This window comes from Gordionus sp. m RMFG-2023, chromosome 1 (assembly GCF_954871325.1).
Source record: "Gordionus sp. m RMFG-2023 chromosome 1, tfGorSpeb1-WG-v2, whole genome shotgun sequence".
Taxonomy (NCBI): Eukaryota; Metazoa; Nematomorpha; class Gordioida; order Chordodea; family Parachordodidae; genus Gordionus; species Gordionus sp. m RMFG-2023.
Window position 1 is genome coordinate 19,332,526 of NC_088775.1, and position 509,743 is coordinate 19,842,268.

Genomic DNA, 509,743 nt, shown 5'->3' on the forward strand with positions numbered 1-509,743 from the left:
ACCCAAAAAATTTTAATTTGCCCACAAATGGCAGAAAGGCTTGGACTTCTATTGGCGAAATTTCGAGGCTTATGTAATAATATTATGGTTAAAATTTTGATTTAGCTCTTTTTAAAAGTTGACAAAATGGAGCTGCTTAACAACACTACATTCATCCATAAACATTGTAAATATTTTAAATGAGATTATTAACTGGAATTATTCGTAAAAATTAGTTGGCTATTTTAAATTAACGTTTCTACAAAAAAGAAACGCGTTACCGTTACGTCTGAAAGAAACGCGTGTTACTAACTATTCAAAAAAGTAAAGGGTTACTCGTTACTTAAAAAATTAAATATTATATTCAAAAAAATTTTTTTTGTTTTTCCTTCCTACAATATATAATATAAATAAAACTATACAAAAAGAATATATAATAAGATAAAACCTTTTTATAAAAAAGATTTATATATATATATAATCATAATATAAATAAAATTATACAAAAATAATATATTATATATAAAATAACATCTTTTTGTAGCAATTTTTTATTTATTTTTAGCAACAATTGATTTTAAAATTTTGATCAGACAAACAAGAGCGCTAAGTGCTCAACGTTCAATTGGAGGAGAGGATGGGAGAGTTGTATATTTGAAAAATAAAAAATTTAATTCGGGGAATTTATTAAAAATATTTAAAGAATTATTTTTATTTTGAAAAAAGCTTAAAAGATTATCTTCACAAGGATCTTCATTAATTTCCTCATCGAAAAAAAATTAATCTTTATAAGAAAATATTCTGGTATGTGTGATGGATAAAGGAATTAAGTCTGCTCTTTCTTTATCAAGATGTTTTCTCAAACTGGAAATAAGTTCTAGCATTCTTCGTTTGTTGACCTCTAATTTTATCCAGGGCCAATCCAATTTAAATAGCGGGTGAATTATTGCGGATAGACTAAAATTCAAATATATGAACAAAAATATAAATTATAAGCAATATTTGAACTGTATACCTTTTATCTATGCCTTCCAGAACTGAATTAATAAGCGGCTTACAAAACTTGAATTTATTTAAAGCCATTTTTTTAAGTTTTAATATTATAATAGTTATGGTTGGAGTGAGATTCCCAAATGCATTAATTCTTCGCTCTAAAATTAAAAGAGCCGTAGCAATGGGTTCCATAACCTATAAAATCATATTTCTTAATTAACGCTAACCATACAATTTTCATCCATGAACGACTTGTCGTAATCTGGAAATCTCTGTATCAGATTTATCACAAGATTGGTCAAATTTTTGGCAATTCTCCTTAATAAGACTATCTATTAATTTCACGGAGTTATAAAGAGAGTTCCAATTTGTTATAACCGGTTTAATCAGATATCTTCCAAAGTTTTCCTTAAAAATGGCTGCACAATTTGAAGATTGCCCATGTTTATTCTAAAATAGCTTACACTTATAAAATGTAATTTTTGAGATTTAAAAATAATCTTGTTACCTGCCTTTTTAATGTCAACACTTGATATGAGATTTAAAGTGTGTGCTGAACAGGTATGATGCTTAGGTAAGTATACAATACTATCATTGGTATTTTGATTTTCAAATAGATCAAATAATGGCAGATAAACTATTTCATAATATTCTTCTCCTTGTTCATACACTCTAATAAATTTTTAATAAATATATTATAATTTTTTTACTTGAAAGCTTTTATGTAATTTCTAGCGGTCACTTGATTTTGTATCTTATATGTGGTAAAAATTTCAAAGATTTTTCTTGCTAGATAATTAAATGTGCGTTTTTGGTTTAGCCTTTTACAAGCTAAGCAGGCTGAAACCCTCTCAACAATGTTTGGGTGTAACTAGTGTACCGTCATCCCTAAATAAGAACTTTTTTAAAAGACAATATTATCAATCTATAGAATATATATTTTATATACCGATGATAAGCTGACCAAGAATTCAGTTGTACAGACAATTTTTAGGATACACAATCTTTGCCATGGTATCAAATGCTATGTTAATTTTTAATATGATGGTAGGCCTAGATATCACATTTTTAGTAGACTGCAATTTTTTGATAATATTAATAAATGCAATGCTTTCTACTATTAAAAATGGTTGTAATCAATCAATTACAAAATTAAAAACTAATTCATCAATTACAAAATTAAAAACTAATTCATCAACAACTGATTGTGCTATTTGTATTTTTCTCAATGAGTGTTAGTTGTTTGGCTTTCATTCTTTTTCTTTTTATTAATATTCAAATGTTCATTAATCACTTTCATTTTTGATGAATGTGCACTCTACAATATTTTAATTAAAATATTATTTACTGAATTTTTTATTAAAAATAACTTAGCTTTTTCAATAATTGAAGATAAATCTTTTAAAAATCTAATTGCATTTTTAATCCCTTACTAAGCTTATTGTCAATGAAAATATCAAAAGTTGAAATTATGATTGCCAAAGATAATTTTTCAATTTCTTATCTTTTTCAAAATTATCATTTAAAAAGGAATCAGGGAAAATATCTAGGTTCAGTTCTCTAAAACAATATTGCTTCATAGTTTTATTCCACATATGTATTAAACAAAGTTTTTTAAAATCACTATTTTATTCTTTAAATTTATTAATAAATTTGGTCTGGGGGGGGGGGGGGGGGTAATAAAATTTTCTAAAAATATTATTGTTTTTTAAAAATATCAAGAACAAATTTATTAGGACTAATAACTATTTCTAATACACAATTTTAAATTAATGTGAATTATAAAAAAATTATATGTAAAGAATCACTTAAATGACCCAAAATAGAAATTTGAATTTTTTGAGTCTTTACACAAAATGTTTCTTAGGAATAATTGCATTTTGTATGTTATATTTTTACAATGTAAAATCCAATCTTCGTTGTGATTGAGCTAATTTTTCAATTATCTCATCCTTGATTGTCGTCAAATGCCTGTGAATATTCAAAAGATCCAAACCTTTCAATCTACTTTCAGATGTTGTACGTCTTGGTATGTTTTTCAGAGACCTGCAGGTCCGGTCCTAATTTTTTAAATATACCCGGGCCGGGCTCGAAATTTTTTTTAAAAAACACCCAAGCTGGGCCTGAATTATTTTATAAAAACACCCAATCCGGGCTGTATTTTTTAAAACAGCCTATAGTTGAAATCGTTATTATTAGCTATAAAAATCAAAAATAAATATAATTTATTTTAAAAAAATCCGGGCCGGGCCTGAAAATTTTATTTAAAAAAAAGCCGGGTCTGAAAATTAAAAAAAAAAGCCGAGTCGGGCCTAAAAAATTTTTTAAAAAAACCCAGGCCTGGCCGTAAAAAATCTTTAAAAAAAATCCGGTGCAAATGGTACTTCTGCAGGCCTCTGTTATTCTTCTTAAAAAAGAGAATGCTCTCTCATTAGTTTACTAATGAGAAGAGTTTATAAACCCTTTTAATACATTGGGAATTTAATCTAAAATGTGTTTGAAATATTTTTTGGGACTATATCAACTATAGTTAATCTTATAAACATAGTTATTCAGCTAGTAAGGCATCATAAGATACTTTAACATCTTCATAATAAAAATCTAACAAATTTTTTTTTCCTATCACCATCTTAAAAAGGTTGGGAAGACTTTTGTGGAGTAATATTTGCAGATTAGTAAGTGCTGCATGATGAATTAAAAATTCATTTATTTGGGTTATAAATGTATCTGTATTTAAGATATACTCTTCTACTGATCCTATATTAATGTTTTAACGATTAGCTTGCCTTGCTACAAGTCGAGAGAGACAAATATTAAACACGTATAGCTCTGCTTTTGACTCAACAATAAAATATGAAATTCTTCATCAACATTAGCCCTAATTTCCTTGAGTTCTGATAAAATGCTCTCCGCTATTCTCATCTTCTTAATCAAATCAATGTCATGTTTTTGAAAAGTAAAACTTAAAATAGTTGTATAATTAAATAATACATTATAATAAGAAATAAAATTTGGAATAAGCATTGAATCCAATAATTTTCTTGCTTCTGAGGAAATATTTCTTTCAGGCCTTTGTGATATTTCAGTAATAGCAAATAATTGGCTCTTCTAACTCCTTAAAATTTTACTGCTTGATGGCAGAGACTATATCTCGTTGGACAAGGTTGCAATTTTTTTTTCCCTGTTAGACAAGAAGTTTCAGAAATAATTATTATTTGACTAGAAATTTGAAAATGGTAGATAAATATTACGCCACTAAAAATTTGAAAATAATAAGTAAATATTAAGCCGTAAAACTTGAAATCGAAATTAATTGATAAAATAACTTAGTAGATATGTGATAATAAATGTAATTAAATATATATTTAATATGAGATACGAATAAATATTAAAAAATATAAATTAATATAAACAATAATATTTTTGAAAAATATATCTGGCATCTGCATTTTTTGGCTTTCCCCCCGCTGCGTACGCCAATGATGTGAAGTTAAACCAATAGCAATATTAAAACAAGAAATAGAAGATACTGTTTAAACCTAATATAATATTTTGAACCAATACCAATATTTTGTTAATCTTGGGTTTTTAATGTTAATTCCCAGTCCTATATTATAGTATAATTTAATTGTTTATATTTTATTTTCATGATTAAGATTTATTATGAAAGAATACTTCTTCTAATGTTATTCTATAATACCTATGATTTAATATTCTATTATTAAAGTAATATTTTTAAAAGAATTATATATTAATTCATCTTTTTACCTTCATATGCTTTTTAAAGTTTGAACTGCTGGACATTGAGGTTAAAATATTTGTGTTGGGACATATTTTACATTTACAAATTGTAGACTTGCACCCCTAATTTTCTTTATTGGTGTAAAATATGTAGTGAATTGGGGCCAGGGAAAGGTTAAATCATCTTCATCTGTAAAAGTAAATATTATGGACATAATATTCTTAAAATAAATTATAAAATAGAAAAATAATATTATTATTAACATTTACATTGAATTTTGATTGAATATTAATTAGATTAACATTCGACTGAAAATTTAACAACGAGAATAATAAAAATGAAGGAATAATGGTTGATATGAATTAAAAACTCGGCTTAAATTATTTATATTAAAAAAAGAAATTAAAGTAATTTTTTATATTTTTTAAGAAAAAATTTAAAGTAACGAGTAACGTTTTGCGTTACCGTTACCTCTAGAAGAAATTAACGAATGTCGTTCTTTTTCTTCAAAAAAAGTAACGAAATTACTTTTTTGACGTTACTTTACAGCACTAGAAAATATTGATATTTTTATGACAATGGTTCAAAGATAGATGGTAAATAAAAATTAATAAATACTGGTATCGGATCAGGTTTTTAGTAATATCTGAAAATATTGAATTGGTGAAAATTTTGTGGATCGACATAGCCCTAATAAAATATTTACATCTTTTCCCTTATTTTCATTTTTTCTACTAATAACATATGTTGAGATTTTGAAATCACTTTTTAAAACCTTATTGGAGAAAATTATATTTAAGTTGATCAATGTTTAACTAGAAATAAGTCAAATTACCTGGAAAAATATGATGCCTTTCATACTTTGTCCCTTTCTTCTTTCCTGTTTTCCCACTTGATAATCTACACAATTTTCTTCATCCTTCGAGGACATTCAACATTTTAAAAACTATAATAAAATCGGAGGCCAAGAATTTTGGATTTAATTAGGCTCAGAAAATTATTTTTGATTTTATAATTTACTATTTAAGGGTTTAAATATATTTATTATTTAATCATATAAATAAAAAGATAGTATTTTATTCATCCAAGAATAGAACAAATTAAAAAAACAGCGTTTTCACAGAGCAGATTCGGTCTATTACTCTATTTATTACAAGATCGTCTTTTCCCACTATGATTATTATGAAAAATAAAAAATTTCCGAATTGTAATAAATTATCCTAATATAAATTTGAATTAAATATTTTATTAAAGATGAATTGTTTGTGGAATTATTCTGGTGGCGGTGGAAAGATCAAAACGCTAAATTTTTTGAAGAGGTAAGCTAAAATCAGTAAAACTATTGGGAGTACGATCGTCATAACTATAAATTAATTAAAGTGTAAAAATTATTTTGATAATATTTATATTTATACATTATTTTAGAAATATGTTCTTTACTTATTTAGAATATTTCATTAATAAAAATGATATTTTTTTGAGATACTTCGGTAGTAACTTATTAGACAATCATTTTATTGATGAACTCCATCGTAAGAACATATTTTCTAAAATATTATATACATATAAAATATAAAATTATTTAAAAAAGTTATTATATAATAAAGCAATATCATCATACATAACATAACTATTTTGCGAATTCATTTTATTTAAACATAGTTAGGTTTAATTCTTTTTTAAACGATTTAAAATAGAGATCTGAGCAGAGGCATTACCTATTTACAGGCGCCTAGTCGGTCCGGATGAATGGTTTCGGTTTTAAAAATAAACCCGTATACCTGGACGGATCTGGTTAGCCCTACCTTAAAATAAAAGATGTTATCGATATTATTTTTTTTTACTAGTGTTATAGTTGATTGATCGTGGTAAAATATTATTTGTGTATTGAGTAATTTTTTCTAGGTTTGTGTTCGAATTATTTTCGTACAAGGACATGGTTGACGCTAGCGGAGTTAAGCTTATTTCCGAAGGATCTATAATTAATTAAGGGTAAATATTTAGGTTCTAACAAAAATGCGAGTAATTTATATAATATTGTTTAAAATGTTGCACGATTTAATTTTTAGAGGGTTAATGTATTGTTTGATTTTTTTTGATTGCTTTAGCTAGAACCCTTAGAATCGTGTAAATTTAAACCCAAACCCCATTTTTTCCAAAATTTTAGGAACCGAAACCATTTTTTTAAAAAAATATTCAGAATCGACATCAGAACATTTTCTTAGTCCAGACTCCAGAGTTTCAAACGATGATTCATAAAATTCTTTTTCGAAAAGTCGAGAATCGGCCGATATTTTTTTAAATTAGTAGATCCGATATACCAATAGAGTGGATGGATAATATTATAACTTGCTCATTAAAATATCGCAAGGTCTATAAGTCGAAAGACTGCATGATACAAAAGGCTAAAAAATAATATTGAAAATAAAAAAAACAGAGAAATGAGAAATTTGATTGATTTATTGCTTCTTTACGAGATTACATTATAATATATTAAAAAATGGAAATTTTTTTATTTAGTCAATGATATAATTTGCGGTTTTAATTTAATTTTATTATATTAATATTTAAATTAAATTTTTAATAAAATTATATTTGGTCATTATATGAATATAATTTTTAAAAAATGGAATTTTTAAAATTATATTTTTATTCTATTTACGTTTTTTGCAAAACTAAATTGATTGTAAGTATAAATATCAGAGACCTGCAGAGGTACCATTTGTACGGCCCGGCCCAGATTAAAAAATTTTTGGCCCGGCCCGAATATTTAAAAAAAAAAATTTGGGGGCCCGGCCCAGCATAGATTTTTTTTAAAAATTTTTTTTAGGCCCGGCTAGGAATTTTTAAAAATTATATTCGACCTGTTATACAAAAAATTCATTATTTCGTATTTTATCATATTTTTCGGCGAGTATTATCCTTTAATAAGAAAGTATATTAGCTAATGTTGTTAAACGGCTCGTTTTGAGACGATTTTTAAAAACGGCTAACTCAATATATTCGTAATAAAAATATTGACTAAGCCTCTCGATACTATATGTCTAGACCTTTGCTCCTTCTATGAGCAAAATTTTCAGGCTTGCATAATATTTTTCTGGATAAAAAACTGAGTTAGCCGTTTTTAAAAATCGGCTCAAAACGATCCCTAAATATTTTATTCTAAACAGATATTTAGTATATTACAAATTGATACTATAAAAAATTTGTGTAAATAAAATTTTGAGAATATACTATATATTTATAAAAAAAATAAAAATGATATTTTCAATAAAAAATATAACATATATTATATAATAATGTATTTAATCCTTTGCGTATTTATTCCATGACAGGAAAACTATAATTTTATCATGTAATATATACTATGAGTGTTAGCTAGTGTTAACTTTCACCAAACATTATATTAATCATAACTATATATAATCATTATAACCATATCTAATTGACGAATATAATAATTCATGTTGTATAAATTTTTTTAAAAAATACGGTCCGGCCCGGGTATTTTTAAAAAAAAAATTCAGACCTGGCCCGGGTTTTTTAAAAAAAATTTTTCAGGCCCAGCCCGGCCCAGGTATAATTTAAAAATTAAAAATACGGCCCGGCCCTGGTACCCGGGCCGGGTCTGCAGGTCTCTGATAAATATATTGTAAGTACTGGATTAAGAAGTAAATGACAAATATAAATTTAATGATATATTTTTTACATTTTCGGTTCGAAAAATTTTTTTTTTGTCGCGAAGACATTCAGAGGGAAAAGGCTTTCCTATCTAAAAATGCTAGATGTATTTTTTTACGTATCTGGTTCGAAAATTTTATTTTGTTATGAAAACACTCAGAGGAAAAAGGCTAACATCTTATTTTCAAATCGTAAACGTAAAAAAAATACATCTAAGCATTTTTAGATAGGAAACTTAATTCTGAGTAGATATAAAAATATTTTAAATTAAGTTTAAAATGTTACCTTTATCCCTCTGAATGTTTTCGCGACAAAAAAATATTTTTCGAACCGAAAACGTAAAAAAAAATCTATCATTAAATTTATATTTGTCAACTACTTCTTCCAGTAATTACAATATATTTATATTTACAAGCAATTTAGTTTTGCAAAAAACTTAAATAGAATAAAAAATATAATTACAAAAATTCATTTTTAAAAAATTATATTCATATAAAATCATGACCAAACATAATTTTATTAAAAATTTAATTTAAAAATTAAATTAAAACCGCAAATTATATCAAAGATTAAATAAAAAAATTGAAAAGATCTTAAAATTTCCATTTTTTTTATATATTATTATAAAATAATGTTATTATCTCCCAAAATCCTACCTTCAGCCTCATCGTAGGGGGGGGGGGATGGCAATTGGAGGTCTAAAAGGTTCCCTGTGATCTGGGTCTAGAATAGGATCACCGTCTCCTCGACGGGGTGTTAAAACCACTTAAAGAGGTTGATGTCAGGAAGGGCATCCGATTGTAAAAACCTTGCTACAAAATTTCTCTATGGTTACAATAAAGCATGGGCGGGGTACAGCCCAAAGTACCCCGTGGGCCTCCTCATCCGCCTACGGCAAAAAGAAGGATGGGAAACCTGGTGAAACTACGATTCATGAAAATGAAACTTACGATGGCCATAAAAAACCTGATAATAAGTGGAGAAACCAGTCAATGGGGGATCGAGTTAGGGTTGCGACATGAAATGTTGGAAGTATGACGGGAAGAGCAGGAGAAGTCGTAGATGTATTGCACAGAAGGCATATAGATGTGTGCTGTATACAGGAGACTAGATGGAAAGGAAATGGGACCAGAATGATTTGCAAGACTAGCGAAAAATATAAATTCTTTTGGCAAGGAAGTAATGATGGTAAGGCTGGAGTTGGGGTATTGGTTGCGGAGAAATTGGTAGACAAAGTAGTCGAAGTGAGAAGGCTAGATAACCAGATAATGGTTATCAAGATGATTTTTGGTAGAAAGCTATATAATATTATCTCGGCATATGTTCCTCAGGTTGGAAGAAGTGAAGAAGAGAAAGATATATTTTGGGACAGTCTATTGGGTGTGACATCGAGCTGGCAAATGGAGAGGGGATTATCCTGGCTGGTGATCTGAATGGACATGTGGGAGCGAGTAGTGACTAGTGAGGGTAATGAAGGAGTACATGGATGTTCAGTTACGGCATGAGAAATTTGGCAGGAGAGAAGATTTTAGATTTTAGTGATGCTAAGGATATGATTGTCTGTAATACAATGTTTAAGAAAGAATCCGAGAAGCTGGTATAAGTCGGGTAGTAACAAAAGTGCAATGGATTACTTGTTGTTAAGGAGATGTGATCGATGTATAGTAAAAAATGTGAAAGTGATACCGGGAGAGGAATGTATAAATCAGCATCGACTACTTGTAGGAAATCTCACTTTTAAAGGTGCCAGGGTCACTAAAAGAAAGTTTGTCCCAAGGCTGAAGGTTTAGAAATTGAAGGAGGAGAGTGCTAGACGTCAATTCAATACGGCATTGGCGATTAGGGAGATGGAGGTGGCACAAGCATCTGGGGTGAATGACAAGTGAGAAGCCATGAAGAAAGCCTGGGTAATGACAACTAAGGAGGTATGTGGATGGACAAAAGGGCCTCCTAGACATAAAGAGACTTTGTGGTGGAACCCGGAGGTAGCGAAAGCAGTGGATGAGAAACGGAGGTGTTTTAAAGTATGGTATAATAGCAAAGAAAATAGTGATAATGATATTTACAAGATGGCTAAAAGAAATGCTAAGAAATTAATAGCGAGGCTCAAGAAGAAAAAAGACACGAGTTTGCTAAAGAAATGGAATGCGCTGATGGAATTGGAAATATGGTTCGAATGGCAAAACAGATGTCAAAAAAGAGGCAGGATGTGATAGGTGTAAAGTGTTTGAAAAATATGGAAGGAAAAATGACGATTGATAGTAGTGGTATTAAGAACACCTGGAAGATTTACATAAAAGGAATTTTGAATGAAGAAAATGAATGGAATAATAATATTAGTTGTGCAAAGGTAGAAGGTCCAGGGTGTAAATTTGGCAAGGACGAGATAAAGAGAGCAGTGAAAAAGATGAAGAAAGGGAAGGCATCGGGTTTAATGATGGTGGAATCAGAGATGTTTAAAGGTTCTGATGATTGAGGGATTGAATGGTTAATGAATTTAGCCAATCAAATTGTCACAGAAGGAACTATTCCCGAGGACTGGCGAAGAAGTATAATTATTCCAGTATACAAGGGGAAAAGTGACCCTTTATATTTCGGGACAGAGCTATTAAACTCTTGGAACATGCAATGAAAGTATTTGAAATAGTGTTAGAAAAGCGTATAAGGGAACAAATTTAAATTGATGAAATACAGTTTGGTTTTACATCGGGAAAAGGCACGACAGATGCAATTTTTGCGGTGAGACAAATGCAGGAGAAGTATCTTGCGAAGGAAAAGAAACTCTATTATGCGTTTATTGATTTGGAGAAAGCATTTGATAGGGTGCCGCGTGAGGTTACTAGATAGGCCTTGAGAAAATCAGGTGTGGAGGAATGGTTGGTTATCGCAGTGATGGCAATGTATGTTGGAGCACAAACAGCAGTACGGACGGATTATGGCGATAGTGACAGCTTTGAGGTGAAGGTAGGACTTCATCAAGGATCCGTGCTGAGTCCATTATTATTTATCTTAGTAATGGATGTGGTGGCTAAAGAAATGCGTGAAGGACTTCCCTGGGAGCTATTATATGCAGATGACCTTGTATTAATGGCAAACAGTGAGGAAGAATTGAGGGAAAAAATTAGTAAATGGAAGATGACTATGGAAGCAAAGGGCCTGAAAATGAATGCATCAAAGACAAAGGTGATGATTGGTGGGGAAAATATAAATATGGAGGAATCCGTAAGTGGCCTTGTGGTGTATGTGGGAAAGGAGTTGCTAGAAATTCTATCCAATGCACCAGATGCCAGAAATGGGTAGATAATAGATGTAGCGGAAAAAAGGGAAGTTTGATGTTAGGAAGAATGACCTTTATTTGTAAAACATGCATGAGAGGGATACATAATAATGATAACCTAGAAAATGGTGGTCTGGATATTGGCAATGGGTTAACCCTAGAAAAAGTGGATAAGTTTTGTTATTTAGGTGATATGCTAAACGCAGATGGTGGTGTAGATTCTGCCGTTGTTGCAAGGACCAGACAAGCTTGGAAGAAGTTCAGAGAGATGTCGTCTATTCTTACAAATAAAAAAGTCTCTCTGAAGTTAAAGGAGAAAGTTTACGTAAGCTGTGTGAGAAATTGTTTAGTTTATAGCGGCGAAACATGGCAATGAAAGCGACTCACGAAGCCAAATTAGAAAGAACAGAGATGAGGATGATTAGATGGATGTGTGGGGTATCTCTGAGAGAGTGAAAAACTAGCAAGGAATTGTGAGCAAGGTTGGGTATAGAAATGATTGGAATGGTAATGCGACGAAATAGATTAAGATGGTTTGGGCATGTGGAACGTATGACAAAAGATGACTGGGTAAAGATATGCACAATGATGGTAGGAGGATCAAAAGCTAAAGGAAGACCCAAGATGACGTGGACAAATGTGATAGCGGCGGATATGATAAGCATGAATCTTACAAATATTGATGCTCAGGACCGTCAAAAATGGAAAAGAAAAATCAGAGGGAAAACTGGAATACCCGGGTAAACCTGGAAATCGCCATAAAACGGAGAAGAAGAAAAAGAATGTAATGTTATTATAATATTTTTCTTGTAAAGAAAGCAATAAATCAATCAAACAGAGTTGTTAATAGATACTTTTTAAATGGATCTAGATACAGATACATAGTCTAAAAATTTATCTAGATACAGATACAGTTTCTAAAAAGTTATCTTGATACAGATACAATTTAAAATGTATCTAGGTAGAGATACATTTTTTATTATGCTCTTAGATAAGGTTTGAATAAACCTAAATTAGGATTCTATTGTGAAAATTCATGAAATGATCTAAAAAATTTCTTGACTCGATATCACATTTATCAAAATATAACTAAAATAATGATTTTTAGATATTAATATAATATATGATTAAAATAAATAATTATTATATATCATTAATAAAATAATATACAGGGTTTCCCATTTAAAAAAGGAAAAGTCCCAATAAATAAAGGAAAAGTTTCAATCATAAAAGGAAAAGGTCCAATCAAAAAAGGAAAAGGGTTAATCATAAAAGGAAAAGGTTCAATCAAAAAAGGAAAATTCCCAAAAATAAAGGAAAAAGTCTGATCAAGAAAGGAAAAGCGTTAAACAAAAAAGGAAAAGGCTCAATCAAAAAAGGGAAAGTGTCAAACAAAAAAGGAAAAGGTCCAATCAAAAAAGTAAAATGGTCAATCGAAAGGAAAAGTGTCAATCAAAAAAGGAAAATTCCCATTCAAAAAAGGAAAATAGTAATTTTTTAAAAATAAATTATAAATTTTTCAATTTTTCTTAAATTTTTATTTATTTTTGTCATTCCTTCTTTTTTATTTCTAACTTTTTGCGATTTCTTTACTTTATTTGTATCTTTTCTCAATTTATTTTTCTTACTATATTTTTTCTCATTTTTTCTTCTTCTCATTTTTGATAATTCACTTGTATTTTTAAAAATAATTGATAAATTTAAGTCCATTTTTTAAACAATTCTTTACGTTTTTTTTTCATCATACATATGTCGTAATTTTTAAAGGAATCATAACTATCCGGGATCTTCACGGGATTTAAAGAGATCCCTTTAAAATTTCAATTTTTTAAAGAAATAAAGAACTATACGGCATTATCACGTTTGAACCATGATATAGAAGAATCTTATTTTAAAAAGCGTTTTCCGCGCGTTTCGTTTTTTAATTTTATTGTTATTCATTACTTTTAATGTTGTTTTACTGGCCTTATGAAATAAGATATGTCTAATATAGGGTATCAATCGATAGCTAATCAAAAGATCTATTCAACTCGAGGTCAATCTCTCCCCCATAATGGGTGAATCTAGATCTGGGGAGGGGGGTGGGGGTCAAAAATATTTTTATCAACACAAAATATCGATATGGGTATCAAATAAAAGCTAATTTTAATATGGTTTGACTGAAAGTCTTCATTTTTGGTCTGTATGGGTATGACTTGGTCTTAGGGTGGAGTGTAAAGAATAATTTTTTTGATATGGGTATCAAATAAAAGCTAATTTTAATATCGTTTGACTGAAAGTCTTTATTCTTGGTCTTGATGGGTATGACTTGGTCTGGGGGGTAGGGGTGGAGGAGGGGGGGGGTGTAAAAATAATTTTTTTTGATATGGGTATCAAATAAAAGTTAATTTTATAGTGGTTTGACTGAAAGTCTTCATTCTTAGTCTTGATGGGTATGACATGGTCTTGGGGGGGGCAGGGGGTGTAAAAATCTACCAAAACCAAGAATGAAGACTTTCAGTCAAACCATATTAAAATTAGCTTTTATTTGATACCCATATCAAAAAAATTTATTTCCCCCCCCCCCTAAGACCAAGTCATACCTATCCAGACCAAGAATGAAGAAGTTCAGTCAAACGATATTAAAATTAGCTTTTATTTGATACCCATATCAAAAAAAATTATTTTTACACCCCCCTCCCTCTCCTCCACCCCTAATTCCCAGACCAAGTCACACCCATCAAGACCAAGAATAAAGACTTTCAGTCAAACGATATTAAAATTAGCTTTTATTTGATACCCATATCAAAAATAATTATTTTTTACATCCCCCCCCCTAAGACCAAGTCATATCCACCCAGACCAAGAATAAAGACTTTCAGTCAAACCATATTAAAATTAGCTTTTATTTGATACCCATATTGATATTTTGTGTTGATAAAAACATTTCTGACCCCCCCCCCCCCCAAAACCTAGACCCGCCCATTATGGGGGAGAGATTGACCTCGAGTTGAATAGATCTTTTGATTAGCTATCGATTGACACCCTATATTAGATATATCTTATTTCATAAGGCCAAAAAAACAACATTGAAAATTAATGAATAACAATAAAATTAAAAAACGAAACGCACGGAAAACGCTTTTTAAAATAAGATTCTTCTATATCATGGTTCAAACGTGATGATGCCGTATAGTTCTTTATTCCTTTAAAAAATTGAAATTTTAAAGGGATCTCTTTAAATCCCGTGAAGATCCCGGATAGTTATGATTCCTTTAAAAATTACGACATATGTATGATGAAAAAAAACGTAAAGAATTGTTTAAAAAATGGACCTAAATTTATCAATTATTTTTAAAAATACAAAAGAATTATCAAAAATGAGAAGAAATAATGAGAAGAAAAAAAAATGAGAAAAAATATAGTGAGAAAAAATATAGTAAGAAAAATAAATTGAGAAAAGATACAAATGAAGTAAAGAAATCGAAAAAAGTTAGAAATAAAAAAAAGGAATGACAAAAATAAATAAAAATTGAAAAATTTATAATTTTTTTTAAAAAAATTACGATTTTCCTTTTTTTAATGGGAATTTTTCTTTTTCGATTGACACTTTTCCTTTTTTGATTGGACCTTTTGCTTTTTTGTTTGATACTTTTCCTTTTTTGATCGGACTTTTTCCTTTCTTTTTGGGAATTTTCCTTTTTTGATTGACACTCTTCCTTTTTTGTTTGGACCTTTTCCTTTTATGATTGACCCTTTTCCTTTTTTGATCGGATTTTTTCCTTTTATGATTGAAACTTTTCCTTTTTTGATTGGGACTTTTCCTTTTTTGAATGGGAAACCCTGTAATATATAATTAAATGATTATAAATAATTATTAGATTTCAGTTTTAAAATATTTTCAAAATTTTGGTTTAAGACATCCTCGTTTATCTGTAAAGACATTTTTAGCTATACTAAAAAGTCTTTCAACAGGGGCGCTGGAAGGGATTGTGGTGTTATATTTAATGAATAACATATATCAGGATATTGTTTAAAAATACTAAAATCTCGGCATTCATTTTTGAAAAAACTATTTAAAATTTGTTGATTATCAGAATTTAAATCATTAACCATCATATCTCCTGCTGTTGGATACTGAAAAAAATCGGATATTAAATTATTGGTTTTTTTTTTCATTTTCATCCATTTGCAACCATGTCCAATCTAGTTTAAAAAAAGGATGAAGTATAGTTGCCAAAATATTTTTATCTTCAATAATTGTCCCAATAAACCTAGAATTATTAAATACTGATTAATTTATTATTAATTTACCTATCTTCAATTCCTTTAAGTAAGGCATTAAAGAGTGGTAAACAAAATTTCAGGTTCATTTGTTTAAAATTTTTCAATTTAATAGCTGGGAAATATCTTTACCGGCGATAGGCACTCCAACAATCTGCTGTTGTGCATATTAAGACTTTTAATGATTTCTTTCTTTTCATTCTCCCATCTTTGGGAAATTCTAGCAACCACTGTCTGTCTGCAAATTATATTTTTTTGTGGAGCTAATGTTTTGATCATTTTTATAAATGATGGATTTGCAACAATTGAAAATGGCTGAATGCTATCTATAATAAAATCAGATATTAACATCTAAAATGGTTTGGGTTAAAGTCTGAGGTCTCTTGAAAAAAAATCAATGGACGATTAGCCTAGTCCAATATTTTCTTTAATAGATTTTTTCTCCTTCCCCTTTTTTATTTGGATTAAGAGTGTTTGATGTTTTCTCTTAAAATTTAAAATGTAAACATTTATTTAGTATCTATACCCTTAAATGTTTTACAATGTTGCAAGTTGAGGTAATGCTAACTGAAATTTTCATATTTTTTGGACATGGAAAACATTTTACTAATAGAGATTTGTTTTCTTTATTTTGAGATATTATTTTAAAATATGGTCTATAAATTGGCCATGGAATGTCGTCATTTTCGTCATCAATATTAATCTTAAAAATTAATATAACAGAATAAGATAAAATAAAATAAAATACCGATTCCATTGCCATTAAAAATGGCAAATTCCTTGAGATGGATTGTAATATCAGAATTTGCTCGTTATTGATAACTAGGACACAATATTTAATTAATATTTATATAATATAAGTTTTAATATTTTACATATATATATAATTTTTTAATATATACATTAATATTAATTTATATGCTCATATGAAATAAAATAAATTTTACACTCAAGTATTTTTATTTATAATATAAAAAAGCGTTAAATAAAAGTATATCAAAATGTATCTAACAGATACTTTAATCAAAAATCTATCTAGATACAGCTACCACATTTTTATATCTGGATACAGTATCTAGTAACAACTCTGCTCATTAATCATTTTCTTTGTTTTTTTTATTTTCAATATTATTTTTTAACTCTTATAGACCTACCCTTAAAATATTAACAAAAAGTCATAAGAGTTCAAAAAAAATAAATATAAAAGATTTTTTACAATTTTTTTTTGTAATTTTAAGGTAAAATTTGATCAAAAATCTTTTTATTAATTCTCAAAAAATCTTCTATTATATTTTATTTTGAAGAATTCAAATTTTAATTGATAATAAAATCGTATCAAATTTTGTTAACCGTACGTCAAGAGTTGTTTCATTTACTTTCGACTTTTTGTTTGTAGGAACTGTCCGATAAACAACTTAGGACAGTTGCATTAAAAATAGATTAAAGGTAACAAAAATTAAATAAAAAAAATAAATAGAATTAAAGGTAAGAAAAATACCAGAAAATTTTTCCACATCCGATTCTATCTGCCCAACTTCTATGTTTAAATCCAAAAGTTCTTTCAAGGGCTCAAGGCATTCGCAAGATTCCTCTCCCCGAAATATATAATCGCAAATCGTTAATCCGGTCGTACTTAAGGGGGCAAAAACTCTCGAAGGTGTTTCAAAGAATGTTTTCGATTCTTAATAAAAAATATATACTATACCTAAAAAACATTTATTTGAAAGTGCAAAAAAATGCTTACAAATTATCATTTGATTATTATATGGTTTTAACTTCCAATTTTTTTAAGAGCTGTGTTGATATTTTTACCGATATATGCATAAAAATTAGCTGCCAAGTCTGAGATACACATTTATAACCAGGTCATTTTAATATTGGCAAAAATATCAGCATAGCCATAATTGTTTTTACTAATGAGTGATTTAAAACACTATAAAATCTCGGTTAAAAGCATTCCATAATTAACATTATATTTTGAGCGATAGGAGTAATCTTAAGGATAAGATTTTGTCCTCAAGTAAATTTATCCTATATAGTGGAAAAAAATGTGTATAAATAAATTTTTTGTAATTCTACTTATAAGGCATTTTACATGTTATCAAGATTCTGCATACCAATTTTAATAAAATTTAGTAAATACAAATTAAAGTCAAAAAAGCATTTAACTTTTGAATTAAACAATGGTATTATTTATTATATTATCCATATTTTGATATTGTTAGCATAAAATACTTTTGTTTTAATAAAATGCTAAACAAGCCTGTAGGCATGGGGAAAAAAATTCAGCCCCTAAAGATTTTTCTGGCCCCAAAATTAAAAATAAATATTTGTTATTGAATTTTAATTTGTCATTAACAATTAAATCTGAAATGAAAAAACGAAATTCTTAGAATAATTTTAGTTATTAAAATTTTATTTAACCAAATTAATTGGTTAAACAAAAAAACAGATAAAAATATTATTTTAAAATATCCATTCAATCGTTAACCATTAAATAAGAAAAACAAATATCTTTATAAAAAGACACTAGTGTTGGTGAATTCATCAGTTCCCGTGATGATTCATCTACCATCTTCTTGAAACATGGTAAATCAGTTAATGTTAACGGAATTTAATTAAAAAAACAATTAAGATAAATTACAAATATTGCAAACTACTTCACACTAATCACTCGATGATACTTAAACGTTAATTAGAACAATACATGTAAGCTATTTATATAATATTTTTAAAAAGCGAAAGAAAACGAATATTTTTACATGAAGAGGACGAACACTTTCATAATGTAGTTTTAGATATTAAAAATGGCGAACTACTTCCTGCCTAGCTTGCAATAATCCTTAAATAATTATAATAAATACCTATACATTTAAATAATATTTAAAAAGGAGAAGATTTTTATAAAGAGGAAGAATCTTTTAAATATCAATTTTTAAAGCGGAGTGTAATTATACCACCCTCGGGCGTCGAAAGGTATTCAGACAGACACCTTACATTATAATTATTTATTTCCACACATAAAATTGAGCATAACGTAAGTTATTCAATATTTTCTATCGTCGTGCTTCGTATTGTTTAGTAACAAAGAAAGATAGACGAAAACAAAATTTAGTTTTGAAATAAATAACCCAAATTTTTCAATTCATTTAATTTTAAATTTAAAAATCGTTGTTATATTATAGTATTATTTCGTATAAATAGAAAGAAATATTAAAAATTTCCAATATAAAAATGGGAAAAAAATTCTGAGTGCCTATTTGTATTTCAAAAAAATATTGGTCCTCCCAACTAAAAAGTTGGTCCACGAAACTAAAAATTTATGCTAGGGGCTAATGATAGAACAACTATTAAATTAGAGAGAAAAAAAATATTTTTAAAATACTTCTTTAGTTTGAGAGCCATGGTCCGGGTCCTGATCAAAGACCCGACCGTGCCTAGTGATAAAAAATAATTTTTATTAAAATTAAGCTAAATTATTTTGTTAAATTTTACAAATTAATATTTCTATTTATGAAAAAGATAAATAATTGATACATCTCATTTTCCTAAGTCTGAAATATATTATATAAATCTATCTAGATGTATATTTCATAATATTCCAGAAATAAGTCAATTTACTTAGATGTAATGACTTTGCCATAATTTTACTAAATAAAAAAATATAATACATAGATAAGTTATAAGTGTTGTTAATTTGCTTGGTCTAAAATACAACCCAATTTGGTGCTCAGGCCTGCTCTGAACACGAACCCGGAGTTCAGACCCTTGGTTTAGACCCGGGTTTCAGATGATGTTATTCCAAATAGTTCAAATAAAAATTATTTACCAAACTTTACTAAACAAAAACTAAGAAGAAATAAATCTCATTTTCTAATTTTATTATACATTCTAATAGCTCTGTTTATTATTTTATTCTACATTAATCTCATTTTCTAACCATTAAAATATTTGTTTAAATTGGGGTGCTTTTGATCGGAGACTGTTTGACCTAAACATTTTTTCTCTTCCAGATTATGTTAAATTCACATATATAATTATTATAGTTTATATATAGTTAACCCTCTTCAAAACTTTTGTGGGGTTTATGGGATATCTACTACAACTCTACAAAAATATAAGTTCATAAAAAAATTTTGAAAAATAATATTTTTTATTAAATTCAAATTTAACTATAATTTTAGAACGTTTTTTTAATATTTTTGAAGTTAAGTTTATTGATTATTATTCTCAGTGTTGTGATGAGTTAATGAAACATGTTGACGATTAAATTAAAAATAAAACCCATTCAGATAAAAATATACAACACTAGATTATATTTTATATTCTGTTTCAGTTTTAATATCGTTATTATAATTATACTAGCTGATAGCCAATCAAGAATGACGGGTAATCGGAATTTTCTCCTTTATTTAATGATTGATGAATCAGAATTTTTCCTATCTTATGAGGTGTGATTTAGAAATTTATATTTTTCTTAGATGAGGGGTTATTCTAAAATATTCCATTATTTTTTATGAAGTATATGGTTAATAATTTTAATTTCTGTTCACAATAAAAAATCTTTTAAACTTTTTATTCATTTGTATTTGTAATTTATAATCTAAAAAATATATTCTTGCTAGATGAGAGTTTTGCATAACTTATCGATTTAACTTTGCCTCATAAAACTCTCATCTAGCAAAGAATATATTTTTTAGATCATAAATTACAAATACAAATGAATAATAACTTAGTTTAATAGATTCTTTATTGTGCACATAAATTAAAATTACTAAATATATACTTCATAAACAATTTTATAAAAAATAAAATTTAAAATAACCCCTCATCTAAATAAATATAAATTTCTAGATCACATTTCATAAGATAGGAAAATTTCTGATTCATCCATCATCAAATAAAGGTAAAAATTCATCTATTATTGAATAAATGAATTCTGATTCTCCGTCATTCTTGGAGGGCTATCAGCTAGTAACTTATATTTTTGATAATGGGTTCTTAAAAGATCCTAAAATTATGTAAATTTAAGGCATGGTCACAACAGGCATATTCATCGATTTATTCCTCCATATATACACTACGATGACTTTCTTTATTTCCTTGTGTTCAACAATTTCTTGAAATGGATGAAGCATTAAAAACGTATTTTTTTTACAATTAATCCATCAATTATCGGAATTTTTTTTTCAAATGATTTAAATAAGACATATCTTTAATTTGCCCATTCATTTAGGCTCAAATTAAGTCAGCTGATAAATAAAATAATTCAATTGAAATTAGAGACCTTCATGGGCCTTGATTTATTCATCAAGCCCAGCCCAGGTCAGCAGTAAAAATAATTTACAGGCTCAGTCCATGTTTATGAAAAAAATCCAAGATCAAGGCCCATCATAAGTTTCAAAAATTTTCCCCAAGCCCAAATCCAAAAATTTAATTTATTGATTTTAATAAATATAAACAATATTTCAGTGTATTTAGGCAATCAATTTGTTTGCAATGAAATTTCTTATTATTAGAGGAAAAACAAATGCAATATATTTAAATTTAAATAAGCTATTATTAGTTAATTATAAATCATCATTGTAAAATATATAATTAGTAAACAATTACGAAAAAAAAAATCATAATAACAAAAGAATATTGAGGCATAAGCGAAAGCAGCAGAAATTATTCAAAACCTCCTTCATTTAATCATCAGGAGAGATCGAATTAATAAAACAAACATAATTAGTCTTAAGAATGGCTATTGCGATCCTCTGCCTTAAGTAAAAACCTTCGCGAGACTCCCCAGAATTTTTTCTGATTAGGCGGCCAACGTCTTTAAAAAAGTTTTTAGCCAAATCACCATATGTAGTTAAGGTGGAGCAAATGATGGGTATGAATATGTAATTTGAGGAATCAGCGCTGTATTTGCTGATCTTAAAATTTTGAGCTCTGTTCAGAGCGTCCTTGTTAAAATTAGAGGGGGAGTTAGTGTCCAGACAAGAGAAATCCCATATTAAAACTTTCCTTGAGACCATGGAATATGTGTGACCCCATCAGGATGCCTACTATCGGAAAATAAGCCAGAAGGCTCCATTGAGGTAGGAAAACCAGCTGACCTAAGTGCAAGAGATATAATTTGATTGCATTTCAAATGTCGAGTTTGCCAGCCGGGATTACGATTGCAATGTAAAGGATGAAGCGCCATATTGCCATCAACAGTATGGCATTTGCTGCATTTATATGGTAATGAAAAGGGAATGTTGAGCCTGATACATAAAGCATAACTGAGCTCATGGTTGTCTAATTCGAGTTTGAGATTGGTAGATGGAATAACATCTAAAAATAAATTTTTAGGCCCAGATTAAATTTTTTTTATTAATAACCCAGACCTGGGCCAGGCACGTTAGGAAATATATCATAACTGGCACCCCATAGGCCGCAAGCTACCACATGAAGATCTCTGATTGAAATGTTAAACCATTTTAAATCATTAAAATATTTGTTAACAGAAAGAAAAAATTTTCATTAAAAGTAAAAGCAATATTTGACACAGATGTTAAAAATGAACAAAAAAATTAAATAAATGCAATGAAATATAATTTATTGAATGTATCAATATAAAATTTTATATTTTGCTCTTTAGTCAGAACCTCTAGAAGAATTGGAATTTTTTAAAAAATAAAAATGTTTCTCTAAATGAGTCAAAGTTATTCCACCAATTTTGCAACTTTAAATTGTTAAATCAGATGAGTTGAATAAGCAAATCCTGCTCTTCACCAAAAATGGGTCTAATTTCTTTTATATCCAAATCCTTCAACAATATGGTGAACTGCTATTATAACAAGCTTTATTTTTTTCTATATAATCTCATAATGCCAACGTTGAAAGAATCTTTTCTTTAATCAAAAGTCAAATGAGAGGAAAAGATTATCCGTACTCATTCTTTCATGATTTCTATAAATTTTTAGAGAAAAGGACAAATATATTATGGAAAATATGGAATAAAAAAATATATGATTTGTGAGTTATACAAATTTTATCAAATAAAAAATAATTGGATATTTATCAATTCTTTTAACAAATTTTTTCGTACACAGAAGAAATAGTTTTTGCCCTTTCACTCTGTATAGTCTACACTCATCTCAAGGAATCATTTAAATGCTTTTAAAACACCTTTAAAGAAAGACCTATCATCATAGATTCGAATCGATTATGGGGGCAAACCTAATTATCTCACAAACACTGTGGTGGTATCCACCCCAATACAATGGGTTATTTAGAAGATTATTAGCAAAAATAATTGCCACGGGTAAAACCAGGGTCTTAACTTATTAAGTATACGTATCAATTAAGATTTTTAAGGGAGAAGGCAGAATAGTTTCACATGCCATTTGTATTATATCCAAAATCCTCCTCCTAACATGGCTATTATCAAAATAGACTTTAAAAATGCTCAATAGCAAATTTTGCGAACATCTCATAAATTGTTTTTCCCCAAATTTCTTGATTATTCAAAATTTTAAGAGACATACTGTTACATTAAAACTCTCCTTTGTACAGCCCACATGTCATAGATTCTGACAAAAGGATCCGGCAGCACGTCCTCGTTTATTTTACCTTGGTATTAATGATCTCATCTATTATCTTAAATCTAAATTTGATTTGGATATAAATATTTGGTATCTTGATGGAACAATCTGTGGTCCTCTTCCTAAAATAATTGGTTCTCAATTTCTTGAAACCAATTTTAAAAGACTCATTCTTAATAAGTCCAAATTGATTTACCGAGTTGCAAAATTAGACATATGATATTTCATAGAAGTGACAATTCATATATGGTATTTTTAATTTAACAACTCCCCCAGAATCAGGCGCGTAACCAATGAGGGGAAAGAGGGAAATTCCCCGCCCCCCCCCTTAAATCAAAATTTTACAAATATTTGAATATCAATTTCCCAACATAAAAGTTATTTTTCAAAAATAAATTTTTTTAAAATTTCCATTCCTTGTGAGTATATTAACATTATTCAAAAATATTTAAAATGGAAAAATTTTTCAAACGGTAATTTATTTTAATATTATTTTATGAAATACAAAATTAAGTAATTTTTATAATATTTTAATTATTAATAAATATCTATAATTTTTTAAATATTGTAAATTTTTACTTCCATTTTATAGAACAGGGTTAAATAAGACGAGCATGAAAAAAATGAACAAATACAAATTGAAGAAAAAAGTGGTAAAGGTAGGTAGCATGTATTTTATGAAAATTAGGTTAGGCATTAGTTATAAATTATTTATTAAATTAAAACTATCTTATTTATAATGTTTGTAGTTTAAGGGAGATGTGGTTCCTTGCTCTTTGAATATTACTTCTCACTTATATTGCTTCTGTGGTGAATATTAATCTATATGGATACCATTCCATATGGGGTTAGTCTTTTTGTATTTTTGCTTTGCTATTCTTAAAGTTGTTTATAAGAATATTAAATGTGTGGAATTTTTATTAATGATCATATCACAATTGCCAATTAAATTTGTTCATTTTCATTTCAATATGTATGTGTGAATATATTCATTTAGGCCAGACAATGCCTGTCTATTATCATTAAATTAAATGCTTTTATATGTACATTAAATAAAACTTATGGGTACTAAAAATTAGGTAAGGTACATATCATAAATATACACATGTTGACTAATTTGAAGACAAATTTGGTTCAAAAGATAAAAAGTAAAGGGTGGTGACCAGTTTTCTAACACCATGTATGCCACATCTTCTCTATGTTATGACCCTTTTTTTTAAATATAATTTAGTACATAGTTATTTTCAAATTTTTAAAATATATTTATTGATAAAACAACCATTTAAAAATTTACAATCCAGCGATATATAACAAAACTGAGCCTAAAATTTTATGAATCTAAAGTATATGTAAAATATTTTAAAGAAAAAGAAGCATGTTATATTCCCGCAATAAACAGTAAAATAGAATTTTAAAAATACGAAGAAAACAATATAATTGACAATAAAATTGATTAAAAAAAGAAAAAAAATTTATATGGATCAAGAACTTACTCAAAGGAATTAACATATATGCTATGACCTCCGATAAAGATTCCGTAAATACAATTTTACACATTGGCGAGGAAAAAGAACAAATATACAAAATTGATTATAATAAAATCGTGTTAAAATAAAATCATTCTACATTGTAAAAATTAATAATTATTTACACAATTCGAAAATCTATTATAATAATCCTCAAAAAACGTAAATCAAATTTAACCAATAGTGTTCCTTTAAAAAATATTTGTCCAATGATATTCATCATAACAATTTTAAGCAAATAGTTATTCCCATGTTTGTAATATGGCGAATTTCTTCAAATGCAACCTATAATTTAAAAATATAGATGTGATGATGGCACTTTCAGAAATAGTAGTTTATATCAAAGTAAATTTTTAATATTAATAAATTATTTTAAAGTTAGAAAATCAAACATTTTAGATTGCACAAGAATATTTTCAGAAACATGGATTTCCAAACTGCTTTCGCTCATTAGATGGTAAGCAGATAAAAATAAATAGTCCTGTCAAATCAGATCTTTTAAATCAATTGCTTGGTTTAGCTGATAGCAATATTTTATACAACTATATATCTTTTAATTAGGTAATTTTAATGCAAAAGTAAATATTTGCATCTCTTTTATCTTTTCTGAAAATTTGACCTTTCTACATGCATTCCATAGTGTTGTATATTTTCTCATAATTTCATAATTGTAGAAGTATATTATTCATAACTTATAAAATTTTTGATTAAATGTATAACCTTTTTGTTTTACTTGTATATAATTTGACTATGATTGAAGTTAACTTCCTATTATTTGTTAACTTTTATACAACTATATATCTTTTAATTAGGTATTTTTTATGCATAAGTAAATATTTGCATCTCTCTATCTTTTCTGAAAATTTGGCCTTTCTACATGCATTCCATAGTGTTGTATATTTTCTCATAACTTCATAATTGTAAAATGTATGTTATTCATAACTTATTATAACATTTTTGATTAAATGTATAAACTTTTTGTTTTACTTATATATAATTTGACTATGATTGAAATTAACCTCTTATTATTTGTTAACTTAGAATTAGAAATCTGCAAAGTTAAGCCCGGCCCGAATCGGGCCTAATTCTATTTAAAATAATCGGGTTCGGAGCGGGCTTGGCCTAATATTTTTTAAAAAAATCGGGCCGGGTCGGGTTTTGGAATTTTTTTTAAATATATCCAAATTTATCAATTTTATATTGAATTTTTTATGTAAAATAAAAATATTTTATTTATTGAAACTAAACGACATATAACATATGTCTTTTATTTTGAGTAATTATAAAAATTAATTTCTATATTAAAATAAATTCGGGCAGGGCCGGGTCGGTAAATTTTTTTTAAAAAAATTTAGGGTTCGGGCCGGGCCGGCAAAACTTTTTTAAAAAATTTTGGGTTCGTGCCGGGCCGGCTAAACTTTTTCAAAAAAAATTCGGGCCGGGCCGGGCTTGAAAAATTAGGCCCGTTGCAGATCACTATTTAGAATATCTTTTTATTTTTTCTATTGTAATTTAATAAAATGTCTTAATTTAATTTTATAATTTGTAACTAAGTAATAAATCATTTGGAAAGGTGGTGGTTTGTTTAAAATTTAAATTAGGATGAACATATTTTCAGCATGGTACTTTAATATGTATTCATGAATTTCATATAAATACCAGGAGTTTACCAGTAGAATGATAGGTAAATCAGATATTTCCCTTTCATTTGATCATAATTTTGAAAAATTTTACCAATGATATAAAATGGCAAAAAAAATATATACATATTAGACAGATTTAATTCTTATAAGCCCCTTACTATTTTTCTGGATCTAAGGAAAAAATAAATTATTCTTGGTAAATTCACAATTAATATGGACTTGGACGTAGCTTGGTAAACATTTTTCAAAATTAATAGTCTTAGATTCCTGAATTTTTTTTAATTTTAAATAAGGGCTAGAAATTGGCCTGAAAATTTCTTTTGAAGACATGGCCAGGTCTGATCAAAACCAAGCCCATACAACTTTCATATTCTGATTGTATTTTTAAATGCATTGTGACTTTTTATATATTTTATTTCAGTTCTCGACTACCAAAATTATTATAATCTTTGGCGGGTTTGAGAAAATTTTCCCAAGTGCGTGGACCTGGCTTTAGAATTTTTTAAATATTAGGCATAGGTGTAATATTTAACACATAATATTTATATGGCTTTCAGGTAAAAGCTAATTTAAATATATTATAATTCAAAAAAATAATATTCACTCTTAGTCTAAATGGGTTGGCCTTGGTCTGAAGTAGGGGTGAGCTGAGAATAAAAAATAGCTATGGTTTTTAGAGATTTACCTATCTCTAGGTTTGGGAAAAAAATTTGAAAATTACTATCAGGCTTGAGAAAAATTTTTATAAAATTATTATGAGTTGGCTGGGATTGGAAAATATTTTTATAAATTATATTGGGCTGGGCTTGGGGAAAATTTTTCAAAATTATTATGAGCTTGGGCGCTTGATAATTTTTTTATTATTAACTATGGGTCAGGCATTGGCTAAAAACAAGTTATTTTGTAGGCCTGGGCTTGGCCTGATGAAAAAACCCAGGCCCATGAAAATCTGATTTTGATTGTATTTTTAAATTCATTATGATTATTAAATATTTTATTTCAGTTCTCAACTACCAAAATTATAGAGATCTTTCATTGGGCTTAGAAATTTTTCAAAATTATTATGGCTTTTTACTTTGCCTGGGAATTTTTTTAATATTGAATATTAGGATAATATTGGTATTATCAAGTAAAAGCTTTAAATTTATTTTTACTCAAACCATAGTATTTACACTTATTTTAATGGATTGAACCTGGCCTGAAGGGGAGAGGGGGTAAAAAGAATAAAAATTGGATATTATTTTCAAATAACAGGTAACAACTAGCATAAAAGTAAGAAGAAAATTCTCATTCCCCGTTATTTTTGACGGGCTATCTACTAGTATAAAAATAATAACCGATGAGGTCACATAGAAACGAAAAAAATGTTCAAAGAATTATCGAAGATTACAGATAAAATCACGAAAATAATTTTGCATGAGTATAATAAAATTGATGTAACACTCAAGCCTCTAACTAAATCAATAAATAAACGTAAAAAATATTTTAAAAGACAAAAATAGGAAAAAAATCAAATCAAATAATGATAACGGTCTTAGAATATTTTAGAAAAAAAGTAATCAAAATTGCACAATATATGGTCTAAACTCGAATTCGATCAAAGCGAAAAAGTGAAAATCGAAGATAAACAATCAGCCAAAATAAAGGAATATAAAGCCGACATATGTAAATCGAACATGTTCCATGATAACTCCTATGTCGATGAATCCGCATCTCAGATAAATTAGAACAAATCAAAAACAAGAAATTATGAGAACTGGAGATTAAAAGAAATTGACAAGAACTATCTTTTATCCAAAAATTTTAAGAAAAAGTCGAAATATGTTGCTAACACACAAAATGGTGGCAATAAAAACGCGCTAATAAATGATGAATTTGGTCAATTTAAAACAAATCTAAACAAGGAAAGTGATATCATAAAACTTCTTACCACCCAGATATGTGCTCATAACGACGTATATATTTTAAAAAGGAAAGGTAAAAGGGGAGTCAATAAGAAATTTAAAATATAAAGAGAGGAAAAATTAAGCATCCTAGCTATTAGAAAGATTCATTCAATTAAAATGCAAAAGGGCATCACATAATTTGGGGAAAAAATGTCTACAGGACATCAAAATAAAGTGAAGGCAAGATTATTTTCTTGTTAATAATTGTTTGAACATATTTTTTTTATAAAAAAGGGGGATAATGTATTCTTCTAAATATGGTTTTTTATGATATTATCAGTTTTATTATTTTCTTAGAATTCTATTTTTTTTGTTCCAAGAATTATTTTTTAAAAATTATAAATGATATATTATATATAATTATGATGATGATATTATTATGATGTAAAACAGTGATAAATAAGAAAAAAATATATTTAACAAAAATTATGTTCAAATCCAAAAAATCTTAGTTTGTATGCCCAATTAAATCAAATCTATAAGGGGTCAAAATGGTATTTTTGATCGATTTGTCAATGGAGCATAAATATATACTTTTTATAATATGAAACTAAACAAACACCTTATTTATAATAAAGTTATTAAACAAAAATTCGTATAATTATCATTTTTTCATAGAGGTAGGTAATTAAACATAGCAAGTGACCCTTGGAGGAGATCACAAAATCAAAGATTTGTTCCCTAATCAAATTTTCATTTCTATTTGAAAGAAGGTGAATTATTTTACCTTATCTATGAAAAGGTTTTTCCTATGCAGGAGTATAGTTGTTATACCACTGACACTGAGCCGATAAAATGTGTATTTTTTTAAAATAGCAACTCGTGTTACTTTGACGTGGACTAACACATCTGACATTATAATACATGTTTACAATGAGTGTGCCGCCATTTTAATAATAGAAATAATTCACGTGCCCCTTTATTATAACCACGCTACCAGTTAACTGTTTACACAATATAGTTTAAAATAATAAAAAAATAGAATTCATTAATAACTGGCATTTTGTTAAAACCTCTTTCATGTTCGTAGGTTTCCTCTTCGTCGACTATAATTTCACAACGAGCGGAGAGACTTCGTGTTATGTCTTTGAAAAATGCCTAAAGATTTTATAAAAAAAATATGAACTCATTGATCCATAAATTTAAGAGAAACACCATTATTTTTTTAAAAAAAATACCACTCATCCATATATTTATGAATGATTAAAACATTATAGAACTGATAATTCAAACCTTAAATTTAATTCAATTATTTTTTATAATAATAATTAGATATTCTAAAAATAAAATGAAACCTCTAATGCTTGTTTAACGGTTGCATTTGGAGGAACGTATGCTCTTACAGCTAAAGAACCATTCATCGAAAATAAAAAACAAGGGTATTTGTTATCAAATTGTTTGGGTGAGCATTCCTTATTAAAGGGCTTTAAAAAATTTAATAAATAAACATCATTAAAATTGATGGGTGTTCCGAGATATCAGAAAGTAGAGTCGCTCAATGACATTAATTCTAGCCTAGACTGGCAATTCATTTAATAAAAATGTATATATTTGATCAACTGTAGTCAAGACCAATGGTTGGAGTGGAGGCCATTGAAAGGAGTTTCGTATAAAGGCCCCCCCCCATGGCGATTTCAATTTTCGTAGATTTTTAATACATTTGATGAATAAATCGTCTGTCTAGATTAGAGATAATGTCATTGGTGTCGCTATAGAGTATAGGGTGTTGAAAGTTTAATTTTGAGTAAGCGCGTAAAATATTTTTGATCCAGCGTTTCTACGAGAGTGATTCAATTTAAAATCACGCCTAGATTAAGAAATATAAATGAGCACCTTTTATATCAGGGCATTGTCTTTCTAAGAGAAAGTTTTCGGAGGCAACACCCTTTAATTTAACCTCTATATAACAGCAAACATTTCTTCTCCTCTTATGTGATATAATTTTTTATCAGCATTTTTATTTGTATTAATTAGTTGGCGTATGACCTTCTAACAAAGAGGAAAGTACGATGCAATTGCGTCATTTAAATTTTAAGGTAGGAGGGGGCTCAGCATAATTGACTGAAAGTTGGAAGAGTGTTAAATTTTATCTTGAAAATAGATTTATATGATTTTTTAAGTGATAAAATCTTTATAAAAGATTGCACCGGTAAAACAACATATCAATAGAAATTGATTGACAATCATCATTAACAAAATTAGGATATAAATTAGAATTTTAGCAATGTATTAATTACATTCATATTATTTAATAAAATTATGAGGTTCGAACCGGGTCACAAGCATATTTAGCGGTTCGGATAGAAAATGATTTTGCGGTTCGGGTACGGTTCAGTAAAAAGATAACGTAAATGTTGTTCAGGTCCGGTTTGGATCCCTGATTATATTAAATAAAAATATTTGATTACTATTAAATTATATTATTGTGAATAACTTCGAAATATATTATGCTTGTTAATTGCCTATTACCAATCATAATATATTTACTTTACATCTTATATAAAAGAGTTAAAAAATGATATAAATATACCATTCTTTCTTGTGACTTATAATTATCGGTCGTCTATTACTTTAATTCCTATTTTCTATATATTAACAATATTTTATAGGATAATGGCACAAAAATCCTCTAAAATATGGAAAAATAATTACAAAAATATCCCATAATGATTAATTATAAAAAATGACAGGTCTAGTACAGATGAAACTGAGGAACAGAAATATCCCATAATGATTAATTATAAAAAATGACAGGTCTAGTACAGATGAAACTGAGGAACAGAAACTATTTCAATCCGAGCACAATCCCAGCGGGACCCAATTTTTTCTGTCCAACCATGTTATGGATTCTAGGTTATAAATTCTTGGAATTAATTAGGGCTATGCCGATCCACAAATATTATGGGAAAAACATGAAATTTTAGAAATATTTTATTATATCCGTTTTGTGATAAACTTAAAATAAATGAAAATTATAAAATAAAATATTAGGAATTCAGTAAAAGAGTATATGTATGATGGAGACTAATATTTTACTTTTAAATGCTTTCATTCTTTTTTCTCATCTATTTAGAATTTTTTAGTTTTTTAAAATAAATTCATCACTTTGGGCATCGGTTACTGGTATTAGTTGAAATTAAAAGTATAGACCTATTATCTATGATAATATCCAAAAATAGAAGTGATCTAATCTAATATTCAGACTAGCTCAACTTAGGTCCCCTCCTTAGGGCCTACAGCCCATTTTATTGATCAAATGTTTGAAGTAAATAACAAGATAATGCTATAAAAAAATTAAAAAATCTGTCAATATATCTTCCCTATGAATTATTTTATATTTTAAAAAAAAACATATTATTCGGATAATTCGAATTAAACAAAAATCTTATAAAATTTGGAAAAAATAAATACACCGTACATTATTATTTTTGATATCGGTATTGGGCATCGATTGAAACAAACAAGGTGCGAAAGGTGAATGGTAAATTTTATTTGAATATGAATAGTAAATTAACCAATTCCGTTATAAATGCACCATTCGATTATGGTAAATTTTATTATTTGCTTGAATACGAATAGTAAATTATCCAATTCCGTTATAATGAGGTTAATGATAGTCCCTACTTTAAGGTAATACCTATCAAATTAGTATTTTGTTTATTTTTCATTTGGATAGGTATTATTAAATTAATTTAAAATATATATTTGAAAAATCGTGATTTTTGGAAAGGCTCTGTGGCCTAGTCGGCAAGAACGTCGCTTACCAATCTGATGGTTATGTATGGGTTTGAATCCCAGAAGGCGCGTATGCAGGAATTTGGTCTGGGGAGGGGGAAAATAAAATTTTTTAAGAAATATTATTGTTTTTAAAAAATACCAAGCATAAATTTATTAGGACTAATAACTATTCCTAATACACAATTTTAAATTAATGTGAATTATAAAAAAATTATATGTAAAGAATCACTTAAATTACACAAAATAGAAATTTGAATTTTTTGAGCCTTTACACAAAATGTTTCTTAGGAATAATTGTATTTTGTATGTTATATATTTACAATGTAAAATCCAATCTTCGTTGGGATTGAGCTATTTTTCAATTATCTCATCCTTGCTTGTCGTCAAATGCCTATGAATATTCAAAAGATCCAAACCTTTCAATCTATGTTTTTCAGAGAACTGCAAGCCCGGCCCCTGGTCCGGACAGTATTTTAATTTTTTTAAATATACCCGGGCCGGGCCCGAATTTTAAAAAAACCCAAGCCGGGCCTGAATTATTTTAAAAAAACACCCAGGCCGGGCTGTATTTTTTAAAACAGCCTATATTTGAAATCGTTTTTATTAGCTATAAAAATCAAAAATAAATATAATTTATTTTAAAAAATTCCAGGCCGGGCCTGAAAATTTTTTAAAAAAAGCCGAGCCGGGCCTAAATATATTTTTTTAAAGCCAGGCTGAAAAAAAACCCAGGCCGGGCCGTAAAAAACCTTTAAAAATAAATCCGGGCCGTGCCCTGCAAACGGTTCTTCTGCAGGTCTCTGTTATTCTTCTTAAAAAAGAGAATGTTCTCTCATTAGTTTACTAATGGAAAGAGTTTATAAACCCTTTTAATACATTGGGAATTTAATCTAAAATGTGTTTGAAATAATGCAGAGCATCCATAGCATATTTTGGGACTATATCAACCATAGTTAATCTTATAAACATAGTTATTCAGCTAGTAAGGCATCATAAGATACTTTAACATCTTCATAATAAAAATCTAACAAATATTTTTTTTTCTATCACGATCTGAAAAAGGTTGGGAAGGCTTTTGTGGAAGTAATATTTGCAGATGTAAGTGCTGCATGGTGAATTAAAAATTCATTTATTTGGGTTATAAATGTATCTGCATCTAAGATATACTCTTTTACTGATCCTATATTAATGTTTTAACGATTAGCTTGCTTTGCTACAAGTCGAGGGAGACAAATATTAAACACGTATAGCTCTGCTTTTGACTCAACAATAAAATATAAAATATGAAATTCTTCATCAACATTATTCCTAATTTCCTTGAGTTCTGATAAAATGCTCTCCGCTATTCTCATCTACTAAAACAAGTCAGTGTCATGTTTTTGAAAAGTAATACTTAAAATAGTTGTATAATAAAATAATACATTCTAATGAGAAATAAAATTTGGAATAACCATTGAATCCAATAATTTTCTTGCTTCTGATTCTTTCAGGCCATTGTGATATTTCAGTAATAGCAAATAATTGGCTCTTCTAACTCCTTAAAAGCTGTTACTGCTTGATGGCAGAGCCTCTATCTCGTTGGACAAGGTTGCAATTTCTTTTTCCCTGTTGGACCAGAAGTTTCAGAAATAATTATTATTTGACTAGAAATTTGAAAATGGTAGATAAATATTACGCCACTAAAAATTTGAAAATAATAAGTAAATATTACGCCGGAAAACTTGAAATCGAAATTAATTGATAAAATAACTTATGAATGTGATAATAAATGTAATTAAATATATACTTAATATGAGATACGAATAGATATTAACAAATATAAATAATATTTTTGAAAAATATATCCGGCATCTGCATTTTTTGGCTTTAGGGAAAGGGGGGGATTTGTCCCCCTGCCCCCCCTCTGCGTACGCCAATGAATCCCAGCAATGATCATGTTTTTTTTCTTAATTTAACTTGGTGGTTCCGTCCTTGGAGGGATGATATATAGGAGGCCAGACTCAACCACGTGATTCCGTTATAATATATGTTAAATAATAAGGGTCTTTACATTTTTAATAAATTTTGGTCGTATTTAGTGTAGTAAAGGAGTAATTTATTGTAATATTTTATTTACATATTATGTGTTATATTTGTCAGTTACTAATGAATATATATATGGATATTTTATAATATGTTTTATAATGTATGATGAGTATAATAATTATGTACGATGAACTTCGTAATATTTTATGTATACATTTATCCATATACATATTTCCTATTGTGAAAATGGAGGAATAAGTCGGAAACTAAAATGTATAATTGGCGACGTAGGAAAAAGAAAAGAACATATAATGTGAAGCCATTGGATGTTTTATCAAATTAACTATGGGAAATTAGTGGAGAATATCATTGAAATAATTTATATAATTTGCAAAATATGATGAAATTATGGTTAGTAATAAACTTTGTTTAGAAAATACATTAATGATATATGAATTAATTATGATTATGAAATCTTAAAATTAATTATGAAATGGAGATATTTGATTTATCCTGAACAAAATAATGAATTAATATAATTGCTGGCAAACAATAATTGATTATATTATGAAATTCCAGAAGAATGAATGCACACAATTATTAAACATGGGAATGATAAAATTATGAATATTTAGAAATCTGTTGATAATAATTTAACAATCATTTGAAAGATTATATTGGAACAATTATATGGGAAAACATGGGATTGGTTCATGGGATTTGGACATTGAGAAAAGGGTTACTAATAAAACCTGGCTAGTTTTGACATTGTGAAAATGGATACTGATAAATATATCTGATTAATTAAGACCTAAAGATATAAGGATGTTGGGCTCTCAAATCACGTGACCTATGCAAAACTATTGGGGCTTTCGTGAGCCAGATGTAGCCGTATTTGGGTTAAGGAACTACTTATACGATGCGGGATTTGGATTACCTCATGGGCCATCCAAGGATGATAGCGATCTCTTGGCCAGCTCTGGGATAATGATAACCTCGTGGGCCCTTCAAGTAAGATGTCTACCAATCTACCATGGACTCGATAGCGATACTCCGGTGGGAGATCCAACGAGATTGATACTCCAGTAGAGATCAAGTTTACAATGAAATCGATAAGGATACTCCAGTGGGATATCTGTCGATATTGATACTCTGGTGTGAGATCAAGGCACAATAAACTCGATAGCGATACTCCGGTGGGAAATCCATCGATATTGATTCTCCGGTGGGAGATCAAGGCACAATGGCTCGATAACAATACTCTGGTGAGAGATCCATCGATATTGATACTCCGGTGGGAGATAAAGGCACAATAAACTCGATAGCGATACTCCTGTGGGAGATCCATCAACAAGGGAAACGATATTGATACTCTAGGTTGGAGATCAATCAACAAGGGAAACGATGTTGATACTCTAGGTGGGGGATCAATTAACAAGAAAACGATATAGATACTCTAGGTGAGATCAATCAACAAGGAAAACGATATTGATACTCTAGGTGAGATCAATCACAAGGAAAACGATATTGATACTCTAGGTGGGAGATCAATCAACAAGGGAAACGATGTTCATACTCTAGGTGGTCAATCAACAAGGAAAAGGATATTAGATCAATCAACAAGGGAAACGATATTGATACTCTAGGTAGATCAATAAAAGGAAAACGATATTGATACTCGAAGCGAGATCAATCTTACCAAGGCAGCTGATGCTCTTTTGAGAGATCCAAATTTTAAATGGGGAGAGAAGAATGGATGTAAAAAAAGGTAACAACACATGGTAAAGGTAAATGGTGACCCAAGACAAGTATGTTTTAGGAGAAACTTTACTTTAAGTTGTGTTTCCTTTCAATTAATGAAGGGGAAATGTAGTAGAGTAATTTATTGTAATATTTTATTTACATATTATGTGTTATATTGTAAGTTACTAATGATTATTATGGATATTTTATTATATGTTTTATAATGTATGCTGAGTATAATAATTATGTACGATGAACTTCTTAATATTTTATGTATACATTTATCCATATATATATTTCCTATTGTGAAAATGGAGGAATAAAATGTCAGAAACTTAAATGTATAATTTAGCAAATTTGGTTGGTATTTAGAAAATTGCTATACTTTGATTTGGTAGTGCCTATCATTAATATAATGCACTATTCGATTAGTAATTGAATTCTGGTCAAGCACTCATCGGCACTTTATAAAGCACAAAATACTGTCTTAGAATTCAGAAATGATTAAAGTTGTAAAGAAAGCAAAATAAAAGTAACTGCATGAAAATAAGAAATATACAAAATATCTATTAAAAATTTTCATGATGGGGATCCAGGTGAAGGCCAAGCAAATCGGAGTTTGAAAATAAAGCACCCCCCCCCCCCCCCAAAAAAATAAATAAATAATAATGCCATAAAACCCTTCAGGCACATCACTGATAAAATATATAATTTTATGAGATTTTTTTAATCAACAATATAAAAAATATTACCAGAGTCGTTAAAATGTCAATAATAAACCGATTATCATATTTTGTATCATGATCCAAAAAACTGTCTCTTTTGTTATAAGGAGAATGTGAAATGGAGTCCTTTTGTTTATTCTTACTAGATTGCTTATATGGCTTACTATCGCTCTTTATTCTATCATTCTCTAGGTTCACAAGATTTGGAGCATAATCGCTGATCAGTTTATCCATATCTGCAGATTGATGGTTCAATAGAATATCATTGATTAAAAATGTGGCGGCTTTTGGATTGCTGGCATCACTTATTTCATTACTATAAGAAGGATTCAGTGAGTTAATAAATGATTTCAATCCTTGCTACAATATACAAAAAAGGTAAGTAATTCAATAATATGATATTTAGAAGAAAAAAAAAGAAATAGATGTTGAATAATAGTGATTAAAAACTTGCAAGGTATAGTGGTTTCAAGATCTTAGAGGAACAGCAATGGAAAAAAAATTAATAAGGTATCAAATCACATCACAAAGCTGTTATAATTTTCCAAACCATAACTAAAACCATTATATTAAAATCTCAAAAGGAAAAGACCAACATTCAAAATATATTCAAAATGGATTAAATCAGTTCATAACGTTTTTTAATTATATTTATTAATCTTAAAAATTAATAGCAAAATTAAATTATTAAAAATAAATTGCATAAAGATCTTAATATATGGTCATTGATCAGGTTATTTTATGTTATAGATTATATTTTATTTTTGGGTCAATTAATGTAATATGATTAATTTATAAAAAATAAAAATATTATATAACCAGAACCAATATAAATGTCTAAACCAGAACAAATTAATATAAATTTGTTCAAAGAAATTAACCCCAGTTAATAACTAAGACAAAAAAACAGAACTGTTATATATAACTGTTGATAACACCCTGCTTAAAAATAATAACTATTTTCAAGATTTCTATTTATTAAATAATAATTTTATAAAAAAAATAAATTATCTGTTGTATAATTTACTTTTAATTGGTTCCTCAATGTGGTATTATCAGTATATCTAGTTGTAGAATTAATCTTATTAATTTTTATATCAAGCAAAATATTCCAATCCAATAGTAAATTACTATCTATCTGACACCATTTGGTACAGAAGTTTTTATAACTCCATTTGATAGAATCTGTGAAATCTAATATCTTTAAAAAAATAAATAACTATAAAAATTATAATAACTTGATTTGATTCAGATATATGGTAAGCTGATATATTTATAAAAGCCTCTTTATCAAGATCGGTTGAAATTTTCATTAGCATTTTATTAGACGATAATAAATTTTGTGGTATAATTTGAAAATTTTGAATATTTTTTACAAGTCCTTGTAAGGTCTTAAAAAAATTTAAATATCATTATTCTAGGAATACTTGTTTAAATAAATTTAAATTAGAATCTATAAAAGCAGATGTTCCAATAACAAATATTCCAATAATATCAAGTCCTCCAGGTAACATATTATTTGCCTAATATAAAAATTATGAAAATATGGCATTATAATAATTCTATAGCATAAGTTAATTAAAACTAGATAACTTGTTTAGAATGTTGCCAAATCCAAGAAGTATTATATAAAGAATCCTCCGATATCTCTTTGATATATTTTTATTTGTATAAATAATATGCTAAATAACCTAGAGCATTTTTTCTATCCTTTCTTGTTTTAGCATTAGTATCTTCAGGAGTTTTTGCAATATATGGTATATAAAGTGCATCTGAATATTCCTTAATTTATAATGAAAAAGATTTCAGATAATAATTAATACCTGTCCAACAATTATCCCATAAACAAAAGTAGAATTTATATTCTCATATATATAAGTTTTAACTGATGTCTCAATAAACGTTTCTAAAAACATGTGTTATTATGAATGAAATGATTAATTGTTATTAAGGTATCGTCCCTCTAATTCGTATGAAAATGTGACGATTTTAAATTATGATTTTAGCCAAAATAATATTACAAAGTTTTCTAAAAATATTTAAATGTTACGAGTATTTTATTTAATTTAGAACAAATCAAAGTTACAAATTTAATTTAATTTATTTTAAAATTTTACATCTATTATCAAACTAAAAAATCAGGCTTATATAACAATTTCATATTAATATATAAAAATTTATATTAAAAAAAATCAATCTACACAATTTATAAAAAAATCAATTTAATTAAACATAAAAAAAAATTTAAAGGTTTCGGTCATATCAACATTCCACCCTTTAAAAAATGATCTCCACTTAGGTTTTTATTGCATGTGAATCTTATCGTGCAGTCATAGTCCTGGAAAATGATATTTATTTTGGTTGTTCATATGATTTTTCAAGTCGTTCATAAGTCATTGTAGTCGTTGGCTTGATTCTATCACGTTGGTTTGTTAATATCGTTTTGAGTACGCTGACTCTTCGTCAAGCTCTGTCGTTATCATTGTCAATTTAACAAAATTGTTATTATCACCAATTGTAAAATTATCATTATTAAATAGGATTTCGGAATATATGAATAATTAGAGAATCGATCAAATTTGGATGTATAATAATAAAAGGATGATAAATCAACAAGATTGTTAGATAATATTTTTAGCGTTTTTTTTATTTTTTATATATATTTTTTAATAAAAGATGATAAGATGATATGTACGTCTGTACATCCATCTCTCTCCTCAGAAATTTAAACTTTATGACCTTATTTTTTAATTTAAAAAGTATTTTGAAATAATATTTATTCATAAGATTGTTTTTAGTAAAAAATAATTTTTTGAGCCATAAATTTTTAGAAAAAGATCTCTTCATCACATCCTTGAGTATTATTCTAGAATGAAGATGTTTAGTTTTTATATGACTTCTCTTAGTGATACTTTTAATTGTCTTCAAATTTATAAGACTCAATTTTTTTTTATCGCATTTAATAAGAGTTTTTTTAATTTTATTATTTTCTTTAATCTTTGTCTCATTGTTTTCTTTAATGTTTATTTCCTTTTTTTCTATAATCACGAATAATTCAAATTTTATTATATAATTTATCTCTTCTTTCATTTTGAATATTTGGTTTTAATTCAATATTTTTCAATTTTTTGTTACTAAGAGATCTATTTTTATTAGAACGATTTTCTTTTATTTCTGTAGGGCATAAACATTTTAATGTACACAATGCTTCATCATAACTTGAATTTAACTCTCTTGGAAACACAGCTTTCATGACTAAATATAATTCATCTGGTAAATTACCTATTAAGCTTAGAGTATTCTTACTATCATGAAATTTTAAATAATCTTCTAATTTGTCAATGGACTTTGTTTTATTATTATTGTCCCATATAGGTTTATTCATAATTTAGAGATATCATTAAAAAAATTTAATTATTCTTCACTTTTTCAAATTAATCATTTCTTACGTGTTTTTAGAATGATATAAATATAACATTCCAAAACTTTTTTATCTAGTTGTCTATGTTCCAGTAGCTAAAATCATATTGTCTGTGGATTTAGAATATTTTGTAAGTCATTATTGCCCAATTTTATTTAGTTCGTCTAATTTGATATATGCTTCATCTGGTAGTCTTCTTGTAAAGGAACCTGTTTTTACGATGTCCGAGATCTGAGTGTCCTTGAAGATGTCTTCGAATCTATTCAAAAAAAACGCAACTGCCTGAGTATATTGGAAATTCAATATTTATATTAACATTATTATTGGGAATCTGTTTAATATTAATTTATTTACGATTTCCTCGAATATGTAGCGAAACTGCCACCATAAAGTTTTCTAAAAATATTTAAATGTTACGAGTTTATTTTATTTAATTTAGAACAAATCAAAGTTACAAATTTAATTTTAATTAATTTATTTTAAAATTTTACATCTATTATCAAACTAAAAAATCAGGCATATATAACAATTTTAATATTAACATATAAAAATTTATATAAAAAAAATAAATCTACACAATTTATAAGAAAATCAATTTATATAAACATAAAAAAAACAATTTAAAGGTTAGTATTAATCGGTCATATCAACAGCAGGCCTCAGGATTTGGCTATGAGATCTTCAAACAATTTTGCCATCTATGAGCAAAATCTCTAGGTTTCTAATAATTTTGGCTGATAAATTGGGTCAGCCGTTTTCAAAAATTGAGAACAAAATTATAAATTATGCGTCCCTATGTGCCCCCTATCAGAGAAGCCTAATTTAAATTATATCAATATAGAATAGTATTTAGATTTATAAGATGAGTTAAAAAATGTTTTTTTTTATTTAAAAAAAAAGATAACAAAGTTAAATTTGTAAATAATAATTTTTTTTACATGACTTAGATACGCGCGCCCTACAACAAAAAAATGAACGTAGAATCATATATAGCTTATTAAACGGAATCAAAAAATGCTAATATTATATTTAAAGGCTAAACATGATTCTGTATTCATTAGTGTTGTTAAACGACTCATCCGAGTCGGCTTAACTACGACTCAAGTCGAGTTTTTAGTCGATTAGTCGCCTCATTTTTACGACTCGAGTTCCGAACTTGAATCGTGAACTCAAGTCGTGACTCGAGTTCTGAACTTGAGTTTTGATCTTGAGTCATGAACTTGAGTTTTGATCTTGAGTCATGAACTCGAGTTATGAACTTGAGTCGTGAACTAGTCATAAACTTGAGTCGTGAACTAATCATAAACTTGAGTCGTGAACTCAACAGGTTATCTTAAATTTTATGAAACTCGATTACTTATATTAGTATTGTTAATTGGTTGGTTATGTAATACCCAGACCTGGCACTTGGCTCTAAAATTAGATTAAATCTGCTAAGAGCACGAGGCCCATGTATCTTAAGTTATTTCTTATTGAACTTATTAGTTAAATATATGGTTATTACAGATAAATCGATAGATAATTAAAAGACCTATTGAATATGCAACAATTCAAGCGCCACTTTTCTATGAGTGAAGCTATTTCTACGTAAACGGAAATTTTAATAACATGAATAGAAAAAATAATTCCTAAAATTATATTTTGAATTAAAGAGGTTGCTCGTAGCATAAACTCCTTCCTATTCCTATATTTATGAACTATTATTTTCCTGATTTTATTATATTTAAAATCATAAAAAATATATTTTTATTTTTATAAAAATATTAAATAATAAAAAAATGAAACATGAATTTGTTGATCCAAAATTTTTATTTATTTATTCGATTTTTTCATTGTAATTATAAAATTTAACTCATACATAGATTTATAAGATTTAAATAAATAAAATAAAAATAATTTCAAAGCGGAGTTGAAAAAATAGAATAAATAAAACAATGAATTAGATGCAAAAAAAATTTAAAAAATCCCCCACCCCTTAATTAGGTGATAGATAGGCGATTTGGTTTTTTATTTTATTATAAAATTAATTTCTTTTTTTTTATTTAAGATTTTTTGAAATATTAAATAATTTTTTATAAAAAAATGTATAATATTGCCTACAAATTTTTAAAGGAGATGGAAATGGAAGTTAAATTTAGGGGAAATGTTACTAGAAACCTCTTTATTTCCAAACAGGATTAATTTTAGGAATTGATTTTTTACATTCATGTTATCAAAATATTTGGTAATCTAGCAGATATTTTTCTCTTAATATTGTACAAAGTTAAAAATAAAATGTTAAGATCCAGACATTCCCATTAAGTGCAATGCTAAAAAAAAATTTTCACGAACAAATATGAGTAACCATATTTATTTTTTATTCCCGGTCAAATTAATATACACCATATAAAGGTAGTTAAAACTATATTTATTTGATACCCATTCATTATCATATCAATATTTGATTTTGATAAAATTATTCCTGACCTACGTAGAAATAACTTCACTCATCGAGAAGTGGCGCTTGACTTTTTGCCTATTCAATAGGTATTTTAATTATCAATCGATTTATCTCTAATAACCATATATTTATATACTATAATAAGTTCAATAAGAAATAACTTAAATTAAAATATATGAGCCTGAACCGCGGATCTGTGATCGGGGTTCTCATAGCAGATTTTTAGAGCCAACCAACCAATTAACAACACTATATAAGTAATTAAGTTTCATTGTGTTCACGATTCAAATTCATAACTCGAGTTCACGACTCAAGTTTATGACTAGTTCACGACTCAAGTTTAGTCTGGATCTTAACATTTTATTTTTAACTTTGTACAATATTAAGAGAAAAATATCTGCTAGATTACCAAATTAAGTTTTAAGATTTTTAAATTCTTTTTAACGGAAATTTTGATAACATGAATGGAAAAAATCAATTCCTAAAATTAATCCTATTTGGAAATAAAGAGGTTTCTAGAAACATTTCCCCTAAATTTAACTTCCATTTCCATCTCCTTTAAAAATTTGTAGGCAATATTATACATTTTTTTATAAAAAATTATTTAATATTTTAAAAAATCTTAAATAAAAAAAAAACGAAATTAATTTTATAATAAAATAAAAAACCAAATCTTAAGGAGTGGGGGATTTTTTAAATTTTTTTTGCATCTAATTCATTGTTTTATTTATTTTATTTTTTCAACTCCGCTTTGAAATTATTTTTATTTTATTTATTTAAATCTTTATAAATCATATGTATGAGTTAAATTTTATAATTACATTGAAAAAATCGAATAAATAAAAAAAAATTTTGGATCAACAAATTCATTGTTTCATTTATTTTATTATTTAATATTTTTATAAAAATAAAAATATATTTTTTATGATTTTAAATATAATAAAATCAGGAAAATAATAGTTCATAAATATAGGAATAGGAAGGAGTTTATGCTACGAGCAACCTCTTTATTTCAAAATATAATTTTAAGAATTATTTTTTCTATTCATGTTATTAAAATTTCCGTTTACGTAGAAATAGCTTCACTTATAGAAAAGTGGCGCTTGAATTGTTGCATATAAGTAATCGAGTTTCATAAAATTTAAGATAACCTGTTGAGTTCACGACTCAAGTTTATGACTAGTTCACGACTCAAGTTCATAACTCGAGTTCATGACTCAAGATCAAAACTCAAGTTCATGACTCAAGATCAAAACTCAAGTTCATGATTCATGATAAAAACTCAAGTTCATGACTCAAGTTCAGAACTCGAGTCGTAAAAATGAGTCGACTAATCGACTCAAAACTCGACTTGAGTTTTGAGTCTAGTTATTGCGACTTCGACTCGGAGTCGTAGTCGGGTGAACTTGACTTTTTAACAACACTAGTATACATTTTAAAAATAATGTATCTTACCGATGGCGCGTATTTTAGTCTAAAAAGAAAAATTAAAGTGTTTTTTCAAAAGCTCACTAAATGATGAAATATTTATGAACTTAATATTAACATTTTCAAATCTTTTTAATTTGCTTAATATGAATATGCTTTAATTTTTTTAAAAATTATGTATATTCAGTTTATCAAAAAAAAATTTTCAATAATAAAATTTTTTTTAAAAAAAAAAAAGAATAATTAATATCTTTAAAAAGTTAAAAATCATTCTGTAATCATTTTTTTAAAGTATATACACTGATAGTATGTAGGGGTGCGCAGTATAGTCAAAAAATAGTTTTTAAAATATAATATTAACATTTTTTGATTCCTTTTAATGTATATATGATTCTGCTTAAATTTATTTTTAAATTAAGCTTCTTTGATAGGGGGCGCGTATGTGGGACATATTTTAGTCATGTAAAAAAATTATTTTTTACAAATTTTACTTTGTTATCGATATTTTTTAAATAAAAAAAAACATTTTTTAACCAATCTTATAAATCTAAAGATGATTCTATATTAATATAGTTTGAATTAAGCTTCTTTGATAATGGGCGCGTAGTTTCCGGGGGCGCGTATTCTAGTCATGCCCACAAATATCGAATTAAATTGGAATAATTATTAAATTTAACAAATATAACAAATGTCATATAGTCAAAATATAAAATTTGAATATTTATGTAAAAAAAATTTATCATCTGACTTATAATAGATATCATGATCAATCAAAAAAGTTGAATATTTATGTAAAAGAAATTTATCATTTGACTTTTAAAATAAAATAAAATGGATATATTTTAAAAATGTTTAGAGTTTTAGGTCAAATAATATATTTTAAAGAATTATAATTTGATTGGAAAATATAAAAAATTCCTTATAGAATAATTTCAAGAAAAGGAAGTAATACTTATTACATTATAAAAATTCCATTTAAAATAATTTTTATATTTTGTTATATTTTATATAATATTTAAATGCCTTGTATATAATTAAACCACTAGGGAGATCTTTTAGCCCCACTCCCCTATCCATTTATTATTCTTAAATGGATAACAAAATTTGTCAGGTGGGACATTCACACATCACATAAAAATAATATAATATGATTTAACATTATATTATGTTTATCTTAAAGTTTTATTGCTTATTCATATCTTTCTTTATATTTCTTTTTTGAAGTCAAATAATTTTATTCATAATATATAAATTATATATATATGAACAAAATAATATATGCATTAAATATGCAATAATATAAAAAAGGTAAATATATATTTAAAAAAGACTAGAATAAATGCCTAATAATTAATAAAAATTACTATTATAAACGATTGGTTATAGGCTACTTGGAGCCGTAAGGGGATAAAAAATCTGAATGGCAAATTTATGAACCAATGTTATAGAGAAATAGAGAATACAAAAATATTCTTTAAGATCGTTCTCGAGATGTGTAATTTTTTTCCTATCTATTTCACGGAGGAAAATATATAGTGTTTGAAGTTTTCATGATGTCACAAGTGAAACTATCCAAAAAGAATTATTTGTTATTCGATATTCGACTCGATTCGTATTTTACGAATACGAATAACATAATTATTCGATTCGAAAGTACGAATCGAATTCGAATAAGGAAAATATATTATTCGTCGAATAATTTTTTTTCTATTATTCGATCGAATTATTCGAGATTATTTTCGATTAAAATAATTTATAGTATTATATTAATAAATGTTGAAAAATAATTATATATATATAGTATATATTAGATAATTAGGAATTACTTGAAATTATTCTTATTTAATAAAATTAGTGGAATATTGAAAAAGCATTTTATATTTTAAAAATTTTAAATAACTTCATAATCCAAAACAACTTCAGAAAATTCTTTATGGACGAAGGTATTTATTTTATGGAATTAATAACACATACACAATTATAATAAACTAGTAGCTATCCCGTCAAGAATGACGGGCGATGCAGATATTTCTCCTTTGTTTGATGATGGAGAAATCATAAATTTTACTTTTTGCCTAAATTTTTATCACTTTATTTGTAAAATATTGCTAGATGTGAGTCTTGTATTTTTAGATTGCATAGCTTTTTGACAATCTATTATTCCCTACAATTATTTGTTATCATATACAAGGTACTAATAATCTATTAACTTTTTTAAAATAATGTTGGGGGTAATTTATAAATTTTATGAACATTTTTTAAAATAAAACCTATAAATCCAAATCATTTTTGTAAAAAATATTTTGTAAGTAAATCTGTATAAAATTTAATAAAATTACATGTAATAGTATTTTTTAAACTTATATCAAAATTCACTAAAATATGTATTATCATTTTGTGATAAATTTTTTAAAAGCTAATATCTCATCTACATTTGATGGTATAAACTCAGAAGTATAATTAAAAACTTTGTGATTGAAGAATTGGTTGTTCTCAGATATGTCATATACATGATATAAATCTATATTATAATTTTCCGATGTCCTCACTACGTCATTGTGAAGTCATGTCATCGCTACGTATTTATTTATTTTTATTAATTTATTTATTTTTTATAAAAGCAAGACTCAAATAAAAAGCAACTATTATATCCTGGTAAATAATATATATAATTTATAAAAAAATTTATTCATTTACTTTTTTTATAGGTGAAATATTTTGAGAAGAAAATTCAAGAAAGCAAGACTCAAATAAATATCAACTATAATCCTGGTAAATAATATTTTTATTTATGATTGAGTTTTTACAAATCAAACAATCATACACCCTTATTTTCCAAAAAATGAGTTTTTACAAGGGCTAATATCCAAAAATAAATATCATTCAATTCTTTCAAGTAAATTAAATTATAAATGCTTATATTTTTTTTACATTTAGAATACATCAATTTTAGCTTCTGATGATATTCCCACTCTTTCTAGAGAGTTGAACCTAGTGTTGTTAATTGGTTAGTTGTGTAGAGCCCAGACCCGGGGTTTGGGTCGAAAATATCGACTAAACCAGCTCTGAGCACGAACCCCGAGCACAGACCCGGGGTTCAGACCCCGCAAAAACCCATTATTTTAAAAAAAAATAATAAAGAATTTTATTTAAAGAATATTATTATTTTATAAAAAGTAAATCTATATTATCAATTTTGTGTAAATTTGTGAAATCATTATTTAGGCTCTGCATACATAGGAAAACACAAATCATGTCAAAATTTTGTTCTACCATTAGGGGAAATATGCCATAAATGGCCATGTTTGAAGACTGGCCACCACCCTTTAACTTTTTATCTATTGGACCGATTTCTCTCAAAATTGGTCAAAATGTGTATATGTTAATAATACTAATTAAATTAGTGTATAATTAATTTTTATATGCCTAAAAATTGAAGAAATATATAAGATTGGTCTTTTGCAAGTATTTCATATTTATAATATAATTCTTAAATAATATGTTATATAGCCAGTAAATACATTTCAGCGAAACTTTTATCGCGAAACACTTTTTCGCGAAGCTTTTATCGCGAATGTCGTTTATCGCGAATGGATTTTATGGCGAAACTTTTATCGCGAATCCATAATAGCAAATACTATTCCGCGAATACAATATAGCGAAACAAATATCGCGAATTTTTTATAGCGAAACCTTTATCGCGATACCTTTAAAGCGAATACATTACCGCGAATACAATATCGCGAAACAACTATCGCGAAGATATTATAGCGATAATTGCTAATAATGACTAATTTATTTCGAAAAATTTTTTTATAATTATATTAATTGAATAATATTTTTAAAAAAAATAGGGTTGTGACGATTTTGCACTCAATTTTGAATTATCTCATATTTTATGCCTATTAGAACTCTTATGGTGAAAGATAGGCCTGCCCCCTTAATCAAAAAAAAAGTGTAAGATATGTAAGAGTAAATAAATAAACACTTAACTCATCCTCGGTTTCACGTGTATTTTAATTTTTTACGTTTTTTAATTTTTTTATATTGTTTAGTATATTAATTTTTTGGAAAAAAACAGATGGAAGGGGGAATGAAAATATAGTTTTTATTTTTTAATAAGGATAAATATTTATAAATAAAAAAAAATGGATGTAAAATAAAGTTATTTAGTAAAAATATTATAAATATATTATTATTTTTTGAATTCCATCTGGGAAAATAATTTTTTATAGCTTAACATTTTATTTTTTAGTGATTTTTAAAAAATATCAAAAAGTAATTCTATTTTTAACTAAAAAATAAAGAATATTTTTATTTTATAAAATAAATTTAAAATTTTTATATTTAATATGTTTTCTGAGGATCATTTTCATTGGTCAAATAATGATGACCAATCTATGCCATCTTCTCCAATTAATGAATCCTCATTTTTGTCTCAATAAACTATAGGACAAGAATTGGTAGATTCTTTTTCTGAAGAAGCCTCATCGTCATCATCCATAGCAATAGACATTAGGAATTCATTTACGATGACTTCTAATAAGACACGCAAAAAATGTAATTTATGCCCAAGTGTATACAAATTTTCAACTTCCCAAAGTAACAATAATTTTAAATTTTTGTTTTAAATATTTCTTGAGCCCGCCTGAAACAACGGCTTAAACCTATCCAGAGCCGGCTTGAGAAACAAAAATTTAGCTTTTTAACTTAATTAGTGCTCAGGCTAGTTCTGAGCACGGTTTAGACCGAAAAATATTATTTATTAAAAACTTCCTGTACTAATTTATGAATTATATTTTATATATTTAGCGAATTTGAAAAAACATCTCAAATCGGTGCATCCTAACATATTTAAAGAGATGTCACACTCACAGGGTTCCATTTATGACTCGATGCCGGGGATGAGAAAGCTTTTATCGCATGAAAATATGATGATAAATAAACTCATCTTAATTTCTTAATAAAAACTAATAGTTCCTTTAACATAATAGATAACCCAGCTTTTAAGAGGATATTCTATTATACAAATAAGAATATCACACTTTGGTGTAGGCAAACATTAAAAAAAAACCTAGGTAATGTCTATAATTTTGCAAAAAATAATTTAACTGATAAATTAAAAAATAAAAGTAATATGATATCCTTAAGTACAGATTTATGGACTGCTAATAATAGCACGTCCTACTGTGCTATTACTTTCCATTATATTGATAACAATTGGGATATTGTAAATAGGATTTTAGATATTATTTTGTTTCCTCACCCACACACTGGAGATAATATCTTCAAATATGTTTTATCATCATTAGAAGATTTTAAATTAAGTGATAAAATAATATCAATAACACACGATAACGGATCAAATGAGATCAAGGCAGTACAAATGCTGCAAGAGTATTATCAAATCCATTACTCGAAAATTTTATATGGGCATCGCTGCGTGGCCCACATCATTAATTTAATAGTAAAGGTGGGCCTTCATTTTTTTGAGGCGAAATTGGAAAAAATAGAAAATATAGTTAATAAATTACATAGCTCACCCAAATTTATGCAATCTTATAAAGCCATATGTGGAGCTACATTAATACCTTTAGCTGTTAAAACAAGATGGAACAGCAAGTACCTCATGATATCCGCCATTAATAAGGTAATAATTATTATTGTATATTTTATTCTTTTTCTTAATATTTATCTATCTAGAATATTGATTCAATTCATGAACTGAGCGATCAAGGTATAATAGGGGAGGATATTACCCCAACTTTTGATGAATACTCGTTCTTCCTAGAGTTGGAAAAATTTCTTCTACCCTTTTATCAAATAACAGTAGAAATATCCACTCATTCTCCCACAATCGGGATGACCCTATTATTCTTCAATGATATATTGGAGAATTTAAAAAATCATACCGTGGCATATTCAAATTTGTCAATAAAAGAAGCAGCCACTATTATGTTAAAGAAAGCTGAAGAATATAGTCATAATATATTCACTCCATATAATTACGCAGCGTCGTTACTTGATCCTAGGATCAAAAATACCCTGATTACAATTCTAAAGGATGACGTTGCAGATAAATATTTAGATATATTTAAAATAAACTTTGCAAAATATACGTCAGAGCCAATGCGTATAATTTTCATAATAAACAATATCTCGAATTATAAAACTATTTCCCTAATGCAGGGATTGAAAAAAAGGTATATTTGTTAAATGTTCTATTATAAATCCATAATCTTTGATATTTTAAATTTTTCCATATTTAGAAAAGGAGCATCAAATGGCACTGGCACTAATGATAATAATCAATTAACGACATACCTCAATGAACCACTCGCGCCCGAAATCACAAATATATTAGATTGGTGGAGAGGAAATGCTGATCGTTTTCCTCATTTAGCAATGATGGCCAGAGACTATTTATGCCAACAGACAACATCAGTGGCATCGGAAAGAGCTTTTTCTTTGGCCGGAAATATTATGACAAAACTGAGGAACAGGATGGCCCCATCGATGCTAAAGCAATGCATGTCACTCTCTTCCTGGGATATAGATATAATGTCTATTCGTGATGAAATATGGCAATAATTTCTCAGGTGTTACAGTATATGGAATCATATTTTTAATAAACATACATCAATTAGAGAGGTAAGAATAGAAATATAAAATATCACTTATTTAGAAATTTATTTAAGTAAAATATCTATAATAAATATTTATGTTAATAGGTTATTTTGAGTTTAATTTATTATTCGTGTTGTTAAAAAAAGTCTCAAATGCAGTCAATTTTTAAAACATAAATTGAAATTTAGCTAAATGCAGGCACGCGAATATTTATTTGGTTAAATTCGCGCCGTTTAAGAACATTAAGTATCATGCATGTCATATAATAATATTATTTATCTCAATAAAATTATTAATATTTACATATATATTAAAATATTATTTGAAGCGGGGCTTTATGTATGTTCTCTCTACCGTGCAAGACTCACTCGTAATAGGAATATGACAATTTTATATAACGGAATACGAATTTTTAACATAATATTTTATATGCGTTTGGATTGGAGAATATATATATATATTTTAAATGTATATTATATAATTTTTTATTTCATTATATTTATCAAATAGATGTAATAAATTTGATATCATTTTGTCTCATTTTTTACTTGTTTTTAGGAAAGCTATTTTTTTTTCATGATTATATATATTTGTTTAAATATAAATTATAATAAAATATCACATAATGCGATTATTAAGATGTTTATGTTAACCATGAAAAAATAATTTTTCATAAAAAATATATATCAAAATTTCTAATATCATAAGTTTGTCAATTGTCACCTAGATACTAAATACTTAGCGGTTACTTTGTCAAAATATATCTGTTTTATTTTTTTTATCTTGACGGATGGCCAGTATATCATTAAAATAACTTACTTAATTAATTTCTTCCGACGGCAAAATTCTCAGTTATCGGCACTTTGGAATTATAAATGTTGAAATCTCATGGAGGAAATTTTTTTAATCTTTACTTAAATGATTTTAAATAAAAAAAACAGATGGAAGGGGGAATGGAAATATAGTTTTATTTTTTAATAAGGATAAATATTTATAAATAAAAAAAACGGATGTAAAATAAAGTTATTTATAGTATAAATATTATAAATATATTATTATTTTTTGAATTCCATCTGGGAAATTAATTTTTTATAGCTTAATATTTTATTTTTAGTGATTTTTAAAAAATATCAAAAAGTAAATCTATTAAATTAAGTGATAAAATAATATTAATAACACACGATAACGGATCAAATGAGATCAAGGCAGTACAACTGCTGCAAGAGTATTATCAAACCCATTACTTGAAAATTTTATATGGGCATCGCTGCATGGCTCACATCATTAATTTAATGGTAAAGGTGGGCCTTCATTTTTTTGAGGCGAAATTGGAAAAAATAGAAAATATAGTTAATAAAAATTTTCAAATTGCAGATAAATAGTGCATTGTTAAAAATATTCCTGTGTCCTCCTAGACCCGCCCACTTTGAATAATAATTTAGATTACAATCAAGATATAATTAAATTACCTTTTATTTGATGCCCATATCAATATTTTCCATTGTTAAAAATATTTCTGACCTCATAAGACCTAGTAGACCCGCCTAATTAGAATATTAATAATAAGTATTAAACAGGGATCCAAACCGAACCTGAACCGAACCGTTAAACCGCTAAAAACGTATTTTTTATCAAACCTGAACCGAACCTAAACCGCTAAAAAATTTCTAGCCTAACCTAAACCGAACCGCTAAAATGCCTCTGAACAGGTTCGAACCTCGTGATTTTATGCTGCTAAAATAATGTGTAAGTTATTACTAGTATTTTGCAAAATATTTTAATTATGTTCGAATTGTTTTATAAATTTTTATCAATCACATTTGATTGATAAGTGTCAGTCATAATTTTTATGAACTTTAGTATATTGCCATTTTACAATATTTTTTAAATTTTTTAAGCTTATAAATTATAATGCCTAGAGCAAAATTAAACCCCATATACAATTATTTTACTTATAATATTATTAATGACATATCAAAATGTAATATTGCTGATTGTCAAATAAATATGAAAGATAATCATGGCGCAAATTTGGAGCGTCACATAAAAAGAAACCACCCTATAGAATTCAATAAAATTAAAATATCACAACAACAAATTCCTAATAAAATAAAAAGGCTTAAGATGCCATCAAACCAACAGACAATAGAAGAAGTATTTAAAGAACAAACTACTATATCAGTGAAGCTAAATAAAAAAATAATAATTGATGCTTGTACTGAGCTGGTAACTTTTAATGGTAGACCATTCACATTAATCTATGATACTGGCTTTAGAAAAATTCTGGATCCTATATTAGAAGGTTTAGGTAATATTAAAATTAATTCCCAAAATATTCAATCGAATGTTGCAGAATTAGCCTTAGATATTCGGCAAAATATAATCAAAGAAATAAATGGTAAATTATTATCTCTAAAAATTGACTGTGTTACTCGTCTAGACAGGTCCATTATTGGGATTAATCTTCAGTACATTCAAAAAGCAAAAATTGTTCTGAGAACACTGGCAATGAAAGAAATTTTTGAACGGCCCACTGCAGAAAATTTAAAACTCCTTTTAATAAAAGTATTAAATGATTATGAAATAAAAACATCACAACTGTACACTATAACAACGGACAATGGGACAAATCTAATTAAGATGGTAAAATTATTTATGGAGGATAGTGATGATGACAATCAATTGTCTGAAAATGATGAAGAAGAACAAATACAAAATATAGATAATTATGATATTTATACTAGTTTCACAAATGTACCTGATGAATTGCAAGCAATCTTAATGATTCTCAATATGATATTATAAATATAAGATGTGCTTCTCATACCTTACAACTTTGTGGTAGCTCATGCATTAAAAAATTGCTCCATTTCTAATATTATTATTAAAGCTCGTACTGCCTGCAAGAAGCTAAGGATAAAATATCAATCATACTAAAAAAATTAAACTTAAAAAGACCTATATTGGATTGTCACAGATGGTTATCAACCTATGACATGCTAGAAAGATTGAATGAATTAAAAGATATTTGTGAGGAGTTATCAGTATCATATAGTGAACTTTGTTTTACAACTCTGGAATGGGAAGCAATTATAGGGTTGGTAAATATACTAAAACCAATGAAAGTAGCTACCAAGAACTTACCACTTGAGCAGCTAACTTTAGGGGATTTTTATGGCATATGGCTGAAAGCACCCTTTGCTAGTTCAATAAGTGATGCTATGAATTTTAGAGAGAAGCAACTTTTAAACAACAATGCCTTTTTGTCATGCATATATCTAGATTTAAGGTATGTTTTAAAAATATTATATCTTATATAAATTTAATCAATAATCTTATTTATTTTAATTATTAATTTTATATAGATATCAAGTGCTTTTGACTGAATAAGAAAAAACCAAAGCTAGAGGACATATTATTAAAATATGGCATAACATGGAATCGAACTTTGTTATAAGAGTGGAGGATTTTAGTGAAGGTGAATCAACACCGGTTAATGGATCTTCATCTGAAGAGGACTTAGTAGAAAGTCTTATTAAAAAAAAGATGTGAACAAACAAAATCACTTACAAAAATCGGAGAATATTAAAAATATTTTAGTTAATTTTTCTAAAGAACCTAGGTTAAATAAAAATATAAATATTTTAGACTATTGGAGAAATCAGAGCAATCGATACCTTGAATTATATAAATTGTCTGATATCATACTGACAGTGCCAGCTACCCAAGTTAGTGTAGAAAGATGTTTTTCTACAATTAAATTTATACTATCCCCTTATAGATGTAATTTGAGTGTAATAAATCTTGAAAATATATTAATTGTACAGCTTAATAAAAAAATTTTAAATAAATAAAGTTATAAATATTGTTCATATTATAAAATTAAGCATTGATATCTATTTGTTATATTTATAAATTAAATATTATTTTATATTATGCAATTAATAAAAATAAAGGTTTTATGTATGTGTTTTTTTATTTTAATGATAAAAAAAATATTTTTCCCTATACATAATTAGAATGTAGGTTTGAATACAAAAATGTTCAAACCGGTTTATAGAGGTTCGAACCGAACCGTTATTTTTATTTTTTACGAACCGAACCTAAACCTTGAACCGTTATTTTTATCCGAACCTGAACCGAACCGATATTCGTTTCGGTTTGGATCCCTGGTATTAAAGTCAAAATTTAATTAAAACACCTTTTATTTGAAGCCCATAATATCAATATCATCATGTTGTTAAAAATATTCATAACCTCTTGGACCCACCCATCTAGAATAATAATTATGATTACTAGTAGACTACAGTATATAATTAACACACCTAGCCCTATTAGCCTATCGAGACCGAGAGGGAGCGCTTGTTCTTTTAATGAATAAATCTTATGTATACTTTTCTAATAAGTTCAAAAAAAAGTTATAATAAATGGGTTTTTGTGCCGGCTCCCCTGGTCTGAACCCCGAGTCTGGACCCCGGGTCTGGACTCCGGGTCTGAACCCCGAGTCTATGCTCAGGGTTCGTGCTCAGAGCAGGCATGAGCACAAAATTGGGTCGTAAATTTTACGACCAAGCAAATTAACAACTCTAGTTGAATCTAATATTGATTCCTCTTCAGGTTTAATACATTAATATTTTTAAAATTATTCTTATGTTTTTATTTTAGATAACAAGCCCTGTCTTAACCTCTCTTAATGATTGTACAGATGCTGATTAAGCAACTATTATCCTGGTAAATTATTATTTTTTATTTATTAAAATGGTTTTTACAAGAATTATTAATTCAGCCCATATTTATTTTGAGAAGAAAAGCAAAATAAGGGTAAATAATATTTTTAATTTATAAAAACTCATTTTTATAAATCAAACAATCATCATACATCCTTAGTTTACAAAAAGTATAACATCAATAATTTAAACTTTCCCATTCCAGCTACACACATTCAAAATTATTATAAATATTTATGAAAATAGTTTCAAAACACAAAAGATTAACCCTACCTTTTTTTAACAAAAATGTGGTATAAAACAAGGATGTGCCACCCCCACATTTTCATCACAAATACCAGTAACCTACAAAATGTAGACTGGCTATGCGATGCCGATAACATATATATCATTATTGAAGATGTCACTAACATGAATTATTTTAAAAATAGTCTCAAATAATATGTGAAAAATTAGCCTGATAAAAAATTTAAAAAAACTATTCTATTTTCCTTTCCTTTCCTTCCCTTTTAATTTCTTTTATTATCTTCACCTTTCTCAAACTTTTTAATTTTCTATTTCTTTCTCTTTAGCTTCTTATCTCTTTTAATTTCCCTATTTTCTTTCCATTTACAATACTTAGTATGATATTTCTTATAATTTAAATAAATTTATATATCTATTTTAAACATCCTAAGTATTTTTAAAGCTTTCCATTTTGTCGGGCCGCACAATATACCCTTTTATCTCTGATGAATATTTTGTCTAACTAACAGAAAAATATCCAATGTACATTATTTTTAGTATTTAACTAAATTAATATATCAATTTTTAAGGATCCTACTTTTTAAAAAGTTTGTCTTTTGTCAGATCCACAATTGCTCTATTCTCCATGCTGATTATTTTGTATAACTCACCAAAAAATAAGTACATTTTATTATAAATAATTTTATATAGGATTTTATATCTATCCAAAAAATCAATATATCTATTAGAATATTTTTTTATTCAATTAAAATTATATATTTATTTTTAAGGAGCCTACCTTTTTAACAATACTCCTTTTTATTCTTACTAATATTTTTGTATAACTCAATAAAAAAGACAAAACGGGGTTTTCTATCTTTAGGATTTTACATTTATTCCAAAACAAAATGTTTATATAAATTGATTTTTACAAACTGTATAAGCATGAAAATATATTGCATTTTTAGTTAAATAATTTTTTAAATAAATATTAATAAATAAAATTTTAAAATACTTTCTTAATTTTGTTCTTCTCCCTGCCATTCTTAACAAAGTGGCAGCGGCTATCTTTCTAAATTTCTTTGTAAATTAAAGTTTTATTAAAATATAAAGATGAATTTCATATTAATTATTTCATATTTCTAAAAATAAAATAAATAAAAAATATTTTAAAAAAAATAAGAAGAAAATTTTTTTTTTACAATTAATTAAATATGGTGGACGATAAAAAAAACCCACTGTTTCTAATGATACTGTATAATATAAATGCGAATTTCCTAAATATATAGGAAACATTGATGCATATTTAACTAAAATTGAACATTTTTAAAAATAATAACAGCACAGATGACGATAACGCCACGACCTTACTACATAATTTACCAGATGGCATATTTTCTAAACTACAATCGATATGCACTAATCCGATCTCAAGAAATTATCGACACTTATCAACAAACTTAGATTATTTCAGCCTGCCAAGATTCGAAACAAAAAAATTAGTGAATTTAATGCAGCGGTTCAAATAGAGAGCGAAAGTTTTTTAAATTGGGTTACCCGTATTTGTCAGCTCTATGGATTGCAACTTTATCGGATATGACAGGGTTTTAGAAAAAATAAAGGTATCAAGCTCATCTAAGGAAATTAAATACAGAATTAAAGATTTACTCATTTTAGATGACATTATAAAGATAGGCAAAGAGTTAGACGAAATTGACATTGAAACATCTATACATAAGATTGTTATCAAAGACAACACACACTCTGATCTAAAACATTTGGAAGGGGTAAGCCAAGATAAGAAAGTTTACGAACAAAAACCAACTAATACTAAATATGACAATACCCAGATGATGCCATATACTGAGAGCAACATATGATAATAATTACAAACATCCGTTTAGACAACCATGGAAGACTAGACCATATTACCAAAGATTTAACAACCAAAATAACTATCATTTTACAAGACAAAACTATGACAGATTTCATGATCAAAATAGATGGGAAACTCCTTACATACCTTTCAATAATCACGACACAAGAGAAAACAATAATAATAACAATTATCGATATAATAATAATTACAAGCCTTTTAATGATTTCAAATACCACAACAAATTTGACAACAACATACAACCGTTTCAAAATTTTAGAAGTTATAATAGATCCAACGTGCATCAACAATTTTACCATCGTGACAATAAAAATTACATGACTCATAATCCTAGCCTTATTTAAATAAAATCAATACAGTTAATATATATGAGATCGAAGACGACAAAATCATATCATACGATAAGAAAGATTATAATTTATTAAATATTGATATAAATAACGTAGAAAAATAAGTTCAAAATATTAAAGATGTTACATATATGGTAAACATCAAAATTAATGACGACTTAACTTCACTACAAGTAGATACTGGCACGAGATTTACAATTCTACCAAAGTATATGATTGAGACAGGCTTAAAAAATATTACGAAGTCCAACATACAGCTATCAGGTTACGACGGCAAAACAATACAAGTAATAGGCACAACGCGAGTGAATGTAGAATACAAAGGGAATTCTCAAATTTTAGATGAATTAATCGTAAACAATAACAAGATGCCTTTACTAGAAAGATCATGGTTAAAACATTTTAAAAATATACTTGAAAGATTAATAGGCATGATTGATATGGATCATAAAGACGATTTGGAGTTAATATCCAATTGCAAGTCAAAATTAAATAATAAACCTGAAGAAGAAATACACATTGTTAATAATATAAAAGAAAATAATGATTTATGGGAAGTATATATTAACTTTAAGATGATCGAAAAAGAAACCTCTAACGACAGAGAATTAATGGAAATAATAAACGACATTAGAAACGGTGACACGATAAAAAAATAAAACATATAACAATATGGTGACGGAATTATGTATTATGGGAAATTGTCTATTTTAAGAAAATAAAATCATCATACCGAAAATTTTAAGAAAATCAATACTACAACATTTACACGAAGGACACTTGAGTGCCGGCAAAACCAAACATTTAGCTAAAGAATACCTTTGGTGGCCTAGAATTAACAATGATATTGATAACGAAATAAAAAAAATGCAAATCATGTAACATTAGGCCCGATAATCCTAATAACACACAGCATCTGATGTTAACGACGAAGCGATTCAAAAGAATACACATTGACTACGCTGGGCCATTTTTTAACAAATACTGGTTGCTTATAGTCGATGCATACTGTAAGTTTCCTATAATCACGCCGGTGAAATCTATAACCGTGGAATTCACGATAAAAGAATTGATTAAAACTATTAGCTTATTCGCTATTCCAGAACAAATAGTTTCTGATACAGATTTCAACCCACCATCAACAGTCAAATGGGCAAGTTGAAAGGATGGTGAGAACTTTCAAATCACACATGAAAAAGTGTATGGAGCAAAACAATATAGATATCGCTCTTGAAAATTTTTTGTTCAACTACAGAAACACGACTGGTATCCCACCAAGAAAACCTATGTTCAATCATGATATGAGAACTAATTGGGATTTATTAAAATATAAAAAAGACAACGGCAACATTTTACTCACAGCTTTACCAAAAAATAGAACTATGGATATTGGAGAAAAAATTTGGTACAAAAGTTTTGGAATAAAAAATAGGATGAAGGCGTTATAGTTAAAAAAGAAAGTAACATGCTATATCAAATTCCCACGAAAAATGGTGTATTAAGGAGACACTTAGACCAACTTAAAAAAGATTTACCAATGACAAAATTTCCATGCATGAACCAAACACTTCACCAACAGTTACATTTTACAAAAGGAGAAATATTATTGACCACGAAAAAGATTGTAAAGCCGACGTTTCGAGGCCGAATAGAAATAAAACGTTCCCTGCGCGATATCAAGATTATATCATGAACTTATAAGATTCACATACAAGAAGAACCTGAGTGGAGTTTATTTCTTAAAGGGTGGAATGTTGAAATGACCTGATTAATTTATATATATATATTTTTTTTTTTTAAATTCATTTTTTTATTAAAATTCATATACAAATATGATAAAATATAATTATTTAAAAATTAATATTAAAATATAGAGAATATAATAAAATATGTCATATATCAATTTAAGTTAAAAAAAATACAAATGTATATTTTTACTAAAAGAAGAAAAAAAAACATTTAAAAAAAGGAAATATCAAATGGCGAGGTCGGGCCATGATGTTTTAAATATTTGATAATTAGATCTAATTATAGATATGGCGACTTTCTGCTTGAGTTTGTAAAATGGAGAAAGGTATGATTTTTTTATTGATTTGGATATTGTTTTGAATAGATCTAAAGCCGCTTGTCCAAAAGAGCAGGTTGATGTAGCTGCTATTGGAACAAAGTGGTTATCACACATTAGGTTTGAGTAATTTATATTTTTTTAGAGATTCAGCTCTGTTAAGGGGATCATGGGAATTATTAGATGGAGCCATGGGATCAATGCAGGTAAAATTCCACATTAAAGGCTTTCATGAAAAAAGGTACGACGGTTTTACTGTCAGGTCGTTTTTTATCTGAAAAGGATGTAGGTTCTAAAATACAAGGGAAAATGGTTTTATTTAAAAAAGAAGCTATTATTGCATTTATTTTATCATGTCGGCTGACTTTTGATATAAATTTGCAGGGGAGAGCGTGTCTCTCATACGCGTCTGCCGATTGATTGCATTTATTGCAAATATAATGGTTTAGGAAAGTTACGCCCAAGCGTAAATTGATTGCATAACGGAAAGCGTCGTTATCTATTAGCTGGTTATTTAAAATACTGGGATATGAATCTAACCATTCATGGCCAGAGTTGTTGAAATTAAGAGATCTTAGGAGGGATTTATATTGGTGATCATCGCTCAAGTTGAGGTAAGCTAAGGAACGAGATACCAATCCTTGATCCCAATCTTTTTGTTTATTTGAATCTGGCGGGGCTGTGTTTGGCAAAACATTAATGTTCCAACAACGTAAGGCTTCATCTAATAAATTATCTTTATCGATGGTAATAATTTGCGAGGCAATATTTTTTAATGATAGGGTTGATGAGATGAAGGAAACAAGGGCTATACTTAATGCCGATCTTAGGCCTAGTCCTCCGGATTTACAAAGGAGAGTTGCTTGAAGCCATGACTTAGAATCGAGTTTGATGTTTAATAACTCTGACATTATTTGTAGTATCTTTTGTTCATATTCTTTTAAAAGAATTTCAAAAGAGAAGGCACCAGAAGTTTTTAAACAATACTGGATTTGTGGTAATAAAAGGGCGTTTTTGAGAATGTAGTATGCTTGATGGATGGGTAATTTTTTTAAGATTGATAGTTTGGGGAATAGTGATTGAAGGTGATTATTTAAAAAATTAAAAACTCCCTCTGCACCTCCCAATGGGGCTCTTAATATACTGAAATCTTGTAAGGGTGTGGGTCTAAAGTTATCTAATATGGTGTCTGTTGGAGGCGGAGAAGGATAAATTTCGCATTTATTCATATTTAAGGATAAATTAAGTTCATCAAAGTGTTTGTTGATTATATCTAGACAATTCTGGATTGAAGAAATGGTCCCCGATATAGTACAATCGTCAAGATACCAAACATGTAGATTGAGTTTGCATGAAAAAGCAATATCACTTATTAGGTGTTTAAGGATATAGAAATAAAGTAGTGGTCCTAATGGGTCACCCTGTTGGAGGCCTTCTGCAGAATTAATAATATAATCATTAAATTTGAGTAAGGAAGGAATGCCATAGCTAAGATGGATGTAATTGTGGTAGTCAGGGAATGTTTCCAAGAAAGTATCGATCATTTTATTCCTATTAATTGAATTAAAGGCATTGGATATGTCTAATTTTACTATATAATCTTCAGGTTTTAGGTTGGATAAAACTAGTCGACTGCAATGGATTGCAGCTTCACAGCCTCCTTTTACTCCAAACCCCACTTGGTAAGGAGCTAAGCTTAAGGTTATTGTAGATTTGAGTCGATTACAAATAATTTTTGGAATGGTTCGTCGATAGAAAATTCCAATAGCTATTGGGCGCACTTGATTTTCAGCTTTTTCAAGGGCAATTATTCTAGCACCAAAGATTATTGGTGCTAGTTTATGTGGTAATTTCCCGTTGATAATAAGATTAAAAATTTTCGTTAAAGAATTAAGTAGGAATTCGGAACTGTCTAAACCCAAGAGGTCAATAATAAATAAGGGTCGAAGGTAATCCAGCCCTGGAGCAGTATCGTTTGGAAAAGATTTAATAGCGGTTAAGGCTTCTCCTGGAGTGATATTTATCTTTGAATTTATTATAGGTAGTATTTGAGGAGTGTATTTGGGGCTCGGATATTTTTATATGTCGCAAATAAAGAATTATATTGCGCAAATTTAGAATAATTAGTAGAATGGGTTTATTGTGATTCGCAGAAAATAAGAGCAAGCAGGAGGAAAATTATCAACGATTTATTCATATAGAAATTGATTTTAAGTAAAAAATTATAATATTAATTACTTAAAGTCTTTTTAGCAAGATCATTGATATTTGGTGATAATTTTTCAAAATTAAGATCAAAGTTTTCAATTCTTTCTTTGATGGTTTGGCATAGTAGTAGAGGATTATCTTTTGGTGGATTTGATAATATTAATGTTGGGAAATATATCAATTTTCTCCAATTTAGATCTTCTGGATTTTGTAAAATATTATTAATAATTTTGATATAAAAAGGATAAATTAATTTAAGGGCTGCTTTTAGGATTCGTGATATGGTAGAGCTAAAATAGCTTGTTAAAAATTTTGGGTATGGATAATTTTTTATAAAGGTCTTTTCCTGTGTTGGATTTTCATTTGGTGGATTAAATAATTGATAGTCATTTTAGGTTGAAATTAAAGGTGGTGGTGGAATATCAAGTAAGATGCTAAGTGATGAAGGTTCAAGCAGTGAGACTGGAGGTTTATTACTACCTGGGCATCTTGAAGTGAGTGGTCCACGGATGGTTTATAATTGTTATTTTTTATGTTAATAATTCTAAAGCAATATGAGCAAGTTCTCCTATTGCTCATGTTCTAGTTTTGTGATGTAGTTGGGTTATGTGAATTGCCTTTATAAGGATCCAAGTATGAAATTGTGATAATGTTAAATTATAAGATACTATTGTTGTAGTTTATAACCATTTTCTTGGCAACATCGTTTTTTATTACTGAAGAAAGAAGAAGGACGTCCTTGGAGAAAAAGTAAAAATATTATTTTTATTTCTCTTTTTCAATCAACTATTTATATATCTTTTACAAACTAAAATTAGAAAATAATATTAAAAAGGTTAACATATAAAAATAAAAGGTAAAACTAAAATGAAAATATAATTTGAATAAACAGAATTCATTCATTCATTACCACGCCTAGAAATTGCACGAAGTGCAATTTCATCACCCACCAGGAGTTGGGCGTGCACCAAGTATATTCACTAGTATATAGATCCTCCGTTTTATTATAGTGGACGGTACCACTATGTAGCCAGCTAGCAAAGTGAAGAAGGGAGAAGTACGAAAGTGGTGATGTATTAGTTCTGTTACCGGCAAGATAGTGTTAATTGTAACCAAATATAAATAATAATGTACCTGACGCCTGGTTAGATATCTAAGAGATGGAAAAAAAAGTAATTCTTATGTTAGGTAAGTATATCCTTGTAAGATAACGTTATGTCTATATAGCATGTCCTATTCCGGAGGCATCCAACTTCTCTGTAATTGTAATCCCAATTCCTGAGACCCATTATCCTAAAGAGCTTATTATCTCTGTCTGATATTTTCCTTCTTTTCCCCTTCAATTATTTTTGTCATTTTAGAGTTAATAGTGTCCCCATAAATCCTTGTTTGTATTAAGCAGCAATCAGTAGCGCATGCAGGAATTTGGTCTAAGGGTGGGGGGGATAATAAAATTTTTTAAGAAATATTATTGTTTTTTAAAAATATCAAGCATAAATTTATCAGGACTAATAACTATTTCTAATACACAATTTTAAATTAATGTGAATTATAAAAAAATTATATGTAAAGAATCACTTAAATGACCCAAAATAGAAATTTAAATTTTTTGAACTTTAAAATTTATATATAAAGTTATAAAAATTTAAATGTTAGAAATATAAATTAATACACAAAAAGCTTAGGGAATAATTGTATTTTGTATGTTATATATTTACAATGTAAAATCCAATCTGTTGGGATTGAGCTAATTTTTCAATTATCTCATCCTTTGTTGTTAAATTCCTATGAATATTCAAAAGATCCAAACCTTTCAATCTACTTTCAAAAGTTGTACTTCTTGGTATGTTTTTCAGAGACCTGCAGGCCCGGCCCCGGGCTGGATAGTATGGCCGGGCCCGAAATTTTTAAAAATAAACACCCGGGCTGAGCCTAAATTTTTAAAAAAAACATCTAGGCCGGGCTGAAAATTTTTTTTAACAACCTATATTTGAAATCGTTATTATTAGCTATAAAAATCAAAAATAAATATAATTTATTTTTAAAAAAGGCCGGGCCGGGCCTTGAGCTTAGCCGTAAAAATCTTTAAAAAAATCCGGATCATGCCCTGCAAATGGTACTTCTGCAGTGCTCTGTTATTCTTCTTAAAAAAGAGAAAGTTCTCTCATTAGTTTACTATTGGGAAGAGTTGCTAATATATATAAACCCTTTTAATACATTGGGGATATAATCTAAAATGTGTTTGAAATAATGCAGAGCATCCATAGCATTTTTTGGGACTGTATCAACCATAGTTAATCTTATAAACATAATTATTCAGCTAATAAAGCATCATAAGATACTTTAACATCTTCATGATAAAAATCCAACAAATATTTTTTTTTCTATCACCATCTGAAAAAGGTTGGGAAGGCTTTTATGGAAATAATATATGCAGATTGGTAAGTGCTGCATAATGAATTAAAAACCATTCATTTATTTGGTTTATAAATGTATTTGTGTCTAAGATATACTCTTCTACTGATCCTATATTAATGTTTTAACTATGAGCTTGCCTTGCTGCAAGTTGAGTGAGACAAATATTAAACACGTATAGCTCTGCTTTTGACTTAACAATAACATATAAAATATGAAATTCTTCATAAACATTAGCCCTAATTTTCTTGAGTTCTAATAAAATGCTCTTCGCTATTCTCATCTTCTTAATCAAGTCATCATGTTTTTGAAAAGTAATACATAAAATAGTTGTACATTAATGAGAAAAAAAATTTGGAATAAGCATTGAATCCAATAATTTTCTTGCTTCTAAGGAAAAATTTCTTTCAGGCCATTGTGATATGTCAGTAATAGCAAATAATCGGCTCTTCTAACTCCATAAAACTGTTACTGCTTGCTGGCAAAGACTCTATCTCGTAGGACAAGCTTGCAATTTCTTTCTCCCTGTTGGACAATTTCAGAATAATTATTATTTGACTAGAAATTTAAAAATGGTAGATAAATATTACGCCACTAAAAATTTGAAAATAATAAGATAATATTACGCCGGAAAACTTGAAATCGAAATTAATTGATAAACTTAGTGATGAATGTGATAATAAATATAATTAAATATATATATTTAATATGAGATAGGAATAAATATTAACAAATATTAATATAGTACTGTGTAAATTTAATTCAAAACATTTCCATATTTATTTATTTATTTGAAAATAAAATTATTTGACTTGTAAAACGTTGTTAAAATAACATATTTATATATTCTTATCAATTTTTACAAATTAAAATTTTTATTTACTGACGAATTAAGAAATATGGAAATGTTTTAAATTAAATCTGCACAACACTCTAAACAAAAATATTTTTGAAAAATATATCCAGCATCTGCATTTTTTGGCTTTGGAGGGGGGGGGGGGTTTGCCCCCCCCCGCTGCGTACGCCAATAGCAGCAATGCTCAGGATCTTCATTATTTACCACATTATTATTACTAGTAGATAGCCCGTCAAAAATGACGGAGAATGAGAATTTTATTCGTTTTTTTAAGAAAGATTTTACCTTTTATTTAAAAATCATATCCAATTTATATTATTTTTAACCCCCCCCCCCTCCCCATTTAGGTCAAGTCCAAGCAATGTCATTGAGTCCAACCCATTAGGACAAAGAGTGGAAGCTATTATTTGAGTCAAAATATATTTAAATGAGCTTGTACCCAATACCAAAATTCTTTGTAAATATATTACTGATTACATAAGACTAACATTTAGCATTAAAAAATTTCAAACCAGGTCCAAGCTCATAATATTTTGAAAAAATTTCTAAGCGTCCAAGACCTTATAATTTTAAAAAAAAATTTCTCAAGCCTAGCTCAACCCATAATAATTTTGAAAATTTTTTCCTAGCCCGACCCATAATAATTGGTAAAAGATATTCCCAAGTCAGGTGCAAGCAAATATTAATCTTGAGGAATATTTCCCAAGCCCAGTCCAACCCATATTAATTTTCAAAACTTTTTCCCAAACCCGGAGATAGTTAAATTTCTAAATAATTTATCATCACATGAGGGGAAATCTCGGATTTACCAATTAGTGGGTTAACTCCTTTTATCAAAAAATTTGATAAGGGCTATCTATATCTTTATATTAAGTACAAAAAAAATGCCATTCAATACTAATGAAACTTATATGCAATTTATTTATATATTTTTTAAGAAATGTGTTTTTCTTTCCATATAAATTTAGGTAATTTTTTTAAAAAATGATGAGGATTAATTATTATTTTGTGCGTCTTGTAAAATTAAGAGCAAATCCTTTATGACATTTTAATTTTTGATGGAAAAAGCGATAAATCTGGGCAGTCGTCTGCAGAAGAAATAATTAATGTATAATATCATCCCATTTAAGGTTGTAGGTGAAAGTAATGAATAATGACGGATTACCAAAGCAGTGTACAACACCCATTGCGTCCTGATAAAGCTGAGGCCCTGGGCTACTGGTAAAAGAAGAACGCAAAATAATATTTCTGCCAAAGTGTCAGTCTTGGTATCCCCCTCTAAAATAGAATCATGAACGACATTGTCAACTCAACCATAAAACGGTCGTAGGTATTGTTATAAAGGCCATGACAAAACTACAGCATATTTTCCCATTAATAATGCTAATGAAATTGACCGCACTACACCTTCTCGTTTGAACATCCCTCTAAATATTCATGAAAGTTCATCAGGGAATCGGATAAAGTATTATTTATATTAAATCCTAGTGAGGTGAATGATAGTAGAATTAAATGCTTATATTTGTTAAAAATTAGGCAGAGGTGGCATAGGGATTATGGTAGTGGTGATAGAAATATCATTTGGAGGCAACTGGGTGTATAAAATAAACATAGATATAAAACATTAGATAAAAAACAAAATAAGAATTGAGTGAATAAAAAGTTTTCATATGATCTTTACATTTTTATAATTAATGAAGAGGAAATCTCTGATTTACCAATTAGTCTATGGGTAAAATATATTACTTTATAAAAATAATAAAGACTAACATTTAACATTAAAAGGTTTAATTTTGAGAAAGAATATACTTGGTTATCTTCTTAAAAAGTTTTCATATGATCTTTGCATTATTCGTAAATTATATTCTATAAAAAAGATAGGATTAATGTGTAATTGATAATATGACATGAACATTGATAAGGTAATCTAAAAAATAAAGAAAGGATTAAGTGATATAAAAAGTTTTATTCATACTTACAAATTTGAGGTTTTAGCAATTCAAAGATTAGGTATGTGTACACCATCAATTCTATTCATCTGTAAATTATATTCTATAAAAAAGATTTTATTAATGTGTAATTGATAATATGACATGAATATATAGGATTAAGTGATATAAAAAGTTTTATTCATACTTACAAATAAAAAAGATTTCATTAATGTGTAATTGATAATATGACATGAATATTGATAAGGGTAATCTAAAAAATAAAAAAAAGATTAAGTAATATAAAAAGTTTTATTCATACTTACAACTTTGAATTGATAAAAACAACAAATAAAAAAAATAAAAATAAATACGTAGCGATGACATGACGTAGCAATGACATGACGTAGCGATGACATGACGTCACGATGACGTAGTGAGAACATCGGAAAATTATAATATAGATTATAGTGAACCCGGAATCGTTATCGTTATTATTCACGGACTTGAGATAATCATTGCCATATCAATTTTTTCATTAGTTTCTAGTTAAAATTAAGTGTCAATCATCCCAAATTATCAATATATCAGTTATGGTATAACATTTTAATGAAAAATGTGACAGTGCTATGTTATAGTAGACAAATATTGCTGATTAATATTAAAGAAAATGTATTTAACATGAATTAGTTTTTACATTTATCATAAACTAGATAATTTATAAATTTTTATAATTCTATCTTTATGGGATTTATCAGATATATTTGATTCACAGTTCGATAAAATTTCTTTGATATTTTGTTTATCTGAGGCATTTAAACAAAAGGGTTACAATAGTATCAAATCTTTTAATATTGCTCAAATGTTCTAAATGACCAAGAACAACAATAGGAAAATCATTTGTACTTTGATTCTTTGATAGTTGACTATATTCTTTTAAATTTTAATTATAAATTCTAAGTGAGTATTCTAAGGATTTTCCAAATATATTTGGATAATTGGTTGGATTGATTTTTGAGATATATTTAAAGAGCAAAATTTTATCATTTATATTTTTATTCTGTGATTTAAGAATGACATATCTTTAAGAAATTGATATAAATTTTGAGGTGCATTCTGAGTTGTTAGAAGAGAATGGTGGTAATTATTAATCATTTCTACATTAGCAAGTGTTGGTTCTCCACTATTTGCTACTTCAAAAGATTTTTGATAATTTTGCAATGTTTTTAAAATTGCTTAGTAATTGATAAAATATTTAGTATAAAATTGGATGATCCTTGCTCTTATAAATTGCAAAAGGATGCAGATATATACAATCAAGAGTGGAATGAAATATTCAATAACCTAATTGTGTGATCTTTTTGTTCTTATATTTACAAGAATAAGGAATTCAATATATCTAATTGTGTGACCTTCATTTAGCTTTGGATCTGATATACTCAACAATTTAAAATAGATCAAATGTAACCATTCCAGTTTAGAAGGTATATGTGTAAGTAAACTTATCATTGAAAAGGGAAGTGTAGAATATTATAATAAATAATTGTATGGTACTTTTATACTTACTGAGTGGAATAAAAAAAAATTTTTTAGTATAAAATTGCATGTCTTTTAATCCTTATAAAGAATAAAGATATTCTATGTATCTAATTGTGTAAACTTATAAATTACAAAGTAATGTAGATATATACAATCGAGTGGAATGAGATGTTCAATAACCAAATTGTGTGGTCTTTTAGATCTATCTGATATACACAACAAAGTTAAAATAGGTCAAATGTAATTATTCCAGTTCAAAGGTATATGTGTAAAAAAAAAGATGTATTTATATACATTATAGTTAATAAATGCTACTTCCTTAAAGGGAAGTTCTTTCTTTAGATGTAACTAAGGGATTCACAAATGCAAGATCATTACAGTTCTATATATATCCATAATTAGGGTTCCACAAGAACCAAAAACTTCTCTTTAACTATCTATGAACTGACCATGATTGAAATGTATATAAGATAAGAAAATTCATGTTATAATTATAAATTGTATAAACTGGAAGTGCATATTTAAACAAAAATATCTTATCTTGAGGATCTTCTGATCAAAATGTAAAGCTTCTTGTAAATAATTCCATAACTTTGAAAATTTTTCATAGGACTTCAATTAGTGTTTACATGGCATACCCGCCACCGATGTTATAGTTTGATCTAAAAAAATAAATATATATTATAATAATAACTTCTAATATAGTATTGAATCTTGGTATTCTATATTGTGATAGAGGATGACAAATTTTATTTTGTTTCACCGAAAACCGGAAATTAAAAATTTTAAATTTTTAAAAATTCGAATAAACAGAATTAAATGAATGCGCGATTCAGAATTAAATAAATGTGGGTTACCTAAATTAAAACATATTACTATTCAATAACCAAAATATATAATATTTTAATTTATTATCTCCCTCTTCTAAAAAGCCTTCCCATAATTTCATCTAAGAAGTCATATAGAGTTTGTTGTCCAAGTGGTTTATCGTTTTGGTCATCAAGTTGTTTCATAAGTCATTGTAATCGTTGTCTTGTCCCAATCGTTTTAGATCGTAAGCTTGATATCCTTATCGTAAGTTGTCTCCATAAATCATGATTTTGTCATATAGCTTGCTTGGTAGTACTCAGTTGTTATTATTATCATTTTTCAAAATTGTTATTATCAGTAAGTTGCGAATAATGAGAAATAATAATTCATCAAGTTGGATATAAAAATAAGTGAAGAATGATAAATCAATAAGATTGTTATAATATTTTTAGCGTTTTAATTTTTAGCGTTTTAGTGTCCAATTTATTTTTTCGCGTTTTAGTGTTTAAATAATTTTTTTGCGTTTTAGTATTTAATTTATTTATATTTATATATATTAATATTTTCAATCCTGAGGTTAAAATATGCAAATAAAATATTATTCACATTTCCCTCTCTTTAAAAAAAAATTTAAATTTCACACCCTAGTTTTAATTCAATAAGTGTTTTTTTTAAATAATTCTTCATAAGATAATTTTTAGAAAATGATCTCCTCATCACATCATTTAAATATTTTTCTAAAATGATGATGTTCAGTTTTTACATAACTTCTTTTATTTGTCTTTCAAGGCTTTAAATTTCAAAAACTTTTTATCACATTAAGTATTACTTATAAGAGTTATAGAAATTCATTAAGTAAATAATTTTTTAATGCTTTTTATTACCTTTAGGTAATTCGATTAATTTACACAATTGGTCATAATTCAAGAAATCAAAAATATCAATAGGCATTTCACTAAGAAATTCATTAAGCAAATAATTTTTTAGATTGATTTACATTTAAATTATTTTATTAAGTTAATTTATAGACATAGAATTTTAATTTATAATAACTTTTCTTCTTACGTGGATTTAGAATTTAAATCATCAATGGTTTCACTATATAGAATTCATAACCTAATGTCCAACTTCCATATTGGTTCTTTCTAGGTTGTCACATTAGATTAGGTGTTGGTCATCATATTGCAGTCCGCCACCCAGAGCCAGGACACCATGAAGAAAGAAGCTTTTGGCGTGAAAGAACGTGCTAGGGTTTGATTCTTGGTTATCTCAATAGAATAGGCATCGGTCATCTCAATAGATTAGGCATTGGTCATCTCAATAGATTAGGCATGGGTCATCTTAATAGATTAGGCATTGGTCATCTCAATTAATTAGGCATTGGTCATCTCAATAGATTAGGTAGTCATCTTATTCAAGTCCACCACCCAGAGCCGGGGCACCAAGAAGAAAGAAGGACGTCCTTGGAGAAAAAATAAAAAAATTATTTTATCTCCTTTTTTATTTCTCTTTTTCTATCAACTATTTATATATTTTTTACAAACTAAAATTAGAAAATAATATTAAAAAGGTTAACATATAAAAATAAAAGGTAAAACTAAAATGAAAATATAATTTGATTAACAGAATTAAATGAATGCGCGATTTGAATAAGCAGAATTAAATTAATGTGCGTTACATAAATTAAAACATATTACTATTCAATAACCAAAATATATAATATTTTAATTTATTAATTCCTATAATATAACAATTACATTCGTTTACAGGTTCTTTCAAGAGGTTGACATGATAATAAACCATAGACAGTATTCAAAATGATTTCTATATCATTATTTTTATTGCATGTTTTTATATTGAAAAATTCATGATGTTATTGTCGTTTTAATTGATTAAGATATATTAAAGCTTAATTACTTATTAGATTTAGAAGAAAACAGCTGTTGGAATGTTGAGATGACCTGATTAATTTATATATATATATATATATTAACTCAATCGTTTGATTTAAATTAATTTTTCGTTTATATAAATTATTAAATTGATTTTTCGTTTATATAAATTATTAAATAGATTTTTCATTTATATAAATTGATTTTTACAAGCTATATAAGCATAAAAATATATTGCATTTTTAGTTAAATAATTTTTTAAATAAATAAAATTTTAAAATACTTTCTTAATTTTGTTCTTCTCTCTGCCAACCTTAACAGACCCATTAATATGTTTTTTACTATTTCGATCACCGAGAGAAAGTTTTAGTGGGTGTTAGATTTAGTGAATATTTCTACATAAATATTATATAAATCGAGAATATTCCTTTCTCTAGAATTTAACTCATTTAGCATGATGCCAATGTGGCGCTAACCCTGTCATTCAACTATTTTATATTAGAGTATTTTCTTAAATAATGGCGTTATCTAAAGGCACCAGCACCTACAATAGATTGAATTGGGAAGATTCTGTATATTACCTTATATAAATTCTATATTTTAATATTCTAAGGAATTTCCCATTTTGTGCCAAACATGTTTAGGAGATAATCCATATATACGAATGGTAAATATTAAAAATTATAGATTTATTTATTAAAAATTGAAATAATAGACTAGAGAAAAATGGGGTCAGGAATGTAAAATATGTGAAAGGCCTTTTACCATATTTCGATGGTGTCCAGGAGCACATATGAGATTTAAGAAAACTGAAATATGTCAAACATGTTCCAAATTAAAAAATATATGTCAAACATGTTTATTAGACTTAGAATATGGTAAGATTAAATTTATATTTAATATATAATATATTTTCATTAGGCTTACCCACTCAAGTTAGAGATGAAGCTCTAAAAATTAAAGATGATTTGCCTAGATCAACGGTTAATAAAGAATATTTTATTCAAAATATTGAAAAAGAAGTAACATTATTGTTTTAATAAAATCATTAAATTTATTTTAGTTAGCTGAAACCAGTAATCCACTTGGAAAAATGCAAAGCCCAAGTGATACTTTAATGAAGTTGGCCAGAACAGCACCCTATTATAAAAGAAATAGACCTCATATATGCTCCTTTTGGGTAAAAGGGGAATGTAAAAGAGGAGAAGAATGCCCTTATAGGTTATTATATTTAAAAAATATGTCTTATAAAAAAATTTGTGAATCAACACAGCACTAAAGTAGAATTTCAGTGTTGAGTTGATTCACAAATTTTTTTACTAATCAGATGTTTTCCAATATTCATATAAAAATACTCCAATATTTAGATTAATATTTATTTATCAACTTTCATTGATTTGAACTAACATAACCAAAAATCTAATTTTATGCAATAAATAACTTCCTTTTTTTTGTTTTCATGGCCAATATGATATTTAATCAAAATATAATCATCTCATTTAAAATATAGGCAATGTTTAATCACTGAATATGACTTACAAATTTTAAAATCATTTTATTGATGCAGCAACTCTTAATATAATTTTATTATTTAAACATTACAAATAAATTAAATTTTGGTTCCTTTTATTCATTTATCATTAATAAAAAATTATCTAATTAAATTTTATATTCATTCATAAAATAACTGACAACATTGACAATATGATTGAATTGGTTTTTTTAAGATAATAAGCTGAGTATTTTAAAATGCTTAGCATAGAGGTAATTCAATGACAAGGGGGTGGTGTCAACTTCTAAAACCCCTCATGCCTATGCCACTATCTGTGAATAAATAACTAATCCAATCTTTATGTATATAAAATTTTCATAAGAATTGTAAAATAAATAATCAATAATGATTTTTGAAACTTGGCTTGTTAGTTATTTATGTTGTAAATGTTAATTAAATTCTACAGGAATAATATATAAATTGATGCATTTTCTCCACTATCTGTGAATAAATAACTAATCCAATCTTTATGTATATAAAATTTTCATAAGAATTGTAAAATAAATAATCAATAATGATTTTTGAAACTTGGCTTGTTAGTTATTTATGTTGTAAATGTTGATTAAATTCTACAGGAATAATATATAAATTGATGCATTTTCTCCACTAATTTCATTTGCAAATCCTGAATTTATAATAAAGCTAGCTAGATTTTTTCAAAATTAGATGCTTAGCCGATATTTTAAAATAAGATGAATACCTGATCCAGTCAAAAATATTGGTACATCCCTACTGAAAAATAACAGATATTTTATAAAACATGAATAAATTACAGCTGTATTTATATTAAGTTTTTTTATAAATAAACTAGAGATTTTATGAAATTTTAAGATTTATTATTTACTCAGGATTTTTTAATTTTAAAGGGAAATCTGGTTACATTATTTTTCGCAAGACAGAATTCTTTAAGTGGGATTCCGCTACATAAAATAGGATGTATACAGCTTAAGGTGGTGCTCCTTGTCCCAATAATTTTTCTAAAATTTATAATCTCATTATGAACAAATAACTTTAAAAATGTGATAGAATGCTGCTTATTTTTAATCTTCCAATATAAAAGTGGATAGCTTACAAATAAACTTTTGTTATAATATAGAATTAAAATTTAGATCAATTAACTATTTTTTCTTCTATTTGCAAAATTTTTTAAGACTCAATAATCAAAATATTTTGGACAGAGTTTCCAATATTTTACTAACCTCCCTAATATATTTTCAGAAATAAATTTGGGCTCTTCACATAATATTATGAAAAATACAAATTGATTGAAGATCCTAAGAATACAAAATTTAGCAAGCAAAAACAATAATCTGGGAAAAAAACTAACTCTCAATTAAGACAATTAAACAGTAGAGGAGATTAGGGTAAAGCAATTGACAATATATCAATGCTAATGTAAGAAAATTTAAATTTGAGTATAAAGCTCTTAAATCTGGTGTGAAGATGTATTTTATATCTAATTTCTTACCTATGTTCATCTTTTGAAAAACTCATTTTGCCAAAAAAAACGTTTTTTACTCAAATTAACAAAATATATTAAGGCTTTGAATTTAAAAATTTATATGGTGAATTCCATGACAAATTAACATGAGTTTTAAACGGGCCCCCTCAGATTTTTATAAAAATTCAAACTAAGATAAAAGTAATTTTAACCTCAAAATCCAAACAATGGCTAAGACACGAGCCTCTAAAGATCTAAAAATGGGCATTTTGCATAAAATGCTCTTTCCAGGGGTTCGAACCTGGAGAAGAAAACCCGGGTTTTTGGAAATAAAACCTGAATCAATCCTGAACCCCGTTTATAAAATTTTCAAAACCCTGAACCCAACCTGTGAATTTTATTTGTACCCGGGTTCAACCAGGTTCAGTGTATTGTTTAAATTAATATAAGATATTTGTATAATTGTAAATACAAATATTAATAATTTACTTGACATTTTATAATATTTTCAAATTTCCAATTGAAGTTTTTAAACAACTTAATTCATTTATTCCATTTTTAAATTTATTCTCAAAGATTCCTATTGGATTGTTAATAAATTTTAAACAATTAAATTCATTTACGCCATTTATTTTTAATTTTTAACTTATTCTCATATTAATTAATGGAAAATGAAAGTGAACAAGTCAAAGTAAAAATATTATATTGGATATTGTTAATTTAAAGAAATACGTCTAAATAAAAAAATTTAAATCTATACATGACTATGCTTTGTATTTTTAACTATATTTTGCCTATAAATAAAATGATATTTTTTTTAAACCAAATTTATGTCTAGTTTTTTAATTATGATTTAAATATAGAGTATTTTTTTTTATCAATTCAAAAATATTTCCCTGAACCGAACCCACCTATTTTTTAACCTTAAACCGAACCCGGACAAAAATTTCGCCGAGTTCGCATCCCTGGCTCTCCCTTTAATTTTGGATATAATTGAGGCGTCATTTAAATTTATTTATAGAGCTTAATGATTAAAGTTATATAATGTTAAAGATTGCTTAAAACATCCTAAATGTCAATAACCGTAAATGATCATAAAATCTTATCGGCATTTTTTTCTTTCAATTTTTTTTATATATAGATATTGGACTAATTAATAAATATTCAAAATTTCAAATTGAGTCGAGCCCAGGTTTAGGAGATATGGCATTTAAATCATTAATAAATTGTAAAAATTCATAATAAATATTTGATAAATCATTTGTAATATATATATGCTAAAATCTTTAAATATTTTATTTAAGGTGGGGGGGGGGCATTCTTAATTTATGTAATATATTTACTTCATTCCTAAAATTCGCACAATTTAGATAAACATATAAGTTGTGGAGGTCTAAGAAATGTAGATTTTCTACTAGTTTTTTTCAGATATTATTCAAAAATTTTATAATTCCGATGATAACAGTAATAAAATCTTGGTAACCATTTTATATCAATAAAGACTGTTGTAATATTCAAATAAGAAAAATGAATAAAAAAGATTTATTATTCAGATTAAATAAAGTTCAAGATTTTTTAAGTTTGTTGTTTAAACACTATGTAAATGAATAGTATAGAAAAGTAGATATAATCGGGAATATTTTACTTGAAAAATTATTATTATGTTGCGAACTTAATTTTTAATCTTTTAAACTTTTAATTTATATTAATTTTATTTTTCTTTTATTTTGATTATGTTTTCACTTTATATTTAAGTATTTAATGAAGATTTAGTATCATATTTTATTTCTTAACTTTTCTTTATTTGGCATCGGTTCTAATCTCCCAATCCTAAATTTTACAAACTTTGACAATGATGTTGGAGAGTGGAGGTGCCAGGGCAATTACAACAATTCAGTCTAATTAACTCTGAAAAGAAATTCTAAATAAAGGGGGAAGGGGATGTATGAAATGACTATCGACTAAGACAAAGAATGAGAGCAATAAAACAATGGTATCAATATTAATGGTCGTAATTCGGAAAAGAATATAATTAGTCGTTTAGCTAAAAAGAATTCGTCACAAGAGATCGTTATAGGTACAAGTGATCGTTTTATATAATATTAGGTTGTGGATTAACCAAAAATCTTCATAAAGAGAAACGGCTTTTCGTCATTAGAAATTTTATTCCGCAATCGAGCTCATGTAGAGATCGAATTTTTATTTGAGATCAAAAGATAAAAGAAATCTTTATCGTACAAAAGATTTTAAGACGAAGTGATATATTGACAAGCGACTAGGTAGAACAAGTGGTCAATACCAGGATGCAATCTTTAATCGTTGACAAATTATCGCCAATTGCTTATCAAAACTTTAGTAAAAGATACAAAATCGATGATCTAAGAAACAATATAAGTGAAAAATTGCAGATCAAGCATCGCACATCGTTGATCGAGATAAAGCAATGATCATTAGTTACAAGAGAACGTTAGAAGCAAGCAAAAGACCAAATTAATTTATCAGGAGAATTTACGACGTAGTATCGATAATCGTTGACTAGCAATCGTGTATCGTTTAAAGGCATGCGTTAATCAAGTTGTTAGTGCTAAGACTCATCAATAACAGACTAAGACAAGAAACAGAATCTATCGATGATGTAAGTGAGCAAAGGAAATAAAACAGTAATTGGATACATGCACGAATATTGGTATTTCGCAGAATGTGGGTAATCTAAGTGGAAGTGTGTTGTAATATTCAAATAAGAAAAATGAATTTCAGATTAAATAAAGTTCAAGATTTTTTAAGCTTGTTGTTTAAACACGATATAAATGAACAGTATAGAAAAGTTATATAATCGGGAATATTTTACTTGAAAAATTATTATGGTGCGAACTTAATTTTTAATATTAATTTATTTTGATTACTTTATGTTTAAGTATTTAATAATTCTAACTTTTCTTTATTTGACAACGGTTCTAATCTCCCAATCCTAAATTTTACAAACTTTGACAAAGATTAAAGGAGAGTAGTGTAAATTGCAGAAAATACTAATTTTATGCAATCTTAAAGAAACTCGTTGTAATATAAAAGTGGGTTCTAGTAAATTTGTTTATTTAAGACCAAAATATTATGTCTTCGAGGAACCCATGTCATGTGCATATGCACTATTCATCAATATTTTAAATTGATGTTGAATGATGGAAGATTCCCAATTAACTTCTAATGATATATTCTCCATTCGAGTTATCAAGATTGTGCTGCACAATCTCTGTAATCATGCAATTCCTGATTGTTAACTTAGAAAATGTTAATTTTGCCAGGGTTTCCTCAATCTAAGAGAAAAGTTTGAGATATCATTAGACAATAGTTTAATTGATTATATGGCTTTCAAACAATGGTTATCTGTTGATCGAACGACTCTTGAAACATTTTGCAAGTCGACATTCGATTTTATAGATATTCTTTTATAAAAATTAAATACGTTAATCCCACATTATATTAATGAATTTTTCGGAATATTATGCTTTTGTAGCGCAGGACCATGTTCAAGAATTTCACTGGAATAATAACCAGTCTACTCTATATCCCTTTATGGTATATTGTGAAAATAATATGAAAACACTTATTATGTGATGCTGTCATCATTTCTAAAACACGTGCCGTTTATTTCTTTCAAACTAAAATGATATATTTTCTTAAATCCAAATATATCAAAAATATTTTATTATTCTTATGACACAATATAAAAACAATAAAAAATTCATTATATTTGCTATCATCGATTTCGGAATCAAAACAGAATGGTACTTTTTCGCAACAGCCCATGGCAAAAGTGCTTGCGATCGTTTGGGACGAATTACCAAAAAATTAGTATCAAGAGCTAGCCTTCAGCGTCCTTATAAGAACCAGATATTAAATAATTTCAATTTATTTATGAATAAACTACCATATTTCCTAAACATATGCTCGACCCAACTTGAAATTTTGCATATTTATTAATTAATCCTATAGCTAAAAAAATTAGGATTTGATTTTATGATCATTTCCTGACATTCAATTTTTTAACAATATTTAACATTACGTCAATGTAAAGGCCTATTATTAAGCTTTATTAAGAAATTTAAATGAAGCTTCTAGCTTAATTGAATCTAAAGATATTTATAATTAAAGGGAACGCATTTTGTCCAAAATTCTCCATTGTTTATTTAGAGACCCGTATCTCAACCGATGTTTGAAGTTGGAGGCTAAATTTAAATTTTTTTTCTTAGTTATAATATATTTTTCATCTTGTAAAAATTTTAAAACTGAGGAGATCGGTTGAAAATCGTGTTTTTTTTGTTGATCTGTCATGGAATTTATCATATACATGTTCCACATTTATAGAAGATTAAAGCTTTACTAAAAGTCACACAGTACAAAATATATCACTTTGTGGTAAAGTTGTTATGGGTAGAACGGCTAAACTGTTCCATCTGATTTAAGCTGTAAAAAGATAATTTTTAAATAGCCTACACCTTATATAGATACATTTGTGTAAAAAGGAACATTAGTTGTTATTATTTGGAATAAAATTTAAAAATCATCGCATAAGACTAAATTGCCACTCAAAATGTGCTATTTTTGATAATTTTTTTTATATTCCGGTATTGTATTGATTAGGTTACTAAAAATAATGGATAAATGTCAAAATTGCAATATTTTTTCAACTAAACAATATATTTATGTGCAATTTTATTTTAACCGCTTTACCCTGATACTTAGCTACTTAACATGGGTATGGGGTAAGATGGCAAAAATGGCACACTTCACATAATAGGGAGCTGCACTTTTTATATTTTGTAGATGAGGGAATTGACTATATATAAATCTATTGCTCTGTTTCTTGTTTATATTTCAAAATTTTATGGTAAAAATACCAATCTTATTCCCAGGTTTCCCCTTGATTATATTAGGTGGACCCCTTAAATATGATTCTATTCTGCAGAAAAAAACGTTAAATATCCCCCAAAATGGTTAAAAGTCAGGAATGTCAAAAATTTCATGAAACTTAAACAATCTATTTTTTTATATTATAAAATATTAGTGTTATTTATATTTTATTAAATTTCTGTTAGTTTCTAATTTTATGATAAAAAATCAGATTTTTATTTTATTTTAACAAAGTTATCCTATTACCATAAAATTGAATAAACTTTAAAAATGATAGTTGTTAACATAATAATGTTACTTACAGTATAGGTCAAAAATAACTACTATAACTCATCAAAAAATGGACTAATTTTTTTGAATTTAAAATACCTTTAAAACCTATAAGGACTATGTAATTTTATATTTTAATTCCTCTAAATGTAACAGCTTAGCTTGAATGGATCATAAGGAAAAAATTGTTCTTTATTGTCATTCCATTTGTTAATAACCAAATTTGTTCAGACAGAATTTAGTATATTGTTCCAAGTCCGATCCAGAATTAATTTTATCAAGATTTGAATCCGACCGAGTATGACAGATACGAGTTTGATCGACACCGATCTGTCCTTGCAGGGCTCTAGTAAATGTGTATATTTTTTTTTATTAAACTTTAGACACGAGAAACCAAGTGATCCAGATGATCCTTTATCGGATCAAAATATAAAGGATAGGTATTACGGAGTAAATGATCCTGTTGCAGAAAAATTACTTAGAAGAGCTTCAGACCTTCCCAGGCTTGAACCTCCAGATGATAAAACTATTACCACATTATATGTCAGCAATTTGGGAGAAGACAAAATCACGGAGAAAGATTTAAGGTTTATTTTATTTTTTTAAATATTTTCATATCAAAAATTTTGATATTATCTATCTAATTTAAATTTTTATTTCTGATATCTAAGATGAAGATAAGATATATCTTAATAAAAAATGATTAAAATTGTTTTATATATGTTGGAATTTACACATTTTTAATTGTGTACGGAGAAGCACTTTTCAAATTTTTATTCCCTAAAAAATAAAATTGTACCATATGCAATTTATTTTAGATTCTCTTTTGTAAGTTACTTTAAAGAATAAATTCTATGGTTAAGAACACTTGTTAACTTGGGTGGCTGGCACCGTCAAATAGCAATATAGAAAAATATCTAAAAAATAAAAATGCTTACTTATACTTATCAATCAAGATTTATTATTAATAATCTTTAAAAGAATTAGGATATTAAACGATTCGAATCAAGCATATGAAGTTTATAGAGGTTCGGTTCAGATGATTATTTTTTTATAATAACGTAAATACCAGGCTGGTTTGGATCTCTAATTTCCTCTATATCAGTATTAGTCATAGATACAAATACATTTTAGTCTAGCTAGGGTTGACATTTAAAATAAAATACAAACTAGTGAACTTTCACCAAAATATATTTTTTAAAATTTTTACAATTAATTATGCCAATCAAACAAATATAGGAACTATTTCTATCAATTTGGGGAAATTAGATCAGTGTCTATAGTATCAAAACAACAATGTGCTTTTATCCAATACACCACCAGACAAGCTGCCGAAAATGCAGCTTTGCATAGTTACAACAAATTAATTCTTTGTGGAAGAAGGTTTAGTTACATAATTTTTAATTATAAAATTTTATATAGGTTGGTATTGAGATGGGGAAAATCCCACAGTCAAATTACCAAAAAGGGTGACCTAAATTTAACAGACATACCGAATTTATTGCCTCCTGTACCCGGATTACCTCCACGTATGTCATTACGATTTTTTTAAAATGAAATTTAGTTGTCTGAAAAATGTTTAGATAGATATGGTTATAGGTGTAGCGGGCATATGCCCCCTCCCGGGAATTTGTCTATTTCTTTAAATATTATTTTAAGCGAATTAATTTTTTCCCCACCCTCAAAATAGTATAAAATATATCACTATTGAAGAAAATAAGTAATAGTTAAATTTTTAGAAAGAATCATTTTTTATAAAAAGCAAAATTAATTAAAAAAAAAATATTACATCGCCAAAGGCCTGCGATAAGTGGATCTAACGACCTTTAATAAAATTTATGGGGAAAAAATACCTACCAATGTTCCCTATTGAATATCTAGTTGCGCCTATGGGGATAGGGTTTTGACATAATGAATAAATATTTTGGTTAATTAAATACAAAAAACGCTAGATCTTAGTTATTTATTTGATAAAAGTGTTAATTTTTTTGGTTTCCGAGCCCTATGCTTGTTATGATATATTTGATCTTATCAGAAATATCATTTGAATGATATTTTTTGGAATGAGACATATCTAAATGCTTTTTATTTATGAAACAATTTATAATTAAATATAAGTTATATTATTATTTTAAATTAATTTAAAGCTCTGATGACTAAAGATACTAAAATTAATTTTATCGCTCCTCCAGTATTTTTGGATCACAAAATATCTAACATTCATTATCCATCTCAAAATCCCCAAAGGGAAGGGGCAGATATATTTAGATGAACATATATTTTTTAAATTTATATATTTTATTACTGTAAACTTATATATATGAAATAAATTTATTCTTGTATAGGCTTTAAAAAATGTATAATAAAGTTAAATATGTGTGAAGAGTCAGTCTGTTAATACTGATGAAATACTATAGATCCGATCTTTTTTATAAATCCTAATATGTAAATTTGCATCTGAATTTCATTAGGATTATTTGTGACATGAAAGGTAGGGACTCCAGCTTTTTCTAATGTCACTTGCTGATCCATGACTTTTTGATCTAATTCCATTATTATTCTCATATCTAGTTTTCGTAATTCCTCCTTTTGTCTATTCTCCATTATCTAACCAAAAATATAAATTTAATTATTTTATTCTATAATTGTTAATATATTATGGCATATTGTTCCTATTTGAAAATTACAGATCCTTTTTCTCCTCATCAAATAATACAAGATATAAGAATTATGGCTCAACATTTTTTCCCGAAAAAATTAAAGATTGCAAGCCTTCATATGAACTGACCTAAAAAAAAATTTAACCTCGCTTTTTACAAATGGGAACAGCCGATTTTTAAAAAATAAATTTATTATATCAATTATTCATTTACATATTTTTAAACTTTGAAGCAATTTACAATTTCAACTAAAATAGCCAGACCATCCAAAATTAGAGGCGAGCTTGAAAATATTTTTTTACTGAGCGGTGACCTCTACAAGTTCTATTATTAAAAATAGAATATTAAATATTTTTTGCTTATAATAAACCACGAACTTTTATAGTGCCATCATACCACTATATAATTTGACACAATATTTTTTTGTGCAACAAAATAGTGCGCAAGGTCGCAGCAAGGCATTATTTTTTCAACTTTAATCATTTTTTGAACGCTTTATTTTAATTTAAAAATCTGATTTTGCCGGAAATGTATTCCAACATATTTGGAATACCTATCTTGTGAATTATAGACAATTTTACCGTTTATATTAAGTTTATATGTTCATGGCAATATAATTTAAAATTTAAAGGATAGGTATTCCAGACATGATAGAATACATTTCCGTTGTATTGCTATAAAAAACACACGCTAGCATCTGAAATAGTTGATGATTTTTAAAGTGTGGATATAGATCTCCTGAGCCTGATTAACTGCAGAATATGATTTTCTACCGCAATTAACACTATGACAGTAACAGAATCAATTCATAGTTGATAAAAAGCTTTAGAAAATATAAGATTTAAAATTATATCCCAAAGCCAATTTATTAAGCAAAACACTTCAATATCTTGATAATTTATGTGATAACATAAGACTTGTACTTTTTAACTAGAAAACATATTTATTAAAAAATACAGTCAGGTAATATTAATATAATTCGCTATTTTCAAGAAATGAATAAATTTCAGGTTTGGAGATTTGAAAAAACCATTTTTGAAAATGAACCTAATGAATATGGGGTTTTTAACTTCAACTATTTCTAGTAGGGCTGCATCGATCCACAATTTTTTTACCAATCCGATATCGATATTTACTTTTTTTTCCCAATATTTTATATAATAAAAATCGGTGTATAAATTTTTTTAAAGCCTTTTAATCAGAATATTCACTTTTCCAAACTAAAAAAAAAGTCTTCAAAATTCTAAAAATATGGCTTATCTTTAAATTTGTAGAGGTTTTTATGTATAAGTTATTAGTAAATAATATCTTATTTATTAAATTAGAGCCTTTAGAGCAGGGATTCGAACCGAACCCGAACCCGGAGAAGTGAACCCGGGTTTTTAGAAAAAAACTCTGAACCCGAACCGAACCTGAACCCCATTTATAAAATTTCCAAAACCCCGAACCGAACCCAAGAATTTTATTTGAACCCGGGTTCAATCGGGTTCAGTGTATTATTTAAAATCATATACTAATATATGTAAATACAAATATTATATTTTCAAATTTCCAATTAAATGAAGTCTTAATAAATTTTAAACAATTTAATTCATTTATGCCATTTTTAAATTTATTCTCGATTCCTATTGGAGTGTTAAAAAATATTAAACAATTGAATTAATTTACGCCATTTATTTTTAAATTTTTATCTTATTATTCTTAAAGATTATTAATTAGAAGAAAATGGTTAACAAATCAAAGTAAAAATTATTATATTGTTAATTTAAAAAATTCTAAACATCTAACTTAAAAATTGTTAAATGTAGGGCAGTTTTTGTGAACTTATTAAAATGATTTTAAAATTTATATATGCTAATCATTTATTTTTGGTTCAGTTTAATTTTTACAAGATATTAATGAAGTGCATATTATAAATGAAATTAAATTTATAAATATCTCTTTTTTAATTCTGAAATCATTGCTATTTAAAAAAATTGTTCTCTTTTTATAGATTTAAGATTAAAGATAAAGTCATATTTGATAAGCATTTTACCCTTAATAAAATAGAAAAAAAAATCAATATGTTCATATTGCAAAGTAAAAATGTCTGGTAATCACTTGTCAAATTTAGAAAGACACCTGGAAAGAAATCACAACAATGAATATTTAAATTATTTAAATGAAAAAACCAAACATCAGGAAATGTTATTGGCAAAAAAACCTAAAATTAATATAGAAACCTTTTTCCCAAAAAAGCATATAAGTATAAATATATCATCTAATGATTTGATGAGTTCTATACTAGAACTTGTTACTGTAAATGGCCGGCCTTTATCAATTATTGAAGATTCGGGATTTCAAAGAATTATAAATCCACTCCTATCTGGGCGCAATTTAGTTATAAACAAAGAAAATTTATCCAGAACTATTAATAAAACAGCCCAATCAATTAGAGACAAAATATCGAGAGAGGTAGAAGGAAAATTAATAAGTTTAAAAGTTGATGCAGTTCAACGACTAGATAGGTCAATTCTTGGTGTAAATATTCAATTTATATCAAAGTCCATTATAAATTTGAGGACTCTTGGAATTGTAGAGCTGAAAGAGAGATGTACAGGAGAATATATAAAAGAGAATATATTAAAAACTTTACTAAAATATAAAATTAATATTCAACAAATATACACAATTACTTCTGATAATGGTTGTAATTTTTTAAGAGCTATAAAGCTCCTGCAACCTGAAACTGATTATGATATAAGGAGTGAATCAGCAGATGAGGAAAATATGGATGTAAATGTATATAAATATGATATTGATGATATACAAAATACTTTTTTATCAACTATTATATCCTATCCGATTTATAGTGTACAGTGTGCACACACTTCAGCTGGCACTTCAAGATGCTATAAAATTATCACCTATTGTGGAAACCATTGCAAAAGCTAGGAGCCTAAATTTAAAATTAAGACATCCCACTTACCAAAAGTTATTAAAAAATATGAAACTCCCTAAGCCTGTGTTAGATTGCCACAGATGGCATTCAACCCATGATATGTTAGAAAGGCTGATTTTACTAAAACCCAATATCGAAGATTTTTTTACAGAGCAATCTGATTATTTATTGACTGAAGATTGGAAAGAGATAATAACGATTGTTGAAATTTTAAAACCGCTAAAAATCGCAACCAAACAATTCCAATCTGAACAGTTAACACTGACAGATTTTTATGCAGCATGGTTAAGATGCTGCATCGAACTGGAAAAAAATCCAAACCATTTTGCTCAATTACTATATTCTTGTCTTAAGAACAGAGAAGAAAGGTTTATAAAGAACGAAATTCTCTTAGCTGCCATATACCTGGGCCCAAGATACAAGGTTAATTAAAAGCTTAGTAAATTAATTATTTTAGATTTATATTAAAATTGTTATTTTATGAAATATTTAAATATAAACAATATAAATCCTTAAATATTACAGGTATTACTTAGTGATGATGATAAGATTTGTGCGAAAAAACATCTTGTCAATTTTTGGAGACGAATTAAAAGCTTAACAACGCCAATTTTATCTGATGATATTAGTTCCGATGAAGTTATTGAACAAGAAGATGATTTAGAGAAATTGATACAACTTAAAGAAAGGCAGGAGAAAATACTTAAAAGAGGGCCAACGATTGCTGAGAAAAGTATTGGAACAATAATTACTGGATTTAGCGATTATATAAGATTAGATAAGAAGGAAAATATTTTGCATTTTTGGGAGTCTGCTAAGCTGGAACACCCTGTATTATATATTTTATCTAAAATCTTATTTGCTGTTCCTGCAACCCAAGTTAATTTTTCATATTTTCACATATAAATACATTTAACATAAGTTAGCGTTGAAAGATCTTTTTCACTGAAATTCATTCTTTCACCACATAGATCGAGGATGAGTGAACAACTCTTGGAAGATATTATACTAATACGTCTATATAAAATTTTTAAAATTGATACATGACTATATGCTTTGTATTTTTAACTATATTTGCCTATAAATAAAATAAAAAATTTATTTTTTATATCAAATTTATGTCTAGTTTTTTATTATGATTTAAATATAGAATTTTTTTTATCAACTCAAAAATTTTTGAACCCGAACCGAACCCGAACCAAACCCGGGTTCAAAAATATTTCCCTGAACCGAACCCGAACCGAACCCAACTTTTTTTTTATACCCCGAACCGAACCCGAACCGAACCCGGTCTAAAATTTTGTCGGGTTCGCATCCCTGCTTTAGAGAATAAATATACTTATAGTTCCATTCATATTTTTTAATGATGATCAGAACTTTTATTTATCTATTTTGGCCTAAATACAAATAAGTATAAATTTATATGCTAGCACACTATATATTTTTAAATTTTCAGTAAAACAAATTAAATATCAATTAATATAATAGTGAAATATACAATAACTAAATTTATATATTGGATATTTTTCTTTATAAAGATAAGAGCCTCAAGTTTATGTAATGATAAGCTTGGCAATCTTGATATCACCAGATATGCTGATGACTGATGAAACACTTGTTGCAGGTTATACCTTATGTCCAAGGTTTGCCAAAGCTGAAAACCTTTAAAATATTGATATCTTTACTAATTAATCAAATGTAAATTCATACGATTTTATTTACACAAGTTCTTTCTTAATAAAAACAAAGAAATAAAATAGGCAAATAAAAATACAAATTTTTTTGGTAATTTTCTTTTATATTAGTTTATTAATATATTTTACTTCTATTAAAAACATTTACATTTTATAAGACACTTTTTATGGAAGTCATGTTTAATTTTTAAAAACATCTGCCAATCCGATATTTTTTCGATAAGTTTAATATCTGCGCTGATCCGACACTTTATAGCAGTAGAGCTCTAATGACTCGCTTAAATAAAATAATTTTGCAGACTTAGAGGTTTGCCAATCTTGCAGTCTGTACACGGCAATGATAAAAGGTTTATAATTTATAAAAATAATTATACATTTTTAATAACTTTATTGCAGATTTTTAACTGTTAATAATGATAATATCATTGCTGCTATTATTCATCTTACATTCAAATTTAATAAGCCGGAATCAAAATAAAAGAATTAATTTAATAAGAAAACAAATTTCTAGCATGAATTGGGCATGTTTCCGTTTTGCTTTTAAATTATTGATTTAAAAACAAAATATGCGTTTTTTTTAAATTTGAAGTGATAGAATTGATTCAAAACCTTCTAAAAAGTAAGAATGATTACATCAAATGATACAATAATATTTTTAACCCATGTAATGATGATATTACAAAAGGATTTGTTAAAATGATTGAACCAGACGAGATAATATGGAACCAAGAATATGCTGACCATAAAAAATCATTCATGTTAAGGAACATTTATCTATTGACTCCAGGTATAGATATATAAGAATATTTAAAAAATAATTCAATTAAGCTTAGATTTGCAATCCCCTGGATGTCTAATCGATCAAAAAAGGCACCTTTTCGGCCGACCCCTTTTAAAATTGTTAAAAATTTCTGGAATTATTTAGATAAAAGAATGAGAAAGCCGTTTATTTTAGCTCGCTAGCACACCTGGTTCTCGAGATATAGGGGCTCAAAGGTACAAAAAAGAGCCACTTTGGAATCTGTAAATTTTTAAAATGCTTATATCTTAAAAACTATTTATAGTAAAAAAAATTATAATATATCATTTTGTAGGTAAAGAAATTCTCTAATGGGCTAACAAAGAATAATAAATATTGGCGCCATTATAAGCTTTTAACATCCGGTTTATTTAAATTGCTTTACCTGTTTTTTTAAGCAAAATAGTGAGTTTGTTTTCGATTTTTTTTTTGCTTTTTATTTAGACACCTTTTATATATATATATACGATGTCAAAACCTTGGCGACGCTATCGACTTTTCCATAATATACATTTTTACCAAAAATTGAAGAACGCTAATGGTTGAAAAATATTATTCTTAAGGAAAATAAAAATATTGATACGTTTATAAGAATTGTGATAAAATTTTCCAGTTCTGCCCTCCTTCCCCCCCCCCTCCCACTATCCTTAAAATGTTATACATTTTTTAGATCTCTACTTTGCTACTATAGCGAGCGAATGACTCATTAGCTCGATAATATAAAACAGCTGCAGTAAAATGAATATTTTATTAGGCATATATTCGATTATATTTTACAAAATAAATTGTTTAAAACGATCTCTCTTTCTGCGAAATAATTTTAACCTGTCCGTTCAGATTAATTTTATAGTGTCTACCAATAACAATCTAGATCTGGAGAGTGCAAAAACATGTATTCTAGGAGTAGATCAATTAAAATTTTATTATATATCACAGATGGAAGTACCAAATATTAAAATGTTGCAACCCATTTAATCTACAGAGACATGCTTATTATCGCGAGAATCTAAGAAAGATTCTACCCTGGATGACCCAAAAAAATTTACCATTCAATTTAGATATGTTAATATGCTCTTCATAACGACAAAAATTAGCAAACATTCCTTATATTTCAAATAACAATGTAGATATTGATTCTCCCCTTTATATAATTAATCAAGAGGCTATTGATAACATTAATATATCCCTACAATCAAATGGGGAATCTCTCATTAAAAGAAAACGCTTATGTGAAAAGAAATATTCGAAGAAAAAAATATCTAGAGTAAAAAAAGTTTTAACGACTAAAATTATACCATTATCTTCATCAAATGATGAAAAATTTGATGAAATTGTAGATACCTTAAAAATTAAAAAAATTATATGAAGGATATTTATTATTGAAAATTTGTTACATTATTAAGTGTCTCTGCTCCTCAGTTAATTAGTATATTTAATAGAAAATCGAAATTTTTTAGTATAAAAAGTGAAAATATCTGGTTATTGATAAGTTAGTAGCAAAATTTTAACCATAATCCGTAATTTCATAAAGTGCCATCTATTTTTTATCAATTTTTGGAGTCGATAGCGTCGCCAAGATTTTGATATTTAATACATATTTAGCAAAGGTGTCTAAATAAAGAAAATTCGAAAACAAACTCACTATTTTGCTTAAAAATACAGGTAAAGCAATTTAGGTAAACCGGATGTTAAAAGCTTATAATGGCGCCTATTCTTTGTTAGCCCATTAGAGAATTTCTTTACCTACAAAATGATATATTATAATTTTTTTTACTATAAATAGTTTTTGAGATATAAGCATTTTTAAAATTTTACAGATTCCAAAGTGGCTCTCTTTTGTTTGAGCCCCTATATCTCGAGAACCAGGTGTGCTAGCGAGCTAAAATAAACGGCTTTCTCATTCTTTTACCTATCTAAATAATTCCAGAAATTTTTAACAATTTTAAAAGGGGTCGGCCGAATCGTGATCGATTTGACGTGGAATGGCCCACCAGCGCTTTATGTCTAAGGAAAAGATTGAAAAATTTTAAAGATCATTAAATAAGGAGAAAGTAGGGAGGCCATCAGGATCAAAATGTGGCAAGCATGAATACAAATATATAAATTTTATGCAACGGACTGTTGCGGATAGATCAACATCTGGCAATTTAGATGTTGTGTCACCCTCAAACATGATAAAACCTAAAATACCAAGTGATATTAACAGGTTAATAAATGTATTAGAAGAAAACCCATCTAAGATACAGTAAAACTTATTTTTATCTAAAATTTATTTGGACATTTTATGGATAGCCTTGTAGAGGATGCATAAACCTTAAGTTTAGACAACCAACTCTAGTTTAAAACTTGAGGTTTTAAAATATATGCATCAACTAAAGACAAATGGTACTTTAGCAACACCTACAAATGAATCTGCATTAAACATTTAATAGCATTATAATTATTTATTTATTATAAATTTATATAGCAAAGATGTTTTTGTATTTTAAAAGTGATATTTTGTTATAACATTAACATGTGGTATTTATGTATTTTAAGTTCATAAGTGATATTAATCCTGAACTATATGCTTATTGTGCAGAGTATACATCAGTAATTAAATACCTTATTGTTAAATAATGGAATTGATTTTTTATATTAGACTTTCATATCTTAAGTAACATAATCTTTTAACTAATTAGGTTTTGACTTAATTCTTATTGGTCTAGTAATTGGTGTTACATTTTCATTCTTATTTACGTCCACTTCCCTCCTTCAAAGAATTCTTAGGTTGAGAGTCGATGTATATAAATGTATTATAGCATTTTCTTTTTCTTAACTGTTCCAAATGTCTCCTAGTCAGAGTTGGGCAGTTCCGCGAATACTTGTATCTAAGATACAAGATCCTTTTGTAATTTGTACTCAGTATCTTATCGACATTTTAATAAGATACTAGTATCTGTATCTAAGATCCTTTATTTTGAAAAGAATCTTGTATCTTTTTCTTTAAAAAGATACAGATTCTTTTTAATACTCATATTTAAAACATTTACATATCACACAATGTAACTTTATTTTCTTCGTGAGGTCTTGTATTATTTATTTTATTTTTTCCCGCTATATTTTAAATATATTGATATCCAAAATTAGTTGAAAATTTTAGGTCACAAAGATAGATAGATTAAAAATAACCCAAAACTAAATAAGTAAAGGATATATTATATATGTGATATTTTTTAATTTGTAGAATGTTTAACATTCATGGTAGTGAAGATGAAATCTCCTGAATCAAATCCGAATCTTAAAATTTTAGATAGAAAATTATATAAAGTAATTCATGCGAAAAAGGACAAGGTACAAACTGAATGTCAAAATTGCACTAGTAAAAAAGTTATTAAAGGTTCAACAAACTCCTCTACAAACTTTGTTAAACATATTAAAGTATATTATACATTTTTATTTTATAATTATTAACATAATAGCTGCAAGCTTGAGTTGAGTTGTGTATAGAAGGTGATAAATTATTATCGATGTTAACTAAAACTCTCAATTAGAATTATTATTATATTGGAATCTAAATAAAGAAAGAATAAAATATATTTAAATAAATTAGGATAACAAATATATAATATAACAAAGAATAAAAAAACCTTTACGACTATAGAAAATCACTTTATTCGTTAAAGAATCCAAATTATATTAAAAAAATTTAATAATCATATGTCTTTTATTTCACTTTTTAAAGCGATATATATAATAATTGTTTTACAATTAATTTGAATATATGAAAATATATAAAATAATATGTTAATTTTAAGTTCATTTACAAAAAATAATTCCCCCCAAAAAAATATTATATTTGTTTTCAGTTAATTTATGAATAATAACTTCCAAAAATTAACATTCTAATTTCTCAAAATGTATTTGCATATACAACACCTCTTTCCTTTAGATCTCCCTTGTCCACGTAGTGTTCGATGATTCTACCATATTTCGCACTGGTAAATTAGTATTATTATTCGCGGTCAACTCTACACTTGGACAATTTCGTAACTTGTGTCCTCCCCCGCAAGCCCAACATTCCAGAATCCTCGTTATCCCATAAGGTGCTAACCTTCGATCAAATCTTGTTCTTCTCGGCATCTCTTGTAACCAATCCCCATATCTTTGTTGTGCCTCATTTCTAGCTGCCTCTATCCATCTATTAATAAGTTAAGAAAAGAAACCTTAGGTGTAATATATTCAGGTCATCAAGGCATAGAGAGAATGAAAAATAAAGCAAGAGAATACATTTGGTGGCCTAGAATGAATAAGGAAATAGAAGAATTAGCTAAGAGCTGCGAAACGTGTAATATGTGTGCTAATTTACCGGCAAGGGATAAGGAAGATAAATGGCCAGAGACAAATGTGCCATGTGAAAGAATACACGTAGATTTTTTAGAATTTGAAAGGAAAAAGTACTTTATTATGGTAGATTCTGGTACAAAATGGATAGATTGTCAACAGGTATTTGGCCTATCTTCAAAAGTAGCGTTGAATAAGTTAAAAGAGTTTGTAAGTAAATATGGATTAATGAAGACATTAGTATCTGATGGTGGTCCAGCATTTAGAGGCAAGGCATTTGATAACTTTTGTGATAGGTGGAAGATTGAACATGTATTATCCCAACATATTATCCAAGAAGTAATGGACGAGCAGAACGAATTGAAAAAAGAAAAATATGGAGAAGGAAAATGGTGGTTATTATTATTAGCATACATTAATACTAAGAATAGCAAGGGGAATTCGCCAGCAGAGATGTTTTTAGGTAGAAAAACAAGAACTGAATTAGATTTTTTGAAAGAAAAAATAAAGCTAAAAGATAATACATATGAGGAGAAAATTAAAGCTGGAAGTTTGGTATGGATTCTTCTGTTTGAGAGTACAGTTAAATGGGGGAAAGGTATAGTAAGCAAGAATATAGGAAGAAAAAAAGTAGAAGGAGAAATTGAAGGACAAGAAGGTACATATACAAGACACCTGAAACAAATAAGGCGTAGAAAGATTCATAATTTATAAATGAATAAAAGGTAAGTGGAGAAAATATAATGAAATATAGATAATTAAGAGTTGAGGAATATATATATATATGTTTATAAAGTAATTTATTTAGATGGCATCATACGTCAGAGTAGGGAATAAGATCATAAAGATGGAGATAAGAGAAGTAGACGGATCGGCGGAATCTAATAGATGGATAGAGGCAGCTAGAAATGAGGCACAACAAAGATATGGGGATTGGTTACAAGAAATGCCGAGAAGAACAAGATTTGATCGAAGGTTAGCACCTTATGGGATAACGAGGAGACTGGAATGTTGGGCTTGCGGGAGAGGACACAAGTTACGATATTGTCCAAGTGTAGAGTTGACCGCGAATAATAATACAAATTTACCAGTGCGAAATATGGTAGAATCATTGAACACTACGGGGACAAGGGAAATCTAAAGGAGGGAGGTGTTGTATATGCAAATACATTTTGAGAAATTAGAATGTTAATTTTTGGAAGTTATTATTCATAAATAAACTGAAAACGAATATAATATTTTTTTGGGGGGAATTATTTTTTGTAAATGAACTTAAAATTAACATAATATTATTTTATATATTTTCATATATTCAAATTAATTGTAAAAGAATTATTATATATATCGCTTTAAAAAGTGAAATAAGACACATAATATTATTATTAATTTTTTTTAATATAATTTGGATTCTTTATCGAATAAAGGGATTTTCTATAGTCGTAAAGTTTTTTATTCTTTGTTATATTATATATATGTTTATCCTAAATTATTTAAATATATTTTATTCTTTATTTATTTAGATTCCAATATAATAATAATTCTAATTGAGAGTTTTAGTTAACATCGATAATAATTTAATCAACTCCTATACCCAACTTCAACTCAAGCTTGCAGCCACCTGCAACAATAAGATTTTAAAATTTTATTCATAATCATAAACTATAAATACTAATTATCAAATAAAAATAAAATTATGAGAATAAAATTAAAAAATAAAATAAATTAAAAGATTAAAAATTATGTTAGAAAAATCATAATTTCGTTGTTTCGTTTTTCAGTAGATTTAAATATTACTTCGTTTTTCTTGATTTTGTTTAAAAGTAGATTTGAATATTAAAACACATATTACAACAATTATAATGATCAGTTATAGTTTATATATTCAATTGCAATTCTAAATGTATATAAAATATTTTGTTAAATCACTTTTATATAATAAGTAATAACAATAATCTATATACATAATAAGTAATAACAATAATCTATATACATAATAAGTAATAAACAATTATATTATGAAATTTGAGATAAATATTTAAAATAATATTATTAATTATATCGAAGATTTTTTTTTAGAAATACCAATATTTCCAATTTATCAGAGGTCAGCTTGTGGCGATAGTAACTATCAATATCATACTAAAAAAGATTCTGAAGAGATTATCGCACACTTTTATAAACAGAATGCGCAAAAAAAAATAACAATATGGCAGAATGTTTATTAATTAATATTATTATTAAAATATACATAAAAATGGATTTCGATTTTATTTATAAAAATAAATGATTTTAGATATAACTTTTTTTAAAAATTTTATTTTTGTTAAAGAAGCCATTTTATATCGGATCAAATTTTATAATATTGGCCGATAACCGATATTTTAAAATGGGCGAAATATTGGCCCGATCCGATAAAAAATATCGGCACATCCCTAAAATTATTTTGGCAAGTATTAGAGGAAATATTTAAGCTACAAATGATATATAACATTAGATAATTTTAAAAGGCTCTTAATAAAATAATTATAATAAGGTAGAATTTAACTTTATTAGTTACTTTTATTTATTTATGATATGAGTAAAATTACATTACAGTATTTATTTATAAAATTTAATCAATTTAAAATGAATTAAAGAAAATTGTTATGTATTTAATAATTAAATAATATAATGTTGTACATTATTTTCATATTTTTTATATATAATTAATGATTTTGCAAGAAATATTTAGAAAAAATTTGAAAAGAGATTTAAATGATATTTATATATATGATATTACAAAAGCAAGAATTAATAAGTAATATTAGAAAATAAAACTAATTTAAAAAATACATAAGTATCACAAACAAGTAATGATAAATACTTATTAAAGATAATGAATAAAATAAAACTAGTATAATTTTTTTAGAGATGCCAATTAGCCATATACTCCGAATATAAGCTATATTTAAAACAACACAGAAAAAACCTGCAAATTCTAATAAATCCTTTGATTTAATTTTTTTTCTTCTTATTTCCCTGTTTAAGCTATTAATGGGCAAAAACTAATATTAAAATCCCTGATTATTATAATTAATTCATCAATAAATATGTATTAATTATTGCAAATATTCATTCTTCTTCACAAATAAATAATTAAAACTGTATTTTATAAACTATTCTAATTTAATTGGTAATGATAATTTAAAAGTATTTTGTCTTGTATTTAAGATACTCTAATTTAGTAAAAGATACAAGTATCTTTTATCTTGTATCTTTTTGATATTTTGAAAAAGATACTAGTATCTGTATCTAAGATTCATTTTTTTATAAAGAATCTGTATCTAGATTCTTTTTCCGGAGGACCTGCCCAACTCTGCTCCTTGTAATGCCTTTATCTGTATTAACTTGGAACGTATGGTGAGGACGTTTAATTTAAGGCACATATGAAAAGAAATATTAAGATTGATTTAGATACTTCACTCGACAAATTCTTATTCAACTACAGAAATACACCAAATGATACAACAGGAGTTACACCTTCTAAAAGAACGTTTAATCGTGATATTAAAACTAAATGGGACTTATTAAAACCGATAGAAGAAAAGGAAATTAGAGTTGATAAAACGTTACCATTTAATAGAACTTTTAAAATAGGGGATTTTGTGTGGTATAAAGTACAAGGAAATGATAAATGGGACAATCACATTGAAGGAAAGTGACACCATGTTCCAAGTTATAACAGATAAAGGCATTACAAGGAGACATTTGGAGCAGTTAAGAAAAAGAAAATGCTATAATACATTCATATACCACGACTCTCAACCTAAGAATTCTTTAAAGGAGGGAAGTGTGGACGTAAATAAAAATGAAACACCAATAACTTAACCAATAAGAATTAAGTCAAAACCTAATTATTTAAAAGATTATGTTACTTAAGATATTAAAATCAAATATAAAAAAACACAAAAAAATAAATTAAACAGTAAAATATAATATAATAATCTTGTTAATTTATTATTCCAATATCTAATTATTCCAAATTCTATACATCATTCCGATTATTCATATATTCCAATATCCTACTTGATAATAATAATTTTACAACTGATTGGTAATAATAACAATCTTGACAATTGATAATGATAACGACGGAGCACGACGACAAGCCAACGTACTCAAATCGATGTAAAAAAACCAAAGCACAACTAAAAAACGATGTTAACAAACCAACGTTTTAGAATCAAGCCAACGATAACGCATAATGGGTGCTACTACGAAAACAGTCAAAAAAACAGACCATTTAAACAACAAGCTCTCACATCTCAGAAGAGGGAGATTGTTAAATAATATTTATTTATTTTTTATATTTGTATTTAAATTTGTATTGATATTTTATATAACTTTATTTGAATATAACCTTATTTAATTTTGATGATAACTTACGATTATTTTAGCTTGTAACCTTGCTTTTGTTTAATACTTTTTATTTTTTTGTTTAATCAAATTTGTATTTAATATGAAAGATATATACCTTATTTTTGATAATAGATTTTTAGTTTTTTTTAGATTATTGTAAAAATATAAAAGCTCAATAAACGCAATTTCTTACTTTTATTTTGTTAACATTTTGCACTATATTAACACTTATATATAAATAATTGCTAATGAACTATATTTATTTAACCTTAAGGTAACAAACAATCTGTCTTCAGCATCAATTTGCTTGTTACAATTAGTAATTTTTGGATTTATATCATCATATATTAGCCCGAAAATATATAAAAAGATTGATCTTCTCATTCTTATATAATTATAAAATTGGGAATTCATCAAATCCCCTATTATATTAATATATTCAGGAAAAATTTTTTTTAACAAATATTTGAGATGTCTTGCACATATTCCTTCCTTTATTTCTCAGTAAATATAAGGCAAGTTTTTTTTTGTTTTAAATTTAGAAGTTTCATATAGGAAAAATAGAAATTAACGCTTCAATTTAAACATAGCTGCGTTTACGTTTTTTTATTTGCGTTTTGAAACGCTATGAAAAGTTCAATTTGTGCGCAATATTAGAAATTTTTTCTGGATTCGTTAAAATTATTTATAAGGATTTTTTTTTTACAAAATACCACAATAAATATTTTTGATAATTATAACGATGTAAAAAATGTTTTTCTAAAATATAATAATACTCCTCTTCTTTTTAGTGATCCAGCTGAGCGCTTGTTTGTATCGTTAACCAGTTAGGCTAGTGGCTGTTAGTGTTGTTAAACGGCTCGATTTGAACCGATTTTTAAAAACGGTTAATTCAACATTATAGCCAGGAAAATATTGTCTAAGCGTCGAGATTTCACCAATAAATGTTCAATCCTATGTGCCATCTATGAGCAAAATCTTTGGGCTTGTAAAATATTTTTCTGGATAAAAAATTGAGTTATGAGCCGTTTAGCAACACTAGTGACTATTAGCCAGCCTCATATGTAATAAATTTGTTACTTTTAAAAGCAAATTGAAGTTGCAGGACTTCAGTTACGGGTAGTATATTTGGAGATACCTCGTTAGATAGCCCTTGGGATCGAGTATGGGTCATAATAATATTAAACAGTGTTTTATCTTACATATTTGGGGATAAAACCTACCCACTATATTTTTAGGAACTCAAATTCAGGATAATCTCCGAGACATAAATATCTAATTTATAATTACTGAATATGTCCTCGTAACAATGCATCTCTGAATTAAAGAATGATGCATAAAAAATTTATAATCTTTTATTTGTTAAATATGGTATTCCATTTTTATTTTAATCTAGTTTTTTTATCCCTCTTTTCTTTAGTCTTAAATATACTTAAATTAAAAATTGTTTTTTATTCCTCTTTTGTTTTGTTTTAAATATATAAAATGAAATATAGTACTTTAAGGTCCCTCTTTTGTTTGATTTAATATGGTTTTTGTGTTTTCTTTTAATCAGTGATTTTCTAACTTTTGAATTCTTTATTAAGGTATCTTGGCCAGGCCTAAAAATTATTTTAAAAAATGCCCAGGATGGCTGGGCCATATATCATAAAACCAAATATTTTAAATCACCATTGGGTCCATGTCAAATCGACCAAAAAGAGATTTTCGGACGATCATCTCAAAAATGAATGAAACTTGGCATGTTAGTTATTTATGTTGTAAATGTTAATAAAATCAAAATTTTAAAGTGCTAACTCAATCAGATCCAAAGATATACGCCTTCAAAGTCGAAAATCGCGAAGTGCCTGATTTCATTAAATCTTGTTATTTTAAAAAATATTAAAGATAGAGTTACAAATTATATATCATTTTATAGCCCTTAAAATTTTACGTTGGAAAATATAAAAAAAAATTAAAAAATTTCAAGTGTTATCTTATTTCCGGTAAAAATAAAAAATTAACATTGTTAGGAAGGGATTTTTTTGGGTGTTAATATTCACTAAAGATGTTTGTTACCTTTATATTAAACAATAAAAAAATCTCGATAACCATTTTTGTTTTTTTAATTTTATTTGAATTTTTATTATTTATATAAATAAAAAAATGTAATATAGATGGCGTTATATTATAAAATTTTTATAATATATAATTTTTAATAAAAATATAAATTGTATTGTTATTAAAATTAAAAAATCAATTGAGTATAACCAAGAATGATGTCCTGAGGCGATATGTAAGCAGGCAGCCCATACAGATATTTTTATTAATTGACGCTATATTGTAAAATAAACATATTTTAAAATTTTATATTTCAAATTATTATAATCTTGATAGAAATTCCTAAGGCCATAATTTGTAGACATATCCTTTCATTGTTGTGGGTCTACTAGTGTTGTTAATTAGTCGTGTTCTTTACCTACGACTAATAGTCTTAGTCATGGAAATTGACTAAAAACTTTAGTCGACTAAAACGACTAATATAGTCGACTAAAAAGACTAATATAGTCGACTAAAAAGACTAATATAGTCGACTAAAACAACTAATTTAGTCGACTAAAACGACTAATTTAGTCGACTAAGTTTATCTATTTAGTCAGCATATAGGTAAAAATATATATTGTGAACATATTAAGTTAAAATTTATGTGAGAAAAGTGACAATTGTCATAATCGTTATTTTTGAACTTATTCAAAGCAAATAGGTAAAAATATATATTGTAAACATGTTAAGTTAAAATTTTAGTGAAGATACCACAGAAAAGTCACAATTGTAATAATCGTTATTTTTGAACTTTTTTAAAGTAAAGAGGTAATATATATTGTAAAGATGTTAAAATAAAATTTCAGTGAAGATGTACCATAGAAAAGTGACAATTGTTATAATCGTTATTTTTTAACTTTTTTTAAAGTAAATAGGTAAAAATATATATTGTAAATATGTTAAAATAAAATTTAGTGAAGATGTACCATAGAAAAGTGACAATTGTCATAATCGTTATTTTTTAACTTTTTTGAATTTTTTCAAAGCAAATAGGCAAAAATATAAATTGTAAACATGTTAAGTTAAAATTTTAGTGAAGATACTACAGAAAAGTCACAACATCATAATCGTTATTTTTGAACTTTTTTGAATTTTTTTAAAGTAAATAGGTAAGAATATATATTGTAAAGATGTTAAAATAAAATTTCAGTGAAGATGTACCATAGAAGAGTGACAATTGTCATAATCGTTATTTTTTAACTTTTTTGAATTTTTTCAAAGCAAAAGGAAAAATATATATTGTAAACATGTTAAGTTAAAATTTTAGTGAAGATACCACAGAAATGTCACAATTTTCATAATCGTTATTTTTGAACTTTTTTTAAAGTAAATAGGTAAAAATATATATTGTAAAGATGTTAAAATAAAATTTCAGTGAAGATGTACCATAGAAAAGTGACAATTGTCATAATCGTTATTTTTTAACTTTTTAAAATTTTTATAAAGTAAATAGGTAAAAATATATATTGTAAAGATGTTAAAATAAAATTTCAGTGAAGATGTACCATAGAAAAGTGACAATTGTCATAATCGTTATTTTTTAACTTTTTAAAATTTTTATAAAGTAAATAGGTAAAAATATATATTGTAAAGATGTTAAAATAAAATTTCAGTGAAGATGTACCATAGAAAAGTGACAATTGTCATAATCGTTATTTTTTAACTTTTTAAAATTTTTATAAAGTAAATAGGTAAAAATATATATTGTAAAGATGTTAAAATAAAATTTCAGTGAAGATGTACCATAGAAGAGTGACAATTGTCATAACCGTTATTTTTTAACCTTTTTGAATTTTTTTAAAACAAATAGGTAAAAATATGTATTGTAAAGATGTTAAAATAAAATTTCAGTGAAGATGTACCATAGAAAAATGACAATTGTCATAATATTTACTTTTCAACTTTTTTGCTGAAACGAGCTGACTTTAGCCTATGCCCGTTATTATTAACTGCCATAATTGACGTGTATGGTTTAGCAAACCTCGCTAGCTCTAAATTGACAAATCATGATTGAAATAATATCTAGATTTGATAAATACTCATAAAACTTATTAAAATTATAGAAGTGTTTAAACTAAATAAAATATATTAATTATCATATATTTTAATAAAAATTAAAATTCTGCATGTAAAAATCTTTTGAAAATTTCACAAAATTTTATTTCTAAATAAAATTTTTAGCAATCATTTACTAATGAAAACTATATTAGGATAAAATCAGGGTTTAACATTTGCTCAAAATTCAAAAATCTTCACAGATCGTTGCTCTTTTGAAGATCAAAAAATGCGAAGATTTTTTCGCTAAAAAAAATTTTGAGCTTGCTCAAAGAAGATTTTTGAGCAAAATAAAAAATATTTTTTGTAAAAAAATCTTCTATAATTTTGAGAAAATATTTTGAGTTTGTAAGGAAATCTTTATTAAAATATTTTTGAAATTTTGATCTTAAAATTTTTTGGTAAATTCTTTAAAAATAAAATTTTTGATATATATTTTTTTTTATTTTATTATGTTAATGAAAATATTTTTTTTGAATAGGTTGTAAATGTGAGAATTGGTCATAATACCGACTCGACTGCATTTTTTTTAATATTTGGAATAAGTAATAATGATTATTTTAAAAATGTAATGTCATAATTTTAATGTTTTATATTTAATGTAAACTATAAAAGTGACAATTGTCATAATACTCATCTCAGAACCTTTAAAAATAATTATAATTAAAAAAGGCTAGTTGAGCATGTTTTGAGATGGTTTCAGTGATTGTAAAGCATATAAAGGTGACAATTGTCATAATACTTATTTCACATATGTTTTAATTGGAAATAGAGAAAAATGATTATTTCAAACATGAATTAATATAATGTGTAAACTATAAAAGTGACAATTGTCATAATATTCATAAGAGAACCTATAAAAATAATTTTATTTTTAGGTATTAAATAGGCGAGAAAAAATTTTTTGAGCATGTTTCGAGATGGTTTTAATGATTGTAAAAATTGTCACAATCGTTATTTTTAAACTTTTTTAAAGCAAGTGGATAAAAATTTATTAAATATAAAATTAAATGTGGATGTACCATAGAGCAGTGACAATTGTCATAATCGTTATTTTTGAACTTTTTTGAATTTTTTTGAAGCAACAGAGTAAAATAATAAATTGTAAACATGTTAAATTGAAATTTAAATGTGGATGTACCATAGAAAAGTGACAATTGTCATAATCGTTATTTTTAATCTTTTTTGAATTTTTTTGAAGCAAAAGGGTAAAATTATATATTTGTAAACATGTTAAATAAAAATTTCAGTGAAGATGTACCATGGAAATGTGACAATTATCATAATTGTTATCTTTGAACTTTTTTGAGTTTTTTTAAAGCAAATAGGTAAAAATATATATTGTAAACCTGTTAAATTAAAATTTCAGTAAATATGTACCATAGAAAAGTGACAATTGTCATAATCGTTATTTTTAATCTTTTTTGATTTTTTTTTAAGAAATTATATATTGTAAACTTATTAAATTAAAATTTCACTGAAGATCTACCATAGAAAAGTGAAAATTGTCTTAATCGTCATTTTTAATCCCTTTTAAATTTTTTTGAACTTACAGGGTAAAATAATAAATTGTAAACTTGTTAAATTTAAATGTGGATGTACTATAGATAAGTGACAATTGTCATAATGGCCATTTTTAATCTTTTTTGAATTTTTTTGAAGCAAAAGGGTAAAATAATAAATTATAAACATGATAAATTAAAATTTAAATGAGGATGTACCATAGAAATGTGACAATTGTCATAAACGTTTATTTTAATCTTTTTTTAATTTTTTTTAAGCAAAAGGGTAAAATTATATATTGTAAACATGTTAAATTAAAATTTCAGTGGAGATCTACCATAGAAAAGTGACAATTGTCATAATCGTTATTTTTAATCTTTTTTGAATTATTTTGAAGCAAAAATATAAAATTATATATTGTAAACATGTTAAATTAAAATTTAAATGAGGATGTACCATAGAAAAATGACAATTGTCATAATCATTATGATCATTTTAGAATTTATTTGCTGAAACGAGCAGGTTTTTAGCTGAAGCCCGTCCATGGGCGGCCTAGCTTAATAATTTTAAAAAGTGCGTGCGAATCGGTTACAAAATTTTAACAATTAGCGGGCTAAAAAATTTTAACTTTAGTTTATTATTTAAAATCTATTAGGTAAACATTAAAAAGAATCTATGAATATAATTCCCAGGAAATAAAATTCCCATTTTTTAAGATATTAATAATTACAAAATTAGTAAAATAGTCACTATCTCCAGGTCTCTTAAATCTTTCTACATCTACATGTTGGTACCAATTAACATTATATTGTTTATTATATATAATCTTTTAGATTTTTCCTCACAGGAAGAACCATCTTATTCTCAAAATATTTCAAATTCAGTTTTATTTGGTATAACAAATAATTCTTAACCCAATCAAATAAATTTTTCTACAATAAACTCTGATACCTATCATAAACCACAAAAGAAATATAGCAATTGGAGTCAGGAAAAAATTGCAATAGCCATAAACAGAATAAGAGGCCATCCGTCAAACTCCCTCCTTCAAGGGGGAAAACGTATCGGTTTTGGGTACCATTACAGCAATGAAAATTAAAAAAAAATTTGAATTCAATTTTATAAAAAAAAAATTATATAATACTTTTTTTCAATCTGGTGCCGCCTCGCTGGCACCAGCAAATTTCATTTTTTTGAAATATTTTATTTTCTTTAATTCATAAGGCAAAACATTAAAAAAATAAATAAAGGAGGGAGAGAGAGACAATGGGAAAAACGAAAAGAAAAGAAAATGCATTTTTTATATCTTCATTTAACATTTGATTTTTTATAAATATAAATAAAAAAAACATTAAATAAATGTATCCCATCCAAATTTATAAATGGGGGTTTTATTTGGCCTCAATAAAACAATTATTTTATTCATTTTTTTTGTTTTATATAACATTAATTCCTGATTTTTTATTTCAAAATATAATAAACAAGTGAAAATAAAAATTAAAGGAAAAAACAAGAAAGTTAAAATTAAAAATTACAAAATTTTTTTTTTATATAATGCAAAATAAAAAAAATCTCAAAGATATTCTAAAGGAGCCATTTTTAATCGATTCTTCTGAAAATTTAGCGACGTGCAGCATGTGTGACAAAAAGATGAAGTCAATACCATGTAAAATAAATTATTTAATGTATTTTTCAATATATTTTTCTAGCAAATCTTAAAAGACACATAACCTCTCAACACCCAAACATAATGAAAGCAGATGAATCTAATAGTGATTCGTCCTTCAATGCTAGAAATACAGCAAAAGAAAAATTCCCAAAAATTAAGATCGATAAATCTAAAGTAATTAATATTTAAATAAAGAATAAATAATTATTTTTTAGGTTTTTGAATGTATAGTATGGTTGATTACAATTAAATTGATAAAATCTCACAAATATAAAAGATTATTTATAATGGACAAAGTTTCGAAACCCACGCTAGATACTGTTACTAGGTGGTGGAATAGTACTTATCTAATGATGAAAAATCTAATGGATAATAAAACCTTTTATACTAAAATGGGTGAATTATACACAGAAACTTTTATTAGTTTCGATTTATGGGATATTATCCTATTAGGTACATCAGTCCTTTTCCCATTATGCAAATTCACAATGAAATTACAAAAAAGTAATATTGTAATAGGTGATTTTTTTGCTTCATGGCTAGAATGCAAATGGAGCTGGAGGAAATGGATAATAATTTATCTAAAAGTATGTTGGAATGTTTACATTAGAGAAAGCTATCTTTTTCAAAATGACGCATTTCGTAGTGCGATATATATGGATCCTAGATTCCATTATGAAAATGGAAAATATCCTTTGGAAGAAGATAAAATATTGGCCAGGGTAAATTAATAAATTTATAATATACATCTTTTTGTTTTAGGAACATATATTTGCAACTTGGAAACAATTGCAAGCTATTGACCCTCATGAAGAAAATACAACTTTAGTTATGCCTTCCACTAGTAATTATAAAAAAACAAAACTTGACCTTTACATTGAGCGTGATTGCAAGAAGGGACCTATATTTTATGAATTATGTAATAGCGATATCAAGCTAAAAATAAAATCGTTATTATACAACAAAAGATTGCCATCCTCACAAGATATTTTGCAATATTGGGTTTCAAGAAAACACCAAGATGCAGAATTATTTAAATTATCTCAAATAATTCTTGCTGCTCCTTGCACCCAGGTCTCAGTTGAGAGAGCATTTAGTGCATTGGCACTAACTGTAACCTCTCTAAGGACAAGATTAGACAAAGATATACTTGATGATATTTTAATTATAAAGCTTAATCGTACATTGTTAAATAATGTGATATTTTAAATAATTATTTATATAACCTATTTCATTATAAAGTTATTGTTTACATTGAAATTTTAATAAATAAAAATCATATATATGACTGATTTAGATTTTTTGTATGAATAGTATAATCAGAGGGGGGCGTATTTTACTAGATATATCCAAATAGTAGTTTCTAAGATCTAAAATTGATTTAAAAGATTAAAGAAAAAATATTTTTAAATTTGTTGTTCCCAAAAATATCATGTTTATATTGATGCATCTTTCTAGTTCAACTCCGTTCCGGTTGGCTCTAAAAATTTAACATATATGATACTATTATCATCTGCCTAGAGGTTTAAGTGTTTCCCAACAAGATCATATTAACCTAATTTAAAAATAATGGATATGACTATGAGTAATGTGATAATTTCAAAATATATATATTAAAATAATTTAAAAAGGGAGTTGAGAATTAGATATGTCACTTATCTATGGTACATATTCACTGAAATTTTAACTTAACATGTGTACAATTTATTATTTTACCCTTTAAGTTCAAAAAAATTAAATAAAAAATTAAAAATGATAATTGTCACTTTTCTATGGTAGATCTCCACTGAAATTTTAATTTAACATGTTTACAATATATAATTTTACCCTTTTGCTTAAAAAAAATTAAAAAAAGATTAAAATAAACGTTTATGACAATTGTCACATTTCTATGGTACATCCTCATTTAAATTTTAATTTATCATGTTTATAATTTATTATTTTACCCTTTTGCTTCAAAAAAATTCAAAAAAGATTAAAAATGGCCATTATGACAATTGTCACTTATCTATAGTACATCCACATTTAAATTTAACAAGTTTACAATTTATTATTTTACCCTGTAAGTTCAAAAAAATTTAAAAGGGATTAAAAATGACGATTAAGACAATTTTCACTTTTCTATGGTAGATCTTCAGTGAAATTTTAATTTAATAAGTTTACAATAAATAATTTCTTAAAAAAAAATCAAAAAAGATTAAAAATAACGATTATGACAATTGTCACTTTTCTATGGTACATATTTACTGAAATTTTAATTTAACAGGTTTACAATATATATTTTTACCTATTTGCTTTAAAAAAACTCAAAAAAGTTCAAAGATAACAATTATGATAATTGTCACATTTCCATGGTACATCTTCACTGAAATTTTTATTTAACATGTTTACAAATATATAATTTTACCCTTTTGCTTCAAAAAAATTCAAAAAAGATTAAAAATAACGATTATGACAATTGTCACTTTTCTATGGTACATCCACATTTAAATTTCAATTTAACATGTTTACAATTTATTATTTTACTCTGTTGCTTCAAAAAAATTCAAAAAAGTTCAAAAATAACGATTATGACAATTGTCACTGCTCTATGGTACATCCACATTTAATTTTATATTTAATAAATTTTTATCCACTTGCTTTAAAAAAGTTTAAAAATAACGATTGTGACAATTTTTACAATCATTAAAACCATCTCGAAACATGCTCAAAAAATTTTTTCTCGCCTATTTAATACCTAAAAATAAAATTATTTTTATAGGTTCTCTTATGAATATTATGACAATTGTCACTTTTATAGTTTACACATTATATTAATTCATGTTTGAAATAATCATTTTTCTCTATTTCCAATTAAAACATATGTGAAATAAGTATTATGACAATTGTCACCTTTATATGCTTTACAATCACTGAAACCATCTCAAAACATGCTCAACTAGCCTTTTTTAATTATAATTATTTTTAAAGGTTCTGAGATGAGTATTATGACAATTGTCACTTTTATAGTTTACATTAAATATAAAACATTAAAATTATGACATTACATTTTTAAAATAATCATTATTACTTATTCCAAATATTAAAAAAAATGCAGTCGAGTCGGTATTATGACCAATTCTCACATTTACAACCTATTCAAAAAAAATATTTTCATTAACATAATAAAATAAAAAAAATATATATCAAAAATTTTATTTTTAAAGAATTTACCAAAAAATTTTAAGATCAAAATTTCAAAAATATTTTAATAAGATTTCCTTACAAAAGATTTTATTTTATTATAAAATTCTCAAAATATTTTCTTAAAATTATAGAAGATTTTTTTACAAAAAATATTTTTTATTTTGCTCAAAAATCTTCTTTGAGCAAGCTCAAAATTTTTTTAGCGAAAAAATCTTCGCAAAAAATTGATCTTCAAAGATTTTTTCCTCAAAATTTTGGGCGAAAAAAATCTTCAAATTTTTATTTGAAGATTTTTGTAAAACCCTGATCGTTACCAATCAATCATCATATATTACAAAATTTAAATATTTTTTTACAACCTAATGAATTTATGATTGTGATTTCTCTGAAAATTATGCATTTATATTCCAAGACGCTGTTCAAGGATTCCACTGGAATAATAATCAAGGCTCTATCCATCCTATGATAGCATATTATAATAATAATGGCAATATAGAAAACCTTAATTATCTAGTAATATCAGAGTGACTTCAGCATAATGTTATTGCAGTACATTTATACCAGATTAAAATGATAAAATTTTTGACCAATCAATTCAGCAAAAAGCCAAACATAATATATTACTGCTCTGACGGATGATCAGCTGCGCAATATAAAAACAAAATTTTTTTTATAATTCTGTGTTATCATGAATCAGATTTTGGTGTAACAGCTAAATGACATTTTTAAGCTACATCACATGGAAAAGGTCCATGTGACGGCCTTGGCGGAACATTAAAAAATTAGCAGCACGTTCAAGCCTTCAGCGCATCAGTTCTGGACATTTTAACGCCAGTTGATTTATATCAATTTGCAAAACAAAACATGTCATCAGTAAATTTTACATATATAACCAACGAACAATACAATTTACATGAGATTAAACTACTAGAAAGATTCAATTTAGCTCGTCCCATTCCAGGAACTCGGGAAATACATGCTGTATTTCCTTTGAGTTTAAGTAAACTTAAATCAAAAATATATTCATATGCAGAGGACTTTCAAATTAACAATATCTCAAATGCCGATAATTTGTCTTTTGCCGATATTAAAGGATTCGTAACATGTGTTTATGACGATTTTTGGTGGTTAGCCACAGTACTAAAAAGAATGAAATTACTGAGGAGATATATTTCCTTTTTACATCCCCATGGACCATCACCATCCTTCTTTTACTCCACAATTGCGGAAAAGATATGGTTACCCATTAATCAAATAATAACAATAGTAGATCCTATTATAGTGACAGGACTTACCTACAAATTATCGTCTCAAGAAATTCTATTAATAAGCACAAAATGGGATAAGATTAAAACAAGAGGTATTTATTTTTATATTGTTTGTTTATAAAATTTTAAAATATGTTTATTTTACAATATAGCTCCTAATAAAATCATATCTGTATGGGCTGCCTGCTTACATATCGCCCCAGGACATCATTCTTGGTTATACTCAATTGATTTATTAATTTTAATCACAATACTATTCATATTTTATTAAAAATTATATATTATTAAATTAATTTAATATAACGTCAACTATATTACATTTTTTTATTTATAAAAATAAAAAAAATTAAAATAAAATTAAAAAACAAAAATGGCTATCGAGATTTTATATTAAATCGTTTAATATAAAGGTAATAAACATCTTTAGAGAATATTAACACCCAAAAAAATCCCTACCTAACAATGTTAATTTTTTATTTTTACCGGAAATAAGAAAACACTTGAAATTTTTTAATTTATTTTAAATATTTCCAACGTAAAATTTTAAAGGCTATAAAATGATATATAATTTGTAATTCTATCTTAAGTATTTTTTTAAATAACAAGATTTAATGAAATCACGCACTTCGCGATTTTCGACTTTGAAGGCCTATATCTTTGGATCTGGTTGAGCTAGCACTCTAAAATTTTGATTTTATTAACATTTACAACATAAATAACTAACATGCCAAGTTTCATTCATTTTTGAGATAGTCGGCCGAATCGCTGGTCGATTTGTCATGGAATTACCCCATCATTAGATATAAAAATTAAAAATAAATGTAATCACTTTTTAAAAAATCTGGGCCAGGCCATGAAAATGGTACCTCTGTAAGTCTCTGCTTTGATTATAGATAAAAAATATTAAAAAAATTTTTTTGTACTTTATCACCTGAAACCTGGGTGAGTAATGTGATTTTTTATTTGGGCCAATCAAAGATTTAACAGGCTGGGCTTGCAAAAATTAGAGCTGCCTGGTACTCTTAATAAAGAAAAATTATTCTAAAGCCTAATTTTGTAAAAATAAAATTTTTTATTTTGCTTATAATTTTAGTAATAAAATAACCTTGATTCATATTTATCTTTCCTTCTCCTGCATCTTTTTTATTACCATAATAAGAAATAATGAATCATAAATCCTCATTATTGGTTATTATTCCATAAAATTTATATCTGAGTTTAGAAAAATTGGGCTAGCCCTGGTTGGACAACCTTAATTTATAAAATAGCTGTGTACAAATTTAGAGAGGCTAGGCCAGGCAAAAACTAAATTCAACTGGGCCAAGCTGGGTTTAAGAATTTTGCCATTTGCAGGCCATTACTTTATAAAATTTAAAATCAAGAGAGCAGCTAAAAAGAAGTACACCTTTTTTAAATATGAATTGAGAGCATGCTACTTTTATAAACTCAGTAACAGAATAGGAGCTCATTCCTTTTGTAATGGTAAGAGTTAGCTATTTAAAGAGTAAACAGCTCAGATAGTATATAAGTATATTAAATTATAATTTTTGCTGTTAAATAAAACTATATTCAATAATTTTATGTTGCCTGTAAAATCTTCCAAGTTTATTTTGCCTATAATTAAAAATGATAACCCTGTGGTCATTAAAAATATGATTTTTTTTCTAAATAATTAAAGATATAATTTATTTAGATAATTGCAATTTTATATTTAGTCTATTATATTAACATATTAAAATAAAAAATAAAAAATACTTCAATTTCCTGAGATTGCGCTAATCGCATGTTTGATGAATCTGACCTATTATTTGCTAAAAATTCTGAAGATTTTTTTTTTTGCTTAAGTTCCATTAGTTGCTTTTGTTCTAATTATAATATAGATAAAATAGAAATTAATAATATATAAACTTAAAAATGATATATATTTTATTAACCAGAAAATAAACTATAATTTAATATATAATCTTCATTTAAAATATTGGAAGGATTCAAATTTTTATAATTTATGTATAAATTTTTGCCTTTATGTGCAGTGATCAATTTGATCCTTTGATTGTATAAATTTTTTTCCGTTAAATGTTGAATATCAAGGAGTCCCTTAACTATTTCGCAAACTGTTCCATTAAATAATGATTTAATTAGATGTGGCAAAATATCTTCCTGCATTTTCTTTTGATAAATGCTTATATAAAGTGATAAATTATAATAAGGTTAATTAAACTATGGTAGCGTCGATGTCATATTTTCTAATAATGACTGAATTTCTTCACTTTTGTCATTCATAAATTCAGATAATTTTTTTTAAATTACGGTGTTTATAGATTCATCATGGGTGTAACTAAACTGAGAATTGACATTTAAACTGCGAATGGACAGGTAAACTAAGAATAAACAGGTATAAATTTATTTATGGCCTATCATTTATATTTTAAAAATATAAATAATGTATTTGTATTATGTAATACAGTGGCGTAGACAAGGGGGGAAGGGGGGGGGGTTAAACCCCCCCCCATAACCTCCGAAATTTTTTTTTTTTAATTTAAAAATATTTTTTGAAAATTTTTTTTAAAATTTTTCTTTTGTGAATAATTTTATTTAAAAACGGTTTCAATTTATAAATAAAATTATATAAGTTATGAAAATGAAATATATTTTAAAAAACAAATAAGAATATTCAATTTTGTATGATAAAATGGTTTAAAAATGTATATTAAAAATTATATGTAAAATATTAAATAACAAGAAAAATATATTGTAAAGTATTAAATAATAATAAAAATATATTGTAATTTTTTTTAGCATGGTTAAATTAGATATTTATAAATTTAATAATGAAATTTATATTGTTAAACTAATTAGATTTTAAAAATTTTATAATTTTTTATGATTTATAAATAAAAGAAAAATCATTTAATTTGGTAAATATAATGAGAAAGTAAAGGTAATAACTAATATGTTTGGGTTAAAAATTTTAAACCTAGAGTAGTTTTTAGATAGTCCAATCGCTTAAATATTGATGCATCTACGATTGAGGATTTTTATAAAATAAATATTTTTACTCCCCTTATTGATACATTTTTATTTCAATAAAAGGAAAGATTTATTAGTCACATTATTCTAAACAGCTTTCATTTTCTTTTGCCGGTAGAGTCTGAATTTTGTCTGAATACACTTGAAACGCGAAAGGATATTAAGTCTCAGAGTTTTATTCTGATGAATTATTAGGATCGTATGATAAGTTACATTGTGATGTCGAATTTTGGTATAAAAATTTACAGAATAGAATACTCTTTGAGACCAAAAAATGCTTTGCAGGCCCTTTCCATTGTAATATCTGCCTAATATCAAAACATTGCTTTTATTTTAGGTAGATTAGCACATGCACTAATGCAGCGTCTACATGAGCGGGAGGGGTAAGAACAATTCGCATCCTATTTTTTGAGGGGGGAGGGGGTAGGCTGCTTTAATGGGGGTAAGATAAATTTTTGGGGGGTTATCTATTAATTTTTGAGATGAAATAGGACAAAATTGCTGTAGAAATTAATACTTTTATCATAGAATAATTATAATACAATTCATCGACCAAATCTATATATTGCAAACAATCATTCACATTGTTTTCCAAATAAAACTTTCTGTTATCCTTTTAAATGTAATTTAAAAGGTTTAGATATTTCAGCAAGCTCATAATGCCATAATAATTAATTCATTGTAAATAATGGAGGTTTTAATTGAATTTATTATATAAAAAATAAATTCTTTATATTCACAAAATATCGATAGTTGGTAGTAGAGATAGATTAATTTAAGTTATCCTTTATAAAGTCTCTGAAATAAGTCTCAGTAAATTAAAAAGGTAAAAATCGGCGGCGGGATTTTTAGGGGGGTAGACAAAGGTTTTAGAAGGGGGTTTGCATCCAGTGAAAATCCTGTCATGTAGACGCTGCACTAATGAAAGGTCTTCTTCAATTTTGAAAAGGTTAAACCCCTATTTTAGAAATAGCACCGGTGAAAGCCGTTTAAATGATTCGTAATATTAAATATTTATAAGAAGATATTCTAGATAAAAATTTGATTCTAGATAAATTAGTCAAATCTCAGAGAAAAATACAATTCTCTTTATAAATTCAAATCTTTATTATAACATAAAATTTTTGTACTCAGTAAGTAATTATAATGAATTCTTAGTGATAATATTTAAATATTATGCTATTTTTAATAAAAATATTGTATTTGCAATAAGAATTAGATCTATATCAGGCCTAATTTTTCAAGTTCGGTCCGGCCCGAAATTATTTTGAAAATGTTTTGCCGGCCCGAACCCGAATTTTTTTTAAAAAGTTTTGTCGGCCTGGCCTGAATTTATTTAAGTATAGAAATTCATTTTTATAATTACTCAAAATAAAATATATATGTTACATGGCGTCTAGTTTTTATAAATAAAATCAAATATTTTTATTTTACAAAAACAATTTAACATAAAATTGAGGTCCGTAAAGTTGTAAGAACGATGTAAGCCATTATTTAGAGTCTTAATTGATCCTAATTGATCTTCAAACCAGACATCAGCGGAATGAAAGGTTATTTAGTTATAAGCAAAATAATGAAAGTGCGAAGATTTGTAGCTGTAGGAATGATTTGGGGATCAATTACCGAAACTTATACCATTGTATAGCCCGTTAATTGATCCTAATTGATCTTCTATCCGGAAGGCAGCGGAATGAACCGTTACTGAGTTATGAGCAAAATAAGAAAGTGTTGGCACTTTGCCAAAACCGAAAATATAAAAAATCACGATCTGAAACTTGGCAATTATTTAGGTTTTAATTTGTGTTTAATAATAATTTCCAAACCGGATAACGATATCACTAACCGCAACCGAGTTATGACCTGTTTTTAAAGCGTGAAGTTGTAAGAATTTTTTTAAAAAGTGAGGATCAATTACCAAAAACTATACCAAATTGTGGTGCGTTAATTGATCCTCCAGAATCTTTAAACCGCATATCAACGGAATGAACCGTTCGTGAGTTATAAGCTAAATAGAAAGGTTTTGGCATCTTGCCAAAATTAAAAATTTGAGCAATCATTTTTTTAGTTATAGCCAGTCAAAAAAATTAAAGGCTATTGAGTTATAAACAAAATAATGAAAGTGTGAAGATTTGTAGCTGTAGGAACGATTTGAGGATCAATTACCGAAACTTATACCATTAGATAGCCCGTTAATTGATCCTAATTGATCTTCTATCCGGAAAGCAGCAGAATGAACCGTTACTGAGTTATGAGCAAATTAAGAAAGTGCTGGCACTTAGCCAAAACCGAAAATATAAAAGATCACGATCTGAAATTTGGCAATTATTTAGGCTTTAATTTGTGCGTTAATAATTTCCAAACCGGATATCGATATCACTAACCGCAACCGAGTTATGACGTGTTTTTAAAGCGTGAAGTTCTAAGAATTTTTTTAAAAGTGAGGATCAATTACCAAAAACTATACCAAATTGTGGTGCGTTTAGTGATCCTCCAGAATCTTTAAACCGCATATCAACGGAATAAACCGTTCGTGAGTTATAAGCAAAACAAAAAAGTATTGGCACTTTGCCAAAACCGAAAATAAAAAGATCATGTTTTGAAACTTGGCAATTATGTAGTATTCAATACGTACATTAACAATCACCAAACCGGATATCGATATCACTAACCAATACCGAGTTATAACCGTTTTAAAAACGTTAAGTTGGCGGAGATATTTAAGCTGTAGGAACGATTTGAGGATCAATTACCGAAACTTATATCATTATATAGCCCGTTAATTGATCCTAATTGATCTTCTATCCGGAAAGCAGCGGAATAAACCGTTACTGAGTTATGAGCAAATTAAAAAAGGGCTAGCACTTAGCCAAAACCGAAAATATAAAAGATCACGATCTGAAATTTGGCAATTATTTAGGCTTTAATTTGTGCGTTAATAATTTCCAAACAGGATATCGATATCATTAACCGCAACCGAGTTATGACCTGTTTTTAAAGCGTGAAGTTGTAAGAATTTTTTTAAAAAGTGAGGATCAATTACCAAAAACTATACCAAATTGTGGTGCGTTAATTGATCCTCCAGAATCTTTAAACCGCATATCAACGGAATGAACCGTTCGTGAGTTATAAGCAAAACAAAAAGGTATTGGCACTTTGCCAAAATCTAAAATTCGAATTTTATTTAGAGCCAATATTTAGTGCCTCAATTGATCCTCCGCATTTAAAAATAATGTCAAAAAAAATAAAGAAAAGTGATTTATTAACAATAAGTGTTTCAGGGACGTGACAAATTTTGTATTCTTTAACGATGAAACTTATTTCTTAGAGCTCCATTACTAGTGAGCACTTTAATAAGTTTAATAGCCCAAATTAAAATGGTAGTTAATAACAAATAAATGGTGGTACACCAAAACAAAATCTAGAGCAGAAGAAAACATCCTATGCCATTATATAGTTATTTATTAGTTAAATTTCGTATTTAATTTGGTTAGCCCCATTATAATTTTTTTTAAAAGCTATGTAAATAATTCAAGGTCAAATTTACCTGAGAAATTATGGAAGCACTGCCCTATTAAATTATTACGATTTGCTAGGCCAATAATGTAGCTTTAAAGGCTATTATGTTTCTGTTATAAAAGTCTATTCCTTCCTAATTGATAGATCTCAACATTTTTTAAACAAATATATTCGAAGATGTACTATTAATTTTGAATTACAATAGCTATCTAGAAAAATTATGTTTTTATAACTTTTTAATACTTGGTCGTTTCAATGTATACTTAATATCATTCTCAAAAATTACCCTAAAAACTTTATACAATGAATATATAATATTTTTAATACTTTATTCACAAATCCCATGTATATATTCCCAAATATCATCCTGGATTCAAATTATATCGCTACTAAATTTCATTTAACTTTGTTGTAGTAATATAAAAAATAGCCAAATATATCGGCCTTTATGGCTTTTGAATTTGTCCCTTTATTTTAATCTCATATCTATATATATAATCCTCAAAAAACATCAATCAAATTTAGCCCATAGTATTTTTTAAAAAATATTTGTCCAATAAAAATCATAACATATAAATTAGTTACTGATCATAGTCAAATATATTTTTGTTATTAAATTATGTAATACTCTATTTCTTTTTTAATTATTGGAAGTTTGTCCTACTTAATTGACAAATTTTGATAAATTTATGTTAAATTATAATTTTAATCTATAAATTATTTAGCCATCTATCATCATATTAATATTTATTTTAATTACATTATATTTAAAAGTAGAAATGTAAATGTTTTATCTATTTTTTAGAATATAAATTATAAATATAAATAAATAAAATTTTATTATTTTGAAAATTTTTTTTATTGTGCACATAAATTAAAATAACTAAATATATACTTTATAAACATATTTTATCATAAATAATGTCATAGGTAATCAGTAATATTTTAACAAAGAATTTTCCTATGGGTCTCAAGAATAAGATAATTTAAAGATATTTTGATTCACAAAATATCCCTTTTAGTCTTAATAGGTTGGAATTAGTTTGAAAGGGGAGGGGGGGGGGGTAAAAAGAATAAAAATTAGATATTTAAATAAAAGGTAACATTTGTCGTTGAAGAACAAAGAAAATTCTTATTCACCGTCATTTTTGACGGGCTATCTACAAGTAATATAATAGTGAATGTTGAAAAATAATATGAGCGATTAATAATATATTATTCAGAAAAGGAAAAAACATAGGTAATTTATTATATTCGCTATATATATATTTATTATAAGCGCGGGGATGTAGCGTATTAATTAGTAATTGCTGTTGGGTCCTTTCGGTTTAAGTACACTTGGGTATTTCGTAGGAAATCTGTGGAATTGATTCAAACTTCATCCAATCGCCAGGTTGTTGTTGTAGGTACGGGCAGGCCCGAGATCAGGGAAAAGATCATAACGTTATCTAATATCCCTGAGAAAGCTATCTATAAAAATTATAAATTATTTTAACTATATAATACTTGGTTCTCAGTTATTCAATTCGATGTACAGATATTGTGTAATATCCCTGGTTATTCAATTCGATTTACAGATATTGTGTAATATCCGTTAGAAAGCTATCTATAAAGATTATAAATTATTTTAACTATATAATACTTGGTTCTCAGTTATTCAATTCGATGTACAGATATTGTGTAATATCCCTGGTTATTCAATTCGATTTACAGATATTGTGTAATATCCGTTAGAAAGCTATCTATTAATTAATATATATTTTATAAAGATTATATTTTTTTAGAAAATTTAATATAAAAAAAAAATTTTTTTTTTGCCCCAACCATGACAGACTCTGTGTACGTTGGGACACACATATGTGATAGTTGGGACACTCGTGAAATAGAGGTCTAAATAAATTTAAAAATTTAAAATCAATAATCCAGTAAGACTAGATATGACACATATGATTTTATTGATAGTGTAATTCATAATCAATAACTATATAAAAAAAATTTTAGCAAAATTTAGCAAATTTATTTTGAGAAAAAAAAATTGTAAAAAAAAATTTCATTTAATCATAAACATAGTGAAAGATAAGTATTTAATTATTCATTATTCAAAATACTAAATTAATAATAAAATTATAAAATAAGCTAAAATGGCGCATCCCAACTATACTATGACCGAGCCACTAACTTTATAAATATCAACCAAAATCATATTAATTCATGTTTATTGATTCCAAAAGTTTGCCAGATTGGGAAATAGGTTTAAACTTTCCTAAAATCTATTTATTATGATTTTTGAAACGATAAAAGCAAATATTTTATATTAATTTTGGTATGCCCAAAACTTCTTCTGTAAAAATTAAAATACTAAATATTTTTCAAAATTTTTTTAGCTAATCATGTATGACGTAATTATCTATGTTAAGCTCAAATTTCCAGTCTTATAAATAATAGCTCAAATTATAATCAGAGTGTCCTAACGTTCCCTTGTACTAAATGTACCCATATAATTTAAAAAATAAAATTTAAAAATCTTACCAAATTTAATTACGATGAAATATTTATTTATGATTTTTAAAAGAATTTTAGTTAATGAAAAAGATTGATTTATTAACACATCTGGTTAATATTTAAAATTAATTAAACATTATAATTAATAAAAAAATAATTTCTAGCATATTTATTAATATTATAAAAAAATGATATTAATCACAACAACAGTAATTAATTAGAACACAACGCCCCCAACGCTTATAATAAATATATATCGTGATTAAAACAAATTATACTGTTGTTGCTTTTTCTGATTTATATAATACTATTCGTACATAATATTATTCACCATTCCTTCACTATTATATTACATAAAAAATCTTCGACAGATTAAAATATAACGACAAGTACAAAAGCCATAAAAGCCGATATACTTGGCTAAATTAAATAATACATAATTTTTCTAGATAGCTACTTGTAATTCAAGTTTACTTACATTCTTCTAATATTTTTTAAAATAGTTAAGATCTATCAATAAAAAAGGAATATACTTTTATAAATATAATAGCCTTTTGAGCTTTATCATTGGCCTTTTAAATCGATAAAATTTAATAATATCCATAATTTGTCGGGTCGAAATTTGACCTTGAAATATTTATTGTTGATAACTTACTTTTCTTTAATTTTTTTGACATTCCTTTTAAATGCGGAGGATCAATTGAGGCACTAAATACTGGCTCTAAATAAAATTGGAATTTTAGATTTTGATAAAATGCCAAAACTTTTCTATTTTGCATATAACTCACCAACGGTTCATTCCGCTGGTATGGGGTTTATAGATTCTGGAGGATCAATTAACGTACTACAATTTGGCACAATTATCGGTAATTGATCCTCACTTTTTAAATTAATTCTTCTTACTTAACGTTTTTAAAACGGTTATAACTCGGTATTGGTTAGTGATATCGATATTCGATTTGGTGATTGTTAATGTACGTATTGAATACTACATAATTGCCAAGTTTCAAAACATGATCTTTTTTATTTTCGGTTTTGGCAGTTTTGGCAAAGTGCCAATACTTTTTTGTTTAGCTTATAACTCACGAACGGTTCATTCCGTTGATATGCGGTTTAAAGATTCTGGAGGATCAATTAACGCACCACAATTTGGTATAGTTTTTGGTAATTGATCCTCACTTTTTAAAAAAATTCTTAGAACTTCACGCTTTAAAAACAGGTCATAACTCGGTTGCGGTTAGTGATATCGATATCCGGTTTGAAAATTATTAACGCACAAATTATAGCCTAAATAATTGCCAAATTTTAGATCGTGATCTTTTATATTTTCGGTTTTGGCTAAGTGCCAGCACTTTCTTAATTTGCTCATAACTCAGTAACGGTTCATTCTGCTGCTTTCCGGATAGAAGATCAATTAGGATCAATTAACGGGCTATACAATGGTATAAGTTTCGGTAATTGATCCTCAAATCGTTCCTACAGCTGCAAATCTTCACACTTTCATTATTTTGCTTATAACTCAATAGCCTTTAATTTTTTTGACATTCCGTTTGAAGAATACGGAGGATCAATTAAGGTACTAAATATTGGCTATAACTAAAAAAATGATTGCTCAAATTTTTAATTTTGGCAAGATGCCAAAACCTTTCTATTTTGCTTATAACTCACGAACGGTTCATTCCGTTGATATGCGGTTTAAAGATTCTGGAGGATCAATTAACGCACCACAATTTGGTATAGTTTTTGGTAATTGATCCTCACTTTTTAAAAAAATTCTTACAACTTCACGCTTTAAAAACAGGTCATAACTCGGTTGCGGTTAGTGATATCGTTATCCGGTTTGGAAATTATTAACGCACAAATTAAAACCTAAATAATTGCCAAGTTTCAGATCGTGATTTTTTATATTTTCGGTTTTGGCAAAGTGCCAACACTTTCTTATTTTGCTCATAACTCAGTAACGGTTTATTCCGCTGCTTTCCGGATAGAAGATCCATTAGGATCAATTAACGGGCTATACAATGGTATAAGTTTCGGAAATTGATCCCTAAATCATTCCTACAGCTACAAATCTTCGCACTTTCATTATTTTGCTTATAACTCAATAACCTTTCATTCCGCTGATGTCTGGTTTGAAGATCAATTAGGATCAATTAAGACTCTAAATAATGGCATAGGTTTTGGTAATTGATCCTTACATCGTTCTTACAACTTCACAGACCTATAAAATTGATATATTTAAAAAAATATTCCAAAGCCCGATCCAACCCGACCCGAATTTTTTTTAAAAATATTAGGCCCGAACCCGATTCTCATACTTTTGCAGATCTCTAATAAGAATTATTACTGTTTTATTAATATACTCATTTGTTATCATTAAAATAATACATAGTTAAATAAAGGGATGTTATTTATACTAAAGTATTTTAAAAATAAATAAAATCTATAATGAAATCCTCTGCAAAATTTTGTTATATGCAAAAATTTAATTAAACTAATTTTTTTTAACATAAAATAAGATATATTGAGTGTCATAAAAAATGGGAGATAGGTGGGGGGGGGGCGATTTTATTCTTCTTTCTACACCGATTGGATTAAATTAATTTACAATTGACTAAACTTTGATAAAATTTTCAGAATAATGCTTTCAGTCGCGTAATAATCATAAATTTGGTCAAAATTTTGTTACTAATATTTTTTTTAATTTATGATAGCTACTATAGTGGTTAGACACTAATAAAGCACAAAAATTGGCAAATTTTTAAAATATGGCTTGGGGGCGAAGCCCCAAAAAAATTTGACACCCCCCCCCCCTCCATGGATCAATCCTGGCTACGCCACTATGTAAATATAATTTATTTTCAAAATTAAAATTATCTAAATAAATAAAATAGAATATGGAAGAAAGAGTAGTTCATATATTTAAAATTTGTATAGAACAGATATGTTATATAGAAAATATAACACCCATAATAAATTTAAAAATCAAAAATATATTTCCGTTAGATGGCGTAATAGACTAAAAATTTAGTTTGTAATTAAAAAAAATATGAATTATAGGAGCATAATTTTTTACTTTGGATTAATATATTTGTACAAGCTATATAATCATAAAATGAAAAAAAATTTAAGTTTCCATCATTATTTTTTGAGTTACGATGTCAATTCTCAGTTTAGTCAAAATTTTTTAGATTTTTGGGATTTTAAAAATATTTTATTTTTTTTCTTCATTTGTGTTACTCATATAAACATAAAATGAAAAAAATTTTAAGTTTCAGTCATTACTTTTGAGTTATGATGTTAATTCTCAGTTTAGTCATAATTTTTTATATTTTTGGGATTTTAAAAATATTTTATTTTTTGACTCATTATGTGTAAACTTACTCATATAAATATAAAATGAAAAAAATTTTAAGTTTTCGTCATTACTTTTTGAGTTATGATGTCAATTCTCAGTTTAGTCAAAAAAATTTTGATTTTTGGGATTTTAAAAATATTTTATTTTTTGACTCATTATGTGTAAACTTACTCATATAAACATAAAATGAAAAAAATTTTAAGTTTTCGTCATTACTTTTTGAGTTATGATGTCAATTCTCAGTTTAGTCAAAATTTTTTAGATTTTAAAAATATTTTATTTTTTTGACTGATTTTGTGTAAACTTACTCACATAAACATAAAATGAAAAAAATTTTAAGTTTCCATCATTATTTTTTGAGTTATGATGTAAATTCTCAGTTTAGTCAAAATTTTATAGATTTTAAAAATATTTTATTTTTTTGACTCATTTCGTGTAAACTTACTCATATAAACATAAAATGAAAAAAAAATTAAGTTTCCATCCTTATATTTTGAGTTATGATGTCAATTCTCTTAGTCAAAATTTTTTAGATTTTTGGGATTATTATATTTTTATGACTCATTTTGTGTAAACCTACTCATATAAACATAAAATGAAAAAAATTTTAAGTTTCCATCATTATTTTTAGAGTTATGATATCAATTCTCAGTTTAGTCAAAATTTTTTAGATTTTAAAAATATTTTATTTTTTTGACACATTTTGTGTAAACTTATTCATATAAACATAAAATGCAAAAAATTTTAAGTTTCCATCATTATTTTTTGTACTATGATGTCAATTCTCAGTTTAGTCAAAATTTTTTAGATTTTTGGTATTTTAAAAATATTTTATAGCCGTAATTGATAATGCGAAAAAAATAAGAAATTAAAAATCTGATGGCCAGAAAATTCGTAGAAAAATTTGGACCCTGACTTACTTTTAGTAAATTTTTACTACCCATAATAGGTTTGTTTGCAAATTTTGTGCCATGCCTCGGGCAATTTTTCTTAAATTACGCACCGGCTCGACAAATAATTTAGCTCGCCGAATCGAGTGGCTTATCGAAAAATGCAAACCTTTGGATCTTTTTAACTGAAATTGAAAGTTGGAGAAGAGACAATGCTTTTATTTGCCAAATATTTAACACACGTCATCTCTAGTATAGAAATAATGAATGATTCTTTTTATAGACAGTCAAATTGTTTTGTCCAAATTCTGGTGATAAATGTTTAGTGGATAATATCTTATGATTTTAGATAATCTTATTTTGGTCACCTCGTCGGTTTTACAATCTGCTTTATGAATTTAACGAATCAAATGCAGCGTATATATATATATAGTAGAAAAGTATTTCCTTAATACGATTAAAACATTTAATAAAATATAACATGTCGCTTATAAATGTTAAATTTATAAATAACTTTATAATCAAAAATATGCCTAAAATTTTAGCAACACTGTGGCTTGATGAGCAGCAACTTTTTGATGGCAGCATCAGTTTGATCAAAATTTAAAGGCGGCGGCACACCGATCTAATCATGTTCGACACAAGGAGTAATATAATAAATTTCCTTAGGGTTATAAAATTAAACAAAATCTGAATTTACTGCAACAATATAGAAGTTGAATGAAAGCCAAAAGTAAATTATCCAAGCTTAGAGATTTTGTCCATGGCAGAAAAGTTTAATCATCTATTGTCCAAATTTCAAGACTTGTGTAATAATAATTTGCTCGTAAGTCGTTTTTTAAATTTGGCAAAATCTTGCCGACTAACAGCACTAGCTTAATCCGACTCGTTAGAAACATAATCCTTTTAGTGTTGATATAATAAAAAAATTAAATGTTTTGTTAATAAAGACTAGACGACAAAATCTAATATAATTTACATATTAGAGAAATTAAGGGCACAATGGACCAGATTTCGCAAAAATCTTAAAATCTTATTAAATCATAAAGATGAACAAAAATGATTGCCAGTATCCTCAAACGGTATGTTGATTAATGATATATCATATGTATATAGCTCTTTTTTTCGTAAACTAATTTTTGAAAATTGATTTTTTCAAGTAAAAAAACATAGGGCACATTAGACCAAGTAACCTGGTATATAAGAACACACATAGAACCATATAAAAATATTTTTGAATAATGAAACATTTTTTTATTAATAAAGGCTATAGGAAACACTAAAAATTTTATGATCAAATAAAAAAAAATAATAATTTTTTATATAAATGGTCCTACGCACCCTCCCTAGTCTTCAGTCAGTCGTGATTAAATATAATATGAGAAAACTTTTATCATAGGAAAAAAATTTTTGTCGAGGTGTATATCATATTGATCATTTACATCATTAAATAATATATATATAATTAAACTCATGTGCCATCTTAGTCAGCTATGTCACCCCCCCCCCCCCCCAACATTTTATTTGCATTCAAAATTTATTTATATGATAATAGTATAGTGCTTACATATAAATTAATTTTATTAAAATTTTTAAAATGTGTCACCGCACGTCATTAATTTATTAGTGCAAACAAAAAATTAAGCACCGCTGATTTATATCTCGGCGTATAAGTCTAAATATACAAGGGATTAATTTAAAATATAAAAAAATTACTAAAAGATTTACCTTGAAGATATTTCAAAACAAAGATTGTTTGAAAATGCTTAGATTTTGTAATCAAATATTACCTAAAATTCCAAATCTTTTTTGAAAAAAGTAAACCTTTTGTGATTACTATTCATAAAAAATATTACTAAAAAAGAATTTCTGATCTTCTTTTAATCCTTCAATACTCCGGTGGGGTATATGAAACCCCAGGCATGCTAGAAATGATATTGCATAAAAACAGTTAAATATTATTATCTGGATTTTTCAGTAGCTTGATCAAATATATCTTAGAATCTATATTCCAAATTTCATACATTTCGGTTGAGTAGTTTTTAAGATATAAGCATTTTGTGACTGATTGGGGTTTGTGAGACCCCACCAGAGTAAATTTGTATGTTCTATATTTTTTTATATTTGAATGTATTAGTGTAATTTTTTTTTCATATTGAAGAATAAAGATCCAAGTTATAAATTATCATGATTATATGATATATAAGTTAATTTTTTCAATTAATATTTTAAATTTAAAAAGTTAGCTTTTTTTAGAAAATTTTGGGACAAATTATATTACTCCCCATCATTTTTAATTTAAACTTAAGAAATAAAAATAAATAATTATTTTATCAGGTTTAAGGTTAGTTCTATCTTATATCCAAATATTAAATCTAAATAATGAATATAACTGGAGATATATGCATTTGAAATTGGGGTTTATTAAACCCCACCCGAGTATTAACTTGATTTTTTTCACCGGAGTATTGAAGGGTTAAAAAAAATCTTAAATTTTATGATCTTCAAAGATTCTTTGCTCAAAAATTTAAAATCTTTGGATTTTTTCCAGACACTGAAATATACAATATTTATGGTATTTAAATAACGGTAGCAAGCCAACCAAAATTTTGAATGTAACGTTTGCCTAATATATATGTTATTAAATAATTATAACCGCCACGTTTTATCAATAATTAACAATAATATATATAAATATCATTTTTAAATATAAATTAAAGTTTGATTGGATATTCATATAAAACAAAATGTAAAAAAAATAGTGAGCAAATGTTGTGTCAAAATTTTACCAAATGGTGCTCTATGATTTAATTTAAAGAAAAATTATAAACCGATTTGAAAGGAAATGTAAATAATAGATTCAAAAATTCATTCTTTCTTTTCGTCTTTGGTGCTCCTTTAACCTGCATTCATACAATAAAATAACCAATTATTATATTATAATTTGAAGATATTCTTGTAGTTGTAGTGTAGCCTTAAAACAATTATCTTTTAGCATTGTCATGAGCATAAAAATTTTAATTATATTTTTTGGTCAAGAAATTTTAGAAAAAAAATTATTATTATTATCCAAATTTTGTCAAATAAAGCTTGAGAAATAATTTTTTTAAAAGAAATATGAAGTACAACTATTTACCTTAAGGAGTTGATTTTAATAAAACCGTTGGCATCGACTGGATCATAATCTCCTTTAACATCCATGCTCACTAGATCTTGATTATAGAGGGATAATTTTGGATCTGATGTTTTTCGGGAAATTATGTATACATGGCCTTTGAAAAGAATAACTTTCACGAAACCTGATACTAGACCTCGTTCACTCAATTCCAAACAAGATCGCGTGTACTCGCATTCCGGAGAAAACCAAAATCCATTGTAAATTTGCTCGGAAAAACGTTCCGCAAGATATCTAGCGTTTATATGAAAAGGTTTATAAAAGAATTATAATTCTGTAAGAGTTTTTAGGCCCAATGAGTAACCCACCTGCTTAGGAATCATATGGCAAGTTTATTAACATAATATTTAAAAAAGAGGGCCTTAAAAAATAAACTCATATATGGGAATGTGTTCTCTTAGATTATGATCACCTATTAAATTTTTGGAACAGGCCATGAAGCTCCTCGATAATGTTGGAGAAGCGGATAGGGGATTAAATATCGATGACATGCAGTTGGCTTTACTTCATGGAAAGATAGGACAACCGTAGCTTTAGTGGTGAGCAAGTGAAGGATTAAGTTACTAGGCCTTGTCGAATTATGAGAGGGTATAGAATACGTTACTATTTAACATAGTAATTGAGATGGTAGTTAGATATGCAAAAGCTTCTATGAGAGATCTTGTATGCAGATGATCTTGCCTATATTGGAAACAGTGAAAGAAAAGAAATTCTAAGATAAAGCTATAGAAGCAAAAGGATTAAAAATCAATGTAAAAAAGACCAAGGTAATTATCGGAGACGAAAGATTAAGGAGATCAACACTTGGCCATGGCGTATATGGCAAATGCTATTATCGCTGTGGGAAATGGGCTGACAAAAGTTGTAGTGGAAAAGGGGGAGTCTGGAAAAAGCAAAAATGGCATTTGTTGCTAGAAGGTAAGATTGTTCGAAATATCGGAAGGGTTGATACAAGTTATTTTAAAGAAATCTGAATTATTTTAAAACTTACGATTTTTTAAAAATATATACATTTTTTGATTATTTTATATTAAGTTTTATAAAAATGAGTGAGAGTAACAATAATCCTTTTTCTTAAAAAATCCATAAATTTTTTTTAGGGCTGTGCTGAAATTAAATATCTGATCGAAGTCGGTTTTTCAAAACCAATCCGATTTTTTCATTGTTTTTGGTTATTTCATGATTGTAAATTATATATAATTATATAATATTCTTTATTTTATACATAATTTATTTCTTAATAATAACTTAATAAAAGCCAAAATTTAATTTATTTGGGAGCTTTAAAAAAAATCAAATCATTTTAAATGATAAAGTAGCTAAAAATTTGATATTATTTTTTGAATTTAAAAAATATTTAATAAGTGACATTCAGCTGATAGAAAGGTATGGAAATTTATTACAGAAGCTCAGATAATAAAATTTTTGCTAAAATCTCGATTTTTCCGTTTTTAATATCTACTAAATAGAAATATTTAACAACACTTTATTCAGCCATAAACATTGCCCAACTTTTGGGGAATAAAAAAAGAAAGTACACTTAATCAGAGTTAGTTTATTTATTTTCTTGAAAGATTTATGGTAAATAAAAATTAATCTAAAAATCGGATCGGTGAAAAATTTGTAGATCGCCACATATTTTTATAACTTTATTTTTTAATCATTTTTATTTTTCATCAAAATAAAAATATTTTAAATTTGATTTTATATGATTTAAATAAAATATTCATAATAATATCATTATTATAGGGTTAATCTTGATTCGATTTTCATTATTTGCAGAAAAATTGAGATTAATATTATTATGAAATAATTACTAAAAAAAATAATTTAAACATAAACCTTGACCTACTACAATTTAATACGAGAATTATAGTGGAAATTTATTTTGTAATTGGAATACTTATTTTATAAAAGAAGTTAGTAAAGGGAATATCTGATTATAATTTTAAAAAATCCAAAAACTTAAAATTAAAAAGCAATAATGTCGATTTAAGAAAAGGAAGGGAAGTCTTCTACTTGTTATGCTTAGCGCAGATGAGAACGTTGATGTGATATCCTGAGCGCAGATTGGAATTATATTTATGCATGAAGAAAGTTCAGAAAAATATTAACTATTTAAAATTGTCTCGTTGGCGCTGAAGTAAAGGGTTTGTGTATGCTGTGCGAGATTTGATGTTATATCATAGCAAAACGGTCAATAAAGATGTCGTTGAGATGGTTCGAATATGTTGAATAAAGCGTGTGTATTGGAAATAGTGAGAATAAGACAAGCACCAAAATCAATTTGTGTGATTATGATGAATGGGTCTTAAATAACGATGCTAAAGATAAAGAAAATAAACATAAGAGGTGCATGGGACCTGGACCATTTAAAACAGATTCGTTCTGGCCAGGAAAAATTTTATAAAATTTTGTTTGCAGATCTATATAAAAACAGTTTATTTAAAAAAAATAATGCCTATTTACGATAAAGCCAATAGGGCGACATGCGCAAGCTAGATACAAGCATATCTGAATTTTTTACTGGTAGGTCCAGGCCTCAAAAAGATATAAATAATATAAACCTTTTTATTTTTCGAACTTCTCTGTCTAAAACAAGAGCTTCCAGATCTCTGTGAGCTTCGAATAAAACGGTGAAAGCAGGTGTCTCGTAAATCCCTCTCGATTTCATACCCACAAATCGATTTTCAACAATGTCTAAACGACCAACACCGTGTTGTCCTGCTATATGATTGAGTTTAATAAAAAGGGATAGCGGATCATTTTTGATAACCATTAAAATATTGTTATCTCCCACAGAGTCATTAGAAAATTCTTTGCCATGAGATTTTTTGACCGAAGATTTATTAATCAAATCATCTTTTGTGAGTGTGTGGCCACCCCCTCCCTTGGAATAATAAACAATCAATTTTACTGGTTCCCCGGACTTAAATTCAATTTCTATTTCCTGAGGCTGAGATGGAGTACCGGAAAGACAAAAATCAGTGCTAACTTCTGATTTTAAAGCACTCACATCATCTTTACCGGCGTGTTTAGGTCTCTTTTTAGACAAGTCTATGCTATTCATGTTCTCGGAATCCCTGTGTTTAGTTAAATCAGTAAAAGGGTCAGCAGTGGTTTGGTAGAGGTCAGACGGAGCTGAATTGTAAGGATCCTCAAGAAGCCCCGATTCATAGGAGGTGTGCATAAGGTTTGCATCAACGCTCCAAGGAGTTTTGGGTGTCAAAGTCGAAGGCAATGGGACCCCTTTGCTTTTAGCATATTCAAATAATTCGGGACGGCCGGGGAATCTTTCATAAAAAGCTGGGATTTTCCAGGGAGCGATGATCTTTAGAGCGGGATAAAGGGCGTAACAAGCTAGCTCAAAACGGACTTGATCATTTCCTTTTCCCGTAGCCCCATGGGAAACATATTGAGCTCCTTCCTCTTTGGCTATCCTTATCATCTCAGCCGCTATACAAGGGCGGGCGATAGCCGTTCCCATCATGTATCGGTCTTCGTATAGAGCTCCTGATTTTAGCAGTGGGTAAACGTAGTCCGTTAAAAATGAAAGTCTAATATCTTTCACAATTACCTTAAGTCATATATTTTCCAATGTTTTGAACGTGATTAATAAATAATATTAAAAGAATAGTAAGTAAATCATTAAGGATTTATACTTATAATTCAAGTTTATGTCCTAACAAAGCCTATCCAAATGAAATAATAATCTTAAAAACTATTTAAATCCGTTTTAATCTAATGATTATAGTTGGGTAGTGGCTCTATTTAGTCAAAAACTATCATTTGAACTTGGGTATTTTTGAAAATATAGCGAAACTTTAAGAAATCAAAAATAAATAAACTCGTGTCTCAATGCTTAGCGGATTTTCTATTGTAAGAATATTTATAACTGCTTTTAGACATTGCCCATTTATATTAATGGTCTATTAATTTGAATGATATTAATAAATAAATGTATATAAACCAATTTAATAATCAAATAATTTTTTATAAAATAAGGGTAGGGAATGTGGGAATCTATTTTTCCCTCAGTGTATTCTATCCAGGGGGAGGTGACATTTTACAATTAGGCAAAATTATGTCTTTTTTTTATAAAAAAATATTACTAGCCGGGCAACTTGTACAAATTTATTTAATTGGCTGGAACAAAAAATCTTTTCATTTTATTGGGCCGGCCCATGGTAACTTCTAATTTAGCTTATTAATTAAATTCGCTAAACTAAATTTCTACAGGAAGTAAAGCGAAATAAATTACATTTATAACTGAAATTATTTCTAATTTATATGAAAAATCTATATAATTATTATAAATCAAATAATCTGAAATTTATAAGGGGTACTCTGCAAATACATTTATTAAATTTTTCTTCAAATTTAAGTAGTAAATAAATGATTTAAGGCTGAAAGATTCTGCCCTCCAATGGATTACATATTCTAATAAGACATATATCCTTGCGATCTTTTTTTATAGAAAATATTTTAGATAAACGTGGTAACTTTTGTTCTTCATGCCATGAACAGAAACATTTTCAAAGGGTTAAAATCTAAGTTCCAACTCCGATAAGTCAATAAGGTCAACTAAATATTGGTAATTTTAAGTTTTATTTATATTTTCACTCTATTTAAGATTTTGTCACAATTCAAGTTCCTTAAACCCATTATCTATTTTAATCATTAGTAGCGGTGAAGGTGAAAATGCTTTTGCTGATTGAAATAGAATTATTTAAATATCTAACTTTCAATTCTATTAAAATCTTCATTTCATATATCTATTGTCTTTTAAATTCTCAATTGCCTTTATTGATATCATAATTAATTTGTCAGCTTTATTTCATAACTTTAAAAAAAAATGATAACGTTGATCTGAGGGATAATATAGTGTCAACATAAACAAATATACGATGGTGGTCTATTTTTAAAAATTCTAGTAGTGTAGCCATGGTAAATTCGTGGAGGATACGGAACCGAGTTAATTCTGATGATAAAAAATCATTATTTATACTTAGGCATGAAATAATTAAGACACTTTTAAACATTCCCTTAAACGAAAAGAGGGGTACAACTAGAGACATACACAGGCTTTCCGCCCAAGCAGAGTTTCGGGTAGGTTATGGACATTGAAGATTTTTCTCAGGCTAGAAATGTAAAAGATGCCCGACCCATAAATATTAAAAAAAGAGAGTGACTTGCTTTAAGCCTGATAAACTTGACTCATCATTATGTATATATCATATCCTACTCATCATTCTAAAGATCAACCCAACATATCTTCAGTCCTTTTTCAAATTCCTCCGAAGAAGACAGTCTTTGACTCTATGCCTTCTCTCGCCAATTTATTTGCTGTCGCACTCCAATAGCGGTGCACCGAGTGCTGCTAATTTCAGCTCTTATTCTAACAGCATCAACAATAATTTTGGACATGTTGAGAGATGCGATTACAGGAACGACGGTCTTGATGACCCGTGATCCTTTTTCCTCGGGTTCTTCCTTTAACAATAAAGAACTTAGAAACCAGCTTAAAGACTTGAGAGGCTAAATGAAGATTTTTGCTAGTGTTATCTTTAATGATTTAAAATCGGTTGACTACATTTTTTAATGATTTTGAATCTTCTTATCTTAATAATTTTATACAAATACAATTGTTAATTTATAACATCAAATAATTGAATAAAAATATTATGCATTATAAAAATTATTCACTATGTGATTCTATTGATAATGATAATGTTAAAATAAACAACAGCGATATCAGAATGGAATTAGATACTGGAACTGGAGTAAGCATAATTAACGAAATAGATTGGAAAAATAAACTTAATTGTCCTGGATTCACAAATTGCATGCTAAAACTTAAAAGCTATATAGGAACCAACATACCACTATGTAGGGCTGTGCTGCCGATATTAAATATCGGATCGGATCGGTGCCGATATTTAACGTTTTCTGAAAATATCGGATAGGGTGTACCCGATCCGATCTTTTTACTTTTCTTTTTTTTGTTATTTTATTTTATGTTATGTATATTTATTTTACATTATTATAATATTTTCTAAATTTTATTTCGTTTTTAAAATAGATTTATAGTATTTTAAAAGTTTTTTTTATAAAAATAGAAAGGAACACCCAAAGTTTTATTTATTTTAAATCTTTTTAAATAACGCCAATTTTTTTATTTATACTTTAAATAAAAAAAATTTTTTAAATATGATATCTGAATTATGGAAATATTTTACAAAAGACAAAGATAATTTTGCAAAATGCGTTATTGCGTAATCATCTGAGTCTGCATTCAGTACGGCAGGAGATATAGATAGTCCATATCGTAGAAGCTTATTCCCAGAAAATCTAGAGGCTCTCATATTTATTTAAAAAATCTAATATATTATAATTTTATATATTAAATATTACAATTTTATAATTCCAACATAAAATAGATATATTATTAAATATATATTTTTTTATTATAGTTTTAATTGTAGAAATAAAAAAAATTAAATTAAATTCATAATTCGAATTTTGCATAAAAAATATTGATTTCTTAATTACATTTGGTTCAAACAGGGGTGATTAAAAATCAGTAAAAATATCGGATCGGTGAACAATATGTGGATCGTCATAGCCCTATTAATATGTTCATTATAAATTATTCTATAAATTTTTTCTATATATAAACAATTATATCTTCTTTTTTCGATATAAATCATGCAAATTATTTTTATATAATAAAATAACTTCCAAATTCAATTATATTTTAACTTTACTAATTGAATAAAATTTATATGTACAAATTAAATAAAATGCAACTATATATGAATGATTAGATTATGGGGGTTAAATAAACTTTTATTTAAGGTCGATAATTTTTAATTGTTTCTTAGATATTATAATTATTTAAACTCAATGTATAAAATTTTTTTAGTCGGACTTTGGTGAAGTTGGATCTAAAAATATGTTTTAGGGCTCGGACAAAATTTTTTAAATAGGCTCGGGTAGATCTAGTGCTGAAAAAAAATTATCTTAAAAGTGCAAGTAGAGGCCCCCTTAGTAAAATAACTGATTTCTATAAAGATTACTGATAAGAGAAAACGACGGTGTAAATTTGGAAGATATATTTAACATGTCATATACAGGGTTGCCAGGTTAACATCTTCAAATTGCGGAAGAAATTGGTAAAAGAATTTTATTTTGTGGGAGAAATATAAATTTTTTTTCAAAGCGTGCGATTTATCGTTTTTACAAAAAAATATTTATGGCTTTTATTCCAAGGTTATAATACTAATACATTTTAAATAGAATTATTAAAAATCAAATTTTGATTGCTAATACTCTAAAATTGTTTTAGTATAAATATCTGTTTCATTGTAAATAGCCATTAATTAGGATTGTCACAGTTAGTGAGATTTTGACTTTATCAGGTTCATTATAAATATTCATTAATTAGGGCTGTCACGTTAGAGAGGATTTGAATTTTAAATGTAATCAGGATTAGTCACGATTTATATTTTTCTATTTAGATTTAAATATCATCGTGTTTTGATTATGAAGTAATATTTTTATTAAAGAGATTTAGATTTATAATTCGATTTTTATGAACACATCCTGTTATTTGATTTTTTATTTTTATAATATGTTTATAAAATTCCAAATCTAAAGATAAAATTTATAGGATGTTGATTGTATCATATTGAAAAATAATATTCATATTGTTTGTAAGTTCTTCATAAAAATCTTGCCCTGAATTCAGATTCAGCACGATTTCGCCTTGAGTATATAAAATTTGGCTAACTGTGAATTCAGGGTTTTACATTTTAATAGATGTAGAATTAAAATTTTTTAAAGGAATAAGATTGTGAATCTATATCATAAAAGTTTAGAATTTAACATGAGTTACAACCCTCTTTAGTAATTACTCTTCAAATTTTTATCAAATTTTAAGCAGGATACAAGGGACGATTATGGGCATAAAAAATATCATTTGTTTTTTTTGTTCCGTCAAATGGTATCAACATATTTCTCAAAAAAATAAGAAAGTTAAAGAACGAAGATTGTGATAATTGGCACTTTTCTGAATTATTTCAATAAAATTTAAACACAATATCTTTTTTAAAATGATTTCTCAAAAAATATTGGAAAATATTTAAAATAACGATTATGACAATTGTCACTTTCCTATGGTAGCTCTTCATGAATTTTAATTTGACATTTTTACAATCTATATTTTATCCATTTGCATCAAAAAAAGTAAAAAACTTTAAAAATAACGATTATGACAAACTTATCTAGGGTACATCTTCAATGAAGTTTTCTTTAAACATGTTAGCAATACTTATTTTAGTCCATTTACGTCAAAAAAATTTAAAAATAACGGTTATGATAATTGTCACTTATCTATTGTACATCAACACTAAATTTTTAATTTAACATGTTGACAATCTATATTTTTGCTCATTTGTGTCAAAAAAATTTAAAAAATAAAGATTATGAGAATTTTTATTTATCTAAGGTACATCTTCATTGAAGTTTTATTTAAACATATTAGCAATGTTTATTTTAGCTCATTTACATCAAAAAAATTTAAAAAACTATAAAAATAACGATTATGATAATTGTCATTTATCAATGGTATATCATCACTAAATTTTAAGTTTAACATGTTTAAAATCTATATTTTACCCATTTGAGTCAAACAAACTTTAAAAAAACAATTGACAATTGTCACTTATCTAGGGCACATCTTCACTGTTTTATTTAAACATGTCAATAATAGTTATTTTCGCCCATTTATGTCCAAAAAATTTAAAAAATAATGATTATGATATTTGTCTTTTTTATATGGTACATCTTAATTGGAATTTTAATTTAACATGTTAAAAATACATATTTTTTCCTATTAGCATTCTAATATGTTTCAAAATACCGATTATGATAATTGTCATTTTTCCAAGGAACATCTTTATTAAATTTTTAATTTAACATCTCTACAATATAATTATATTTTTACCCATTTGTGTCAAAAAATTTCAAAAATCTTAAAACATTACGAATATGACAATTGTTAAAATATTATCATTAAAAAGATAATAACATAAAAGAGTTTAATATAAATATTTAAAAAAAATTATTTAGAAAAACCACCTCTTTATATACTTTTTTGGGCGTGAAGATAATTAATAAATTGTAAAAAAAATAATATTAGCAGAATATCATTTTTTTTATTAAAAAAACATTTTTCATAATATCATAATTTAAATAAAAAATATTAAATCATATAAATATGTTTATTTATTGATAATAATATAATAAAATTTAATATATAATAAATTATTTTACAAAAATAATAATTAATACTAGACATATCGTGCAGAACACTGACGGACGATTAACTGATGCAGAATTTTTGACTAATTTAGTTTTCGCTGATTTTTAGGCTAAGCCGTTATTACTCAAATAAAGAATTGAATGAATTGTGGATTTTATATGCCTAACAGTAAAATTGTTTGATATTGCATATCTTGTTGAGTTTACTAAGCACCTTTTTATTTAATTAATTTTAAGCATCATTATTTAATTCATATATATTTATATTTCTTTTATTAAACTAAAATATGGTACTCAGTATTAGTGTTGTTAAAGTAACTAGTTATATTTTTGCTAAAAAAACTGTAACTAGTTAAATTTAAAAAATTGTAACTAGTTATATTTTTTTACCAAAAGTAACTAGTTACTTCTAAAAATATGTATGAATAAATCTAAATAATATATTCAAAAAATTAATTTTATTTTTAATATGTGAATTGATCATAAAAGAATATTAAAATTATAATTAGACTATAACTTTATAAACATATATAATTAAAAGAGAAATAAAAAATAATATATTTTAGGTTTGGTCGGTAGGGCTTAATGACCCATGCATAGATATACATTTGGATCGACAAATTTATTGATATTCTTTGTCGTAGGTAGAAGCCTTCTTTTGGATCACCTGTGATTAAACGTAATCTTTGCCCTATTATTTTGAATAATTTTAGGGCTTGGGGTCCAAATGATCCACAGGTGTCTGAGACTACCTGAACAAACAAAAAGATTATTAAGGTGGCTATATTTATATTTTGTATTTTCAGCTTTAATGATGGAGTTAATATTAAAAGATCTGGCAAACGATTTACACATGTTTAATCCCTAGCAGGGGTAAACCTTGGTTCCAAGGGACTAGCTTTGTGCTAAATTAATTTTAAATTAAATTTAAAATTTTGTTTAAATGTCTGTTTGTGTTTGCAAAGGATATGTCCAAATAGATTTTCTTTTCTTAAATTGTTACATTGCTGGGTTTTATAATTTTGTAATCAAATTCAAGTAATAAACCTATTTTTTAATATTACCTAACACCCACAGATCGATCTAATTATTAATTTCCTGCAAATTTATTCAAAGTATTAATATATTTTTTTAAAATTCATATCTAAATTTTTACAACATATTTTACCAAAACAATCAAATAAAGGAATATCTTAAATAAGCCCCAATATTCAAGTATTAATAATATATTTTTTATAATTCGTATCTAAATTTTTAGAATATTTACCAAAACAATCAAATAAAGAAATATCATGGCACAAAATACTGATGATATAATTAATAAAATTAAAAATAATATTTATTCTTTTAGAAATACAAATAATAATTTAAAATCTGAAATATGGGCTAAATTTAACATCATCATAGATGAAAATAAAAAAAACATTGGCTACGTACAATGTAAGAATTGTTCAAGTATATTATCTTATAATTATAAACATGGTACATCACATCTAAAAAGACATAAATGTGATGGTAAATCCATGAAAATTAATAAATTTTTTTACACCTGAAAAACCAACCTATAAATGTAATATAAAATATTTAAGAATTATAAAATAAATTATATTAATATTGTGCAATTAGATTATATTTTCAAAATACTATTTATTATACATGCATTTTTTTAAATAGCGATTTATTTTTATTTTATAAATTAAATAGTAAATTAAATACAATATATTATATTCTCAAAATATTTTCCATTTTTATAAATTTAATATTAGTTTTATTTTTTTTAAATGCAATATAAAATATAGTATATGCTCAAAATATTATTACCATTTTTATGAATATTAGTTTTATTTTTATAAATGCAAAAAATATAGTATATGCTCAAAATATCCATTTTTATAAATAACAGTTTTATAATTTTTATAAATTCAATATAATATTCTCAAAATATTAGCTTTTTTCATGTATTTTTTAAATAATAAGCGATAATACTCGCTGAAAAATATGGTAAAATACCTCATAGGTGAATTTTTGTATATACCAGGTCGAATATAATTTTAAAAAATTCCGAGCTGGGCCTGAAATTTTTAAATCCGGGCCGGGCCGTAAAAAATTTTTTTTTAATTTATCCGGGCCGGGCCTTAAATCTTTAAATCCGGGCCGGGCCGTAAAAAATTTTTTTAAAAAATATCCGGGCCGGGCCGGGCCTAAAAAATTTAAAACCGGGCCGGGCCGTGCAAATGGTGCCTCTGCAGGTCTCTGATTTATACTCTGGAATTTCATAAGTTATAAATGTATTTTTTTTTTAAATTTTACTAAATAAAACTTAGTATAAGGAAAGACAAAGATTTAGATTATTTTGGAATTAAATAATTTTTGTATAAAATGCTAAATTAGTCATCATTACTTACTAGTAAGAAAAGACAAAGACTATGAAAGAAAAAGAAATATTATAATGCAGATATCAAATATCATTTCCTTCAACAAAGGTTTAATCAAATAACCTTCATTCTATTATCTAAGGTATTTTTGCCATGGTCTTTTTGTTCAGGATTTTTTTGCCTTCTAAAAAAAATACGTAAATTCTATGATCTAAAGTGTTTTCCAAATTATACAATAGGATGCATGCATATATAATTAAATAAAAAAAAATTATCTAATACCCTTCCCTTATGGGCCGGCCTAATATTTTTTAAGAAAATTCAGGCCAGGTCAGGCCTTAGAAATTTTTTAAAATATATCTAAATATATCAATTTTATGTTGAATTTTTTATGTAAAAAAAATGTGATTTTATCTATAGAAAATAGACGCCAAATAACATATATCGTTTCGAGTTATTATAAAAATTAATTTCTATATTTAAATAAATTCGGGCTGGGCCGGGTAAAACTTAATCAAAAAAATTTTGGGGTGGGCCGAGCTTGAATAATTAGGCCCGATACAGATCACTATTTCTTATTACCACAATTTTCTTAACAAAAAAAAACTCTAATTTTATACAGTTCTATATGAATTAACATTAAAATATATATTTGCAATAAGTTTAAAATAAATATTTGCAACAACTGTATATATAAATATCATATTTGCAAATTGAGTGAAAAAATCATTAATTCTAATACATAACCTGAAACCCATTTTTAGAATTAATAGACCATTTTAAAATTTATAAGAACCAGAAAGTAGCTTATAATGTAACTATAACTAGTTATATTTTTACCAATGTTAACTAGTTATGTTTCAACTTTAACAACACTACTCAGTATTGGAAGGAAATTATTAGGGCTGTGCCGATATTAAATATCGGATCGGCCCGATACCTGTAAAAAACCCGATCCGATCCTTTTACTAAAAATGCAATTCTTATAAAACTTTTGAGTAATAACTTTGAATTATTATTTTTTAATAAAAAAATTTTTTTTTAAATATTTAAAAAAAAAATAAATTTTTTCGAGTTTCTATTTTACATTAATAATATTTTATAAATAATTTTTTTTAAACAATGCAAATGTTATTTATTTTTTTAAATAGATTTTACAAGTTTTTTTATAAAAATAGAAAGGAACACCTAAAGTTTTATTTATTTTTAATTTTTTTAAAAAATAACACCAATTTTATTATTTATAATTTAAATAAAATTTATTTTAAATATGGTTTCTGAATTATGGTAATATTTTGATAAAGATGAAGGTAATTTTGCAAAATGCGTCATCTGCGGAATTCTAATTTCACGGGGAGGAATACTGAAAAATTCGTTCAATACAACTAACATTAGGAAACATCTGAAGCGTTGCCATCAAAAGGAATTCGAAGAGCTAACACAAAAAGAACGAGAAATATTAGAAAAAACAAATCTAATTTTTAAAAAAAAGAGCCCTGAAAGTCAGCCATTCTTAATAAAACTAATATTTGGAAACATTCTGATCCTAAATCAATAATAATTGCTAAATTTATAGGGGAAATGATAGCGTGTGAAGCCGATTTCTATCTTGGAGGATATAGGCTTTAAAAGGCTTTTACATCATTTATGTCCAAATTACAAAATTCCCAATAGAAAGTATTTTTCGCAAGGAGTTATTCCGGATATATATGAAAAACTCTCCGAAAAAATTCGTAAAGAAATTTTGGTTGACGATTCTTTTTTATCCTTTACGGTAGATATATGGACTAGAAATTCAGGTGGCGATTCTCACATCTCATTAACATGCCACTATATAAACCAAAATTTTCAACAAATTAATAGAGTTCTAAATGTTAAAACATTTAATGAGTCGCATACAGCAATAAATATTGCTCAAATTTTAGATGAAATTATTAATTATTGGGGTATAAAGAAAAATAAAATACACCTAATCATTAGAGATAATGCACCCAATATAACTTTGGCCATGAAAAATGGGAAATTTCAAAGCGTTTCGTGTTTTGCACATAGTTTGCAATTGGTTGCACAGGCAGCAATTTTATCACAGAGATCTATTATTGACATGCTTGCCCGGGTTAGAAAAATAGTAGGACACTTTAAACATTCTTCTATTGCACAAAATTGTCTAAAAGAAATCCAAATTCGATTAAGTCTAGCCCAGCACAAATTAATCCAGGATGTGCCCACCCGTTGGGATTCTACCTATTATATGCTCGAAAGATTGATAGAACAAAAAAGGGTGGTACAGCTGTTTATTATCGATAATCCTAATTTGGGAAATCTCTCATTATATGAGTGGGAATTAGCAGAAAGGGTAATTGATGTTCTTGAACCAATTCAGAGAGTAACAAAAGAAATAAGTACGGAATCATGTTCAATTAGCAATGTTATACCCTTTGTTGAAATTCTGAAAAGTGAATTAACAATTAATGGGGACACAGATAGAGGTGTGCAGACTATGAAGAATACCACTAATAATCAATTAACAACTCGGTTTTTTGATATTTATGATGATGACAATTATGTTGTCGCAACATTACTTGATCCTCGATATAAGGATTTCTTTTTGCCAAAAAACATATCATACATAGAAAAGCTCAGGACTGCATGTGAGTCTTTTTTTTAAGGTGATGATAATGTTCAACTTCCAATTTCTAATAAAGATTCGCCAGGTTTTATATTTTTAAAAATAAATTTAGATTTTATTGTTAACTTAGGTAATGTCAATGAGAAAAATGTTCCACATAACATTAAAAAATGCAAATTTAATTTAAGGGATGCTTATAAATTGAAAATCAAAGAAAAACTAGTAATAAATGAAATCGATAGTAATGTAAATGATGACCTGCCATACCTAATAGAAATCAAGGAATATTTAAAAGAATCTTTATATATAGAAAGTATAACAACATATTTTTCATATTAATTTAAATATTGCTTGGTTGGGCTATGATTGACCCATTTGTTTGGGTGATTTTTCAAAATCAACAAAAGATTGGGTTTGTATGAAACCCACTATTTTATAAATGCTAATTTTATATTTGTGTTATTTATTTAGAAAACTCGAATAACATTGATGATATTGATATTATATCCCCAGTGAATCCACTTGAATATTGGAGAGTTAATGCTGTAAAATATCTAACTTTATCAACACTTGCACGTATTTGGCTCCTCCAGCAACAAATGTCCCATCTGAGTCTGCCTTCAGTACGGCAGGGGATATTGATAGTCCTTATCGTAGAAGCCTATTGCCTGAAAATCTAGAGGCTCTTATATTTATTTAAAAAAATCTAATATATTATAATTTTATATATTAAATATTACAATTTTATAAACCAACATAAAATGGATATATTATTATATATTTTTTTAAAAATTATTGTTGAAATAAAAAAATTAAATTATGCATAATTCTTTTATGCATAAAAAATATTGATTTATTAATTACATTTGGTTCAAAGAGGGGTGGTGAAAAATTAATATAAATATCGGATCAGTTTTGAACCAATATCGGATCGGATCGGTGAAAAATATGTGGATCGGCACAGCTAGTGTTGTTAATCGGCTTAGCCGAGTAGGCTCGAACAGAGCTCACCCAAATTTTGGGTCGTTTTTTCGACTCCAACTCAAAGTTTTGGTCGTTTTTCACGACTTCGACCCGAGTTCAAGCCGAAAAAAACGACTTCGACCCAAAATATGGGTCGTTTTTTAGACTCCGACCCAAGTCCAAGCCGAAAAAAACGACCTCGACCCAAAATATGGGTCGTTTTTTACGACTCCAACTCAAAATTTGGGTTGTATTTTTCGACTTAAACTTGAAATTTGGGTCGTATTTTTCGACTCAAACTTGAAATTTGGGTCGTATTTTTCGACTCAAACTTGAAGTTTAGATCGTATTTTTCGACTCCAACTCAAAGTTTGGGTCGTTTTTCTGACTCAGACTCAAACATCGGGTCGTTTTATTCAATCCGACCCAAAATATGGATCTTTTTTTTTAAAGACGACTTAAAGTTAGGGTTGCTTTTTTTCACCCCTAACCCAATATCTAGATCATTTTTTTCGACCAAAAGTCAAATAACATTTAGTATATATTAATATTATCGGCGGGAAAGTTACTTAAAGCTTCTTTAAATTATAATATTCATCATAGTTATATTTAAAAATTTTTAAGTGAAGATGTACCGTAGAAAAGTGTCATTTGTCATGATGATTATTTTTGAACTTTTTTAAATGAAATAGATAAAAATATATATTGTAGACATGTTAAATCAAAATTTCAGTGATGATGTACCATAGATAAGTGGTAATTGTCATAATCGCTATTTTTGAACTTTTTTGAGTTTTTTTAAAGCAAATTGCTAAAAATATATATTCTAAACATGTTAAATTAAAAATTCAGTGAGGATGTATCATAGATAGGTGACAATTGTCATAATCGCTATTTTTGAACTTTTTCAAATTTTTTTAAAGGAAATATCTAAAAATATATATTCTAAACATGTAAAATTAAAAATTCAGTGAGGATGTATCATAGATAGGTGACAATTGTCATAATCGCTATTTTTGAACTTTTTCAAATTTTTTTAAAAGAAATATCTAAAAATATATATTCTAAACATGTTAAATTAAAAATTCAGTGAGGATGAATCATAGATAGGTGACAATTGTCATAATCGCTATTTTTGAACTTTTTCAATTTTTTTAAAGGAAATAGCTAAAAATATATATTCTAAACATGTTAAATTAAAAATTCAGTGAGGATGTATCATAGATAGGTGACAATTGTCATAATCGCTATTTTTGAACTTTTCAAATTTTTTTAAAGGAAATAGCTAAAAATATGTATTCTAAACATGTTAAATTAAAAATTCAGTGAGGATGTATCATAGATAGGTGACAATTGTCATAATCGCTATTTTTGAACTTTTTCAAATTTTTTTAAAGGAAATATCTAAAAATATATATTCTAAACATGTTAAATTAAAAATTCAGTGAGGATGTATCATAGATAGGTGACAATTGTCATAATCGCTATTTTTGAACTTTTTCAAATTTTTTTAAAGGAAATAGCTAAAAATATATATTCTAAACATGTTAAATTAAAAATTCAGTGAGGATGTATCATAGATAGGTGACAATTGTCATAATCGCTATTTTTATTTTTAGATATTTCCTTTAAAAAAAATTGAAAAAATTCAAAAATAGCGATTATGACAATTGTCACCTATCTAAGATACATCCTCACTGAATTTTTAATTTAACATGTTTAGAATATATATTTTTAGATATTTCCTTTAAAAAATTTGAAAAAGTTCAAAAATAGCGATTATGACAATTGTCACCTATCTATGATACATCCTCACTGAATTTTTAATTTAACATGTTTAGAATACATATTTTTAGCTATTTCCTTTAAAAAAAATTGAAAAAGTTCAAAAATAGCGATTATGACAATTGTCACCTTATATGATACATCCTCACTGAATTTTTAATTTAACATGTTTAGAATATATATTTTTAGCTATTTCCTTTAAAAAAAATTGAAAAAGTTCAAAAATAGCGATTATGACAATTGTCACCTATCTATGATACATCCTCACTGAATTTTTAATCTAACATGTTTAGAATATATATTTTTAGATATTTCCTTTAAAAAAATTTGAAAAAGTTCAAAAATAGCGATTATGACAATTGTCACCTATCTATGATACATCCTCACTGAATTTTTAATTTAACATGTTTAGAATATATAATTTTAGCAATTTGCTTTAAAAAAACTCAAAAAAGTTCAAAAATAGCGATTATGACAATTACCACTTATCTATGGTACATCATCACTGAAATTTTGATTTAACATGTCTACAATATATATTTTTATCTATTTCATTTAAAAAAGTTCAAAAATAACCATCATGACAAATGGCACTTTTCTATGTTACATCTTCACTTAAAAATTTTAAAATATAACTATGATGAATAGTTAATCAGAGCATTATAATTTAAAGAAGCTTTAAGTAACTTTCCCGCCTATAATATAAATATATACTAAATGTTATTTGACTTTTGGTCGAAAAAAATGATCTAGATATTGGTAGGGGTGAAAAAAAGCAACCCTAACTTTAAGTCGTCTTTAAAAAAAAGATCCATATTTTGGGTCGGATTGAATAAAACGACCCGATGTTTGAGTCTGAGTCAGAAAAACGACCCAAACTTTGAGTTGGAGTTGAAAAATACGATCTAAACTTCAAGTTTGAGTCGAAAAATACCACCCAAATTTTGAGTAGGAGTCGTAAAAAACGACCCATATTTTGGGTCGAAGTCGTTTTTTTCGGCTTGAACTCGGGTCGAAGTCGAAAAAACGACCCGAGCTTTGGGTCGGGGTCGCGACTTGCGGCGTTTTAACAACACTAGGCACAGCCCTAGAAATTATAATATTAATGCATCCATGATCATTATTATAGAAATGAATATTTAGAGGAACAGATATTACATTATCCAAGAATATCTTAGAACAACTTAGCTAATATGAATGTTATTGAAATATTTTTTACAATTTGCATATATTTTTACAGAAATTTCACTATATTTACATATATTTATTGTATTATAAAATAATATATTTATAAATAAAAACTTTGCAAATTATTTATTACGTAGTTATGTGGAATGTCATATTATAGTTTTAATTCTTTATAAGTTATGGCAGCACCAACTATTATCCCTTATATTTTTTTAAATGCATCTCTAAATTCAATATTATAAATGTAGTAGATATTTAATATATTCATTGTCCATTTTTTATGTCATTACATTTAAAGTAAATTTTATAATGAAAATATAAAATCTTATCTGATGAACAATACTTTAATAAATATAATCTATTCAAGAATTAAGTCTTATCTTTTTCTTAGATAACTTATCCTTCTAAATATACATTTTATTATTCTTGTATAGTCTCTTTGAAAATATAATGTTTAGATACCATATATGCTTTTTATATTATAAAAGACAAATAATATTCGTCCCTTTCCTGAGAGTATAGAATCTTTTTGAACACATTTTTTATTAAAATATTTTGTAATATTAAAAATTAGCAGTATAATAAAAATTGTTGTTGTTTGGTAGTAAAAAAAAATTGAAAATACCTCAGAATTGAAAAAATTTTAGTTTGGAAATGGTCTAATATTTAGGATGTTATATTTGCAGGGATTATTTTATGATTTTTTAGTTAGACAAAAATAAATAAAATTTATAAAAAATCAAGCATTTTTATCAACTGGAAAATAAACTGATCATTCATAGGTTAAAGAGAAGGTAGATGGTTTAAGATTATATGTAAATTAAATCATCAAAGAAATTATTTTAAGAAAGACTTTCTTTATATTAACTATGATATATTATGATGTTGATGAAGCAGTGCATAATTACCTGCACAAAATTATGTATTGTGTAAATTAAGCATACCTTGTGCTCAAAAATATTACTCAAGCCTGGAGAATTTGCTCATAGATAGAAGAATAATTTGGAAATCTATAAACAAAATCTAAAAGCCTGAGTAATTTCTTGGCCTAAATTTTGAAAGAGCCATTTTTAAAAATCGAACCATGATAAAATAATGCACACCTTGAGAGCTCCTAAATTGTGTGCTTTAACTTTTGCAGCTTCAAAATCTTCATTTTGACCTATATTAGCCTTATTAAAATATATATAAAATGTTAATAAATATCATACCATAAAAGCAATAACATTATAATTATTTTCAATAAGCCAAACTAAAATGCATGATGTATCCAATCCCCCAGAATAAGCTAATATAACTTTTTTTGAAGACATGGGTTTAAAATTTGGATTGATGGCTCCAATATGTGCTAACCATTGAATTAAAATTTATATATTTATTGGCTTAACTTAATGACATATATTATATATATTCATATATAAAACTTGGACTTGATGTAATTCTTTATTGCAATCAAATAAACCATTTATACAAAACTATATTAATCATAAATAATCCTATAACAAGATCATAATAATAAAATTATAAAATCGAATATAAACATATTAAATCCATTTCATAATACCCAATGACATATAATAATACCTAGACTGACGATTCATTCATTAAAATGCTTTTTTAAGCACGTATAAATGCAAATCAGCTGGAGACGCCATAAACACCATATTTGTTACATCGATGATAATTTGCTCAATAGCATATTTGAATTTGTTAAGTAAATATTTTAATCAACATACTATGGTTATATTAATATGAATTATTTTCCCATAGTTAGTTTTTATTACCATGATCTGTTAAATTTTATATTTAATTTGCTACTTATTTAATTTTATTAATCAAACATTTTATTTTATCAAAAGCATTATTTTTATTTTCTAAATTATTAATATCTACAATTATTGCGATAATATAGTCATATATTATAAAATAAGTTTAAGCTTTTTGCTTATAATGTGCAGGTAAGCATCAGCAATTTTTATTCAAGTTAGCAATCTTATTATTTACTGTGTGCAATTATATACCTATAGATAAGATTATATAAGAATATTCATATTATAAGTCAATCTAGGGTTTAGGTAAGTATCAATTTTATAACTCAAGATTTAGAAATTGTTTTATTTTGAAAGTTGTTTTTAAAAATATATAAAAATTGTATAATGCTTAGCCCAAAAGTTATAAAAATTTAAATCTGATTTTTGTTAATTAACTATATTATTTTTAAATTTAGTATTCTATTTACATAGCTCTTAAAATAGAAATAAATGTACATATTGTAATATATTTTTATACAGTATAAAAGAATATTAGCTCTAAATTTTCAAATATCTAAAAATGTCCAGGCTGACATAAAAATTTTATGAAATGGTTACCCAAGTTTATAATTTTATATTAAATAAGGAATAAAATTATATAAAAATATAAAATAAAATTATATTTTTTTTGATAATTATCATTCATCATATCATATAATAATAGTTTATTTATATCTATTATTTTTATTTATTTATTTAACATTAAAGAAAATAAATATAACTATAAAAAAATAATAGTATATTTATACTTTATCTATCTGTCTAGTCTACCCATATATATTTATCTAATTGGCCAGCCCTACCTTTATTTGATAAAATTACATCTAAAATTATCCTTAATTGTCTATATCTTCAATTAATAATTATCGTTTTTTATTTAAAGATAGATTGATATGAGTCGCTGTACTTCATGCAAGAATACAAGCTTAACTTCTAATAAAAAAAATTCTTTTCATAGGTTATATATTTTAATTTATTATTTTATAAGATTCTTTTCTTAATTTAAGACATTAATATTATTTTTTTTAAGATTCCCTATCAAGAATGAAATTTTATTATCAAAATGGCTAAAGGCAATGAATAAGGAAAATTTCACTCCTAATAAGTTTTCAAAGCTTTGTGGAGCCCATTTCAAACCTGAATGTTTTATGCCCTCACATTCAGGGAATGCTATTCTAAAGGAAGGATCTGAACCATCCATTTTTAATTCCAGACCCCTTCAGGATGTATAAATATTGAATATATATTTATTTTAAATATTATATTTTTTTAAGATAACAAATATTCCATCGAATAAAAATAATACTCCTACAAATTTTAACTATATAGAAAAAAATGATCATACTTATGCTACTAATATTTACTCTTTAGTTAAAAAGGTAAAATATTATTCCTGTTGCGTTATATACTTTTTGTTTTTGAATTCTTTTTGTTTTTGAATTTTTTATAATCTAATTTTTATTATTTATATAATGTAATTTTTGTTATTTGTTATAATCTAATTTTATTTTATAAACGGCGTACGTAACCTTACTTTTTTAATATTATTTTGCTTTTTTGTATTTCGTTTATATTTTAATTTGGACTTATAAAAAATGTATATAATAGAAGTGTGAAATGGAAAAAATAGTATTAATAGTATTAATAAAGTTAAATATAAATAAACACCTTTTTACCTTTGTGCACATATTCATGTTACTCTACATGGTGCTCCAGTTTTGGCAAAAGAAACTCGCCTCATGGAAATTTTTTTTTAAAAATAAAATTTTTTTCCCTTTGTAAATATGGTTAATAAAAAAAATTATAAAATGGTACAAACAATTCTATATAAGATGGATAAAAAAAGGGTAATCATTTCAAAATTATTTTCATCAATTATGTTCGCCTTCAAAGTACTAAATGTACCCCATCAAATTTCCATCTACGATATTCTATTTGATTTAACTTATAATTGCGATGTCAACTTTTCTAGGATAAACGGTACGGAGGATGTGCTGTTTGAATTTATGAATTTAAGAGACATGATAAATTGCTTTGAATTATTAAACGGGAAACACTATATTTACAGCGATAGTGATTTCATTGAATTAATTTGTATATTCGTTAAAACATAAATAGTTATACCAAAACTTGAATTAATAATATAATAAATGTTATAATTGCTTATTTATGTGTCTTATTAATTAAATATGGAAATTAAACAAGAATTTACACATAAGATCCCTAAGTTAGTGGGTCCTCTTACTGAAATTTATTTAGACAGAATATTAAATTACTTTTCGACCAGTACATTATCGGACTCTATTAAAATTAATACTTTGCTTAATAATTTATCAGACGAAGTTTTTGACGACATTAAGGCAATTTGTTCTGATACCGATATTTTAGATCTTAAAATTGTGATTAAAAAGTTAACCTATCTTTTACCAGCGCTAAATTTAAATACTTTAATTAATAAATTTAATCTTCTTCAACAAAACTCATCAGAGAGTTTTATGCTGTGGTACATTAGAGTATCGAAACTTCATAAGAAATGTAATTTTTTGGACGATAGTAGATTAAAAGAGAAATTACGGACATCTACCTTAAACGATAAGATTAAATACAAATTCACCAAAAATTTTGACCTTACATTGAATCAGATGGTGGAATTAGGGGTGAAATTGGATTCTAGTAATATTAAGTCGGAGGATAATGATATAAGTTATATAAATAAGGATAAAAAGTCCGATAAAGATAAAAATTTTTGCAGTAGAAGTGATAATAATTTTAGAAATAATTTTAGAAATAATTATGATAATAGATATAGAAATGGGAATTACAATAATAATTTTAGATACAATTATGGTAATAATAATTCGCGATACCACGATAATTATAACAATTATAACTATAACAATTATCGCTATAATAATAATAATCAATCGAATTATGGTAGAAATAATACATGGTATGATAATAATCAAAGAAAACAAATCCAATACGGTGACTGAAATCGTAACAATTACCAATCTTATTACAACAATTCAAATAATTATAGAGGTAATGATAATAATCAGAGAAAGCAAATACAATATAACAACAACTCAAATAATTATAGAGGTAATGATAATAATCAGAGAAAGCAAATACAATATAACAACAACTCAAATAATTATAGAAGTGGCGACGAAAATAATAGAAAGCAAATACAATACAATAATGATTACAACATGAATATTGAAGAAATTATTGAAGAAAAAGGCGACTCTACAAAGAACAAAGATGATAATGATTTTAATGTCAACAATTTATCTGGCGATATGATTAATGACAAAGATAACGCTTTTATGACTACTTTAAAAGTGAACGACATTGTTACTTGTATGCAAGTGGACACTGGATCCAAATACACTATTATACCTCATGGTCTGGCTAAAAAACTTGGTATTAGATATCTTAAGAAATCCGAGCTTATGATGGGAAATTAATCAAAATCATAGGAACTACTCAAGTTAAAGTGACTTATGATGGTATTTCCAAATATTTACAAGCGGTAGTGGTTGAATCAATTAATAATGCCTTGTTGGGACGTATGTGGATCAATGCTTTCAAAAATATTTTAAATAAATTTATAGCAAATATTGACACTAATTATGAAGATGAAATAAAAAAATTGATTAAAGAGTGTGAATCGAAATTAACTAATGGGCCAATCAACAAAGCAAGTGTCAAGTTACATTTAAGAAGTGATGCCCAACCTAAAATTATACCGCCTAGACGTATCCCTTATTCAAAAATTGATCTTGTTAGTAATGAACTCAAAAAATAGATACATGATAAAATAATTGAGCCGGTGAATGATGTCCGATGGGCAAGTCCTGTTACCGCTGTCTACAAAGAAGATGGGAGCATTAGGCTTTGCGCTGATTTTAAGGATACTGTAAACCCAGCTCTAGAAGACTTTAGATACCCTCTACCACGAATTAATGATCTAATTGCTAAACTTTCGGAAGGAAAGAAATTTACGAAGATTGACTTTAAAAATGCTTTCTTACAGATTCCAATTGATAAAAGTTGCAGAAATATTTTAACCATATCTACGCATAAGGGATATTACCAATTTACTAGACTTCCTTTTGGGCTTAAGACCTCATCTGCAATTTTTCAACAGATTATGGATCAAATCTTCGGTGACATGGATGACGTTATATTTTATATTGATGATTTACTTATAACTGGAAAAAACGATGAAGCCCACCTAAACAACATAAAAAAAATATTTGATAGGATATCATCGTATGGGCTAATACCTAACTTTAATAAAAGTGCGTTCTTTAAAAACAAAGTGAGGTTCCTGGGTCATGATATTGACGCTAAGGGGATTCATGCTAATCACGACAAAATTGAAGCAATAATTAATATGCCAGAACCAAAATCAGCTGCTGAATTATCAACATTTCTGGGAATGGCTGGCTACTATAGAAAATTTTTGAACAATTTTGCGGAAATTGCCGATCCTCTTTATAAGATTGTCAATAAAGAAAAATGGGCTTGGAACCTAGAACACTCTAAAAGTTTTAATGATCTAAAGAAGTTAATTAGTCTTCCACCTGCTTTGACATATTTTAACCCTGAATTACCTATAGGGATAGCCACTGACGCATCAAAATGTGGTTTAGGAGCTGTACTATTTCATATTGAAAAAGATGGTAAAGAAAAACCTATAGCTTTCGCGTCGAGAACTTTATTAAAGTCTGAAATGAACTATACCAATATTGAGCGTGAGGCTCTCGCTATAATGTTCGCTATAAAGAGAATTCAGGAATATTTAATCGGCACAAAATTTACAATTATTACTGACCATAAGCCTCTAGTTCACATCTTCACCAAGGGTCTTAAGGATAATAGCACCATGTCGTTAAGACTACAGAAGTGGAATATTACATTAGGAGGATATGATTTTAATATAAAGTATAAAGCCGGTAAATATAATGTTGTTCCTGATTGCCTTTCAAGATTACCACAAGAATGTCGTGATGAAACTATTGAAGATGTAACCATAATAAATGAATATGAGGATTTACCTATTAATTTTGATCAAATTCGTGATGAAACTTTGAAAGATACGGAATTAAAACAAGTCATAAATGATATTAATAACAACAGACCTATAATGAATAATATTTATAAAAACATTGAATTGGAATTAAGTATAATTAAGGATTGTCTTTACAAAAGCAATAAAATCATAATTCCGTCTTCTATGAGAAAAACTATACTACAGTCATTACATGAAGGTCACTTGGGAGCAGGAAAAATCAAATCCTTAGCCAAAGATTACATGTGGTGGCCTGGTATAAATAATGATATCGTTATGGAAGTGAAAAGTTGTGACGATTGTAATATATATCATGATAATCCTATAAAGATACAAAAACCATGGGTTTCGGTAACCAAACCGTTTGAAAGGATACATATAGATTATGCGGGTCCGTTTTTCACAAAAAATTGGTTGATAATAGTCGATGCCTACAGCAAATTTCCTATTATTATTCCTGTTAAAAATATTACGACTGATGTTACTTTAAAAGAAATCTTTAAAACTATTTCGCTATACGGAATACCTGAAACTATAGTTACTGATAACGGCACTAACTTTACGAGTAACGATTTTGAAAAATTTTGCAACAATTTTGGTATTAAACATGTGCTTACATCTGCTTATCACCAGCAATCCAATGGCCAGGTTGAACGCATGGTTAGAACGTTCAAAACACATATGAAAAGGAATATTAAAATAGACCCAGATATCGCACTTAGCAAATTTTTACTTAATTACAGAAATACGCGTAATGATACTACAGGAGTTACACCATCACAGAGAATGTTTAATCGAGATATTAGAATTAAATGGGACTTATTAAAACCGATGGAGGAGAAGGAGAATAAAATAAACGTTACTTTACCACGAAATAGAACTTTTAATGTAGGAGATTTTGTTTGGTATAAAATACAAGGTGATGATAAATGGTGCAAAGGTATGATCACACATAAAGAAAGTGATATGATGTTCCAAATTAAGACTGAGAAAGGTATTTTGAGGAGACATTTAGATCAAATAAGAATTAGAAACTGTTTTAACACAAAGACAATTTACGATATGGATATCAAACTTGTGATTAAACAAACCAACGTGCAAAATCGAATTGATCAAACCAACGATTGGGACAAGCCAACGTTATGATGATTTGTGATACAACTTGATTACCAAAATTATAAACCACTTGGACAACAAACTCTCTATGACTTCTCCGATGAAATTATCAGAAGAGGGAGAATGTTGCGTTATATACTTTTTGTTTTTGAATTTTTTATAATCTAATTTTTATTATTTATACAATCTAATTTTTGTTATTTGTTATAATCTAATTTTATTTTATAAACGGCGTAACCTTACTTTTTTAATATTATTTTACTTTTTTGTATTTCGTTTATATTCTAATTTGGACTTATAAAAAATGTATATAATAGAAGTGTGAAATGGAAAAAATAGTATTAATAGTATTAATAAAGTTAAATATAAATAAACACCTTTTTACCTTTGTGCACATATTCATGTTACTCTACAATTCCTTTATAAAAGATCAATAAAAATTTTATTATTAATATTTAAGAAAAAATTAGAAATACCTATTAATACTCTAGAAGTGGAAGGCTTGGAAGAGCCTGTTAGAGATAATAGCCCAGTGAGCCATATTCATTAAATTACTATATACATCAGTGATATGTTTTGATTTTATGGATAGCAATATATTTTTTTTATTATACAAATAATATTTTATTTAAGAAAACATCTACCAGTTATCCAAATTACCTTGAATGTAGGTGCTTAGATGAATCAGTTCGAGCTAAAAAGGTAAAATATACTTTATAAAAGATCAATAAAAAAATTTTTATTAATATTTAAGAAAAAATTAGAAATACCTATTAATACCCTAGAAGTGGAAGGCTTGGAAGAGCCTGTTAGAGATAATTGCCTAGTGAGCCATATTTAATAAATTACTATATACATCAGTGATATGTTTTGATTTTATGCATAGCAATATATTTTTTTTATTATACAAATAATATTTTATTTAAGAAAACATCTACCAGCTATCATAATACTCTTGAGTGTGGGTGTTTAGATGAATCAGTTAGAGATATAAACTATGTAAGTCTATATTAAAATATTGATGTAATTTATTTATTTAATTTTATTAATTAACGATGAAAATTAAAATGAGTTTTTACTAAATATTAATGAACCACTAACCTGAATGAATACCTTTTCAAAAAATATTAATAGGATATACTTAGCACTTCTTTGTGTAAACACTGACTCAACAAAATAATTGACTGTAAATAATAGTAAAGATGCAAATAATAATGTAGTTACATTTCCCAAATATCGAGATGATCATTTATATGCTGCAACGGAAAGTGAGATATCAACAGTTATATATTCAAAAGTTACGAAAAAAGATGAGGGCATCTTCTGATAGAGAAAATAGACGAAATAAAAAAATTTTAAATTTACAATCTCTAACGAAAAAATTGAAAAGTAAACATTTGATAATGGTGAAGGGGAAGATGTACTAGAGGATTTTTTTACTGGACTTCCTTTATCTTTGATTAAAACCCACGTGCATAGTGGAGGATTAAATAATCCTCGGAGAATAAAATATAGCAGCCAAATGAAACAATTTGCTTCTACATTACATTTTTATTCACCCAAAGCTTAAAATTATATAAGAAATAAATTCTGTATGCCTGCAGAATCTACATTGAGATCTTGGAGCCAGCAAATAGAAATAAGGCCAGGTTTAAAATTAATATATTTATATAATTTATAATTATAATAATTTTATTTAGGTTTTTTAGATTCTTCCTTCAAAAGGATTAAAACATTTCAATCAAATTCGCATGTACAATTATTTACTATTTTAAGCCTTGATGAAATGTCTATTCGGCGACATATTCATTGGGATAAAAAAGTGTTTCATGGATATATAGATTTTGGTAATGGAATAAAACCTTCCGAATCTCTACCTGAGGCAAGCAAAGCTTTATTTCTTATGGCAACTTGTTTCATGGAAAATTCCTTTAGGATATTTTTTAGTAGCTTATCTCAGTGCTTAGATCTTATCAAACATAGTAACTAATGCACTCCATTTATTACATGATACTGGGGTCATCTGTAAGGCAATGGTATCTGATGGCCTTTCAACTAATATCAAAATATGTCAAATACTTGGCGCCTCTTTGAATCCAAATAATTGTGTTCCATATTTTAGTCATCCTAGTAATTGTGAAGAAAAAGTGTATGTTATATTGGATGTAAGCCATATGATGAAGCTACTTAGAAATCTGCTCGGTGATAAAAAAATTTTAATCAATAATAATAATGGAGCTGTAATTACTTTTAATTCCTAAATGTTATTTTTACAAATAGATAATAAATTGGAAATATATAAAAAATCTTCACAATTTACAGGATAAGGAAGGACTAAGGGCTGCTTATAAAATTGGCCGTTCTCATCTTGAGTATCATAAGCAGAAAATGAAAGTACAATAAAAAGAAATATATACTTTTAAAATATTATTTTTAAAGGTTAAACTTGCCGTTCAAGTTTTTAGTAGCTCAGTGGCTAAAGGAATTATTTTAGCGCAAGAGCTAGGAATTGAGGGGTTTGAAAACTGTGAAGGCACAGTAGACTTTATTCAAATGATTGATCAGTATTAAATAAATATATTAATAATATTTTTATAGAATGTTTGATTTTTTAAAACTCGAAATATTTCTGCTAAAGGGTTTAAGGCTCCATTATCAAAAAGATCCCTTCCCTATTATAAGAATTTTTTTGAAAAATGTTTTAATACCCTTAAAGCTCTAAAATTTGAAGATGGAAGATATGTAGGTGAATCAAATAGAAAAACCTGCATCATGGGGTTAATAACATCAATGAAAAGTATTATTGATTTATAAAATATAAAATTTAATATTAGTTTATAAACAAATTGATTTAAAATATAAAAGTTGTTTTTAACAAAAAGAAAGAAACTGATTTATAAAATATAAAATTTAATATTAGTTTATAAACAAATTGATTTAAAATATAAAAGTTGTTTTTAACAAAAAGAAAGAAACAATTCTTATTACATTTGAAATATTTTAAGTTACGCCATAAATGGCTTAAGGATGTTAAAAAAAAAACAATTTTTTAAAGTTAATACTGTTTAACAGGACCTATTCCCAAACTCAAGTATTTTATATATATTTTTCATTTTTATTTTAAAATATTTGCATATCTTTTAAGACTGATTTTAATTATTATAAATTTTTTTAGTTGCTTTTCAAGCTCAGGTATTTTTTCATTTTTATTTTAAAATATTTGCATACCTCTTAAGACTGATTTTAATTATTATAAATTTTTTTTAGTTACTTTTCAAGCTCAGGTATTTTTTCATTTTTAATTTTAAAATATTTGCATACCTCTTAAGACTAACCTTAATTATTATTAATTTTCTTAATTATTTTTCATATTTTAGATACGTTTTAACCTACAAAACCTCCCAAGATCATCTTGAACTATTTTTTAGTTGTTTACGCAGCAGAGGAGGGTTTAACAATAATCCATCCGCTTATCAATTACGATCTGCCGTTAGAGCCGTCTTGATAGGAAAAATGGATGCATTAACAACAGGTAATTGTATTCCAATCGACAATACTAACCTTATTTGTGGAGATTATCAAAAAAATGATAATGATGATGACCATATATATCCTATAGATATATCATTTATAGATGTGCCAAATATCCCAAAATTATCACTCTACCTTTATTATGTTGCAACATATATATCTGGTTATATAATACGTAAACTTATATCTGAAAAAAAGGTAAAATGTTATAATTGTATATCTGCTATGATCGATAAAACTTGTGAAGATAATGAGAACCACAATTTAATTAAAATAAAAAACAATCAAGGATTAATAATCCCTTCAAAGAGCGTATCTAAATTATGTCAACTAGCAGAAAGTGCATTTCGTATTTTTGAAAAGAATAATCAAATAAAAAAGTCATTTATATTTAAATGCATAGTATCATTTGTTATTTCTAAAGCAATGGAAACAAACATTTTTGATGATCTGGTAGATCATATGCTAAACCAGGAGGCTACATTTAGTCATTATCAAATATTAATTACATTAATAGTGGAACGCTATATAAACATAAGGTTATATCATTATGCAGATAAACATAAGAAAAATTCAAATATCAATATTCGGCAGAAGTTGACGAAAACCATTCTATTCGCAGGACAATAAATATATTGGCACATGATCTTTTTTAATTTATATTATGACTGTATACATTAAAATATGGATGCTATATATTAATGAATTTTGTAATTTATCGTACATTATATCTATTTTCTAATTTATAATAAAATATGGATGCTATATTAATGAATTTCGTAATTTATGGTACATTATATCTATTTTCTAATTTATAATAAACTATTTCTTGTAATGATACAACATTTAATCTTATTAGAGGTATGGATGCTATATATTAATGAATTTTGTAATTTATCGTACATTATATCTATTTTCTAATTTATAATAAAATATGGATGCTATATTAATGAATTTCGTAATTTATGGTACATTATATCTATTTTCTAATTTATAATAAACTATTTCTTGTAATGATACAACATTTAATCTTATTAGAGGCTTTAGTATCTTGAAAAATTATTGATTTTCATCATATAATTAATATGTCCATTCTTCTAAAAATAAGAGATAAGAGTAAGCTAAATTGATCTAAAATTATTAATCTTTATTTTATCTGTTTGAAAAAAAAATATATTAGTGATAATTGTTTTATTGATAAAATAAACTGGATAATATAATGTAAGGAAGAACAAGTTGTATGCGATATATCTCTTGTTTGCAATACAGAATTTATCCTAAGAAATATAGTAAATCAATAATAAATATAATAAACATAAAAAATTGAATATTACAAAAAGGAATGATAAAACTTATTAAAAATAATAAATAAAATAAAACTAATTGGAAAAAATAAATACCAGAGATCAAGATTTTACATGGGTAAGGATATCCTAATAAAAGTAAAAATTCCATAACTGCTATATGGTTGCTAAATGTTAAATAGTTAATAAGATTCAATTTAACTCCTTAAAATATTAAATTCATAAGTATTTCATTTCTTTAATCATAATAAATATTATGTATAATATAAAAATCATTTTGAATTGGACTTTAAGAAGATTAACAAAATACTATAGTACTTTAATAAATACTACATATTTATTTATATGTAAAAAAAAATGTTATATTATTAAGAATATATCTGAAACTAAGCATTTATTTTTATATTATAAATATTATTGTAAAATCATAATTTATCCAGAATATTTGAAAGGATATTTTAATTGATTTCCTTAATTTTGCATGAATTTCTGCTTAATACATCAGAATAGCCATTTGCATGAATTTCTGCTTAATACATAAGAATAGCCATGGAATATTTGAAAGGATATTTTTATTGATCCTTAATTTTGCATGAATTTCTGCTTAATACCTCAGAATTGCCATTTGCATGAATTTCTGCTTAATACATAAGAATAGCCATGGAATATTTGAAAGGATATTTTTATTGATCCTTAATTTTGCATGAATTTCTGCTTAATACATCAGAATAGCCATGAGGATATTTTAATTGATTCCCTTAATTTTGCATGAATTTCTGCTAAATAGTTAAGAATAGCCATGGAATATTTTATAGGATATTATAATTGATATTCATTATATTTTTTTATATTATAAATTTTATCATCGATGTAACCAACATGGCGTCAATGGCGTCTCCAGCTGATTTGCATTCATAAGTACTTTAATAAATGAATCGTCAGTCTAGGTATTATTATATGTCATTGATAATACCCGGCAAATCTTCTCGAACTTTCCTCTATCTCCAAAACCATATGATTTAAATTTATTTTTCATGTCTGTCAACTTTGCATCCACTTTTTGGGGAGTAGGGGGTAGCGCCTCTAAAGGGTGTTAGGGGTTATTTATTAAATTTTTAAATTAAGTAGGACAAAACATATTGCTGTATAAAATAATACTTTTATTATAGACCTGTTATAATACAATATTATTCGACCAAATCTAAATATTGCATAATCATAACAATATTTTTCAAATATAACTTTCTTGTTATCCTTTTATGTAATTTAAAAGGTTCAAACATTCTTTGCAAACTCATATTCACGTCAAAAATATACTAGAATAATGCATTCATTGTAAATGAGGGGGATTTTAATTGAATTCAGGATCTAAAAAAATAACTCTTTTATATTCACAATTTTGATAGTTGGTAGGAGCTAAAATATTATGTTATTCTTTTAAAATCTATGAAAGGAATGAAATAAATAATGTAGGATTTTAGGGAGGTATGCATAGGTTTATGAGGGGAGTGCGCATCGAGTGAAAATTCTGTCATGTAGCCGCTGGATGTCTATCTCCGTGTTCGGTACCTAATCACTACATCTCTCCCCCACCTCCTTTTTCCAATCCAAGAGATCCTCGTGCGATAGCAAACTTAAGATGGTTCAAATCGCGTTAAACTTTGAATGGTCCTCTAGGGTCCCATTATCGCTTGGATGGCAACCCGGTTAATAAATTTTGTACCCACTATTGTCATCAATCGCAAAACATTAAATGCATCTTGAAAAATCCGTTATATCTTGCACCACCAGTAAGTCACTGTAACCACCCCCATCAATTTTCCCCTGATCCAACTTCTCCTCCTTATTATTATAACTGAGTAGTCACCATTTCCCAGAGGCATCATCAATGGATTATCCCCTTTTCACTTGAATCATCTGAGTAACTACCCAAGTTTCTTCTATATACAATATTGATTTTAATTATCTTCCGAATAGAGGGTGGTGAATAGAGTTGTTAATTCATAGCCCCACTCATCCTCATATCAACCTCTATGGGTAGCCCAGAGTCTCATCCAATTTTTATAATTACATCTAATTAGCCAGGTTCTTTTATTAGTAATCATTTTTTAAATATCCGAATTAGCCATTTTCTTTTATCAGTCCTTTTCGCAATGTCCAAACTAATCAAGTTCTTTTTATCAATAATCTTTTCCAAATGTCCTTTAGCCAACTTCTTCTATTCCAAATTAGCCAGTTCTTTTATCCGTAATCTTTTTTCCAATTTCTATATTACCATCAGCGTCTACATGACAAGATTTTCACTGGATGCAAACCCCTTCAAAAACTTTTGCCTACACCTTTAAAAATTTCGCCGCCTTCGGCGCCTGTGTCTGTCTATTACTATTTTTACCTTTTTCAGTTATTGATACTCTTTTCAGAGAATTTATCTAGGATAACTTAAATTAATGTATTCTACTACCAACTATCAATATTTTGTGAATATACAGAATTTATTTTTAGGATAATAAATTCAATTAAAACCTCCATTATTTACAATGAATTAATTATTATGGCATTATGAGCTTGCTGAAATATCTAAACCTTTTAAATTATTTAAAAGGATAGCAGAAAGTTTTATTTGGAAAACAATGTGTATGATTGTTTGCAATATATAGATTTGGTCGATGAATTGTTTAACGAAAGTAGAACCATTATTTATATTTATTTATTTCTATAACTCATTTAATAGGTATCAGTTTTCATTGGCATTTTATTCAGTATAATTAAACATAAGGTGCAACTTAATTACAATGGCGATATATAATTACACGTTAAGAGATTGATGTGTACATAATACATTAGGAAGTTAAACAACAACTATTATATTAATCGTAAATATATATATATAACAGTGGCGTAGGCATGATGGGGGGGGGTCAACCCCCCCTCCCCCCTCCCCCCCCCCCATGAAAAATGAAAAAAAAATTTTTTAATTTTATTTTTAAAACATTTTTTTTTTAATTTTTTAATTTTAATTTAATAAATTCTTAATATAAACGCTTGATTTTTATGTTTTAAATTTATTATAAATAATAATAGATATACACATTTGATTATTTTTATATTTATTTTTGGTTTGCAGCTATTTCACACCACCCCAAAAAGGGAGACAAAAATCTTAAAAAAAACTAAAAAGATTTTGTATCGAAAGACAAGAGTCAGTGAAGCTCTTTATTGAACTATATGATGTTGCCTTTGCAGCACTAGAATTTTATATATCAAGCAAGGAAAAAGATCAGCAGATGCCGAAAATCTTTTGCAGGCTATTATTAAGCCACAGTTTTTAATTTCAATTCAATGTGTTTATTTTTTATTTAATTATACATATGATTTTAGCAAAATGCTACAAAAAATTGATTTAGATTTAAGGGAGATTATGAATAGAGCAAAGGATATTGTTGAAATATTAACAAATATCAGAGAGAATGTGGATGAAAAATTTCATGAAATATATGAAAAAGTAAAGGAGATTGTTAATATGTTCGGAATTGAAATTTTTAAACCTAGAGTAGTCTCTAGACAATCCAATCGATCAGATATTGATGCATCTACGATTGAGGATTTTTATAAAATAAACATTTTTATTCCCCTTATTGATACATTTTTATTTCAATTAAAAGAAAGATTTATTACTCATAATTATATTTTAAAAAGCTTTTATTTTCTTTTGGCGGTTGAGTCTAAATTGTTGATTACACTTGAAACACGAGAGGATATTAAAAAAATCTCAGAGTTTTATGCTGATGATTTAGTAGATTCATATGATAAGTTACTTTGTGATGTCGAATTTTGGTATAAAAATCTTGACAGAATAGGGTATTCTTTGAGACCAAAAAATGCTCTGCAGGCCCTTTCCATGTGTAATTGCATTTTAGATTCCCTGCCTAATATCAAAACATTATTAATTATTTTAGCTACCTTGTCAATTAGTACTGCACTAATGAAAGGTCTTTTTCAACTTTAAAAAGGTTAAAAACCTATTTAAGAAACACACGGTGAAAAACGTTTAAATGGATTAGCTCTATAGAATATATTTAAGGAGATTATTTTAGATAAAAATTTGATCTAGATGTATTAGCAAAATCTCAGAGAAAAGTAGATATCTCTTTTTAAATTCAAATCAAAAAATAGCAATAAAATTTTATTAGTTTTAATATATAATCAATTTTTGTAAAAAAAGTATTATTTATAAGATAATATCATCATATTTTTTTAAAAACCATTATTTGCATAAGAATTACACATATTTTATATAATTGTAAAAAATTACTTTTTTTTAAATAGAGTCTTTATACAATACATTATCATTTTTAATATTAAAATCTGTATTATATAAAATATCAACATTTTGAAAATATTTTAATTAATAAAAATATATACATGATTAAATAAATGAATATATAATAAAATGCTCTAAAATTTTGTTATATGAAAATATAAAACAATTTTAACAAATCGAAAAATATAAGCAATTAAGTGTTCAAAAAAATGGGTGGTTTGGGGGGCCCCCAAATTTTTAAACCCCCCCCCCCCCCCCATGATAAAATTCTGGTTACGCCACTGATATATAATCAAATCTAACTGTCAAATATAATATATAATATGATAAAATATTACAATAGATTACTTCTTTACTACATTTCCCCCTATAGAGAGATGTCTATATCTCTTCAATCATTCGTTTCGGGGGTTTATGTCTCCGCCCTCGCCTTGGGGTCTCACACTCTCTAGGATCCCTGTCAGCGATCACGCGCTCCGTCGTATCTGATATCAAACGGTATCTTAGTTGGTCAGCATGTTACCGTATTACACGATCTGGGGTCTTGACTACATAGGAATATAATCCCTTTCTATCCTGAATCACCCCTTCTCTCCAACCCTTAGCGGTTTCCTTACCCACACATGCTGACCAACGTCAAATTCCCTAAAATTGGAATGTGTATCATGTTCTTGATTTTGTTTATCATTGGTTTTATCAATCTCCTATCCCACCTATGGTCTAGCCCAGCCTTGATTAGTTCTTATTTGACGACCGAACATAATCTTCGCTGGTGACCTACCCGTCGAACTATGTTCTCCCAGCCTATACGCTGCTACCGTTTGAGTTATCGCCTCTTGCGGGTCATTAATTGATTCTCGACTGGCATAATACCTCCCTTTTAAGGTTCGAATGGTTTGTTCCGCCTGCCCATTAGTCTTCGGATGGTACGGCGTTGAGCGAATGTGGCAAATGTTGTTTTCTTCACAAAATCGCTTAAATTCTATTGAAATGAATTGAGGTCCATTATCCGTTACAATGCTTTTAGGTACCCCAAAGGTAGCAAACCACTTCTTTAATCTCGTTATCATCTCCTTCGCCGATGTGTTTTTCATCAGGTCTACCTCAGCCCATTTTGAGTATGAATCTACTCCCACTAGCCAATTTAAAGAGTAAATCGGTCCCGCAAAATCTTGATGTATATGTTCCCATGGCTCTTTGGTACAATTCCATGAGTATAGTGGTAACTCCATTACGTTCGGTCGATTTTTCTGACATCCAACACACAGCTTTATATGCCGTTCTATGTCCTCTTCGCATTTTGGCCACCAACAATACAATCGAAAAATAGATTTCATCGCTTTCATTCCCGGATGTGCCCGATGTAGTGTTTCCAACACTGAATTTCTAAGCTTCGTAGGGATTATCAATCTACCATTTCGTTCAACTATTCCCCTGTCTACTGTTAATTCCTCTCGTTGGGTGTGAAAGATTACTAGCTCCGGTTCTTCTTTCCGATTAAAGCCTCTCCACCCTTGCTCAATATGTTGTGCCACTCGCTTTAGTATTGGATCTTCAATTGAATTCTTGCACAGGTTTCCCTTTGAGACCTGCATATCTTCTAAGTTTACGTTCCGAATCGCCAATGCATGCTTGGTATCCCGATTAGGTATGATATCGTGGAGCGGTAGCCTGGATAAGGCGTCTGCTATAACATTTTCCCGACCAGATCTATATTCCACGCTAAAGTCGTACGCGGCCATCTTCCGGCCCAACGTGTCAGACGATTGTTTGATATCTTTGGCAGATCCTTCTTTTCCCCGAACAACCGATCCAAGGGTTTATGGTCTGTCCGAAGTATAAAATTTCGACCGTAGATAAAGTTGTGGAATTTTTCTATTCCAAATAACAATGCCCTCGCTTCTTTATCGATAGGCGCATAATGTTTCTCCGACTGTAACAACGTCCGAGACGCGAATGCTATTGGTTTTTCCCCGTTTTGTGAAACCTTATGAAGTAAAACAGCCCCCAGCCCTGTATCTGACGCGTCACACTCCATAATCAACGGTAATTTAGCATTATATGACGTTAAGGTTTCTTCTGTTGATAACAATGTCTTAACTTTATCGAAAGCCTCCTGCTCTACATTAGTCCAACACCATGGTACTTTTACACTAGTCAATCGATGTAACACAGCTGCTTCACTACGAAGATTGGGAATGAACCGTTCATGATACGTGACAAACCCAAGAAATGAACGTAACTGATGAACATTCTTGGGGTTAGGTGCGGCCTGGATTTCTTTAACTTTCTCTTCGCTTGGATGTACCCCATTTTGGTCGATAATGATACTTAAAAACGAAACAGATTCCCGTAGAAATTGGACTTTTTCAAATTTAGCTTTGAGGCCTGCTTCCTGTAGCCTATCGAGTACTGTTTTAAATTAGCCAGGTGTTCAGCGTCATTTTTGCCGGAGATAATTACATCGTCCAAATATACTCCAGTCATCGGGCAATCTTTCAAAACATTGTCCATGTAACGCTGGAAAATAGTTGGTGCGCACGAAAGCCCAAACGGCATTCTTCGGTATCGAAAATATCCTTTATGTGTTGAGATGACCAAATATTCTTGGGACTCTGGCTCAACGGCCATTTGTAGATACGCGTCCTTTAAATCTATCACCGTAAAACGGTTCCCCCCTTGAATCTTAACCAATAAGTCATCCAGCTTAGGAATAACGTGATGATCTTATAATAGATGGGGATTTAAACTCACCTTGAAATCTGCGCAAATACGAATCTCGTCATTGTTTTTTATAACATTTACTGTTGGGGTTGCCCATGGCACCCTAGTTATAGAGAAATCGATGGGCTCCAAAATCTCCGCAGCCACAAGGCGATCAAGTTCTAGTTCAACCGAAATGCGTAATGGAAATGGCACTAGACGAGCTGGAAACGATTTTGGAACAGCCGTATCTTTAAATTGGAGTCGCACAGCGAAATTACGTATTAACCCCGGTTTGCCGTCAAAAACAGCTTTAAACTGTTTAGCTCAAATACCCCATTACGTCTTCCGTTAGTGACATCCTCGATCCGTGTGAGCATCGATTGTATTCGAACGGCCCATCGGGGCTTCGGCCCGCGGGGGCACCTATTGTATTCGAGCGGCCCATCTGGTCATCGCTGGTTTGGTGGCAACTTGAAGTTATTGTTTTTCTATTCGTTTTGAGAACCTGTTGTATGCTTACCTGTCTCGGTAACTCAAACCCAAATGCTAAAATCCATGGCAACCCAAACAGAGGTAGGTCATTTGACTGTATTATAATAACTGATAAATTGCGAATTTCCTTCCCCACTTGCACACGAACCATGGCTTCATCCATAAGATCCAAAGGTTTATCTCCATAGGCTGATAATGGGTTTGTGGAAGATGTTAGTGGTTTGCCAATTTTCTCACAAATATTCAATCCTATAATAGAGGCTTGTGCTCCTGTATCATAATCAAAAGTGACACTAAGTCCATTTATTTTGGCTGTGATCTTTGCCCTTTTATTTAATCCCCTTGTCCAGAGATTATTAATTGAATCACTTGAGTGAAAATGTGGTTTCACTGAGTTTAGATTGCGATATACAGGCTTACTACGGCAACATGCTGCGAAATGTCCTGTTCTTTGGCACTTAAAATATGTTTTGTCTTTAGCTGGGCATAAATATCTTTCATGCCAGCCGGCACAATTCTTACATTTATTATCGTCTTGTTATTAGGCTTCCTATAATTAATGTCTCTCTTAACACACTCTTGTGAATTAGGCATTTTATTTTTGCAATCTTACGGTCTGACAATATTTACCAAGTCTTTCTTGATAGTCATTTCGTTTTGAGCATTTTCTGTTGCCGTGGCCATATCTAGCACGAACTGGAACGTCAGGGGCTTTTTGTTCACATCCAATGCTAAAGGATATTTAGTCCTAAGTTTAACTTCGAGACCTGGTAGATCTATACCCGCAACTAATTGATCTCTTAACCGGCCGTCAACTTCTGACAAACAACACGCTTTCGCAGTTATTTTGATTCTATTAGCGAACTCTCCAATTGGTTCATTCTCATTCCTAATTAACCTTATGAAGTCTAATCTACTACCGAAAATGTTTTTATTCTTCTCAAAAATATGTAGCGAGACACTAATTATCTTATCAAATTTAGTTGTTAGAATGGTTTCAGGAAATAAATATTGTTCGAGAATGTAAATACCCTCAGCGCCAAAACTCACCATGAACAGGTCCTTATTTTCTTGATCGGTCGGTGTCCAGTTCTTTAGTCATAACGTTGCGTCCCAAAATTGGAACCAACGTTGTATAGACCCATTAATTTGATATTTTTCTAACTTATCAATAATACTAGTATTTTTGAACTGAGGCATAATTTATCAAATTAATAACTATTTTCTTACTTGTTTTAATTAGAATATTAGAATCCACGTCGTCGCCACTTTAACGAAAGTAGAACCATTATTTATATTTATTTATTTCTATAACTCATTTAATAGGTATCAGTTTTCATTGCCATTTTATTCAGTATAATTAAACACAAGGTGCAACTTAATTACAAATGGCGATATATAATTACACGTTAAGAGATTGGTGTGTACATAATACATTAGGAAGTTAAACAACACCTATTATATTAATCGTAAATATATATATATATAAAATCATATCTAACTGTCAAATATAATATATAATATGATAAATTATTACAATAGATTACTTCCTTACTACAAATGTATTATAATAATTCTATAATAAAATATAAATTTTTACAGCAATAAATTTTGTCCTATTTCATCTCAAAATTTCCAAAAAATTTATCCTACCCCCATTAAAGCAGCCTATCCCCTATCCCTCTCAAAAAAATAGGATGCAAACTGTTCCTACCCCTCCCGCTCATGTAGACGCTGATTACCATAGATCCATAATCATAATACATAAACCAAATTACGATATAAATGTCACTATATCATTAGTTTCCATGTTTTACAATATTATTTCCCATTTTTATTAACTCCTTGATTTTCCAAAATTAATTTCATATAATTACTATTTCAACACATTGTTTATGCCAGATGGCTCTTCATATTTGATAAATATTTTTCATAATCAATAAAATTCCAAATCATAACTCAAACCAATAGTTATTTAATTCATTTGTACCAAATTAACTGTTTCTTATTATATTCCTTTTGCCAATTCATTCCATCACCCAATTTTATTGTCCGCAATTATAATAATTCATACAATATCAGAACCATTACATAATCATAATTCATTCATTACAATATTCCATTATTTATACATTGTCTAAATTCTGATTTATAATTATATCTTTATCCTAAATTTAATATCATGTAATATCCAATTCATCAAACTAATATATTTCATTTGGTCAGGTTAAACCCATAACTTCGCCAATCTGTAGTAATTTGGGCTTCATGCAGTGACCCCTACACTTTTTGAAGGATAGAAGCAGAATACCCCCCTAAAGTACCCCCCCCCCCCCATTGTAAATTATTGACACCAATAAATTCCAAAAATAATTTTTATTGCATCAATATTTATTATAATATAAATATAATGTAAAAAATATATGCATAATATTTATCTTTGACATGATAATTTATAAATTTATTTATTTAAATATTATATTACTTGTTTTTCTTGAACTTTTTCTTTAGCTGAAAAAGAGTGAGTAGACATTGACATTGAAGTATCTTTTAAAATAATATCTTTTGCCTATTAATTTTAAAACAAATATAATCTAATAATAAATATTTTTTTTAAATGTTGTACTTGAAAATAATTCTTTATGGTATTACTTTTGTGTTTTAATAAAAATTTTGGTTGTGGTTCTTCGCCTTGTTCTTGTTCCATAATAGCCATACTCAGATTAATCTTAATGGGTGTAAGTTCTTTTTCTTCCTGTTGTATTCATTAAAATTTAAAGATAAATTAATATTTATTACCAGTAGAGAGATAATAGGTATTACTTGTTCTTCATCATTGTCAAATCTCTGCTCTATGTCTGCCTATAAAAAATATTAGAGTAGATAAAAAATAAGAATAATAAAATAACTTCTGGTCACCAATTTTATGATCATTATCAGAGTCAGATATAATATTTTCTTCTAACATATTTTCATTATTAGTACACTTTTAAAAAAATAATCATATTAATAAAAATATTTATTATACCAACAGCATTGATTTGCCAATTTTTACTTCTTTTTCCTGTGTTTTAATACCCTTTACAAATAAGTATAAACAATTAAATATTTAATAAAAAAAATTACTTTGCTATTTGTCCAATTTTGAGAAATATTCTTAAAAGCCACTATTTCAAAGTTTTCTTTATATCGTGAAAATTAAGCCTACCATGTCTTTTTCTAATATGATCTGTCCATTTATCATCTCTTATTTTATGATATGTACAATTTTTAATCAAGCATTTATATTTTTTTTGGTTAATATTTTGACAATGATCTAAAAATTATAAATGATTATATATAAGATTTAAATTTTTACTATTCCCTTTGATAAAATTTTAATTTTGAGCCAAATCTTGAAAGTGGAAAAATAATTTTATGATAAGAAATATCGGATAACAAACTAATTTGCTAAACATCGACCATAAAAATTTTTAAAAAAATAAATAAAAAATTTTTTAAAAAAAAATAAAAAATTTTAAAATAAAAAATTTAAAAAAAAGAAAAAAAAAGTACCCCCATAGAAATTTATAGAAACAGTTGCTTCGGACCCCCCCCCCCCCCCTCGTTGTAGGGGTCACTGGCTTCATGTAATTCTTTATTGCAATCAAATAAACCATTCAAATTATATTAATCATAATTAATCCGATAATAACATCATAATAATACAATCATAATTAATCCGATAACAACATCATAATAAATGAATCATAACATTCAATATAAACTCATCCTCTCTTGCAACCATTTTCGAATTTTCCTCCATCTCCAAATCGTTGATGTGGATTCATTAATCTTGTCTGTCTATTCCCGTGTTTGGTATCTAATCATTACTATATCTATAATGTTTTTGAGCTATATGAGTTTATGTGAAAGTTGATTTTCTGCCCAGTTCAGACATGTTATGTTTTAACTGGCCATAAGATACTATTTAAGAATTATATTATAAATTAATAATTGCAAAATGAAACAAAGTGACAAATAAAAATTCAGGTTTAATGATAGTAAGTCATTTATTAAGTAAGAGCGATGTCAATATTTTGGAATAAAAAGGTATAAATTCCTCATTTTATGGTTTAGCAGCGTTAGCATAATTATTTTAGTATGAAACCTATTTTTTTCTAATTTCCATATTCTTCTTCGTTTATTGGCCCTTTTTCAGGTTTAACCGGGTAAATAATTTTCCCTTCTACCTTTCTCGATTTAAGTGGGTCCTGGGTATCACCCCCTGTCAAACCTAACATTTTCATCTCTTTATCAAGCACTTTCAACCAGCATGTCTTTAGTCGTCCTCTAGGTCTTGTTCCCTTCACTTCCAACTAACGATATTTATTTACCAATTCCAACTAACGGTATATTCAACCTATCACCTTTTACATTCAATTTAATATGTCCAAACCATCTCGGCTTATTTATTCTCAAAACATCACCTATTGCTTCTATCCTAATCTTTTCTCGCAATTCTTGGCTCATTTTTCTTTCTCGTCTCTGCATATCTATCTAATCATTCTCATCTATCTTTCTAACTTGGTTTCTGAGTCGCTCTATTGACCATGTGTCGCTGCCGTAAATCATTCAACTTCTCACATAACTTTTCTCTTCAAAGCTAGACATTTTTATAGATTAAATTTTAAGACATCTCTCTAAATTAAGCACATTCTATCCTCCCCACAACTATCAGAACACCTCCATCTATATAAGAATAACGCTTAGATTATAGAACTTTTCCAGACTTCCTTTACAATATGAAAAACCAGTTATATTACAATGATCTTTTACACCTTTCACACACTCTCTACCATCGCGCTCTACTTATGCAGACTTCCCCTTACACCTATTGTGAATCTACGACAGCAGGTACAATTGGAGTTTCTAGCAACACCTTCCCCACATATACCACATGCCGGTCTACTCGATTTTTTAAACCTTCACCTCCAAAAATCATCTTCGTCTTTTCTATGTTCATTTGAATCCCTTCTCCATCTATTTTATCCTTCAATTCTTTCTTACTCTTTGCTATCACTACTAAATCGTCTATATACATAATTTCCTATGGTAGTCCTTTACGAGTCCCTCTAGCCACTACATCTATTATTATAATAAAAAATAATTGACTCAATACGAAACTCTGATGTAAATTTATATTAAACTATATAATTCTAAAATTAAAATATAATTTGCCTATTTAATATTATTTTTAAAATTGGGTAAGACAGATTTGTGTCGGAACATGCTTTGACGACTTTCCCAATTCTCTATCTTATACAGAGGGTAATGTACCGAGGTGTAGCCACTTCAGTTTCAGCACAAGCTTGGGGAAAAAAATAAAGTTCTTTATTTACTAAAAAGAATTTGATAGTAGATGTAGATCCCCTAGGTTAAATGAGATTAAACTAAGAACTATGTTTTCGCGATCTGAAAAAGGGTTATTTATAATGTATCCTTAATAAAATTCTTGCAATTAGATTTTTATACAAAAATTATGATTTCATGATTTATTGAGACATTAATAAATAAAGCGTAGTTTACAATGTAAATAATTTAAAATGTGATAATAAATTTTTAAAATATATATTGAATTAATAAGTAAGCTAAGTGTTTCTAAATTACAGGGTATAAAAATGATCTTTTCTTTAAACAGGCATAGAGTTTAGTTAAATAAAAATGCTATTTATAAAATCAAATAAAAAGCTATAAATAATTGGCAAACATAATCTATTAAAATTATAAAATAAATTAGATTTTTATATTTCTGAATCTTAAGGCTTAATATCTTTGATTTCTTCTATAACCAAATCTTGATTAATCATCCGATCTTTGAAATTGGTTTCTTCCATAAGCCCAGAAAATTGTTCCTTTGACAAATTAAAAAATATTTTAAGATTATATAAATAAAATACTTGATAAATTATTTTAAAAATAAAACGGAAATAGGGAAACCAAACGAAAACCGTTAATTAACTTGAAGATTTTGAAACTATATAATACTTTTTGGGCATATTTTACATTTGGTTAGTATTGAATTAGTTCCTTCAATATAGGAATTTTACTGTAAAATATTTATCATGTATTTTTTTGAAAAGATTCTTAGTTCGGGCCTGTCTAATAATTTTGTATAATTTGTCCCCGCTTTGAACATATTATATTAAAATTATTTTCCTTCTCTCTACTCCGTAAATTTTTCTATAGATTTTAAATATGTGCCCTGATAGCTACCCACAAAAGTTTGGAACAAAAATTTTGGGGATATTTAAACCATAATAAAAATTACCTTAAGTTCTGGATCAAGTTCTTCAAATGTCTTGGGGTTTCCCCTACCATCATCATACAAAACCTCATCAATGGTTTGAGTCTCCTCTTGTCCATCCCTAACTACGGTATGTGTCTTTGATCTTTTGATTATTTTAAGACTGCGAAAATAATCATATGAATATTATTTATAATAGGATAAAATAAATTAAAGTCATTACTTCTTTGAAATTGATTCCCCCTCACGCTCATGGAGTGATGTTGGTGATTGATCATTCGATTCTAAAAATAATAATTTAATACATGGTTAAAAAAAATACTTTTATTATAAAAAAAGATTAATAGTGAATATAGGTAGGAAAAAAGAAAATAGTCTAATAGATTAAAAAAGTCATGGGATGGATTTCTTTAATAATTTTACTAATAGCTTTTTCTGGGGTAGGCGAATGATCAATTATATCAAGCGAAACATCTATTTCTTGAGGACATTTAAAGACACAATTATTATAACTTTTATCGGGATTAAAAATTTCGGTGAGCGGAGGGGAAACGGATAAAAAATGTTGATCAGATAGAAGAAGCGGTGAAGCAGAGATATCTCCGTTATCAAAAACGATGTCACTTTCCAAGATTGTTTGAGATTTGGTACTAGTGACGTTGTTAGAGTGACCCGAGAAGCGACGAACTTGGCCAGTTATGATATCGATATCATTAACATTGTTATTACCGGGTAAGTGTTTATCGCGATCGGGTAAATCGTGGCCTGTGTATATACGGTTGATTTGTTTATAAGGTTCGTTTGCAAATATACTAAGATAAGGTGATTCAAAGGCATTACCCATCGTGGTGTGAAAAGAGGATTGAGAAGAAATGGTGGTTGTGGATGCCGTAGAAGATCTGTAATAAGGAGTTGAACTCGATACATCTACGGTCGAAAGAGGTAAAGCTTTGTAAGGTTTCTTATTTACCGGATGGATTTGGCGCGAAGAGGCAGATGTCTTAGAAATTGCATTGGGGTATGAAACCGAGTTTACACATTCTTCAATGGACAATTTAGCAGTTTTTAATTTATGTTTTGCCTCGATATTTGAGTTATAAAGCTTTCTTTTAGGAGATAAATTTTTGGTTTTGGGTTTTTTAAATCTCAAAGTTTCGGTCAGTATAGCATTATATTGACAATTTTCAGAAGATGTGGAAGTAACATTCGACTTTGATTTATCATTTTCCAGACCCTTAGGATTTTTTGCCAGATTCTTTTTTGAGGGAATATAAGATGTGGGTAAAATATTTTTTGGTGCTGCTTTAATGACATTATTAGGGACAGGAAGCGTCCTCTTTGATTGATAGATTTTACTTCGAGATTTTACTTTGTTTGCTTTGGGTGAAGAAACATTTATAAGGCATCTTTTCAATGCATCCGCAGATATATCAATTTCGGTTTTATTATTTTCATTTAAACGCAGTGTTGAATCATTTATGGGAGTATCAATATCACTAGCAAAACTTTCAACGTTTTTAGAAACTATTTTAATTATATCATCTAGTGACATATCAGTTGGTATCGAGCTATCAACATAATGTTCACCATGAATTGATTGTTCATTTTGTATATCTGTGGTGGTATAATCGACGCCTGTGCGATTAGCACGGTTATCTTTTCCCGAAATATTGGTCAACAATTTCAAATCACGTCCTAAAGATTTATCATTATTTTCAGTTTCAAATTTTCCCTGAGATAAAAAGTAATTTTCTAATGCTTCAAAAGTTCTTAAAGATTGATACTCGTCAAAAGCATATACAGTTATATCTCTGTGTTCATTAAATTTATTTTCATAATAATTTTTTTTAAATCTATGACATTCTTGATTTGACAGAGAATGGTGTATATGCGACGAATTTGTTGGAGTTAACAAATTGCGTATAACAGTTTCAATATTATTCGAGCTAAAATCAGGTGAGAGCCCAGACAGACATGTAATTAAGTTTCTTTCTGATTGTGATGAAGGTAGTGGAGACCGTGGTCTTCTTACATATTCATCATCGGAGGACATGGTTAAACTAATATTTTGATTATTGTCACTAATATCCTCATCCCAAGAAGACATTATATCCAGTGAGGATACTTCAGCTATATCATGATAGGAACTGGCAGATGATGGTTCTTGATCAACTACAATATATTTGGATTTTAAATCTTTATCATCGCTGCTTAGAGTCATGCTATCTACTATATTTAATTTGTCATTCTGTGGCAAAAATTTTGGCCATTTTGAGCCAATATATTTGTCGGAGACTTTATTAACACTAGCATAAATGTGTTTAATGTTATCATCATCTTTAATGGAAGGTATGGAATAAAGGCTTGTACTTTTATCGCTTTCAACTAATTTTAATTTATTTGATGTTGTTGAAAAAACACAATTTTCAGAATTAGTAAGGCATGTAAAATAAGATGAAGATTCTTTTAGCGGGTGAGACATTATAGTTCCTTCAGAGTCTTCTTTAGCCGTCAAAAAATTATTGGTCATATAAGATTCAGCACTTTCAAAATCAGGGGAAGAGGTGCACATGGTATTGATGTCAAAAGTCTTACATTTATCTTTTCCCACCGGCTTCGATCCTTCATCAGTTATTTCTTTGAAGTTAATTAAAATCATTAAGTGCATCAAGACGAGAGATTAATACTTTTCATGACAATTTTTCCATTTTGAAACACGAACAAAATTTATAAAACAAACTTCCGACCATCAAAATATCTAAGCAGGCGCAGGCTGAAGTATGATTGATCTTTTTCGCAAGCATTTTATTAGCATGAATTACATTACACACTTGTTTTATGAATTTCAAAGATATTTCCTTTTATTGTAATATATTCTTAAAGTTAATGGATGGAAAAAAGAAAGCCAAGTATTGATTTAAAATAAAGGGATCAAAAAAATAGGTTAAAATAGAAATAAATAATATAAAGGGAAGGAATCATGTAAAAACATGATAAATATTAAATCGATCTAAAAAAAATTTAAAAAAAAAGATAAAAACTTAAGCATAGTGCCCACAATTTAAATGACATAACATACATGCTAAAACATCTATATATATACCATAAAAACTGTAATTTATTTACTTATAAAACTAAAATTATCTATGGAAAGCTAATGATCAAAAAAAATATACATTAAACAAAACATCAACTTCTACCAAATTTTATTATATGCTAAGCATCTAGCATATAAAATCATGCGTAGAGTTAACGAAGCGATATTTATGATAAACATAAATCAGGGTACTAATTTAGAATTTTTATTTATAATAACGAATACGACTTTGGTAATGCTTGCCGACGACATAAATAGCTAATTAATGATAAATGGTATGAAGTTTTAGAAAAAGACACCTTGATGTGTTTTTTGCGTTTGTTGGCGAACATTGATGGCTTCAGGTTCCGTTTCCAAATTCAAGGAATAATGACTCAAAGATGTATCCAAAGGAGATAATTCTAGCATGTTTAAAGCTTTCCTCATAGCGACTGAACTGATTGAACGCGAAAAAGTATCAATTTCACCAGAGGATGTCGATTGTAACGATTCTTGACGTTCTGCAGCTCTGAGGCGCATAGGTGGTATCATTTCGAGGTTAGGTAGCGATAACTCTAACGGTTTCATAATTTCTTTGCGAATTTCCGACATTTTACCAAAAATGAATTTCTCAATTGGTGGTTTTTCGGTATAAAAATTACCCTTTAATGTTGTCAAGGAACAAGTTTCACTGGTAATCAACTTAACATCGTTTAAAGAACTTACAAAAGAGGAATTTACCCGATCGTCACAGGCTAGAGGATCATGATCAATCTTGGATAATGTCTTATCAGTTGAAATGGTATATTGAGAATTTATAGATACTTTTTCCCAGTCATCCTCATCATCTTTTTCGGATAAGTTGCTTATTTTATTAAAACTTTGGTCAGCGAATGAACCAGGGGTTATAAAAGAATTATCAACAAATGACTTAGCCATTGTTACAATTAATATTTTCGATCGTTCATTTATATGGCTAAGCTTTGTTCCAGCATCAAAAGTATTCTCATTATGAATATTAATAATAGCATTATTTAGAGCATTTTGAGTGAGATTACTAGACGTTTCATATAACATCAAATTAGAATCCGGTGATCGCATTAGCAAGGGATCTTCAGAAGGATGCTTGAAGAATTCAGAACCAAAAATAAGGGTTTGAGGTGGAAGAGCATTTAAAGGTGATGATGGCAAATTTGAATATAATAATACTGTATCATCATTATCACCAGGTTCAGTATTTGATATTAATTGTACATTTCCAATTACACTAGGAGTGATTATATTTTTCCTGAACTCGAAATCATCATTTTTAAGAGGCAAGGTATTCCTAGGGCTTTCATCGATTATACTGGAAGCGTGAATTCCCATATATTCATTCAATCCATCGTTGATTGAAGATTCAATCATCGTATAGATCGTTCTGTAGTTAATTTTATGGGAGGATGCGGGAGATGCAATGTCCGAATCTCCTTGTCGACCAACCAATCCTACCAAATCCGATATATTTTTTAAATTATTACCTATGGACTCCCGAAACTTAATTTGATAGTTCCCAATAATGTAAAACTTAATCTCTTCCGCTAGTTCTTCGATCATCAATCCCAATCCTCGATCATTGATAATATTCGAGACATTAATTCCTCTATCGAAAACCTGTTTTTCTACCACATCCAAAAAATACGTCTTAAAATCCCGAGATGTCAATCGTTTCAATATGCGTTCTAAACTCCAGTATATTTGACCTTCTAGACGATCTAGCAAATTTTGTCTTTCCTCATTATTCAATGTTTTAGCGTAGTCGGGTATATCGTAGTCCAAAATATCACATGTTTCATTGCTCAATTGATAAGCTAACTCCCGGGTAAAAGGATCGTTTAAGAGAGTGCGTAAACCTTCGCAAAAACGGAATAAGGGAGAATTCTGACTATATTCCAAATTTTCGTCGTTACCAATATTGTTCAATTTTACGAGATGAAGCGGTACGTTATAATCGTTTATTAAGGGATCGGGAAACTCGGTGTGTTCAGGCGGCATAGAATCGTCTTCTTTAAAAAAAGCGATGCCAGTAGAAGGGCGGGAAGAAGGTGGCGATATCAGGGTAACGTTGTAATGATCCGCAACTGCCTCTAGAATGGCCTCTGTGGGAGTAACGGTTTCTAGAAACACTGATAAAATGTTTCCCAAAGGGGAGCGTCGGGTCACAATTACTTCTTCATCGTAACGGATAAAACTTTGCTGTTTTTTCTTTTCCACCTCGTTATTCAAACAAAGATATCCGTCTTGATCGTCACTCTCACTATCTACTTCGATATCAACAATTTGGTTATAAAGGTCGGGTGAAGAATTTTGAAATTCTTTAATACGATCTTTGGAGGTGGGATCATTGATATTTCCAATTTTTTCAAGTTGTAGGTTTTGATCGCTGCACATAAATCTTGAAGATATTATTTCTCGAGGGTAATTATCGTGTTTTTCGATCATTAATCGTTTTTCGTAAATATTTACAGTTTCCTTCTGCTCGCTTTCGTACTTTCCATCGTAATCTGGAGTAAACTCGCGGATATTTGATGCATATTTATCAACATCGATTGATTGCTCGTTTTTTTCAAAGCCTTTATAACTATGGATATTTTGGGTTCTTGATATTGGAGTGGATTGCAAGATTAGTCGAATGTCTGAATCTTTAGATTTTTTCGGTGAATCGAAAAATTTGGTATTTATCTGATCTATTCTTTTACTAGTCCCTATATCGTTTAAATCTTTGTCCTGAGCTTTCCCGCTGGCTTCCGTGTATGCTTGAGAATTGCTTAAATGCGTTGACCTTTCGGGGCTAAGTATTTTATCGCTAATTTTTTTATGTTTAGGCGTTTCGTATCCAGGCGGAAATTGCATAATTAAAATTTGATCTTCAAATCTAACTATTGGCTTATCCTTACTTTTCGTAAAAATATCCTCTTTAATTAATTGCGCCTCTTTTGGGTGCATCTCATTACTCGAAGTTTGCTCAGATAGTAAAACTTTGGATTGAGGTAATGGAGAAAAGAACAAAAGATTCCTCTCTAACTGCTGTAAAAAATCTACGGTCTTGTCATCTATTTCAACATTTTTAATTATTTTCGATTTCTGTCTATTAATTCCTACGCTTTCATTTTTTTCTCGTTCTACGATCTGCCAGGTTTCCTCGTCAGTGATTCCTGTTTCCAAGTTATCTATACTTTCTCGTTCGTCGCCTAAACTACCGAAAGAAGAAAAGGAGCTGATCAAAGTATTGCTTTCTCTATCGAAACCAGGCAATAGTTTGATATCCTTGAATGGCTGTGGAGATGCATATTCGGATTTGCATCCATGTGCGATGTTCATCAAATGAGTGAATCTCGTGTCATCGTCGATGGTGCTTTCGAATTTAACTTTCTCATCGTCACGTTGTTTATCAAAAGGTATTATTGGTTTTAAAGTTTCATCCAGTTGATAACTACTGTGCCTATGAGATTCCAGTTTAGGAATGATGTTTGTCGGATAAACGAGCACAGAGGAACTCATCCTTGATTCGATTTCCAAGATTTTGTCCTTGACCGACTTCTTGAGTTTTTGATCATCCTTGTGCTTAAATTCTTGTCCTGAAATAATGATGGGTGATGTAATTTCTATCGATTGTTTCTCTTTGTTTTCAAAGAAACTTTTGAATTTGTATTTGAGTCTTTGAGTCACCGTCGCAGGCTTATATATGTCATCGTGGTTATCGTCTCCTTCATTTTCTCCATCAACGTCTGATTTTATAAGGACTGATTCATCTTGTTCGGAAAGAGGAACAGAAATATTTGTCATGTTCTCATTAATATTTATCAATAATTTTATATCTTTTTTATCAATTATTTATCGTGAATTTAGGTTTAGGTACCGAATGTTTATCGTAAATATATCCCGCGATAAAGATTAAAATGCAATCATCAATATCACATCATCGTGTGGGCATAAATTATAAAAAAAATAGGTTAAATCATGTTTTATTATATATCTAATTAATGTTAAAGTTTAAGCAAATTATTATAACCTGAGGCAGCAGATGTAAAATGAGATGATCTGGGAGATGATAATTTTCGCCTACCCTCTAATAAACTATCAGATAGTGGACTTTCAGAATCTTCCTTCGGATGAGATGAGTGTAATAAGAATTTAGTTTGAATCTCATTCTCCAATTCCTTCACATCTTTGATATATTAAATATAACAATATAATTGTGTCTAAAGCTTGAGATTAACCAAACAGAATCAGGAGGGAGGAATAATGGGTGCCAATGCTTATTTCCCCCCCCCCTATTTTTTAAAAAAATTATTTGAATACCATAATATTTATGAATATACGGTTAAGGTATTTATTTATTAATAAACAAAAGAAAAAAGTAGGCTATGGGTGCATTCACAGTAGAGCGCAACAGCGACACGACAAAATACAAATATGTGTAAATACCAATGACTATTTATAGTGAGATTTTGCGACGCGACACGATATTCCCACCAAATTTGTCGCATTAAATATAGAAATCAAAATTACAAAACCTTTTGTTATTTTAAAAGCGACGCTACAATATGGCCGAAATAGAAAAATTTGGAAGTGAATTTTTGAAATGTTATTAAAATAATATTATATATATTTTAGAATATAAATAAATATTATATTATATATTTTAAATGATTTGTTATAGAATAAAGAAGCTTTAATTAATTCAATAAGGTACCATCCTTGCTTTTATGACAAAAAATGAATAGGATATAAAAATGCACAGAAAATTATTCAATATTGAAATCCATTACTGCGGAAAATAATAATGAAACAGGTAATTAAAGAGTATTTTGAAGTATTTTTCTTTTGCAGTAGAGATGACCAAATTAACATGGAAACTAAGAGAAAGAGATTGCTTTATGAAGGAGCATAAAAAATTAAAATTTAAAGAGTTGGTCAGGAGCTAATAACACTCCCATTTGACAATTGTACTATAACTTGGCTTTTCTAATTCCAACCATAGAGCTAGACAAACTTGAAAAAAAATAAATCCTGTTATATCTAATATTGATGAAGCAAATATTGTTAGAGTAATGTTTGGGCAAATGAGTGGAGATGGAAATTATCAATATAAAGATGGTAAATATACTAATTTTTGTTAAGATTTTATTATTACATAGCTGTTGAAATCCCATGCATAGAGACTAGTCAAAGTGAATCCACAATTTTAAGAAATGATTGTAATTATATTTTATATATATAATATTATATATATTTAACATCATCATCACCTAGTATAAGATCATATTTATCTTGCAAAAAATTAATTAAAAAGAGGGATATTGATCAAGGTAATTTGCATTTGTAAATATTTATAATTTTAAACTAGATTTATTTGAGCAAGTTCTTGAAATAGAAAAATAAAAGAAACAAGACATTTGCAAAAAGATCATAGAGGTGAAAGGAAAAATTAATTAAAATCATTTTTGATATATTATTCGATTATGAAACTGATGAAGATTAATAAAAAATATTATATTGCATTGTTATTATTTTATGGGAGGGCTTTTATATTATTTTAATCAAAATTTTATCTTAGATTGTTTTTATTTAAGACACATAAAATAAATAACACAACAATTATACTTTATTTTTATAATATAATTACAAATCAATTATATAACTTGATTTTATTAGATTATAAAGTTATAATTGCCATGATAATTTATTTCAATAAAAATATTCAAAAAAGTAACTCTAATAAAAACCTTTGAGGGGTTTTTTATAGATTGAGGATTCCATAAATAATCTCTATTTTGTTTAGGATCTTGAGTATCCTTGGGATGGAGATCTATGTTTTTTCTATCAATCACCAAGTTGTGTAACAGTGCACAAGTTAAGTAACGATATAATAGAATTAATTTTAAAGTTGTAATTGATACCATTTTTTAAAAAAAATCAAAATATGTTTGTCGCAACTACTATGAATGCTATGTCGCTTAGGACACATACGCGGCTCTGTCGATTATTGTCGTGTCGCTCTCTACTATGAATTTTTTTATTTACAATTATGATTAATTATTAAAAAGATTTATAATATTATCAAATTTGATTTTAAAAAATCTATATTAATTTTTTAGGCCCAATATCGAACTGCAAAAATAGATTTCGGCCATAGGTTCGATCAGAACAAAATAAATAAAGATATTGTGAAGAATTTTAGTATATTAATTTGGTTATATCCCAAGATACATACTCTATATAAATGTTTAGCATCAAGTATATATTTATTTTGGTCATATTTTTTCTTATTTCACCAAAATATAAAATATATTTTTTTTCTTGTTTGGCCAAAATGTATACTGTGAAAAAAAATTATTTTAGATAAAACTACTAGTAATTGAGCAAAAATTATAAATTATCATGTTTAACTAATATATATATTTGGAATCATCATTAAATTTACAAATATAGTATATATTTGCTAAATAAGAAAAAAAAAATATTTTTTTTGGCCAAATAAGAAAGTACAGTATATATTTTGGTGCAAGATTAATTTTTCATTGAAAACTAAAAAAATATGAAATTTTATTTTTTTAAAAAAAGATTTGTGATTATGAAAACAAAATAATTTAAATTTCCAGTCGAAATTAGATTTCTAAAATAACCTTTATCCGAGTCCTGCCTGAATGAAAATTTTAAATCAATTTCCGGCCTAATTGAATTAGGTCAGATGGACCCTTATAGGGCTCAAATTTATTTTTATCTTACCATGAGGAGAAGTTATTGTATGAAGATCATTATGTTCTGTCTTTGGACTAGATTGCGGAGTTTTGGGATCTACTAATTAGGTAAAATAATATATTTAATATCGTGATAGCTAAATAAATGGTATTTAATATATTTTTTTAAAAAGATAGCTAAATAAATGGTATTTAATATATTTTTTTAAAAAGATAGCTAAATAAATGGTATTTAATATATTTTTTTAAAAAGAGACCTGCCTATTTATAGGCCTGGTTTGTAAGAAAACATTTTCCAGTCAGACCAGGGTTTCAAAAAAAATTAAAAAGGTTAAGATTCGACCCGTCCTGCAAGTCTCTATAAAAAACATCTGGTATAAATATTTACCATTCGATTCAATAGTAACTTCATTTGTAGATACTTGTGGTACGACATTTCTATTTTGACTTTTAATAAGAGATTCCGTTTGAGCAGTTTTGCCTGAACAGGTAAAAAAAAATATGTCGGAATTTAAATAATTCGTCAGCTATATACAAGGAATAAGTAATATGCAATGCAACGATAATAAAGGTTAAAATATGTAATCAGGTAAACTATTAAAAAATCAATAGAATGGTGTTCAATAAATGAGGATAAAAAAAATGGAATATAGTAAGGAAAGATAACAATATATAAGAAATAATAAATTGGACTTCTAGAGGGTATAAAATTTGGAAACAATTGAGTAAAATTAAACCTTCATTATAAGGCATATCAGTAGACCGATTAATTAATCCGTTGAAAGACGATAAAGGAGAATCAGTGTCAATCAAAACCTGGCCTAACATTTTAATTTTTTCATCTTCCGATAAACGGATTAAGCCGGGAGGTTTAGGTATTTTAGACGGAAGCCTAACTGAATGAATGGCATAGCTTTCGTTATCAGGAGGTGGGGCTTGAGACGTAACCTGCCCGAATTGATGAGACGCTGAATAGTCTTTTGGTATTTCGGCCGACAGCAGTGTGATTTTATTGGCAGCTATTTTATCATCTCGATTCATCACATCTTCGTTGGCAGAAGTTACTGGTTTGTTTTTATTTACATGTTGATTTTTGTCCGCGAATTTATTTGCCTCCTTAATTGAAGTGATGACTGGGTTTGAGGATCTTTTTAGACTCGTTTTATGTGCATTATTATACTCGGATTTATCTCTAGAAGAAGGTAAAAATTTTAAATCATCTTTTAATGAATACTTCAATGGATTAAGTTTAGGTTCCTGATCCGTTACATCGTAATCAGTATTATTTTCGCTGAACAAAGTTTTTTTGGGTTGGTTCAATTTAGCGAATCCATGCAGGGTATTGTGGATGGAATTTCTTGCTAGGGAAATTATATCACTATGAGATTCTTTATATGTACTCAGACCTGGTAAAGGTGTGGTATCCAATAATTTGCTACCCTGCATCGTTGCGACGTTTTGAGGGGATTGAGGTTGTTTTGGAGATAGTTTAAATTTATCTTCTAGTTCATCAAAAGATGATGCCAGAGTGTGAATTGTTTTGTCGAACGTCGATGAAACTTTGCCTAAAAGTCCTGATTTGCTATTAGAATTTAAATGATTATTTACATCGACGGTTGGATTTTTTATTTCACTTCCCATTTCCTCAACTGAATGTTTGATGGATTCAGCTGCTTTATCTAATGATGTTGATGTTTTTTCGATTAAAGCGCTAACATTTCCTGGAACATTTTGCTTAAGATTGGGATCTAAAGACACATTATTCTTCAAATTTTCAAAGGATGATTTAAGTGAATCAACATCTTTATTTAATAAATGATTATCGTTGATTGGTGTAGGTAAATGTTTGGACAAATTCTCATTTTCAGGTAGATTATGATCATCGATTTTATATCTAATGTCATCAAATAAAGATTTATTATTGTGAGAAATTTTATCAGATGTATTAGGTGTATTTAAATGGAGATCAATATCGGAGGATATTCCATTAGGCTTGCTTTTTCCCTCAACCGGACTTTTCAAATTATCCTCTATATTTTCAAATGATTTAATTGAGTGGGAAGTATTATTCAATGTTGCTGATACTTTATCAACAATATAGGGTGAATCAAAATGACCTGAAAATATTTCATTGTCACGTTGCTTCACATCTTCAAATTGACTTTTTAACTTGTCCTTTATATTGTCAATAGGAGATGTAATAACATGGGCAGCTTTATTTATAGTTGCGGACGCTTTATCAATTATACCTCCTTTTCCCTCAAAAGGATTTTTTAATTTATCTTCTGTATTGTCAATAGATTTAATTGCATGGACATCTTTATCTATAGTTGCGGACGCCTTATCAATTATATCACCTCTTCCCTCAAAAGGACATTTTAATTTATCTACTGTATTGTCAATAGGTGATTTAATTGAATGAAGAGCTTTATCTATAGTTACAGATGTTTTATCAATTACATCTGGCTTATGCGATGCAAGGTTAACATCAGGAGTTAAATTAGGATCAGTGCCATGCTCTCTATTTAAAGTTGGCTCAACGTGAGATTTCAACTTGTTTTCAAGTTCACCGATGGACGCTTCAATAGAATTGGTGGTTTTATTGATAGCAAGAGATGTCTTATCAATGATATCATTGCCATCGTGACCAATACTATCGGTTTCAGGAAAAGGCTTGTAATATTGCCCTTTTAATTTATCGCCTAAACCTTCAAATTGTGATTTCAAGTCATGAGCCGATTTTTCCAAAGCATTAGAAGCTTTACCAGCTAACCCCAAATGTTCTTCTCTTTGATGAATTTTAATCTTAAGCGCATCGCCTATTTTGTCACCGGTATCTTTTAAAGTTTCTCTTTCAGCTTTATGAGCGGCAGTGTGCAATAGAGCCCCAACACCGGCAGCCGTTCCTACGTTAGGTTTAACAGTTAATTTGTCCCCGATATCAGTTATGGACGTACGAATCGAGTGTCCAACTTTTTCGAAAGAATTTTCGACTTTGTCTAAAAGGTTGGCACCCTTATTTTTGGTGTGGTGGGAGGCGTGATGATCACCTTCTTTGTTTCCGTGATCGCCAATGGAAGTTATAAACTTGGTTATAGATTTTCGAGCATTCTTAATGATACCCGATGATAAGGAATGTTTTCTTTCCCCTAGGCTTAGATACCCAATTTCCCTAGCTGCTTTCATCTCTGCATCTTTTATAATGTCCGAGCTAATAAATTTGCCGGCGGCCAGAGCTGCTATAGCTTCATCATCAAATTTGATGCGTTCCTGGGTGCCTAGGGAAGCTAGATATTCTTCGCTCAACTCTTCCTTCTTATGATCGCTGGTTAAGATATCATCCTCTTCTTTCTTGTGTCTATGACCGATTAAGATACCCTGCAAAGATTTACGGGTGGATTTTAAAAAACCAGAAGATTTTTTGTCGTTTTTAATCGTCGGGGAAATAAGTTTGTTGCTGGTGGATCTAACATGACTGTTTTCATCTATATCGTCAGCACTTTCTAAAGATGAATCGCCGTGTAGAGAAACGTTCGAGTCTGGTGACATTATCGTAAACAAATTGCGATTGGAAATATAATATAAAAAAGATTAAAGAATTCTAATTTTTTTTTTGTAATGGGCACGAATAATAATGTAAAACTAAGTATAAAGCAAAATCAGGCAAAAGGATAGATTTTAATAAAGTAAAATATAGGAAGTCAAAATATAAAATGAAAATATTGCAGCGTAGTCATGTTTAAAAGTAGATAAGCAATATGTTACTTGTTTTTTAGTATGGCACTTCATGAAAATTAAACGAGGAGAAATATTTTAAAATTGTAATAAAAAATAGGATGGCTAAAAAAAATATACCCATCATGAATTAAAAATGATAACTCCGCGTTTTAGGAAAGTTTAAATATACAATAAGGCATGACATTATAGAATTCATGATAACTCAAATTCAAATAATTAGTAATAAGAGGCGTAACAGAAGCTGCCGATCGAGCAAGATTGATGAAGGGGAGTGAAGCGTAAATAGGCCCTCTAGTGAGTAAGGGGGCCCCAAATTTTTCCGCGGAGGCTCCCCGAGTTTAGTGTTACGCCTTTTGATAACTTTGTTAATTTGATCAATAATTAATTAAGATAAAATTGAATGCATTCAAATTTATCACAAAAACAAAACAAAAAGTAATATAGTATTAAAGTGTCCTAACCTGATAAAGGTTTTATAGGTTGAAAATGAGGGCCGGAATCGGCAGTGTCAGATGCAAACTTTTTAAGAGTTTCAATTTTTTGTCCTTCGGATAATTTTTCTTGGTTGTTGATTCTATCAGGCAAATTTCTTGGTGCTTGGGTTGGTATTATTTCAGGACTACTAATATTATCTTATTATAATTTAACATTATAAATAACTATTCATGTACATAAAACTAAAATTTAAATACATTTCATATCAACAGAAGAAATAGATAGGCACGTGTAAATGTAGATAATCTAAATAACCTTCATAACTTATTCAGAATAATTGGAAATTTATATATATATATGTATCATAAAAATAAGGATATTATACCTTGGTTAAGTGATATATCTTCCGATTGATTTTGAGGTGAAATATGTTTATCCTAAAGCAAGATTTTTTTTTTCAAAATATATTAATAATTTCAATAGTTGATAAACTTTTTGGTTATGAATGTCAAGCAAATGTGAATCTTGTTTCGCGTCATATTTCCAATCACCTAAATCTTCGGGATCTAGTTATTTATTTATGTATGTATATATATATAAGAACTAAGAAAAATTCACAATTCATAATATAATTTTTAGGCTTAGTTAACATATGATTTAAAATAATTTAAGCATTATCAAATTTCCTTAATAGCGCAATGATATTAAAATTAAGTATTAGATAAAATATAGAAAACAAAATACATATATAATATATGTTATGATGTACGTTTTTTTGTGTCTACGGATTTGATAGGAGAGGAATGATTCAATTTTATACCATTACCATGTTTTTGAGATTCTAGTTTTGATAGCCAAGGATTATAGGTAAGAATGTCATTCCTATTTATACGTTTCAATGCCAATTCCATTTCCTTGACTAATTTTTTTTTAAATTATCAGACTCAATTAATCATAATCGTAAGAATTAGAGGATGCTTGTCCGGTCGAAGCAAAGGACTTAAAAATATTTTCCGAAACCCGGGTTGGTCATAAAATGACATAATCTAAGAACCAGAGGTCAGACATGATTAGTAAAAGCTATGTGATTTATTAAATAAAAACCGTTTAATATAAAAAAATACTACTTGGCTTGACATGATCCGAACCTTGGGAATGCATACGTTTCCAAACTAAGAACATAGCTTTAGCCTGATGTCCTACATCATCTGGAAATTCTTTCTTGATTTCCTGAATATCTTCACTTGGAAAATTCAATTCACGAGCTAAGTTTATCCAATCGCCTTGTAACGACTGAGAAACATTATCCGCCATTAAATCGGGGCTAAATACAGTTTCTCGCTCTAGATATTATATATTATTATTTCAGCATCTAATTAGTGGCAATAAATTCATTGTTGATATTGACATTTATAAATATGGTTCGGTCCAGAAGCGAGAATCTTTTGGTGCAACAATTCATAAATTCGATCTTATTAATAAAACCAAAATTTGAAGGAAAAAAAACAACATTTTTAAAACAAGTTATAAAATTTTATTTGCCGAGTTCTCTACCTAATTGTATTTGGATGTAATTGGTAAATCTAAAATTTCCATCATTTATTTTTCGCACTTGAAAAAGAAGATAGATGATATAATAATAAGGGAAATTAACTTTAGAAGTATATTATAAGGAAAGCTTGGATCTAGAATCAAATAAAATATATGTATCTTTTTTTAAATTAAGCAACTCAAGTCTCGGAAGCAGAGTTTGAAAAAAGATATTTTGGGCACAAAATTTTGATTAAAAAATCTTTCATCAAAAAATGAATGTTATTTTTTAAAAAAAATTTGTGATTTCAATCATGAAAATTTTTTTATGTTATAAAAATCACAAAAGATTTACTTATTAAAAATTTTCTTCTTTTATTTTGAAGAGTATACATTTCAAAATCTGATCCGAAATCTTTTTTAATCGGACAGCGTTCGTGTTAAAAAAGAATATAATAAAATTTCGAAAAAAATTATATAAAATTAGGGCAGGACTCGCATTGGACAAAACGAGAATGTTTAATATTTCAGTTGCTTAAAGGACCAAAAAAATTTGAGGAAAATATATTTTTTTCTAAAAAATGACAATTTTTCTTAACCTAAATTATAATATTATCAAAGATTTGATTTTAAGGAAGTTAATTTTCATTTATTTAAACCTTTTGAGAACCCTCAAACTTTTCTTAAGAAGTAAAAAAATTTTTTTTAATTTTACAAAGCATTTATAAAAAAAAGATTTTATTTAGCATCACGTCTAAATAGAAAATGTAGCTTATAATAAATAATGAAAGCTATGTAAAAACTAAAAGAAATATAGCGTTAATAATTTGATCAAAATCGAAAAATAAAAATGGCGAAAAAACATAATAAAATACTAGCAAAAGCATATTTTAACCTGTTAATTAATTAAATACGATTGAATTTATAATATAATTTTGTAATATCAAATTAAATCATTAGGCATTTAATGGTTATAAAATAACATGCAAGTTGATGATGTCAAATTAGCTCACAAAACGTCAAAAGGCGCAATTTAATTTAAAAAAATATTGTAAATATTATTTTTTGTTACAATATAATTATAAAGGTTCTAGTTAAAATAAAACAACAACTCAAATTAGTGGGTAGAAAAAGATAGTCTCCTCCCCCAGTATTTATATTTACGTGTTATGCCATTGAATTTATCATATCATACCTATTCCAATATTTTTTAGAATCGATTTAACCCCATTTGATTTTTCCGATAAAACATCCATGCGTTCCTCCTGAATATAATTAGACAATAAATTATTTTAACTTTTTAAAATTCGTTTGCTATTAGGCAATAAAAAATAAAGTAAATGGCAACAGAAAGTAGAACGAATCCAATTTCAAAAAATTGGCAATCATAATTTTAATAAATAAAAAAATAACGTATCAAAAATTTGGGGTATTTTTTTCATTCATTAGTTTAAAATTATAGGTTAAATAAAGTTGTTTCTCGCCAAGTTTAAAAAACAATCATATTTTATAAATCCTTGAATATAAAATTCTTAATTAAGTGGTAAAAGTGTATAATATTATTAAATTAATTATTAAAATATATAAAATTGTTTCATTTGTAGATATAGCAAAAAAAAGAAAAAAATATTTAACCCAAAAATCAATAACACAGATGTTTAAAATAAATATTATCGATTTCAATTGTAGTCCTATTAGTATGGATTTTTAATTTAAATATATTTAAAATTTATTTTTATCGATATTCGTTGTTTTCGTTTTAAAGAACAATTAAACACGATCCAAAAAGTTGATGAGGAAAATGAAATAATAGGGTCATAAATTTAGATCAATTAACCATCATAAATTTTTTAAAATTTTATTTAAAATATTTTAAAAAAATATGAGATACATAGATAGTTTCATTTGCCAATATCATTCTGTTATAAACGCACACCCGGAATCTGACTTTTTTTTCAGGCCTGGCTCGATTTGAGAAAAAAATTGCTCGAGCGATCCAATCCAAGTATTTTTCAAGAAGTCTGATTGATATTAGGATCAAATTTTTCTCAAGAAAAATTTAAAAAAAACAAGATCGGTCCACCAACAAGTAGCTCGGTTAATGAAATAAGTCTGAATAAAGCGCAGACAAATTATCGTCATTGGGAGGAAGAGGATTATGATTTTTATTAATTTCAGACCACTTTGTAATTTTATATTTAAATATTCATCAATTCAAACACCAACTCATTTATTCCAAAAATTTTATTCAGAATAATGGAATTAATATTGAATCGAGGTAAGTAATTTTACATATTTTAAATTTATTAAAACAAAAATAATGGTATTTTTTTTTTCATGTTAAAGTCAACTTTAAAAAATATCATAACGACAATGACGCCTTTTTCTAAATGCAACGCATACTAAAGTAACGTTAAAAGCATTGATCATAATAATGCGGAATTTTATAAGCCCTAATGTCGTTAAAAAAGCGTCAAAATTTGTGTTAAAATCATAAATTCATTTGAGCGCAAATAAAATATGTCCCTATTTCAGTAATTAACCGTCCTGAGCAATTCTAAAATCAAGAAAATTGGCTCTATAACCTACGCATAATTAGAATTTGAGATAAAAATTTTAAATTCTTCTCATATTTACATTCATTTTCTTTTGTTAATGTTTCTGTAATATTTGTTCCATTCCTATCACTTCAACCACACTTGTCACCTTCGGCAAACTTGCCTTAGCATTCTTCAAAAATTTAAGATCACAAATCAGTAAACTATCAGAAGAACCTCAAGAGGAGTTTTTTCTTCGACAAAGGCTGTCCATAGCAATCCTTAAAGAATATTACATTAACTTCAATAGTAGTCTACTAGTCAAATAGCTATCCTAGACCCTTTCTGCTTTTATTTTTTTCCTCGCTCAATACCATCCCCGGTCTTCATTGTTATTTTTTAAATCTTTTGCACATATTCCTTTTGCCGCATTTTAATATAGATTATAATTATACGCTCATAATTAGATTAATGTATGGCTTTTTATGTATGTATATATAATACAGTGTTGTGATGATTTAATGTAACATAATGAGGATTTAATTTAAACACATGCATATATAATTAAATTATTTCTTTTGTTGTACATTTGTAAAGATCATAATTATATATGCATGTGTTTAAATTAAATCGTTAATATGTTACATTAAATCATCACAACACTGTATATAAAAAATGATTTATTAATACATAAATCCAGTGACGTCGCTAGGGGGGGCGCGCAGGGGCTCGAGGCCCCTGAAAAATTTGAATAGCCCCCTGAGCAAAAAAAAAATTTTTTTAATGGCTCCTTAATATCCCCTTGAACTAAAAATAAATTTTTTGGATTGCCCACTGAATGATTTCTTTTATAATTCCATTAAGTAATATATAGATATAATTTTATTATTTAGAAATTAATAAGACTATTTAAATTTTTATTAAATGAATATTATTTAAATTATTAGATTAGATTAATACATATAAATTATATTTTCACTATGTCAGCTTGCAATCAAATTCTGTATTAAAAATATAATATCAATAACTCACTAAATATTAATTTAGCTTTAACAGTTGAAGTTTAATTGACTTTTATTATTTAAATTATTATTTAACCCTAATTAAATAAATATAATCATATATTATTTGAAAATTAACAAATTTAATATTGTAATTAGCCGAGTTCAAAATGACTAATCAACTGTATATTTATTTATCATACCTTAAAAATATTTTCAAGGTCCAAATAAGTAATATTTATTTTTAAATTTTATTATCATACCTTAAAAATATTTTCAAGGCCCAAATAAGTAATATTTATTTTTAAATTTTATTATCATACCTTAAAAATATTTTCAAGGTCCAAATAAGTATAAGAGATTTCTTTATAAGTAAGTAGACATATAGTTTATAATCCTCTACTATATACAGTAGTTTATAAAATATTAGATTCAATGCCACTTTTATAGACGTATTTAACAGTTATATAATATATTACAGTTAATATTAATAAATTTTACTAATAAATGGTTTTGATAATAAATATAATAACAAATTGCATTCAAGTATTTAACGCCATCTATTTAGTTATAAATAATTTTTAATTAAACATTTCATTATTCATCTTGCAATAAATGTAATAAATTTGATATCTTTTTTTCACGTGTTTTTAGGAAAGCTATTTTTTTTCTTTTTCGAAAAACAGTTTTGAGTTAAATTTTTAATACAAGTATATTTTTGATATTATTACAAACTACTAATATTTTAAGATATAAAATACCAGTGGTGCGACAATATTAGTTAGTGATGTTAAAAGTTACTTTTGAAACATAACTAGTTACAGTTACTAGTTACATTGGCAAAAACATAACTAGTTACAGTTACTAGTTACATTTTTACAAAAGTAACTTGTTATTAGTTACAGTTATTTTCAAAAGTAACTAGTTACTTACCTTATACATCATTCATATGCGCATTATTTATTTATTGAATGCTGAATATAAAAAAAATTAGGATAAACAAAGTATAATCAGTTATTTAAAATAATATACAATTTATTTATATAAAAAATATCGCAAAATTGAATACATCGAATATAAAAATATATATTTGCATTGAAAAAAAAACATTTATTTTTCATAAAAATTAGAATCTAATAAATGTTTATTTGCTTTTAACAACAAATTAATTTCAAAGTTATTATCTGGGAGACCTGCTCGTTTATCTCCAAAAATGAGCTTACCTAGACTGAACAAGCGCTCTACGGGAGCACTTGATGTTAGAATAACATTATATTTAATAAAGAGTAATTTTAACTTTGGAAAATCGTTATATAAAGAAATAGTGTTGTTATTAGATTTGATAAAGTTTTCTATAAGTTCATTATCCAGAATATTTTGGCGCTTTAGGTCAAAAAATATAACTACATCAAGTGATGTTGGTTTTGAGCATGATTCATTCGTCTGGGATTCACTTTGAGGTATTAAGGTATTTATTAAATTTAAAATTTCCTCCTTTTTTGCTTTATTCTTTTCTTGCCTAATCCAAGGCCAGTCAGTTTTAAATAAAGGGTGAAGAATTGCAGCAATGATGTTGTCATTATCATAAAGATTATTAAACCTATAACATGATATTTTTGTTAGACTTGGTTCTTGTAAGTAATGATTAATAATTTAATATTAAATTCTAAAATAATCTGTCTTTGTTTTTCCTTATACTAAATTTAAATTTTTTTTTATTACGTATATGAAGTTCCAATGCTTGTTACTTGATGGAAAAAAATATATTGTGCTACATTTGTAAATAAATATAATATTAAAATTTATTAAATTAATTGAATTTGCTTACAAAATTATGAAGCCCAGCAACAATGTAACAATTTAAGAAAAGAAAATCAATTTGAACGGGAAATTATAACAATCAGATATTTTCACAAATAATTTAAATTAATAAATTTAATTTAAAAAATAAATTTAATTTAAAATTAATTTTTCACAATTATTTGAATATATATTTAAAAGTAACTAGTTACTTTTGGCAGTTACATTTCAAAAATTATAACTAGTTACAGTTACTAGTTACAATTTTAAAAATATAACTAGTTACCTTAACATCACTAGACAATATATAAAATCTTAATTGTTTCATCATATCATTCTGGTCCTTATTTTATAGTTCCAAAATGTTTCATTATATGGCATCCTTGCCGTGAAAATAACTCAAGGCTTCAATATATTTGAACAATTATTTCTTCCAAAGATTTTTAGTGTTTTTATTTTATCAATTTATCAAACATAATAAATTCGGATATTAGTTTACATCGTAAGTGTCATGGCTATTATTGCTAATTAATCAGCATCTATTATGTGTTGCCATGTAATTTAAGATTATTACTATAACGACTGAGAGCATATAATTGCATATTTTAGATAAACAATAATGGTCAACTGTGTAGTCGTTTATATATCATTTAAAATGGAAGATAATCTTTTAGAAATTTAATATCTCACAATAATTTTCTCGATTACTTATCTAGCTTATTGGTCGTTTATACTCTCTCCTACAAAAATTGTTGATTTGGTTTAGGCCTATAAATTTTTCCTTATTAGTCCATTCTATAAAACATTGTCTAAAATGGTTACAGAGAATTATATTAGTTTGTTGATAACCTTTTGTCAATGTAAGTTGCTAAGAATTATATTATTGTATTATGTGATTTTTTATATGCCAGTTTATTTTGTATGCATAATAATAAATGACAAAATATGGAAATCAGAATAACTGTTCAGAGTTAACAAAAAATTGGGGGGTATGGGGGGAGGCGAAGTCCCCCACAAAATTTTTTTTAGTTGAGCCCCCAGAGATTGTGAAGGCTAGCGATGCCCCTGATGTAAATTAACAAAAAAAACAATATTTGTCAAACCCGGAAAGAAAGCCCCCAAGAAAAATACCAATATATCCATAAAAAAGCCATCAGTAAATTTACAAGGCTGCTGTAAGGGGTATTGGTCCCACATAGTATAATATTACAAGCAGGGATTCGAACCCGAACCCGGAGAATAAAACCCGGGTTTTTGAAAAAAATATATGAACCCAAACCTAACCTGAACTCCGTTTATAAAATTTTCAAAACCCCGAACCGAACCCGGGAATTTTATTTGAACCCGGGTTCAACCAGGTTCAGTGTATTGTCAAAATCATATATTAAGATATTTGTATAATTGTAAATACAAATATTAATAATTTAATTGAGATTTTATAATATTTTCATATTATATTTCCAATTAAGTGAAGTCTTAATATATTTTAAACAACTTAATTCATTTACGCCATTTTTAAAATTTATTCTCAAGGATTTCTATTGGAGTGTTAATAAATTTTAAACAATTAAATTAATTTATATCATTTATTTTTAACTTATTCTCAAAGATTATTAATTAGAGGAAAATGAAAGTTAACAAGTCAATTATTATATTGGATATTGTTAATTTAAAGAATTCTCAAAATCTAAATTAAAAATTGTTAAACAAAAATTTTTGATAAACTTTTGTATTTTTAACTCTATTTTGCCTGTAAATAAAATAAAAAATTTATGTCTAGTTTTTTATTTATGATTTAAATATAGATTTTTTTTTATCAATTCAAAAATTCTTAAGCCCGAGCTGAACCAGGAACCAAACCTGGGTTCAAAAATGTTTCCCTGAACCGAACCCACCTTTTTTTTTACCTTAAACCGAATCCGGGCAAAAATTTTGGGTTCGCATCCCTGATTAAGGTATTTATTTATCAATTACAGTCAAACCTGTCTAATTTTGGCACTGTTGGGACTAAGATTTTTGCTTAACTTAGACCAAAAAAAACATTTTATCAATATTCTTAGTTTAGCAAAAATATCTTCAATCATTTTCAAATAATATTTTAGTAATTTGTCAAAATCATACGAATTTATGTATGGACTATATGTACAAAATAAGAAAGTGTTTGCATGATGGAAAACATTTCCATATTTTTTAATTTATTTGCCAATAAAATTATTCAGTATGTAAAATTATCATTTATGAAATATAATAAGTTATCTTTATTTGTTTATTTAATACAATGGTTTTTGCATGGCGTTTGATAATATCTTTTTTGGATTTATGAATAACGTGAATAGTTTCTTTAGAAATATTAAAATTTAGCATATTTTCTTTAAGTATGATGATTAGAAATTTAATAACCTTAATTTTTTAAATTAATGTTAAAGTTATATTTGTTTCCTTTATATTTGACATAAATAAAAAATATTGTATTAATACATATTTTTTTGCTCGTGTTGATAAAATAATATCTTTTTATGGGTTCTGATGTAATTGCTCTAATTTTGCTGCCTATATTTTTAAAAAAATAAGTCCGCTTGACATATGTCCAAGGTAAGTGATAACGATTGGTAAAAAAACATAATTTATTAATTTATAATATTTATTTTATTTCTTCTCAGCTATATCAACTGGATTAAAATTAAAATTCTTCGCAGATGAAGTCCCAAATTAAAGATTGTGATCTAAACACCAAATATCTTTTAATAAAAAATCAGCAGAGGGAATTGACGGTTTTCGACTTTCTTATTTCCAATTTTTAATCAACCTAAAAATCCTATTCAGAATTCATTTGTTTCATTGATAATATTGAGCGAACAAAGATTTTACCTAGCCAATTCATCTCTCCTTTTTGGATTAAATTTACTATCTAAGCCTAATGATAGGGTTCGGCGATTGCAAAAGTTTCTCTTTTCAGTATACAAGTAGTTAAGATAATCATTGAAAGGATCCAATCTGATACTTCAAAAATGTTTCAAACATATCAACTTGGATTTGGTACTAAAGGGGGAAATAGCTGCCCACTATCTGCATATATATTCATCGAAGATCCTCCTCTTGTAAGCTGGATTTATAAAATACTTTTAATTCCTTATCCAGAAAAGTATTTTTAAACATTTTTTATGAAAAATTTCTAATGTATGCAAAATTTATTGAACAGTATGGCTGTAGAACCCACCTCAAATTTGGTGATTATAGAATTCCTTCTGACAATGATATACAACAAGGAGGCTTTTTGGGTTTCATATTTAAATTAGGCATATAAAACCTAATTCATTCTTCAAAAACTTTTTTTTTAACAGACATAAATATCTGGTATCTGGATGGTATTTGTGCACCATTTAAAAATATTTTAGCAGGGATAGATTATACAGTTAAATTCTCTAAAAAGAGGCCTTATTCTAAATTAAAGCTAAATCTGAAATATTTTCTTTAAATTCAAATGCCCTCGAAATCCAGTGGTTTAAAATAATTAAAGAAATCAAATTAATCTTCTTGGTTCACATTTACGCGGTTTTTCCAACTGTGAGGTGTTCTTGGGAATTTTTAATTATTAGGATTATAAAATATATAAGAAATACCTTCACGGCAAAGTTTTTTCTTTTATATTTTTACCAAAGATTTATATATTTTTAGATCTTCCTTTTTTTAAATAATAAAATTATTAATCGCTTTCATGAATATTTAGAAATATTTTAAATATTAAATTGGAAAATTTACTTGAGGTTTCTCACAATTACCCTCCAAAATGGGAGGTTTAGATTAATATTCTTTAAATCTTATATCTCTTTCTTATTTTTGGCATCAAGTTTGATGAATAACGCCATGATTGATATTTTCTTTTATCATTCCTAAAGATAACCTTTTAAATTTCGGCCTTGACTGTTTGGATATCTTTAGCTTTATCTGAGGCTGTTTTACCCACAGTTTTAACACATAAATCAATTTGAACCTTTAATCAAAAAAAATTTAAATATCACAAACCTACCTTTGGAATATATTCAACTATTACAAAATGCTGACTGTACTAGTGGTTATGAATGGTTGAAATATTGCCAATCGTAACCTAGGTAACATTTTAACCGATAAAATAAGAGCCCTTACACCAGAACCCAGGGAATTTCATTTTTTAGTAAAAAATAATATTCAAATTTCTTTTTTAAAATATAATTGTTGTAATCGGGGTTTTTTTTAGTATTTTATTTTACGCGCAATAATTTGGATTTGTAACAATGGCGCATGAATTTGATTTTTGATTATATTATCGTAAGACTCATGTTAAGTCCTGTTTTATTTATTTAGAATTAAGTGTCAATATTATATTAATGTATTATTTTTATTTAAAATATAAAAAGGTTGAAATTTGCCTAAAATTGTAATCATTTTCATTTATTATATTTTTTTTTAAAATAAACTTTTATCTTAAAAAAGTGTAGAGTAGTAAAGAAAAGTAATCTCCAGTAATAAGTAAGCGGCACAACCAATTGAAAAAAATTTATGGTGTTTTAGTAGAATTTATATACCCAATTCCGTTTTTATAGAATACGCGCCTTTTTATTTTTTTATTATATTATAGTTTATAATTGGAATATAGTTAAATACTTTAACTTGATCATCCAAAAAATAATTTTAAAATTTCAGACCATCATCTGATGATAAATTAGGCTCCAGTTTGGTATTCGGGTCCTAGTAAACGGCTAATAATTCATTTAATCGTTGTATGTCTTACATATCTGCCTTGACTATACATAATTGAGACCATGCTACCATTTGGAATCAACCGATATTTAATGCATATATGTGGTGGAACTATGCAACACCAAATTCGGTGGCCTATGGCAACTATAAATTGTTCATCTGATAAGAGGTTATCTAGGTAACGACTTGTTAATGCTTCTAACGATTCATAACGAGAAGTACAATCAGCATTTCATAGTAGTTGAATATATTCCAACGGATTTGATGAGAATATTTAATTAAAGGTTCAAAAATTGATTGATGCAGGTTAAACAGTTTCTGATGAATTCGGTACGAAACAGCAATAAACGAAACAGCGAAAAATTCGGAATCTAGGTTATATCTCCTAGAAATTTTTAAAGTAAATTTGAAATTTATATTAATAGATGCTAGGGAAGTAAATACATCTATTTAAATTCTGTAAAAGACGAAATATGAGTTTTGTCCTCAATTTGATTTCCAAATTCCTCAATTTGATTTCCAAATTCCTCAATTTGATTTCCAAATTGGGAATATGGAGAATATTTTATCCATTTTAGAGATTTTTTCAAAAACTTAATTTAAATAGATGTATTTACTTACCATCTAATATCAATTTCAAATTTACTCTAAAATTTTTTTAGGAGATATAAGCGAGATAACCAATTTTTCGCTATATCGTGCTCTTACCCTTCTGATAGGGCTTAAGATTTCTGCAGCAATCAAGGCCGAATTTAAAAAACTTACCTTTAGAAGATAAAAGTATCATTTAATAGACCTTCTAAGTTTATATTAATTTACACTATTAAAAGTGATTTTCAATATTATTAATTACATGATAACCTAAAACAAATAATATATTAAGATGACTTTTCTAATATATAACAGCCCCAACGCGAAATAAAATAATTACAATAATCCGAACCTAGGGGTAAGGTCGGTGTTGGGCAATTTTGCATATCTCCATTAAAAAATAGATGGTAATAAGTAATAATTTACGAAGTTAGCAACTAAATTTGCAAATTATTTTTGTACATAAGGCAGCTACCATTTTTTTTTAATGATGCAAGCATTTTATTTAATAAAAATATATTTATTTTCATGTAACCTCTGTGATCGTTTTTCGGGTGTTAACTTTTTTTAAATATTTAAACTAAGAAATTTAATTATTGAAACAATTTGTTACACAAATCAACCAGCCATTTATAATAATTGAGAACAACCCATTAAATTTTTTTACGAAATACCAGTGAGAAAATGTTTAAATATTTTATATGGGCTACCTACTGGGTGAGTTCTAATTTTTTAAGCATCTACCCCTCACCCCCCCCGTCATGTTGGCCGGGTAATTATCATCAAAATTTTATTATACATTGAATTTTAAGTATAGCTGATTTGACGTGGAATCACCACATAAACATTTGAATCTAAATTTTGAAAGATAATAAACTTTAAATTCAGTTGGAAGAACGATGTTCAGCGTACATATTGGGTGGGCCGCGGGTTTAACGAGCGTTGCATAAGGCGGATCACCTAAAAATAGTAATCGGCCTATGGGTTCTTGATTAGGGTCTTTTATTCTGACTTTAAAGGGTAATCTATTCTCTTGGAAGGGTTTAAATTTCAGGGCTAGGATATTAGTATTAAGAGCTAAAAGGCCATTCAAATTAGAATTGAATATAGGAGATGTTGCTTCCCCGCTATTAGGTATGTTGATGTTAGAATGATATGAATTATAAAAGTTAGTCGGTGAAGCGGCGTGAGGCATAAAATTATCTTCAATAAATCGTGAGGTATCTGATTTGGTGATTTGTATTAAATTACCCATCGTTTCCAAGAATATAGGTTTATTGTCTAAGACCTTAATAAAAATATATATAAGTAATTTATCTTTATTCGCCAATAAACATACTGTATAAATAATATATAATATTTAAATTATTCGCCTAAATCTTATTTTGTTGTAGAATATATGTAATGTGTGTAAACTCAAGAACAAAAAATGGCATAATAAATTTTCAGTAAACACTTTCTTTCTTATAAAGTTGAAACAAAAATTCCATTCGAAACCTCGACATCCCTGCTCTGAGCGATCTCCTTGAATCTTTCTTGATGTTCTAGGGTTTTATCGATTTTGTCGTCAGTAATGACAAAAGCACGTATGTAACCCTCTATGTCATTATTAGATTGGCGTTTGCCAAAAACCAACATTCGAACCATGTAAGGAACATGAGTAGCCTCTTTGTACACTTCTGTGCCGAATTTGGTGGCATCATTAACTTGTCTACAATCCATGAGCCAGAATCTAATTGTATAAAGTACAAATTATTTGTATAATAAAATTATATTTAAAAATTAATTAGATATGCATATAGATAACCATATTATTGATCGTAAATTATCGATATTTTATGTTATTTGTATTTTCAATATATTTTTTTGTCAAAGGATGTGTCTAATCTTAGTGGTGTGTTAATACGTAATGACGAGCCCCTTTAGATAAATATCATTTTTTGGTATTTTAAATAATTGGTATTGGTTAAAGTGAAAAATATAATAGTTCTAATTATAACTTTTTTTAAAATAAAATTTTAATATTATATCGAGAGCTGTGCGTCAGTCGGCATACAACAATAAGATGAACAACTCTATGATTAACCATAAAAAGACAAATACAAGAGCAAATCAACTCTGGGTAAATCTTGCGTCATTAAATTTGATATGTGGACCGCTCAATGGAAGATATACGATGTATCGGGCCATCAATAAAGGGTAGCAAGTCTGATTTTAGGCCTATTAGGAAAGAAAGTAGTACCCCCAATTTTTTTAAAAAATGTTGGCTTTCTGGATATAAAAAAGAGTATCTTGATTTTATTAGGACATGAAAAGGACATAACTAAAAAAAGTTACTTTGATTTTTAAAAATACATCTCAATCAAAATTATATTGTTAATGCTATATTTTTATTAGTTTCTACTGCGTAATCATTGGTAATATCAATTGTAAAATAGTTACAATTTTCTTAATTATATATATTTATTAATTGAAGCCCTAACAAAGCGCAATTAAACTAAATCAACATTGTTATCATATAATATTTGTAAAATCATTTATCATTTTATTTCTTTTCAGCTTATTTAAACATATTTATATTTTTATATGTGGTATTTTTCAAATAATCATTGCAAGTTTTGTATTCAAATAACTCAAATATTCTATGATGTTTAAAAAATCTTTACTGCCCCCCTCAATGGACAGAGCTAAATCGGGTCTCGGGTCATCGGAGTAGAATGCCATCCATTATGGAGAGACCTGCTGAATGGTGATGTACATCAATTAAAGTCATGGTTAATACTTCATTTGTAAAGTTAACTAATGAAAAATTTATTATTATTTAATTCCTTTAATTTATTTTACAAGTAAAAATATCACTCACTAAAAGGCATAATAATAATTATATCAAATCACAAAATCAACGACGATTTGATTTTTAAACTTTGGACTGGCCACTGATTTCACCAGCGCACTGCTCTAATTGTATCATATTTCACCAGTGGCATCCTAGTTTTTATAAACGTTCTAAAGATTGAATATTTTGATCCAAGCGATGAGAAAGCTTTTCCCCTAACAAAAACCCACTAATTTGACTATTAAGTTTAGGGTCAATTTTTTAATAATAAATAAGATCAGCTCGAATTCACAATTTTAAGAAAAATTTAGCATTGATATTTATAATGTATAATCGGATACAAAAAAATAGCGGATAAAATTTTTATTTAGATAATTGACTAATAGAAATTTAAAAAACATATATTGTTAATGTTTGTGTTTATTCTATTCCATATAGACATTACCATTAAAGATCGGATCAGGTTATATCAGGAAAATCGGATGGCCGTAAAAAGCCCCATCAATACCCTCTAAACCAATTAATATCTAGGAAATTTATATGAAATACCTGGCAGATACTGTGGTGGTAAAGGATACATAATTATTTACGAAAGTTAACGGCGTTGAACCAGTTATGTCTTCCCATTGAGCGGGAGTAATGCCACCTTCATTTTATATAATAATTTATGTTGAGTATAAAAAAACGATTATAAATATATACAAAATTAAAAACACGTTGCACGATTGAAATATAATGGCATAAGTATGTAATGTGCGAATACGAATAATAGACACAAATTCGTAACTTATTACTATTAGTCGGAATTGAATTGGGATCAATATCTTATGCTTTGAGAATCACCGTTCGTTATACATTAAAATAAAGTCCCAAATATTAACTTTTGCATTGGCATATGTTTTTATTATTCTTTACCAATATCAAATTATTTAATTCTATAAGTAGTTAAAGGTACTTTAATAATTTCTTTCTTTTTTCTTTAAGAAAAATATATTGGATATTATTTTATAATCTATCTAAAAATTGTTATTTTTTACACCCCTTTTAATTTATTTAATAAGATAATAATAAAAGTTGCCCTAACTGATATTTAATTATATTTTCATTGACAAAAAATCGAATACGTTCACGTTCATAATTGATTTGCAAAAAACTTCTCTAAAAATTTAGGTTGTTAAAAGTTACCTTTAAACAAGAACTAGTTATATTATTTCAATCAAAAGTGACTAAAAAGCAACTAATTACATTGCAATTTGTGAGTTACTTTATAAATAATTAGTATGTAAATATCATGGAGTTGTTTCGCCAAGCGAAGGCCTTATGAGAAAAAATTGCCTCTATTAATTAGATATAGGCAATTAAAGCGATTCACGAAGTCAAAAGAGAAAGAACGAAGATGAGAATACGAGAAAAAAACAAGTCAGGAACTGAGAAAAAGGATTTAGAAGCAATATAGGTAATGTCTTGAGAATAAATAGACTGAAATGGTTTGATAAGTTGAACCGAAAGCAAAGGATGATTGGTTGAATAGATGCCGTCGGTTGGAAGTGGAGGGAGTAAGATCTAGAGGGCGACCAAAGACATACTAGATGAAAGTGCTAGATAATGACATGAAAAGGTTAGGTTTGACCCGGGGCAATGCGGACCAAGTAAAATGGAGAAAGGCGATTAGAAGGGAAAATGGCCACCTGGAAAGGGCCACTAAACGACGATGAAGATGAGGTTAATAAATTATTAAATATCAATACCTGTAATGCTACACAGTAGTCTTAAAGTAGGAGCATCGTTCGATGAATTGTATTGATTGATCATACCCTTATTCGAGGCTTGGGGCAATGGTATAGTTAAGGTTATAGGTTTATGAAATTTTCTCCGCCTGGGTTCGATAGTAACTACTGGGCTTACTGCAACCCTGTTACCCAACATTTTGGTAACCATTTCTGGCGATATAGGATGGGCCTTTTTTTATTATATATTTTAGGCTAATAAATTTTCTGAAAATGACTATCTAATATCTTAAAACATGAAATTGAAAAATATTATATTTTTGCTCATTAATTAGGCAAATAAATAAAACCACTGAATATTAACCATTAAGATATAGTTAACCCAATCCTTGAGAGCTGAGATGGGCAAAAAATGGAGACCCGGGTTTGGGTCTAAAAATCGACCAAACCAGCTCTGAACAAGAACCTCGAGCACAGACCCGGGGTCCAGATGAATAATGTTATTCCAAATAGTTCAAATAAAAACATGGCATCATTTACTATGGTTAAATAGTAAAATCCTGCAAGCAACTCAGCTTAGGATTAAAAAATTTTAATCGGGACCACTTAGGGCTTAGAAATACCAAAAAATAGGATTAAAATGAATTATTATGTTGGTAGGCCGAGCGATTAATTCCAGCTATACCATCCTAGTTCAGAATTAGATAAGAACTTTCTGGCCGGATTTGTTTAATTTCATCGCTATTTTTTTATGTTAGACAAGTATATTTGATAACATTTGTTTATAAATTCGGCAAGATTGAACTTGAATGGGATATTTAGAATATTTTTGGAATGTTTTTTATAAACAAAAACAAGCCTCTTTTTTCTGCAATTCTCGAAATCAAAATATATAAAATCAGGTGCGTGAAGTTAGCCCCCCCACTTTTGGATTTTTAATGGTTTATCAATTAGACTGATTTATATGCGATTTGTACCGTTTTCAGTTCGATTTGTACCATTACTGTTTTTGAGATATTCAAAGAACAAAATGGAGGGCCAACTTCACGACAACCCCCCCCCCCCACCACTTTTGAATTTAAAAATAAAAAACGTATAGGTCGATAGAAAATGATTTGTACCGTTTTCAGTTCGATTTGCACCATTACCGTTTTTGATATATTCAAAGAACAAAATGGGGGGACAACTTCCCGACACCCCCCCCAACTTTTGAATTTAAAAATAAAAAACGAATAGGTCGATAGAAAATGATTTGTACCGTTTTCAGTTCGATTTGCACCATTACCGTTTTTGATATATTCAAAGAACAAAATGGGGGGACAACTTCCCGACACCCCCCCCCCCCCAACTTTTGAATTTAAAAATAAAAAACGAATAGGTCGATAGAAAATGATTTGTACCGTTTTCAGTTCGATTTGCACCATTACCGTTTTTGATATATTCAAAGAACAAAATGGGGGGACAACTTCCCGACAACCCCCCAACTTTTGAATTTAAAAATAAAAACGAATAGGTCGATAGAAAATGATTTGTACCGTTTTCAGTTCGATTTGTACCATTACCGTTTTTGATATATTCAAAGAACAAAATGGGGGGACAACTTCCCGACAACCCCCCAACTTTTGAATTTAAAAATAAAAAACGAATAGGTCGATAGAAAATGATTTGTACCGTTTTCAGTTCGATTTGTACCATTACCGTTTTTGAGATATTCAAAGAACAAAATGGGGGGGCAACTTTACGTCAACCCTTCAACTTTTGAATTTAAAAATAAAAAGTGTATAGGTCGAAAGAAAATGATTTGTACCGTTTTCAGTTTGATTTGCACTATTACCGCTTTCCAGCTATTGACCGTTAAAAATATGGCGCTAAAAATAAAAAACACTCAAAATTTTTTAAAAAAAAATTCTTAACGTACAACGATAGAGAATTTTTTTCTCTTCCTAATGATGCCTCAAATTATTTATCTTCATTATTTATTTCGGAAACCAAAATTTAAACCTTATATTATAGCGTGAAGTTAGCCCACCGATATTGAAATTTTGACATTTTTCAAATTTTTAAAACGGGATTGATGATTTGTACCGTTTCAAACTCGATTTGTACGATTACCGTTTTCCAGCTATTGACCGTTAAAAATATGGCTATGATAGAATTTTAATTTTTATTAAAATATATAATCATTTATATGTTAATCAAATTTTATAGCAAAGTTTAAAAACTCTTTTATAATTTCGGAAAGTTTTATGAGTATTTATAATATCTATATATCATTTCAATTATAATTTGTCAATTTAGAGCTAGCGGGGCTTGCTAAACCATATAGGTCATTTATGCTAGTTAATAATGAAAAAAATTTTAAAATCTTGAAAAGGCTATTTTTATGATTAATATTTAGGATTTATGTTAAAAAATCATAATTTCTCCTTAAGATCCTTATTTTTCTATGTCCATAATATTTATTAAATTAACCAAATTAAGTTTCAATTTTTTATATTTAGCTTATATTTATAAGTATGATATTTTTAACACTAAAATTATTATATACGTATCTTTATTACTAAATTATTGTCTTGATAAAAGGAATATGTTCCAATTATAAATCAAGTTAAAAGCTTTTATTCTTGTACGTCCGGAGTTGGAACAGAGTTATAGTGGAATGCGTTTATAAAGGCCATTTTAGAGACGGTCATGAGCTGAATAAAAAAAGGAGGTTATCCGGCTAGACACGGGAAAATTTTGCAAATGAAATTATTACAACCAACTCTAATATTCCATATTATAGTGTCCATTTTTGAAAAATATATATAAATAAGCAAACTATTCAAAATTTATTTAGCATTTTTATTAAAATATATAGATTTATAAATATATTAAGGTAGGATAAACAAATAAATATATATTTACAAATGTGTGTATATTTTTAGATAAAACTTAATTTGAGACATCATTAGAAAGAGAAAAAAAATTACTATCGTTGTACGTTAAGAAATTTTAAAAAAAAAATTTGTGTTTTTTATTTTTGGCGCCATATTTTTAACGGTCAATAGTTGAAAACGGTAATGGTACAAATCGAGTTTGAAACGCTACAAATCAGATACAATTCAATACCGTTTTAAAAATTTGAATATCGGGGGGTTAACTTCATGCTATAATATAAGGTTTAAAATTTGATTTCCGAAATAAATAATGGAGCTAAAACTTAATTTAAGGTATCATTAGGGAGAGAAAAAAAATTCTCTATCGTTGTACGTTAAGAAATTTTTTTTAAAAAAACTGTGTTTTTTATTTTTGGCGCCATATTTTAAATGCTCAATAGCTGGAAAATTGTATAGTACAAATTAATCTGAAAACGGTACAAATCATTTTCTATCGACCTATACCCTTTTTATTTTAAAATTCAAAAGTTGGGGAGCTGTCGTGAAGTCCCCCCCTTCCCCCTTTGTTATTTGAATATCTCAAAAACGGTGATGGTACAAATCGAACTGAAAACGGTATAAATCGGGTACAAATCAGTCCAACTGATAAACTATTAAAAATCCAAAAGTAGGGGGCCAACTTCACGGACTTTATAAAATATTCAATTTACACTTTTTATAAAAAAATAATATAATAAACTTAACTTCAAAAATATATATAAACTTACTTAAATTTAATTTTAAAATTATCATTTTCTTAAAAAAAATTATCTAAGTAAATAACTAAAAAAATAATATAATAAATAAACAACTTCAAAAATATTTTAAAAAAAGCATCATGATGGGACTGCCATTTTTCATCACAAATTATAAATTTACAACATAATTTCTTTTTATTAAACATGCATGAAGTTTAATCTTTATTTTTTGTCCATATTTAATTAAAATAATAAAATTTTACTTTTTTTTACCCCCTTTATTGTATATTTAAAAAAAATAATAATAACTTCACTGTAATAGGAAATTATGTGGGGGAGGTTGTTTATAAAAAAAAATATACATAGTTAAAAAAAAGTAAAATAAAAATTAATTATATTTAAATAGATTATGGCCGTGACGGTAAATTTTTTTAAAAAAAAATCGGGTTTCGGCCGTAAAACATTTTAATCAAAAGCACCCCAAATTTAAACAAATATTTAAATGGTAAGAGAATGAGATTAAAAGTTTTATTAATTTAGAATGTATAAGATTTAATTTAAGATTAGAAAATGAGATTTATTTTTCCTTACTTTTCATTTATCCGAGCCACGGGTGTAATCCATAGGTGGGTCTGAACCTCGGGTCGGCCTGAGCACATAAAAGGGTCGTAAATTTTACGACCAAGCAGATTAACAAAACTATGATGGGGTACAACTAACCTCAATTTTAAAACCGTTACCTCATTCAAATTTAATACACTATTAATAAAAATTTTATAGATTTAATATTGGTGTAAAAATAAAGCAATTTCTATAAATATAATATTTATATTTTTACTAATAATTTTTTTTAAATTATAAGATATGAAATGTGTTTTACCTCCAAAAAAACATTTATATCCTAAATCGTAGAAATCCACATAAATGTATGAGAGACCGGGGATCTTATGAGCCCGAGGTTCCAGTGAGCCTTGGGGTTTTCTTTTAGATTATCAACTAAAATGGGTAACTTTTTAACAAATATGTACAACTACATTATGCATATATGGCTATAATTTTTTTAAATATCGGATCATATATAAGATTTTTATGACAACAGATTTATACTCTCAAAAGTAACTTTTTAAAATGATTCAATTAATATAAAATAAAAAATAATAAAAGTCTTAATTATCCAATAACTAACTTATATAAAAGATTGAATACTATTCTATATAAAATCTTTTCAAATAAAGACAAAAAATATGTTAAAATAAAACTACCATAAAATCAGATTTTAAACTATTGAGGGTTTGAGCTACTTTTCAGAGGAACATATGAAATTTTAAAGAGCCTTTAAAATTTACTTTTTCCTATTAAAATTGAGTCAGAATTATATTAGAAAAAAGAAACAACTAATAATGATAATCCGTCCTTGCTAGCCGTTATGAAGAAAACAAACTTATGAACAGTAAAAAGAAATAAATCGAGATTAATGATACAAGATTCTAAATTGTCTATATAAAGACAAATATTCAAGAAAGAGCAAGAAACTATATGTGAGTCTTTGTCCCCATTAAATGTTTTTTTTGGGCTATGGATCGTGTTGTAATTATAATCCATTCTTTATTTGTTTAAATTATCAATAATTTTAATTATTATATAATTGTTTTCCATTATGGCTTATTTTTATCAATAAAGTAGTTGCATTTATATTTAGAACAAATTAATATTTTACAGCTCAAGAGCGCTTTACGGGAAAGCTTATTATCCCCCGGATGTAGCTCCTCTTTTCCGAAAAATTAATACTGTTAAAAAATTATTTTTATGTAAAGTAAAGCAAATAAATGGAATAAAATATATTATTTATTCAATATTATCAAGTAATTTTAATTTTATTGATGTTTGCCTTTTAGAGCTCGCATGTTCCCCGGTCTACCGCATTAAATTTTGCAGAAATATAGTGTGATTAAAATGAAATATACTGGAAGCCCCAGATCAAAATGTCAATAAGTTTATTTGTAATAACAATTTTAAAATCTGGTATGGAACTCTACCCACCAAAACATCTGAATATGAATAGTATAAAAAAATTACTATCACTTATACCTGAAGCCCAATCCTGATTCTTTTCGTAAGCGCTCCTTCCGGAAACATGGCCTGAACCATAGGAACGATGGTAGAACTAATAATTCCCCCCTCGGGTCCTATACTATGAGTCTCTTGGTGAATACGAGATATAATTGCAAAATACAATGGAAAATCATTAGTAAGGATGCGAGTTATTCTATTGCTTTGCAAGTCGTCTAAACTATCTGTGGTTTTTTTAAACATTTAATTTGTAGAAAAATACAAAAAAAATATAAGATAGATTTATGAAAATGAAAATTATAGATGTCTAACCAAAATATTTTTAAATAACAGAAATTTAATTTAAACCTTCTCCATCAAAACTCTCGTTTAAGACCTCTTGGACAGCCGATTCGGAGGCTTCCAACACGTGTTCCCTCCAGGTTTCGCCATTGTCGCTACGTAAAATTGTTATTTCTCTTTCGCTGCCTCTCAGGGATGCAAAGTGTGGAATTTCGATAATAACTGGTCTGAATATAATTTATATAAATATATAGTTCAAGCAAATATAATTTGTTTACCAAATAGGTTTATAAATTTAACTTTAAAAATGGTTTCTTTAAGAGCAATAAATCTTGTATCTTTTTCATATGATAAATAACATTAACAATCTCGTTTATCCTTATAAAATTATTATTAAAACATATGTAAAAATTCATTTATTTTTAAGTGTTAAAAATATTTTTTTTAAAACTAGTAATTATAGTAGCATTCTAAAAAATAAGTTAATACTAGAAAAAAATACCCCAAAAATTTGGTTCCGGCTGGACCTAATTCCAAAATTCTGCACGCTAGTCCTTCTCCTTCCATAAGTGGAGGAGAATTCGCCATTTTTTCGGGTTTGACAAATCGACAAGTAACTCTAATGGGCGTGGCTGCCTTGCGAGGTGGTATAATTACCCTTAAACCTGAATGTCTGCATCCTCTCATGGCACCTCCCCTGGCATCCACCATAAAACTCACCAAAAATCTTTAATTTACGAGAAAGATAAATAATATGAATAATTTGATTTATACTATATGTGGAATGTCGATCCTAAAATTGTAAAAAAATTATAGTCTAAAAAAATGAACTTTTGATTAAAATTTAACTTGTTAGTGAGAGTAAATTTTTAAATATGTTAAAGATTATTGAGCAACGTGCATTTGCGATTTATTAAGGTACATAAGATTGGGGTTGTTTTTATTTATCTTAATTCGAAATAGGCCTATATATTTTATACATTAAAATTAACAAGTTAAATTGCACTTAAAAAAATATAAAAACAAATATAAAAATCATAATATATAAAAAAATTAAAACAATGTAAAAAAATAAAAAAAATAATATTTAATTAATTTGGCAGGATTTAATGATCCATATATTAGAAACATTGGATTGACAATTTTTGATCGATAATCTTTGCCGCCTTCTTTCTAACCTATATATGATTAAACATAATTTTTTTTCCTTTTGTTTTATAACTAATTTTATGGCTTAAGGTTAAAATAGGCCACATGTATATGCTACCGAAAAGAACAATATATTTATCGTTTATGTTACGATATTATTTATTAGTTTTTATATTGTCTTCATGAAGGGAAGGAGTTTGAAGAAAAGGATCTGGTAAAACAGATGTATGAAAGTGTAATCTCAAGCAAGGGGTATATCTTGATTCTAATGGCAGTGTCATCGCATCAGATATGATTTAATTGTCAAGGCTGAGGCCAGGTGATTCCAGCGAGGAAGGTATGTTTGTGACTCTAAACGTTCTATTGATGGAATAGTGTCTGGGTATTCTGCCTTTCGAAAATATTCAATGTGGTGGCCCAAAATGTCGAAATTGGTGTTATAAGGGCGCATGTCGTTGGTGTTTAGAATTTCGCAGCCTAATCACGATTTTAAACAAGTTGAGGTATATATGTACTCTAATCTGTATACCCTGGGTCATTTAATAAGCTTTAAAAAAAGGTGACAATTTTAGACTAAAAGTGGTGGCCATATTTTGATCCGTTTGAAAACGGGTTTAAATAATGTCGATTATGCAACAGTAATAATTAGCTCATTTATTAATTGTTTTATCATTTAATAGTGTTTTCAATGTATTCGAAATCGCTACTGATAATAAATAATTTCGCAGCGTCGCTAAGTAAATATTTCTTATTTTAGCAATATATCTTTATTATGGCATGACTAAATTATTCTAAAATATAATTCTTTAAAACACTTTCTTAAATTGGGCCAACCCCTGGCTCAAAAAATATTTTCAAAAATAAAATATACTAATTTTCTTTTTTTTAACCAGTATAAAATTGTTGTTAAAAATTTTATATGATTAAGACAAATTAGTAATTTTATGTAACTTTATAAAAATGCCTTTATTTATATACTTAAACGACAGGAAGGCCCTATATTTTTGAAAAAAATTACTTTTTGACTAAAAAAAATTTTATATAAATATATTCAGACCTGGTTTAAAAATAAAAAAATGAGCCAATTAAAAAAATGATTTTGCAGGGTTCTATTGTCACTCTTCAGTGTAGAATACAAATGCTTTTCTTTTTATTTATTCCACGATGAAAGTGGGGGGAAGGGATAAATTTGGAATGTCATATGTAAAACTGTTATCCTTGTTCGTTAAGTTTTTATAATTCGAAATTTAATAAAAAAATTTAAATAACCTGGTTTTAAATTTAAATATCTATGAAATCCAATATTTTAATTATAAAATATTAATTTTAAAACGAAAAAATAACAAACATTTTTCAATAAAAGAGGGGATACAAATTTTCAATATTGGAAATAGATATGAAATATTTTTATATTAAAATAGGAGAATAAAAATTGAAATTAATAAAGACAATGATCCCTTAAACATATGTCTAAAGTAGGTTTAAAATTCTTTAAAACTAAAAATATAGATACTCTATTTAAGTTTAAACTACATTTCGGTTTGTAGTTTGTGCATTTAATTTTGAATAAAAAGAATAAAAGTGGTGCAACCAGGGGAAGTGAATCCCTGCATTTAAAATTTGCTTCGTACCAGATAAAAATGTTCTGTAAAAGTTGACCGGCCCGCGGGCCATCCAGTTATCTAGTTAATTTTCCAAATTTTATATTATAAGAGGGCTTGGTTCAAATATAGGATGGTGTTTTTTTTAGAAGAGGGCCTTTGGATGATAGACAGAAACCTATAATAAGGGAATTTTGTGTTCGGATTCATGTTCTAAAAAAAAAGGTGTTTCGTTCCAAGTCCATAGGTGTTAATTAAGCATCAAATATTGATTCTCATATTATATAATATTAAATACCTTGACACGGGGGTATCATATTTTTGAATTCCATTCCATTTACATAAGTTAATGACTCTTATAGACGCACTATGTAAAAGATTTCCAGGTAGATGGATATCATTGATACCAATCTTTTTAACCATTGTCGGCTTATTAATTATTTCACCAAAGTGCGTTGGAATACAAGGTAATGTACGATGTGATGGATCGCTGGTTAAATAAGAATTCTTTTGGTGGGCATTTAAAAGTATTTGTAATAGAGGGAAGTACTTATTTTTCATGACTTTCCCATTCAAACTTAACCGGGAATTCTCTTCGAAAAAGGCGTGTTCGATCTTAATAAAGCATGGATCGTTTACGATTTTGTTAAATCTTTTAATGTTTAAAAGAATTTTCTCTTCGTCAATGATATCCTTGTAAGATTCTAAATATAAATCTTGTGTCGAAAGTTGAAAAGGTATTCCGGGGTAAGTGGACCTATTTAAGTAATAAGGTAGAGATGAATAAAATTTCGAAAAATGAATAAAATCGGTTGCGATAGAATTAGAAGAATTAATCGTTGAAAACGAGGGCATGATGATAGCCATCGAAGAGGCCTTCTTGGAAATAGACATATTTTTGCAGGAATCAACAGACCATAAAGTTCTATCATGGTCTTCTCCCCGTAAACTTTTCAGGCTCCTGGTTATTTTTGTATTCCAATTTTTGGTACAGCAATCATTTCCGTCATTTTTCAAAAATGGTGGTTGTTCCCTGAGTACGGAAGTCTCCGGAGCACTTTTATTAAGGTCATTCTGGTCAAATCGACATTTACCGCTCTCAAAATCGAGGTATTCATGATAAAACACCGCAGAGTAATGGCTATCATAAACCAATTCATCCTCCTCTTGAGGTTTTATATTATATAATTGATCGAAGTATAAATCGGAATCTTCATAATCAAAGTACCAAGCCTGATAGATCCAAGGCATAGTGACTAGCCAATCGTAAGGTATAGGAATGGCGGGTAATTTCTTTCTTCTATAGTCACTAATATTCCTGTCAACACCTTTTTTAAAAAAATATTTTGATTTGAATAGCGTTTGTTCTTTTATTTTCGAGGTGGGCAGTGGATGATGATCGTAGAAACATTGTTTAATTAAATCATCTTCATCGAGAGAATTTAATTGACAAGCCGCTTTCTGCGCTAAAATATCATATTCGGGCGAAATTTTTTCTATAACTTCGTATATAGTTTCGTGTTTGTTCGAATTCGAACGGTCATTTAGAAAAATGACTTGAGCTTTGCGTTTAAGGTCAAATAATTGGGAAGTTCTGTCTAAAGTAACTACATAATTGCACTTAGTTGGGATAAATCTATCTAATGTAATTTGATGAAAATCCAAATTTTTTTGATCGAATAAGTTCAATTTCGCAACTTTCGAAGTCATATTATTATAGTATATAATTTTTGATCTAAAATTTTTCGAAATTCTAATTTAAGATTAAAAACATTTTTATACAGCTTTATAAGGCCTATTCAAATTTTAACGTTATATAAATATTAGTATTTTTTTGAAAAATAACTCGAATATCATAAGTAATAGGATAGATTTAAAAACTAGAACTAATAATTATAAGTTTCATATTTTTATGTTATAATTACCTTATAAAAAACAAAGTATATTAAATAAATAATATAAAGATGCAATTTAAAAAAATAACAATTTTATGTTTGCTCCATTCTTTTTTAAAATGGAAAAATAAATTTTTTTCCAATTATTTTGTATAAAAAACATAATTTTATAATAATTTTTCTATTATATTAATATCGAAATCGATGAATAAATAATATAATATTCGAAAAATAAAATGTTAAATTTAAAAATAAAATAATGACAATGTTAAATAATATTTATTATTGAAATATAAAAAAAATATACATTTTTATCTTCCTTTTTTTTATAAAAGACTATAATAGATTATTATACACAGCACACGCATATTAATCATAGTTTACTATAAAAAAAAGATGATCATTTATAACATAATAGACTATTGAAATGAAATCATAATTTTTTTTCTTCAAATTTAAACTAAATATTAAAAAAATATTATATTTCTAAAAATTCATAGAAAGATCAAAAGGAATATAAAAGCTAAATTTTAATCAAATTTAATTAAAAAATAAAATAGTATTAATAAAAAGCATTTTTTTAATACATGATTCAAAAAATGTAATAACAGTTTTATAAACAAATCGAGTTCAATAAAGCCAGGTATAAATTATAAAGCTTATTATTTGTTTAATTTCGCGATATTGTTAAATTCTTATTCTTACCTTTTATTTATGTTATTTTTATCACAAATACTCGATTCGATGACTAAAATGTAATTAAACAAAATTATTTAATCATAAAAATTTTAGCCCGCAGATGCAATATCTCCTACTATTATATTGATTATTAGTATCTATAAAAATTAATATCACATTTATTTTATGTTCAGGCGTCATGTCAATTGTAATGTAAATTAGAAAACAATAAAAATATACTATGACAATTTAAAAAGCAGACAATTAAACTTTAATTAATCAAGAAAAAACATTTCAATTTATTATATAGAATTGAAAATATTGATTGGGTTAATAACCACGATAGTAGGGTCTATGTTATGTTCTTGGAAGTTATATATACGTAAACAAGAGCCGATTTTACACCATGTAAAGAGTGCAATTTATAAACATTATTTTAAAAAAATAAGTAAATATTAAATAAAACCAATTTATTTTAAACAATGTTATTTTTAACTTTTATATTACTTTACTCTAAAAAATAATGATATAGATTATAAATAATATTCAAGATTAGTGTAAACAAATAAATATAAATGCTTCTAAAAATTTAGAGCCAGCTAATTTTTAAATGATTTAAAATTTTGCAAAATCGATATTAACTACAATTTTAACAAAAGTTTAAAATAAGATGGCGCTAAATTTTTCAATAACATATTTTATTATATTTTTATAATTAATTTCAAATAACATTATGTCATTATTTTTAAATAAGTGAGTTAAATAACTTTATGCCATTTTTTTAAATAAGTGAGTTAAATAACATTTATATCATATTTTTTAAATAAGTGTAGTCAAATATTTTCTTGCATTATAAGATTATTACAATAAATTATATAAACACAATTACTAGAATAAAGGTGTGTAAGGGCAAAGTGCTAGACGATTTCAAATGCATTCATTTAATAATCTAGACTCTATAAAATAAAATTTTTGCAATCAGGCGATTCGTATTATATTTAAATTAAACAATAAATTATGTTTAAGAGCCAGTGAAAAAAATTTAAGTTGGGTTTTGGTAGTTAGGCCAATATTACTTCCTTTATTGAAAAAACATACTCAAGTTAATTTTTGAATAAGCTTTTGTCCTTCCATGACTAAACCACTGGATCGAGTATTTATTTGATAAAATTACATTAGTTTTAAAACTGTAAATATAAATAATAAACAATAATACTAATACATATTTATGATGTGACAAAAATATACCAATTTGCACTTTTAGCCGCTTTTATTAGTTAGTATTTTTTTTCAAAAAATAGAATTATACAACACATTAAACTACTATCAAAAATAACAAAACCGTCATTAATTGCTTTCAAAAAGTTTAAAATTTTACCAAGACTCTACTGCGCAAATTTAATTAAAGCACTTAAAAATAATCTTAAAAGAAAATACTCTTTCATTTCAATGTTGTAATAACAAATTAAAAAATATCAAACATTATTAAAAATATATAATTAACATTTATGTATGTTACATTATTTTAATATTTATATTAGAACGAATTATAGTTATTTTTTTATTAAAAACGATTCTAATATTTAAACTTCAAAAATAGTACATGACGGCATCATTGTAATGGATTTTGATTTAAATCATATTAGATCTCAAGTATGCTAGACAAAATTTTAAGATCAAATTTAAAATAACTATTATAATGTAAAAATATTCAAAGGGATATTAGAGTTCGATAATCTAGAATAAAAAAAATCAATACCCGTCTTTTTTTAAATATAGATTATTTATTGATTGAAAAAATAAATCGAACATCACTTTAGAAAAATAAAATGGTTACAGTTTTAATGATAATACATTTTAGATTATTTATTGCTTCTAAAAAAAATAACATTACTTAAGGAAAGTGATCATAATTTTCACACTCTTATCAATATAATTCACATGATTAAATCATAAAACATTAGAATAGTAAGTCCAGTGTCTCCAGAGTTCAATAGAAATTTCTTCCCAACTTAACCTGTGTAATGGTTTTCTTGTCAAATCAAGCCTGTTTTCGGATTCTCGTTTAACCGAATCGATTTAAAAGCAAGTTACATGTGTAATGGATTTCTTGTCAAATCAAGCCTGTTTACGGATTCTCATTTAGTCGAATCGATTTAAAAGCAAGTTACATGTGTAATGGATTTTTTTTCAAATCAAGCCTGTTTTCGGATTCTCATTTAGTCGAATCGATTTAAAAGCAAGTTCAGTTCGGATTCACGATAAATCAACATGCCCTCAGAAATTTTAAAAATTTGTGTATTGATATATCCTATATAATTATTTTAATTAATCTGATGATTTATAGTCATTTGATAATTTCATAAATTTTATTTATAAATGCATAATATAAAACATGAAAAATACAATATTATTAAATCCAAATTTTTATAATATATAATAATAATATTAGGGGAGACCGGGGAGCATGCGAGCCCTAAAACTACTTGATAATATTGAATAAATAATATCACATATTATTCCACTTATTTACTTTTATGCTATATATAAAAATTATTTTTTAAAATATACTTAACAATATTAATTTTTCAGGGATGAGCTAAACTCGGGGAAGGATGAGCTTTCCCAAGAGGCGCTTTTGAATTGCTAATATTGATTATTTTATAAAAATGATATATATAATATTGCAAATACAATAAGCCTAAATGGAGAACATAAAAAAATTAGTGAAATTTATTGACAATTTGAACAAATAAAGAATGATACACAATTAAAATAGGACCTATGCGAAAACTGGAACCTTACATGTCATTATTATTTTTTTTAGGTTTTGCTTCTAAAACTGGTTATGTGGAAAGGTTCTAAATTTTTCCAAATTTACTAAAAAGATAATTGAATGTATTAATTTCTTTTAAAATAATAAAAATAAAATATATTATATTTATCAGAGACCTGCAGGCCCGGCCCTAAGCCCGGCCTTTTAAATATACCTGGGCCGGGCCTAAAAAATTTTTTTTAAATATATCCTGGCCGGGCCTTAATATTTTTTATAAAAATTTTTACATTATGAGTTAATGGTTATAAGATTATATTATATTATAGTTATGATTAATATAATATTGGGTGATGGTTAACACTACCTAACACCCACAGATCGATCTAATTATTAATTTCCTGCAAATTTATTCAAAGTATTAATATATTTTTTTATAATTCATATCTAAATTTTTACAACATATTTTACCAAAACAATCAAATAAAGGAATATCTTAAATAAGCCCCATTATTCAAGTATTATTAATATATTTTTTTATAATTCATATCTAAATTTTTAGAATATATTTTACCAAAACAATCAAATAAAGGAATATCACTTCTTGAAGTTTGTAATACCTTTCAAAGCGAAAAAGGAGAAATAAAATTGATTTTACCTAATATAAAGCATTTTTTAATTGAAAAATTTGTTTTACACAAGTATCATTTTATTTCTCTTTTTCTCTGTCCCAAATTCAAGCAATTACGTATGTTGTCAGGGATAGATCGCAAGATGACGGAAAACTATATAAAAAATAATATTAAATTACAAGAGGCTCAGGAAGTAAATGAAATACCATCGACCAGTCAAATTACGACTGTTGTTAAACAAACTGAATCGTTTTATTACAAATGGGGCGATGGTAATTCTGGTAATATGTCAATACCCGATGATGAATATTATAATTACATAAATAAAAAAATAGATGAAACATTTAAGGTGGATAATTTGTTAAAGTGGTGGGCGGCTCATCAAAGCGAATTTTTTAGCAAAATTGGCAAAATGGGTATTGGCAATTCCTGCTTCATGTGCAAGCTGTGAGCCGAATTTTTCCACTACTGGGAGAATTCTTGAAGAAAGAAGAAGTAATCTTCAACCTGAAAAGGTAGATATGCTTCTCTTTCTTCATGATAATTTGTGAATTTTTAATATCTTTCTTGAGTATAGGGTTTCGTCAATCATGCTGGTTTTTTACTTTGCAAACTGTCAAATATTTATTGCGAGTCATGAAAGTTTTTAATCCAACATTTTTCATTATTTTTTTTACAATATTATATAATACAATTATCTTCTTTTGTTAAAAATTTATATTATAAAATAAATTAAATTAATATTGTGCAATTAGATTATATTTTCAAAATACTATTTATTATACATGCATTTTTTTAAATAGCGATTTATTTTTATTTTATAAATTAAATAGTAAATTAAATACAATATATTATATTCTCCAAATATTTTCCATTTTTATAAATTAAATATTAGTTTTATTTTTTTTAAATGCAATATAAAATATAGTATATGCTCAAAATATTATTACCATTTTTATGAATATTAGTTTTATTTTTATAAATGCAATATAAAATATAGTATATGCTCAAAATATCCATTTTTATAAATAACAGTTTTATAATTTTTATAAATTCAATATAATATTCTCAAAATTTTAGCTTTTTACATGTATTTTTTAAATAATAAGCGATAATACTCGCTGAAAAATATGGTAAAATACCTCATAGGTGAATTTTTGTATATACCAGGTCGAATATAATTTTCAAAAATTTCGAGCCGGGCCTGAAATTTTTAAATCCGGGCCGGGCCGTAAAAATTTTTTTTTAAAAATATCCGGGCCGGGCCTTAAAAATTTTTTTTTTTAAATATCCGGGCCGGGCCTAAAAAATTTAAAACCGGGCCGGGCCGTGCAAATGGTACCTCTGTAGGTCTCTGATATATATAATGAAAATTCATCCTTGCTAACCGATATGGAGAAAACAAACTTAGGTTATGCAATAGTAACATAGATCAAGATTAATAAAACAACAAGATTTTAAATTAAATACAAATTTCAAGAAAGTTCCAGAAACTATATTATACAATTATCTAATAAATGCATCTAAAATGTTTTTGGTTCTTTGTTCCATGTAAATTCTCTTTTCATATATTGTCATAAATTTTTATCAGTCATGTCGGGCCGTGCCAGGGGTAACACCATAAAAAAACATAGACCTTCATTCTGGCCCGAAAAATATTAATTTTATATTTACTTCCTATACTTCCTTTTTTGCCTGATTGAATATCATAGTATTTGAATAATTAAGAGATAATTAATAAATAATAATTTTTAACAATATATTATTTTTTGATATTGAAATAATTGTCATGAAATGTTTTAAGGAATTCAGTTCAATAACTAAATGAATGATTGAATTAAAAGAGTTAGTTAAGTGGTATGATCTGAAATGGTGTGAGTTTACATCACGTTTCTAGAAGGATTGATAGAATTTTAAAATTTTATCATCCTAAAATATTTTTTAAATATAAATTATGAAAGCTGTCCTATTTTTTTTTTAAAAAAATTTGAAAATGAATAGGCGGAGGCATATTTATGCATGGTTTCACATGTGGGGAGTTTACTACATGTTGCCAATACGCAGTTGCAAACTGAAGATTCGTTATTAATTGTCAAAATAATGATACAATTCTGTTCGTTCTTACAGCATAAAATTGATAATAAATTTTATAACTATATCACTAAAATGAGATTTCAAAATGTGCAAATTTAACCTTAATTGATGGCTTTTTAAACGAATCTTTAATAAAACTATTATTCAATATTTGTAATCAAAATATGATTTTACTAATCCTATTTATAAATGTATTAATATTATTATAACTGTGGAAAAATCTATCAATAGCGAATTTTGCAATTTAATAAATATATTAAAAATATCTATAAACAGGGTTGCCAGGTCTCCCCCCATCAGCGAGAGACTCCCGCAAATTTTTAGTTTACACACAGACATCTCACTCCCGCAAAACTATGGCAATTGAAAATCTATTGCAATTTTAAATTTCTACCGCACAATTTTTTTTAGCATTTTAATGTTTTTAATATATAAATAATAATTTTGAGAAACAGTAATTGAATATTTTTATATTCCTAAAATAAATTTTAAATATTTATTTAAAACATATTTAGCTTGTAAATTTCTTTTCTTACCTTAATCATATGTTTTATTTTTATCCAATAATAAATCAACTTCATTCATTCTTATTTTATCATTTTCATGTGTTTGTGTATAACATTATAGGGCTAGGCGCTTAATTAACACGTTACACGTTTAAATACATAATAAGGTAATATTGTACTTATTTCAATGATAATTTTATTTATTATAGTTCAATCTTATTATTATTATAATCAGTGCAGGGGAGTGAATCTAAATCTATTGCAATATAAAAAATATGCTCCAAAAATAAAATAATATAGATGCAACTACAGTTGCGGAAATGGTATACACTTATCATGTTGTACAACATTCACAGAGCTACTTATCATCACAATGTGGGTCGAATCTTTTCCCCATAATATTTAACGAGCCCAAGATAAGTGAAAACTTTACTTGTGGTAGAATAAAAATGAGCAAGGACCTGAATCCAGGAGGTCAATTCTTGACGATTTGAAAGAGGGACATTGAAATGCAATTCTAACAGATGCATTTAAAAAGGGAAATATTAAAACATTTCCCATGATCCTCCGCTATTTCTACAAAAATAAGGATGTTTCAATAAAACTATTTAAATTTTTTTTCCCTTAGATAGAGAAAAATCCAAAGAGAAAACTAACCATATAATGGTAGATATAGCAGATTCGGGATTATCAATGAGTCGCATGTCAGCTTTATACGCTGATAATGCCTCAGTGAATTTTGGCAAAAACCGGAGTGTATTTACAGAATTGAGGTAGCACAATGTTGACTTAATACCAATTGGCTGTATATGCCATATACTACATAATTATTGCAAGAAGGCAACATGGATGTCGAAATAATTGTAATGAAATATTTAAATGAATTTAGTTCATCAACTTAAAGTTTTAATGAATTAGAAGAGTTGGTGGAGTGGTCAGACTTGTAATGGTGAGTTATTGCGACATGTCTTTATCAGGTGGCTATCATTAGTCCCCGCCATCAATAAAATTTTAAAATTTTACGAACCATTAAAAAAAATATTTCTTAAATAAATATTATAAAACCTTCCCTAATATTTTGAAAAATTTTTTCCAGAATGAAATGGTAGAGGCATATTAGGAATGATTTCACATGTAGGAAATTTACTACTACATGCTGTTAATATGCAGTTGCAATCAGAAGAATCTTTTTTAATAAAGATTCACAAAATTATGCTGCAGCTGTGTTCATCTTTACAGTTAAAGATTGCCAATAAATTTTATGGCGCTATTGCTAAAAATATCATACTAACATGTTCAAATATTACTCTAACTAATGTATTTTGAAGCAAATATTTTTATTTTTAGAATATTTGCAAAAAAAATTGGATTTCAATAACTCGATTTACAAATGTATAGATATTATGATCTTGGAATAGAAACCATCAATTGATGGTTTTTGTAATTTAATAAATATATTAAAAATACCGATAGACATTAATGCCTTGTTTGAGGAGATTCAATTATTTTCTTTTATACATAATATAAAAAAGTAACTCCACTACAAAGTAGTTATTTTGAAAATATTACCTATTTTGAAATTATAAAACGTTACCGACTTTGTTAATATTTATATAAAAATTATAAGAATTAATAAGGGGATAACTAAGGTAATTTACAATCCCGGCCGAAGGCGGGAACTTTGTGGGCCTTTGGCAATTTTTATATTTCTACCGTAATTTCCATATTTCACCCGCAAAATACCAAATTTCTACCGCAATTTGAAAATTATGATTATTTTACCCCATTCGAATTCCCATCAGAGCGCATTTTTAGCCTAATGAGGACTGCCTGGAGAAAGGAGAGAAATAAACTTGATCTGGAAACATTAGATCCCGAACTAATGTTTAAACAAAATTATATGTCTTGCCACCGATTTTATAAATTTCTCAATACTGACGGTAAATTTTCAATTCCACATTATTACAAATTATTTATTATTTGTATTTTTAATCAATTTTATATTTTATTAAACGATATTTATACTATTTGCATAAAATTATCTAATTTATATATTGGCAAAATAAAGATTGTTTGTTTTGTATAAAATTATTATATTTTTATACATTTAAAGATCTTATTTATATAAAATTTGGTCTCGCAAATTAGATCAAAGGATTTATTTTTATATAATAAATACATCAAATCCAATACAAATAGATATAAATTAAAACTAAGAATAAAATATCACCGATTTTGAAAAATATAATAAACCGATAAGATTTTGTTAAAGTCATAATTATGAGATTAAAAGGAGAATTCAGATAAACCATGTTCCTTAACTCGGGCTAAGGCCAGCATTTTGTGAACCTAATTTTTCCCCAAATTGAAAATACGACCAAATTTCTCCCGTAACCCTGTTCACACCTGCTATTTAGGAGTTATAAAAAGTCATTTTTTTATTTAGGCGTTCTGAAATAAAATTTACTGAATAAACAATTCCGATATGGTTATAAATATTTTTTAGCTAGAACGCCCTTTCAACACAATTCACATATTTGAATATTCGGTTTTAGTATTATTTGATATTATGCAATGATGTTAGAAGTGGCACTAAAAAGAAAGAAATAATAATAGTTGATGAACATATGTTTTTTTATTATTATTTTAGCAACCTTAAAGATTTGCCTAAACTAAAAATCAAATGTAAATGAGTATTTCACCTTATTATGTTAATATCATCCGTTTTCATAATTTTAATAGCGCACATATAAATATTTTCTAAAACCCAATTCCTGTATTTCACGATTCATTTTTTTGCGAATTCCAAATAACCTCCTTAAAGGACACGCCATAAAATGAATATATTTTAAAATTAATCTAGTAATCTCAAAACTATAGCATAATAATGTATAATATTTTTTTTAAAAAAAATAAAGCTTTAATTTTTCCAAGGGTCATAAATTAATTAAAATTTTGGTAAACTTTTAATTCAAAAATTTTATAAATTCCTAAAACTCATAAATAAAACATTGAATAAATAATACATAAATATTTTTTTTATTATTAATAACTGGTCGTAAGATAATGTACAACTATAAAATTTGTTCAAATAATATTTCATTTTTTTAAAAAAATTGAATTTTAAATTTTTAAAAATATTTGAAAAAAAGATTAAATTTAAATACAAGCTTTTTCGAACACTCATCTTTTATCCAAAATCATCTATTTTTATATTTAAGAATTCAGGGTTGTTTTTCTATTCACTCGATCAAATGTAATACCCCAGTAGACTAGAAAGGCAGACACGGTTTAAATTGTGTAAATAGTCAGGGGAAACATTAACGCCACCCTTCCATTAGAGATCTGCAAAGTTAGGCCCGGCCCGTACCCAGCCCGAGTCCGGCGGCCTAATTCTATTTAAAAAATCTGGTTCGGGCCGTCCCTAATATTTTTAAAAAAATTCGGGCTGGGTCAGGTCGGATTGGAATTTTTTTTAAATATTTCTAAATTTATCAATTTTATATTGAATTTTTTATGTAAAATAAAAATTTTTAATTTTATTTATTGAAACTAATGCCATATAATATATGTCTTTTATTTTGAATAATTATAAAAATTAATTTCTATATTTAAATAAATTCGGGTCGGGTCGGGCCGGTAAATTATTTTAAAAAAATTTAGGGTTCGGACCGGGCCGGCAAATCTTTTTAAAAGAATTTCGGGCCGGGCTTGAAAAATTAGGCCCGATGCAGATCACTACCTTCCATAAATCACGTCATCAATAAATTTTTAAATCAGCTCAAATATCTAACCATCTTGAGCCCGCCAACTTATCACAAGTAGACGGTTTAAGATATGACTATGACAACTATTCCTTGGGCTCTCGATAAATCTTTAGTATGGGTGATATTTGCTTCTCTTCATTCCCCCTTAACCAAAATTTAAGTATCTCAACAATTTGATTTTCATTCCAGCCACTCTATTAACGGCTCTTTTTTTCGCCTATATAAGTTTTTTTGGCAGTAAAATTAAACATTTAACCAAAAGTGAAAGAATTTTTACATATTAGACAGGAGATACAAATCAAAATTTTTAAATATAATTATGGTTCCTTTTTGGGAACACGATTGTTTAAATACTTATTTAATCATACAATTTTTATTTTTAGACTCTTTATTCCTATTTTAATATAGTTTTTACATGTGTCATTTTTATAATAATTTAAAATAAAAAGATACGGTATAAAAAAAATTAACTTTTTTTCGTGAAATTTCATTTTGCACAAAAATTTCCCATTTTAGTTCTTTACCATGATTTTGTAAAATATATCTGTGCTTGTGTTCATTTTAAATAAATTTTTAAATTTATTTTTCTGTAGTATAAACCTTAAATCTGGTTTAAAGAATTTTTCACTAAACCCGAACCCTTCATAGCTCAAATGAGGCTATGCAAACCCCAGACTTTTAAAAAACGTTATTATTTAAAGTTCTTTTGACATTTTTGTGTAAGATTTTAGTAGCTTAATATATTTCGACATCAAAATTAATTTTGATTTTTGCTAGTTCATGAGTTATAACGGTTTTTTGGAGCTTGGGATCTGCATAGACCCCACCTAATCATTCGTGTAACTTTTTTTATCTATTTTGTTTTGATATATTAACTAATAAACACTTTTATGCATTATTTTTATAATTAAAATTATATTATAAGAATAATTGAACCTTAGATAAACATTATACATCATCAATTTTATTTATATATATTATTATATCATATTGTGGTATTTGAAAATAATTGTCAGATTTTAAAAAATTTTGACTATCTTCTTAGCAAAAGTTATAAAATATTAATAAAATCTTAAAATAACAGTTAAAGTCACAAAATTAGAGATGTTATTCATACTTTTTTCACATTTTAATTATAACTAGTTCCATATATACAATAAAATATACTAATCATTTCATGCAACAGAATAACAGGTCAAAAATATACAACAGATAACATTATTATCACCTTTTATAATTGAGTCTTCTAATATAGATTTAGCATTTCGGAATGATTTTTGATTTTTATAATAAAAATATTATATTATTTAAATTTAGTAAGTAAACTATTCTGAACTTATATATGTTAGCGTCAATGTTTTTTTCCCGGCAATGTGTTACTTTTTTCAACTTTATATTGTTTTTTGAGCGTTTTTTTAAATTTAAATTTTACCGAAAATGTATTCCAGCATGTTTAGAATATGTATCTTTTGAATTGTAGATAATTTTACGGACAACTTTTGAGTCATTTATAATATATATAAAAAAATATATGGAAAAATTTTATATTAATTATATTAATTTTAAAAGTTCTTGGAAAAATTGTCTGAAATTCATAGGGTAGGTATTCCAAACATGACGGCATACATTTCCGGTAAAAACAAATTTTAAAAACGCGCTCAAAAAATGATTTAAAGCTGAAAAAAATAACACATTGCCAGAAAAAACACATTGACGCTAACATATATACTTGATAAATATATTTTTATTTGAAAATTTTATTTAATAATTACCCGATTTGAAGGGGTGGTTTATGTAGCGGAACATTATCAACCTTAACAACGTTTGGATGGTCCATAAAAGCTTCTCTGCCTTTGGCTTCTTCCCTTCTAATCAATTGTGTGGGAGATATAACTTCTTCTTGGTATTGTTCTATTGATTGAATTTAATTATTTTTTGATACTGTATATTTTATTTAATAAACAATTGCACACTTAATTTTATAACAAAATTTTTAAAAAAAATAAGAAATGGTAAATTTTATGCATACCACAATAATCAGGACTAAATTCCGATCTTTGGCCCTGGGATCGTTCCATAATTGAGAGCCGAGATGAGGGTTCCTTAGAAAAGATATAATATATGTTTATCAAGAGTGAAATTTTTAATTAAAATCATGACTGAAACAGTTAAACCGGATCGTAGTACACAAATTGATATTTTTATAGAGCATGAACAGAATACGTTTTTGTTGGTATGCAGCATTATTACAACCAACACAACAAAAATCCACTAAATTTCGCTCTCATTATTTTATTCCTACTTACTCTTAAGCTTAACCCATATGTTTTATATAAAATCACCAATTCATTCAACCGTCTCTTTTTTACTATGCTTCTGTAAAATATACAACATTTGTAAACATTATTGCCTAACGTGAGCTTTTCAAATCTCATTATATTAAAAATTTTGCATCCAAGCTATAAATGAATATGTTACAACCTACACAACAAAAATCCATTAAATTTTGCTTTCGCATATTCTATTTTATTCCTACTTACACTTAGGCTTAACCCATATGTTTTATATAAAACAATTCATACAACCATCTTTTTCTTACTATGCTTCTGTATACTATAAAACATTTGTAAACATTATTGCCTAAAGTGAGGCCTTTCCTAATCTCTCATTATATTAAAAATTTTGCATCCAAGCTATAAATGAATATGAAATTATTAAGGTTTATTAAATTCATTATGAAAATTTGTTTATTTCATAAGAGATAATAAAAAATTATCAAATACCATATCTCATTATTTTAAAATCAAATATTAAAAATTTCCAGGAATTTACCAGAACTTTTCACTTAACGTTATGTAAAATATGATATTATAAAAAGGCAGGTATTGGCTGGTGATATAAAATTAAATCGATTTTATAACTTGGTCTAGGAGTTTAATAGAATCATCTCCCAACGACTTCATTTGCTCTGATGTTAAATACCTATAAGAATGATCGCCTAGTATGGTATCATCACCTTGAAAATATTAAAAATTAAATTTATATTACTAGGGCTATGTTTGTTTTATTCAAACTTTTAATTACCCAAAAAGATTTCATAAAGGTTAAATCTTACCATTAATATTTAATATTTATGTTTCATTTTATTTTAATTTCAACAAATTATTAAATGAGATAATCCATTCCATATGGTTAAATAATGTTAATGGTTTATTTAAATGTAAATAAAAAATCAAAAATTAAAACAAATTATAACATCGAGTCTAGGCTAACATATGATTAGAAAAGATTAATATTAAAACCAAATTAATAATTAGTCTAGCAGGGTCCATTTTATTATTTAGGAGTAGGGATGGGAAAAACTCTTATATTATTAAATATTTTATCTTGACTTTCGTTTTTACTATTTTTTGGTTTAATTTAATTGAATTTTTTTTAAAATTTAATTCTAGTAAAATTGGTAGGAAAATGATATTTTTTGTTTTTATATCGGTTTACTTATTTTGTTTTACTTTTTGCTTATTTTTTCTGAATTTGATTTTTTTAGTTTACTAATAGTTCTTACCCCCTCTTTATGAGTTATAAAAATATATTTTCTTCATTTCGATATTATGAAATAAAGTTTACGAATAAACAATTCCAATAAAGTTATAAATATTTTTTAATTAGAACACCTTTACAACCCAAGTGACATGCTAATACTTAATCAATCTCATATTCTAAATATAATGCGGTTGCTTAATATATAAATTTTCTATTCCGAGTTGATTATCAAAAGATGCTTTAAATTTTTTCTGAAAAACATTTAAAAAAATAACAAATCGGTATAATAAATACTATAAATCAGTAAAAAAAAAAAAATAAATCACCCAGGTTTTTTTTAAATTTTCCATCCCGGTCCGGTTTACTTCTCGGGCCAGGCCTATATTTAAAAATTTTGATCCAGTTCTGCTTATCACTGATTTCCGTTCTCTTTAAACGCTAAAATTTTCATAAAATCTTTAAAATTGGGGGATAGGAGGAGGATCGAATAGGAACTTATTTCAATTCGATCGGATAGATTATAAATCGTTCGGGCTAGGTAGGACCTTTACAAAGAAAATCGTAATATATTTACTCGGGACATATAGAACCTGATAAATATGTTCGAGGATAATTCTAAAGATTCGATAAAAAAATTAATTTAAACATTAGAAAAGGTTGGGGTAGGCCAATCAGTAATTATTTTTTAAAGAAAAAATATTATAAATTAATCTAATTCCAAACTTTTAAAAAATTTGCTAAATAACGACACTGTTCGAAAAATAATTTGCACAAATTGTTTGGCCCAGTTTTCCCAGGCCCATATAATTACCCTAAATCCGATTTTTAAATGATCCATTATTGACCTTATGATAAAATCCATTAGAAAATCGAAATGGTGAACTTGGCTTTGATAATCTTTTACTAAGTTTTATCTTTTTTGAACTATAATGGTTATCGGAATAATCAAAATCTTCGAGTCCTATACTTTCTCCCTCAATATCAATAAATCTATTATGGTTATTAATACCGCAGAATCCGCAAAGAAGCGATGACATTTATTTTAAAAATTAAATATAATGTCAAATTCAATCAATCAAGAATATAACAAAGTTAAGACTTTTATAATGTCAGTTTTGGTCAATATTCAACACTAGCGTACTAAAACTTAACATAATATATTACGCAAGTCCTCGTTTTAAAGGATATAATTATTTTCAAGTTAGCTAAAAAAAAATTAATAAGAAGGAAAAATTTAAATGTTTTTAGGCTAAAAAAAATTAAATGAGATTAATAATTATATATAAAAAAATTAAAATAGCCATATTTTATTCGATTTTTAAACAAAATATTATAAATGTATTATTAGTTTAAACTAGTGCTGTAAACGTTACTACAAAAAAGAAACGCGTTACCGTTACTCGTTACATCTGAAAAATGGAAAGCGTTACCTTTACTCCTTACTATTTTCTCGTTACTTAAAAAAATTAAATGTTATATATAATGCAAAAAAATATTTATTTTTTTCCGACAATATATAATATAATAAAACTATACAAAAAGAACATATAAGATAAGATCTTTTTAATAATAAAATTTCCATATATAATTATAATATGGATAAAATTATACAAAAATAATATATTATAAGATAACATATTTATGTAACAATTTTTTATTTATTTTTAACAACAATTGATTTTCAAAACTTTGATCAGATAAACATGAGCGCTTAGTACTCAACACAGCTTTCGCCGTGCTAAACACATTCAATTGGCGCAGAGGTTGGGAGAGTTGTGTTATTTTATTAAAAATATTTAAGGAAATATCTTTATTTTTAAAAAAGATTGAAAGATCATCTTCACAGCGATCTTCATTCATTTCCTCATCAAAAAAAAATTTATCATTATCTGAAAATATTCTAGTGTGTATGTTGGATAAAGAAATCAAGCCTGTTCTTCTTTATCAATATCTTTTCTCAAACTGGAAATAAGTTCCAGCATTCTTCCTTTATTGACCTCTAATTTTATCCAGGGCCAATCCAATTTAAATAGTGGGTGAATTATTGCCGATAGTATATAATCATCATCATAGATGTGTTTGAATTTATTGAAAATATGATAGTCAAAATATAAATTATAAGCAATATCTATGGCTTCCAGGATTGAATCAATAAGCGGCTTACAAAACTTAAAATTATTTAAAGCCAATTTTTTAAAGTTTTGATATTATAATAGTTACAATGGGAGTGAGATATCCCAAATGCATATTTTCTTCGCTCTCTAAAATTGAAAGAGCCGTAGCTATCGGTTCCATAACCTATAAAATCATATTTTAATTAACACTAACCATACAATATTTATCTATGAACGACTTGTTGTTATCTGAAAATCTCTGTAATCCAGATTTGTCGCAAGATTCATCAAATTTTTGGCACCTTTAATAAGACTATTTATTAATTTTACAGAGTTATAGAAAGAATTCCATCTTGTTATAACAGGTTTAATCAAATATCTTCCCATATTTTCCTTAAAAATGGCTGCACAGTTAGAAGATTGCCCATGTTTATTCCACAAAAGTTTACATTTAGAAAATGTAATTTTTTAAATGGTTTTATAATGGACATCGTTGAGTGCCTTTTCAGTGTCAATACATAAGATTTAAAGTGTGTGCTGAACAGGAATAATGCTTAGGTAAGTATACAATACTATCATTAATATTTTGATCTTCAAATAGATCAAAATAATGGCAGTAGAACTATTTCATCATCCGATTCCTCTCCTTGTTCATATACTCTAATAAATTTTTAATAAATATATTATATAACGTTTTTTACTTGAGGGCTTTTAAATAATTTCTAGCATTATAATAAAATTACAATATGATTATAATATGTTCTTTTAGTAATAAAATTTTTATATGCAAAACTTAATTATAATAAATTCTTAGTCATAATATTTATATGTTTTTTATAAAGGTATTGCATTTGCAAAAAAAGTTATTTATATTTTGAAAATGTACTCATTTGTATTAGTTATAAATATAATTGTTAAATTATATATTTTTTTTTAAATACCATTAAGAGTAACAAGAATACTTAAATTTTATTGTAATCTTATTTTTTAAAAAATATTTATGTATAATAAATTTTTAATATAATAATCTGTAAAAAATTTTTACATTTCAAATTTATTTCATTGTGTACTATCATTAAAATAAATACATGGTTAAATAATAAGATGCTATCTATATATATAGTATTTTAATAATAAAATCTATAATGAATTTAAATAAATTTTTTTAAAATCATTTCATGATTACGTTTTTATATGTTTAAAATAATTATATATTAATTCATTCTTTACCTTCAAATGATTTTTAAGTTTGAGCTACTTGACATTGACGTTGAAATATTTGCGTTGGGGCATAATTTACATTTACAAAGTGTAGACTTGGTACCATTAATTTTCTTAATTGGTTTAAAATATAATTCAAATTGGGGCCAGTGAAGGGTTAAATCTTCTTCATCTGAAGAAGTAAGTACTATGGACATATTATTCTTTTAAAATAAATTATAAATTAATTAATAATATCATTATATTTACTTTGAATTTTGATTGAATATTAATTTCGACTGATAATTTAACAACGAGTATTTAAAAATAAATTTTGGAAGTGGTTGATATGAATTAAAACTCGGCTTAAATTATTAATATTAAGAATTAAAAAATAAATAAAAGTAATTTTATAAAACAATAAAATATGTTTTTTTTATTTATATTTTTTAAGAAAAAATATAAAGTAACGAGTAAAGTAACGTTTTGCGATACCGTTACTCAAAAAAAGAAACGCGTTACCCTTACTCTTACCTTTAGATGAAGGTAACGAATGGCGTTCCTTTACTTCAAAAAGTAACGTCGTTTACTTCAAAAAAGTAACGTCGTTTTTTTGACGTTACTTCACAGCACTAGTTTAAACAATTTAATTTTTCTATAAATCTTAAATTATATTATAAAAAAAATCTGTTAATCAATTCACAGATCATAATTAAAATCATGGAGAGCAAGCAAAACTAATAAATTAAAGAAAAATTAAATATTTCATAAATATGAATATTTAATATCTATGTTAACTTAAATATAAAAAACATCGTAATTTACTTGTACAAAATATTTTATCGAAACCGGGTCTAACAATGTGTGCATAACATTATTCGAACTGTGTCAGTCAGAATTTTAAACTTTTAATAACATTATCTTTTTCTTCCACAAAAATTAACTATAGATCAGGCTAAATAAAAAATTCCCGAACCGGGTAATCTATGCAATATTCTCGGGTCAGGCCAAAAAATAAATTTTTAATAAAAATAAATAAAAGACCATCTATAAATTAATGAAAATAAATAGTGACCTATAATAGTAACCATACAAAAGAAGGTTAATCTAGAAAATCAAGAAACATAACATAAAACAGAGAAGAAAATAAGGAAGAAAAATTAAGTCTAGTAAAACGAAGCCTATGTAGTCGGTTTAAAGCAAAGCTATGGCCAGCATCTGCCTAGCCATCTCAAAAATCGCTAAAGAGCATCTTTAAAAAAGGATAAGGCAAGTTTATAGAAGGAAGTTATGGTAGTGGATATAATTGGAATAAAAAAAGGCCATAAAAAAGAACAAAATCATATAACATATTTTTATTAAATGCAAGTTGCAATGCATTATTAAAATTAGGCATAAAATCTATATTTTAGAAGATATCATGATAATTCGCTTAAATAAAATTTTAAAATACAAAAAGAATAATAATTTTTAAATTATATTGTATTATTCAAATTAAAATTATGAAGTATTTTTATGACGAATACTAAATTTAGAAATTAAGTTTAAAAACTGATGTTTCTGCTATTTTAAATAAATTTTATTAGTCCTTACTTTTCAAGACTCAGAACCCTGAACCAGAATGATTCAGGATTTTTTACTGAACCCAAACTATTTTTTAGAAAGAGATCACAGCCCTGGTTTAGTAAACGGAAAATAATTACCCAGAAAAAAATCCCCATAGAAAATAATTCCCCGGGAAAAATCTAGTTTCTGTATTCAAATAAGATCGGCCCAGATTTTAAAATCATACTATTTTTTGGCCCTGAACGGCAGGTCTCTGCTTTAAATAAATCTAAATTTGTTTTTAAAATTCACCCTTCGAAGTTTCGAGGTTTCAATTAATTAAAAGAAAATTCAATAAATTATTGTTTGCCTTTAAACATTTTTTATAACTTTAAATTTTAAAGACTTATCATGACTGGAAGAAATTTTATAAGAAATATACCTTCATATCTTTTTTTTTTAAAAAAATATTCATTTTTACAATTTTACTTAGTGGTTTTTTAAATTATGAAATTATTTATCATTTCTAAGAGGTTTAATTTCAATATCCAATTTAGATATTTTAATTGAGGATTTTCACAATTGCCTTCAAAAATGGTTAGTCATACCTAGTGTTGCGTAATCGGCTAAAAACTACGCCTAAGCCTAAAAATCGGCTAAGCCTAAAAATGGTCTAACTAAGCCTATATAAATCGGCTAAAATTAAATTAGTCAAAATTCTGCATCGATGCTTAGCATTAATTATTATTTATTTATTTTAGTAAAATAATTTATTTTATTTATATTTAATGTAAATATTTTATTATTATCAACAAATAAACATGATATGATTTAATATTTTTTATTTATATTATTATATTTTGAAATGAAAATAAATTTATTTATTTGATGTTTTTTTAATAAAAAAAATAATATGCATTGTAAAAATGTAATATTCTTTTTAATATAATTTATTAGTGATTTTCACAATCTTCTTTGTAAATACATCTTTTATTGAGGAATTATATTGTAAATTTTATTAGATAAATAAACAATCTTTTAGGTGAAATCTTTTATAATTTTTTTTATCATTTTTTTTAAATTATCTATTTTTTATTAAATGAGGTGGATTTTATGAAACTTTTTTGATGATTATATATTATCTTTTTAAGGATAATATTTTAATGTGACAATTGTCATAATCGTTATTTTATAATTTTTTTGAAGAAAATATGTTAAAATAAGTATTGATAACATGTTTAAATAAAATTTAGTGAAGATGTACCATAGAAAATTGACAATTGTCATTATCGTTATTTTTAACGTTTTTTGAATTTTTTTGACGAAAATATGTTAAAATAAGTATTAATAACATGTGTAAATATAAATTTAGTGAAGATGCACCAACGAAAAGTGACAATTGTCATAATCGTTATTTTTAAAGTTTTTTGACGAAAATATGTTAAAATATAAGTATTAACAACATGTGTAAATATAAATTTAGTGAAGATGTGCCAATGAAAAGTGACAATTGTCATAATCGTTATTCTTTTGACGAAAATATGTTAAAATATAAATTTAGTGAAGATATACCATAGAAAAGTGACAATTGTCATAATCGTTATTTTTAAAGTTTTTTGATTTTTTTTGACGAAAATATGTTAAAATAAGTATTAATAAGATGTTTAAATAAAAATTTAGTGAAGATGTACCAATGAAAAGTGACAATTGTCATCGTTATTTTTAAAGTTATTTGAATTTTTTTGACGAAAATATGTTAAAATAAGTATTAATAACATGTGTAAATATAAATTTAGTGAAGATGTACCAATGAAAAGTGACAATTGTCATAATCGTTATTTTTAAAGTTTTTTGAATTTTTTTAATAAGATGTTTAAATAAAAATTTAGTGAAGATGTACCAAAGAAAAGTGACAATTGTCATCGTTATTTTTAAAGTATTTTGAATTTTTTTGACGACAATATGTTAAAATAAATATTAATAACATGTGTATATTTGTCGTATTGGGATTCGGAATCCGTAGGGATTCGGAATATCTTGATTTTAAATCCTTTATCGAGAGTCATTTAAAAAATTTTAAAGTCCGATTTAACCGGAAATGTATTCTAGCATGGGTAGAGTACCCAAACTGTAAATTTCAAACAATATTGCCATGAATTTTAGAACTACTTCTAATTTATATTAATTTTTATATGGATTTTTCATATAAATTATAAAAAACAAAATGTCTATCGCTGAAATTGGCTGAAATTTATAGGGTAAATACTCTACACATGCTGGAATACAATTCCTGTAAAATCAGCTTTTTAAAATCCAAAAATCGCCATTAGTAAATGATTTAAAATTGAGAGATTCCGAATCCCCACGGATTCCAAAACCCCATACGATATATATAATAAATTTAGTGAAGATGTACCAATGAAAAGTGACAATGTCATAATCGTTATTTTTAAAGATTTTTGAATTTTTTTGACGAAAATATGTTAAAATAAGTATTAAACATGTGGATGTACCATTGAGAAGTGACAATTGTCATAATCGTTATTTTTAAAGTTTTTTGAATTTTTTTGACGAAAATATGTATTAATAAGTATTAATAACATGTGTAAATATAAATTTAGTGAAGATGTACCAATGAAAAGTGATAATTGTCATAATCGTTATTCTTTTGACGAAAATATGTTAAAATAAGTATTAATAACATGTTTAAATAAAAATTTAGTGAAGATGTACCATAACAATTGTCATAATCGTTATTTTATAAGATTTTTGAATTTTTTTGAAGAAAATATTTTAAAATAAGTATTGATAACATGTTTAAATAAAAATTTAGTGAAGATGTATTCTAGATAAGCGACAATCGTCATAATCGTTATTTTTAAAGTTTTTGGATTTTTGTTGACGAAAATATGTTAAAATGAGTAATAATAGCTTGTTATAATAAAAATTTAGTGAAGATGTACCATAGAAGTGTGACAATTGTCATAATCGTTATTTTTAAAGTTTTTAAAATTTCTTTGATGTAAATGGGTAAAAATATAGATTGTAAAATTAAAATTGACTGAGTATTTGCCATAGAAAAAACATATGGTAATAATAGATTCTTCCCCAAAAACAGGAGCAAATTGGCATTTTATTACATCCGTTCATCGGGTCAGAAATTAATATGCAAAATTTATATCATAATATCTAATCCTAAGTTAGAAATTATTATTTTTTGCCAATTTTCATCAGACAATCTTGTTTAAAATTTGGCTAAACTTCTTTTTCTATTTTAAAATCAATATCGATGTAAGTTAACTATTTTCGTCAACAAAAATCAAAAAACTTTAAAAATAACGATTATAACAATTGTCGCTTATCTAGAGTACACCTTCACTAAATTTTTATTTAAACATGTTATCAATACTTATTTTAAAATATTTGTCAATAAAATTCAAAAAACTTTAAAAATAACGATAATGACAATTGTCACTTTTCTACGGTACATCTTCACTAAATTTTATTTACACATGTTTTTAATATTTATTTTAACATATTGTCGTCAAAAAAATTCAAAAAACTTATAAAATAACGATTATGACAATTGTCACTTTTCTATGGTACATCTTCACTAAATTTTTATTTAAACATGTTTTTAACACTTATTTTAACATATTTTCTTCAAAAAAATTCAAAAAACTTTAAAAATAACGATTATGAATTGTCACTTTTCATTGGTAGATCTTCACTAAATTTATATTTACACATGTTATTAATACTTATTTTAACATATTTTCGTCAAAAAATTCAAAAAATAAAAATAACGATTATGACAATTGTCACTTTTCATTGGTACATCTTCACTAAATTTATATTTACACATGTTATTAATACTTATTTTAACATACTTACTTCAAAAAAATTCAAAAAACTTATAAAATAACGATTATGACAATTATTATCCTTAAAAAGATCATATAAAATAACATCAAAAAAGTTTCATAAAATCCACCTCATTTAATAAAAAATAGATAATTTTAAAAAAATGATAAAAAAAATGATAAAATTTCACCTAAAAGATTGTTTATTTATTTAATAAAATTTACAATATAATTCCTCAACAAAAGATGTATTTACAAAGAAGATTGTGAAAATCACTAATAAATTATATTAAAAAGAATATTACATTTTATAGCAGCCTATTATTTTTTTTATTAAAAAAACATCAAATAAATAAATAAATTTATTTTCATTTCAAAATATAATAATATAAATAAAAAATACTAAATCATATCATGTTTATTTGTTGATAATAATAAAATATTTACATTAAATATAAATAAAATAAATTATTTTACTAAAATAAATAAATAATAATTAAGCATCGATGCAGAATTTTGACTAATTTATTTTAGCCAATTTTTAGACTTAGCCGATTTTTGGGCTTAGCCGATTTTTAGGTTTAGCCGATTTTTAGGCTTTACCTAATTAGGCTTAGCCGATTTTCACCTAAAATCTCGGCTAAGCCGTTTTGTAGTCAGCTAAAATTAGCCGATTACGCAATACCCATAAATTTTTTCAGTTAGCTGAAAAATAATAAGACTTAGTTTAAAATGAATTTACTCCTTATATTCTCAATTCCCGTTTATAAAAGAGTTACCACCATAAATTTTTTTATCTGAGCATTGAATTGTAACCATTTTATTTTCATCGTAGGAACTATAACATAATTTGGTGTCATATTTACTTTCCAAAATGTTAAAAATCTTGAATACTTTTTATGCCATCGCTGCATAAAGTATCAAAGCTACCATCATATTTATCGAGTCTCATATTTCAGAATTAACCTATTTAATCGTTCAGAATTAAAATTGGAACACTTTTGAAACGTTGAGAATATTCAAAGCTCAGAAAAAATACTGAATGTCCAGAAATATTTCTTAATGCTCAGGCATAAAACGGAATTGTCTAGAAAACGGATATTCAGTAAAAAAGATGAGAAAAATATATGAAAGGAATAAAAAAAATTCTATTGATTTTAAGAAAATAGTCACTATTAGCAATTATCCTGGTATTGCTTTCGTGTTTTTTCCCATATTGACTTTGCATTAATAAGTTCCCTATATATGATTCAAAAAATAGTTTACGCTATTGTCTTAGGGATTTGGATTTCGCCTTCTTTAAGGATTTTCACTATTATATATTGGCGATAAATTTTTGCTGTTATGTATTAGCTCTAAAAAAATCTCAGTAAAAGTTCAGCTATAAAAAATGCTCGCTATGGTCTTCGCTGAATAGCATGCGAATGTGGATTCACGACAAAAGCTTATCTATAAAATCAATTCGCTTTAAACATTCGCTATAAGTTTCGTTGTCTTAATGGTTTGTTATATTTAAAACTAGTGAATTTGAAAAAAATCTTGAGAAATTTTTTGAGCAAAATTTTTTGAAGAATAATTTTAATATAAATTGTGATTTCAATTTGATTTTTTATGTACAGAAATTATAAAAGATTTAATTATATATAAAAGAACTTTTAGAAAAAATATTTGAAATTTTTAGATAAAATTTGATCAATATATCTTTTTTGAAAAGAGATTTTTGTTCAAAATTTTTTAAATATTTAAAAACAATGAAAATTTTAAGAAATAAGTTTAAAATTATTTTTTGACCAAAATATCTATTACACTTCTTTTTAATATTTTTAATAAAGAGAACCCATGTCAAAACCCCTCTTGTTTTCATTGAAATCATAATTTAAAAAAACAATTGTCATTTTTCTATATTTCATCTTTACTGAAATCATATTATAAAATATTTTATGCTAAATTTGAAAAAAAAATTGCAACTTAAATAGTGCATCATCACTGAGATAATGGTAATATTTTAAGAAATATTTTCATTTTGTTATATTTAATATTTAAAAAAAAAATTATTAAGGGAATTTTTTGCTTATTAATTTCTACTTTATCAAAATAGAAAAAATGATGAATTTATTTCCAGAGAAATTTTTTCCGGGGAATTATTTCTCTGGGAATTTTTCCCTATTATTTTTAATACTGAGATATTTAGGGGGAATTATTTTCTGTTTACCATATATATATGGGAAATAAAATGGCGCGTCACCAGCCGATTTGTATTGTTATACATTTAAAAGAAAGTCGGCAATACATAACGTCGTGTAGCAGTAAAAACATTACATTATATAAATTAACCCTAAACAATATCAGTCAAACTACAGTTAACCTTTTTCCTAAGCTACCTGCTCGAGGTGTGTGTCAGAATATTTTTTATTCAAAGCTGGGGATCGAACCTGAGCGAAGCGCCTAATTCCCTTCTGATCTATATCTGTCGTTCTATGGATGGTTTATACCGTTAACGAATATTTTATACTTAAATGAAATTAAACCAATAACGTATCACGTTATGCATCATTACTTTAAAAGCGATCCGTTACTAAGAATATAATCGTGGTATCATATTAATGTCAAACAATTTATCATTTAAAACACCATTTTTAATATAAAACACATTAACAAAAACCGCAAGGATATATATATATGGTTTTTGTTTTTGATTTTAGTAATTAAATCTAAATGATTATCATGCTATTCATTTAAAAAAAATTATGTTTATTTTAAGTTAGATTAGTTATATTGGTTAATTATTAAATTACATTTAGAATTATGACACTTAATTCAGCATGTCCTATTATAAGAATAAACCTTTCAATTTCGTATATATTATATATGATATAAAAATTTATGACAAAATATTACCACTTATATCTTTCAAACCACCTTCATAGTGGCAATAAGCTGGAAGATAATCGGATTTAAAGGATTTTTCTAAATCTTTACAGTAATAATGAGTATGTTAGTAGTTTACAGGCGGAACATTGATTCATGCAATGAATGACAACGGACAACATAAAATATTATAAAATGAAATAAAACAATTATTATAAAAAAAGAGATTAATTAATAGAACACAATAAGCAAACTCGTGTTTTATATTATATAAAATTTAGCAAAAAAAATCTTTTAAAAAATATTTATTTTCATTTTTAAAGCTTAACTAAGTTCATTAGTTTTCATTTTCAACAGAAATTCTTTTTATTAAATAGCATTCTTATTTAAAAATTATTTAAATTTTTTTCTTTCTTTATATAATAATGAACAATTTACATAAATAGTACATTTATTCATTTAATGTTTCTGTCGATTATAAAATATAAATTTCCACTTTTCCATCAAAATTTTTCCATATAAAAAAACTTAATATTATAAGTACATATATAATTCTAATATAAAATGACCTGCTTCGTCCTCTGATTCAGACATATAATTTTCCTGCATAGTCTCTGGTGTGAGAACCTTGTATTTCTCTTCAACTGTAGTTGTCGTGGTGGTAGTTACTATTGTTTCAGTGACAACTTTCAATGTCTCAATCAAAGATACGTAGCCTAATTTTTGAGCTATCGACAAAGCTGTTTGACCTTGCTAAATAATTAGATATTTTTTAAAAAATAGCCTGATAATGTGTAAAAAAGAATTAAATCAAGAACTCAGTTATAAAAAATAAAGCATGTTACTTATCAATTCAGCAATACATTCGTAACAACTCATATTACAAAGTTAATTTATAATATAAGATAAATGATGATAAATAAAAATTCAATATAAACATAACCTCTTCAAAATTTCACTAACATAAGGTGTAGTCAAAAATTCTGAAATGTGGTTAAAATTTACCCAAAAAAAAGTGTAGACTATAAAACACATAATGAACAAAATTAATTAACATTGGTGAGGGTATCGGGCGAGGCATGTCTTTGGAGAAGTAGAGATACAACTGCTGAATGGCCCTGTTGGGCAGCTTGATGCAATGGAGTATACCCAGAGGCTGTAGTTCTGGCAGCTGGGTCTGCTCCTCGATCCAGCAAAAACCGAACAGCCTGAAGACGGCCAAAATGACAAGCTGTGTGAAGCGGGCTATAACCGGCTGCCGTGCGGGCGTTTATCAATGAATCTAATAAATCAGGAGACACAGAGTCGCAAAGTAAGCCTAGACATTCGGTAGTGTCGGATTGAGCGGTGAGATGGGCTGCCGTTAGACCATTCTTTAAAAAAATGAAAATTCTTTATTACGCTTAAAATATTTATAAATACTGATGCAAAAATAAAAACGAAATGGATTATGCTTTATATATTTTATAAATGCAAATTATTAATGAATATTAAGATAAAATTAAAAAATTTACATTTAAATATATATAAATGACATTTCACACAAAAATATGTATCAAAAAATAAGATTTTCCTTCTTACATTGGATGCCGCCAGAGGATCAGCTCCGCATCTGAGCAAGAACTCCGTCATGTCAGCGTTCCCCGCTTGAGTGGCGAGGTGTAATGGAGTGAAACCTGATCGGGATTTAGCATCGACCCCATTTTTATGCTTATCTGAGCCAGGCAAGGCGGATACTAGCATATGAGCTATGGTGATTGTATCATTCTTCTTGGCCGCTATATGAAGTGGAGTGTAACCATTGTTGGCTTTGGCTAAAGGATCGGCTCCACGTTCTAGAAGTAGACTAACTAAGGCTGGCTTGTCATAATGGGTAGCCACGTGCAATGGAGTAACGTCGTTCTTAATAATGAAGGGAAAACAAGGATAAATGATATAGATATGAAAAAAAATATTGTGCACTCTACACGTATTCACAATCCTTTTATAAAAATATTTATACAAATCTATTTCGGGTTATCTTTTATCAAATCAACATTCTAGCCTTTTTTGAAAAGTGCTAAAAACTTCAATCATATAAAACTTAGGCAAGAACATAACAATTTAATTTTTGTAATCAAAGAATCATCAAGCATTTTAACCTTCATTCATACTTTAAATTTTTATTAACTTAGTTATAAAAATTCCTTTTAAAATACAAAACTTTTCCAACCTTTCCTTTAACATCGATCTCGGCTCCCTTATCTATGAGTATCCGAGCGATGGGGTAGGCCTGATCACCGGCCGCTCTAGCCGCCAAATGAAGTGGGGCAAATCCTTTCTTTGATAACCCATTTAACACATGATCGTAAAGTGGAAGTCGTTCTGAATTATTAATATAAATTCAATTATTTAAAAATTAAAAAACTAGAGAATAGTGAGCCCTGAGCCGTATACAATTAAAACATTTTCAAGATTCACTTAACAAGTTATATCGTGACAAATTTTTTAACGATTTAGGTTCAGTAAATAATAAAGAACGGTTAATACAGTTTTAACGGTGGTTCGGTTCGAATCCCTGAAGAAAATGACTAGTTAACTATTATGAATATTAGTTTTTAAAAACTTATTTGAAATGGCGGCTATTAAATTTATAATATCTTTAATTCAGTAAGTCATTTCGAGTTACAGTCATATTTGGCGACTAAAATTCAGTTGATCATATTGCTCGATTCATCCATTTTACATATATCGTTCATTTTATATAGTTTGTTTTGTCAGCCATGTTGCACTTTTTATGATTCATTCACTCTCTGCAATAATATACTTCCTCTCGTCCATTTTATATTTCTCACTAGACATAATTCTAATAAGTAATGCAAATTGGTTTGAATCAGAAAGTTAGAACCAAATATATTTTTACGAACCAACCTTAGCCAATATTTAATAAGGTTAAGATTTCTGCATAAAATAATTTTGGAACAATTTTTTAACGATCAGATGTTCTTCCTGCTGTCAATTCCTTAAGGTAGCGTTTACACCGAGTTAAAAAAAAGGTGATCATATTTTTATCCCAGACTTCCTGGTTCAACCATTACCCCCCCCCTTCGGAGACGCCACTTCCCCGCCATGTTGAGGTAGGATTTCGTAATAAAAAAATTGATTGTCATTTTCGATTACCTTGATATTAGTGGTAGCACATATATCTCAATCCTAACGACTTTCATGATTTATTAATCATATTGGTATTTATATCCCGATTGTTTTTAATCACTTCGGATTAGTTGTCAAAAAATATACAAATATATTCAGCTTTTATATATATAATTATGTTACATGATTAGTTGATAAAAAAGGGAAACTTAATGATGTTCAAAAAATAAAAAAGAAGCAAAATAAGTATGCAGTTAGACTGGTATGGTTTGGACATGCTGAACGGAAGGCAAAAGAGGATTGTATGAATTGATTCGGCTTAGTGAAAGTGGAAAAGACCTCGAGGCGCACCAAAGACAAGGTAAATGAAAGTGGTAGATAATGACATGAAAATACTAAGTTTAACCAATGACCAGAACCGTGGAAAATGGACGAAGGAGAAAATGGTCTACCCGGGTTAATTTGAAAAGGTATATAAACGAAGAATAAAACGAGAGCCAAAAAACTGCTTATTGTAATTAGAATTTCTTTAAATCTAATTTTGAAAGAAAAAATACAAAAAAAAGTAAATTTTATAGTTTTATCTAATTTTAATTCACTTTAAATTGATATTCTTTAATTTATACTTTTAAAACAAAAATTTAACCCATTTCGCTCAACTCTTCAAATATGGTTTAGTTAAAAACCATTAAACCTAAATCAATCCTTTCATATTAAATTCTATGGCGAATTTATAACCTAATAGGGCAGAGAGGGTTTCGGGATGAGCCTCCTTGACAGCCAGATGGATGGGGCTGTAATCATCTGTCGTTAAAGCCGTAACAGAAGCACCATGCTGTAGTAGGAGACAAGTGGTGTCTGTGTTACCGAGCCGCGAGGCGATGTGAAGAGGGGTCTGGTTCTCCTGGTAATTTTAAATAAAAGATTAAATGGTGGCATTGTTTTATGAAAAGCATGCAGGATATTAATTATCTTGGGTATTTCTCATATATTATATAGGTATAAATGAACACGAAGAAGATGAATGAGAGAATAGGAATAGAACAAGGAAAAAATTATCATAAATAAGGTAACTAGCATGTAATTTTATATTTACTAAAATAATTGCCTAAGAATGGTATATCTATAAAATATAATTATATTTTAGATTAAGACTTTCAAACAAAAAATCAAAAACCATAAAAATATTTCTAGAACTAAAAAAACTTTCAAATAAGATTAAATGTTATAAAGGCGATATAATATAAATATTCATGGTGCTAACCCTCGCTTGACAATCGACCGTAGCGCCGTGTCTCAAGAGAATTCTCATGATATCCGTCTGATTGGCTCGAGCTGCCAAATGAAGAGCCGTTTCGCCTCTAATAGTGGCGGCATTGACGTCTATAACATCTTCACTATCAACGCGCTGCTGTTGATAGTTAAGTAAGTACACGACTACGTTCATATGACCCATAAAGCAAGCCACATGAAGAGGGGTCAGGCCTGACTCCGTTGTGCAGGTTATAGTGGCGTTCCGGGAGAGAAGAACCTCCACTATTTTCAGCCGGTTTTTCTTGCAAGCTATGTGAAGTGGAGTAAAACCGTTCTACGTAAAAAAATAATATTTTTTTTGGAAGGTTAGATTTTCGAACAGTAAATATTTCGTAAATCAATTTTAAGAATGTGCTTATTTTTTATTAGTTGAAATTAAATAATAATTACATACCTTTTAAATAATATTTCAATTCAATTATATGACCCTTATATCCTACAAACAAGAACAAATGAAATATAAAATATAGCTGCCTGTATAAATGTTATATCTTATATTGGGTTTTTTTATTATTCTCATAATTGGGAATTTTGTGATGTTTATAATTGAAAAATTTATTTATTATTAATTAAAACTTATAAATATTTTATTATAAATTATTTGTAACTAAAGCTCTGGCATCGACTTCCGCCTTATTATCGAGCAACAATTCCGCCGTATTGATGTTTCCATAATGCGCGCAAATGTGTAAGGACGTCAAATAATCCTAAAGGAATAAAGTATAGGAAAAAAATTTAAAAATAAAAAAGGTTCAAAGGATAAATTATGATTGGTTATAGTTAGTAAGTTAGGAAAATCCTGAATGTGCTTAGTTTTAAAAAAATATATATTCCCAAGATAATTTTATACTTACAATTTTGAAAAGAGATTACTTACCACTGTAATATCATCGACGGGTGACCAATTGAATAGAAGTATTTCTGCGCATTTGACATGATCCCCTTGGGAGGCCATGTGGAGAGGAGACAACCCATTTTTGGTTTTAGAATTAACTAATTGGGAGATATAAGTAGGTTGATTTATGTAATGGTCTAAAATAGCTTGAACTACATTGTCGTGCCCACTACGAGAAGCGCAGTGCAGAGGTGTTAGACCATCCTGCGCATAATAAGTTTAAAAATAAAATAGTTAATATTAGAGATCTGATTTTGATTATTTTTAGCTGTTTTATCGATTTGTTATAATACACAAATAAAATACGGTTTGACGTAATAGTTATGTTAAAATTAATTAAGATATAAGTTTAGGAAGAGGTATTCAATTATTATGTTATTTGAATATTAAATAACAACTCATTATTATAAAGACATGTTAATCTATATTGTGAGAATTTGATATTTTTAATGCAGGAATGCTTTAGAAAGATATAGAAGATTTGCAGGGTACCAAACAAATGTCTGAGTATCGTAATAAAATTTGCAAGTAGAAAATAGAGAATCATTTTTTTTAAATATTATATAATTGACTCGTCCTTCATAAGTAAGCGGATATCAAAATACTAGTGTTGTTAAAAGCCTCGATATAAACAATTTTTGAAACGACTGACTAAATATTTTAACCAAAAAACATTACCTTGAGAACTTGTATATGACATAAATGTCGAACATTTTTTAGCGAAATCTTGATGCGTAGGTAATATTTTTTAGATAAATCGAGCCGCTTAACAATACTACAAAATACTAATTAATATATATAACAAACATTTTTTTATAATAATAAATATATAGAAATTAATTGAGATTAAATAATATACTAAAGACATTATAGTATATAATAATGCGTAATTAATTTACCCTTGTTTTGGCATTGATATCGGCACCAGCTTTCATTAATAATTCAACCATATTTACTTTTCCCCATCGAGCTGCTACATGCAAAGGAGTTATGTCGTGCTATGTTATAATTTTAACATATTGAAAGCAGATTATTATTAACTATTTTGTAAATTTTTATTAAATAATGTGTAAACATCAGACAAAACCTGAATCTAGGTTCCAAAATTTTGATTCTCTAACAACAAATATGAACAAAGCAGACACAAAGTACTCAATTTTAAAAAATCCTGTATCAAAAATAAGATTGATGATTTTAATTAATTTTTATGGGCTATTTTATTTTAAAAGTTGTGAATAACGTTACTTTCCGATAAACCGTTATTTTAATGGGGTATGTTTTGATACATAACGAAATTGCCTTAATAAATCAATCATCAATATTTCCATAAAAAACTATTTATTAGTAGAAAAATAAATAAAATTTTTTTAAAAACCCTGGCTTTGAAATTAATATTGCTTCCATGGTCGATAAATAATTGTCCAATATTTTGATTTCCATAATGAGCTGCAATGTGAAGAGGAGTAAATCCACTCTAAATTAACATAAAAGATTTTAAAAGTTTTAATATAACAAAAATGTATTTCCAAAATGTCTTTCCGTCCGCCCATATTATAGATGGTAGTGGGCGGTTAATTTAAAAATGGGCTTGTGAGTTAGCTGGTTAAGTATATTTTTAAAACAATGGGCGGATAAATTTGAAATATTTTTCAGGATCAAAACGGATTAGTATTTATTAGAAATTATTTTTTTGTTTTTCTTTGTTTTTATTTCCCTAGTCCTAAATTGTTAAACTAACTAACCTTCGAAGTGACGTCAGGATCAGACCTATTTTGCAGCAACAATTCTGCCGCTTTACAGTCATCCTTTTTAGCGGCAACGTGTAGGGCCGGTAATTTAACGCCTCCGCCGATGTTGTTTTTATTACCATTTCCAGGAAGGGCTCCTTTGATATTTTCATTTTCAAGCAGCACTGCAACCACTTTATCGTGCCCTTGTTGAAGTGCGACGGCTAATGGAGTGAAACCGTCCTTTTTATTGTTCAGAAAAACATTTTTTTAATTAACATTGGTATGATATTACAATGGCTTTAAAAAATATTCTTGTACCTTTATTAACGTTATTTTGAGCTAAATTTTATTAGTGAGAAAACAAATCAAGATTTATTTAAAATAAAATATTCAATTAAAAGGAAAATTAAAAATTTAGGCTCATTTGGAATTTTTAAATTTTATCATTTAAAAAAAATGAGCTTAATAGAGTTAACATCGGTTTCCCATCTATAACATTCACTAAAACCATAAAACTTGTTGAACATCTATAATTATAGGGGCAACTCTGTCGTTTTAAGTTCGATAATTTCTTTAAATATTTTATATAATCCATATTAAATACCATATAGAGTTCAAAACTAAATACTTAATCAACCAAAATTATAGAAATGTGTAAGTTAAATTTTATATATATTCTTAAAACATGATTTTCGCAGAATACAAAAAATTTATATACATAAAAACATTTTCTTAAAATATATAGCATTATGCAGCATCGACACCACCTTGATTGGGAGGTGATAAAATGAATGTTCCCTAAAGATCCTCCATATGTAATATATTATTTAATAATTTTATTTTTAACTTGATTGTATTTTCCTTTTATAGTATGCTTTAAATTAATAATATAGTTTTAAAAAAATTAATAATTTTTATAGGCAAGGTAATATGTAATATCACTATCTATTTTATATAAAAAAAAGTTTCATAATTTAAATAGACATTAAATTTTAATATTCTAGTAAAGGAGAGAAATAAAAAGTAAATAACTTAGAAAGTAAAACGAATTTTTTAATCTATTCATACGATGACAATATTTTATTTAATAAAATAAAATCAATATAATATAACACTAATGTTAATTATTTTCGGCCAATTTTCCAATATAGGAAAATAGTGGAAATCATAATAATTTAATAAAGTGTGTGTATAGAGCATAGTCGGACGATTGATTGTATTTCCAAATTCATAATTTAACAAAATGGCTGAAAAGCATCAGTCTTCCCTAACAAAATGTAAACAAATTTTTTCGATAAAAAATGCAACGGTTCCTATTTAATTCTGCAATTAGGGCGAAAAATTAAATGCTGTAAAACTTGAAGCTGATGGCAAATGTAATTGAAGAGTAACAGAAAATCGCCATCCATACCGCAGTATACTATCGCTATACAATCGCGGAATAATCAAGTCTCCAATTCAGTGGCATTTACGGGAAGGAAGGCAAGAGCGAAATCTTCCCCTCCATTAAAAAATGCTCTATTCTTATAAAAATACATATAATGCTTATTTTTATGATTTAAAAAATTATTTATATATAAACAAAGTTAAATAGCATTTTAAAATAAAAATAATTTCGTGAGACGAGTTTCAATCAAATCAACTAACAAAATTGATTTTATGAATAGGGGAAAAAGAAAGGTAAGTAATATATTATTATTTCATCAAAATAACTAAAACAGGTATATATGTATTCTTTAAGAAATTCACTGTATTAATTTTTCAATTATATTATATCATTTAATGAATGTTTACAAATTTACGCGTTTTAATATATGGTAAATGTAAGCAGGACTGTTGCATATCAATCAGAATAACAGGGGTTGGGACTCAACGAGTCACAGGTTGTATAGAGGTCTGCCTGTTATTTATAGGGTCTCAAAAAATAATAAATTTTTTTACTAGGGGACCAATGAAAAATATTTGCAGGGGATTTGCGTCATCATAAACTATTGAAGCGGGATTAGTTAAATGAAAGGAAGTCCCTTCAAGTTGCTTATAAATTGCAAAATATCATAGAAAAGGTAGAAAATATTTATTTATTATGGGTTTTAGATAATGTATTAGGCCATTCTTAAGAACCGTGATGAAAGGGGGGGGGGAAATTAAAAGGAATGATGACAAAGGAATTGAAAATAGAATTAATAAATTAATCAGTTTGCTCAAATCAGGGAGGCTCATATAAAACAATATTGTTCAGTACAAAAAGTGGAGCCAAAATTAGCTATTCTTTACATTTTGAGGATAAATTATTAAAAATTTAGAAGCATTCTCCTTAAATTTCAAAATCTTCGGATAAAATATCATTAAGTTTTATTTTAAGAAAGTAATTCAATTTTATGAATTATCTATCATAAATAATCCTCCTTTCAAAAAAATTTTTTTCTAAACGAAATAATAAAATTTATGAAAAACAAATACCAAAAACGTATAAAACCTCTGTAGTAATAGTTTGATTAGCCCCATTATCCCCTAAATACCTAACGACAGAGTCATGATTTTCCTGGGCGGCCATATATAATGGTGTGAAGCCGTTTTGAGATTGGGAATTAACGTCAGCCCCATTTTCGATCAGTATTTTCACTATATCAAACTGCCCTGCTAGCGAGGCTATGTGTAATGCTGTGTTACCTTTCTGTTGGTTCATAATAAGGGTTAATTGTCATATAGATAAAAAAAATTAAGAGTAATTTATATAATTTGAGCACCATCCATACAATTGGGGTGGGACCAATATCAATATATTCTTAATTTAAAATAATAATATACTATTAAATATTGATATTAGTAATTGGTTTACAATCAATGCCAATTACCTAAATATATTGGTGTGATATCAATCCCAACATTAAAATAGATAAATATATATAATTATTTGGTATTTTCGAGGACCATTATATAGCGGTATATTTTTTACTTTTTTTAAATTTTCCGCCTAAACTTATTACATCTAATATTTCTTTAGTTACTTTTCTGTACTATTATATCAATATTGGTGTTGTAGTTTATTATGGTAAAATTTTTTACATGATATCAATTTTTATCTATTCATTTAGGATATTATAATAAGTGAGGACCAAAAGTTAGTGGATAATGGTAGATCATGATACTGATATATATCTCTAATAAAAAACGAAATACAGCAAAATGATGATAACAAAAAGAAGGCTATGTGTAGTAAATGCGAAAAAATTATCTCTTCCCAATTTTAGAACCTCGGGATTATGGAAACATCTTAAATCCATTCACCCAACATTAAATAGAAAATGTGAACAAACAAATAAAAAATGCAGCACTACTTTAAATAATTTAATTCGACTTTTTAATTCAAAATAACTTCGCTTTTCAATGGCTGAGGTTTTAAAAATTTAATAATATATTTTAACCATTCACTAACCTTAGTTTTGGAAAAACACTAAAAATAGAAAATATTTGATGACTTTAAATTAAATAAACAATTATTCCATTTTAAATCAGCACATAATTCTAATAATATTTATAACATTTTTAATTTCGTATTAAAAGTAAAATTTGAAATTTATTCCTTTGCATTATATTAGACAATATAAGTAATCATTTAGCATTTGTAAAAGTTTTAAAAGAATTAGAAATCGGCAAGAACTGAGATAAAGTGGACATGAAAAGGAGGTAATAACCAATTGGAGGTTTCACTAGATAATGTAAATTAAAATGAAAAACTATTCAAAAGCGACGCAATAATCTAGTTAAAGCCCTATAAAATCGCTTTTCAGGCCTTTCAGTCTAGACGCAGCCCACAGTCCGACTTTTCTAAATGGAATTAGGAAATCAGGCTCAAAATATTTATTTTATTCTTAGTTATGCATAAAATAATATTCGGCGTGCAAAATATGATATTGAAAATATGAAAAATACTTCCCAATTTTTTAAAACTTTTTATTTTTATAAATTTATTTAAAGTAAAGAATAAGAATAAGAAAAACTATAACATTCATATTTTTAGGGCCTGTATTTAATGACGCCGGAAAATCAAATTTAGTATTAATAAATAGTTATTAATATATTCTATATTTATTGTAAACCTTGGTAGCAGCATTGACATTCGCTCCGCGTTTTAAAAGTTCGGCAACCATTTGAGTGTGTCCTTCTTTAGATGCCAAATGAAGAGCATTTAATCCGTTCTTCATTATATGTTTTAAAAAATGGTTATATAATGTATTTTGATTTTTGAGTACCATTTGGATTGCTATGTTTTCAATTTATTTTCTTAATGTATGTATTTTATGACAATATATCATTGATGTTTTATACAAAAGTGAAGTGATATAATTAAATAATTATAATTAATAATTTTTAAATTTGAAATCATGCAATATATATTGCCCGTCAAAGAATGATGGGTGAATGACAATACAAATAATCGCGAACGATACATTCCCATTTTCTATCTTATTATAAAAAGCTCTAATGTTGCGCTTGATAATTTGCAAATTCGGTTCAAACCAGGAATAAACTAAAAATAGGTGCTAGTTTAAAAAAATTCCCGCTTTCCTCGAAGTTAATCTATCTATTCCGTTAAACTTAGAGGCATAATAGGCTAAAAATAAGGTTGAGCAGTTTTTAAATTCGGCTTAAATGGAGCGATTGATATAATTACATTTTGCCAACCCTACTATTAGTTATTAATATTATATTAAAATAAATTTAGAAGGTTATTTTATTTATGATAATAAAACAGGATATTTATATATTTTCAAAATATTTTACATTAAAAAGGTAAAAATTTATATTGAAAAAAATCTAAATAGCTATTAAAAAGACAGTTAATGCAAAAATTTTACAATTAAAAAATTTAGTATAGATCCGTGGAGTGATATACAGTTAGATCCGCGTATTTCTAAAGATATTCTCTGCCTAAAATTAATAATATAAAACGCGTTCACCTTCAAAAAAAAGGAAAGCGTTGAGTTCAAAACTTTATGAATAATATTGTTTTCAATTTCATTAATATTTAACTTAATATAAAAATAAATGACTTATATTTTAAACAATATATTAGCCAAGTTTAAAATTAATAGTTTTATTTATATTAAAAAAAAGATTCTTATTAATTTTTAATATATAAAAACTTTTATACATCATATAAATTTAATAAAATTATACTTTAAATTGTGTTCAACAATTAAAATATAACGAACTTCGCTCGCAAACGCAATATACTATATATTCATTCTTCAATCCATTTTTTTTAAAGTTGCTATTATTTTAAAATGGGATTATAATTTCTTTCATCAATGTGAATATTATTGGTCAAATAAAAATGTTAGTCCCTATTAATTAAATAAAGTGGATTTTGTGTAGAAGAGCAGTATGACCCGCGGGCAGTCTTGGGAGACCAAATTTTTCGTGTTCCATTGAAGTAATATGCTTTCAAAAATAAAAGTCAAAAGTAGTTAGACAATGGAAGAGTTATTCACCACACCAATAGAGTAATCTTTAGATAAAAGTTTATTTAATGGCAGTGTTATCCACCATACCAGAGTAATCTTTAGATAAATATAAGTTATAATGGATTTATATTCTTCAGTTTTAATAAATATTTTTTTCCAAAAAGTACAATTTTCATATTTCTGATAGATTAAATTAATATTTATCAAATTTTATTTAAAAATTCATTTTATCGCGTATTTTGCGTAAATTTAGTATTTTTCTAAGCTATTATTAGAAATTGTAAAATTAGCTACAAAAGTACATCGTCCTCTTGGTTATAATTTTTTTAAATGATAAAAAAATTAGGTTATAAAATATCATGTAAGTCAGAATAAATCTCAACAGAAAGTGAATTTATCTCTATCTCTAAACATCTTTATAGTCTGTAAACTTCTCTAAATTAAGCAAAAATACCAGCCCCAAAGATTACACAAATTAGAGAGGTTTTGGCGTATATCGATTTAAGATGGTGAATATATAACAATATTTTATTATTAGACTGCAAAACCAAAATAGCCTCAATTTTTTTACATATAAAATTCATTTTATTTTTTTGGCTAGAGTGGCCTTGCAAAATTCATTATATAATGATGTAAAAAAGGAATCGATTTTCATTATACTATTATCATGTAATTAGTCGTTTCACTTAAAACTTGGAAATATTTGAATTTATTTTTAATTTTATTGTTGTTAAGTGACCAGTTATCGGTAAATAATGATATTTTTGCAAAAAATAACTGTAACTTGTTACTTTAGAAAATATTCAACTAGTTACATTATTGGAATGTAACAATAAAAGTAACTTGATACTTTTTATATGTTAAAATAATTATATATATCTCATTCATTATATATTTCTAAAACTTAAAATATTATATAATGTCCGACTTACATCAAACATGCCTGTAGTCTGTTATTTGAATAATTTGTGGAAGCTTATTTTTAGAGGAAAACTATTACTAAACACCAATTTTGAAAACAGTTTATTGTAAAATCAAATTAAAATTTATAAAGCCAAATTTTTGAAAAATAAATATTATATTAATTGTTATTTAAATATTTTTTCAGTACAAGTAAATATTATTTGAAACAACCTTTTCGTAAATATTACATTGTGGTATATATATTCCAGTGCAATTATTTTTTTATCTATTCATTATAGCTAACTTGATTAAAAATTTAAAATCGCGAAATCATTTTGTAAAAAAACAAATATTAAAAATAAATTTTATATAAATAATTTATAAAGTAATTTGCAATATAACTGGTTGTTTTGAAATATAACCCTAAATAGTAACTGGTTACTTTTGAAATGTAACCCTAACTAGTAACTTTTTAAATGTAAATAGTAACAGCTCATACCTTTTTAAAAATTTAACCTATAACTAGTTACCTTTAAAAATAACTTTTAAAGTAGTAATTCTAATTATTTGATGCAAAATACCCATCAAAACCACACTTTAAAATAATGAATAGAAACCCTAATAACATCTATTTAATATTTATAAAAAATATTTAATTATTCGATAGATATATATACCGCATTGCTTGTATTTATGTCTATAGCTGTTCCAGGTCCAGATATACCCTTCAAAAATTCCAAAACTTTTTCCAAATTCCCAGCTCTAGCTGCCCTCAAAAAGCTAGAAGAATTCGCTTCAGTTGACGACTAAAAAAATTTAATAAATTTTTATTTCACATAATAGATGAAAATTTATTAATAAGATTTTTGCTTAAATATTAATCAGCACACAAAAATTCAACATGAGATTATATTTTCATGGTGCATTTAAAATTCTTCATCAAAGTTTAAGCTACTGACTGCATATCCACTTTACTTATTATGAATGGTTAGGATAATTTTAAGTCTATCAAATGTAGTTAAATTTATATTACAAATAACATTTTTTGATATTAAAGGTAATCTCTATAAGGCTAATGCCATACCAGAGCTTTCGAGAGCATAATAATAAAAATAGGAAGCCAGAAATCAAGCTTTGTAAATTTAGAAAAAATTGGATATTTCTAGATTTGCACATTAGATTGAGTCTGACTATAATTTATATTTTTTTTAAATTGATATAGTGATCTGCATCGAGCCTAATTGTTCAAACCCGGCCGGAACCCGAAATATTTTTGAAAAAATTTACCGGCCCAGCCATTTAAATATAGAAATTAATTTTTATAATTGCTCAAAATAAATGATATATGTTATATGGGGTCTAGTTTCTATAAATAAAATCAAATATTTTTATTTACATAAAAAATTCAACATAAAATTGATCAATTTAGATACATTTAAAAAAAATTCTAAGACCCGACCCGGCCCGAATTTTCTTAATATTAAGCCCAACCCAGCCCGAACCCGATTTTTTTTAAAAATAGGCCCGGCCAGAAGCCCGTTCGAACTGGGCCTAATTTTGCAGATCTCTAATGTATATATATAATATATTTTAAGCTCTATAAATTTCTATTTTTATAATGATTATTAAGGCCCAATTTTTAGCAATCGCTAAAACGCTCTGGTATGACCTTAGCCTAAGAAATTTTTAAAAGAATCTTAAAAATTCCCACACTAATTATTTTCGGGAGAAAAAATATAAAAAAATGGTTTTACCTTAGAAGATATAGCCATTTTTATGAGTAATCAAGTTAAATAATATTAAAAATGTCAAGTCAAAATAAAACTTAACAGCATCAGAATTTAATAATGTGTAATTTTTTAGTTTTACTAAAAAAGATTAATATTTTAAAGATTATTAAAAAGATTGACAAAACATAGCAATGCGATGTGTTCGTTCAGGGCATTATTATATTATGGAATAATTATTTTTTATTGATCTTTTCGCGTTTATAAAAATAAAAACTGGAGAAAATGAAGACAAAATATTTGTTTTAAATTTAATAAATTGGTAACAATTATTTATCGATTTTTTATCTTATAAAAAAAGCAGAGGCCGTCAAGAATTTATTGGTCAAAAATTAAGTCCTACAGTTTACATTTTTTTTTGTTAGATAACAATTTGTATAAATATTATGAAAATCAATAAAGTATAAGTGGCTCCCACAAATGAGTGGGGGGGGGGCAGCACGATAGCAACAGTAAATTTAATGTGGTGGAGGGGATTAAAGGTATTTTGATTTTTTTTTAAAACAATTGTAAAATTTTAGAATCAAACGTTCAAAAGATTTTAAGCAAAGTTAAGGAATATATCGAGAATCTTTGCTCGTTCTAAAAATTGATATAAGAATAGTTGGTATGTTTGTCAGCTTATATTCACGATGACTCCAATTAAAAATAAGTCCGGCTCTGCCAGATAAGAATTGATGGTTTTTAGCGAGTTGTTAAAGTAGGGTGCTACTTTTTTGGTAGCTATAGCTAATAGCTGCTACTTTTTGTAATTATTTAATTTTTTAGCGCGCTTTTTTTGAAAGTAGCTAAGTAGCCGCTACTTCGCTACTTTTAAAAAATATAATGAAAGTAAGTATAAACATAAAAATTTTAATATAATATCATAATTAATTATAATTTTTATGATTTATTATTTAATTTTGAAATTGAAATATAATTTTAATTTGTAATTTATATTTTCATTTGTATTATAAACCTAAATCACGTGTTAATAATTTAAAATGTCATCGTCTATGGATATCCAAATCGTTGAAAGTGATTCAGACAATGATATTAATGAAATGGAAGATACCAGGGAAGAAAATGTTCTTTATAGCTATAATTCAAATTTCCCATTCCCTAGATTTGAAAATTTTTTAAAATAAATATATAACCAAAACTGGTTTCAAATTTATTTGTTTAAAATGTAAAAAAGAATATTTCCTCAAATCAATCCAGTAACTATAACCTCAAGAAACACCTAAAGGTAAATTGTCATTTTTACATTCTAATAATATTTATTTTATAAGATTGTTCATAAGTTTTAAGGAAATGGAGAAACATCTAAATAATTTTGGTCTAGGCGACTCTACATCCAAAAATACTAATTCAATTCACCAAATTAATTAATAATGCAAATCACAATATTTCTCAGAAATTGGCTGATAAAGTTATAGTTGATTTTATAATTTATATAGTTCAGCTAATGTCCTTAGTTGATAATCCATCATTTACCATGATGATTAAAACTCTATCCCCTGGTACAACAATCTTATGCCGCCAGACACTAATGAATAAAATAGCAGATAACTTTAGAGTTATCATAGATATCATATATATGTACCACGGAAGATAGTTGGACACATAACAGAAGGTAAAAACTTATTTATATTTATAAATTGATCTGATTAAATAATTTTGAGCTTATTTGGGAATCACAGGCCATTGGCTAGACCCTAGGACTTTAAAAAGAAGATCTGTGGCATTAGCTCTCAAAATGATAATAGGATGCCAGACATACGATGTACTTGCAAATAAAATTATTGATAATCTATGTATATAACCTTACCCTCAAGTGCTAGTGTCGAGAGATTATTTAGTAAGGCAAAACTTATACTTTCTGATCGTCGCTCTAGACTTGGGGATGATAATATTGAAATGATTTTATTATTAAAATGCAACAAATTACCATAAATATTTATTTTTATTACATAAATTTTTTTATAATCAAAACTAACTATATTTTAATATTTATAAATGTTGATTTTTATATATTTACTATACAATAACGTTATAAGCAAAAAATAAAAAATTTGTTTGTAAATTTTTTTTATAAAAAGTAGCTTAAAAATTAGCTAAAGCTACTTTTAAAAAATAGTAGCTAATAGCGAGCTACTTTTTTGACAAATAGCGATAGCGATAGCGCGCTACTTTTTTTAACAAATAGCGATAGCGGTAGTGCGCTACTTTTAAAAGTAGCGTTTAACAACTCTGGTTTTAGCCCTGTTGATTAAAAAAAATTATACAAGTTCCATTGCCCGGCCCGTAAAAAGTTTTAAATCACAAATTTAACTTTTTTCAAGTTTAAAGATCTAAGCCGGTTCTATTTTTTTAGACCCGGCCGTGTAGATCTTTTTCCCTATGACTCAAGCTGTGTTGATTATTCTTTTATTTTAGTATATTGTTTTTCTTTATTAAAATAAATCGGCCTTACTCTAATCATTCAATATTATATTAATATCCTTTTTTAATTATTCCCATTGACCTCATATTAGAGATCTGCAAAAGTAGGCCCAGCCCGTACCCGGCTCGGCCCGAAGATTTTTTAAGAAAATTTGGGTCGGGTCGGGTCTTAGAAATTTTTTAAAATATATCTAAATTTATCAATTTTATGTTGAATATTTTATGTAAAATAAAAATATGTGATTTTATTTATAGAAAGTAGAAGCCATATAACCTATATCGTTTATTTTGAGTAATTATAAAAATTAATTTCTATATTTAAATAAATTCGGGCTGGGCCAGGCCGGTCAAAACTTTTAAAAAGAATTTCGAGCCGGGCTTGAAAAATTAGGCCCGATGCAGATAACTACTTCATATACCATCAAAAATATCATGAGAAAAATTAAATTAATTAAATCGAAATTTACTAAAAAAATTTTTAAATAATTTAACTATATTTTAATGCAACAAATTTAATTTCAAAAGTTCAAAGATTTGTATTGGAATTGGGCGATAATATTATTTTTTTGCTTTTTTACATCTAATTTACTTATTGAATAATTAAATCAATTTGTCATTTATCTTCAATTTTATATTGTACAATTATTATTCAATTTCCAAATATTTTATATTAATATATTTGTCTTGTCATTTATATAGTAAAAAATTAGTTTTTTAATATTTGAAATTTTAATCGATTAATACTATATTTTTATGTATTGAATTATTGTAAATGTAAAAATTTTTGTGCAATAAGAAATATTTTGTTAAAATAAAGATATGTCATTTAGATATGGGGGGGGGGGAGGTCAAGAAGCTGGGATGAGTAATAGGGGAAAAAACCGAATAAAAATATGTAATATGGCTGGAAAACAGAAATATTTTCAAGAACAAAACAAAAAATTTACCAAAAATAAAGCATTTAATAGTAATAGAAAATTATAGGGGAAAAATTATTTATCAAATCTATATTGCAAAGTAAAGTTAAAGCCTGGATTAAAAGTGTATCCTATGAGTCAGCCTTTTATATTAGAGCAGGGTGAAAGCTATTCTGATTATATATTTATATTAATGAAAGGATATAGTAAACTTTATATTAGGATATATGAGAAGGTAAAAATGAGTCGACAAGTGGTAAGGAATGTTTTTATAGTAATGATAATTATGAGGATTTGTCTAAAAGTGTCAATTTGTCTTTGATTTAGTTAGATGTTAGTGTTGCTTTGTTTGAGGAACTTTAACTGTAACTGGTTACCTTTTGAAAACTAGGTAATTTTAGCAGTAACTATAATTACATATAAAATTTTTATTCCTTTATATCTTAATAAAAAGTTTCTGATTATTGTTATATAGATTTTTTAGTTTGTTTAAATAAAGTTTAAAATATATCTTATTTGTAATTCCATCCAGGGCAATCATATTGAAAATCAAATTTTGTGATGGTATAATAATTTTAAGATTTTATAAGAAGCTTTGTAATTTAATTTAGGTAATTTTTTTAAAAAATTTCATTTAGATTAATATCTTATTGTTTACAAATGAAATAACCCACATGATTTTACACAGTTTATAGATTCCGTTTATACATTGTAAATAAGATGTGATAAATATTTAATATTTTTTATTCGATAAGAGTGTGTTCGAAAAATATTTAACTATAAATTTTATTTAAAACCGGAGATCGTACAAAAAAAATAACAAAACTAAGCCATATATATAAAAGCCGTATCACAATTTATAATATATTAAAAAAATTTTGAATTTTAAAAAGCGTCTGTGGCCTAATCGGCATTTTGGTTTCGAATCCTAGCAAAGATTTTTTTTTTCTTAATCCAACCTGGTGGTTCCGTCCTTGGGGGGATGATATATAAGAGGCCGAACTAGATCACGTGATTCCGTTATAATATATCGTCGGCCTAGAATTGGAATGATCCAGTCGACATTTTCAAAATTTTTGAGTTAGAAGTGGATAATAACTTATTTATTCCCAATATATATAAAAATAAAAACTAGATTAAATAATGTTAATTTTTGCCAAAGTTATAGCTCTGTCAAAATTGATCAATAAGCTTTTCCTACATTTGATTTTATACTTTAATGTTGATAGTCTCATTTTAAACATTTGCGCAAATGGAGCACTCCAATTCTAGACCGACGATATGTTAAATAATATGGGTCTTATTATATTTTAATAAATTTTGGTCGGTATTTAGCAAATTAAGTTGGTATTTAGAAAATTGCTATACGATGATTTGGTAGTATCTATCATTAACTGAATTCTAACAGGTGAAATATTGATTTTTCAAAAGTATAATTTTCAATTAATTTTATTTAGATAAATAAAATCTCAAAACTCTGGAGAACATTGTAACAAGGAGTGATTTGTGCCTTCCATTATAAATATTCCCACAATCTAATAAATATTTGCATTTTGATTAAGCCATATCCTATTATCAGAGACCAGCAGGCCCGGCCCGGGTAATTCACAAATCATATTTTTTTATTCCATATTTTCCATATTATATTTGGCCTTTTCTCTAAAAATTTATAAAATCATGGAAGAATGAATAAGGATAATCTATTTCTCTCTATTCTGATTCATCCATTATCAAATGAAGGTAAAATATTATTTATCCATAAGGAGAAAATTCTGATTCCCCGTCATTATTGACTAGCTATCAGCTAGTATTTCAATAAAACTCAAAGTTTTCGATTAACTTATTTAAAAAGATCATTTATTATTATTTTTTGAAGAAAAAAAAATTATATTGAATTTTTATATTTCGTAAATGGAAATATTTTAATAAAATTATTAAAATTAATAAATATACAAAAAAAATTTATCAGAAATATATCAATGTGCCTAAAATAATATTGATTTTTTTGTTTGAATTTTCTCTAATAAGTATTCATAAACGTGTTTTAAATCAGGAATGGACTTTATAGATAAAAAAAATTTTTTATCCGCAACCATTTTATATAATCCTAGCCTCGCTCGTTCACATATGTTTAGTAATATAAGTCAGATAGGAAATGCTTTTATAAATATTACAATAAATTAGATAATAGAATTATTCAAAATCGAATCAATAAAAATAATAAAATATTTATTATCATATTTATTTTATTACCAAAAAGCATGTTTTTATTATTTTATTATATACTATTTGCTATATGTACTGTTTTTATATAAAATATAATATAATTTAACGAGGCGAGAATATAGGTTATTACGTTATCATTGTTGACCATACAAATCTAGTCTTTATAAGTTGTAAGTGACAAAGGTTAAAAAAACATGAAATTTTAAGGAATGGAATAAAGTGTCATAAACTTGTGAAAAAAAAATTATTTTTAATTTAATAAAAAGAAATATCTCAATTTAAATGGACATTATTTATATCATAAGAAAATTATGGTCAAAATTTAAGAATAAATCAACTTTATCCTATTATTTCTTTAAACAGGTCCGATTAATGAAAGAATATTTTTTTAAATTGATGTGCGAGAAAATATATTTCCAGGTGAAGTCCTAGAGAAAAAATATAAAATCAATGTTCGATCAGACCTAGTCCAGATACTTCTTTCTTTCCTTTTATTCTTTTCTTACACATAGGTCCTAGTTCGGTTAACAAAGTAAATTTTAGAAATATTTGAAATGCCAAAGTTATTTTTTTAAAAATATAAAATAAGCCTACACAAAAATAAAATTAAATAAAAAGATCTCAGGATGGACTGTCTAATACGTTATTATCATAACCAAAATTTTGAATCTATTTCTTTAAGGTGTTTAATCATATGGTAATAAATTCGTATAAAGCACCCACTCAATGGTCTAACTAGAATTTTGCTTCTGGAAGATCATAAAATATGCAATATAATTTCATAATAAAATCCCATTTTTAGGTTAAAATAAGGTTTAAAAAGATTTGGAAATCGGGAGAGTAAAATGGCCCCTAACCCGTCTCTAAATATGTCAATGTACCCATTTATCTAAGATGTCTTCTTTTTTTGTTTACCACAAGCATCAAGAACTTCTACCACAGGTGGGGGGGGGGGGGGTTACGATGCAAGATCGTCGTTGAAATTAAGGTGGGTTATGTAGTAGTTATGAATACGATATCGTTATTTGAATAAAATTAATTAGAGGGGTGTTGGGTTGGATTTCATTTGTTACTAATTTTGATTTGTATTTCCTTTTTCGTTAATTTTGATTTGTATTTCCTTTTTTGTTACTTTTGATTTGTATCCTTTTTTTGCTAATTTCTATTTGATTGGATAAGATAGGGGGGGGGGGAAGGATTTAGGCTTTATGGCGCTATTTTGTCAAAAACTAACATAGAATCAAAGAGTACTTTCCCTCCTACCTCTAAGATTCTAATTTGGTATTTAAATCCGACAGGGCCAGTCTATTCAAAAATGATTAGAAATCAGATTATTTGTATTCATACATGATGTAATCATTCAAATAATTTTTTTAATATTTTTTATAAATTATCAAATATAATTGATATTTAATGCATTAGACATAATTATACTTAATTGAAACAGGTTAAAATAAAGAGTTTAAAAATATATATAACATGGTCCTCCTAAAATTTAAATTTCTGCTGAATATTATAAAATAAAAATATTAATCATTCATATATAATTTTAGGGTTTAAAATATTGATTTTTAGAAAAATAAATTTCAATAAAATACCAATAAATTTGCATAGGTGATAAATAATTATCTAAACACCAATTTGCATTAGTATAAATTCAGATTTTGAAAATATTTTAACGCATAGATGCACTCACTCATCTAGAGGTAAAAAGTAAAGGAAATAATATTAAATATTTTAGGAATAATCATTTTTCTACTGCTCTAAAGCATCCTAGTAGGGTAGAGAGAACCAAGCCTGTGAATCTTCGTTATAAAAAAAGGGGGTTCAGGTTAGAATTCTATGAAAAATCTCTAAACAGGTTCGGTTAAGGATTTGGAAGAAAAATAAGAACTTATAAAATTTAGTTAAAATAACACAAATATCGATTTTTTTAAATAAATTTATTCTATTTAGTATTCATTTAAAAATAATTATAGTAATAATTTTAAAAATTCGATTTAAGCGAATTATTAGGATATCTTCTAAAATATCATCATTGAGAGAGAAAAAAAACAATTCTTGAATCAAAATTTTTAAAAAGGGCTGGGAATTAGTAAAAGATCGAGGGTTTGAAGGGTTCCGGTTCTCAACCTTGAGCAGAAACACACTATAGCATATTTAAGTCAATGGCCAATAATATTATATAAAATTTATGAAAAAACCGAAAATATTGACAGAATAATTATATAAATATCAGCCTCTAAAGATTGTTAAATACTAATTAGTAATTACAATCATAAAATCCTTGGATGTATATCGAATATAAAAGATTGTGTCAAACAATTACTAACAAACCTGGTATTAATAATTGAAAAGTTTAATAAAGTAATATTTTTATATTAAATAATGTCTCGAATCTTGAGTGGTGAGGATCCTAAAATAGAACTTCTGTAGATATAAAGAATCTAATCTTCAATCAATTATTAGTTATAACAACTTATTCAGCATAGGTAAAAAGAATGTTTTCCTCTTTTGGCCTTGTTCAATCCATATTTCGAAAGAGGTTTGGACTAGCCAGGAAAATTAGTTATTTATTTGAAATATTTTCAATAAAATCTTATATATTATTAAATTTGTTTATTGAAATTTTCAATTATAAAAAGAAATACTAGTGATATACATAGACCTGTGCGCCGACAAACTATCGGCGGCCGGCGTAATTTTCAAAAAATTCCTATCAACGGCCAGCGGGGCGCCGATTTTTAGCCGCCGTCAACAAAATCGGCGTAAATCGGCGCAGTTATAAATTTAATTTTTTTAATTGCTTATTATTTTTAAAAAAAACGAATATACATTACTCTACAGATATCTCGGCATATTTTTTAATATTTATTTAATAGAAAACTCATTATAAATCCAAATTTCGTAATTTTATAATTATCATGTATAAAATTTCGGGATAATAATGATCCCCTTGAATTTAACGTCAATGCAGCGGTAGAGAAAACTCTTTCACTAGGTGTGCTAGTCACTCGAATGCAAAGAATTTTTTGGCGAGCCTGGAAGTTTACTCTTCTTTTCTCTCCAAATTTAAACGTCCATATCTTGTGTATATCGTTTTCCAAGAAAACTGTGGCATTCTTGTTCTAAGTCACCTAACTTGGAATCATAATTTATATTTGTTGAATGTTTATTTGCCAATTTTGTCAAATAACTTAAATTTAATAATTCATCTTGATCCTCATTAGCTATATTTACTACCTGATTATCATCATTCTCTAAGTTTAAGATGTTTTATTATAAATTCTGAAGCTGAACAATTTTGCTCAATTAACACAATTGTCAATTTTTGAAATCTTGGATCTAAAAGAGAAGCCAATACCTAGATAATTTTAAATAAAAAATAAAAATATTACTTGCAGATTACACACCGAAAATCGTAAAGCAAGTTTTTTTAGCATATTTTTCTTAAGTGACACTATCATTTACTATTATTTGTTTCAATTTCACTTCTAAAAAGTAACGCCAAGTTTAAAGTAGGCCCTTATAAGAAATAAATTCGACAGTTTCTTTAAATTTTGAAGGAAATGCTAATCGTTCTTCTACCAGCTCAGATTCATAATTTGATAATTTGAGAAAGTGCTTCCCAATTCTTTTCAAAACATTATTAATTAAATTCTTATTTAATCCAGATATGCTTTCTAGCATAATTAATATACTATGCCAACTTTTAAGGTTTTTGCGTGGAATTATTATTATTATCATTGGAATTGCCAATTTGAAAATGGGTATCCGGGTATGGATCAATGCTGTCAAGATCTAACATGTCTGATGTTAAATCTATTTTACTTAGACATTTTTTTGATCTTCCTCGAATTCAATTTCAACCTCTGCAGTTTTATATCTTAGAGCAGTAATAATTTCTCTAATTCTTTTGCAAAAAAATTTCCAGACTATGAATTTTTTATTATCCAGAGTTAGGATGTTAAAATTATTTATAGAATTATTAAATGTAGATGCATCCATTTTAAAAATATGTAAAATTATGGTAACTTTTGGAATTTTAGATTTTTGATTAATTGAATTCTATAATGACGTCAATATAATTATGATTTTAAAATACAATCATAAAAGGAAAAAGACCAATCAAAAAAGGAAAAAAATCTAATCAAAAAAAACTCCCAAATGTTTAAGAAAAAGTCCGTTCAAATAAGGAAAAGTGTCAAACAAAAAAGGAAAAAGTCCAATCAAAAAAGAAAAAGCTCCAATTAAAAAAGGAAAAGTGTCAATCAAAAAAGGAAAATTCTCAAAAGGAAAAGAAAAGTTCAATCAAAAAAGGAACCCATAAAATTCTAATATAAAAAAATTGTCTGCCAAAAATTTAAAGAAAATTAAATATAATTCCTAAAAAGAATTATCAAAAATGTGAAAAAAAAATGAGAAAATATCAGAAAAATAAAGATTAAAAATGACTTAAAGAGATTGAAAAGGTTAGAAATGAATATAAAAGATTACAATATAAGGAGAAAAAATCATAAAAAGTCAAAATATTGTTATGTATGATGAAAAAAAAAGAAAGAATTGTAAAAAATGGAGTAAAGAAGTGAAGAAAAATAACAGGGAAAATTTATAAATTATTTTTAAAAAGACAAAAGAATTGTATCAAAAATGAGAAGAAAAATAAATTAAGAAAAGATAGTAAGAAAAATAAATTTAAAAATAGCAAAAAGTTAGAAATAAAACAAGAAGGAATAATAAAAATAAATAAAAAATTAAGAAAAATTGACAATAAAATATTTAAAAAATAACGATTTTTCTTTTTTGATTGACATTTTTCCTTTCCTTTTCTTTTTTGATTGGAGCTTTTTTTGCTTGACACTTTACCTTTTTTGATCGAACTTTTAAGTCTTTGAGACTATTCCGTTTTTGATTGGGCTTTTTCCTTTTTTGATTGGACGTTTTCCTTTTATGATTGAAACTTTTCCTTTTTTAAATGAGAAACCCTGTAAGTCTGGTATCTAAATAGATGCCAATTTTTAGAAAATAAAAATTATTTTTAAAATTTTCTAGACCTCTTATTCCATAAAATTTTAAATCATCATAATAAAAAAATTGGATACCTCCTATTTTAATAAGATTTACCATTTTATATGAGTATTAAAAAATTCAGAGTGAAGCCTTTACACTTTCATTGTCATTGGCAAAATCGATAAAAAAAACTAGTAAAAATGATATATATATTTTCATAGTAGATGACGTTTTATTTTAATCAACTCAATATTCTTAACAATGTTTCTATATGATTATTTCTACGTAATAAATAATATACATAATTCCTATCAAACAGAAGGAGAAGAACTAATTTGATACTATATACACCACATTTTATTAAGCTTTTATATTATAAAAATATCATTAAAAAGAATTGACACAACAAGCCAATTTTTTCTATTTTTCTGGATGAGTGGTCCGGTATAAATTTGAAGAAACTTTTCATGTCATCACTGGAAAGATTTTGAAATTCCAGCAGAATGACATTTTCCAGCCTCTGTGAAAAAATTGCATGTGATAGTGTTGGAGGCACAGTGAAAAAGCAAACATCAGAGGCCTGTGCTGATCAAATAACACACCAATGGAGCTGTATTAATATGCAAAACATAATATAAACGTTATCGAGTTTGAATTCATGACACTAAGTATGATGTAGATGAAGTTATCCTTAGAAAACCATTTTTGAAGGCAAGGCCAATCCCAGAAACACAAAAAATGCATATAGTGATTCCTCTAGGATTGGAGCATTTTAAGTTAAAAATTTATTCTAGTGGGACAGAAAATGGAGATGAAAGTATTACCTTTAAAAATATATCGGGCTAGACATGCATATATGAATTGGTGATTAGTGTTGGTCAAAAAAAGAGTGAGAAAACAGACACCCTACCCTTGTGACTAGTGCTTTTAAAAGCCCAATTCGGGTCGATTTTTAAAAACGGCCTAATTAAGATTATAACCAAAATAATATTGTGTAAGTCATGATTTTTGAGGCTTAAGCAATATTATTTTGGCTAAAATCTTAATCAGGCCGTTTTTAAAAATCGACTTAAATCGGGCTTTTTAACAACACTACTTGTGGCCATCTAAATCTTTCACATTTCTAGGTATGGACGACTTTTCATCTACTCAAATCGCAAATTTTAACCATAATTTCACCATCAATGCCAACAGAACATATACTCAAATTGCAAATTTTAACCATAATTTCACCATCAAAGCCAACGGAAAGTACATACAAGCTTTCTCCACAGAAAAGTTCACATATGACCAAAGGCGTGGCCAAAGGATTTGATTATATAAGTAAGTGACAGAAAAATTAGACATAGATAACCTTATTAAATAGGTAATTCTAAGCAGAAATGTGAACCCGAACCCGGATCCGAACCCTGAACCGTCGTATTTTGGCTGAACCCGAACCCGGACCTTTTTTAAAAGTGGAGGGTCCAAGGGTTCTAGGTGCGATAAAAATTTTTTAAAAAAATATCTTTTAAAAAAATTATATAAATTTTTTAAAATTTTATTAACTTTTTGTGGAATCATTTATTTTATCTTCGCGTTTTTCTTTCAATTTTCTTCCTGGACTTTCATTTTATTTAGGATTGATATCATAAATTATTTTCCAGTGTAATAATATTTTATTATGTAAATTTATTAATATGCTAAGTTATAGAAATACATTGTTATTTTAAAAGTGAATTATTTTGTAGTTTAAGTAATAATATTTAATTTAAATGATAATGCACAACACGTTGGTCCTCAATTTGTATGATGCTATAACGATTATTAAGTTTGAAAGATTTCTAGCATATCGGAAGTTGGTTGGTGCCAAGTAAAGGACCTTACTATTGTATTAGTTCCTTTAAAAATAACAATATTAAGATTACAATAAGAACAATTATGTTTATTTGATTTTAAGGCATATGGATTAGATGCTGATTTGATTTAGAAAAATTTACAGTCCTTTTTATATGAAATATTAGAAAAAAATGAAAATTTGATAGCAACAATATTTGCAAAATAGTGTTGTATACGCTTCAATATATTAAGACCCTCGATATCAAGTTTTAATGAGTATTGAGCAAAAACTGGCTAAAGACCATCTTAAGGATTTATGGCAAAACAAAACTCAATTATTTACAAATATTGGAGGCTACAACAATACCTATTGGTTGTAGTGATAATAATAATAATGATTGCAACATTGATGATCTTGAAATTTTACTTTTAGATAGAAAAAAAAAATCAAATTATCATCAGATAGAAAGGAGGATCAAAAAATGTCCATTGCATCTTTAATAGTAAAGTTCTCAGAAGTTAGGAGAATAAATAAGGATATAAATATTTTAAAATTCTGGGAAGAAAATTCTTCAATATATCAGAATTATATATCTTATCTAGAATCTTCCTGGCTGTACTGTCAACACAAGTACAATAATTTTATAAAGATAACTATCTATTTTAGGTAAGGGTAAAACGTGAATTTTCATCTTTAAAATATATATTGTCTATTTTAAGTGGAAATCTCAAGGATGATATTTTAGAAGATATTATGATTGTGCGAGAATAAAACATTTAAAATATAAATTATTTTATTTCTAAATTTTTCATTTGTAAATTATGAATATGTATATATTGAAATTTTTTTTTTATTTTGAGTCATTATTTTTATGTTCCCTGAACCCGGACCCTGGTCCTTTCAAATTTTATTCCTGTACCCAAACCCGGACCCTTTTTTTTATCCAAGGGTTAACATCCCTGATTCTAAGAAGCCGTATGTGAATGCAATATGTGCCTTTCCCTGACCGGCAAAAGATATTTAAAATATTAACATAGTATGAAACTACATTATTAATAAACAAAAACATATTTTATAATATAGATACAAAATAAAATATAATTAATTTAAAATTATTCTTTTGTTAGATAGGAATGTCGTAGATAAATTATTTTATATAAATAATCATATAGAAACTTTATAGATATTTGATTAATTGAAATAAAACGTCATCTATAGTATTTAAAAAATATTTTCCATTTTTTACTAATTTAAATTGATTTTACTTATGAAATCGTAAAGGCTCCATTGTTTTTTATACTTATATAAATGGTAATGGTAGTGTTTATCTAAATTTTACAAAAATATAAAATGTGTGATTTTCTTTATGAAGATTTAAATTTATTTCTGTGAATAAGAGGTCTGGAAAATCAAAAAAAAAGTATAGGCTTTATTTTAATACTAGATTTATGATAAATATAATTTTTTCATGCTTTGATCTTAGATATCTCTAAAAGTATAAAAGCTAGAAGGCTAAAATTATGCCCAAACAAGTATAGATTACAACGACCTTCATTTATATACAAATTTTAATCAAAATTGAAAGAGGTCAGCTGTAGTCATATTTTTTTTATCATTAAAGCATGAAATGACCCATTTTCATTTTATATTTTATTTCAAATAATGTATTACAAATTGGTAGGTTTTTTTTTGCATTGAAAAAATGCAAAATTGTTTGTGTAACTTTTACATTTAAAAAAATGTCAGTTTAATTTAAAGAACAAAGCTTTTTTTAAGAAAAACACAATGCTAAATGCTTCTGCATATTTTGTTAGCACTATTAGACTGACAGAGAAATCCTAAAAATTATTTTTCAAACTTATTTAAAGCTCATTAAATTGAACTAATCCTGTATCCTTTTTTAAGGAGACCTATAGAACCATACCAATGTCTGGCCATAGAAAAAAATCTGGTCTAATCCTAAAAACAAACAAACCCTGGGCATGCCTAAAACTAATAACAAATGCCAATCCAAAAAATTTTAATAAAAATTATATCAATAAATCAGTTCATAAACATGGATCATGCATTCATTCAATTCTCATAATTTGGATTTCTTTTTAAACATTTAGAAATTATAGCTAAAAAAATTAAATGACCAAAAATCCTAGAGATTGGCTCATGAAATGATTAAAATTTAAAAACCTGGGCATGGGCAAAATAAAAAAATATAAGCCAGGTTGAATTTTTTAATTTCAGCCCCAGGACCAAATATCCTTTATTTGTTTACACCTTCTGAAATAAAAAATTTTAGGCTTTTATTTTATAAATGTATCAATAATATTGAAAAAATTATTTTAATTTAATTCTCTAATATCTGTTATTTAATTGTAGAGTAAATTTTAATTGATTGTAGAGTAAATTTTATCTTTAAAACAATCAATATAATTTGTATTTTTAATATCATAATAATAATAATATATAATTGTTATTAGTGAAGGTCAACTTAGACCAGGACCGGACCGATTGTCGGATGGATCTTTTTGTTGAGGACCATGGTCCGGACCAGCCTTTTTATTTTTATGGTCCAGACCGGTCTTTTATTAATATTTAAGTTTACTTTACTATTCAATTAATATAATTTTTTTGTATATTTTATTTTATGATATTTTTCTAGAGGAGTTATTTTAGATTTTTTTAATTTTTTTTTTACAATATGAAAACCATAAGTTTGTCCAAGAAACATTTTACTTATAGTCCTAATAAAAAACAGAATGTGTTCACTGTAATACCAAATTTAACATATCGTCAGCAACAAGTAACAAAATAATTGTTTATAATTTTTTAAGCAATAAATTAATCAAAATAAGCAGTATTATTAAAATATTTTGGTTATTATTTATATATCTATTTTTTCTTAAGAAACTGTCTGAATAATTCATTGTCAAAATAATTTAACCTTATTCTTAATAAAATAATTAGGTACCTTAAGCAGACATTTGATAAAACATAAAATTTATACTTTTAATAATGAAAATGAAAATATCTCAAAAACACAATCTACTCTTAATTTAAATATGCCCTCCACAAGTACAAAATCACTTTCTTCAATACCATTGGATAAATTCCAAACAGATCATATGAACCAACTCATTATAAAATGAGTAATAATGGACTCTCTGCCAATGAAGACTTTTGAAAGTTCAGGTCTTCATAATTTAATCAAATATTTAAACTCAACTGCTACAATTTGGTCAAAAAACAAAGTTAAAATTTTTATACAGCTAATTTTGAAAAACTAAGAAATTCTCTAAAAGATATTTTAAATAAAAATAATTCTTTAATAAGCTTTACCACAGATATGTGGAGCAATATAAATAAAATTTCATTTATAGCCATTACTGCACATTATATTGATTCTTCTTTTACATTAAAAAATATTTTACTTGATATAAATCATATCCCATTTCCTCATACTTAAGATCTATAAAAGAAGTAATTGATGTATATCAATTGGAGGAGAATATACTGGCCTGTACTACAGATAATGCCAATAACATCCTAAAAAGCATGGATATTTTGCAGAATATTTATAAGGAACAAAAATTTAAAGGCTTTAGATGCTGTGCCCATATTCTAAACCTAATATCTCAGGAAGGTTTATCATATATTACAACTATCCTAGAAAAGTGTAGAGACATAGCCTTTTCTATAAATAAATCACCCAAAATAAATCAAGCATATGTACAAATATGTGAAAATAAGGGTATTACAAAATTTAAAATCCCTTCTGATATCCCTATTATATGGAATAGCTCCTATTTAATGATAAACACAATTTATGAGGTATTTACATTTTTATCCAATTATTTTTAAAAAAAATAAATTTTTAGAACATGGATGCTATAGAAGAAGTACTTTTTTAGAATAACAAACAATTTAAAGGGGTTTTCTTTACTGAGTGTGAAAAAGAAGACCTTAAAGAGGCTGTAGATTTTCTAAGGCCCTTCTATAAAACCACACTTGATTTATCAGGATCCAAATATCCTACAGTTGGGATTTCCATGTTATATATGGAGAATATAAATAATGAAATTTTAAATAATATAAAAAAGGATAACAATACAAAAAAAGAAATTCTTAATAACATGCTGGTTAAAATGCAGAAATATCTCAAAGAATTATTTTGCTATGAATCATATGTCTCAACATTATTGGATCTAACAAGTTTACTCTTAATAGAATTGAGTATATGACCAAATTTTCAAACTATTTAAGGAAAATAGAAAATAAAAAAAATACAGGAATAACGGATTCTCAGGTATATTTTTAATATTTATTTATTAAATCCTAATTTTCAAACATTTGTGCAGGAGGAAATCAATGAATTTAGTTTTTTAGAAAGAATTTTATCCCAAAAAAGAAATTCAGAAGGGGATTATATATCGGCAGAAATCATTGAAGAAAATATATCAGAACTTCCCACCTATTTGAATGAACCTCTTGTTTCATTAAAGGATGACATATTAATATGGTGGAAAGCCAATAGGGTCTTTTATATTTTTTAAATAGTCAATATAGTTTATTATATAGATTTCCAGTCCTCTCATTAGCAGCTATAAATTTTTTAGCAATTTAAGCAACATCTGTCCCCTGTGAACAAATATTTTCGAAAGCAGGAGATCTTGTCACTAAAAAAGGAATAGGCTTTCAAACAAAACAATACAAGCTTTGATGTGTATGGGCTCTTGGTTAAAGAATGGAATAGATCTACCGCCTCCATTAAGTCCCTCTTCGAATTCCTTCCAAGGAAGTTCTACAAACAAAGTTTAAATTAAATATTTCAATTAATTATTATATTATTCATAATTAATTTTATATTGTTTATATAATACTCTTATATTTAATAAAATGATAAAACAAATTAAATTAGGTTAAAAAAAATATGTTTTTTAAACAAATAATAGACCGGTTTTGGACCGGTCTATTTATTTAGGACCATGGTCTGGATAGACATTTTTTAAGGACCATGGTCTGGTCCAGTTTGAGGGTATTGGTCCCGTCCGGACTAAAGACCAGACTGTGACCTTCACTAATTGTACATAATATAATTTTAAAAATAAACTACTTACGAAAGTTAGTGATAATTATGTTTAATACATTTATTTGGAAAAAATTTAGACAGAATTAATGAGTTAATTTGACTTATATATTTTTTAGAATTGTAATATTTTAATCCTTATAAACTATTAATCTCAATGACTCTCACCAATCAAAATTCATTTAATACTTTTAATTAACATATATTTATTTATAATATTCTAGAACTGTAATAACAATATTTATATCCTTAAAAACTATTAATTTCAATGATATTCACTAATCAAAATTCTTTTAATAATTTTAAATCATAATTTTGCATAAACTTTATAAAACCTTTTATTTCCATATCTATAGCTTAGAAAATTAGAATGTAAAAAGGGCCACATATTAATTAAAAAGTATTTTATATATATAATATAGACAAGCTATTATTTCTTATTTATTTTTTATTTATCTATAAAAATTGTAATAAAAATTAATATTTATAAGTTGAGTAATAAAATAATCTATAAGAGTAACTTATTCCCATTATTAATATATTTTATATATTAGTATATTCTCCATGTCTATTATCATTTTTGGCATGGAGAATGCGTAATATTCTTTATTTTCCTATATTAAAATATATTTGAACAATAATATGTTTAAAAAAAGTTTAAAGTTTTTTGATAAATAACAATATATTTAATTACCTTTATTTCAGTTATTTCAGGCATTATTAAAATTCAAAAAATGATGAAGAAAAATGCTTTATTTTTACTTTCCGTCATTTAACAGAAATTATTTTCTAATATAATTCGCAAACAATGTCCTTTTATGTTGAAGATTCAACAGTGCTAAGCTAGGTATTCCTCATTTACATCTAACTGGAATAAGTTAATTTGGGTGAAAAATTAAAAATGAGGAGTCTTCTACACGTTTGTAGGCAGCGTCTACATGAGCGGGGGTTGGGGGGGTGGAGGGGGGATAGAAAGAGTTTGCCTCTATTTTTTCTTAGGAGGGTAGGAAGCAGGCTCCTTTCATGGGAGTAGGATAAATTTCTATGAAGTTATCTATTAAATTTTGTGATGACAAAATAGATTACTGTAAAAATTAATACTTTTATTATAAACCTATTATAATACATATATATTTAAACAATTATAGACATTATTTTCCAAATAAAACGTAATTTAAAAGACTTAGCCATTCTCAGCAAGTTCATAATGCTCTAATATTGTATTCATTGTAAATGAGAGTGTTTTTAATTTAATTCATTATCTAAAAATTAAGTCCTTTATATTCACAAAATTTAGTTGGTAGTAGAGATAAAATTTAAGTTATTATTTTTAAAATTTCTGAGGAATATCATTATAATTAAAAAGTTGTAATTAAAAATACTGTCATGTAGACGCTGTTTGTAGGTAAACCGCATACTTGCACGCAGGGGTGGCCCTAGCCTTTACAATCTCACGGTTAAAATTGATGGTAAATCCCCATAGTCATTTATTATTGTGATATTTTCAACAACTTCATCATGACATTCTTGTGGCAATCTCGAGAGACAATCAGGAACAATATTATATTTACCGGCTTTATACTTTATATTGAAATCATATCCGCCTAATGTTATATTCCACTTCTGGAGTCTTAAGGACATAGTACTATTATCCTTAAGACCCTTGGTAAATATGTGTAGAAGAGGTTTATGGTCATTAATAATTGTAAATTTTCTGCCGATTAAGTATTCCTGGAACCTCTTTATAGCGAACATAATAGCGAGAGCCTCACCCTCAATATTGGTATTGTTCATTTCGGATTTTAATAAAGTTCCGCGAAAGCTATTGGTTTTCCTTTGCCGAATTTTTCAGTATGAAATAATACAGCTCCTAAACCACATTTAGATGCGTCAGTGGCTATTCCTATAGGTAAATCAGGATTAAAATATGTCAAGGCAGGAGGAAGACTAATCAACTTCTTAAGATCATTAAAAATACTAGAGTGCTCTAAGTTCCAAGCCTATTTTTCTTTGTTGACGATTTTATATAAAAGATCGGCTATTTCTGCAAAATTGTTCAAAAATTTTCTATAGTAGCGAGCCATTCCCAGAAATGTTGATAATTCAGCAGCTTATTTTGGTTCTGGCATATTAATTATTGCTTCAATTTTGTCATGATTAGCATGAATCCCCTTGGCGTCATTATCATGACCCAAGAACCTTATTTTATTTTTAAAGAACACACTTTTGTTGAAGTTAGGTACTAGCCCAAACGATGATATTCTATCAAGCACTTTTTTTATGTTATTTAGGAGGGTTTCATCGTTTATCCCAGTTATAAGTAAATCATCAATATAAAATATGACGTCTTCCATATCACCGGAGATTTGGTCCATGATCTGTTGGAAGATTGCAGATGAGGTCTTAAGCCCAAAAGGAAGTCTAGTAAATCGGTAATATCCCTTGTGCGTAGATATAGTTAAAATATTTCTGCAACTTTTATCAATCGGGACCTGTAAGAAAGCATTTTTAAAGTCAATCGTCGTAAATTTCTTTCCTTCTGAAGTTTAGCTATTAGATCATTGATTCGTGGTAGTGGGTATCTGAAATCTTCTAGAGCTGGATTTACGGTGACCTTAAAATCAGCACAAAGCCTAATGCTCCCATCATCTTTGTAGACGGCGGTAATAGGACTTGCTCATCGAATATCATTCACCGGCTCAATAATATTATCATGTATCCATTTTTTAAGTTCATTGCTCACAAGATCAATTTTTGAATAAGGAATACCTCTAGGTGGTATAATTTTAGGTTGGGCATCTTTTTTTAAATGTAACTTGACACTTGCTTTGTTGATTGGCCCGTTAGTCAATTTGCATTCGCACACTTTAATCAATTCTTCATAATTTGTGTCAATATTTGCTATAAATTTATTTAAAATATTTTTGAAAGCATTGATCCATGTACATCCCAACAAGGCATTTTTCATAGACTCAACGACTGCCGCTTGTAGATATTTTGAGATACCTTCATAAGTCACTTTAACTTGTGTAATGTTAATGATTTTAATTAAATTTCCGTCATAAGCGGTTAGTTGTAACTCGGATTTTTTAACATTTCTAATACCAAGTTTTTCAGCCAAACCATGAGGTATGATGGTATGTTTGGATCCTGTGTCGACTTGCATAGTTGTAATAACATCGTTCACTTTTAAAGTAGTAATAAATGCCTTATCTTTAACATTAAGCATGTCTCCAGATAAGTTGTTAATATTAAAATCGTTATCATCTTTGTTCTTTGTAGAGTCGACTTTCTCTTCAATAATTTGTTCAATATTCATATTATGATCATTGTTGTTATATTGTATTTGCTTTCTCTGACTGTTGTCGCTACCTCTATAATTATTTGAATTGTTGTTATATTGTATTTGCTTTCTCTGACTGTTGTCACTACCTCTATAATTATTTGAATTGTTGTTATAGGATTGGTAATTATTACAATTTCCGTTATTAGATCCGTTTTTTTTTGGTTCATGCCACGTATCATTTCTACCATAATTAGATTGATTATTATTGCTGTAGCGATAGTTGTTATAGTTATAGTTATTATAATTATCGTGGTATCTAGAATTATTATTACCGTTATTCCTATCATAATATCTAAAAATATAATTATTGTCGTAATTCCTATTTCTATTACTATTATAATTATTATCTCTATTATCATAATAATTTCTAAAATTATTATCAAGTCTAAAATAATTATTATTGTCATTTCTATTTCTATTGTTAAAGTTTTTATCTTTATCAGACTTTATATCGTGAATCATATAACTTATATTATCAATATCTGGTTTATCATTAATACTATTTAATCTACTTCCTATCTCACCATTTCGTTTAACCTTGAATTCGTGGCGCGATTGCGATCGCGATTTAACAGCTGATTGATTTTTAAAATCTGTTTATGAGATCAATTTTTATTAGTTAATATTAATTTTATCTTTAATTCAAATTTTAATAATAATCTAAGAAATAATGATTTTAATAAAGAATAATTGATCTCATAAACAGATTTTAAAAATCAATCAGCTGTTAAATCGCGATCGCAATCGCGCCACTATGAATTCAAGGTAAGGTTAAATTAGTATTTTTACTAAATTTATATTTTATTTTATTATTTAAAGTAGACGTTCTTAATTTTACTTTTATTCTATTATCATCTAAAAAATCACATTTTTTATATAATTTTGATACTCTAATGTACTACTGCATAAAGTTTTCACTATAATTCTGATATGATAAGTTGAATTTGTTGATTAAAATAATTTTATCCTGTATTGGTAAAAGGTATCTGTTGATATGACCGATTAATACTAACCTATATATATTTTTAGTCTTTATTTCATTATAAAATTATCAAATTTTTTGGGCAAAATTATATTCCTGCTAGGTCTTTGACTAACAAGACTCTGTTCTTGTACTCCTAAATTTGGATCATCATTTCTTCTAAAACTTACAGTATAAAGTATTGCATTTGTTTTCACATGAGTCGTTTCATCAAGAGGTGCGCTACTCGTAGACCTTTTTTTAATTTGGTCTAAATGTCTTCTAATAATTTTGTCTCCTGTTTCAACTTCAAATGTTAAATTCCCATGTTTACGTTTTATCGTGTCTTTGTCCCACATATTACCCTTGAAGGTTTTATACCATACTTTGTCATCATTCATGATGTTTCTATTTGACGATAAATTGCGATTAAATTCGTTCACTTTATCTTCTTGCAGTTTGATTAAATCCCATGTGGTTCTTATGGTTCTGTTGAACATCACCTCGCTTGGTATCTTGTTGGTTGTCGCGTTTGGTGTGTTGCGAGAATTAAATGAAAACTTTTCTAAAGCTATATCTAAGTCTATTTTATTAATACTTTCCATATTCCTTTTCATGCATATTTTCATTGATCTTATCATTCGCTCACACTGACCATTGGACTGTTAGTGGTGAGGCGCGGTAAAAATGTGATCAATTCCATGATCACTACAAAATTTTTTGAACAAGCTACTTGTAAAATTCGTATCATTTGTACATTATGAGGATTGTCCGCATATTTATTACACGTATCACAGTTTCTCACCTCCTGATCTATTTCAGCGTTTAGACCTGGCCACCACAAGTAATCTCTCGCCAACAATTTCGTTTTCCTAGCACCAAAATGCCCTTTGTGTAATTCCTGTAATATCTCCTTTCTCATATTTTTCGGTATAATGATCCTATTCTCTAAAAAAAGACAATCTATAATTAAGCTCAATTCCATTTCCATATTTTTATATATTTTTTTCTTTATCTGTTCATGATTCTTTATATTGTTAATTACATCCATTAATTCGATATCAATACTAGTTTCTTGAACTATTCCTTTAAAATTTATTGGTAAATCCCAATTTGTCATCAATTTTTTTATCATCTATCTTTTGTATCATTTCTTCTGTGTTCATTTGGGGTAATCTTGACAAACAATCCGGTACTACATTTCGTTTCCCGGGTCTATGAATTATAGTAAAGTCATAAGCTCCCATAGTCAAACTCCATTTTTGAAGTCGTATTGATATGGATGAATTATCCTTAAGTCCCTTCGTAAATATATAAACGAGTGGCTTGTGATCTGTGATTATTGTAAATCTCGTACCAATTAAATATTCTTGATACTTACCGCGTATATAACAGATAAAGCTTCCCTCTCTATATTAGTGTAATTAAACTCTGATTTTAATAAAGCTCTTGACGCGAAAGCAATGAGTTTCTCTTTACCATCACCTTCAATATGAAATAAGACTGCGCCTAGACCTTTCTTTGAAGCATCAGTTGCAATGCCTATTGATAGATTCGGATTATAAAAATTTAACTTAGGCGGAGTACTTATCAGATTTTTTAGGTCGTCAAAGCTTTCTTGATGTGTATTATCCCATAACCATTTGTCTTTATTAACCATTTTGTATAAAGGATCAGCTATGTCCGCAAAATTACATAAAAATTTTTGATAATAGCTCGCCATCCCCAAAAAAGTTGTAAATTCATCTTTTGTCTTCGGTTCCGGCATGTTAGAAATAGCTTCTTATCATCGTTGGGATGTATACCATGATCATGTCCCAAAAAGCTTATTTTATCTTGCAGGAATAAACTTTTGTCGAAATTGAGGGGTTAATCCATACTTGATGATCTTTCTTTTCGAATACTTTTTGAATGTTCTCCAAATGTATCTCATCGTTATCATTTGTAATCAACAAGTCGTCAATGTAAAATATAACATCTTTTAAATCTTCGAAAATGATATCCATAGTTTGTTGGAATATTGCTGACGAAGTTTTTAAACCAAACGGCAGTCTCGTAAACCTATAATAACCCTTATGTGTCGATATCGTAAGAAAATCTCTTGATTCCTTGTGTATGGGTATTTGGAGAAACGCGTTTTTTAAATCTATCTTGGTAAATTTTTTACCTTTAGATAATTTTGCGATTAAATCACGTGGTGTAGGGTACTTGAAATCTTGTAAAGCAGGGTTGATAGTATTCTTAAAGTCGGCACAGAGCCTAAGTGAGCCATCGCTCTTATAAACGGGAGCGAGAGAACTAGTCCATCTAACATCTTCAACAGGTTCAATAATTTTATCGTTTATCCACTTTTGAAGTTCTTTTGTTATCAAATCAACTCTAAAATATGGTATACACCTTGGCGGTATGATTTTCGGTGTAGCATCGTGTTTTAAACGTAATTTGACATAGCTGCGAAGCATTGGCTTTTTGTTAAGTTTAAAATTGCATTGCTTAATTAATTCTTGCATAGTATTATCATAATCATCCTCAACCATATTCACAAATATATCTATTATATTCCCAAAAACTGTTATCCAGATCCTTCCCAACAGTGCAATCTTATCACTCTGTACTACATAAGCAGTTAAGATTTGACTTTTGTCCTCGAATTTTGCCTTGACTTTGATAGTTCCTAATACATTTATTGTGTTTCCATCATGTCCAGTTAATTTAATATCTGATTTATTTAAGATTTTTACTCCAATCTTTTTCGCGATATTAATCGGTAGAATACTATACCTCGAGCCGGTATCAATCTGCATCAAAATAGGCATGTCGTTCAAATATACTGTGACCTTATAAGCATCGTTAGCTGTGTAATTATTATCGGTATCCATATTGTTTATATCTAAATTGTATAAATTATATTCTTTTCTTTCTAGTTTGTCATTATCATCTTCTTTTATCTCTTCTATATTTACAGTGTTTACTTTATTTGTATATCGTGATTGATTATTGTCGTTGTCATGATATTTACAATTGCATACTTGATTTCTTCCTTGATTTCCAATATTATGATTATCGTTATATCTTTGAATACATCTTGAATCGTTATAATGTCTGTTATATCTGTAATTATAATCAATATCAAATCTATTATTATTATAGTTATTGTTATTATAACTAGCTCTACTATAAAATCTCGAAGAATTATTGTACGATCCTGGATAGTTTGCTCTGACGTTGTTGTAATAATTCGCGTTATAATTCTGATATCTAGGGTTGTAATTATTTTATTGATATCTGGGGTTATAACTATTTCCTTGATAAATATTTCTTTGAAAGTCATGGCCCTTGTTGTCCATGGTTGTCTGTTATCGTAATTAGATTGTAAATTTTGTCGTTCATCATGATCTCCATATCTCACCAATTGTTTATTTTCTTCTGTTTTCCTGCCTCTTTGCCTTTCTACATGTTTCACAGTTGTATCATCTTCTGTTTTTTCGTTTAAAGAAATATTTTCAACTTTAGAAATTATATTTTCTTTCAATTCTAACTCTTCAAAATCATCTCTTAAAGTAAGAACTTCTGCTAATGTAATGTTTTCTTTTAACGTAATTTTCTGCCTAATATTTTTGCTGATTTTTTTACTTTTTCAATAACTCTACTATCACTTAGCAAACATTCATTTTTTTTAAATGCATAATCTACTTACCCAATTGATGTAACTTTCGTTTTTACCTTGTACATCTGCCTTAAATAATAATAAGTTGGAACTTGTAGATTTCCTCGGGTGTAATAATCTGAATTTTATGATAAGATCAATGAAAATATGCATGAAAAGGAATATGGAAAGTAATAATAAAATAGACTTAGATATAGCTTTAGAAAAGTTTTCATTTAATTCTCGCAACACACCAAACGCGACAACCAACAAGATACCAAGCGAGGTGATGTTCAACAGAACCATAAGAACCACATGGGATTTAATCAAACTGCAAGAAGATAAAGTGAACGAATTTAATCGCAATTTATCGTCAAATAGAAACATCATGAATGATGACAAAGTATGGTATAAAAACTTCAAGGGTAATATGTGGGACAAAGGCACGATAAAACGTGAAAGGGAATTTAACATTTGAAGTTGAAACAGGAGACAATATTATTAGAAGACATTTAGACCAAATTAAAAAAAAGGTCTACGAGTAGCGCACCTCTTGATGAAAGGACACATGTGAAAACAAATGGAATACCTTTTACTGTAAGTTTTAGAAGAAATGAATATCCAAATTTAGGAGTACAAGAACAGAGTCTTGTTAGTCAAAGACCTAGCAGGAACATAATTTTGCCCAAAAAATTTGATAATTTTATAATGAAATAAAGACTAAAAATATATATATATATATAATAAAATATTTTTCTTTTAAATAAACTTTCAATAGCAATAGCAAAGTTAATGAAATATACTAATGATGACAATAAAACTAACAAGAAACGTTGACTGCACGATAAGATTCACATGCAAGAAAAACCTGAGTGGAGATCATTTTTTTAAAGGGTGGAATGTTGATATGACCTATTAATACTAACCTTTAAATTGTTTTTTTTATGTTTATATAAATTGATTTTTTTTTATATAAATTGTGTAGATTGATTTTTTGAAAATTGTTATAAAGCCTGATTTTTTAGTTTGATATCAATGTAGAATTTTAAAATAAATTAAATTAAATTTCTAACTTTGATTTATTCGAAATAAAATAAAATAAACTCGTAACATTCATCTATTTTTAGAAAACTTTAGTATCCTAATTTCTTAATCACTATCTTAAGATCTAAAATCTCAGTATCTGCAAATTGATTTAATATTATCAAACACATCATCAGATAAATTATCAAGTAAAGTATTTATTTTAAAGGTGTCCGGTAATGTGCTGGTCGAAAAGAACTTAATACCCTATCTAAGTGTATCTCAGTGAGTAATCCAATAAATTTTGGGAACTTATAAGGTGTAAAATCAGGTAATTTTATGTCCATTTATTAATAATTTTTATAAAATATCACATAATAAAAATGACGACGTTTATATTTTTGTAAATATGCATTGGAGTTGTATAAACTCTGATTCATTGTAAGCAATAAATTTTCCGTCCAATGCCTCAAAGCAACGTAACATCTCTTTTAATCTAAAGAATTCAAAGGAGACATCTCCACTGGCAGGTCCTCGAGTATATTAGACATCACAATTATAAGTGAATTCCCAAAGTATATCATAGACCGAGACCTCGTGTGGTATATTTATTAATTTATAACAAAACATCGAAAATTATTTACCTTTCGAAAATTATCCACCTTTATATAGAATTTCGTGTAAAAAAATAATTTTTTATTATTTATTTAAAGTTTTTGCATGTTAAAGTGTAAAATCTCACCATTAAAAAAAATAGAAGAGAAAAATACAAAATAAAAAATATAACGTTTACCATCCTCAACCGGGATACCATGAAGAAAAGTAAAACTATTATTTCTTAATCTATCTTATTTCACTTTTTCATATCATTTATATAACATTTTTACAAACTAAAATTAAAATATATATATAAAAAGGGTAACTTTGAAATAAAAGTAAAACTAAAATAAAAATACATTTTGAATAATACACGTTAAAAAATACAATTCATATTATTCAACAATTATTAATAATTAATTTCACTTTTGTCTTTCTTAAGACTTATCTTTGGCTTATATTCCATTTCTTAAAAAACATTTTTGGTTCACTTTTTTTATATATAAATGCATTTTTCCAAAAATGTATAAATTATGATGAATACTTTTATAAAAAAATATCAACTTTTACATTCTTTTTTTCAAAATATTGTTTAAGATTGTATAAATTATGATGAATACTTTTATAAAAAAATATCAACTTTTACATTCTTTTTTTCAAAATATTGTTCAAGATATATGCATACATTTTTTGGGGTCAGGGGGAGGAGGACTAAGGGGGATATTTTTTATTAGCTTAAAATAATATTCACAAAAAGTCATAAATTTCTGAAGGGGATGTTTCCCCTCCCCCCTCCCCTGGCTACGCCTATGAATGCATTGAACCTGAAGAGGAGTCAATATTAGGTTTAACTCCCTAGAAATAGTGGAAATATCATCAGAAGCTAAAATAGATGTATTCTAAAATATAAAAAAGTATAAGAAGAACATTTATGCATTTTTAGTATATATATAGACTAACTTTATTTTGCGTTGTTAGTATATTTTATTGGGCTTCATGATCCCTGTAGCGTTTTATTTGTTGATTGAGGATGAATCACCACCTGTACAATCATTAAGTGAGGTTAAGACAGGGCTTTTATCTAAAATAAAAACAAAAAAATAATTTAAAAAATATAAATGCATTGAACCTGAAGAGGAGTCAATATTAGATTCAACTCCCTAGAAATAGCGGAGGAATATCATCAGAAGCTAAAATAGATATATTCTAAAATATAAAAAAGTATAAAAAATACATTTATGCATTTTTAATATATATATAGAAGGCTAACTTTATTTTGCATTGTTAGTATATTTTGTTGGGCTTCACGATCAGGGTTGCCATGTCTCCCCCCCCCATCAACGGGAGACTCCCGCAATTTTTTAGTTTACACGCAGACATCTCACTCCCGCAAAACTACCGCAATTGGGAATCTCCCGCAAAAATATACGGCAATTTTTTAATATCTCCCGCACAATTTCTTTTTAGCTTTTTAGCATTTTAACGTTTTTATTATATAAATAATAATTTTGAGAGACAGTGATTGATTATTTTTATCTAGTTTGCAAATTTCTTTCTATCCTGTTTTATTTTTATCCAATAATAAATCAACATCATTCATTTCATTCATATTTTATCATTTTCAGTGTGTTTGTATATAACAATATAGGGGTTGGCGCTTAATTATCCGTTCAGGTTAAATTAAATATAAAATAAAATAATATTATACTGATTTCAATTATTAATAATACAGATGCAACTACAGTTGAGGAAATCATATACCTATCCTTTTATGACCTGAATCCAAGAGGTCAATTCTAGACGATTTGAAAGGTCGACTTCCATATACAATTTTAACAGATGCATCTAATAAGGGAAATGTTAAAACAATTCCCTTGATCTTTCGTTATTTAACAAGAATTAGGGTATTTCAATAAAACTGTTAAAAAATTTTTCCTCGGATAGTGAAAAATCCAACGATATAGCTAACCACATAATGGTAAATAGAGCTGACTCAGGGTTATCAATGTGTTGCTTGTCAGCTTTCTGCGCTGATAATGCTTCTGTAAATTTTGTCAAAAACCAAAGTGTATTTACCGAATTGAAGCTGCACAATAATGACTTAATACCAATTGGCTGCATATGCCATATACTACTGTATTATCTGTGGATGTCGAAATAATTCTGATGAAATGTTTAAACGAAGTTAGTTCATCAACTAAAAGAGGAGTTCGTGGAGTGGTCTGACTTAGAATGGTGTGAGTTGTTGCGACATGTCCCTATCAGGTGGTTTTCATCGATAGAATTTTAAAATTTTACGTACCTTTAAATACTACTTCTTAAATAAATATTATAAAAGCTGCCTTAAAATCTCAAAAAAATTTTTCGAGGATGAAATGATAGAAGCATATTTAGGAATGATTTCACATGTAGGAAATCTAATACATGCTATTTATTCAATTGCAATCAGAAGAATCTTTATTAATGAAGATTCAGAAAATTTTGCTGAAGCTGGTTTATCTTTACAGTTAAAAATTGATAATAAATTTTATGTCGCTATTGCTAAAAATATTATATTAAAATGTTCAAATAATACTCTAATTAATGTATTTTTAAAAGAAGCAATTTTTATTTAATTTAAGAATATTTGCAATCAAAATTTGATTTTAATAATTCTATTTACAAATGTATAATTATTATGACCTTAAAAGAAACCATCAATTGATGGTTTTATAATTTAATAAATATATTAAAAATACCTTTAGATATTGATGTCTTGTTTTGGTAGATTGTAATTCTCTCTATATTTTATGATTTGCCAGTATATTTAAAGTTAGATGGTCTAAAAACAGAGGAGGAATGGGTAAAATTTTTTCGTAATAACGATAAATCCCCATGCTTGGAAAAAAGATGCGAGTATGTTTTCTCCTTACCCCGACTGCCTGGAGAAAGGAGAGAAATCGGATTGCTCTAATGACATTAGAGGCTGAGCTAATGGTTAAACAAAATTATAAATGCCATGTCAACAATTTTATAAATATTTTAAAAACGACGGTAAACGTATAGTGGAGCGCATTTTTGAGGAGTGCCTGGAGTAAGGAGAGAAATCGGATTGCTCTAACAACATTAGAAGCTGAGCTAATGGTTAAACAAAATTATAAATTCCATGCCAGCAATTTTATAAATATCTTAAAAACGACGGTAAACGTGTTCCATTATTTAAATCTCAAATAAAATATAATTAATATCATTATATTTAATTACCCCTATTTTTTTTATATTTTATTAAATCTTTTTAATATTTTACATTGTAAAATTGAAATCGGTTGTTTTTTATAAAATTAATATATCTATATTATAATTTTTCGGTGTCCTCACTACGTCATAGTGACGTCATGTCATCGCTACGTCATGTCATCGCTACGTCATGTCATCGCTACGTATTTTTTTTATTTGTTGATTTTATTTATTTATTTTATACAAACAGATGAATGGAATTTAGAGAATTGATGGTGTACACATACCTAACATGGATTGAGAGATTTGAAAAATCGTCTTGGAATTGATATAAACAATATTCTCTCAACTTTCTAAATATGAATGAAATAAATGATGTGAATAAAAAGATTCAGGCTAATATTTCACTTAATCCTTTTTTTATTTTTTAGATTACCTTATCAATTTTCATCTCATATTATCAATTACACATTAATGAAATCTCTACAAGATACTCAACTTGTATATTTATTTTGAAAATACTCACAATTTTTGTCAATACTTACATTACAATTTTTTATACTCATATTTTTTTTTCATAACCAATAATTAAGAAGATAACCAAGTATATTCAAATATTTAAATATTCTTATCCTAACCTATTTATAATCTCCAATCCTTATAAATAACTTTCTTTATTTTTTTCCCCTCTCTTAATGAATTTATTTATCACTAAATTTCATTATCTCATTCTTTTCTTTCTATCTCTAATATCTATTAACCACTATTTCTCAAAACCTTATCAATTCCTTTAATTTAATTTTTATTATTTTTATAATATAATAATTTATACCTTCTTTTTTCCTCCCTTTTTAAATATTATTTTTAAATTACTTTACAATTAATTAACCTTAATCTTAATAACATTACTTTCATCATGTTATTTTTTAACTTTTAGAATATCATAATAGGCTTGATAAGTCCCCCCAAAATTTTTTTTGATGATGGCCAAACCTTATCAATTCCTTTAATTTAATTTTTATTATTTTTATAATATAATAATTTATACCTTCTTCCCCCCCCCCTTTTTTTTAATCTTATTATTTAATTACCTTACAATTAATTAACCATAATCTTAATAACATTACCTTCATCATGTTATTTTTTATTTAGAATATCATAATAGGCTTGATAAGTCCCCCAAAAAATTTTTTTCATGATAGCCTTCCAACTACTAGAAATATGCATCTAATATTGACCCATCTACCGGTTTTACATTATTTTAATGTTTGTTTAATTTCAACAATAGTTTGTTTATATTTTTGCCTGATTTCTTTATTTGTCTAGGCTAACCCTAATCCCTCACATTGCTACAAAACATGATGAATCTATTATTAAAGATAATGACGATCAAACAAACGCCTTACCCGTTCTAGAGTTACTGGTAGACAAAATAATAAAGAACTACGCTTGAAATAAACTCATCTGGAGGTTTATTTTATTATTTTTATCTTATGTTTTATATCTATGTTTATTTTATTTTCACCCATTTCTCCAAATGATATTTCTATCACCACTACCACAATCCCTATGCCTCCGCCTATTTTTTAACAAATATAAACATTTAATTCTGTACTATCATTCACTTCACTAGTAGTTAATATAATTACTTTATCCGATTTTCTGAGAAACTTTCATGAATATTTAGAGGAATGTTCAAACTTGAATGTACAGTACGGCCAATTTCATCAACTTTATTAATGGAAAAATATGCAGTAGTTCTGTCGTGGCCTTTAAAACAATACTTACGACCGTTTTATGGTTAGTTAACATTGTCGTTCATGATTCTATTTTAGAAGGGGATACCAATGCTGACATTGACAGAAATATCGTTTTGCGTGTTCAAACTTGAATGTACAGTACGGCCAATTTCATCAACTTTATTAATGGAAATATATGCAGTAGTTCTGTCGTGGACAATACTTACGACCTTTTTATGGTTGAGTTAACATTGTCGTTCATGATTCTATTTTAGAGGGGGATACCAATGCTGACATTGACAGAAATATCGTTTTGCGTTCTTCTTTTACCAGTATCCCAAGGCATATGCATATCATCTTTATCAGGACGTAATGTGTTTGTACACTGCTTTGTTAACCGTCATCACTTTCATCTACAATCCTAAATTATATAAAATTATATATTAATTATTTCCTCTCCAGATGACCGCCCAGATTTATTTTGTCGCTTTTTCCATCAAAAATTAAAATGTCAACAAGGATTTGCTCTTAATTTTATCAAATACATAATAAATAATCCTCATTATTTTTTAAAAAAATTATCCTAGTTTAATGGCATTTTTGTAATTTAAATAGACAGCATTTTTTTTTTACTTAGCATAAAAAAATATATATCCCTTATCAAATTCTTTGACATATAATTTCAGAAATGCAAGACATACAGACATACATTAAATTTATCTGAAAAACAACTAACCCTATATAATAAACAACATATTTTTTTAGATATAATTTTAATTGATCATATTACAAAAAAGTATAAGAGTCGGTTATTTTTATTTTATTTGTCATGATTCTCTAATAAGTGGTTGCCCAGGCCTTCCCAGTTTCCCTTAATACGGAATTTACATGTTTTTTTTTCCATATTAGACTTATTGGTAAATCAGATATTTCCCGTTCATGTGATGATATTAAAAATTTAACTATCTCCGAGGCGGGAAAAAATTTTCAAAATTATAATGGGTAGGACTGGGCTTGGAACCTCAAAATTAATATTAGCTTGCACCTGACTTGGGAATATCTTTTACAAATTATCAAGGGTTGAGCTGGGCTTGATAAAGTTTTTTAAAATTATAAGATCTTGGATGATGTACTATTCCACCTAGTAATAATATCTAGAGTGGGTTTGGTAACTTTATCCATTATAAATAAATTTTTCCCGAATTTTGACTAAATCCAATTTTAAATATGTTTTCATAAAACTATTCACAGCTAATTGTACAGTATGAGCTGAACATCTTATACAGCTTAGACCAAAGCTTTTGCTCATATCGTCTAATATATTGTCTTTATTGTCATAATAATCGTCAATACCCTCTGGTATTTCTTCATCAGAGAAAACTGAAATGTTTTCATCAATACATATATTTTGTTTTCATCAACATTTGATAAATCATTTTGATCTTTTGCAATAATATTAACCATTTTAATCATATTCGCGCTTTTATCCACTGTAATGCTATAAATTTGTTTTAAATCAAGTTGGTATTTTTTTAAAATTGTATGTATCTCTTTTTTTAGGTTAGCATCTGTATGATTTTTAAGGAGTTCTATCATTCAAAGTGTTCGACTTCTATATGGCCATCTTTTATATACTGAACATTTATGCCTAATATTGATTTATTATATCTGGTAGCTGTATCAATTTTGAAAGAAATCAGCTTGTTTTTAATTCGTGTATAATTTGTAATCTAATTTCGGATGCGGTGTATTTTATTTTGTCGACCACTGAACGAGTATTTATTTTATTTGAAGAGAATGACATATGGGGTCTAGTAATATACGCAAGCCCTCATAATTGGCCACATTAATGGGTAAATTATTAACTGTAGTCAGCCGTACTAAAGATTCAAAAACCTAAAAAATAAATATTGATTTTTATTGTGTGATTTAAATATTTTGAAATACTTTTGATTTTAATTTTTTGGAATTTTTCTTTTGCTGTATTTCTAGCATTGAATGACGAATCACTATTAGATTCATCTGCTTTCATTATGGTCGGGTGCTGAGACGTTATGTGCCTTTTAAGATTTGCTAGAAAAATACATTCAAAAATATATTAAATAATTTATCATACATGGTATCGACTTCATCTTTTTGTCACACATGCTGCAAGTTGCTAAATTTTCAGAGGAATCTATTAAAAAATGCTCCTTTAGGATATCTTTAAGAATATTTTTTTTATTTTGGCTTGAAAGCATTATATAAAAATAAAATTAAAATAATTTTTTCTATCTTTAACTTTTATGTTTTCCTTTTAAATTTTATTTATATTTCACTTGTTTATTATATTTTGAAAAAAAAATCAGGAATTAATGTTATAGAAGAAAAATGAATAAAAAATATTATATTATTGAAGTCAAGTCAGCCTTACCCTGAATTCATAGTGGCGCGATTGCGACGCGATAAGTACAAAATACAGTAAATATGATATCGCATTTTACCGATCGCCGCGATTTGTTATTTTAAAACACAAATCATTTTGTGATCACGAGATTTTGAAATAGTGCTTCGTTAAATACAGATTTTGGTGAATATAGCTCAAAATATTTGATTTTGCGCTACTTTTAGGGTATGACTAAATACTGAATTGCTAAAATGAATTGCTAAAAAGCAATTAATCATAATCAATCAAAATTTTATTATGTATATTTTATTTAATGAAATATTTTAAAATTTTTTTAAAATATACTTAAATTATTTTTTTATTAAATGAAGGATACAGATTAAATATCATATAATATATAATTTTATTTTGAGTTAATATTATTATAAAAGAAATATTTTCATAGCTTATTAAAACATAAATATATTTTTTTCAATTTTAAAAATTAACAAATATCCGTAAGAGGGCGTTATATTTATAAATATGTAAGTATCATTTTAGGAAACCGGAATGATGATTGGATAGCGCTTTTTATATATTTGGGTATATATACATATGAAAAACCTAAAAATTAAAAAAAAAATTTAGGTTTCTTTGATGTTTAATTTATGAGTAGGTTTAGAATAGTAAAATAATGGAAATTTTCTAAGGTAAATATTGCTGGCGTTATTTATCAAAATCTCTTAATTTTTGTTTTATATGTGTATATTTACGTGATAAGCATTATCCTAAAAAATTTTTTGAAAATATTATGATTTGACCGAATGCCGAGCTTAAAACCGACCACTTACTAAATATTCGATTGACCAAATTTACTAGTAATACAATTTGAAAAATGTTGATTTTTGTTTTATATATCTATAAATACGTATAAAACATAATCCCAAAAAATATTTTTAAAATATCGCTATTTGGCGGATAACCGACTCGTAACCGACCCAATGACTAAATACTGAATTGCTGGCTTAAATCAAAATATTCTAATTTTTGTTTTATATGTGTATATTTACGTGCTAAGCATTATCCTAAAAAATTTTTTGAAAATAATTTGATTTGACCGATTGCCGAGCTCAAAACCGACCACTTACTAAATATTCGATTGACCAAATTTACTAGTAATATAATTTGAAAAATGTTGATTTTCGTTTTATATATCTATAAATACGTATAAAACATAATCCCAAAAAATATTTTTGAAATATCTCTATTTGTTGGATAACCGACTCGTAGCCCACCCAATGACTAAATACTGAATTGCTGGCGTTTTAAATCAAAATATCTTAATTTTTGTTTTATATGTGTATATTTACGTGCTAAGCATTATCCTAAAAAATCTTTTGAAAATAATTTGATTTGACCGATTGCCGAGCTTAAAACCGACCACTTACTAAATATTCGATTGACCAAATTTACTAGTAATATAATTTGAAAAATGTTGATTTTCGTTTTATATTTCTATAAATATGTATAAAACATAATCCCAAAAAATATTTTTAAAATATCTCTATTTGGCGGATAACCGACTCGTAACCGACCCAATGACTAAATACTGAATTGCTGGCGTTTTAAATCAAAATATCTTAATTTTTGTTTTATATGTGTATATTTACGTGCTTAGCATTATCCTAAAAAAATTTTTGAAAATAATTTGATTTGACCGATTGCCGAGCTTAAAACCGACCACTTACTAAATATTCGATTGACCAAATTTACTAGTAATATAATTTGAAAAATGTTGATTTTCGTTTTATATATCTATAAATACGTATAAAACATATTCCCAAAAAATATTTTTAAAATATCTCTATTTGGCGGATAACCGACTCGTAGCCCAGCCAATGACTAAATACTGAATTGCTGGCGTTTTAAATCAAAATATCTTAATTTTTGTTTTATACGTGTATATTTACGTGCTAAGCATTATCCTAAAAAATCTTTTGAAAATAATTTGATTTGACCGATTGCCGAGCTTAAAACCGACCACTTACTAAATATTCGATTGACCAAATTTACTATAAATTCTTAGTTATAAATTTATATAATTTTTGTATTAACACTTAAAATTTATGCAATACTATATGCTAAAGTATTTTTATTTTTATATAATAAATAAAATCTATAATACTCTCTAAAAATGTGTTATGTGCAAATATTTCAGATAATTTTAATTGTCTAAGAGATAAGCAATTGAGATTCAAAAAAGGGGGGTTTAAACCCCCTCCCCATGATTATATTCTTTCTAATATTTTTTTATTTTCCTTTATTATTTATATTCGAAATTATTATATTTTCCTGAATATTTTAAAAATATTTGGCATTATTTTAAAAATAAAAAAATTTGAGTTAGAAGTATATAAAAAATAATAAACAAATAAATAAATAAATACTTTTAAATAATAGCCGTTAAAATTTAAAATTGTTTTATAATTATAAATCATATTTTTGCTATTAAAATGTCTGATCTGTTCTCAAAGTTTTTATTTTGGTAAAATATATATTTAATAATATATTTTAAAATTTTATTATAAGTTAAAGGAAACGGTTATCCGCCAAATAGCGATATTTTAAAAATATTTTTTGGGATTATGTTTTACACGTATTTATAGATATATAAAACGAAAATCAACATTTTTCAAATTATATTACTAATAAATTTGGTCAATCGAATATTTAGTAAGTGGTCGGTTTTGAGCTCGGCAATCGGTCAAATCAAATTATTTTCAAAAAATTTTTTAGGATAATGCTAAGCACGTAAATATACACATATAAAACAAAAATTAAGATATTTTGATTTAAAACGCCAGCAATTCAGTATTTAGTCATTGGGTCGGTTACAAGTCGGTTATCCGCCAAATAGAGATATTTTATAAATATTTTTTGGGATTATGTTTTATACGTATTTATAGATATATAAAACGAAAATCAACATTTTTCAAATTATATTACTAGTAAATTTGGTCAATCGAATATTTAGTAAGTGGTCGGTTTTAAGCTCGGCAATCGGTCAAATCAAATTATTTTCAAAATATTTTTTAGGATAATGCTAAGCACGTAAATATACACATATAAAACAAAAATTAAGATATTTTGATTTAAAACGCCAGCAATTCAGTATTTAGTCATTGGGTCGGTTACGAGTCGGTTATCCGCCAAATAGAGATATTTTAAAAATATTTTTTGGGATTATGTTTTATACGTATTTATAGATATATAAAACGAAAATCAACATTTTTCAAATTATATTACTAGTAAATTTGGTCAATCGAATATTTAGTAAGTGGTCGGTTTTAAGCTCGGCAATCGGTCAAATCAAATTATTTTCAAAATATTTTTTAGGATAATGCTAAGCACGTAAATATACACATATAAAACAAAAATTAAGATATTTTGATTTAAAACGCCAGCAATTCAGTATTTAGTCATTGGGTGGGCTACGAGTCGGTTATCCGCCAAATAGAGATATTTTAAAAATATTTTTTGGGATTATGTTTTATACGTATTTATAGATATATAAAACGAAAATCAACATTTTTCAAATTATATTACTAGTAAATTTGGTCAATCGAATATTTAGTAAGTGGTCGGTTTTAAACTCGGCATTCGGTCAAATCATAATATTTTCAAAAAAATTTTTATGATAATGCTTAGCACGTAAATATACACATATAAAACAAAAATTAAGAGATTTTGATAAATAACGCCAGCAATATTTACCTTAAAAAATTTCCATTATTTTACTATTCTAAACCTACTCATAAATTAAACATCAAAGAAACCTAAATTTTTTTTTTTAATTTTTAGGTTTTTCATATATATATACCCAAATATAAAAAAAGCGCTATCCAATCATCATTCCGGTTTCCTAAAATGATACTTACATATTTACGCATATAACGCCCTCTTACGGATATATATTAGTTAATTTTTAAAATTGAAAAAAATTTATTTATGATTTAATAAGCTATGAAAATATTTCTTTTATAATAATATTAACTCAAAATAAAATTATATATTATATGATATTTAATCAGTATCCTTCATTTAATAAAAAAATAATTTAAGTATATTTTAAAAAAGTTTTAAAAATTTTCATTAATATACATAATAAAATTTTGATTGATTATGATTAATTGCATTTTAGCAATTCTTTTTAGCAATTCAGTATTTAGTCATACCGCTACTTTTTAAATTTAGAGCTAATTTTTTTATTAATTGAAATGAATTCAAAGACAACCTTTTTTGATGGTATAAAACCAAAGGATCAATTTAAAATTATGATTTAAACTTAATTTTTTTTAGAAAATAGATAAAATAGCTTTTATTCTTTCTCTTAAAGAGTACGAATGTTTATACAATAAGCATAATCATTTGTATAAAAGTATTATATACAAGAATAAAATCTGGGAATTATTAGCCAAGCAGTATAATATGCCTGGTAATAATTTTGCATTATTATATTTATAAATTTTTTTAGGTTCATCTCTCTAGAAAAATATGAGAGATTGTTTTATAAAAGAGAAGCAAAAGCTAAAAAGACTGAAAAGTAGGTCAGAGGGTGGCCATCACATCTCATGGCCATTCCATCAGGATATGCTATTTCTGGTAGAAACCTTAACACCTAGATCACAGAAATCCTCTTTAGATATAGAGGAATGTACTACTAAAGATGCAAATGATATATTTAATGAAATAACAGGAGGTATATATGAATGTAAAATATAGCATTTTAATTGATAAAATATATTTATTATTTAGGTGATCTCATTGATAGTGAGAATATATCAGATGATATATTTATTCCCAAAGATTCTGCAGCACTAAATCTTAGTAATGATTCTGGTAATTAATAATATATAAAAATTTATATTATCTTTTATATAGAATCTATGTCCTGTGTTGGGTCACCTAGTTATTATTATAAATGTCCTAAGAGAAAGAACAATGATATGGGTAATTTATATTTTTTGATTTATGGATAAATTTTAAATAGATGATTATAGGAAATTAATGAAAATAGAAGCATATAAAGCATTAATAACCTTGGAAATGCTTAAAAATAAATCAACAGAACATGCAATATGTTTATATAAAAGAAAAATTAGATGATTGTACCAAAGAGAAAAAAAGAAATAACAAATAAAATACTTGATATTATAAAAGATTATTGATTAAAATTATTTTGTATATATTTTTGTTTTTTGAGATATATATTTGGTATATATTTTTGTTATTTGAAATATATATTTTGTATGTATTTATATTATTTGAAATAAACATTTTGTGAAATACATTGAATGATATAATTATTCCCAAAAGTCCTGCATTAATTAAGCCTTGTACTGAGTTTGGTAATTAATAATGTCTAAATATATATTATTTATAATGAATGATCTTTATCTTAGAGAAAGTTTAAAGACATTGGTGATTTATGTTAACTTGCTTTATAAAAATATTTTCAATAGATGAATTTAGAACAACTATATAGCTTTTTTAGTGACATATTCCTACATATATTTTATGAGTTTAGACTATATTAATAATAACTTTATTTTTTATTATAATATATATAAAATACAAAACAAGATATTTATAAAAATTAGATGATTGTACCAATCAGGAAAAAAAAGAAATAACTAGAATACTTGATATTATAAAAGATTATTGATTAAAATTTTTTGAATATATTTTTGTTATTTGAAACTATATTAATAATAACTTTATTTTTATTATAATATATATAAAATACAAAACAAGGTATTTATATAAAATACAAAACAAGATATTTATATAACATACAAAATAAGATATGATTAAATTTATAAAAATCTATAATATAGGATTTTTATATAAATATAAGCATAATCTTGGAATGAATCAGTATAACAGTGTTGATTTAATACTATATGAATCTTATGTTGCTAAATACCTAAATAAAAAATATATTTAAATAATAAATTGCTTTATTTTTACATTAAACAAACCATAAGCTTTTCTTCAACACTTATAGGATGTTTTATAAAATTGGTACATTTGGTATGTAATAAAGGTTTTACAAGTTTGAATATATATAAAAAGGTTTCCTAAATTAAAAGGAATTATAGTTAAAATAGAATAAAATTACTTTAGTCATTCTCATATAGTTGAAAAATTTAGGCTCATTTTTTAATAGTTTAGGAAAGAGGACATAAAATTCGCCCTCTTTTGTTTTATTAATATTAAGATGGTTTAATCTTCTCCTCATCTAGATCATTCTGTAAAAAAATAATAATTTGAGGATGGATACCATTTTGAATTAATAACGCTTTGCGCTGCTCTATAATGAAAATCGCTGCGCTCGATCCAGCTGATCGGTCGCTGCGATATCGCGGCGAAATCGCAATCGCTCTTCACTATGAATTCAGGGTTAGCCAAATATAAAACCCCCCTTTTTATAAATTTGGGATACATTTATTTATTATTTAATGTTTTTTTATTTATATTTATAAAAAAAACAAATGTTAAGGTATATAAAATGTATTTCCCAGATGGGATTCAAAAAATAAAAAGAAGTAAAATTCTTGGTCAGACAACATATTCTTTTCACATTAAAAAAATGTATTTCCCAGATGGGTGGGATTCAAAAAATAAAATAGAAGTAGAACTCTGGGTCAGACATCAAATTCTTTTCTTTTCGTTTTTTCCATTGCCTCTCCCTTTATTTATTTAATGTATTTTTATTTAGAAAATTATTTAAAATTTTCAATATAGTTTTTATTAGGTTAAAAAAGTAAAAATTTTTCTGGTTTTTTTTCACCATTAATTAACAATATTTTTTTTTATTTTTAGGGTATATTATTTTTTTTTTTTATGTTATGACTAGGCCTACAAAAAAACGAATCGAATAATTGCGCTATTCGTATTCGTACGAATAATAATATCATTATTCGTCGATTCGTCGAATATTCGATTCGAAAATTTTTTTAAAGCTTATAAAATATTTTGCAAAAAAAATTTTACAGATGTTTAAAGATGACACTTTTAAGGATTCTCTAAACTAATTGTCATTGCAATATAAAAATTTATAGAAAATAAACGAAATAAAACCCAATGATTTCATATAAAGTTAACCAAACAAATTGACTAAAATATCCGATTTTTAGAATTAGAATTGCTTATAAAAAAATATTTAAACTATTTCTTCAATCTAATATTCAAATTTTATTAAAATTTTCTAAAAATGTACAATAATCTCATTTTATAAAAATAGAAAATAATACACAAAAATATAAAATTATAGTAAATCCGAATTTGATAATATCCAATTTTTTAAGCATAAAGTCTTTCTAATAGTTTCCTCCTTCAAAGACATTCTATTTTTTATTATCATATTTGTTCCTATTGAACCGCTCACATGAAGCCGAAGATCCCTGAATTGACAATATATCAGTTGCCATTTTCGACAACACAGGAAAACGATCCCCATGCAATCTCCACCACTCTAAGAGACTCTTATTTGAACTGATTCTTATTTCGTTAAGATATGTCTCCACCTCACATACTGATGCGATGTTATTTTGTTTAAAAATTCTATCCATGTTCGACTGTACTATTGGGTTAACTGATGTTGATTTGATATTATATTTTATTTTGTAATCATTATATACATTTTTAAATTTTTCTAATAGATTTGTCGTGTCTATGTTATATGTAGTTGGTAGTTGCTCAAAAAATTCCGTTTTTAGTCTAGGATCCAGTTTTGTTGATATTATAGTGTGAATATTTGTTAAGTTATAATAAGTTTCTATTTTCTCAATCGCACTGATAGAGTTTATAAAATCGAGATCAAATTAATTTAAATGTTCGATTAAAGAAACATAGAAAGGGATGACAAGATTTAGGATAGGATATGTGTCACCACATATATCTTCGGTAAAATCAAAATAAGTCTTTAATTTGTTTTGTATGTTTATTAAAGTAGTCCAATCATCCTGATAAAAAATAATAATTAGTAAATAAAATTAAATTACTTCGCTAAATTTTCTTTCTTCGATATCAGATATATCATCATATATCTGAGTCACAACTTCATCAATAGCCCTTCTCATTTTAATAGCTCTTTCGACCATTAAATAAGAGCTATTCCATCTGATGGATGTGTCTAATTTTAATTTTAAATATTTCATAGGGGAAAGTAGGGAGGAGCACACATTTTGCATAATATTTGTCTTTGTAAAAGAATTGCGAATAATCTTTATGATTGTTCTTAATTTTGATACTTGCCTGTCTACTTTCTTAAGTATTTCTTGTACTACTAAATTGAGTACATGTGCAAAACATCGCACATGAAAAATTCACAATTTGGGTGTTTTATACGAAGAATTTTTATGAAAGTAGAATTAGAGCTAGCATTATCGCAAGTAATTGCTATCTTACTTATGTCGATATTATAATTTTTTATAATTTGAGAAAACTCTCTATAAATATTTTCACCAGAATGTGAATCAGTAAATGGAACTATATCCAATAACAAAGATTTCATCTCCTATTTTTCTTCAATAAAGTGGCAGGTCAACCCTAAAAATGGTACATTAGTAGGGCTTGACCATATATCAGTTGTAAGGTTAATTTGGCATTTTAAATTATTTATAATTATTTTAACTTTATTGAATTCTTTATTAAAAATTTCATTCATTTATTGTTTAATTGACGGTATTGAGCATATTTTTATTTCAGGATTTAAAGCTCTAACGAAGTACTTAAATTCCTGAGTGGCGAGAATTTTAAAAGGTATATTTGACTTTAGCAAAAACTTTAATAAATAATGCTTAACATCATCAGCATTTGTTTTGGGTATATCATTTAAATAGTTTCTAATAGTATTATTTTGCTTTTGATGAAATCTTTTGTTATGATTAATTAGTGCTGACATAGTTTTTTTCTTGCACATTATCTCCACATTGCATATTTTACATTTAGCTGTTTCTTTTTTAGCATCATGGAGATAATGATTCCATATTAAAGAATTTTTCCGCCTAGCATTAAAAGGTTCAGTTTGATCAGAGATTGATGTAGATCTTGAACTATTTCAGGATTGACTATGTCCTTCACCACATCTTCTTCCATCAAGATTTTCTAATTGATCTTTGAATATATTTTAACATTATATCATATAAAATCCAAGTTTACCATCCTTCCTGAAATTCCAGATTAATGACACATTAGAAGCTGAAAGAAAAAAACAGTAAATTAATTAAACAGTGGCATAGGCATGGGGGGGGGGTCTTTTTTTTAAATAAAATTATTTTAATTTACTATTTTTATTCCTATTATGAATTAGCAAAACCTTAGAGAAAATTAGACCTTTCTTTATAAATTCAAATCAAAAATAGCAATATGATAATATTAGTTCTAAATAATATTTATTTTTGTAAAATAAATTCTTAGTTATAACATATATATAATTTTTGTATTAATTCTTAAAATTTATGGAAATACTATTTTAATCAAAGTACAGTGTATTATTTATATATTTTTTATGTAATTGTTAAATTACATTTTTTAAAATAGTTTTTATATAATAAAAATTTTAAAATAATCTATAAAAAATATCTACATTTTAAAATTTATTTTAAATATTTCCATAATATATAACAAATTTTAGAGAGTATTTCATTATAGATTTTATTTATTATATAAAAATACTTTATTAGCATAAATTTCTTATTTAATCATGTATTTATTTTTATTATAAATATCATTTTATTAGAGGTGAAGGTGATTATGACAAAATAAAATTTTTAAAATTATAATCTATATAAAATATCTACATTTTAAAATTTATTTTAAATATTTACATATAAAATATAACAAAATTTTAGAAAATATTTCATTATTTTTATTTATTAAAAATACTTTATAGTAGCATAAATTTCCTTTATTTAATAATGTATTGATTTTTATTATTAATATCATTTTATTAGAGGTGAAGGGATTATGACAAAATAAAATTTTTAAAATTATAATCTATATAAAATATTTACATTTTAAATATTTGCATATAAAATATAACAAAATTTTAGAAAGTATTTCATTATAGATTTTATTTATTAAAAATACTTTAGTAGCATAAATTGTTTTTATTTAATCATGTATTTATTTTTATTATTAATATCATTTTATTAGTTAGAGGTGAAGGTAATTATGACAAAATAAAATTTTTAAAATTATAATCTATTTAAAATATCTACATTTTAAATATTTGCATATAAAATATTACAAAATTTTAGAAAGTATTTCATTATAGATTTTATTTAATATATAAAAATACTTTAGTAGCATAAATTTCCTTTATTTAATTATTAATATAATTTTTAAAGGTGATTATGACAATGTAATAGGGGATGAAGATATTATAATGCACTATCTGAATTAGATTGTCTTTAAAATTTGCCAAAAATAAGGTTACTAAATGGGAAAAGGATTTTCCTAATCAAATAATAAGAACTAGTCAAAAAAATTTAGTTATTTATCTGCCAGGAGCTCGAGAATATGGGAAAGAGGCACACTCTATAAAAATGTTTTGACTTGTTCATAACATCAAAAATGATTAAAGAGAAACAATCAAAATAAAATAATTATATTTTATTTTAAAGCTTTTCCTTTTCTTCCATTTAACTTTTTCAGTAAATATAACTTGTTATGATTTGATATTTGATAATAGGAAATAAAATAAAACGAAATGATATCCACTAGGAAAATTTAATTACTTCTTTTTATTTTACTTGCAATAAAATATTTGCGAATAATTACGAATATTTATATATAAATAATTTCGAATAATACGAATAATTTTCTTCATTATTCATATTCGATTCGAAATTTCGAATCAAATACTTGTGTTATTCGTATAAGTAAAATACCAATTGAATCGAATATCAAATAACAAATAATTCGTTTTAGGCCTAGTTATGACTTTTAGTAAAGGTAATGGACCATAACTTTGAAGCAATATTTATCCATTGATTGCTGGCACATCGAACTTAAAATGAGATTGAGATTATACACGTTTTTTTAATAATATGTTTCTATTAACTAATAAATTGAATTTTAAATGTGTTTTTCTTTAAACTTTTTTATATAAGTAGTTTTATTTTAAATATTCAATAAGGAGAAAGAAAGAATGTAAAATATAAATAATTTTTACAGGCTTTTCCTCATGCCCCAGCCAATATAAATAAATTAAAACCATGCTCGCCCCTAGTGTTAAAGCTCGTTATGAGACAATTTTTAAAATGGCTAGCTCAATATTTTAGTCAGAAAAATAATACCTAAGCCTCGAGATTTTGCTAATAGATGTCCAAACCTTTTTTCCTTCTACAATCAAATTATACAGGCTGCATAATAGTATTCTGATTTTTTAATGGGTAAGCGGAAAATAATTCCCCTATAATATTTCTTAGAAAATAACTCACTAAAATTGATTTAATATTTTTAAATATTTTTGTCGTAAAAAGATCATTTTTATTTAGTGCATCTTTCAAGTTAAACTCCATTCTTGCATCTAAACATTTAACATATATAATACTATTATAATCTGCACAGAAATTTGAGTGTTTTCCAACAAAATATTATATTAATATAACTTAAAAATAATGGAAATGAGTTATATGATAATTTCAAAAAATATATATGTCATATGGGGTTTCGGAATTTGTGAGGACTCGGCATTTCTCAATTTTAATTCATTTACTATGGACGATTTTTGGATTCTAAAAATCTGATTTTAAAGGAATTGAATTCCAGCATGTGTAGAGTATTTACCCTATAAATTTCAGCCAATTTCAGCGATAGACATTTTAGTATTTTTTTAATTTATATAAAAAATCCATATAAAAATTAATATAAATTAGAAGTAGTTCTAAAGTTCATGGCAAAATTGTTTGAAATTTACAGTTTTGGTATCCTACCCATGCCAGAATAGATTTCCGGTTAAAATCAAACTTTAAAATTTTTTAAATCGCTCTCGATAAAGGATTTAAAATCAAAAGATTCCGAATCCCCACGGATTTCGAATCCCAATACGACATATATACAAAATAATTTCAAAAGGGAGTTGAGAATTAGATAATTGTTTAGTTTTAAATTATATCAGAACATTTTTACTTATGTTTAATTTAAAAATATATAAAATGAGTAATAAGACAATTGTCACCTTTATAGGTAGTAAGTTCATTACTACAAAAAATTAGAAAAAGCTTAATAATAACAATGTCACTTTTCTATGGTACATCTTCACTGAAATTAAAAATGTTCAAAATATATAATTTTACCTAGCTTTAAAAAAATTAAAAAATAACGGTTATGTAAATTGTCACTACTCTAAGATACATATTTGATGAAATTTTAATTTAACATGTTTATAAAAAATATTTTTACCTATTTACTTTTAAAAAATTTAAAATTATTATGACAATTGTCACTGTTCTATGGTACATCTTCACTGAAATTTTAATTTAACATGTTTACAAAACATATTTTTACTTATTTGCTTTAAAAAAAATTAAAAATGTTGATAATTAACCATTATGACAATTGTCACTTTTCTATGGTACATCTTCACTGAAATTTTAATTTAACATGTTTACAAAACATATTTTTACTTATTTGCTTTAAAAAAATTTAAAAATGTTGATAATTATCGATTATGACAATTGTCACTTTTCTATGGTACGTCTTCAGTGAAATTTTAATTTAACATGTTTCTAAACATATTTTTATTTATTTGCTTTAAAAAAATTTAAAAATGTTGATAATTAACGATTATGACAATTGTCACTTTTCTATGGTACATCTTCACTTAAATTTTAATTTAACATATTTACAAAACATATTTTTACTTATTTACTTAAAAAAACTCAAAAAAGTTTAAAAATTACGATTATGACAATTGTAACCTTTATATCCTTTACCCCACCCCCCCCCTTCCAAAAAAAAAATTTTTGGCCCCCAAACCTGGCCCCCAGAAAAAATCTTTGGCCCCCAAAAGTGGCCCCCAAAAATTTTTCTGCTCCCCCCCCCCCCAATTTGAATTTTTTTTAGAATTGATTATTTTTATATTTTTAAATTGATTATTTTTATATTTTTAAAATAAATTTTGAATATTTATTCTACAAACATGTCTAGTTTGTAAATTTTTTTCTATCCTGTTTTATTTTTATTTTTACCCAATATTCATTTTTTTTTCCATTTTTTTTTGTTGTGTATAACATTCTCTATAGGTATCACATTTATATTATAATATATAACCAGTTATTTTATTTTACAGCGTTTATTTTAAAATTATGAAGAAACAATCAGTTATTTAATTTTATTTTAGGTTAAAGTAAAACAAATGTCAAGCAACATAACCTCTATAAACTACTAGTAATACTACATCAGAAATTTAAGAAACTGATTCTTCTCATGGTTAGTATAAATTTATATTATTATTTCATGACTTATATGATATTGATATAGGGCAATACCTTATATTATTATTTCATATATATTTATTTTATATAAGATAAGAGACAGACATTTATTATTAATATCATCATTTTTGTATAATACATTTAATTATTAAAATAAATATATTCACTCATATTTCAAGATATGAATGAAGCTATCTAGAAAATGATCCTCACTACACTCAGGAGGAGGAAGATGGTAAATAGTTTAAAATTTAACCCAAATTTTTCTATTTATATATTTTTGACAATATCAATAGGAGTAGGAGATTATGGTGTTTCATTATTACATTTTGATTTTAAAACAAATAAAGACGAAGAAGAGACTCAATCATCTTCATCTAGCAGCTCAGTCTCTCATTGCCAAGAGGCAACTAGTAATTGATTTATAAATATAAAAATATTATATTTTTTGTTAATCTTTAAAGATATAATGTTTATGACCTTTTTCTAGTTTTTAATACTGAATATCTATAATTTTACTGATCAACTTTACTGATAATCTTCATCAGGGTTGGGCACTACAGTATAGCAAATACTTGTATCTTAAATACAAGATAAATTTTGTATTTGTTCATTTTCAGCATGCCCTTCCTTTGCCCATCCTGATGACCATTATTATTTATGACCCTTTCCCTCATTACAATTTTTTAATTATAATATTTTTAGTGTCAAAAAAGTCCTCTAATGGTTCAATTCAAATCCCAGGTGACCTTGGCCAGAATAAATCAAATCAAATTAAACAATTACGCGAAAAAAGATATCCATGGAAGGCAAAGATCATTTCAAAAATCATGGTATAGAGGCTGAGACTGGTTGAAGTATAGTGTAGAAGCTGACGCTGCATTTTGTTTTCCATGTAGGAAATACTTGTGTAATCCAAGTGATCAATTTGGATAAACGGGATTCAGAAATTGGAAAAATGCGTTAGCTGCCAAGAAGGGACTGCTAAAACACTAGAGCTCAAAAGCTCATTTAAATTCAATTACAATATGGCATGATAAAAATCAAAATATAAACAAAGGTATAGAAATAACTAAAATGTTGGGAGGTGATCAAATTAATCGTAATCAATATTATATTAAATCAATATTTGATTTGATGCTATTTCTTAGCATACAAGAGCTACCTTTCCGTGGGACTGGTTCAACAAATATTACGGATGCTGCCAAAGATGAAAACATAATTTATTCTTCTGGGCTATTTATAGCAATGTTTTCCCTACACCATCCAAAAAGACCCTGAATTAAATAAAATTATGAAATTTATACCCCAAAATGCCCAGTATACATCACCACAGATTCAAAACGAAGTAATATCCATTATGGCAGATATGGTGAAAACTCATAATTCTTTTAAATCATATGCTCAATTTATTATATTAATTTTCTATATATTTATTTATATTATTTAAATATATTATTATTTTTCAGACAAATATAATAAAAGCGAGATGCCTTTTTTTTGTCTTAAGGCTGAAGAGACAAAAGATGCTTCAGGTTGTGAAAACCTGAGCATAATAATTCGCTATATTTTTTCTGGAGAAATCCAAGAAAATTTAATAGGAATCATTAATTTAGAGTGTCTTTCTGCTGAAAGCATTACAGATTGCATTTTAAAGCAACTTAATGATCTAAATATTAATTCAGCTAATATAATAAGCCAGGCATATGATGGTGCAAACGTTATGTCTGGCCGAAATGGAGGAGTGCAAACACTTCTTCAAAAAAAAATTAATAAAAATGTTCCTTTTATACATTGCTACAACCATAAGTTGCATCTTGTGGTTCAAAATTGGTATAATAATATTGTTATTATTTCTAATTTTTTTAATTTATCAAATGCATTGTATAATTTTTTCAGGCGTTTTAACGTATCCTGTAAATATACAGGCCACACCCATAAGAGACTTTTAGACCAGAGGTGGACTGGTCATTTGGAAACATCTCGCATTATTTATGAGAATTTTGAGGCTATTGGTGAAGTATTATTTTACTTTTCTAATAGAACTCTTAATTCTCAGAGGTTTCAATTCATGATCCAGTCGAAGCCTCTGGTCTTTTATCTCAATGTATTAATATAATAAATTACATTATATTAGCCATCATAATTTATGAGATATTAATTACAATAGATCCATTAAATAAGTATCTACAATCAGTAGGTATTAATCTAGTGGATGCTAGAAATTGTATTGATTCTACTATCAATATATTAAAAAATAAAAGAAGTGATAATTCTTTTGCTTTGATTATGATTAAGGCTGAAAAACTTTAATCAAAATTTAATCTTACTCCCCAAAAATCATCACGGGTACGTAAAACGCCTAAAAATTTCCAAGATTTTTTAGTTGATAGCAAACTAGAATTCGATTGTGAAAAAGACTCCAATTGGAGTTCTTTAAAAAAGATATATTATGAAATTATAGATAACTTTGTGGATCGTTTTTTAGACCGATTTACAGAAGATGATTTTAATCTTTTTTCATCTTTTAATACATTGTCTCCCCTTGACCCTGATTATTTTTTATCAGATAAAATGGCCTTATTAAAATCCCTGTTAAACTTAAATATGGAAACTCTGCATCATGAAATGAAGATAGCAAAAGGATTGCTAGCTTCGGAAGCTAAAGAAAATCATAATTTTAAAAATATCTTACATATTATGTATAAAAAAAATATAATCATGCATTTAAAGAATTATATAAATGCTACTCAGCAGCGATAATCATTGGGATATCAACGGCTTCTTGTGAGGCCTCGTTCTCTACATTAAAGAAAGTTTTATAGAGCAGTAGAGAGTTTATGAAGGATAAACGTAAACATAATTTAGTATTAATAGTGTATGAAAAAAGAATAACGCAGAATTTATCTTTTAGTTTATTTATATTAAAATTTAAAAATAAAAATCGCCGTATTCTATTATAATAATATTTTGTTTTGTATATGCATATTATAGTATTATTTTGTTTTGTATATTCATATTATAGTATTATTTTGTTATTAAATTTTTAATAAAAATAGGAAAAAACTTCTATGAATGCGTAATTATTTGTTTGATTTAAAAAAATAGTGCCCCCCCCCCACCCCAAGTAAGCACTTGGCCTCCCTAAGTGAAAATTCCTGACTACGGCCCTGAATCACTGAAACCATCTTGAAACATGCTCAACTAGCTTATTTTAATTAAAATTATTTTTAAAGGTTCTGAGATGAGTATGTCACTTTTATACTTTACATTAAATATAAAACATTAATTATGACAAAACACCAAATATTAAAAAATATGTAATAGTTAAATTCTCACATTTACAACTTATGAAAAATAATATTTTTCTAAGATCAAAAAATAAAGTAAAAGCATATATCTCAAAAATTTTATTTTTAAAAAATCACAAAATATTTGTATAAAAAATTTTAGGATTAAAAATGTTTTATTATAATAAAGATTTTCTTACTAAAGATTTTAGTAAAATCTTATTTTAGCAAGCTCAAATTTATTTTAGCGAAAAATTTTCGTAAAAAATTAATCTACAAAGATTTTTTCCTCAAAATTTTGGGCGAAAAAAATCTTTAAATTAAAATTTGAAGATTTTTGTTAAAACCTGATGCATACAAAATAAATTAACATATAAATAATTAAAAATACAAGTCTAAGAATAGATTTTTTAATACAAAATCTATTTATTACAGTATAAAATATTTTCGATTGCTGATATAAAAAAATTTTGCGTCTAAAGAATTACAAGTGATAAAAAAGATTAATTAATTTATACATATGCCTCAATTGATAATGGTTTTCAAAACATAATAATATAATTCTTAGCAACATACATTGTCATGAAACTAATAGCTACCATTTTAGACAAAGTTTTATAGAATGGACTAATAAGGAAAATTTTATAGGCCTAATCAAATCAACAATTCTTGAAGAAGAGATTATAAACGACCATCATAAAACTATATGGTGGTTAGATCTTCCTCTTAGATGATATGATGGAAGCTAGATAAGTATCCGAGAAAATTATTGTGAGATATTAAATTTCTAAAAGATTATCTTCCATTTTTAATTATATATAAACGACTACACAGTTGACCATTATTGCATATCTAAAATATGCTATCATATGCTCTCAGCAGCTATACTAATAATCTTAACTTACATTGCCACACAAATGATAGATGCTGGTTAATTTGCAGTCATAACCATGACACTCACGATGTTAACTCTTAGAATTCATTATGTTAGATAAATTGATAAAACAAAAACACTAAAAATCTTTAGAAGAAATTATGTAAATATATTGAAGCCTTAAGTTATTTACACGGCAAGGATGCCATATTAGAAATGAAACATTTTAACCAGAGTGATATGATGAAAGCAATTAAGATTTTATATATTATTGTCTCACTACATCGAGTTGGGATATTATATCTTAAAATAATAGTAGTTTGTAATAATATCAAAAATATACTTATATTAAAAATTTAACTCGAAACTGTTTTTCAAATAAGAAAAAAAATAGTTTTCCTAAAAGCACATAAAAAAAAGAGAAGAAAAGATATCTAATTTATTATATCCATTGTGGGATGAATAATAAGATGTTTAATCTTTAATAAACTGTAATATTTTATATAACTGTCAAATACGTCTCTAAAAGTGGCATTTTACCTAATATTTTATTATCAATTATATATAATAGGGAATTATAAACTATATGTCTACTTTTTTATAAAGACAATCTACTATACTTATTTGGACCTTGAAAATATTTTTAGGAATAGACATGGTAATTTAATTTAAAAATGAATAATATAGTTGATTAGTAATTTTGAACTCAGCTAATTACAATAACAAATCTCTGCTTCCACAGCAACAAAGTCGGCCTAACCATCAACTACAATAAAACTTTTATCATGCCATCCCCAGAGGCGTCAATATCTAACAACATTTGAGGGAAATGAAATCAAAATAGTCAATAATTTCAAATATCTTGGCGTGCTTATTGATAATAAAGGAAACATCAGTGGCGAAATCGAAGCCTACTAAAAAAATGCCAAAATAACCTTTATGAAATATTAAAGACTATGGACAGCCAGAGAGATATCAGCCAAAACGAGACTCCGAATATTTAACGCTACAGTCATTCCAGTCCTCCTCTACGGCAGCGACACTTGGAAAATAAATAAATCCCAGACAAAGAAAATACAGGTTTTCGTAAACCGCTGTCTGCGCCAGCTCAACGGTATTTTATATCCAAGATTAATTTCAAATGCCAGCCTATGGCGAATCTCAAAAAATGTCCCAATCGAGACTACTCTCAAAAAAGGACACATCCCACTCTTTGGTCATATCATCAGAAACTTCAGACAAAACATAGTTCATGAGGCTATAATCTGGCTCCAGTCTCATGAAAGTAAAACCTACGGTAAATATAAGTCATATTGGCTATACAGAATGTTATAAGAAGTCATAAGCCTAAATCTGACGATGGAACAATTCTCTAAACAATAAGGCTCAATAAAAAAGCTTCCAAAAATCAAATCCAGCTACCTAAACCTCCAAATCTCTCAGCCCTACCCCCCTTTAGCATAAGCACCACCTTCCTCCCGCCATGGTAAACAAACATTTATTTATTTATTTATAAAACTCCTCATTACCTAACCTTGATATAACTATCCAAAATATACTTAACTAATACTATCACCCCTCTAATCTAATATTCAAGTAGTAAGGCAGGTTTATTAACAAAATATATCATATTTATATTAAACAAACAAATTCAATATAGACCATAAACTTAAAATTAACCAATACCTCTCCCTATAATATACATTTTACTTAATCGGGTACGGGCTTTTCTCTCTCTTCTTATCTCCGGTAGGCGTTTAAGCAAGTGGTTTCGCCTCTTGCGCGCACAGGTAACTGCAGCCTGCCCAAAAATTGTGGATGGGCTCATCTCATAGGCTACCCCCAAATTTCTTAACCCAATTAGATGGGACGAGATAGTTAAAGGGCGATTGCGCTTATTATGACGTATGACGTATGACAATATTAAATTTGTTAATTTTAAATTAATATATGATTATATTTATTTAATTAGGGTTATATAATAATTTAAAATAAAAGTCAATTAAGCTTTAATTGTTAATGCTAAATTTATAGAGTGATATTGATATTCAATTATTCAATTATTAACACAGAATTTGATTGCAAGCTGACATAGTGAGAATATAATTTATGTGTTCATTTAATAAAAATTTAGATAATCTTATTAATTTTTAAATAATAAAATTAAATATATATATTACGTAATAGAATTAGAAAAGAAATCGTTCAGGGGGGGGGGATCAAAACAATTTATTTTTAGTTAAAGGGGATATGGGGATATTAAAGAGCTATAAAAAAAATTCCTTCAGGGGGCTATTCAAATTAGGGGGTTGGAGCCCCTGCGCGCCCCTCCCTAGTGACGCCACTGTTCTAATATTTCAAATATTAAATTTTTAATAATAATTACAAAATGATAATTTTTTTAAATAATATTTTAAAATTTTCCATTAATAGCAAATTCTAGACTCACCTGGCTGTGTTATCTGCTAGCTTAAAGAATAGTATTTTTTAAAATATTTTAAAATATAGATTAGAGCTTATAACGAAATAATTTTTATCACATCTGTTCACATTAATGCAAAACTAGTTTTATCTTTTGAGATAATCGAATAATTAAGTAAATCTGAAAAATGTATATATCATTATTTCATTTTATGATAAAAAAAATATACTTTTATGGGAATTCCCTAGAAAAAAATTATATTAAGAGAATTGATATTACTCAAGGTTTAATTTGAATTGATTATTATATAAATTTAAATAATAAAAAAAATGATATTCTCGGGTAGATTTCTTTCATTTGATGTCTGACGACAGGTATCACACACTTTTTTTATAACAGATCATATTCACATTCCCATATGGAAACTCGAAAATTACGTGTTGTAAAACTCCCTTCAGAAGATTTATCCTATACTAATTGTGCCGCGGTAAACGTCAAAGAATATCCCGTAAATGTAATTCATATTGAAATTAATTCTTGTAATCGGTGGTTTGTTTTTTCAATTCGTAAAATTTCTGACATTCAGTTGGGGAGTATTGGATTTTCTTTGCCTCATCGCAAATGGGCAAGTTTATCAATTGAGGCATTAGTTGATGCAAGACCTTTTAAATTTAACCCAAAGTCGCAATATATAAGTAAGATAAGATTCAATATAGATTTTTGGAGTAAAAAGGTTCCACTTCAAGAACCATTTGATACTGATAAAATGGCAAATGATATTATGACACAATATTCAAATGTTGCTTTTTCCATTGATCAGCAAATCCCATACAATTTTATGAATAAAAAATTATTATCAATTGTAGTTAAAGAATTAGAATGTGCAGATGTTAAAGATAAAAATATTGAAATTAAGAAACAAAATATTGGAATTCTTATGCCAAATTCAATCATATTATTTGATAAACCTGAGGATTCCTCTATACTTCTAACTGGGAAATCTCGAGGAAAAGTATCATATCAATCAATTATAAATCCTGATTGGGATTTTCAAAAAATGGGTATAGGGGGTTTAGATACAGAATTTTCTGCTATATTCAGAAGAGCATTTGCATCAAGAGTCTTTCCTCCAGAAGTTATCGAACTACTTGGATGTAAACATGTTAAAGGAATTTTACTTTTTGGTCCACCAGGTACTGGTAAAACCTTGATGGCAAGACAAATTGGGAAAATGTTAAATTCACGTGAACCAATTATAGTTAATGGACCTCAAATATTAGATAAATATGTTGGAGAATCTGAAGCAAATATACGGAAGTTATTTGCACCTGCAGAAGAAGAGGAGAAACGATTAGGACCTATGAGTGGACTTCATATTATTATATTTGATGAAATTGATGCAATATGTAAATCTAGAGGATCTGTAGCAGGTAATACTGGTGTTCATGATACAGTTGTCAATCAATTATTGGCTAAAATTGATGGGGTTGATCAGTTAAATAATATTTTAGTCATTGGAATGACTAATCGCAAAGATATGATAGATGATGCACTATTAAGGCCTGGTAGATTGGAAGTTCAAATGGAAATTGGATTACCAAGTGAAGAGGGTAGGCTACAAATAATAAAAATTCATACAGCAAAAATGGTAGAAAACAAAAAATTGGCAAGTGATGTAGATCTTAAGAAATTAGCTGAGCTTACAAGAAATTTTAGTGGTGCTGAAATTGAAGGATTGGTTAGAGCTGCACAGTCTTCTGCTCTTAACAGACTGATTAAAGCAACAAACAAAGTTAAAGTGGATCCTGATGCCATTGAAAAAATAATGATTGGCATGGATGATTTTCTCAATGCGCTTGAAAATGATATTAAACCAAGCTTTGGAGCAAGCTATGAGCAAGTTGAAAACTATATTTCACATGGCATTATCACATGGGGAAAAATTATTACAGAAATATTAGAGGATGGTGATTTATTTGTTCAACAGGTTAATAGGATTTATTATGTACTATAATATTTTACCTATTTATAGGTTAAAAATAGTGAAAGTAAATGTTTGATAAGTGTTTTACTAGATGGTACACCTGGTAGTGGGAAAACTGCTCTTGCTGCCAAAATTGCACTCACCTCAAATTTCCCATTTGTAAAAGTGGTATCTCCTGAAGATATGATCGCATTTACTGAACCAGCCAAATGTCAATACATAAAAAAAATATTTGATGATGCTTACAAATCTGAACTGAGTTGTATAATAGTTGATGACATAGAAAGATTGCTAGAATATAGTCCTGTAGGGCCACGCTATTCAAATTTAGTTCTCCAAACACTATTAATTCTTCTAAAAAAGGAACCTCCATATGGATCCAAAGGTGTCCACAAACGTATGCTTGTACTAGGAACCACTAGCGAGCCTTCAATTGCAAAAGATTTGGGGATTATATCAGCCTTTACATCAACTATAAGAATATTTAATTTATCAACAGGACAACATGTGATTAATGTCTTGGAAGTTTTAGACTTTTTCGAGGCACCCGAGTTAGAGGCCATATCAAATAAAATTAGATATTCAAAATGTTTTGTTGGTATTAAGAAGCTTATTGCCATCGCTGATTTATCGAGACAATCGGAACCTCTATATAGGGCCATCAAATTTATAAGTAAAATGGAAGAAGAGGGAGGCTTACAATTGCATCCTGAAACTTATGAAATGACAGATAATGACTATGAAAGAACATTTAATGGGAAACACTGATTTATTATGCTTAATCAGTAGATTATATAAATATTTACAGGTGCAATCAATAATATTTTAAAAATGTTTGATTCCAAAAATTTATAATAAAGATCTTGTAAATGTTTAATTATATGTAAATAGAGATTTCATTGTACTTTATTAATAAAGGACTCAGAAATTTAAAATTATTTGGTTGGAATTTTGAGACCACACACAAAACAAAGGCTTAATTATAAATAACCCCAAACCCGGGGCATTGTTAACCAGTAGGATTCAAACCCCTTTCAGAAATTTTTTCCAATTAAATTCTTGTTAGCAAAGTTTCCATAAAATAGATTTAAAAATTCCTGAATCCTATCTCTTTCACATAGCAGGATATTTTCTCGAAATTTGTGAATTAATGTTATGCACAAATTGGTTACTAATTTAGTAATGCATATTGAATATGCTCATATGAGACATTAACAGGGCTTACAAATTGAGCAGAAGTGTTTAACATTGTATTATTATTTAAAACTACGCCTTTTTATTTAAATGTAAGTATTATTTTTTTTCTTCTAAAACACATCTTTTTAGATTTGAATTGTCCAACAAATAAATGAATATTAGATGGAACACGAATCGTACGACTTTTTCTGTGACATTTTGCATGACAAAATCGTAATTCAGTACATAGTTTTAATCTCGAAATAATAAAATAATGTTCTATTAATCGTGCAATGATTGGATTGAAGTGCTCTACTTTTTTTAAAAATAGAAAACCAACCTTAAAATTTCAGAAATATATTAATATTATAGACATAAGTAACTTTAGTACCCGATACAAACACAGTCGAAATCACATTCTTTCTTATCGGGTTGGAAATTTTTAGATCAAACTTTTATTAATCAATTTATGGCTCAATGTTGGCTAAAAATTAATATATGAGGATAATTATTATTTTTGGAGATAGAAATTGAAAGTAGAGATCTGCAAATAAAAAAATTGGGTTCGGGCTGGGTCAGGTCTATTTTTTTAAAATTCGGGCCGAGTCGGGTGAGGCTTTGAAATTTTTGTTAAATATATCTAAATTTTATGTTGAATTTTTTATGTGAAATAAAAATATTTAATTTTATTTATAGAATCTAGACACCATATAGCCCGGGATATGAACCCTTCGACAAAAAAAAGGGTCCGGGTTCGGGTACAGCAATAAAATTTAAAAAGGGTCCGGGTTCAGAGAACATAAAAAAATGACTCAAAATAAGACTTTTTTCATTTATTATTATACTTCAATATATACATATTCATAATTTACAAATAAAAAATTTTAAAATGAAATAATTTATATTATAAATGTTTTATTCAATCGCACAATCATAATATCTTCTAAAATATCATCTTTGAGATTTCCATGTAAATTAGACTATATATTTCAAAGATGAAAATCCACGTTCTACGCTTACCTAAAATAGATAGTAATCTTATTGTACTTGTGTCACCGGTACATCCATGACGATTCTAGACAAGATATATATAGATATATTGGAGAATTTTCTTCCCAGAATTTTAAAATATTAGTAAGTATCCTTATATATTCTCTTTAACTTCTGAGAACTTTTCTATTAATGATGCAATAGGCATTTTTTTAATCCTTTCTATCTGATAATTTGATTTTTTTTCCTCTATCTAAAAGTAAAATTTCAAGATCATCAATGTTGCTATCATTATAATTATTATCACCACAACCAGTAGGTATTATTGTCGTTAATGGAGTTTTGCGTACACCATAAATCCTTAATATGAGCTTTAGTCATTTCTTTTTGCTCGATACTCAAGAACTCGTGATATCGAGTGTCTAAATATATAGAAGCATTTGTTGCTCTCGAATTTCATGTTTTCTAATATTTCGTATGAAAAAGGTCTAGTAAATCTTTCTATATCTAATCCATATGCCTTAAAAATCAGATAAACATAATTGTTCTCTTCGTAATCTTAATGTTGTTATTATTAAAGGAACTAATACACTAAGGTCCTTTATTTGGCACCAATCATATTCCGACAAAATAACTTCACATGCTCCTATAATAAAATCATTGCAGAAATTTTTCAAACTTAATAATCGTTCTAGCATCATACAAATTGAGGATCAACGTGTTGTGCAATCTAATATTGCCATTGACCTTTTCATTGATTTTAATATTCTTACAATTGTGGGAGTTCTTAAATAATGATAGTTTCAAAATGATTATTTTTAAGCAGTCATTAATAGCCAATTGTAGAGTATGGGCTGCACATCTGATGTAATATATATTTGTGGGGGAAATCTATTAATAAATTTACATAATAAAATATTATTACCTACACTAGCAATAATTTATGATATCAATCTCTAAATAAAATAGAAATCCAGGAAGAAAATTGAAAGAAAAACGCGAAGATAAAATAAATGATTCCGCGAAAAAAAGTTAATAAAATTTTAAAAAAATTTATATTATTTTTTAAAAAATTTTTATATTATTTTTAAAAAATTTTTATAATATTTTTTAAAAACTATTTTTTAAATATTTTTTATGACACCTAGAACCCTTGGACCCTTTACTTTTAAAAAGGGTCCGGGTTCGGGTACAGACAAAATACGAAGGTTCAGGAAGGTTCGGGTTCACATCCCTGCATATAGCATATATATTTTATTTTGAGTAATTATTATTTAAATAAATTCGGGCCGGATCGGGCCAGCAAATTTTTTTACAAATATTTCAGGTTCGGGCCGGTCCGACAAAACTTTCTTAAATAAATTTCAGGGGCCGGGCCTGAAAAATTAGGCCCGATGCAGATCACTAATTGAAAGTACTCGATATGTTAAACTCCGTTTAAAAAAATTAGTAGTAGTAGATCAGCCGATAATAATGAAATACTCAATGTATATTTATATCCTAAAAAAATCGATTGATTTTATAATTATGAGTTATGATATAAGCCTTAACTTCATAAATCGATTTTTTATGAAAAAACTATTTTGTTTAGAAAATAATCAATATTCGACAAAAATAGATATAATAAAAATGATATTATAGAAATAATATTATAAAAAGATGCCAAATTATTATATAACTACTGTTTAAAAATTAGACAACTTATCCGACAAACTAAGATATTTAGCAAAAAAAACACCTTAGAGATTAATTAATTATCACTACTTTATGAACAAAATTTGGTAAATATATCTTGGATCATGATTAGCTTAATATATCGTGCTCTTATTAAAATTACCATTTATATATAATTAAATTATCTAATTTTTGACATAGCGATTATCTGTAATAAAGTACACATAATTCTAGAAATAATGATAAAATTTTGGTATATTTATTAGTAAATTTATTTTTATTAGTAAATTTATTTTTATTAGATAATATATAAAATTTTCCTTTTTCCTGGAATCGAAAATTTTCTTTGAAGGACTGTCATGACATATTTAGATCCTACTTGTTCCGGGCCCATTTTGGGAAATAAAATAATTATATTTTATTTGGGTTCACAACTCGATCTGAATATAGCCGACCATTTTGAAAAAAATTCTATTGTGTAGCTGTTTGAATCGATCCAGTTGACTTTCATTACTCTTGCCGTACTTTTTCACTAGAGACCTAAAATTTAATTTCTAATTATTGTAATTTTGACTATTATGATGATTATAAATCAAAATGAAAACAAGATTTTTTTTATATTGAAAAAAATTGCCCAAATTGCAATCCTATCTAAGTCATTGATTTTTTTAAACCTAAATTTTAAAATGAGTGTCAAGAGTTTTAGCGTGATTTATTTCTATCGTAATATGAAAAGGAATAATAAAGATCTAAAAAAAAAGAATAAAATTAAGTAAATATAAATATATACATGGTCTGAATAAGAATTCTTTCAAAAACTAAATTTATAAAAAAAGGATCAAATAGTGTTTAGTGATTTTCCGGTAACTAGTTTGTTTGTAACGACGAAATAATTAGTTTAAAACTACTTTTAAAAATATGTTGATATAGTATCTCATTCATTATCTTTATAATGATGATTTCCCATATTCAAAATTATTATTTATTAACTTCCTTAGAAAGGTTGTCTAGTCTAGGACCTTTTATTTTTGGAGAAAATTTAGCACGCCTTTCGGACGACAATTTTGAAAATAATTTATTGTGTTTAGGTCAATTAAAAAGTTATTAGGCCCATTTTTTTTGAAAAATAAATATTATATCGTTATTTATACACCTTTCGATGCACATGAATATTATACATTGTGGCATATTTCTTTTTATCGTTTCCTTCTAAATGTATTAATTTACCACCCGTTTCCAACCCACATCATCCTCTGCATTGTAGATATTCTAAAGGCCGCCTCCCACGGCACACCAACATTAATAACATAATCTCTAAAGCTCTTAAAGGGCAGCATCCTGAATATTATAGAGCTAATCACTTATGCCCAAGCAACAACAGAAGATAACTTTGGATTATACGTGCATCGATTTTCGGCGCGTTCCATCAAGAATACTTCAGAACCTAATTCGACAGAAATAACAAATATTCAGATCGCTAACATTATTTTTATCCCACTTGTCACTAATACTTTTGGTGTTTTTGGTGAGGAATTCCTTAAATTTATCACACTATTAGGGAGAAAATTAAGCCAAATAAGTGGAGATCGTAAATTTTATTTCAAACAAGCCATTACGATAGCTATTCAACATAGTAATTGCATTGCTATTCATTGTTACATATAGCAATGCAAATAAACCTATTTCTTAAATCGAATTTGTTAAATTTAATTTTTATCCAGTTGTTTGTTTTAAATTTATATATATGCGCTATGTTTTTATAATCGCTAATTTGTACACAATAATATATTTATTTAATACAGAATTTCGAATCAATTATTGAGTGAGGCCAATTATCTTTAGGGAAGCATAATTTTGTCATTAATAAGGATTTACGACGACTATTAACAGATCTAGGGGTATTCATGCGTCTCTTCTATATAACGTGTGAAATATGTTCACAATCTCCAACTATTAGGATGACCATCTTATATTTAAATATTATTCACGAAAATTTAACATATCATGCCACAAAGAACGTGTATGAAATAATAAAGATGGCAGCATCTAAAATGCTATGCGATAAATATATGGGAAAAATGGTAAATTTTGCTAATTATACCTGCTCATTTTTAGACCCAAGGATCAAAAAATCCTTAATTCCAAAAAATATTGATATCCAAAATGATTATTTTTGAAGATCTTAAATTTTTTTTTAGAACTAATTCTTCAATTTCTGTGACAATTTATAAATTTATTGATGATGAATGACAATCCTAACAATATTACATTTGTGTCTATTTTGCAGAATTAAAAAAGTATATAAATTAAATGATATATCTATAATAAAAATTTTTTATGACATCTAGAAATAAAAATCTAAGCGTGAGTACTTTTGATAATGGAATCGACGAATATTTAGGGGAATAGGTTTGTCCTGAAAATGTTAATGTTTTAGATTGGTGGGGAGGAAACCAGTCACTATTTCCCTCCTATCACATATGTCAAGGGATTTTCTGACACAACAAACAACTTCTGCCCTTAGCGAGCGAGTATTCTCACGTGCTAAAGATACGATTACGAAAAAAAATCGGATGTCCTCTAATACGCTCAAACAATGTCTGGCACTATCATCTTTGGATGGCGAGATATTAAATCTAGGATATATATTTAAGTTTAAGGTGTACAAGCGATCTGTTTTTAATTAATTTTAGAAGATACAATCATATAAAACCTAGATTGTCTCAATATAAAAATCTAATATGGGAGACCGGGGTTATATTTATCCATGAAAATTGAAATGTTATAAAAAAATAGACTAAGCAAATTTTTCAAAATATTTAAAAGTAATTTTTTTTTTCTTTTCATATTATCTTTATGGTTAATTAATATTTAAGAAAAATTCCATGGGCCTCGGTCCCTCTTGGACCTAGGCATATTGACATAAAAATACCGAGCTAATGTTTGATAGGATATTTCCATTTTTTAAGACAATACTATACTAGTCATGGTGAACATGAATATATATAATTTAAATTGCTAAATAATTATAAATTTAGAAGAAATAAATAAAATTTCAGAAAATCAGACTTGAATTTTGTACATATATCTGCCCAATTTAATATTTCCGATAATCTTTAAAAATAGTTGTTTTGTTAAAAAATATCATGGTTTGCGTGATAAGATCTATTTTTATTTAGTTTTAATTTAATGGCACTTAAAAACTCCATCAAAACTATCAAAATTCGTAACAATTTCATTAAAATTGTTTTATTTATTTTAAGATAATATATATAATTATTCACAAATATTAATAACGGATTCAATTCAAAATCTTAAATTGTTTAACAAATTTTTATTAAGTTTGATGATTAAAATATCGTCTAAAGTTAATTTTCCAACCTATTTAGTAATGGGGTTACTTAATAGTTGTGCAATGAAGGATTCTACTTGCAAGCAAAAATCAGTCAGAACGAATCGCTAGAGGATATATAATACAGTTTCTTAAAATATTTTGGATAATTGCAAAATATTTTGATGGGAAGACAATTTTTGACTTATTAAGCAATAATTTTTGTATCCATTAGAGAATTAGAGTTAAATAACAAATAAATACATTTCGGCTCAAAATTATAGTCGAACCAACTATTGGGACGACTAGAGCCAACTCCTGAGGTGACTAATGCCAACTCTTGAGCCAATTCATCTAATCGGGTTGTAGCCAATTTTTACGACTTTATGCCAGATCCCGAAAATTATTAATTAAATAAACATACATTACCCTCATTTTTTTATGATATATGAATTATAAATATCTAAAAATCGATAAATTTAATAAATTTTTCGAATTCAATGTTAATTATTTAATTCATATGGAATTGAATTAACCGTCCTCTAAGTTTTAAATTAAGTTATCGATCACAACTCGAGTTCGCGACTCGAGTTGCTAGTATAAAGGAAAAATTTTACATTATTTTCAGGTTATAAGAAATATTTTTTTAAAAAAGGAATCTAATATTATTAAACATAATTGTTTCTATGCTAATATTCAAATATTCGTCTTCTATGCATAAAAATATGATTGAGCAAAGTACTCACAATAAAATATTATAAGTTGGTTTGGGGTTGGTGTTCGGGTCTGTGCTCGTATTGGTGCTCGGATTAATGCTCGGGTCGGTGTTTGGGTTGATGCTCTGGCCAGTGCTAGGGTTGATGCTCGAATCGGTGCCTGGGTCGTTACTCGAGTTGGTTGTTGTCGATATCGGGTCTGTGCTTGGGTTGATGCTAGGGTCGGTGCTCGGGTTAATGCTCGGGCGGTTAGGGGTGCCTAGGTCGATGCTCAGGTCAATGCTCGGCTCCATGGATTTGGTCATCCAGATCAAGCCCATTTGGTGGGTTGGTTCTGGTTCATTCTTAAGACCAAAAACCAGATCATAAATCATGCTAATTCGACCCAATCAAGATTTAATCTCACATGATGTGTACCATGTGTAAACTCTTATGGTTGAAAAGGCTCGTTATAACCTCATAAAAATAGCCCCATGCCACCACTCTCATTTAAAATCATATTTTAAAGCATTTTTAATACCTCTTTTGTTAGAATAAATTGATATTTTATAAAAATAGGGTTTTTTCTTTTATTAAGATGATTTTTGGGTGTAAAAATGTATTAAAATCTATATTTTTGAAAAATAGTAATGTTCCAAAAAGTTACTTTTGCAAGCACGAATCATATTATAAAAATTATTCAATCTGCCAGATAGAAATAAAAATTATAACCACGTATGCATTATATAATTATAGTTTGTGTAAAAAAATTAGCCAGATTTTAATACTCTAGGAAATAAAGCCACATCTCGCTATAACCTCGGATTCAATATGTCACCGGTCTCCCCTAATAAACCTGTTAATATCATTACTATAATACTAGTGTCCAAATATATGATTTGGAAGATTTTTAGCGTGCAGAGTTGGTTTGCATATTTCTATAAATTTTACTTTCTAGCTTTGCTGACAATCTTTATCACAGATAACTCAATGATAGCATCCACTATAACCATGGAAACCCATATCATTTTTTAGAATGCATTCCATATTATATTGAAATAAATCTGAAATTGAATAATTTAGCTTAATAAGTAATTATTATTTCATATCATCATCCTTTACATCATTATCATCATCATTCTCTTTATCAAGTTTTAAATATGGAATCTAATAATTAAATATGATTATGAATATATATTTATATTAAAAAATAATTAACCTTCAGAACGCGTTTTTTAAATTTTGTGATTCCAATAATATAATCTAAAAGGATAGTATTCAATCGAATTATTTTAAATATACTCGTGAATATCGAGTTCAGAGCTCTTTCCATTCCTCTTTAATAGGTAAATGACTTATTTTGTATAAGTTTATGGGAGACTGGGATTCTAAAGTAGGTATTTTTATCTTTCGCAATAAATTTTTATTTTAAGGATTAAAGTTGTATGTTGGAGAGTAGAGGTCTGCACGGGCTGTCCATAGCCCGACCCGACCTTATAAATACATATAAATATCCTAAATAATTTTAATTCCTAATGTAAATTAGAATAACATTTCCAATTATTATTTAACATAACACCAGTTTCCAAACTATTTTGTAATTAGATTTTTGTGTAATTATTGCATACTTTATTTACATCATATTCTATCAGGTTAATTTAAATATATTTATTTAATATCTATTTAATTAAATAGCCTCAAATTTTTAATATATAAAATAAAATCGTTTACCAAATTTTAAATTGGTGAAAAATTTATCAACTTTCCCAATTTAAATGTTTTTACTCTTTAATTCCTGGCCATCCTTACTTCCTCTGCTAGCAGTAAAAAAGGGTTTTCAGCGGCCGGTAGGATATTTGAAGATAGGAAGATCTGTTTAAAGCTTGGCAAACACGACTCCTCATTATTTATATATCAAAATTATTCACTAGGTGATATTGATAATGATATTTATATATCTTTTATAATATGTTCATTATATCATGCACATTATTTTTATATAATGGCAATAATTTTTAAATTTGATTGAAATTCAACTTTTTTAATATAAAAGGTAAATGTTTCCAATTAAATATAATGAAACTTAATATAAATATAGAATATATTATGGCGGCTAAATAAACTTTTATTTAAGGTAATACACATAATTTTAAATTATGGCGGGTTCGGGTCGGGTTCAAAATTTTTTATAATTCGGGTTCGGGTTGTGAAAAAATTACTTTGCAGACTTCTATTGGAGAGTCTCCTTCATCATTAAGTCTAAAAAATGAAATTAACCAAGCCTCCCTCCTTTAATACTCTGGGTACATTCTAAAATTTATAGAATTAATCTATAAAACCGAAAATATTATATTTTAAAGTAATCAATTAAAATGATGAGCTATATAATTTTTCATAAATTACACCTCTCAATAAGGACATCAGTGGCGTAGACAAGGGGGTGGGGGTTTGGGGTTGAACCCCCCCCCCCCCCATCACCCCTCAAAAAAAATTTTTTTTTTATTTTGTTTAAAAAACTGTTTCAATTTAGAAATAAAATTTTTTTTTTTATTTTGTTTAAAAAACTGTTTCAATTTAGAAATAAAATAAATAATATATACGATATTAAAATGAAATATATTTTTATGAACTAATAAAATATTAAATAACAATTAAATATATATTGTTAATATATTTTTATTGTTTAATTAGATATTTTAAATTTAATAATAAAATTTAAATTGTTAAACTAAATTTAGATAGTTTTTAAAATTTTTATTTAATTCCCACATGGATATAAGAAAATTTTTACTAAATAAAGGTATATTTAAATTGATTTAGAAAATTTATGTAATTTGATTTAGAAATAACAAAATCCTCAAATGACGATGGTAATGGTATTCACTTTTATAATATCTTTTATTTAAATCTTGCAATTAGAAATACAACCAACATACTCAGGGAAAACAAATGAGTTAGCTAAAATAAAATCATCAAATGATAATGGTATAATTCTAAATTATCATTTATAAGTTCTCTTAATTTTTTATAATTAGAAAAATTATGTATTATTAAAGAATCTGAGCTCTCAGTTGCCTCTTCGATTGAGGATTTTTATAAAATAAATATTTTTATTCCCCTTATTGACACATTTTTATTTCAATTAAAAGAAAGATTTATTAGTCATAATTTTATTTTAAAAAGTTTTTATTTTCTTCTGCCGGTTGAGTCTGAATTGTTGATTACACATGAAACGCGAGAGGATATTAAGAAAATCTCAGAATTTTATTTTGATGATTTATCAGGATCGTATGATAAGTTACTTTGTGATGTCGAATTTTGGTATAAAAATCTCGACAGAATAGAGTACTCTTTGAGACCTAAATATGCTTTGCAGGCTCTTTCCATGTGTAATTGCACTTTAGATTCCCTGCCAAATATCAAACATTACTTTTTATTTTAGCTACTTTACCGATTAGTACCTGCACCAATGAAAGGTCTTTTTCAACTTTGAAAAGGTTAAAAACCTATTTAAGAAATAGCACCGGTGAAAACCGTTTAAATGGATTAGCCCTTTTAAGTATTTATAAGGAGATTATTCTAGATAAAAATTTGATTCTAGATGAATTAGAAAAATCTCAGAGAAAAGTAGACTTCTCTTTATAAATTCAAATCTATGATTATCATATTTTCTTAGTCATAAAATTTTTATATGCAAAACTTAATTATAAAGAATTCTTAGTCATAATATTTATGTATTTTTAATAAAAGTATTGCTTTTGCAATAAAAATATTTATAGATTATTTTGTATTAATTATAATTGTTAAATTATATTTTTTAAAATACCGTACAAGAATTACTTATATTTTATTGAATTATATATTTAAATATAGTTATTTACAATAAATTTTTAATATAATAATCTACATAAAAATTTCTACATTTTGAAATTTATTTTATTGTATATTATCATTAAAATAAATGCATAGAAATAAAGAGATTTTATTTATACTAAAGTATTTTAATAATAAATAAAATCTATATCTAAAATTTAAAGAATTATTATTAACACTCAATCAGGTATATTGAGTGATCTTAAAAAATGTAAGGTTCGGGGAGCAAATTTTTTTCTTTCTAAACCATATGGATTAATTTACATTTGACTAAACATAGATTAAATTTTTAGAATAATGTTTTCAGTGTTCAGTCGCTTATTAATCATAAATTCAGCCAAAATTGTTACTAATATTTTTTTTATTCATGCTTGTTACTATAGTGATTAGACACTAATAAAGCACATAATATTATTGTCAATATTTAAAAGTAGAGTTTGGGGGCTTCGCCTCCCAAAAAATTTTAACCCCCCCCCCCTCCCCCCCATGGATAAATCCTGGCTACGCCACTGAAGGACATATATACTTGTAGTAAAATGAGTCATTTCTGGTACAACTAGAATGTACCAGGACGAGTTTTTTAAACAATATTAACTTTTCGCCTATGTCTTACTACTTTTATAACTTTGAAGGCAAGCAACAAACATAGTGTCAACTTTTTATTTACATATTAACAGGTTATTTTATGAGACAATTAATTCTGCTAAAATTTCGTTTATTATGATCTTTTGTCTTGCGGATTAGGGTAGGGGTATAAAATAATAACAATGTTTATGTATAAAAAAATAGAAACCATACGATGTCTTTGCAAAGTTTCCTTTTTCAAACGGTGCACCTTAGGCGTAGTCGGATTTTGCTAATGGAGGAGACACCACTATTAGTGCCCCCCCCCCCACAAGGCACTAAATATTAGCGTATGCCAGATATATCGTTTTTTTTATATTTTCCATTCTAGCATAATGACAATTTCTTTTTCTATTGTCTACCAAACGAATTATATTAATTTACAATTAAGCACTAAACATGATGGAATTTTCAGAATAAAGCTTTCAATTGTTTTTTATTCGTAAGGTTTTCCAAAAATTTTGTTATTAATAATTTTCATTTAAGCTGGCTACACTACTTGTTTCAGACACTTATAAAGTACAAAACATTGGCATATTTTAGAATTAGAACTTCAAATTGTTTAGTCAACTTTAACGGAGACTTTATAAAGATAACCACCGAATAATATATAAATTGACTGAAATATTAATGTAGTATGCACGGTAGCATAACAGATTCAATTTTTCTTAAATTCAATTGATTAAACCAAAATCCAAAAAAACTAAAGCGACTTTTTGAAAATCAGAAGAAAAGATTCTATTTTTTTTCGGTTTTGTTATTTGTAAGATTTTTTATCATCGATTTTTTATTATTAACATTTAGAGTAAAGTGAACTTTTTGAACCCTAAAGAATTTAACATTGTTATTAACGACTGAGTCGAGTCGACTTAGTCGAAAACTGAGTCTAAGTTTTGGGTCGAAAAAATCGACTCAAACTGACTTGAGTTATGAACTCGAGTCGTGAACTCGAGTCGTGAACTCAAGTCGACTCACTCAAGTCGTGAACTCAAATCGACTCAAGTCGTGAACCCGAGTCGTGATTTCAAATTAGTTTTTATTATTAATTAACAATACAATTATTTTTTTTAATTTAGACTTCCAACTTGAGTCGATCGTGAATAGAAATTAAATTACAAGCATTAATTATTATTTATTTATTTTTAGTAAAATAATTTATTTTATTTATATTTAAATATTTATTATATTTTAAAGAAATGGTATAATTTAATATTTTTTATTTTATTATTATGAAAATGAATATTTATTTGATATCAAAAAAATGATAAGCTGCAATGTAAGTTAAAGTTAAGTAATATAATTTTTATTACAATTAGTGATTTTCACGCCCAAATTTTAAGCAAAATTTGATTTGATTTGATTTGAATTTTAAATGATTTTTTCTTTTTTGTTAATAAACATTTTTTATTAATTATTTTGTAAATTTTATTATAAATAAACAATTTTTTAGTTGAAATCTTTCATTTATAGGTTTATTTTTATCATTTTTGTAAAATTATCTATTTTTTTAGTATATAAGAACTAGTTTAAATAATTTATTTGTAAATATTTATAGTAAACTCTTATAAGTTATTTTACATGATCGTATTTGTGATAATTGTCATGTTATTTTTTAACATTTATGAAATCTTTGACAGAAAAGGATAAAAAAGATGTTAAATGTTAAATTCAATGGTGATGTTCCTTTCTAAAAATGACAATTATCATAATCTGTATTTAAACATATTAGTTTATTTTTGATGCTAATGGGTAAAAATATAAATTGTAAATATGTTAAATTAAAATTCCAGTGGTACCCTAGATAAGTGACAATTGTCATAATCGTTATTTCTAAAGTTTTTTGAAATTTTTGACGCATATAGGTAAAAATATAGATTGTAAATACGTTTAAGTGAAAATTCAGTGAAGTTGTACCATAGATATGTGACAATTGTCATAATCGTTATTTTTAAAGTTTTTCGAATTTTTTTGACGGAAATAGGTAAAAATATATAGTGTAAATATGTTAAATTAAAATTTCAGTGAAGATGCACCCGAAATAAGTGACAATTGTCATAATCGTTATTTCTAAAGTTTTTTAAAATTTTTTGACGCATATAGGTAAAAATATAGATTGTAAATACGTTTAAGTAAAAATTCAGTGAAGTTGGACCATAGATATGTGACAATTGTCATAATCTTTATTTTTAAAGTTTTTTGAATTTTTTTGGCGGAAATAGGTAAAAATATATAGTGTAAATATGTTAAATTAAATTTCAGTGAAGATGTGCCCTAGATAAGTGACAATTGTCATAATCGTTATTTCTAAAGTTTTTTGAAATTTTTTGACGCATATAGGTAAAAATTTAGATTGTAAATACGTTTAATTAAAAATTTGATGAAGATGTATCATAGATAAGTGACAATTGTCATAATCGTTATTTTTTAAAGTTTTTTGAATTTTTTTGACGGAAATAGGTAAAACTATATAGTGTAAATAGGTTAAATTAAAATTTCAGTGAAAATGTACCCTAGATAAGTAACAATTGTCATAATCATTATTTCTAAAGTTTTTTGAAATTTTTTGACGCAAATAGGTAAAAATATAGATTGTAAATATGTTAAATTAAAATTTCAGTGATAGATAACTGACAATTAGTGTTGTTAATCGACTAAATTTAGTCGACTAACAGACGACTAACTAATAGTTAAAAATTTGACTAAAAACTTTAGCAACTAAATTAGTCTATTAATCGACTAATTTGGTCGACTAAAACGAATAATATAGTCGACTAAAGCGGCTAATATAGTCGACTAAAGCGACTAATATAGTTGACTAAAGTGACGAATTTAGTCGACTAAGACGACTAATATAGTCGACTAAAAGAACTAATTAAGTCAACTAAATTAGTCGAGACTTTTAGTCAACTTAGTCGACTAATCAAATTTTTGAGCCGAACCGAATCTGCATAACTGTATAATCAAGGTTAGTGTGGCTAATTAATCTAGTTTTTCCGACTACTTGAGATATCATATATGATGAACTAAAGTATAGTGACTGACATTTAACTATCATTTGCAATATTTTTTGAATTTTTTTGAAGCGACGGTAAAATAATAAATTGTACATGCTAAAATTTCAGTGAAGATGTACCATAAAAGAGTGACAATTGTCATAATCATTATTTTTTAACTTTTTTTAAAGTAAATAGGTAAAAATATATATTGTAAAGATGTTAAAATAAAATTTCAGTGAAGATGTACCATAGAAGAGTGACAATTGTCATAATCGTTATTTTTTTAACTTATTTTAAAGTAAATAGGTAAAAATTTATATTGTAAATATGTTAAAATAAAATTTCAGTGTAGATATACCATAGAAAAGTGACAATTAATAGTTATTTTTTTATCTTTTTTGAAATTTTTTAAAGTAAATTTAGGTAAAATATATATTGTAAAGATCTTAGAATAAAATTTCAGTGAAGATGTACCATAGAAAAGTGACAATTGTTATAATCGTTATTTGTGAACTTTTTTGAATTTTTTTAAAGTAAATAGGTAAAAAAAATATTGCAAAGTTCTTAAAATAAAATTTCAGTGAAGATGTACCATAGAAACGTGACAATTTTTATAATCGTTATTTGGAGATTTTTTGAATTTTTTCAAAGAAAATAAGTAAAAATATATATTATAAACATGTTATATTAAAATTTCAATGAAGATGTACCATAAAAAAGTGTCAATTGTCATAATCATTATTTGTGAACCTTTTTGAAAATTTTTTAAAGCAAACTTGTAAATATATATATTGTAAACATGTAGTTAATCGTTATTTAAAATATTTTTGAATTTTTTTGCCCAAATGATCTGGGTTTTAGCCCACGCCCTTCTATCAAATTGGGCTGGCTAGCTAAATAATTTAAAAAGTGCTAACGGACCTTCGAAAGATTTTAACAATGGGCAGGCTAATAAACAAATTTTATTTGTTATTTAAAATTTATTAGGTAAACATTAACAAATATATTCTTCTTTTTTTTAAATAGCAGATTATCGATAACTGTTGTGGATGTTATCGTAGGAAAAATTAATGAGATAAAAAAAAAACTTGTTGGATTTGATTTGAAATCATAGGGTCGAAGTATTTCCTCCTATATTTGATCAAATTATAAACATCAGAACGGTTTTCTGCGAAAGGAGAGTTTATTTTGAATGTGCAATATTATCCTATGAATTTTGATGAAAATAATAAGGGTATTTCTGAAAAGGCCTTGGAAAAAGTGACACAACAAATATATTGAATGTTAAATAACGTAACGAATTGTGTTCATTTGCCTGTGAATTCAAAGATTTAATAGCAGAATTAAATGAAACGGACGATGATATCGTAAGAGCAGGTGAGGAGTCTAATGAAAAAGTAGAATAAGATAATAACTCAGAATGTGAATTGTGATAATAAATGTAACAATTGTTTAATATGCCTGTATGAAATTTTTAAGATACAATATGCACATAAGTGCATACACTAATTTATTTTTCACATATGAATACATTTCTTTATCATTTACTCAAGATAATTGCGAGAGAACATTTAATAAATTATAAAAATTAAGCTGAGAAATAACATAGACGAAGAAAAATTAGGATCGTTTTTAATGTTAGTTGTATGAGAACTTTTAGTGGAGATTGAACTAAAAAATATTCTTGTTTATTTGCGCAAAGGTTCAAAATGAGATTTATCAACGAAAAAATTATATATTATCTTAATTCCTTTATTTAAAAATCATGTAATACATATAAAAAAAACATTTAAAATATAAATAAATATTGTTATTTAAAATTTTTTTAAATAGTATTTTTAAAAAAAATAGGAACGCTTTTTAACACAAAAAATTTGGATTCATTTTGATAACAAATAATATGATTAAATAATAAAAAAAAATTTTATATTATCATAAATATTTTGATCATAATTTAAAATATTTTTTTATGCTTACTAAATTATGAAATTTTTAGTAAGGGTGTAGCGTTGAGACTGAACCATTTATTTGTTATTAGATTATTTAAAAAAATAGATTTATTTTTGGAAAGGGTAAAAAAAATTTAAAATATAAATTAAAATAAGAATTTTTTTTTTTAAAAAAAATTTAAAACAAAAACTTACTGTGCCATCGAGGCGTAATCATTGAAACTTAAGAATAAATATATAAATAATACATTTTAAATTGAAATAATTTAAAGAACCAAAAAATCTTGCTATTGTTATAAAATTTTAAATAACAATGGGAGAGAGAGACAAGGGGGGGATTGGTCATTTATTTTTTATTTTAATCTTTATTTTTCGGATCTTTTCTCAATTTTTTTCCTCTCAATTTTAATTTAATTTTTTTAGTATAACCTAGCAATAATTAATTTTGATAAATAAATTTATAAGTGAGTGCTCATGGCACCCAAAAAATTTTCTGCAATTATATATCAGTACCCCCCCCCCCCCCCAAACACAAAATCTTACGAAACTATATTTGAAATAATATTATTTAAATGTCAAGAAAGGGATTTATTATATGTCGTATTGGGATTCGGAATCCATGGTCGGAATCTCTTGATTTTAAATCCTTTACCGAGAGCGATTTAAAAAATTTTAAGTTCGATTTAACCGGAAATGTATTCTATCATGGGTAGAGTACCCAAACTGTAAATTTCAAACAATTTTGCCATGAACTTTAGAACTACTTTTAATTTTAATTTTTATATGGATTTTTCATATAAACTAAAAAACACTAAAATGTTTATCGCTGAAATTTATAGGGTAAATACTCTACACATGCTGGAATAGAATTCATGTAAAATCATATTTTTAAAATCCAAAAATCGCCTTTAGTAAATGATTAAAAATTGAGATTCCGAATCCCCACGGATTCCGAAACCCCATACGACATATACATGGATTTCGAAAAGTTTGCTATGACCGCGGTTAAAACTTTCATTGGTATGGTCATTAATATGTTAAATTATTTATATTTGTTTTTTCAAGGGATCACATTATAATCAGAGGATGATTTATCATTTGTGTCAACGTACCCATAGAAAACTACTTAAGCTAGGTCTGGAAAGCCAATACAGAACTGATAAAGCCCTAAGCTTCTTTTGTGGCATGAGGGACGGCTTAGCATTTGTTCCTTTATATGATATGGACAATGCAATGGCATTCCTGAGATCAGTTACTCCGACCAATGGTAAAGATATTCTTGAATATTTCGATAAAAATTACATCAATGGAGTCAAGGGAGGTCACAAGAAGCAATTCTCAATCCCAGACACGTCGAATTGGGCCTCGATTTCCTCCAGAAGTTTGGAACGTGAATGAGAGCACCCTATCCGATGAAGAACCCACAAATAATCAATGCGAAGGTTGGGATCATCGTTTTTCATATCGTTGGGAATAAACGCCCATCAATTTGGGTATTGATTAATGAAATGAAATGCAAGGTTGTTGCCGATGAAACCAAACTTGAACGATGGCGTGTATAGTTGGACACCAAAACAAAATCGCAGAGTTATAATACCCAGATTCGGTTAAAGAAACTTGGCGAGGAATACCGTGATAAGGTGCAAAGCCTTCCAGATTAGATTTTATGAGGGCGATTTTTACCTTTATTTGATGTCAACCGATATTATTATTATTCTAAATAAATTATTAAATTTGTTTATACATAATGATTTTTCAATAAAATAAACAGATCTTATTGCAAATTTTGTCAAATTTAGTCTACTTAATATAGTAATTAAGGATGGATACAAATAATTTTTACGAAAATTAGTACTACATGGGTTATTTTACTGGGATATTTTTTTGTTCCAGTACCAATTTGAACATCAGCATTTTTTATGGAGGATATATGAGTAATCTTTAAGTAATTAATTGGGGCCTAAAAAAATTTATTATTAAATTATATTTCTATAATATTTTTTTACTAATTTGCCTATACTTTATTAAATCCAAATAAAAATATACCGATATTTAATTCGAAAAAAAAAATTCGGGGTTTTTTACCGGAGGTTTTTATTCCGAGGTTTTTTTCGGGGTTTTTTTTCTGGGATTCGATATTTTATTATATGAAATTAAAAATAATATTGACATTATAGAGGAAATGTGCCATGAGTGGCTATGTTTTTGCCTTTTTGAAAAAAATTATTAAAAGAGGAAAAGATTTTTTTGAGTCTCGTAACAGAAAGTATGGTAATTTACAAACTAATTTACTTTTAGAACTTTTCACTTACAAACTTATCGTAACAGAAAGTATGATAATTTATAAACTAATTTCTTTTTAGAACTTTTATTTTTTCATAAAAAGAATCATAATATATTTTATAAAACAAAAATAATAATTTTTCTTTTTAAATTACAAAACTTTAAAAATTTTTTAATTATTAATATTAAAAAAAAATATATTTCCAAAAAAAATATATTATTATCATAATTATCAATAATCTTTCGATATTTCTTAATTACAATAAACAGAATTTATATATTATATCATAATATATTTGTTTATGACATAGTGAAAATATAATTGATATGTATTAATCTATTATTTTTTTTTACATTAAATAATAATATTTTTTTTCTCCAATCAGATGTATACAATCCATCTGATTGACGTCTAATAAGAATATATGTTTTTAACATACTAGGACATGTCACCCCTTTATGGGCAAATGACATTCCTCACCATTAAATATAATATTTAATATATATTTTGAACAATATTATATTACTAATTATGTTGTCATGATAAGAGAATTTTTTCTTTATATCATATTCATAAGGAAAAATACGGATATCCAGTTGTCTACTTTTACTCCATATTTATATACTCTTGAGCTTGATTACTAGTTGTACCGATAATCGTCATGCGATTGTGGGCTTGCTTTGAATAACGATAGTCAGCATTTAATCGTTGGCTTGATTTGAATAACGATAGTCCTCCATAACATCAATTTAAACGACCGAAAATTTTTTCTAGAATTGTCTTCTCACTTTTGTGAATCCCCTTGGTTCAACCACAAGGTCAAATTTTATAGTCTTATTTCAACCATAAGGTCAAAGTTTAAAGTCTTTTTATTGTATAACAACAATTTGAAGTTTTTTCCTATAACCATAGCAACATCAAAGTGAACCGTCCGTGAAAACAAAAAAAAAAAACTTTCTTTTTCTTTTTCCCATGACCATCCATCACAAAAATTTACATTTTTTTTAAAAAACTTTTTCTTTTCTTTCCTTGAAAAAAAAAACAACTGCTCGGTATATAACATAATCATAAACGATTCCCTCTTTATACCATTTAATTTATTATTATACTCCTATCGCTCTTACTCGAGTATATAAAACCATCAATAAATTAATAAAATACTTTCCTCCGATGAACTTTATTACCATTTTACCGAAAGCATATATTACCAAAACACCCCCAGTTGTCCAGTATTCAACTAATTTACTAATTTATATAATTTTGTTTTGTACTCCACTAATTTTATCAATTACGTGATTAATTAAATAACCAAAGGAATCTCTTCCTTCAAGGGAAAACATACCAAAAAAAATCGCCTCTGCCCTTCAATAACCCCGAGACTCGATTATAATCCCGTATAATTATAGGATGTTGAGTTCTCCCTCCGAAATATAAAACTCCCTTTATTTTCCAGGCTTTTCAATGTTTCAATTAAGCATCCTTTAATGAATTCCATTAGCACTAAAACACAAATAAGCCTACCTCTATCTTTATTACAGTATCTTACCCCCAATACTATGCAAGTATCATTATCAGAGTATCCCAAAAGAATCAATATTTTCATTATTCATATTTAACATATTATGCTATATTATCACAAAAATCTAAGATTCTGGAAAAATAAGATAAGATTAATATTTAAGCATTTCCATATTATCTTTATCCTTTCTTACTTTCTCCTAACCTTACGTGATCATTATGTCTAATTACCGTAATTCCATTTATTAGCAAAATTTCATTTAATTTGGAACCAAGGTTTTCTACTATACGACCTTTTTCCCATTTCTTCCCTTTGTTATCAAACAAACGGGCCCATATAATTCTCCCCACAGGATATTTTATTTCAATCTTATCAACCGAAGGTACACCAGCCCCATCTTTGGATTTTAAGAAATCCAACGGCATTCTAGTCCTTCTTCCTAAAAATAACTCCACCGGCGTAATTCCCTCCCGGTTTCTGGAATTATTATAATACAAAGGGCCATCCAAACATCATTATTTTCTTGTTTGGCCTTTTTAATACAATTTTTCACGATAGCTACCATTCTCTCCGCCTGTCCATTGGAACTGGGATGATATGGTGGAGCTTGTTGTAATATTCAAATGAGTTAAAGAAAAATGAAGATTTATTATTCAGATTAAATTATGTTCAAGATTATTTCAGTTTGTTTTTTAAACATTATGTTAATGAATATTATAGAAAAGTATATATAATCGAGGATATTTTTCTTGTTAAATATAATGATTTTACGAACTTAATTTTAATTTTAATTTTTCTATATTATTTTAATTTTTTTATATTATTTTAATTTCTTATGTTAATTATGATTACGAAATTAGTCTTTATATTAATTAATAAAGTATTAGTAGTTTATTTATACTATTTATTTTATGCTCTAAATTCTCTCAACCACTACATTTGTTGGCCGAAACATTATGTACTATGGACATATTCAGTCTCCAAATTATACAAAAATGTTACAGAGCTAATACGTGTTTAATTTCCAACGCATTACAAAAATCTCTGAAACTTTCACTTACAAAGGCCGGACCTCCATCAGACACTATTGTCTTTGGAATCCCAAATCTAGCCCATAAACTTTGTAACAATTTGATAACAATCCTAGTGGTTAATCCATGAACCTCTTCATACTCAATACACTTAGAATATGCATCAACAACTAAAAAAATACGACTTCTTGTTTAAGTCAAAGAAATCAACGTGAATACGCTCCCACCGCTTTTCAGGCTTCGGCCAATAACTGCCTATTTCCTTCCGGGGCATAGCGGCACACGAATTACATGGAATACAACTCCTCGTAATTTTTTCAATATCATTGCTCATTCCAGGCCACTATACATATTCACGAGCCCAAGATTCCATCTTATCTCGACCCTGATGTCCTGCATGCAACAATCTTACAATTTTACTCCGTAATTTCAACGGAATTACGGCTCTATTACCCCGCATCAAACAATCATCCACTACGGACAATTCCTTTTCAATTTTTTTATAAACTTTACTACTATTTTTCCACGGTTCTTGTCCCGTCAAAAATAATTTTACTCGACCCAATTCCTTATCCCTTAAGGTACTGCTTTTAAGATCCTCCCAATTCGTAGGACCACCCTTTAACATATGTGATAAAGAACAAATTAATTCCCTTTCTTCATTCACTATTATACTTTTGTTAACGTCAAGATTCCCTTTACTGGATCCTAACCTAGATAAAATATCCGGCAAACAATTTTCCTTGTGCCTGCGATATCTGATTTCCACATTAAAACTTCCCACCAGTAACAACCAACGTTGCAACCGGGAAGATAGCATTAACTCTTTATTATCTTTCTTAAATAAATGAATTAACGGCTTATGATCAGTGTAAATTATAAATCTTTTACCGATCAAATATTCACGACCTTTGGTTAATCCAAAGATAACCGCTAGGGCTTATTGTTCAATAACCGAATATCTAGTTTCCACTTCCCTGAAAACTCTCGAAAAAAATATGATGGGTTATTCCACACCATCCATTAAATGTATCAATGCACCTCCAACCCCCTTATTGGATGCATCAACCGCCAATATGATCTCTAAATCATTGTTAAAACATACTAAAATCGGTTCCTTACCAATTTTTTTCTTTAAAATCTCAAAAGCATTTTTCTGTTCAATTTTCCACACAAAATGAACACCTTTTTTTAATAAACCATACAATGGAGATGCCACCTTCGCAAAATCCTCCACAAAACGATGATAATAATTTACCATACCCAAAAATGATTGCAACTCCGCCTTATTGGTTGGCGGATTCATATTCGTTATATTTTTCAAATTTTTTTTAAGAGGTTTCACCTCCATTCCATTTATCCGATGTCCTAAGTAGATAACTTCCGTTACCCTAAGAACACTCTTTTCTTTGCTGGCTCTCAGACCCTTATCACGAATTCGCTTGAAAACCTATTCCAAACGTTGATTATGTTGCTCTGGTGTTATACCAGTCACCAACACATCATCCATATAATAATAAACTCCTTCAAGGCCCTGGAAAACTGATGCCATAGTACGCTGAAATATCGGCGCTGACACACTTAATCCAAACGGTAGCCTACAAAAGGCAAATAATCCTTTCGGAGTCGTTATTGTAAATAATTTATGGATTTCTTCTTTCAAAGGCAAGTGCAAATAAGCAGAAGAAAAATCAACCTTGGAAAAATACTTGGCATCTTTAAACTGGTCAAAATCTCCTCAATCCTAGGCAATGGATATTTTACCTCCACGACCCATCTATTTAAGGTTACAAGGAAATCAGCACATAGCCTTAACTTTCCATTCGATTTTCCAACAGGTACCAATGGTGTGGCACACTCACTATATTCCACGGGAATAAGGATGCCATCTCTAACCCATTGATCTAATTCTTCATCGATTTCCCTTTTCCACTCAAAAGGAACTCTTCGGCAAGTCAAAAAGATGGGTGAAAACCCCTCTTTAAGTTTAACGTCTACTTGATAATCATTTAATTTGTCCTAATTTTTCTTCAAAAATTATACCATATTTTCTAACCAAAATAGGTATAGCAAGATCAATCTTTTTTAATCCATCGATTTCACTTTCCATAAATTGATCCCTATCAATTTTACCACTTATTTCGGTATGATCAGACCTGATCACTACCTTTTCGGGAGTTTCAATAAAATTATTATTAACGAAAATACTATTTTCATCGTTCAATAATTTAGACATCTCTTTTTTCTGAAGTTCATTTCGGATATTATTTGACATTAATTTTCTTTTAACATTATCACTAGCCAATTCGCTATCAATAATAAATAAATTTCAATAATTATTATAGGGTCCAATTGTGGTAATCCAATCCCACCCCATAATAGTTTCCACGGCTTTTCCTACTATCCATAAATCTAAACTTATGATAGTATCATTAAAAACCACATCCCATTGAGTTTTACCCAAAACCTCAATTTCAGAACCATCGAACTGTTTTAAACACATATTTTCCTTTATAATCACGCCATTAGGCCAATATTCATAAATATTTTCACAATACATTATAGAAATGCTCGCACCAGTGTCAAATAGCATATCAATATACCTGCAATCAATTCTCAATTTAACCCTAGGACATTGACCCGGTCTATTTATTCCATCAGTCCTAAAATTTCACAAGTTTTAAGGGGCTGATCGCTATCTATTCCCTCTGAAATATCAATTTCATTGGAATTTAAATTTCCTCCTAAATTCAACTCGGAATTTCGAGGCTTTTTACTAATATTACTATATTTTTTAATAATATCCTGAGGATATTTTTTCCATTTAAAATTATCAACATTTTTTTTATTTGTATATTTCACAATGCTCCCAGGATATTTTTCCCATTTAAAAGCATTATATTTCATTATATTCAGATTATAACTATAATCAACCGTTTTAACTTTATCTTCATGATAACAAACATTTTTATTAAAACCATTAAAATTATGAGAATCCCATCTCTTTTTATTATTATAATATACTTTCTTAAAATTTTTATTTCCCTGTATTTTAACTGCTATATGATTACATTTGCTATCATATAGTCAGTGTAAAGCACAATTTATAGCTATATGTGCCGTCTCTTTACATTTAAAACATACACGAGACCCATCCAAATTTGATTTCAACGAATCAACTTTATTTACATCTAGGCCTGAAATCTTCCTTACGTTGGAATTTTCTCCACTAGATTTTTGCAATGGAAAACCCATTCTAAAATTCTGTTCCTTTACAATACAGGTTTTGGAATAATGACCCTTGTAACCGCACCTATTACAAATCATGTCAGCAATAATTTTTGGAAAACTTTTTCCATTCGAAATAATTCTATCACCGAATTGTTTCTTGTCCCCTTGATTACTCATATTAATCAACCTTGATACATCACTATAAATATCTTTAATGGACTCTTTATTCCTGGAGGATAACCACTGATTTCTTCATAAATTCCGAACGATCATCGTTATTATCTTTCATCGTTTCAACCATTCCAGGTCTGCCGTTCTTGATTTCATTTAAAATTCCATTTAAACTACTTTCCAAGTCCGAAATTCTCTTAAAATAATTAGCCGACACCAGAGTGTCCTTTTTCCAATTACCATATACCTTGGTCGCAACCAAAGTACATTTTCCACATAATAATTTCAAAAGTATATATATTAAATATATAATTATTATTAATCCTAATGTAACTAAGTGATGGCCTATATCCAATTCATTAATGTTCTGATACAAGATTTTATAACCCATATCCTTAAAGATGGCAATTTTATTAATAAAAGTAGGCTCAGAATACTTATCGAAATACACAACCATCGCATATTACGAATTTCTACCTTAAAATTATGTTATTACAAAATATTATATTATATTATAAAGCCTGGGTGTTACTCGAACTAATCTAAAAAAATATTTTTCACACTATTTTGTTAATTAAAATTTTAAAAAAATTTAAACAACAAAAACGTTATTATTGCGTTGTGTCCTAAGGTAACATATAATATGTAAAATAAAAATGTGGTTTTTACCTTATAATAACGAATAGGTATCTCGATCCTAAGTCACGGTCAACACTTTTGACGTCTCGTAACAGAAAGTATGGTAATTTACAAACTAATTTTTTTTTAGAACTTTTCACTTACAAACTTATCGTAACAGAAAGTATGATAATTTATAAACTAATTTCTTTTTAGAACTTTTATTTTTTTCATAAAAAGAATCATAATATATTTTATAAAACAAAAATAATTTTTAAATTTCAAAACTTTAAAAATTTTTTAATTATTAATAATAAAAAAAAATATTATATTTCCAAAAAAAATATATTATTATCATAATTATTATTTTTTTTTACATTAAATAATAATAATTTTTTTCTCCAATCAGATGTATACAATCCATCTGATTGACGTCTAATGAGAATATATATTTTTAACATACTAGGACAGATTTGTTTTGACTTTTAAAGAAAACATGGGTCTGATAAATTACGAGAAAAATTTTTTTTGAGGAAGAATTATGAAAATTGATTTTGCAAAAAAAGGTTTAGTTAATCCCCCCCCCCCCCAATTTATTCTTAAATACAAATTCAGTATCGTTTTGTAATATTTTTTAAAGAAAATACATTTTCGAATTTTTTAGGCGTGCGATTAAGTGTGTAAATCAGGGTTGCCATGTCTTCCCCCCATCAGCGGGAGACTCCCGCAATTTTTTAGTTTACACGCAGACATATCTCTCCCACAAAACTACCGCAATTGGAAATCTCTCGCAAAAATATACCGCAATTTTTTAATTTCTCCCGCAATTTTTTTTTTAGTATTATAACGTTTTTAATATATAAATAATAATTTTGAGAGACATTAATTGATTATTTTTATATTTTTAAAATAAATTTTAAATATTTATTCGAAAACAATGTCTAGTTTGTAAATTTCTTTTTATCCTGTTTTATTTTTATCCAATAATAAATCAACATCATTTCATTCATTAGTCAGTACAGGAGAGTATATCAACATCGATTACAATACAAAAATATTCTCAAAAATAATTAATAATACAGACGCAACTACATTTGCGGAAATGGTATACATCTATCATGTAGTTCAACATTCACAGAGCTATATCATCACAATGTGGGTCGAATCTTTTTCTCGTGATATTTAACGACTCCAATATAAGTGCAAACCTTACTTGAGGCAGAACAAAAATGAGCAAGGCTATCACGAGTGTTTTAGTACCTGAATCCTAGAGGCCAATTCTAGACGATTTGAAAGATAGGCATCCATATAAAATTCTAACAGAAGCATATACTAAGGGAAATATTAAAATATTGAAATATTAAAATATTTCCCTCGATCCTTCTCTATTTCAACAAATAAGAACATTTCAATAAAACTGTTAAAAAATTTTCGTCGGATAGTGAAAAATCTAACGATGTAGCTAGCCACATAATGGTAAATATAGCTGATTCAGGATTATCAATGATTTGCATGTCAGCTTTCTGCGCTGATAATACCTCTGTAAATTTTGGCCAAAACCAAAGTTACGGAATTGAGGCAGCACAATAATGAATTAATACCAATTGGCTGTATATGCCATATATTACATAATTCTTGCAGGAAGGCAATGAATGTACTATCTGTGGATGTCGAAATAATTGTGATGAAATGTTTTAACGAATTTAGTTCATCAACTAAAAGAGTTAATGAATTAAAAGAGTTGGTGAAGTGGTTTGACTTGGAATGGTGTGAGTTGTTGCGATATGTACCTATCAGGTGGTTATCAATAATGTCTGCCATAGATAAAATTTTAAAATTTTACGAACCCTTAAATATTTCTTAAATAAAAATTTTAAAAGCTGTCCTAAAATTTTGGAAAATTTTTTTGAAGATGAAATGGCAGAAGCTTATTTGGGATAAGTTTCACATGTAGGAAATCTACTTCTTGCAGTTAATATTCAGTTACAATCAGAATATTCTTTATTAAAAAAGATTTACAAAATCATGCTACAGCTCTGTTCATCTCTACAGTTAAAAATTGATAATAAATTTTATGGCGCTATTGCTAAAAATATTATATAAATGTTCAAATAATACTTTAATTAATACATTTTTAAATGAAGTAGATATTTTTATTAAGTCAATTTTAGAATATTTACAATCAAAATTTGATTTTAATAACTCTATTTACAAATGTATAAATATTATGACCTTGGAACAGAAACCATCAATTGATGGTTTTTATAATTTCATAAATATATTAAAAATGCCGAAAGACATTGACGTGTTTGAGAAGATTGAAATTCTCTCTATTTTTTATGATTCGCCAAAATACTTAAAGTTATATGGTCTAAAAGCAGAGGAGAAATGGATAGAATTTTTTCGTAATAACGATAAATCCCCATGCTTGGAAAAAATATCTAGTCATGTATATTAGACTTTTTTTTAAAAACGCTGAAGGTGAAAATCATGCCAAAAAGCAAAAAAGTATAGTATGATAATTTAATAAACAAAAGCTGTGAACTGATGATTTCCTCAAAAGAATCAATTCAAAAGGGGGATATATGATTCCCATTTCATCAATAATTGATAAAAATAGGGTTAAAATTGCAAAAGAAAATAGTGGCAAGATAAAACTAACTATTGAGGGTATTTTATATTGTGGCTTGCAAGGCCTAGCACTTGTGGCCACAAGGATTCAGGAAGCTTAATTTAATAATAATGATAACGAAGGTAATTTCCGTGGACTTTTAAAATAAGCATTAGGAGATCCTGTATTAATGGAGAGCCTCATTAGTACCAATAAAAATGCTACTTATCTCAGCCCTAGAATATAAAATGAGATAATTGATATTTGCAACAATATCATTTTAGAAAAATTGATTGTTGAAATCAATTCTGCCCCATGCTTCTCAATTTTGGCAGATGAGACCACGGACATTGCTGGCATTGAGCAGATGTCGTTGTGTGCGCGATATGTAGATAGATACTCATAAAAACATTATCAAGGAAATGTTTCTCCAATTTATTCCTGTTTCAAGCATGACTGGGTTTGCTTTAGCTGATGTAATATTTATGAATCTTAAAAAATTAAAAGTAATAATTAATCTTATTATATAATTATTTTAAAAAATATAGCTAAATATAAATATAATACGTGGGCAAGGGTATGATGGAGCACGTGCAATGAGTGGACAATTCAATGGGCTTCAGGCATTTATTTTAAAAAAATGCCCAACAGCTATATATGTCCACTGTGCTGCCCATTCACTCAACTTAGCAATATCGGATTCATGTTCTTTACCATTGATATCAAATTGCTTAGGTTTTTAATTATTAAATTAAATTTTTTATATTTATATCAGGTAAAATATCTAGCATCTATGAGATGTTTAGATACCCAAGCGTCAAAATATTTTGAACAGAATTATATCTGAAACTCCTGGCCCAACAAGGAGAAAAAAATTGCAAAAAGCTTGTCCAACAAGATTGAGTCTTCGACATCAAGCAGTAACAGCTTTATCGAGTTAGAAGAGCCGATTATTAATGCTCTTATAGAAATATCACAATGTCTGAAAAAGATATTTCTTCAGAAGCAAGCAAGTTACTGGATTCAATACTTATACCAAATTTTTTTTTCGCATTAGAATGTATTAATAAATTATTTAATTATACAACTATTTTATGTAATACTTTTCAAAAACCTGATATTGATTTGATTGAGATGATGAGAATAGCAGAGGCAATTTTATTAGAACTCAAAGAAATTAGAGCTAATGCTGATGAGGAATTTCATATTTTATATGTTAATGTTGAATCAAAAGCAGAGCTATACGAGTTCAATATTTGTCTCCCTCGACTTACAGTAAGGCAAACCTATCGTCCAAATATTAATATAGGGTCAATAGAAGAATATTATAAAATAAATGTCTTTATACCTCTTTTGGATACATTTATAACCCAAGTAAATGAAAGGTTTTTAATTTATCAAGAAACACTTATCAATCTGCAGATATTACTTCCTCAAAAGCCCTCTGAACCTTTTTCAGATGGTGATAGAAAAAAAAATATTTGGAATATTTTTATCATGAAAACATTAATGTATCTCATGATGCTTTATTAGCTGAATGCCAACTATGGTATAAAAGATTAACTATGGTTGATATAGTCCCAAAAAATGCTATGATGCTTTGCATCATTTCAAACATCTTTTAGATTATTTTCCCAATATATTGAAATTATTATATATATTAGCAACTCTTCCCATTAGTACTGCAACTAATGAGAGAACATTCTCTTCTTTAAGAAGATTAAAAACGTACCTAAGAAGTACAACTTCTGAAAGTAGGTTGAATGGTCTGGCCCTTTTGAATATTCATAGGCATTTGACGCCAAACACGGATGAGATAATTGAAAAATTAGCTCCCTCCCAACGAAGATTGGATTTTACATTTTAAAAATATAATGTTTCTATAATATTTTTTGTGCTATCATTTTTTAATGTCTTATATATTTTTCTTTTACATAAAAAATATAATTATTCATATTTCCAACATTTAGATTTTTTATACTTTATATATAAATTTTAAAAGCTCAAAAAAATTTAAATTTCTATTATGGATTATTTATTTTATAGTCATCATATCCTGGTTATATCCACTTAATATTTATAATTCAGATTTATTTAAAGTATTTATATGCCTCCGGTTATATTCGTTTATTATTTTTTAAATCAAATTTATTTTTATATATCGGTTTATATATTTAATTTTTTATAATTCATATTAATTTAAATTTGTATATTAGAAATAGTTATTAGTCCTAATAAATTTATGCTTGATATTTTTAAATAACAATAATTTTATTTTAAAAAATTTTAATTATCCCCCCTTCCACACCAAATTCCTGCGTACGCTACTGTGTGTGTATAATATTATAGGGATAGGCGCTTAATTATCACGTATCACGTTTAAATACATAATAAGGTACTCTAAAAATAGGAAATAATACAGATGCAACTACAGTTGCAGCAATTGTAATCACTTATCTTGTAGTAAAACATTCACAGAGATACTTATCATCACAATGTTGATAGAATCTTTTCCCCATTATTTTTAACGACTCTAATATTAATGAAAACTATACTTGTAGAACAAAAATGAGCAAGGCTATCATCAATGTTTTAGGACCTAAATCCAGGAGGTTAATTCTTGACGATTTGAAAGATATGCATATATATGCAAACAGATGCATCTACTAAGGGAAATATTATAATATTTCCCTTGATCCTCCGCTAAAATATTTCCCTTGATCCTTCGCTATTTCAACAAAATTAAGGTCGTTTCAATAAAACTATTAAATTTCTTTCCCTCAAATAGTGAAAAATCTAAAGACATAGCTAACCATAATGGTAAATATAGCAGATTCGAGATTATCAATAAATTGTATGTCAGCTTTCTGATCTGACAATGCCTCAGTGAATTTGGTAAAAACAGAGGTATTTACAGAATTGAGTCAGCACAATGTTGGTTGCGATATGTTCCTAATACCCGCCATCGAGAGAATTTTAAAATTTTATAAACCTTTAAAAAAATATTTCTTAAATAAAAATTATAAAAGCTGTCCTAACATTTTGAAAATTTTTTTCAATAATGAATGGCAGAGATAAATTTAGGAATGATTTTACATGTAGGAAATCTACTACATGCTGTTAATGTGTAGTTGCAATCAGAAGAATCTTAACAAAGATTCACAAAATTATGCTGCAGATGTGTTCATCTTTACAGTTAAAAATTGACAATAAATTTTATGGCGTCATTGCTAAAACTTAATTATATTTTATTTGAGATTTAAATAAAAGAACTAAATGTTTACCGTCGTTATTGAGATATTTAAAATTCCTGGCATGACATATTATATATTTGTTTAACCATTAGCTCGGCCTCTAATGTTGTTAAAGCAATCTGATTTCTCTCCTTTTTCCAGGCAGTCCTCTTCAGGCTAAAAATGCGCTCGGATGAGGCATTAGAATGTGAGAGACATAATAAAGAAAACTTGAAAATGAAATTAATTGATAAAGTAAATTAGTAAATGAAAAAGGTAATAATATAAAAATTTAAAAAGAAATAGATATGAATAATTATAATAAAATATAAAAATATAAAAAAAAATATTTTTGAAAAATATGTCCGGCATCTGCATTTTGGCTTAAGGGGGGGGGGATTTGTCCCCCTGCCCCCCCCCCGCTGCGTACGCCAATGCACACACACGGTAGATTTCCAATTGCGGTCGTTTTGCGGGACATTCGCATAAATAATTGTAAAATTAAAATCGTTTTTTTTATAAAATTTTATCTTATTCACATTCTTTTATATTTTAAAAAGATCAGGTTTTTTTTTTTATAAATTAATATATTTTAATAAATCAAGATGTTATTTTATTTTGAAAAATAGTTACCGACTCTGTATTTATATAAACTAATTATAAAAAATAATAGGCGGATAATTAAGTCATTCAAAATCTCGGCCGAAGGTCGAAACATTTTAGCAATTTTTATATTTCTACCGCAATTTATATTTCTCCCGCAATTTGAAAATTTTGACCTGGAAACCGTGGTGTGAACGCGAGTCTTTTCCAGAGGCTCGTGATTAGAGCTGGTTTAGTCAATTTTTAGACCTAAACCACGGGTCTGGGGGTTACACAACTAACCAATTAACAAAACTTAATCTTTTTTTTAATTTAAATAGTTTTTAAATCAAGAAATTTATTTATACGTGTAGATTTACAAATCAATCTCCTTACTTTCAAATTTAAATGGTTATGTAATAAAAAAGTGTGCTCTCCTCCTCGCCTAATAAGATAAACGGGCTTAGGCTAAAAGTCAGCTCGTTTTAACAAAAAAGTTTAAAAATAACGATTATGACAATTGCCACTTTTCTATGGTATATGTTTACAATATATATTTTTACCCATTTGCTTTAAAAAAATTCAAAAACTATAAAAATAACTATTATGACAATTGTCACATATCTATGGTACATCTTCACTGAATTTTTAATTAAACGTATTTAAAGCCTATATTTTTACTTATTTGCGTCAAAAAATTTCAAAAAACTTTACAAATAACGATTATGACAATTGTAACTTATCTAGGGGAAATCTTCACTGAAAATTTAATTTAACATATTTAAAATCTATATTTTTACTCATTAGCGTCAAAAATAAACATATGTTTTAAAATACAGATTATGATATTTGTCATTTTTACAAAGGAACATCATCATTGAATTTATAATTTAACATATTTATAATATAAATTATATTTTTACCCTTTTGTACCAAAAATTTCAAAAATGTTAAAAAATAACATGACAATTGTCACATTAAAATTAATGAGAATGGAAATTATAAGGCTTGAATATTTAAAGTAGAATGGTTATTAGAATGGTCGCACAGGATGTAATATAGGCTAATGAAAGAGAATTTATAAGGCTTGAATATTTAATCTAGAATGGTTGTTATAGTAATTTGGTATTTTATTTATATAATTTCAAAAGAAAACAATTCAAGTTATTATATATGAGAAAACAAGTGATTGGTGAATGAAAATATATATTTATTTATATATATATTTTGTTGCTTTAAGATATATAACTGAACTTTTAAATATAAATTATTTAAGTATTTAAATATATAATAGTTTAACGACATTTTAAATATAAATTATTTAAGTAAGTAATAATATAATAGCGCACATGCGCACATGCAACAAAAATATTATAAGACGATCATGTAAAATAACATATAAAAATTTAATATAAATATTTAAAAATAAATTATTTAAACTAGTTCTATTAATATACTAAAAAAAAATAGATATTTTACAAAAATGATAAAAATAAACCTATAAAAGATTTCAACTAAAAGATTAATAATTCACAAAAAAATTAATTAAAAAATAAGATTTCAAATTCTTTTCAATTCAAATTTTTCCACAAATTAATTGTAGCAAAAATAATATTATACACCTATTCGAAATATTCGTCCTCTAGTCGACTTAAGTTCACGACTCAAGTGGAAAACTCATGTTCTCGACTCAAGTCGACTTGAGTTCACGACTTAAATTGACTTGAGTTCACGATTCGAGTTCACAACTTCAGTGAGTCGACTAATTCGACTAACGACTCTGAGTCAGAGTCGGATGAACTCGACTTTTTAACAACACGACCCAAATAATTTGCTTTTTTAACAAAAATAATTGAAATATCGTCACATTGAGATATAGATTATTCTATATCCACTTTTTATCAAAAATAACTTTTTACATAAATCTACTATTCTATTTGCACAAAAAAATTTGAAATATATATAAAATAAGTTAAATTATAGCCAATATAAGGTTAAATATCATATTGAAAACACTAGAAACTTAATTTTTTAAATTGCTCTCCTGAAAATTAAAGTGGAGATGGAATAATCTAATTCTCAGGCCACGTTATATATTAATTTATAAAAAAAATATACTATTATAAAAATTTAGTTTTAAATTATCTTCAATAAAAAGTTGAGTTCAAATATGAAAAATACACCTAAAAATAGGGCAGTGATATATGCCATATTTTAACAGTTTGCTAATCAATGACCAAATTTTATCAAAATATAATAAGACTTGCTTCCGATCTGCTATATATCAGGCTCTTTGGCACGAAAATACCTATTTAGTCTATTCCCCGTTCCTTTCTGAATTTGAACCCGGATCATATATTTAAAGTGATTCCTTAATAATCGTCTAGACCGACACTACCCCGACCCGCTTATCGAAAGACAAAATTTTGATCACGAATGTCACGCTGGAAAAAAATTACGGATTATTCTAAAAATAAAATTAATTTTTTTTCCTAACTTATCAAAGTATGTTTATTAATATTTTTACACTTTTTTAAATATATTTCATTATTGTAATTTCACTTTAATTCTATAAAAAATAACAAATAAAATACAAATAAGATGATCCATTTTTGTTGTAAGAATTAATTACTCAAGTCACATTATAAAATTAAATATATTTTTTTATATTTTTGTTGCATTCTTCTTTCCTCTAAAACGATTATTGAATATTAAATATTTTTACAAATTTAAATTTAAATTTATTATTTAATTATATTTATTTAAATTCAGTAACTAGTTACTTTTGGCAGTTACTTTCTAAATGTAGCCAGCTACAGTTACGATTTTGTAAATGTAACTAGTTATAAATATTTTTTAGCTAAAGTGTAGCTAGTTAATGGTAACCACTTAATTTGACAAAACTAATGTAGAGATTTTCATTTATAAGCTTTTTTTATCTTCACCAAAATTTATTTAGTTCTTACTTATATTATTATTCTTACTAAAAATTTTCAATTATAGATGGGACACACCGATAATCCATTCTTAAGTTAAAAGTTATTTGTCACTAAGAGATAAACAAATTTTGACATGATTTGTAAGGAATTTTACGAAATTTATTTTTTAAGATAAGAATACAAAATAAAATATTTAGTGTTGTTAAAAGTTACTTTGGCAATGTGACTTAAAGAATATGTTTAATACTATTTGTATATGAAGTTTTTATAAGATAAACCTTGATAATATACTGAGCTTAGCAATATTCATTTTGAAATATCGAATAAATTTTTATTCATAAAAAATCCAAATAAACATAGTATAAATAATATACCAATATAAAAAATACAATTATATGATTAAATTAAACATTTAAATTTAAATTATGGGTTAAAACCCTTAAATAATCCAGCATGGTTCTTGAATAAGAATCTTCAACAATTAGAAAAATCCTTTTGGATCTTTCGCGATATTCTTTCTTTGACAATGGAGCCAATAGTCCTAAAGAATATTGTTCCCATTTGAAACAATATTCAGGCTATCTTCGTCTTTGAGAGCTAAAAATTAAAAGGCTAAAATATATAATATATTTACTAACTCTTTATAAATTTCCAGATCGTTGGATGATGGGAACTTATATGAGACGAAAAACTTCGATGTCAGTCCTCTACTGAATTATTTGTATTAGGTTCACGAGATATGTCTATTCGTAGCAATTTCATAGAGAAATGCTAAATATTGGCGACTTCCTCTCCATCGCTATCATTTTTCCAATCCACGTCTCTTCAAAGTATTCTATCAAATGGGGGGGGGGAATATTCCTATTTTCTTGATAAAATTTAGAGGCACATAATTCCCATCCATGAATTACATCCTCAATGGGTGCATATGCCAGTGACATTAACATTTTTATGCATATATCAAAATTTATTTCGGTTTTGTATGCAATGCAAATTAGCGGATTTTTTTAAACCGTGCGCCATATGCATTGAGACAAATGAAACACCACGCAAAATTAACTGGTTACTTAATTTATATATATATTTCAATATATATAATTAAATAATATTTAAATTTGTAAATTTTTTTAACATTATTTGATTTAAATCTTAGCCAATGAATTTATATTAATATAAATATATTAGATTTAACGTAATTTAATCGATCCGGCTAGCCCTGAATCTACTATCCACTAAAAATAAATGTAACTAGTGGCTAGTTATATTTAAAAAAAGAAAACTATTAACTGTAAATTATTATATATTCCAAAATTTAACTACTAACTAGTAACTTTTAACAACACTATCTATTTTATTTTGTACTTATCTTTATAAACAAATTTCGTAAAATTCCTTACAAATCATGTCAAAATTTTATTCTACCATTAATTCATCTAATAATCGAAAAACCTCCCTTATATAAGGTAATTCTAATATTTAAAATTATGTAAAATACTATAACTTTTTTTTCTTATGACTATATATAACATTTTTTGGTTCCACGTCTTTATAGAGAAACCATTATAGAGAATGTATTTTATAGATTATAGAGAAAACAATTATAGAGAATGCATTTATAGAGAATTGTTTTATAGAGAATGTAATTTATAGAGAATGATTTTAAAGAGAATTATTTTATAGAGAATGTCCTTTATAGAGAATGACTTCAAGGAGAATGATTTTATAGAGAATGCCGTTTATAGAGAATGGTTTTATAGAGAATGTCGATTATAGAGAATGATTTTAAAGAGAATTATTTTATAGAGAAGGTCCTTAATAGAGAATGACTTCAAAGAGAATGATTTTATAGAGAATGTTGTTTATAGAGAAGGATTTTAAAGAGAATTACTTTTATAGAGAATTATTTTGTAGAGAATTTCATTGTAGAGAATTATTTTGTAGAGAATTACATTGTAGAGAATTATTTTGTAGAGAATTTTTTCTAGATCTTGATTTTATAGAGAAATATTGTATGTTCAAAAAATTTATGCGGGATTTGAAAATATATCAAAATTAACATTTTAATAATACAATTCAGTTTATTTGTTGTATTTTTTCGATGACTTTATTTGTTTCAACAATGGTTTTTTTGTAAAATCTTTTTAGTTCATATCAAGGTAGCTTGATTATTAACTCAGCTAAACCAACCCTGAAACGATTTGTTAAATATGTATTAACCGTTATTAAAGAGAATCTAAACTGAACCAACCATTTTTAAAATTTTTATATATTGCATTTATATGTCAGCTATCTAAATTAGCCTTTAGAAGGGTTCTTAACTTTACCCTTATGGATATATGACGGACGAGAATCTTATTCTAATTTTAATTAAGAAAAGGTTTTAACCAGTTGTTTGGGTAAAAACTATGTCACATTCCCGTTCGTTCTGCGTTTCGGAACATGTTTCTAAATATAATTTTCTTTCTATTTTATTATACAAATTTTATTCATAAATCTTTTTAATATAGATAACTAAGAATTCATTAATCTCTAATGATACACATTTAGATGTATGCGATGGCTTTAATATATTGAGTGTCGAAAAGTGCCGATCTCTAGGGGTTCCACATATTTATAGAGAAACCAATATTTTTGATTAAATAGAAGCACCACAATTTTGTCCTACCTAAAAAACCAAAACCGTCAATTGAAGGTTTCTATATAAGATATTATAGCGAATGCATTACCGCGAATGCACTATCGCGAATGTATTATAGCGAACGCATTACCGCTAATGCATTATAGCGAGTATAATATAGCGAAAATATTATAGCGAATGCATTATCGCGAATGTATTAGCGCGAATGCTTTATCGCAAGTGTATTATCGCGAATTCATTGTCGCGAATGCATTATCTCAAATGAATTACATCAGTTGCGATATCTGGAATGGAGTTTGATGAAAACTACAATTTTATATTTATCGGCCTTTAGACAGACTTAGTTGAACCTGGAAATTAAGTTAAAGTCGGGCTTGGGTCTAAAAATATTTTTTTTAAAATAGGGTTATTGATTTTTTTGACTCAAAAAATGTAAAAAAGATTATAAGCAATAAAATAGATTTCTCTAAAGATTAGGGTAAAGGAATTAAATTTTTATATTAATTGATTGTTTAAATATGCGTTTAGTTATATTTTCCAATTAAATTTGGGACAGGACAGGCTCAGGCCTAAAATTTAAAATTATGGCTAGGGTCCTAAAAATAAAGATTTTGGATGGAGCTTTGGCCGAAATAAATAAAATTTGCAAGGCACTAAGAAAAAAAGTTTTATTTAAAACATTGAGCCAAACAGATAATTAGACCTTGGATTTATATTATTCTTTGACAAAGAATGCTTTAATTAGTGAGGGATTTAGTATGGACTTGATAAGCATTTTATGATAATAAATTTGTATTAATTGTTTAATCAAAACGACAAGGTCAAAGCTTATCACAACAAGACATGAAACAATATTCAGCATCATAGGTAGATTGTTGAATTGAATTTCTATCCATCTCGTACTTAATTCGTGTAATCTCTGATGATGAAATTGCCACTATTGTGACTAAGGAATTATGAAAAAAATAGATTATTGATTTCCTTAATTGATTCTTGCTAAGTTCTTGCTTCCTGACGAGTCTTTTTTCTAATTATGTGATCAAAGACAAAATTGTATAAAAATGGATATAGAAATATAAAAAATATAAGTAGAGCTAAAATTGAATGAATTGAACATGCCTCATATATTATTAAAAATAACTTAGCTATTTTTAACACAAATTACAGTATATTTCCATTTCAGTTCAGTTGCTATATTTTTTTAATCTGATGAATGTCATAAATTTTATTAATGTGGCGATAAAAGTGATTGAACATTACTATCATCGCTGAAGATGAGAAAATTTAATGGAATAAAAAATTTACTTTGTGAGTTGTACTTCAAGGAGTAGATACAACCCTAAAAAATCGAAAGGTGGAAAATATCTCTTTTTTACATTTTATATGCCTTCATATTTTTTTAAATGTGTAATTCTTCAAGACTAAAAGAGGGATTTAAAATAAAAGTTTTAAAAGCAAGCATTGATGGATATAAAAATTAATTAAACAAGCTGAATCGATCATTTATGACTCCTCTTTTTACAGTAGAAAGCAAGGCCCTATAAAAAATATATAAGAAAAGTAAGATATCTGTCTCAGAAAGCGTAGATAATGAAAATCCTTATGTTATGCTGAAAAATAAAAATATTGCTTTTATCATGGAAATTTTTTTATTAAGAAACACCCACCCCTTCCCCCCCCCCTCCCAACAGAAAAGTTTGAATAAATAATTAGCCCTAATGATACGAAGTTAAATATTAATGAGAATTATACTTGCTTATAACCAGATCTATAGACCGACTACCAATAATAAAAAGACGCTTAACCATTCAAACAATGTTAAACAGGACCTTTTACCACAGGAGAAGGGGTTATAACTCAAGATTGGCATTGAAATTAAAATGGGTAGTTTGTATTTGGTCCGTTGTTCTAATTTTAATGTGGTATAGGAAATGAGTGAAGTGGGGGAAGAAGGTGGTAGTATTATAATATATGATGCAAAATCTTTTGATAATTAGGTATTTAAAATATCTTCTAAGTGTAAAAGAGTTAGTAAATATTGTGCAATCTGCTGCAAATATCAAGCTTAGATATTTGCTAAAGAAAGACATTACAATGCGATGGAAATCAGTGTATATCATGATACAAAACTTCTTATAATCATATGATGAAATTCAAGTTTGTCTGTGAACCTACCATATTTAAACAAATTGGTATCAATAAATATAATCCCTATATGTAAATAAAAAATTTCTTATAAATATTAAAAGTCTGATCTTCGGAATGTTTAACAAGTGCAAAAAACCTATAAAACATTTTAAAATTTGTTTCATCTTTCTCTACACTGCTAAGGAGTTTAGGCTTGTAATAAGAAATTTTCATTTTACTAAAATCAATTTAGAGAAAAAAGTGTATTATTTTAAATTTTGTCGGTGTATAATTTTTAGGTAAGGGTTTGAACTATCATCTTGTAAATTAAGATACAATTATTTTCGGACCTTTGACGATTTTGACAGAAATGATCTAACCACCCCCTGGTCTTCCTTGCTTACCCTGTGAATATTAGACAGCTCTAGTGATTTTTTAACTAAACTTAATTTTGGTAAGGCTATTGTTTGATGGGTATTGTTTGTTTTTGTTATTATTTGCATTTAAAATCATTAATTTAGTGCGTTTTATTAAATTTAAAAATCTGATTTTGTCAGAAATGCACCTGAATAAGTGTAGAATGCCCACCCTTAATGTTGCGCAATCGGTTAATTTAGGCAATTCCAAAACGGTTAGCCAAGTTTTTAGGTTAAAAAATCGGCTAAGCATAATTAGGCTTAGCATTAAAATAGGCGAGAACTAATTATTCAAAAATTAGGCAACGGCTAAGGAGCTCGGTTAATCGCCCGTCATATATCGTTACATAATAAATATATTAAATAATTTTAATAAAGGCTAGGCTTAGTGATGCGTAACGCTGACGGGCGATTAGCCTAGCTCCCAGTCCCTACATTTTGTCTAATTAGTTTTAGGCGATTTTTCGGTTAAGCCAAATTAGGTTTAGCTGATTTTTAGGCTACTAACATTACTTAAATTTCAGATTAATGTAAATTAAAATTTCTTCAGAGGTTCAATATAAGATCTTCTGAAATTTATAGGGTGGGTATTCTATACATATTATAATGCATTTTCAGCGAAATCAAATTTAAAATTTAATAAAACGCGCTCAATTTATGATTTAAAATGAAAAAATAAAACAAAATAAAATTATTAAATACAAAAAAATATTGGCGCAATCGTATGAAATTCCCAGGGTAGATTCTCTTCGGAATTGGTAAAATCAGATTTATTAGGGAAATTATAAAAGCGCACTATAAATCAGAGACCTGCCCGACCTTAAGCCCGGGCAGTATTTTAATTTTTTTAAATATACCCGCCGAGCCTAAAATTTTATTTTTTTAAATACACGGGCCGGGTCAAAAAAAGCTTTTTTTTTAAAACTCGAGCCGGGCCATATATTTTAAAACCAAATATTTTAACACCATTATTATCTAGGCAAATTAAAAATATATAATATATTTTTAAAAAATCGGGGCCGGGCTAAGCAGATTAAAATAATGCACAAAGCAACTAAATATTGACAAAATTTTCTAAAACAATTGGTGTAAGGCTGGCTTTGTTGCTAATAGTTTTTTTTTAAAATGGCTACTCTACTAGTTAAAGCAAAGCACTAATAGAAACTGATAAAGAAGGAAACATTTTCATAATTTTAGCATTACTACTTCTAATTGTTCAGCGTATTTTAAAAAATAACAACAGAAAACTCAAAAATATTATCATAATTATTCATAAGCAATACAAATCAGGAACGTGAATAATTTTTTTTAAGATTATTTTTTCCCTTTTTTTATTCAAGGGTTCCGAGAATTTATATGACGGCATATGTCTTGTTTTTTTTGAGAAAATTTATTTCTAAAATAATACTTAATTCATTTTCTATAAAATTCTATAAAATTATTCTCTATAAAATCCTTCTCTATAAAATAATTCTCTCTAAAACAATTCTCTGTAAAATATTCTCTATAAAATAATTCTCTGTAAAACAATTCTCTGTAAAATATTCTCTATAAAATCATTCTCTATAAACGACATTCTATATAATTGTTTTCTCTTTAAAAGTTTCTCTATAAAATAAATTCTCTATAAAATCATTCTCTATAAACGAAATTCTCTACAAAATCATTCTCTATAAATGAGATTCTCTATAAACGACATTCTCTATAATTGTTTTCTCTTTAAAAGTTTCTCTATAAAATAAATTCTCTATAAAATCATTCTCTATAAACGATATTCTCTACAAAATCATTCTCTATAAATGAGATTCTCTATAAACGACATTCTCTATAATTGTTTTCTCTTTAAAAGTTTCTCTATAAAATAAATTCTCTATAAAATCATTCTCTATAAACGATATTCTTTATAAACGACATTCTCTACAATTGTTTTCTCTATAAAAGTTTCTCTATATTTGCATTCTCTATAAAAGATTCTCTGTAAAGACGGGATACCACATTTTTTTATAAAATCATATCTTTAAGTAAAATTCTTTATAAAATAATTCTCTATAAAATACATTCATTATAAAATAATTCTCTTTAAAATACATTCTTTATAAAATAATTCTCTATAAAATACATTCTTTATAAAATAATTCTCTATAAAATCATTCTCTGTAAAATCATTCTCTATAAAATTATTCTCTATAAAATCATTCTCTATTAAATCATTCTCTGTAAAATCATTCTCTATAAAATTATTCTCTATAAAATTATTCTCTATAAAATTATTCTCTATAAAATCATTCTCTATAAAATAATTATCTGTAAAATCATTCTCTATATTCGACATTCTCTATAAATGACATTCTCTATAATTGTTTTCTCTATAAAAAATTCTCTGTAAAATACATTCTCTATAAAATAATTCTCTGTAAAATAATTCTCTATAATTGTTTTCTCTGTAAAAGTTTCTCTATAATTGTTTTCTCTATAATGGTTTCTCTGTAATGAGGCGATACCATATTTTTGTAATATTATATCTTATCTTATCTAGCACGTTGGTCATAGACCTGCCCAAAATGAGCGAACGTGAATTTTATGAAGGCCCACCCTTCATAAAATTATGCCGATTTTTTTTCTCAATACCAACAAACCTTGTACCCAGTTGTATAACTAAATGAGTGGAACTTACCCTTTCCGATATTGTAATTTAATAATTAATAATAAAAAGACATATATCTTATCTGTTTTTTTAGTCTTGAATAGTTATGTTCATGATAAGGAGTGAGTTAAGAATATTTGAATCCATAGACATCAAAATTCCATTTCATTTGTTAGGTTATATTCTTCCAAAAGATGAACCGGAAAATCTTCGCCATTTGGGATGGATAGATCAATATTATCAAAATCTAATATTATATCATTAATAATTTTCGTTACTATTAATAATTTTTTAAGATTAATATTTTACTTGATTAATTTATAACATTTTTTTTAGATATTAATGATTTTTTAATATTATATTTTTAAAATATAATATTTTTTAGGATGATTTTTTGTATATTAGTTTTTTAAATATATTTTTTGATTGATATTTTTTTTAAATATATATTTTTAAAGTAAATTTTTTCTTGATATATCTTTTATTTTTTGTGTTATATGATTTTTTTAATATATTTTTTGAAATTTATTTTTTTTAAAATATATTTTAATTTGTTATATTATTTTTTGAATATTTTTTTTAATATATATTTTTAAAATGAATTTTTATATATTTATTTTTTACATAAATTATTTTTTCTAGATATATCTTTTGATCGCTAAATTTTTTTTATTTTTTGTGTTATGTTATATGATTTTTTTAATAAATTTTTTGAGATAAAATATTTTAATTTGTTATATTATTTTTTTAGATATATTTTTAGATTGATATATTTTTAAATAAATATTTTTAAAATGATTTTTATATATTTATATATTTATATTTTACGTAATTTTATTTATTATATATCTTTTGATCGTTAAATTTTTAGGTAAAAGTGACAAATGTCATAATCGTTATTTTTCAACTTTTTTGAGTTTTTTTTAAAATGGTAAAAATATGTTTTGTAAACATGTTAAAATAAAATTTCAATGAAGGTGTACTATAGAAAAGTGACAATTGTCATAATCGTTATTTTTGAACTTTTTTGAGTTTTTTAAAGCAAATAGGTAAAAATATAATATTTTATCTTTTATAAATTAAACAACTAATAATAATAATTTAACACAAAATTAGGACAGAAACCCATTTATTTTTTAATATTATATTAATGAAATAACGTGTTATAGTCCAATCTACTATATATCACATCCCCAATACGGAATCCCTTAGTTAGCTTGAAAAAAAACATGGTCCTTGCTGGATTCGATAGGAATGTGATAAACTCACTGAACAGACTTGACCACAAACACTACTCGAAAGCGTCAATTTTTTTTGTATATAAGCATAAAATTACAACTCTAATATGTTAATAAAACACGCAAAAAAATTAATAACGTTACATATATATTTTAACAGAATAATAAAATTTTTAAATATTTTTTGTAGACTAAAATATATACGCAAAAATGAGGGAAGGGAAGGGGGATGGGGGTGTTCAATTTAAAAGCAATCAAGATTAATGGCAAATTAGTAATGTAAAAATTTTTTAAAGACTGCCTAGCCAGACTATCTAAATATTAATATTCAAGGCAACCGTGATTAAAATATTTAAGGCAAGATAGGTAAATTTTCATAGAAGTTTCATTGCCTTATTAAAATTATTCGTTTATTAAATTATGAAACAACTTATTCGTTTTTAACAATGTTTTTTTTCATGTATAATAAAAACTATATAATGATTCTATATATATTTTCCTTCATGTCGGTCTATATATTCTATTTAATCTTTTGTTCAAACTATGAATCAAGGTCAGGGATGGGCTGGTTCGGATAATTGCCATCTTTGACATTAGGTGCTAATGGTCTGATACAGGCTTTAATTTTATTTATTTTTAAAGTAATTGAATTATAAAGAAAGTCGTAACAAACTTCTAAAAAAAATTAGACTGTAGTGCAGTTGACTGTTATTTCTAAATTATAAACAAATCTTATTACCTCAATTTCGCTATAAATTTCCAGAGAAGAGAATATTCGTTGTTTGCTTTACAACCAATAATGATTTTCACAAATGAAATCCAGAGAATAAGAATGATGGTCCTGGCTAGGGATGTTTAATGAGGTGATTAAGAAAAATATTTTTTGATCTGAATGACTTAAGTGGCCATTGCTTATACAATCCTAAATTGAATTCCGTAAAATATATAAAATTACTAAGTCATCAAATTAAAAAAAATTGAATATTTATTTCTATTGTATTTTAAAATTTGAAATTCAATTCTCTAACTGTATAAAAGTAGTATAAAAAGTAGTCAAATAGACATGTGGCATCTGGATAAAATTGGTTCCAGTGTAAAAAGACGATTACAATAAATAATTTTTTTCTCGCAAGCACAAGGGTTGAGCGAATATTTAGTAATGTAATAATAATGTTAGTTGGGTTTCTATACTTAAAAATATCAAATATTAGTAAGCCCATGCTGGAAGAAAAGGGGGGTGGGCACTTTCAAAGTATTGACTCAGTGGGGTATGCCCCTCCCACTTTATATCGTCCTTGAGAAGCGTCCAGTTTTCAAATTCCTTTATTGTATATGGAAATTGTATTCTAAGTTTAAATGTGCTTAACATGTTTTGAGAGGTTAGGATATGCCAGGAACATAACAACGGGAGAGGGTGTGGGGGGGGGCATCCCACTCCCAAAAAATTTATTGGCCCCTAAACCCCTTGTAAATTGTTTTGGCTCCCATAAATGACCGCTAAAATTTTTCGGGCTCCCCAAATTTAAAAAAAATTATAGTTATTAAAATTTAGCATTAACAATTAAATCTAAATAGAAATACAACAAAATTTTTAGACAATTATTATTTAATGTAAAAATTAATAAACAAAAACACTATAAAAATATTAGTTATTCATTCACTCATTAGTCGCCCAAGTGATGAATTTGGACAAAAAGAATTCAACAATTGAAAAAATGCGTTAACTGCAAAGAAGAGACTCTATAGCATTAAAGCTCAAAAGCTCATTAAATTCAATAACAAAAGAGCATGATAAAAATCTTAATAATTTTAATAAATATCAATAAATAATTATGACTAGACTTATCTTACGCAGCGCTGATGGACGATTAGCCGAGCTCCTTTAGCCGATGCATAATTGACTAATTAGTTTTAGCCTATTTATTCGATTAAGGCGAATTAGTTTAGCCGTTTTTTAGTCTAAGCCTAATTAGACATAGGCGAGATTTTTAGCCGATTATGTAACACTAACCGTCACCAGAGGAGGATACTATTTTTAAATTCCTTTTTAGTTTTTTTTATAGATATTTTAATGTTTACATTTTCAAATACTTCTAATTTTTAATTATACTTTATATAATATCGATTATAGCTTATTCAATTATTTTATTTTCAATTTCACATAATCGCCTAATTTTTAAAAAAATATTAAAACTTATATAATAAAAAAGAATTTAAAAATAAAATATACTTTAAAAAAAATTAGAAAATGTAAAGGGAGGGGGGCAATTTTTGGATGGGAAAATATTTCGGGGACCTATTTTCCAAGGGCTATTATTATAGAAGGACAATTTTCTGGGAGATAATTTTCCGGGACTAATTTTCCTTGAGTTCTATTTTACGGGGGTCAATCTTCAGTGGCCAATTTTCCAGCAATAAAAATGTCCAGGTGGGTAATTATTTTTAAAATTCAGGTCATGTTTGAAAATGGGGGAAAATCATTTAAATCAGGGCTGGTATTAACATTTGCAGGTTTCTTTCTAATATATAAGTGTGATTACCCAAATATTGAATCCAACAGAAAAGATTGGATTTAAAATAGACCAATTTTTGCATGATTCGTTTAAATCTCTATTATCCAGCATTTTACTAACCTACCCTCTTCATTTTTGTAATGGATAGATCCGGACATGAATATCTAAATATCCTCACCATTAATCTTCAACTCATCCACAGTGAGTCTACTCACGTCATTGGTATACACTTTAATCCCGTTTTAACTCTTTCACATCTTTTATGACTGCAGCACTTCCATAGACAACAAACAAAAGGAGCTGCTTAAACTGCCGATCGTGTAATGGTCGAATTCCCAAGAGCAACCAATTTAATTTTCTGATTCAATGAGCCTTGAAATCTATCCAAATCATAGTCCCAAATCCCATGTAGAAGAAGTCAGTTTTTCTTTTAGAACTATTCCTTGATTAATTGGCTCCATCCAACCAAAGTCATAATATACTTGAGAAAAAAGAACAGCTTAAAATATCCAAATATTCAGAAATTTCAGAAGAGCACGTTTTTACCAATGATATTCATTATTTAACATTCAGTGGTAAACTTGATTTATCCTTTTTTATATATTTGGGATCTCACGTCCTAAAGCTCTCTGGCGAGCCGCAAGAAAGCTTCTTCTAACGACAATGGCTGGCCATAGCTATTCTCAAAGCAAGCCACATTCTCGTTAATATTAGTTTACTTTTTTATAAGCTTTCCTATCTTACTATCTTATTTTCTGCTCCTTGTTTTGCTATATTCTTGATTTTTTAAAAATAATGATAATAATAATATTAATATTTTCTTTTCCTTTTTATGCTATATTTTTAGATTTTTTAAAAAAATATGATTACAATAAAATTATTTCTATATTTTCTAGAGATCTGGAACTTAAGTATTTTTGCTTTCCTATATTATTTTTCATAAAATTCCAAAAATGTTCTGGGAACGTTCTCGAGATCACTATTCTCGTTTCTCTCCCGTTTCATGATTTTCCCTCCAAATTTTATTCCCGGAAAGTGTCCGTAACTTTATTTTGCGTTTCTGACATTTTCTTTACATGTCGGGTGTATGATAATTAGAATAAATTAATTTATAATCTTTAAAAAATTAATTAGGGAAGGCATTGGTCACAGACAGGCAGTGGCCCCTACAACGGGGGGAGTCCGCAACTGCTTCAGTAAATTTGAGTGGGTACTTTTTTTTTTAAATAAAAATTTTTTTTAAACTTTTTTTTAAATTTTCTTTATTATTTAATTCTTTTACTGTTTTGTTACATTACATCTATCATGATCAAGTGATTTCTGGTTTATAAATGTAATAAAATGACCTCACCCCCCCCCCCAACTTAATATTTAATATAATATATATTGACGGAAATTTTTCTACTTATTTTTTTTTAAGCATAATATGAATAGATAGTAGTATTCATATTTTAATTTAAATATCTTATCTTCCCTCCCTCCCTTTTCTTAGGAATTAACTGATCCCATCAATATTGTTGGAAAAAGAATTGACAAATTTATAATTGATGAATATCTAGAATTAGGAGCTCTTCAACCTACACATTATTTATTCCCCAAAGATATAATAATAGAAACATATCCTTTAACGAAAGCTTTTATGAAAAAACTAATATTGACAATAGCAAAATTGCTAGAAATTGGATTACTTATAGTATTAAAATGAATAAAGTTTTTTGCTTAACGGAGGTCCACACACAAATTCAAAATGGACATGTGAAGGTTTAGATAAATGGCAGAATATTAATCGTGATAATATACTGTATGAATCTTCACAGGCACATATGATGACCGATTATGGAAGGCTTTCTCACAATAAAAATTCGATATTAAAATTTATAACACACCAGAAAGAATGTGTAGATAATAACCGTTCTGTAAGAATTATAATAAGATGTTTAGATTATTTAATATCTCGTAACCAAGCCTTCTGGGGGAACAGGCAACAAGAAGACAATATGATGGCCCTTTTTAAACTTATTGCAGATTCTGAACCTATACTAAAAATGTATATACAACAAAATGAAGAAAAAAAAGGGATTAAAAACGAAATTATATTCAAACCTATTATCATATAATAACATAAATATTCTCATTGAAACCATGAAAAATATGGTTATAAAAAAAATTCAAAATGAGATTACATTTAACAGGTGCTTTTCAATCATAGTTGATGGCACATATGATGTTTCGAAATCAGAAGCAATAGCTTTGATAGTAAGATGTGTTAAAAATAGTGAGACGCCGAAGCCTGTTGAAAGACTGATTGACATATATTGTAAGGGAAATACCACAGATCTCGATATTAAGCATAATATAATATCCAAACTCGGCTCGATGAATTTTCCCCTTGAATTTCTAGTTGGGCAAAGTTATGATGGCGCCTCAAACATGAGTGAAAGAATCAATGGTGTGCAGGCCTTGATTAGAGCAGAGGCGCCAAAGACAGCTTTTATTTGGTGTTATTGTCATCAATTAAATTTAATCCTTGTTCAATTATGCCAATCAATTAAAGAACTTCGAAATGTTCTAGGAATACTAGATGAGATTTATATCTATTTTAATGGTGTAAAAAGATATGAGGTACTCAAAAAATGTCAGTGTAATGATCTGAAAAAATCGCAACTATGTCTACGCATCAAGAATACCACTCGGTAATAGTACCTTATTTATTTAGATTTAAAATAATTTTCCATTTAGAAGCTGGCTATCGTCATATAAAGCTATTGTAAATTTTTTTTTACTTTATGATGCCTTGAGGGCAGCTTTAACAAATTTAAAGGATTCTGAAGATCCTGTCACTTTGTCACTTCCACTATGGCTAGTGCTATAGTCTTTAGAAAAGAAAAATTTGATTTTATCTTATCACTTTGTGTTTTGGATAAAATATTGTTGATAACAAGTTTGGCTTGTACAAAATTGCAAACCATTTCGATAGGGTTTGCAATAAATCAAATTCAATTGGCAAAAGATTGCTTTATTAATTTGAGAAGTATAATATAAATTATCGTCTTAATTATTTTTTAATCTAATAGATAATAACACTGAATTTTTGGATGTTTTTTCAAAGGCACAAGATTTTATGAAGGAGAGAAATTTACCTTTTGATTTTGAAAGTTCTAGACTTCAAACATCATTCCAAAAAGGAGAGGTATACTTTCATCATTAAATATAGAAATTTATTTTAGCTTTAAAATAGGAGTGTTTTATGCTGCACTTCCTACAACCTCATGTACTGCCGAAAGAGTCATGAGTAAAATTAAATTAATTAAAACAAGACTTCGTAGTACCATGAAAGATTCATTTCTTAATAATTTAACCTAATTATCAATGGAAAAAAATTTATTTAAACAATTAAATATTGATGAAATTATAAATTCGCTTTCTCTTCCCCTAATTTATCTAAATTATTAATTTAAAAATAATATTTATAAAGTAATTTTTTTTGCATTTTATTTATATTATATATTAAAAATTGATTAAATAAAAATTATTTTTGAAATTTATGGGTGTCATAAAATAATTATCATTTTTTCTAAAGGGGGGGGGGTACTTTTCAAGGGGGTACTTTTCAGGGGCTTATTTTGCTTCATTCGCTTAGAAAGTGTAGGGGCCACTGCAGACAGATCTTCTTATAATAAAACTCCGGATAATTGATCTTATGAATTAGGACCACAGTCCATTCAGGCCTTTCAAATTTTACTCACAGGTAAGTGTAGGCTTCCATTAATTTGCAGATAAGTTACAATTTAAAAAATAATTTTTAATTAAATTTTAAAAAAATAAATTAACCTTCTTTTATTGATAATCCAGATGTTTTGTAGCAAGTATTAACACATTGAATCAAATCATTTTCAGTTTTATCAAGAGTAATTAATACGCATTTGGAGCAAACCGTTGGACAATTCTTTCTAAGTTCTTCTTCGGCAAAATTTAACATTGGATGCCAAACTAATAAAGATATCATAAATATTTTGAACGAAAAATACATAATTGTAAAATTCATATTCATACTTTTCCAACTAAAAAATGGGATAACAATAATGATTGTTTAAAAAGAAATAACAATTTTAAAACAAATTAATCATCAAAATTTTATAATTATTTTTACATATTTTAAAATGAAACTTTTAAAAACGCATGATTAAATTTTTATGAATAATAATTTTTCACTAGATAGAGCATACCTAGAGTTGTTGCTGTATATCCACTACTTTAAAAATTTGATGGTGTTAATGCAACACGTTTTATAATTAAAATTATAGCTGCCACTACTTTTAACTTAAAATTTAAGCTTACATTTGGCATATTAATAACTAATATGCCTCGATCTAAAGAACATAATGGATCTATTTAGAAAATCTGATATACAATATAAATACCCATAAACCGATTCCATTAACAAGAAAACGGACGGGGCAGCGGCCCTGAGCCAGACAAAATTATACCATTTTAGATTGCACCAAAATATGGTTCCTGTGCATTGATTTTGATTATTTTTTGATATTTATATCTTCTATTTTTTGTTCCTGATTTGGTTTTTTATTTTGATTCTAACCCCCTTTCCTTTCTTGTTAATTTTGATTCCTTTTTTATGTTGTTAATATGGATTTCCGATTCTAGGACCTTATATAAATGGGGTTTTTTTTAAAAGCCGCTGGATTTTTCAAAAGAAAGAAAAGGGCTAAAAGCCTAAACGTGGAAATGCAGTGCTGTAAAGTAACGTCTTTGAGGAAAAGGAACGTCACGCGTTTCAAAAGGTATCAAGTAATGCCTTTCTTTTTTTTTACTTGTTACTTTAAATTTATTCTTGAAAAATATGGAAAAAATATTTTTTTATTTCCCAAAGTTCTTCATTTTAATTTTATTTATACATATTTGTTGTTGAATTTTATACAGTAAAAATTGTTAATCTAATTAATATAGAATCAATCAATGTTGATTTATATTCTCTAATATTATAATTAATATTATAAGGAATATATATAAATAGTATTTATTTCTTCAGGTGAAAATTGACAATTCTGCCTTAGCCCCAGTATCATATATTACAAATATAAAGATCGCAATTATTATATACATAGAGAACTAAAAGATAATAACATGAATTTTACAATATTTGTGTGATTGTTTAGGCAACAGTATGATTGAGATTCGCAAACTCTTTTATCTAGACAAACAAATCGTTCAACTATTAAAGTGGACTTAATTGAGTATTACTATAAAATAACCGGATTTTCCACTTTTGGATACATTTTTGACTCAAATTAATGGATTTATGATTCTTCAAATGGATTTAATTAACATACACCATTTTCTAGAAATGGATATATTAAATCCTGATTTTTAAAAAATAACTAGTTAGCTCAATATTATTAAGAGGATATAAATGTGTCTGATGCTTAAGAATTTAAATCTCATATGAAAAGATTATTGCATATATAATCTTTTGGAATTCCAAAATCATTGCATACTTTTTAATATATTTTGGAGTTTTTTCAAAATTTATTAGAATTATAGTATATTTTGGCAACATTACCAATTAATATGTGCACAAATGAGAGGACCATTTCTTCATTACGCAGTATGAAAGCCTATCTTAGAAGTAGGATGTAAGAAAATCGATTGAATTATCTCTACTTAACTTACATCGAAATTTAAACTTGCAGAAATTCTTAAAAAATTATTCTAATCACAAAGAAGATTAATTTTATATAAATAATATTTTGATTCATCATATAATGTTTAATCCCATATTTTATCTTGATTTACATACCGGTTTATATGCCTATTGTATAACAATATAATATTCGCTCTTATTTCGTATATAACGATATTTTATTATTTAGGTTCAATTGATAATATGAACATTAAATATTAAAAATCAAATATTATATATTAAAAATTATATATTAAATATTAACCATACATAAAATATTAAAACATTAAATTTAAAGTTATAATATTTCATATTTTAATGTAAAATAAATTAAATATTCTGATGCAGTATGGCTGGGTGTTCCCAATGGTAGGATGACGGTGTATCTGTAAGAGGTGGCGTTGATGAAAACCCCGAATTGTTTCTTTACCAAGCTATTTGATGTCGATTTTTCAAGCAATCTTAGTCTTCTCCAGATTTGAGGACATCAGGGGGATTGATGTTAACTGGAATTAATATTTAAGAAAATTGTTGGAAGCTTGTGAATCCCTGATGGCTATGGTAAATCAATCTGTTTTGGAGAAGATGTGGCAGATTCGACCTACCTGGGCTTGCTCGGTGACGTTGGCTTGTAACAGAGACTTGCAAATTTGTTGACGGTGTATACCTGCAACGGTCCTTGCATACGTGGGTTGGAGAGATCCTACTTTTTAGCTGGGTGGCTCCTATACTTAGTGAAGGGATCACCCAAGTGTGATATAAAAAAGCAATGCCATCTCTATTTGCTCTTGGAGGCAGAGTCCAACAGACACGTCATTTTTTTTAATTAGATAGGACAGAGAGAAGAGTATAGAGGAAATATTTCTAGCGAGTTAATACCTTGTAGACCCTATATTAGTCTATGAGGGTACCTCACTCTTTTTCTGAGACAGAGCAATGTTTCCTGCCTCTGAACACAGCGACACAAGCAACGAGTAACTTGACTGATCGGTGACAAAGTTGGAAGATAGTTTTTGTTAATCCATATCAAAAAATGAAATATGGATTTTTTTTACCATTTGAATTAAATTGTGAAAGCCATTCTTACAAATCTAATTAATAATATTTTGATCTACATAGTAAGATGATCTACATAAGGCTTAATTTTTCAAACCCGGCCCGAAATTCTTTTTTAAAGATTTGTCTGAGCCGCCGATCGAAACAAAATTTTTTATATGTTCCGAAAAGCCACCCAAAGTTCCAAAATATTTAAAACATATAATATATTTCGCAAAATTGATTATTATAATTAAAAATTTAAGCCCATCTCTAATTTTATTTAAAAAATTATAGGTCTGACACCCATAATTATTTTAAAAATATAAGCTACTACTTTTTGAATATTTGCAATGTAAAGAATGGGTCCTTTACTATGGACTTGATTCTTGGATAGACTCAGATGTTTGGGGTGACTATATGGGACAAAGGCCAATTGAGATCCTTAGTTCTTCTGGAGATAGATTAGGACCCTGGTATTGATTTAAAATAGCATCTAGCCATAAGTAACCATTATGATAATTAATAAATTGAAGGTTGGTAAGTTCCTCGAATATTTTATTAATTAAATAATGTAAATTTTGTGAAAATAAATAAATTAAATAATGTAAATTTTGTGAAAATAAATAAATTAAATAATGTAAATGTTGTGAAAATAAAAAATTAAATAATGTTAATTTTGTGAAAATTAATTAAAATGGTTAGATATGTTAAATCCATCAGAAACATCTATACTATATATATCATTTAGCAATTTATTAAAGACTGCCGACATTATTTACAAAAAAAATCAAGCGTCTAACTGTCATTCGTGACTTTAGCTTAAAAGCAATTTCCCGTTTTCCTATAAATATAGCTGATTCTTAAATAAGAAAAAATTCCAACTAAAAAAAGGTTAATACCTATCTCGACAAACTTACTTCAGACACTGATATTTAATTAAGGTTAATTTCGGGATATTAAATTTGCATTGAAATCTTTATATATGATAAATTTTAGAATACTTTTTAATCTGAGAAACTTATTGTATTAGATGCAATCAAGGTACCCAATTAAAATAAATTATAAAACCAACAAATTTATTAATTTAATAAAATTACAATAACAAAAATAAAAACTAACTATTTTATAAAATTTTCCTTTCCTTTTATATCGCTTATATCAAAATAACAATTTCTTTTTTTAAACATAAAAATAATAATGACTTTACATTTGAATATTATACTAGGGGAGACCGGGGTAAAACGATAGGCATTTTGCATATTTACCATAAAAATTTTAAACAAGAGTCAAACACAACAAATTATAGATCAATGTGTAGCCCCATCCCTCTTCTACAAGATAAAAAAAAGTGAAGCCCTGTATCTATAATATTTTAGGAGCTATGATTAGTTATGTAAAACTACTCATTTTCGCCATTTTACCCTGGGTAGAGGGTAAAATGGATAAGCACTAGGGTAAAGTGGTTAAAATAATATTTGACACATATTTATTGTTTTATTTAACAAATATTACAAATTTAAGATTTATTTATGATTTTTATTTAAAAACTAATCGATACAATAAGGACATGTAAAATAATTATCATAATTAGCACATTTAGAATGTGCCCATTCAAGGCACATTGTACATTTTAGCCATTCATCGCCCTCGCGACTATTTTTATAGTTTTCATTACAAATAACACATAAACAATTATTTTTTGATATCTTTTTTTTCTCTGAATTAATAATTTTTTTTTATAAGGTGTAGATGTTAATATTTCTGAATTCTTTTTTTTAGATATTTTATCCGATGAAATATTGAATAATTTTGGAATAAATATTATAGATGAAGGATTGAATACTTTATTATAATTTTTTGAGCATGATGGTAACATATCATGATAAGGTTCATCAATATCATCTGGAACATTTTTGTTCAATAATATAGATAAATCACTATCATTATTTTGAGTCACTGTAAGATTTTGAGTCACTGTAAGATTTTGAGTCACTGTAATATTTTCATCATTATTTTCAAATTCAATATTTGAGCTAGCATTTGAATTATTACAGCAGATATAATCTTGTTCTGTAAATATATTTGGGTTTAAAGGAAATATGCCACATGCTAACAACCCATTTAATATATTATTTGGTGTCACTGCCCTTGGTATTTCATTTTTTAACACTCCTGGAATATCATAAATCTGAAATTGTTGCCCACATGATTTCTCATCCATGTGTCAATAGCTCCATTATAAAACTTTTTCAATGGCCCATAAACTGCTTTGTCTAATGGTTGGAGTTTATGCGAGCAATGTGGTGGAAGTGTTAGAATAACAATCCCATTGGAGCGACAATAGTTTATAACGGAAATTGAACAATGAGAGCTATGGTTATCTAAGATTAATAAGACATTTTTCTCATTGGATGCACTAGAATATTTTTTAAAGTGTTCCAAAAAAGATAAAAATTCCTCCTCTTGCATCCAACCCGATGCGTTTCCCACACCCTTAGATCCAATAGGCCTATCACGAATAAAGTGATCTTTGTATCGTTTTCTTGGAAAAATAAAAAATGGTGGAATGCTATGGCCTATAGCATTGATGGCTAAACATATTGTAACTAACGTTCCTCTTTCTCCTGACGTTATAGAGCCGACTTGTTTGGCACCCTTCTGTGCTATAATTTTTGCAGGAGTTTGAACGGTGGTGAAACCACTTTCATCTGCATTTCATATATTATGTGGTTCAAAGTTATAAGAATTATATAGCTTAATTAAATTTTCAAAAAATTTATTGACATTTGTGGGATTGAAGCCATATGCTCTTGCTAGACTAGTAGCTTCAGGGGTACGAATCGAAAGATATCGTTTTCTAAACCCCATAAACCAGTCCTCTCCAGCCATACCATTAGTTGTCCAGCTTTCTGGGAAAGATTTTTCATATTCTTTAGCAAGCTGATATGCAAATCCTCTTATCTTGTTTATTTATAAAATAAAACAATTTCATTTTAATAATTAACAATAAATTGAGCATTATTAAAATTATGAAATTAATTCAATTTATTTAATTAATTATATATCATTTTAATTTAATATTAAATATCAATATTTATTTGATTATAATAAATGAATGAATGAAAAATTTAATGTGAATAATTTTATATTTTAACCGTTTTACCCATAACAGCTTTACCCCTAGGTGACATATATTATATATATCGTTATTGCGTGACTTCTAATATAGCTAAAGATGTCAGATAAATTTTATTTTATAGTTAATACATTAAGGAACATGTGTGCCAAATTTTGAATCCTGAGGATATGTAAATTTTACTAAAAGCAAAATATACTAGAGATTGATTTTTATATTTTTTGGGTAAAACAGTTTTTTGACAAAATATATAAAACCAGGTAAGTTTTTTAAAAGATGAACATAGGTAAGAAATTAGATATAAAAATACATCTTCACACCAAATTTAAGGTCTTTATACTCAATGGTTAAAAAGTTATTCGCGTTAACATTGTTACCCCGTCAATCGCTTTACCCCGGTCTCCCCTAATAGTTTTTTTTTCCAATTTAAAACATTCAAATATATGTTCAAATTTTCCTTTATAGTCACTACTTCCAACACTTTTTTAAAGAAATTAGTAAATGAAAAATTATTATACGAAACAATTTAACCATATATAAGCATTTCAATAAAATAGTTTAATTTTCAAATCCTAAAGTAAATTAGTTATTCCAAATTTAAAAAATATTTTATGAGATAATCAAAATGTTTATTTATTATCTTTAACTATCCATTTTTGGAATAAAACTTTTGGAAAAGTGTAAGTCATTAAATTTTATCACCGATTAGCCCAGTGACTCGTTGCATGTGCAGCTATATTCAGAGGCAACATTTCTCGGCATCAGAAAAGAAGTGAGGTACCGTGATAAAAGAGCTTATTGAATCTGCGAGGCATCACTCGCTATAAATACTTCGTCTATCCTCCTCCCAATTCCCCATCTATTTAAAGAAATGGTGTGTCTGTCAGGGCTCTGCCTCCAAGTCAAAATAGAAACGACATTGCTTTATGTAAAACCTGGATGATCCCTTCACTAAGTATAGGCGCTACCAAGCTAAAAAAATAGGATATCTCTACTCCACGTCACGAATACAAGAACTGTTGCAAATACACGCAGTCCACATAATAACAGGCAACAAATTCACCAGTTGCAACTCTTACAGGCCAAAGTCATCGAGCAAGCCCAACTCGTCAAATACACATCTTTTTCAAAGAAGATTGATTTACCAGAGTCATCAGTGATTTTTTACAAGCTCCCAACAACTTCCTGAAATATTAATTCCGGTTAACATCAATCCCCCTGTCTGCAAATCTGGAGAAGGCTAAGATCACCCTTCCAAAATAGATATTAGATTAGCTTTCTTCGACATTCCTTTCCAGAAGTGCAGAAATTATATTTTCCTCAACGACATCTCTTACAGATATACCGTCGTCCTACCAGTAAGAGAATTCTTCATCCCATGCCTCCAGAGCAGTTTTCTAAAGCAATATAGGCCTGCTTTAGGAAACGGGCATGGCAAGACCCCTAAACATATCTAGGTATATTTAGCTTGGGGATTTTTTCCCATTTTCATCTAAGGACACCTCAGCTTTATGGTGTTCTCGAAGTTCTCTCATTTCTTGAAGGTATACGTCTACATCTGATTATAAGATAATTATTAACATAAAATTTTATCACCATTAACATTTATATAACGGTAAAACCTGCCTTATTTGATTCATAGAACCAAGATTTTTGCTCAACTTAGACAGTTATACAATTTATTAAGACTAGGAATTTAATTGACACTAAAGGATTTGGTCAAATTAAGAGTTGCTCGAATTATGAAAAGCCCAAATTAACAGGTTATACTGTATATACATACATTATATTATACATATACACACAACATGACTTTATTTTTATTTAATCTGTAATTTGAAAAATCATATTTTGCTTGAAATGTATTTTAGCATTATATAGTAGGCTCACCCTATGACAACGATTCAAACCCTTTTGACTTAAATAATTTGTTTAATTTGAATTCACTTGCAAAATTACATGGAAAAATCGATTCAAATTATTATAGTTCAATTTCACTCCAAATTGTCGCAAATTTATATAATATCAGAATGAAAAAAACAATGCTGAAAATACATTTCAAAACTGATTTTTTTTAAATATAAGACAAAAACGCACTCAATAAATAAGCTATTTATTTTAATTAAATTAATATAAATTCCATTTATTAGACGATATTCTTAGTGGAGTTAACAAAAAAATTGTAAATTCCCATTTGATAAAACCTGACCCTTCCTATGATGATGCTATTCGAGTTGAAATCACGAATTATCGTTGATCACCCACTCCCGGAAATTAATAGGCAGAAGAACTGGGATGGGCCTATTATTGCAAGCTACGTTGAATCACTCCTTTCAAGAATCAATTGTCTGATAATCCATTATTCTCATCAGTGCTTAATGGATCTGACCATGGGTTCATTGAAGCCATTCCCTCAGTTAATTTACAATAACAACTAAACCAAAATGAGCTCACTCACTTGATATTCGTTTACTGCCTAATAACCCATCCCCACACTTGTTCTGGTTGCAGTTCTGCCGTCAAGGGTAATGGAAGACATAGTCTCCATTGTCGTTCTTGTAAAGATACATGGCCACATGTCCCTTCTTTTTACACTTAAAACACAATCGAGAATCATCATAATCTGATTGTAATACATCAAATTTATTTGTGTTAATACCCGAAATTTTTCTAACATTAGAACTTTCCAATATCAATTTTCTTAACGGAAAACCACCCCGAAAATTTTGTTCTTTAACCATACAAGTTTCAACATTGTGTCCTTTATAACCAGAGCGGTTACATATAATATTATTTAACATATTCTTCTTAGCATCAAAATTTTCACCCATTTTTTGTCCCCTGGAAAACCATTTTTTCCATCTGCACCATTTTTGTCACATATCTGTTCTTTAACACTATTATTCATACCAATCAATTTATACATATCCTAATATATAACTTTGATTATATCTTTCATTTGGAGTAACCATAGATCTCTCCACACATTCCCGACGATCACACTGATTATCCCTTACAATTTTAATCACCTTCGATTCACCATTCATGATTTCATTTAAAACAACTTTTAAACTACTTTCCAAGTCCAATATTTTTTTAAACAATTATCCGTCACCAGAGTGTTTTTCTTTAAATTACTATATACCTTTGTCACGACATCGGGTACATTTCCTTATTAAAAATTTCAATGTAATACAAAGTAAATCTATTATTAACAATAATACTATAGTAATTAAGTAATTGCCTGTATCCAATTTATTAAGGTTTTTATACAAAATTATAATCAAGATCTTTATAGATGAAGATTTTATCAAAAAGATGAGGCTCATTATACTGATAATAATACAGGCCCATTTCATATTTCAAAAATTCTACCACAATTTTTAATTATTTTAAAAAAAATTAATTAACTTCAGAAATTTGCGTTGTTAAAATTTTTTATAAAAATATTTATATAAAATTTTTTTTACCTTTTACAAACGAATTAATCAGAATTTCCGATTCACTATCACGAGCACCACTTTCTAAGACCTCAAGCTTACTCGTAAGTAGGGTATATTTAACTTCTTACATCACTTTATAAAATTTCAAACTTACTCTTAAATAGATGTAGCTTAATTTCTTACAACTTATTATTTAAATCACACTGGACGTTATACTTAATTTTTTATTAATTTTATATTAAACTACAAAAAAAATAGTTATGAATTTTTAAATATAAAAAAAGTATTTGTTTTTGCATCAAAAATCATAGAATGAATTATAAATATCACTTCGACGATAAAAAACTATATGAAAAAAATAAATAATGATTGTCATTTATTTTTAATAACAATATTATTTTTTTTCACCAATCAACAATATCTAATATCGTTGCTTGACATTTTATATATATAAATGTATATAATTAATTATTTATAAAATAAGCGAGGCGATGACAATAGTGTTTTGATGATCACACATATTTAACGATGGCCTCGCTGGGGATGCCACAAGGGATATAAAATATTTTCTAAAAAAATGCGATATATGGCTAAGGAATCTTCGTTAGCCTTAATTTTTGGATCAAGCCCGGTCCAGGCCTGCAGTAAAAAAAATTTTAGGCCCAGGCCCGATCCATATATATTTTCAAAAAATCCGTTTCCCAAGTCCATATTGATTAATTTTATTTATTGTATTTATTAAATGCAAATAATATTTGAGTATATTTTTTTAAGATAGCAACTGTTTAAAAACACCATGCTAAAAAATATATTACCCCTTTATTTCAAAACTCTATTGTAAATCTAGTCTAGATCTGAAAAAAATCCCTCATCAAGTCTTACTTCTTTAATTAAACAAGGATTGATCCATGGGGGGGGTGGGGGGGGGGGTTAAAAATTTTTTGAAGGCTTCGCCCCAAAATTTCATCCGCCATATTTATTTGTATAAATATATTATTATTTAGTGTTATAACCATTATTGATTATTTTCGTATATATCTTGTATTGGTAAATTCGTACCGCAAATTATTCAAGATATTTTATATACTTTGTTTTATTACACCCTGCTAATATGGTTGGTCAATTAAGATCCCAAGCTAATCAACCGCAGGATGGGGAGCCTAGTCAGCCCCCACCGAATTTGCTTACACCGGACAATTCGGTCAACCTCCAAACGGATGGAGCTACAGCAATTGCGCTCGCAATACAACAGATTTCCCAGCAAATGGAAACAATGTCAACGCGCATGCAAAATTTAGAGTCTAGAAGACGATCACCATCAGCTAGAAGCACGTTCACGTCTACCCCATACATGGAACAGCCCAGACGCAGCAGACCTGCATCGCCCGCACCACTACCAGCGATTAAGCTGCCGTTAACTATGGAAGAAAGGGTAGCCAAGCTGTCAAGAGTTTGGACAGGCGTATCAACCGACCTCCTCGAGCCACGTTGCAAAGCCAGTGAACGCGATCGTCACGAACTCAAACACCTGAAAGAAGTAGTGGACCTGATCTCAGTAAACACAGAGCCAGGCATCGTCGACTCAATAACAAGAAGAGTCCGCATATTAGGCCTAGCAATACATTGGGGCTGGGATACAGCCCGACTTAATGACACATCCTACCAGGAGAAATTTCTAGACTCCGAAGAGATCAAAGTAGCCAAAGAGCCCTTTCGGACCAGGGGCCGTACAGGCCCCTCTACGTCTTACAGGCGGCGCCCGGAAAGGAAGGAAGCGCCCACCACCAGGGGCAAGAAAAGAAAATAGCAATGACAACGCTAACCCTAACCTATTTCTTCCTTCTACGCTAAACACTAACCCCCCCCCCCCCCCCAATACCCAAAGGCCCTTATTAGGGCCACCTAATACCCAACAGCCCTTTTTAGGGCTACCCACGTATGAACCTATGGGGAGCATACTGCCGGACAACGGCCCACCGGTCCGAAGAGGAGACACAGTTCAGTTCCCAGATTGGCTAAAAAAGGTAAATAATTACCTTAGGGAGCTGAGGCATCAGCTGTTTTCTCCTGATGAAGGTATTAGCTCAGATGACGAAAATAACAATAATCACTCTTCCCCATCAATCCCTGAGCAAATACCCGCCGATCATCCTGCTGGATCGAACTCTGATCTCCCATCGTTTCGTTCCGAAGATTCAGGAATCCCCGAATGGTGGTTACCAAATACATCCACTGTAACTTGGGAATCCAGCAGTGACAGCAATCTCGAAGCAACATCTATCATCTCCGAACTTGAAGACGCAATCTTCAGTGATGGAACCGATTCTGGTATGCCCCAGGTGGGGTCGACGGCAATTCCCAACCTCCCAGGAATCCTAAATGGAATCACTGGTGTGAATTCCCACGCGACCTTCACAGATGAACAGCTAAGAGATAGCCCACAACTTGATATCAGCAGGGCTAGGCTGACTCCCGGCCCGTTAATGTCAAACTTTACCAGACGCGTTGCCGCCCGTGGCTTCAGACCTAGATTAGATTCCTTAAAAATAAACAATAATGAAGGACACTACTTCACACATAGGAACAGCCACGCAATCTCGGAACGATATTACCAAATCGTCCAACAGATGATCGCCGCCGATATCGTTATAGAAACAGACAGCAACCAAATATGTTCGCCTCTATACGTAATCCCCAAGGCAAACGGCACGCCCAGAGTCATCAGTGACTTTTCCGAGACATCCAAGAACTTCCTCCACTACCCATTCAAACTGAAGTCCATTCCGTTGATGTCCATTAAACTAAACGAAGCAAAATATGCGTGCAAAATAGACATTAAATCGGCATTCTTTTCTATACCATTAGCCGAACAAGTGCGCAAATTCTTCGGATTTAAAATACATGGAACATATTACGCATATAAGGTACTTCCAATGGGGGCGTCGTTTAGCCCATACTGTCTCCAATCTATCATCCTGGATGCATGTGCAAAAACAATAAGACGAGCCAATTACAATGTCTACCTGGACGACATTCTAATATACGGGGACAATGAAAACGACGTTAAATGGTCAACTAGGTCGCTCAGATGTACCCTAGAAGGATGGGGTCTAGAAATATCCCAAGAGAAATCCGTCTTAGACCCCACACCATTCATAACATACTTAGGAGTCCCTATTAACCTAGAATCCAAAACGCTTAACGCCGATAATACAACCAGAAGGAGACTTACCAGATGTTTGGCCATCTTCAGAAGACACTCTTACCAACATCTAGAAATAGGACGGATCCTGGCGGCTAAAGTATTAGGAGTAGTGAATCACTTTGCATACACAATTACCGGTATGTCCAGACTTTTCTCGCCTTACTACATTACCCTAATGGAAGGCCAACTCGCACCGTTAGTAGATACCTATTTGGCATTCAGGAAGGCAGAGGTAATAATAACTGCAATGGAATACCCCCTGAAAATTCGCTATACGGCCACCAATCCAGTCTATACTGACGCCTCAGATTCACACATTGGAATATCCTTTTGGGGTTACCAAGACATGTCCGTCTCCTATACAGAAGCTGCGCTCTTACTAAATGTACCAACACACGCCATACAGCATATTAACGCTAAAGAAGTCCTAGCAGTAGGCATTGGTACGCTCCTAGCAATTAACAAAGACGGACAAGTACCAATCATCTATACTGACTCCACAGTAGCCTACTATTCATTGCGAAAAGGAGGTTCTAGATCACCATCATTGGAAATAGTTATCACAAGCATACTATTCAAGCTAGGATTACAAGACTTCACCGCACTCTCTCAGAACATCCGATGGATACCTACGGACGAAAATCCAGCAGATGAACCATCAAGATCATGGGTCGGTGACACAAGCAACAGAGACCTCTTTGAAGGATCACCTCTGACAGGTAACCTGATGTTATACGATGAAGAAACCTCCCTGTTCGGACATGATTCAACGGTGAGCACTCCGTCGCTAATATCAAACCTATCGTTAGGATCAACAACAATCACTGCGAACCTAGAACAACTAAGTATACACAGCTCAGACCTATAAACAAGGCAAACAACCTCAAATCAAAACAAAATACAATAATAAACACAAATAGAACGATTCATCCGCCATATTTATTTGTATAAATATATTATTATTTAGTGTTATAACCATTATTGATTATTTTCGTATATATCTTGTATTGGTAAATTCGTACCGCAAATTATTCAAGATATTTTATATACTTTGTTTTGATTTAAGAAATAAAAGCCTTGGGATGCTAAAGCCATAAAGGCCAAGGCATCCGACTGTATCCACATTCCCCACGACAGGGGAAATGTTATCAGGATACAGTTATTTGCCAATATTTTGGTCTTTATTAGTGTCTAACCACTATAGTAACCAGCATAAATGAAAAAAATATTAGTAACAAAATTTTGCCCAAATTTATGATTCTGAAAGCATTATTCTGAAAATTTTATCAATGTTTAGTCAATTGTAAATTAATTCAATCCATTCGGTGTAGAAAGAAGAAAAAAATCGCCCCCCCCCCAACCTCCCATTTTTTATGATCACTCAATTCTATGTTAAAAATAATTATTTTAATTAACTTTTTGCATATAATAAAATTTTGCAGAGAATTTCATTATAGATTTCATTTATTAAAATACTTTAGTTTAAATAACACTCCTATTAAATTTATTGTAAATAACTATATTTAAAAAAAATATAATTACAAAAAAATATGACTAATTCTTGTTATTTAAAAAAATCAATTTAATAATTATAATTAATACAAATGAGTATATTAACAAATCATAGATAATTCTTATTAAAGATCTGCATAAGTAGGAAAATCGGGTTTGGTCTGGGTCAAGCCTAATATTTTTTAAAAAATTCGGGCCAGATAGGGTCGGGGCTTGGAATTTTTTTAAAATATATCTAAATATATCAATTTTGTGTTAAATTTTTTATGTAAAATAAAAATATTTGATTTTATATATAAAAACTAAACGCCATATAACATCGGGCCGGTCCGACAAAACTTTTTAAAAAAAATTCGGGTTTCGGCCGGGCTGGCAAAATTTTTTAAAATAATTTCGGACGGGGTCGGGCTTGAAAAATTAGGCCCGATACAGATCACTAATTCTTATTGCAAATGCAATATTTTTATTAAAAATAGTTCATATAAATATTATGACTTAGAATTCATTATAATTACGTTTTCAATATAAAAATTTTATGACTAAGAATATATTATAATCATATAGCAATTTTAGATTTGAATTTATAAAGAGAAGTCTACTTTTCTCTGAGATTTGGCTAATTCATCTAGAATCAAATTTTTGTCTAGAATAATCTCCTTATAAATATTTAATATTGCGAATCCATTTAAACAGCTTTCACCGGTGCTATTTCATAAATAGGTTTTTAACCTTTTCAAAGTTGAAGACATTTCATTGGTGCAGGTGCTAACGGTAAGGTAGCTAAAATAAAAAGAATGTTTTGATATTAGGCAGGGAATCTAAAGTGCAATTACACATGGAAAGAACCTGCAAAGCATTTATTGGCCCAAAGAGTACTCTATTCTGTCAAAATTTTTGACATCACAAAGTAACTTATCATACGATCATATACGATCATGATAATTCATCAGAATAAAACTCTGAAATTTTCTTAATATCCTCGTTCGTTTCAAGTGTATTCAGACTCAACCGGCAAAAGAAAATAAAATCTGTTTAAAATAAAATTTTGACTAATAAATACTTCCTTTATTTGAAATAAAAGTGTATCAATAAGGGGAATAAAAATATTTATTTTATAAAAATCCTCAATCGTAGATGCATAAATATTTAAGCGATTAGACTATCTAGAAACTACTGTAGGTTTAAAATTTTTAATCCCAAATATATTAGTGATTCACCTTTACTTTCTCGTTATATTTACCAAATTAAATTATTTTAAATTATAAAAAATAATTAAAATTTTTAAAACTAATTAGTTTAACAATATAAATTTTATTATTAAATTTATAAATATCTAATTTAACTATGCCAGAAAATATTTACAATATATTTTTATTGTTATTTAATATTTTACATATAATTTTTAATATATATTTTTAAACCATGTTATCATTTAAAATTGAAATTCTTATTTGTTTTTATAAATATATTTCATTTTGATATCGTATATATTATTTTATTTATAAATTGAAACCGTTTTAATAAAATTATTTGCAATAAGAAAAAAAAATTTCGGAGCCCCCCCCCCCGTCTATGCCACTGATTGAGGGATATTTGTAATTTAAAAATTACAAATTTAATTTACAATATAAAAGATTGCAATCATTGAAAAAAGATTTTTTGATTTTGTCCCTTGAAATACTTAAAGTGAAAACCTTTATTCCTTTTATTTCTGTGCAAATCTAGATTTAAAAAAAAAATCCTCATCATCAATTACATCTTTAATAAACTTGAAGAATTTTCATAGTTTAAAAAATTAGAAATCATATTTACAATATAAAAATTGCATCCCAAATAGCCATAGGACTAAATGAATCAATGGAAAAAAAATTTCGATGATGTCTCTTAACATCTTTTATTTCAAAGTCCTGTATAAATCTAGATCCAAAAAACATCACCAATTAATTACTTCTTTAATTAAACAAATATTGAAAGATTTTTATAATTAATATTTACAATATAAAAATTGCAACCAAACTAGAGATCTGCAAAAATAGGCCCGGCCCGTACCTGGCCCAAACGGGCTTCGGGCCGAGCTCGAGCCTAATTAAAAATAATTATATTTGATTTTATTTATAGAAACTAGACCCCATATAACATATATCATTTATTTTGATTAATTATAAAAATTAATTTCTATATTTAGATAAATACGGCCAGTCGGGCCGGTAAATTATTTTAAAAAAAATTTCGGGTTCGGGCGGGGCAGACAAAACTTTTGTAAAATAATTTTGGGCCGGGTCGGGTTTGGAAAATTAGGCCCGATGCAGATCACTAACCTAAACAGCCATAAGCTAAATGGATCAATAAAAAAATCACTCTTTATGATATCTCTGGGGTCACTTGTGTAACCACCGGAGACAATCCAGCCCCTTTAGGTGATTTTACTTATGCATCTCTTATCTTAAACAGCTCCTTATAATTATAATATCACTATCTAATACTTTACTAGGCCGGTCTATTCCCTAGACAAAGTTCTTCATGCTCTTAAAAACTCCCAAAAATACACAATAAGTGGGTTGGACGGCCTTTTTCCTCTCTCTTCCTCGATTTAGACAGTGCTTACCCTTTTTGAAATAAAATTTAATCTGAAAACTTTCCATCTATCGTTAAGCCCCTATTCTTTGGTGCTCGCCTGGTTGCCTCAACAAAACCAGATAATGGAATTTTCTTTAGAAGACTCACAAAGTGACTCATTGAAAGGATTATGCTCGTTGCTCTAGACACTTTCTCTCCCCACTAACTGGGCTTTGCGATTAAATGGGGTTGTGACATTATATCTCATTCCTTTAGAATTTACCTCAATTATTAATAATGCAGATAAGGCAATCAAGTTGGATTTTAAAAACGCCTTCAACACCATCAGGGGTGGAGTTTTATTATCCTTTCCTTCTTAATTGTTATGGTAAAGAATCTTATATGCACCTTGGCCACCCCTAGATAAAGTCTCAAAAGTGTATTCAACAAGAAGACCCTCTTGAAACTGCTCTTATTAATCGAGGCATTGATAGTCTGACTTCTACTTTAAAATAACGATTCAACCTTGACATTAATCTTTGGTTCCTGGATGACGGTTCCCTCAACAATATTCTATTCGTCATTCACATAAATTGCAGAACAAATATTTGCTCTTCCTCACACAAATCCAGGGCACCATGCCATAGAATCGAATACTTTTAGGCTCCTATTGGGGGCTCTCCTTCACAGCTAATTCCATCTTCTCCAAGCTATCAGGCAATATTACTATTTTGGACGTTAAAGACCTTCCACATTATCTTACCTCTTATAAAAAAAAATCTTATTAAGGACCTCGACGCTCTTTGCAATATTTCTCGAAAAAGTTATCAATTGAATCTTTTCATAAAGAAATTGGCTGTTGGTATCGTTTCCCCTAAAGATGGTCTCAAGTTGTTCTTCCTCTCTTTGTGAATATTTCGAAATTAATAAAATATCTTGATTGTTTATAAGAATTCACAACCAAATCATATACCGACCCTCCAACGTGGGTTCCCTCTTTGTTTTGCCTTATCGCAAAAAATTGAATATTTGACCTCGCTTCTACTACTAGGGCTTAAAACTTACAAAAATGGCTATGTATAGCTCGATGCCCTTTAGTTCGCTTGGTCTTTTGCTCTTTAACAGAAAATTTAAAGTTAAGTCGCCCTCTACGTGTAGGCTGTATCATGGTTTCATCTCACAATTGTAACAGTTGCAGTTCGGTAATCGATTTCTAGTTTTGCTTGTATAAAACCAGGGGTTCGAACCGAACTCGAAAAAGAAAACCTGGGTTTTTAAAAATTTTTTTAACCCGAACCTGAACCCCGTTTATATATTTTTCAAAACCCCGAACCGAACCCGGAATTTTATTTGAACCCGGGTTCAGTGTATTTTTTAAATTAATATAAGATATTTGTATAATTGTAAATACAAATATTAATAATTTACTTGACATTTTATATAATTTCAGATTTCCATTTAAGTGAAGTGTTAATAAATTTTAAACAACTTAATTCAAATATTTTATTTTAAAATTTATTCTCAAAGATTCCTATTGGATTGTTAATAAATTTTAAACAATTAAATTCATTTACGCCATTTATTTTTAATTTTTAACTTATTCTCAAAGATTATTAATTAGAGGAAAATGAAAGTGAACAAGTCAAAGTAAAAATTATTATATTGGTTATTGTTAATTTAAAGAAATATGTCAAATTTTTTAAATCTATACATGACTATGCTTTGTATTTTTAACTATATTTTGCCTATAAATAAAATAAAAAATTTATTTCTTATACCAAATCTATGTCTAGTTTTTTAATTATGATTTAAATATAGAATATTTTTTTCATCAATTCAAACATTCTTAAACCCGAGCTGAACCCGGAACCAAATCTGGGTTCAAAAATATTTCCCTGAGCCGAACCCGAACCGAACCCACCTTTTTTTAACCTTAAACCGAACCCGGGCAAAATTTTTACCGGGTTTGCATACCTGCATAAAAGATTTGGCCTTTGTATTCATCATGATAGTCAATGTGATTCTTTCAAATCGCCTCAGCTGAGTTTCTAAATCGACTAAAATCCCCCCCTCCCCACACACATTTTCATCATTGATTATAAAAGCCCGATGGTTCTATCTAAATTGGGAAAGCCTTATTTGGGATTTTTCCTGCGTAATTGTACACCAATTATCAATATTGACTATCCTTCAATAAAATAAATAAATATTCCAGATGTATCACATGTTTATCTCGGTCATAGCCAGTACCCTTGGCCAGAAAGGTTTGGCTCTTCTTCATTTCATAGACCAAAAAATTAAGCTATTTACAAGAAATTCTTATAAGTTTTAGCATTTAAAATAATCCAAATTGAATCCAAGGGGAATTTGATCTGTCGTTCTAATTTATTTTCTACTTTTTTTTTATTTGTTTTATGTAGTTTTTATTTTAACTTTTGACTCTATATTAAATAATTTTAAATATTGATCGGTTTACATATAGAACCATGAAATCAATGCATTACTAAATGAATAGCCATCGTAATGGCTTGTTTGAAAACGATCGCCACTTACATCTCCCTAATAATGTGATAAATTGAAGAAATTCCTCACCAAAAACACCAAGAGTATTGGTGACAAGTATGGTTGGGTAATGGCTAAACGTGGGCTAATGTGATTCATTTAAGCGCTACCGGAGATCCGTTAACACAGAGACGTTTTAATTTATATTAGTTTCCTGCAAATTTAAACTGCTATCTTTTTAAGAAAAACCCCGAGGCCAAAGTAGTTTTCGGTTAAAAACTTGGTTTAGCCGGATAAAAATATGTTCAAAACGCTTAAAATATAGTAATTATCCAACTATAGTGACAAGTGGGATAAAAATTACGTGAGCGATGTCTAAATATTTGTTTATTTTCAAAATTTCTGCCAAATTAAGTGCTGAAGCATCTGTTGGAATGGCCGAGAAGTCGATGCATGTGTAATCCCAAGCAACAGGAAGACCAAGGTATTAGGTTGATCCTCTATACATGTATTCTATATTTTTTTTGATACTGATTACTTCAAATACATTTTAAATATTAATTCCAGTAACCTGATAATATTAATTTAATTAAAATAATCTAATATTATTTAAAAAAAATTTTAAACATTAAATCATTTATTTATTTTTTATAAATAATATTTTATTTACGTTTCTGATTATATATATTTAAAGAAAATTAATTAGGCAAAATATTAATTATTGATAACATTATGATATAGTAATTTAATTTTTATATATAAAAATGGCACCGTTGATTGAAATATAATTATTCCAACTGAAATCCGAAGCCGTCACTAGGAAGAAGCGCACAGGGGGCTCAAGCCCCCTTAAACATTTGATTAATTTTAAAATTTTTTATTGATTTAATATTTTATTATATCATTCCTATAGGTGTCATTAGCAAAGATGCTTATAAGTAAGCTAAATAATTATATAAAATGGTATTTGTAACGTTCAAGCATAATTTTAAGTTAATAATATTTCAAGTTAATGTATTGTTTAGTATCGAACTGGATTTCCAAACCTATATAATTTATTATTTTTAACGAACCAAAAGTGAACTAAACATTTATTGAAAGTAGAGAAAAATAAGAATCAATTCTGAAATCTGATAGAGAAATGGCAAGAGATTCAGCAACAGCCAATTCTGTTGATATCACAGAATCTTTTTTTGCAAAAAATTAGAAATATTTGATCATTATAATTTTTAAAAAACAATGATAGTGAATTATAAAATTATATGTAAAATATTATTTGATATATTTTCTAGTTACTAAATGATTGCAGAGAAGGTCAATTTCCCCTCATTTATCGTTTTATGAGATCCTTTCTTTACCGTGTAGAACTCAGGGCATCAATGTTTTTACATTTTGACTCTATTTTTAATTGTATAAATTAATTTTTTATAATAAATAACAGAATCTGAAAAGAAAACATGAATGCCAAAACCTGAAAAACTGTAGATTGAGGTACTAATTTACAGAAATAGACCAAATCAAAGTATATAACCATTTTACCAATACTCTGCCCACATTACCTCATATTTAATGACTTTATAATAACATCAACTGGTATATAAAAATAACTGCTTGAACAACACAAAAGGCATTTATATAATTGTTATTTATTGTTTATTAGTCTTTTTTTTTCAAGTTGTATCGATTATTTGCTTCTTTTATTTCTAATTTCAAGTTATTTTCGCTGTTGCTGAGGGTATTTGATTGTTGTGTGATTTAGGTGAGCACTAGTGTGCATTGCTTGATGGTTTACATATAATTAAAAATAGATCATAATCTTTCAAACAATTGATTATTTCACAATAATTTATCAATTATTGCTTATCTAGCTTTAATCATATCTCTAAGAGGAAGTTCCAACAAACTACATAGTTTTATAATTTGGATTAGCCGTTTCATATATTCCCTTCTTTAAGAATTTACGTTTTGGTTAAGATTACAGGTTTTTCCTTATTAGTTTTCTTTCACATATTGTTTAAACTGGTTCCAGTTATATTTGTTGCATGACCTTCATCAATGTGAGTTGCTAAGAACTTCATCTTGAGAAATTTGAAAACCATTATCAGTTGAGTCTGTGTAGGAAAAAAGTGACATATATTACTTTTATAATGCTTTATTTAATTCAAACATTTTTCAAATCCGGTATTACAAATATCTAACACTCTTTTCATTATATTCTGCAATCCAAAATTTTTAACACTGATTAATAATTATAATGTGCAATCCCATATATTTAACTTTCTTTGATATTATAATAAATAAATATTTTGAGTTAAAACATATTATCTTGTTCACATTTATTATTCATATTTTTTGTAAGAAAGTATATATGCATAATAAATGGAAAATTTGAATACTTTTAGATATAAATTAAAAAAGAATATAGGAAACTCAGCCGAAGGCCGAGAAAAAGCAAAAATTTGTTTGATTTAGCCCATGAGATTGTAAAGGCTATAACTTCCTGAGGATCACCTGAAATTAAGCGCATTTTTTTCTGAGTGTTTTAAGAAATCCCGGGCTCTAAATCCAAAATTACCTAGTGAACAATAGACATTCTAAAGTGATATTAAAAAGGTTACTATATTTATTAATTTTTCTAATTTCCGCTAACAATGTTTAATTAACAAGAAAATGAATGTAATGTAATAATAAAATGAATGCAGTTACATGAATTACTTAGCGTCGTAAGGTTTTTTCTTTTATGATTTAAATCAAAAAAAATCGTAATTTAATAATAAAAATCATGATTTTTGACAACCCTAAACCGAATATTTCAAAATATAGAGTTCTTAATATAGTTATCCTCTCTTATGTGCCAAAATTATATAAAATTTTTAAAATTAAATTGAGCTGTTAGTCAAAATGTGTAACGAAGCTTAAAAATTATTCCATTTACGACAATAAATTACGACTGCTCGTGTTAGCATGATCCAAGCTGAGCTATTTGACTTGCATTTGTGCTTGCAAACCTAAAAAACAGATCGATTAAAGGCTGGCTGGCCAGAAATATTTTTCGCTATAAAATTTAATGAGTTTGGTGGTATTTTACTTTTTTAAGGCTTTTTTGAAGATATCGAGTTTTTATTATATTTAAAAATTTATTTAGTTTTGCATATGTCCATTCCAAGCTATATAAAAATATTATTTTTAAATAATTAGAATATTCAATTATATGCTATATCATCATGTTAAAAAATGCAATAGGCCATCGATAAATTAAGGTCATTGTATAAATATAAAATTTGTTATATATTTATTAAATATTGCTTTTGAGCTTTTGTCAAATTTAAATAAAAGAAAATAAAATACATTTTTTTAAAGAGACATGATAAGTTTATAATATATTAGTTTGTGAGTTTTATATTAAAAAATAGTATATAAAATGTTAGAATTACAAGTGTAATAATTTTGTTTAAAAATTGAAATATAATTTGTAAAGTGGTTATTAAAAATTTTTGGATTTAGGAATAAATTTTCAGCTGAATACTGGAGCAGGTGGAGGTGGCGGAGGTCGATCTTTTTTGGGCTTTCTAAACGCTACTAAAAAATAAGATAGTTATTTTAATTTTTAATAATATTAAATTTTTTTAAAGACCTGCAGTATAATTTTTTTTTCGGCCTAGCCTGATTTTATAAATTTATTTCTCTATGGCCTTTTAAGGGCTAAAATTGGGCTAAATTTATTTTCTTCATACTATATTTATATATAAAGAAAAATGCATTTGATCTATCTTGATAAAATGTGTATACTTTTTTAAATATTATAAAACGCGGAAAAAGACGTTTAACAATTGCATGTTAAAATACATTTCTTAAAAAAAAACGCAAGACAGAACCGCTTCTATTTGCCTGCAAGAGGTAACATTTGAATGGCCATGCCCAGATTTGAAAAAAATGTCGGTTTTTTTAAAACCGGCCAAGATTTAATATTTTTAGGCCCGGCCTGGGTCAGATTTTTCCTTAAAAAATTTTTTAGCCCAGATTTCTTAAAAAATAAATCTCGGATAGGGTGAATAAATTTTTTCTAAAGTCTTGGTTTTTAAAAAAAACTAAATTATACCTATTCGGCATTTTACGGATCGATTTTCAGAGAATATGAAATCCATATATAATAAATTTTCAAATTATCTTATATTCATTTGTCGTAAAAGGAGTGAGTTTGAATCACCACTTTCTATTCGACTGGTCGGTGGCAAAAGTTCCTCTTATAATTTAATAATCTTTTATATAAATATTAGTCATTTTGCTCTCTCCCTAGCAAATACATAATTGCCTGAATTTAGTAGAGATAAAAAAAGAGATAAAATGAAACTAAAATAAATTTTCTCTGATTTATTGTTTTTAATTTGATTAAATATTTTCTAAGGAACGAAAAAATTAAAATAAGAAATATAATAAGTAAATGAATGCGAGATATGATACAATTTTCAATATATTTTATTTATTTTTAATTTTTAATAATAATGGCGATTCAAAATAGGCCTATATCCGTGTATATCAGGCTAGGCCAACGGGTCTCTAATTCATTATAATATAGTGAGTGAATATACCTTTACTAGGATAAATTTTGGTAATATTGACAAAATTTTGTGGCTTAGGAAACATGCTAGCTAGTCTAAAACTAAAACGGAATTCAAATTCTTCACCTAAATATTATATATAAAATTATTTTTAATTTAAATAAGCAATTGAAGAAATATTTAGTTATGGAGAAATTAGTGGAAAAAATTGTAGGGTGAATAGGCAAGTTGCAAAGGTGAGGGGTTGAAAGCTGAAGTAAAGATGGCACTTTAAATTTGTTCAAACAATAGCCGCATGTAAGTGGGAAAATCAAAAAATAAAAGGCGTTTTTTTAATATATTTTTTTTGAATTATTCAATTTATCTGTTTTTTGTGAATTTTTATTTCTTTAGGCTACGACCTAAATATATTTGAAAAACCTCCACTTCAAAATTTCATAACTTTATAAAATTATCAAACATGTCCAAAATCTTTCCTTAAAACATTTTGAAAGTTTTGTAAATAAAATTATTTTTATACTTCCCATTTTGATTATATAAGTGTTGTTAATCGACTGAGTCGAAAACTGAGCCAAGTTTTGGGTTGAAAAAATCGACCCAAACTGATTTGAGTTATGAACTCGGGTCGTGAACTCAAGTTCGACTCAGGTCGTGAACTCAAGTCTATATACTTAAGTAGACTAGAGGACAAATAGTTCTATGAACTTGAGTCGTCAATTTGAGTCGACTAGAGGACGAATTATTAATATAGATATTTGTTCTGTTTTTATTTCGCCGGGGTGGCCTAATGGGTTAGATGTATGCTTGGAAACAGAAGGACGAAGAAGGACGCAGGTTCAATCCTGGTAAGGAGCATAAACTTTCAAATTTTTCTTCGATGACTGATGTGTAAAGACATATGGTAAGATGAATTTTGGAGCTTAGAGATGACACCCCGGTCATCGTCAGGCCTGGACAGCCGTATGCTAAGGATACCTGTCCAATAAACAAAATGAAGGAAACAAATGGAAATATGAATATGAAAACTAGGGCGTTCCCTCCAAGCGAAGCGCAGGGTGTAGACCTCCATCCTGTGAAAAGTAAAGTAAAGTTCAAAGCAAAGAAGACAAGATTAGCAAGTTTGAATATTGGGACGCTTAATGGTAAGACGAGAGAGTTGGCATCAATGTTGAACAAGAGAAAAGTTGATATAGCCTGCATACAAGAGACGAAATGGAAAGGTCAAAAGACTTTAATGATTGGAGATGGGTATAAATTGTACTATAATGGAATTGTTAGCAACAGGAACGGTGTCGGTATCATCCTCAGTCAAGATCTAACCTCCTCGGCAGTAGAAGTCAACAGGATCTCTGATAGACTAATGAAGATAAAACTCTGCATTGGTCAATCAATACTACACATCCTATCAGTATATGCTCCTCAAACGGGTTGCAAGGAAGAAGAGAAAGATGACTTTAGAGCTATCCTTAATGAAGCTGTAATGGAAATCCCTAAGGATGACCTGGTCATAATAGGTGGTGACTTAAATGCGCATGTGGGAAAAACAAGAGATAGCTACAAGAGGCATCATGGTGGTTTTGGATATGGAGAAAGAAATGATGAAGGAGAGCATGTACTGAAATTTGCGCAAGCCTTCGACCTTGCCTTAACCAACACCTACTATAAGAAAAAAGGCAGTCATTTAATAACATATGAAAGTGGTACAAGGAAAACACAGATAGATTACATGCTAATCTCTCGCAGAAGATTAAAAGATGTAATAAACTGCAAAGTCATCCCAGGAGAAGATATAGCCGCGCAACACAAGCTACTAGTCATGGATTTACACATCTCAAATAAATCCACTCAAAACAAGATAAAACTGGAACCATGCATCAAATGGGGCAAAAAACAATGACAGATACCTTTGCAATCAATGCAAACATTGAAACAATAGATTCCTCACAAAGTGAAAAAATGCGAACAGACCTTTCATCCAGATTAATAGACACTGCCAAATCGACACTAGGCTTGACAAGGGGAGGCAACAAATCATACAAAGAACTATGGTTGTGGAATGAAGAGGTACAAACCACTATAAATGAGAAAAAAGCCCTATATAAAATATGGTTCAAATCCAAAAACTCAGATGACAAACAAATTACAAAAAATCCATGAGAATAGCTATAAAGGCGGTGGCTAGGGCCAAATAAATGGCATACGATGACATGTATGAAGAACTACATACCAAAGTGGAAAGAATATTTTCAGGAGCTTCTCAACTTTAATCCCCACATACTACATCTAGACGATCACTCCCCATGTCAAAACCTTGTACAACCTATAACAGAACAAGAAATAATCACATGCCTAGAGCATATGAAAAACAACAAAGCTACGGGTCCAGACGATATATCAATAGAAAGCCTTAAAGCATTAGGAGATGATGGAATACATCTCCTCACAAATCTGTACAATAAAATACTTGGAAATGAAGAGGTTCCAAAAATGGAGGCAGAGCTATCAAGTTCCTATCTTCAAAAATAAAGGGGATCCACACAATTGTCAAAATTACAAGGGCATAAAACTAATGTCACACTGTCTAAAACTATACGAAAAAATAATAGAAAAAAGATTAAGAGACATAATCGAAATAGGAGAGACTCAGTTTGGCTTTATGCCTGGAAGATCAACAACTGATGTTATCCACGCAATTAGGCAAATGAGTGAAAAATAAAGGGAAAAGAACAAAAAGCTACACATGGTCTTTCTCGATCTAGAAAAGGCCTTCGATAGAATCCCAAGAAAACTTATCTGGTGGGCGCTACGCCACAAAAAGGTTCCCGAAAAATATATAAGAATAATAAAGGATATGTATATGGGCCATACAACAATGGTCCGTAGCACAACAGGTACTTCAGCAGGCTTCACAATAGCCGAAGGAGTTCATCAAGGGTCGGCTCTCAGCCCACTTCTCTTCATTACAGTAATGATGTATTAGCACAGTCCATACCTCAAACAGCCCCGTGGAATATGATATTTGCAGATGATTTTGTGATACTTGCTGAATCCAAGGATGAAATGAAAGAAAGATTAGTGAGTTGGATAAATATCCTAGAAAAGCACGGACTAAAAGTAAATAGAGAAAAGACTGAGTATATGGTTATAGGAGGAGATGAAACAGAGAGTATTGATATAAATGAATGGCAGAAATTGGCAATTGAAAGCTGCAAATATTTGGGCTGCACTATACAAACAAACGGCACAATAGAAAAAGAGATAAAGAGTAAAATTAATCAAGGGTGGTTAAAGTGGAGATCTTTATCTGGTGTGCTATTTGACAAAAGAATCCCACACAAATTAAAGGGAAAAATTTACAGTTCCATAGTACAACCAACTATTCTATATAGTTCGGAAACATGGCCAACCAAAGAATCAGACGAGAGAAGTCTACAAACTATGGAGATGAGAATGCTGAGGATGATTGCTGGGGTAACAAGAAAGGATAAAGTGCGCAGTACAAGAATACTAAGTAGTTTAAAGGTAGTGCCCATTAAGACTAAGTTAATGGCAAACAGACTTAGGTGGTATGGGCACACAATGAGAAGGCCTATGAACTACATAGGAAATAAGGTTTAGAGTTTGGAAGTGATGGGCAAACGTAAAAGAGGAAGGCAAAAACTTCAATGGGGCCATAAAGATAGAGCCAATATAAAGAAGTATAAATTAGATAAAAGAGATTGTATAAATAACATAAAGTGGAGAGAGATGTTGAAGGAGCTTACCAGAAAAGGTGAAAGCTAAAGAGAAAAAAAAAAATTTTTTCTGTTTTTTACATTATTTTACTTTAGACTTCTAACTTGAGTTGTGAATAAAAATTTACTTGAGTCGACTAGAGGACGAATATTTCTGATTTATCATTAATTAAGATATTTGTTGTTTTTTAGATTTTTTTACTTTAGACTTCTAACTTGAGTTGTGAATAAGAATTATATACTTGAGTCGACTAGAAGACGAATATTTCAAATTAGTTATTATAAATGAAGATATTTGTTCAGTTTTATTACTTTTTTTACTCTAGACTTCTAACTTGAGCCGTGAATATGAATTATATACTTGAGTCAACTAGAGGACGAATAGTTCTATGAACTTGAGTCGACTAAAGGGCGAATATTTCAAAGTAGTTATTATTATTTAAGATATTTGTTTCTGTTTTTTATTTTTTTTACTTTAGACTTTCAACTTGAGTCGTGAATACGAATTATATACTTGAGTCAAGTAGAAGAAGAATAGTTCTATGAAGAACTTGAGTCGACTAGAGGACAAATATTTCAAATTAGGTATTAATATTTAAGATATTTGTTCTGTTTTTCATATTTTTTTACTTTAGACTTCCAACTTAGTCGACTCGAGATATGAACTAGAGGATGAATATTTTATTATTACCTTAAATTAAAAAATCTTTATTTTCGTTTTTAAAAAAATAAAATTATGAATCTGATCTAATTTTTTGAATAAGATCCCACGTTTTCTTATGTGATAAAAAAAATTAAATTATATATTTGTACATGAATTATTAAAATCTAAATCATTATTTTAATTATATATTTGTATATGGATGTGATATCAGCTCAATAAATCTTTTGGCTGTTTCTGTATCGAGATACATTTGTAAATGTATCTAAAAAATTTAGACGATGTATTTAGTAATTTTAAATATGGCAATTCAGTATTTTATCCAGAAAAATATTACGCAACCTGAAGATTTTTCTCATAAATGGCAAATAAAGTTTTGACATCTATTTGCAAAATCTCGAGGCTTAGGTAACATTTTTCTGGCGAAAATATTTAATTAACCATTTTTAATAATCAGTTTAAATGGGGATATTTTTTATAACTAGATGTTAAATTCATTTTTAGATGATGTATCTGGAACCATTTTAAAAGTATCTTTAACAACTCTACTAATCAGCAAGAACAGTAGCATAAAAAATTGTATTCCTATTAGAGATCTGTAAAACACAGCCCGGCATGTGTCTATTTTTTATTTTTTAAATATATCATTCATTACATTTAAATTGATATATTTTTAAAGATGAAATAAATTTTCATTTTTCATCACAAATCATATATTTACAACATAATTTCTTTTTATTATTTAAACAAGAGGTTTAATCTTTATTGTTTGTCCATATTTAATTTCAATATGTATTAAATTAAAATAAAATCTTGTATATTTAAAAATAATAAACTCTTCACTGTAATCGGAATATGAGGGGGAGAAATTTGTTTATAAAATATAATAAATATACATATTGTTACTACAGGGTAATAAAAGCAAAAAATTAAAAAGATTTAACCATATGTTTTTTTTATTTTTACATAATACTCAAAGAATAAATGACGATCAAATATATAATATATGACAAAACAGATTTAAAAAATGCATTAAAATATAAAAAATTGGATATTTTAATTCTCGTTTTTTCTTTATGTATTCCGATTTTCTATATTCCTTTAAAATATATTTAAATATAAATTATTTTTATAAATTTACCTTAATTCAATGGTTGTCCTCGATAACTAATCTCCAAATATTGATGCATCTTATTATAATAACTTGAGAAGTCATAAGGAATAGTAAATTCATTAAGAATTGATGTTACATTATGAAGATTGTTTCTTGTATTTGGTCGGGGATTGATTGACCTATATTTGTTTTTTAATACCCCAAAGAAATTTTCAATTGGATTTAGTTGCGGCGAATAGGGTGACAAATATTCTACTCGCTCTTTAAACCTATCAATGAGGTGGCTTCTATGAATCGATGCATTGTCCATAACAATAACTGCAACACTTGTTATGATATTAATTAGTTATATTCTCGAAATAGTAGACTATTATAAGCTCCCTTGATGATGCGATAAAGTATCACACCTTCGATTCCCATAGTATATAATATACTTAAATTTTTACCCTTAGATAGTGGGACTTTAACATTTGCCGTAATATTGTATGGTACCCAGGCGTAAACAGGTACAACATGTAAATTTGTGCCTCTCTCGTCTAAGAAAATATTTTTTCCCGGCTATATTCAATATTTTTATACAATACAATATTGACTGTACCCGGTGTGTTCCTCCTATCAGGTCCCTTTCCTGCATGTTTTTTGGACCATTTTATTTTTAAAATATATTTCCTTATAGTTCCTTTATTTTTAGGAAATCCTGGAGGTAAATTTTCTAAAATACCTTTAATAGTTAATGTATTGTTAGCCATTAAAAGTTCCATTATTTTTCTTTCTATATTGATTTCCCTGCCTCTCTTTCCAATCAGATAATCTTTCAAAGGGTCTCCGGTGATTTCGGGAAATGTTTCGCGTCTTAATTTATTAATAAACGATAAAGACATATCTAAATACTTAGCGATATCTTTCATTCTCATTCGCTCTCACTCAGGTAGAGATAATAATATTTTTGCTATATCTATTTTTCCATTATTCCAGTTTTTATATTTTCTTGGAATTGCCGATATTAAATTTGCTGGATCAATAATAGAATCACCACTTAAAGAGGGAGAATTGATAATATGGAAATTATTTGTACAGATATATTAGGTATTGAATTAAAATAAACAGAACCAGGATTTGATGTAAATGAATTTGTATTATTTGTGTTACTATATAAAATTTGTAGTATATTAAACATTTGAAAAAAATATTAAACTGTATTTTATAAAAAAAATTTAAGTAATATAAAAATTATAAATGCAAAAAAAATTAAAATTTTACCATATGTATTTTTGTAGTGTTTGTTTTGTTATATATTAATGAATAAAAATAAAGACACGTATTGTTTCATTCTTTTAACTTTTTGTTTTTATTATAATAACTTACCCTGTAAAAGAAAAGTTAAAGAAATATATATTTCATTTATTAATTTTTAATTATAAGCCACTGAAACTCGGGGAAATTTTAATATTTTTGTTATTAAAAAATAATAGTATCCGATCGTTAGGACTGGATATTGGTGGAAATTTTTTTGTGAAAATTTTAACAATTCTTTAATTTTACATTAAAAATGGAAAAGGCGTGTGCTATATTAGAAAGTTAGGACTATAGTTTTTTTTATTCACAATTTTTTAATTTTACATTATAAATATGGAGTATATTATTTAAAAATATGGGCATGTGCTATATTGGATGCCACTAAGTTAGGATTCGAACCGAACCCGGCTAAAATTTTAGCCGGTTTAGCATCCCTGTGTTTAAATAAAGAAATATAAAATTTCTTTGTAAAATAGTGATCTAGCTAAATTAATTTTTGTGGGATAAAAAATTATCCCAATAAAAAAAAGTCAAAAATAAAGTCAATGTTAGTCTGAACATACTAGAGCTCTGGTTCATTCAAAAAATATCGACAATATACATCACAGTATGAAAAATAGGTTTTAAGCAGTAACGCCCCCCCCCCCGATTTTTATAATAAACATCTTGTTGGTATAAAGTGAAGTCTAATACAAAACAAAATATCTTAATTAATAACTAATTTGAAATATTCGGGCTCTAGTCGACTCAAGTTCATAGAATTATTTGTCCTCTGGTCGACTCAAATATATAATTCGTATTCATGACTCAAGTTGGAAGTCTAGTAAAAAAATGTAAAAAATAGAATAAATATCTTAATTAATTAACTAATTTGAAATATTCGTCCTCTAGTTGACTCAAGTTCATAAACTATTCGTCCTCTAGTCGGCTCAAATTGGAAGTCTAAAATAAAAAAAATGTAAAAAATAGAATAAATATCTTAATAACTAATTTAAAATATTCGTCCTCTAGTAGACTCAAGTTGACAACTCAAGTTCATAAAACTATTCGTCCTCTAGTCGACTCAAGTATATAATTCGTATTCAAGACTCAAGGTGAAAGCCTAAAGTAAAAAAATGTAAAAAACAGAATAAATACTTAATTAATATAACTAATTTGAAATATTCGTCCTCTAGTCGACTCAAGTTTATACAACTATCGTCCTTTAACGACTCAAGTTGACGACTAAAGTTCAGAGAATAATTCGTTCTCTAGTCGACTCTACTGTATAATTCGTATTCACGACTCAAGTGGGAAATAAAAAAATGTAAAAAACAGAATAAAAATCTAATAACGAATTTGAAATATTTCCTCTAGTCGACTCAAGTTGACTACTCAGGTTCATAAAACTATTCGTCCTCTAGTCGACTCAAGTTCATAGACTTGCGTTCGCGACTCGGAGTCGACTTTGGTTCACGACTCGAGTCGACTTGAGTTAATCGACTAATGACTCTGAGTCGGAGCCAGGTGAACTCGACTTTTTAACAAACTGCCCATTTTTTATTATAATTTGAAAAATATAAATGAATATTGCTTACTTCTTTTTGGTAAAAATTTCGCAAACTTTTATAATTTCTCTAACTTTAAACAATTAATAAACTTTCACGAAAGTTTATTAATTATATATTTGATATTTAGGTCATAACCTTAAACCAATTACAATTATTCAATATAAATTCAGAATAAATATTATCTGCCAAAAAAAATACAAAACTGACTTCAATTTTTTTAAAATTCGAAATATTTTGTTTTAGTCTTATGGAAAGTAGAAGGAAACTAATAGGTTATGACATCGTAGGAATTATTTAGTTCATATAAATTAAGGCAAAATTGGTTATTAATTAAAGAAATAACGGCAATATAATCACGCGTTTAACTAAAGGTCAACCTTCTCTACAGTTTTGAATGGCATTCGATTCAAATAAAACATTTGAACAAATATTATTTATATATTTTTTTTGTAATAACTTACCTAGCGATTTTTGATTATCACGATTATTTGAAATACAGTTAACAGTATTGTTTTGAGATGGTAAGGTTTGAGGATTATGTTGGCTTAAAGTTTTATTTTTGGTTTCATTATTAATAACGGAAACAAAACAATCAGGGATGGGATTCCTCCTAGGTGGCAATGGATAGTTATGTTTCGGAGATAAAACGTTAGATACGGATAACGTAGATCGATCATAATCCCGTCTCGCAGTTTCAATTATTGCTTTCATAAATTATATGTAATGTATTAATCTTTAATTTATATATGAGGAAAGATAACGCTAAACCTTTACTAGTCTGCAAAAAGCCATATTAAAAAACAAAATTGAAAAATAACGATCATAATTTGATTGATCAATTTTTTTAGGACTGTGCCGATATTAAATATCATGTCGCATCGATATTTAGCATTTTCAAAAAATATCGGATCGGGGATGCCTTAAAACACGATCCGATTTTTAAAATTGTTTTTTTATTATTTACATTATTATAATATTTCAAAACAAAAAATATCGGATCGGGCAGATGCCTTAAAACACGATCCGATTTTTAAAATTGTTTTTTGTTACTTATTTACATTATTATAATATTTCAAAAGCTATTTTATTATTTAGACTTTAACCTATAACGTAATATAAAAAAAATTCAGGCAATGTTTAATAGAATTCTGAATGATTTTAATTTATTTTTAAACGCGTAACATTCAAAATGTTATTTATTATAGATTTAAAGTATTTTAAAAGATTTTTTATTTATTTTTATAAAAATGGAAAAGAACACCCAAGGTTTTATTTATTTTACTTTTTATACATTGGCGTACGCAGCGGGGGGGGGGGGTCAGGGGGCCAAATCCCCCCCCCCCAAAGCCAAAAAATGCAGATGCCGGATATATTTTTCAAAAATATTATTGTTTATATTAATTTATATTTGTTAATATTTATTCGTATCTCATATTAAATATATATTTTATTACATTTATTATCACATTCATAAGTTATTTTATCAATTAATTTCGATTTTAAGTTTTCCGACGTAATATTTACTTATTATTTTCAAATTTTTAGTGGCGTAATATTTATCTACCATTTTCAAATTTCAAGTCAAATAATAAATATTTCTGAAACTTCTGGTCCAACAGGGAAAAAGAAATTGCAACCTTGTCCAACGAGATAGAGCCTCTTCCATCAAGCACTAACAGCTATTAAGGAGTTAGAAGAGCCAATTATTTGCTATTACTGTAATATCACAATGGCCTGAAAGAAATATTTCGTCAGAAGCAAGAAAATTATTGGATTCAATGCTTATTTTAAATTTTATTTCTCATTAGAATGTATTATTTAATTATACAACTATTTTAAGTATTACTTTTCAAAAACATGACATTGATTTGATTAAGAAGAAGAGAATAGCGGAGAGCATTTTATCAGAACTCAAGGAAATTAGGGCTAATGTTGATGAAGAATTTCATATTTTATTGTTGAGTCAAAAGCAGAGCTATACGTGTTTAATATTTGTCTCCCTCGACTTGTAGCAAGGCAAGCTAATCGTTAAAACATTAATATAGGATCAGTAAAGAGTATATCTTAGATGCAGATACATTTATAACCCAAATAAATGAATTTTTAATTCACCATGCAGCACTTACATCTGCAAATATTACTTCCACAAAAGCTTTCCCAACCTTTTTCAGATCGTGATAGAAAAAAAAATATTTGTTAGATTTTTATTATGAAGATGTTAAAGTATCTTATGATGCCTTACTAGCTGAATAACTATGTTTATAAGATTAACTATAGTTGATATAGTCCCAAAAAATGCTATGGATGCTCTGCATTATTTCAAACACATTTTAGATTAAATTCCCAATGTATTAAAAGAGTTTATAAACTCTTCCCATTAGTAAACTAATGAGAGAACACTCTTTTTTAAGAAGAATAACAGAGGCCTGCAGAAGTACCATTTGCAGGGCACGGCCCGGATTTTTTTTAAAGATTTTTTACGGCCCGGCCTGGGTTTTTTTTAAAAAATTTTCAAGCCCGGCCGGGCTTTTTTAAAAAATTTTTTAGGCCCGGCTCGGCTTTTTTTTTTAAATTTTCAGGCTCGGCCTGGCTTTTTTTAAAATAAAATTTTCAGGCCCGGTCCGGATTTTTTAAAATAAATTATTTTTATTTTTATAGCTAATAATAACGATTTCAAATATAGGCTGTTTTAAAAAATACAGCCCGGCCTGGGTGTTTTTTTTAAAATAAATAAGGCCCTGCTTGGGTGTTTTTTTAAAAAAATTCAGGTCCGGCCCGGGTGTTTTTTTTAAAAACTTCGGGCCCGGCCCGGGTATATTTAAAAAAATTAAAATACTGTCCGGCCCAGGGGCCGGGCCTGCAGGTCTCTGAAAAACATACCAAGAAGTATAACATGTGAAAGTAGATTGAAAGGTTTGGATCTTTTGAATATTCATAGGCATTTGACGACAAGCAAGGATGAGATAATTGAAAAATTAGCTCAATCCTAACGAAGACTGGATTTTACATTGTAAATATATAACATACAAAATACAATTATTCCTAAGAAACTTTTTGTGTAAAGGGTCAAAAAATTCAAATTTCTATTGTGGGTCATTTAAGTGATTCTTTACATATAATTCTTTTATAATTCACATTAATTTAAAATTGTGTATTAGGAATAGTTATTAGTCCTAATAAATTTATGCTTGATATTTTTAAAAAACAATAATATTTCTTAAAAAAATTTATTATACCCCCCCCCCCCAGACTAAATTCCTGCGTACGCGCCTGTTTTTAAATAATAACTTGTCCATTTTTATTTATATTAGTCTAAATCGAAAATCTTTTTTTAAAGATTCGAATTTTTTTAAAAAATATTTTGGACTTAACCTAAAATTAAGATGGCATCTGAGTCATGGGACTTTTTTACAAAAGATAAAGGATAATTTTGCTAAATGCGTTATCTGCGGGACTCTTTTCACGGATAGGAATAATGAAAAATTCATTTAATACAACCAATATGCGTAAACATTTACAACGATTCCATCAAACTTCATTTGAAGAGTTATTAACAAATGAACGAAAATATTAGAAAAAATAACTCAAATGAGTCAGCCATTCTAATCAAAACTAATATTTGGAAAAATTCTGATCCAAAATCCATAATTATTTCTACATTTATAGAAGAAATGATAGCCTGTGACAACCAGCGAATTCCTATCTTGGAGGATATGGATTTAAAAGGCTTTTACATAAAATTATCAATAGAAAATATTTTTCACAAGGAGTTATTCCATATGAGATACTCGCCGAAAAAATTTGTAAAGAAATTTTGGTTGAAAATTCTTATCTTTTCTTTGTCGTCGATATATGAATAGAAATTCAGTTAGCGATTCTATCTCATCCTTATATAAATCAAAAGTTTAAACGAATAGAGTTCTAAATATTAAAACATTTAATGAGTCACATTCAACAATAAACATTGTTCATATTTTAGACGAGATAACTATTGGGGGATAAAAAACAAAATACACTTAATCATTCGTGGTAATGAGCCTACAATAGCCTTGGCCATGAAGTACGGGAAATTTCAGAGTTTTTTGGTTTGTCCATAGTTTATAATTGGTTGTACATACAGCAATTTTATCACAGAATCAATCATTTACATGTTTGCTGGGAGAAAAATAGTAGGACACTTTAAACATTCGTCCATTTCACAAAATAGTCTAAAAAAGGTTCGATTGAATCTATAAACACAAATTAATCCAGCGAACGATTGAGAGAACAAAAATGGGCGGTACAGCTATTCATTATCGATAATACTAATTTAGGAAATGTTTCATTATGAGTGAGAATTAGCAGAAAAGGTAAATGATGTCCTGGAACCAATTCAGATGATTTTTAAAATAAATATCTAATCCTAAAGAGAATTCCAGGCTTAATAACGATTAAATTTCAGCAAGAAAAAATATGCCTCCCTGAGATTCGATCTTAGGGAAATAACAAATTGTTTAAAAAAAATTATTATTTAAACTTGAACTTTATAATTTTAATATTAGAGTCGGGTAGTTGTTCATTATATTCATGTATATTAAAATACATTTTCAAACAGATCATGATTTATTAATAACAATTATATGAAGGTTAAAATAAATAATAATTCCTAAGGATATTTACACTTTTTTAATAGTTTTCCTTCATAATATAACCAAATTAAATTTTCCCAATAGCAATGCTTGGTTGGCTAAGAGGTTATGACCTATGCCAACATAATCGTAGACTTGGGGTGGAGCCTGGTGAGTGTATTTTTTGCTAAAGGAAATTAATATTAGAAGCGGAGTTTTTTAACATAAAAACTGATAACAAGAACCAGCGTGGTTAAAGTAAGCGTTACTTGAAAAAAATAGCTGTAACACGGTCCTTTTAACAAAGGTAGCCACTACTTTATTTTTAAAAGGTATAATAAATATAACTATAAACACCAAAATTAAAATATAATTTCATAATTAATTCAAATTTATAATTTCAAAATTTGTATTATAAACCTAAACCATCTGGCGCAAATTATTTAAAACGGATATTGAAATCGATCTAACTGAGTCAGAAAAGAAAATATTAACGAAATGGAAGGTACACTTTAAGAAAATGAAATTCTTGATAACAAAAGTTTCCTTTCCCAAAATTTGAAAAATATTTTCAAATTAAGGTGGCTACAAATTTATCTATTCAAAATTTAGAAACATATATCCTCAAATCAGATATTTATTAACTCCTAACAACCCTAGATGGAATTCTATTTATAATGCATTCCAATTAGTGGAATTTTTTCTGGTTTAAGGAAGATTGGAAATGGATTTTCTCGATCAAGTTGGAATTCAATGGATTAACGATGAAAAGCATACTTTTATAAAAGAGAATAAAGAAATTCTAATGAATAAATATTCAATTTCATTTTAATAACTTAGGTTATGCAATATATGGCTGTTTCCCTTGAAATTTTGGAAGGTGAGGATTATATGAAGATAAGATATTATGTTCCCACTTTGAGTACCCTAACTACAAAATTAAAGAAATTAAATAATCTAAACTTAAGCCAACCCCTAATAGACTCTATACTAAAAGACACTGAAAGAAGGTAATTTTCTATACTCTGAAAATTTTATTTTTACTGTCAAAATAATGTAATTATTGATCCATAACAATTGATTTTAATTAATTTGGATTAAATATTATATAGATAGAACCAGTGGCGTAGCTATGTGAGGGGGGGGGGGGGGGGGGGGGGTCGGACACCCTCCCCCCCAGAGCAAATTTTTTTTTAATAAATACCAATAATATTTATATCTGGTTATGATGTTTGTGGAAGGATATTTTATTACTATTGAAATTATTCTGGAAAGTATTATTATTAAAGGTTCTCCCAGAGCAAAAAAAATTGGATCATACGTTCAAAAAATACTTTAATTCAAATAAATACCATACAAGATAATATTTTAAATAAAAAGTTTGTTGAATATGATTATGAACTTTAATATATTTCTGGTTCTGATATTTGTGGAAGAATTATATTACTTTTAAATATATATTAATTATTCGGTATATTATTATATTAAAGTCATTGATAATAATATACTAAATTATATTATAATTAGTGCTGTAAAAATTTAAAAAAAAATCGAACGCGTTCGCGTTCAACGTTCATTGACAAAAATCGAACGCGTTTACGTTCACGTTCAAATTCAAAAAAAGGAACGCGTTAAGTTCATGAACGCGTTCATACGTTCAAAATTTTATGATAAATTTTTTTTTAAATTTAATATAAATAAATGCCTTATATTTTTCAACACAATATATTAGCCATGATAAAAAATATTTGATAATATAATTATAAATACAATATAATAGAGCGATAAAAAAATAAATTTATAAAAAAATTTTCTTATTAATTTTTAATAATAATTGCTTTTCAAAATTTTCATCTGATGATAGGCATGAACGCTTGTCAGTTAATACAGCGTTAGCTATACTAAAAACTCGCTCAACAGGGGCGGATGAAGGGAATGAGGTGTTATACTTGTATAATAATTCTTTTAAAAGGGGGAATTTATTAAAAACATTTAATGTTTTATCCATTGTTTCAAAAAATTAAGCTATGTTATCATCCTCCAATCTGCCCTCTTCTTCCTCGTCAAATGATATCTCGGAATTGATTTTAAAACAGTGAAATATTTTTGATATTTGGGCCATGGTAATTCTAATTCATCTAATATTGAATTTTGATTTTCAGAATCTGATGATGAAATAATGCTAATCTATTAAATTAAAATATAAAATATTCAAAATAATAAACTTTAATCTTATCTTCTCTAGCAGTAGCACTATGGTACGTTAATTGCAATATGAAAAAGGAAAAACATCTGATTAAAAAATATAAGACTTTTTTGTTAAAAAATTGGATTAAATATTAATTTTTCAAATAAATAAAAATATAAGACTTTTTTGTTAAAAAATGCGGATTAATATTAATTTTTCAAATAAATAAAAATAAAAAGTGTTTTTAAAATTGAACGAACGTAAAATTGAACGCGTTCATCAAAGAAAAGGAACGCGTTCACGTTGAAAGTTCGTCAAAAAAAAAGAACACTAATTATAATAATATATTATTTATGCATTTAAAAAATATATTTATTATATATTATCGAAGATATGGTTCGAAAATATTATATTTCTAATAAAATATATTTGTTTTATATTTTGTTGCATTTTTATAAATGAAATTGTTAAAGAGATCAAATTTTATGACTGAACTTTCAAAACTCTACTCAAATTGATGGATATAAGGAAATATCTAAGTAACAAAAAAATATACTAATAGATACTTTTATTTAATTTTAGCGAAAAACAATGAAACAAATTTTCCAACTAATGTCTCATGCAATATATACCCTGTTGAAGATGATAATCATGATCTAAATACACTAGGTAAAAATAATATTTAATCTAGTGTAATAATTAATATCTTATGCATTATAGGGTCTATTGAAAATGATGAGGGTGATGTAAATACACCAGGTCAAAATAACATTTAATATAAAAGATATTATTTAAAATCAATAGCTAACTATTCTTATTTTAGAATTTAAAATTAAACACCTAACCAAAGTTTTGACTAAATTAAAATTGCCTGTACAAATCACTTTGGGTAATATATTATTTTAAATAATTTTGGCTAACCAAAAAATATTTTCACATTTTTAAGTACCCAAACGTAGGAGGGAAGAAAATGATTTTATTGATCAATTCAAATCTCTAACTAGTACAAGTAATATTATCTATTACCTTCAAATATTTATATCATAATTTTAGGTATATCAAGTATTACATTTAATAAAAATGATGATAGTCAACAAAATGAACACACCAAATCACTTAATATAGAAAATTAGAATTTTAATGATGAACTTGATACCATAGGCAACAATTTACCACCCATATCAAGTATTTTATGACCTTATTTAAATGTATTCATTTAAATTTTAGAGATACCTAGATACTCTATTAAAAAATATGATAAAAATCAGCTAAATACAGTTGATCCAGCGTCTACATGACAGGATTTTCACTGAATGCAAACCCCCTTAAAAATTACGCCGCCTTCGGCGACAGTGTCTCTTTATTATTATTTTTACCTTTATAATTATATTGATACTCTTTTCAGAGAATTTGTAAGGATAACTTAAATTAATCTATCTCTACTACCAACTATCGATATTTTGTGAATATAAATAATTTATTTTTTATATAATAAATTCAATTAAAACCTCCATTATTTACAATGAATTAATTATTTGGGCATTATGAGCTTGCTGATTTGGAAAACAATGTGTATGCTTGTTTGAAATATATAGATTTGGTCAATAATTGTATTATAATAATTCTATAGTAAAAGTATTAATTTTTACAGCAATAAATTGTGTCCTATTTCATCTCAAAATTTAATAGATAACCCCCCAAAAAATTTATCCTAACCCCATTAAAGCAGCCTACCCCCTCAAAAAAATAGGATGCGAACTGTTCCTACCCCTCCCGCTCATGTAGACGCTGAGTTGATTACTTCAAATCTTTACCTATTACAAGTAATATTATCTAACCTTCAAATATTTATATCATAATTTTAGGTATATCAAGTATTACATTTAATAAAAATGATGATAGTCAACAAAATGAACACACCAACTCACTTAAAAAAATCAGAATTTTAATGATGAACTTGATACCATAGGCAACAATTTACCACCCATATCAAGTATTTTATGACCTTATTTAAATGTATTCATTTAAATTTTAGAGATACCTAGATACTCTATTAAAAAATATGATAAAAATCAGCTAAATACAGTTGATCACTTCAAATCTCTACCTATTACAAGTAATATACCTTCAAATATTTATATCATAATTTTAGGTATATCAAGTATTACATTTAATAAAAATGATGATAGTCAACAAAATAAACACACCAACTCACTTAATATAGAAAATCAGAATTTTAATGATGAACTTGATACCATAGGCAACAATTTACCACCCATATCAAGTATTTTATGACCTTATTTAAATGTATTCATTTAAATTTTAGAGATACCTAGATACTCTATTAAAATATGATAAAAATCAGCTAAATACAGTTGATCACTTCAAATCTCTACCTATTACAAGTAATATACCTTCAAATATTTATATCATAATTTTAGGTATATCAAGTATCCAGAGTTGTTAAAAGATCGAATCAAAAGATCGACGATCCTGGATTCGATCGCAAATTTGTCAATTTTACGAGATTTATGATTCTGACTTAAATTGAGGATCGAGATCGAGATCATTTTGTTTAAAATTCGATCCCGATCTTTTTAAAAATTAATTTTTTACTTAAAAAGCAATAAATAAAATAAAAATTTTGAAAATTAAATTAAAATATTATTTTTTAAAAAAATATCTATCTTCATATTTTATCAACTTCCATTCCACCATTTATTTTATAGATATATTTATTCATTTCCTAAATTTTACGAGATTTAGAGCTCTTACAAGTTATTTAATATAAATTTATACTAATATATTAATATTTATTTTAATAGGTAAATGTAAATGTCCATTATAGATTTAGAAGATTCTATTGCTTCTACTATTGATGTAACAGCAGATATAAGTGAGAATGAGAATTTTTTACCATTTTTGAAATTACGTAAGTATTTTACTTTGTGTGAAATGGATGAAAGCAACTCTTATAATATGATCACCAAATGCCGTCTCTGTAAGAAGATAATATTCTTCCAAAATATCATCCTCGAACTTAAAGAGACATTTACAAGTAATTCTTTTAAATTTTTTTTATTTGATAATCTGAATGTCAACATGTTTAAATTTAATTTATTACATTCCTGAGTTGAGCAGGTCCTACAGAAATAGAATCTAGATACAGATTCTTTATAAAAAAATATTTTTTTATGATTTTATATTATCAGATATCTGCAAAATATATTAAAAAATTGCAAAGATCTGGCAAATTTAGTAAAATATTTTTAAGAGGCCAGTTCTACTAAACCTCTGATATCTAGTAAAATATTAATGGGCCTTTAAAGACATTAAAAATTTATTAGTTTATTTGAATTTTAAGCTAATATTTTGATTAAATTCTTTGTAAATTTCTTTGTATATTAAGTTTACATTTAATCAATATTTATGACATGATCCAAATATAAATAAATACCATACAGATGATGTGCCAGACTTGACTGCAAAATTTAAAAGGTTTAAGTTTTGCAGATACTTTATTTGATTTATATGAATAAAATGAACACTTATTTAATAATAAATTAATAATCATTTCATAATATAGATTTCCTTCACTGTATGAAGACAGTAACATTTTGGCAGCCATGATTTACCCTAAATTTAAACTTAATTGGCCTTATATTAATCTGCCACAAAATATGATGGTAAAAATTAGTTGCCCATTTGGAAAATATGCAGTAACAACCATATGCGGATACCTCAAATGAATGTATAGATGACATTGATCCTTTTTTTGGGAAAAATACTGTACAAAATGCTTGTTCCGTTAAAAAAAATTTATTCAAATGATGATTCCATGAATATTTTTAATATTTATATTAATTTTAAAAAAATATTTATTGAATATAATACACCTTTGCCATCAAAGGAGCGCTTGTTTAGTAAAGCTAAACATGTTCTAAATGAAAGACGCGGATGTTTAAATGATGATAATTGAAAAAAATTTATTATTAAAAGTTAATTTTAATTATAAATAAATATATTATAATTGTTATATTTATTATTCAATTACAATAAATTTCTACCATATTTAATTTATTTTTATATTAGTTAATTTTGTATCGGTTATATTATATTATTATTCAATTACAATAAATTTATAACATATATTAGTTAATTTTGCATCGGTCAGAAATTTCCTTCAGAAATTTAAATAGAAAAAATGGTGTCGATCCTGGATTTCGATCCTCTTTTTTTGAAAAGATCGTGATCGGGATTCGATCGTTTTAAAAAGATCGGTTAACAAGCTTGCAAGTATCACATTGAAGAAGAATGATAGTAGTCAAAAAAATATTATAGGTTGTATCAATTTAGAATTTAAAGGTTATCTAATGCTTTATTTTAATATTTATTGTGTTATTTTTATAGGAATATCTCAATTAATATTTACACCAAGGGCTAAAAAAAATGGTGATAACAAACAAAGAAATACATTAAGTCACAACAAATTACTATCTAATAAATGTAAACAATTATTTTATAAATATTTATATTAAAATTTTAGATATATCTAAAAATCTACAGAGAATTTAAATGGAAATGTTAATACCCTAGACTACAATTTACCACTCATGTCAGGTATTAGTCTTATTTAAAATTATTTATGATCTTAGCTATACCCACATACTCCAGAAAAGTAAAGAATAATAGACAATCAACTATACTAGATCATCTAGAATCATCACCTACTACAAGTGATATAGTTTATTACTTTATAAGTTACATTATAATTCTATATATATCTGAATTACTTGGAGAGGACATTAATATAAATGAACTTGATACTTTAGGTTCTAATATTAGTCTTATTTAAATTATATTTATTTAAAATCTTAGCAATACCCTCATATTCCAGAAAAGTAAAGGATACAACCAACAATACTAGATCATCTAGAATCATCACCTACTACAAGTGATATAGTTTATTACTTTATAAGTTACATTATAATTCTAGATATATCTGAATTACTTGGAGAGGACATTAATATAAATGAACTTGATACTTTAGGTTCTAATATTAGTCTTATTTAAATTATATTTATTTAAAATCTTAGCAATACCCACATATTCCAGAAAAGTAAAGGATAATAGACAACCAACTATACTAGATCATCTAGAATCATCACCTACTAAAAGTGATATAGTTTATTCCTTTATAAGTTACATTATAATTTTAGATATATCTGAATTACTTGGAGAGGACATTAATATAAATGAACTTGATACTTTAGGTTTCAATTTACCTTCCACATCAGGTATATATAATTTTGTTTTAATATTTAGTCTTATAATTATATAGCTTTGGCGTAAGCAGCTGGGGCGGGGGGGAACCCCCCCCCCAAAGCCAAAATGCAGATGCCGGGCATATTTTTCAAAAATATTATTTTTTATATTTTATTATAATTATTCATATCTATTTCTTTTTAAATTTTTATATTATTAACTTTTTCATTTACTAATTTACTTTATCAATTAATTTCATTTTCAAGTTTTCTTTGTGGCGTAATATTTATCTACTATTTTTAGATTTCCCGATATTATAATTTTCAAATTTCTAGTCATGGATATTAGACTTTTTTAAAAAAACGCTGAAGGTGAAAATCATGCCCAAAAGCAAAAAAGTATAGTATGATAATTTAATAAACAAAAGCTGTGAACTGATAATTTCCTCAAAAGAATCAATTCAAAAGGGGGATATGATTCCCATTTCATCAATAATTTATAAAAATAGGGTTAAAATTGCAAAAGAAAATAGAGGCAAGATAAAACTAACTATTGAGGCTATTTTATATTGTGGCTTGCAAGGCCTAGCAATTCGTAGCCACAAGGATTCAGGAAGCTTAAATTTTAATAATAATGATAACGAAGGTAATTTCCGTGGACTTTTAAAATTTAAAGCATTAGGAGATCCTGTATTAATGGAGAGCCTCATTAGTACCAATAAAAATGCTACTTATCTCAGCCCTAGGATATAAAATGAGATAATTGATATTTGCAACAATATCATTTTAGAAAAATTGATTGTTGAAATCAATTCTGCCCCATGCTTCTCAATTTTGGCAGATGAGACCACGGACATTGCTGGCATTGATCAGATGTCGTTGTGTGCGCGATATGTAGATACTCATAAAAACATTATCAAGGAAATGTTTCTCCAATTTATTCCTGTTTCAAGCATGACTGGGTCTGCTTTAGCTGATGTAATATTTGTGAATCTTAAAAAATTAAAAGTAATAATTAATCTTATTATATAATTATTTTAAAAAATATAGCTAAATATAAATATAATACGTGGGCAAGGGTATGATGGAGCACGTGCAATGAGTGGACAATTCAATGGGCTTCAGGCATTTATTTAAAAAATAGGCCCAACAGCTATATATGTCCACTGTGCTGCCCATTCACTCAAATTAGCAATATCGGATTCATGTTCTTTACCATTGATATCAAATTGCTTAGGTTTTTAATTATTAAATTAAATTTTTTATATTTATATCAGGTAAAATATCTAGCATTTATGAGATGTTTAGATACCCAAGCGTCAAAATATTTTGAACAGAATTATATCTGAAACTCCTTGCCCAACAAGGAGAAAAAAATTGCAAAAAGCTTGTCCAACAAGATGGAGTCTACGACATCAAGCAGTAACAGCTTTTATCGAGTTAGAAGAGCCGAGTATTAATGCTCTTATAGAAATATCACAATGTCTGAAAAAGATATTTCTACAGAAGCAAGCAAGTTACTGGATTCAATATTTATACCAAATTTTTTTTTCGCATTAGAATGTATTAATAAATTATTTAATTATACAACTATTTTATGTAATACTTTTCAAAAACCTGAAATTGATTTGATTGAGATGATGAGAATAGCAGAGACAATTTTATTAGAAATTAAAGAAATTAGAGCTAATGCTGATGAGGAATTTCATATTTTATATATTAATGTTGAATCAAAAGCAGAGCTATACGAGTTCAATATTTGTCTCCCTCGACTTACAGTAAGGCAAACTTATCGTCCAAATATTAATATAGGGTCAATAGAAGAATATTATAAAATAAATGTCTTTATACCTCTTTTGGATACATTTATAACCCAAGTAAATGAAAGGTTTTTAATTTATCAAGAAACACTTATCAATCTGCAGATATTAATTCCGCAAAAGCCCTCTGAACCTTTTTCAGATGGTGATAGAAAAAAAATAAAATATTTGGAAGATTTTTATCATGAAGACATTAATGTATCTCATGATGCTTTATTAGCTGAATGCCAACTATGGTATAAAAGATTAACTATGGTTGATATAGTCCCAAAAAATGCTATGATGCTTTGCATCATTTCAAACCTCTTTTAGATTATTTTCCCAATTTATTGAAATTATTATATATATTAGCAACTCTTCCCATTAGTACTGCAACTAATGAGAGAACATTCTCTTCTTTAAGAAGATTAAAAACGTACCTAAGAAGTACAACTTCTGAAAGTAGGTTGAATGGTCTGGCCCTTTTTAATATTCATAGGCATTTGACGCCAAACACGGATGATATAATTGAAAAATTAGCTCCCTCCCAACGAAGATTGGATTTTACATAATAAAAATCAGAGACCTGCAGGCCCGGCCCTAAACCCGGCCCGGGCCGTATTTTAAATTTTTTAAATATACCCGGGCCGGGCCTAAAAAAATTTTTTTTAAACATATCCGGGCCGGGCCTAAAAAATTTTTTTTTTAATATATCCGGGCCGGGCTTAAGATTGTTAAACCCGGGCCGGGCCTTAATATTTTTTATAAAAATTTTTACATTCTGAGTTAATGGTTATAAGATTATATTATATTATAGTTATGATTAATATAATATTGGGTGATGGTTGACACTACCTAACAACCCACAGATCGATCTAATTATTAATTTCCTGCAAATTTAAGTATTAATATATTTTTTTATAATTCATATCTAAATTTTTACAACATATTTTACCAAAACAATCAAATAAAAAAATATCTTAAATAAGTCCCAATATTCAAGTATTATTAATATATTTTTTTATAATTCATATCTAAATTTTTAGAATATATTTTACCAAAACAATCAAATAAAGGATTATCACTTCTTAAAGTTTGTAATTGATTTTACTAAATATAAAGCATTTTTTAATAGAAAAATTTGTTTTACACAAGTATCATTTTATTTCTCTTTTTCTCTGTCCCAAATTCAAGCAATTACGTATGTAGTCAGGGACAGATCGCAAAATGACGGAAAACTATATAAAAGATTATATTAAATTACAAGAGGCTCAGGAAGTAAATGAAATACCATCGACCAGTCAAATTACGACTGTTGTTAATCAAACTGAATCGTTTTATGACAAATGGGGCGATGGTAATTCTGGTAATATGTCAATACCCGATGATGAATATTATAATTACATAAATAATAGATAAAACATTTAAGGTGGATAATTTGTTAGAGTGGTGGGCGGCTCATCAAAGCGAATTTCCAATTTTAGCAAAATTGGCAATTCCTGCTTTAAGTGCAAGCTGTGAGCGGAATTTTTCCACTACTGGGAGAATTCTTGAAGAAAGAAGAAGTAATCTTCAACCTGAAAAGGTAGATATGCTTCTCTTTCTTCATGATAATTTGTGAATTTTTAATATCTTTCTTGAGTATAGGGTTTTGTCAATCATGCTGGTTTTTTACTTTGCAAACTGTCAAATATTTATTGCATTTATTATTTACCTTGAGTCATGAAAGTTTTTAATCCAACATTTTTCATTATTTTTTACAATATTATATAATACAATTATCTTCTTTTGTTAAAAATTTATATTATAAAATAAATTATATTAATATTGTGCAATTAGATTATATTTTCAAAATACTATTTATTATACATGCATTTTTTTAAATAGCGATTTATTTTTATTTTATAAATTAAATAGTAAATTAAATACAATATTATATTCTCAAAATATTTTCCATTTTTATAAATTAAATATTAGTTTAATTTTTTTTAAATGTAATATAAAATATAGTATATGACAAATATTATTACCATTTTTATGAATATTAGTTTTATTTTTATAAATGCAATATAAAATATAGTATGCTCAAAATATCCATTTTTATAAATAACTGTTTTATAATTTTTATAAATTCAATATAATATTCTCCAAATATTAGCTTTTTACATGCATTTTTTAAATAATAAGCGATAATACTCACTGAAAAATATGGTAAAATACCTCATAGGTGAATTTTTGTATATACCAGATCATTTTTAAAAATTCCGAGCCGGGCCTGAAATTTTTAAATCCGGGCCGGGCCGGCCGTAAAAATTTTTTTTTAAAAATATCCGGGCCGGGCCGTAAAAATTTTTTTTTAAATATCCGGGCCGGGCCGTGCAAATGGTACCTCTGCAGGTCACTGATAAAAATATAATGTTTCTATAATATTTTTTGTGCTATCATTTTTTAATGTCTTATATATTTTTCTTTTACATAAAAAATATAATTATTCATATTTCCAACATTTAGATTTTTTATACTTTATAAATATATAAATTTTAAAAGCTCAAAAAAATTTAAATTTCTATTGTGGAATATTTATTTTATAGTCATCATATCCTGGTTATATCCACTTAATATTTTATAATTCAGATTTATTTAAAGTATTTATATGCCGCCGGTTATATTCGTTTAATATTTTTTAAATCAAATTTATTTTTATATATCGGTTTATATATTTAATTTTTTATAATTCATATTAATTTAAATTTGTATATTAGAAATAGTTATTAGTCCTAATAAATGTATGCTTGATATTTTTAAATAACAATAATTTTATTTAAAAAAATTTTAATTATCCTCCCCCCACCCCAAATTCCTGCGTACGCTACTGATACATCAGTTAATAAGGGTAACTTCAAAGAGTTGCTCAAATTATATTGTCATCTAGGTGGTGATGAAACCAAGTTGATATTTTATAATGTGGCTAATAATGCCACATATATATCTCCCGATATACAAAATGAAATTATAAACATATGTAATAATCTTATTGTTGAAAAATTGATTAAAATTGTTGAACCTACCTTTTTCTCTGTACTTGCAGATGAAACAACTGATATCTCAAATCAGCAGCAAATGTCATTGGTTATCAGAATATTAAACTTGGACACCATAAAAATTAGTGAATTTTTTTTGCAATATACTCCACTTAATAATGGTACAGGAGAAAATATAGCCAAACAAATAATATCTTTTTTAAAAAACAATAATATTGATATAACTAAAATTCGAGGCCAAGGATATGATGGTGCTTCAGCAATGTCTGAAAAAATTAATGGGGTTCAGGCCTATATAAAAAAGAAGTGCCCAAAAGCTCTTTATATACATTGTGGAGAACATTCTCTAAATTTAGTTATCTCCAAAGCTTGTGGAATTCGTGAGATTGATAATAGTTTAAGTAAATAATTATTCACATAATCTATATAATCTTTATTTCATAAAAATCGTACCCAAAATAATTGAATTTTTAAGTTGTGGGAAGCGATCAAAGGTGTATCCAAAATAATTGAATTTTTAAGTTGTGGGAAGCGATCAAAGGTGTTGTATCACGTTTTAAAAGATATACAAAGATTTAAAGTTCAAAAATTAAAAAAATATTCGCCAACAAGATTTCTTCAGAGACAAGATTCAATTACTGGATTCCTTCAAGCATTAGAAGGCATAGTTGAAACCTTGAAAATAATAAGTAGATGGAATGATAATGATACATCTAATATTGCCCAAGAATTGTGTTCATCAATTTATGAAACCCCTTTTATTATATCAATTTTTTGTATGAATTATATTTTTTTAAAAACTGTAAATTTAAGTCGATATCTTCAAAGGGAAAATATCAACATTGTGTCAGCAATGAATGAAGCCAAGAGGCTTCTTAAAATATTTGAAGATGCTGAGGTAAATGCCAACAATATTTTTTTACCAATAAATTAATATTAAGAAACCTAGGCTAATAATCATAGATGACATGTTAGCTTTGGAATCAACTTTTGATTATTATAAAAAAGTTATTCATTATTAAAAACAATTATTACTCACTTTAAATTAAAATTTGCTGGGCATAGCAAAATATTTTAATTTTCTTTTGCCATCATCCTCAGAACAATTAATTATTAACAATAATATAATGCTTAGCATTAAAAAAATTAGTATTTTTTATGAATCCGACATTATCGGTGGATACGAACAGCTAAAATCAGATACTGAAGCTTGGTATTCTGATCTAAGCACCATCATCCTTACAGATCGTCCCAGTAACCCTGTTGAGGCATTACAATTATTTAAGGAAACTTTAAACTTAAGATCAAATATCAAAACACTTTTAATAATATTAGCAACACTTCCCATAACTACTTGCACCAATGAGCGGTCATTTTCGACACTGACTCGACTTAAAAGTTATTTAAGGGCAACCTCTGGCCAGGCGAGGACCAATGGATTGGCTCTTCTAAATATATATAGAGATCTTAATCCTAGTCCAAATGAGGTCATAGAGGAAATGGCGAAAGGGCCACTGAGAATTAAGTTAAATATATAAAATATAAAGTTTTTTAACATAGTATTTATAGTTTTTTTTTTAATCAAAAGCAATAAAAATATTTTTTTAAATAAGCACTTGACATAAAATTATATTTTGTTATTTATAAATTGTTTTACAATAGTTTATATAAAATTTATCTTTTGTTATATATATAAATTTTATTATATATAATATTTATTTATTTTTTTTAATTTATATTAAAAATACTTTATTTATTAGGCATACAAATATAAAAGTAATAATACATAATACTTATCCAATATATACAAATAGTTTACATGTACAACTTAAAAATATATTAAATCTAGTATATTAAAATATTTAATTTCGCATAAATATACATTTTAAAAAAATACTGTATTTATGAAAATGATAAATATATATAATTACAATAAAATATAAGTAATTTTTACATAACGGAATTTAAGAAAAATATATAATTTAACAATTCTAGAAATTTTAAGAAATTTAACAACCAACGACTTCATAATACAAAGTATAATAATGGGAATATAATTAGTGCAAATGATAATACGAGGAAGAAGGGGGGGGGGTAATTTTAAATGATTTATGGAAGAAGAAGAAAATCTAGATTAATCGGGCTCCTCGGGGAATGAACCTATGAAGCATGTGAAATTAGATTTTATAATCTGAATTCCTATGCGTTGACGTAAGTAGACGCCTTCTTTTGGGTCTCCTGATTTTGTTCTTAAGGTTCTGCCAATCTTTTTAATTAGGCTAAGAGCCTGACTTCCAAGAGATGTTAAGGTTGTCGTGACAACTGGTACGAATTTATACTCATCTGGAATATCCACATATTTATTTGTTTTAAAATCTTCGGTGTATTTTAAAATGTCTTTATTGGTGTTGGAGAGTGAGAGGGGGTCAACGCAGGAGAAATTCCACGCTAGAAATCGGCCATTCTCCCAAGGAATTTGTGTAATTCCATCGGGTCGTCTCCCATCCGTAAAGAGACCTGAGGGTTCTAAAGTGGCAGGAAAGCCTGCTGACTGTAAAGCTCGTTTTATGAGAGCATTACACCTGTTATGCCGGATTGAGCGTCCACTGCTAAAAATGCATTGGAGGCAATGACGACCAGTTTGACTAACTGGCCTTTTGCACTTGGCGCACTTATATGAAACTGAGGTTGTTACATTTAATCGAATGGCTACAGCAAAACTGAATTCTTGATTTGAAAGTTCGAGATCAAGATTTTTAGAGGGGATGGCATCCAAGTATTCATGTCCTAAACCTTGGTTGAGGGAAGCTAATAGGGCATGATCTTCAGATTGCAATGTCGAAAAGAGGTAATCAACGGACCTTGCAATCATCGGATTATCCCAATCCTTTTGTTTATGGGAGGCTGGTGGCAGACATTCATCTCCAACTGAGGCTTTCCATATGACATAAGCTTCGTCAAGCAGTGCATCTGGGAAGGTCAGGTGATCAGTTATTATTTTGGAGCTTGCCAATCTGGACGAGATGAAACCACTAATTGATAAGGCTATGGGTGATCGTAACCCTAAGCCTTCTTTATTGCAGGGGAGAGTGGCTTGATGCCACGAATTGGCTTAAGGGTTTGGGATGTTTAAAAACAGCAGTAGACCGTAGAGCATATAGGATCTTTGGTGTATTGAAGAAATTTTTTATTAAGAAGAAAGATTTATGCGTGGGAAGTTGCATAAGTAGACCCTCCATATTGTTTAAATTATTCTAAGTAGCCTGGAAAAAGGCTTCAACTGCTAAGCAACCCCCAACTGGTGAGCCAAGATGTGTTAGTTCTTCGGCCATAACCTCTTTAAAGGCGTGACAGTTGGGAGATTGAGAGGTGAGCTGACAGAATTCTGTTTTGTCGACGTTTAAGAGAAGGCCTATGTCTGGCCCATCCTTTTGCAAAATTTCTAGGGCTTTGTCTATCCCTTCTGGGCTTCCGCTTATAATTCCGTCATCTAGGTACCAGATATGAAGATCTAACAGGCAACTGCTTTTAATTTTTTTAACTAGAATGACTATTCCTAGACAGAATAATATCGACCCTAGGGGATCACCCTGTTGAATTCCTTCTGAAGAAGAAAGCCTATATTCACCATATTGTATGATGGAGGGATTCGCATAGCAGCTTAAAATGTAGCTGGAGTAGCATGGGAAGCTATTGATAAAGGATTTAAGGAAGACAGATCGTTTTATTGTGTTGTATGCATTGTAAAAATCAATTTTAATTTAATCTATAATTTTAATGTGTTATAATTTGTGTTGCTAAAATTATTAAAAGTGTTTTGATATTTGTTCTTAAATTTAAAGTTTCCTTAAATAATTAATTGTAATGTCTCAACAGAGTTGCTGGGACGATCTGTAGGGATGATGGTGCTTAGATCAGAATGCCAAGCTTCAGTATCTTTTTAGCATGTCTAATTCATAAAAAATACTAATTTTCTTAATGCTAAACATTATATTATTGTTAATAATTAATTGTTCTGAAAATGATGGCAAAAGAAATCAAAATATTTTGCTATGCCCAGCAAATTTTAATTTAAAGTGAGTAATAATCGTTAAAAAAAATAACTTATAATAATCAAAAGTTGGTTCCAAAGCTAACATGTCATCTATGATTATTAGCCTAGGTTTCTCAATATTAATTTTAAACATCTATCATATATTGGTAAAAAAATATTGCCAACACAATTTTGATTTTTTCACTTTGAAGGATATCGACTTAAATTTAGTTTAAAAAAACATTTATATTTTAATCTATAATTTTAATGTGTTTACTAATTATAAAATATATCATTTATAATTAAGGCAATATAATATTTATAATTAAAGCAATTTATAAGTGTAATACTAATATTTATAATTAAGGCAATATAATATTTATAATTATAGCAATATAATATTTATAATTAAAGCAATATAATATTTATAATTAAATCAATATAATATTTATATTTTAAATAATCGCTTTTTATTTGTAAATAACTTCTAAAAGTATAATAAATTGAAACGTATATCAATAAAATTATGTCAATGTGTTATTTTAATTAAAATTACTGGTTAATGGCTCAATTTTAGCCGATATGGCTAACTCAATATATTAGCGAGAAAATTATGTAAGCCCGAAAATTATGCTCATGGAAATACAAGTTTTATATTATTCGTGAAATCTCTAGGCTTGAACAATATTTTTTGGCTAAAATATTGAGTTAGCTGTTTATAAAAATCAGCTCAAGTCGAGCCGTTTAACAACACTAACTAAAATAATTAATAATTCTAGGACTTTTATATTATAAGAAAAACCAATATGATTTTTAAGATAAACCCGGCCGAAGGCCGGGCAAAAGGGTGTGGGGGACGAAGCCCCCCAGGCTTTTATATGTGGACCCCCTCTAAGGAAAATTCCTAGCTACGCCACTGGGTAGAACTAAGGTTATATAGTTGTTCTGATTCTGACTGAATAATTTATTCTAACTTTAAAAAAATTTACTAAATTTTAATGAATAAGATATATTTTAAATATACTAATTTTTTAACTAATTAGATTCCCCAACCTATACTGATGATAATGTGTTATATTCAAATTTTAAAATAAACTGGCATAACTCATTTGGATCTAAAGATCAGCGTGATAAGGCCTCTTGATAAAGCTGAATAATCTTTTACCAAACAAAGATATATTAGTTACAACTAAAAACGACTTCTTCAGCTAATCTTTTGAGATACTAATCTAATAGAAAATCCCTTATAGGCCTTTCTTAAATCACCAAAAAAATTTTTTGATTATTCTTATTTTAAAATAATATTTCTTAAATTAAACGCTCCATTACCCTCAATTGAGGGTTTATTTAGTAAGGCAAAACTTTTACATAGGGATAGCCGGTCTAAACTTTTGGATGACAATATATAAATGATTTTATTATAAAAATGTAATCAACATAAATAATTATTTTTTATTACATTTAATTTTAGTTAATTTCTTTTATAATCAATAACATTATATTAAAATATTATAAATGTTGATTTATATACAATTACATTAAATAAAAAAAATTTTTTATAAGGTAGCTAAAGCTACTTTTGAAAAATAGTAGCTAATAGCACTCTACTCTGTTTTGATGGGTGGCGGTAGCATCCTACTTTCTTTAGCAAATAGCAATAGTAGTAGCGCGGTATTTTAAGAGTAAGGTTTAGCAACTCTGCTAAGCTGTATAGCAAAACAAAGAAGTAAATTTATCTATCAATTGAAGGGGGTGTCTTCACATCTTGTTTCAAAAAAATATTGATCTAATATTTATAGTACAGCCAAATCTTGCCCATGATAAAAATTTTGACAATGGGCGGGTGGGTGTAGCAAGAATTTTCTGAACAGCAGGTGGCTGGGTGACAGCGTATTGGCGAATAAAAAATTTCCAAATCAGAGGCAGGTAAGTTAAAAAATAGTAAAAAATAGTGGGTAAACAAGCTTATGAGATAAAACCCACCAATTGAATGCATCTAGTATACATTCTCGGTAAAAATAAATGTACTCTAAAGGTAATATACAATCAATTTCGTAATTATAATATAATTAGCCAGAGGAAGCCTTCGTTTAAAAAAAGATCTTTCTACAAACGTGAATCAAAATAAACATTTAATTATAGGCTGAAAGTTGCTTAAAACCATGACAATTTCTATGTTAAACAAATAAAGACTAGGGTCATATTTATTTATTTATACAATAAATATATTCCATATTTTATATAAGAAAGTATACTGATGTCGGAACTGATTGGATTTTCGAATCCGTTAAAACGAGGGTAAGGGATGCGTTTGGACGATCGATCGACTACTGGGGGTAAACCGGTATTTGGTTGCTGGAGCGAGTTAGACGAAAGCGATGATGAATGGCAACTGCTAGAATCTTCTTCAAAGCCATCTTGAGTTGAATTCGAGCTATTATGATTCTGCTTAATGGGGATAGGGTTAAACAAATTAGTGAGTGATCGATTTCTGACGGGAATGGATGGAAGAGGAGGAAGAGGAGGTCTGTTGGGCAAGGCTTTGGCGTTTGAAGCCAAATTCCCGTTATCGGCCTGTTTGGAAAGGTAATTATTGCTGTCTCTCATTAGCAAAGAGGAAGAATTGTAAGGGTTAATCATCTGCAAGCTCCTAGAACCATCAACTAGATCCCTAAAATTAGGCGGGTTACGATTCGTACTTCTAAATGGTTTAAGCGAAACAAAAAGTAAATAAAACGTAAGACTTGATAAAAAAATAGTATAAATAATATTAAAATATTTTTAAATAATTAGAACGATTCATAATTGAGTTTAAAATAAATGAGTAAATATTTTGGTGATTGTATAAAAAAATCATTGGCCTTACTTCAGGCTTAAATCTTCCCGACTAACACTGGAATTGTCCTTACCGTTGTTAGATCTTTGCAAGGTATAATGAATAGCTAAGTTATAATGATCGATACGATGATTTTTGTTGTCAATGATGGGGTTCATAGTGCCATCAAAATGGAGAGGCCTGGTATTCAAACGTCTTAGAGTGGGTGGTTTTTGGGGTAAAGGTGGTGGATTCTTGTTATCCGTTTGGTCATTTTGGTTATTATTTTTATTATTAGTAAGCAGAATATCATTAATATTAGTGATTTGATTAGATTGTTTGGGATGATTAGAAGTACGACCGAGTGTTGCAAATTTCGTGACGTTCACATTTTTACCGCTACTAATATTTCCATTCGCGTTACAGGAATTAACAACAGTGTTATTACTAATGTCGTTAAGAAAATTTGATTTTAATTTATTCATCTCTCGAGAATCCCCGTTAGCTGACCCATTTACGACCATATCGTTCGAGGAATTGAAGCTATGCGGTAAAAATTTTTCGTTATGGCAATTGGCGTTTATATTATTTTGATTATTGTTGATAATTTTATTCGCACTACTTTTGGGGAGATTGCCATTATTTATGATGGTCCTACCAAACATTTTATTCTCCAAGTGGGATTTTAGATCGTTCATATTAAAACCTTGGGCGCAATGATTGGGTGTAGATGGTAGCTTAACAGCCGAATCTATCTGATTTCCATTCTTACATTTTACACCTTATAATTTTATAGTGTATTAGTATATTGAATATGTTCCAATTAAGCAGGAAATAAAGCGCTCTCAAAATCTCGCAAAATAGACAAATAGAGAGCTATCGACCTTTCTTATTCATTCCTAAATCAAGCTTTACCAGTTATAATCTTTCAGTAAACGTTTTTAGGCAAAGATTTGATATACTAATGCTACTTATTCGCTCCAATTATCTATTCTCATGGATGCAATAATTTCCTCATTTTTACCACTGACGTTATTATCTTTTTCCTTCTCTAAAATATCCATTTGATCATTTTAAAAAAAAAGTATGTTCGAAATTTCGGTAAAATATTAACTGTTTATATTAGGAGAGCTTCTGTCATTCGGGGATTTAGTCTTTTTAAGTGTTGTTCCCATTTGAATCTGCGATAATAATGCTGATCTGTTAGCACCATTGGCTTGTGAATTTGAAACATTTTTTAAGAGGGCATTCTTAGAATTTTTTAAAATTAAATTATTAAAATATAATTATTAAGCAATTAGAATCGCAAGAAAGTGAATATATAAAATCTATACATTATAAGCATCTTAATTACAAATTTTAAATATACTTGTAATTTTTGACTTGGTAATGGTGGAGGTGGAGCTGGCATCTTAGATCATAAAAGTCTTTTGAATGAACAATTTTCCCATGTCTTTTACCCGCATTAAATAAGTTTATATAAAAAATTATAATAATAGAAGTAAAATCGTTGTATACTATATAGTAACAATTGCCCAGGTCATAATCATAGACTTATATCAACATAGACAGCTCAACGCCCAATTAGATAATGTTATTTAAACATCATTTATTTGGGAACCATTTGTAAAATAACTGGTTTCCTATTATCATATGGATTTATCTTAATAAAATAACTCTTTTTTAGACCAATGTTTTTTTTGTTTATCAAATTTTTGTAGTAATAGACGTCCAAGAAATAAGGATGTATCTTTTCACAAGTAAATTAATTTATCAATTATATAGAAATGTAAGTTAAAATTTACTAACGTTCTATGTTTACAATTATTCTGTAAAATATTTGGTTTCATTTTAATTTATGCATAATAATAATCTATTTTAAAAACTTTAGCATGTAAAGATTGTTAGCGTTGCCGCAATTAATTAAAATAACTATCCAACATAACTTGCTGGGTCTATTTCCCTCTACACACATTTAGGTCAATGAAGGAGACCTGGAGAGACCCTCCACCCCGATTATTAAAATGGATATATATACGTTAATAAGGAGGTACCCCCCGATATTTTAATGCTATTAATTTGCTTTTATTCCCTCCATGTTAGAGGGCCCTGGATGGATGCGTATCAGTTTAGGTCGGTAACCTTCCGAGCCACCATCCACCATTCCAAAAATGATCATTTAAGACGTTATCGCATATTTTAATAAAATTACCTTTATAGTGTGGTATTTTTTAAAAATAGTTTGTTTTCAAAAAGAAAATATAATAGTATAATTTAATTGTAAAATAAAGATATGTTTTGAATAAATGGGTTCAATTCCAATAATATAATTCATTTAAAAATATATAGTGTTAACAAAAATATGGCATACTATACAATGATGTCGGAAAATTAATGCAGATAAAAACAGTGAAATAAATAATAAGCTTAATTTAATTTAAAGTGTTAAAATAATAATCGTTATATAATTAATCCTTCCTTTCCATTTAACCGATATTTTAATTTGCGTAATATGCAACTGTTTAATTAATCTTAATTATTAATCCTAGTAATGAGTATGATAGAACAATTAAAAGAATTATATTTATAGATAAAAAACATATGGAATGTAAACATGAAAAATGAAGTTGTATTAAGGGAAAATAGTCGAGAATTCAATTTTAGGCCCAAACGTTTTGCTGCTCAATAAAACATACTTTAGGCGTGCTCAGGCTAAATTTACGCATGCTGATGGTTAGCATGTCCTAGTCTCTTTATCAAAGCCGCTGCAAATAAATGATTACAAGTCGAACATTGCCATATTCTTTGAACATTATGATATTAAACAAGGAACTAAAAAAATAATAAAACATTTTTTTTGCTAAAAATTTTAATTATTATAATTATCATTTAATTTTATTTTTCAGAGTCCATTTACTTATTTTAAATTTAAAACATCTTTGTTTCCATACAATATATTCTTTTTACTTATTAATTTAAATTTATATAATTTTAAATTTCCTTGAGTAGCAATATCAATTTTATAATCGAATTACTTCCCTCATAAAAAATTATATATATTAATTTTCATTTATATTGATTTTCTATTGTACTAGAAAAAATAATATAAGTTTAATCAAAATTTTAAGTTTTATTTAAAATATCAATATTTCATAAATCACATATGCACGATATTGATAAATTTATTAAAAACTCATAGGGATAACATTTATTATTATATAATGCATAATAAATTTATCAGGCCTGCAGAGGTCGATAACTTATGGCGGGCCCGTACTTAAAAAAAAAAATTCATTTTCAAGCCCAGCCTGTCCCTTTAAAAATTTCCATTTTTGAGCCCGGTTTAGGTTTTTAATTTTTGGCCCTACCCGGATTTTTATTTTTGATTATTATTCAGCTCGTTCCGGAATTTTTAAAATTTCGTTTTTAAATAATTTTGGCAGTATTTTGCAAATTGTTTCAAGGGGAAATTGAAAATTAGGAAGTATGAATATTAAAATCTTCACATTAAATGTTTTTCAAACTGATTAATTAAATATAGTTTTAAAAAATTGGCCCGGAGCGAATTTTTTATTTATTCAAAAAATTTTGAAGCACAGCACGAACTCCTAAAATTGCAGGCCAGGCTCTAAACCCAACCCGGGTACATGGGCCGGGCCGTATTTTAATTATATAAATGTACCCGGGGCAGGCCATATTATAGAACCAAATATTTTAAATAGCTATTATTATCTATAAAAATTAAAAATAATATAATATATTTTTTAAAAATTTTTTTAAAAAGAAATCCAGGCAGGACCGTGCAAAATAGTTATGCATTGGCATAAGGAATTCTCTCCTAGCATATTTATCAGTTGGCAAATATCATTTTTAATAATAAAAAACATTCCGCTACATCCCCCACCCCTCATTCTTCCCAAAAAATGAACAAGATGTCATAACAAATATTTTCAAGAAAAAAAAAGGTACTAGTTAATATTTTTTTTAAAATAATGAATATATTAAAATTTTTAAGGAATACTAAATGTCAGTCATTTTTATGACAAAAACATTAATTTTCCTTGGGGGAAGAAGAGAGAATTAGGAGATCACGGGATGCCAGCTGAGAAAGAACAAAGAGGATATATTGAAAGCCGGGATTGATCGTGAATTTCTCAATTTAATGGGACAGTTATTGGTTATTTGTTTACATGTTTTTATATTAATGTTTATATTATCGTTTATGATACTAATTAGATATTTTTATGAATAAATTGGACGTTTACAATTGGAAGTTTATAGTTTGAACTTTTATAATTGTGTACGATTTTTCGGTTATAAAAGTCTCGGCGATACCGGTCAAAAAGGTGGTATAGGTACATCTGATCTTTACTAATATTATAATGGTCGCTCTAATCAGGTCAGGTTCCGATCAGGCTCCCAGTTCAAGCTTATATCATATAATAAAATTTTTGTTCTGTTTATCCTTTTATAATCTTCATCCGCTGTAATTATATTCCATTTTTTAAAATTTTGATCTCATTGCACAGCGTTCGAAATATTCGTGCATTGCATTTATTTTCAATAAAAAACGATTTCTGGATTCGTACTTGGGACCTTAAACCTATATGTTAAACATTTAAACAGAGACCCGAACCTTTATTTATACCAGTTCAGTTTGGTTACGGTTCTGTATGCAAAATATTATAATGGTTAAGGTTCGGTTACGGTTCTTAAGAAAAATTTATAAAGTTTCGGTTCGGTTCAAGGTTCATTACGATTAGAAATTTTTTTCTAAATTATTTTTATTGAAGCAACACCATCGTATAATGATTGTAATTATAAAAATTATTTATTAAAATTTTTGCAATCACTTTAAGTTAATAATATTGTTTTATAAAATAGATGAATTTATTTATTTTTATTAGGAATAATATAAAAAAAAATATATTAGAATCACAACTCATTTCTAAATATATTATTTGAACCTATAAGTAATATATTTTCTAATATAAGTGGATTCATATTTGTTCATTGTGGGATAACATAAATTTTAGCCTCGAAAAAGCCATTTTAACAGAAACTTGTGTTGCGGGAACCGCAAGTACTATAAGAGCAAGTTTCTATAATTTTGGATATTCAAATTTCTTTAATTCCCAATATATAAAACTGATTATTTTTTAGATTAATTAAATACAACTAAATCAAAAATTTTTTATTTAGATATTTTGCATACTAAAATATAGGAAATAGGAATGCTCTAACACTATATGAAGTAGTTAAAATATTGTGGTTCAATTTAAGTCATAGTGAAAAATTAATATATACTTCTTATGGATATTAAATAAATATCTTGATCATCTAATAGTTATCAATAACGACGCAGATATGGTAAAATATGTAATACAGCACAAGGAAAAGAATGTAATAAAATGTAAAATTATTTATTTTATTTTGGATGAAACCGGTTCATATCGGTTTAACTTTATATAGGGGTTCTTTTTACTCCTTAAAAAGTAATTACATCGGCTCGGTTACGGTTCAGATATTTATAATTATAATGGTTTAGCGGCTCATTCTGGTTCACTCCGAGTCCCTGCATTTGAATGATATACCATTGAAATATTTTTCATTATCATTATCAAACATTGGTTAAACTTAAAACATAATGTATTTAATGTTTAAAATATATATCACCAAATATTTGATATAATGCTGCCTACTCTGATTTTGACAATTTTTAACAGATAATCATTTTTGAAAAACATAAATTATAGTATTTGATTATATAAATATTATAAGAAAAAAAATATTTAAGTACAGAAAACACAAGCTAGTTAGTTATATAACGAGTTTGAAATCTCAATTTTATATCATTTAATGGGAGTGAAAAAATTCGAAAAAATCTCATTTTATAGGAAATGTAGTCTAGCATTGAATACTTATTCTGTTTTCTAACAATTTTGCTATGAACATTTTTCTATTCTTTTTATATATGTATATATGGAAAATTAATATAAATTTAGATTAGTTAAAAAGTTCATGACAAATTTGACTAATAATCAGATTTTCTAAATTTTGTAAATTATTTTAAAATGAGAGATTCGAAATCCATGATGGAGGCGAAGATATTATATTTTATAATTTTATAATATGATCGAGAGCTAATTTCCGAAAATATTTCGATAAAATTTTACCTAGGTTTACAAAATATTGATTCGAATAATGAAATGTTTATATTTGATTCGTAAATTTTGAATCGAATGTACTATTCGTATTTGTGCGAATCGAATATTCGATTTTTTAAATAACTTAATTTTTCGGATATTTTATTTAGTACACAATAAAAAAAAACATTATTGCGTATGATTAATAAAAATAAATTTTTTTAAAAAAAGTTATTTCTGCAGGTATAAAATTTCCCTAATTATTTCTTATTATAAATCTTTAGCAGAGATATATAGATATCTTCGCTTTTTTACATATCTGTAACACAGGCTGATACCAAGACAATTGATAATTGCAAAAATACACATTTAAAAATATCCCAAAATTACATTAAATTTATTTTTTCGATCTTATTTAGTATTATTATTAATTTTGGTTCAAAAAGGTCAACTGAGAAAATTTTTTTTATATAGCCTGAATTTAGATGTTTCTAATACTGCTATTTTTAAAATGGATGTTTTAGTATATTGTGAGGCTAGTCGGTGAGTACGTTGATCATCGATAGAATGGGTTCGAATCCAGTATGGGTCAGTTTTTTTCTGAAGCCAACTTGGTGTTTCTATTGGCGGATGATATATAGTAAATCGGACTCGGCCACGTGATTCTGATTAGAAAATAAATGAATCTTATTATATTTTGACAAATGGCGTGCAATATCACTAGCTATTTCTAATAGTGGTTAAACCCGGATTCTTGCCAAATAAATATTACCCTCACAATAAAAAAAAAATTACAAATGCCAAAAAAAAAATTACAAATGCCAAAAAAAAATTTGATTACAGTGGCTTTAATATTTAAAAGAAATTAATTACGAGGAATGTTCCGGGAATGGCAAAATCCATTCTGAAACGTTCCACAATTTCCCTCAAGTTCCGTTTCCGGAACGTGAAGCTAAGCTCCCAAATCCGTGATTTAAATGTATTATTAGACAAAGTATTTTTATTATATATTATTCGTATTCGTAAATTACGAATTAAATTATATTCGATAGGCTTATTTCTGCCAAAATCAATCGTTAATTTTGTTTTCTCGAACGAATTTACATTAGACGTGAAGTTCTCTTTTGGTGATATCTAAATAATAACATAAAACAAGGCTTCGAGGTGTATTATTATATAACCGACATCTTATTTAACCAAATTAAAATTATTATTTTTCGGTGAAAATAGAACAACGACATTACACTATTTTATTAAAATTTTAAAAAATTAAAATAATAAAAAGAAACGTTATATTATTTATATTTTAGTGAATCGAGATATAATACAATTTTCATCGCAATTATCATTTACATGTTTTGTATGTTAAATTTTTGTTAAATTATTAAGTTATCAGCAATGCTAATAATACTGATAGCTATATATCTCAAACGAATATACTCGTTATTCGATGTTATTCGTAATTTATGAATATATCAAACTTATCCATAATTTATGAATAAGAATAACAAACTTGTTCGATTCGTTCTAATATGAATAACAGATTTTAATTAATAATTCGATAGTAATTATTCATAAGTACAAAAATGTGTTCCTTGTGAAATTTTTTATTTTTATTATCTATATACCTTTTTTATAATTAAATAATCCATGTTTGGATTTAAAAAAATTAATTTTCAAATCGAATAATGATTTAATCATTCAGGCGATAGAATACGAATAAGGAATTATTTATCCGATTTAATATAAATCGAATACGAATATTACATTATTCGATTCGTATTTTTGTAGGTTTGCTGGTAGTTAGTAACCCTTCAAATTTTATCATGAGTTTTTGATGATTAAAGAAATTTGAAGTAAAAATAATTTTAAGAGATTTTTAAAAAAAATATTTTTTAAATTGAATAGTGAAATGTGATTTTTTTAAATTTTACCCCGTTAGTAAAAAAAAAAGAAGCACAAAGCACAATAACTGTTTAGAAACAATTTTTAATATGAAGTAAACTCTCTAACTAAATGAATATTGTTTAAAATATCAATGAAATGAATCAAATTTAGAGTGATGAATAAATAACTAATTTGTCATACACATAACATTTTTTTTAAAGTAAGCAATTTATTTATCCTTCATTTTCACTTATTAATGAAACAAAAGTAATTTATGAGAAAATTGATATAAAATTTATTAAAACTAACTAGGGCTTTTCCTGATTGAATATTAAAATAATAAAAGAATTTATTATAATCATTTGATGACTTTTTTCTATATACATAATCTAAATTATTATTTATAAAGTTATTTAACTTTGAAAAAAAAAGTATGACACTTGCATTATGCAGTTACAATAGGTGAATGTCATTATCCAATTATAATTTTATTTGTATAATATATAAATATTTTTTTAAAAAAGGTTAGGTGTTTTTATATATATAGAAATAATGGTTCGTCATTATGAATCACATCAAGCTTTTGAGATTAAAATGAATATAAATTTTTATAACTTGGGGTGTTATCAATTTCTAAATATAGGATAAGCCTAGGGCTGTGCCGACCCAGAAATTTTTCACCGATCTGATCCGACGATATTTATATGAATTTTAATTAATCATCAATCTTTGAACCAATATCATAAAAATACAATATACTTTCTATTTAAAAAAACACTAACTTTTTGTAATGTGGGTGAATATAGTGTTGTTAAGCAGCTCTATTTAGCCAATTTTTAAGAGCTAAATCAAGATTTTAGCCAAAATATTATTACCTACGCCTCTAAATTTTGCCATTAAAAGTCCATACCTTTCTATTCTCTGAGAGCAAAATCAATATGCTTTAGTAATTTACTTTTGACCAAAATCTGGAGTTGGCCGTTTTTAAAAATTAGCGAAATTGAGCTGTTCAACAACACTAGCTGAAGTGACTAGTTAGATAATAAAAAATTCTTTTCTTGTAGCGGATTATATAACAAAAAGTGTAAAATTTTAAACTATTTCCAAGCATTACAATAAATTATTCTATTTTATTTCCTTTCATTAGTTTATAATTATGAAATTATTTATAAAATAAAAAAGAATATATAATAATATATACAAATCATAAAATAACAAAAACAATAAAAATATCGGATCGGTTTTTAAAATATAGGCTCGATCCGATACTTAATATCGGCACGCCCAGATAGGTTCGATAGTTTTTGTATACATATCGTATTGGTTAATATTTTAAATTGTCCGATCCGATCAATATTCTAAAATGATGGTTAAAAAGATATTTTCACCAGATGGGTTCACCTTAATTTATTATACTTTTTTCCTTAAAATCATTTAAACAAATTTTAGAAAAATCAATATAATAACAATATAATAAATGATAATTTTAGAAAAAAATCTCTAATAGAAAATGTGTTATTTTTTGTTTCACTGATAGGTAGTGTTGACGGCTCGATTTAACCCGATTTTTATAAACGGCTAACTCATTATTGTAGCCAGAAAATATTGTCTAAGCCTCGCAATTTCTCTAATAGATGCCCAAACTGTTGTGCCATCGTTGAGCAAAATCTCCAGCCTTGCATAATATTATTCCGGATAAAATATTGAGCTAGTCGGTTTTAAAAATCAACTCAAATCGAGCCCTTTAACAACACTACTGATAGGACGTCATCTAGAATCATATAAAAATTACATGAATCATCATAAAATACACAAACAGAAAAAAAAACCCCCTTGTTTCAAATTATAAAAAGAAAACATATCTCATAATTCTTTTTTTTTGTGTTTGGACGTACCTTTTAAAAGTTACCTTTTAAAACGACTGGGTAAGAAGTAAAATAGTTGGGTAATTATTATATTTTTAGCCGTTTACAAGTTTTTAGCCGAAAACTATTACTTTGGCTTCGGGGTTTTTCTTAAAAAGATAGCAGCTCAAATTTGGAAGAAACTAATATATTAAAAACCGTTAATGTTAACAGATTTTCCCGGCAAGCTCTGATGATTGAGTCGGCCATTATCGAACTAGTAAGAAACAACTATTTCATAAATTTTGCATGGGGGTACTGATCTGTGAAGCAATTGTTTCAACAGGAAATTATTGTACCCCAATGATGGGGGTATTTTTATTTTAAAAAAATCTATATTTTTACATTTTTACAAAAAAAAATTCTATAAAAAATATGGCTTTAAAAAAATTCAAAAAGAATTCAAAGCTAAGTTGCTAATCGGTACTTATGACATTTCTAAATAAGAAGCAATAGCATTAATTAAAAAATGATGAAAAGCTAAAGCCAGTTGATACTCATCGTAACACAACTGGCAATATAAAAAATATATAATTTACAAATTTAATTCAAGAATTCTTAGTTGGGCAGAACTAAGATGGTGCCTCAAGTATGAGTTAAAGGATCTTTCTTTATTTCTTTCAAAAAAATTAAGCATTTTAAAAACAACATTTTTTCAAAAGGATCAAGTTTTAATATAAGCTGAGGTCCTAAAGTTGACTTTTATTTGTGCAATTGTCATTCAATTATGTAAATCTGTTTATTTTGATGGGGTTAAAAGTTGTGCAGTGCTCAATGCATGTCAGAGTCAGGGTTGCCAGATCTCACGACTTAGCCGTAATTCTCATGATTTCTTACCTATTTTTTTACTTACATATATTTTCTCACACTTCACGCTTTTCTCACGTTTTTTGAGTAAATTAAAATAATCACGCTTAGTCTCACACTTTTTCTCACGTTATTAAATTTTTTCAAAATATTTTTAAATTTTTTTAAAATATTTTTAAATTTTTTCAAAATATTTTTAAATTTTTTTAAAAACAAATATAAAATTTTAAATACTTTCACATATTATAATTAGTTAAATTTAACTTAGATATTGCTAAATATACAATCAAATTAAGATATCTAAAAACATTAATTTCTAGAGTTGATTAATTAGATTCAGGACAGGAACATTTTTATAAAATAATTAAATAAAATTTATAATAAAGGTAATTTATACTCAGTAGGTCAGATTAAAATATTTAAAAAATGCTAATTTATGATTTGATGTATTATGTATCTTCTTAAAAACCTCATTATTTACACAATGGATTTTCAAATTCAAAATATTTCAGGAAGCTCATCCTCAACCTTGTTGTAAATGTTAGATTTAATTTGCATAAAGAATTCTTTTGGATTTTGTTGTACTTTATATTTAATTTGCATAAAGAATTCTTTTGGATTATTATTATAACGTGTGATAAAAATATTATATTTGAATAGTTATGAATATTAGTTATAAGAAGATTGAAAAGAGTATAAAAAGGCTAATTTTTACCATACAAAAGATCTTTCATAATTATTAACTTTTTTGTATTTTTTTTTTTTATTTTTATTAATCTTTTTTATTATTTTTACTTTTATAATTTTGTTAATTTGATAATGTTATAATTTTGAATAAAGGATGAAATTGATTTCATGATTTCGTGTTGTTTTCTTTTTTATTTTAGGTCTCAAAAGCCTTACTTTCAACATTCCTAATTATTATTAATTTCTTTTTAGATTTAGGTTTTGATTCACAATGACAAATCTCCCATTGTGACAAACCTCAAGTTATAATTCTCCAGATTAAAAATTGAAATATAAACAAACCAAAAAGAGGAAAATATATAAGGTAGGTTATAATAAAAGTTGGGAACAAAAATATGAATGGATAAAGCAGCATTCAGGGTCGACTGTAAAATGTAGTATATGTGCATCATGCTTTTCAATAAGCATAGTGGGAGTATGATATAATCAAGCATATGAATTCTAGCAAACATAAGCTGGCAAATGAACAATCTAGAACCAATACTACTATATCATCATACATAACCAAATATTCTAAGAATGAGACCATGTGCGTAATTGCTAAAACAACATTCATATATCATTCCATAAAACATTCTCATATCTATATGTCGGCTGATTGTTCAAGCCAGCTATTTTCCACACTTTTTCCTGATTAAAATTGCATCAATATTTTCATGTGACAGAACAAAAGGCTCGAAAATAATAAAAAATATTTTGGCACCTGAAACAAAGGCAAATATTATAAAAGATCTAAAAAACAATCATCCATTTTCAATACTAACTGATGCATCGAATAAAGGTAATATAAAAACATTTCCCTTATTACTTAAATACTTCAACAAATTACTTAAAAATTTTTCGTCTGACAGTGAAACCTCTAAATACATATCTAGATGTTTGCTAGAAAATTTAAAAATCGCTGGACTTGATATTTCTAATGTAACGGCCTATTGTGCAGATAATGCATCTGTAAACTTTGAAAAAAATCAAAGTATAATTGAAAAGTCATAATAATAATATTATACCAATAGGCTGTATATGCCATATTCTTCACAATTCGTTCAAAAAGGCTGTAATTTTTCTCAAATATGATATTGAGAGTATAGTAATAAAATGCTATAATGAATTTAGCACCTCAACAAAAAGAGTTACAATTTTAAAAGAATTGGTAGAATGGTGTGGTTTAGAATGGTCAGAATTACTTCGCCGTGTTCCAACATGTTGGCTTACATTAATCCCAGCGATTGAGCGGATGCATAAGTATTTTCAACCCCTTAAAGAATATTTTTTAGTAACCCCACCAATTTTGAAAATATTTTTTGAAGATAATTTTGCAGAGGCCTATTTAGGTGTTGTCCTTAATGTTGGCACTTTAGTTAATAACATAAATTTACAATTGCAATCTGAAGATGTATTAGCAATATATGATCCTATCCTAAAATTAAAGAATTCATTAAATTTAAAAATTCAACAAAATTTTTATGGGAGCATTTCTAAAAATATTTTACAACATAATAATGATGTAGAAAAGGCAATAAATTTCAATAATGAATCAAAGATATTTATAAAAAATATTATAGATTATGTAGAAAAACGTTATGATATAATAGATAATATAGGGAAATATCTTAGCCCTATGACATTGGATAAATGTTCAGCATTTGAGCAATTATAAAAAATTATTATTAATTATAAAATACCAGATATAGATATAGATAGTCTCTTTGAGGAATATTCACAATTTTATTCATATTATGAAGAAAAATTATCAAAAAACAATCATATGAATGCCTAAGAAAAATGGATGGATTTCCTCTCTAATAAAATTTCACCCTTGATAGAGAAAATATGTGATTTTATATTTTCTATTCCGCATTCAAATGCTTCATCCGAGAGAATATTCAGTTTAAAGAATACTGCTTGGAGAAAAGAAAGCAATCGATTACATTTATCAACATTGGAAGCAGAACTTATGGTGAAACAAAATTTTAATTATTCATGTAGAGTTCTCAGCCTATCTCCAAAGTGCTGATGGGAAATCTTTATTACCTCTTTTAAAATCATCTATAAAATATAATTAATATTATGCAATATTTATAACATGGGAAATTATACATTATAATAAGATTAGTAAATCAATAAAGAATTTGAATTTTCATTGTCTTTAAATTTTTTAAATATAACATATTAACATAGATTAGTATGTTATATCAACATCCCCGGCCAGCAAAAGTGGGCCAAAGACCCGCAAATTAGGGGATATGGGGGGCTTTGCCCCCCATTAAAAGAAAAACTTACGTTCTCAAGTGAATAATATCTGGGCGATTATTAAAATCACAACGATTTTTGCATATCAAGAATATTACTCAGTAATATTATCTTATTGTTTAAATTTAAAATATTTATTTCATATATTTATAGAAGAGTTGAAATGAATTTTTTTTTCTACTTTATGAGGCCTTGAGAGCAGCCCTGACCAATTTAAAGGATTCTGAAGATTCTGTCACTTCAAGGCTAGTGCTATTGTTTTTACAATCGAAAATTTTTATTTTATCACTTTTTGTTTTAGAAAAAAAAATATTTTAAACTTCTAAAAGATTTTAAATGGGTTACTATAAAAAAAATTGGCAAAATTCCCGGCTATGTTTCTCCATTATTATTTCCACTTTTTAAATTCTTTCTTTCTTTCTTTCCTTCTTTCTTTCTAGATAACAAGCTTGGCATGTATAAAATTGCAAACCTTGTCAAATGATATAGGGTTTGCAAACCAAACTTAATTGGCAAAAGATTGTCTGATTCATTGAGAAGTATAATTCAAATTATTCTCTTGTATCATTTTTAGGTTGGGTATATATATTTTCAATTAAATTTAATATATTTTGCTTTAAATTTCCATTAAATTTTTTTTAAATCAGATCTTATTTTCTTACAACAAAAGGAATTGTCAAAAAGATAATTGTTAAAGATGATATCAAGGATAGCAATCAATTTTACAATTTGAATTCTGGTCATTATAGGATGTCTAACCTTAGTATTTATTTGATGGCTAAAAAGAAGGATATATAATCTAGAAGTTAAAGAATCAAAGGCTTTCAATGAAACAAAATTTATTTAAACAATTAAATATCGACAAAATTATAACTTCTTATCTTCCCCTAATTTATTTAAATTATTAATTAAATATTTATTAACTATTCCTGCAACCTTATGTCAGCCAAAATGGCAATATGCAAAATAAAACTTCAATGAAACAAACTTTATTTAAACAATTAAATATCCACAAAATTATAATTTCTTTCTCTCTTCCACTAATTTATCTAAATTATCAATTTAAAAATAATATTAAAATTTCTTTACTTCCATTTTCAAATAATTTTTAAAGTTTATAATATTATAGTTATTATATTTTAAAGAATAATTAAATAGCAATAAAAAATTACATATTATTTTTGAAATTTATAATTAAAGAATGGGAGTTTACAAAAATTTAACTACTTCTTTTGAATGGAGGTATTTTTTTCATGTGTATACTGTTTCCTTAGCTTGTGGGGGTATAGGGGCACTGGGTTTAAATCATCACATTATTTATTTTTTTAATTTAATCACTATAAAGTCAAGGGTGCCATTTAAAAGTAAAAAAATACAAATAAAATGTCCAAATTCCTAGATATGCTACATAATTGAAAACATTAAATCATAATTATGAGCTAATAATAAGAAATTTCTTTGGTCTACAAAGTCATATAAAAAATATGTTGTATATATATATATAAAATTCATAGGGACATAAAAAAGTTTGAAACTATTCTAATTTCTAAACTGATAACTTTATAACAAAATCAATAGAGGTGCAAATTCATATCAAAAGCAAAAATATAAAGAGAATATAGTTAGAAAAATTATACCAAAAAGTAATAGTATATTAATACATCGCAACTAAAAATTATTAATTCTATTATATTACTTATTTTAATGTTTACTGATAAGAGAATCTGATAAAATTTTGTAGAGAGTTTTAGCCGCATATATGTTTAATTTACATATTCTCGGATACAAAAATTCGAGCTAGACTACCGCCGGCCATGTGAAATTTCCTAAAAAATGGAATATCATATGAATTAAAATTTTTTTAACCAATATGAGCTTATCTTCTTCATATATAAAATTTAGTCATGTTAAAGAGCATCTTGAGATACAACTTCCTTTTCTCATTCTCATCAAACTGGAAGGTTTAAACCGATCGACAAAATTTTAGAAGAAAAAAAGGGCTCGTATCCAGCAGAGCCGATATATAATCTGGGAGAGGGAGATACTAGCAAATGTCCTATCCAAGACTTTCAATCTGCCTCTTATAAAAATATTAAAAGATTGTCTAACAAATATTTTATTCTCTAATTTATTTAATAATGTATAATAGCAATATATACATTTACTACTAGATTGGCGATTCATTTATTTAAAAGTGCCCATACTCGATTAAATGACATTAATGCACATTTGCCTTACAGTTTACTCATATTATATGAACACTTTAATTAATGAATCGCTAATCTAGTAGCACTGGCCTATCCAGAATTTTGCTAAGGGGGGGGGGGGGGGGGTATTATAGTGTGAATATTTTACCCATTAATTTTGTTGTAAATCCCTTATTGTAGGCCTTTGGCTATATTAGATTTTTATAAAAATAATTTTAGGTTTTCACTTTTTTTTGTTAAAATGCATTTTTTCTAAAAATTTTGAATAATAGTCGTTATTTTACAAAGTTATTAATTTTTCCTAATTTTTCTCTCAAATTCTTTCCTATAATGTCATACATATTGTATATATTTTTTGAGGAGAGGGAGGTGGGGGTGTGGTGAGATGGGAGGGGATTTTTATTAGCTTAAAATGATATTTATTGTCTAGTAGAGTTGTATGTATGCACATCATTGGTATATATATACACAGAGTTGGGCAGTACCGCGAATACTTGTATCTAAGATACAAGATACAAGATCCTTTTGTATCTTGTACTCAGTATCTTTTTGACATTTCTAATAAGATACTAGTATCTGTATCTAAGATTCTTTATTCTAAAAAGAATCTTGTATCTTTTTCATTTTCATATTCTTGACAAAAGATATAGATACAGATTCTTTTTAATATTCATGTTTAAAATTTTACATATCACAGTATATATTTTATTTTCTTCGCGAATCTTGAATTAATTTCTTTATTTTTTCCCACCATATTTTAATATATTGACAGTCAAAATTATTTGGAAAATTTACAAATCACATTAAGGTAGAAAGATAAAAAATAACAATACCAAAACGAAATATGTATAGATTATATTTTATATATAAATGTAACTCTATAGAATATCATTATCAATTTTATGTAATATTTTTAATTTTAGGATAATTAACACTCATGGTAGTGAAATTTAAATTATAGAAATAAGTTCCCCTGAATCGTATAATCTAAAAATTTTATATGATTTTTAAATATAAGTTAAAAATGACAATTTACCGGCTAAATGTAAAACCTGTATAATCAAAAAAATAATAAAGGGTTAAACACAAATTGTTAAACATATTATAGTATATTATTTATGTGTAGTTAAAAGGGGCATAGGTTATCTTAAAAATTTAAGTTTACAATATTATCTACCTTTAAAAGCTGCTCCAGATGGTATGGGTAAAAGATTTTAAGAAAATATTTTCCTATGATTTGAATATAATGTGGCTTTTTTGACATGAATATCACATCCATATTTTAAAACTTATGTAGGCATTCGGCTAATATTATCGGAGGTGCTTTTGGGCCCATATGCTTCACAAAGAATCTGTATCTGTATTTAGCAATGACATATATAATACCTAGACTGACGATTCATTCATTAAAATGCATTTTCAAGCGTTAAAAGCAAATCAGCTGGACCCGCCATTTTGGTAACACATATAGTAATTATTCTCATTTTAAAAACTATTATTAAATTGATAACTTGCTTCCTTTTTGTCTCGATGATCCGGTAATTCTTTAATAAAGTTTGCATCAGATATAGGAATAAATTAGACTCTCGTTTAAAATTTTAATAATGATTTGTGTAACCAAGATGGCGTCTCCAGTTGATTTGCATTGATGTACACTTTTAATGAATGAATTGTCAGTCTAGGTATTATATATGTCATTGGTATTTAGATTCTTTTTCAAGAGGACCTGCCCAACTCTGTATATACATTATTGAATTTATTATAATAATGACTTTATTTCTTTCCATTTTTGCTAAGTGTAGATTTAATTTCTTTTATGAGGCAAAATTACGTCCGAACTTCGCGATGGATGCTTTGAACAATTCTACATATATGACTGAATTCGTTAAACTGGATTTCCCTTAACCCAGTAGCGATGACAGCGCCTAAATAGGAAATTGCAGAATTTCTTCGACATCGGCAAGATCTCCAACGGAGAAAAGGCCGCGTTGTTTCTCCGAAATCTTCCAGATGACGAATTTAATAACATTGGACAATTTTCACGGTGGCAGACTTCTAGGACACAATCGCTCTGCTTGGCAAATTCAAGCTACAACATCCATCGAAGACTGAGAACACCAAACTGTCATTATTTTATGCTGCCACTCAAGGCAAGGAGGATTCGTTCTCGGCTTGGGTCACACGCGTAGCACGAATCAAAAAAGAATGCAAATTCAATGGCATTCAGCGCATTATTGAGAAAGTGAGAGTTGCTTCGAATTCCAAAGATGTCAGGAAAGCGGTCAGGAGCTCTATGACTATAGAAGATATTTACAATCTAGGTCTAGAGGAAGACACTGCGGAGCCAAGTGACATCAAGGGCGTGATGAAATTGTTTCATTTGAATGAATCACCTGGAGTACAAGAGGTTAATCACATGGGCAGAGTCAAAAAAAGCCACGTAACCATAAAACCCATTCAGGATTAGGGTTGCCATACCCCCCCATCAGCGGGAGACTCTTGCAATTTTTTTGTTTGCACGCAGACATCTTTCTCCCGCAAAACTACCGCAATTGGAAATCTCTCGCAAAAATCTACCGCAATTTTTTTAATTTTTATTTGTATCCAATAATAAATCAACATCATTTCATTCGTATAAGTCAGTACAGGGGAGTATATCAACATCGATTGCAATCAGGGTTGCCAAATCAAAATTTTCAAATTGCGGGAGAAATTTAGTATTTTGTGGGAGAAATATGAAAATTGCGGTAGAAATATAAATTTGCTTAAAAAAAATTTTTGGGGACCAATTGACTTAATTATCCGCCTATTATATTTTATAATTAGTTTATATAAATGCAAAATTGGTAAATATTTTTTAAAATAAAATAACATCTTGATTTATTAAAATATATTAATTTTATAAAAAAAAACCAACGATCTTTTTTAAATATAAAAGAATGTAAACAAGATATAATTTTATATAATAAACAAACGATTTTAATTTTACAATGTAAAAAATATATTTTATACGAATATCCCGCAAGACCGCAATTGGAAATCTATCGTGTGTGTATATAACATTATAAGGATAGGCGCTTAATTATCACGTATCAAGTTTAAATACATAATAAAATAATATTGTACTCATTTCAATGATAATTATTTTATTTATTATAGTTCAATCACATTATTATAATCAGTGCAGGGGAGTGTATCTACATTCATTGCAAAACAAAAATATTCCCCATAAATATGAAATAATACAGATGCAACTACATTTGCTGCAATAATCACGTATCTTGTACTACAATATTCACAGATATACTTATCATTACAATGTGGGTAGAATCTTTGCCCATAATTATTAACGACTCCAAGATAAATGAAAACTTTACTTATAGAACAAAAATGAGTAAGGATATCATAAATGTTTTAGAATCTGAATCCAGGAGGTCAATTCTTACGATTTGAAAGATCGACTTACATATGCAATTATAACAGATGCATCTAATAAGGGAAATATAAAAATATTTTCCTTGATCCTCAGCTATTTCAACAAAATTAAGTTCGTTTCAATAAAACTATTAAATTTTTTTCCCTCAAATTGTGAATAATCCAAAGATATAAATAACCATGTAATGGTAAATACAACAGATTCGGGATTATCAATAAATTGCATGTCAGCTTTCTGATATAATAATACCTCAGTTAATTTGGCAAAACCAGTGTATTTACAGAATTGAGTCAGCCTAATGTTGGTTGCGACATGTTCCTAATACACACCATAGATAAATTAAAATTTTACAAACCTTTAAAAAATTATTTCTTAAATAAATTATAAAAGCTGTCCTAACATTTTGAGAAATTTATTCAAGAATGAATGGCAGAGGTATATTTAGGAATGATTTCACATGTAGGAAATCTACTACATGCTGTTAATGTGCAGTTGCAATCAGAAGAATTTTAACAATAATTCAGAAAACTATTCTGTAGATGTGTTCATCTTTACATTTAAAAATTGACAATAAATTTTATGACGCCATTGCTAAAACTATATTAAAATGTTAAAATATTTTAAAAATACCGATAGACATTGATGTCTTGTTTGAGGAGATTGTAATGCTCTCTATTTTTGATTTACAATGTAAAAAATATATTATACGAATGTATAAATAAGATTTTATAAAATATAAAAAAAATATTGTTAATTATATTTTATTTGAGATTTAAATAATGGAACTAAACGTTTACCGTCGTTATTGAGATATTTATAAGCTCGGCCTCTAATGTTTTTAAAGCAATCCGATTTCTCTTCTTTTTCCAGGCAGTCCTCATCAGGCTAAAAATGCGCTCGGATGAGGCATTGGAATTAGGTAAGGAGAAGACATAGTCGCACTTTTTTTCCAAGCATGGGGATTTATTGTTATTACGAAAAAATTCTACCCATTTCTCCTCAGCTTTTAGACCAACTAACTTTAAGTATTTTGGCGAATCACAAAAAATAGAGAGAATTTCAATCTTCTCAAACACATCAATGTCTTTCGGCATTTTTAATATATTTATGAAATTATAAAAACCATCAATTGATGGTTTCTATTCCAAGGTCATAATATTTATACATTTGTAAATAGAGTTATTAAAATCAAATTTTGATTATAAATATTCTAAAATTGTCTTAATAAAAGTATCTGCTTCATTTAAAAATGTATTAATTAGAGTATTATTTGAACATTTTAATATAATATTTTTAGCAATAGTGCCATAAAATTTATTATCAATTTTTCACTGTAGAGATGAACAGAGCTGTAGCATAATTTTGTAAATCTTTTTTAATAAAGAATATTCTGATTGCAATTGAATATTAACTGCAAGAAGTAGATTTCCTACATATGAAACTTATCCCAAATAAGCTTCTGCCATTTCTTCTTCAAAAAAATTTCCCAAAATTTTAGGACAGCTTTTAAAATTTTTATTTAAGAAATATTTAAGAGTTCGTAAAATTTTAAAATTATATCTATGGCAGATATTAATGATAACCACCTGATAGGTACATATCGCAACAACTCACACCATTCCAAGTCAGACCACTTCACCAACTCTTTTGATTCATTAACTCTTTTAGTTGATGAACTAAATTCGTTAAAACATTTCATCACAATTATTTCGACATCCACAGATAGTACATTCATTACCTTCCTGCAAGAATTATGTAGTATATGGCATATACAGCCAATTGGTATTAATTCATTATTGTGCTGCCTCAATTTGGTAAATACACTTTGGTTTTTGCCAAAATTTACAGAGGCATTATCAGTGCAAAAAGCTGACATGCAAATCATTGATAACCCTGAATCAGCTATATTTACCATTATGCGGTTAGCTACATCTTTGGATTTTTCACTATCCGAGGAAAATATTTTTAACAGTTTTATTGAAATGATCCTATTCTAGTTGAAATAGTGAAGGATCAAGGGAAATGTTTTAATATTTCTCTTATTAGATGCATCTGTTAGAATTGCATATAGATGCCCATCTTTTAAATCGTCTAGAATTGACCTCTAGGATTCAGGTACAAAAACACTTGTGATAGCCTGGATCATTTTTGTTCTACCACAAGTAAGGTAAGATTGGCATTTATATTGGAGTCGTTAAATATCATGGGAAAGATTCGACCCACATAGTGATGATATATTTCAGTGAATGTTGAACTACATGATAGTTGTATACGATTTCCGCAACTGTAGTTACATCTGTATTATTTATTATTTTTAGAGAATATTTTTGTTTTGCAATCGATGTATATACTCCCCTGTACTGACTTATATGAATGAAATGATGTTGATTTATTATTGGATACATAGGCGTAGCCAGTAGGGGGGGGGGAAATCTCCCTTCAGAATTTATCACTTTTTGTGAATATCATTTTAAGCTAATAAAAAAATATCACCCTTAGTCCTCCCCCCCTCCAAGACCCCCAAAATGTATGCATATATCTTAAACAATAATTTGAAAGAAAGAATGTAAAAGTTGGTATTTTTTTATAAAACTATTCCTCATAATTTATACATTTTTGGAAAAAAACATTAATATATAAAAAAAGTGAACCAAAGATGCTTTTTAAGAAATGGAATATAAGCTAAAGATAAGTCTTAAGACAAAAGTGAAATGTATTATATTTATTAATAATAGATCCATAAAATTAGTAAGTAATATAATATATCAAATATATAATTTTTTATAAAGTGAGTAATTTTTATTTATTTATTTTAATAGAAGTAAAATATAATTATGAAACTATTGATATAATTAAATCATAAATTAAATAAAAATAATTAAGCACAATACAAACAGTGGAATATTATATGTCGTAGATTTACAGTATATCTAATTATCATATGACAATAAGTAATTTTTACTAATATAGCGAATTATATATTTTACAGAAAACTATAAAATATTGATAAGGACATCAGAAAATATCTTTTAAAGACTTTGTGGGATGATAAATAATATAAAGATTAATTTTTAATATCATTTTTACTTAAAATAAATAGATGGCGTTAAATAATTGAATGCAAATTGGTGCTATATTTATTTTCAAGAGCATTGATTAGTAAAATTTGTTAAAATATTAAATGTAATATATTCTCTAACTGTCAAAGTCTGTAAAAGTGGAGTTTTACCTATTATTTTGTAACTAATTCTATATAATAGAGGAATATAAACTATATGTCTACTTACTTTTTATAAATAAATTTCTTATACTTGTTTGGAATAAATTATTACCATGCTTTTATATTAATGTATATACAAGTAATTTATTATATTTTATATAAAATAATAAAGATATATTTCATATTTGTTCAAGTTATTTACTAAATTTAACCTCCTCTCTTGTAAAAATATTTTATGACTATATATTGAGGTAAGTTTAAATGGGAGGTCTGGGGCGAAACCCCCAGTAAATTTTTTTATTCCCCCCCCTTAGGAAAATCTTGGCTAAGCCTATGATTTGATAAAAATAAAACAGGATAAAAAGAAATTTACAAACTGGACATGTTTTTCAAATATTTAAAATATATTTTTAAAATATAAAAATAATCAATTACTATCTCTCAAAATTATTATTTATATATTAAAAACGTTAAAATGCTAAAAAAAAAAATTGCGGAAGAAATTAAAAAATGGCGGTAGATTTTTGCGGGAGATTTCCAATTGCGGTAGTTTTGCGGGAGTGTCTGCGTGTAAACTAAAAAATTGCGGGAGTCTCCCGCTGATGGGGGGAGACATGGCAACCCTGATTGCAACACAATAATATTTTCAAATAATAAATAATACAGAACTACATTTACGGAAATCGTATACATCTATCATGTAGTTCAACATTCACAGAGCTATATCATCACAATGTGGGTCGAATCTTTTTCTCATGATATTTAACGACTCCAATATAAGTGCAAACCTTACTTGTGGCAGAACAAAAATGAGCAAGGCTATCACAAGTGTTTTAGTACCTGAATCCTAGAGGTCAATTCTAGACGATTTGAAAGAAGGGCATCCATATGCAATTCTAACAGATGCAACTAATAAGGGAAATATTAAAACATTTCTCTCGATCCTTCGCTATTTCAACAAGAATAAGAACATTTCAATAAAACTGTTAAAAAATTTTCCTCGGATAGTGAAAAATCTAACGATGTAGCTAGCCACATAATGGTAAATATAGCTGATTCAGGGTTATCAATGATTTGCATGTCAGCTTTTTGCGCTGATAATGCCTCTGTAAATTTTGGTAAAAACCAAAGTTACCGAATTGAGGCAGCATAATAATATATTAATACCAATTGGCTGTATATGCCATATACTACATAATTCTTGCAAGATGGCATATTTACTATCTGTGGATGTCGAAATAATTGTGATGAAATTTTATTAACGAATTTAGTCATCAACTAAAAAAGTTAATAAATTAAAAGAGTTTTTAAAATTTTACAAACCCTTAAAAAAATACTTCTTAAATAAAGATTTTAAAAGCTGTCCAAAAATATTGAAAAATTTTTTCGAGTATGAAGCATATTTGGGATTCGTTTCACATGTAGGAAATCTACTTCATTCAGTTAATATTCAGTTGCAATCCGAATATTATTTATAAAAAAGATTCATAAAATCATGCTACAGCTCTGTTCATCTTTACAGTTAAAAATTGTTAATAAATTTTATGGCGCTATTGCTAAAAATATTATATTAAAATGTTCAAATAATACTCTAATTAATACCTTTTTAAATGAAGCAGATATTTTTATTAAGACAATTTTAGAATATTTATAATCAAAATTTGAAACTCTATTTACAAATGTATAAATATTATGACCTTGGAACAGAAAACTTCAATTGATGGTTTTTATAATTTAATAAATATATTAAAAATACCGAAAGACATTGATGCCTTGTTTGAGGAGATTGTAATTCTCTATATTTTTTATGATTCGCCAAAATACTTAAAGTTGGTCTAAAAGCAGAAGATAAATGGGTAGAATTTTTTCGTAATAACGATAAATCCCCATGCTTGGAAAAAATATGCGAGTATGTCTTCTCCTTACCTTATTCTAATGCCTCGGAGCGCATTTATAGCCTGATGAGGACTGTATCGAAAAAGGAGGGAAATCGGATTGCTTTAACTAATGGTTAAACAAATATATAATATGTCATGCCAGGAATTTTATAAATATCTCAATAACAACGGTAAACATTGTTCTATTATTTAATCTCATATAATATAATTAAGTTTTAGCAATGGCGCCATAAAATTTATTGTCATGAACACATCTGCAGCATTATTTTATGAATCTTTGTTAAGATTCTTCTGATTGCAACTACACATTAACAGCATGTAGTAGATTTTCTACATGTGAAATCATTCCTAAATATACCTCTGCCAATCATTATTGAAAAAAATTTCAAAATATTAAGACAGCATTTATAATCTTTATTTAAAAAAATACTTTTTTAAAGGTTTATAAAATTTTAAAATTCTATCGATGGCGGGTATTATGAACATATCGCAACCAACATTGTGCTGACTCAATTCTGTAAATACACTCTGTTTTTACCAAATTCACTGAGGCATTATTAGATCAGAAAGCTGACATGCATTTATTGATAACCGAATCTGCTATATTTACCATTATATGGTTAGCTATGTCTTTAGATTTTTCATTATTTGATGGGAAAAAATTTAATTGTTTTATTGAAACGACCTTAATTTTGTTGAAATAGCGGAGAATATTTCTCTTATTAGATGCATCTGTTAGAATTGCATATGTATGCCCATATTTCAAATCGTCAATTGACCTCCTGGATTTAGGTCCTAAAACATTGATGATAGCCTTGCTCATTTTTTTCATTTATATTATAGTCGTTAAATATTATGGAAAAGATTCAACCAACATTGTGATGATAAGTATCTCTGTGAATGCTGTACTACAAGATAAGTAATTATAATCGCCGCAACTGTAGTTGCATCTGTATTATTTCTTATTTTTGGAGTCTTATTACCTATTTAAACGTGATACGTGATAATTAAGCGCCTATCCCTATAATGTTATACACATACACGGATTTCTAATTGCGGTCGTTTTGCGGGACATTCGCATAAAATATTTTTAAATTGTAAAATTAAAATCGTTTTTTTTTATAAAATTTTATCTTGTTTACATTCTCTTATATTTAAAAGATCGTTGGTTTTTTTTATAAATTAATATATTTTAATAAATCAAGATATTATTTTATTTTGAAAAAAAAAGATAATAGGCGGATAATTAAGTAAAAAAATTTTTTTTAGCAATTTTTATATTTCTACCACAATTTTCATATTTCTCCCGCATAATACCAAATTTCTCCCGCAATTTAAAAATATTGACCTGGCAACCCTGCTTACAATAGATCTTCTGTTACAAAGATCGTGATTGTCAATTGAACACGAACCATGCTATGAAAATCGAAGTAATCGATGATGACGACGACTCAAACACAGACCTTAAAGAATATAATCTGCAGAATTTGGAGTGTACAATCTGGGTCAACGATACCAGATATGACGCGTACAACGTAACGGTGAGCATCAACAACATACCCACGTTGATGCACGTTGACACCGGTACGAGGTACACTATACTTCCGAAGCTGACATCTAAGACTGTAGGCATAACCAAGATGTAAGACGGATATGAAACTGACTGTTATAACAGCAGCGCCATCAAGATATTAGGTCTTGCCAATGTGAACGATTAGTATGAAGGTAACTTAAACGCTGGAGGCCATAGGGGTGGATTGTGAAAAGATTCCCCTGCTAGGGCGTATGTGGCTTCACGCCTTCAACAACATTTTAAAAACGTTCTTAGTGGGTAATTTGGAGAATGATCTCGAGAAGGTCTTGACAACAAAAAAAGACTTCGAATCAACTTACTCCTACAAACTCAAAATGGTCAGACAAGAGAAAGTTTACTCGAAGTCCGATGCTCTGCCTAAGATCATACCTTCAAGGAGAATTCCGTGTGCCAAGATTAATGCGATGACTCAGAAATTGGATGGCTGGCTGAAGGACAACATAAACCTTGCTCGAGAGGAATCTAGATGTCCGATACCATGCACAAGCGATCCGATTGGGAAGTTAGCTAAGGGCTGCCTTTACTTTACCAAGCCATCGTTCGGTTTGAAAAGAAGACTGCACCATGAACATGGGTGGCGTATTGGGTGGCGATATGAACGTTAATGGCGTTCCACTCAACATATCCAAGGAAATCATAAGCCGAATTTCTTTGGAGAGTGTAATGTTGAATATGTGATCGATATTAACGTTTTATTTACTTTGACAATTGATTTATATTTTTTTGATATCAATTTGTATTTAATTTTATCGGTGAAAATTTATATTAACATTTTTTATATCATTTTAACGTTACATTTTTTTTAAATATCAATTTGTATTTCACATAATTGGTTATTTTTTTATTGTTAAAAAAAGATATAAAAAGAAAAAAAGGTTCTTGGTTAAAACAGTGAATAAATGTGATTTATAATAAAAATAAAATGTGATTTATGATAATAAAATTCTGTCTTATTCTGTTTAATTATTCTGTCTAAACACATCATGGTAATAATAAATAAGCGAGGATCTTATTCAATTCCTTCATCGAAGGTCGTGAGTTTGAGACTCGTCTTGGCCACCATGTAAGAATTGAATTAAATTCTCGTTTATTTATTATTACCATGATGTGTTTAGACAGAATAATTAAACAAAATCATATCATAAATCACATTTTATTATTTTTTATAAATTACATTTTATTATCACTCTTTTAAGCAAAAACAATTTTTCTTTTTATATCTTTTTTTTTAACAATGAAAAAATAACCAATTATGTGAAATACAAATTGATATTTAAAAAAATGTAACGTTAAAATGATATATAAAAAAAATGTAAATATAAATCGCCGATTAAATTTAAATACAAAGTTAATAAAAAAAAATGTCACGTTAAAATGATATATAAAAAAAATGTTAATATAAAATATTCACCGATTAAATTTAAGTACAAATTGCTATCAAAAAAAATAAATCAATTGCAAAAATAAATAAAACGTTAATATCGATCACATATTCAACATTCCACCCTCCAAAGAAATTCGACTTATGATTTTCTTGGATTTGTTGAGGTAACGCCATTTTTATGATCGCCAAGCAATACGCCAACCATGTTCATGGTGCAGTCTTCTTTTCAAACCGAACGATGGCTTGGTAAAGTAAATGCAGCCCTTAGCTAAATTCCGAATCGGATCGCTTGTGCATGGTATCGGACATCGAGATTCCTTTCCAGAAAGGTTTATTTGTCCTTCAGCTAGCCATTCAATTTCTGAGTCTTTGCATCGATCTTGGCACACGGAATTCTCCTTGAAGGTATGTTCTTAGGCACAGCTTCGGGCTTCAAGTGAACTTTCTCTATAATGCGCGGAATGCCATTGAATTTGCATTCTTTATTGAGTCGTGCTACGCGTGTGACCCAAGCCGAGAACGTCTCTTCCTTGCCTTGAGGGCAGCATAAAATAATGACAGTTTGGCGTTCTCAGTCTACTTTGGATGTTGTAGCTTGAATTTGCTAAGCAGAGCGATTGGGTCCTAGAAGTCTGCCTCCATGCAAATTGCTCATGTTATTGAATTCGTCATCTGGAACACTTCGGAGAAACAACGCGACCTTTTCTCCGTTAGAGATCTTGCTGGTGTCGAAGATATTCTGCAATTTCTCTATGTAGGCGCTGTCATCGCTACTTAATTTAGGGAACTACAGACGAATTCAGTCATATATGTGGAATTGTTCAAAGCATCCATCGCGAAATTTGCACGAAATTTGGCTCCATGTAAAAATTGGATAAAATCCGTTTATTTATTGATACCATGACAGAATAATTAAACAAATGAAGACAGAATTTTATTATTATAAATCACAATTTATTTTTATTATAATTTACATTTTTTTATTAACTCCTTTAATTAAAAATAATTTTTCTTTTTATATCTTTTTTTAACAATAAAAAAATAACCAATTATGAGAAATACTAATTGATATTAAAAAAATATAACGTTAAAATGATATATAAAAAAATGCTAATATAAAATTTTCACCGATTAAATTTAAATAGAAATTGATATCAAAAAAATTAATCAATTGCCAAAATAAATAAAACGTTAATATCTATCACATATTCAACATTCCACCCTCCAAAGAAATTCGGCTTATGATTTCCTTGGATATGTTGAGTGGTAACGCTATTAACGTTCATGATTGCCGAGCAATACGCCATCCATGTTTATCAGTCTTCTTTTCAAACCGAACGATGGCTTGGTAAAGTTAAGGCAGCCCTTAGCTAATTTTGCGATCAGATCATTTGTGCATGGCATTGGGCATCTAGATTCCTCTCAAGCAAAGTTTATGTTGTCCTTCAGCCACCCATCCAATTCACGAGTCATCGCATTAACCCTGACATATGGAACTCTCCTCGGATGTATGATCTTAGGCAAGGCATCGAGCTTCAAGTGAACTTACTCTTGTCTGACCATGTTGGGTTTGTAGGAGTAAGTTTATTCGAGGTCTTTTTTTGTTGCCGAGACCTTCTCGAGATCATTCTCTACATTACCCACTAAGAACGTTTTTAAAATGTTGTTGAAGGCGTGAAGCCACATACGCCCTAGCAGGGGAACCTTACCACAATCCAATACATTGGCCTCCAGTGTATGTGAGTTACCTTCATACTTAACGTTCACATTTGCAAGACCTAATATCTTGATGGCGCTGCCGTCATAACCAGTGAGTTTCATATCCGTCTTACGTATCGGGGTTATGTATATGTCAGCTTCGGAAGTATTGTGAACCTCGTACCGGTGTCAACTTACATCAACTTGGGTATGTTGTTGATGCTCACCGTCACGTTGTACGCGTCATATCTGGTGTCGTAGACCCCCAGATTGTGCACTTCCAAATTCTGCAGATTATATTCTTTAAGGTCTGTGTTTGAGTCGTCGTCATCATCGATTACTTCGTTGTTCATAGCATGGTTCGTATTCAATTGACAATCACGATCTTTGTAATCAGAAGATCTGTTGTAGGTATTATTTTCATTTTTGTACTGGTTGGGCCTCGACGAATATTTCGAAAACCATTAATATTTTGAGGGTTGTGTCTGTGCTAACCACGACGGGGATAGTTGGTTCGGTTATCACCTCTATAGCAATCATCTCGTCGATCAGAGCTTTGATGATGGTCACAATGATAGTCTTGGCGATTGCCATGGACGTTGTACCCGCTATTGTTGTTTCGATCGTAGTAGTAGTTATCGTTGCGATTGTCGAAACGGTTGCGGTTATGGTGACAATTACCGTAGCTTTGATCAAAACGATTGTCGTGGAAGTTGCAGTGCCGTCCATAGAATTGTTTGTCGCGGCTGTTGTCGTAGCGTATCTTGTAACGTTCATCATATCGTTTGTCGCGGCTATAGTCGCAGCATACAACGTAACGTTCATCGAAATGTTGTCAGGGGCGATTGTCATTGATGAACTGAGGTTGCTTGATAAGAGATTTACCATGTGCATGAGAGTCCTGACTGGGTTTTGTTATTACATAACTATTTTTGACTCTGCCCATGTGATTAACCTCTTGTACCATTTATTGATACCATGACAGAATAATTAAACAAAATAAGACAGAATTTTATTATTAAATCACAATTTATTTTTATTATAAATTACATTTTTTTATTCACTCCTTTAACCAAAAACAAATTTTCTTTTTATATCTTTTTTTTAACAATAATGTTAATATAAAATTTTCACCGATTAAATTTAAATACAAATTGATATCAAAAAATAAATCAATTGCCAAAATAAATAAAACGTTAATATCGATCATATATTCAACAATTTACGATATCAGTTGTATCTATTACATTAATGAATGCTTTTCAAAGATATTTAAAATTTGATCTTTGGGCATAGGGTCATTAGAAGTGTTGTTAAATAGCCCGATTTAAAAAACGGCCCAATTAAAATTGTACAAAATAATATTATGTAAGCCTCGAGATTTGGCAAATATAGGTCCAGACCTTTCTGATAGAGATCTGCAATAGTAGTTCCGGCCCAAACCCGGCCCGGCCCGAATAATTAAATTTCGGGCCGGGTCGGATCGGGCCTTGGAAATATTTTTAAATATATTTAAATTTATAAATTTATAAATATGTAAAATAAAAATATTTGATTTTATTTATAGAACTAGACGCCATATAACATATGTCTTATATTTTGAGTAATTATAAAAATTAATTTCTATATTTAAATAAATTCGGGCCGGGCTGGGCAAAATTTTATAAAAAAATTTCGGGCCAGGCCGGGCTTGAAAAATTAGACCCGATACAGATCACTACTTTCTGAGCAAAATCTCCAAGCCTACATAATATTATCTGGACTCAGAGACACGGATTGGCTAGTAATCCTAGTAAGAAAATGTCCTACGGGACCTAGAGATTTAAAAATTTGGGGGTCTTTAGGAAATAATTTGTGGGCCTTAGGAAAGAAAAAAGAATTTTTTTTATAACAATTGGTAAAAAATCTAAATATGTAATCATTTTTAAATATTATAAATTCAAACATTTATTAAATATTAATTCAATTTTCTGGTGGAATTATAAGCACTATAAGCGCTATTAGTAAATAAATTTAGATATTGTAGTAATAATATATATTTTTTTTTTATATAAAGTTTCGATAATTGTAAATGTTAATTTATTTTCTTGTTAAAATAATATTCAAATATTATGTACTTTATAAATTGTGATAACCATCATTATTTTATTACCACTTAAATAAATATCTTTAATAATTGTCCACTACTAAAATCCCTCAGATATATATTTTTAGCACCGAATAGTCGTTAAATAAAATCATTTCTTATTTTCATTAGTTCTTAAAATGTGGATCCAATAGAAATTAAAAAGGGAAGTGTTTTATTCATATTATTATTGTTTTAAGTAAATAGCCGTAAGAAAATAAATTAACAAATGAAATATAGACATACAATATATTGTTACATATAGAAAATGAAATATTATTACCATATGTATATAAATATTTAAAAATCTATTCGTTAGCAAAGGTAGATAGATAAGCTGCGAGGAACTAATTTCCTTTTCTTGAATTTATAGCTTTATTATGGTATCAATTAAAACTGATATACTGGGTTGAAATATTTCTTTTACAGTGGTGGAATTTGCTGGTTTTCTTCACTGCTCTTTTGATTAACTTATATTGGGTATAAATGCCTAAATGGTATCTCTAATTTAAAAAATAAATATATAATGTTTAACATAATTTGTAGAGGAGTTTGTTGAATCCTTTATCATTTTTTTGTTTTTACAGGTTTGATATTCGTACATTGTCTTTTGACTTGAATTATTTCCATATAAAATTTTAAAATAGGGATTTGATTCTGGAACTTATTTCCATAATTTCACTTATACTAACTTCGTTTCCCCTACTATGAGTGATAATCATTCTACAAATTAAAATATATAAAATTGGTAATGATATTCAATCGTGTAACATTTATATAAAAAATATATTCTTTACTTATTTCATTTTGATATTAGCTTAATGAGAGTTGTAAATTTTCCAGGTAATATTGGTTGTCAATATATTTATAATATGGCGGAAAAGAATAGGAAATTAATACAAGATTTCACGAAAAAAAAAGGTTATTAAAATGAAAGTCTCTATAAACATATGTTATTTTATGTGTTTACCTTGTTAAAATATCCAAATCTTCCTATTATCATATATTTTTGAGATATCCTTTGAATAAAATAAATGATCGTGTATTTTTGCAATATAATATAATGACAATATTCTTCTAATATACAAATAACGACAATATTTCCTATATATTAATGACAATATTCTTCCAATATAAAGATAATGGCGATATTTTACAACTATAAATAATCAAAATCAATAGTGATAGAAAATCAGATATGAAACAAATCCAAAAATAATAAAAAGAATCCCTTTTGTTGCCCCTATAATTATTTCTTTTCCAACAAGTCAATAAAATGAAATATATATTTTATCAAATTAAACATATTTTTAACAACTAAAAAATATAAATGCATCTTATGAAAACTTAATTACAACAGTTATAATCTGTGATATCTAATTTTTTTAAACATGAATTTTAAAAAATGTATCTGTATCTTTTGCCAAGAAAATGAAAAATATACAAGATTCTATTCAAAATTAAGGATTTTAGATAACTACTATCTTATTAAAAATGACAAAAAGATGCTGAGTACAAGATACAAAAGGATTTTGTATAAGTATTCGCGGTACTGCCCAACTCTGTTTAGGAATATATATTTTTCAGTATCGATTTATTTTCTTGGAATTCTACATATCAATCGGAATGTATATTATTTATTATATTTTTATTTTTCTCGGATATTTTTTCAGAAATTATTTCATTATTTTTTGGTTTAATTATCGAAAAAATACAAAAAAACTATTATATAAAATATAGAAAATTTCAAAAATGTTATGTGAATTATTCTGAATAAAAGTAAATAAAATAATATAGAATATATGTGAAATATAACAATATTTATCTATTTTCATGCCATTATTGAAGATATCGAAAATGGTGGGCCCCATAAAAAACGCAAAAGTTAAATGGGGGCTATAATAGATGCTAATTTGTTCCTTCATTTCATTTATATTGAAAACATCATATACACAGATAATTATATAGATCCATAATATATAAACATACATACAATACAAATTAGTGATATTCTAGAACTTCTTTTTTTCAGAGCGGTAGCTTACTGGGATTGATTCTTTTTAGATATAAAATGTTCGGTCCCTAGTCGTTACATCTCTTCCCCACCTCTCTTATCCAATCCAAAACATTCACGTTCAGTGGCAACCTTGGATGATCCAAATGACGTTTAAAGTGCAGCAGTCCTCGAGGATCCCGTTATCGCTTGCGCTACGCGGTTACCATATCCAATCTATATCAACTTTAATCACCAATTGTATGATGAAGGCATTCCACCAGTGGCGTCGCTAGGAGGGGGGAGCAGGGGCTCGAGCCCCTAAAAAATTTGAATAGCCCCCTAAAGCAAAAAATTTTTTTAAAAATGGAATCTTAACCCCTGAAAGATTTCTTTTATAATTCTATTAAGTAAAATATAGATTTAATTTTATTATTTAAAAATTAATAAGACTATCTAAATATTTATTAAATGAATACTATTTTAAATATTAGATTAAATTATACATATAATTATATTTTCACTATGTCAGCTAGCAATCAAATTTTGTGTTAAAAATAGAATATCAATATCACTCACTAAATATTACTTTAGCATTAACAGTTGAAGCTTAATTGACTATTATTATTTAAATTATTTTATAACCCTAATTAAATAAATATAATCATTTATTAATTTAACACTAAAAAATTTAATATTGTAATTAGCAGAGTTCAAAATGACTAATCAACTGTATATTTATTTTTAAATTTATTATCATACCTATTCCTAAAAATATTTCAAGGTCCAAATAAGTATAATAAAGAGTAAGTAAGTAGACATCATATAGTTTATACTCCTCTATTATATACCGTTGTTTATAAAATAATATTAGATAAAATGTCACTTTTATAGACGTATTTGACAGTTATAATATATTACAGCTAATATTATAATGAATTTTACTAATAAATGCTTTTGATAACAAATATAGTAACAATTTGCTTTCAAGGATTTAACGCCATCTATTTAGTTATAAATAATTTTAAAAATTAAACATTTTATTATTCATCCTTCAATAGATGTAATAAATTTGATATCTTTACTTTTCTTTTTTACGTTAGGAAAGCTATTTTTTTCTTTTTCAAAAAACAGTTTTGAGTTAAATTTTTAATACAAGTATATTTTTGATATTTTTATAAACGACTATTATTTTAAGATATAATATACCAACTAGAGGTGGTGCGACCGGTGCGACAATATATAAAATCTTAATTGTTTCATCATATCATTCTGGTCCTTATTTTATAGTTCCAAAATGTTTCATTTCTAATATGGCATCCTTGCCGTGTAAATAACTCGGCTTCAATATTTTTGCACAATTATTTCTTCCAAATATTTTTAGTGTTTTTATTTTATCAATTTATCCAACATAATAAATTCTGATACTAGTTTACATCGTGAGTGGGCTATTACTGCAAAATAAGCAGCATCTATTATTTATATTGCTATGTAATTTAAGATTATTACTACAAAGGCTGAGGGGTATGACTAAATACTGCCTTGTTAAGCTGTCTTGCTAAACTGTATTGCTATAAAGCAATTAATCATAATTTGATGATATAATATCTTTTAAAAAAAAAATTTTTTCAAATATTTTTTTTATTTTACATAAATCAATTTTTAATTAATTAAAAAATTGATATTAAATATCAAATAATTTAAAATTCTATTTTTACTTAATATTATTGGGAAAAAAATATATTTACTAGCTTATTACAACTTAAATTTTATTTTTCAATTAGAAAATTTAACAAATTTATATCCATAAGAGGGCGTTAAATACATATATATGAAAATATATTCTTAGGAAACTAGAATAAATATTGGATAGCGCTTTTTTTGTATTTGGGTGTAAATACATTTGAAAAAACTAAAAAAAATTTAAAAAAAAAGAGGTTTCTTTGAGATTTCATTAATGAGTAGGTTTAGAATCGAAAAATAGTAGAAAGTTTGTAAGAAACATATTGCTGGCGTTATTGATCAAAATCTCTTCATTTTTGGTTTATACATGTATATTTAGGTGTTAAACATTATCCTAAAAAATATTTTGAAAATATTATGATTTGACGGAATGCCGAGCTTAAAACCGACCAATTACTAAATATTCGATCGACCAAATTTGGTGTTAATATTATTTGGAAAATGTTCATTTTTGGTTTATTTATCTATATATACGTATAAATCATTATCCCTAAAAATATTTTAAAAATATCGTGATTTGACAGAAAACCGATTTGAAACCGGCCCAATGACTAAATATTGTCTTGCTGGCGTTATACATGGAAAATTCTTTATTTTTGATTTATATGTGAACAATAACGTGATAAGAATTATCCTAATTAATTTTTTGAAAATATTAAGATTTGACCGAATGGCGAGCTCAAAACCGACCACCTACTAAATATTTGATCTACCAAATTTGGTAGTAATATTATTTGGAAAATCTTCATTTTTGTTTAATAATCTAATACGTGTAAATCATTATCCCAAAAAATATTTTATAAATATCGTGATTTGACTGATAACAGATTTGAAACCGAAATACTGCCTTGCTGGCGTTATACATGGAAAATTTTTGGTTTATACGTGATCATAACGTGTTAAGCATTATCCTAATTAATTTTTTGAAAATAAAATTATAAGTGATTTATGGACTAACAACAATTGTGAGTCCATGAATCATGTATTTAAAAGTTATACAAATTGGCAATCATGTAATTTAAATAATTTAATTGATATATTATATAATAAAGTACAAATACAAGAAAATCTCGAAAGAGCTTTGATAGGAAAAGGAGAATATTATTTGGCTGAGGGGTATAAGTCATTTCAGATAGATTTATCAATTTGGTAGAAATTTAGTGAGGAAGATAAAAAAAAAGTGGTAGATAATTTAATAAAAGGAAGTAAAAAATGGGAAAGAGAAAATGTCATGTCATCATGCGGGGAATTAATACTTTTAAAGCCTAAAAATTCTAAAAAACCATGTCAAAAAATTTGAATAAAAAAAAATAGAGCAGTATCAATAAAAAAAATTAAAATTGAAAAATAATAAGGCCCTAAACGTCGTACTCTTTTTCATATATATCAAATCAATTTTTTAATTTTACAATAGATTTTTGTACGGAACAATGCTTCATCCTAATCATAGTTTTAAAAAAAAATTTATTCACATAGCATGCAAATATTAATTGTTTTCATTCGGTCAAATCTTAATATTTTCAAAAAATTAATTAGGATAATGCTTACCAAGTTATTGTTCACATATAAACCAAAAATAAAGAATTTTCCATGTATAACGCCAGCAAGACAGTATTTAGTCATTGGGCCGGTTTCAAATCGGTTTTCTCTCAAATCACGATATTTTTAAAATATTTTTGGGAATGATTTACACGTATACATAGATATTTAAACCAAAAATGAACATTTTCCAAATAATATTACTAAAAAATTTGGTAGATCGAATATTTAGTAAGTGGTCGGTTTTGAGCTCGCCATTCGGTTAAATCATAATTAAAAAAAATTAGTTAGGATAATCCTTAACACGTTATTGTTCAGATATAAACCAAAAATGAAGAATTTTCCAAGCATAACGCCAGCAAGGCAGTATTTGGGTTTCAAATCGATTATAGGTCAAATCACGATATATTTAAAATATTTTTTGGGATAATGATTTACACGTATATATAGATATTTAAACCAAAAATGAACATTTTCCAAATAATATTACTACCAAATTTGGTAGATCGATTATTTAGTAAGTGGTCGGTTTTGAGCTCGCCATTCGGTCAAATCATAATATTTAAAAAAAATTAATTAGGATAATGCTTGACACGTTATTGTTCAGATATAAACCAAAAATGAAGAATTTTCCATGCATAACGCCAGCAAGGCAGTATTTGGGTTTCAAATCGGTTATAGGTCAAATCACGATATATTTTAAATATTTTTTGGGATAATGATTAACACGTATATATAGATATTTAAACCAAAAATGAACATTTTCCAACTAATATTACTACCAAATTTGGTAGATCGAATATTTAGTAAGTGGTCGGTTTTGAGCTCGCCATTCGGTCAAATCATAATATTTTCAAAATATTAATTAGGATAATGCTTAACACGTTATTGTTCACGTATAAACCAAAAATGAAGAATTTTCCATGTATAACGCCAGCAAGGCAGTATTTAGTCAATGGGCCGGTTTCAAATCAGTTATCAGTCAAATCACGATATTTAAATATTTTTTGGGATAATGATTTGCACGTATTTACAGATAAATTAACCAAAAATAGAACATTTTCCAAAAAATATTACTACCAAATTTGGTAGATCGAATATTTAGTAAGTGGTCGGTTTTGAGATCGTCATTCGGTCAAATCTTAATATTTTCAAAATATTAATTAGGATAATGCTTAACACGTTATTGTTCACATATAAACCAAAAATAAGGAATTTTCCATGTATAACGCCAGGAAGGCAGTATTTCGGTTTCAAATCGGTTATAGGTCAAATCACGATATTTTTAAAATATTTTTTGGGATAATGATTTGCACGTATTTACAGATAAATTAACCAAAAATGAACATTTTAAATAATATTACTACCAAATTTGATAGATCGAATATTTAGTAAATGGTCGGTTTTGAGCTCGCCATTCGGTTAAATCATAATATTTTCAAAAAATTAATAAGGATAATGCATAACACGTTATTGTTCACGTATAAACCAAAAATGAAGAATTTTCGATGTATAACGCCAGCAAGGCAGTATTTCAGTTTCAAATCGGTTATCAGTCAAATTACGATATTTATAAAATATTTTTTGGGATAATGATTTACACGTATATATAGATATTTAAACCAAAAATGAACATTTTCCAAATAATTTTACTACCAAATTAGGTAGATCGAATATTTAGTAAGTGGTCGGTGTTGAGCTCGCCATTCGGTCAAATCATAATATTTTCAAAATATTAATTAGGATAATGCTTAACACGTTATTGTTCTGATATAAACCAAAAATGAAGAAATTTCCATGTATAACGTCAGCAATGCAGTATTTAGTCATTGGGACGGTTTCAAATCGGTTATAGGTCAAATCACGATATATTTAAAATATTTTTTGGGATAATGATTTGCACGTATTTATAGATAAATTAACCAAAAATGAACATTATAAATAATATTATTACCAAATTTGATAGATCGAATATTTAGTAAATGGTCGGTTTTGAGCTCGCCATTCGGATAAATCATAATATTTTCAAAAAATTAATTAGGATAATGCTTAACACGTTATTGTTCACGTATAAAACAAAAATGAAGAATTGCCCATGTATAACGCCAGCAAGGCAGTATTTTGGTTTCAAATCGGTTATAGGTCAAATCACGATATTTTTAAAATATTTTTTGGGATAATGATTTGCACGTATTTACAGATAAATTAACCAAAAATGAACATTTTAAATAATATTATTACCAAATTTGATAGATCGAATATTTAGTAAATGGTCGGTTTTGAGCTCGCCATTCGGATAAATCATAATATTTTCAAAAAATTAATTAGGTAATGCTTAACACGTTATTGTTCACGTATAAAACAAAAATGAAGAATTGCCCATGTATAACGCCAGCAAGGCAGTATTTTGGTTTCAAATCGGTTATAGGTCAAATCACGATATTTTTAAAATATTTTTTGGGATAATGATTTGCACGTATTTACAGATAAATTAACCAAAAATGAACATTTTAAATAATATTATTACCAAATTTGATAGATCGAATATTTAGTAAATGGTCGGTTTTGAGCTCGCCATTCGGATAAATCATAATATTTTCAAAAAATTAATTAGGATAATGCTTAACACGTTATTGTACACGTATAAACCAAAAATGATGAATTTCCCATGTATAACGCCAGCAAGGCAGTATTTCGGTTTCAAATCGGTTATCAGTCAAATCACGATATTTATAAAATATTTTTTGGGATAATAATTTACACATATACATATATTTAAACCAAAAATGAACATTTTAAATAATAATACTACCAAATTTGATAGATCGAATATTTAATAAATGGTCGGTTTTGAGCTCGCCATTCGGTTAAATCATAATATTTTCAAAAAATTAATTAGGATAATGCTTACCACGTTATTGTTCACATATAAGCCAAAAATGAAGAAATTTCCATGTATAACGCCAGCAAGGCAGTATTTAGTCATTAGGCCGGTTTCAAATCGGTTTTCTGTCAAATCACGATATTTTTAAAATATTTTTTATGATAATGATTTACACGTATATATAGATATCTAAACCAATAATGAACATTTTACAAATAATATTACTACCAAATTTGGTAGATCGAATATTTAGTAAGTGGTCGGTTTTCAGCTCGCCATTAGGTCAAATCTTAATATTTTCAAAAAATTAATAAGGATAATGCTTACCACGTTATTGTTCACATATAAACCAAAAATAAAGAATTTTCCATGTATAACGCTAGCAAGACAGTATTTACTTATTGGGCCCTTTTCAAATCGGTTTTCTGTCTAATCACGATATTTATAAAATATTTTTTGGGATAATGATTTACATGTATATAGAGATATTTAAACCAAAAATGCACATTTTCCAAATAATATTACTACCAAATTTGGTAGATCGAATATTTAGTAAGTGGTCGGTTTCGTACTCGCCATTCGGTCAAATCATAATATTTTCAAAATATTAATTAGGATAATGCATAACACGTTATTGTTCACGTATAAACCAAAAATGAAGAATTTTCCATGTATAACGCCAGCAAGGCAGTATTTCGGTTTCAAATCGGTTATAGGTCAAATCACGATATTTTTAAAATATTTTTTGGGATAATGATTTGCACGTATTTACAGATAAATTAACCAAAAATGAACAATTCAAATAATATTACTACCAAATTTGATAGATCGAATATTTAGTAAGTGGTCGGGTTTGAGCTCGCCATTCGGTCAAATCTTAATATTTTCAAAAAATAAATTAGGATAATGCTTACCACGTTATTGTTCACATATAAACCAAAAATAAAGAATTTTTCATGTATAACGCCAGCAAGACAGTATTTAGTCATTGGGCCGGTTTCAAATCGGTTTTCTGTCAAATCACGATATTTTTAAAATATTTTTGGGGATAATGATTTACACGTATACATAGATATTTAAACCAAAAATGAACATTTTCCAAATAATGTTACTACCAATTTTAATAGAGCGAATATTTAGTAAGTGGTCGGTTTTGTACTCGTCATTCGGTCAAATCATAATATTTTCAAAAAATTAATTAGGATAATGCTTAACACGTTATTGTTCAGGTATAAACCAAAAATGAAGAATTTTCCATGTATAACGCCAGCAAGACAGTATTTAGTCATTGGGCCGGTTTCAAATCGGTTTTCTGTCAAATCACGATATTTTTAAAATATTTTTTGGGATAATGATTTACACATATATATAGATATTGAAACCAATAAAGAACATTTTACAAATAATATTACTACCAAATTTGGTAGATCGAATATTTAGTAGGTGGTAGGTTTTGAGCTCGCCATTCGGTCAAATCATAATATTTTCAAAATATTAATTAATATAAGGCTTAACACGTTATTGTTCACGTAATAACCAAAAATGAAGAATTTTCCTTGTATAATGCCAGCAAGGCAGTATTTAGTCATTAGGCCGGTTTCAAATCGGTTATCTGTCAAATCACGATATTTTTACAATATTTTTTGAGATAATGATTTACACGTATATATAGATAAATAAACCAAAAATGATTATTTTCCAAATAATATTAACACCAAATTTGGTCGATCGAATATTTAGTAATTGGTCGGTTTTAATCTCGGCATTCGGTCAAATCATAATGTTTTCAAAATATTTTTTAGGATAATGTTTAACACCTAAATATACACGTATAAACCAAAAATGAAGAGATTTTGATCAATAACGCCAGCAATATGTTCCTTACAAACTTTCTACTATTTTTCGATTCTAAACCTACTCATTAATTAAATCTCAAAGAAACCTCTATTTTTTAAATTTTTTTAGGTTTTTTACATGTATTTACACCCAAATACAAAAAAAGCGCTATCCAATATTTATTCTGGTTTCCTAAGAATATATTTTTATATTAACGCCCTCTTATGGATATAAATTTGTTAAATTTTTAATTGAAAAATAAAATTTAAGTTGTAATAAGCTAATGAATATATTTTTTCCCAATAATATTAAGTAAAAATAGAATTTTAAATTATTTGATATTTAATATCAATTTTTTAATTATTTAAAAATTGATTTATGTAAAATAAAAAAAATGTTTTTGAAAAATATTTTTAAAAGATATTATATCATCAAATTATGATTGATTATGATTAATTGCTTTTTAGTAAGACAGTATTTAGTCATACCGAAGGCTGAGAGTATATGATTGCATATATTAGATAAACAATAATGGTCAAATGTGTAGTCATTTATATATTATATATCATTTAAAATGGATGATAATCTTTTAGTAATTTAATATCTCACAATAATTTTATCGATTACTTATCTAGCTACCATCATGTCATCTAAAAGGAAGCTCTAACCACTTAATAGTTTTATTATTTGGATTGGTCGTTTATACATTCTTCTTCAAGAATTGTTGATTTGGTTTAGGCCTATAAATTTTGGGAGACGATAGACTTACGCCAAATGGCGTATTAGCAAGAAATAAAAGCTATATTTTTTCTTATTTATACGCATTTTCAGAATCGATAAAAAGTTACGAAGTTAAATAAACGAAGTTAATTGCCCAATATTTTTTGATGATGTTCGCAATAGTTCTTAGTTCTTACCAAAGGTATATTGTTGATATAGACAAATATATAAAACTTTTTAATTAGATAATAAAAAAAATCTTCTTTACACCTTTTGAGCATCTTCAATTGACCTAGTAGAGGTAGACTTTGTACACTCAGACTCAAAGTTAAAAAATTGTAATTATTTACAGTTAATCGTAATTCTTAAAAATCATGATTAATTTACTTTTTTAAATATTTAAAGCCATAGATGACACATTCATTAAAATCATTCAACCAACATACATTTAAAAATTTTTATAATCCAACTACCAATATCTAAAATTTAGTGTCAGTAAAAAAGAAAGTCCCCCAAAATATAGGAAGGGTGCTAACTGTTCCATCACAGATGGAAACAATTGAACCAGATGGGAATTGTTTTCACTGGTAATTTAAAAATCATAAAAAAATTTGCCTGATTATATAGGTTAATATTTTATAAATTATAGTTGTATTTTTTTATACTAATATTCATAGGATATAGTTTTGTGTCTTTCTTTACCTTAAATTTTAATTATATCCTATATTAATTCAGAACTTTATTTTTTTTAAAGCATGATTGATTTTTAGACAGTAACATTTAATTTTTTTTTAAAAATAATTAGATCTATCAGTATGGAGATTACAGGAAAACAAGACTCCTATGGTTTGATTAGATCATATATGGTCTTGCTGATGCTGCAAAAAAAAATATTAGATTATGCTTAAGGTCAAAATACATGGATGTGCAACAGTATATAATAGAAGAATGCTGAATGGGTAATGATGCAAAGTGTTGCCACATTTCTCAATACCCCGATTATGGTGTATGCTATTCATTTAGCTGGCAAATGTATCCGCTATTTAAATATGATGATGGAAATATAAAAAACATTTATATTAACAATTCTGGATTCCATTGTTAATGTTATTGATTTTGAAGATTAATTACAAATGTTGATAATTTTACTAAAAGTATTTTAGTTGATTGTATTTGTCTAGTTTTTATGCATATTTCTTTTTATTTATCCTATTTTAAGCATATTATAAATAAATATATAGAATAAAGATATCTTTTTTAATCATACCATTTTTATATACATTTCATTACAACACCATATAATCACACCAATTATTATGTTTACTTTAAATTTGTATTGCTTTAACAATTTTTCCCAAATTCTAAAAATAAATTTGGAAATTTTTTTAAAATCTGAATTAATCTTTTTTTTAAAATCATCAACTCAAAAATGACTATTTAGTACATAACATGAATATCATTTTTAAATAAAAAAAATTGCCTCCAAATAAGTTTTAATAAAATGTTAAAATTCATAATGAATATTTTAATGGCAAAAATTTTGCCAAAATACATAATTTGATCAGTTAGAAGTAATTCTAGAAACCCTGAAGAACCATAAGAAAATCTCAAGAAGTCTTTTAGAAATTGGTATAAATATTTTCCAAATGGTTCATAAGTTTTTAAAAATATATTAATTTAGGTAAATTAATTAAGAAGATTATGGGAGCTCATTAAGAAATTTATTTTTCTAAACTCTCTTTATTAATAAAAAATATCAAAAGATATAATTTATAAATTTCAACATAAATTCAATAAAAAAATTTATATAAAAAATAGCAATTGTTTGTAGATTTGAAGCTTGTTAGGGATTGTTGGGTGTCAATTTTATAGAATAAGTCAACATAAGGTAAGAACTTTAATGTTTCCAAGTAACCTTTAAAATAAGACATACAATATAATTTAAAATGTATTTCTTTATATTTATTATTTTTTCAATCATTCTAAATTTCCTAATTCATTGTCATCTTATTTTTATTTTATATTTCAAAAATAAACAACTATAATTACTTGGAGTGACCAAAATTTAAAAAAATGATATATAACATTACTGAAAAGATGACAATAAATTCTGACATAATTGAATTTCGTTTACGATATTATTTATACATCCATTTTCTTGACCACTTAATAACTTTTTATCGATTCGGAAAATGCGTATAAATAAGAAAAATATAGCTTTTATTTCTTGCTAATACGCCATTTGGCGTAAGTCTATCATCTCATCTCCCATAAATGGGAAATTTTTCCTTATTAGTCCATTCTATAAATGTGTAAAATGGTAACAGATAGTTATCTTAGTTTATTAACCTTTTGTCAATGTAAGTTGCTAAGAATTATTATTGCATTATGTGGTTTTTAAAAACTATTATCAATTGAGGCATATGCATGAATTAATTAATCTTTTTTATCACTTGTAATTCTTTAGACGCAAATTTTTTTTATATCAGCAATCTAAAATATTTTATACTATAATAAATAGATTTTGTATTAAAAAATATTATTTTTAGAAATGTCTTGTATTGTTTTAATTATTTATATGCCAGTTTATTTTGTATGCATAATATTTTACATTTCAAAATATGAAATTCAGAATAATTGTTCAGATTTAACAAATTTTAAAAATGTTATATATAAATATAAAACCCGGCCGAAGGCCGAACAAAAGCGGGGCAAATTGGAGGTATGGGGAGCGAAGCCTCCCATAAATTTTTTTTAATTGAGCCCCCTGAGATTGTAAAGGCTAGCGACGCCCCTGCATTCCACAAGACGTTAAACGTTGAACGGTCCTTGAAAAATCGTTAACACTTGAACCACCATGAGGTCACTGCAACCAGCACCTCCAATTTACACTAGAACCCAAATTTCCCTCTTTATTATCCTTAACCGAGTAGTCATCAACAGTCCATGATGGACCACCCCTTTTTTAACTTGAATCTGCTGGACAACTACCCTAGAGCATTTTCGATTTTCTATTATATATATTGAATTTGTCAAAGTTATTACATTTTGTTGGAAATATTTACATTTCCTTATAATTTTTTAAATTTTTTATATTCATTTTCACTTTTGCATCGTTTACTTATTTTAAGTATTTAATAAAAAGTGTTCGTTTCAAAGAGATTGATTTGTATTTAATTTAAGGAAGAAGACTGCTAAAATGACTTAATTCATACTATTATTTAATTGCTTTATTATATATATATAGGCGGTTTTATACTTCCTTTATTAGAATATTTCGTATAGTTTATAAAATAAAATATAAGACGTTAATTTGTAAAAAAAAAATATAAAAATAAAATAATTTTTTTCTCTTTTGGGTTTATATAATTTTTTAAAATTGTTAAAATAAATATATATTTATTAATAATTAGAAAAATATAATATTACGCCTTATAACAATGAATCGACAAAAAAAATATAATTCATTAGTAATCCTATATAAAAAAAAATATTTATTAACAATGACTCAACTATTATTTTAATAACTTCTGTTACTAAAAAAAAACGAAATATATAACACGCCCCCATTATTTAAAATCAGAAGTATCCCCCTTCATTTTATAAGGCATCCAATCCTAATAGATCTTCCCATTCTATAGCCGATAAATCCACCAGGGGGCAACTGTCGACACTCTCCTCTCCCGCATTCGGACTCATTACTGGTTCCTGAAGGGATGAACTACCGCAACCGGTGTTTCCCATTGCCCGACTGCGTCTCTTTCCCCTCGGGTAATAACACCCTCCGTATCGGCACTATATCCCCTTGAATCGAACCACGACTGCGACTTCGTCGTGAAGTCCCGGGCATTTCCCTTCGATTGTATCCAGTCTGATTATGCGTGGGCCCTCGGGGGCATCGGTCACGTAAATGCCCCGTGCTCTCACATAAGTAGCACGTTCTCGCCCGCCTAATGGGTCTTAGCCTAAGCATCCTGGGCTCTGGCAACTCCGGGCTCACATTTCGATGATTCAGGGTCCTTCCCCTATCCATTATTCCATTCCTGGTAGATCTGGGTTCTATCGATTCCTGCATTGAGGGCAGTAATCTTCGGCCTTCCTCGTCCACTCTTCCTTGATAGATACTGACACGAATTGTCAATCCTTCCCAGTATAGACACCGATGAACTCCGCTCATTTTGAATCATGTAAAGGCGGGATACTTAATTTTAAATGAAAACAATTATTTTACTTATTTCCCTTTGAATATATAGGATCTTCTTTTATCGTAAGAAAGAGGGTACAAAAAAAAATTATTTCTTTTCAAAAAAAATTTTTATAACTTTCTTTTACTCTCGTAGTTCCCTGACAGAATTATTACATAATATTTATTATTTTTTTCCCTGCCAAACTGTCAACCCCCTTTTCTTTTTCTCTCCCAAAAGTTATAATTCCCTCCAAATTCTTGATTTATAGCTAGCTAGATTCATCACATTTCTAAAACCATAAAAGTCACGCAACTCCAACTTTTATTCACAATATTTTCAATATTATTTTCCAAACAAATTGTCTGTTGTTTCTTTCTTTCTTTATTTATTATTATTTTTATTTTTTTTTGTCTTCTTCCCCCTTTTATATATGGGCCTCACCTTATATCCAATTTATTTGATAATTTAACACGCACTAATATTTGGGCACCACCACATAGTATTAATTATTTTATTTTTTATCATAAGTTCTCTTTCTTTTTTGTTTTTTTTTTGATTTATGATGGTTAATAAGCCAATAACGCTAATATTTCTTTTCAAAAAAAAAATAAGCGAGAGAAATAGGAAAATTTTATCACTAATATTTTTATGCATCATATGACTGAGACATTATTACATTGCTACTTTAAGATATATATTATTACATAAATGGGAATTTCGACAATGTTAAATATATATAAATTTCCTACGATTAATTTTGTATATATTAATTTTGATATAAAACATTTCCTATTATATATATCTATATTTCACCTTATGAGTACATAGGCAGGTATACTCTCCTTTAATATCCATATTTCCCTTTATGAGTACATAGACATGTATACTTTCCTTTAATTTCCTATAACATCACTCCTCCTCATATTCCTGATCGTAACCTACCTGGCTCCAGCCCCCTTTTTAGTTGATCCCGATGTCGTGTTCCTTCTCTTCCATCAGTAAATTTTACTCAACTTAATTTGTGTCCCATGTTTTCTACGATCACCCCAGATTCCCACCTTCTTGTACCTACATATATTCTTGCCCACACGGTTTGTCCCAAGACAAATTTCGGTTTCTCCACTATCTCCCTCTCCATCTTTTGAAGTGGTTTCGGATTTAATAAGTCTAATAATATCCGGGTTCGCCGCCCTAAAAATTTCTCAGCTGGAGACGGTTCCTCTCCCTTTCTACTATTATTGTAATATGCCACCGCTATCCAAATTTCCCCACCCCCATACTTTAATTTTCTTAACCAGTTCTTAACAATCGACACCACCCTCTCCGCCTGACCATTTGAACTGGGATGATATGGCGGCGCCAAATTATGTCTTACCCCGGTTTCTATACAAAACCTCTTGAACTGTTCACTGATGAAAGCCGGACCTCCGTCCAATACTATCGTTCGAGCTACTCCAAACCTGGCCCATAGATTTTTCAATGTTTTCACTACCACCTGCGTCGTTATCCCCCTTACTTCCTCGTACTCCACCCACTTTGAGTAAGCATCTACCACGATTATATAAATCTTATTTTCAAAATCAAAAAAATCAACGTGTATCTCTCCCATGGCTGAGTCACCTTTGGCCAAACACTCTTCCTGTCCTTATGGGGCATTTTGGCCCATGTATTGCACATTAAACAACCTCGGCAAATATTTTCAATTTCCCTATTCATGCCAGGCCACCACACGTATTCACGTCCCCATTGTTTTATTCGTTCAGTACCTTGATGTCCCGCATGTATCATGGATAACACTGCGCCTCTCAATTTCATTGGTATTACTCTTCGGTTTCCTCGCACCAGGCATTCATCCACTATAGCCAGCTCTTCTTCTATGCTTCTGAAATATTTATCTCCCTCTCTCCAAGTTCTCTTCCCCATAACACTCCTTTTAATTCTCATCAGTTCGCGATCTTTCAAAGTGACCTTCTTTAGTTCTTCCCACGTCACGGGACCACCTCTAGATATCCCTGCTATCGCTCGAATCAGTCCTTTTTCCTTTCTTTCCTCCACTTCTTCAGATCCTACTTCTTCCCCTCTTCTCCAGTGCCACATCGAGATAAAATATCAGGTAAATAGTTTTCCCTTCCCCGCCTATATTTTACTTGCACATCAAAACTACCTACCAGTAATAACCATCTTTGTAACCGGGAGACAACATTAACTCCTTATTATCTTTCTTGAAAAGATGGACTAAAGGTTTATGATCCGTATAGATTACAAATCTACGACCAATTAAGTATTCTCGACACTTGGTTAGTCCAAAAATAACTGCCAAAGCCTCTTGTTCAATCACGGAATACCTTGTTTCGGCGGCTCTAAAAATTCTCGAGAAAAACAAAATAGGTCTTTCCAGCTTGTCTATACAATGCAACAATGCTCCACCCACACCCCTATTCGAAACATCTACAGCTAATATCACTTCTAAATCGTTATTAAAACATACTAAAACTGGTTCTCTTCCGATTCTACTTTTCAATTCTTCATAAGCATCCTCCTGCTCATCTTGCCACACAAATTTTTCTCCCTTCTTTAATAACTTATATAAAGGTGCTGCTATCTGTGCAAAACTCTCTACAAATCGATGATAATAGTTTACCATTCCCAGAAAAGCCTGCACCTCCATTTTATTATTTGGTCTTAGCATACTCGCAATCCCCGTCATGTTTTTGTCTACCGGCCTCACCTCCTTTCCAGTGATTCTATGTCCCAAATATACAACTTCCGACACTCCTAACACACATTTCTCCGCGCTAGCCCGTAATCCTTTATTTCTGATTCTTTTAAATACCTCTTCTAATCTTTGTTCATGTTGTTCAGGAGTTCCTCCCATCACTAAAACGTCATCCATGTAATAAAACACACCTTCCAACCCTTGAAAAACAGCAGCCATAGTCCGTTGAAAAATCGGAGCTGACACGCTAAGTCCAAATGGTAATCTACAGAATGCATATAAACCCTTCGGAGTAGTGATAGTCAATAGCTTTCGTATCTCCGGCTTCACTCGTAATTGCAAGTAGGCATTGAAAAAATCTACTTTTGAAAAATATACACTACCCTTCAAATTTGCTAATATTTCTTCAATTCTCGGCAGCGGATATTTGACCTCCACTACCCACGGATTGAGGGTGACCCTAAAATCTGAACATAAACGGAGCCTTCCATTGGCCTTCTTCACTGGCACTAACGGTATCGCCCATTCACTATTCTATAGGACATACAATGCCTTTCTGTACCCACCGATCCAATTCCTTATCCACTTCGTTTCGCCCTTCGAACGGTATTCGTCGTAAAGCACAAAATTTTGGAACATGTCCCTACTTTAACTTGATATTCACTTCGTAATCTCTGAGACATCTCAAACTTTCCTTAAAGATTTCCTTATAATCATCCACCAATCTTCGCACTCCCTCTTGTACCTTGATTATTCCGACTTCTATCTCCCTGCTTTGAAATCCCTTCTCTTCTTGTCGGTTGGTTTCTTCCCCCTTCATATCTACTTCAGGATTATATATTCCTTTTGTTTTTTCTTGCTTTATGTCACCTTTTCTGGCCCATTCTTTCGGCAGCCCTGTTCCATTATTTAGACTTCCATCTGACTTCAACTCCAACTCTTTTTGATCAGGAATTTCTTCCCTCTCCTCAGTTTTGTCCCTTTCTTTCTTCCTCCTATAGTCACGACAATCCTTAAAACTTCCCATATTTTTTCTTCTAAAATTTCTCTTTACGTCCCCCTTCATATTTCCCCCTATTTCTCTCATAGAATTTCCCCCAATTTCTCTCCTCAAATTTCCCCCTATTTCTCCCCTAAAATTTCCCCCGATTCCTCTCATAGAATTTCCCCCAATTTCCCTCCTAAAATTTCCCCCGATTTCTCTCATAGAATTCCCCCCGATTTCTCTCCTAAAATTTCCCCCGATTTCTCTCATAGAACTCCCCCCAATTTCTCTCCTAAAATTTCCCCCGATTTCTCTCATAGAACTCCCACCGATTTCTCCCATAAAATTCCCCCTGATTTCTCCCCTAAAATTTTCCCCTATTTCCTCCCGACCATACCCTCCACCTTCTTCTCTCCCCCTTACTTCCCCCAAAAAGGTCTCAATTCCTGGCAATTTCTCTCCATACCAATAATTCAAATCTCTTTTCTCCTCTTCTCTTCTAATTGCTAAAAATGTACCCCACTATGCGAACACACCCCAAAATCCACAATCAGGTCCTATTCGAGTAATCCAATCCCATCCCAATACAGCTTCTACCCTTCGGTTAATTATCCACAGATCCAATATCTCCCTTCTATTCTCCAACATTACTTCTAATTCCACCCTTCCCATTACAGCCACCTCTGATCCGGTTAATTGCCGGATCTTGATGTCTTCACTTTTAATCATTTCCTCCGCCCAAATACTTATATATTTTCATAACTCATTACAGAGATGGCGCTCCTGTATCAAACAACATGGATACCATATTTCCATTTAAATTTATCCACACCCTAGGACATGGATCATGTACTATCTCTTCTTGCATCATGTTTATGCATTTCAATTTCTTCATCTTCCCTTTACTACTAAAGTTGCCAATTTTTTCCAACCGCCGCCTCCCGACTTCTAAGGTTCCTTTTTCACTATCATATAGTCACAAGTACTCACACTCTCTTGCCACATGTCCCTCGTTTCGGCACCGAAAGCAAATAATATTCGGATCTTTATTTTCCGTAAAATCTTGTATTCCTATCTCCTTTTCTTCCCTATTTTCAATAATCTTCACATTTGGCACAATCTGCCCCATGTCTCTCTGCGGAAAACCGCCTCGAGTATTGATATTACTAACATTGCATTCTTCTCTATTGTGACCAAATCGTCCGCAACCTGCACATCGTAATTTATCACGTTTTCCCGGACAATACGGGGCTATATGTCCATATTTCCCACACCCAAACATTTGGTTTCTTGACAATCTCTTACCATATGACCTGGTTTTCCACAATTATAACAACTCAATTTTTCTCTTCCTCGAAAATTAAAACTTGTTCTCATCTCCATTCGCCTTCCCTGTGAATTTTCTCTTGGCCATCTATACGACTCTTCCAACCGATTGTCATACCTAGGTCTACTATAATTGTCCCTTTTTTCCGTGTTATTAATTCTCTCATTTCTATTTAACTCTCCCATATTACTATCAGTCCATCCTTTGATCAATTCTTGTACAGGTAACCAGGTTACCTTACCCATCACATCTTCTTCTCCATTATGGCCCTCAATGGTCAATGTCTGACCCTTAATCCTTACATTTCTACTTCTCTTAATCCTTCTTCCAAATAATAAAGTACCTACCCAAATCACTAAAATTATTAACGCTCCCAAAATGTTATATTGAATTTCCCAATATTTCATGAATTTTAAACTTTTCATGTTTCCTATAAGAAATTAACAATAACCTTTAAAATAAATATTTTAATTATTTGTAAGGTTAGGAGGTATGAAATAATTAGGACCGTAAAAATTCCTATAAAACACATTACATATATATACTGAATAAATAAATATCTAGCGTTAATTCGCCACAAATACTAAGTTTTTTTTATACATATCACTATGCCACAAATATTCTTTTATATATCACTGAGCCCCCTTTTTTTTATACCACTAATCCACAAAGACCACTAAGCCACAAAGATCTTTTTATACCCCTAATCCACAAAGACCACTAAGCCACAAAGATCACTAAGCCACCAAGACCACTAAGCTGTTGGATTATGCAAAGTATATTTATGGAACAAAAATAATTTAAATGATGGATTTTATTTTATGTGTTTATTTCTGCGAAAAATTATATTTGTATATGCAAAACAAATTTTACATTTTTTTATAGTTTATGTAACAAAATTAAGTTAAATGATGGATTTTATTTTATGTATTTATTTCTTCCAAAAATTATTATTTTAATATGCAATTACATATAATGTTTTATGGCTATATAAATAGCTAAGAAAAATTGTTTTTTTAACACACATCAATCGGATGACATTTTGAAAATAAAATTAATAAAAAAGGAAAGAGTTAATAAAGAAAAGGTAAATATACAATTTGATAAATTAGAATTATTGAGAGGAATTACATTATATATTTTAAGTACTCAAGGGTAAGTAATTAAACATCATTATTATTAAAATTAATCTTTTATTTTAATAAAGAAAGATTTAACAAACCTTGGATTCTTAATTGCTCTCCCAATACTGATTAAACACCCTGAGTTAAGTTCGGATTTATAACAATTTGGACCGAAGTAAATCAGGGCCTGTTAGATATTCACGTAGGAATTCAAAGGTAAAAACAAATCTATTTTATGTTATGTAAATTATTATTACTTTTATTTATTATAGTAGTAATTTTATATTTATACAATTTTTTTAAATTATTTAAAATTATTTTAATCAAGTGGTTATTGAGTACACTTAAATGTATATTACGCAAATAAATTTATTAAGTTTAATACTTGAAAATATAAGTATAATTATATTTTTGGTGCTAATTTTAAGTTTCACGTTAGGTTTAATTATAGGAAGAAATACGACTTACGTTAAGATAGAGATTAAAGAGTTAGAAAATATTGAGAATATATTAAGAGAGGAAGATAAGAAAAGAAATATAAACAACTTCATACGAACGGATAATTACAGACAGATAAGTTGCTATAGCTGTGGTCAGTCAGGCCATATGTCGCGTGATTGTGATTTAACAAAAGATTTGAAATGCGCGAGATGTGGCAGGAATGGCCATTTAGCTATAAGATGTAGGTTAAACAATATAATTGTGAGATGTAATATTTGTGGCCAGGATGGACACACTCAAGAAAAATGTAACAAATGACTAAGAAAGAAATATTTGGATAATGATTTTAAGAATTTTTTTAATGTTGATAATTTAGTAGAAAATAAGAATAAATATTTTAATTTTAATAATAAATTTGGTAATAATAGTTTTTCTAATTTTAGTTCAGGTAAAATTAAGCATTTTAATTGTAATGATATATTAGATCATGATAATAATTTTGTTAATGTTAATAATTGTAGTAAAAATAAGTATTTTAATTTTAATAATGATAATTTGGATAATGTTGATAATGCTAGTGCAAGTAAGAATAATTATGGTAATAAGAACGAGAAATTTTGCGATGATAAAAAGTGCTTTAACGTGGATAATTATAATTCAAGCGATATTAATAGAAGTGATATAAAGATAAAAAGTAGAGATTTTGAAATATATAGAATTAAAAAGGCAACTAGGGTAGACGTACTAAATGGAATTAGAGAATTTTTTAATGAAAAATAGATGCCCTAGAGTAAAGATAAACATGGAGGAAGCAGAAATTTGTTTTTTATTAGATACAGGAGCAGAAATTAGTTTAATAAGTATAAAGGATTTTATGAGATTTTGGCCAGAGAAAGAATTTGTTACAAAAAAGATAAGAGCCAAACAATTGGATGGTAGCATGGTGAAAATTTTAGGGTATTATAGGGTAAGGTTACCAAGAGTTAATAAAAGTATAAATTTGTGGATAACGACGTTGAAGATTGAACCGATTTTAGGATGGTATGATATAAGAACGTTAGGTCCAGTTTATAATTGGTGGAAATTTTTCGATACTATCCCTGTAAGTAATGATGAAAATAGTGAAATGATAGATTTCGATAGATTTAAGTTACCTATTATAAAGGATAAACAACTCGATAAACTTAGAAATCGAACACCAGAATTTTTGATTAAATATAGAAGCAACTTAGAAGAAAATAAGAAAACAAGAGATACAAAGACAATAGAGGTAAATTCAGTCGAAATTAAACAAGAAATTAATAATATGGTAGACCAGAATGTTGTTGAAGATATTGTTGACAAAGAAATAAAGATTATTTTGAATAGGTATAATGAAGTCTTTAAAGAAGAATTAGGTACTCTGAAAAATTTTGAAGTAGATATACGATTAGAAGAAAATTATAGGCCTAAGTTTTGCGGCCTAAGCCACAAAGATCACTAAGCCACAAAGATCACTAAGCCACAAAGATCATTAAGCCACAAAGATCATTAAGCCACAAAGATCACTAAGCCACAAAGATTTTATATACCACTAAGCTTTTTTTTTTTTATATATCACTAATCTACACAGATTTTTTTTTTATTTCCTTCTTTTTTTTTTTACAGTTTCGCCCTTCTTTTTTTTACAGTTTCGCCCTTTTTTTTAGTGTCCCTAACGACCAGGTTCTAGCGATCAGTTCGCTCGGTCACGGTAACCATTATTATTTAAGTATATTAATGTATTGCTTTATTATATATATATAGGCGGTTTTATACTTCCTTTATTAGAATATTTCGTATAGTTTATTAAATAAAATATAAGACGTTAATTTGTAAAAAAAAAATATAAAAATAAAATAATTTTTTTCTCTTTTTGGGTTTATGTAATTTTTTAAAATTGTTAAAATATATATATATTTATTAATAATTAGAAAAATATAATATTACGCCTTATAACAATGAATCGACAAAAAAAATATAATTCATTAGTAATCCTATATAAAAAAAAATATTTATTAACAATGACTCAACTATTATTTTAATAACTTCTGTTACTAAAAAAAACGAAATATATAACACATACTACTGTTAAAATATTTTATATAAATATTAAATAAAATTACAATCACCATATATTAGCTTTTATTTATGACATTTTTTTATCTTAACAATATTTTGATTATGTAAAATAACTAGTTTCTTTGATTCCTCTTATAATGGATGAAATTATATTGAAATTAAAGATGAGTAAAATAATTTTAGTACTTTATAATTTTAATTATATTATATTGTTAATATACTAGGTATACAAAGATTTCCTCTCTATACATTTTGGTACATTATATTAAGAAATTGGAAAACCAAAATAGATATTTAGATTAAGTTATCAAATTATATTAATAACTAAAAAGAATCCAAACACTTTCAATTCACTTACTATGCTCAGATTTAAAATCTTGCATTTAAATAAAATTAATTAAAATAAATGAATACCTTTTTTTTCAATAATCAGATTTTCAAAATAAATTTATTCAACTATATATAATATATAATTTATATATAAATAAGGATAAAATCAATAGTTACCAAAAATATTATAAAAAAAATAATCATGTAAATAATTAAAGCAGGAAGCTTAAAATAATTATCAAATATATTTAAAAGGTAGATAAAATGAAGGACTAGGGTAACATTGGCCTAAAGCTAAAAGAGAATATTTGTTCTGTATAATAAATGGGGGTATTACATTACAAATTTCTTTGAATTCTTTTGATATATGCCTAAATAAAAATATTTATCATGCATATTACCAACATATTAACATGATGCTGGCATAGTGTACCATTTAAACCCTTTGCACAATTTGGATGTCTTTATAAGTATCTCCTGCATTTTATTTTGAACATCAATATTACATTTCTTCATTAGACTTTCCAGTTATTTAACAAAAATGTATTTTATAAAAACAGAAATAAATTACTTCATTTTGTGTCAATTCTCTTGATGGCATTATAAATGTATTTTAAAAGAAATAATTGAAATTTTAAATATATACAAGTATAAAATAACAATTATTTCGAATCATAAAAGTTGAAAAAAAAATTATAAAAAAAAACATGAAAATAACTGTTGTATCTGTAGTGTTGTTAAAGCTCGTTTTGAACCAATTTTAAAAAACAGCTCTGAATATTTTACCCATAAAAATACTGTCTAAGCCTCGAGATTTCGATAATATATGTCTAAACCTTTGTTCCTTCTATGAACAAAATCTTTAGGCTTGCGTAATATTTTTCTGGATAAAATATTGAGTTAGCCTTTTTTTAAAAACAGCTCTAATGATATATATATAACTATTTGGCGATTCATGCATAAAAAACTGTATCGTCCCTCAAGTTTGTATTTTTTTTAATTAGGAGATTTGTCGTTTTGCTAAAACTTAAATTTTTCCAATTGATTCCCAAAATTTCTAAGTAAGTTGATTTTAAAAATTATTAAAAATATTATAAGCTTATTTAATATTTTAAATATATTTATAGTTAATTTTATATTTTAAATATAATTATAGTTAATTTTATATTTTAAATATAATGTAAGTTATTTAAATATTGATTCCCAAAATTTCTAAGTAAGTTCATTTAAAAAATTTTTTAAAATATTATATGCTTATTTAATATTTTAAATATAATTATAGTTAATTTAATATTTTAAATATAATTATAGTTAATTTTATATTTTAAATATAATGTAAGTTATTTAAATATTGACTCCCAAAATTTCTAAGTTAATTTAAAAAAATTTTTAAAAATATTATAAGCTTATTTAATATTTTAAATAGGTTTGTTTTAGGTGCGAAATTTAAAAACATGAGTATTGCTTCAAATAATGTTACAGATTTTCTGTGGCGTTTGAGTGAAGATTTATAAAGTGCCAATGGAATCTCAGTTACAAAAGCTAAATTCAAAATTCTGAAATTGATTCATTCATAACGATGGGAGATTTTAAAAAAAAGAATATATTCGCCTTAACCATGAACACAAGGAAGAATTATCTCATGTCCTAAAAACGAAATACGTTCCTTTCTAAACCCACTTTCGTGTGGGAACCGATTTTAACAAACCAACGATTTGGACAAGCCAACGTTTAAGATGTGTCCTATGCTACTTTGATAATCAAAACGATAAAACATTTGGACAACAAACTCTGACTTCTTAAACGAAATTATGGGAAGAAATTTCAATTTTGACTTTCTGCATTATGGACATGGATGACTACAACTCTGTTTGTAGTTTGGTATAGGTCAGATATTTTTTTCCCTTTGATTTCAGGTATATTTATTTTTAACTTATAATTTGGGGGTTCAGGTATATTTATGTTTAATTTTTAGTCTGTGGGTTGTCCTTCATTCTAGGCCTATGTTTATTTTGATACATTTGTAATTTCAGCACCATAAACTTTAATTTATCCTTTTAATTCATATTAGCACCATAAACTTAAATACTTTTAATTCATATTGTATTTTTTTAAAGTTATCAGTAACTTTAATTGTGAATTATATTAATTTGTAATTTAATTTATATCCCCTCTTTAATAGATACTAATTTAATTTATATCCCCTCTTTAATAGATATACTTACTGTTTCTTATGTTTGAAAGTTAGTATTGAAACTTAATATCCAATATCCAATATTTATTAATACTTTGACGTAATATTAGCTAAATTTGGATATTTTATAGGACCAATTTCTTCACATTTATTTACATGATATATCAGATTTGTCTGGTAATATAAATACTCAGATTTGTCTGGTAATATTAATACAGAAGTAGTTAATTATTGTTTGTTTCTCTTAATTTGAATTTTTGGTTGAACATGTTTTAGTTTACATAATTACTTAATTATTCTAGGTCCCTTCTTAACTAATGATTCTCTTAATTCCTTAAACTTTTTGACATTTATTTTTATAAGTTGTAATTTATATGCTTTAAGGGTTTCTGGATTATACATTATCCCTTTTTACCTTGGAATTGGTTTCCTTGTTGGTTTCCGTGGTAGTATCAGAGATTTATTTTTTTTTGTATATTTTTAGTGGTTTTTCAGTCAACTTCATAAAAGTTAGTTCATTTTATCAGTATACATTGATTATGCTTGTCTTTCTTTAAGAATATTACATTAGTTTCTTAATGAACAATATACTTTAATCTAAAGTTTTTTGACTTATCATCACTTTTATATATTTTTAGTGGTTTTCTTTTAGTCAACTTCATTTAAGAAAGTAAATTTTATCAGTAAACATATTATTATGCTGGTCTTTTTTAATGAATAATACATTAGCATTTGTGGTAATTTTAATCCTAGCAGTTTTTCAGTCATCTTTTAAGAATGATACATTAGTTTCTTAATGAACAATATATTAGCATATTTGGTTACTTTAATCTAAAGTTTATTTTATCTTATCACCTCTATATATTAGTATAGTATCGGAGATTTTTGTATATTTTTAGCGGTTTTTCCTTTAGTCAATTTCATAAAAGAAAATACAATTTATCAGTATACATATTGCAACCTTTATTATGCAGGTCTTTTCTTGATGAATAATTCTTTAGCATATTTGGTAAATTTAATCTAGAGTCTTTGACTTATCAACACTATATATAAGTGTATTGTATTATATATATATATTTCTTTTGGTAAATTTAATCTAGAGCTTTTTGACTTATCAACACTATACTTATCAACACTATACTTATCAACACTATATATAAGTATTACATTATATATATATTCTTGTTTATGTTTATTTTTATTATTTTTACATTATGTAGTATTATTATATTACATTTTAATTTATGTGTATTAAACTTTTAGTATTATTATGTTACATTTTAGGTTACACATTATATTTTATATATTTTTCGGTTAAAGTGAGTTTTGAATTTTTCAACACTATAAATAAGTATTACATTATATATAATTTATATGTGAATGATTATATTATATTACATTATTCATATTAGCCTACACACTACATATATATTTTTTAAGATTATTTCTTTACTTTATATATTGGGCATTTATATATCCAGTATAGTTATATTTTATTATATTTACATATTAATCTATTTATGTACAAGTACAGTATATTATATGCAGATTTGTCTAACATAACATTATAACTTATAATATTTGTTTAAACTTTCCCCTTGACAATAACTGTTAATCGTTTTAATTTTTCTCCTAGACTTGTCTTATAAATAAACTATTCGCAAGGGAAGCTGCCTTGTTTTAATTTTTGCTAAGGAAACTGTCTCGCTTTAATTTTTTTAGTTTTGATTTACTTTGCCGTATGTTTTTGTTCCTTCAAAATTTTTATTAAATTTTCGAAGCGTGTTGTTTCTTATTATTATAAAAAAAATTTTCCTCTTAGCTTTGATGAATTTATATGATTTATTTCCATTATCTTGTCTATCGCTTATAAAATATTTATACTTTTCCTTTTCGCTTCTGAGAATATCCTCCATACTTGTAGTTAAATATAGCATGGAAAAGTTTCGCTTTTATTAAAAAAATAAAATTTTTTGCTTTTATTTAAAAATGATTCATAATTAGTTTTTTTATAGATTTGCTTCTTGCAGTCTATGTTTTTCTTTTAAAAAAAAATATAAAATATAAATCCCACCCAGTGCTTTTTGTCTTTTCTTTGTTAGTGTATTTTATTTTTTCTCTTTCACAAAATATTTGTATTAGTCGTAGTTTTCAGAATTTTCCTTTTTCGTCGATCTCAGTTTCTAGGATTCAAACATTTTTTTTTTCCTCTTCTCAAAATATTTGCGTTAGTTGTAGTTTTTCAAAATTTTCCTTTTTACGTCGATTGGTTTCAAACAAATATACCGATATGGAGGTTACTTTAAATAGAAAATAAATAATTTTTCCTTTTATATTCTTCACATGTATATTTTTCACATACATTTCTAATCGACAGTTGACCCTCAATTATATTTTTCTGTTTATTTTAATTTATTTTCAATTTATCTTTAGTTGATTAATTATTGATTCTACAGCTGTGTGTTTATCAATAGCTGATATATTTCAGATATTTAAGTTAATAAATAAGTATAAGTTAATAAAAAGGAATTATTTGTAAATTTTATTCGTAATATTTAAGTTAATAAAAAAGAATAAATAAATACTTGTAAAGTTTTCTCGTTTTTATGAGCGATTTCAGGTTAATTAATCTTTAGCTAATTAAGTTTTTGATAATTTCAAGTCAGGTTAATTAATCTTTAGCTAATTAAGATTTTGATAATTTCAAGGTTAATTTAATCTTTAGCTAATTTAAGATTTTGATAATTTCAAACTTAGCTCCCTTATTAACTCCTGGATCTCTAGTTAATAAAAATTATTATAAACAAGGTTAATAGCCTTAACTGTTATATATTAGAGTTGTGCCATGATAAATTCTTATGATAATTTCAAACTTAGCTCCCTTATTTACTCCTGGATTTAACTGTTGCTATAAACAAGGGTAATAGCCTTTGTGCCTTGATAAATTCTTATTTCCTGTTTTCCTATATAACCATAGATTGGTTGGTGTTTTTAAGTCATTTTAGCAGGTCTTGTTAGTAGGTTTTACATTCATTTAGTTTAAATAAAATCTTGATTTAAATATATATTGTTTAATTAATAAATATATTGTTTAATATTTATTATACCATACTCTATAATATCTAACGTAAATTTGTTGGTAGAGTATATTGTTGGTAGGGTATATTATCTTGAAATTATCTTGAACGGTTTTATAAATAACACATTATTGCGTAAAACCTGTTAGCCTTTTTAGCAATATACTATTTTTGTATGAACTTTCGTATTGTATTATTGTTTTTGGTAGTGTCCTATTGGTTTAAAAGGATATTCTCTCTTCTTCGTTTAATTTGGTTTAAAAGGAAATTTTCTCTTGTCTTCGCTCGCTTAATGTACTTTATATAATAACTTAAAGTTTTTGTCTTTATTTAAGAGCAGTCAATAATAACTATTATTTATAATTTTATTTCTTAGGAAATTTTACTTGTGGATTAATAACTTTGTAGGTAGTTCTTTAGTTATATAATAATTTTTTGCTTTTCGTAGTCTATTTCTCTTTTTTAGAATTCCCACCTAGAGTTTTTCCTCGTGGAAATGTTTACTTTTGTTTAATTACCTTGTAGGTAGTTATTTTTTTTTAGGTATAGGTAGTTATTTTTTTAGTTATTTATAATAATTTTTTTGCTTTTCGTTGTCTATTTCTCTTTTTAGAAATCCCACTTAGGGTTTTTCCTCGTCATAAATTTTGTTTCTTTGTATCGTATTTTTTTAATTAGTTGGAAGGTAATTTCGTCAGAGCCAAATGGATGGGTCGATTGTAGAAAGCTTTTGTCTTTTTATTAGCAACTAATAATATTTTTTTAGTTTCTTAGAAAATGTTTATTTTTGTTTAATAATTTTTGTAGATAGTTTTAAGTTATTTATAATATTTATTTTTTTGTTTTGTCCTTCGTAGTCTATTTCTCTTTTCTTTTAGTAGTCCCACTTAGAGTTTTTTCCTTTTTGATTAATAACTTTTGTAGATATTTTTATAGTTATTTATAATATTTTTCACCTAGTGTTTTTCTTCGTTTTAAACTTTGTTTTTTAGTATAGCTTATGTCATTTTATTTTATCTTAATATTGGCATATCTTCATTTTTTTAATTGCAATTTGCTACTTTAAGTTTTTTTAATTTAATTTGAATTGCCTACTGAGGAGTCATTTCTCTGTCTTTTAAAATATTTGTATTTAGGTTATAATGTAATGAGTTAATTTGAATAATTTGAGTGGCCCACTTGAGGCGTCATTTCTGTTTACCTGTCTTTTTAAAACATTTGAATTTAGTTTATAATGTTATGAGTTTTAATTAAAATTTTGGTTTAAACTAAGATCTAAATAAGCTTTCTACGATAAAGGTTTTCACAAACCTTTATGTTTATTTAAATTATTAAAATATTGTTAATTTCTTTTGAGTTATGATTTTATTTTTTTAATAAATTTAATATTAAGGGTTCAATGACTATTAATAGTGATTTAAGACTGGTCATATATATTATAGGGTCGATTGTAGATAGCTTTGTCTTTATTTATTAGCAACTAATAATATTTTTTTAGTTTTTTCTTAGAAGATGTTTATTTTCAGATTAATAATTTTTGTAGATAATTTTAAATTATTTATAATATTTATTTTTTTGTTTTTCCTTTCGTAGTCAATTTCTCTTTTCTTTTAGGATATTTGAAGCGTCATTTCTGTTTACCTGTCTTTTTAAAACATTTGAATTTAGTTTATAATGTTATGAGTTTTAATTAAAATTTTGGTTTAAACTAAGATCTAAATAAGCTTTCTACGATAAAGGTTCTCACAAACCTTTATGTTTATTTAAATTATTAAAATATTGTTAATTTCTTTTGAGTTAAGATTTTATTTTTTAATAAATTTAATATTAAGGTTTCAATGACTATTAATAGTGATTTAAGACTGGTCATATATGTTATAGGGTCGATTGTAGATAGCTTTGTCTTTATTTATTAGCAACTAATAATATTTTTTAGTTTTTTCTTAGAAGATGTTTATTTTCAGATTAATAATTTTTGTAGATAATTTTAAATTATTTATAATATTTATTTTTTTGTTTTTCCTTTCGTAGTCAATTTCTCTTTTCTTTTAGGAATTCCCACCTAGAGTTTTTCCTTTTTGATTAATAACTTTTGTAGAAAGTTTTATAGCTATTTATAATATGTTTCACCTGGAGTTTTTCCTCTTTATTAACTTTGTTTTTTTAGTATAGCTTTTGTTATTTTATTTTATCTTAATATTGGCATATTTTTCATTTTTTAATTGCAATTTGCTACTTTAAATTTTTTTAATTTAATTTGAGTTGCCTACTGAGGCGTCATTTCTCTGTCTTTAAATCATTTGAATTTAGGATTTGAGTAGCCTACTTGAGGCGTCATTTCTGTTTTACCTGTCTCTTTAAAACATTTGAACTTAGATTATGTTTGAATTAAAATTTTGGTTAACCTAAGATCAAAATAAGTTAATTAAAATTTTAGTTTAACCTAAGGATCAAAATAAGTTTTCTACATTAAAGGTTCTCATAACTTTATGTTTATTTAAATTATTAAAATATTGTTAATTTCTTTAAAGTTAAGATTTTATTTTTTTAATAAATTTAATATTGTTTATACTATAGCGTAAGGTGGTTATTGTTTTTCGATAACCTTATCCTACTTCTTCTGCTGTCTATTTCTTATAACACAAAAGGTTTTTGAGCTAACTATTTTGGTAGTTTTTAAGATTGTTTTTCCTAGTACTTGGCTATTCGGTTGCTATTAAATTTCTTGGAGGCTCACAGTAGTCTTTGCATAGTGTTACTTGGTCCTATTTTAAATCTATCACTACAAATCTATCACTACAAAATGACTTTATAGAATCTATATATTATTTTTAATTTTTCGCCGGTTTTTATTTTTTTGTGTCCGTACTCTGCTGATTTATTCAAGTTTTATCTGCTGATTTATTCAAGTTTTTTCTGCTGATTTATTCAAGTTTTTGATGTCCGCACTATGTTGGTTTATTTTTGTCCGCACTAAAATTCACTTTAAATTTCTCTTTATACAATGACTATCTTATCGTATTTTTTTGCTGGTTTTCTTTTGTGCCTGCCACTCATATTTTTTTTTTCAGTATTCATATGCCACACTCATATTTTTTTTTCAGTATTCATATGCCACTCAATTTTTTTTCAGTAAGTTTGTTTTTAGAAAAACTCGGAATCCTATATATCCAGCTTTATAGAGCTTAGTATCTCTTAGGGATTAGGTTAGCTGAACTATCCTATCCAGCCTTATAGAGCTTAGTATCTCTTAGGGATTAGGTTATCATCCTTCCCTATACTTTTCCTTTTTCTTTTGTTTAACTTATTTATTTTTTACTCTTTATGCAGTTTCATATTTTATTTTTCCTATTAAGGTTTTCTTTATCTTTTCTTTTCGTTCAATTTACTTTTCTCTTGTATGTTTTTTTTAGGAGATTCTCCTCTCTTTCAACTTGTTAGTCTTTTATAACATACTAAATACAGCATTTTTAAATATCAGAGTAGAAATTATTTGTAAATAATTTGCTATTAACTGTTTTTGAATTTTTTTGACAGCATCCGATAGGTTTAAAGGGAAACTTACTTTTATCTTCGCTTAATATAAATGGCTTAAATAACAAGTTAACGGTTCTCCTTAGGCTAATGGAGGAGGAGAAAACGGATATAATAGCGATACAAGAGACCCATTCTAGAGACAACAATATGGCCAACTTTAATAAATTTATTCTGTATAGTTCGGGCACTACCTTAAATGGTTGGTCAGGAGTTGCCTTCCTAATTAGTAAGAGAGTGCATAAATTTGTAGACAAATTTGTCCCCATTTCCGAAAGATGTTGCCTGTTGTATTTAAATACCTATTTTAAACGAACGATCCTAATTAACGTTTATGCCCCCCCCAACAGAGGTGGGAGGCTCTCCTTTTTAGACCACCTTGAAAACATTGTATGCTCTCTTCCTAAGAGCCGCAACTGGATAATTTTGGGAGACTTGAATATCAGGATTGGGAAGGAGGAGTTTTACATACATGATGGAGTAATTGGGAATGCGGCCATTCCCCAACCAAATCGTGAAGATAATAGAAAGCTTTTGGAGTTGTGCAGGAGTTTTTCCCTAAAAATCGAGCCAGCTCTTTCCTGGCTGCCCCGACCTCTAATAACATACTTTCTTCTTTCATAATGAAAGTAATACTTTAACTTATAGGAGGAATAATATTACTTCTCAAATCGACTTTTTCATTTCCAACATTCATGGTTGGTTTACTGATGTAAAAGCATCGCGGAATATAAGTATTTCAGATCACAAGTTAATCAAAGCGAACCTCCTCATAAAAAGTTTATGGGGAAACTCCCAACGCCTCCCCACATCTAATCAGCCCAGATTTTCTCCCCGGAGTTTTTCTCCCTGGACAACTAATGCTAAAAATTTACAACGACCTGAAGTAAAGTTGATATTAGGCCAAAACTTAAGAGACAGGATGACAGCACGTGAAATTACATCGGGGTCTGTTTCTACGGAGGCGTGTTGGTAATCTTTTAAGAGTATTCTTTCTGGAGCCTGCAATGACCTTCCTAACATCATTGGTTCTCCCCCGAGTCGTCATGAATGGTTATCTAATGACACAGTCCTTTTGATAGCTGAACTTAGGTCGCTTGATAGACGCGATGGTGCCCTTTGGACGACAATCCATAGACTCCTTAGGAGGGACAGGAGGATATACATAGCAAAGAAAGCTTTCGAGATTGACAGAGATATGAGAGAAAATAGAACTTTTGATGCCTATAAGAAGCTCAAGCTTTTCTGTAGTGCAAGAGTATTCAAGCCTCTCCCATCAATCAGACTGGACAATAATAAATTAATTACCGACCCGGACGAACAGATGGCTCTATGGTTGGACCATTACATGGAAACCTTTGATTCAAGGAGACCAGTCGTATGTCCATCCCCTAGCCGTAGCGCAGTATCATCTGATGCTAACTTTTCTGTGGTGGAAATATCTAAGGCCATTAAAAAACTTAGGAACAATAAATCTCCAGGTCCAGATAACATCTTAGGAGAACATCTGAAAGCTGCCCCCTCAGAGGTTTCTCAGCTCTTGCTGGGGTTGTTCAATAGGATTTGGGTTACGGGGAAGATGCCAGCTGACTGGAATATGACAATTTTTTATAACTTCCCCAAAACCCCAAATCCTGTTAAATTTAAGGATTACAGATCTATTGCTTTAACATCCATCATGTCTAAGGTTTTCATGATTCTTTTAAAGAACCGCATTCTTTCGACCACGCCTAATCTTCTGTCCAAATACATCTGTGCCTACCGCCCAAACAGGAATATTAATGAACCTATATTGGCATTAAAGATACTAATACAGAAGTGTGACAAATATAAATTACCATTCTACTTTATCTTCGTCGATTTCAAGCGAGCGTTTGACAGTGTTATTCATGATTCTTAGTGGGCAATCCTAGAAGGATGTGGCATTGACGGAAACATCATTAGGATTCTAAAGACACATTACAGTAATCTCTTCGCCTCGCTTAAAATTATTAATAAAGTTTCTCCCCCATTTAGAACTAAAAAAGGAGTAAAACAAGGGTGTGTCGTCTCCCCGCTGTTGTTTAACATACTTATGAATAAAATAATTATTGATTCGCTGGGAGCTGCAAATCTTCTGGAACTTGGACTTAATGAGCCATGGTATTTGGAAAATAGGGTGATTTGCTATGCAGATGACTTAGTTATGATCGCCAAGAGCTTGGAGGAGGCCCACAATTCAGTCTTGATACTTAATTCTTTCAGCTTGAAGGTTGAATTGGATATAAACTTCGATAAGACGGTGATTATGCCTTTATCTAATGCGCCCCCATTGGTTGATTGGATGGTTGGGGGAAAGTTGGTCAAAGTGGTGTCCTCCTATAAATATCTTGGGGTAAACATGGATAATAGGGGTAGCTGTCACGATGAACTAAAAATTAGAATTCATAACGCAAGGGTTGCTTTTTACAAATATTTCAAACTGTGGAAATCCAGGGAGATATCGGTTCACACTAGGTTATGTATTTTCAATTCCACCATCATCCCAATTCTCCTTTACGGCGGTGATATATGGGAGATTACGAAAACAGAGATCAGGAGGTTACAGGTGTTCGTCAACAAATGTCTTAGGATAATAAACGGCATTTTTTACCCTAACATTATCTCTAATGTTAACCTTTGGCGGAGGTCACGTCACACTCTAGTGCATGTGGCTTTGAAAAAGAAACGTCTGACCTTTTTTGCTCACATTCTGCGGAATCACACAAATAGTAGCCTGGTCCTGGAGGCGATCAATTGGTTATACTCATTCAACGGCAAAGTCTATGGGAATTATAAAACTTTATGGTTTTATAGGGCAGTGAAGGATATCTTGGATTTAAACCTCAACACGAATCAGTTTTTAAGGTTGAATAAGGATAAGAAATCAATAAATAAACTGTTGAAGATCAAATCAAATTATTTGAACCTCTCATAAACTGCTCCCTGACATAGGTTATTTTTTATTTTTGTTTTATCTTCTTTATTTTTACTTTTGCTCCCTTTTCTCTCTCCTTATTCTGTATTAAACTTTTCCTTTCATCTATTATTTGCTATCATTTTTCTCATTTTAAAGTTAGGTCCCCCTTTGCCTTTAAAATCTATTATGTATATAAGCATCTTATGGGTGTGGGCTGTGCTTATTTTGTCCTTTCCACATCAGCCCATAGACATTTAAGTAATAGTCCTTGGACTATTACGCGTACAAGTACGTGCGGCTTGCCCACAAACGTGTGAAGGGCTCCTCATTTTTATCCCCTTTTAATTTGTCCAGTCAGATGGATTTTGAGGAAAACCTAACGTAGCTCTGTTGTATCCACAACTAGAGGGCGTAAACTTCTATATCACGTATATTTTAAATATAATTATAGTTAATTTTATATTTTAAATATAATGTAAATTATTTAAATATTGATTCCCACAATTTCTAAGTAAGTTAATTTAAAAATTTTTTAATAATATTATAAGCTTATTTAATATTTTAAATATATTTATAGTTAATTTTATATTTTAAATATAATTATAGTTAATTTTATAATTTAAATATAATGTAAATTATTTAAATATTGATTCCTACAATTTCTAAGTAAATTAATTTAAAAAAATTTTTAAAATATTATAAGCTTATTTAATATTTTAAATATATTTATAGTTAATTTTATATTTTAAATATAATTATAGTTACAATTTTTATTTATATTTAAAATATAAAATTAACTATAATTATATTTAAAATATTAAATAAGCTTATAATATTTTTAAAAATTTTTAAATTAACTTACTTAGAAATTTTGGGAATCAATATTTAAATAACTTACATTATATTTAAAATATAAAAAATTAACTATAAATATATTTAAAATATACCTAATTTAAAAAAAAAAATACGAACTAGAGGGAAGATACCAATATTATAATCGCTTCAAATATATTTGTGGCCATTTTAGGTCATTTGACGTTTTTTCATAAATGTTCATACGAACTAGTGGACCCTAACCTAAAAAACGTCTTCACATTGAAATCAGCTGTAGCGCCTATTTGTAGCTTATACGGTGATCAAATGCCTCGATAATAATAATATATTTATAAAAATTAAACAATTTTATATTAACATATCATTGATCGCTTAACCCTGAATTCATAGTTGTTAATATGACCGATTAATACTAACCTTTAAATTGTTTTTTTTTTATGTTGATATAAATTGATTTTTTTATAAATTGATAGATTGATTTTTTTTATATAAATTTTGATATATTTTGTTATATAAAGCAGATTTTTTTTTTTTCTAAATCACAAAGCACCATAAAGTATTCTAAAATAAATGAAGTAATGATACGAGTTTTCTAAATATAAAAATGAAACCATAAAGTTTTCTAATGTAAAGATTGTTTATTTTATTTTAAATTAATAATTTAATTTTTATACAATATATTTTAAAATTTTACATTTTTTTTAAACTAAAAAAAATCTGCTTTATATAACAAAATATATCAAAATTTATATAAAAAAAAATCAATCTATCAATTTATAAAAAAATCAATTTATATCAACATAAAAAAAAACAATTTAAAGGTTAGTATTAATCGGTCATATTAACAATAGTGAAGAGCGATTGCGATTCCGCCGCGATATCGCAGCGACCGATCTGCTATATCGATTGCAGCGATTTTCATTATAGTGCAGTACAAAGCGTTATTAATTTAAAAAGGTATCCCTCAAATTATTATTTTTTTACAGAATGATATTGAAGAGGAAAAGATACTATCTTTTAATAAAACAAAAGAGGGCGAATTTTATGCCCTCTTACCTAAACTATTAAAAAATGAGCCTAAATTTTTCAACTATTTGAAAATGACTAAAAGTAATTTTATTCTATTTTATCTATAATTCATTTTAATTTAGGAAACACTCAAACTTGTAAAACCTTTATTACATACCAAATGTACCAATTTTATAAAACATCCTATAAATGTTGAAGAAAAGCTTATAGTTTGAGGTAAAAATAAAGCAATTTATTATTTAAATATATTTTTTATTTAGGTATTTAGCAACATAAGATTCATATAGTATTAAATCAACACTGCTATTCTGATTCATTCCATGATTATGCTTATATTTATATAAAAATTATATTATAGATTTTTATAAATTTAATCATATCTTATTTTGTATGTTATATAAATATCTTGTTTTGTATTTTATATAAATACCTTGTTTTGTATTTTATATATATTATAATAAAAATAAAGTTATTATTAATATACTTTCAAATAACAAAAATATATTCAAAATAATTTTAATCAATAATCTTTTATAATATCAAGTATTCTAGTTGTTATTTCTTTTTTTTCCTGATTGGTACAATCATCTAATTTTTATAAATATCTTGTTTTGTATTTTATATATATTATAATAAAAAATAAAGTTATCATTAATATAGTCTAAACTCATAAAATATATATGTAGGAATACTAAAAAAGCTATATAGTTGTTCTAAATTTATCTATTGAAAATATTTTTATAAAGCAAGTTAATATAAATGTTGTATTAGGAAAATTATTTAAATTAACTTTGAAGTTGTAACTTTTAAAATTGTATAAATTATCACTGTGGGATATTAAAGATAAAAGGTTATAAAATTTGAACATTAACTTTAAAGTATATTGTGATTATGACTTTAGGTTGTTAAAGTTTAATTTGTTTTTATAGATATATATAGTCGTGTTTTTTGTTAATTATTAGAGTTAGTTGTAATATTATGTATTAAAATCAATATTGAATAAAATACGTTACTCGTTTTCAAGTTGTAAATTTATCAAAACAAATATCTTAAAATATATAAAAATTCACATAAATAATAATTGCCTTCCGTATAATTTATTATGGTGGCAGCGGTAAAAGTAGTATGATGAATAAAAAATTAATTATTTTATAATTTTTCTAAAAAAATAAATAAATAAAAATTTAGGTATCAATGGTTGATGGAATTGATACAATTGGAAACTCATGGACAAAATATTATGGAAATGGATTCTTAAAGATCATATTTAATAAATTCTAAAACACGTAAGAGATATAAAATAAATATGACGTATAAATATAAAAACTTAAAGTAAATTAAAGTAAATTAAAATAAAATTAATCAATATGGACTATCCAAAATATGATAATGATGTAAATAAACATATAAATGAATTGGAGAATTTTCTTTTGATATATGAAGTTGAAAATAGTGCTAAGGTATTGCTTCAAAATCTTCCAGAAGGTCTATATTTGGAGATGGACGTATTAATGGAAGCAATAAGGTTACCAACAGGGAGAGATGCAACTTTTGAGAAAACTATGACAATATTAAAATAATTATCTGGCTATAGATCAGAAAAGGAGATAAAAGAAACACCTAAATTACATCATAATTATTTAAATGATAAAGTGCAAACCAAAAGTTATAGGAATAATTATAATAATCATTATGAGTGTAAAAATTGTTACGAAAGACATCACAATAATAAGGAATATAATAATTATGCGAGATTTAACAGTAGAAATAATAATCATAATATCAATTACAATAAGTATCGATATAATAATGATAATAATTATAAATATAATAGTATAAAAAATAATGAAGTAAAAGTAAAAAAACCAATCAATGTAAAAATAGAAGTAAAAAAACCAATAGGGAAGGATAAGCCAATTGATGTAGAAATAGTATATAGTTCTTTATTTCGTAGTGATATTAATAGTAAGTCGTATGAAGAGTGGAAAACGACTAATGAATTTAACAAGAGACAATTTTGTAGAATTAACGCAGAAAAAGTAGACATTTATAAAACAAAAATTGTAGAAAAGTTAGAAATTAAAACTAAAAATTTTGAAATTACGTCGGTAAAAATATTAAAAAATGATATAGTAGAAACGTTTATATATAGTTATATTAATCATATAGTAAAATTTGAAGAAATAATAATAAAAGAGAAAAAATGTGATAATATAAATAATTTAATTAATATTGATAAAGATTCTAGGAAATGCAAAAATTTTAAAAAAGTGAAAAATATTACGTGTAAAAGTAGGAATAATGTTAAAATAGGAGTAGTATTAGGAGAAAGGATGACAAAATTAAAATTGAACATATAAAAGAATTCTTAATGAAGGAGAGAATAAAATTGTTGAGAATAAAATTTATTTTTAAAAGTTGAAATTTGATTTTAAGGAAATTTTTATAAAAAAATTTATTAAACTAAAGAATAAAGGAGTTAAATTCAAATTAAAATAAAAAGAATAAAAAAAGTACGTAATATAAAATTTTAATTACTTCATGGATCAAAATTATTAATATAACAATACTATAATATAAAAAATTTAAACAATACTAAAACTCGATTCTATAATCAACATTTTATGATGATTCTTATATTCGATTGGATCGATTCTTATTATTCCTAATTATTCTTGATTGACTAATAATAATGATAACAATAACGATGGAGGGCAAACGAGCAATCAGACAAATAACAAAGAGACGAAACGATCATAACAAACCAACGTAATGAAAACAAGCCAATGATAAAACGTGACAAAAGCAAGACAACGATAAAAGATGAAATCAACAATTACTTATGCAACAATAAAAAAATAGCGAAAATGACAAACTAATCGTACAAAGGACGAACGAGTTTTAGAGAGGGAAAAAGTCAAATAAAATCGAAATCAAAATCAAGATCAAAGTCAAGTTCGAGGTCAAGTTCAAAATCAAAAGGAACAAAATCGGAAATATTATCTGAGACCGAAAAAGATTTATCAAATATATATATAAACAAAATGAAATTTTTTTTAGCTAAATCTGGGTAATGAACACTGAAAGATACATGGACGTAAACGGATAAAAATCTTAGTGACAACTTCAACATACGATACGATCGACAGATACAATGAAGGGGGAAACTAAAAGAGAGAGAAATGTTGTATTAGGAAAATTATTTAAATTTAAATTACCTTTGAAATTGTAACTTTTAAAATTGTATAAATTATCACTGTGGGATATTAGAGATAAAAGGTTATAAAATTTGAACATTAACTTTAAAGTATATTATGATTATGACTTTAGGTTGTTAAAGTTTAATTTGTTTTTATAGATATATATAGTCGTGTTTTTTGTTAATTATTAGAGTTAGTTGTAATATTATGTAATAAAATAAATATTGAATAAAATACGTTACTCGTTTTCAAGTTGTAAATTTATCGAAACAAATGTCTTAAAATATATAAAAATTCACATAAATAATAATTGCCTTCCCTATAATTTATTAATAAATAGATCATTCATTATAAATTATATATATTTAGACATTATTAATTACCAAACTCAGTACAAGGCTTAATTAATGCAGGACTTTTGGGAATAATTATATCATTAAATATATTTCACAAAATGTTTATTTCAAATAATATAAATACATACAAAATATAAATTTCAAATAACAAAAATATATACAAAATAATTTTAATCAATAATCTTTTATAATATCAAATATTTTATTTGTTATTTCTTTTTTTTCCTCTTTGGTACAATCATCTAATTTTTCTTTTAACATTAAACATATTGCATGTTCTGTTGATTTATTTTTAAGCATTTCCAAGGTTATTAATGCTTTATCTGCTTCTTATTTTCATTAATTTCTTATAGTCATCTATTTAAAATTTATCAATAAATCCAAAAATATAAATTACCCATATCATTGTTCTTTCTCTTAAGACATTTATAATAATAACTAGGTGACCCAACACAGGACATAGATTCTATATAAAAGATAGTATAAATTTTTAGATATTATTAATTACCAGAATCATTACTAAGATTTAGTGCTGCAGAATCTTTGGGATTAAATATATAATCTGATATATTCTCACTATCAATGAGATCACCTAAATAATAAATATATTTTATCAATTAAAATGCTATATTTTACATTCATGTGTACCTCCTGTTATTTCATTAAATATATCATTTGCATCTATAAAAGCTATTTTATCTATTTTCTAAAAAAAATTAAATTTAAATCATAATTTTAACTTGATCCTTTGGTTTTATATCATCAAAAAAGGTTGTCATTATAAGCCACTTATTAATGCAATCCTGCCAGTGGCGTAGACAAGGGAGGGGGGGGGTTTGGGGTCGAAACCCCCCCTATGGAAAAATTTTTTTTTTTTTTAAAAATGTTTTTTTTTTTAATTTCTCTTTCTTTCTTTCTTTCTTTCTTTCTTTCTTTCTTTCTTTTTTTTTTTTATAAAATAAAAAATTATTATTTTTTTATTGCGAATAATTATATTTAAAAAACGGTTTCAATTTAGAGAAATAAGATAATATATTATATATAATACAATATGAATATGAATATCACAATGAAATATATTTATAAAAAAAGGAGTTTTAATTTTAAATGATCACATCGCTTAAAAATATATATAAATTATATGAACTAAAATATTAAATAACAATAAAAGAATAAAGATATATTGTATGTAAATAATTTCTGGCATAGTTAAATTTATTAAATAACAATAAAGATATTTTGTATTGGTAATGATATTCTATAGTAATTTCCTTCTACTTGTATCTGTCTTTAAATTTTTATTAAGAAACTTTGATATCTATCTGAGATACATTTTTTATAATCCAGATTTTTTTCCTGGGCTGCTCAGCTCTTAACATTGAAATTCATATTGAAATATATCATTTAAAATCTAAAAATAAATATAGAAACACCACACCGTTCTCAAAAAGATGTTTCACTTTACTAAAATTTTCATTTTAAAAATGATAATGAAAAATTGTTAGCTGTTGAAATTATTTGGATACCTGACAAATGTTATAAATTTCCATTGCCCTTGGGCAAAAGAAATTTAACCTTTCAAGCATCCTGGCTTAACAAATATAAGTGGCTTGCTTACTCAGCCGATGAAAAGGGCGCATTTTGTAAAGTTTGCGTCATATTTTCCCCAAGATATGCTGGAAATGGGTTACAAAAACTCAAAACATTGGTAAGTCAGGTGTATACAAGATGGAAAGATGCGCTCGAAAATTTTAATTATCATCAAAAAAATAAATATCATCTTAATTCATGTGAGATAATGGATTCTTTAAAAGAAATCTCAATGAATCAAAAGATATCAATATCCAATGTATTGAATAAAAAAAATTTTGATATTGTTACAAAATATCGATCAAGAATAATTATAATTATTGATGCTATCATTTGGTTAGGGAGGCAGGGCTTGGCGTTAAGAGCTCATAGGATATCTCCTGGCCCCATAACACTTACATCCCCTTCTCACAATGAAGGAAATTTCAAGGAATTATTGAAATATTTATGTAATAATAATGACAACTACCTAAAGCTTTTTGAAAGCTCCTCTAAAAATACTACTTACCTAAGTCCCACTATTCAAAATGAAATAATATCAATATGCAATCAGTTTATATTAAAGGAAGTTTCTTCAAAAGTCAAAGCATCACCATTTTTTAGTGTTTTGGCGGATGAAACTTCCGATATTGGTAATATTGAACAACTATCCATAGCAATAAGGTTTATTGATATGGAATCAGGTAATTATAAAATGAAGGAACTATTTGTTCAATTTATTGAATTACCTGACACTAAGTCAGAAACGATTGCTAATCAAATTATTAAATCCCTTCAAAACCTGGATTTAAATTTAAATCTACTGAGAGGCCAAGGGTACGATGGAGCTCCCTCGATGAGTGGCCATGTTAAAGGGGTTCAATCAAGAATTAGAGAGCTTTATAGCACAGCTCTTTATGTTCACTGCAGTTCACATTGCCTGAATTTGATGATAACTGAGGCATGTGAGATTAGAGACATCCGGAACAGTTTTGGTAAAAATATTTTGATTTAATTGAAATTTATTAGATTTTATTATGTATTATAGATATCTTTATATAATTTTTATATATTTTTCAAAATTTAGAAACAATATCGTCGGGTTGTGACTTCTTTACCCCACCCAAGAAGAGGGAGATTTTTACCCAAACGTTCGATGAAATTGATTCCAAAAATTCAAAAAAAAAATTAAAAAGATTTTGTCCCACAAGATTCATTGAAAGACAACAATCGGTGAAGGTTTTCATCGAGTTATATGAGGTTATTTTTGCGGCACTGGAATCATACATATTACGCAAAGAAAAAGATTCCGCAGATGCGGAAAATCTTTTACAGGCTATTACGAAGCCTCAATTTTTAATTTCAATTCAATGTGTTTATTTTTTATTTAATTATACATATGATTTTAGCAAAATGTTACAAAAAATTGATTTGGATTTAAGGGAGGTTATGAATAGGGCAAAGGATATTGTTGAAATATTAACAAATATCAGAGATAATGTGGATGAAAAATTTCACGAAATATATGAGAAAGTAAAGGAGATCGCTAATATGTTTGGGATTGAAATTCTTAAACCTAGAGTAGTTTATAGACAATCCTTTCGCTCAAATATTGATGCATCTACGATTGAGGATTTTTATAAAATTAACATTTTTATTCCACTTATTAATACATTTTTATTTCAATTAAAGGAAAGATTTATAAGTCACAATTTTATTTTAAAAAGCTTTTATTTTCTTTTGCCGGTTGAGTCTGAATTGTTGATTACACTTGAAACGCGAGAGGATATTAAGAACATCTCAGAGTTTTATTCTGATGATTTATGAGGGTCGTATGATAAGTAACTTTGTGATGTCGAATTTTGGTATAAAAATCTTAGCAGAATAGAGTACTCTTTGAGACCAAAAAATGCTGGCCCTTTCCATGTGTAATTGCACTTTAGATTCCCTGCCCAATATCAAAACAGTGTTTTTTATTTTAGCTACTTTACCGATTAGTACCTGCAGTAATGAAAGGTCTTTTTCAACTTTGAAAAGGTTAAAAACCTATTTAAGAAATAGCACCGGTGAAAACCGTTTAAATGGATTAGCCCTATTAAATATTTATAAGGAGATTATTCTAGATAAAAATTTGATTCTAGATGAATCAGCCAAATCTCAGAGAAAAGTAGACCTCTCTTTATAAATTCAAATCATATAATTGTAATATTTTCTTAGTCTAGTCATGATATTTTTATACTATATTTAATAATAGTATTGCACCTACAATAAGAATTATTTATATAATATACTCATTTGTATTAAATATAACTGTTAAATTATATTTTTTTAAATTGCATACAAGAATTACTTATATTTTATTGTAATTTTATTTTTTTAAAATATAGATATTTACAATCAATTTTTAAAATAGTAATCTGTATAAAATTTCTAATTTTGAAATTTATTTTTTGTATATAAAATAAACACATAGTTAAATAAAGGGTTTATACTAAATAAAATTGTTAAATTGTATTTTTTTAGCAAGAATTACATATTTTATTGCAATTTTATTTTTTTAAAATATAGTTATTTACATTCAATTTTTAATATAATAATCTGTATAAAATTTATATATTTTGAAATTTATTTTTTTATATATTATTAAAATAAATACATAGTTAAATAAATAAAGTTAATAATAAATAAAATCTCTGCAAAATATTGTTATATGCAAAAATTTAATTAAAATAATTATTTTTAACATAGAATAAGATATATTGAGTTGATCATAAAATTGGAAGGTTTGGGGGGAGGCAAATTTTTTTTACATCGAATAGATTGAATTAATATACAATTTACTAAATATTGATAACATTTTCAAAATAATGCTTTCAGTCGCTTATTAATTATAAATTTGGCAAAAATTTTAATTCTAATATTTTTTAATATTTATGCTGGCCTGGGTATAATACACAAAATATTGGCAAATTTTGATAAGGGGGTTTGGGGGCGAAGTCCCAAAAAAAATTTTCAAACCCCCCCCCCCCCCCATGGATCAATCCTGGCTACGCCACTGAATCCTGCAAACATACATAAAAAGTATACAAACAGCTAAAATATTAAACAACAAACAGACTTTGATCCCTTTAAGAACAACAAAAATTACAGATTATTTTATGATAAAGATAAAAAAAATTGTTGAGGATCTAATGAAGATGCTTTTGAAGATGATCTATTAAGCTTTTTACAAAATAAGGATTACTCTTTAATTTTTAATATCCCCCAATTAAAATTTATATTTATTAAATATAGTATAAGCCAGTTGAATGTGTGTTTAGTATAAAGATGTAAGCACTATGTTGTTTATCTGATTAAGAGACCTGCAGGCCCAGGCCATATTTTAATTTTTTTAAATATACCCGGGCTGGACTGGGCTTAAATTTTTTTTTAAAAAATACCCGAGCCAGGCTTGAAAGTTATTTATAAAAAAAAATAGTAGACGAGCTGTATATTTTTTTTTCTTTTTAGCTTTCACCTTTTCTGGTGGTAAGCTCCTGCACTTATCTATATTATAATATTAATCTTGCTATCTATTTTTATCTTTGTATTTATGATCGATTTCATTTGTATCGATCACCGGTGTATCATTTTTGAGGCCAAAGTATCTTGAACTCCCACCGATGTATGAAATCAGTATCGACCAGATATCCTACCTGAGTATTCCCAACACGGAGTTATCAAATCGACAGATATCCCAATCCTGATCTCCCAATATTTGTATTTCTGATCGATTTCATTTGTATCGATCACCGGTGTATCTTTGATCTCCCCCACCGGGGCATCAAATCAATATCGACCAGATATCCCACCTGAGTATTCCTCACACTAAATAATCGACAGATATCCCAATCCTGATCTCTCCCACTGGTATCAATATCGATGGATATCCCACCGGAGTATCGGTATCAAGTCCATTGTAACTTGGTAGACAGACATAGAAGCAAGGGAAGCATTGCTTCCCTTGAAATTTTTTTTACAAAATTCTTAGATAAACTTAATATAATCTTTATACTATGCTAAAAAAAAAATTACTTTCTTAAAATAATTAATATATTTTTTATAACGTTAAAAAGATTTATAATATTTTACTACGATAAAAAATTTACGTTAAAAAATTTACTATTATATTTACTATGTTAAAAAATGATGGAAGCAAATTTAATATTGCTTATTTTCCTATAATAAATATACTAATAAATCATGATTCATACGATATTTTTTTGGTGTAATTTTTTTATTACGTTAAAAAAAATATACAAGAGGGAAGTAAATCATGTTTAAAGGTTTTTGGGTTCGGTTCATCCGGTGGTATATATTATTTTATTTTAATCATATTTATTTACAGATATAACTTACATTAAAGAAATTAAGCTTAAAATCAGCCATCACCCTCCTTTAAAGTAATTAAATTATACTGTAGTTCTCGGGTATAGGCTTTTTCTTTGTCCCACTCCTTTTAAATTAAAGCCTATAGAGGTTTAAGCAACATTTTTCGAAATGTTGTGCCTACAAGTACGTGCGGCTTGCCCACAAACGTGTGGAGGGCTCCTCATATTCTTATTTTTATACCCAAATTAAATTGCTCCAATTAGATGGAAATGAGGAAAACCTAGCGTAGCTCTGTTAAATCTTCAACGTTAGAGGGCAAAAGCGCTATATATCACGTATCACGTAATATTGCTTATTTTTTCAATAAATAAATAGAAAATCATGTTATGATATTGTTTAATTTTATGGTTAAAAAATAAGCATTGGGGAAGCAAATAAAAAATTGCTTATTCTTTTATAAAAGAAAAATAAATTTTTTATATTAAATTTTTTTTCTTACTTTTTTTAAAAAATTTTTTTTTTCTTTAGATTAATTTTTAATAATTGTAATTGTATTATTGAAAATTTATTAATATTATCATTTAGCTCAAGAAAATACCAAAAAATTAATTATTGAAAAAGGAAGACCAAAGCCAATTTTAAGAAATTTAAAAAAAGAACTGAAATCTTGCATTCGTAATTTTTCTATCGATAAATATGAATGGCTCACTGGATGTGAATTTTCTAATTCTCTATATTGTTGGTCATGCTTATTATTCCCAAAGGAAAAATATGTTTGGAATGATAGAGGATTTTCGGATATGAATAATTTTTCAAAGGCAGTTAAACGACAAGAATCAACAGCTCATTTGCAGTCAATGATTCAATTAAAAACATTTGGCGAAATTCGTATTGAAAATATGATAGATTCGATGCGCAAAATATCAATCGAACAAACAGCATAATTCGAAAGTTAAATCAAATAGAGAAATATTGAAAATTTTAATCAATTCTATATGTTTTCTTGGAGTTCAGCAGCTCGCATTCCGTGGTGATGATGAATCACCTAATTCAGTAAATAGAGGAAATTATATTGAATTAATTTATTTGCTCGCGGAAGAAAATTTGCTATTAAAACATCATTTAGAAAATAGTACAACTTTTATTGGACTATCAAGTGATATCCAAAATGATTTAATTAATTCCATTTCATATGTCTTACACCAAAAAATATTAGATGAATTGGAAGAAACGGAATTTATAACAATAATATTAGATGAAACAATTGATATAAATAATAATTCCCAACTGGCTGTAGTTCTTCGATATGTTTTAAATAACGAGACATTATATGAAAGATTTATTGAATTCTTTGATGTTACAATGCATCGTGATGCTAATTCATTGAAGAGAATCATGATAAACGTGCAAGTATGTAAAAATATATTTTATTATTATTAACTAAATTATATATATATTTCTTCATTTTATACTTCATATATATACTACATCAAATTATAATATAAACAAAAAAACAAAAAGTAAGATTACAAAAAATAAAAAGTAAGGTTACGAAAAATAAAAAGTAAAGTTACAAAATTAGATTATAAAAAGTTTGTATGCAAAAAAACAAAAGTAAAAGTAAGGTTAAAAATTAGACTATAATATTAAATGTAACATTCATTATCAAAATTTGTCATTAAATTTTTGAATGAAAAGAAAATTATGAAAAAATAGGTCAAAGTTACGATGGCGCACCTGTTATGTCAGGTGATTCACATGGACTGCAAGCAAAAATTAGAGACGTCAATCCTTCTGCACTTTATATTCATTGTTTTGCCCACAAGTTAAATCTTATATTATCAAAATCTTGCAGCAAAATTAAAGAATGTAAGGTTTTTTTGCAACTTTATCTGGTTTTGCCAGTTTTTTTAGTACATCATCTAAGCGTACAGCAGAATTTGATAAATATGTTAAAAAAAGATTACCACGAGTAGACCCAAGAAGATGGGAATAAAATGGTCGGCTGGTTCAAACAGTTTTCAATTATTTAAAGGATCTAGTCGTTTTTTTTTGAAAGTATGATTGATGAAGAATCTGATATTGTTTGGGATAATGATGTTCTAATAACATCTCGTGGCTATTTAAATATATTAAATGATGCAAATTTTCTAATTTTGTTATTTTTTCAAGAAGTTTTTCCAGAATCTGATTTATTATTTGATATACTTCAAACTAAAATTAACGATGTATCATATTGTCTTAAAAGTATTAACGATTTCAGAAATTCAGTTAAATCTAACATAGAAAACTTTGATGTTTTTTGGAGAAATTTAAATGTAAAGGAAAATATTGAAGACAATTTAGATAAAAAACGTAATAGATCCGGATTGCCTAATACAAGAGAATTTTATAAAAATTTGATTAAAATAATAGATACTATAATCAATGAAATTGATTTTCAGTTTGATACATTAACAAATATCAAATTCGTCGAATTGTTAGATATTAGTAAATTTCAAATATTAAATCAAAATTTCCCAAAATATTTATTAGACAATTTAAATGACACTTATTCTCAATTTTTTCAACTTACACAAGTTGGAAACCGAATTAAAGGTAGTGTTTCGTGACGATGAATTTAGAAAGAGAAAAAAGTTTTTGAAATACTTGAATTTTTAATTAATACCGATTTGATGAAAAGTTTTAAAGAGTTTTTTAAATTATGCAAATTCATTTTAACTTTGGCTGCAACAACAGCAAGTGCAGAACGGGGGTTTTCATCTTTAAAAATAATCAAATCTTATTGTAGAAACAGAATGAGTCAAAATCGATTATCGAATCTAGCTTTGATTTCTATTGAAAAAAAATTATTGAAAAATTTAAAATCTAGTAATAACTTTTATAATTCAGTACTTGATCATTTTACTCAAAAACAAAGACGAATTCCGCTTATTTATAAATCTTAATTTTTTATGGTTTGACTAATAAATAAAATAAAAAAAATTTTTGATTGCTTCCCTAGTAGTAAACTTGACGCCTCGTCACTGCATAGAATTCAAATCAATTAGTAAAAAATTTGAGCTAAATTTAAAAGTAGCGCAAATCAAAAATTTTGAGCTATATTCACCAAAATCTGTATTTAACGAAGCACTACTTCAAAATCTCGCGATAAACACAAAATGATTTGTGTTTTAAAAAAATCGCGGCGATTTGCTTTCGCGCATAGGCGTAGCCAGGGGGAGAGACAAGGGTAAATTCCCCCCCCCCCTTCAGAAATTTATCACTTTTTGTAAATATCATTTTTAGCTAATAAAAAATATCCCCCTTAGTCCTCCCCCCACTCCCTGACCCTCAAATATGTATGCATATATCTTAAATAATAATTTAAAAGAAAGAATGTAAAAGTTGATATTTTTTTATAAAACTATTCATCATAATTTATAGATTTTTGGGAAAATAAATTTATAAATTTATAAAATGAACCAAAAATGTTATTTAATAAATGGAATATAAGCCAAAGATAAGTCTTAAGACAGAAGTGAAATGTATTATAATTATTAATAATAGATCCATAAAATTACTAAATAATATAATATATCAAATATAATTTTTTATAAAGTGAGTAATTTTAATTTATTTATTTTAATAAAAGTAAAATATAATTATAAAACTATTGATAAAATTAAATCATAAATTAAAAAAATATTAAAACACAATACAAACAGTGGAATATTATATGTCGTAGATTTACAGTATATCTAATTATCAAATGACAATCAAGTAATTTTTACCAATATAGCGAATTATACATTTTACAGAAAACTATTATTGATAAGGACATAGAAAATATCTTAAGACATTGTGGGATGAATAATATGAAGATTAAATTTTAATATCATTTTTACTTAAAACAAATAGATGGCGTTAAATAATTAAATGCAAATTTTTGCTATATTTAATATCAAGAGCATTGATTAGTAAAATTTGTTAAATTATTAACTGTAATATATTCTCTAACTGTCAAATATGTCTGTAAAAGTGGAAATTTACCTAGTATTTTATAACTAATTCTATATAATAGAGTAAAATCAACTATATGTCTATACTTTTTATAAATAAATTTCTTATAATTGTTTGGAATAAATTATTACCATGCTCTTATATTAAGGTATATACAATACAAGTAATTTATTATATTTTTATTTTATATAAACTAATAAAAATATATTTCATATTTGTTCCAGGCTTATTTTTTTATTAAAATTTGTAAAAATATTTTATGACTATATATAGACTAAAGTAACCCGGCCGAAGGCCCGCCCAAAAAGGGGTCTGGGGGCGAAGCCCCCAGTAATTTTTTAATTTCCCCCCTCCCCTTATTAAAATCTTGGCTACGCCTATGCTTTCGCGTATCAAATCGCGCGATCGGTAACTATGCGATATCATATTTACTGTATTTTGTATTTATCGCGTCTAAATCGCAATCGCGCCACTATGAATTCAGAGTATTTAACAAACTATGTATCTGTTGATTTGTAATTGACAGATATGGACGTTTTTCAATATATTTTCGAGGATATTATATTACCATTAATTGTCTTTGTTTGTAAATGAGGTGATTAAGCCGTATTTTGAAAAGTAATAAAGATTAAGATGCCATTTGAAATAATGGTGCGGTCCTTTTCTAGGAAGAAACCTAGTTGCGGCAAAAGATTAACTAAAAATATACGATCAAAATAAAAATTAAAAAAGATTAACATTTGAAAAACAAAGGTAAAAAATCTTATTTATATGCAATCTATAAAGTTATAAATAAGAAAGTAGAGAAAAATTGGAATAGATGGAAGGGAAAAAGGTAGAAGAAAAAAGAAAAATTTAAATGGAATATCTTTTGAAAAGAATTTGGATATATGTAATGTATTAATTTAAATTAAAAAAAATATTAATAGAATTAAGGTGAATTACAAATTTATAAATTAATTATTTTTATTTTAAAACTTGGAAATTTTTATGAATGTAAAAATGATGGAAAATGAAAAGAGTTTATATTGATTAAAATAGAAATATAATATGTCAAAATAGAAATATTCTCAGAATGAAGTGTAGAAAATGCATAAATATAGGGTTGAGGTTAAGCATATACAAAGAAGGATTGAAAGTTAAAATGAAGTTGCGGGTTAAGATATTTTGATATTTGCAAGTTAACATTTTGGATTAAATTGGTAAAATTTTATATAGTTTAATATTTTATATAGTAATATTTTATATAGTTTTTATATTTTTATATTTTAATAGTTTATATATATTAATCGTATATATAGTGGAAAGAATTAAATTTTAAATGTATAAATTTATAAAAGTAACGTTAATTTAAAAATATAAAGAAAAGTTTGTAAAGGGGTGAAACTCAATATTGTGTGTTTATTTTTTTTATAATTTTTTTAATAAGTTTTAAAATAAATAGTTGAATATATAACAAATTAAAAGATAAGATAGAAAGTAAGGTATAGGTTTAAAGGCTTTCAATTGTCTTAATTGTGCAAATTAAAATAAGCAATAAACGGGTTTAAAAAAGTTTATTTTTTTAAGGTGTATTTTAGAGGTTAGTGGCATAAAAATAGGGGAGATGATAGACTTACGTCAAATGGTGTATTAGCAAGAAATAAAAGTTATATTTTTTCTTATTTATACGCATTTTCCGAATCGATAAAAAAGTTACGAAAATTTAACAAATTATTTAAAATTTGTATTTATAATAAAATGGATGTATAAATTCGTGAACGAAATTTAGTAAACTATAAAGCAATATGAAAATTTAAAATACATAAATCTTTATATATCAGATTTTAGAATGTCACCAAAAAGTACTACCATAGTAATACCTTACTTATTTCCCAATATTTAGTTGACTCAAAAATAGTTCATACCAAAGGTAAATTGTTGATATAGACAAATTTATAAACATATTTAATAGATTTAAAAACTCTTCTTTTAAATATGAAAGAAGGAGATATATTTTTATCCTATAAAGATTTACAAGATGCTTTAAAGCAATATGAAAATTTAAATTGCATAAATCTTTATATATCAGATTTTAGAATGTCACTAAAAAGTACTACCATAGTAATACCTTACTTATTTCCCAATATTTAGTTGACTCAAAAATAGTTCATACCAAAGGTAAATTGTTGATATAGACAAATTTATAAACGTATTTAATAGATTTAAAAACTCTTCTTTTAAATATGAAAGAAGGAGATATATTTTTATCCTATAAAGATTTACAAGATGCTATAAAGCAATATGAAAATTTAAATTACATAAATCTTAAGATGGCTATGAATTAGGAAATTTAGAATGATTGAGAAAAGAATAAATCTTACCTTGTGATGACTTATTCTATAAAATTGACACACAACAATCCCTAGCAAGCTTCAAATTTACAAACAATTACTCATTTTTTATATAAATTTTTTTATTGAATTTATGTTGAAATTTATAAATTATATTGTGTGTCTTATTTTAAAGGTTACTTGGAAACATTAAAGATCTTACCTTGTGATGACTTATTCTATAAAATTGACACACAACAATCCCTAGCAAGCTTCAAATTTACAAACAATTACTCATTTTTTATATAAATTTTTTTATTGAATTTGTTGAAATTTATAAATTATATCTTTTGATTTTATTTTTTTAAATAGAGTTTAAAAAATAAATTTCTCTTATGAGCTCTTAATTTACCTAAATTAATTTAATTTTAAAAATTTATGATTTGACATTTTTATTCATTTTATAAATGATTGTATTAACTTCAATAATATATTTCAATTTAATGAATAAAATTTAGTATTAAATACTATATTTCGTGTATAAATTTTAATACTATATTTAATTGCGTCATAATACTCTATTTCGATTTAACCCTTCACTAGAAATGTTAAAAATCACTTAAACTTCAAAGGTGTGGTCTATTTTATCCCTAATACAATTAATAAAAAATTTTAGATTTAAATAAAAAATTAAATTTGTAGGCAAAATTCTCCTAAAAATAACTTAAATATTTTACCACAAAAAAAATTAAATTTGTAGGCAAATTTCTCCTAAAATAGGAATTAATAATTCCTATATTTTACCACAAAAAAATTAAATTTGTAAGCAAAATTCTCCAAAAAATAACTTAAATATTTTACCACAAAAAAAATTAAATTTGCATGCAAAATTCTCCTAAATATAAATTAAATATGTGGAATTAATAATTCATATATTTTACCATAAAAACTTTAAAAAAAAACCATAAAAAAAATAAAAATAATATCCACCCCCCTCCCTCCCCCGAGAGTTAACACTTTATTAAAACTTATTTGGTGGCAATTTTTTTTATTTAAAAAAATGATATTCATGTTATATACTAAATTTTTTATATAGTCATTTTTGAGTAGATGATTTAAAAAAAAAAGGATTAATTCAGATTTTAAAAAAATCTCCAAATAATTTATTTTTAGAATGTGGGAAAAATTGTATTAGCAATACAAATTAATCAAAGTAAAATAATAATTGGGATGATTATATGGTGTTGGTGTTGTAATGAAATGTATATAAAAATGGTATGATTAAAAAAGATATCTTTGTAGTCTATATATATATATTTATAATGTTTAAAAAGGATAAGTAAAAAAAAAGATATGCATAAAAACAAGACAAATACAATCAACTAAAATACTTTTGGTAAAAAATATAAAATATCAACATTTGTAATTAATCTTCAAAATCAATAACATTTACAGAATGGGATTCAGAATTGTTAATATAAATGTTTTGGTCAAATTTTTTAATATTTCCATCATCATATTTAAATGGTGGATACATTTGCCAGCAAAATGAAGCTCCATACCTAGCATACACCAATATCGGGGTATTGAGAAGTGTGGCAACACTTCGCAATTCAATATCCGTTGCCCATTCACCATTCTTATTTGCCTTTTCTTTTATATACTGTTGCACATCATCTTCACACGTATTTTGACCTTGAGTATAATCTAATATATTTTTTATCATTATTTTTTGCAGCATCAGCAAGAAAATTTGTGATCTAATCAAATCATAGGAGTCTTGTTTTCCTGTTATCTCCATACTTATAGATCTAATTATTTTTTTAAAAATTTAATTATGTTACTGTTTCTAAAAACCTATTAATGTTTTAAAAAAATAATATTATGAATTATTATAGGATATAATCATTAAAATTTAAGGTAAAGAAAGAAACAAAACCATATTCTATGTATATAAGTAAAAAAATACAACCAAAATTATTTTTAAATTACCGGTAAAAACAATTCCCATCTAGCTCAATTGTTTCCAATCGTGATGGAGCAGTTAGCACCCTTCCTATATTTTGAGAGACTTTCTTTTTTGCTGACGCTAAATTTAAGCGAGTAGCATGATATTTCCTCCAAATATTGGTAGTTGGATTAGAAAAATGTTTAAATGTATGTTGAATGATTTTAACGAGTGGGTCATCTATGGCTTTAAAAATTAAATTAATCATGATATTTAAGAATTACAATTAACTGTATATAATTATAAAATTACAATTTTTGAACTTTGAATCTGAGTATACAAAGTCTACTAAGTCCACTTGAAGATCTTTCAAAAGGTGTAAAGAAGATTTTTTATATTCTAAAAAAGTTTAAAAATTTGTCTTTATCAACAATTTACCTTTGGTATGAACTATTTTTGGGTCAACAAAGTTTTGGGAATTAAGGTCTTGTTGAATTTTAACTTTTTATCTATATGATTTTCTTTGGATTTGTATGCCTTTTCTATATAATATACTATTAACAATAAATAAAGTCAATGTACTTTTTTGTGAATCCAATATTGTAAATCCTAATGGTCTCCCGCTTTTATTTAATTTCTTAGATAATTGAATTTCTTTTATGATTTTATTTATACATTCATTTTCTTGACTATTATAAAACATCTTCTTTTTTTTAAATTGGGACATTATTTTTATTTTACTGTATATTAGGATCCACGTTTGAGTGTGTAAGATCCTCATTTAATACATTTGCTATACTATCATTGGAAAATATCTGACCATTATTTTCATTTGAGCTTGTATTGAAATTATTTGAGAAAAAATTGGTAATATTCCTTTCATAGCAAAATCATTTAGTTTGTCAAAAGCCTGAGCAAACCCATGTTTCAAATTAAGTGGTAATAATGATATGGTGTGAAAAAGCATATTTTTATTTTTAAAATAATTATAGGATGAAATTTGGTCATTAAAAAGGGGTTTTTTGTATTTAATCCCTTTTTTATTATTTATTATATCTATATTATTATTATTGATAAATGTCGATGGATTTTTAAAATAATTTTTGTGCCACCTTTGATGACGTAATTTTTCATCGTAAAGATCCCTATTATTTTTTTTCCTTTCCATAAATACATGTCTTCATGGTAATTGCATATTTAAAAAAAAGGGGCAATCACAATAAAACATATCTGATTGGCAAACAAGATTGCAGTTATCACCAACATTATATTCATATTTTAACTCTTTGTATGCATGTTAACAATTTTCTATAATTAGCCAATGTTTGATCTTCCTCATTTATAAATGTATTTTAATTTTTTTCATTAAATTATCATGTTCCCTTTCATCACTTAATATTTTAATTGACATAATTAAATCAGCAACATATTTGGAAGGGTATACTATTTGGTTATGTTAATTTTTAAATATTTGTTAATGCTCTCTACCCTGTTATTTGTATATTGTTTAAAGTTTAAATGATATCTTTTCCAAGCATCGGACCATTCATATCTGATATGATGCCAGCCAGAAAAAATAGTTATTTAATGATTCTAGATTTAAATTAGTTAATTTGTGATAATTTTCAAAATATATGTCAGAAGACTGTGCATCTAGCATGCTATACAACAGATGCTTCACATTATTAATCATATCATTAGGAATATTCCTTTTTTTGTGGGTAACTTCCCTATCCCAAGCTCTGGTTACATGTTTCCTTCATAATTTCAATTGAACATGAGGGAATGCCCCAATGTAAGCTTTTCTCCCAGCACAATCTTTATCACTAACAATGACCTTTATATCTGTCCAAGCTGAATTCAGTTTTTTTTAAATTTGAAGCATTTGTGATGCGACATCAAATGACTCCGATTTGACAATCCATACACATGTAATATGTGATCTATTATTTCCATCAATTGATACCAAAATATACACAGGCATATGCCTATTATTTAATCGATATGTTGCATCCACAAATATAACTTTAGGATATTTTGAAAAAATATACTGCATTTGATGAGTTTGATAATGTATACCAATTGGATTCCCATCTACAGTATATAATTCCATATTAGCATCATTATCTTCCTTAACTTTATCTATCATTGTAATTAAATCATTATCATAAGTTTTTTTTGTATTTTTGTCTATATTATGCAAATCTCTTCGGGTTATAAACTTTCCTTCAGAAAATAGTTTATTTTTTATTTTGGATTTATTTCCTCCTGTAGTTATAACTTCAACTACAAATTTATACTGTGCTTCATTAAGCTTTCTTTGTCTGGGTAATGATTAGTATAAATTTTCATCGAAAATTAGATAGTATTTTTATAATCAAAAAATGCATTTTTCATTTGTTTTAAAAACATTATTTCATACTTTTATCTTTATCAAAATTTAATAAATTAATTCTATAAGCCTATCCATATCACTAAGTTATATCTTAATAATTTCAAGATTATGTGCCTTTACTATGGGGATGATTGTGATTTTCATGCATATCCTTGACAAATAATTTGTTTTTCATGAATGTAATTTGCAAATGGAATTGACATCCTTGTTTTATAGACATGTAATTGCGTAGACCTGTGGATTTTGTATTGTACTTTCCACCAAATATACAAATAAATTTTATGTTTTTATATCTAATTTTTTCAAAAAGAGATGATTTAAAAATTTTTGAATCTGATATATTAAGATTTATGTAATTTAAATTTTCATATTGCTTTATAGCATCTTGCAAATCTTTATAGGATAAAAATATATCTCCTTCTTTCATATTTAAAAGAAGAGTTTTTAAATCTATTAAATACGTTTATAAATTTGTCTATATCAACAATTTACCTATGGTATGAACTATTTTTGAGTCAACTAAATATTGGGAAATAAGTAAGGTACTATGGTAGTACTTTTTGATGACATTCGCAAATCTGATATATAAAGATCTATGTAATTTAAATTTTCATATTGCTTTATAGCATCTTGTAAATCTTTATAGGATAAAAATATATCTCCTTCTTTCATATTTAAAAGAAGAGTTTTTAAATCTATTAAATACGTTTATAAATTTGTCTATATCAACAATTTACCTTTGGTATGAACTATTTTTGAGTCAACTAAATATTGGGAAATAAGTAAGGTACTATGGTATTTTTGGTGACATTCTAAAATCTGATATATAAAGATTTATGCAATTTAAATTTTCATATTGCTTTATAGCATCTTGTAAATCTTTATAGGATAAAAATATATCTCCTTCTTTCATATTTAAAAGAATAGTTTTTAAATCTATTAAAAAGGTTTATAAATTTGTCTATATCAACAATTTACCTTTGGTATGAACTATTTTTGAGTCAACTAAATATTGGGAAATAAGTAAGGCATTACTATGGTAGTACTTTTTGGTGACATTCTAAAATTTGATATATAAAGATTTATGTAATTTAAATTTTCATATTGCTTTATAGTTTACTAAATTTCGTTCACGATATTATTTATACATCGATTTTATTATAAATACAAATTTTAAATAATTCGTTAAATTTTTGTAACTATTTTATCAATTCGGAAAATGCGTATAAATAAGAAAAAATATAACTTTTATTTCTTGCTAATACGCCATTTGGCATAAGTCTATCATCAATATATATTACTGTGATATAGGTTTACTATTAAAAGTTGATATAAATGGACGATTATATAGTATTGTGACAAAAGTGTACTTTTGGGAAATTTTTTTTGGGTACCATTAGATATGGTGGGGGTAGTAATAATTTCTGCACCATTGGATATGGTGGAAGTAATAATAATTTATGTACCATTATATATGGTGGAAGTAATAATAATTTATGTACCAATAGATATGGTGGGGGTAATAATAATTTCTGTGTTATATGTTTTATTTTAATTTTTAAACCCAGTGTTTTTATAATAAGTTTTATTTTGTAAGCCTTAAGACTCATGAATGGCGTATAGGTATTCCGTCATAGGAAATGAAGACCTCACATTATACAGGACAGAGAAGATTGCTTAATATATAAATTTTGGGATTATAATTAGCATAAATGAATATTTTTTGAAATAATAAGAAAAAAATTGTGATAACATTTATATATTTTTAAAAAAAAAATGACATGAAAATTATGGATATAAAACATTTTTATAATGTTTAAAAAAAATGAAAAGAAAACTACGGATATGAAATGTTTGAAATGTTGTATATTAAAAAAGAGTGATAAATGAAATAAAAAGTATGCAAATCCCTATTATGAAAGTTAGATGTTAAACATATAAAGATGAATTGAAAGTCAAGAATGGGTCATAAATAGTTCAAAAAAGAAATATAATAGTAAAGGTTTATATATATATATGCGTAATATTGTATATATGTAAAGGTAAGTTAATAAAAATATTTTTGATTTTATATGTATAAGTGGATTTATGTAAAGGATAATAATGGAGGGAGAAATTAAATAATATAATATTTTTATGTTTTAAATTTTGATTAAAGGTTTATATATATACATGCTTAATATTGTATATATGTAAAGGTAAATTAATAAAAATATTTTTGATTTTTTGGGTATAAATATGGATTTATATATTATGTAAAGGATATTAATGAAGTGAGCCATTAATAAGAATATTTTTATGTTTAAAATTTTGCAAGTTGTATAATAGAAGGGAATTGGCCTTTTGACATTATTTTAGATCCAAGAAAAATAGAAGGAGAATAGAGGTATAATATAATAATAGGTCTCATGTGAATATTGGGGATCAAAAATTTTATGTTTAATATTTGATACTTAGGATTATGATAAATAGGGAAGAAGTATATCTGGATAATGTTAAAAGGAACGAATAAAAATACACATAGGCGTAGCCAGGGGGGGGATAAGGGGAAATCCCCCCCCCTTCAGAAATTTATCACTTTTTGTAAATATCATTTTTAGCTAATAAAAAATATCCCCCTTAGTCTTCCCCCCACTCCCTGACCCTCAAATATGTATGCATATATCTTAAATAATAATTTGAAAGAAAGAATGTAAAAGTTGATATTTTTTATAAAACTATTCATCATAATTTATAGATTTTTGGGAAAATAAATTTATATAAAATGAACCAAAAATGTTTTTTTAATAAATGGAATATAAGCCAAAGATAAGTCTTAAGACAGAAGTGAAATGTATTATAATTATTAATAATAGATCCATAAAATTACTAAATAATATAATATATCAAATATAATTTTTTTATAAAGTGAGTAATTTTAATTTATTTATCTTAATAAAAGTAAAATATAATTATGAAACTATTGATAAAATTAAATCATAAATTAAAAAAATATTAAAGCACAATACAAACAGTGGAATATTATATGTCGTAGATTTACAGTATATCTAATTATCAAATGACAATCAAGTAATTATTACCAATATAGCGAAATTATATATTTTACAGTACTATAAAATATTGATAAGGACATCAGAAAATATCTTAAGACATTGTGGGATGAATAATATGAAGATTAAATTTTAATATCATTTTTACTTAAAACAAATAGATGCGTTAAATAATTGAATGCAAATTGTTGCTATATTTAATATCAAGAGCATTGATTAGTAAAATTTGTTAAATTATTAACTGTAATATATTCTCTAACTGTCAAATATGTCTGTAAAAGTGGAATTTTACCTAGTATTTTATAACTAATTCTATATAATAGAGTAAAATCAACTATATGTCTATTTACTTTTTATAAATAAATTTCTTATAATTGTTTGGAATAAATTATTACCATGCTTTTATATTAAGGTATATACAATACAAGTAATTTATTATATTTTTATTTTATATAAACTAATAAAAATATACCAGTAATTTTTTAATCCCCACACCCCCTTATGAAAATCCTGGCTACGCCTATGAAAATACATTTTGGATATAATTAAAAAAAAAATTTGATTGTTACTTTTTATAATATTCTGTCCAATCAGCTACAATGATGCTGGATTAATAATACCAACCAAGCTTAAGATAGAATGGTCATGAATTACAACGATGCTACGATCAAACTATGACTCACTAACTGTTAAGATTTAATGACAATCAGCAGTACAATATTAATCAAACTATGACTCATTAACCATTAAGATTTAATGACAATCAACAATAATCAATATGAATCAAGCTATGACCCAAATGCCGTTAATGATAATCAACAGCTCAATGACATTTATATATGGTCAAAATAATATATAGAAGTTATTGAAACAGAAGAAAGTAAATTTTATGAAAATAAATAGTAAATAATTTTTGATCATATATTAGAATTTATATAGACATTTACTTTGATTATATATATACACATATTTATGTGTAAATTGTATCCCAAACCTCAGGGTAGGGCAAATTTTCAGAAAATTGTATTCGGATACAGATACTTTATAAAATTTTGTATTTAAGATACAAGATACTAGATACTTTAGAAAAATTTCAATAAGATATAAGATACAAGATACTTGTATTTTTTTAAAAAAAAAGTATCTAAGATACAAGATACTTTTTTAAAAACTTTAAATAGTCAAAATCAAAATGTATAAAGCTTTATTTTATACTCTATAATATAAATTTATAAAAAAATATTTAAAATAAATTGTAGAAAAAATTTATTATAAAAATAATGCGATATTCCATTTAATAATTATATAATTAGTAAATAATAATAAATCAGCATCATATATCAGCATTATTTTTTAATATTATTAATTTTTCAAATGATTTATCGTTCAATCTTTGACGATTTGGTCTATTAACCATATTAGCAAAGCTAAATAATCTTTAAACGGGGGCTGAGGAGGGTAATATTGTGTTATATTTAATCAATATTTCTTTTATATATTTATAACTATTTATACTCCGCCTGTCATCTTTCATATAATTTAGGACCTCTATTTCAATATCATTTATTGAATTATTAGAATTGGATGTGGTACTTTTAAGGCAAAAGTAATCATCATCTTCATCAATTGAAGATTTTGTTGAAGTATTAATTTCAATATTATTTTTAAAAACAATTAAAACTTCATGTAATAACAAATCCTGAAGGTATTTTTTTCTTTTTCACCATCAATCCAACGATTTTTAAAATAGGGATGAGAAATAGTTGCCAAGAATGCACTTTTAAAATTGTTATCAAAATCATATATATTTTTAAATCTTTTATTTAAATAATTTTATATTGCAATAGCTAATGGTTTCCAAAATTGTAGATTGGTTTGAATTAAATTTGTAATTTTTTTTAAAGACATTTAAAATTGGAGCTGATTCTCCATAATAGCAGTTGATTTCACTCTGTATTTTGTCAATCGCTATAGCCAATGGGGCCATTATATTGCAATATTCTTCTAAATATTGAATTTCAATATCTCTTAATTTAGGAAATTCTAATTTTTGACATAATTTAGGAAGTTCGCCTTTAAATTTTAATAAACTATGAAGACTATCATACAAACTATTCCATCTAGTGCAACAAGGTGTAACTAATTGTTTTCCTAAAACTGCTTTGATAAGTTCTGCAGTTTTAGGCCTATTATTTGCATTCCATAGCTTAGTACATATTGATGTCAAAGTCATTCTCTACAGCTTCCATAGAATATCCAAACTTCTTGAAAGCTTTCTTAAAGTTAGAGCCGTTATCTGTAACAGTTGCTATAACTTTTTCGTCAATACCAAAGTCACGATGAATTTCTTTATTATGATCATCTTGAAGTACTTCAAAAAATTTGCCATTAAGTATGCTTATTTTAATTTAT

The 509,743-nt window shown here is 27.2% G+C and overlaps 15 protein-coding genes and 1 long non-coding RNA gene across 25 annotated transcripts; 7 read left to right on the forward strand and 9 right to left on the reverse strand.

Annotated features, from left to right (window-relative positions):
* Positions 1-5,830: 5,830 nt before the first annotated feature.
* Positions 5,831-38,774, reverse strand: LOC135922599 (protein odr-4 homolog). The gene is made up of 12 exons (XM_065457007.1): positions 38,682-38,774; positions 38,550-38,640; positions 38,452-38,507; positions 38,286-38,381; positions 38,097-38,249; positions 37,886-38,059; positions 36,886-37,218; positions 29,923-30,051; positions 29,641-29,725; positions 17,434-17,616; positions 6,559-6,690; positions 5,831-6,077 (listed from the first exon to the last, which is right to left on the reverse strand). Exons 1-12 carry the CDS (start codon positions 38,772-38,774, stop codon positions 5,986-5,988), a joined length of 1,617 nt encoding a protein of 538 aa, XP_065313079.1. The 3' UTR covers positions 5,831-5,985.
* A 21,461-nt stretch (positions 38,775-60,235) lies between these two features.
* LOC135922608 (uncharacterized) lies at positions 60,236-62,825 on the reverse strand. Its single transcript, XM_065457017.1, has 2 exons — positions 62,727-62,825; positions 60,236-62,062 (listed from the first exon to the last, which is right to left on the reverse strand). The coding sequence occupies exons 1-2, from the start codon at positions 62,823-62,825 to the stop codon at positions 60,236-60,238; spliced, it is 1,926 nt and encodes a 641-aa protein (XP_065313089.1).
* Positions 62,826-72,127: 9,302 nt separating this feature from the next.
* Positions 72,128-82,198, forward strand: LOC135930983 (pre-mRNA-splicing factor RBM22-like). Its single transcript, XM_065467816.1, has 9 exons — positions 72,128-72,258; positions 72,300-72,353; positions 72,402-72,564; positions 72,608-72,708; positions 72,750-72,907; positions 80,241-80,444; positions 81,097-81,240; positions 81,280-81,386; positions 82,005-82,198. Exons 1-9 carry the CDS (start codon positions 72,205-72,207, stop codon positions 82,127-82,129), a joined length of 1,110 nt encoding a protein of 369 aa, XP_065323888.1. The 5' UTR covers positions 72,128-72,204; the 3' UTR covers positions 82,130-82,198.
* On the reverse strand, positions 82,011-110,913 carry LOC135930984 (protein DGCR6-like). 4 transcript variants are annotated; one of them, XR_010572900.1, is made up of 5 exons: positions 110,657-110,913; positions 110,457-110,617; positions 110,191-110,300; positions 82,731-82,841; positions 82,011-82,464 (listed from the first exon to the last, which is right to left on the reverse strand). XR_010572900.1 is itself a non-coding variant. In XM_065467817.1 (4 exons), the coding sequence occupies exons 1-4, from the start codon at positions 110,716-110,718 to the stop codon at positions 82,252-82,254; spliced, it is 546 nt and encodes a 181-aa protein (XP_065323889.1). In that variant the 5' UTR covers positions 110,719-110,913; the 3' UTR covers positions 82,011-82,251. The 4 variants fall into 4 exon arrangements, 3 of the variants coding, with proteins under 3 accessions (XP_065323889.1, XP_065323890.1, XP_065323891.1); XM_065467817.1 differs by lacking the exon at positions 82,731-82,841; XM_065467818.1 differs by lacking the exon at positions 82,731-82,841 and having other exon boundaries at positions 110,457-110,604; positions 110,657-110,761.
* On the forward strand, positions 103,844-105,232 carry LOC135930982 (uncharacterized). The gene is made up of 4 exons (XM_065467815.1): positions 103,844-103,978; positions 104,022-104,155; positions 104,197-104,703; positions 104,744-105,232. The coding sequence occupies exons 1-4, from the start codon at positions 103,867-103,869 to the stop codon at positions 105,188-105,190; spliced, it is 1,200 nt and encodes a 399-aa protein (XP_065323887.1). The 5' UTR covers positions 103,844-103,866; the 3' UTR covers positions 105,191-105,232.
* Positions 110,914-124,400: 13,487 nt separating the features above from the next.
* Positions 124,401-144,505, reverse strand: LOC135922973 (argininosuccinate synthase-like). Its single transcript, XM_065457537.1, has 5 exons — positions 144,382-144,505; positions 144,274-144,342; positions 127,474-128,483; positions 124,868-125,140; positions 124,401-124,634 (listed from the first exon to the last, which is right to left on the reverse strand). The coding sequence occupies exons 1-5, from the start codon at positions 144,481-144,483 to the stop codon at positions 124,592-124,594; spliced, it is 1,497 nt and encodes a 498-aa protein (XP_065313609.1). The 5' UTR covers positions 144,484-144,505; the 3' UTR covers positions 124,401-124,591.
* Positions 144,506-144,827: 322 nt separating this feature from the next.
* Positions 144,828-151,897, forward strand: LOC135922617 (uncharacterized). Its single transcript, XM_065457029.1, has 5 exons — positions 144,828-144,884; positions 146,012-146,207; positions 146,256-146,360; positions 151,638-151,709; positions 151,811-151,897. Exons 2-5 carry the CDS (start codon positions 146,058-146,060, stop codon positions 151,895-151,897), a joined length of 414 nt encoding a protein of 137 aa, XP_065313101.1. The 5' UTR covers positions 144,828-144,884; positions 146,012-146,057.
* A 1,429-nt stretch (positions 151,898-153,326) lies between these two features.
* On the forward strand, positions 153,327-155,456 carry LOC135922021 (uncharacterized). Its single transcript, XM_065456427.1, has 4 exons — positions 153,327-153,417; positions 153,458-153,571; positions 153,617-153,741; positions 154,555-155,456. The coding sequence occupies exons 1-4, from the start codon at positions 153,352-153,354 to the stop codon at positions 155,336-155,338; spliced, it is 1,089 nt and encodes a 362-aa protein (XP_065312499.1). The 5' UTR covers positions 153,327-153,351; the 3' UTR covers positions 155,339-155,456.
* Positions 155,457-169,131: 13,675 nt separating this feature from the next.
* Positions 169,132-270,238, reverse strand: LOC135922067 (ankyrin-3-like). Of its 5 annotated transcripts, none has more exons than XM_065456483.1 (40): positions 270,164-270,238; positions 250,884-251,012; positions 247,936-248,034; positions 246,312-246,509; positions 243,848-244,075; positions 243,481-243,579; positions 243,005-243,103; positions 242,088-242,309; positions 241,819-241,917; positions 241,161-241,484; positions 240,635-240,800; positions 238,977-239,128; positions 238,346-238,666; positions 237,820-238,137; positions 237,334-237,517; positions 236,795-236,869; positions 224,553-224,647; positions 223,661-223,733; positions 223,404-223,542; positions 222,860-222,877; positions 207,039-207,263; positions 206,603-206,763; positions 206,273-206,478; positions 200,590-200,800; positions 199,391-199,487; positions 197,503-197,737; positions 196,883-197,293; positions 186,535-186,604; positions 184,937-185,152; positions 184,579-184,728; positions 184,302-184,375; positions 184,195-184,246; positions 183,836-184,006; positions 180,374-183,175; positions 180,025-180,117; positions 179,665-179,733; positions 176,945-177,100; positions 170,041-170,101; positions 169,842-169,980; positions 169,132-169,425 (listed from the first exon to the last, which is right to left on the reverse strand). In XM_065456483.1, exons 1-40 carry the CDS (start codon positions 270,185-270,187, stop codon positions 169,330-169,332), a joined length of 8,757 nt encoding a protein of 2,918 aa, XP_065312555.1. In that variant the 5' UTR covers positions 270,188-270,238; the 3' UTR covers positions 169,132-169,329. The 5 variants fall into 5 exon arrangements, with proteins under 5 accessions (XP_065312555.1, XP_065312554.1, XP_065312556.1 ...); XM_065456482.1 differs by having other exon boundaries at positions 179,665-179,736; XM_065456484.1 differs by lacking the exon at positions 270,164-270,238 and adding an exon at positions 251,961-252,094 and having other exon boundaries at positions 179,665-179,736.
* Positions 170,194-176,746, reverse strand: LOC135922297 (uncharacterized). Its single transcript, XM_065456697.1, has 2 exons — positions 173,214-176,746; positions 170,194-172,454 (listed from the first exon to the last, which is right to left on the reverse strand). Exons 1-2 carry the CDS (start codon positions 176,716-176,718, stop codon positions 170,194-170,196), a joined length of 5,766 nt encoding a protein of 1,921 aa, XP_065312769.1. The 5' UTR covers positions 176,719-176,746.
* Positions 267,060-291,528, forward strand: LOC135922632 (uncharacterized). Its single transcript, XM_065457054.1, has 11 exons — positions 267,060-267,186; positions 268,262-268,689; positions 268,742-268,918; positions 268,962-269,195; positions 283,585-283,728; positions 286,346-286,445; positions 290,722-290,857; positions 290,897-291,121; positions 291,178-291,261; positions 291,304-291,372; positions 291,413-291,528. The coding sequence occupies exons 8-11, from the start codon at positions 290,917-290,919 to the stop codon at positions 291,526-291,528; spliced, it is 474 nt and encodes a 157-aa protein (XP_065313126.1). The 5' UTR covers positions 267,060-267,186; positions 268,262-268,689; positions 268,742-268,918; positions 268,962-269,195; positions 283,585-283,728; positions 286,346-286,445; positions 290,722-290,857; positions 290,897-290,916.
* Positions 271,272-274,405, reverse strand: LOC135922628 (probable serine/threonine-protein kinase clkA). Its single transcript, XM_065457040.1, has 4 exons — positions 273,919-274,405; positions 272,165-273,408; positions 271,694-271,910; positions 271,272-271,372 (listed from the first exon to the last, which is right to left on the reverse strand). The coding sequence occupies exons 1-4, from the start codon at positions 274,403-274,405 to the stop codon at positions 271,272-271,274; spliced, it is 2,049 nt and encodes a 682-aa protein (XP_065313112.1).
* Positions 291,529-306,871: 15,343 nt separating the features above from the next.
* Positions 306,872-309,247, forward strand: LOC135930963 (vesicle-fusing ATPase 1-like). The gene is made up of 2 exons (XM_065467768.1): positions 306,872-308,443; positions 308,489-309,247. The coding sequence occupies exons 1-2, from the start codon at positions 306,875-306,877 to the stop codon at positions 309,206-309,208; spliced, it is 2,289 nt and encodes a 762-aa protein (XP_065323840.1). The 5' UTR covers positions 306,872-306,874; the 3' UTR covers positions 309,209-309,247.
* Positions 309,248-381,937: 72,690 nt separating this feature from the next.
* Positions 381,938-430,918, reverse strand: LOC135931428 (probable cyclin-dependent serine/threonine-protein kinase DDB_G0292550). Of its 3 annotated transcripts, XM_065468523.1 has the most exons (9): positions 430,902-430,918; positions 430,732-430,861; positions 416,664-416,747; positions 416,409-416,544; positions 415,346-416,075; positions 414,735-415,180; positions 392,009-392,251; positions 383,223-383,318; positions 381,938-382,212 (listed from the first exon to the last, which is right to left on the reverse strand). In XM_065468523.1, exons 3-9 carry the CDS (start codon positions 416,703-416,705, stop codon positions 382,148-382,150), a joined length of 1,758 nt encoding a protein of 585 aa, XP_065324595.1. In that variant the 5' UTR covers positions 416,706-416,747; positions 430,732-430,861; positions 430,902-430,918; the 3' UTR covers positions 381,938-382,147. The 3 variants fall into 3 exon arrangements, with proteins under 3 accessions (XP_065324595.1, XP_065324597.1, XP_065324598.1); XM_065468525.1 differs by lacking the exon at positions 430,902-430,918 and having other exon boundaries at positions 430,732-430,869; XM_065468526.1 differs by lacking the exons at positions 430,732-430,861; positions 430,902-430,918 and adding an exon at positions 416,813-416,834.
* On the forward strand, positions 403,253-403,645 carry LOC135922954 (uncharacterized). The gene is made up of 4 exons (XR_010571083.1): positions 403,253-403,296; positions 403,339-403,392; positions 403,439-403,519; positions 403,562-403,645. It is a non-coding gene; the product is annotated as an uncharacterized LOC135922954 (long non-coding RNA).
* Positions 430,919-466,176: 35,258 nt separating the features above from the next.
* On the reverse strand, positions 466,177-466,482 carry LOC135922654 (CCHC-type zinc finger nucleic acid binding protein-like). Its single transcript, XM_065457085.1, has one exon. The coding sequence runs from the start codon at positions 466,480-466,482 to the stop codon at positions 466,177-466,179; it is 306 nt and encodes a 101-aa protein (XP_065313157.1).
* Positions 466,483-509,743: the final 43,261 nt, after the last annotated feature.

Bases quoted from the DNA above. Each gene is read 5' to 3' on its own strand.
- LOC135930982 (XM_065467815.1), top strand. From the start codon at position 103,867: ATGCAAAATAAAAAAAATCTCAAAGATATTCTAAAGGAGCCATTTTTA. The intron at 103,979-104,021 runs GTAAAATAAATT...ATATTTTTCTAG, and splicing joins AAAGATGAAGTCAATACCAT to CAAATCTTAAAAGACACATA. The intron at 104,704-104,743 runs GTAAATTAATAA...TTTTTGTTTTAG, and splicing joins AAGATAAAATATTGGCCAGG to GAACATATATTTGCAACTTG.
- LOC135922021 (XM_065456427.1), top strand. From the start codon at position 153,352: ATGATGAAGCTACTTAGAAATCTGCTCGGTGATAAAAAAATTTTAATC. The intron at 153,418-153,457 runs GTAATTACTTTT...TTTTACAAATAG, and splicing joins TCAATAATAATAATGGAGCT to ATAATAAATTGGAAATATAT. The intron at 153,742-154,554 runs GTATTAAATAAA...TTCATATTTTAG, and splicing joins TTTATTCAAATGATTGATCA to ATACGTTTTAACCTACAAAA.
- LOC135931428 (XM_065468523.1), bottom strand. From the start codon at position 416,705: ATGCCAGCTCCACCTCCACCATTACCAAGTCAAAAATTACAA. The intron at 416,076-416,408 runs GTTAATATTTTA...TAAAATTATAAG, and splicing joins AAGCTCTCCTAATATAAACA to GTGTAAAATGTAAGAATGGA. The intron at 382,213-383,222 runs GTATATTCACTC...CTTATTTTTTAG, and splicing joins CAAAATTTATCCTAGTAAAG to TAGCGTTTAGAAAGCCCAAA.
- LOC135922628 (XM_065457040.1), bottom strand. From the start codon at position 274,405: ATGAAAATATGCATGAAAAGGAATATGGAAAGTATTAATAAAATAGAC. The intron at 273,409-273,918 runs GTCTTGTTAGTC...TCTCATAAACAG, and splicing joins TTTAGGAGTACAAGAACAGA to ATTTTAAAAATCAATCAGCT. The intron at 271,911-272,164 runs GTGAATGATATT...TCTACGCACAAG, and splicing joins ATGATAATATTATTGAGCCG to GGATATTACCGATTTACTAG.
- LOC135922973 (XM_065457537.1), bottom strand. From the start codon at position 144,483: ATGTCTTCAAAAAAAGTTATATTAGCTTATTCTGGGGGATTGGATACA. The intron at 144,343-144,381 runs GTATGATATTTA...TATTTTAATAAG, and splicing joins ATAATGTTATTGCTTTTATG to GCTAATATAGGTCAAAATGA. The intron at 128,484-144,273 runs GTGTGCATTATT...ATATGACTTAAG, and splicing joins ACAATTTAGGAGCTCTCAAG to GTAATTGTGAAAGATATTAG.
- LOC135922599 (XM_065457007.1), bottom strand. From the start codon at position 38,774: ATGTTTTTAGAAACGTTTATTGAGACATCAGTTAAAACTTATATATAT. The intron at 38,508-38,549 runs GTTATTTAGCAT...AATATATCAAAG, and splicing joins GGATAGAAAAAATGCTCTAG to AGATATCGGAGGATTCTTTA. The intron at 17,617-29,640 runs GTTTTAACAAAA...TTTTTTATTAAG, and splicing joins AACCTACGAACATGAAAGAG to AATCGAAAACATTCTTTGAA.
- LOC135922654 (XM_065457085.1), bottom strand. From the start codon at position 466,482: ATGTTTGGGTGTGGGAAATATGGACATATAGCCCCGTATTGTCCGGGA.
- LOC135930983 (XM_065467816.1), top strand. From the start codon at position 72,205: ATGGCGTTATCTAAAGGCACCAGCACCTACAATAGATTGAATTGGGAA. The intron at 72,354-72,401 runs GTAAATATTAAA...TTGAAATAATAG, and splicing joins ATAATCCATATATACGAATG to ACTAGAGAAAAATGGGGTCA. The intron at 81,387-82,004 runs GTATGTCATTAC...ATTAATTTAAAG, and splicing joins TGTACCCGGATTACCTCCAC to CTCTGATGACTAAAGATACT.
- LOC135930984 (XM_065467817.1), bottom strand. From the start codon at position 110,718: ATGAATGACAAAAGTGAAGAAATTCAGTCATTATTAGAAAATATGACA. The intron at 110,301-110,456 runs GCAAAAATTTAT...TATTATAATTAG, and splicing joins ATTGATCACTGCACATAAAG to AACAAAAGCAACTAATGGAA. The intron at 82,465-110,190 runs GTATTTTTTATT...ATTTTTGGTTAG, and splicing joins CGCAATCTCAGGAAATTGAA to ATAATGGAGAATAGACAAAA.
- LOC135922297 (XM_065456697.1), bottom strand. From the start codon at position 176,718: ATGACAAATATTTCTGTTCCTCTTTCCGAACAAGATGAATCAGTCCTT. The intron at 172,455-173,213 runs GTGTCTTTTTCT...TTAACTTCAAAG, and splicing joins AACGCAAAAAACACATCAAG to AAATAACTGATGAAGGATCG.
- LOC135930963 (XM_065467768.1), top strand. From the start codon at position 306,875: ATGGAAACTCGAAAATTACGTGTTGTAAAACTCCCTTCAGAAGATTTA. The intron at 308,444-308,488 runs GTTAATAGGATT...ACCTATTTATAG, and splicing joins GTGATTTATTTGTTCAACAG to GTTAAAAATAGTGAAAGTAA.
- LOC135922067 (XM_065456482.1), bottom strand. From the start codon at position 270,187: ATGCCTGAAATAACTGAAATAAAG. The intron at 223,543-223,660 runs GTATGCATAAAA...TTCAATCAATAG, and splicing joins ATTTAGTCCTGATTATTGTG to AACAATACCAAGAAGAAGTT. The intron at 184,376-184,578 runs GTACATCATAAC...ATAAATAACTAG, and splicing joins ATCCGTAGACACAAAAAAAC to ATCCCGAAGATTTAGGTGAT.
- LOC135922632 (XM_065457054.1), top strand. From the start codon at position 290,917: ATGAGAGATTGTTTTATAAAAGAGAAGCAAAAGCTAAAAAGACTGAAA. The intron at 291,262-291,303 runs GTAATTAATAAT...TCTTTTATATAG, and splicing joins AAATCTTAGTAATGATTCTG to AATCTATGTCCTGTGTTGGG. The intron at 291,373-291,412 runs GTAATTTATATT...AATTTTAAATAG, and splicing joins GAGAAAGAACAATGATATGG to ATGATTATAGGAAATTAATG.
- LOC135922608 (XM_065457017.1), bottom strand. From the start codon at position 62,825: ATGAGCAATAGGAGAACTTGCTCATATTGCTTTAGAATTATTAACATA. The intron at 62,063-62,726 runs GTAGTAATAAAC...ATAAATTCAAAG, and splicing joins ACTCACTTCAAGATGCCCAG to ATAAATATCACTCCAGGAGA.
- LOC135922617 (XM_065457029.1), top strand. From the start codon at position 146,058: ATGAATAAGGAAAATTTCACTCCTAATAAGTTTTCAAAGCTTTGTGGA. The intron at 146,208-146,255 runs GTATAAATATTG...TATTTTTTTAAG, and splicing joins ATTCCAGACCCCTTCAGGAT to ATAACAAATATTCCATCGAA. The intron at 146,361-151,637 runs GTAAAATATTAT...TTAATATTTAAG, and splicing joins TTTACTCTTTAGTTAAAAAG to AAAAAATTAGAAATACCTAT.